Source organism: Papio anubis, chromosome 6 (genome assembly GCF_008728515.1).
Source record: "Papio anubis isolate 15944 chromosome 6, Panubis1.0, whole genome shotgun sequence".
Classification (NCBI taxonomy): domain Eukaryota; kingdom Metazoa; phylum Chordata; class Mammalia; order Primates; family Cercopithecidae; genus Papio; species Papio anubis.
This window is the reverse complement of record NC_044981.1, coordinates 65,837,271-66,389,442: the sequence shown is the minus strand read 5'-3', so window position 1 is coordinate 66,389,442 and position 552,172 is coordinate 65,837,271. Positions and strand designations below refer to the sequence as shown.

The 552,172-nt window shown below is 39.3% G+C and overlaps 3 protein-coding genes, 2 long non-coding RNA genes, 1 other non-coding gene and 1 pseudogene across 17 annotated transcripts; 3 read left to right on the top strand and 4 right to left on the bottom strand.

The window, feature by feature from the left end:
* The first annotated feature begins 27,793 nt into the window (after nucleotides 1-27,793).
* Nucleotides 27,794-28,006, top strand: LOC116275637. Its single transcript, XR_004184732.1, has one exon. It is a non-coding gene; the product is annotated as a small nucleolar RNA U3 (small nucleolar RNA).
* A 33,870-nt stretch (nucleotides 28,007-61,876) lies between these two features.
* On the top strand, nucleotides 61,877-63,277 carry LOC103883777. Its single transcript, XR_002521605.2, has 2 exons — nucleotides 61,877-62,126; nucleotides 63,202-63,277. It is a non-coding gene; the product is annotated as an uncharacterized LOC103883777 (long non-coding RNA).
* Nucleotides 63,278-163,951: 100,674 nt separating this feature from the next.
* LOC103883775 lies at nucleotides 163,952-172,185 on the bottom strand. Its single transcript, XR_002521604.2, has 3 exons — nucleotides 171,941-172,185; nucleotides 168,461-168,528; nucleotides 163,952-164,999 (listed from the first exon to the last, which is right to left on the bottom strand). It is a non-coding gene; the product is annotated as an uncharacterized LOC103883775 (long non-coding RNA).
* Nucleotides 172,186-194,360: 22,175 nt separating this feature from the next.
* On the top strand, nucleotides 194,361-268,563 carry B3GAT2 (beta-1,3-glucuronyltransferase 2). Of its 2 annotated transcripts, XM_003897796.3 has the most exons (4): nucleotides 194,361-196,162; nucleotides 233,414-233,558; nucleotides 263,869-264,017; nucleotides 264,098-268,563. In XM_003897796.3, the coding sequence occupies exons 1-4, from the start codon at nucleotides 195,572-195,574 to the stop codon at nucleotides 264,182-264,184; spliced, it is 972 nt and encodes a 323-aa protein (XP_003897845.1). In that variant the 5' UTR covers nucleotides 194,361-195,571; the 3' UTR covers nucleotides 264,185-268,563. The 2 variants fall into 2 exon arrangements, with proteins under 2 accessions (XP_003897845.1, XP_017813477.1); XM_017957988.1 differs by having other exon boundaries at nucleotides 263,869-264,909.
* Nucleotides 264,650-449,399, bottom strand: SMAP1 (small ArfGAP 1). Of its 11 annotated transcripts, XM_031667164.1 has the most exons (13): nucleotides 449,009-449,069; nucleotides 383,531-383,664; nucleotides 370,220-370,339; nucleotides 363,343-363,428; nucleotides 353,067-353,142; nucleotides 340,919-340,999; nucleotides 332,916-332,996; nucleotides 288,489-288,579; nucleotides 287,538-287,591; nucleotides 273,036-273,160; nucleotides 268,743-268,914; nucleotides 267,553-267,860; nucleotides 264,652-265,603 (listed from the first exon to the last, which is right to left on the bottom strand). In XM_031667164.1, the coding sequence occupies exons 4-13, from the start codon at nucleotides 363,423-363,425 to the stop codon at nucleotides 265,469-265,471; spliced, it is 1,206 nt and encodes a 401-aa protein (XP_031523024.1). In that variant the 5' UTR covers nucleotides 363,426-363,428; nucleotides 370,220-370,339; nucleotides 383,531-383,664; nucleotides 449,009-449,069; the 3' UTR covers nucleotides 264,652-265,468. The 11 variants fall into 11 exon arrangements, with proteins under 11 accessions (XP_021793100.2, XP_021793104.2, XP_031523024.1 ...); XM_031667159.1 differs by lacking the exon at nucleotides 370,220-370,339 and having other exon boundaries at nucleotides 449,009-449,399; XM_031667165.1 differs by lacking the exon at nucleotides 370,220-370,339 and having other exon boundaries at nucleotides 353,067-353,149; nucleotides 449,009-449,355.
* LOC103883774 lies at nucleotides 421,617-422,446 on the bottom strand (annotated as a pseudogene).
* A 77,619-nt stretch (nucleotides 449,400-527,018) lies between the features above and the next one.
* On the bottom strand, nucleotides 527,019-550,171 carry SDHAF4 (succinate dehydrogenase complex assembly factor 4). Its single transcript, XM_003897795.4, has 3 exons — nucleotides 550,054-550,171; nucleotides 537,040-537,192; nucleotides 527,019-527,983 (listed from the first exon to the last, which is right to left on the bottom strand). Exons 1-3 carry the CDS (start codon nucleotides 550,115-550,117, stop codon nucleotides 527,874-527,876), a joined length of 327 nt encoding a protein of 108 aa, XP_003897844.1. The 5' UTR covers nucleotides 550,118-550,171; the 3' UTR covers nucleotides 527,019-527,873.
* Nucleotides 550,172-552,172: the final 2,001 nt, after the last annotated feature.

The window sequence follows — 552,172 nt, the reverse complement described above, 5'->3', positions numbered from 1 at the left end:
TGAGAAACAAAAGCAAACTGAAAAGCATCTCAAGTTTAAATATGAAGCAATTAAGAGAAAGAGACACAGCTAAATCTATCACAGTAAGGCTACAGTCTATTAGCTTGTTTCTTAAAACTTGAAAGCGAAGTCAGAAACAAAAATCCTATTTAAATTCTTAAGTGGCATAATCAGAATGGGGCAAATGGTCTCCATAATATAGCTGTTCATGTAAATGGATCGGGTGTCTGTCAAGAGTTGGGATTCAGGGATGCGAGCAGAAATCTCTACAGACAAACATACACACATACCCATATACATACACACACACACACACACACACCCCACCCCACTCCCATTTCCATGCTAAAACACACCCCCTCCAACCTTGCAAAGTGTAGCATTTGCTCCTGAGGAGTACTTCCTCTGAGCAAAAGGATTACATTCAGAAAACCCTGCATAAGGCAGAAAACTCCTCTGGAGGGATTAACATGACTAGCCTTTGCTGCAACCTGCAGGAATACGATTGCCGAGCAAGTAACAGGTAGTGCTCTGACTGGGGAAAACGACATGGCGTTCAGCAAGGGAACCCTGTTCGGAGCACCTTCATGAGCATTGCTGGACTTTCAAAAGTAAGGTGCCTGATTAAGGGGAGTTGAAAGGAGAGGTGAGAGCCACCAAGGCCCTCACTATTCAAGAAATTCACTTCGGGGAAAAGGTTATGCTGTATTAAGGGCACAGGTTTTGGAATCAAAAGATCTAGGTTACAACCCTAGTCCTTTTCTTTACAAATAGTGTTAATCTTCTCAAATGCAAATTAGAATATAAATAATCATATGGTTTTAAGAACTCAAAGGGTAACGGTTAGAATCTATTGAGCACTTTCTATGCACCAGTTACTCCATCTGGATTACATCAATGTTTCTGAAATTTTAACGTACACACAAGTCACTGAGGCATCTTATCAAAATGCAGATGAGGTCAGGCGTGGTAGCACACGCCTGTCATTCCAGAACTTTAAGAGGCCATGGCAGGTGGATCACTTGAGGCCAGGAGTTTAAGACCAACCTGGCCAACAAGGTGAAATACAAAAATTAACTGAGCGTGGTGGTGCACGCCTATAATCCCAGCAACCCCAGTGGCTGACGCAAGAGAATCGCTTAAACCCATGAGGCGGAGGTTGCAGTGAGCCAAGATCGCACCACTGCACTCCAGCCGGGGCGACAGAGCGAGACCCTGTCTCAAAAAAAAAAAAAAAAAAAAAAAAAACTTGCAGATGAATCAATAGGTCTTGGGTGGGGCCTGAGCTTCTGCATTTCTAACAAGCTGCCAGGTGGCTGCTGTTGGTGGTGGTGGTTTACAGATCATAGTTTGAGTAGCAAGGGTTTATATCACTGAATCCTCACACCACACTTAGGAAGGCAAACTATTATTATCTATGCAAAGCCCACTCTAGATGGGCTGGGGGAAAAGCACAAATGCTGTCATAGTGCTGGGATTTTTTTTAAAAGACAGAAGGGAAGAAAGAAAGAAAGTAAAGCATTAGCTGGCTCGTGTATGGCTTCTCCGTATTATTCAAGGTATAGATCTGAAGGCCAGCAGCCTCAGCATCACCTGGGAGCTTGTTAGAATGCACACTCTCAGGCTTCAGGCTGGACCCACTGACTCCACATCTGAATTTTAGCAAGATCCCAGGGGATTCATGGGCATAATAAAGTGTAAGAGGCAATGGATTAAAGGGTTAGATGCAATTTTTTAATCAGTATGCCTATTACTACTGAGAATTTTTCTTGTATAAAATTAAATTTCATATAAAAATTATAATTTTAAGTAACAAAGGAAAACTATGAAATGAATTCCCTCCCCCCTACATACACACATAGTAACAAGTGGAAAGAGTCTTCCTAGTCACACCCTTTTTGTCAGAATGGCTCCAAACACTCTTGCTAAGATCTAACACTTTTGATTTAAGAAAATCCTAACCAAAAGTAAAAACTAAACAAACACTTTCAAGATAACTGCATATTCTATATGTTGTGAAGCACATGAAAAGTTGTAAACAAATTCTACTCCATTCATGGCTCTTGAAATTCAACACTGGGCGTTACATATATTCTATTCAACAGATCTGCAAGGTTATATGTGCTTCTCCCATAAAGGATGTTAAGGAAACATTAGGAAGCTCAGATTCCATGTTCGAGATGTCTGTTTTATCTAAGAGGTGGTACAATTCTAGAGGAATTCTATCAGAGGTAAAGAACTACCATAGAGGAAAAGAAAAGGGACTAATCAAACATCAGTCGAGGAAAGACATCTGTACTGCTTATTTGTGAGGTTTAGAAACTACCACAGGAAGAGCAATTTCTTAGCAAAATGGCAGTGGACTGTCGCCTACACACAGTCTTGGGATTGGTTGGGCCTAACTGAGGAGGCCCTTGCAGGATTCTGTCCAAAGTGCTGTCTAGGGAAGGAAAAAGGGAATGCCAGTCAGAGATGAAAGGTACAGAACAGGGAGCTGTGTTGTCCTGTCTCTCACACACAAAGAAGAGTCTATGGATGTTAATCCCACTGTTATTCTCAACAGATGGGACTCAATCAGTACATTTACATTTCCTAAAGACAGGAAGGGCTGAGATTCACACCAGACTAGAGAAGAGACTTTTCAGTAATTACACATGAGCAAAGCATCCTCCCGAATCTTGGCTCACCACTTACTTGCTGATGATTGCCAGCAAGTTACTTAACCTGCATGTACCTCAGTTTCCTCACCTGAAAAATACAGATGATAATGGGACCTACTTCACAGACATTTTATACAGACTGAGTTAATATTTCTAAAGCACCTGGGTCAGGTGGTTTGGAGAGAAAGGCTGGAGTCTACTTGTGGCAGCTCTTGAATGACTTGCTTTGGGCTGGATCTTAAAAACAACAAATCTGCATGTTCTGCACATGTATCCCAGAACTTACAGTATTAAAAAAAAAAAAAAAGAGGAAGACATTGAAGGCTCTGGATGGCATAAAAGTCAAAGTAACACAGAATATCTTTCCAGATATGACAATGCAAGACTTTTCTTCTTTATCCTTACATCTAAATCAACTCAAACATATCTTGAAAAAATGCTCATTGTCCTCCTTTACCATATTTTTTCATTTCAGTTTTTATTCATCTTTTTATTTTTATAATTGTTTTAAAATTTCTAGAGAGTTTACATTCATATTGCTTTAATAGTTGTATTGCTATCATCACTAAGCCAAACTATAAATATAGTTTGTAGTCTGAAAATGTAGACTATGAAAAAGGACATTCTTTTTCCCATCCTAATTGCTATCAAGAAAAATAACTGTTTAAAGCAAGCAAGACTTAATGTATTATATACCCATTATCAGCAAAATATTAGACTCATTGAATTCATAATTTATAAATGTAAGAATAAAGAGCCCCAGGGGTATGTTCCAAATGAGGCTAGGTTCAGGAATACAGAATTAATCATCCCACCTAGTGTTAAAACATCAGATTTATTATATTTAATTAAGTAACTCAATGATCTCTATCTCTCCAACTCTAAGTTGTCTTTATACCAAGTATGGAAATACAGATATTAGCAGTCAAGGAAAGCATGCAATCTTCAATAGGATCATTTTCCTTATGAATAATTTTTGTCCTATCTAATTTTTTTTTCAACCAAGTACTGCTCGCCTGGTTCCCGCCTCACAGCCTCATCTCTGAGTCCAGTGATAGTGGGGAGGGGACATTTTCTTACAGGCTCCACCCACTCCATCAACAGGGCCTCTCCTGTATGCAGCCCATATTTAGTGTAAGCCCCCACTCAGTCCCCACACATGCTCAAGGGCGACTGAGATACACAAAAGCTTCTCCTATTCCTCCCTCAGGTGGACAATTTCGATAAGCATCCTATTAAACATGCTGGCAAAAAGGTACTGGTGGCATCAAGCCTCAGACACCCACAGCAGGCCTGGGCAGTCCCTCCTTTCCCTTTTCACTTCCTTCCTTCCTTCCCTTTCTTTCCTTGTCATTCTCTCTGATGTTCTTTCTTTCTCTCTTGCTCAGTCTTTTGTGCATGCACATATCATGTCAGGCTCTACTTTTGGGGGCTGTCTGGCTACAATAGCCTGAAAGCACAAATCTAACACTGTACAGAGAAATAGTCATTTTGGCAAATTAAAGTGATGTCAAATATTTATACAAATCCATATCTATGGTCTATATTATAGAAGGGACAATCATTAAAGAAAATGAGTAGTGTTATATAAATATTCCCAATGGTAGTTTGACTTTATTTCATTCTTTTATTATTTTAAACACTATTTGGGAAAGCTTTGAATGTATACAACAGTCATTTTGTCACTGCCATTGATATTTCCCCAGATCCTGGTTGACAATCCTATATTAAATCCAGGAATGTGCTAAATTGGGAGATAAGGCAGAAGGTAGAGCTTATACCAGATATAATGACTATTGTAGCCTTTGTTTTAAATTGGGACATGTCAAAGATGACTTTTTAATGAAGATTCACTGATTATGAAGCAGTACCTTATTATCTTGGCAAAGTGATTTTATACAAAAATATCTTTATTAATAAAGAGAATGTGTTCAATACAACTTTTTGAAAGCATCAGTACCACAGATAGAAATAATACAGAAATAAGGCATATGAATGAGGTCCAAGGTAACAGAACCATGATCTTTGTGTGAGAAAAATATTAAATAGGAAGGCATATAATTTTAAATATACTCAAAATATAAAATGCATCTGGAAACTCAGAAAACTCCATCTGAAAAATACAAAGAAGCATCTGGAAACTCTGGATCCAAGGCAGAGAAAGGAAGGAATTGCATAAAATTCAGGGCCTTCTGTGCTGTTCTATATTGAGGAAAAGTAGGGAATAAAGGGACATAAAAAGCTCTGTCTTTAGTAGTTTGGGGAAATGTGTGTGGGGAGAACTAGGCACAACTAGCTGCAGTCCGTACCATGATTTCCCCCATACTGTAGATGAGGAAACTGAGGCTCAAAATAACTTTCTCATGTTTCCAAAGCTCCAAGTGGCAGAGCAGCTGAGCCCTGGACTCATATGCTGTGTCATTTGTTCTGTTTTAACCAGGGCTGTCTCCACAGTGCCTAGCATGGCACCTGCTACATATGATGATCAATAAGTGTTTGTTTGGAATAAATGATTGAATGAAGGAATGATTAAGAAAAGGACAACATGAGCACCTTTCCAGTCTTCCCTGAGGCATCAGGAGGCTACCCACACAAAAATAGTTTCACTGCTGATAACCACTCAGAGTGAACCTCAAAGCTGGTTCTACTAATATTGTAGTACCAGAGCATCCACTGTAGTGTGCACAGGACAAGAAATATCTTACTGATGCCTAAACCGTCTTTAATGAGTATAGGATATTGATCCCAAATTAGAAATTAAATGCTTCAAAAGAAAATGCCTAGTGGAGATAACCAAGCATTGAAAGTCGTTGCTATATCATTAATCTAAATGACCGATGACAATGTTTTCCACTATTGTGTTAATTTGCTAGGGTGCAAGTTGTCAGCAAGTCAGCCTCCATGGGAGTCAGAGCAGTTATCAAATGGGGAAAAGGGAGCAGAAAGAAGAGGTACAATGTGAAGAAACTGCAAAATTGCAAAACATGAAGAAACTGCAAAACTCTGCTTCCATGGAACAGGTTTACCTGAAACTGGGCCAGAGTAAAAAGAATCTGCTCCTAGAGGAATTCTTGAACAAGTATGACTTAGAAGACCCACAGCTCTGTTTGCCAAACATACGAAAAATCTTCTGTTTTCCTAACACAGTCAATCTCATTATAACCAAGCCCCTTATCTAAAAGTCTCAGACTGAATATGTTAGTTTCCAGCTAGGAAAATAGAACGCTTTCTGGTTATTTCCAACTGAGTGGTAACAAAAGCATTGAAGTAAAATTTTAACAGGGAATTGGTTGCAAACATGCTGAAAGGGCTAAATGAAGAAAACAGGATGGCGGCTGTACCCAGGGCCCAGGAATTCTTCCTCTTTCTGAATCTGCCAGAGCCCCCATGGCAGAATGGGCACTGAGGTGGAGCAGGGACCTAATGCTTGCCACACTCTGACTTTGCTGGGCTCGAGAGTCCACAGACTCACTGATCTGAGGGAGCCACCATCAGTGCTGCATGGTGCAGGGACTGCACATGCACTCACACTGCTGCAGAAGCAAAGGGGCTGCTGCCTTCCTTTCGCCTTCTGTTCTCAGGCGCACCTCCTTCTAGCAGTTCATAATGAAAACCCAGTGGGCAGATGAGTCTTAAAAATGAAGTTTTCAAACTTGCTGCCCTGGGAGGACAGGAAAAGCAGATATAGGGCTTACTAGTAACACACAGCAAGTATAACGCCGTATCAAGGTGGCTTCTTCTATGGATTTTACATGTATATGTTGGAGATATACAGTTTTTACAAGGACCTACTCAACTAGTACATTTTTAATCCCTGATATTGTGCTGGTATGTGTCCAAGATGGTGTTGTTTAGGAAATTAGTCAAATATTCTGAATTACAAATCATCAAATTACTATCCATGTACTTTATAAGACCTTTTAAAAATTCCTATATCATGAATTGCATTTTCATTTTTGAGGCCTACACATTGCCATTTAATAAGAATAAAAACTCAGCTTTTAAAACATGTAAAAAGTGTTTAGTTCTTTACTTCTTCATTGTTGGTATTTTTGTGGAGTTGATGAGTTTTAAAACGATAGTTCGTTTCTAAGTAGAAAAGATCTCCTTTCTTCCATAGCTGAGGTTCTATAATTGTCCTTTTATTTATAGGAACAACTCCAAAATAGTTCGCCTTTATTGAAGGGTAAGAGAAGAGATTAGTATCTTCTTGCTCTTCCAAGATTTAATTTCTGTTCTCATCAAAACTATAAAGTCCTCAAAAGTACAGGTTATGTCCCCATCTTCCTGGCTATTTCACCCCAGCAAACTGAAGGATTGAGGACACTCTGTAATTACTACAGGATAAAAGGATACTTACCGATTGTCTGGTTATTATTACCATTATGAAAGCAACATTTATTAAGTATCTATTTTGTTCATGGAAATAGGTACTGGAGATATAAAGAAATTAAGAACTGCCCAAAAGGAAACTACAACTTGATAAGGGAAACTAGACATCTTTAAAGGTAAATAAAAATGTATGTTAAAAAAAAAAACAACACTATCTTACTCATAGGATGAGTGACATATATAAAAATGTTAACATAGTACGAAACTAATCAATGTTAGCTTTTTTACTGTTGATGTTACCATTATGTGTCAAGTGGGTTGTGCACAGTAAATGCTACAGAACTTCAGGAAACATCACATCTTTTACACGTCCCAGTTTAAAACAAAGACTAATCTCACCATGAGTGGATTAATAAAGAGCGTGGAAAGGATTTCTGAAGACTTATTATACAAACTGAGTCCTGAAAAACAGGTAGATATTTCCAATAAGAGGAAGAGTAGGCCAATCTTGTCACTGTTCCACAAACCTGATGTCTTTCTTATGCACATTAAGTAGTTTGCTCTGATTCAAGACTGGCAGAGAAAGAATCAATTCTGAAGATTCACCATAACTCTTTAATAGACAGAGTTACATTTGTGGCAAAAAGGATAGGATTCTGAAAAGATGACATTTTTTAACTTCTGCCACCTCCCTATTCTAACCCATTTTTCTCTTCTAAACGTAGCAGCTGCTAAGGCCTGTAGGTGATGAAGGCCAAGTCCATGTACCTTCCAGGAAAAGATATCAGAGCAAGAAGCCTGAGGGGAGCTTGGCCCACAGAAGTTTCTATCTCTCTCCGTGCTTCAAGGCCTACATAGCTCATGTAAGTGTGCCCGCTCCTGAGGAGTTGGAGGGGAGACAAGCCAGTTGGCTGTCTCCTTTCTGGCCCCAGGGGCTGGAAGTCCTAACTGCAGGGGCTTTCTCACAGTGCAAGAGACTAAAACCTACCTGGAACTCCTGTACCAACCCATAGGTAAAGAGACCATCAGTCTTCGCAGCTCTGGGAGTTCTCCCCACTTAAGGTATCCTAGCAACTGGACCGGAGACCCATTGAGCAGACAAGGGAAAATAACAACACAGATAAGGGAGTCCGGAAGTCAGAGAGGAGAAAAAGTGTCTCAGAATTTTCCCTAAAAAGGATGACTCCTAATGATAACTAGCCAACACATTTATGTAACCCCCCCTCAAAAAAAAAGAAAAGAAAAAAGCAAAAGATTAAAACATTCAAGATTAAAACATTCAAGGGGAGAATTTAAGGAGAAGAGGGTTCCTATGTAGAAACAAGTTAGTGAACTGAAAATCAAGCAGAAGAAATATCTCACAGCTCAAAGCAAACATATAAAAATACAGAAATAATAAGTGAAAACACGAACAACTTGTAAGATAAATATAGGAGACCAAACATGCAAATAACATTAACGGAAGAAGACATTTAAGCTAGAAGAGAGGCAAAAATTAAATTATTAAAAAATAGAAGACAATAGGAAAAAAAATCACTGCGCTGAAGGGGGAAATTGGTCTTCAGATTATAAGGGATCATCAGGTCCTACACATGCCCAAACAGCCTAAAGTAGGGTAAATTTGAAAGTAAGAACATGGCTAAGACCACTTTTTCATTTACAGCTGAGCCCAGAGTAGTGCCTTCCACATAGTAAGCACTCAATGAATATTTTTAAATGAATGAAAAATACTTTCTTACAAGCTTTCAGAGAGAAAGAACTAAGTATTTTAAAAGGTAAAATCAGACTGGTATTAATCTCCTCATGCAAAATTGGAAGTTAGATCATGGCAGAACAAAAAGAGAACAAAAACTGTATGCCCCAAAGATTCCACACACAGTCTTTTCCTGTGAGACAACATTTCCCTATTAGAATGACAGAAAGATAATTGTGCATTTGCTAGTTTTTGAGATCACCCATATATCTGAAGAAAAACCTCTAAGAATGATGCTAACCAAGAAGCAAATGTATCAGGACACAGATCTCAGGATAGAAAAGAATGAGGAAGAAAAGAAAAAATAGTGAGAAATTTCCATTCATCGAGCTTATTTCCAGAATACTAAGGTGACTCAATATCAGGACTCTATCAACATTATCACTTACACTAACGAATTAAAGGACAAATGTGTCACAGATGCAGAAAAGTTATCTTTGGTAAAATTCAGCAGCTATTTATTTAAAAACTAAGTAAAATTGTTATATGAAAGCAGAAGTAAAATATGCAAACACCATTTACCAATTACCAGCAGTGAATATCATTCAAAACTGGGTAATACTGAACCCATTAAAATTAAAATTAATTAATTAAAATAAATTAATTAAAATCAATAATCAAGAGACAGTGATGCTATTATTGTCATTATTATTCAATAATGTATTGATTTGGGTAAATCTATTACCACCAAAACATTTATAAATGATATATAATATATATAATATATGTAAGTATTGGATTTCTTTTGCCAGTGATATGAGTGTAGACTTAGAAAACATAAAATTCAATAGTTTAAAAAAATGAAAATAATAAAATTAGGTAAAGTGGGTAGACTAAAAGTAGTAGGTGTTCTCCATATTAGTAAAAAAAAAAAAACGAGAGATACAAATGGAAGGCAATGCTATTCACGGTAGCAACAAAAACTGTAAAATAAATAAAACAATAAAAGCCCTAGATGAAGAAAACCATAAAATGTTATTATAAACAACATCCGAATAAATGAAAAGACAAGCCATGTTCTTCATTGTCATATAACATGGATGTTTGTTCCCCTAAAATTTATTTATAAATGGAATGATTTCCAATCGGAATCCCAACAGGGCTTTGAGGGTCATGGGTAAAGCAACAGAACTAGGGTGTAATCTCAAGGTCTATATGAAAAATTAAATACCAAAGAACAATCAGGAAAACGCAAAAGAAGAATAGTGAGGGAGCACAAGGGTAGTCTGAAATCAAAACAGACTGGAACGAATCAGTGCTGACAGAGAACTAGACATATCGATCAGTGAAACAAGACAGAAACTCCAGAAATAGATCTCCAAATATATGAGAATCTCATATGTGATAAAGATGGTATTTCAAATAATTGGAGAAGTAGGAGTTAAGGTAATAAATGGTGCTGTCACAACAGGCTATCCTTTTTTTCTGGCCTGAAAGGAATGATAAGAGCTGGAGTACAGTGGCACTATCTCAACGTAGTACTAAACTAATAAATGTTAGCTTTTTTACTGTTGATGTTACCATTATGTATCAAGTGAGCTGTGCATGGTAATGCCATAGAACTTCAGGAACATCACATCTTTTACATGTCCCAGTTTAAAACAAAGACTAATCTCACCATGAGTGGATTAATAAAGAGAGTGGAAAGGATTTCTGAAGACTTGTTGTACAAACTGCAACCTCTGCCTCCCAGGCTCAAGCAGTTCTCCTGCCTCAGCCTCCCCCGAGTAGCTTGGACTACAGGCACCTCCAGCATGCCCGGCTAATTTTTGTATTTTTAGAGATGGGGTTTCGCCATGTTGCCAGGCTGGTCTCAAACTCCTGACCTGAGGCGATCCGCCTGCCTTGGCCTCCCAAAGTGCTGGGATTATAGGTGTGAGCCACTGCACCCTGCCCGTAATTTTTTTAAATTAGTTAATTTTTTTAATTGACAAATAACTACATAATTAGAATGTACAACATGACATTTTGATATATGTATACATTGTGCAATGGCTAAAGTAAGCTAATTAAGGTATCTATTACCTCACATGCTTTTCTTTTGTGGTGAGAACATTTAAAATCTACTCTGCAATTTTCTTTTTTTTCAACTTTTATTTCAGGTGTACATGTGCAGGTTTGTTCTACAGGTAAATTCAGGTCACAGGGGTTTGTGGTACACATTACTTCATCACCCAGTTACCATGTACTAAGCCTAGTACCCAATTATTATTTTTCCCGAATCTCTCCCTCCTTTCACCCTACACCATCAAGTAGGCCCCAGTGTCTGTTGTTCCCCTCTTTGTGTCCATGTGTTCTCATCATTTAGCTCCCATTTATAAGAGAGAACATATGGTATTTGATTTTCTCTTCCTGCGATGAGTTTCCTAAGGACAATGGCCTCCAGCTCCATCCATGTTCCTGCAAAGGACATGATCTCATTCTTTTTTATGGCTGCCGAGTGTTCCATGGTGTACGTGTACCACATTTTCTTTATCTAATCTATCATTGATGGGCATTTAGGTTGATTCTATGTCTTTCCTATTGTGAATAGTACTGCAGTGAACATTCGTGTTCATGTGTCTCTATGGTAGAATGATTTATATTCCTTTGGGTGTACACCCAGTAATGGGACTTCTAGGTTGAATGGTATTTCTGTTTTTAACTCTTTGAGGAATTGCCACACTGCTTTCCACAATGGTCAAACCTATTTGTATTCCCAGCAACAGTGTAAAAGTGTTCCCTTTTCACCACAACCTCACCAGAATCCGTTATTTTTTTCTTTTTTTTTTTTTTTGGCTTTGAAATACTCATTCTGACTTGTGTGAGATGGGATTTCATTGTGGCTTTGATTTGCATTTCTCTAATGATCAGTGATGTTGAGCTTTTTTCATTTGCTTCTTGGCTGCATGTATGTCTTCTTTTGAAAAGTCTGTTCATATTCCTCTGCCCACTTTTTTATGGGGTTGTTTTTTGCTTGTAAACTTATTTAAGTTACTTATAGATGCTCAATATTGGACCTTTATCAGGTGCATAGTTTGAAAATATTTTCTCCCATTTTGTAGGTGGTCTGTTTACTCTGTTGATAGTTTCTTTTGCTTTGCAGAAGAACTTAAGTTTAATTAGATCCCATTTGTCAATTTTTGCTTCTGTCGTAATTGCTTTTGGTGTCTTCATCATGAAATCTTCACCCAATCCTATGTCCAGAATGGTATGTCTGGGTTATCTTCCAGGGTTTGTATAGTTTTGGGTTTTACATTTAAGTCTTTAATCCATCTTGAGTTGGATTTATGTATATGGTTTCAGGAAGGGGTCCAATTAATCTTCTGCATATGGCTAGCCAGTTATCCCAATGCTATTTATTGGAAAGGGAGTCTTTTCCCTATTGCTTGTTTTCATCAGCTTTGTCAAAGATCAGGTGGTTGTAGGTATGTGGCCTTATTTCTGGTCTCTCTATTCCCTTCCATTTGTCTATGTGTCTGTTTTTGTACCAACACTATGCTGTTTTGTATACCATAGCCCTGTAGTATAGTTTGAAGTTGGGTAACATGATGCCTCCAGCTTTGTTCTTTTTGCCCAGGATTGACTTGGCTATTCAGGCTCTTTTTTAATTCCATATAAATTTTAAAATAGTTTTTTTCTAGTTGTGTGAATAATGCCATCATTAGTTTGAAAGGAATAGCACTGAATCTGTAAATTGCTTTGGGCAGTATGGACATTTAATTATATTGATTCTTCCTCTCTAAGATCATGGAATATTTTTACATTTGTTTGTGTCATCTCTGATTTCTTTAAGAAGTGTTTTGTAATTCTCACTGTAAAGATCTTTCCCTTCCCTGGTTAGCTGTATTCCTAGGTATTTTATTCTTTTTGTGGCAATTGTGAGTGGAATCATATTCCTGATTTGACTTTTGGCTTGGCTGTTATTTGTGTATAGAAATGCTAATAATTTTTGTACGTGGATTTTGTACTCTGAAACTTTGCTGAAGTTGTTTATCAACTGAAGGAGCTTTTGGGCTTAAATGAAAACCTCACTGCTGGGGTTTTCTAGATATAGAATCATGCCTTCTGTAAACGGGTAGTTTGACCTCCTGTTTTACTAGTTGGAGGCAATCTTGCCTGATTGCCTTTGCCAGAACTTCCATGCTATGTTGAATAGGCTTGGTGAGAGAGGGCATGCTTGTCTTGTGTTGGTTTTCAAGCAGAATGCTTCCAGTTTTTGTATGTTCAGTATGATGTTGGTTGTGAGTTTGTCATAGATGGCTCTTATTATTTTGAGGTATGTTCCTTCAACACCTAGTTTATTGAGAGTTTTTAATATGAAGGATGTTGAATTTCATTGAAAGCCTTTTCTGCATCTATTGAGATAATCATGTTATTTTTGTCTTTAGTTTTGTTTATGTGATGAATCACATTTATTGATTTGTGTATGTTGAACCAACCTTGCATTTCAAAGATTAAGCCTACTTGATCATGATGGATTAGGTTTTTAATGTGCTGCTGGATTCGGTTAACAAGTATTTTGTTGAGGATTTTTGCATCAATGTTCATAGAAGATATTGGCCTGAATTTTTCTTTTATTGTTTTGTCTTTGCCAGGTTTTAGTATCAGGAAGATGCTGGCCTCATAAAATGAGTTAGGGAGAAGTCCCTCCTCCTCAATTTTTTGGAATAGTTTCAGGTGGAATGGTACCAGTTCTTCTTCATACATCTGGTAGATTTCAACTATGAATCCATCTGGTCCTGGCCTTTTTTTTTTTTTTTTTTTTTTTTTTTGGTTGGTAGGCTATTTATTACTGATTCAATATCAGAGCTTGTTATTGGTCTGTTCATGGAATCAGTCTCTTCGTGGTCCATTCTTGGGAGGGCATATGTGTTCAGGAATGTACCCACCTCTTCTAGATTTCTAGTTTGTGTGCACTGTTTCAACTCAGTGGTAACATCCCCTTTGTCACTTCTAATTGTGTTTATTTGGATCTTCTCTCTTTTCTTCTTTATTAGTCCAGCTAGAGGCTTATCTAATTAATGTTTTCAAAAAACAAACCCCTGAAATTTTTAACATTTTGAATTGATTTTTTGTGTCTCTATTTCCTTCAGTACAGTTCTGATTTTAATTATTTCTTGTCTTCTGCTAGCTTTGGGGTTGATTTATTCTTGATTCTCTAATTCTTTTAGTTGTGATGTTAGATTGTTAATTTATCTTTCAAACTTTTAATGAGGGCATTTAATGTTACGAATTTCCCTCTTAACGTTGCCTTAGCTGTGCCCCACAGATTTTCTCATCTTTGTTTCCCTCTTAACACTGCCTTAGCTATGTCCCAGAGGTCTTGTATCTTTGTTTCATTAGTTTTAAAGAACTTCTTGGTTTCTGCCTTAATTTAATTATTTACCCAAAAGTCACCCAGGAACATGTTGTTTATTTTCCACATAATTTCATGATTTTCAGTGATTTTCTTCATCTTGACTTTTATTTTTATTGCACTGTGGTCTAAGAGTGTGTTTGGTATGATTTTGGTTATTTTGCATTTGCTGAGCATTGCTTTTATGTCTAATTATGTGGTCATTTTAAGGGTATGCACCATGTGGCAATGAGAAGAATGTATATTTGTTGTTTTGGTGTGGAGAGTTCTGTAGAGGTCTATCAGATTCATTTGGTCCAATGTTGAGTTCAGGTCCTGAATATCTTTGTTAATTTTCTGTCTCAATGATCTGTCTACTACTGTCAGTGGAGTGTTGACATCTCCCACTATTATTGTCTGGGAGTGTACATCTCTTTGTAGGCCTCTAAGAACTTGCTTTATATATCTGGGTGCTTCTGTGTTGGGTGCGTATATATTTAGAATAGTTAGTTCTTCTTGCTGAATTGAACCCTTAAACATTATGTAATACTCTTTTTTGTCTTTTTGTATCTTTGTTGGTTTAAAGTCTGTTTTGTCTGAAATTAGGGTTGCAACTCCTGCTTTTTTTTTAACTTCCATTTGCTTAGTAGATTTTTCTCCATCCCTTTATTCTGAGCCTATGGGTATCATTACCTGTGAGATGGGTCTCTTGAAGACAGCATACCATTCAGTCTTGCTTTTTTATCCAGCTTACCACTCTGTGCATTTTATGTGGGCTCTACTCCAGAGAGATGCAGGTCAGCAATTTCTCAGTGCAATCAGCCTGGGATGGGGAATCTGAGCTGTGGGCACAAGCTGGGGGTTCTTTGCCTAGTAGCAAGCAAGGGGGGTGACTGGGACCCTTGAGAGACAGACTAGCATCTTTTTAGGTTAACTGCAGCTTGTTGGAGATATGGATAAGGCATTGAGGTTCTTTGTTACTTTGTTAGTCTGAGGGTAGCAGGTGTAGTACCACTGCAGAGGCAGTGGCAAAGAGGCTTTCTGTTGCCCCGGGGCTCTACCTTCGAGAAAGCCAGAGCTGATGTTACTGAAAGTGCTCAGCCAGTGGGGTGGCATGGCTGCACTGTTAGCATGAGCTTGGGACTCCGTTTGTTGAGGAGCAGGGGGTCAAGGGCTCACTGGGAGGAAATACTTGTCTCCTCTCTATATCGTGACTGTGGTGTGCTGTAACTCAGGTGTAGTCTTCAGGCTCTTTGTTTCTTCCCCAGAATGAGGGCAGCAAGGACAGAACTGCTGCTGTGGCCATGGCAGAGGGGCTGTTAGATTCCTCTGAGAGCTTCCTCCCAGGGAAACTCCAAGCCATTACCAGTGGATATGCTTAGCTGTGGGTGGAGTGACTGTTCTGTGGTTATGAGCCAGGAACCCTGCCTAGTAAAGAGTTGGGGGGAGTGTTGGGGGTTCCCAGGAAAGGGAGACTGGACTCCTCTCCATATGGGGATATATATGGTGTGCTGGAGGTGCCAGTGTAATGACTTGGCCCTTTGTTCCTTCCCCAGCCCAAGGGCTGTTAGGGCAATACCACTGCAACTGAAATAACAGCGAGGTTGTGGGTTGACTCTGAGATTTCCTCCTTGGAGAAATGCTGGACTGCCTCTGACTGTGGTGATCAGGCAGAGGCAGGGTGTTGTGCTGGAGTCCCAGGTTGGGTGGGCCTGCCTAGTGAGAAGTATGGACTGAGATCTGCATAGAGAACAGTCTGGCCACTTTTCTGTGCAGTGGTTGCTCTGTGCTGGGGATCCAGACCTGTCCCCATTGTCCACAAACTCTCTAGAGCCTGGAGACAGCAAGGACAAGGATTGTGAGACAGCAAAGTTGGCAACCCATCCCTTCTGCTGGTAAAGTTGCTACCGGCTCAATAGCCCCAACAGAGGGTGCCTAGAGACCCAGGCCTAGAGGACCCACCCAGTGAGGAGATATGGGATCAGGGACCCACATAACAAAGAGTCTGGCGACTTTTCCATAGGGCTGCTGCAGTATGCTGGGGGTCCACTCCAGTCCCCAGTCACACTGGATTTTCCAGTACCTAAAGGGATTAACAGTGAAGGCTGCTAAACAGCAAATATGGTAACCCATCACTCCCTCTGGGAGATTCATCCCAGGGAGGTTTGAAAACCTCCGTCAGCCAGAAAACACTGGCAGGAGTGACTAGAGACCCCTGTCAGAGATTCTGCCCAGTGAAGAGAAACAGGATTTAGGATCCATGTGAATAAGCAGTCCAATCGCTTCTCTGTAGAGCTGCTGGACTGTACCGGGTGACCTCTTCAGTCCCTGGTTTCGTTGGACTTGTTAGAGCCCAAACCAAACAATGGCTAAGGCTGTGAAAATGGCTATCTGTTTTTTAAAATGTGTTGAGGCTTGTTTTAATGGTCAGCATATGCTCTTTTGTATATTGATTTATTTCCCCATTCTTTGGCATACATTTAATACTGGAATATAAAATCCAAAAATAAAGTCCCAAATTATCACATCATGTTGGAAAAATGTGATAAATTCCCTCAATGAGAATACAGATTGTATATGGCAATTTCCACAAATTTAGAAGCTTAAAAACACCCATTTATTATCTCATAGTTTCTGTGATTGGAGTCCAGGTACCAAGCTCACCTGTGTTTTCTCCTTAGAATCTCACAAGATTAAATTAAGTTGTCAGCAGAGCTGTTTCTTCAGGATGCTCTTGGGAAGGCTCTCTTTCTAGGATAATTTAAGTTGGCAGAATTCAGTTCCATGCAATTGAAGAACTGAAATTCCTATTTCCTTGCTTGTCATCAGCTGGGAGTGGCTCTCAGCTTCTAGAGGCTACTCACACATGTCTTCCCACATAAACCCTTTCAAACTCAGCAATGCTAGAGCAAGTCCCACATACTCTTTGATCTCTCTGACTCCCACTTCTGAGGAAGTCTCTCTTCTGCTTCTAGCCAGGTAGAGTTCTCTGCTTTTAAGGAGCACATACTTAAATTGGGTCACTCAGATAATTCAGAATAATCTCCCTATTTTATGTTTATTTTATAATTTTTTTAATTTTTAATTTTTATGGGTACGTAGTAGATGTATATATTTACAGGATGCATGAGACATTTTGATACAGACATGCATACAATATGTAATAATCACATCAGGGTAAATGGAGTGTCCATTACCTCAAGCATTCATCATTTCTTTGTGTTATAAACATTTGAATTGTACTCCCTCAGTTATTCTAAAATGTACAACAAATTATTACTAATGGTAGTCACCTTGTTGTCCTATCAAATGCTAGATCTTATTTATTGTATCTAACTATATTTTAGCGCCCATAAACCATCCCCATACACCCACCCACACTACATTTCTCAGCCTCTGGTAACTATCCTTCTATTCTTAATCTCCATGAGCTCAATTGTTTTAATTTTCAGCTCCCACAGATAAGTAAGAACATGTGAAGTTTGTCTTTCTATGCCTGGCTTATTTCATTCAACATAATGAACTCCAGGTCCATCCATGTTGTGGCAAATGACAGGATCACATTCTTTTTTATGACTGAATAGTACTCCATTGTGTGTATGTACCACATATTCTTTATCCATCCATCTGTTGATGGATACTTAGGTTGCTTCCAAATCCTGGCTATTGTGAATAGTGCTGCAATAAACATGGCAATGCAGACATCTCTTAAATATACTGATGTCCTTTCTTTGGGTATAAACCTAGCAGTGGGAGCATTGGATCATATAGTAGTTCTATTTTTAGTTTTTTGAGAAACCTCCAAACTGTTCTCCACAGTAGCTACAAAATTTACATTTCTACCAACAGTGTATGAGGGTTCCCCTTTCTCCACATCCCTGCCAGCACTCATTGATTATTGCCTGTCTTTGGACAAAAGCCATTTTAAATGGGGTGAGATGATAGCTCATTGTAGTTTTGATTTACATTTCTCTGATGATCAGTGATGTTGAGCACCTTTTCATATACCTGTTTGTCATTTGCACATCTTCTTTCAAAAAATGTCTGATCAGATCTTTTGCACATTTTTAATTGCATGATTAGTTTTTTTCTATTAAGTTGTTTGAGCACCTTATATATTCTGGTTATTAATCCATTGTCAGATGAGTAGTTCACAAATATTTTCTCCTATTCTGTGGGTAGTCACTTCACTTTGTTGATTGTTTCCCTTGCTGTGCAGAAGCTTATTAACTTTATGTAATCCTGTTTACCCACTTTTGTTTTGGTTGCCTGTGTTTTTGGGGTATTACTCAAGAAATCTTTGCCCAGACCAATTTCCTGGAGAGTTTCCCCAATGTTTTCTTGTAGTAGTTTCATGGCTTAAGGTCTTAGATTTAAGTCTAAATTTTCCTTTTGTATATGGCAAGAGATAGGAGTCTAGTTTCATTATTCTGTATAGATATCCAGTTTTCTCAGCATCCTTTATATAAGAGACTGTCTTTTCCCCATTGTATGTTCTTGAAACCTTTGTTGAAAATGAGTTCCCTGTAGATGTATGGATTTGTTTCTGGGTTCTCTATTCTGTTCCATTGGTCTATGTGTCTTTTTTTTTTTATGCCAGTACCATGCTGTTTTGATTACTACAGCTTCATAATATCATTTGAAGTCAGGTAATGTGATTCCTCCAGTTTTGTTCTTTTTGCTTAGGATGACTTTGGCTATTCTGGGTCTTCTGTGGTTTCATATTAATTTTGGGATTATTTTCTCTATTTCTGTGAAGAATGTCATTGATATTTTGGTAGAGATTATACTGAATCTGTAGTTTCCTTTGGGTGATATGGACATCTTAACAATAGTGATTCCTCCAATCTATGAACATGAACTATCTTTCCATTTTTATGTGTTCTCATTAATTTCTTTCATCGAAGTTTTCTAGTTTCCATTGTAGAGATCTTTCACTTCTTTGGTTAAGTTTATTCTTAGGTATTTTATTCATAGCTATTGTAAATGGGATTATTTTCTTGATTTCTTTTTCAGATTATTCACTGTTGCATATAGCAATTTTATTGATTTTTATATGCAGATTTTGTATCCTGCAACTTTACTGAATATATTTATAAGTTATAATAGTTTTTTGGTGGGATCTTTAGGTTTTTCCAAATATGAGATCATACCATCTGAAAACAAGGATAATTTGAATTCTTCCTTTACCATTTGGATGCCCTTTATTTCGTTCTCTTGTCTGATTGCTCTAGCTAGGACTATCAGTACCATGTTGAATAACAGTGGTGAAAGTGGGCATCCTTGTCTTGTTCCAGATCTTAGAGGAAATGCTTTCAGTTTTTCCCCATTCAGTATGATACTAACTGTGGATCTATCATATGTGGCTTTTATTATGTTGAGGTACATTCCTTCTATACCCAGGTTTTTGAGGATTTTTGTCATGAAGGCTGTGGCCACCACAGCTGGGAATTCACTGGGTCACACCTGAAGCCAGCACAATACTAGATCTTGCCTAAGGCCCATGGTGACTGCCGTTTAGCTACCATTGATGTTCATTCAAGACCCAAAGGCTCTTTAGTCAGCAGGTGGTGAATTTTGCTAGGACTAAGTCCTTTCCTTCAGGGCAATGGGTTCCCTTCTGGCCCAGGGTGGCTATAGAAATATTGTCCGAGAGGTATGGCCTGGAATGGGGGCTTCAGGACTCTGCTTAGTGCTTGATTTTACTGTGGCTGAGCTAGTATCCAAGTTGCAAGACAAAGTCCTCTTTACTCTTCCCTTTCTTCCTGGAGCTGTGAGCTGCACTCTCTGGAGTTGTGGGAGGGGTAACACAAGCACTCCTTTGGTCACCCCAGAGGGTGTCTCACTGGGTGATGTGCACTCCAAGTCCACTGGCTATGAGCCCAGCACAGCACCAGGACTTGCACAGTCCTTACGGTCTAGACTGATTTCAAGTTTATTAGGACCCCAGAGTGCTTTTAGTCCACGGCAATGGGGCTAACCAGAAATCAGGTTTTGACCACTGGGATCGATGATTCTTTTCTGGCTATGGCTAGTTTAAGTGCTCCTTCCATGAGTGCCAGCCAAATTCTGCCCTGTGTTGCTTTCTGCTGTAATAGGATAATACTGACTTCTAATTCAAAGTCTCACAATCACTTTGTTCTCCCTCCCGGAAAATGCGCAGATTCTCTCTCCATGCCATGCTGTGCTGTCAGGGAGTGAAAGAGGGGTGGCATAGGCAATTCAAGACTGTCTTTCCTACCCTCTTTAGTGCCCCTTTCCTTGATATGATGTTAAAACCAGGTACTGTGATCGCCCACCTGATTTTTGGTTCTTATGAAGGTGCTTTGTTGTGTGGATAGCTGTTCGGTTTGGTGTTCCTGTAGTGGGGGATGATTGCTGGAGGGTTATATTTGGCCATCTTGCCCCTCCTCCTCCTTGATAATTTTTTTAAGAGATGGGGTATCACTCTGTCCCCAAGGATAGAGTGCAGTGGCACAATCATAGCTCACTGCAGCCTCGAACTTCTGGGCTCAAGTGATCCTCCCATCTCAGTCTCCTGAGTAGTTAGGATTACTAGTGTGAGTATATTGATTTTTAATTAAGCTTCTCTTTTTGAAATAATTATAGATTAACATGCAATTGAAAGAAAAGATAGAGAAGTCACCTACACACTTTACCTAGTTTCCCCCAATGCTAACATCTTATAAAACTATAGTACAAAATCACAACCAGAATATTGACATTGGTACTATCAAGATGCAGAATATTTCCTTCACCACAAGAATCCCTCATGTTGACCTTTTATATCACACCCACTTGCCCACACTCCCTCCTTGACAACCACTAAGCTGTTCTTCATTTCTGTAATTTTATCATTTCAACAATCATGTATAAATGAAATCATATAAAATATACTCTTGAAAATAATGTGTATTCCTCCTTTATTAGATATAGTGTTATATGAAAAGTATTCAGTTGTGGTAGATAATATTTTTCACATTCTCTATGACCTTAGTAATTTCTTTTGTCTAGTGATTCTATTATCTGTGGAGGGAGAGAGAGAGCTCTTCAGTCATGATGTAGATTTATCTGTTTCTCTTTTAATTCTGTACATTTTGGCTTTATACACTTTGAAGCTATATTAGTAAGCTTATACACATTTAAAATTGTTGTGTCTTCCTAATTCATTAATCTTTTAATTATATAAAAATGTCCTTCTTTATCTTTAGTAATGCTCTTTGTCTTGAAATCCAAAGATTTATCTGATATTAATATAACCACGCTAACCACCTAATGCTTACTGTTTTCATGGTATGTCTTTTTCCATCCATTTACTTTCAGCCTGTGTCTTTACATTTAAATATACCCATTATAGATACCATATAATTGCATCTTTTTTATTTGTTCCAAAAATCTCTGCCTTTTAATTGATGTGATTAGTCAATTAACATTTAGTATAATTATTGGTATGTTTAGGTTTGGTCTGCCATTTTATTATACTTTATTAACTTTTCATATTTCACTTACAGTTAATATTTTATTACTTCTTATAAAATATAGAAATCTTGCAATCATATAGATCAATTTAACATATTCCTAGTAATGATATTAAGTTACTAAATGAAATATATCTACATGCATTATAAACCCCAAAAGTCAGTATTCTAATTTTTACTTTAAAAAGTTATATGATTTATAACGTAGTTAAGAAGCAAAAAGCAGAAATGCAAAAACTCTTTTGCATTTACTCAGATGTTTACCATTTCCAGAGAAAAAGAAGGGATCTTTCCCAACTTGATTAAAGCTAACATTATTCTAAGTGGTAACTGAACACCTTCCCTATAAGATTAGAATCAAAGCAAGGATTCTACTCTCAACACTTTTCAACATAGTGCTATAAGTTCTAGCCAGTGCAGCAGAGCAAAACAGTGAAATAAAAGTCATACATACCAGACAGAACAGAATAAAATTGTCCCTGTTTTCAAATGGCATGATTCTTTATATAGAAAATCTGAAGAAAAGAATTTAAAACTCTTAGAACTTATAAATGAATTCAGCAAGATTACATAATACAAGATACTCTTATGAAAATTAATTGTATTTCTACACACTAGCAATGAACTTATGGAAAGCAAAATTTAAAGTGTAATACCATTTATGATCACTCAAAAAACTGAAATACTTTGGTATAAATCTAACACAACATGCCCAGGAAATGTAAGCTGAAATGCTGATGTACACAATGCTGATGAAAGAAATCTTTAGCAATCTATATAAATAGATACACCATGTTTATAAATTGAAAGACTTAGCCAAAAGAACAAAGCTGGAGGCATCACACTACCTGACTTCAAACTGTACTACAAGGCTACAGTAACCAAAACAGCATGGTACTGGTACCAAAACGGAGATATAGACCAATGGAACAGAACAGAGCCCTCAGAAATAATACCACACATCTACAACCATCTGATCTTTGACAAACATGACAAAAACAAGAAATGGGGAAAGGATTCCCTATTCAATAAATGGTGCTGGGAAAACTGGCTAGCCATATGTAGAAAGCTGAAACTGGATCCCTTCCTTAAACTTTATACAAAAATTAATTCAAGATAGATTAAAGACTTAAATGTTACACTTAAACCATAAAACCCTAGAAGAAAAAAAAAACTTCAGTACAGTATCTGTGACATAGGTACAAGTAAGGACTTCATGTCTAAAACACCAAAAGCAATGGCAACAAAAGCCAAAATTGACAAAATGGTATCAATTAAATTAAAGAACTTCTGGGTAATAAGTAAAAAGAAACTACCATCAGAGTGAACAGTAAACCTATTAGAATGGGAAAAAGTTTTTGCAGCAATCTACCTATCTGACAAAGGGTTAATATCCAGGAATCTGGCTACAAAGAACTCAAAACAAATTTTGCAAATAAAAAAATAAACAACCCCGCGCGGGCAAAGGATATGAACAACACTTCAAAAGAAGACATTTATGTACCAATAGACACATGTCGCTCATCATCCCTGGCCATCAGAGAAATGCAAATCAAACTACAATGAGATACCATCTCACCACTAGGAATGGCAATCATTAAAAGTCAGGGAAAACAATAGGTGCTGGAGAGGATGTGAGAAATAAAACACTTTACACTGTTGGTGGACTGTAAACTAGTTCAACCATTATGGAAGATGCGGCATTCCCTCAAGGATCTAGAAACTAGAAGTACCATATGACCCAGCCATCCCATTACTGCATATACCCAAAGGATTATAAATCATATTGCTATAAAGACACATGCACATTGTATAGTTTATTGTGGCACTATTCACAATAGCAGACTTGGGAACCAACCTGTCGTCCATCAGTGGTAGACTGGACAAGGCACGGCTATATACACCATGAAATACTATGCAGCCATACAAAGGATGAGTTCCATGTCCTTTGTAGGGACATGGGATGCAGCCTGGAAACCATCATCTGAGCAACTATCGCATGTGACAGAAAAACCAAAACACCGTGATGTTCTCACTCATAGGTGGGAATTGGAACAATGAGATCAATTTGGACACAGGAAGGGGAAACATCACACACTGGGGTCTGTCATAAGTGGGGGATGTAGAGAGACAGTTACTTAGGAGACACAATCTAATGTAAATGTGATGAGTTGATGGGCGTAGCACACACACCAACATGGCACATATGTAACGTGATAGTAAATAAATCTGTACATTGTGCACATGTATTCTAGAACTTAAAGTATAATAAAAAAAATTTAAAATAAAGAAAGCCTTAGTAAATAGGTCAATTCTTCTCAAATTTATACGAGTTTAACATTATTCCAACTGAAGTCCCAGCAAGATCTTCTCTAGATATAGATAAGATTGTTCTAAAAGTTATACAGAAATGCAAAAGAACTAGAATAGTGTTTTAAATTTTGAGAAGGAAGAATAAAGTGGGAAGAATCAATCTACCTGATTTACTATATAGCCACAGATATCAAGACTGTGTTGTGTTTGCAAAGAGATAGACACATAGATCAATGAAATACAATAAAGAACTCAGAAATAAATCCACACAAATATGTCCCACTGATTTTTGACAAAGGTTCCACAGCAATTCAAGAGAGAAAGGGTAGGCTTTTTCAACAGACAGTGCTGGAACAATTGGATATTCACAGGAAAAAACAAAAAACAAAAAAAAAAACACCTCAACCTAATTCTCACATCTTACATGAAAATTAACTCAAAATGTATCATGGGTTTATATGTAAAACATAAAACTTTAAGACTTTTAGAAAAGAAAATAGAGGCCGGGCACAGTGGCTCACCCTGCACCACTAAAAATACAAAAAAATTAGCCGGGCATGGTGGTGCATGCCTGTAGTCCCAGTTGCTCGGGAGGCTGAGGCAGGAGAATTGCTTGAACCCAGGAGGAGGAGGTTGTAGTGAACTGAGATCATGCCACTGCACTCTAGCCTGGGTGACAGAGTGAGACTCCATCTCAAAAAAAAAAAAAAAATAGAAGAAAATCTACTGGATTTAGGGCTAGGCAAGGAGTTGTTACATTTGACACCAAAAGCACAATCTATAAAAGAAAAATTGATAAAATTCATCAAAATTAAAAATTTTTGGTCTGTGAAAGAGCTGTTAAAGAGAACAAAACAACAAGTTCAGAGCAGTAGAAAGCATTTGCAAACTACACATCTGACCAAGGACTAATATCTAGCATATATTAAAACTCTCAAACTCAACAGTAAAATAAAAATCCAATTTGAGTATGGGTAAAAGACATAAAGAGACATTTCCCCAAAAAGGTGGTAGAAATGGAAAATAAATACATGAAAAGTTGTCATGTCATTGGTCATTAGGAAAAACCTAGTTGGGGAAAACCTAATAAGGTTATCATTAGAGAAAATCACCATCAGATATCACTATACACCTATCAAAATAACCAAACAAAAAATGGTGGTAACACCAAATGCTGGCAAGGATGCAGAGAAATTATATCATTTGTATATTGCTGGTGGAGATGTATAATACAGCCATTCTGGAAAACAGTTTCTTTAAAAAAAAAAAAAAAAAAAAACTAGACATATAGTTATATGACCATATGACCCAGCAGTGGCACTCCTGGGCCTTTATTACAAAGACATGAAAACATGTTAACATAAAAACCTGTGCATGAAACTTTATAGCAGCTCTATTCATTAAAAGCCAAACACTAGAAACAGTCCAGATGTCCTTCAATAGGGTTGGTTAAACAAACTGTGGTACACCCACATGGAACACTACAAAGCAATAAAAAGTAATGATCATTGATAAACACGACCACCTAGATGAATGTCCAGAGAATTATGCTGAGAAAAAAAAAGTCAGTTTCAAAAGATTACATACTATTTGATTCCATTTACATGACATTCTTGAAATGACACAATTACAGAAATGGAGAACAAATTAATGGCTGCCAGGAGTAAAGAAGGGAGTGGTGGGCAGGAGGGAAGGGGGTGTGGCTACAAAGGGCTACACTAGGAATCCTCATGGTAAAGGAAATACTCTGCACCTTGATTGCATCGATGTCAATATGCTGGTTCTGATATTGTACTATAGTTTTACAAGATGTCAGCATCAGGGGAAGCTAAAAGTATATAAGAAATCTCTATTATTTCTTGCAACTGCAAGTAAACTTATAATTTCTCAAAATTTTAAAATTAATTTAAAAATCAATATACAAAAGATAGGTGTGGAAGATATTGGGTATTTCACAAGTCCTTTAGAGGCACCTGCAAGGAATATTTTACTGTATATTCTTGAACATGAGGGATGCATTTTCCTCCAGTTGCACCATCAGATCTAGTTTTCTTATGGCCCAATCAATTCAGACTGTCTGCTGGTGTCCAGGAACACCTGCAACACCTCCAGCAAGGATTTAAAACAGCTCTGGGCCAGCTCTCTCTCCCTTTGGGACCCTTATCAGGTCCATTAGAAACACTCACATATTTCTTGTTTTGACAGCCCTGGGACTGCAGACCTCCTAAGGCAAACAAACATTCTCTCTCTCTTTTTCTCTGTTTCTGTCAGGGCATCTAACCAGTCTCTGCCTTATAATTTTTCACACATGAGTTACATACTAGTACCTTTCTCTAACCACAAATGACACCTGTTTTTCAGGTAGGCCCACTTAAGACCTTTTACGACCCAAGGTGAAGGGAAGATCTCATAGCTCTTTTGAAAACATTTTCTCCTCCAATATCCTTTATATTCTCAGCTTAACTGAGAGAACTATGGGTTGCAAAACTAACTTTTTAATGTCGTTTTGAAAATGTTCTTCTTGCTCTGGCCATTCATACAAGGTGTGTCATTTTGTGATAACTCAGTGCCCTAGTCAAAACTTCTAATTTAGCATTCTTCTTCACATGTAATACCTAAACAAGGATTAAAGTTGATAAGAGGACCGGGTGCGGTGGCTCATGCCTTTAATCCGAGCACTTTGGGAGGCCAAGGCGGGTGGATCACGAGGTCAGGAGATTGAGACCATCCTGACTGACACAGCGAAACCCCATCTCTACTAAAAACACAAAAGAATTAGCCAAGCATGGTAGCACGTGCCTGTAGTCCCAGCTACTCAGGAGGCTGAGGCAGGAGAATCGCTTAAACCTGGGAGGCGGAGGTTGCAGTGAGCCAAGATTGCGCCACTGCACTCCAGCCTGGGTGACAGAGGGAGACTCCATCTTAAAAAAAGAAAAAAAAAGTTGATAAGAGTAAAATGACCCAAAATGCAAAGGATACGAATAAACAATTCACAGAAAAGAATACCTTAAAGGCAAAAATAAAAAAGAAAAGAATTCTAAAATACACTAATAGTGTGATTCACTTTAAACCTATCAGACTGGCAAAAATTCAAAAGTTGATCTTATCAATCACTGATGGGGAGTCAGAGAAAAGGGTATCTGTGCACTGCTGATGATAATGTAAATTTGTATTGCCTCTTTGGAAATCAATCTGGAAACATCCGTTAAAAGCAAAAATATGCATGGAAATACAAGCTCAATGTGCTAGTTCAGGTCCTCTGAAAAGTGGATGCCAAATCAAGATTAACATGCAAAAGATTTATTGGAGAAAGTGCCTGTGAAGAGTAATGGCAGAGGGAGCAGGAGTAAGTGGAAACTCTATGGACTGTGATCCAGATCTGATACCTGTGCAAGGAGAAAGGGAAGGAAGGATTGGGTAAGAAGAGCCTGAGACTGCAGCACAACTCTGAGAACATTTCGGCTGTGCTGATAAGGAGTCCCCAAGCAGACTGCTCATTAGAGGAGTCCTGCATTGGGAAAGAATGAGACACACTCAGTCGTTGACCAGGGATTACAAATCCTCGTTATGAATGGCCTCGTAATGAATGTCATCGTGATGAACCTAAAGAGCCAAGAGCTAGAGGCTGTCAATCAACTATGCTCACTGCAGTAGGGTCTCTCAAAGAAGATCTAAGTGGCATGAGCACAGAAGCATGAGAGTATGGATATGAGGATATGGTGTTGAGAATTGTTCACGATGGCAAAACAACTAGAAACAAACCAAATACCCAAATTAGGGGAAAGGTTGAGTAAATTAAGTCCTATCCCCACCAAGGATTAATATGTAGTTCATCAAAAAGAGTGAAGTATGCCTTACTCTTAATCGAGAGGAGTTTCTACACATTAATGCTAAGAAAACTAGTGTATGACAGCATCTCATTTATTAAAAATCAAAGACCAATACTATACTTTCAGGGATCCTTTCTTTAATTCATTACTAGAGGTTTCTCTGAATGTGTAGAGCACCAGAAACCACTAGAAGGAAACACAGTGTGCTCTCTCCGGAGTGTGAAGCCAGCCCTTGGTGTTGCTTGGCTGCAACTGCCCTTTACCATTGACAATTGTTCTCTTCCTTAGGAAGAATGAGAGGGAAAGAAGGCAGTCTTTGTGGTTCCCATCAAAAAATAATAATAATAATTTTTAAAAAAATAAAAAACCAAAATACACAGTTATATGAGCTTAACAAAAAGTGCACAAGGCTACAAACCAGGCTGTTGGCCTCTGTTATGACTTTTATCACAGCCTGTCCACATGACAGTCCCCCCACTAGACCAGGAGCCCCTTGGGGATTGCAACCTAACATGGCACCTGATACTTTGTGCTTAATAAGTACTATTGAATGATTAAATAAATGAATGAATGAACTCAAAGGGAAGTTATAATTAACCAAATGGAACAGAGATAAGAAGCAGACATAGGAATCTTTTATACCTAAGAGATTGTAACTGGCAATTTGCTATGAATATAAAATCATGTATAAGTCTTTTATTATTAAATGACTTCCGTGTATCTTTATTCATTATTTTAATGCAAGTGTTTCATCCGTCTGTTGTTAGTCTACTTTCAAAGCCTAAAAGGAAGTTATCTTTAAGGTACCATAAAATTGTCACATTACTAAGCATAAAAATAGAATACTTACAACTGTTTTTTGAAAACAGAATCTTTCATTACTGGGCAGTACCAGCAATAGATATGCTGTTAGAATTCACTGTAAATACAGTGACTAGAGAGTATATAGTTGCAGAGTCAATAACCCTTCATTTCAAATATAGACTACCACCATTTAGCTGTTCTTCCACAAATATGTCCCTGCTGCAACCCAATTAATCACCAGCGTTTACAATCACCTGGCCCCACTAGGCTTCCTTCCCCCACCACAGAGCTCTCACCCACTAACTCAGCAACAGCAGTTAAGAACGTACGTAGGTCATAGGATGACCACAGTTATGTCCACTCCCACAGTAAATGTGACTGTTCACGTGTCCACCAGAGGTAAATGGAAAAAAATAGACAAAACAACCTTGCTAGCAAAAGTCTATACAATGGCAGTCTCATTCAACTAAAAGAAGGAACAAAATGAAAGGTGAGGAAACAATGTTAGAACCAACCGTCCCACGAGGAATAGTTTTGATAGAAAACGAGTGAAAGCAAGTAAACAGACTTCAGAAGCCCTGAAAGACAGTGAAACAGCCAAAGAGAAGACCAATTCAGGAAACTCTGTCAGGAAGATGATTAAAATGTCAAAAGACAGAATTGAAGAAAGGTATGTCAAAGGCAGTAAGGAAGCCCAAAGATCTGGGCTCTGTGTGTGTGTGTGTGTATGTGTGTGTGTGTGTGTGTTTGTATGTGTGGTGTGATATTCTGAGATGGGCATGTAATATTCTGATATAAGTACTTCTGAGCACTTTTTACTTGCAAATGGGTACAAATTACATCCTTTTTAATGATGTTGGCCATATCAGTGGGTGGTGGTGAGAAAAGAAAAATGGAATCAGGGGTGTATGGGTTCTGACCCTAGCTCTGTCATTATCCAGCCCCTGAGCAAGTCATTTAATTCAATAACCCTAAATCTATTCACGACACATGATGCCCAGTTTCTCCAGACCTCTATAAAAATATAAGGCCAGATCTCTGTTCCCCAAATCAGAGTCACCAGAGAAAATTGCCAGACCCAAGCCTAGAGACTCTACTTTGCTAGATCTGGGGTGAGCTCAGTAAGGTAATATGATTTTTTTTTTTTTGGACAGAGTTTTGCTCTTTGTTGCCCAGGCTGGAGTGTAGTGGTACTATCTCAGCTGACTGCAACCTCCACCGCCTCCCGGATTCAAGTGATTCTCCTGTCTCAGCCTCCCGAGTAGCTGGGATTATAGGCACCTGCCACTATGTCCAGCTAATTTTTGTATTTTTAACAGAGGGGGTTTCACCATGTTGGCCAGGCTGGTCTAGAACTCCTGACCTCTGGTGATCCACCCGCCTTGGCCTCCCAAAGTGCTGGGATTACAGGCGTGAGCCACCATACCTGGCCGGTAATATGAATTTGTTAAAAACTCCTTCAGAAACTCTGAAACTGAGCCAGGTTTATGAAGCACTGGTTTGTATGATCTTTATGGTTCCCCCCAGCTCGAAAATCCCAGAGTGATTCCTGAGTCACCAAAAACAAACTGAGATGTGCATCCCATCCAATTGAGTGTTTAATTCACACAAGCCATGGAAGTAACAGAGCTATTTACTTCATTTTCAAATAGACTCACTTACCAGACACAGCTAATTTTGTTTATTATCTGGTTGGGGGCTGAGAGGAAGGTGCATTTGGCACTGAATCATCTGCCTTTGTGTCAATGCACCTCCAAGTCAAGTGATTAAAAGAATTGAAGTGGGCTGAGCATAGACTGGTGTATAAGCCTATTACAAGACCTAGAAAGAATTTATATGTTCCCAAGAGACTAAGTGAAAGCCATAAGTATAGAGAGAGCAAATGTTTTCATTTAATATTAACTTCCCCTTTCAGAGACCCCACTGAGCGCTGTGCAATGGGCTGGCATGGGCAATGACACAGACGAGAGAGAATCTGATTATAATGTATATGAGGGAAAAGTACCTCATTTAGGACTCCTCTCATCCTTCACTCCTATTAGTTTCATTTACTAAGAGTATAATATTGTTGAGCTCACCCCTTTATTAGAGGCTTCTTAAAACCACAAGTATGAAATTTTAATTTTGCACAAAATATTTGTGTTCGGACTGCTTACCTAGATTCAAAAATTGATTTTATAGCTGGAAAACCTTATACTATTTGTGGCCCCTTTAAAATATCTTGAAATCTCTAATTGATGAAAACTATTTAACATTATGTTTCCTGATGGTATCGTGCACTAGGCTATAGTAATTCATTTCATCACAGCTTCCCTAGGACCTCCTGTGATGTTTATGTGCTTGCTGCTATGGTGATTTGATTTTCATTTATAAAAGAATGTGTTACTACCTAGTCCTCCCCATTTTCTAAGAAATCTTTTCTCTTAAATTAGAAACCAGATATGAATTTTAACCTTTTGGGTCTGTGATAAGTGTTTTAATGGCTTCACTTAACAAAAGATACTATTATTTAATTGCTTTGATTTATCTAATTTTGTGAAAATCCCAGGGAAATAGGGTTGCTGTGAAAACTAAATTAATACTCGCTGCCATGTATGAACTTCTTTCACACTCAGACGGCTCCTCAATGGCACTTCAGCTTCATGACACACAATTCTCATGCTAATCCAAAGGTCTGGAATGACAAACTATTAGAAGAGGAAGGGATCTTAGAGCTTATCCAGTATCCCTTCTTACTGGTTTGGAAATCTACCTATCTATCCATCTATCTATCTATATCTATCTTGAAATGTGAGTACTCAGCTTCTGCATGAATTCCTGGGACAGGAGAAAGCCTGTACCAGAGTTGGAAACTGTAAGAACTACTTGGAAATCCCATCATTATATAGAGGTGTTTACTACTAAACTCACAACTGTGACCTCTGAACAACAGAATAAGACTAATTCACTTCTCCTGACAGCCCTCAAAGTGTTTGAACACAGCTGTGCCTACAAAAACATCTCAAAGTTGCACATCCCAAGAGGCTGCAGGAAGAAGGCAGATAGTAGGCAGGGATAACATGCGTCTCCCACTTGGATGGTCAGAACAGTGTGTGGAGATTTACACTGTGAACTTTTGTTCCAAGAACTACAGGAACATACCAGGAAAACCAAAAGAATTTACAGATCCTTTGAAAGAAATGGCATGCCATAGAAAACTCAGTGAGACAGAAGAAAAACTGTGAGTTCCCAAAGTTCCCAAAGTGTGAGGGGGGAATAACCTGCCTCCAAACACACATCCCCACTGGGGAATCTGAAAACTCAGATCATGGGGGAAGGATTTAACCCTACCTAGAGCTGGAATGGATTTAGGGAGCTGCGCAAAATGTAAAAGGAGAAGCAGCAGTGAGAAGACCCTTTTAGTCACTCCCAGTCTCCAGCGTGAGCCCAGGGAAGTCATACCTGACTGTATCTCACAGGGTCCCTTGGGGAAGGTAGTCAGCAGAATTAGGGAAGGCTGACTGACGAATAAAGTTCATCAGTGAATAAAGCTGATGATAATCAGCTTTAAATAAATAAAGGGTGAATACAGCTGCCAGCTGAATTTTGTGATACTCTCTACTGGGCATGAACTTCCTTGAGCAGAATCTGGGGGACAAACAAGAACAGCTGCAGATACAGGCACAAGAGCTGCTGCCATTGTGAACAGATGGGCAGGGGCTGTGGCCTGAAAGCCATGCTTACTTTCTCAGGGAGGAAGCTCCTGGCCTGGTGCAAGTGTGAGTTCTGCACACAGGTTTCACTGTTAGCAGGTCACTGCAGGAGCAAGACGGCCTTGCCAACTGTGTGGGAAGAAGATGAGGCCTTTTGCTACCAGCTACCTCGCACTTCCCTGGGAAACAACACTGCTAAATAGAGGCAGCCATGCTCCTTTCTAAAACATAACCCCATTGCCCTCAGAACCACACCTTCATCCTCCACAGTGGCCACAGCAAGCTCTGCCCAAGAAGAGTTTGACCTCAGACCTACCTAACCTTGCCCCCACCTGATGGTATTTCTCTAGCTCAAATCCCTCTACTTACACTGCAGCTGGTGTTCCCTTAAAAGTGCCACCTCCTGGCTGGAGGCCAACAAACTCAGGCCATTACAGCAACTCATGTCAGAATAACCCTGATCCCAAGAAGAAGAAAACAATACCTAATTCCACTGCTTGTAATATCCTGGCTAACCAGAGGTCCTGAATGTATCCACACAGCAACTTCACTGCTAGCACAACCAGCACTCAAGAAAGCCAGCACACTAAACCTATCTACAGCCAAGGATTCTCACAGAGTCTACATCACTCCCCTGCCACCTCTACCAGAGCAGGTGCTGGTATCCGTGGCTGGGAGACCTGAAGACTGATCACATCACAGGACGCTTTGCAGACGTTCCCCAGCACTAACCCAGAGGCTGGTAGCTCCCCTGGGTGGCTAGAGCCAGAAAAGCAATAACAATCACTGCAACCCAGCTCCCAGGAAACCTCATCCCTATGGGAAAGGAGAGAACACGACATCAAGGTATCACCCCATGGGACAAAAGAATTTGAACAATAGACCTTAAGTTCCAGATCTTTCTGCTTGTGGGTAGTTTCTCACAACAGAGACACAATTGCAGGGCTGGGCACACTAGGGAAAGTCTGCACCTCTAGCCCAACAAGAATACAGCCTCTGATCATGAAAGACCTTGGAGAAGGGGTCTTGGTTCCCCCTTGGCACTCCAATGCAGACAAAGCTGGGGCTTCCCTCACAAGAGTGCAATATGGAGGCACTGTAGACAGCCTTTCTGGAACAATCCAGGGTGAGTGCAGCCCCCAGGAGGAGTACCCACATGATTCAGGCCTGCATAAGAAGCAGAGTCACAATTCCTCCCTACTTGGAACATCAACATTCCCTGGAGATAAAAACAGATGCCTATCTGAATAGCTGAAACATTAGGACAGAAGTGAGGCTGTGAGGTGAATAGCTTTCTTGCTGACCTGGCAGGAGAGTGCAGGTAGCTCCCACTCTTCACCCTGATAAAACCTTAACACATCTAATTGAGAGCTCCCTCAGTCACCCTCATCGAGGCTGGAACCTCAGCCCACTCTTAGGTATTACATCTTACTCACTAGTCTTAGCCAAAACCAGTGCATACCCAGGGATACCTCCCCTATTAGCCTTAAGCCTGAATCATCAACTCAGTAAATGAAACAATGGATAAAAATTAAATAAATAAACTATACACCATGAAAGAATAAGGTAAGCTTCAAGAGATCCCTGCCATTTCAACTCCATCAGAGACAGGCAACTCACCGACACACCAAGAATATACCAGCATCAGAGATAAACAGCACACAAAGACTCTCTATAACTAATGAACTTATACCAAATCTTCTCCCCTACAAGCACCAGGAACCAAATTAGGCTAAAATAAACACTATGGTCTGATCCTTAAGAGGGAGAAGAAGGCCGGGCACAGTAGCTCACGCCTGTAATCCCAGCACTTCGTGAGGCTGAGGTGGGCCGATCACCTGAGGTCGGGAGTTCGTGACCAGCCTGACTAACATGGAGAAACCCTGTATTTACTAAAAATACAAAACTAGCCAGGCGTGGTGGTGCATGCCTGTAATCCCAGCTACTCAGGACGCTGAGGCAGGAGAATCGCTTCAACCCGGAAGGTGGAGGTTGCAGTGAGCCGAGATCGTGCCATTGCACTCCAGCCCAGGCAACAAGAGCAAAACTCAGTCTCAAAAAAAAAAAAGAGAGAGAGAGAAGAACAAGAGAAATTTAAATTTTAAAAAATGCAGTCAAATCAAATATAAATTCAAGAAAAATTTGAAGAAATAGTCTACCAAAATGAGAAGGAAACAGAAAAGTAACTCTGATAACATGACAAAACAGGGTTCTATAACACCTCCAAACTACTACACTAGCTCCCTGACAATGGATCCAAACCAAGAAGAGATCTCTGAATTGCCAGATAAAGGACTCAGAAGGTAGAAGCTACTCGAGAAGATACCAGAGAAAGGTGAAAAACAACATACAGAAATTTAAAAAAAACTGTTTCAGATATGAATGAAAAATTTTCCAGATAAATAGATATCATAAAGAAAAAACAAGCACAGTTTCTGGAAATGAAAGACACACTTGGGGAAATACAAAATGTAGTGGAGAGTTTCAACAATAGACTGCAACAAGTAGAAGAAAGGATTTCAGAGCTCAAAGACAAGGCTTTCAAATTATCCCAATCAGGCAAAGACAAAGAAAACAGAATTTTTTTAAAAAATGAACAAAGCCTCCAAGAAATTTGGGATTGTTAAATGACCAGACCTAAGAATAATTGGTGCTACTTAGGCAGAAGAAAAATCTAAAAGTTTGGAAAAGTTATTTGAAAGAATAATTGAGGAAAAGCTATCTGGCCTTGCTAAGAGATCTAGACATCCAAATACAAGAAGCTCAAAAAACACCCAGGAAATTCATCACAAAAACATCTTCACCTAGGCACACAGTCATCAAGTTACCTAAAGTCAAGATGAAGGAGAAAAATCTTGAGGTCTCTGAGATAAAAGCATCAGGTGACCCATAAAGGAAAACCTATGAGATTAACAGCTGATTTCTCAGCCAAAACCTTACAAGGCAGAAGGGATTGGGGTCCTATCTTTAGCCCCCTTATACAAAATAACTGTTAGCCAAGAATTTTGTATCTAGCAAAACTAAGCTTCATAAATGAAGGAGAAATAAAGTCTTTTTCAGACGAACAAATGCTGAGACAATTTGCCACTACCAAACCAGAACTATACAAAATGTTCAATAGAGTTCTAAATTCTGAAGCAAAACCTCGAAATACATCAAAAATAGAGCATCCTTAAAGCATAAATCTCACAGGGCCTATATAACAATAACACAATGAAAAAAAGTATTTGGGCTACAGCTAACATTATGAATAGAACAGTACCTCACCTCTCATTACTAACATTGAATGTAAATGACCTAAATGATCCAGTGAAAGATACAGATGGGAAGAATGGATAAAAATTAACCAACCAAGTAACTGATGTCTTCAAGAGATTTACTTAACACGTAAGGACTCACATAAACTTAAGGCAAAGGAGTGGAAAAAGATATTCCACACAAATGGAAACTGAAAGTGAGCAAGGGTAGCTATTCTTATATCAGAGAAGTCAGACTTTAAAGCAACAAGAGTTTAAAAAGACAAAGAAGAACATTATATAATGATAAAGGAATTAGTCTAATAAGGAAATATCACAATCCTAAATACATATGCACCTAACACTGGAGCTCCCAAATTCATAAAACGATGACTACTAGACCTAAGAAATGCAATAGACAGCAACACAATAATAGCGGGGGACTTCAGTACTCCACTGACCACCTTAGAGAGGTCATCAAGACAGAAAGTTGACAAAGAAACAATAGATTTAAACTGTACCCTGTAACAAACGGACTTAACAGATATTTATAGAACATTCTACCCAACATCTGCAGAATATACATTTTTTTCATCAGTACATGGAACATTCTCCAAGATAGACCATATGATAGCCACAAAACAAGTCTCAATAAATTCAAGAAACTAAAAATCATATCAAGTATCATCTCAGCCCACAGAGGAATAAAACTGGAAATCTACTCCAAAAGAAACCCTCAAAACTATACAAATACATGAAAATTAAATAACCTGCTCTTGAATGATCTTTGGGTTAACAATGAAATCAAGACGGAAATTTAAAAATTCTTTGAACTGAATTATAATAGCGACACAACCAATCAAAACCTCTGGGATACAGCAAAAGTGGTGTTAAGAGGAAAGTTCATAGCATTAAATGCCTACATCAAAAAGTCTGAAAGAGCACAAATAGACAACCTGAGCTCACACCTCAAGAAACCAGAGAAACAAGAACAAACCCAACCCAAACCCAGCAGAAGAAAAGAAATAACAAAGATCAGAGCAGAACTAAATGAAATTGAAATAAAAATAATATAAAAGATAAATGAAACAAAAAGCTGGTTCTTTGAAAAGATAAACAAAATTAATAGACCATTAGCAAGATTAACCAAGAAAAGAAGGGAGAAGATATAAATAAGCTCAATAAGAAACAAAATGGGAGCTTTTACAACTGATACCACAGAAATACAAATGATCATTCAAGGCTACTATAAATACTTTTACATGCACAACTAGAACATTTAGACGAGATGGAAAAAATCCTGGAAATAAACAACTCTCCTACATTAAATCAGGAAGAAATAGAAACTCTGAACAGACCAATAACAACTAGCAAGATTGAAGCAGTATTTTTAAAAATGCCAACAAAAAATGGTCCAGGATCTAATGGATTCACAACTGAATTCTACCAGACCTTTAAAGAAGATTTTTACCAATCCTACTGAAAATATTCCAAAAGATAGAGAAAGAGGGAATCCTCCCTGACTCACTCTATGAAGCCAGTATCACCCTAATACCAAAACCAGGAAAGGACATAACAAAAAAAAAAAAAAGAAAGAAATATCCCTGATGAACACAGATTCAAAAATCCTCAACGATATACTAGCTAACTGAATCTAACAGCATATCAAAAAGATAATACATCAGGATCTAGTGGGTTTCATCCCAGGGGTGCAGGGATGGTTTAACATATGCAAGTCAATACCTGTGATACATCACATAAACTGAATTAAAAATAAAATTCATATGATCATCTCAATAGATGCAAAAAAAAGCAATTGACAAAATCAAATGCTTTTTGATTTGGGGGATTTGGGGGGAAGGGTGGGAGTGGGGTAAGGGATAAAAGACTGCGCATTGGACATAGTGTACACTGCTTGGGTGACAAGTGCACCAAAGTCTCAGAAATCACCACTAAAGAACTTTTCCATGTAACCAAAAACTGCCTGTTTCCCAAAAACTATTGAAATATATGTATATATCTTAAGTTGCACATCCCTACTTCCTACTCTGTCCCTCCCTCCCATGACATGGTTTTTCTGGGGCCCTTGCCCATTTCTTCTTTTAAATCTAGTGTAGTTCCAGGATATAGGAATGTTTTGCCCTAGAAAGAAAAAGATTGTCTTTGTATAGAAGTGTTCGTTCCTCTTTTAGAATTTAAAATTATATATTTATTATAGAAAAAACAAAGATGTGGTTTACACAGTGTAATTACTCACCAGGCACCATCTTCTGTTTGTATGAGCTTTTTATTCAGTGAATTACTGCTCTCAAACAAAAACAATGTCATATTCGTCTTTCAATCCTCTGCAACTAACAAACTGCCAGCACATAACCATCCAATATATTTGCCTTAATAAAATTTAAGACACTTCAAGTGAACTTCTAGAAACCCTGCCACTCTTGATTAATTGCATAATAAACACACCTCTAGTTCAAGATCTGCAAATGAATTAAAGTCCAGCTATTTGACTAGAACAAAATGGTTTTGTGGATGCAATGTGGAACTTCTGTTCCCCAGTAATTTCTCTTTGGCATAATATACATCACTTTGCAGGATAATATCATTTTCAGTATTTTTCTCATTTACAAAATCAAAGGACCTAATCCAGGAATTATATTTTCATTCTGACTCACAAAACATTACAATAGAGGTATGTTTTCCTTTTAAAACCTATTTTTTAAAAAACTCTGTTGTTCATTAAAATATTAGCTATTAATAATAATAAATATTTCAACTGGACATCTTGTACCTTGGACACTTTTCAAAGCACTTCCAAAATATACGACATTATCGTCAGCCATCCTTGTGGGATAGGTATCATTCTTTTGTTTGTTTGTTTGTTTGTTTTTTGAGATGGAGTTTCACTCTGTCACCCAGGCTTGAGTGAAGTGGCACGATCTCAGCTCACTGCAATGTCTGTCCCCCACCCCCAACCCCCACCTCCCCACGCCGGGTTCAAGAGATTCTCCCACCTCAGCCTCTTGAGTAGCTGGGATTACAGGCATGTGCTACCATGCCCGGCCAATTTTCGTATGTTTAGTAGCAATGGGGTTTCACCATGTTGGCCAAGCCGGTCTCAAACTCCTGACCTCAGGTGATCCACCTGCCTCAGCCTCCCCAAGTGCTGGGATTACAGGCATGAGCCACCACGTCCAGCCTAGGTATCATTCTTTAGTCTTTCGTTCTTTTTTAGAGAGAAATCATAAAACTGCCTCTTTCTAAAACACGTACATTTTTTAAAAAAATAAAACTTTCCCTACTTAAGGAATATCCCTGTAACCCACAGTTGTCACATTCCAAACTCTCTTGTCCTTTCTTGGCCTAAGGGCAACCCTAAAGAGAGCTGTATCTCTGAGACCAAGGCTATTCTGTACCCAAAGATTTGGGAGCAGCTTAGCCAGTCCCACAGGAACCCAAATAGTAATCCTTCATTTGTGCAACAAGTTTATGCAGGTCCCAGACACCACACTCCATCTTATACAACTTTAACAATGAAATTATGGTAAACTTTGAGTTTCCATAAACCATGGCTCTTTTCAAGATACACCAAGCAAATTCTCAAGGTGATAAGCTATGTGACAAAGCTGCCAAGTATGGCAGCCTGCAGTGACCCCTTCTGCTGCTTAGTCCCAGCCTTTGAAATTGCTAACTACAACAAAGACCCCAAAATAAAGGTGCTTGACCCTTCCTCCGGAAAGTGATGTAGTGGTGTTGGTATAAATAGAAAAAAGATTGCAACCAGGAGTAACTTTACTTCCTATATGACATAATTTCATTCGAGAAATATATATATTGCATCCCCTCCATGTAACAGGCATGAATAATTTTTAAATATTTAATTTTAAGTTAATTAAACTCCTTTGCATCTTGACTTACAGAATAACATATTTCTGAGAACCAAAGGAGAGTGAAGTTTGCTCATCTCAGGTAAGCATCCAGCCTGTATTACAGATTGAAGTATCAGCTTTCAAATTTTTTATTGTTTCTACTCCTTCTTCTTCTTCATGTTTCTACTTCTTCTTCCTCATCTTAGATAATCATCTTAACTAAATCCTTGGGCCAAAACTCTCCCATGCAACTTCCATCAGTTGCAGTGTCTGTTATTTTCATCTGCCCAGTGTATTATAACCTGACACTGTTAATTTATTTCATTAAAGCTCCCACATTTCTCTTTAAATGTAACCAGTTTTGAAACTCGTTTGAAAATACTTTGAAATGAAATTGTATAGGTACTTATTGACAGTGATAAGGTGATAATAGCCACAATAAATCCCAGGTTCATATCTAAATGCTGATGAAAATATTCTCAGGGGCATGTGTTAAATTAAACCATGTTTCATCAGGCGGACTTCTGCCAATTACATGTCGTAGTTTTGTTGACAAGAAGAAATTGCAAATAGCTCTTAAAGAAAATTATTTGCAGAGGTTGAATTGTTAAATGCAGAATTGTAAATAGCATGTGTTATGTTTTGGATGTTAAAAGGAAAAAAGTTTCATATATAAATCAAAAAATATATACAATAGTTTTTTTCCCAGAATTTGTTTCGATATTTATTTACCAAAAAGTAGTAATTTAAAAATGGTATTTGCCTGAACTCATTACATAGTTACCTTTAGAAAAAAATCAAGTAATCAAATTTAGAAGGCAGAGGAAAAGAAATAAAGCACAACATAAAAAGAATCCAATTAATTCATAACAGGAAGTGAAAGTTGACAATCATTACTCTTGCCAAATGGTTTCCCAGACAGGATCTCAAATCAACTGTAAGTTGACATTAAAGTCAACAAGATTTTATCCTGAAACTTGTACTTCTTATATTTGTACCAGTTCTAATGATCATCAGAAATTTTCTCCATTACAAGAATTATTGCATGGTATGGCACAGCCAATCTGTAATTATATAATATGTTCATATATTTATGTTTACATGTTCAATAAAAAATATATATATTTACTCTGTACTTCCTAAGAGATTGGCACTGGGCTGGATGCTGGAGTTACATCTGAAGGCAAAACAGACACCATCTCTGCCCTGACGGATCTTTTAATCTAGTGGTGCAGTTAGACATTAATCTCACAAATATATCATTGGAACTGCACTTAAGGAGCACGAGGTAAGTTTCGGGGTATTATCAAAATGTGTACCCAATGGGACTTGATCTAAAGTGAGAGAGTGAACAAAGGCTGTCTTCTGGTTTCCAGGGAGATCAAACAGAAGAATGCAAACGAAGTCCTAGTGGCTTGTCTTGTTTTATTTGTTAATGATCTGACTTCCTGGCAGATTGAATTTGCTAGATTCAGTGGTATATTATGCTGTACCTATCTCCGGGGGCAGAAAAATATTTTAGCCTCAAGGTGCTCTCTTGACCTCTGTGCAAAATTATGCCATGGTCCTGGTCTCTTCCTTGAGCCAAAATCATGCTAAGTCCCTGTTTTTAATATGCCGATCACATTATAAAACAGGGTTAAACCAAATGAGAAAAGTAGACATTGTAAAAATGCCTCGTTTTGTGTAATAAAATATTTATTATGATAAATAATCTTGTTTTGAGAAAGTACATCAAAGAGAGACATAATTCACAGATAGCATAGATTTACATATTGCAGAAACAGCATTATTAATGTTACCCATCAAAAGGATGGAATCTTTTTTGTCATAGATCTACGTGCCAAAGTAAAAGCATTTAAATATTCAAAGATTTCCAATTCTGCTAAATAGTATTTAGAAGTTTAAAGATAAGCTTTCTGAAGTTTAAAGACAAACTTATCTTTGTAAAAAGACAGAAGACTAATTCACCCTGAAATTTTCTGCATTTGTGAACTGAACCATGCGAATTTGAAAGTTTAAATATTTTAGACATCAGAGATGAACTGATATATTTAACTTCCCTTGGCATATACTTTCTGATGATTACTAAGCAATGTTGATAGCCAGTGCATTGCTACGTGTCCATTCAGAGAAGCATTTTGCCTGGATGGTCTGATGGGCTTAGGCTTGAGGGAATATCAGCGCTTTCCTGGTTCCCTTAGTTCCCTGGTCCAGTTCTTCTCCCCTTTTCTGTTTCAGAGTCTTTGCCGGTTCCCACATCTTTTCACTTTCCTCCTAATAGGCTCTGAGAGTGTGGACTCAACTTCCGGCTAAGACAGGCATCATCAGCCTCCATTCCTGAATGTAAAGAAAAAGGGCTAGAGCTTATTTCTCCTTTCCAAGCACAAAGCAAAAAAATATGGAAAAATTAGGGAACCTCTTGCAACATGCAGACTATGCTAATGTAGATTTCAAAATTCTGGATAAAAAATAGTATCACAATAATATCATATAGCTTAGATGAAAAGAAATCTTCAATTGGCCAGAAAACATAAGTGAACTCAAAACCAGGATGAAAAACATGAACTGATGATGTTTGGGGGTTGAGGAAATCATTAAAAAATAGGTCACGGTTTTCCCTGATATTTGTCTTAAATTTCAGTTATTTTCATACCAATCAGTATTTTCTTTTTTTTTTTTTTTTTTTTTTGAGATGGAGTCTTGCTCTGTCACCCAGGCTGGAGGGCAGTGGCACAATCTCAGCTCACTGCAACTTTCGCCTCCCTGGTTCAAGCAATTCTCCTGCCTCAGCCTCCGGAGTAGCTGAGAGTACAGGCGCATACCACTACACCTGGCTAATTTTTTGTATTTTAGTAAAAATAAGGTTTCACCATGTTGCCTAGGCTGGTCTCAAACTCCTTAGCTCAGGCAATCCAACCGCCTAGGCCTCCCAAAGTGCTAGGATTATAAGCGTGAGACACTGCGCCCAGCCTCCAATCAGTATTTTCTATTCTTACAACAAAAACTATTTTTATTTTATGCATACAAATAATTTTTAAAACATATATTTTTGCTACTTTGCATGAGAAATGTATTAATTTTTGCTCTTCTTAAATCTTTTGTAAGAGTTAATCAGAAGAAACATGATTCTCAAAAGAGAGATCTTGTAAAGATTTTTTATGTAACTAATGTCATTAACTGTTATGCTTGGAAGAAGACATACTTTAATAATCATTAGAACCATACAAAAATAAATTAAAATCCACAGGTTCCAATTTCTATGGACTTGACTATAACCCTGGGAAATTCACTTGATATTTCTCTGTCTCAGTTTAGTCACTTGCAAAATCAATTTAGTAATATTCTTAATTTACTTTTAGTGTCAGTTGGAGACTTAATTAATGTTGATAAACTAATTTTCCTTGGTTAAAAGACTAGATAATTATGCATTACTTGGTATTCTTAATTTTGAAAGTATTATAATATGTTTAAGTGATTAAGCCTGCAAATTTTTCATTGACCTTTATTTGAATTTGATTAATTACAGTATGTTTTAATTTTTAAAGCATATATATGGTTTTTCAACGTGAGAAAACCTTTGGCATTCAATAAAGCCAAACTACACCAAAACATTGTCTCCTTACTTTAAAACGCTGTGTTTATTTTTACATTTCTTACATTGCTTTTGCTTATAATCATACTCAAAGCAAGTATACCTAAACTACGAATGTTCATTTTCAGTTAAAAATATGTATAAATAGATTTTGAATGAGCTTTAAATGCTGGTTTCATTTATCTTATTTCTTCAAACATGGTGTGATTGTGTATATATTTGTGTGTGTGTATGTGTGTGTGGTAGGATCGGGAAATGAGGTATGAGCTCAACATATATGTGTGTTAGAAGTAAGCCTCATTACAAATTTGTAATTGATATAAGTAGATCAAGGTGAACCAAAATAGAACTTGGATGTTTAAGAATCAGAATATATATTTCCTTCTCATACCTCTTCTTCTAAAGATTTAATAGAAAAATAATTTTTGTCTGAGTTTTATCACAATGCCACTTTTTCTTAATATTCTAGACTTCATTTTGCCTAATGCATTTTCTTCACTTCCTTTCTGTCCCCAAATGATAGGAGCTTCTCCTGAGAAAAGGTAATGTGGAGAAAACTGCCCTAAAATTAGCTATATGCAAGAGATGACAGAAAATATCAGCACAAATAAAGAGATAATAGGAGACCCAGGGGAAGCATGTCAGGGTCGGCGGTCTGGAGCATCTCCCTGCCTTTTTCATAAAGAAAGGCAGAAACTGTCAGTCCACTAATAATAATTTTTAGAAGATTTTGGTGTTCCAGGAATGATGCTCAGGGACATTTGCAAATTCTGCCTTCACTAACTGAAGAGCTGCTTTTTCCACAGACTTCACACACGTTCCACGGGTGAGGACAGCCTGTGTCTCCAGCTCAGTCTATTTAAGAGCATCTGTGCTCATTATTGGCCCAGTCCCTCTGTTCATTTCCTTAGCCATTAACCTAGCTACATGTCCTTTCTCATTAAATCTCTCATCAAAACATTTGTTGGTGCTCTGGGGGAAATATAAAGTTTGGTCGGGCCTCAATTATCCACATAAAGGTTCTGTGTTGTACATTGCCCTTTTATTCCTCCTCCATTAAATCAAAGGGCGAGGGAGGAAGAGTTGTATGATATAATGCTGGAAAGATGTGTTGGAGTCAGATTACAGAAAGCCCCAAACGTTGTACTAAGGAATTTTGTACTTTATGAAGAATAGCAATGAGAAGCTATGGGAGGTGTTTGAGCAGTAGAGTGTAATATTTTAATTATACTTAGAGAAAATACTTAGAACACATTAAAAGAAGGGAGGATGAAGCCAGGAAAATATTTAGGTTATTTTAATCAGTGAAGCAGTGATGAGAGTATAAACCAAAATAACTCTACCGGAGATGGAAAGAACAGGGCAGATGAAAGGGATTTCAGAGGAAGAGGCTGGGAGAGTCAGAGATTATGCCAAATCTTCGAAATGAAGGATGAGGAGGATTGGGGTGACAACACAGAAGGAAGATCATAGGCATGTGGAGGTTTTACAAGCCAGTGAATCAGTCAGGTGAGACTAGACAGGGAAGGCATTGTGAATGAGGGTGAGAGACTCCACAGGAAAGCTCAGTGAGGTCGAGGGAGGGTGAAAGAGCCAAGGAGAAAATATAGAGGAGAGCAGAGGGTGGAGGAGGGAATAGAAACCTCACCATAAGAGCAGGTGAAGGTGAGTGTGGAGAGGACAAGGTCAAAGAAAGAAAGGAGTTCAAGAAGAAGTGTTCAGTAGTCTCCAAGATGGCTGAGAGATCAAGAAGGATGAGTGTGAAGAAGAGGCCACAGGATTTACCCCACAAAGAGTAAAGGTACAGTCTTGACTAGCTAGACAGATAATCCAACTTTCAATTTTCCATGTTGCTGCTCCTCTCTCTGGCACGAAAAATTGCAAGTTGACTCTAAGACACACCCAACACTGTTGCATATCATTATGGTCTCTTCCCTTTTATTTTTAGCCTGTTGTCTTGCCTGTCCAATGCGCATTGTAAAACCTATGTCTGAGAACCTCACCAACTCTCAAGCTCGACGACATGCTGGGAACCTGGTGTCTAGATGACATGAAGTGTGCATTGCAAAATTAACTCATTTTCTGCATACAATCCATGGTTGTTGTAATTCCAGCCCTATAGAGGAGTGAGTAAAATATTTCTTTTCAAAACAAGACTTTGATTTCTAGAAAATACTCTTTATTTTAAATGCGCAAGCACTTTTCTAGGAGTAAATGCCAAGTGATCTGTTCGGAAGTGACCTTTACTTCAAATAAGAGAGTAGTCTCTTTTCATCCATCTTCATCTGCAGTAAGTGTCATTGTCCATCATGCCATTGCTGTCTGCTTTATTACCTAAGTGGAAACATGCACTGAAAACACAGAAGGGCAGCCTGCAGCCTTTGTGATGTGGAATTCAGAATTCACTTGTCCTCTCACAAAGAAAATGGCCACCATTTGCCCAGCTTGTATTAGAGCCAGCTCTATGACTCTACTTTGTGGTTGGCATAATACTTCGCTCCAAGTGGGTAGAGTGCCAGGTGTCAATGTGATGTGTTTTATTATCAGAAGTAGATTTAAAGGGGCTGCAATGAGGGTTAAGTTTGCATGGGCCCTTTCCATGTCACATATTATAAAATTTGCAAAAGGAACTATTTTCACAGTGATCAACTATAAGCACTCTTTCCACCATGACTTTGAGACACCATTCATTCAATCCAAATCCAATCACACTTTCCCACCTGTCTATTGGTGTTGGGGCCATGGGCATTTTTGGAATCCAGCAAAGAGAAACTTAATTTGAGAATCATTTAGTTTGAGATATCACTTCCAAGTTATTGCTAACTATTCTGGTGAAAGAATGGCCTCAAGAAATCCTCCCATCACCCACTCTTGTGCCAACTCCCCTAACGACACAACAGAAAGCCAGGCCAGAGGTCGTACCACATTGCAGACCCATCTTGGAGAGCCTGGCTCCAGAAGCATGCAGGTGGTACCAGGCCTGTCTGTAAAACAAATCTTGTGGTTCACACTGGAAGAAAGAAGCTTGACAGTGGTTTTCCCAAACTTAACAATCCTAAAAGCTTACGTGACATGAAAATAATGAATTGTGATGCTGAAACAAACTTTTCTAATCTGTCAATGGTTAAAAAAAAAAAAAGGAGAGAGAGAGAAAGAAAGGAAGAAAGAAAGGAAGGAAGGAGAAAGAAAGAGAAAGAAGAAAGGAAGGAAGGAGAAAGGAAGGAAGGAAGGAAGGAAGGAAGGAAGGAAGGAAGGAAGGAAGGAAGGAAGGAAGGAAGGAAGGAAGGAAGGAAGGAAGGAAGGAAAGAAGGAAGGAAGAAAGGAAGGAAAGAAGGAAAGAAAGAAAGAAAGAAAGAAAGAAAGAAAGAAAGAAAGAAAGAAAGAAAGAAAGAAAGAGAAAAGAAAGAAAGATTTTAATCAGTATGCTAAAAAGAAAGACTGAATTATCTTTCCAGGGTATTGAAAAAGATATTACAAAGTAGTCATCATATAAATAGTAGTCAAAAAATACGTAGAAAAAAAGTAAGACAAGTCAAAGAGGTGAGTCCATCAGTTCATAAAAATATATTATTTACATTACTTTTCTGTATTTTATTACACTGATAGGTCCAGCTCCTTGAGTGTGCAACCTACACAGTTGCAAAGGGCCCCACACTTAGAAGGGACCCAAGCTTAGTTTAATGTTCCACTGTCGCCATCTTGAAATTCTTAATACTTTTTGAACAAGGGGACCCACAGTTTCATTTTACACTGGGCCCTGCAAATAAGGTAGCTGGTTCTGACAACAATCTCTCCAGTGGTGTTAAGAATAGAAAAGAACCAGGAGACCAGGTGTGGTGGCTCACACCTGTAATCCCAGCCCTTTGGGAGGCTGAGGTGGGCAGATCACCTGAGGTCAGGAGTTCGAGACCAGCCTCGCCAAAATGATGATATCCCGTCTCTACTAAAAATACAAAAATTAGCCAGGCATGGTGGTGCATGCCTGTAATCCCAGCTACCAAGGAGGCTGAGGCAGGAGAATCACTTGAACCCCAGGAGGCAGAGCTTGCAGTGAGCTGAGATCGCACCACTGCACTCCAGCCTGGGCGACAGAGCGACACTCTGTCTTAAAACAAAAACAAAAACAAAACAAAACAAAACAAAAAACAGGAAAGAATTAGCGCACTAATTGAGATGAGAAATGACAAATCCCGGATGAAGAGTTATTTCTCAGCTTTTTAGTATGTGTGTTTCCTTGTGATTTCTCATTCAGAATAACTGTATACTTTCGTACCTAATATTGATTTCACGAATGGGTCTTCCTCTTCTTAAAGAGAGCCCCTGAAATTATATAAGCTTCATGCCCCACAAAACCTCCACCATGGTAAGTGTCCTTCACGCTTTAGTTATCCAGAACTAACAGCTGGCAAATTACCCAGACTGAATTCTTTCCCTTCTGTCCAACTTGTAATCATTTCTCAGCATTTTTAGCTTTTACTTTCAGCAGAGGAAGAAGCAAGAGGCAGGAAAAACACAACTCGGCCAATTCTCATCATTTGTTAAGAGCTCCAGAAATCAAATAGAAAGTGGAGGAGTTGAAGAGAAAGTACTTTGGTATTGTTTGCAACTTTCTTTTGAGAAGGCTAACCCTGTACCTTCATTTCCAACTTTCATGACTGCAGGGTGGTGTGTGTGCTTGTCTAATAATATCCTTACTTTTTCTTGGTTACGGCTCACGTTTCAAGTGATGGGAGGACATTTCTCAGTAATGAATTTCCCTTGCTCTGTTTCTTCCCTCCACTGCAAGCTTGTTATGGTCAGGAAACTGGAGACAGTAGCCTGCTCATTAATTTGGCTTTAGAAAGGGGCGGCTGTGGGTGCAGAGCCAAACTTAGATGTGTGTGACCTTTCTCCTGCACATCTTTCTCTCCACCTTTGGGAGTGACAGCCCCTAAATTCAATCTCACTTGAGTAGAGCGCTTTCCTATTTTAAGGCTGAATTCACGTAAATTTTTCACTTTTATTAGAAGATAAAGCTGTTTTCTTAAGCTGGTAATATTCTAAAGATACTCCTTCCTTTGGTTAATGTGATGAATCATTTCTTAATAGGTGGGTCTTCACCCACTTTAACCATAGTTAGTATATACAAAATAAAAGAATATTTGAGACAATGAATAAACTGACTAATTTTCTTCAAGAAATCAGTTACTGATAAATTCTAAGGAATTTGGGAGGAAGCTAGCTAGCAGGTAGGGAGTTTCTTAGATATATTAATTTTCTTTTTTTTAGATGAGGTTTGAAATTAGATTCAGATTGCAAATTACAGCTTTGTGTGGGCTCCCCACTGCTAGCTGGTGAAAGCTTCTGGCTTCTGGGGATGAAGCAATTTGGCTTCCCATAATAGGACTGCGAGAGCCTTATTTCCCACTGGTAGAATAATATGTCCGCAACCTGAAATGCAGGAATTCAACATTTGCTCCTTGACTGGGTCACCAGTAGGGACACATTACACTCACACGCACGCACACACACGCGCGCGCGCACACACACACACACACACAAACGGGCATGGAAAAATAGCGATCTGCCTGTATAGTACAAATTCATTCTGAAACCTGACCTCCAAGTCATCTTACTCGGCCTTCGGATATGGTTCACAAATTTGTATTTTCCTTTCCGTGAAAAGAACTAACCTTCAGATGGTTTCTGGGCACGTGTTGTATAAATAGTTGGCACCTCTCATACCCCTGCCACACAGTGGTGGATGCTTTCACAAGTTCCTTCTCCAGGCAGAAAATGAAGTTTCTTTCAGTTGAGACATCTGAAATCTATCACAGATTACTTGATGACAAAGCACATGACGATTAATTGCTATGCATGCACCTTATCGGGCCTTCAGGAGTGGCCTAAAAGCTGGCTAACAGTACACACAGCTTCCATCTTTACAAGTTAAATATATACAAATGGACTGGCTGTCTTCACACTCAGTCAGGAATTTCTCCTTCTCTCTGGGGGATATTTCCCTAAAGGAGACTGTTGATTCAGTCAGAGCACCTAGTTTTCAAATATATCTCCCACCTCAGAGTTTCTTGGAACTTCCAGCACAGTTTCAATTAATTTTCTGCTTCTTCTGGTTACTTGGGGGTTGGGAGGAGAGGGGTGCAGAAAAAGAAAACAGATTTCATAACAGTTTATCAAAATTATTTTGCCTCATGTGGTTTTCTGTTGCCCTTTCTGCTGTGTCTTTGAGTGTTTGAAAGCAATTTATGTTGCACTGAGACTGTTTTTCTTTCAGAAGTTCCCGCATTTGAAATTCAAATCTCAACTGTAGGCAGGCTGTTTGCTCCATCGGCGCCTTTTCATAAGGCCCTTAGCAGGGTCCCTTATAACACATTCCTCAAACCAGAAGCGTTCTTTCTCCAAAAGCCCAGAAGGCTCCCATTCTAGCTGGTGGGAAGAGAGAATTTTAAAACAGTAGGCTAATCCTTCTTGCTTTCATTTGGCAGGTACTACTGAGAGCTCTTTGCCTCCAATCCAGGTCATATCATCCCTGGCTTCACACACCTTTCATGGTTCTATTCGCTGGCTTGTCTTGTTCACTTCTGTGCCTGTGTTGGCAGGATCTGGCTAGAATGAGGACTCAGGGTTAGTAATCACCCAGGAAAACTCTCTCAATCTCTTTTCCTCTCTCTTTTGGCATCACTTTCCCTTTGACGTAAGGTTCACATTGCTTTCAAAGAATAAATAATATAAGGTTTCTAAATCTTAAGTAATCACAACTTTATTCAAACTTACAACCTATGTTATATTTGTAATAGTTTCATGAACTATTCAACTTTGTATAATGCAAGGATACTACATTTGCTAATCCAAAAGGACCTTATTTGCTCCATTCCCCAGACAAGGTGGCCTGGGGAAGAGACACAGGGAGGGCCATATGGCAGTGGGCACAAAGTGTGAAGACTTTGTGTCACATGTTAACACCCACTAGAGATCATCCACCACAGCAGCGGTGGGAAATAACCCAGAAGGCGAACAGATCCAGCTAGCTGCCATTAGCCAGCCTTTTTCATCATCCACTCCAGAATGGCATGAATGGAGAGGTCACAGTGGTCAAACTGGTAGAAAGATGTGGACCCAACAGCATAGACTTCTACTTACCAAAGCCAAGCTGGCTATTGCTGCCTCTGCATGTCTAACCTGCTAGGAAGAGAGACCAATATTGAGCCCCCAATACGGTTTCTTCCTCAAAAAGACCAACTGACCACTTGGTGGCAAGTTGGCTACCAGGGACCCCTTCTATCCTGGAAGGGCTGGCATTCACCCTCCCAGGGCTGGAAACCTATCCCCTGTATGGTTTTCCTTCACCTGTCCTCAAAACCTCATCCAGCACCACTATCTGGGGCCTAATCTGCAGGCTTGAGATCCACACAGACTAGTATCTAACCGGGGCAAGTTTAAGGGAGATGTGGAGGGAAGCTATTACCACCCCGAGGAAAGAGTGAATCTGGAGTCTAGTGAGAATGGTAGCTACAAAAGCACATGGAGGGGCACAGCTGTGTGTAACTGTTGGACCAAAGCAGGGAAGACTGGCAGAAGAAAAAAATCTGAAACTTTTTATCCACCTTCCCTTCAATTTCGTGGTTCTTCCTCCCAGCCACCCGCCTCACCGCCCTTGCCTGAATCCAACCTACTGATGCTATCCCAAAGGCTTCACCTTCTGGGAAATAGAGCAAGGCACAGAAGAGAAAATGGATCTAGAAAAAGAGTAAACGGAGGCTACTGCACACTCTATCACTTCCCTCACCACGAGATATGGGGGTTGTGCCCCGACCACTGGTTATGTCACACAGTGTCCGTGCAGAAGGAGCCAGCCTCATAGAGGTTGGGAATGGCTTTGGGAGGGCAACGCTGAAGTGTCAGCTCAGAGACAGCACTCTGAAAGGTAGGGTGCCATCCTTTATGATACAGTGTACACATTAAATTAGAAAGTTCCAAATGGCACTCTCCCCACAGGAAGAACACCTGGGTTTAGGAACGGAAGGGCACTTCTCCCCACTCCACTGTACTGTGGATGCACATGCGCAACAGCCCCAAAGCAAGGGTGTGATTACCGAGGGTTTCGACCCTGCAGCAATGAAGGTTTGAATCACACCTTCCAAAGGCAAACCACCACCACCTGCTGAGGTGACAGCTGAGGGTGATGGGAATTTAGAGTAGAGAGTGGAGGAGGGGGAGGAAGAGGAACACATGTGGCCCTGAGACCAACTACAGTGACAGGGACTTAGTTTGTTCTTAAGAGAGTAACCTGCCTGTCTTAGTCTGCTTGGGCTGCTATAACAAAAAGCAACAAACAAACAAACAAACAAAATCAACTGAGTGACTTAAAATTTATTTCTCACAGTTCTGGAAACTGAGAAGGCCAAAGTCAAGATCTCAGCAGATTCAGTATCTGGTGAAGACCCATTTCTTGATTCATAGATGGCGACTTCTAGCTGTGTTCTCAGTGGTGGAAGGGGCAAGGCAGCTCTCTCAGGCTTCTTTTATAAGGACACTAATCCCATTAGGAGATGAGGCCTTTAGGAGGTGACTGGGTCATGAGGGCTTTGCCCTGCCAAAGGCTCCACCCCCTAATACCACACTGGAGGTTAGGTTTCAACATATGAACATTCAGACAATAGCACTGCCTCTTTTAAGTTTCTCCTCAGAAAGACGGACCCACTGGAATCATCGAGGTTCTATTCCCAAACTTGGGTGGAAAAAGTACATCTGTTCAGTACAAGGGGTGGATGGTACTGGCCATGAAAAGGAGCTTCACAGATGTGCTGCAGCAAGGAGCACAGTGAGTTGACAGCCCCAGGGGCTGCCACACCCCTGCCTGGGTCCCACATGCCTCAGCCTGCTGCTCCCTGCTAATGGTGGAGCATAGTAGGTGAACTACAGCAGGCTCTGCCTGTCAGACTCAGCACTCTTCTAATGGGCTCAAGGATTCCCTGCTGGCCTGGCCAGATCTTTCCCAGAACTGCTGCTCTGTGTGCGATTCTTGCTACCCAATCCAGGGCTTCCTCTTCTTCACAGGGCTCTGACCTGCATCACAAGCTGAGGCTATGTCTCAGAGGAACCACACAGGCAGTGGCATTCTTAATGGCAGGACTAGCTTTTTAGCTCAATGATTTGTGGTTGGTTCAAGTCCTTCAAGAAGCAGGTGCTAAGATAGGATTAGACATGCAACATATTTATTGGGGGCCCCACATGTGAAGAATAAAGTGGGAGATCCAGAGAAGGTGATCGAGTGGTCGCTTGACTAATGGCCACCAAAAAAATAAGTCCATATCCCAGAACCTGGGAATGTGGCCATATTTGAGAAAAAAAGAGTCTTTGCAGAAGTAATAAAGTTAGGGATCTTCAGATGACATCATCCAGCATTATCCAGATAAGCCCTAAATCCAATAATAATGACTTATAACAGAAAGGCAGAGAAAGTTTTGGGAGAGAGAAACAGGAGAAGGCCGCGTGAAGATAGGGGCAGAGACTGGAGTGATACAAGCCAAGGAATTCTTGGAGCCACCAGAAGCTGGATGTGGTAAGGAAAGATTCTCCCATCGAGCCTCTGGAGGAAGCACAGCTTTGCTGACACCTTGATTTAAACTGGCCTCCAAAACTGCCAGGGAATACATTTCTGTTGTTTGAAGTCACCAACTGTGTGGTAACTTGTTACAGCTTCCCTGGGAAATTAATACTGGTAGGAAGAGCCTTCAGATCATGATGCAGGTCAGACCTTATAACGAGCAGGGAGGAAGGATGGAGTAGAAAGAATCAGAGACTGCAGTTCCAAGGAAGGCTTTGCTAAGCCAATGAGGAGTACTCAAACCTGTTAAAGAGGTCTCCCTTTTGTCCTTCACAGGCTTTCCACCAATGAACCAAGATACAATATTGAGCAGAACAAGCTAGCCAGAAGAGAAAGTATGAGGTTGTATTTCACCCATCTACAGTTCAAAAGCATGCAAACATGCCTCTTTTGTTTGGGAATGTCCATAGAAGTGGTACCACCATAAAAAAGAGCAAGATAGTGATGATCATGAAAGTCATGTTAGCAGTTACTCCTGGGTTACTTCTGGGAGGAGAGGAGTTGCAACATCAGGAGGGGAACAGGGAGCCCCTAGGAACTGGCAGAGTCCTATTTCTTCAAACCATGTTGTCATTACATGTGTGTTCACTTTATAGTAACTTTTAAATCATATTTACATTTTGATCCATTCTTTCATATTTGTAACATATTTCACAATTTAATAAAATAATAATAAGTTTAAGAGGCTTAGGTCATAGGACACACAATGACAATTCACAAAATAAGAGGAATATAAGTGGCCAAAAAACTTGAGGAAAGAAGTTCAACTTCACTAGTAAGTTAAAAAGTGCAAATAATTAAACCAAGAGTTACAATTTTTTACTTATCCATTGGAAAAGATGCAAAAAAAAAAAAAAAAAAAAACACAGTTAATGATGCAAGGAAGTGGGTAAGTTTATATAATCCATGAAGGGGATGAGTATACATTGGCCCAGTTTTTCTATGTAGCAATATATATCAAAACAGAGCATATATCCTTATGAGCAAAAGGCCACATATACAAATATATTTTTAAGATAATTTTTATTATTTTAATTACTAAATAATGTTAATATTTTAATTGTTACTATTTATATATTCTTTATAATTATTTAAAGACAGTATTTAGACAAATATACAAAGATATTTAAGATGTGTATGAAGTCGTACATTTATAATAATTGGGGTATGCTATACATCCATGTCTATTCAATCATTGCAAATTATGGTGTGCAAAAGCCTTATTTATTCACAAGGAAAGATGATCACAATAGGTTAAAAAAAAAAAGTAGGTCAGAAAGCAATATGTAAAGTAAAACGATACTTTAGTAAAAATATGTGTGTGATGGGTGACTTGAAGTCAGGTCCCTCACTGGATCCCTTGCAGACATTCCTCAGCACCAGCCCAGAGTCTGGTAGCTCCACTGGGTAGCTAGACCCAGAAGAGCAATAACAGACACTACAGTCTGGCTCTCAGGAAGTCTCCCTTGTAGAGGAAGGGAGAAATCACCACACCCCATGAAACAAAACAATCTGAACAGCAGGCCCTGAGTCCTAGATCTTTCTGCTGGTGGGAAGTTTCTTACAGCAGAGACACAATTGCAGTGTTGGGTGCAGTAGAGAAAGTCTTCACCTAGACTCTAACAGGTAGACAGCCTCTGTGATCACGAAGGGTCTTGGATAAAGGGTCCTTGTTTCCCCAATACATCACTGCAGATGCAGCTGGGGCTTCTCCCATGGGAATATAGCATGGACGCACCTATAGACGACCTTCTTAGAATAATTCAGGATGACTGAAGCCCCACAGGAGGAGTACTCTCCAGATTCAGGCTTGCACAAGAGGCAGAATCACAGTTCCTCCCTACTTACAACATCAACATTCCTACAGATGAAAAGATATGCCTGTCTGGTCTGAATAGCCAGAACACTGGGACAGGAGTAAAGCACAGAGGTAGATAGCTTTCTTGCTGGCCTGGCAGAAGATTTGAGGTGGCTTCCACCCCTCACTCTGATAAATCATCAGCACATCTAATTGAGAGTTTCCCCAGCCATCTTCATCAAGGCTGGGACCTCTGCCCACCATTGGGTATTACATCTACCCAACTGCTTTAGCTACAGCTGGTGCCAAACTAGGGATACCTCCCTACTGGCCTGAAGCCTGAACCATCTACTCAGTAAATAAAATACTGGGGAAAAACTGAATAAATAAATAAAGCGTACACCACATGAGAATGAGATAAGCTTCAATAGATCCCTGTTATTCCAACCCTATAGGAGACAGTAAACTTGTCCACACACCAAATGCACAACTACTACCACCAGCATCTGGGAAAGCCAGCACACAAAGATTCTTTATAACTAAGGAACTCATACAGAGTCTTCACCCCTACAAGCACCAATAATCAAATTCAGCTATAATAAACTATTAACATTAAAGTCAGATCCTTAAGAGGGAAAAAAACTTAAACACAGTCAAATCAAAAATAAATTCAAGAACATTTTGAAGAAATAGTCTATTCAAATGGAGAAACCAGAAAAGTAATACTGGTAATTTGACAAAACAGGGTTCTATAACACCCCCAAAAGATCACACTAGCTCCCCAGCAATGGATCCAAACTGAGATGAAATCTTTGAAATACCAGATAAAGAATTCAGAAGGATGATTATCAAGCTACTCAAAGAGATACCAGAGAAAGGTGAAAAACAACATAAAGACATTTTTTTAATCCAGAATATGAATGAAAACTTTTCCAGAGAGATACATATCATAAACAATAAACCAATCAGAACTTCTGGAAATGAAAGACACACTTAGGGAATGCAATGGAAACTTTCAACAATATGCTAGAACAAGTAGAAGAAATAATTTCAGAGTTCAAAAACAAGACTATTGAATTAACCCAATCTGAAAAAGATATAAAGAAAAAAAAAAGAAATGAACAAAGTTTCCAAGAAATATGGGATTATGTAAAATGACCAAACCTAAGGATAATTGGTGTTCCTGAGGGAAAAGAGAAATCTAAAGGTTTGGAAAACTTATTTGAGGAAATAATTGAGGAAAACATCCCTGGCCTTGCTAGATATCTAGATATTCAAATACAAGAAGTACAAAGAGCTCCTGGGAAATTCATTGCAAAAAGATTATCACCAAGGCACATAGTCATCAGGCTATGTAAAGTCCGCACGAAGGAAATAATTTTAAGAGCTATGAGACAAAAGAATCAGGTAACTTTTAAAGGAAAACTCATCAGACTAACAGCAGATTTCTCAGCAGAAACCTTACAAGCCAGAAGGGACTGGGGTCCTATCTTTAGTTTCCTTAAATGAAGTAACTGTCAGCCAAGAATTTTGTATCCAGCAAAACTAAACTTCACAAATGAAAAAGAGATAAAGTCTTTTTCAGACAAAAAAAGGCTGAAGGAATTGCCACTACCAAACTAGAACTGAAAGAAAAGCTAAAGGAGTTCTAAATCTTGAAACAAAAGCTCAATATGCACTGAAATAAAGCCTCCTTAAAGCATAAATCTCACAGGGACTATAAAACAATAATACAATTAAAATATATATATATATATAGGTAACAACTAATATGATGAATATAATGGCACCCCACATCTCAACATTAACATTGCATGTTAATGGCTTAAATGCTCCACTTAAAAGATACAGAATGGCAGAATGGATAAAAGCCACCAACAAAATACCTGCTGTCTTCAAGAGACTGCCCTAATACATAAGGACTCACATAAATTTAAGGCAAAGAGTGAAAAGTGTACTCCAAGGAAATGGAAACCAAAAGTGATTAAGAGTAGCTATTCTTATATCAGACAAAACAGACTTTAAAGCAATAAGAATTAAAAAAACAAAAAGATAAAGAAGGACATTATATGATGTTGAAAGAATTAGTCCAACAAGAAGATGTTATAATCCTAAATGTATATGCACCTAACACTGGAGCTCCCAGATTTATAAAACAATTACTACTAGACCTAAGAAATGATATAGACAGCAACACAATAATAGTAGGAGACTTCAATACTCATTTAACAGCACTGTAGTGATCATCAAGACAGAAAGTCAACAAAGAACCAATGGACTTAAACTGTACCCTAAAACAAATGGACTTAACACATATTTATAGAACATTCTTCCCAACCAGTACAGAATATACATTCTTCTTGTCAGCACATAGAACATTCTCCAAGATAGACCATATGATAGGCCACAAAACAAGTCTAATAAATTTAAGAAAATCAAAATTATATCAAGTATCTTCTCAGACAACAGGAGAATAAAACTGGAAGTCACCCCCAAAAGGAGCTCTCGAAACTACACAAATACATTCCATGCTTATGAATGAGAAGAATCAATATTGTAAAAATGACCATATTGTCAAAGCAATCTACAGATTTAATGCAATTCTCATCAAAATACTATCATCATTCTTCACAGAGCTAGGAAAAAAATCCTAAAATTCATATGGAATCAAAAAAGAGCCCACATAGCCAAACAATACTAAGCAAAAAGAACAAATCTGGAAGCACCACCTTACCCAACTTCAAATTATACTATGAGGCTATTGTTACCTAGTACTATATTCTCCAAGATAGACCATATGATAGGCCACAAAACAAGTCTCAATAAATTTAAGAAAATCGAAATTATATCAAGTATCTTCTCACATTACCCAACTTGAAATTATACTAAAAGACTACAGTTACCTAGCACTGTAAAATCAGGCAGTGAGTACCATCATATTACCCAACTTCAATTATACTACAAAGCTATAGTACTAATACCATATAGTATGGCATGGTGCTGATATAAAAATAGGCACATAGGCCAATGGAACAGAACAGAGAATTAGAAATAAAGCCAAATACTTATAGCCAACTGATTTCAACAAAGCATACAAAAGATAAAGTGGGAAAAGGACACCCTATTCAATAAATGGTGCTGTGGCAAGCCACATATAAAAGAATAAAACTGGATCCGCATCCCTGACCTTATACAAAAAATCAACTCAAGATGGATCAAGGACTTAAATCTAAGACCTAAAATCATAAAAATCTTGGGAGCTAACATCAGAAAAACTCTTCTGGACATTGGCTTAGGCAATGAATTAACTACTGAGACCCCAAAAGCAAATGCAACAAAAACAAAAATTAATTGGATCTAATTAAACTAAAAAACCTCTGCGGAGTAAATAATAATAATAATCAGCAGAGTAAACAGACAACCCACAGAATGGGAGAAAATATTCCCAAACTATGCATCCAACAAAGGACTAGTGTCCAGAATCTACAAGGAACTCAAACAAATCAGCATCAGAAAAAAACAACCCCATCAAAAAGTGGGCAAGGGACATGAATAGAAATTTCTCCACAGAAGATACACAAACAGCCAAGAAACACATGAAAAAATGCTTAACATCACTAATCATCAAGGACATGCAAATTAAAACCACAATGAGATACTACCTTACTCCTGCAAGAATGGCCATAAATAAAGAGTCAAAAAACAATAGATGTTGGCATAGATGTGGTAAAAAGCGAACACTTTTACATTGCTGGTGGAAATGTAAATTAGTACAAACACTATGGAAAACAGTACGGAAATTCCTTAAAGAACTAAAAGTACAACTACAATTTGATCCAGGAATCCCACTACTGGGTATCTACCCAAAGGAAAAGAAATCGTTATATGAAAAAGACACAGGCACATGCATGTTTGTAGCAGCACAATTCACAATTGCAAAGATGTGGAACCAACCGAAGTGCTCAACAACCAAGGAGTGGATAAAGAAAGTGTGGCATTTACACACCATGGAATACTACTCAGCCATACAAAGGAATGAAATAATGTCTTTTACAGCAACTTGGATGAAGCTGCAGGCCATTATTCTAAATGAAGTAACTCAGGAATGGAAAGCCAAATATTTTATGTTCTCACTTATAAGCGGGAACTAAGCTATGAGGGCATAAAGGCATAAGAATGATATAGCAGACTTTGGGGACTCTGAGGGGATGGTTGGGAGGAGAGGAGGGATAAAAGAGTACATATTGGCTACAGTGTACGCTGCTCAGGTGGCAGGTGCACTAAAATGTCAGAAATCACCACAAAAGAACTTATCCGTGTAACCAAATACCCACCTGTACCCCAAAAACGATTGAAATTTTTAAAATCACCAATTAAAAAATATATACGTGTGTGCATACACACATATGCTCATATATAACACTGAAAGAATCTAAAGGAACAGAAAATAAACATAATTATCTCATGGTGAGATTATGATGATTTTTTGATACATTTTCATATATTTTAACTTTCTTTAAACTGGCAAATGTTATATTTATAATCAGGAAAAAGTAAGTAAAATATTGGAAGTATCCTTTTTGAATTTTTAATTTTTGTGAATACATAGTAGTTGTATATATTTATGGGTTACATGAGATATTTTGATATAGGCATGAAGTGTGTCATAATCACATCAGGGCAAATGGCACATACATCACCTCAGGCATTTATTATTTATGTTACAAACAACCCAATTATACTCTTAGTTATTTTTAATGTACAATTAAATTATTTTTAACTATAGTTCTCCTGTTATGCTATCAAATATTAAATCTTATTCATTTTTTCTAACTATTTTTGTACCCCTTTACCATCCCCATTTTTCCCCATATCCCACCCCTGCTACCCTTCCCAGCTTCTGGTAACCATCCTTCTACTCTCTATCTCCATGAGTTCAATTGTTTTAATTTTTATCTCCCACAAATAAGTAAGAACGTGAGAAATTTGTGTTTCTATGCCTGTTTTATTCCACTTAATGGCCTCCAGTTCATCCATGTTGCTGCAAATGACAGGATCCCATTCCTTTTTAATGGCTGAATAGTACTGTGTTGTGTATATGTGCCACTTTTTCTTTATCCATGTTATCTGTTCATCTATCCACTCATGGATACTTAGGTTGCTTCCAAATCTTGGCTACTGTGAATAGTTCTGCAATAAACATAGGAGTGCAGATATCTCTGATATACTGACTTCCTTTCTTTTGGGTATATACCCAGCAGTGGAATTGCTGGATCATATGGTAGCTCTATTTTTAGTTTTTTGAGGAATCTCCGAACTGGTCTTCATCGTGGTTGTGCTAATTCCCACCAACAGCGTACAAGGATTCCCTTTTCTCTACATTCTCACCAACGTTCGTCATAGCCTGTGTTTTGGATAAAAGCCATTTTGACTGGGGTGAGATGATATCTCACTGTAGCTTTGATTTGCATTTCTCTGATGATCAATGGTGTTGAGCACCTTTTCGTATACCTGTTTGCTATTTGTATGTCTTCTTTTGAGAAATGTCTATTCAGATCTTTTGCCCAGTTTTTAATTGAATTGTTAGATGTTTTCCTATAGGGTTGTCTGAGATCCTTATATATTCTGGTTACTAATCCCGTGTCAGATGGCTAGTTTGCAAACACGTTCTCCTATTCTGTGGGTGTCACTTCATTTTGTTGACTGTTCCCCTCACTGTGCAGAAGCTTTTTAACTTGACATGATCCCATTTGTCCATGGGAGTACTCCAATGTGTTCAGAGCCAGTCAAATGTTGTATAGCAGGGCACATGAACCAAAGTAAGTCCCCAACTAAATTTTAATATTTTATTTACTATAGGGACTCACTCGCAGTGCTGCCACGTAAATATTTTTAGATGAATATTTCCCTTTTCCTGAAAGTTCTCAATATATCTACCTACCACTTCTGAACATTGGCAACAAAGGCTCATGTAATTTTCCTTTTTCTATGTTATCATAATGAAAACAAACAAGTTTTTGAAACTAAAAATTCTTGCAGGAAGAATCTCTATCAATATTTATTCATTTATTCAACAATTGAGCAATTTTAGTCCAATGGGAAACTGAGACAAATAAATATGACATTATAATACAGAATGATGTTATGATGGAGCAGATAGCAGAGCTGCTTAGAAAGCACCTGACCTACCTTGTGGCCTTGCTCCTTTCCATCCCTCCTCAGGGACTCCTAGCAGAAACTCGAATAATTTGGACTTCTTCAAAATCAATGAGAAGATGTCTTTAAATATCTCATGTAGGCCTACAAACAACTCTGATGTATGTACGAAGGTGGTAGTAAGGGAGAAATGAAACGAACATCAATCATACATAAATCTCATTCTTTCTGACTCTTCATCAACAGTGAATACACATTATAATCTGAATAAATTATACTGCCACATGGTTTAGGGGGATATTTCTGTTTCAATGCAGAGAGTGAGGGGTTTCACCACTGGTCACTTGATCCATAGACGTTGGTGGATGCCTCATAGTATAGATAGATGCATTTCCCATCTATTGACCAAGGAACAAGTTCAGGGAAAGGAACTGGATTTGTAAGAATCATCTATCTTTCTTCTTGCGGCATACATACAATGCTATATACTGTAAATTAGATGTATGTTAACATATGCTTATTCATAATTATTTATCTAATTGTTGCAAAAATCCCAAATGTAAATCTTACTTCTGCCTGGGCGATAATATTAAAAGGCTCCCATGTTCTTTGTGCAGTTTCTCAAATTGGCATTAGTGGTTCATTAATATTTAAGAGACCTGCAGTATCATATTAGCTAATCATACCAAAGACTATCTTTGGAATCTGTCAAGCATAGACCTGGCTTCTATTTTTATAGCTTGATGTGCACCATAGGCTGATCCAACTATTTTTAAAACTATCTATCAATCCCACTTTGCCTAGAAGAAAATTGTCTGCATTAAAATGCATACTTTAACCAAGGTAAATATCACCTAAGATTAATATAATTTGAATTGCTATTTCTGAGAAATAAAAATGGCAAATACATATCCTCCTTGGTTCTTTGCACAAGGGGGCCGATTTTTGTAAAGCTAAAGGAGTAAGTCCTCTGGAAGGATTTGTATAATGTAAGACAGGACAAAGGATATCCACCATCCCTCAGGCAACCCATATGGCTCTTCTGCTCTTGTTCTCCACTAGGTGCAGGTACTCCTAAACACGCACCAGAATATTCATCTGGATATGAAGTTATATGCAATGATCCCCCATTTGGTCATGTCCAGGAGACCTTCAGAACTAAATAGGAATATGTCAACATCAGGTGCAGAGAATATCTTTGTAGTGTTGACTGCATTCTCTGGTGACTGTGTAGAAACAGAAAAAATACTAAGGATTTCTCAGTTAGATTTAGTATTTACTGTATATAATCTTTGCCAGCCATTTCCAATAGTAAATAAACCATTATCAAGTGCTTACTGTATAAAAGGCACTCTCTCTGCTGGACCCTGTGGGAAAATCAAAAAGGCTAAAAGAGAACCTGCCCACAAGCCCTTACAACCTAGTTGTAAGGAGACTGTAAATATGAGCTGATGGCCAACTAGTAAAATGAGGCATATATATGCACTAGATACTGGGGCAGGTTATGTAAGGAAGCTCTTATGAAAGCTGTTTATTTAATACTAGGCAAAAAGTCCAAATTTCGGTGTATCGTACACTGGTTAATTCTCCCTGACCAGTAGTTTCCTCACTTTCCACAGAGCAATCTCCCATCTTTAACAGATGAAGCTTAACACAAGAGCAACACCAAAAACCGTGAACAAGAAGGTAAGCTTATAGTGTTTCTTTTAAAACCTTTCCTCATTGTGTGTCTCTATCTCTTATAGTTTATGTTTAACACTAACCACCAACATTTTAAGGGTTTTTAACAGCAAAAGCATTTATGAGTTTAGAAACATTTGTCTCATTTATTCCTTGATATTTGGAGAAGGCCTGATTAGATGGTGTCTTAGCTCTGGTCTTCTAGAAAACAAAGCTTAAGGCAAAGATTAAATTGCTAACAACTTATTTGGGAAGTGCAAGCCCAGGGCAGTGAGGATAAAGAAAAGGGAAGCAAAGGAAAATGTAATGCAAAGTGTTACTGTGTTAGCTATTGCTTCACACCTAGCCATGGAGAAACGCAGAAGTTGCTCAGCAGGTGTATTCACTCAGCAGCAGAACTTCTCCAGAATGTTGTAAGGAGGAAGGACACCTTACAGTAGTCCACATGACAGACCAAAGAAGGGGAACTAATAGCCAACTGCCATCTCCCTCTTCCCTTTGAGCAAGGTTTACCCCATTGGAGACTAACTCCCTGCATTTGAGGTTGCATGAATCAGCCCCATCTGTGAGTGCTCAGATTCTATTCAGCTCCCTGGTGACTGCTAGATCTCATTCACTACAGTGTGGTGCTTCATCCAAGTTCAAAAGTGGAGGGCCAAGCAGTGCAGGGGAGAGACGGAGAAAACATTATTATTGCGGCATTATTGAAGACACTGGAGAAGGTGTACCAGATCTGTACCAGATGGAGATGGCTTACATAACGTAATCTCAATTTCTCTTTACAGCTCTCAAAATATTTAACAGAATCGTTTTTTAAACAGTAAGCATACAATAGCTACTGGTTCAACAAGCAGCATGAGACACTCTAAGTCTATGGGTGGCAACCCCCAAACTTGCAGATATAATGTCTGTAATAGGCAGAAGAATGGCCCCAAAGATATCCATGTCCTAATCCCCAGAATATGTAAATAGGTTACTTGGCAAAAGGGACTTTGCAGGTGTGATTAAAGTTGAGATAGGAAGATTAGCCTGGAATTATCCAGGTGGGGAATTCTAATAACAAAGGTCCTTAAAAATATAGAAGGGAAGCACAAGGGAGGTCGGAGTAACACCATGTGAGAAGGGCTTCACATGCCACACTGCTTTGAAGATGGAGGGAAAAAAGGACACCAGCCAAGGAATGGAGGCAGACTCCAGAAGCTGGAAAGGGCAAGGAAACAGATCCTATCCCAGGACTATGGAAAGGACACAACCCTGCTTACACCTTTATTTTAGTCCACTGAGACCCGCCATGGCCTTCTGACCTACAGAACTGTAAGGTAATACATTTTTGTTGCTTAAGTCACTACGTTTGTGGTAATTTGTTATGTCAGCAATAAAAACGAATACTGTAGTCTCCCCTTATCTGTGGTTTCACTTTGTGCAACTTCAGTTACCTGCAGTCAACCACTATTTGAAAATACTAAATGGAAAATTCCAGAAATAATTCATAAGTTGAAATTGTGTGCCGTTCTGGGTAGGGTGACGAAATCTCACTCTATCCTGCTCCATTCCACCAGGAGGTGGATCATCCCTTGGTCCAGTGCATCCACGTGGTACATTCTCCTTGCCTGTTATCACATAGTATCTGACTCAGTTATCAGATCAACTGCCAAGGTATCAAGTGTTTGTGTTCAAGGAACCATGATTTTACTTAATGATGGCCCCAGAGATCCAGAGGAGTGTGCCGGCAATTCAGATATGCTACATGCAAGCCATAAAGTGCTTCCTTTAAGTGAAAAGGTGAAAGTTCTTGACTTAACAAGAAAATAAAATGTCTTCTAAGGTTGCTAAGATCTATGGTAAGGACAAACCCTCTATCTGTGAAATTGTGAAGACGGAATATGACTTTTATGCTAGTTTTGCTGTTGCAGCTCAACTGAAACAGAAAAGCTGCGACCACAGTGTATGCTCAGTGCTTAGTTAAGATGGAAAAGGCACTAAATCTATAGGTGGGAGGCACAAATAGAAACATGTTTCAGTTGACTATAATCAAGTTTGGTTCTATTCTTGGTTTCAGGCATCCACTGGGAACCTTGAAACATGTCCCCCAAGGATAAGAGGACTGCTGCACAATGTCTAGGAAATAAGCCATTTCTGTGAGGCTCTTCTGTCCTTCTGTCACAAACCTTAGTTCATTCTCACCATACAATCACTTTTTTTTTTAAGAAATAGAAGACTTAAATTGTGTGTGTTTTATATGATGTTGGTTTTATAACATCCTTAATTAGTTAGAAAAATAACATGTTATAATGTTTAATGATGCAAATTTAAAACCATACCCACTAAAAGAGATGAATTTTTTTAATGATAAAGGAGCCCTTTACATGAATGGAAAGAAAAAGGAAACATGCAAATAGTATCCTCGGTTGTCAAATATAAAGGAAAGGAAGGGAGGAAAAAGCAAGCAGGAAATTTGGTACCAGATTTGGCCCAGTGTGAGGAAAAATCTTCTAAAAATTAAGTTGCATGAGATATCTCCCTATCTCAGAAACAAACTTGAGAGATGACTGTTTAAACACAGTTGGTATAAATATTTGATAGATATTATGAATGAAATAAAAGCTTCTGATGTGTTACCTTGATGGTTCCCCTAGCCTTAAAATCTTGTGATTAATCTAGGAAATAATTATATTGACTTTATTTTATTAATGGCATAAAAAGTAGAAATACCAAAAAAATAGAAACTAGATACCAGGAGTGTATCTACAGGCAAATGCAAAAAAGAAAAGTCAAGCTGAGTTAAGAGGAGAAAAGGAAACTCTGAAATGCAATGTCTATTATATTAACCATTGCTAGAAGTACATATTAAGATTGACTTATGTGAGGTATCTCTCTAAAAGAAAAAATGTGCCATATCCCAGGTATTACAGAGACATAGTTTAAAATAAGGAAATGGTGGCAGGAAGTATTTAAGATATCAAAGAGCTATGTATATAAGAGATGCGTAAACCTGACAAAGAGGAGATAGATGACATTAGTACTGGTGAATGACCTAATATTTTATAAAAGAAATGATGATATTAAGAACTCTGGCTAGCAAAAGGAAATCGTTTTGGCAGAATTTGCAATATGGACAAAAATGGTGGAAAGGTAATTCTTAGACATGATAACATGGTAAGAAGTACATTTTAGGATAGATTTTCTGAATGTCATAAAAGATGGAAATGACACCACCATTGCTTACAAGGGATTTGAAATGTCCAGAAATTGTTTAGAGACTGCACTATAGAAAAAAAAAAAATAAGGAAAATCTGTTTCCTAAATGTGCTGAAATGTGTTTACAGCCTTACATAAATTATTGAACAGTCAGCATCCTGAAAGCACATTTACACTTTCGTCCTTGGAAATGAATCAAATGTGTAATGAGGAAGACCAGAGCAGAGATGTTGTAAAATGATTCCAGGCTGTCTACATTTACAGTATAATGGGCTTGGTGGGATTAAGATATGGCTTAAAGGTTCACATCACTAACCTCTTTATGTCTCATCTGTCTCTCTGTGCAAAAAAAGGTTCTGACTAAGTGAGCCCTATGTTTCGTACAGCTCCAGAGATTAAGGCTATGCTTTTCAGTATGGCCATGTAATATTTTTTTGACCCCAATCTAATTTTTATTTAACCCAGGCCTCTGTGTAATAAGTTATCATGCTCTCGTCTTCACGTTTCCATTTATAATGATTTGAAACTTTCCTGTCTTCAACAGTAGGAAACTTTTCCGCTTTTCAACAATCCAAATCTACTTATTCCTTGGCCTATACCTGCAAATCTCATGTTTCATGATTGTAGTTAGGGTCCTACCTAGTAACTACACTCTAAACTAGCCTGAAGTTTTTTTACATCTCAGTTACTCACTCTATCACTCACAACTCTTTAATTTGCTTCTAGATCACATAGAAGCTTTTGAATATGTATTAGTTCTCTATTGCTGCAAAACAGGGCAAGAGATGGAATGGAAATGGGGTGAGGGTGAGTTCACTGGAAGTCTTTACGAGAATGACAGTGCACTTCAGATTCCCTGCCCTAATCCTCACCCTTTATCTCTCGTCGCTACCCCAGCACTAAGCACAGTAGGGCATTTTACTCCTAGTCAAGATACAGGGATGATTTCTAAAGAAACTGAATTAACCATCTGGGAAAGCTTAAGGCTTAAGGTGTAGGATTGGAAGTTCAGCTAGCTTCCTACCAGCTAGTGCTTATCAGCAGACACACCCTGCCCTACCTCGTGATCCATGTATGCACAGTGTACCCAGAGCAATGTCCAGCCTATGGTAAAACTCACCTACTGTCACAAAGCAAGTGTGATACGTAAGTGAAGAGGTTCTTCTGGCATCAACATGAGCATCAACATTAAAAAGAAAACCCAAGGTAAACGATCAGAAAATCTGACTCTGGAGGAAATGTTATTCAGGAGAAAAAAAGAGCACTTAAAAAAATAAAGCTACCAAACACTGGGATGAGGTTGTAGGAGACTAAGAAAAATAAGCAATGTTAGTAATATCTTTTGAAGAAAAAAAAGAAAGAAAGAAATGTCCATACCAAATAAAAATATGATTGCAAAGAAAATTTATGGAAGGACTACAGGTAAAAATAACAAGTATACCTTATTTAAATAAGCTGATTTTAAATTCAGAAACAAGCATAGAATCATAAATCTATACATGTTAAAAAACATCTCTGGCAGAAGGAATATCAGTTTCTATTAAGCTTTGAAGAATTTCTTCTCTTTCTCACTGCTACACAGGGAGGGAAAATTATATTCTAAGGTAGAAACAGATGTGACCTAGAAAGAGATGCTTGGGCCCTCTTCCTAAGTCAATCACAGTGTGATCCAGAAAGCACTGAGTTCAGAGCAAGCAAACCTTGTGAAATGAGAGGTGTTTTCCCTCATTCCCCTCACCGGCTGTGCGATGGTGGTGTGGCTCGCTTCTTTGGTGCTCTACTGCTCAAACCCCTAGGGGAAGCATGCAGATGGGCAGGTCATGGGGGGTGGTTTTGGGCTCTGACCCCATGGCAGCATCTAGGGTTGAGTGTTTCCAGGTCCCAAAGCCCCAGCGGGTGTGTGTTACAGTGTGCTCTTTCAGCTTTGCTGTCTGTAAGTGGCTTGTGTTAAACAGCTCAATTAGACCCTTTGCCTTATCTCAAGGACAGCAGGCTTTCTGTATCCCGGGGTTCTTGCCCTAGTGTACTGGAAAAATCGGATCATGAAACAGGAGTGCTTGTCCTCACTTAGGTCCGTGGGCACAGGCCCAAGGGTGGAGCCTTTGCCAGGGACCCAGCCCTTCTCTACCCAGCACTTCCCTGCCCCTCTCCCATATCACTTGGGCTCTAGTTCTGTCCCAGCCGGTAATTACTGAGCATCCTTAAACAAATCATTTCACATTTATGGGCCACTTCATCTGTAAAATGAGGCCATTTAATTACATGATCTTTGAGGCCCATTTCAGCTATGAATTGGTGATTTTTTTTTTCATAGAGAGACTTCAGAAATGTACCAAAAGCAAAATCTGAACTAAGATGACCCATTTTTTGCTCTATTTTTATTCAAGAGAAAACAGCAGCATACGGACCACAGCCATTCAAGAAAGCCTCACCATCTACCTAAAGAATAGTTTTACATCCCTGCTTTGAAATAGACATTTTGAAATATACTTAAACCTACAGAGAGAGAATAGAAATATACCAAAGGGTGTGTCAATACAAAGTGATATTTTTTAAATTATGGGGAAATGGCAAAAAAATAATATCATGGCTTGATGTGTGTAGCTGATCAGAGTCCTGAGTGATGAGTAGGATTTACTTCCTGAGTCTGGATTTGTTAGAGCATCAGCCATAAAAACAAAATTAGATAAGCTATACATCTGGACTCACCTCTAGCTTCATGCATCTGCCTCCCCTGACCAAAAGGAGGAATATGCAACAGAAGTGACCACGGGCCCTTTCCACCCAGCCCTGCACAGGGGGAGATGACTTCTCTACTTGCTCCTCTGTGAGTTTCCTTCATGATTTACTTCCCTGCAATTACTCCTTTCCACACACAGAGATCTTCTCTACAGGTACTATAAATCTGGCCTTCATTTGTGTAACACTTGCTAGTACACAAAACTCCCACTTGCTAGTACACAAAACTCCCTCACGTAAGGCCTTTCCATTGATAGTCTCAACAACCATGTGAGATTAACAGAACAGGATGGAAGAACTCGGGCTCAGAAAAGTTTTGTGGCTTCTGTTTCACAATCTGCTAAATCAAGGCAAGGCCAGCATTCCTTATAACATCAAAATAAAAACGAAAACACAAGGCACCAAGTGACCAGAGCTCACTTAAGTGTTAGTTTTTGTTTCCCCTATAATTAAAATGTTAACCATGACCCATACACACTGGCACACATTGTCTGAAGGTTGGAGTCCTTGACCTTCCCAAAGACCTTGGGCTCCAGCACTGGGACAAGACAGAAACACTTGGCTTATAGCCTCTGCAAGCACAACCCAGTGACTGTCTCTCATGCACCTTGATCAGAAGAGAGATTGAGTGTCTTTTGGAAAATTAATGAGTAAACTTCTCCCTTATCTATTTTTCTATCTATCCATTAATATCAAATTTTAGCAAAATTCTCCACCTACAAGAAACTTTGTACAAAGACTCTCAAGGCACTGTATAATTCTCTCTCTTTGTTGAAGATATATAAACTACATAGGGGCCCAGTTTTATTCTTCATAAAGAAGTAATAGTTGCGCCAATTAGCTCCATTCACTTCTGACAAAAGTAAAACGTTTAAAATATGTACCCTTACACATCTCTATCTTCTACGCCTGTATCATTACACATCTGTACCATTCTACACCTGTATCACTACATATTGGTATCATTCCACACCTGTATCACTACACATCTGTATCATCCCACGCCTGTATCGCTACACATCTGTATCATCCCACACTTGTATTACTACACATCTGTATCATTCCACATCTGTATCACTACACTTCTGTGACATCCCACACCTGTATTACTACACATCTGTATCATTCCACACCTGTATCACTACACATCTGTACATTCCACATATGTATCACTATACACCTATATCACTACACATCTGTACCATTCCATATATGTATCACTATGCATCTATATCTTTTCATACCTATATCACCACACATCTGTACATTCCACACCTGTATCACTACCCACCTGTATTACTACAGATATGTATCATTGCTCACTTGTATTACAACACCTCTGTATCATGGGTCTGGGGCCCAATTTAGTGGATTTGGGTGGAGATTTCCCAGAATACCAGGGTAGATTTCCACCAAGTAGCACAATCACTCCTGTATTGTGTGTGTGTGTGTGTGCCTGCATCTGTATCTATCTATCTATCCTCTCTCTCTCTCTCTCTCTCTGTCTCTCTCTCTCTCTCTCTCTCTCTATATATATATATATATATGGTTTTGAGTCTCTCTCCTCTTCTAGTCAATAAGCTCTTTCAGGAAAGAGACACTTACTCATTATTTTCCCCTATTCCCACTATGGATTAGGCAATCATTGAATATTTAATGATCAGATGAATAAAAATACATGAGTCTTAGAATTAGACAAGACTGTGTGGCATCCCTTTGCCACTATGTCTCAGCTGGGTGACCTTGAGCTAATTTTGTTTTTTTAAATAATCTGTAGCTCAGACTTGTAGATAATCTGAATCTCAAATTTATATAGAGTCCCTTTTCTATAAAGTGAAGATAGTGCTACAGAAGTTTCAGAGTTGCTGAGAGGATTAAGGGAAGAGTTATGAAAATGCCTGGCACAGTCCAGGTGTATTGGAGGCACTCAGTAATGCTACTTTCCCTTCTCCCATAACATTGAGATTGAAGTAATCATCAAATACGCATTGAATATCAAAAATGCACAAAAATTAGTTTTCATCCAAATTTAGTAAAAATAAACAGGATATATTCTCACTAGCAAGGGCTACTCTACAGGGGGACATAATATCGTATTTGATACTTTCAAGAACTGTGCTAGTTATTGCCTGAAGAAATAACAGCTTTACATGCAGCAAGGATGAGCTTTCTGGCAGTTAAAACTGCTCTAAAGAATCACTATTTGTTGCCACTAGTTAACCCAGCCAATCGAGGCACACCCCGAAGGAGCCTTTTAATGGAGAGGGTAAAGATTCCCAAGCTGCATTTCTAAATGCTTGTAAAAATGAACATCCCAAAGGGACGAATTTTTAAATACTTAAGGGTATATGAACAGGGCATAGTATAAAATGAAGTTGAGATTTGGCAACCATCCAGCACAAGTATCTCTCTGCTGCTGAGGCAAACCCTGAAAAAGAGCAGGCAGCAGAGCCACAAGTCCTTCCTTGAAGGAGGATGTGGCTGGTGCCTCTCCATGTCCACTACTCCCATCCTGTCCCTGCAAAGCTCCCTGTTACAAACACCAGAAACTCACTCTGGTACTAAGACAGTAAGTGGGAATTTTGGAAAATCTATAGGAAGCCCAGAGAACCAGCATCAAATAGGAAAAAGTTGGGAAAGGCATAGCCAAAACCCTGCCACCAAAACCATCTCCTTAGATAGCCAGCACTGGACAGTGGACACCAACACAAGTCCACTCTAGACTATGCCTCAACCCCTCCAAACATCACGGCCAGCTGCCTCTTTAGGCCTCTCCCTAAAGAACTGTTTGTGACCTTAGGAAGCAATTAGAGGTGGTTTTCAGCAAAATCTATTTGCTGCCTGGAGTTCTAGGCAGCTCCCAGCTTGCTTCCACAAGATGAAAGGAAGACATATTTTTTCATTTGCTAGGGTAAAGAGGCCGTATCTCCCACCTATCTCGGGAATCTCACAGAATCCAAAGGATATTTGGCTGCTATGTTGCCAAATGCAAATGTCCATTACAGCTCCCCGTTCCATTATTTTCCTTGTTTTACACTTGAGGAAACTTGCCAAGAGGGCACAGGAAGTGGTAGAGTTCATGTAACTCCTCAAATATACGCTTTTTCTGCACTCACTGACTAATCAAGTCTGATTTTAAAAAATTAATTCAGTTTATCAGCTTCCTGACAAATCACTTTCATTGTTCTATGAAGACATTGTCTAGGATTTACTATTGTTATAGTTCTTCCGGCCACTTAACTGCTTTTCTTTTCCCCTATAAAGGCATTTTCAGATACTATAAAATCTGAGAGTCTGCATCCCCTTTTCCATTCAAGAATAAATCACAGGGACAATACTCTAAAGTTGCATGAAAATACACGAGCTGAGCTTTAGCCAAAGAGCACGACTCACTCAGAAGCAACTGTGCTTATGCGTCAGGATGCTTTATTATACAGCTAAGTGAAGCCAAGTATCTCGCCCTCTCAAGTACAAAGATCATTTAAATAGATGGCTATATGTGTGACGCTAATCGCCAAAATCTGGGATCAATTATGGAAGTTAGTCGGTCCTAAAATTTTATTTACTATCTGATACAGATGTTTACTTTCACTTTCAGATTTCATAGTCAGCTGGAAAATTTATTTAGCTCTCCCAAGATAGCCATTCGTAGGTGTAATTTCTCATGCCAAGAGTTTGCAGCCATTTGCTATCTGCTGTAGTTCTTGTCACTGTGAGGGGGAACTAAAGTTCCAAAAGAAATCTGCCATGAAAAAGTAACATAGGGTGGCTCAAACAAATCCATTTCAACCTTATTTTCCTTTTCTTCTTTGACTACAGGTGGTAAAAAAAAATCCATCTTCTCGGACTACCTTGCTGATGAAAAAAATACACACAGCTCTGTGACACAGTTCAAGCCAACGAGGTATGAACAGAAGAGTTCTGTGACTGTCTGGAAAGTCTCTGATTTCCTGTTGCATATACCATTCTTTTCTTCATGCCTGAATTCTACATGCGTTGATAGACACTGCAGCAGCCATCCAGGGACCATGAGGGGTAGACCAAGAGAATTCCAGAGAGGTTGACTTTGTTATAACTTGAACCTCTGAACCACTTGCCTACTCTGAACTATGCTGAATGAAGCAAAAAATAAGTAAATAAATCCATATGTGCTTAAGGCTATATTAGTCTGACTTCTGATATTCACAACCAAAAGCAATCCTTCCCTTAGAAGTCTGATAAATAAGAAGTTATTATTCTTCCCTGGAGGCCACACAATCACCCTGGAGAGGGTGGGACTGACAGTGAAATCAAATGTTTTCCTGTGATCACAGAAACAATATGGTGATCTCGGCCTAGAGCAATAATATGGATATAAAAGGCGTTGATCCCCAAAGCAAAAAGTCCTCTTAACCTTGCATGCCAGTCTGAAATATTACTGCTAGCTAACATCCTAATCTCTCAGCCAGCACTGGATCTGCCAAAAAAATAAAAAATAAACATCCTAATCTCAATCAGTTAAGTTTATTTTGGAAACTAGTCTAAAGCCATCCATATCTGCTAATTGAGCAAAATAATGTATTACAAAACCATTGTTCCTCATTTAAACTTGCTTTTAATTCTGAAAAAGGTCTTTGGCATATAAAATTAAACATAAAATTAAACATTCTATATTGCTTTCTTTGATCCCTTTCCTGAACAAAACACTTCAATCGTTTCTTGGAATTTATAGAATGTAATCTAACTCACTGCCATGGCCTAAAAGCCTCATGTGAACTAACCACCCCCCAGCCTTATAAAATGCCTTCTCTCACTAATGCTACATCTCTGACATGTCTCGTCTCTGTTCCCAAGTCTGCAAGTCTGACCCTCTCCAAGATTTTGCCTCAGCGTTCTCTTCCCACACTCTTATAATGACAAGCTCTTTCCAGCTGATCTTAGTATGAGCATCTCATCTTCAAAGCAGCCTTCCCTGACCGCATGACTACAGCAGCCTCAACACACTATTACATTCATAGCAGCTTCCAAATTCATAGCACCTTCCAAAATTTTAGTCATTTCCTAACTAAACAAATAAGTGGATTTACTTATTTGTTTACTAATTGTCTCTTCCCATCCTATTAATATAAGTTCATGAGGACAGGAACTTTGCCTATATCAAAAAAATGTAACCTATAGATTAGAAAACAAATTGCTTAAATAGATTATTTTGTTTCTTTGCCAAGGGTTTTTCAACACACTAAGAACATCTCAAACTGTCTGTTTTCTAGATCATGCATACAATCAGCAAGAATAATAATAGCTAATGACAATGTAGCTCTCACTCTGTGTCAGGTAATATGAATGCTTTATATGTACTAACTTACTTCATCTTCACAACAATTCTGTGAGGTAGGTACTGTCATTAGAACCCCATTTTACAGATGAGGAAATGAGAGGGTTGCCTAGGGTTGCCCAGCTGGTAAGTAGCAGAGTTGGAGTTGACAGCCAGCCACTTGGCTGCAGGGTTCTTCCTCGCAAGCATGATTCTGCTGCTGATTCACAGCCTCCCAATAATGACTCCTTTGCATTGCTACAGTGCTTACCTCATTTTGAAATTCTTTTATGTGTGTTATACTAGATGATATACGGTTACGAATTTGCCAGGGATGGTATTTATAGTCCTATTCTATTGAGGAGAAAACTAATATGCAGCCATAGTAAGTGATTTACTCAAAATCATAATAGCAGGTGGTAGAAGTGAAATGTGACCTGGGAGTTCTGATTCCTGGTCCAGAATTTTTCCCTTGGCACCAGGTGGCCCATGGGCCTAACACAAATCCACACAATGTGTTATTCCCCTCATAGGAGTCCCTTTAAAGAATCCATTTCTAGTGGATGTTTTATTTCTTTCACATTATGGTAATCAACAGTGTATATTATATATCGCATCTAGACCCTAAAAAAACTTTTGGAAGTATTCATGTCCCTACATGTTTGACTGATGATGTCACCCTGGACATAACCACTTTTGTAATGAATATGAAAGCAATTGGAAGCTGTGAGACACTTTATAAGCATGAATATACTGGAAGTCACTGATTTTACAGCAGTAATTATTCTCACGTGTGATTGTCCTCTATCACCATTTACAAATTCCCAAAGAGCAAGAACTACATAATACTTGTTTTTTGGTACTTATTTAGAACAGCAGAGAAGGCAATTTCCATTTGAGCAGGAGTTTGTTTCTTCTTTTACGAATCAGAATGAACAGTCCCAAAGGTTTTGAATGAGTTTAAGTTATCTCACTCTAGCTAATTCTGTCAAACAACAAATGGTTATCAGGCATCTGCTGCAGCCCAGCCCCATGCTAGGCACCAAGGAACACAAAGGAGTGGGAAACACCAGGCTTGCTCCCAGGAAGCTAACTGTCAAGTTATGGATACAGAGTTAATGCATTGCAAACAATTAGAGAGCAAAATATAGCAACATGTAATTTATGCTGAATTCTGTGGTACAAACAATACAAGAACTTAGGAAAGGAAAAAGAAAAACAGGAGGAGACTTCATCAATATACAGGCTACTTTCTACACATGGACCTACAAGGTTTGTATAAATTGCTATCTTCATGCTTTAAATATACACAGCATTGAGTCACTGACTCAAGTGGGGTGGACAGTAATAATAACGTATGACTAAGAGATGGATATTATTTGAATAGAATATGTGGGAAGGAGGACATAGGAAGTGTCCCATCCTTTGACTAGAGGTTAGAGAGCAGCATTCTGAGAGATTTAGTATCATGTGAGCCATCCATGTGTATAGAACTCTCACAAAGTCCCAAACTTAAAAGCTAAATAGCTCCCAAGTATCTTCGCATTTGTTTTATTGTTTTCTGACTCTTAGAGTCAAACAGATATTTGAGCCCAAGTATTTTTAAAATATAAAGTAGTGTGTATATTTAGGACTAGATTCTATAGAATTGGAGCCTGACTGAATAAGGGAAATGAGAAGAAAAAAGGAGTTTAAGATGACTCCCAAGTTTATACAACTAAGGAGATAGTGGAGCCATTTCCTGAAATGAATAATATAATTAGAAACGTTGGAGGAAATGACGAGTTCTATTTCGGACATGTTTAGTTCGAAATTCCATAGGGCATTCAGTGGAGATATATAAGAAGTAGGAAGAAACAATCCTCTCAAGTTCAAGAATAAGGATCTTGAAGACATCAGCATATGGGTGGCAGTTGAAGTCATAAACATGACTCATCCACAGAAAGTATATAAGGTTGAGATTTTAAACAGCAAACTATTTAAGGGTAGGCATTTAAAGAGAAAGTTCAGATAAGGTAGCTAGAGAAGGAGCTGGCAATCAGAAATGCTGAGGAATGAAAGGCAAAAAAAAAAAAGTTTTTAGAATGGAGGAGAGATCTATGGGATTAGGCACACAAGAGATCAAATCAGGCAAGGACTTAAAACTGTCTACTATAAAAATAAAGATGAAAGATTATTAGTAACCTTGGCAAGAGCAGTTTGGGTAGAGAAAAAGAAACAAATAGACTGCAGAGTCAATGGAGTGACCAGAAATTTAGACCTACTCTTCTAATGAACACAACTAGAAAAGCTGAACAAAGTATACTAAAAATCTTCTTGATGGCATCAAAGCATAAACAAGATAGTGAAGTATCATTGGGTGAGTATGTTGGGGAAGACAGATCTCAGAGAAGTAAGGTCAATATATGGAACCACTTTTCTCCTAGGGGCACTTGCCGCTTCTAGAGATGTGGGACCAAGAACTTAAGAGCCTGAGTAGAGCTTTTACAGTCATTGAGAAGATGGGAGACAAGGGTTGAAGTGTGTGTGGGTGGAGCTAGCTTTGAGTTAAGACCCCCCCTACAAAGGCTGCTACCCTCAGAACAAAAGTGAACCAAACATAGATCCTTACAGCAACTGCAACTCTGCTTAAAACCATCACAGTCTTAGGTTGAGGTTGTTCTAGGGAGAAGAATATGTCAGTTTTCTCTAGTGAAAGATAACGTCACCCTGTGTCAAATTTTCTCACAGTTTTGCTAAAATAGTGACTAGCATTCAATCAAAAATAACTAGGCATGTTCACCAAAAGGTGTGTATAAGAATGTTAACCTCCCTGAATGTTAAAGTACCAAATTGAAAACTATAAACAAGATAATGCTAAATAAACTGTGAAGGAGTCACATAATGGAATACAACATAGTAGTGGGAATGAACAAACCACAGCTACTACATGAAGTGGTATGAATGATGCTCACAAAGATAATGTTAAATGAGAAAAAGCAAAACACATAAAAATACATACTTTATTATTTCACTAAAACAAAGCCCCAAAACCAAACAAAAACTCATCTATAGCATGTGGATGACAGAATAATGGTTATCATTGGGTAGGCAGAAGGGGAGAGAAGGAAGAGATAGTTTCTAGAAAGGTTTAAAGAGGGCTTTTGGGATATTGGTAATGATATGTTTCTTGATATAAATGAAGGCTACATAGATTTAATCCATGGAAATTTATCATGCTATACACTTATATGTGCGCTTTTCTACTTGAATATTTTACTTCAATAAATTTTTTAATTAAAAAACTTTTTTAAATAACAAGGTACAGGCCGGGCGCGGTGGCTCAAGCCTGTAATCCCAGCACTTTGGGAGGCCGAGATGGGCGGATCACGAGGTCAGGAGATCGAGACCATCCTGGCTAACACGGTGAAACCCTGTCTCTACTAAAAAATACAAAAAAAAAAAAAACTAGCCGGGCGAGTTGGCGGGCGCCTGTAGTCCCAGCTACTTGGGAGGCTGAGGCAGGAGAATGGCATAAACCCGGGAGGCGGAGCTTGCAGTGAGCTGAGATCTGGCGACTGCACTCCAGCCTGGGTGACAGAGTGAGACTCCATCTCAAAAAATAAAATAAAATAAAATAATAACAAGGTACATAAGATAATTAAGCAACATGATATAAACACTTCAAAAAAAGAGAGACATTGTTTATACCACAGAGGCTCCATGTATTTTTGTTATCAAACACAGGCTTTAAACTAACTAAATTTTTAGGTTGAAGGGGATAAAAGGCAAAAGTAAGAAATTTTTGGAGTACTGTAAACTATAAAACAAAGAACAAAATGGGAATTCTAACCTGCAAAATACAAAAACCAAAATAAAGATTTCAATGAATAAATTTAGCAGATTAAATAATTGAGAAAATAGTGAACTAAAAAAGAAGAAATTATTCAGAATAAACCATGGAAACTCAAAAAAGACGAAAGATACAGAAAAGAGGGAAGAGACATAAAGGATATAGTAAGAAGTTCTAGTATGCATGTAAATAGAATCCTATTAGTAGAGAAGACACAGTAGGTAAAAAGCAGTATCTGAAAAGTTGATGACTAAGAGAATGTTCTAAAAGTGATTAAAAACATGAAGCCAGAGCCTCAAGAAGTACTACAAACTCCGAGCAGGACAAACAAAAAAGAATTTTCACTACATCATAATAAAACTGCAAGACAAAGAGAAAAAATACTAACGAGTGGCTGAGGGAAAGGACTGATTATCTTCAAAAAAAAAAAAGCCACAAACAGACTGAAAGTTCAGTATTTAATATTAGAACTGGAAATAGAAGTCTAAAGGAAATGAAATAATGTATTTAAATGCTAAAAATAAATAATGGCAAACCTGTAATACTATGTACTAGAAAAATATTTGATGTTTTCAGAAAAACAAAAACAAAAAACTTGTCATCAGCAGATCTGCACTAAATAAAATACAAAAAGATGTTTTTTGGGAACTATGAGAATGATTCCAATAAGAGATCAGGGATATAAGAAGCAATTAAAAGCAACAAATGATCTTAACAGGGTTCTTTCGGAATAGGACCCATCTCTTCTTCTTTGCTTATCAGTCATTCCTCTGTCCTCATTGATTGTGTAGGGTAGACAATGACCAAGTTCATCATTCTCAAACTCATCCAGGAAAGCCTCCATTATACACTAAAATGTACATCCAAGAAAAGTTTTGAGTCTCCAGAGTAGTTCAGGGGCAGTTCCCATCAAAGACTTCAAAAATAGGAGTGATTTCCACAGGGAACAAGTCAATGCCCCAGAAATGTCAGTCCCATATTATTGGACAGGATCTGAGCACCAAAGCTGTCTGCCTCCACATGCCATTAATCTCCTTCCAGCCCACTGGGTCACTGGGGCTGAAGATACTGGTGATGCCCAAGAGGCTATCATGCCATAAGCCAAACTTCTCACTAAAAATGTTGGTTTTCTTGAGCATGTTTAGCAAGATCTGTGCCTAAGGCAGCTGGTTTTCTTCATTCTGCAGCCCAGCATCCGGTTCCAACTGTTATGGTTTAAATTTCCCATATTTGTTTTCCTCTGGGTTCATCTTTTCAGTTTCTACCTGAACTTCTCAAAATGTCCTGACATTTTTTTAGTTTATTTTCACTTCCTCCAGTTCCTGAATCAGATTCACTTTCTGAACCCAACCCATTAATTCTGCTTTTCCTACTCACACATCATCTTCTTCTTTTCCAAAAGGTATTTGTAGCTCTGATATTCATCTTTGGTTATACGAAGCTAGTTAGGTATCTAATCACTCTAAAAACCTATCAGAGCACTCCTCACACAGTGGGTCAGTTATATCTCTTTGACTTTGCAGGAAGTAAAAAAAGAAATGACCCCAATAACCTTTAGAGTGGGGCTGAAGATATCAATGGTGTGCATCTCTCCATTATAGTGAAGCTGTTGAGAATTTATCACAAATGATCCCCCATCCCCATCCCAGAGGGGTCACCGTGAGGCTCCACCCCATAAGGATCTGGAGTTACAACCTTTCTGGAGTTACAACCTTTCTGGAGTTACAACCTTTCTGGAGTTAGGGTCTTCCTCCAGGGTCTTCCCTGACTTCTCCTAGGCTACCCTGAACAGCAGAACTGGGAGCTCCTCAGATGGTAAAATCAGGATCTTGAAGCCAACATCCAGTTTCAGTAGCTGGCTAGAATGCTGGCAAATGCCATGCTCTGAGGACATGGCAGTACTACCAGAAATCTGCAATCTCATCTTTATTTTAATTGGAAAATAAGTATATTTATTTTTAATTTTTGTGGGTACATAGTAGGCTTATATAATTGTGGGGCACATGAGATGTTTTGATACAGGCATGTATGCAATGCATAATAATTGCATCATGGACAATGGAGTACCCATCCCCTAAAGCATTTATCCTTTGTGTTACAAACAATCCAATTATACTCTTTTCATTATTTCAGAAAGTAAAATTAAGTTATTATTGTCTATGGTCACCCTGTTGTGCTATCAGATAGTAGGTCTTATTCATTCTTTCTGGGCTTTTTTGTACACATTAACCATCCCCACTTTCCCCCAACCCTACCCTCCCACTACCATTCCCAGCCTCGGATAACCATCTTTCTAACTCTCTAGTTCCATGAGTTCAATTGGTTTGATTTTTAAATCTCACTTGTGATGTTTGTCTTTCTCTGCCTGGCTCATTTCACTTAACATAATGATCTCTACTTCTATCCATGTTGTTGCAAACAACAAGATCACATTATTTTTATGACTGAGTAGTACCCCATTGTGTATATGTACCAAATATTCTTTGTCTATCATCTGTTGATGGACACTTAAGTTGCTTTCCAATCTCACCTTTTATGAACAGTGATGCAACAAACCTGGGAGTGCAGATATCTCTTCAATATATTGATATCCTTTCTTTTGGATATATACTCAGCAATGGGATTGCTGGATCATATGGTAGGTCTGTTTTTAGCTGCAATCTCATCTTGATCCCCAGCCTCCTCTGGCTCCCCAATTCCTGACCTTTACCCCTCCTTCTAGAACACTGATCTTCTAGAACCACAATCTTACTAATAATATCTTGACACTTTCCCATAAAACCTATCAATGTCCTCCTGGGTCCCTATACTTTTATACTCTCCTTTGCTCGTTCTAATCCAGGGGTCTTTCTAAAAGGGAAATTTGATTATCTCACTGACTTCAAAACTTTCCATAGCACTCCTTCTTGAACAAGGGTGATCTTTTTTAAATGGACATTTGTGCTGGCACTCCCAGTATCTGTCTTCCTAGCATCCTCAGGTTAAAGTACAATTTTTGTCATAATTTGTCATACAGACTCCTACCTGCCTTTCTAGTCCCATCTCTTACATTCTTTGGCTTCTCCACTCACAGTTTCCTCCATATCTTCTTAACTGCACTGAATTGACTTTCCGTCATTCAAAGGCTGCATACTGTTTCATCAACCTGGAAGACTACTTCTTAGCCTGGCTAACTCCCACTCATCCTTGACTTATATGTCACTTCCTCCAGGGAGTCTTCCTTGCCCTCCTAATCTAGTGTAGGTGCCAGCAAGTTCCCTTACAGTTACACTGGAACTCTCTTAACCCACCAAATTATATAAGTAAATGAGTAGGAGGAAAAAAAGAGTAAGTGAGAATACAGGCACGAAGTCTAGATTCTCTTTTCTAGAAGGGTAGCTTTAAAAGACGAGGAATCATTAAATATAAATATAAGCAGCATAAGATCATAGCCATAGCAAGAAGTTACCAGGGATAAGAGGTATTATTAGTGGCAATGGATCCCTGAGGAATACAGAGGGTAGCAGCCCCACAGCTTGAATGGCAAGGTTAGTCTTGGATAATTATAATAGCTAACATTTATCAATTACTTACTACACACAGAATGCTATTTTAAGTCCTTTAAAGATGAAGAAACTAAAGCAGATTATTAGCTGAATTTTCTTGCTCGTAAGTTAAAATTCAGGACTTAAATCTAGGCAGCCTGGCTCCAGAGAAAGTGCTCTTAACCATCCTACTAAACTGGACCTAAAGAAGGACATTTTCTTCTTTGAAGCTGAGGAAGGAGGTTTATATAGTTTATCCAGATAACATAGGGTTAGGGAGAGGAAAGAGGGAGCAGGGCTCTACAGCTCCTTCTTTTTTCCGGGAGAAATTAATGTCATTCACTAGCATGGTGGGGGTTGAGGGGTAGGTTAGAGAGGAACTGAGGGGAACAGAAAATGTTGGGGTTTCTGCTGTGCCACTTTGGCATCTTATTCACAAGTGGGTTTCTTAAACCTGCACTACTCAAAGGATGGTTCATGGTCCAGGGTTGGTGTGCGAGCAATTTGTTACCATTCACCAACTCATAAAATATTGCAATTGAGATAAATATTTAGAATTTTATAGCAAGTTGATACTGTTGCAATATCCAAGTGCATGAGGCAGAGCCTCCTCTCCCTAAACAGATATAGATGGGCTCAAGTGTTGTAGAACTCATGCATGTGGCAAGAACATTGGAAATTTTAAAAAAAAAATAACAATAATAGTAATAACTATTCCTTTCTACAAGTAGTGAGAGAAGCACCAATTAAGGAGAGAAGAAAGGAGTAAGGCTTTGGAGGACTGCAGAGCTGACTCACTCCAAGATGATCTCACATGACTTCTGACATCTGAACTGCACTCCGTGTAAAAAGAAAATGCAACTTCTCTAGAAATGGCTTTGCACTCTCTGGGGAATGGTATAAATGAACATGGACAAGTCACGCAGAAAATCTGCTGAGAGTACTGCCCTGTACTCTTGACCTACATTACTGAAGCAGAGAGTTGTAACAAAAAGAATGAAAAGACCTTGGTTCTAGTTTCAGCTCTGCTCTGACAACCTCTATAATCTTGAGAAAGTCACTTAATCTCTTTAATCCATTTGATCCTCAGTGTGATCATTAAAAAAAAAAAAAAAGAATATCTGAGGAACAAGAATAGGGGAGAAGAGTGTTGCCCTAGATAATCCCTAAGACTTCTTTAAGCTTTAGTATCCTATTCTTATTCTTCTGATGATTCTGAGAAATTCTACCTATGAATGCTAAAACACATTTAGCCTGTGGCTTCTCAAGCAAGTATCATAGAAACACAAATGATAAGTAGTTATTATATCAGGTGAGATCTCACATAAAGAGGATACGTGTATGTTCCTTACAAGTACGTTGCAGAAATGGCAAAGTGATTTTCTGGTATTTCTTGAGTTTATGACAGTGCTGCATGCAAATGTTTTATCTTCTGTAAGAGATAATGTGTTCCTGGTGTACTTTATTTATGAAGAGTCTTGCTCATATTTATTTACATTTTTAAACTTCAGTAAAAATAATCATCAGAAAAAATAAATGCACCTAAATGTCCTAAATTCCATGTCTCACAATTGCTATATTAAGCCCCGTTTGTCTCAGCATTTTAGAACTAGAATCTAAACAAAATACTCACTTAATAAATAATTGGTATACTCATGTAAATATAAGGCAATTTGGGCTTAATGATTTTGGCTTAAAGTTTTTCTACACCCTACTTCATCTGTTGTTCTGTGATTTGATGGTGTATTTTTTATGTATACTTATATAGAAACTGAAGGGCTCTGCAGAGCGTACATTATCCTCATTCTAAAGAGTTAGATAACAAAGGACCAAAGTTGGGCTACAGCCCAATTGTTCATTTTTATTTTGGTGAGAACATTTCATTATCTTCCTATACGATCTAAAAAAGAATTATTTAACTGCTTCTGAGTAGGTCTTATAGACAATCCTATGTACCTCCTATTTTACTTGATTCAATTGAAAGAATGTGTCCAATTGAATTGTGATAGATAGCAACTCAAGATTGGTTTCTACAGAACAAAATAATAAACCCTAAGTCACACTTCCCTTTGAAATCCTGCACCTTGGCAGGTGTTATTAAAACTCTTTGGTTTGCATTTAAATAAGATGATAATTTATTCCTTTACATGATTTTTATGAGAAAATAATTTTCCAGAGCATTTTCAAATCTGTGGTTTAATATTTGTAGACTTGAAGAAATACTGTTTTGCTGCCAGCATCTGGTCAATGACATATTGTTTATTTCCCGATGCACTATCAAGCACAGTTTTAAATAATAAAGACAGATTACATCTATTCTTCTTTAATAAAAGCAAATTCTATGTCTTAGTAATCATTTTTAAAGAGTCGAAATACAGTCAATAAAAATAAATTAATCATTTTGCCATTTACTTTTCCACAAATTAATGTTAATTATACTTAAATGGAAATGTCTTTGTTGAGAATTTCCTCCCAGAAAACATATTATGTCTGATTTTTTTAAATTCTGGCTTTATTTGGATACTCAGAGGGTATAAAAAATCTACTAGACCTTTTAGTACAATTATAATAGTGACACTATATTTAATCTGAGATTTTGGTTTTACCAAGGCTATAAGAAACAAATCCTAGTTTATTTCCAACCATCGAATCTGTAATCCCTCATTGTCAATTGCCCTTAGATCCTATAGGAACTTTTTCCCTGAAGGGGAAAAAGAAGACCTTGAGAGCTTGTAGCCTAGGAAAATGACATACTGAAAAGGAAATATTGAGTAAGGAAATAACTGAAAAGTAAGCCAAAGAGAAAAACTAACACCAACAATCTGAAAGTCTGGTATATTTTATTTATAAAATTTTTGTTTTTCAGTGTTGCATATGGAAATTTGTAAAATAAAAAAAAATTTTTGTTTTATCTCAGATCCATGGCCATAAAGTCATTTTGAACATTTTATGACTAAAACCCAAAGTCTATGTCCTTCTGTATTATATTGTAGCAACAGAATTATTTGTGCTGTTTGTGCTACTGATGCTACTGAATTTGCCATTCTATTACAACTTTTCAGAATTGTGTTTACCCACAATGGTCATATTTTAAGGGAAAACATATATTTTATCTGCTAAAGAATTCATAGTATTTGACCATCCCAAGTTCTTATTTGCCCCCCTGAGATAGGGAGGCAGGGATTTTACCAACTTACAGATGTAAAACCCTGAGCACCCAGAGACTAGTTTACTGTTTTAGCAAAGGTCACCCCAGCTGTGGCAGAGCTAGGACCAGAAAACCAAGCTGAGCCAGTTTTTCCACGCATGTGTATTTTCTACACACTCCCAGGTTTTCGCTTCTAATCTTCTTTCAGGTTTCAACACAATTTAGTGGACATTTAATGATGAGAATAACATATGCTATCTTGATAAACAAAAATGCACCACGGCTATGCTCAAACAATCAAGTCATGTCAGTGTTTGTGAATCTTCTTTCTCCTCTGCTTCCTGCAGAACAGGGAGGTATTTAATACCAATTAAAGATGCATTTAATACCTTTCACTGATGCTGAGCCATCTGTTACCAGTTCTGTTCAACTTACAGTTCTAGAAAAAAAAATCTTCCTTAATACCTGAATTATAAGAGCACCATTTCAAAGTTTGTATTCATTCACTATCATCCCAAAAATATAAAAAGTTTACTATATTACAATATGGAAATTATTTGATTTACCAAATTTAGATTGTTATCTAGGCAAGAAACCTCCCAATTTCAAAAAGGAAATGAGGAAAGAGGTTTGGTAGAGATTGAAAAGATGAGAAAGGAGCAAAGTTAGTATGAGAAATTAATTGAAAGAATGATAAAATGATGTGAAAAAAATACATCCCTTCATCCCAATATGCTTAATATCGATCTTTTTTCACAACTATATATTTCACTTAATAGTTTGAGTCACTGAAGCTTGCCTGTTCTCATTTGCTCATTTTACTCTAACTTCAATATTCTTTTACACTGTCTCATTTCTGTAAAACATTTGCTGATGCCATCATTTAATATCAATTAAAAATGACTTGGTAGGAAGAGAAAATTTGATCAATCATTGAAGGTTGAAACTTATCTCAAATCCCACCTCTAATGTGAAACCATCCATTTATTCCAGGAGACACTCTGATAGACCCCAAATGCAATGGTATGGTTTAAATGTTTGTCTCCTCCCAAACTCATGTTGAAATGTAATTGCCATTGTAACCATATTAAGAAGTGGGACTTTTAAGAGGCAATTAGGCCATGAGGGCTCTGCCCCGATGGCAGTGGATTATATGGATGAATGGGATTAATGTCATTATCATGGGAGTGGGTCTGTTACTATGGGAGTAGGTTCCTCATAAAAGGATGAGTTGGGCCCATTTCTCTCTCATCCTTTCTTGTCCTTCTGCCTTCTGCCATGGAATGAAACAGCAAGAAGACCCCTCTGAGATTTCCCAGCCTCCAGAACTGTGAGAAAATAAATTTCTGTTTATTATAAATTACCCAGTCTCAAATGTTCTGTTACAGCAGCACAAACAGACTAAGAGATGTGAAGAGCACATGCAAGACCAGGGGAGAAAGGTCTCAGTGCACCAAAGTCAGGAGGGAAGGAGAGGATCAGAGAGAGGATGAAGAGCTGAATACGCTCTGATTCGACCCCCATTAATAGGCTGCAAATTCTCAGAAGAGTTACTAAAAGTTATGCAATTTTGTAAATCAGAGAAAATGTCTCTGCTGAGAATTTCTTTAAAAAACAACGGAGGCCGGGCGCGGTGGCTCACACCTGTAATCACAGCACTTTGGGAGGCCAAGGAGGGTGAATCATGAGGTCAGGAGTTCAAGACCAGCCTGGTCAAGATGGTGAAACCCTGTCCTTACTAAAAAAATAATACAAAAAATTAGCCAGGCATGGTGGTGGGCACCTGTAATCCCAGCTACTCGGAAGGCTGAGGCAAAGAATTGCTTGGACCCAGGAGGTGGAGCTGCAGTGAGCCAAGATCACGCCACTGCACTCCAGCCTGGGTGATAGAGCGAGACTCCGTCTCAAAAGAAAAACAAAAAACCGGAAAAAATGACTTATCTTTGTACCCAGACTAGCGTGGCCAAGCCTGAGGCTGCTTCTGTAGATGCTGTAGGAGTGAAAAGGCTTAACTGAGAGAATCACAAGAAGCTAAGCCAAAACCCTGAGGAGGCTCTCAGGCAGGCCTCACAAAGTCTGCAGAATTGGGTTTAGGCCAGGTGCAACCAGATTTCTAGAAGATGGAGGTTGGCAGAGGATGTGATCCCTTTCCCACCACGGCCAAGCTGCTGTTGCCAACTAATAGTCTCATGCTTCTACCTTCCTTGTCTCATAATCATCTCTTCTCTGAAGCACTTAGATCAAATGCATTTACTGACACTCCACTAATTCTTGTGCTTTAGACTTGCAAACAGTAATGTGAGAGGGTCTCGTCAATAATGGGGTAAGATCAGGAAGGAATAAGGAAAAGAAAAGCAACAGCAAAATTTAGAATACTTCTTAGATGTTAGCTCTGCTTGTCTCTATGTACACATGGGCCTGATAAATTATTATTTACTTAACATTATTTTCAGTTAATAATTGTAAGTATTTAAAGTATTTATATGGAGTTTCAGGAAAAAAATATATGTAATAGTAGGTTACATGTATATACATATGTGTATATACATGTACATATATATAATAGAAAAACATATATGCCAAGAAAATGACCTCTGAATTATCATTTATAATTAAAGAAAGAATGAAATACAGTAGAAAGAAATCCCAGAGTAGCCAAGCTTCAGCATGAGCCTCACCTCTATACCATTCTAATTGTTCCCACCCACTGATTTTCACTGAGGACAATGGCCCTTGGTCACTTCATTCATAGGTAGGGGCTGTTCTAAGCCACATGACCTGGTACCTTGGTCAAGATGTTTAGACCACAAAGATAATAGGTAACAAATCTAAAGTCTTCCCATAACCTAGAAAGGAAACTGGTGTGAAAAGTCATCCCAAACGAACAAAAAAATAACATGTCACCAGTTACAATAATTTGAATTGAATTACAGGGTAAACCTGAGCAGTTGGTAGGGGCAAGTGGAAGCGAAAGCACAGAAGAACAGAAGGCAATGTGCAGACTCCTGCTGTAAAGAAAATATATCTGAAGAAAAGAAAAGGTCAGGTGGCTGTGCAAAGAATGAAGAGAAATCTGAAGGATCAAAGCTAAATGAAGATGTGTCCAATGGGTCTTCTTTCTCAACTTTCTTCACTTCTTTCCTACATAGCATGAAGTCATATTTTGGATGGTAAAATTGCTTCTGCTTTTCAAGCTACACATATTAAGTAGAGTAGTTAGATATACCATGGGCTAATGATGAGAACTCAAAAATTCTCTTTAGAAAGTGGACAATTTGTTTATTTCCATTGCTACTGTTAATCATACAAGGAAACAACACAATTTTCTTTGAATATTTCTTAATGATTAAAATTTAAAATAAGATGCATTGTATATACTCACTTTTCTATGACTGTGCCCTTATCCTACACAGTAAAAAGATTGTTTGCCCAAAATTGAATCATTGTGCCCACATTAAAATTATAATTTTTTGAGGGTCTCATTAAGCTATTCCTACAATATTGTTGGGTGTTCAAAATCAAGTATAAATGTATGTTTTTAAAATACATACGTGGCTACTGGCTCCTCTGCCCCACTGCTGATTCTTGCACAGTGAACTGTATTTATTGAGCACTCATATGTGTAAGGTACTCTGCTATGTGCTGTGGAGTTTTTTCCCATCTTTTAGAATATTCAGAATTACCCAGAACATTTGTTTAAAAAAAAACTGAGGTCCAATCTAAATTCCTGAATCAGAATTTCCAGGTAACAAGGGCTCCACATTATTCTTATTCCCAAGGAAGTTGGAGATAACTGTAGTAGAAGACAGAAATATGAGCAAAGCTCAGTCCCTATAGTCCAGTAATTCAAGAGTGGAGAGACACTCTTAACAATGGACAAATCATTTAAACAGAAAATCAGCAAAGAAACATCATACCTAAACTGCACACTAGACCAAACAGACCTAACAGACATTTACCGAATATTCCATTTAACAGCTGCAGAGCACACATTCTTCTCAACTGCGCATGGAACACTCTCCAGGATAGAGCATATGTGGGACAACAAAACAAATCTTAACAAATTTAAGAAGATAGAGATTATATCAAGTATCTTTTCTGAACTCAATGGTATAAAGCTGGAAATCAATAACAAAAAGAACTTTAGAAATTTTAAAAATACATGGAAATTTGAATAACCAATGTGTCAATGAAGAAATAACAAGGAAAATTAAAAAATTTCTGGAGAGAAACAAGAATGGAAACGCAACATACCAAGACCTATGGAATTCAACAGAAGCAGTTCTAGGAGTTCATAGTAACAAATGGCTACCTCAGAAATAGAAAGATTTCTAATAACCTAACATTGCTCCTCAAGGGACTAAAAAAATAAGGACAAACTAAACCCAAAATTGGTAGAAGGAAGGATATAATAAAAATCAGAGCAGAAATAAATGAAATAAAGACTACAGAAACAATGCAAAAGACCAATGAAATGAAAAGTTGGTTTTTTGAAAAGATATACAAAACAAACAAATCCTTATTAAACTAAGACAAGAGAGAGAATACTCAAAACCAGAGATGAGAAAAGAGACATAACAACCGATACGAGAGAAATACAAAGGCTCATATGAGACAATTATGAATAATTATGTCAAAATTTGATAGTCCAGAAAAAAATAAATTCCTGGACACATACAATCTACTAAGATTGACTTATGAAGAAAAAGAAAGTCTGAACAGGCCAATAACAAGTGAGGAAATATCAGTAATGAAATTTATCTCTAAAAAAAAAATACAAGAAAAACAAAAACAAAAAACACCACCTCAGAACCTGATGGCTTTACTGCTGAATTCTACCAAACATTTAAAGAAAAACAAATTCCAATACTTCTCAAAGTATTCACAAAAAATTGAAGAAAAGTTAATATTCATTCTATGAGGCCAGTATTTCCTAATACCAAAACCACAGAAGGACACAACAAAAAAGAGAACTACAGGCCAATATCTTTGATGAACATAGATGCAAATTCCTCAACAAAATACTAGCAAACCAAATTCAACCGTACATTTAAAAGATCATTAATTATGATCAAGTGAGAGTCATCACAGGGATGCAGGGATGGTTTAGCACACACAAATCAATAAATGTGATTTGTCATATTAACAGAAAGAAGAACAAAAACATATGATAATTTCAACAGACATAGGAAATGCATTTGACAAAATTTCACATCCCTGCAAAATAAACAACCTTTAACAAATTTGATATACAAGGTACATACCTCAATGATATGGTTTGGATCTGTGTCCCCATCCAAATCTCATGTTGAATTGCAATAGCCAGTGTTGGAGTTGGGGCCTGGTCAGAGGTGATTGGATCATGGGGGTGGATCCCTAAGGAATAATTTAGAACCATCCCCTTGGTGCTGTCTTCTGACAGAGTTCTCATGAAATCTGGCTGTTTAAAAGTGTATAGCACCTCTTCCCAGCCCCCTAGTTCTTGCTTCTGCTCCACCACGTAAGATGTGCCTGCTTCCCCTTCATCTTCTGCCATAATTTTAGGTTTCTCGAGGCCTCCCAAGAAGTAGAAGCTGCTATATGTCCTATTCAGCCTGCAGAAGCGTGAGCCAATTAAACTTCTTTTCTTCAAAAATCACCCAGTCTCAGATATTTCTTTATAGCAGTATGAGAATTGACTAATACATTCAACATAACAAAAGCCACATATGACAAACACATACCTACCAGCATACTAAGGAGGGGAGAATTGAAAGCTTTTCCTCTAAGATGTGGAACAAGATAAGAATGACTACTTTCACTGCTTATATTTAACCAAGTATTAGAAAACCTGGACAGAGCAATTAGATAAGAGAAAGAAACGGAAAGGAGGAAGTCAAATTATTCCTGTTTGCAGATGACATAATCTTATATACAAATAAAACCCTAAAGACTCCACCAAAAAGCTGTTAGAACTAGTTTTTACCCAAATTCAGTAAAGCTACAGGATAAGAAATCAGTATACAAAAGTCAGTAGTGTTTCTACATGTTAATAGTAAATTATCTGAAAAATAAATCTAGAAAACAATTCCATTTACAAGAGCTACCAAAAAAATTATAAACCTAGGAATAAATTTAACCAAGGAGGAGAAAGATCTCTATACTGAAATCTATAAAACATTGATGAAAGAAATTAAAGAGGACCCAATAAGTAGACAGATATTCCCTGTTCATAAATTAGAAGAACTAATATTGTTAAAATGTCCATTCGACCCAAAGTATTCTACAGATTTAATGCAACCTCTGTCCAAATACCAATAACATTCTTCACAAAAATAGACAAAACCATCCTAAAATTTCTATGAAATGACAAAAGATGCCAAATAGCCAAGACAATTTTGAGCAAAACAAAAAACAAAAACAAAGCTAGAAGTGTGACACTTCTAGACTTCAAAACATACTGGATAGCTGCAATATCCAAAAGAGCATAGTGTTGGCATAAAAATGGACACATACACCAATGGAGAGCTCAGAAATATGTCCATGCATCTACAGTCAACTAATTGACAAAGATGCCAAGAACACACCTTGGAGAAAGAATAGTCTCTTCAGTAAATGGTAATGGGAAAATTGGATGTCCACATACAGAAGAATAAATCTGGACCCTTATCTTTCACCATATACAAAAATCAGAGCAAAATAGATGAAAGACTTAAGTGTAAGACCTGAAATTATGAAATTATTTCAAGTAAATGTAGGGGAAATGCTTCATAACATTGAATTAGGCAAGAACTTTTTTTAACAAGATCTTAAAAGCACAGGCAACTAAAGCAAAAATAGACAAATGAGATTACATCAAACTAAAAAGTTCTACACAGCGAAGAAAATAATCAACAAAGTGAAGAAAAAACTCAGAAAAGGAGGAAATATTTGCAAACTATTCATCTGACAAAAGACTAATATGAGTTGGAGCTCCAACAACTCATCAGCGAATAAATAAATAATCTGATCAAAAATGGGCAAAAGATTGTAATAGAAAATTCTCAAAAGATATATTAATGGCTGACAGATATATAGAAAAATGCTAACCATCACTAATAATCAGGGAAATGCAAGTAAAAACCACAATGATATATCACCTCGCTTCAGTTAAAATAGATATTATCAAGGAGACAAAAGATAACCAGTGTTGGAGAGGATACAGGGAAAAAAGGAAACCTTTACACATTATTGATGGGGATATAAATTAGTACAGCATACTGGAAAACAGTATGGAGAGTCCTTAAAAATTTTTAAATAGAACTACCATACGATTCAGCAATGCCACTACTGAGTATATAAATCACTGCATCAAGAAGATATTTGCACTCTCATGTGTATATTGCTGCACTATTCATAATAGCCAAGCTATGGAATCAATATAAATATCCAATTTAGATTGGATAAATAGAACAAGAAAATGGGGTATATATACACAATGGAATACTATTCAGCCATAAAAAAGAATGGAATACTATTCAGCCATAAAAAAAGAATGAAATCCTGTCATTTATGACAAAATAGATGAACCTGGAGGACTTTATGTTAAGTGATATAAGCCAGACACAGAAAGAATGTACCACATATTCATATACAGAATTCATTCATATACAGAATCTAAAAATGTTGATCTTATAGATGTAGTAAACAATGGTTACCAGAGACTGGGGAGGGTAGTGGGGAGAACGGAATGAGGACAAGTTGGTCAGCTGGTACGAAGTTATAATTAGATACAAGAAATAAGTTCTGGTGTCGTATTATACAGTAGGATGACTATAGCCAACAAAAAGGATTGTAGATCTCAAAATAGCTAGAAGAGAGTATTTAATGTTCTCACTATGAAGAAATGATAAATGTTTGAGGTGATGGATATGCTAATTACCCTGATTTGATTATTATACAATGTGTACATGTATTGAAACATCACATTTTACCCCATAAATATGTATAATTATTATGCATTAATTTAAAATAAAAGTAACAATTTAAAGAAAGCATGGAAGAATGAAATGAGTATATAAGAAGTTGTAATATCAGGCAGAAGAGGAAGAGATCACATGATGGGGAGAGCGATAGTCATGATGAGAGACACCATAAACGGGTTGATAGATTTCATATGGTAGAGACTATGGCATTTCACTAGGCATGTACAAAGAGCAGCAGGTATGGATATAGGAAAGTGTGATATGTACTTCAGAAATGGAGAGATGTCCAGCCTAATTCCACTATAATATATGAGTCTGGCATACAGTGGGAAAACGGAACCAATGGAGACAGAGAAGACTTGAATGCCAAGGTAAACAGTACCTTTTTATGCAGGTGGTAATGTGATTAAATCTATTCCTTATAAATACTAATCTGCCAGAGGTAATTAGAACAGTTTGGAGTAATTGAAAATGGTAAGCTAGAAGCCCCAAAAGGCATCATTTCAAAGGACCAAAGGACCAGTAATGAAGGGTGGTGACGACGAACTAGAAAGACCATTATTTACGTCAGGTCACTGGAGAGATGACTGTATTTCATCTTCACTGTCCTATTTCTTTAAAAATGCAAATGTATACAATGTTCACTCAACAAATATTTATCATGCACTTTCAGTGTGCTGGGGTCTTTGTAAGGTCCTGGCGTCCCAGCCTTTACCACTTTGCTAATGAGTTAACGTGGCAGACAGAGGCACCAAGGGGAGCAGGGTAAGGGTTAGGAGATTGAAAGCAATTACTCTGTACCAGTCTTCTTGTGAATTTACTTCATGGGTATTTTCTACACTTGACTTCCAATAAGGAGAATGTCTTAACTCCTTTTGCTGAACATATTAGTCTCAATTCATTGAAGCTGAAAGTTAAGAAAGAAAACTTACCAGACAAAACCTTAGAGAATAAATGCCTGTGTGGTTTGTGTCACTCCCAGACAGTGCTCTACTGTCTTCAGTCACCAATTTATACGGGATAGTGCTTACCTGCTCTGTCCACTTTGGGCCCACGTTGCCACAATTGTGTTTAAATTCCCATGATCAGACCCTTTTCTGAACCACATATGAATGGGTTTTTAATCCAGATCTTTAAAAAAAAATTATGAGTTGAGAATTTCTTGAACCTTATTTGTAAAGGAAAATATTAAGTGTACTAAAAAGTCTGTATGTAGGGATATAAATATACACAGACACACACATTCACAAAATACAGACACACGCAGTAATTGCACCTAGTACTCCAACATATTTACGTAGAGTGTAAAGTACCAATCTCTTTGTTAGAGTACTACTAAAGCCCATAGCTCAAAGTATCCCTTAGCTTGAAAAAAAAAAAACAAGTCAAAGATGCCATTTTTGTCCACATTCTCTGCTTCTGTCATTGTGCAAACTTCACCCCGACCCACCTCTCCATTCCACACCAGCATGTATCCCCACTGACAAATGCACTTCTGCCTAGACTCAGAATTTTCTTTTATCAAAACTGACAAGCTAAGCTAGGTATGTTGGCCTATGCCTGCAGTCCCAGCTACTCAGGAGGCTGAGGCGGAAGGATCATTTGAGCCCAGGAGCTCAAGTCCAGCCTAGGCAATAGAGTGAAAACTTGTCTCTAAACAAATAAATAAATACATACATACATACATACATGAGATGGAAAACTGACAGGCTAACTATATGGTGTTCTCAGTATCTGCATCAAACTGTTTCAATATACCTCCTCCAGACTTAGTATCTGCAGATGCTAATAGATTCTGCAAAAAGAGCCACTCAAGATGCCTGCTGCAAAATCCTTAGCAGTGTCATCTGTGTTCTCTTCAGGCCCTAGAAGTCACTGTTTCCTAGTTGCCCTGCATCTCGCCAGAAGATGCTCCCTCTCCTGCAGTGGCCAAAGTTAAAAGCAACCCAGTTGAAACCTTGCTGGGATGTGATGTTTAGTCATTCCTTGTTAACATCTAAGTTTGACTTCGAGTTAGGGAACAGCAGTGAAAAGAGTAATCAAAGGGTACCTCGTAATTCCATAAGATGGAAGAAAATACTCCTAAAATGTTCCCAATGGATTGTTTCAATACTAGAGTTTTCTTTCCCTTTTTACTTCTCAACATGATTCATATTTTTATTAACAAGCTTTGCAACTTTTTAATAAATGTATATGTGTTTTTAAACAACTAAATTGTGTTTAATGGAATATATATTGATTTTTGCTTAAATATGTTCGAAGAATACACAAGAAACCAATAATATGATTACCTAAGGAGAAAAGATCTGGGTAGCTAGAAGAAGCAGCGGGGCGGGGGCTGGACTTTTTACTGCATCCCCCCTTGTGCCTTGAATTTTGAAATATGTAAATGTATTTCTTGGTGGCAAATAAAATTAAAAACCAAGTCAGTTAGAAAAGTAGGAAGGTAATAAGGAGAGGATTTATCCTTTTATATATGCATTCTGCAGGCATTATTGGCTATATATGCCAGGCATTGCGCTAGGTGTTGGGACACAAAGATGAATAAAGATGCAGCTAATCTCAAGCAGCTCACAGTGACTGAGATTTGGATATGATTCTTCCACAGCAACTATTTTTATTACTATTTGGAAACCAGTGAAGAAAAAAAAAAAAAACCTCAGGGAATTTTGTTATCACTGGAGGATCCAGAAATATTTATGCTTTCTTCTCAAAGCTAAATGATGTGCCCAGTTGAAAGCAACTGGGTCTTGCAAAACTAGGCTGGACCTTTTATAACTAAAGAGGTAGCTAAGATTGTCCTTTAGAGCATGGTTTTAGGAATGAGATGAGATTTGATTTTTACTCTCAACTTTGTTCCTCACTAGCTGTATGACCTTGGGTAAGTTACTGAACATTTCCAAGTCTCATATTGTTTACAGAATGAAGATTCTAATGAACTTACCTCATAAAGTTATTGTGAGAATTAAATTTTAAATGTGTGTAAAGCATTTTTTATACTTGTTATTATTATCTGGAGAGAAATCCCGGATTCTCAATAATAAAACTTGTCTACTTGAAATCTCTCACAAAGGTTAAAGAAAATACAATTCAATTTCTGCTGGCAGATTCCTCTCAAAGATGCCTATTATTTTTTTCTCCTACAATTCTTGCTCCCCAAAATGAACATTTGGCTGACAGCTTAGCGAGAATGCAGAGTGGCTCCCAGGGAAAAGGGGGCACCTTCCAAAAAATCCATGATGAATATCCTGCAGCTATATAACTCCACAGGCTTAAATTCTACTTTGTAGCCAGGGCCTAGGGCATTAACCTTCTTGGCAGTTTCAAGTCACACACTGTGCAGAAATCAATTTCTTTGGGCAAAATATATCATGTATTGAAGCAGGTTAAGCTCCATGATTTTTATGTGTATTCTGCACAGGTACTTTTTTACACATTTTTAAGCTTTACATTAAAATAAGTCCATAGTGCCATGAAATAAAAGATTGATTAATTTTATACATACAGAAATAACATATCTGTATTATGTAGCAAAATAATAGTAAGCAAAGTCCAAAGACAAACACATTGAGAAAAGTATTTGCCACTTATATAATACACAAAGCTAATCTTGCTAACATACAAAGAGTTCCCACAAACTGAGAAGAGAAAAAAAAATCAATCTAATGGAAAAATAAGCAACAAATCTGAAGACTGTTCACAAAAAAGGAAATGCAAATAGCTGTTAACCTGAAAAGATGAGCAACCTAAATTGATATATCAATTTTTATTTAAGATACTGGCAAAAACATAAATGTTTAGTAATATACCCTGTATGGTGAGAGGTAGGGAAACAGTCACTCATGCATCAGAGGTGAATGGACATGCAAATTTGTACATTCTCCATGAAGAGTAATAATTTTCTGGACATGCCATCCCAAAATATGCCATCTTGGTGTTGAATATTTTAAGCTGAATGAGTTTGATAAAACAGCAGATGCAGGGAGGTCACTCTGACCTTTCCCCCACCCCTCTCCCCTAAAGCAGGTCACAAGACCCTCATATGAGAGGTGCCATCCCTCTACCCACAGGAAAGAAACATCCTTTTCTCCAAAGACAAAGGAACGGAAAGGCCTTTCTACATTTCCCCACTTTATTATCAATAGATCATATTATTTTTTACCTTATCATATTTCTCCACAACTGTCCATTCTTCATCAAGCCTAGCATAAAGATACTCAGGTCTACCTTCTTTGGGTCTTCATATCTTTATGAAAGCTCTGGTATCTCCTGAAACTTATTAAATGAATTTGTATGCTTTTCTCTTGTTAATCTGTCTTTTGTAATAGGGACCTCAGCCATGAGCAAAAAATGGGCAGGAAAAAAACAGAAAAGATACTTTTGGTCCTATGCAGTATCAATTTGGCAATATCTGTCAAAACTTAAAATGCATATGTGTTTGACCCAGCAACTTCACTTTTGGAATTTATCCTACAGATGTATTTGTACACCTTCAAAATGATAGATGTGCAAGATTATTCATTCACTATTATTTGTAACACAAATTTAGAAGCAATGCAAATGTCAAATAAAGAAATTAAGGTACTGTATTTCCATACAATAGAATACTGGGAAGCTGTATGAATGTATAGCTAGACAGAGAGACAGATATTATCATTTTTACCCAGACATGCTGGCTAAGGCCTGTAATTTCAACTACTCAGGAGGCTGAGGTGGAAGCTCACTTGAGCCCAGGAGTTTGAGGTCACAGGAAGTTATGGTGGCACCACTGCACTCCAGCCTGGGTGATGTCTCTACAAACAAACAAACGAGATACATAGTACAATTTTAAGAAGGAAAGTTTATATATACTAACATGGAAAGAACTACTCAATATTTACCGTAAGTGAAAAAAAGCAAAATGTAGTAGTCTTTTTATTTGCTACTTTTTATTTTTAAAATTGACATACAGTAACAATCAATCAGTTGCTTGGATGTGCATAAAAAGCTCTGAAAGAAAATATATTGCAACTAACCCCAGTGATTGGGCAAGAGAGGATGTGAACTTGGCAGAGGGGCAAAAACAGGAGGAGAAAAAAGACACATATTGTTCCAAAGCTTTTGTTTTTTGGCCTACTTGAATTACCACTTGAATTTTTAAAATTAAAATTAAAAATGTAACTGGAGCTGGAACATGAAGCCCCTTAGAAACCACTGCCTATTTCTTCATGATGAGAACTGTTTTAAGATGAAAGGTTGGAGATTTAAGTTGGACACACTGAGTATCTGAAAAGACCATGTCTGGGGGCCATCACAGGAACAGGAGAGTGTCATCTGTAGAGAATGTGACTGGGGACAGGGACTGTGGCATTTCTCAGAAGATTCTGTACCATTCTAAATGCTTCTTATTAACCTTACAATTTTAGTATCGGAGTGGATTTGACATCAATTCTCTCTCATGTTTCACGTGGAAAGCCTTTATTGTTTTTTTTGTTGTTGTTGTTTTTTTGTTTTTTTTTTTTTTTTTTGAGACGGAGTCTCGCTCTATCGCCCGGGCTGGAGTGCAGTGGCCGGATCTCAGCTCACTGCAAGCTCCGCCTCCCGGGTTCACGCCATTCTCCTGCCTCAGCCTCCCGAGTAGCTGGGACTACAGGCGCCCGCCACCTCACCCGGCTAGTTTTTTGTATTTTTTTAGTAGAGACGGGGTTTCACCGTGTTTGCCAGGATGGTCTCGATCTCTTGACCTCGTGATCCGCCCGTCTCGGCCTCCCAAAGTGCTGGGATTACAGGCTTGAGCCACCGCGCCCGGCCCTATTGTTTGTTTTAATCTTATGGGACTAACTGGGTACATGAGAGACTGCACAGTGTAGTAAGGAATTAAGAATCTGAACTCTGGAGCCTGACAGCCTGGGTCCAAACCTGGCTTCAATTCTTGCTAGCAACGTGGCTTTTGGCAAGGACATTACTCCTGTGTGCCTCAGTTTTCCCATATGTGTAACAGGGATCACAGCAGCACATCCTCCTAAGACTGCTGTGAGGACTGAATTGGCACAGAGCACTCAGGAGAGCCTCGCCTCGGAGCCACAGTAAGCACTTCCTGTGGCAGAGCAGGGTCTAAGGCCAACCCAGAGCTGAGAGCTGGCATGACCTTCAGTAATGAAGGCATACACGGTTCTAATTAAGGTGTCTATACACCCTTCTTGTTTTCACAGTGCGCAAAGCATTTGCCAACTGAATAAAACAATACAATTTGCAGTTGTAACATCCCATTAAAGTAAAACCATTTAATTTTCCTAATGCAGTATGGCTTCTTCCATTCTCGTGAGGTCCTCATTGCTCAAGTTTGGAATGGTAGTACAAGAATAGTGATGATTCCAAGCAAGGACTTAACCCATCATCTTTTCATCCACTTGCCTCAGCACACAGAGATTGAATGGAATAACCTAAAACAAGACCAAGGACAACTTCGTATTTTGGACCCAGGGGGACAGAAAGTATCCACTTGCTTGAGGACAAGACACTCAGCCTCTCCATTCTCATCTGTGAATATATGCTGTGGTCCTTGTTCTCAGCACCGTCAGTATTCCGGAGTTTTAGCACTGCAGATTCTAATGTGTAGGTTAGGAATTGATTTGGCTTTCTGACTATGAAAAAAATAGAACACTTTTCTTTCTAGGGCCTTCCAAAATACACAAAATCTAGACTCATACTTTCCATTCATTTTAATTATTCTCAAGTGCAATGTCTACAATTTTTACTGTGTTATAATGTTCTGTAAGTTATATTATTACATGCTAGTTACGATAAAGCTTGAACCAAACCAGTATATGAAATTACTACAGTAATACAAAGAAAAATGATGCACTCATGTGAATAGATAAAGTGACAAACACATCACAAAAAAACAAGTCTGAATATCATTTGGAAGTGTACTCTGGCAGCTATGGCATCCAGATCCTCTTTAGAGAATAATGTTTCTGGAGGAACTCAAGCACTCCATATGTTGCTAATGATACCTAATGGAAAATCATTTAAATGATTCCACATCCTGTTATATGTTGAAGTCAATAGTCAGTGACTTAATATGAGAAGCAAGTAAGTGGTTTTAAAATTATTATGTAAAAAGCCGGGAGCGGTGGCTCACACCTGTAATCCCACACTTTGGGAGGCTGAGGCGGGTGGATCACCTGAGGTCAGGAGTTCAAGACCAGCCTGGTCATCATGGTGAAACCCTGTCTCTACTAAAACTACAAAAATTAGCCAAGTGTAGTGGTGCATGCCTGTAATCCTAGTTACTCGGGAGGCTGAGGCAGAAGAATCGCTTGAACCAGGCAGGCGGAGGTTGCAGTGAGCCAAGATCATGCCACTGCACTCCAGCCTGGACCACAGAATGAAAATCCATCTCAAAAATAAAATAAAATGAAATAATTATGTAAGAAGATATTATGTAGATTAACTTTGTTTAGGTTTGCCAATCAATTAAGAGGTCACAACCAAGCAGAGCCTACATTCTTCTAAGTGCTGCAGTGAACCACTTTCCTCATTAATAAAATCCAAGAGTCCTAAGTTCAGGCAGGCTGCTGTTGCATTTATCATACTTATATTTACAAATGACTATAATGATCACATAATGTTGTTGTTATCACCTTTTAGAAATGATCCAGGATTTGTTTTCTTAGAACTTGTGTGAGCCCTTCCATTTCAAATGTGGAATATATTTACTGTGTTTCAACTGAGGGGTAGAAGTACATTTCACCAATTATTTAAAAGTAACGAATATACAATAAGCCAGACGTAGAAGCACATTTCTTGCAAATCCCACTTATCACAATACATTGTCATATGAAAGGTTAAGATCCAAAACTGGGGGAACTGACTAGCTATAGTACTTTCTAATAGCTGATGGTCAAAATTTTCAAGTAGTTTAGATAAATCCAAACCTTGCAAGTGAATTTATTCTCCATCATAATTATTGAACCTAAATGTGATTTATCGCTCATCTTCACTTCCTTTCCACCCAGAAGCCACCTTTGTTTTCATCTTGTGGATTAAGTCTATATCAGATGAAATTCTAAGCATCCTGAGAATTTCAACCCTGTCATAATCAATTTCACCAAGAAGCTGCAAATGTACAATAATGCCTTATACACAGTATCACCACCTCATCCCCTTCACTGACATCTCTAGAGCATGAAACAACATTTCTTCTTTAAATGAAGACAAAGAAACTATGAAGATAAGGGAGCAACCAGCACCCAAAACCTTCTTTCTAAGTCTTAAATAAGTATGTCTTATATAGCTTTAAATTATTGTGATGTGCTTTTACACCTACAGTTGAAAAATACAGCTTTATCATAATAAACATTCTAATCCAAGAAGAGAGGAAAGAGGGGTTAAAAGAGTTGTTTGCTTTGGGGAAACAGGAGGCAGTAAGGAGAGAATCGCGGAATGCCTACTAGAAAAAGATATAAATTTCTTCCAGGGTGGGACTATCTCTCTTCCCTATTCTTTCTCCTTCCCTTCAGCCCCACAAGCACCAGCAGAGCATTCTCTCATATTTCTTCCATCTGTTCAGACAGCTGTTCAAGACAGACTATTTTTGGTTTACTGATTTCTTCATAAATTAATCACTGTGCAATAAGAATATATCAGATCAAATTATCCTCTCCATATAGGCTCCTGCAATAGAAAAAAAAATGTTGTATACATGTATACACACACACAAACGGGCACATGCACACATGAACAGAGAGAGAGGGAGAGAGTATATGAATTATTTATAAATATGAATCTGTCGAGGCACTTCAGTAATGAAAGTTCTTAGTGGTATTCACAAAAGTGTTCATGGCAATTAGAATGGTTTTGCATATATAGTGTATTTTTTAAAAATATCTATTGCAAGACTTTCTAATTGGATATGTATGTGTCTTTAACCCAACAACATAATTTCTTAGGAAGTTGGTCAGAGTATTATAGTTTTTGAAAAAAAAAAAAAACTCATTAAAGCTGATTTTTGAAAACCAATGTACGTATGCAATCTGTTTATTCACAATTTAGCCACAGTAGGGACCTTATTTTAAGACTAGCAATTAGGCAGTTATCTTTAGTCTAAAGTGATTTCTCTGAGGTCTTCCAAAATATTTTATTATTCAAATTTATTATTAGTCTTATTGTTAGCGTTAGAAAAAGAAAGGCTACAAAATAAATGAGCTGATGCCGGCTTACAGGAACTAGATGCACTTGGAAAATAAGCACCAGTATTCAAAGCAACTTACATAATGTTACATTATTTGTATGCGAAAGAGAGGTGTAAAAGAAGGGTAGGTTGTTAGCATCATGGTACTTCTACGGGACACTAACACATCTTTAAAAAGTTATTCCCTGAGAAAGGTCGATTGGTTATTTTCTGATCATTTGAGGTACAAAGAGAGTGAAAAAAGAATACACTCCAAAGAAACAAATTCTGGGTTATTTAGTTTTGTTCCAGGGCGCAACCCAAGATGTGCAAACATGGAAAACAGTGACATTACAATGACAGCATAATAGGTGATTTGAACACCAACTCTTACTTTGACCTTTTAAAATGTATAGATGCATATTTTCTACTGATTTTATTGAATTATTGCTATAGTTACCATAAGTGCTAATCTGTTGCCAATTATGTGTTCCTATTTATAAAGAGTAAGTAATAAGATCCAGTTGAGCTATATAAATGCAAAGCTGTATAGCAGTGTTAGGAATGGTATAGCGATGTTCTAATACATGAACGGAAGCTATAAATAGAAGTTGCAAAACAGGATCTCAAAATCATTTGGAAACTTAACCTGCTGGCTATCTATACTTACATATTGTTCATTGATCCTCAAGTTATAATAAAAGCTCTTAGTAGAGAATTTCATGCCCTACATGATGCTGATGATGCACATACAAATTCTGAGGCAGGCCAGGTGCAGTGACTCATGCCTGTAATCCCAGCATTTTGGGAGACCGAGGTGGGTGGATCACTTGAGGTCAGAAGTTCAAGACCAGCCTGGCCAACATGATGAAACTTCGTCTCCACTAAAAATACAAAAAGGAGCCGGGCATGGTACCACAGGCCTGTGGTCTCGGCTACTCGGGAGGCTGAGGCAGGAGAATCACTTGAACCCAGGAGGCAGAGGCTGCAGTGAGCCGAGATTGCACCATTGCACTCCAGCCTCAGTGACAAAGCAAGATCCCGTCTCAAAAAAAAAAAAAAAAAATTCTGAGGCATAGTCACTTCCTCCCCATATCCCACCTCCAGTCTCTGTAAGCAGAAAGAAAACTGTGGAAACACACGTATTATGCTCCCATTCACACATAAACAAGGAGTTTCAGCTAGATTGGGGGGTTGTTTGGTTCGCTGATGGGTTTTAAATAGAATATCCTCCCTCTTTTGTGGAATCTTGTGAATCAGGTCCCCAAGATAGGAAATGTTAACTATACGGAGAAAACAAAAAAAGAGCCCACACTAGATGTCTTCTCTGTGGCCTTGAGCAGCCATCTAATTTATTTGGGCCTCAGTTACCTTGTTTAAAATAAGGTGTTGGACTTCATAATCTCCAAGCTTCCCTCCAGCTCTGTGGTTCTAAACCTAGATCTCTTATCTTCTTAAATATGTAGGTGGCCTAAACATTAACAGGAGACCTAAAAGAAGATCTTGTTAGTAAGAAGATCTTACTAATACATAACCTATAAACTTGTAAAATGAGAAATCATACTCTGATTTCTCATTTTACGCCTCTATGGGCGACTTTGTCCTTCTTTGGTGCGGCCTAGCGCTAGGGAGCGTGTGCCTGTGAGATGTTGGGAGCCACTTGGGCCCTGGAAGTTACCACTAAGCTCTGCTTTTCAAATGAACAAAGGGGCCAAGAGAGGACTCCTGTAATTATCTGAGACTCTGATAATTTCCAAGAATCGACATTCATCAGTGCACATATTGGAAAGCAGGGCTTCCTACTTTCCAGATGGCACAGAGGGCGATTGGGGGATAATTCTGGAGAATAATGCAACTTACACTCAAATGGGGGCCTTCCAAAGGAGGTGGGCAAAGCAATATTTTCCCTCAATTATAGCTTTATAAGCCAATTCCTGTATTTTACACACCAAGAGTATGCAAATGTTCCTTTCGGGAGAAATGTTATTAAGCATATTGGCAAGAAAAGATGACAAAGCTGGGGTGTAGCTTAGCTATTTTAATAATACAGAGAGTCAATTGCTTATTCTTTGGAGAGTGACTATAGCAAGCAATTAAACTTCTAAAGTGTCAATAAAACAAATGTTGATTACACCCAACCTAAGAATCTGTAATAAAACACAAACAACTTTTTTTCTCATATGTTCAAGCACGTGGCTTTGAAATTACATATGCTTATTTTCTATTGTCATAAGGTAAGACATTTTCAATTATTGGTAAGAAAAATTAAAATCCTGGTTTCAAGAAAATTATCTTCAAAGATGATGCAGTTCTTCTGAAACAGTTGTAGTTTTTGTTTTCTATCACTCAAGTGTTAATGTTCTCAAACCAAGCCTGGTACTTTTATTTCACTCAGTGTTCCAAGTCAGAATTTCTACATTTAGTTCGTGAATTAAGCACATGGGAAAATTTAATTTAGTTCACAGGGATCTAAGCATTTTGCAAATGTTTCATGGCTTAAAAATGTGTTAAGATATAATACTACATATTTTATCCTACTCCCTCCAAAAATCTCTATTTGAAATGCACATTTGTGACACTCCAGATTAGGTTTTGGAAACTGGGTGGGTAGTTTTGAAAAAGAAAATATGCTTTATGAGATCAGACTGCAAATAAAGGACAATTATTATAATACCAGGAAATCCTAAAAAGCCTAGAGTATGTTTCTATTAACTTACTGGCTGGGATTTAAAAGAACGCTTGCCAGCTATGTTTCCAAAGTCAATGTCCAAAATGCAGACATTTGAAGGAAAAGCATTAAATGTCCCCTGAGCAGCACTGAATACAGTGAATGCCCCACACAGGTGCTCAAGAGAGCATGAGCCTCAGCCATCTGAAAGTTTGGAGTAAGAACAAAATGGCTTTGTTTCATCTGAGTTTGCATTAATGCCAACACTTTCTCTCTGAGTGCTGATATTAGAGTCTAGATATTATTTCTAGGAAGAATCTTTCACTGAGCAATACAAAAATGTAAAATACCCAAATGACTTTATAGTATTAACAATATTCCATGCTTGCCTTGTACTTTAAAGTGTTGTAGGAAAGAATGTTCAAAGACTTTTATATATATCTTTTCAATTTTCAAAACTCTATGAGGTGGACAGAAAATGTACTCCCACCTTTGTTTTGGAAATAAGTATTCTGAGATGCACAGAGGTTAAGAAACTGACTGCAGATAACTGGGCTGTGACTAGATCAGGAGGCCCACCCAAGTCTCCTGCTTCCTTCCCCAAAGTACTTTTCACCACTCTTCCCTGCTTCAGAATTTCTCAAAGGAGTCATTCTCATCTTCCTCAGCAAACACAAAGCTCTAAAATCATCAATGTGTCCAGTGGAGGAAGGATCTGAGATTGGAGCGACCAAGAGTCTAAATCCCTTTTGCATTCAGACCATTTGTCTAAGAAGCAACTTAAGCTGTCTTTCCAGTGACCTGATTCCAAATAACATGAAAATTGCAGTTCTGTTTCACAGAATCATGTTTTATAATATTTCATTTTGATAGCTTTTCTCCATGGTCAGGTATAAGCCACCGTGGTAAATAAATGATGTATTTGTTTGTGTCTTCCTTAAAGGTGGATCCATTCAATGCATTTCCCAGCGGCTCATTACCCAAGAGAGACTGGAGGGCTGGCAGCCTGCGTGACCTCATTTGCAGGATGCACTGCAGTCTGTCTATCCCATTAGCTATCTAAACCATCTCACTGCAAAACAAACTCAGGGCATGGGGCAAGTAGACTATATTAGGCAGCTGCCTCCTACCAGAACCTGTGCAGGTCAGAAAACCAATAGGTCAGTGTTACATAGGTATGTCTAAGCAGATGGCATCTTTGGCAGAGCCTATAGCAGAAGTTTCTAAAATGCCTGGTAATTGGTTCCAGCAGGATTTTCTGGGGTAGGTGTCTGAGGGCTGAAATAGTCAAGGTTCTCATTTCTCTGTGGCTTTTCTAGCAAAAGCCAGCACTGTCAGAATCAAAGCTTGCTCTGTTTCAAAAGATGCTCTGTCTTTTAGTAACTTATTTTTATCGCTTGCCATTAGTTTTCAAAGAGTCATTCCTTTTACTCTCACCCTTCACATTTCTCCTTTGTTCTTGAAACCTGTTATGCTTTATACCTAAGGACAAAAGCAGCTGGAAATAGGAGTCCTTTCCACTCTCCCACATCACTCCTTTTCAGACACAAAACACAAAAGTCAGGCTCTGTGAATGAATTATTGCTGTAGAAGTTTGATTGCAATTATTCCCTCAGCGATCATTTTAACAACACTAATAGAGATAGAACACATGCAAACACACACACACACACTTATGGAAATATAGGTGCCCTATATGCCACGGCCTGTAAAGTGATTGCTGATGGACAATAGATCGCCCTTTCAAGAATAAAAGGGACATTTAAAAATGGATTGCTTTCAATAAATCTCTGACATCTCTGAAGCAGAATTTGTCAAAAATGTTGAGAATCCAACTGAAAGCACTCTCTACACACAAACACACCCAAAGCCTGTCTTGCTGTACAGCTACTTATCCTCTCGCATATTCATAGAAAGCATTGTTGTCCCACCTCCGTGAATTCTCCTTGCTTTGTTAGAATCGTGTATGTCAGAGCTGAAAGGGAACAGATCAACCATCTTGTTTTTCACGCAAGAAAACAACAGCCCAGAGGGAAAGTGACTCTGCCAAGGCTACATGATGGTGGCAGTCAGGCTTTGACACTCCGTCCAGTTCTTCCACCACCAGGCCAGTCTGCTTCTCTGGGAATAGAATCTAAAATACGTTACGCCTTCCACAAATATTTATTGGCCACAACCATGTGTCTGACCCTAGATGATGCCATGGGAAGATACAAAAATAATAAGATAAGAACTAGACCTTCATAAAGATGCCAACAGTAGAAACTGGGGACTACTTGGGGTGGAAGAGAGGGTTCAAAAAGTAACTACTGGGTACTCTGCTCAGCACCTGGGTGACGGGATCATTCATACCTCAAACCTCAGGACCACGCAATATATTCAGGTAACACACCTGCACATGTACCCACTGAATCTAAAATGAAAGTTGAAATAAATAAATAAGAAAAAAATATGGAGAGATAAAAAAGAACTAGACCTTGAGGGTTACTCAGTTCTTAATGTCTTTTGTTAGTTTGTTATTTAAAGAGAACACCAAGTAATAAAATATCTTGTATAAGATGAAAATTTTACAGTTACAGTTTTCTAGGTTTGTTGATGTTAGAGAAAAAAAAAGACTTAATATCCCTGTGGATATGCCCCATAGTATAGATACCCTTGAAGCAAAGTGAATGTCTCTGAAGACCAGAAAAGGATAATTGAACATCATAGAGAGTTTTTAGGAAAAGCACACACACACACACACACACACTACACACTATATTTGAAATTTAACACTAAACTTACTAAATCTCATTCAAACCTCTCTATTTCATAACCAAATTATATTTAGAAATACATACACATAAAGTATTAATGGATTTAACTTACCATGTTTTTACCTGTTTTAATGTTTCACACGGTAGAATATATTGGGCCAATTAAATTTAGGGCAAGAAAATCTATAAGTAAACAAGTCTTTGTTTCTTCTCCCTCATTTTGCATTTCTGAAGTCCCATATAAATATATAGACTGTTTTCACTGTTAGTGAGGACACCCAAAGCCTTGCAAAATTGAGCATTCATTCTTCCCAGCCCTGAAGGACTGCCAGAGAAATCAGGTTTGAAAGACACATCATGTGACTCATTTTCCTTTTCTTCTATGCACTCCACTTTTTGATCATGTGGAGTTCCAGCTTCACTCTTGAGTGGCCTCGAGTTCAGGGAGATAGACAGAGCATTAAATTTCAAACAGGAACAGATTCTGAATAGGCCTTGGGTGACTGACACACAACCTGGGGATGCAATCTATTTCACCACAAAAGAAAAAAAAAGGCCACTTGCTATAACTGCAGGCTCTGTGAAGGCTTTCCCGTGAATAAAATCCAGCTGCCGAATACCTGTGATGGCTGTGTGACCCACAGCAAAAGCTTACATTTAGATGCATTTTCCTCTGTACATGCTTTGCTTTTTTTCTCCTTCTTAGTGTCAATTGTCCTTTAACATCCTCACAGCCTTTCCATTTTATATTAAAACAATAACAATTATAACTATTTATTAGATATGAATTGTATATCAAGCACTATGCTAAGCACTTTGCATTTCACTAAAACTGCACACCAAGTATACAAGGTAAAAATTTGTAACCCACTTTTGAAGAGTACTTAAGTAACTTAACCAATGTCCCCACAAGTAGCAAGGGGGTAGAGTCCAGATTCCAATGTCCAGTTGACATTATCTGCCATACAGGTAATCACTATCCTCTTCCAACAGTGACAGAGTTTGTTACAGGTTTTTCACCTCAGCTTCAAATCCCAAGTTCACTTTCTACAGTCACTGAATCACACTTTAAGGACACCTTATCCATCTAGTGGGCTCAGAGAACTAAAGTAAAACTCAATTAATTTTAGGGAAAATCCTAGAACACTATTGTGTTCATTTCCTATTGATATGTACCAAACTTAGTAACTTACAACACACAACTTAACCACAAACTTAGTAACTTACAACAACACAAATTTATGACCTCACTATTTCCAGGGGTCAATGAACCCAGCACATTTTAGCTGGGTCCCCTGCTCAGGGTCTCATAAGGCTGAAATCAAGACGCCTGCTAGGCTGGAGGTGGTGGCTCATGCCTGTAATCCCAGCAATGTGGGAGGCCAAGGTGGAAAGATTGCTTGAGCCCAGGAGTTCAAGACCAGCCTGGGCAACCTAGTGAGACCTCATCTCTACTAAAACTAAAAAATTAGCTGGGTGTGGTGGCACAGACCTATGGTCTCAGCTACTCTGCAGGTTGAGGCAGGAAGATGGCTTGAGTTTGAGATACCAGAGCTTACAGTGAGCCATGATTGTGCCACTGCACTCCAACCTGGGTAATAGAACAAAACCCTGTCTCAAAAAAAAAAAAAAAGGAATGTCAGCTATCCATGTTCTCATCTACAGCCATGACTAGCCAAAGATCTCTTCTCAGCTCCCTCAGGTCATCAGCAGGATTCATTTCATTGTGGTTGTAGGACTGAGTTCCTCATTGTCTTGCTGGCTGTCAGCCCCTAGAGGCTGCTCTCAGGTCCTCGCCAGCCACGTGACTCCCTCCGTCTCATCAACAGAGAATATCTTCACACCAAATTCCTTTCATCCTTCAAATCTCTCTGACTTCCTCTCCTGCAGCCTGCCAGAGGAAAGTTTTTGCTTTTAAAGAGCTCATGGGATTAGGTCAGGCCCACACAGATAATCTGTCTTAAGGTCAACTGGCTGGTACCCTGAATTGCATCTGAAAAATCCTTTCTGCCAGGTAAGGTAACATAATCACAGGAGTAACACCCAGAGCTGGAGATCATAGGGACCATATTAAAATTCCGTCTGCCACAGCAATCCAAAGTCAAATCATCTTTAGCTTATGTTTAAATCTAATCAATTATTCTCTTACATTATTTGAAGAGCCAATAAATATTGAAGAATAAGAATTGCTATAATGGAACTTTCACCCATTAATTGCAAAGAAAAGGTAGATTTGACAATGTTCTTATTTGCTCAAGCAGTCCTCCTGCCTTAGCCTCCCACAGTGCTATCCATGTTTTATATCGATCCCAAGGCACACCAACTGAAGAGCCGTTGCCACTCCCATCTGCTTATAGGAGTGTTTTGTGGATGACCCCGTTTTTAAGGTACATGATTTTAGAATAAACTAAGACAATATTATATCTGTATGTATCTATGTTTTTAATTTCAAGCTGAATTGTAAAGAATGGAGTTTAGGGGTTCATATTAGTCTTTTGGGGCTGCTGTAATAAAATACTACAGTCTGGATGGCTTATAAACAACAGAAATTTATATTATAAACAACAGTTCTGGAGGCTGAGAAGTCCAAGATGAAGGTGCTGTCAGATCCAGTGTCTGGTGAGGGCTCACTTTCTCATAGCTGCTGCCTTTCCCGGTGTCTTCATGTGGTTTCACTAGCTCTCTTGGGCCTCTTTTTTAAGGGCACTGATCCTATTCAAGTGGACGCTGTCCTCATGACCTAGTCACCTCCCAACACACTCCACCTTTCAATACCATCAGCTTGGGGGGTTATGATTTTAACACATGAATATGGAGGACAAACATTCAGACCAAAGTAAGGGCTAGCCCATCAATTTACCTTATAAGCTCAAACCACGTTCCCTGGTATAGCTAGTATAGTATCCCCAAAAAAGCTTTTTAAATACAAAAGAACTAGAAAACACTTTAAAGATCTCAAGTACCAAATATATCTAATGTGGTTGATCTACATTTATTCAGTTTGAGAACATGTTAGCAAAACACAATTTAAAAATGACAAGTATGCAGACTAGGGGCCAGGAAAACTGGATAATAGTTCTGTATTATAAATTACCTCAGCTGAAAACTAAAATAATTAATTTAGGTAGCCTCCAGGGGTTACGTGCAAATGATCTGTCTCAAGTGCGAAAGTAGTGCTGCTGGATTATCAGACTCCTAGCTCTCCACGCTCATTCTACTGTAGTCTAATCTGTCAAGAAGAATGGTCTTCAGACCCAACAAGGAGAGAATACACATTGTTAAGATGGATTGGGAACTTGGGGTAGGTGAGAAGATTGTCAAATAACTTCTACTCCTACCGGTGGAAGAGATCTGAGTTATCCCAAGTTATTGGCAGCGCATCTGTTTGGGTCCACAGCAATTTCAGCCCTTGCCTCCTCAGGAGAAAGAATTTGACTGAGGGGCATAAAGCAGAAAAAGAGACCAAGGCAAGTTTCAGAGCAGGATTGAGTTGATTGTAAAAGGCCTTAGAATATGAAAAACAGGAAGGTGCACTTGGCCCATGCAGGCACATGAAAGTTAAAGAGAGAAGGTCAAGTGTCCCATTTAGCCATAATCCTAGGACTTCTATAAGCTCACCTCTGTGAAAGGAAAATATCTTGGGCTCCCCAGATCACTAAGCTAAAGAGAAATGTCAAGCTGGGAATTGCTTCGGACACATCTGCCTCCCATTCTATTCAAAGTCACCCTCTGCTCACTGAGATAAATGCATATCTGATTGTCTCCTCTGAAGAGGCTAATCAGAAACTCAAAATAATGCAACTATTTGTCTCTTATCTACCTACAACCTGGAAGCCCCCTTCCCACTTCAAATTGTCCCGTCTTTCCAGAAGGAACCAATATTCATCTTACATATGTTGACTGATGTCTCATGTCTCCCTAAAATGGATAAAACCAAACTGTGTGCTGACCACCTTGGGCACATGTCATCAGGACCTCCTGAGGCTATCATGGGCATGTGTCCTCAACCTTGCCAAAATAAACTCTAAATTCACTGAGACCTGTCTCAAATGTGGGGGGTTCACATTTCTTTCTCTAAGGTGGGCTTTCTGCATGCCCAGTGTTTTCTTTACCCTCTGGAATGGAGCACACGCCGTGTGTTTAGGGAGCTATACGCATCCCCATCTGAAGCTTTCTTCCCTTTTTCAGTGGAGTGTGCCCCCAGAAGATTATACTTCACCATTTTTGTCTCTTAACAGGATGCCCAGGAAGTTGCTTCTCCCTAGGACTGCATTCAATTAACATTTTGAGGTTAACAGATGTAGACCATCAGGAAATGGCCTCTCCCTGGTGCTGCTGAATTATCATTTTTAGAGAGGCAATGCAATAATTGCCCAACCACTGCCCGATATTTCTAGTGGGTGAGGGAGAGAGCCCTCTCCTGCCCCACTCATGCCTAACTACCTGTAACACTACCTTCTCTAGAGAGGGTTAAGTCTTGGACCTTAATGAATGACATCCCAGAAAGTGGGCAACACTTGCAGGTGAAGTCCTTGATTCACACCCTGGCTGGAGGCCTGAAAATAGGTAAATATTGATTTAATTTTTGTCAAAACTGGAAATCCTATAAACTGCAGCCATTTATCCTATAAACTGTAAATAAATGATTTGGGAAGGCTTAGTAAAGAAAGTCCGAATGGCTAGGAAGTAGTACGGAGTCATAATAAGAATAAGTGTAAACTGGTTGGCCATATGTCTGGTGCAAATTAGGTTACTAGACTGATAAGGAAAGAATATATAGAACAAATCTTGTATCTATATAATTACAAGGGTCCCCAGAGAGAGGACGGATGAATCTAAGTGTGGGGTAAAGAGCAAAGAGAAATAGGAACTGAGAAAGTCAGGGACAAGAGGGACACTAGTAAGGCGAGCCAAGACCACCTGGTGACCATCAGACAGATCATCTGGAGACAAAACTCCTTATCTGAGGAATTTAGAAGGGAACAAAGACCACCTGGTGACCATCAAACAGACCATCCAGAGGCAAAACTCCTTATCTTGGAATTTAGAAGTAATTAAACTTGCCTAGTTTCTAAAGTCGGCATGTGGTTCCAGGCCTCTTTCAACTTTTATTAAAAGTAACTAAAATTTCTATACATCTCTGGAATGTCATGCTGAAACTCATTTTACAACCCTAAGCTCCTGCCTTAAGGTCCATAAATACCACTAAGGAAAAATCCACTGCAGTGTATTCAGTCCTCTTGTAGAAGCACTCTACTGCACCCTCTTGCAGCGTTCTTCCTTTCTAGTAACTTTCCTTTTCAAACCGATTCAGCTCTTGGTAAATTCTTTTTACCAACCCGCGAGTCAACCACTTCCCAATACCAGGACTCTGACACCTCTGCTGGTAATTAGAAGTGGAAGTGGCAGGGAAGGCAAGACAAACCTTAGCCCTGGAGGAAAGGAACATAAGAGCAACTCCCTCTGTGAAGAAGAGACCATGTGAACCCAGGAGGGTGCCCCACTCCCAGCTCAGAGGAGGTGCTGCAGGAGTCTTGCAGAATGGGGGTGTCAGTATCAGTGCCCTGGCCTTGGGGCACACAAGGATCAGGATGCCAACCACACTGCAGGGAGAGAAAAAGCACAGGCAGAGACTGCAGGAGCCACCACAGCCCAAGGAGCTATGCAGCTGCTGAGCCAAGCTGCAGACAATGGAGCAATCAGCACTGGCTCATGAAGCTCAAATTGGGTGCCCTTGAGCTTAAGAGAACGGAGCGCCTTTTTTTCTGTCAGTGTTGTGAAGACCCACAGACTCATTTTTACTCCCTTAGATTTGTGGACAAACCTGTTAACTTAACTATTAGCTATTAACTTAGCTATTCAGCAGCATGGGCTACAGGTTTCTGGAGTCCTTCTACTTGGGACTGAATCCCTGCTCCTCTGCTTATTAGTTCTGATGTGCACAAGTTTTATTCATCCATAAGATGGAGATAGTCAAACTACCTTCCTAATAGGGGCGTTCAGAAGATTAATTGAGAATTATCTGTGTAAAGTGCTTAATAAATATTAGTTGTTACAAATACATTGGCTTAAGCCGGCAGTGCCTAGGGAAACCTTAACCAAATCTCTCATGACATATTTGTGGACAAGATGGAGAAATGAGGAATAGGCAAAATACAATTTTGTGACTTGTAACCCATTAACTGGCAAAGCAACAGAATGAAAATTAATGAGAGAATGTCAGTCTGGAGAATTCTTGTGAATTACAAAAGACCTCCTGAGAGTCTTCAAATTGTTTCCCTACTGCAGGTCCTTGCTTTAATTCTAACAGACAAGAAACTGACAAGCAATTCCACAGACCTTCATTTTTATATACTCCTAAAATTACTTAACAGTAACTTGGTAAATCAGTTATTGAAGGTTTCTAAAATTTAATATTTACAATCTAACTACAATTAGCCCATTACTAAAATCACTGAGGGAGCTATACAGCTCATCTTTCTCCAGGAAGCCCAGAAGCCGGATAATAGTGAGCCATGCTGCAGCACTCCTACCACCTGGGCACACATGCGACATCCAGAAACTGCAGTGTTATCACTACATCATCAAGCTTAACATGAGCCGGTCAGAGTTTTTAAGTGCTGCTGTGCATTACATTAACTTGTATATCACATTACATGTTAACCAATACTCCTCCATCCTCAATCACTTAATGAAAGTGCTCTTTATTTCCTGGATTTTTCAGGAAGTGCCTGGATTTTTCCCAAGGAAGTAATCACCCTGCCCCAGGAGATTCCTTGAGTACAAGCTGCTCACTTGCCAACATCGCATGTGCCTTGGGTTCAGATGATAGGGTGGGGATTTTTTTTTGCTCCAGTGTCTCTCCCAACCATGATTCATCCGTATTGAATAAAATTTTATGCAGGTTCCTTTGAGGCTCCTGCTTTCTGGCTCTACCATCCTGAACCCTCTCCATCCTCCCTTTAAGACCACCCCCACCCACCCCGCACCCGCTGCTTTATCTTCCTTCACTTCCTCCTGATTCCTTGAGGACTTTGGCAGCTGATTCACAATCTTCCCCCTTGCCACAAGTGCTGCCATTATCCTGGGTGGTTGCAATGTTCGTGTGGATGACCCACCCAGATCCTAGTCTCTCAGTTCCTCCCTCTCCTCAGCTCCACTTCAGAGCATGCTTAGTTAAGAGAGCCACATGGGGTATCACCACTGTGCAGTATGGCTCCACTCTAAATTTCAAACTCTTTCTAACCACAACCATCTCTCCATCCATAGAATGTTCAAGAGAATTTCTCGTTCTTTTCCCTCTTATTCCCAGTACCACAAAAATACCTCCAATTCCTCTATTACAGCAATGCTTCCTTATCCATGGTTTTCCCTATCTAACCCTGGTCCTATGACCCACCCTTTACCAACTCTCTCACTGTATCAGTTTCCTGTGGCTGCTGCAACAAATTACTGCAAACCTAGTAACTTAACTGAAATTGATGATCTCACAGTTCTTTTATTTATTTATTTATTTATTTTTTGAGACAGGGTCTTGCTCTGTTGCAGTGGCATGATCATGGCTCACTGTAGCCTCCACCTCCTGAGCTCAAGCGATCCTCCTACCTCAGCCTCCCAAGTAGCTGAGAATACAGGTGTATGCCACCACACTCAGCTAATTTTTCTTATTTGTAGTAGAGATGGGGTCTCTCTATGTTGCCCAGACTGGTCTCAAACTCCTGAACTCAAGTGATCCTTCAACTTTGGCCTCCCAAAGTGCTGGGATTACAAGCATGAACCACTGCACATTGCTTCTCTCACAATTCTGGAAGCAGAAGTCAGAAATCAAGATGTCATCAGGGCCACACTCTCTCAAGAGGCCGTGGGAGAGAATCTCTTCCATGGCTCTCTCCTAAATAGTTTCCAGAGGAGACAGGCATGGAACAGATAGGTTCCAAGACTTCCTTGACTTGTAGCCATATCACTCTGATGTCCATCTCCATCTGCTACAGTTTGGATCCATGTCCCTGCCCAAATCTCATGTTGATTTGTAATCCCCAATGTTGGAGGTGGGGCCTGGTGGGAGGTGACTGGATCATGGAAATGGTTTCTCACGAATGCTTTAGCACCATCCCCTTGGTGCTGTTCTTGTGAGAGTGAGTTCTCATGAAATCTGATTGTTTAAAAGTCTGTGGCACCTCTCACCTACTATCTCTTGCTGCTACTCCAGCCATGCCCATGTGATGTGTTGCTTCCCCGTCACCCTCCTGCACGATTGTAAGTTTCCTGTGGCCTCCCCAGAAGCCAAGCAGATACCAGCATCGTGCTTCCTATACAGCCTGTGGAACCATAAGCCAATTAAACTTCTTTTCTTTATAAATTGCCCAGTCTCCAGTATTTCTTTCCTTTTTTATTTTCTTTGAGACAAAGCCTCACTTTGTCACCCAAGCTGGAGTGCAGTGGCGCAATCTTGACTCACTGCAACCTCTGCCTCCCAGACTCACATGATCCTCTCACTTCAGCCCTCATAGTGGCTGAGACCACAGGCATGTACCACCACACCCAGCTAATTTTTTTTTTTTTTTTTTTTTTTTTTTTTGCAGAGACAGGATCTCACCGTGTTGTCCAGGCTGGTCTTGAACTACTGGGCTCAAGCAATTTGCCCACCTCAGTCTCTCAAAGTGCTGGGATTACAGGCGCGAGCCACCACACCTGGCCCCTCAGGCATTTCTTTATAGCAGTGCAAGAACAGACTAATATACCATCATCACATCACCTTCTCTTCTGCCCATGGGTATTAAAACTCCCTCTGCCTCCCTCTTACAAGGATACATGTGATGAACCTTATAGCCTTCCTGGATAATCCAGGTTAAGCATCTCCTTTTAAGTTCCTTAACTTAATCATATCTTTTGCCAAACAAAGTAACATTTATTCCTTTGCTATATAAGTAATAGACACAAGTTTCAGGAATTAGGAAGTGAACATGTTTTTAGGGAGCCATTTTTTTATGCCAAGCACAGTCATGAGTATTCTCAGCCTCCTTGCCTCCCTGGTGTTCCTCTGCTCCCTGACCAGAAAAGTGTTGACTTTCTTCCCTGCCACACCTGGGCCACCAATTGCTGCTGAATCATATCACACACTCTCATAGATAGACACTACTATAAATTCAATCTCTAATCCAGGAAATCAGATCTGTCACTTTTCTTCTGGATTAGGCCACACTATTGAGTCAAGTCCAGGGTCATAGATGGGCATGAATGAGGACTTAGATTCAGTTTGAAGTTGTTTTTACTTTGATGCATCCAAACAAGAGTGCAAGAGATATATGCAATGCCAATTGGATGTCATGGGCACATTCCTAAGTCCTTCCTTTTCACTCATGGAGGTATACCAGAAGTTTTGTGGTGTCAACCACTCATGTGGAGGGAAGAGGGCCAGAGGACCAAATAACCATGGGCTGGTTGCCTTTCCTGTGTCCAATGAGGTCAGCACCCAAAACTATATTACCACTTAAAGTTGTGTGAGGAAGCTCCTCAGGAAGCCATGTCACCAGGTCCAATGAGCAGGTTCTGGGATTTGTGTTCCCTGCTGTGCCAGCACAGGGGTCTGGGAGCTTTCCATTTTGGCCTCTCTAGAGGCTTTTCACACCTGCTTAGAATAGAAAGAGTCTCTAGTGATTTCCCATTGTACTAAGAATAAAATCCAAACCCCTTGCGTGACTCCATTATATTCCTCTTAAGTCACTTCTTTCATCTCTTAGCACTCCCCACCAGTAACACTAAAATGCTTGAGGTCCCACAGGTATTTATTTTTCTCTCTTGCCCCTGAATCTTGGCACTTACTAATCTCCCTGCCTGGAGTGTTCTCCCCAACCTCCTCTGGCTTACTCCTATCACCCTTCAGGAGCCAGGCCCAGCTCCACATCTTCCCAGAGGCCTCCACCCAGCCTCCAAGTCTTCCTCCAGTACCGCCAGCACCACCACAACCCCTGGCTGCTTTAGGTACCCTCTTCTGACTACAGCACCCTACACTTTTCTCTGCCATGGCCTTTTTCATGCTATTTTCTATTTCCTCATATGTATAGTACTCTTTCCTGTGACACTATAGGATCCCTGTAGGCAGATGTATATATCCCCAGCACCTAGCACAGCACCTGACATATAGTGAGTGCTCAGTAAATAGTGCATGAATAAATTAGTATATTTCATCAATACAAATCATCTGTAGTGTTTAGGAGATAGAGGTGTTCATTATTCATAGAAAATGAAATATCAGGAATGAGGAAGGTGTTGGTCCCCCATTCCATGCACTGGTCAGGCTGGCCACGATATTCCATGTGTGTGCACCACCATTCAGGAAGGGAATGGATACCACAGCATGTCTGGTGAAGCCTAAACAGAAAAGCAAGGGGCTGGAATAAAATGAAAGATAAGGAATAGCTGGAGAAACTAACCACGTTTACCTTGGAGAAGATTTGGGTGCTGCCTATAGGAAGGCAATCTTCCAGTCCTTGAGACGATGCCATGTGGCTCAAATGGAACTGATCTACCAGTCAAAACTGGCCTCAGAATGGAATGGGCTACTTTGGGAGAGAAGGATTCATGTGCCTAAACATGCGGGAATCACTTGGGCTTGTAAAAGAGTTGTCAGCATCATGTGAGCCAGTCCAGGAGATGTTTTCTGCAGATTCCCCAACTCTAATGTTCTAAAGTTCAAATTAATTAGCATGCTGGGCACTTTGGTGTTTAGCAGTTCTGGAACATCCTCAGCTCTATTGTGCTGCAAGGGAGTGCAGAGCATTGACAAATGCAGTCCTGGCCAAGCCAATCTCTGCTAGTTGAGTGGAGACAATTCCAGCCAAATCTTTCAGCATGATTGGATTTCTTCTCCCTTCCAACTGTCTGTCAGTGATTACAAAATTGTATGTTTTGCTTTGTAAGACTTGTGACAAACTGATTTAAGGATGATTCTAAAAACAAAGAGCAACCACTTATTTTCAGTTCTTCAGGAGTCATAGAATAGGATTCTGGACACTTCCTGAGCTGATATCACGGGTTCTTGTTTGTACATAACATCATCATTATTCCTCAGCTGACATGTTTGATTTATGGCTCTTAATATCTTTGAAGTAATGCACTTGGTAATTGTAGTCACTCTATTGATTTTCACAAAGCTACTTTATACACTATGAAGCCACCCTCAAAGCCAGTGAATCATGCACTCTTGATTTCCAATGGCCCAGCCAGTAATGTGAATATTCAAATAGGGCTCTTGCTGCTATATGGACATTTACTCTGGGACAATATCTTTAACTACCCAAACTAATCTATCCATTAGGGAACTGTGTGTTGCTAATCAATTCACTGAACCTTGCTTTAACTATCTCTAGTGCTTCATGAATGTCCAAGATGTCCAGATAAAAAATGATCATACAGAGCAAGGAAAGAATTTCTTCCTTTCTGGAAAATACACACAGATAATAATTATTATTTTATGAAAGAGAATTCACAGCAGCTAAGAAAATGATAGAAGCAAACACTAAGATTTAATCTCTTTCTGACAGAAGCTATAGTCTCTGTTGAGGTAAGTTTTCCTGATGGATTTCTAAGGTTTTAAGCTGCTGATTCTGGTCTCCTTTTATCCATGTGTATGTTTCCCTCTGAGGCCTATAAACAGTTTTTAGAAGTGGTCAATTTACTCATGCCTAATGGGCTGGGTGTATTCGCTGCTCTCTGCCCTGTAATTTGTTTGCTCGTCATCATTAATATTCAAAACACAGCTTCCAGGACTAGGCAGAACAGGTCATTGATCAATACTGCTAAGAGGAGATGACTGGATTCCCCTGTTTATGTTGCAGAAGCCCTGTCCAGATTAGGCATTTCCCAGTCTCTTCAGCGTTGCCCTAAGTGTGCTGATTTATTTGTTTGTGCAGTGCCATGGACTGGAAGTCAGAGGATGAGGGTTACTTCCCATTCTGCCACTGACCAGGTGGGTGATAATATTCAAGCCAAAACTTCCCTAAACTTTGGTCTCATCTCTGTAAAACGGGTAATAATTCTTCTACCTACCTCTCCAAAGTATTATGAGAATCAAGTAATACAAGTAAGCAAAAGCACTCAATAAGTCATAAGTCACTGATCAAACATATGGTCACGTATTTATCACATGAGATGACTGTGAGGAAATACTTCATACTGTTCATGGTAGGTAAAGAAAAAGAAAGGACATATATAAAGGTGCAAACTTTCACATGTAGCACATACAGGCCTGTGTTAAGTTTATAGGGATTTTATATAATTTAAATCTGCACTAGTCTAATACAGGACCTTCATAAGCACAGAATTAGACAAATCTCCTACAGATTGTATGAAAGACAAATATGTGAATTCGTATCCAACTACGTACAAGCGACAACATACAAGAGACAGGATTGAGACCAGGCATGTTCTCCAGATGAATGTAACCGTCTCATCACATTGCGTGGAGTTGAATTATTTACTTGTTCATTTCTCACACTAGTCTGTGAACTCCATGGGAATAATGACATTGTCTCTTTTCTTCATCCCTAGTCCCTAACAAGTGTAGTTTCCTAGGCTACCTGTGAACCAAATCACCGGACTCTCTGTGCAACGCAACTACATCACTCACTCATTATGTTAAGTGAAATAAGCCAGGCACAGAAGACAAGCTTCACATGTTCTCACTTATTTATGGGATCTAAAAATCAAACAATTGAATTCATGGACATAGAGAGTAGAAGGATGGTTACCAAAGGTGGGGAAGGGTAGTGGGGGGATAGAGAGGAGGTGGGAAGGGTTAATGAGTACAAAAAAGATAGAATGAATAAAACCTACAATTCAATAGCACAATAGAGTGACTATAGTCAATAATAACTTAATTATACATTTCAAATAACTAAGAGTATAACTGGATTGTAACTCAAAGGATAAATTCTTGAGGAGATGGATACCCCATTCTCCATGGTGCGCTTATTTCACATTGCATTGCTGGATCAAAACATCTCATGTATGCCATAAATATATACATGCACTAGGTACCCACAAAAATTAAAAATAAACAAGTAAAGAAATAAAAAGGCAAAGAGAAAAATGTATGAAAGTGCTTTGTAAATGGCAAGAGCTATAGCAATCACAGGAGCAGCTGCAGAAGCAGCCACATTTTTAATTGATGTAGTGGCTTCCTGAGCCTTCAGAGGCAGGCTGGCAGAGAGAGACGAATTCTAACTGCGGCCCCTGTGTGCAACGGGCCAGCCGAGCGAGATGCCCTAGCTTACAGCTGCGTTGATGGCACCTGCAAACTTCTCTCACACATTCATCCTCCTCTTGAGTCTCTGTATTAAAACTGGACTCTCCTCATTAGCATTTCATTAAGAAGATGGGATTCAAACCAACATAACATTAACAATGTGTATATAGTAACTACTATTTGCCAGACACTTTATATATATTATCTGCTTTACTCCTTGAAAAAACCTTATGAGGTCTATTATTGTCATCTTCATCCTCTTTTTACAGAAGAAACCAAAGCATGCAGCCATTAAGAAGTTGCTCAAAATCACACCTTTAGTAGGTGCCAATGTCAGGGCTTGAATCCAGGCAATCTGACCCAAAGCCTATGCTCATCAGCACTACATTACACCACTCATCAGCATGAGAGACATATCCTGTGTTCCTTTCCCTCTCGTTCTCCTCTCAAACATGACACAACAAATGCACAGAAAGGAAAGGTCAGTCTTTGAGGTATGTGTGTATATAAACAGGCCTTGTCAGCATGGTCAGTGTCCTGCCCACAGCACTGAGCTGACAGCTACAGCTGAGCAATACTTCGTTTAAAAAAATTTAAAAAAAAAAAAAATAGTTAGAATGTGGCTACATACAGAAGAAATATAAATGTGGTCTTGATAGTGTTCATCCCAGTTTAGGAAATCATTGATATGCATTCACATAAGAAAATCCTAGAGAGCCCATTATGAGTTTTGCAACTAGGATGTGATACTGAGTGCAGGAAATTACTGGAGTGGTGAATCTCTAGACGAAGTGAGCTAGGAGTTGAAAACTGATTGAATATTTCTCCAGGAAAAAGCTGCAAGCTCTTCTACTGCTAGATATAAAAATACAGAGCTTTCAAATCTCCTAAGAATATTATAGTATCTAATTAGGTTTCTTGAGAATGACTAAAAGTACTGACACATTTTCTTTTCTTCTAAAGGGCAAGGTTTTATCCATCATCACTGATTAATACCCAGAGGCATTTTTCATAGCCCCAGCCAGCAGTCAGTGTCAGCAACCCAGGTGGAAAGAGGCTGGGAATATGATTTCCTGACCCAGAACAATGAAGATAAGCCTAGAAGGTGGGATGGAGTAGGATATAGTCCCAAGATTAGACCATCCCAATGACAAAGCAAGAGGCACCTAGGAAAGTTTTTAAATGGCCAAGTAGAGATGGCAGTTTTCCCTTCTCTCAAATATAATTGAAAAGCAATAAGGAGGCCAGGCATGGTGACTCATGCCTATAATCCCAGCACTTTGGGAGGCCAAGGTGGGTGGATCACTTGAGGTCAGGAGTTCAAGACCAGCCTGGCCAACATGGCAAAACCCCATCTCTACTAAAAGTACAAAAATTAGCCATGCACAGTGGTGCGCACCTGTAATCACAGCTACTCAGGAGGGTGAGGCACAAGAATCATTTGAACCTGGAAGGCGGAGGTTGCAGTGAGCCAAGATCACACCACTGCACTCCAGCTTGAGTGACAGAGCCAGACTCTCTCTCAAAAAGAAAAGTAATTAAGGAGTATGAGAGACATAAATGTCAACTCTATCTTTAATGAAACTAAGAGGTGTATATTATCCCAAACTTTAGTATTAAAGGAAAAGCAGTCACATGTGGTAAAGCTCAAGATGGGTGCTAGAAGATGCTGAATGGAGCAGTTCTCTAAAGTTAAGTGGCACTGTCTGAGGGCGAAGTCAACAATCCTTTGTATGGAATAACAGAAAGGTTTATATGAGAGAGTGGTAGAAACTTAACTAGACCCTACTTAGCACAAAGGAAAATTAAAGAAGATGGGGATGAATACAAAACCATACTGGATAAGCTATAAATGTAGATAGCCATTGGTCAGGAGACAGGATGGAGAAGACACACCCCATCAGAAACCATGCAGCTGCCAGTATCAACTAAGTCGAGAGAAATTGAGACCAAAGTAATTCATACATACCTAAGACCCTATAATATGAGGAGAGTCCTGAAACACAGAACCATGATTCTCCTTATATTATAGGGTCATAGGTAGCTATAAGACTGATGAAAATTGTGAGCAAATATATTGGCATGAATTCAAAAATGTATTAAGAAACAACTGTCACTATAAAATGAAGGCTTAGAGCAGAGACGCAAGAACTCAGATGAAACATGGGAGGACAACGGGAGCAGCAGCATTCAAGAAGCAAGAGAAAAACAAAATCATTACCAAAGTGAAGGCCACATCAAATCCAGTCATTGCTGACATTGCTGAAACCAACTAAGGGGTATGTAGAGGACAGAATTGAGAAAAATAAGCAAATGAAATGGAAATAAATAGTATAAAAGAGTTGCAATAAAATAATAGGTATAGAAGTTTTTTAAAGACCTAACAGAGTCCTTTTTTGTCTCTACCACAAAAAAAATTAAAAACTGAAATTTTAGAACAGGAGAAATATTTACTGAAATAATTCAAGAACACTTTTCAATAATAAAAGATATGCTTGAACCTACATTTGAAAGTACATACCATGTTCCAAGAAAAATAAAAGTGACACAAAAGCATCAACACTGTGGCACATCCTGCTAACGTTATTGAACTTCAAAAATAATGAAAGAATTACTTGGACCTCAAAGCAAACAGTTAATTCATCTATTAATGAAAAAAATATATTTTGGTCTGAGACCCTGGAAAACATTACAACATTCCAAAAGCCTAAAATAGTTACTAGTAAAGAACATGTGATCTAAGAATTTATCCCCAATAAATTGTTGTTCAAGTATAAACAGAAAAAAAAACTCTCAGGGAATAAAGCTGCCATGAGCACCTCTTGAAGAAATTACTAGAAGACACATTTCAGCTAAACAAAACATGATGACAAAACTACAAAGGACAGGCTAGCAGAGAGCCCTAACTCTAACTGTAGGAGTAAAAAAAAAAAACAAATGTAGGGATTATGGCTAAAGGATTTAGGAGTTAAAATTCCCTAAATGTAGACAAATTGCCATAATATAACAAATAAAATTTAGGTAGGAAGAAAGAAGTAATTAATGGTGACAGATATTGAAGTGCACTGAATTCCTCATCTTTTATAACTAGGGATTAAAACAGCAATTAAAGACATTAAATCCATAAATAAAGGTATAAATGTGTTATATGTAAAGGCAAACACAAACATGTCATCCACAAAAAGGCAATGGGGGCAAAGGAGGGAAAATGGAAAAGGTAGAAATATGGTAATTTATTTCTCACAAAGATAAAAATTGAAGATTAAATATATACCTCTCTTGGGAAACTGGTAATGAAAGAGAACTTCCTTAATCCATTAAGAGTATATACAAAAAATAGCAAATATGCTTTATCCTGGAATGTTGAAAGAATTCTCTTTATGACTGAGAACAAGATAAGGATGGCCACTATCACCATTTTTTTCCAACATTTACTAGAGATATTAGAATTGTAAAGGAAGAAACAATTCTGTCATTATTCGGAAATGGTACAATTCTCTACATAGAAGAATGTAGCACTCTTTCCTGGTACTAAACCACTATTAAGAAGTCAACTGCAAGGCATCATCATGGCAGACAGGAGGCAGAACTAGATTGCAGCTCCTACTCTGACGGACAGAGCAGCATGCAGAGGCTTGCATCATGAATTTTAGCTCCAGAACAACTGCAGGAATAAATCAGGAATCCAGAGAGCACCCACAGACCCTTTGAAGGAAGCAGACTGCTCATACAGGACCAAACTCCTGAAGTGGGAAAGGGAGTTCCTCTGCCCTGAACACCCACCCCCAACTGGGGAAACCAAAGGTCTAATTTACAGGAGAAGATTCCGACTTTACCTGATGCTGAGTCAATTTAGAGAGCCGAGTGAAACAAAGGGATAGAGGAAGGAGTGGGAAAGGCCCTGGGAGTTTGCTGGGTCTCTGAGGAGGCCATTCCTGCATGGAACCACAGGGATCCTTCGGGAGGGCAGCCAGAGGTGCAGGGAAAACGTCACAGGGAGAAGGAAGTCTCCAGCTGAACTTTGTAACAATTTGAACTGGTGAGAAGCCTCCCGCCAGAACTCAGAGGAAGGGAACGAATCTGGCATGCAGATTCCACAGGCAGGGGAAGAACTAAAGCCCTTTTCTTTTGCAGCCGGGAGGCAGGTTGCCTGGGGCAAGTTCTCAGCCCTGCTTTCCCACTGCCTAGAAACAGACTTGGGCTGTTGTGGGTGGCACCATGGGAGTAAGACCAGCTCTTCAGTTTGCATGGGAGCTGGGTGAGGCCTGTGACTGCCTGCTTTCCCCCACTTCCTGACAACCTGCATGACTCAGCAAAAGCAGCCATAATCCTCCTAGGTACACAACTCCATTGACCTGGGAATCTCATCCCCATCCCTCACAGCAGCCGCAGCAAGACCCACCCAAGGAGAGTCTGGGCTCAGACACACCTAGCCCTGCCCCAACCTGATGGGCCTTCCCTACCCACCCTCGTAGCTGAAGACAAAGGGCATATACTCTTGGGAGTTCTAGGGCTCTGGCCACCACCGGTTCCTCTCCATACTAATGCTCTCTGGAAAGCGCCACCTCCTGGCAGGAGGCCAACCAGCACAAAAATAGGGCATTAAACCACCAACACTAAGAACCCTCACAGAGTCCATTTCATCCCCCTGCCACCTCCAATGGAACAGGTGCTGGTATCCACGGCTGAGAGACCAGCAGACGGTTCACATCACAGGACTTGTGCAAACAACCCCAGGTACCAGCCCAGAGCCTGGTAGACTTGCTGGATGGCTAGACCTAGAAGAGAGATAATTGCTACAGCTTAGCTCTCAGGAAGCCACATCCCTAGGAAAAGTGGGAGAGTACTACATCAAGGAAACACCCCATTGGACAAAAGAATCTTAACAACAGCCTTGAGCCCTAGATCTTCTCTCTGACAGAGCCTATCTAAATGAGAAGGAACCAGAAAACCAACTCTGGTAATATGACAAAACAAGGCTTTTTAACACCCCCAAAAAAATCACACTAGCTCACCAGAAATGGATCCAACCCAAGAAGAAATCCCTGATTTACCTGAAAAATAATTCAGGAGGTTAGTTATTAAGCTAATCAGGGAGGCACCAGAGAAAGGCAAAGCCCAATGCAATAAAATCCACAAAATAATATAAGAAGTCAAGGGAGAAATATTCAAGGAAAGAGATAGTATAAAAAAGAGGAGAAATATTCAAGGGAGAAATATCAAGGAAAGAGGTAGTATAAGAAAAACAGTCAAAACTTCAGGAAACTTTGGACACACTTATAGAAATGCAAAATGCTCTGGAAAGTCTCAGCAGTAGAACTGAACAAGTGGAAGAAAGAAACTCAGAGCTCAAAGACAAGGTCTTTGAATTAACCCAATACAACAAAGACAAAGAAAAAAGAATAAGAAAATATGAACAAAGCCTCCAAGAAGTCTGGGATTATGTTAAACGACAAAACGTAAGAATAATCAGTGTTCCTGGGGAAGAAGAGAAATGTTATAGTTTGGAAAACACATTTGAAGGAATAATCGAGGAACACTTCCCTGGCCCTGCTAGAGACCTAGACATAAGGACTTATATAAACTGACAGTAAAGGGGTGGAAAAAGGCATTTCATGCAAATGGACACCAAAAGCTAGCAGGGGTAGCTATTCTTATATCAGACAAAACAAACTTTAAAGCAACAGCAGTTAAAAGAGACAAAGAGGGATGTTATATAACGGTAAAAGGCCTTGTCCAACAGGAAAATATCACAATCCTAAACATATATGCACCTAACACTAGAGCTCCCAAATTTATAAAACAATTACTAATAGACCTAAGAAATGAGATAGACAGCAACACCATAATAGTGGGGGACTTCAATACTCCACTGACAGCACTAGACAGATCATCAAGCAGAACGTAAACAAAGAAACAATGGATTTAAACTATACCTTGGAACAAATGGACTTAACAGATATATACAGAACATTCCATCCAACAACTGCAGAATACACATTCTATTCAATAGCACCTGGAATTTTCTCCAAGATAAACCATATGATAGGCCACAAAATGAGCCTCAATAAATTTAAGAAAACTGAAATTATATCAAGCACTCTCTCAGATCACAGTGGAATAAAACTGGAAATTGACTCTAAAAGGAACCTTCAAAACCATGCAAACACATGGAAATTAACTAAACTGTTTCTGAATGATCATTGGGTCAAAAACAAAATCAAGATGGAAATTAAAAATTCTTTGAACTGAACAACAATAGTGACACAACCTATCAAAACCTCTGGGATACAACAAAGGTGATGCTAAGAGGAAAGTTCACGTCCCTAAACACCTACATCAAAAAGACTGAAAGAGCACAAACTGATATTCTAAGGTCACATCTCAAGGAACTAGAGAAACAAGAACAAAACCAAATACAAACCCAGCAGAAGAAAGGAAATAACCAAGATCAGAACAGAACTAAATGAAATTAAAACAAAAAAATACAAAAGATAAATTAAATAAAAAGCTGGTTCTTTGAAAAGACAAATAAAATTGATAGACCACTAGCAAGATTACCCAAAAAGAGAAGAGATAAAATCCAAATAACCTCAATAAGAAATGAAATGGGAGACATTACAACTGACACCACTGAAATACAAAAGATCATTCAAGGCTACAGTGAACACATTTACACACATAAACTTGAAAACCTAGGAGAGATGGATAAATTCCTGGAAAAATAAAACCCTCCTAGCATAAATCAGGAATAATTAGATACCCTGAACAGACCAATAACAAGCAGCGAGATTGAAATGGTCATTTTAAACTTACCAACAAAAAAAGTCCAGGACCAGATGGATTCACAGCAAACTTCTACCAGACATTCAAAGAAGAATTGGTACCAATCCTATTGACACTATTCCACAAGATAAAGAAAGAGGGAACCCTCCCTAATTCACTCCATGAAGCTAGCGTCACCCTAACACCAAAACCAGAAAGGACATAACCAAAAAAGAAAACTAAAGACCGATATCCTTGATGAACGTAGATGCAAAAATCCTTAACAAAATACTAGCTAACCGAATTGAACAACAAATCAAAAAGATAATCACCATGATCAAGTGGGTTTTATACCAGGGATGCAGGGATGGTTTAACATACACAGGTCAATAAATGTGATACACCACATAAACAGAATTAAAAACAAAGATCGTATTATCATCTCAATAGATGCAGAAAAAGCATTTGACAAAATCTAGCACGACTTTATAATTAAAACTCTCAGAAAAATCAGCATGCAAGGGGCATACCTCAATGTAATAAAAGCCATCTGTGACAAAACAACAACCAACATAATACTGAATGGGGAAAAATTGAAAACATTCCCTCCTAGAACTGGAACAAGATAAGGATGCCTGCTCTCACCACTTCTCTTCAACATAGTACTGGAAGTCCTAGCCAGAGCAATCAGACAAGAGAAAGAAATAAAGGGCATCCAAATCAGTAAAGAGGAATTTAAACTGTCACTGTCTGCTGACCATATGATTGTTTACCTTGAAACCCCGAAAGACTCCTCCAGAAAGCTCCTAGAACTGATAAAAGAATTCAGCAGTTTCCGGATACAAGGTTAATGTACACAAATCAGTAGGTCTCCTATACACCAACAGGGACTGAGTGGAAAATTAAATCAAGAACTCAACGCCTTTTATAACAGCTGCAAAAAAAATAAAATAAAATACTTAGGAATATACCTTACCAAAGAGGCAAAAGACCTCTACAAGGAAAACTACAAAACGCTGCTGAAAGAAATCACATGTAATCCCAGCACTTTGGGAGGCCAAGGCAGGCAGATCACAAGGTCAGGAGATCAAGATCATCCTGGCTAACACGGTGAAACCCCATCTCTACTAAAAATGCAAAAAAATTAGCCAGGTATGGTGGTGGGTGCCTGTAGTCCTAGCTACTCAGGAGGCTGAGGCAGGAGAATGGCATGAACCTGGTAGGCAGAGCTTGCAGTGAGCCAAGATCGCACCACTGCACTCCAACCTGGGAGACAGAGTGAGACTCCATCTCAAAAAAAAAAAAAAAAGGAAAAAAAAAAAAAAAAAAAAAAAGAAATCTTAGATGACACAAACAAATGCAAACACATCCCATGCTCATGGATGGGCAGAATCGATATTATGGAAATGACCATACTGCCAAAAGCAATCTATAAATTCAACGCAATCCCCAACAAAATACAACCATCATTATTCACAGAATTAGAAAAAAAAATTCTAAAATTCATATGGAACAATAAAAGAGCCTGCATAGCCAAAGCAAGACTAAGCAAAAAGAACAAATCTGGAGGCATTGCACTGCCTGATTTCAAACTATACTATAAGGCCATAGTCGCCAAAACAGCGTGGTTCTGGTATAAAAATAGGCACATAGACCAATGGAACAGAATAGAGAACCCAGAAGTAAACCCAAATACTTACAGCCAACTGATCTTCAACAAAGCAAACAAAAACATAAAGTGGGGAAAGAACACCCTTTTCAACAAGTGGTGCTGGGATAATTGCCTATCCACATGTAGGAGAATGAAACTGGATCCTCATCTCTCACCTTATACAAAAATCAATCCAAGATGGATTAAGGACTTATATCTAAGTCTGAAACTATAAAATTTCTGGAAGATAACATTGGAAAAACTCTTCTAGACATTGGCTTGAGCAAGGATTTCATGACTAAGAACTCAAAAGCAATGCAATAAAAACAAAGATAAAGAGCTGGTACTTAGTTAAACTAAAGAGCTTTTGCACAGCAAAAGGAACAGTTTGCAGAGTAAACACACAACCCACAGAGTGGGAGAAAATCTTCACAATCTATACATCTGACAAAGGACTAATATCCAGAATCTACAACAAACTCAAACAAATCAGCAAGATAAAAACAAACAATCCTACCAAAAAGTGGGCTAAGGACATGAATAGACAATTATCAAAAGAAGATATACAAATGGCCAACAAACATGAAAAACTGCTCAATATCACTAATGATCAAGGAAATGTAAATCAGAACCACAGTGTGATATCACCTTACTCCTGCAAGAATGGCCATAACCAAAAAAAAAAAAAAAAAACAGTAGATGTTGGCATGGATGCAGTGATCAGAGAACACTTCTACACTGCTGGTGGAAATGTAAACTAGTACAGCCATTATGGAAAATGGGTGGAGATTCCTTAAAGAGCTAAAAGTAGAACTGCCATTTGATCCAGCAATCCCACTACTGGGTATCTACCCAGACGAGAAGAAGTCATTATACGAAAAAGATGCTTGCACATGCATGTTTATAGCAGCACCATTCACAATTGCAAAATTGTGGGACCAACCCAAATGCCCATCAATCAACAAGTGGATAAAGAAACTGAGATAGATATGTATATATATACACACACACACACACATATATATATGATGGAATACTACTCAGCCATAAAAACGAATGAATTAACAGCATTCACAGCAACCTGGATGAGATTGGAGCCTATTATTCTAAGTGAAGTAACTCAGGAATGGAGAACCAAACATCGTGTGTTCTCACTGATATGTGGGAGCTACACTATGAGGATGCAAAGGCATAAGAAGGATACAATGGACTTTGGGGACTTGTGGGGAAGGGTGAGAAGGGAGCATGGGATAAAAGACTATAAATAGGGTGCAGTGTACACTGCTCGGGTGATGGGTGTACCAAAATCTCACAAATCACCACTAAAGAACTTACTTATTTGAGCAAACACCACCTGTACCCCAATAACCTACAGAAAAAAAAAATTTTAAAGAAGTCAATTACTTTTCTATTCACCAGTCACAATTAGTTAGAAATGTTTTCTAAAAATGCTATTTTCAATAGCAACAAAAACATAAATTACCTGCAGAGAAGTCTAAATATGTGAAAGCCCATTATAAAGAAAATTCTAAAATTTTATTTTAAAGCAACAAAGAAAAAAACATATGTACACACACATATGTGTTATTGGATGCCAAGATTCAGTGTCTTAAAGATGCCAGTTTTTCCCCAAATGACTTATAGGCTAACTACAATTCCAATCAAAATCCAAACATAATTTTTTTAAGATTTGACAGGCTCTCGAGTTATATAGAATAACAAATCCCTAAAAAAATGAATAAGGTGGAGAAATTGGTTCCATAAAATATGAAGACTTACCATGGAACTAAACTAGTTAAACTAGAGTAATTAAGACAGTGTATAGACAAATGTGTAAGACAAGTTCTTGATACCAAGGCAATACTTTGTCTTCATTGTAAGCTTTCATATGCTTCCAGGATAAGGCAGAGGCTTACCTCCACCTATAGATAGCTGGGGACAAGCAGGTGGAGAAAACTGGAATGGCCAGCTGGAAAGGAAGGTGAAGGAGCAGAATAGGGGCATTGCTCAAAGGCTGCAGAGATATGACTCTCTAAGCTGAGTCAGCTACGTAATTTGTGAGGCCTAGTGCAAAATACAAATGCAAAGCCCCTTGTTCAAAAAAGAAGGGAAAATGTGTCATTAAAGGTACTATAAAACATAAGACATGTTCCTCCTGCAGTCTCTCTCAACTCTTCATGGTGTTTTATATTTGCTATGTAGTGTCATTCTAAGCAAAGAAAATTTAAACTTAAAATCATTAGCATAAGTTTTACTATTCATCTTTATGTGCTGTTAGTTTTAAATGCAAATACAAAATCATTTAGCTCATATGCAAAATCACTGAAATTACACAATTTATATTTTGTAGTTCATACATGCATATGTATTTTGTTCTTATCAGACCAGTGAAAATTCCACACAAACTCAACTGTTTTATTTTACTTCTCAATATGCATACATTCTACCCACAGTTCTGAATAAATAACTGAAAGGAAAAGGAACTGTGGGTTGCCCTGTCTTTCTCTTCCTTTATGTCATGAATTTTTCTGTAAGTGGTTGGCTAATGCAGAGAAGTGACAGAATGAAAAAGGATATGATTGGGTTCCTTGGCCATTCGTGTATGTCTTAGAATGTCATTGTCTTCTTTTTGTACTTTAAGCAAGTTCTGGTTTTAATGAAAAACATGGCTTTTGGGGCTGTTGTCGTTTCCACTTAGCCACATCTTGTATTCCTTTGAGAAAACAAAAATTCTCATGTCTTGTGGGTCTACCAGAATCCTATAGTCACGGGGCCTCACAAACACTGCATGAAAACAGATACTGAGGAATGGTGGGCATGCTTATTGTGCATATCTCTGCTCACTCACATGCTTCATTGTTCCATCAGACATAATTTCCAAAAAAAAAAACAAGTTCACAGATAAAATTGTTAACAATTTCATGAGGATGGCAGCTGGGCATTGAAGCAAGTGCAGGGCCCTTCTGAGCATAGGCCCCATGCAAATGCACATCCACAAAGCCAGCCCTGCACCCGGGAGTTTACTATTAAACGAGAAAATCTGGATGAGCATAGCTGGTTCTCTCTCCTCAGTGTTTGGTGTTTTTTTTTTTTTTTTTTTTTTTGGTCTATTTAATGTAATAAATGCTTAGAAGGAAAATTATTAGAGCCATCATATTGAAAATATGTCTGAATGACAGGTATTATGCTGTAAATTTTGATTTTTCAAGGTTCTATGTATCAGTTTATTATCAAACTGTCTCTTTGTGGAGAATAGAGCAGTCCTCTGAGCACTCCTGGTGACATTGCTACTGAATTCTTATGATTATTAATGTGGGATATGGAAATTTCCCCTAAAGAATTAAGAATGAATTCTTAAGTCTGGAGTTATTCTTCGGGGAATACATTCAAACTGATAAACCCTGGGATTAGTATTCAGTGGAGAAACAAATGGGATTTGGAAGTGCTGCTTGCTCCCATTGTCGATGTGAAGCTTGTCAAAAATGTCCTGGGTTTTTCTGCATCATTTGCTTTGCCATGTAATCGAGACCACACAATTGGAAGAAAATATTTCAGTCATTGTGATGCCTATTCTATTGAGAACTTTCCAAAATATGTTTGACTTCCAGTTGCCCTAAAAACAAAGTTGGCTCTATTATAGAAAGTGCCCAGATGCCTGGGATGGAAAGGAAAGACTCCATATTTTTCATAAGCTGTATTGGGTGCAAACATGTATGAAGAAAATGTCCTTGTAAGTGACCTGGGTTAATTCACTTAGTTCGTTAAGTGTAAAGGGGCTAGTAATAATAGTATCTAGCTTAGCAGCTTTGTGTGATTTAAATAAGACATGAAAGATTGAGTATAGTGCCTGATTCATAGAAAGTGCTCAATAAATGTTAGCTACTATTATTAGCTGTTATTCCAAGTGCTTGGTAAGTTGCTATATATTAGTCATGTTAGAAGGAGAGATGATGGAAATAACCCACATACACCTATTCAGCCAGATTCTGCTTTTATCCTGCTGGAATATTGATCGGAGATATTTATTGGAGAATCCTCTAGACAAGTCCTCCAGACCTTTACCACCATAGGTTCCCACCCTTAAATAATGTTTCCTGGACTTTATCAAATGGTCCAGATGATAGGCAGGTTGAATAACTTATTCTATGGCCCCTTTCCCTGGGCACACAACCTGGCACTACCTCCAGAAGCTCACCTCTCTAGTGTAACCAGTCACAGTGGATCCTCGGGGACTCCATTTCATCTTAAATGCATATCAGAATTTCTCCCCATTGTGGGCAGGAAGGTAAAGCCTAAGTCCCTCAAAACGTTAGGAACATTAGAATATGTATCACCATAACTTTTTTAAAGTGTTGGAAAGTAGTATCTCAACAACTTGAACCACAGAAATCCTTTCCTAGTGCATGATTCAAGTGCCTGAAGCCTTAGAGTTTTAGAAATGCTTTACACTAAAGATAGCAGAAACATCCCTTCCACCTCCAGCTGTGAGGCTAGTCCCAGAAGCTATTGATTAAATACATCACAGTGTTGAGCACACAGCAACTTCTCAGTCAAAAATTCTTCAACTAAGATGAAAAATCAGCTTTATAATTATCCTCAAAGCTTCAGCCTAGTCCTTCTCTGCTTAAATAAATGTGAAAGAAACTGAAAGTGCAATAGGCAGAGGGGTATAGGAAGGTTTCCAGAGGCGGAAAAGAGCCCATGGAAAGAAAAATAACAAGAAATTAAATGACACACTGTGAAATAAACCATAGATAAAAGAAATCATGAGATAAATTAGAAAATATTTTGAACTGAGTAAAAATGAAAATCATATATAAAAGTGTGTGGGATGCAGCTAAGGCAGTGCTTAGAGGGAAATTTATAGCTTCATTTGCTTATATTAAACACAAAATGTCTAAAAGTCAAGATCTAAACTTCTACCTTCAGAATGTAGAAAAACAAAAGAAAGCACATTAAAACCAAAGTAAATAGAAAGAAGAAAATAATAAAGATAAAACAGGCATTAACTCATCAATTAAATAGAAAATAGACAAGTAATAGAGAAAATTAACAAAGTAAAAATTTAGTTATTTTGAAAGGTTAACAAAATTTATAAATGTTTAGCAAGGTCAATGAAGAAAAAAAGAAAGAAAATGCAAATTATCAATACCCAGAATGAAAGGTGAGGCCTACCTACGGAAACAACGTATTTTTAATTGATTCATTGTAATTGTACATATATTTGGGGTACAATTTGATGTTTCAATACATATATATGTTTTATAATTATCCAACCAGAGTAATTAGTGTGTATCTCTCACCCCCTGTATTTATCATTTATTTGTAGTGGAAATATTCAAAAGCTTCTCATCTAGCTAATTTTTAGTATTCAGTACTTTACAGTTAACTGTAGTCACCTACTGTGCAATCAAACACAAGAACTTATTCCTCCTACCTAATTGTATTTTACACCTATTAACCAACCTCTTCCCATTCTCCCCTCTTTCTCCCCTCTCCCTACTCTTCCCCAGTCTCTGGTAACCACTGTTCTACTCTCTGCTTCTATGATATCAACATTTGTTTTAAGATTCCACATACGAGTAAGATCATGCAGTATTTAACTTTCTGTGTCTGGTTTATTTCACTTAACATGACATTTCCCTGGTTTATCCTTTTGTGGCAAATGATGGAATCTCATTCTTTTTTTTATCACTGAAGACTCTTCGTGTGTGTGTGTGTGTGTGTTTATCTCACGTTTTCTTTATGCATTCATTAACTGAAGCACACTTAGATTGATTCCATATCTTGGCTATTATAGTGTTGCAATGAACATTGGAGTGCAGACATCTCTTCAACATACTGATTTCATTTCCTTTGGATATATATCCAGTAGTGGGATTGGTGGATCATATGGTAGTTCTCTTTTTAATTTTTTGAAGAACCTACATACTGTTTCCATAATGTCTGTACTAGTTTACAATACTAGTGTTGGTGGCAACAGTGTGTGTTCCTTTTTATCCACATCCTTGCCAATATATTTTTGTCTTTTTATAGTAGCCATTCTAACTGGAGTGAGGTGGTATCTTATTGTGGCTTCAATTTGTATTTCCCTGATTTGTAGTAATGTTGAGTATATTTTTATGTACCTATTAACCATTTGTATATCTTGTTTTGAGAAATGTTTATCAAAGTATTTTGCCCATTTTTAATCAGATTATTTGCCTTATTGAGTTGCATTCCTTAAATATTCTAGATATAAACTCCTTGTCAAATATATTGTTTGCAAATGTTTCCTCCCATTCTGTAGGTTGTCCCTTCAGTCTGTTGATTGTTTTCTTTGCTGTGCAGAAGTTTTTCAGTTTTGTGTAATTTATTTGTCCATTTTTGCTATTGTTGCTTGTGCCTTTTTATTTCAATAGTTTTTGGGGAACAGGTGGTGTTTGATTACAGGGATAAGTTCTTTAGATGTGATTTCTGAGATTTTGGTGCACCCATCACCCTAGCAGTGTACACTGCACCCCATGCTTTTTCAGTCTTATTTTTAAAATCCTTGCCTAGCCCAATGTCATGAAGTATTTTTTCTGTTTTCTTCCAGTAGTTTCATGAATTTTGGGTTTTATATGAAGTCAATAATTCATTTTGAGTTGATGTTTTAATATGGTGAGAGGTAGGGGTCTAGTCTCATTCTTCTGCATCCAATTTCCCAGCACCATTATTGAAGAGACTGTCCTTTCCCCAGTGTGTGCTCCTGGCATCTTTGTCAAAGATCAGCTGGCTGTAGGTGCATAAATTTGTTTCTGGGTTCTGTATTCTCTTTCATTGTTCTATATGTCTGATTTTATGCCAATGCTATGCTGGTTTGGTTACTATAGCTCTGTGGTATATTTTGAAATCAGGTTAATGTGATGCCTCCAGCTTTGTTCTTTTTGCTCAGGACAGCTTAGGCTGTTTGGTGTCTTTTGCAATTCTATGTAAATTTTAGGATCACTTTTTCTATTTCTGTGAAGAATTTCATTGGTATTTTGATAGTGATTGCATTAACCTGTAGATCACTTTCAGTAATATGGCCATTTTAACAATATTAATTCTTCCAGTCCATGGACATGGGATATCTTTCCACTTATTTGTTTTCTCTTCAGTTTCTTTCGTTGGTGTTTTATAGTTTTCAACATAGAACTCTTTCACTTCCCTGGTTAAGTTTATTCCGAGGTACCTATTTTGTAGCTGTTGTAAATGAAATCATTTTCTTGATTTCTTTTTTAGGTTGTTCAAAACTGGCACATAGAAATGCTACTGATTTGTGTATGTTGATTCTATATCTTGCAACTTTACTGAATTCATTTATTAATTCTAACAGCTTTTTTATGAAGTCTTTAGGTTTTTCTCTATATAAGATCACGTTGTCTGCAAAGAGGGATACTTTTACTTCCTTCTAATTTCTTTCTCTTGCTCAATTGCTCTGGCTAGGATTTCCAGTACTATATTGAATAAAAGTAGTAAAAGTGGGTGTTCTTGTCTTACTCCAGATCTTAGAGGAAAATCTTTCAACTTTTCTCCATTTAGTATGATGTTAGCTGTGGGTTTGTCATATATGACCTTTATTATGTTGGCATACATACCTTCTATACCTAGTTTGTTGAGAGTTTTTATCAAGAACAGATGTCTAATTTCGTCAAATGCTTTTAAAGCATTTATCGAGATGACCATGGTTTTTGTCTTTCCACTAATGTAGTGTATCACATGTATTGGTTTTGTGTATGTTAAACCTTTCTTGTATCACTGGGATGAATCTCACCTGATCATATTGAATGATCTTCTCCATGTACTATGGAATTCAGTTTGCTAGTATCTTATTGAGAATTTTTGTATCTATGTTAATCAAGGATATTGGCCTGTAACTCTCTTTTATTGTTGTGTCTGTCTGGTTTTGGAATCAAGGTAATGCAGACTTTGTAAAATAAGTTTGAAAGTATTCCCTCCTCTTCACTTTTCTGGAATAGTTTGAAGGGACAGAAACAACATATTTTTAAATGATAAGGTGGTTAAAGTTATAAATAACTTTATGCTAAAAAAAATCACCAAAATTTATTACATAATAATTTTTTAATGAACAGCCTATATTTGTAAAATAAATTGAATTTAAAATTTAAAACCTCCCCACAAAGTAAGTTTCAGGCCCAGAAAGTTTCAGTAGTAAAGGATAGCTAAAACAACCTTTAAAAAGAATATTGGAGAACTTGTGTTACCTGATTTGAATTCAAGACTTCATATAAAGGTACCATAATCCAGATAGCATGACATTAGTCCAAAAATAGGCAAACATACCAATAAAATGGAATCAAAATTGATGTGTTCAATTTCTAACATATGCTAAGTAGTTTGGTATCATAATTTATTTAGTCATCTTATAAGGTAGCTACTTGTTATTATATGCCTTCATGAGAAAATTGAGACACTGAGTGGTTATATAACCAGCTAAGGGCTACACTGCTAGCAAGTGGTGGGGCTAATCTTCAAAACCAGGCAGTCTGCTCCAATAATCTATTCTCTTAACACATGACACTGTTCTGCTTCTATGACAGGTGTTCTGTTATTGAGTTAACATTGCAAACCTCTGGAAAAATATATAATTAAAGGTATAGATGGTCATATAAATCAAACCTATAGTAGTAATATGTTAAGCTATGTTTAGGGGAAAACATTAGTGAATATTTGATTTTAATTACTGATAATATTTAAAGACATGTTAGAGTAATTATAGATAAGCCTAGAGACAACTTGGATTTGTTTTGCATTTGTTGTGTTGTTGTTGCTGTTGTTGTTTAAAGAGAGGATCTTGCTCTGTCACCCATGCTGTAGTGCAGTGGCACAGTCATAGCTCACTGCAGCTTCAAACTCCTGGGCTCAAAGCAACCCTCTCACCTCAGCCACCTGAGTAGCTGTGGGGGGCTCTTGCTATGTTGCTCAGGCTGGTCTTAACTCTTGGCCTCAGGCATTCCTCCCACCTTGGCCTCCCAAAGCACTGAGATTACAGGCACAAGCCACTATGCTTGGCCTTAGATTGTTATTTTTAATGTAAAAGTAAAAGAGAATTTGGCCAACATTTTAAGCAGTGTTGGAACATTAAAGAGCACTTAAGATTACCCTGGGTGTACCAAAAGGCGCAGACTATAGAAGTGGTCCATTCCAGCATGAGGAGTATTTTGTCACTGTTATTGATAGTATGTCAGTACATGATGATAATAAAAGGCAGACCAACAACACTTAATTGATTTTATTATTTTTTTAAATTCTCTACAGATCACGTACCCCTTTACTGTCTGTACCGCAGAGCGGACCACATCTGTCACTCCCATTGCTGTGTCACTACTTTAAGCTCCCCATATTTGTAAGTTTAAAGTTTCATATTTATAAGGGTTATTTAAGTTCTTTATATGATCTGTTTTTCAGACAACTGGATTTCTTGAAGAAAATAAAGAACACCAACTGTAGAAATGCAATTTAAGGTATATAAGAAAAATTAATTCAGTTGTAAATGTTACTTTAAAAATAATTATTAAAATTTGCTAGATTTATAAACAGAAAGCTAAGATTTGTGAGTTGAACATAAAGCTTTTTATGTGCCAAGCCTTTTATAAACGCTTCTTACACATTAACTCATTTATTCCTCACAACTACCCCATTAGTATTCCCAGTTTACAGCAGTGGAAACTGAGACCTCAGCTGGAAGTAATAAAGGCACCTCTACAGAGTTGTGGTGAAGGTTAAATGAGTTGACTTATACTAGGATAAGTCCCTGGCCCAAAGTCACAGTAAGGAGAGCTAAGACTCAAACACTGGCATCTGCTTGACTGAGCTCTTAAACTTTTGAATTTGTAACTTTATTTAAATTGAATATTAATTTTTAAGACAAAGATAGCCCCTGAAAATCTCTTCGGAGCATAAAAGTCATCCTTCAAGGATACCATGGGTGTCAGAAAGAACATTGACATTATCAACTCCATAAGTAAGGTATTATTATTACAGAAGATAAAACTTAGATTGAGGTTTAATAACCTGCCCAAGGTTACCCACCTAATAACTGACAGGGGCAAGGTTCTGTCTCGAATCTGTCTAACTCCACAACCAATAGTTTCAACCACATGGGACGAAAATGCCCAAGCACCTTGCTACTCAGTATGGTCCACAGACTAGCAGCACGGAGGCATCACTTGAGAGCTTGATCAAAATGCAGAATCTCAGGCCCCACTGGCAAATCAGAATCTGCATTTTAACTAGATTTCCAGGTGATTCCGTGCACGTTAAAATTGAGATACACTGCTGTCTCTGACCTGCCATTGAGAATCTCCTGTGCCTCTTAACACATCTTCATTATGTTTCTATGATATATTCTGCTCAGCCCTTCTGCTAGCCAAAGGGCATGAACAAGGGGGTAAAGATACCTGATTGATGAGTGTCAGAGAAAAGAGGTAGGTAACAAAGAAGGGAAAGAAGATGTTGAAGCTTACTCTAAATGTTTTAACTGGAAATAATCTCGCTCATCCACATCACTCACTTAATATGTACTTAAACTCTAATCTTGCTATTTCAAGTGTCCTTGTTTCATTGCTGTCATCATGTTTTAAGCACATTATACATAGGATGTGTATGAGTAGTGGATAGAATAATTTTTTATGTAGCCCTGATTACATGAACTCCCAATTTCAATTGGCTATGTTGAAATAATAAGAAAAAAAATGTGAGTCCATCTTTTCATGCCTTAACATTTAAAGGATAAATATAAACTTTCAATCCATCATCAGTTCATTAGTTCCATTCTGACTTAACACAGGTGCTGCCAACCAGTCCCCATTTTTCTTTTCTTTTTTTTTTTTTTTAACAACACTTCAAGCTTATTCTTTCCAAAATCAAATTAACCATTTTCCTCCAAAAATGACTTTTTATTTTATAGTATCTCAACTTATACTAAGAGTTTCCACTCAGGCACCCCAGCATTACATCATGGACCTCAGTCCTCTTTCTCTGTCCCTAATTACAATTGATCCTACCTCCTAAATCTCTTTCTCATTTGTTTCTACATGTTCATTCATACCTCCATGGTCTCAGTTAAAGCCCCTAATGTCTATCACCTCAACCATTGAAACAGCTTCCTAATTGCTTTTCCTGCCTCTGGTTCTCCTCTCTTCAAATGGAAGACAATTTCCTGTCTAGGAAACAAATCTGATCATGTCACTCTTCTGAAAAACCTCTAATGGTTCCATATTGTTTATGGGGCAGTGTCCTGACTCTTAACCCAGCACTCAAGACCCTTGAGAACTGCCCTGGTCTGCAATGTGGGCCTCATCTCCCTGCTCTTCCCAGTGTGTCCGGAACTTTAGTGTCCCTGAATGACTCACTCATTCCCGGATGTATCTTCTCACGCTCTTCTTTGCCTGGCATGCTCATGTCCCCTCTCCATTACCAAACTCTTAATATTTATTACCAGTCCTAGCAGAGATGTCACTCCTCCTTGAAGCCTTCCTTACCCACCACCACCTCCCTCTAAAATAGTGGTAGACAAACAGTATCAGTATCATCTGGAGCCTATTAGAAGTGCAAATTCTGAGAACCCACCGAAGACCTACTGAAGCCAAACCTCTGGGCATGGGCACAGCAATCAGTAGTTTAACACACCCTCCAGGTGATTCTAATGTATGTGTGAGTTTGAGAACTACTGCTCTAAAGACTATTTATCAGCTATTTCTCTTCATACTAATGGTAATTACCCAAGTTTCTTCTCCATTACTTGAGAAGAAGTATCTCACATGCAGGAAGCTTGTCTTACCCATCTTAGTTATTTCAATGTCTGAAACATAGAAGTCTATCAATCGCTTTGCAAATCAAATAAGACATAAACAAGTTGGGGAAGGGGCTGTGATGGGGAGACATTGGTCAAAGAATACAAAATTTCAATTGGGATGAATAAATTCTGGAGATCTATTGTACAGCATGGTGACTATAAATAATAACAACATATACTTTTAAAAATATTATATGCTTGAAAACTGCTAAGAGAGATTATCTTAAATGTTCTCACCACAAAAAATAGCTTGATTAATCATTTCACAACATATACATATTTCCGAACATTACATTGTACATTGTAAATATATACAAGTTTTATTTGTCAACTATACCTCACTAAAGGTGAGAAATTTTTTAAATAAATTTTTTACCTAAAATTGAAAAACATTATCACACTCCTGGCTTTTTACAGTCCTATCCATAACATTACAATTTTTTAAACTATAGTTTTTCCTCATGTCACTTCCCTAACTTGCCAGATTCTCCACAGATATCAACCTTTTCCAGAGTTGGATGGTTCTTGTACCCACAGAACAGAGTGTGAAATCCCAATAACCAATCTAGCATGGCAGGCAGCCTCCAACACTAGTTTTTCTTCCTTTGACAATGGACCCTGCGGAGCAAGCTTTTAGGAACCAGCCTTAGTCCAGGTGCCTGAAGGACTTTATAGTCATTCATCTGAAATTGCTTCCAGGCTGGTTACAGGACAATTTCTCTCTCTCTCTCTCTCTCACACACACACACACACACACACCCCTTGTTGAAGGTCCAGGTAAATATTTAGCATTATCAATAAGGTTAATCCCATTAAAGTGAAATAAGAGAAAAAAGTTAATGGCTAAACTGAATACATTTGGTTATTGTTTCTCTTTTGAGAAATAGATCTCATGCCATAATGATATTTTAGTGTAACTCTAAAGTGTGTTTATACAAAATTAGAGAAACTTTGGTTCGACTTAGTGGCAGCACCATAATGTCTACGTCACATGACGCCAACTACTAAATATTAATACAAAGGCAAGGATTTAATGTCTGTTTCCCCTGGAAGAGTGCCTGGTACGAGGTAGACTGTTGATAATATTTGTTGATTATTGATTTTTTTCTTGGTCCCAATAACTCAATTTTTAGTTAAGCCAAAGAACGCACATAGTATAAATATACAGTTTTCACATTATTTTTGTCTAAAAGGAGTCTAATGACTAGCTCCATTTTGAACTACAAAATGCAAATCGGTTTCATGTTTTGTTTAAAATTCCTCAGTCTCCTCTAGCCGTCCCTCTGGAGAGTTCAGGTTCTTCCCACCATTTAATGATCTGTTTACTGAAGCCAAGGGCAGAGTTGCTAGTGGTTAACTTCCCAACACACTGGTTGTTAATAGTAACAGCTGATACACTGTTTTCTGGCTGCAACTGTGCTGGGAAATCAATAGTTCTTTGTTGATTAATAACTGATTTCTCCACTGATCAAAGTGCATAGATCAATGCACTGCTCCATCTGGTTGCAGCCTCCACCCCATCTTCCTCCCCAATAATGGATGGCTCAGCCAAATTGTAGCACCCGTTCCTGCCATCCAACTCATGTTTCATTCTGCTCAGAATATGACTGGGATACCCTACGACGAACAAGAAGGTTGGGCCATATCCGAAATTTGGCTTTCAAATTTTAGTCAGTTGTCTGCACACTACCCCCGCTTCCTGTCCACTAGATGGTGCTACAGACCTGTGTTTGTAACAGTTCACTGGGCTTGGAGAAAGATTGAAAACTGTAGACAGTGAAATGCTGTGGAATGTTTAAAATCTATGAACATTAATTCTTTAAACATTCTGGTCTGTGCAAGTGTCTTGGCAGGCACTTTAATAAAAAGTCCATCCAAATGAATGGAAATTCACAACTTGCCCATTTATTTATTACACCTGGCAGCCTGGGGCATACACAATTTCAGGGCAAGCACCTCCTGGCACCTCTGTGTACAATATAAAGCAGCTGTTTACTCAGTGCATAACAATTAATGTGCTCCCTAAAGGGTAGAATTTATGACACTGAATATATAAGATAATGCTTTGTGATCTCCCAAGACACTGCTCAGTAAAATCAGTGGGTTGTCATATCTCAGGTTCATTAATTGCTCTACGGATCCTAATACCCGGTAGAGACATCAGAGTAGGAACTTAGCCAGTGAGCTTTTGTGTTTCCAGCAATCACCTTTCTGTCGAGATTGAAGGTCAAATTCATGGAGGAATCCAGTTTTTCAAGGAAACCTTGGCTTTTTTATTTTAGTTTAGTTTAGTTTATTTTTACTGTGAAAGAACTTCCCTTCTGGTTATTTCTATACCAGTTCTACTGCTGGAGGGATAGGGGAGCTAGCTAGTAAATATGGCTCATTTGGAAAGTGATCTGAATCCTTTTTTGTGAAAAAGCTAATTTTGTTGTTCTATTGTGTTCTTTCCTTTTGTGGCGCTGAAGACCTCTCTCAGCGATAACAGAAATCAAGCAGATTTGGCTTGGAGGCAGCCGCCAGCTTCCTGTCCTTGTGACAAAATGGACTTAACCTCATTTGCAATTGACCACCCCCTTTTCACTGATTTTGAATTGTTTGGTTAACTCACTTTGGGAAGGAGTATCAATAATTCAGCATTAGCCAGTTGGCATGTCACCCTGACAGATGGAAACAGCGACAGTGCTATTGATTCAGTTACTCCCTCTCAGGGGGCAGTGGTGAGATTCCATCCGCCCTCACTCCCCCATCTCCTGTCCATGGGATTAGTGAGAGAAAAGCAAATGGTTCCAACACAGTCACTAAACCCTGTCCAAGATCTCCCGACTACAGCCAAATACGCAAATTTCCCAGGATGTTTACACATCAGGAAAAAAAAAATGAAGAAGAAAGAGCAAAGGGGATTGAACAAGGCACCGGAGAAGAGAACTGAGCACCTGGGGGGCAGCAAGAGGTGGCCCAGAAAAAGGCCACGCCAGGGACCAGCCTCCCTGCTCCTGATTCAGCCCCCCTCCCACACACATCAGCAAAGAACAGGAGGGAGGAGGAAGCGCGTGTGTGTGTGTGTGTGTGTGTGTGTGTATGTAACACAGAGAAAGAAAGAGAAGGGGACAGAGACAGACAGACAGATAGATAGAAGGAGAAGAAAAAGATGGTGAAATTGTGGGGGTTCGGTTGTATACCATGTTTCTTTGGGGCTGTGTAATCGTTGGTTTCCCTATTCCTCAGGTTTGTCAGCAGCTGTCACTAAGCGCAGTTTAGGAAGGTGAGGGACTGTCAGTAGTGATCTAGTCTGGTACCCTTAGCTTATGGTTAAAGGTCTTAGTCAAGGAATGCACAACAAAAATGTGTGCTTTGTGTCTATAGTTGAAATAAACCTGTTTTATGTTTACGCTGTCTTTGGATTCATAAAAATTTAGAATTCCATAAAGACTTTAGAGTCTTTATGGAATTAGGACATACAAATTAGGACATCAGCAAGATGGCCAACTAGAAGCTCCTAGCACTCTTCCACACACAAAAAACAGAACAAAACAACGAATAAATAACTACATTTTGACTAAAATAGCTAAAAGAGAGCATTAGGGAATAGCAAAAATCCAGCAGGAATCCTATAGAGCACAGAAACCCAAGATGGCCACACAGAGAATGGAAGAAAATACCTTCCTCCACCACCCCATCCCCACAGTTGAGATGAGCTTGGAACCAGGAGGGACTTTTCCCTGCAGGGAAAAGGTGAGCAAGAGGATCCCAGCACCCCCATCACCATCTCGGCTACCTGCAGTCTTCGCTGCTGGAGACTCCTACAGTCCTCACGGGTTCTGAGCCCAGCTGAGACAGTTCCCTGGAGTCAGTATGCTGAGCTAACCTTAGAGAAGGAGCCTATACTGTGTGCCCCCACTAGCCTGTACTGCTGCTTCTCTGCACCACTGTGGAACAGAAGCCAATGCTAGAGTGAGCTCTGCTCCAGGGTGAGTAGCCATTGTATACCTCCATCCCAAGACACTCAGCCACCCCTGCCCCACATCTACCCAGGAGCCCAGTATCTCTGAGCAGAGTTGCTGCTACATCCAACCCCCAGGACCAAGCTACCACAAAGCCGCTTCATCCCGCCTTCTCAGTTGCTGGTATTCCCTCTCCCGAGGGCCAAACTGAAGTGATACCCCGCAGCCAGAGATCCAGAACTTCGAACTCTCAGAGCAGTCACACCCCCAGAGCCACAGCTGAGGCAGCATCCAGTCCTGTGGCCTCCTGAACACGGGAAGAGTCGTGACCCTGGCCCCAGAGCAGATGCAGTAGCCCACCCCACAGGGACCTCAGGCCTTCTGCACAGGAGAGCAGTTGCACCTCCCAGCACCCCAGCTCATCCTGCACTCTACCATCAGGGATGCAGAGGCTCCACTGAACCTGGTAGCTGAAATTTCTGGGGCTGAGCAGACACAGTGCCTTGCATACTGGGGAATCAGAACTTTGGCTGAGCTGGATCACCCTGCCTTCCAGGCCAAGCCATCACAGTTCCCTGCCTACCTGGAACTGAACTAGCCCTGACTCAGGCCAAGCTACCAAAGCACCCCAATCTCCAGGCAGTAGAATCATTACACTCCTACCCATCTTCTGGGACAAAGCCACAGCAGCATCTTGCCATTTCTGGGTCCTTACTGCTGCTGCCCCTGGCCTCACAGAGCCTGGGCTACTGCCATATCCTACTATCTCAGGGTCCAAAGTCACAATTCTGTGACTCTGTGTGCTACCTCATCCCTTGGGTCCCAAGCTGCCAAAGTGCCCTATTGGTTCTGAGTCCCAAATTGCAACTATGCCCTGATTCTTGGGGCCTGAGCCTCCAGAGCATGCCTTCTTCCCCAGAGCCATGCCAGTTGTATAACTTGCCCCCCAGGGTCAGAACCACAGCTACATCCCAGCCTCATGGGCCTAAGCTGCTGGGATGTGCCCTGGAGCAATAGATCTAGGCTTAGTGGAAGAACTCCAATCCTGTAACTGTGGTGTGTAAATCATACCTATCTCTAGTATAAATTATGTTGCATATAATTTATGTTGCATTTTATGCAACATAATAATTTATGTAACATAATTTTTGTTGCATTTTATGCAACATAAAAATGTCCACAAATAACTAAAGCTACAATAAGTTGTTAAAGACTACAGAATATAAAGAGATGTAAATTATGATATCAAAAATATAAATAGGGTGGAGGGTAAAATTCCAGTTTTTGTGTGCAACAGAAGTTAAGTTTTCATCAGCTTAAAATAGTAGATTATAACAATAAGATGTTTTAGGTAAGCCTCATAATAACCACAAAACAGAAAAACGCTGCAACAAATATACAAAAACTAAAGACAAAGGAATCAAAGCTTAGCATTACCAAAAAAATTCAAATCACGAAGGTAAACAAGGAAGGAATAAAGAAACAAAGGAGCTTTAAAAAAAAATAAAAATAAAATAACAAAATGGCAGTAGTAATTATTTACCTACCAATAATAACCTTGAATGTAAATGAACTAAATTCTCCAGTCAAAAGACACAGACTGGCTACATAGATTTTATAAAAATAAGATCCAACTATATGCTACTTAGAAGAGGAAACTTAACTTTAAGGAAACACATAGGCTGAAAGTAAAAAAGTAGAAGAAGACGTTTCATGCAAACGAAAACCAGAAGAGAGCAGAAGTGGCTACACTCATAAAATAAACTTCAAGTAAAAACTGTCACAAGAGACAAACAAAGTCATTATTACATGATGAAGGAGTCAACCAGGAGAAGAGAATCATTGGAAATTTATATGCATCCAACATTGGAGCATCTAAATACACAAAGCAAATACTAATGAACATGAAGGGAGAGAGAGATAACTAGCAATGCAATAATAATAGGGGACTTCAGTGCCCCATTTTTAACAATGGGTAGGTCAACCAGACAGAAAATTAATAAGAAAATACTCTACTTAAGTTGCACTTTTGACCAAATGGACATACCAGACATATACAAAACTTGCCATCCAACAGCAGGATCCACATTTTGCACCAGTGCACATGAAACATTCTCTAGGATATGCTATATGTTAAGCAAAAAAATAAGTCAACAAATTTAAGAAGATTGAAATCATACCTAGCATCATTTTGGACTATAGTGGTGTAAAACTAGAAAACAATAACAGGAAGAATCTTGGAAAATTTACAAATATGCGGACAATAAATAACATGGTCAGAACTACCAATTGGTCAAAGAGATCAAAAGGAAAAATTTAAAATATTTTGATACAAATAATAATGGAAACACAGTGTACCAAAATCTATGGGATGCAGCAAAAGCAGTTCTAAGAGGTAAGTTTACAGCAATAAATGCCTACATATAAAAGAAGAATGATTTCAAACAAATTTGTCTACTGTTACATCTCAAACAGCTTTAAAAAAACTAAATCAAAAATTAGCAGAAAGAAGGAAGTAATAAAAACTAGGACAGAAATAAATCAGAGAACAAAATAATCACAGAAACAATAAGTAAAACTGAGTTAGTTTTTGAGAAAAATTTAAAAACTGAAAAACTCTTAGCTAGTGTAAGAAAAAAAGAAAAAATAAACAAATAAAATGAAAAATGAAAATAAATTACAGCAGATACCTCAGAAATAAAAAACAATCATAGTGACTATTATGAACAATTTTATTCCAATAATTTGGTTAACCCAAAGGAATTGGATAAATTCCTAGAAAATATGATCTACCAAGATTGAACCAGAAGAAAAAGAAAGCCTGAACAGACTGAAAACAAGTAAAAGAAATTGAAGAAGTAATCAAAAATCTCCCAGTAAAGAGAAGCCTAACACCAAATGGCTTCACAGCTAAATTCTAGCAAGCATTCACAGAAGAATTAATACCAACAATATCCTTCCCAAAAATATAACTAGAGGGAATACTTCCAACCACAATTTAGGAGGCCAGTATTACCTTGCTACTTAAGCCAGATACAGATTTCACCAGAAAAGAAAACTACAGGCCAATTTCTCTGATTAACATTGATGCAAAAATCCTCAATAAAATATTGGCAAACTGAATCCAACAACACATCAAAGAGATTATACATAATGGCTGTATTAGTTCGTTCTCACACTGATGTGAAGAAATCCTGAGACTAGCTACTTTATAAAGGAAAGAGGCTTAATTGGCTCACAGTTCTGTATGCCTGCGGAGGCCTCAGGAAACTTACAATTATGGTGGAAGGCAAAGGAGAAGCAGGCACCTTCTCCACAGGGTGGCAGGACAGAATGAGTGCAAGCAAGGAAAATACCAGATGCTTATCAAACCATCAGATCATCTGAGACTCACTCACTATCACAAGAACAGGATGGGGGAAACTACCAATTACCTCCACCTGGTCCTGCAATTGACACATGGGGATTATTGGGATTATGGGGATTACAATTCAAGATGAGGTTTTGGGTGAGGACACAGCCAAACCATATCAATGGCCAAGTGGGATTTATCTCTGGCATGTGAGTCTGGTTTAAGATATGCAAATCAACCAATGTGATACATCACATTTACCAAATGAAAGATAAATCTACATGGTCATCTCAATTAACAAGGAAGAAGCATTCAACAAAGTCCACAAATTCTTTCTTGATAAAAACTCTCAAGAGTTTAGGTATAAAAGGAAAGATTCTGAACATAATAAAAGTCATCTACGAAAAACCCACACTGTAATCAATGGGAGAAAATAGAAAGCTTTTTCACTAAGATTTGGTACAAGGCACTTCTATTCAACATAGTACTTGAAGTACTAGCAAGAGAAATCAGACAAGAAAAAGAAAAAGCATCCAAATTGGAAAGGAAGAACCAAAATTATCTCAAGTGACAGCTGACACAATCCTATCCGTTAAAAAAAATTCCAAAAAAAAAACCTATATGAACTAATTAAAGAATTCAGTAAAGTATTAGGATACAAAATTAACATACAAAGATCCATAACATTTTTATACACAAATAATGACATAACTGAAAAAAAATCAAGGAAAAAAATCCCTTTTATGTTAGCATCAAAAAAATAAAATATCTAGGAAGAAACTTAACCAAAGAGGTGAAAGATCTGTACACTGAAAACTATAAAACATTCATGAAAAAAATTGAAGAAGATCCAAAAATATATCAATGCTTATGGATTGGAAGAATTGGTATTTTTTAAATGTTCATACTACCCAAAGCAATATACAAATTAAGTGAAATCTGTATTAAAATCCCAATGGCATTCTTCCTAGAAATAGAAAAAAAACTAAAATTAATATGTGCTATGGTTTGAATATGTTCCCCAGAGTTAATGTGTTGGAAATTTAATCCCCAATGCAACAGTGTTAGGAAGTTGGACCTAATAAGAAGTGATTAGGTTACAAGGACTCTGCCTTCATGAATTGATTAATGTTATTATTTTGAGAGTGAGTTAGTTATCTCTAGAGTGGCTTTGCTATAAATGTGAGTTTGGGCCCCTCTTGCTCTCTCTCACAAGTGTTCTCTTGCTTTTCCACCTTCCTCCCATGGGATGACACAGCAAGAAGGCCCTTGCCAGATGGAGGCCTCTTGACTTTGGGCTTTCCAGCCTCCATAACTGTAAGAAATAAATTTTTGTTCCCTATAAATTACCCAGTCTGTGGTATTCTATTAAAGCCACACAAAACAGACTAAGACAATGTGCAGCCATAAAGATCCAAACTAGTCAAAAGAAAATCTGAGAAAGAAAAATAAAGTTGGAGGCCTCACATTTGCTGATTTAAAATCATTTTGCAAAGCTACAGTAACCAAAACAATATGGTACTGGCATTAAAAACAGACATATAGGCCAGTGGAACAAAATTGAGAGCCCAGTAATAAATCCAAACACATATGACCAACTAATTTTTTGCCAAGGGTTCAATGACAGTACAATGCAGAAAGGATAGTCTTTTCATTAATTGGGGCTAGGAAAACTGAATTTCCACAATGCAAAAGAATGAAATTGAACCCTTATCTTGCACCATACCTAAAAATCAACTCAAAGTAGATAAAATACCTAAATAAAAGACCTGAAACTATAAAATTTCTGTAAGAGAATATAGGTAGAAATCTGAACATCAGTCTTGGCAATGATTTTGTGGCTATCACTCCAAAACCTTAGGTCAAAAAGCAAAAATAAATAAATGGGATTATATCAAACTAAAAGCTTCTGCATAGCAAAGGAAACAAACAATAAAATGAAATGCAGCCTATGGTTTGGGAAAATATATTTGCAAACCATATATCTGATAAGAAGTTAGTATCCAAAATTTGTAAAGAATCCATACAACATACAACTCAATAGTGGAAAAAGACCCAATTTAAAATGGGCAAAAGACCTGAATAAACATTTCTTTTTAAAAAACGTAAAAATGGCCAACTGGTATATGGAAAGGTGTTCAACATTATTAATCATGAGGGAAATGCAACTCAAAATCTCTATAATAAGCCACTTCACACCCCTTAGGATGGCAATTATCAAAAAGTCAAAAGATAAATGTTGGCAAGGTTATAGAGGAAAGGTACTTGTACACTGTTGGTAGGAAGGGAGACTGGTACAGCCGTTATGGAAAACAGTATGGAGGTTCCCCAAAAAGTTAAAAAAGGAACTACCATACGTCTCAGCAATTCCTCTTCTGGCATATACCCAAAGGAAATGAAACAACAAACTTCCAAAAAACATCAGCACTCCCATGTTTATTGCAGCATTATTCACAATATCCAAGATATGGAAAAAACTTAAGTGTCCATCTACAGATGAGTGGATAAAGAAACTATGCCACATATATGCAATGGAATATTATTCAACCCTATAAAGAAACAAGATCTTGCCATTTACCACAGCATGGATGAGCCTGGAGGACATTCTGCTGAGTGAAACAAGCCAGATACAGAAAGAAAAATATTGCATGATCTCACTTACATGTGGAATATTTTTTTTAAAAACAAATATACAGAGATAGATAACAAAACAGTATTTACCAAAGGTGAGGGGAAGAGGAAATGGAGAAACATAGATTAGAGGATACAAATAGCAAGTATGAAGGATAAACAGGTCTAAAGATCTAATATACCACGTGAGAATGATAGGTGATAAGAACCGTATGGTAGTCATGCTAAACGAGTAGATTTCAGCTGCTCTTGCTACAAAAGCAAAAAAAAAAAAAAGTAAATATGTGTTATTATGGATGTGTTAATTTGCTTCACTGTAGTAAACTTTTTAATATCTATATGTGTCCCGTAACATCATGCTGTGTATCTTAAATATGCAATAAAATTTATTTTTTAAAAAGGGCTTTGATCATACCACCTAACTTTTTTATTGCTCATCCCCAAAACAGTCTTTGAAAATGATAAAACAGATGAGAGTATGAATAAATTGCTGTCAAAAAGCTATTGTTTGAGCATGATATTCTCCATTATGGGCACCTAGAAGACCTTGCTTTGGGCTGCTTGGCTATTTAGGAACTTTTGCAAAGTCCCCTCTGAATTCATGTTCTTCCAGCTGCCTTGACTCCAGAAGAACATCTTCATTTATGTTACCTGCTGGGCTGTCCAGCATTCTATCAATGAGCAACATTGTCACGTTGGTCAAGCCTTGATTCTCTTTCTCTTTCTTTTTTTTTTTTTTTTTTTTTTAATACTTTAAGTTCTGGGGAACATGTGCAGAAGGTGCAGTTTTGTTACATAGTGGTTTGCTGCACCCATCAACCCGTCACCTACATTAGGTATTTCTCCTAATGTTATCCCTCCCCTAGCCCCCCCACCCCATGACAGACCCCAGTGTGTGATGTTCCCATCTCTATGTCCATGTGTTCTCATAATTCAACTCCCACTTATGAATGAGAAAATGCAGTGTTTGGTTTTCTGTTCTTGTGATAGTTTGCTGAGAATGATGGTTTCCAGCTTCATCCATGTCCCTGCAAATGACATGAACTCATCCTTTTTTATGGCTGCATAGTATTCCATGGTGTATATTTGCCACAGTTTCTTTATCCAGTCTGTAACTGATGGACATTTGGGTTGGTTCCAAGTCTTTGCTATTGTGAATAGTGCCCTAATAAACATATGTGTGCATGTGTCTTTACAGTATAATGATTTATAATCCTTTGGGTATATACCCACAAAGGGGATTGGTGGGTCAAATGGTATTTCTAGTTCTAGATCCTTGAGGAATTGCCACACTGTCTTCTACCATGGTTGAACTAATTTACACTCCCACCAATAGTGTAAAAGCATTCCTATTTCTCCACATCCTCTCCAGAATCTGTTGTTTCCTGGCTTTTTAATGATCGCCATTCTAACTGGCGTGACATGGTATCTCATTGTGGTTTGATTTGCATTTCTCTAATGACCAGCGATGACGAGCATTTTTTCATATGTCTGTTGGCTGCATAACTGTCTTCTTTTGAGAAGTGTCTGTTCATATCTTTTGCCCACTTTTCAATGGGGTTGTTTGTTTTTTTTCTTGTAGATTTGTTTAAGTTCTTTGTAGATTCTGGATATTAGCCCATTTGTTGGATGAATAGATTGCATAAAATATTCTCCCATTCTGTAGGTTGCCTGTTCACTCTGATGATAGTTTCTTTTTCTGTGCTCTTTAGTTTAATTAGATCCCATTTGTCAATTTTGGCTTTTGTTGCCATTGCTTTTGGTGCTTTAGACATGAAGTCTTTGCCCATGCCTATGTCCTGAATGGCATTGCCCAGGTTCTCTTCTAGGATTTTTATGATCGTAGGTTTTACGTTTAAGTCTTTGATCCATCTTGAGTTGATTTTTGTATAAGGTATAAGGAAGCGGTCCAGTTTCACTTTTCTGCATATGGCTAGCCAGCTTCGCCAACACCATTTATTAAATAGGGAATCTTTTTGCCATTGCTTGCTTGTGTCACTTTTGTCAATGATCAGATGGTTGTAGATGTGTGGTGCTATTTCCGAGGCCTCTGCTCTGTTCCATTGGTCTATATATCTGTTTTGGTACCAGTACTATGCTGTTTTGGTACCAGTAACATACTGTTGTGATTACTGCAGCCTTGTAGTATAGTTTGAAGTCAGGTAGTGTGATGACTCCAGCTTTGTTCCTTTGGCTTAGGATTGTCTTGGCTATGCGGGCTCTTTTTTGGCTCCATATGAAGTTTAAAGTAGTTTTTTCCAATTCTGTGAAGAAAGTCAGTGGTAACTTGATGGGGACAGCATTGAATCTATAAATTACTTTGGGTATTATGGCCATTTTCATGATATTGATTCTTCCTATCCATGAGCATGGAATGTTTTTCCATTTGTTTGTGTCCTCTCTTATTTCCTTGAGCAGTTATTTGTAGTTCTCCCTGAAGAGGTCCTTCATATCCCTTGTAAGTTGGATTCCTAGGTATTTTATTCTCTTGGTAGTAATTGTGAATGGGAGCTGACTCATGATTTGGCTCTCTGTTTGTCTGTTCTTGGTGGATAGAAATGCTTGTGATTTTTGCACATTGATTTTGTATCTGAGACTTTGCTGAAGTTGCTTACCAGCTTAAGTAGATTTGGGGCTGAGATGATGGGGTTTTCTAAATATATAATCATATCATCTGCAAAGAGAGACAATTTGACTTCCTCTCTTCCTATTTGAATACCCTTTATTTATTTATCTTGCCTGACTGCCCTGGCCAGAACTTCCAACACTATGTTGAATAGGAGTGGTGAGAGAGGGCATCCTTGTCTTGTGCCAGTTTTCAAAGGGAATGCTTCCAGTTTTTATGCATTCAGTATGATATTGGCTGTGGGTTTGTCATAAATAGCTCTTATCATTTTGAGATATATTCCATCAATGCCTAGTTTATTGAGAACTTTTAGCATGAAGGGGTGTTGAATTTTGTTGAAGGCCTTTTCTGCATCTATTGAGATAATCATGTGGTTTTTGTCATTGGTTCTGTTTATGTGATGGATTACATTTATCAATTTGCATATGTTGAATCAGCCTTGCATCCCAGATATAAAGCTGACTTGATCATGGTGGATAAGCTTTTTGATGTGCTGCTGGATTTGGTTTGCCAGTATTTTATTGAGAATTTTTGCATCGATACTCATCAGAGATATTGGCCAGAAGTTTTCTTTTCTTGTTGTGTCTCTGCCAGGTTTTGGTATCAGGATGATGCTGGCCTCATAAAATGAGTTAGGGAGGATTCCCTCTTTTTCTACTGATTGGAGTAGTTTCAGAAGTAATGGTACCAGCTCTTCTTTGTACCTCTGGTAGAATTTCTCTGTGCATCCGTCTGGTCCTGAACTTTTTTTGGTTGGTAGGCTCTTAATTACTGCCTCAGTTTCAGAACTTTTTATTGATTTATGCAGGGATTCGACTTCCTTCTGGTTTAGACTTGGGAGGATGTATGTGTCCAGGAATTTATTCATTTCTTCTAAATTGTCTAGTTTATTTGCATAGAAGGGTTTATAGTATTCTCTGATGGTAGTTTGTATTTTTGTGGGATCAGTGGTGGCATCCCCTATATCATTTTTTATTGCACCTATTTGATTCTTCTGTCTTTTCCTCTTTATTAGTCTGGCTAGTGGTCTATCAGTTTTGTTGATCTTTTCAAAAAACCAGCTCCTGAATTCATTGATTTTTTTAAGGGTTTTTTGTGTCTCTATCCCCTTCAGTTCTGCTCTGATCTTAGTTATTTCTTGTCTTCTGCTAGATTTTGAATTTGTATGCTGTTGTTCTCTAGTTTTTTTAATTGTGATGTTAGAGTGTCAATTTTAGGTCTTTCCTGCTTTCTCTTGTGGGCATTTAGTGCTATAAATTTCCCTCTACACAGTGCTTTAAATGTATCCCAGAGATTCCGGTATGTTGTATCTTTGTCCTCATTGTTTTCAAAGAACATCTTTATTTCAGTCTTCATTTTGTTATTTACCCAGTGGTCATTCAGGAGCAGATTGTTCAGTTTCCATGTAGTCGTGCAGTTTCTTCATCCTGAGTTCTAATTAGATTGCACCGTGGTCTGAGGGACTCTTTGTTATAATTTCCATTCTTTTGTAATTGCTGAGGAATTTTTTACTTCCAGTTATGTGGTCAACTTTAGAATAAGTATGATGAGGTGCTGAAAAGAATGTATATTCTGTTGATTTGGGGTGGAAAGTTCTGTAGATGTCTATTAGGTCTGCTTGGCTCAGAGCTGAGTTCAAGTCCTGAATATCCTTGTTAATTTTCTGTTTCATTGATCTGTCTAATATTGACAGTGGGTGTTAAAGTCTCCCACTATCATTGTGTAGGAATCTAAGTCTCTTTGCAGGTCTCTAAGAACTTGCTTTATGGATCTGGGTGCCCCTGTATTGGGTGCATATATATTTAGGATAGCTCTTTTTGCTGCATTGATCCCTTCACCATTATGTAATGTCCTTCTTTGTCCCTTTTGATCTTTGTTGGTTTAAAGTCTGCTTTTACCAGAGATTAGGATTACAACTCCTGCTTTTTTTTTTTTTTTTTTTTTCGGCTTTCCATTTGCTTGGTAAATTTTCCTCCATCCCTTTATTTTGAGCCTATATGTGTCTTTGCACATGAGACGGGTCTCCTGAGTACAGCACAGTGATGGGTCTTGACTCTTTATCCAATTTGTCAGTCTGTGTCTTTTAATTGGGGCATTTAGCCCATTTACATTTAAGGTTAATATTGTTATATGTTAATTTAATCCTGTCATTATGAAGCTAGCTGGTTGTTTTGCCCATTAGTTGATGCAGTTTCTTCATAGTGTCGATATTCTTTACAATTTGGTATGTTTTTGCAATGGTTGGTACCAGTTGTTCCTTTCCATGTTTAGTGCTTCCTTCAGGAGCTCTTGTAAGGCAGGACTGGTGGTGACAAAATCTCTCAGCATTTGCTTGTCTGTAAAGGATTTTATTTCTCCTTTGCTTATGAAGCCTAGTTTGGCTGGATATGAAATTCTGGGTTGAAAATTCTTTGCTTTAAGAATGTTGAATATTGGCCCCCACTTTCTTATGGCTTGTAAGGTTTCTGTAGAGAGATCCACTGTTAGTCTGATGGGCTTCCCTTTGTGGGTAACCTGAGCTTTCTCTCTGGTTGCCCTTAATATTTTTTCATTCATTTCAACCTTGATGAATCTGACAATTATGTGTCTTGGAGTTGCTCTTCTCAAGGAGTATTTTTGTGATGTTTTCTGTATTTCCTGAATTTGAATGTTGGCCTGTTTTGCTAGGTTGGGGAAGTTCTCCTGGATAATATCCTGAAGAGTGTTTTCCAACTTGGTTCCATTCTCCTCATCACTTTCAGGTACACCAATCAAATGTAGATTTGGTCTTTTCACATAGTCCCATATTTCTTGGAGGCTTTGTTCATTCCTTTTTATTCTTTTTTCTCTAATCTTGTCTTCTCTCTTTATTTCATTAAGTTGGTCTTCAATCACTGATATCCTTTCTTTCACTTGATCGATTTGGCTATTGAAACTTGTGTATGCTTCACGAAGTTCTCATGCTGTGTTTTTCAGCTCCATCAGGTCATTTATGTTCTTCTCTACACTGGTTATTCTAGTTAGCAATTCATCTAACCTTTTTTCAAAGTTCTTTGCTTCCTTGTATTGGGTTACAACATGCTCCTTTAGCTTGGAGAATTTTGTTATTACCGACCTTCTGAAGCGTATTTCTGTCAATCCATCAAACTCATTCTGGTTTTTGGAATTTTCAGCCTTTTTGCTCTGGTTTCTCCCCATCTTTGTGGATTAATCTACCTTTGCTCTTTGATGTTGGTGACCTTCGGATGAGGTCTTTGAGTGGACGTGCTATTCCTTTCTGTTTGTTAGTTTTCCATCTGACAGTCAGTTCCCTCTGCTGCCAGTCTGCTGGAGTTTGCTGGAGGTCCACTCCCGACCCTGTTTGCCTGGGTATCACCAGTGGAGGCTGCAGAACAGCAAAGACTGCTGCCTAATCTTTCCTCTGGAAGCTTCGTCCCAGAGGGGCACCTTCCAGATGCCAGACAGAACTGTGTGAGGTGTCTGTCGGCCTCTACTGCGAGGTGTCTCCCAGAGAGGATACACGGGGTCAGGGACCCACTTGATGAGGCAGTCTGACCCTTAGCAGAGCTCAAACGCTGTGCTGGGAGGTCCACTGCTCTCTCAGAGCTGTCAGGCAGGGATGTTTGAGTCTGCTGAAGCTGCACCCACAGCCTCCCCTTTCCCCAGGTGCTCTGTCCCAGGGAGATGGGGGTTTTATCTATAAGTCCCTGACTGGGGCTGCTGCCTTTTTTTCAGAGATGCCCTGCTCAGAGAAGTCCTGCAGTCTGACCAAATCAGCCTTGCTGAGCTGCAGTGGGCTCCGCCCAGTTTGAACTTCCTGGCTGCTTTGTTTACACCGTGAGCCTAAAACTGTCTACTCAAGCCTCAACAGTGGTGGACGTCCCTTCCCCGACCAACCTCGAGCATCCCAGGTCAGTCTCAGACTGCTGCTGTGCTGGCAGCAAGAATTTCAAGCCAGTGGATTTTAGTTTGCTGGGCTCCATGGGAGTGGGACCCGCCGAGCTAGACCACTTGGCTCCCTGGCTTCAACACACCTTTCCAGGCGAGCGAACAGTTCTGTCTCGCTGGTGATCCAGGCACCACTGGGTATGGAAAAAAAGAATTCCTGCAGCTAGTTTGGTGTCTGCCCAAATGGCAACCCAGTTTTGTGCCTGAAACTCAGGGACCTGGTGGGGTAGGCACCGCGGGGAATCTCCCGGTTTGTGGGTTGTGAAGACTGTGGGATAAGCGCAGTATCTGTGCTGGAGTTCCTCAGGCTCAGTCCCTCACGGCTTCCCTTAGGTAGGGGAGAAAATTCCCGGACCCTTCGCGCTTCCCAGGTAAGGCAATGCCCCACCCTACTTCCGCTCACCCTCCATGGGCTGCACCCGCTGTCCAACCAGTCCCAGTGAGATGAACTGTGTACCTCAGTTGGAAATGCAGAAATCACACACCTTCTGCGTCGATCTCGCTGGGACCTGCAGACCAGAGCTGTTCCTGTTCAGCCATCTTGCCAGCAATCTCCAAGTCTTGATTCTGAGTGTCTCTCCAGGGCCTCTCTTCTGCCACCTGAGCAGCCCCAGTCCACTCCTCTTCACAGCAGTGGTTTGCCTGATGTCTCAGCATGTAACGAGGCTCTTCCTGTTGATTTGGGCAGCAACAAGCGTAACTTCGTTGTTTGATTCCCTTTCCCTCAGTGAATGATTACTGGACTCTACAGGAGACACTAATAAAATTGCTAAAGATGTTAGAAAGAACAATAGTGTATCTCTGTCTTGAGAGTGAAAACAGAAGGGTACATTCTGACCGTGAGTATTCAGCCATCTCATTTGGTCTTAGCCAGAAACATCTCTGAACCTCCCAAATGACATAATCAATCTTATTGATAATTCACTCTGACAAACAGACTCACTAAATAGTCTTCTTCTTAATAAAAATTTGCAAAAACTCCTTGGTTAATAGTACTTCATTTAATGGCCACAGAACCCTTTGATAACACACTTTTTAAAGATTACCAAAAGTGAAGTTCAGTGGAATTAAGTGATTTGGCTAAAGCTTCATGGCTGATAGATGGCAGGGCCAGGTCATTTGAATCTAAATCCCACCTTCTCTTTACTGCCTCTGCTGTAAATAGTGAAATTCACTGGCTTTATACTGCTGTGTTAATTTTATGACTGTATTGGTATAATATTGGGAAAAAAGTTTTTAAATGTTGCATGCTGTGCTATCTCCTCACAAATCTATGGAGGTTAAAAAGAATAAAAAGGAGTCATAGAAGAGTGGAAATAGCATGGGATTTAGGGTCCGACTAGTCTGAGCCAGAATCCTCACTACTTATGTGACTTTAGGCAAAGTACTCAACAACTGTGGACTTCAGTTTTCTCATAAAATGGAGACAACAATTCCTACTGAATACATGTGTTATGAGAATTAGAAATTATAACAAAATAAAAAGAGTGTCTTATATCCACGGCACCTAATAAATACTAGCTTTTATTAGCTATTGTATTCACTAACTTCAATATCATTTTATTTAAATAAATAAAAGGTAGGGATTTCATACAATCCCAGAATAATCTGTGAGTTTGGGATCTGACTTAGAAGGTGTAGTGTACAAAATAACAGAAAACAGGCCTTGCATCTTTACAGATGGCAAAAAAAGATGATGTTTTATCTGCTCTTATTAACAACTTAGTTAATGTTTTCCCATTGTCTAGACACTAAACTGTTCTATTGTCTGTGAAAATAAGTTTGGTTTCAGAAATAAGTTCTAGAAATATAGAAACTTAGAAGACATTGGGCAATTTGTTTTGTTAACCATCTGACAGTGATATACTGAATTTTGCATCTGACTTCCCCCCAATCCCTGTCATTGTCAATTACTTTGTACTATATTAGGATTTGGAAAACAGTTAATCAGGTTAGATTGCTAGGCAGCCTTGAATGTGCCTTTGATTCATCACAAATACATGCTTCTGCATTCATCAATTTTCCCTTTACGTAAGCTTCCTCATTATTGTGATGCTTTACCTTTGGCCATAGCATGCCTGTTTGCTGATTTCCATGTCAGAGAAAAATGTTACATAACCGAAGTACTCGCGGGAATGAGCAACCAAAACTAAGGAGTAGAGTCAAGGTAAAGATGTAACTTAGCAGCAAAGTTCAACTATTCCAAATCTATGAAATCTGTATTAGAAAATGTTATATGTCAAGAGAAGGTAACAATGTCTACATTCCACCAGGTCATGTTGCTATGGTTAAAGCAACATAATGGTTTAAGAAGTACAATGAGAATTAAAAAGAAATTTCAAGGATGGGCTCAAAAAATGGATCAAAGAACACTGCAGGTGTTGCATGAAGACACTAAAGGTAAGAAAACTATGGCAATATTATTTTATTATGGGCTTTATTTTTTAATTAAAGACTATTCTATTTTTTGTAAGTGAATTTAACAATAATAACTTTGTAGAATATCTGTGTATGAACTAGGAAGACTCACATAATTACTGGTTCTTCATGTCTCTCAGCTACTTCCAGCTGGAAAAGTGAAAATATGAAAGTTGTGTTGGCATTCATCAATGCAGCCAGTTCAGGAAATTCCTGGCACTTGTCCCTGTTTTTCTTGACACTTTTCTGGGTGTCACTTTCTATGTTTAAAATGGAGAGTTTGGACATCTAAAGCTATTTCCAACTCACCATTTGCAAATTTTGTAGCATTTTATATTTAACTCACTTATTATCTATTATGAGCCCCACATTAAACTTTTGAGATAGGTCAGGAAGATATTCTTATCTTCGTTTAACCCACTAAGAAACTGCTCTCCAGAAGCCACTGCCAAGTAAGTCATCCTAAGTTTCACTGCTAAAAACTAGACTGCTAGACAACCTACTACTTTGAAGAAGGCGTTTTTAAAAGTGCTATTTTTATTCAATGTGACATGCTGTATTATTGAAATGCAGATATATTTTCAGTCAAACACTAAGATAAAGCAGCTTCTCTGTGACCAAGGATTTAACTTGATTGACTGGCAATTTTGAGTGTTTAAGGGTAGAAATTAGCAGCTAGACTATGGAGGGCAATGGTATAATATTTAAAAAGCTGCATTCAGAGAGAACGCAAGAAGGTGTGTCTCTGGGAATGAAAGCACTTTATAACATCAATGGACAGCCTAGAGCTATGTGAGTTTCTTCTTTCTCATTCAAATTCTTTCTTAGTAACCCTTCTCAAAAATAAAACAGAGCTAGGTGCAGTGGGTGGCCCATGCTTGCTGTCCCAGCTGCTCAGGAGGCTGAGGGAGGAGGAACCCTTGAGGCCAGGAATTTGAGGCCAGCTTGAGCAATATAAAGAATACAGGAGTTCATCCTCGACTCTGTAGGCCAGTCTCTAGAAATACCGCCACCAGTCCACCTATGACCTTGGAATTTCAGGGTACAGAAACACAGAGATCCACCCTCAACTTTCTATTAGGGAACCAAGAAAAAGCTGGCCAGCTCCTGACCCCACTGCCACTACCTGTAGTAATTAAAAATACATTTTAAAAAATTGTATACTTTTCCCTTCAAGCAGTAGAGCTTAATTCCCCTCTCCTTGAGAGTTCACTGGACTTAATGACTCTCTTCTTAAATAGAAATACGGCAGCCACAGGAAAAACGAAATAAAATTCTGATACAATTTGATCTCTCACTTTTATGTCAAAGCAGAAAGATTCATTCATTTCTTATTTATACTATATTATAACATCATCCCCAATTTTTCAACTGTAATGTGATTTCAAAAATGAAGGCTAACTAGCTATGACAAGCCCACATTACAGTGACTGTGGCCCTTGAGTCTTCTGTGGCATCATAAATGTGAACTCAAAGTTATCTTCAAGGTAAAACCAGCCTAATTGTCCCATAGAACTGATGTATATGGTTTTTCTGAATAAACATAAAAATTGATCCTCCCAGTCTTAAAACTTGAGAAAGGTACAATTGTCTTATCTGAATTCCTTTCTCAGAAAACCAACCATCAGCCTTTCCAGATAATATCAAGGAACTGAAACTCACCAGATCACTGCATCTGAGATGCCAGACCCCTCACCCATAATTGCCTAAGCAACCACCTGCCTCCTGTTGACCATCTTCCCTTCTTACCCCACTCTAATTCCTGTTTTCCCACACATGGTTACTTTCTTCCCTGCTAGACAAACCCCAATTTTAGTCAGTCAGGGAGATGGATTTGAGACTGATCTCCATCTCCTCAGCAGCAGCACCTTATTAAAGTCTTCTTCCCTGGCAATGCTTGTTAAGTCAGTGATTGGCTTTCTATGCGGTGAGCACCCCTAGACCGAACCCCTGGTGTTTTGGTAACAAAGGTAAGCTATAGGTGTAACAGGAGGCATAAGACTGATTTTTTCTCCACAAACCAGAATGTATGTATGCAACTGAATGTTAGACCCTTCAAAGTAGGCATCATGGAGAGGATAGGTCATGCTGCTGATGCTCAGAATATTTTTGGAAATGCCTTTAGAAAAAATTTGAAAGGCAAACAAATTTGTCTCATTGTGGTCAGATGGTGCATATATACTTGTGTGTGCATGTGTGTGACTAAAAAAAAATTTTTACTTACTAAAAAAGATTTGCCCAAGTTTGATTATTAACTATATGCACAAGAATTGACTTTGAGTACTCTCGGAAATAACTAAAATTCAATTCCACCTTTAAAAATAAAAATTTGAAATTCAAGAGGAGTGTACTCGGCAAGTGCTAAGTGTTCAATATCATTATTTAATTGGAATAAATGTGATGTAGCCCCTTGAGAGTTAGAAAAAATTCTCTCATACAGAATCCTCAGTCTCTTGCTTCCTCTCATCGTCCAGTATTTTCAGCCATTTCAGCCATTGTATTTTTTTTTTTTTTTTTTTTGGAGATGGAGTCTGACTCTGTCACCAGGCTGGAGGGCAATGGCGCAATCTCAGCTCACTGCAACTTCCGCCTCCTGAGTTCACGGCATTCTCCTGCCTCAGCCTCCCAAGCAGCTGGGACTACCGGCACCCGCCACCATGCCTGGCTAAGTTTTTGCAGTTTTAGTAGAGACGGGGTTTCACCATGTTAGCCAGAATGGCCTCGATCTCCTGACCTCATGATCCACCCGCCTCGGCCTCCCAAAGTGCTGGGATTACAGGCGTGAGCCACCGTGCCCGGCCGAGCCATTCTATTCTTATGTGGAAGGAGCATAGGGTCCTAATATTTGTTGAATACAAGACAGTGCAAGTTAGTGCATTTTCATTTAGCCCTCATGCTCGTCTGAGAAATAGGCATTAGTACTACCATTTAATACAGTAATTGAGCAAACGAGGCCCAGGAAGGTATGGTAGTTTGGTAGTGAGTAATGAAGCAAGCAAAATGGCCTAACTCATTTGGGTTTAAAAGTCAGTATTCTTTTAACTATATTGCCACACTCTGGAAGTCACCAAGTTCATTTTGGAGGTGTATTAGTACATTTTCACACTGTTATAAAGAATACCTGAGACTGGGCAATTTGTAAGGAAAAGAGGTTTAATTGACTCACCATTCCACATGGCTGGGGATGCCTCAGGAAACTTACAATCATAGTGGAAGGCAAAGGAGGATCAAACACCTTCTTCACAAGGCAGCAGGAGAGAGAGAGAGCAAGCACAGGGGAAACTGCTGCTTTCAAAACCATCAGATCTCGTGAGAACCCCCTCACTATCATGAGAACAGCATGGAGGAAACCACCTGCGTGATCCAATCAGCTCCCACTAGGTCCCTCCCTCAACATGTGAGGATCAATTCAAGATGAGATTTGGGTGGAGACACAAAGTCAAATCATATCATTCCACCCCTGCCCCTCCCAAATCTCATGTCCTTCTCACATTCCAAAACACAATCATGTCTTCACAACAGTCCCCCAAAGTCTTAACGCATTACAGCATTAGCCCAAAAGTCCAAGTCCAAAGTCTCATCTGAGACAAGGCAAATCCCTTCCATCTAGGAGCCTGTAAAATAAAAAACAAGTTAGTTATTTCCAATATACAATGGGGTTATAAGCATTGGGTAAATATTCCCATTCCAAATGGGAGAAATTGGCCAAAACAAAGGGGCAACAGATCCCATGCAAGTCCAAAACCTGGCAAGTCCCTCATAAAATCTTAAAGCTTCAAAATAATCTCCTTTGACTCCATGTCTCACTTCCAGGGCAAGCTGATACAAGAAGTGGTCTCCCAAGTCCTTGAGCAGTTCCACCCCTGTGACTATGCAGGGCACACCCTCACAGCTGCTTTCACTGGCTCGCAGTGAGTACTTGCAGCTTTTCTAGGCACACAGTGCAAGCTGTTGGTGGATCTACCATTCTGGGGTCTGGAGGACGGTAGCCCTCTTCTCACAGCTTGGCTAGGCAGTGCCCCAGTGGGCACTCCGTATGGGGGCTCCAACCCCGTATTTCCCCTCTGCATTACCCTAGTAGAGATTCTCCATGAGAGCTCCACCCCTGCAGCAGACTGCTGCCTGGACTCCAAGTGTTTCCATATATCCTCTGAAATCAAGGTGGAGGTTCCCAAACCTCAACTCTTGTTTTTTGCACACCCAACACCACATGGACACTGCCAAGTCCTGGGGCTTGCACTCTCTGAAGCAATGGCCCAAGCTGTACCTTGGCCCCTTTTAGCCACCTCTGGAGCTGAAGCAGCTGGGAAGCAGGGCACCATGTCCAAGGTATGGAGGGAGTGGCCTAGGCCCAGCCCATGAAATCATTTTTCCCTCCTAGGCCTCAGGGCCGGCGATGGAAGGCACTGCCCTGAAGCTCTCTAAAATGCCCTGGAGACATTTTCTCCATTGTTTTGATGATTAACATTTGGCTCCTTGTTACTTCTGCAGATTTCTTTAGCTGGCTTGAATTTCTCCCCAGAAAATGGGTTTGTCTTTTCTACCACATGGTCAGAACGCAAATTTGTCAAAGTTTCATACTCTGCTTCCCTTTTAAACATAAGTTCCAATTTCATACCATCTCTTTGTGAATGCATACAACTGTATACTTTCAGAAAAAGTCAGGTCACATCTTAAATGCTTTGCTGCTTAGAAATTTCTTCTGCCAGATACTCTAAATCATACCGCTCAAGTTCAAAGTTCCACAGATCTCTAGGGCAGGGACAAAATGCCACCAGTCTCTTTGCTAAAGCATAGCAAGAGTGACCTTAGCTCCACTGCCAATAAGTTCCTCATCTCCATCTGAGGACACCTCAGCCTGGACTTCATTGTCCATACCACTATTGGCATTTTGGACAAAACCATTCTCCAAGTCTCTAGGAAGTTCCAAAGTTTCCCACATCTTCCTGTCTTCTTCCGAGCCTTCTGAAGTGTTCCAACCTCTGCCTATTACCCAGTTCCAAAGTCACTTACTCATTTTCAGGTTATTTTCATAGCAGTGCCCCACTGCTGGTACCCTACCTTCTGTATTAGTCTCTTTTCACACTGCTATAAAGAATACCTGAAATTGGGTAATATAAAGAAAAGAGATTTAATAACTCACAGTTCCAAATGGCTGAGGAGGCCTCAGGAAACTTACAATCATGGTGGGAGGTGAAGGAGAAGCAAGCACCTTCTTCACAAGGCGACAGGAGAGAGAGAGAGTGAACAGAGGAAACTGCCACTTTTAAAATCATCAGATCTCACGAGAACTCCCTCCCTATCATGCAAACGGCGTGGGGGAAAGCACCTCCATGAATCGGGGTACCTCCCTCACCACATGGGGATTGCAATTTGAGATGACATTTGGGTGGGGACACAGAGCCAAACCATATCAGGAGGTATGAATTCTGACACTATATATTTTTAATGAATTAGATGACTTTGCAATCATACCTCATATTTCAGAAATGCCATATTCATGGGGACTTTGGTGTATGTGTGCATATATACATATACACACTATATATATATATAGTTAGATTTGCATGAAAAAATATGTCTTAGCATTCTATAAATTCTAGTTAACTACCTTTGAATATGTCTGTGTTTGCAACAAATCATATCCAACCATATATAGATAGATAGATAGATAGATAGATAGATAGATAGATAGATAGATAGATAGTTAGATTTCATTTATTCTTTTCACAGCAATCCTTTCTTGGTTTCCATTTATCTTATATGGCTCATAAAACATTATTTATACCCTTTTAACTGAATTAGCTAAAAGGAAAACCTAAAGCAATTCCTAGTGATCTGAATAATGTTCATCATAAGAAAAATACAAACGGTCAAAAACCATGCCCTATATATGAGCAGACACTGCTAACTTCCGTCCTTCCCACCGTTAGCCTTTCTGAGTTGCCACCATACCTTCATCCTCAGGTTGTTTTCAATAGGTAAAGAAAGAGGGAGAACACTTTCTTTCCTCTGCCATCACTGATATTTCATTATGTAAAGGAAGATATCAAACAGATTTAGTAGAGGATTAGCTTTTATAGAAGGAAGTAGGGCATAACGTGTTTATCAGGCAGAACAGAGAACTTTAACAAAGGCAGAGGCTTTGGGGTACAGGGTGCAGTCTGATTAAATGTGCATTACTCACCAGCCCAACTCAAGTCTATGCTGTTAATCCCCATGGAGGCCCTTCAAATGGCACACCTGGAAATGAGTGAAAAGAAATGTTCTCCAGAGATGACATCAATTTCTTCAATTCAAGGCAAATGTTTAAAATAAAAGATAAAATTGTGCCAGGCATCAGTGGGTTTTTAGTGATTACTTGGTTTACTGTCTATGCATGACATAAACATTGTAACACCTTTTGGAGGGAAGCTGAGGAAAAAAGCTTTTGGCATGGTTGGATATGATTTGTTGCAAACACAGACATATTCAAAGGTAGTTAACTAGAATTTATAGAATGCTAAGGCATATTTTTTCATGCATTTTTTTCTTCCTTAAACATTAAAACAATAGTAAACATTCTTTTTAAAGACCTTGCCTTAGATGTAGTCTACTTATGTTTTCCATAAAGGCAGGAAAAAAAATACCTCTACAAGATATGTATCATTTATCTTGGCAAATACATAAATCCTGTGTATTTATTATCATTTAGGAATGTTATAGTGGAGGAAACAAAATTTCAGGAAAACAAAGATTGTACCTAAGGTGATAAAAGTTAAGCACACACACGGGCACATACAGACACCCTTATTCTACAAAGAAATCTGTCTAAAATGTATTTCTCTGACTTTTTAAAGGGAGTATGATGATTTAACTTTTATTTAGTGTCTTATGTTATCAATATCGGCCTTGATTTTGGTATATTGTATTTTGATTCTCAGTAATGACCTTCAGTGCTAATAAAATAAGTAAATGAATTTTCCTAACTGCCTATATTTATGTAATTGAGGATTTTGCAATTTTCTCTGTTCCAAAGGCTGTCATTTCCCAATATACTGGCTTCTCAACGAAACCTCCCAATACCACATCCTGCTCACATGCCCACACTCATGAGTGCACACTCAATACAACACATGCATTCATGTCCATCAGTCTCTATCTGTACTCTGTCTCTATCTCTGTCTTTCCCTCATTACATCTAATTCCCTGCCTTCTGAAACCTAGGAAGTACCAAAGATCACCAGAGAAACCAAATAAGCAAACTTGTTAAATCAAGTTTTACATAATTCAAGGTGTACCCTAAGGCAGGTTCCAATTTCATCCTACAGGATTTCCTCACTACCCAAAGAGGACTCCTCTTATTTTGAGTATGTAGCTGTCCAAGGAATCATTAAAAATGCCAGATATCCAATCTCCAGATAGATGGGGCATGACTTTTCTGTCTCCATCCAGTCATTTGGTTGAAATTTCTTTCTCTCCTGGGGGTTAAATATTCTCACTAGACCCTAATTATCCAATATATTGGCAAACAATATTCTTTTTTTTAATCCTCTTTCACACAATTGTAATGTATTATTTCTCCTAAAATATCTGATTTGCTTAATTTAAAAATTCCCAAACAGTATTTTACTGAATTTTCAAAGACAAATTGAATATGAGTGAGTTGTTCCAAGTTTTCTTTCCACTTTAGGAAATAATGATCTCATCCCTAATTGTACTGCCACAGCCCCAAAGCTGTAAATAATAGCGTCTCAATCAAACTAATTAATTAAATAAATCAGCAAAGTGACCCCAAGGATAAATATTTAATAAAACATTTGTATTTTTTTGTGAGGAAGTGATTAGGAGGATTTTGTTTGCTATAAGCCCCTATGAGGAAAATGAATGACTGAAAAACAAACTGAGAGATTTAACTTTTTTAATCACCTTAAAAATCTGTCCTGGGTCAATGTAAATTTAAACTCATCTCTAAAAACCCTTTATATCTCCAATTACGTTCCAATCCAAATTGATGTTCACAATGTTATTCCTTAGCCATTGTGAGAGCCTTAGTCTCCTAAGAAAAAAATCAAGTATATTCAGTATATTCTACTCACTAGGGTATAACAGCAGCAATAAACTTCTGGAAAATTCTTAACAATAGTTAAACCATAATTGCCTTCTGATTAACTGTGACTTGATCATACAGTTTGCTTATCCAGAATTGCCTCTTTACCAAATTAAGATTAGTCAAACTTTTACCATACGCTTATTTCTTCTTTAAAGTACTTCTTATGGTTCTCAAGTGTCAAAATATATTATAGTGCTACTTTCTGAAATGTATTTTTGCATAACCTACCTTGTACAAGAAATGATTTGATGCTTAAAAAATTCAAGCAATACAACCAGATAGAATTAGTTTAAAATAGGTTAGAAATCTGAGACATAGATTAATAGATGTAGGAAAGTTAAGCTGAGACCTGGAGTGAGGTTAACACAACAGTGCATGATATAGAATTCTTTACCAGTATAAACTATTATTTTTGTCTTTAATCCTTTTAGCTGCCAAGCATTTACTGTGTAATTCTTCATTTCACAGAAAATCAAAAGAGCCATTGTGCTCAAGGGAGTAAGAGCCTATTAATATTACCTAAAACCAGCTTTCAAAATTCCAACAGGAAAACCAAACAATTTTCCAACAACCTTTACAGATCATAAAATGCCAGAGGTAGAGTGAAGTGGGCAGTATCTCCAGAAGCCATTCTGTGCAGATCCACAAAGCTACTAGTCTTGGCCAACTAGACTGCAAAGGGAAGAGGCATAATCACATTACTTTGTCCCCAGATACCGTTGACCCTTAGTCTGTGTGTTAGTCTGTTTTCACACTGCTGATAAAGACAAATCCTAGACTAGGCAATTTACAAAAGAAAGACGTTTAATGGATTCACAGTTCCCCATGGCTGGGGAGGCCTCACAATCATAGTGGAAGGTGAAAGGCATGTCTCACATGGTGACAGGCAAGAGAAGAGAGCTTATGCAGGGAAACTCCCCTTTATAAAACCATCAGATTGGCTGGGCATGGTGGCTCACACCTATAATCCCAGCACTTTGGGAGGCCAAGGCGGGTGGATCACATGAAGTCAGGAGTTCAAGACCAGCCTGGTCAATATGGTGAAACCCCGTCTGCTAAAAATACACATTTAGCTGGGTGTAGTGGCACACGCTTGTAATCCCAGCTACTTGGGAGGCTAAGGCAGGAGAATCACTTGAACCTGAGAGGCAGAGGTTGCAGTGAGCTGAGATCGCGCCACTGCACTCCAGCCTGGGTGACAAGAGAGAAACTCCGTCTCAAAAAATAAAATAAAACTATCAGATCTCAGGAGACTTATTCGCTATCACAAGAATAGCACGGGAAAGAACCACCCCCGTGGTTTAATTACCTCCCACCAGGTCCCTCCCACAACACATGGGAGTTGTGGGAGCTAAAATTCAAGAAGAGATTTGGGTGGGGACACAGCCAAACCATATCAGTCTGTCACTGAAATATCCTCATTGTCCATTATATTTTATCTGTTTTCCATATAGTCTAAAAAGAGGCCCCTCCCCCCACAAAAAACCTAGCCAGCAGAATTCTAGCTAGCACAAAGTGAAAATAATTTTAAAAAATAATATCCATGTGGGCAAATCAGCTTACTTAATTTTTAGCTTTACTAAGAATATCATAAATGTTTAGATTTCCTTACCTGATAAGAAGGATCAGGGGCTCTGGAGGCTGGGGCAAGGCCCTGGTGTGGATACCAGAAGGGGTTTCCTAAGAAAGTAACAGGTTAGATTCTGGCAGACAGTCTAAAATTCACTTGCGAATCTAAATGGTGCAAGGCAATAGGAGGGAGGAAATGTATGTAGTCAAAGAAGCCAGAGAACAAGGGGAGTAGAATGGCAGTCATTGAAAGCAGAAGTGCAGTCTTTGGGCAACACTTTCTCTATTCACTCCCTAAGGTCATCACTGCTGTGGACCAGATGAGAGCATTTAAAGATAACAAACAAGTATGACTGTTATAAGGCTTAAAATGCAACCTAAATGCTATCTGTCATATAATGGCTTTGGAATATATACCAGGTACTTTGTAAATCATAACAGAAGACATTCAGAAATGAAGAGAGTACTTCACCTAGACTAAACTTGCTACTGCAGAGTTTCTGCATTTGCCCTCAAATTGTGATCACCTATATCAAAAAAGAGGGTGTTGATAGCTGAATAATGGATATTGGTCTTTCATAAGATGCAGGTGTTGTGATCCTCACTTAGACTTAGAGGAAAAAAATCTTAGGTTCAGTCTGTGTGTGTGTGTTTGTTGTATTGAGACAAAGTCTCAAGGCAAGTGCAAGTAAAACTCAATAAGAGTTTATTACTTATTGATATGGTTTGCCTCCATGTCTCCACCCAAGTCTCATGCTGAATTATAAACTCCAATGTTGGGGGAGGTGTCTGCTGGGAGGTGATTGGATCATGGGGGCGAATTTCCCCCTTGCTGTTCTTGTGATAGTGAGGAAGTTCTCACTAGTTTCAGTTGTTTAAAGTTGTAGGGCACTTCCCCCTTGGCTCTCTCTCGTGCTCCTCCATGTGAAGAAATGCTTGCTTCCCCTTTGCCTTCCGCCATGGTTGTAAGTTTCCTGAGGTGTCCCAGCCATGCTTCCTATATAGCCTGCAGAACTGTGAGTCACTTAAACTGCTTTTCTTCATAAATTACCCAGTCTCAGGTACTTCTTTATAGCAGTGTGAAAATGGACTAATACACTTATACATTTTACCATGTCTGAAACACGGAGATTTTGGAAACCTTTCACATCTAAAAAACTGAAAACACATGTTATACTATCTTTGAATCAGGTATTTAAGGACAATGGAATAAATGGGATAAGACACTAAAGAAACGACATGAATTGACATACAGCAGAAATCTTCGTGAAAAGCCAGTGATCAGATTTGTACTCAAACTTCATTTGGATCATTTATACTCCAGGAGAAGTAAAAGGTAGATTCTAGATTCAATGGAATGAGAATTACTATAGAAGGTAGGGGAGTTGAGTTCCACAAGCTCTGCCATTAATGAGCAGGGTGACCTTCAACAATCCTCTAAATCTCCCTAGGCCTCAGTTTCCTCCTCTGAAAAATTAGGAAATTAAGACATAATATCTAAGTTCTGCTAGACCACAAATTGTGTGAGTCTAGTTCAGGTTTGAGAATTTTTGTGGTTGACGTGATGGTGAAATGGCTTCCATTATAAGTTTTCTTTTCAATTGAAATAAAATCCTTGGTAATTTGTTTAGAAAATTGAAGGAGAATGTGAATTATGTTGGATGGGAGAATATTGTGAAGTATTTATTCTCTCTAGGTTGAAGTGTGCCTGTCAAACATGTCTGGTTATACTGAGTCAATTTTTGCTTTTTTCTATATTGTGAGGGAGGGGAGAGGAATTGCTATTGAGATGTAAGGTATTACATTATAATGGAGCAAATTCAGTTCAATATGACAGAAGAAAGAAAAATATTTACAAACCAGAGCCAACATCACATACACATATCCAGCAAGTAAGAGTAGTCTCACAGAATATAATAATTATCATCTCATAATGGTCTGGGTTACATATTAAGTCAGCTTCATACTCACACCTTGCTTTATAATTCACTTCAGTTAACATTTTTTAGCATCTTCTATGTGCATATCCCTGTCCTAGGTACTGTGGGGAAGGCAAAAATGCACAAGATATGCCACTTCTAACAAAGATTCTTTGTTTGACCAAGCTTTAGCCAGGTTTCTGAACCTTCTCCTAGGCCCATCTGTGCACTTCCTTATCAAATTTAGTTTTGGCAAAGAACCCTGCTAAGTCAGTTTATCAAGAACCCTCCATGCTAAATATCTGATCATCTTTGATACTTGATTGGGTTCTTCATCCTCCATCATTCCCTGGGTGATATCTGATTACCCTGGCCTGTCTTCCTCAAGAATCCTGTTAGGTCAGTTTAACCAGAATCCCTTCTACCCCTTATATATCCTTTTATTAATTTTCAATCCATTGACCCCCACCCTGCTCCTTGGCTATAAATTTTCACTTGCCCATGCTGTATTCAGAATTGAGTTCAAGCTTCCTCTCCTACTGCAAGACCAACCCCATTGCAGTGGTCCCTATACCTGGTGGTATAGGGATCACTAAATAAAGTGAATAAAGTCTGCCACTTGAATAAAGTCGGCCTCAACATCTTTAACGAGTGGTATGAATTTTCTTTTCTTTAACTCTTCCCACTAAGACCTCATAGAATAGGAGAAAGTTGGAAGGAAGCTGTAGGATAATGAGAAATACACATCAAACGCTAAGGCAAGATATGCTAATGAATACTATCAGCAAAGTGCAAAGTTAAGGAGAGATTCCACCTTGGAGAAAGTAGAAAGGATTTTGCAATTGTTGATGTCAGATCTTGATGTTGAAATTTGGATAGGACTCCAACAGTGGGGCCAGGGTGGAGATGGAGGAAGGCATTTCAAGGCAGCAGAAGCAAACTCTTAACAAGGGAGGAAAATGAAAGGTGTGTGTCTTAGTCTATTTGTGCTGCTTTAATAAAGTGTCTGAGACTAAGTAATTTATAAAGAACAAAAATGTGTTTCTCACAGTTCTGGAGGCTAGGAAGTCCAAGAACAAGGCACTGGCAGATATGGAGTCTGGTGAGGACTGCTCTCTGCTTCCAAGATGGCAGCTTTTTGCTGCATCTTCACATGGAGGAAGAAGGCAAAAAGGGATGAACTCTGTGTCCTTACATGGCAGAAAAGATGGAAGAGCCAGATGCTCTCTGAAGCCTCTTTTATCAGGACTTTGATCCTATTCATGAGATTAGAGCTCTCATGACTTAACCACTTCCCAAAAGTCCCCACCTCTGAATATCACCACAATGGGGATTATTAAGTTTCAACATGAATATTGGAGGTACACAAACATTCAAATTGTAGCAGTTTGTCAAGAGAACAGCGACCTAATATGTCATGATGTTTATTAGATAACCATGTGATTGCCATTCTGTTTTTGTAAAAGACTTAACCAATGGTCTTAAAACTTACCCCAAAATATCAGCAAAATCTTAAATAATTAATTGTAAGTCTTATAGTAAGGCCACGAAAGACTCAATGTTTCATATATATATATTCATAGTTTTAAAGAACATTAACTTACCAATTGCAGAATTTCATTTCTGTGAATTTTTAGTTACCTTGGTGAATGTCCCTGAGAAAAAAATCACAAAGCTGTTAAATTAATCCCTTTTACAGAACAATGACATTTTAGCTTCTTCATTTAGGTGTGGTTAAATTGGCAATTGCAGTCTGTATTATGGTAAATTTTGTGTTTAATAGTCATAGTAGCTACTTTCTCATGAAATAATACATTTATATACAGAGGACTAAATTGGTTTTGCAGCCCAGAAGTACTGCAGTAAACAAATAAAACAAAATGAAATTTGATTATAATAAATCTGATATGGTAGATGGCATATTTAATAAAACTCATGGTTCTTCATAGATAAGGAATCTCTAATATAGATGTGTCAAATAAAATGTTAATTATTACATCAAAGAATTATATAATATATCATCTTTAGTGAAAAAGACTGGAAGACTACAAAATTGTTTCACTGAAAAATTAAATAGTATTATCTTTTTTGTAAAAAGTTAAACCAAGAATCTTAATAAATTCTTGCCTATTTCTTCAGAAAAAAAGTATATTATTTTTAAATGGCCCAATACAAAACATTTTACATAAGTATAGCAGAAATATTTGAGATTCATATTTCCAAACTACATAATTATGAAGTGAATTAACTTATTTAGTATATTTTCCAGTATGATAGGTCAAAACTATGTCATTGTAGGGATCAAAAAATTGACTTGAAAAGATGAATTACTCTTCTGGTTTCCATTCTAAGTGAACATAAATTTGGACAAGATTAAGATTTGATTATGAGAGGGTATTTGTAGAGATTTCATTCCTGAATGTCATGTTATTGTTCTTCTTGTTGAAATTAATTTGGTACTCAGACAAAATTTTTTTCTGTGGTTCCATTTTTGTTCATTTATATCTGAATTTTTCCTGAAAATTATTTATAGTGATTTTGAAAGATGCATAAAATATTGCAAGATAAGGTAGAAATTGATGGGGAAAATGAAGCAGAGAAAATAAACAAAGGAAAGTAATATGAAGCCAGAGTGAGGTTTGTGTATGCAATACACGGCATGAAGTCTCATACTGTCAGTTGAGCAGGCCATACGTTTGCCTGTAGTGCTTCTAAGTAGTTAGTATATAGAGTGGATGATGTGTCAGAGAGTCCTGTGGCCAATCATATTTCCCAAAAATGGACACAGCAATATTTTCAGTCCCTCATGCTCCTCCAGAATCTTGCTACTCCCAATCAAGAGGTAGAATCTATTTCCCTTCCTCTTGAACCTAGGAAATGACTTGGGTTGCCTCGACAAGTAGAAAGCAATAGAAGTGATACTATGTGATATCCACAGCCAGGCCATAAAAGATGATACAGCTTCTAATTAGTTCCCCTCCTCTCCCTTCCCCTCCCCTCCCCTCCCCTCCTCTCCTCTCCTCCACAGCCGGGCCATAAAAGATGATACAGCTTCTAATTAGTTCCCCTCTTCTCCTCTCCCCTCCCTTCCCTTCCCCTCCCCTCCCCTCCCCTCCCTTCCCCTCCCCTCCTCTCCTCTCCTCCACAGCCAGGCCATAAAAGATGATACAGCTTCTAATTCCTTCCCCTCCCCTCCCCTCTCTCGTCTCCTCTCCTCTCCTCTCTGGAGGTTCTCATGCTTGGAATCCAGCCACTACGTGTGAGGATCCTGGAACACATGGAGAAGCCACATGTGAGTGTTCCAGCTGACAGCCCCAGCTAAGGGCTCAGCAAAGCCAGCATCAGACACATGAGGGAAAGAACATGTTGAAGATTCCTTCCTCCAGCCTTTGAATCTTCCAGTAGAGACACCAGACGTTGTGGAGCCAGAACAGGCCAACCCACAGTTTCCTGTTGGAATTCCTGACCTGCACAAGTAATGAGCAAAATATATAATCATTTTATGCACTAAGTTTTAGGATAATTTATTATATTATGTAACCATAGCAACTGCAATAGTCCCTAAGAGTAAAACAAATCTGGAGATGCTCAGCCATTCCCAGTTCTGAGAGACTACAGACAAATTTCTTTTATAGGTTTTCATTGAGAAAACGCCATGAAATAATGAACAAGGTTCTCAACTATATTTGTACAACAACATGGTCTTGGTTTCCTGGGCCTCACCTTATAATGACTCTATGGGGAGGCTGATTGCATCAGGGCAAAGGGCAAGTGGCCAGAACAAATACCGGAAGGAAGCATAAATGCAGTTCACATTTATGTCTCTTTGATGCTCTGTCCTGCTGCAAAGATAGGTTGTGGTAGGCAGAAGATGCACTCTTAGACATAGCTCAAAGACACCATTATTAGTGATTATTACAGAGGGGTGGTATTGCAGGCTAAGGGAGGTAGAATAAGAGTAATACAACAGGAAACTTTTACTTCCTACTCTTTATTGCTATTTGAAAATTTTACCCTAATCATATCCTTATTATTTTTTAATTATACTTTAAGTTCTAGGGTACTTGTGCACAACGTGCAGGTTTGTTACACAGGTATACATGTGCCATGTTGGTTTGCTGCAGCCATCGACTCGTCATTTACATTAAGTATTTCTCCTAATGCTATCCCTGCCCCAGCCCCCCAGCCCCCAAAGAGCCCCAGTGTGTGATGTTTCCCGCTCTGTGTCCAAGTGATCTCATTGTTCAATTCCCACCTAGGAGTGAGAACATGCGGTGTTTGGTTTTCTATTCTTGTGCTATTTTGCTGAGAATGATGGTTTCCAGCTTCATCCATGTCCCTGCAAAGGACATGAACTCATCCTTTTTTCTGGCTGCATAGTATTCCATGGTGTATATGTGCCACATTTTCTTAATCCAGTCTGTCACTGATGGACATTTGGGTTGGTTCCAAGTGTTTACTCTTGTGAATAGTGCCACAGTAAACATATGTGTGCATGTGTCTTTATAGTAGAAAGATTTATAATCCTTTGGGTATATACTCAGTGACGGGATCGCTGAGTCAAATGGTATTTCTAGTTCTAGATCCTTAAGGAATCGCCACACTGTCTTCCACAATGGTTGAACTAATTTACACTCCCACCAACAGTGTAAAAGTGTTCCTATTTCTCCACATCCTCTTCAGTATCGGTTGTTTCCTGACTTTTTAATGATCGCCATTCTAATTGCCATGAGATGCTATGTCTTCATGGTTTTGATTTGCATTTCTCTGATGACCAGTGATCATGAGCATTTTTTCGTTTGTCTGTTGGCTGCATGAATGTCTTCTTTTGAGAAGTGTCTGTTCATATACTTTACCCACTTTTTGATGAAGTTATTTGTGTTTTTCTTATAAATTTGTTTAAGTTCTTTGTAGATGCTGGATATCAGCCCTTTGTCAGATGGGTAGATTACAAAAATTTTTTCCCATTCTGTAGGTTGCCTGTTCACACTGATGGTAGTTTCTTTTGCCATGCAGAAGCTTTTTAGTTCAATTAGATCCCATTTGTCAATTTTGGCTATTGTTGCCATTGCTTTTGGTGTTTTAATCATGAAGTCCCTGCCCATGACTACCTCCTGAATGGTATTGCATAGGTTTTCTTCTAGGGTTTTTATAGTGTAACATTTAAATCTTTAATCCATCTTGAATTAATTTTTGTATAAGGTGTAAGGAAGGGATCCAATTTTAGCTTTCCACATATGGCTAGCCAGTTTTCCCAGCACCATTTATGAAATAGGGAATCCTTTACCCATTTTTTGTTTTTCTCAGGTTTGTCAAAGATCAGATGGTTGTAGATGTGTGGTGTTATTTCTGAGGCCTCTGTTCTGTTCCATTGGTCTATGTATCTGTTTTGTTACCAGTACCATGCTGTTTTGGTTACTGTAGCCTTGTAGTACAGTTTGAAGTCAGGTAGCGTGATGCCTCCAGCTTTGTTCTTTTGTCTTAGGATTGTCTTGGCTATGCGGGCTCTTTTTTGGTTCCATATGAACTTTTGGCTTGTAAGGTTTCTGCTGAGAGATCCGCTGTTAGTCTGATGGGCTTCCCTTTGTGGGTAACCCGACCTTTCTCTCTGGTGGCCCTTAACATTTTTTCCCTCATTTCAACCTTGGTGAATCTGACAATTATGTGTCTTGGGATTGCTCTTCTCGAGGAGTATCTTTGTGGTGTTCTCTGTATTTCCTGAATTTGAATGTTGGCCTGCCTTACTACATTGGGGAAGTTGTCCTGAATAATATCCTGAAGAGTATTTTCCAACTTGATTCCATTCTCCCCATCCCTTTCAGGTACACCAATCAAACGTTGATTTGGTCTTTTCACATAGTCTCATATTTCTTGGAGGTTTTTTTTCATTTCTTTCTGCTCTTTTTTCTCTAAACTTGTCTTCTCACTTTATTTCATTAATTTGATCTTCAATCACTGATATCCTTCCTTCCACTTGATCAAATCAGCTATTGAGGCTTGTGCATGCGTCACAAAGTTCTCATGTCATGGTTTTCAGCTCCATCAGTTCATTTAAGGTCTTCTCTACACTGTTTATTCTAGTTAGCCATTCATCTAACCTTTGTTCAAGGTTTTTAACTTCCTTGCAGTGGGTTAGAACTTGCTCCTGTAGCTCAGAGAAGTTTGTTATTACCTACCTTCTGAAGCCTAGTTCTGTCAACTCATCAAAATCATTCTCTGTCCAGCTTTGTTCTGTTGCTGGCAAGGAGATGCGATCCTTTGGAAGAGAAGAGGTGCTCTGGTTTTTAAAATTTTCAGCCTTTCTGCTCTGGTTTCTCCCCATCTTTGTGGTTTTACCTACCTTTGGTCTTTGATGTTGGTGACCTACAGATGGTGTTTTGGTGTGGATGTCCTTTTTGTTGATGTTGATGCTATTCCTTTCTGTTTGTTAGTTTTCCTTCTAACCATCAGGTCTCTCCACTGCAGGTCTGTTGGAGTTTGCTAGAGGTCCACTCCAGACCCTGTTTGCCTGGGTATCACCAGTGGAGACTGCAGAACAGCAAATGTTGCAAAACAGCAAATGTTGCTGCCTGGTCCTTTCTCTGGAAGCCTCGTCTCAGGGGGTCACCCACCTGTATGAGATATCTGTTGGCCCCTACTAGGGGGTGTCTCCCAGTTAGGCTACACAGGGGTCAGGGACCACTTGAGGAGGCAATCTTTCCATTCTCAGAGCTCAAACGCCATGCTGGGAGAACCACTGCTCTCTTCAGACCTGTCAGTCTGCAGAAGTTTCTGCTGCCTTTTGTTCAGCTATGCCCTGCCCACAGAGGTGGAGTCTATAGAGGCAGTAGGCCTTGCTGAGCTGTGATGGGCTCCACCCAGTTCAAGCTTCTCGGCCACTTTATTGCCTACTCAAGCCTCAGCAATGGCAGATGCCCCTTCCCCTGCCAGGCTGCTGCCTTGCAGGTCGATCTCAGACTGCTGCAGTAGCAGTGAGCAAGGCTCTGTGGGCATGGGACCCACTGAGCCAGGCATGGGAGAGAATCTCCTGGTCTGCCAGTTGCTAAGACTGTGGGGAAAGTGCAGTATTTGGGCTAGAATGTCCCATTTTTCCAGGTGCAGTCACTCATGGCTTTCCTTGGCTAGGAAAGTGAAATCCCCCGACCCCTTGCACTTCCCAGGTGAGGCAATGCCCCACCCTGCTTCGGTTTGCCCTCCGTGGGCTGCACCCACTGTCCAACCAGTCCCACTGAGATGAACCAGGTACTTTAGTTGGAAATGCAGAAATCATCCATCTTCAGCATTGATCACGCTGGGAGCTGCAGACGGGAGCCATTCCTATTCAGCCATATTGGAATGGATCCCATATCCTTTTTTTTTTTTTTTTTTTTAATGTTTTACAAGTCAGTGAGGCTTTGAGCCCTATGTGAGGAATTTTCAGTCTTCCAAATGTGGGTTTTTTTTTAAAAAAAAAGAAAAAACTTAGTATATTTTGTGCTTATCATGTTCTCTCCCAAGTATTGGTTTTAGGGATGCATATAAACTTTTTTTTCTTAGTTGTCATAACCACCAGCAATTCATCTTTTTAGTTGACCCTTATTGCTTATGTAGTGCTAAATTAATTACCACTGTCCTTTAGTTACTGAATTCTGAGACTGGCATATGTGTGATGACCAGGGAGTAAATGGAGCATGTGGAGTTCCAATTGGTTGAATTCCCTGGTGTTCCAGTTAGTCAGAATCTCAGTCTGTGATGCATCTTCCCAAGTGAGCAGGTTGTGGTAACAGCACTTCCGGTGACATGATGTTGAGTTCATTTTCTATTGTACATAACACATAAGAGTGTTCATTTGTTCTAAGTAGCTGACAATGTCTAGTTGCACAGATCCTGAAGATTAATAACAAAATAGTAGGGACTATCTCTTCACATATATTTTATAATACATGTACTTATGTGACTGAAACAGATGCATGCTTTTATCAGACCCTGGCCCAGGCAATGCCTCCAGAGATGGCCTAACTTGCCTTATGGCACATATGAACTCCACATCTATCTGGCTATACTTCATAAACATCCCATCTCTCAGAAGAACTTTTGACTCATAGGAAGTTTGAATTTATACTCCTTGAGAAGTTATATGAAGTGCAGTACTTTAAGTTGCTGGTTAAGTTCAGAGCCTAGATTAAGGTAGGCTTGGCTTCATCTTAGGGAAACTGGGATGGGATGAATTGGAATTCCAACCATGTGACTTGCCACTCCAAATGCCTGTTGCTTTTAGTGGCATACCATGACCAAGATTAAATCACTGGTAACTGTGTAGTAAGGATTTTTGCCTTGTCCAAAGAGGGTCTAGCTTTTACCCTTGGCCCCTATAAGTAATCTCTAAAGCCCTGGAATGTCCTTCCTGATTTTTAAAAGCGTTTTTGTTTATATGGGGGATTTGAGTCACTACAACAACGTGATGTAGGCAGGGGCTTTTTGGATGGTATCAGCTTGACCTCTCAAGGGGCTGGAGATTGAGGTCAGCCATGTGAGTGGTCAGCCAGGCTTGGCTGAGCTTCCCTGGGTGGCAGTACTCCCTGTGTATTGCCACAGAGCAACACTGGCAAAATAACACTGTCATGCCTTCACAGGGTAAAGACAATTGTAAGCTACATGTTTGAAACTTTTCTGAACTCTGTTCTATGAGCTTATTGTTTTGGTTGATTTTGTTCTGTATCCAATAGTTCTAATAATGAACAGTGACTATAACAGTTGTATTAGTCCATTCTCATGCTGCTGATAAAGACATACCCAAGACTGGGCAATTTACAAAAGAAGAAGGTTTAATGGACTTAGAGTTCCACATTGCTGGGGAGGCCTCACAATCATGGCAGAAGGCAAGGAGCAGCAAGTCACATCTTACATGGATGGCAGCAGGCAAAAAAATGAGGTTATGCAGGAGAACTCTTCTTTTTAAAACCATAAGATCTTGTGTGACTTATTAACAATCATGAGAACAACACATGAAAAGACCAGCCCCCATGATTCAATTACCTCCCACCAGGTCCCTCCCACAGCAAGTGGGAATTCAAGATGAGATTTAGGTGGGGACACAGTCAAGCCATGTCAACAGCTTTCAATGAGTTCTGTGAGTCCTTCTACCAAGTTATTGAACCCAGGGACTGTCTTGGACCCCCAGATTTGCAATTGGAGTCACAGTGAGGACAGTTTTGTGGCCTGTGCTCCTTCTAATATCACAATAACAGGGAAGTCTGTGAGCTATTGAATAATATTGCTGGCTCTAGAGCTAGCAAATAGTGATTATTGAGAATTACAGGGAAAATAAAATGGGGTAGGACAATGAACACATGTGAACAGTTCTTCAATCAGAATTGATGGGACTTTCTGAGGCTGAGTGGGAAGTTTAAACAATCAGGTTAAACAGCAGGCAGCCAGACGGAGCCCATGATAGGGAGGGAGGGTCTTGTGAAGGGACCCACCTACCTACTGGAAGAAAAATGTCTACATTAGAGATTTGGTCTCGGGTCTTGAGGAGATTTTAGGTGCTCTAATCACCTTCCAGAGGCTGACAAACGATTGCAGAAGACCAGTTCCCAATGTTTCATTGATTTTCCTGGGAAAGGCCTAGGCACAAGTGTTAGGCTTGCCTTTTCTTTGCTTTATACCCTACTGTTCTAAGAAGGTCTGAGGGACCAAGTCTAAGTTCTGGTTAGTTAAGAAAAGCTCCCAGCCAGGTAGAACTGAGCCAGTTACGCAGATTTAACACTCATTCAAGCCAATTTCTCCTTGACCTTCATGAGGAGAAGAAACTGAGGAAGCCACATACCAAGATCATCTATTACAACCCTGTCACTGAAGGATGTGACCAATCTGGAATCAGGCCACTGTTAAAATGATGCTAGGAGTCAGGAACACCTCTGTAGCACTTGAACTGGCCATCCAAACCCATCTTCCAAATCTATCCGGACTCAAAATCACGTGATTAGTTACCAAGTACAGACTAGAGGCTGTGCGTGGAGGAATGACCTCTCACTTGGCCACGTGACCTTGCATTCTGGCTGATGACATTATTAACACAATTTGCCCAAACTTCAGTGACTAGGTATCAGGCACTGGGGTTTTAAAATATAGAATCCAGGTGACTTTTAGGAACTATCATAGTTCCCTGAGAACAAAAACCCATCCAGATGGAGATTTATACCTGTGGGTCTCCTGAGAGTTAGTGGAGGCATTTTGGAGAACCTACTTTGAATGTGGTAGGAACGCCATAGAACAATGCTTCTGGAACTGTGGTCTCTGGACTAGCGGCATCAGCATCAGTGGAAATTGGTTAGAAATCCAAACTCCCAGGCCCTACCCAGACTGGCCGAATGAGAAACCCTGGGGGTAGGGCCCAGTTTCTGCATTTTAGCAAGCCCTCCAGCCAGGTGATTCTGATATGTGCTCAAGTTTGAGAACCACCGCCATCAGTAGAATGACAGAGCTACTGCCAGAATTAGGGGAACAGGGTGGTACAACTCTACCACTGTCACCACATTTGTATTTATATGACTGACCATTAAAGGCTACTTAAAAACTGAAGGGTATGAGAATAGGGAGGAAAATTTTTAAATAAGATAATAAGGGGAGGGGATAAATTTAACAGAAGAATAAAACAAGGTATTGAGAACAAATAAAAGGAAAGAAAATCAAAAAAATAAACTTTAAAAAAAATAAGTAAAAGACAGTACAATGGTTTGGATTGGTTCATTTGTCTCCACCTAATCTCATGTTGAAATTTAATCTCCAGTGTGGTGGTATTGGGAGGTAGGGCCTAGTGGGAGGTGTTTTTGTCATGGAGGGCAGATGCCTCATAAAGGGATTGTTGTGAGTGGGTTCTGGCTCTTGAAAGACTGGATCGGTTCTTGGAGATATGAATTAGTTCCGGAGAGAATAGGTTGTTACAAAGCCAGGACATCCCTTGGGTTTAGTACCTCTTGACACATGCCTGCTTCCCATCTGATCTTCTCTGCCATGATGTGATGCAGCACAGAAGCCATCCCAGAAGCTGAGAAGATGCCAGCACACTGCTTCTTATACAGCCTACAGAACCACCAAGTAAATAAACCTCTTTTCCTTATCAATTAGCCTCAGGTATTCCTTTATAGCAACACAAAACAGACTAAGACAGTTTGGAAGCAGGAAATTTAAACTGGAGAGATACAGGCACATTAAGTGAGGCCAAACAGCTAGAGCTTAAAAATGTGTACAAGATTTAGGTAGGCCTGTGCTTATATTGTGGCTCCATCACTCATTAGTTAAATGATCTCTCCAGCCTTAGTTTCTTAATCTGTAAAATGAAGTGACAACCTGGCCATATTGTTGTGAGAATTCAATGATATAACACATTTGAAGGGCTTGGCACATTAAAAGACTGACACATAGTAACTATGGAATAAATAATAGCTGTTTTTATTAGAAATAGAAAAAATTATAAATAATTGGCCTCCATTATGAAGCTGTGACAGATTCTGATGTATATCAGAGTACATTTGTAATGAAACAAGTAAAAAGAAGTGGAGATCAGGGCAAAAGGAAATGCAAGAAGAAATGAAACTAGGGGGAAAAAAAAGAAATCCATTTGAGATGAGTGATTAGGTAACAGGGGACCCTAATAAAGTCTTGAGTGGAGTTGTCTTTCAGAGTCCTGGCTCCTAACACCCAGGCCTTGATCCAGACCCTTTTACTGAGTGCATCAGGGGAGACATACAACATCTCTTTTGCTGTGTTTTGCCTCAGACCCATCCAAAAACACAGGGACATTTCAGACAATTCGTCTATACCCGCTCCACTCTGGGCCTTCCCTTCTTAGTTCTGCCTATTCTGGAGGAGCGGTTGCTGGTCTGATTGGTCAGAGACCAACACATCGTTGGGAATACGATTACTAGTCCCACAGAGACTCTGCCTCCTCTGCTCTTTTCATCCTGCTTCCAGCTTTCAGAGGGGCATCTGGCCTGGTGGGAGCTGGCTTCTGGTCCAGCAAGCCAGCTCCTCACTCTCCCTTCAGGGCCAGGCAGCCACATGGGTAAGTGTGCACAGGACTTTCTTGGAATGCAGCCGGCTTAGTCTCCTTTACTCCCTGCCTCTCCCTTAAGCTACGCTTCTCCTCAAGGCCCCTGCTTTACATGATTCAGGTGAGGGCCCCTTTTCAAAAATTGTAATCTAGCTGTTTGTTAGAGCCCAGCTCTGGAATATCAGCGGTTACCCAGGTTTTAATACTTATGTGTTTTGTCCTGCTTTTGTTTCCTGTGTGTGTCCTTCCCTTGGGAATCTGAAAGGCAGGCAGGAGTCAGGCTTTTATGGTACCTGGCTTAATACTGGCAAAACTTCACCCTGGCAACGGAGATTGGCCTCCGGTGTGTGCTTGGCTCTGTCAAGGAAGGTCCTATCCACTTCAACAAATAGATCTCCACTTTTGTGAAGCCTGAGAACCAAGGCAGCAGCAATCTGTCAGCCCGTGCCTGTGAAGTTGGGTCATTCATGGGCTTAGCCTTTAGACTTTTATTTGTAATACTTATAGAATATTCTATATGGTGGTTAAGTTAATTATTTGAATGTTTCCAAATATTCATTCATTCATTCACAAAGACATTTATGTAGTGCCTACTAAAGGCACATAGGTGGGCACACTAATGTGCCATCACTGTGATGGGTTGGGGACAGGAAAACAGAATCATAGAGGGTCCTTATGCGAAAGTGTCTATTTTGAGTAGGTATAATTCATTCACGGTGTCCTCAAAGTGGCATGGGGGGGTGGAAAGTTTAACAAGGCAATCAATTTCTAATTGTTAATCTGGAATTACTAGGAAGTTGTGACCTATGGGCCAGATGTGACAATATCATTTCATTTCATTTCATCTGGCTCCCAGCAGGCTGAGCAAATGCCATGAGAGCATTTTTATTTATGGCTTTACTCTGGGTATAAAAAGCAGCACAGTCATGCAGTCCTCAAGGCAAAGTTCTGTGTGATATCCTGTGGGTCCATTTACATCCATGAGTGTCTGTGACTATAGTCTCTTTCCCTAACATCCCTTCATGCTCCATTTCTACTTCATTTCTCTATCCCAGTGCTGTCCAATAGCAGTTGATATGGTTTGGCTGTATCCCCAAAATCTCATCTTGAATTGTAAGCCCCATAATCCCCAGGTGTCAAAGGAGAGACCAGGTGGAGGTAATTGAATCATGGGGGCCATTTCCCCATGCTGTTCTCGTGATAGTGAGTGAGTTCTCATGAGATCTGATGGTTTTGTAAGTGTTTGGTAGTTCCTTCCGCATTCATTCTTCTTCCTGCTGCCTTGTGAAGAAGGGGCCTTGCTTACCGTTTGCCTTCCACCATAATTGTAAGTTTCTTGAGGCCTCCCTAGTCATGCTGAAATGTGAGTCAATTAAACCTCTCCTTTATAAATTTCCCAGTCTGGGGCAGTTCTTTATAACGGTGTGAAAATGGACTAATACAGCACTACAATGCAAGCCATGTGTGAATTTTACATTTTCTAGTAGTCAGATTGAAAAGTAAAGACACAAGTAAAATTAATTTTAATAATACATTTTATTTACTCCAATACATCCAAAATATTATTTCAATATATCAATATAAAATTAACAATGAGGTATTTTAGAGTCTTTATATAAGACTTTAAAATCCTGCCTGCATTTCACACTTATAGCACATCACAGTTTAAACTAGTTACAACATTGCAAGTGATCAACAACCACGTGTGGCTGACTACTGGCTACCCTACTGGACAGCAAAGCTTTAGTTCCTTGTATTAGGTGAGGTTCTCCAGAGACAAAGAACCATTAGGATGGATGGATGGAGAAAGAGAAAGAGAAGAGATTTATTATGGGAATTGGCTTATATTATAATGGAGGCCATGAAGTCCCAAGATATGCCATCTGCAAGCTGGAGAACCAGGAAAGCAGGTGGTATAATTCTTTCTGAGTCTGAAGGCCTGAGAACTAGGGGAGCTGATGGCGTAACACCCAGTCTGAGGTCAAAGGCCTGGTTGGGGGAATTGGAGGATGGGAAGCATTGCATAAATCCTAGAGTCCAAAGGTCCTAGAACCAGGATGTCCAAGGGCAGGGGGAAATGGATGTCCTAGCTCAAACAGAGAAAGCAAGAGAGAGAATTTACCCTTTCTCTACCTTTTTGCTCTGTTTGGACCCTCAATGGATTGGATAATGTCTGTCCATAATGGTGAGGGCAGATCTTCTTTCCTTGCTGTACTGATTCAAATCTAATCTTTTCCAGAAATACTCTTGAAGACACATCCAGAAATAATGTTTTACCAGTTATCTGGGCATCCCTTAACCCAGTCAACTTGACACATAAAATTAAAACATCTCATTCCTTCTCTCTTAACCTTTTGCCCTATCACCATCCCCAACTGTATTTCTGCCATTCAGCCTCCTGTCATATAACGCAAATATCTTTGTCTGTAACTGTGAAACTGTAAAAAAAAGGTATAGTTTGTATTACTTGTGTCAAAAATGTAAGGTTGCTTGCTGTCAAAAAAGAACTAGAGCTGGACAATAGTTAAAATGGTAAAAACAGATATTATTTAGAAACTATTGCAATAGGGGAAGAGAGACATCTGTAAAGAACTGGGCTCAATGCCAAATACAGCATGGATAAGTGAGGATTTACAGCTATGGAACAGGGCAGGAAGTCAGTGGATGAAAAATTATGGGCCGGGCGCGGTGGCTCAAGCCTGTAATCCCAGCACTTTGGGAGGCCGAGACGGGTGGATCACGAGGTCAGGAGATCGAGACCATGCTGGCTAACACGGTGAAACCCCGTCTCTACTAAAAAAATACAAAAAACTAGCCGGGCGAGGTGGCGTGCGCCTGTAGTCCCAGCTACTCGGGAGGCTGAGGCAGGAGAATGGCATGAACCCGGGAGGCGGAGCTTGCAGTGAGCTGAGATCTGGCCACTGCACTCCAGCCTGGGCGACAGAGCGAGACTCTGTCTCAAAAAAAAAAAATAAATAAATAAATAAATAATAAATAAATAAGAAAAATTATGAAGAGGAAACATCAAGGGTAGAAGGATTCTTACTAAACTGACCTAAGATTATTGCAGAAGGCAAGCCAAGGCCGTCAAATATCTAAGGTGGGGAATGAGGAATTTGATGAGATATTGGGAGTGATCAGATATGGGAGAAATTCTCTCTCAAGTGATTTAGCAAGATTCTTGCTAAACTGGGTGAAGCAGACTTGAGAATAGGGTCCAAGGATGAGGCCTAGTTGAAAAGAGGGCTCAAAGGAGCCTGTCTAAAGTTTGGTCAAGGAGCGACCCTTTGTCTGTACATTAACAAGTATGAGCCTCATAACAACCCTTTCAAGTAGGCAGAGCTGGCTAGTACAGTTTGCCACTCCTAGTCAATTTCTCTAAAAATACCAGTAATAATACCAGCTAACACAAGTAGCCCTTAGCAAGTGCAAGCATTATTTGAAGAATGCCATGTATATCAAATAATTCACTAAATTAATTTTCTAAAAATTTATATTATTAGAGACTTTTTCCCCCTCTTGAGAGTCAATTGCCCTTGTTAAAAAGAAAGAAAAAAGAAAGCCATTCCTTTGAACCCACAGTTTGTATCCCACAGTACATCAATTACAGATGGTCCAGTAAATACCCCTTTCTTCTCCAATTACAGCAAGTCTGATGCTGGCAGCAACAAAGAGGAAACATGGAGTACCAATAAATCCTTAGCCTCAGTAAAGATTACCTTCTCTAAATACTGACTAACACTTTTACAGAGCTATGCCTATTGTAGATAGAATTTCACTCAAACACTGTAGAAGTTAACTCTATGAACCACCCCCACAAGTTCTTATTGTTATGAGAGACAAAATAGGATGGGCCAGAAATGGGACCTTGATCTTCTTACCCCAAATCCAGGCCTCATTGCCACTAATTTATACTTTTACATTACAATGACCACTTGATTACTAATTTTTAAAAATGCAAGCAATCAGTCCTATTCTGATTGTCACTGATTCACTGCATATTCAGAGGCCAAAAGTGGATCCTACACAATAATAATAATAATAATAGCAGCAGCCAAAGCTTACTGAATACTTACTATATTATTTGATACAGTTTGGCTGTGTCCCCACCCAAAATCTCATCTTGAATTGTAATCTGAATTGTAATCCCCATGAGTTGGGGGAGGGACCTCACGGGAGATGACTAGATCATGGGGGCAGTTCCCCCATGCTGTTCTCATGATAGTGAGTGAGTTCTCACAAGATCTGATGGTTTTATAAGGCACTTTTCCCCGCTTCACTCTGCACTTCTCTCTCCTGCCACCATGTGAAGAAGGACGTGTTTGCTTCCCGTCCTGTCCTGATTGTTAAATTTCCTGAGGCCTGCCCAGCCATGCATAAATGTGAGTCAATTAAACCTCTTTCCTTTATAAATTACCCGGTCTCATGTATTTCCTCATAGCAGCATGACAATGCACTAATACATTATTGTTCTAAGGATTGTATATGTATCAACTCATTTAATTACAACAACTTTAAATGCCGAAGTCACTTATGTTTACAGATCTATTATGTATTCGACTCTTTCACATTTGTGGAAGACAGTTATAGTTGCAAGAATGCTGACTTTGGAATAAAGAAATAGGAGTGGATTAAATTCTGTCTCTTATATTTCACTGGCTGTGTGACCTTAGAAAAGTTTCTTACTCTACCTACTTTTCAGGGTTATTGTATTTTAAAGTATGTTTAGTGCATCGAACAGACCCTGGTTCATGATCATTCATATACAGTGTCTCTTAGTTATAGGAGCATTATATTTATTTGACAGGTGAAGAAACAAGTTCAGATAGGTAACCAGTGAGTGGCTACCTAAGATATGGACTCAGGTCTCCTGATTTCAGTGCAACTCTTTTCCCCAGCTACCATGTTGCCACTCTCTTGACAAGACTGACCTAGATCTCAAGTAACTTCTAAAGACTGTAATAACTATGCCAGGTGGACAGTGTTTGCACACTTAGGTTTCTGTTTTATCACTACCACTTTCTAAGTAATCAAGGCCTACCAGACCATATAGAGTGACACCCTGAGACCTAGCTGCTGGACATTATATTAGACTATGAATTTCATCTGGAATTTGAGGGCTTTTGTTTTTGGTTAGCTATAATGTGACTATTAGCAATTATACTATAGTTTGGGAATGATTATTTTGCTAGCTTAATTGCATTTTATTTGCGTAGAATTCCAAGAACTTTTCTTGAAAAATAATGGACTCAATTTTTCAGCCCTTGTGCTATTTCTGCTTCAGAACCAAACTTTCTTAATGGGCTCCTTTTCTGGGCATCCCTTAACCCAGTCAAGCTGACACATAAAATTAAGCATCCCACCCTTCTCTTTTTGTGGTTAAATTCTTAGGCAGGGACTATAAACTGATAGAGGACTAAAGGAACAATCCCCCTCTTAACTTTAAGAGATTTATATTTCACACCAAATATTTGTTCTCACCAAATATATTCCTGAGCCAAGTCATACTTAACTTGGCACTCAAGAAGCAGAAACTAATAAATGTAGTCATTTCAGTGGTCTACCTGCAGGCTCATAAATGCATCTGTTATGAAAATAATAATAAAAAATTTCAAGCCACTGAACTACCACATTTAGAAAAAATAAACTTCAAATATTGACAATGTTCTATTATTTTATTATATTTTGGAGGTAGGTTGCTCATATAACATGTGTTTACCTACAAGAACTAGATTTACTTTTGAGAGAGTGGACAGGAGATACTTTCTTGTTTATGAAGATACACAAACCTTTAATTATGTCTACAGCTACTAGATAATATGCAACTGGTTATAAGATTTGGTAACACAATATAATATTAATAGTGTCATGCAAACCCATAAACAGAACTGGAAAAATATTCAAAGTATATTTCCTATGGACTTTACCAAGAAACCACCTAAACTCATTCATTTTACATATAAGAAAACTGAGGACCAGAGACCTGAGACTTGCCCAAGAGCTAGTCAGTAACTGGAACTTTCTATGGCCTTTATCTTGTACCCACTCCCCATATTCATATTGTTTGCTCCCAATATTTGTCCTCAATATATCCAAGAAAAGGCATCCAACTAAACCAATAGCCATTTGGAAAGAATATCTTTATTTAAGTAAACATAGATAGTTTAGATGCAGACCCTGCTTTTGCTAAAGCTTATTTTTAAAATTTGTACCCTCACCAATCTTCATATAGAAAAATTGTTTTGAGACAGGGTCTCTGTCACCCAGGCTAAAGTGCAGTGGTGCCATCATAGTTCAGTATAGACTCAAACTCCTGGGCTCCAGTGATCCTCCTGTCTCAGCCCCTCAGGTAGCTGAGACTACAGGCATGCCCCAACACACCCAGCTAGTTTTTTGTTTTGTTTTGTTTTATAGAGAGAGGGTCTTCCTATTTGCCTAGGCTGGTGTCAAACTCCTGGCCTCAAGAGATACTCCCACTTTGGCCTCCCAAAGTGCTGGAATTACAGATGTAAGCCACCACACCCCACCCAGGGGTTGCGTCCCTGATTAAGATATATCCTTAAGTGAATTACAGATAGATGTTATGAAAAGCTGCATTAATTTTTAAATTTCATCTAAAATAGTAAAATTACTTCATGAGCAAGTGACTATAAATGCTTCTACTATCTTCTTGTGGAGGAAAGGCACGGTGACAGCAGTTTCTGATCTGGCTGCAGAGGTGACTGAGCCCACGGCCACCAATATGGCCTATGGTGGCCAGCACCAATCTGTTGGGGGTGACACATCTGGGCAAAACCCCAACTGGCACTACATTGGCTTTAAAAGCCATAGAGTGGAGTTAGATGATTCAACTAGTATTTACTGGCACAGGAGGTTTTCCCGTGGCAGAAAGTTATGTCAGTTATGGAAGACAGTATTCACTTACTAAGCCTTCTCTTTAGTCTCCTCCTAGGCCTCTTGTCTGCCTAGGCCTCTCAAGTACTGCTTACCATCAATCACACCATAGAGTCTGGATTTGAAATCCCACCCATCAATGTTTCACTTTGAAGCCTTGAGGCAGCTGATGAGTTCTGTACTGAGTGCTCTTCACCTATTCCTTTGTTCCTGCACATGTGCATGCACACACACACCTGTTGGTTTCATCCTGTCATTATGCATGATTTCCTATCAGATTATAATTGCACTACCACCATCACTTCCTATCTGTATTAGTTTGCTACAGTTGCTGTAAGAAAGTTCCACAAACTGGGTGGCTTAAACAGCAGAAATTTATGTCTCACCATTCTGGAGGCCTAAGGTTCAAAAATTAAGTTGTCAGCAGGGCCACACTCACTTCAAATGCACCAGGGAATTATCTGTTCCATGTCCCTCTCCTAGCTTCTGGTGGTTTTTTGGAAAGCTTTGGCATTCCTTGACTGGTGGCAATATAGCTCCAATCTTCGTATGGTGTTCTCCCTGTGTTCAAGCCCCTGTGTCTAAACATCCCCTTTTAATAAGAACACCATTCACATTGAATTAGGGCTCTACCCTACTCCAGTATTAACTCACCTCAGCTGCTTATATCTGCAATGACCCTGTTTCCAAATAAGGTCACATTCTGAGGTACTGGGGGTTAGGACTTTGATGGATGAATTTTGAGGGGACACATTCAACCCATAATATTTTGCACAAATCAGGCCCTTGATGTGGTTCTTAAAACAAGAGCAATTGGAAGCAGTATTATCTTGGCAAACAAGTGGTAGAACATAACCTATTTTACATATTTTAATTTTTTATCATGGAAATGTTGAAACATATGCAAAAATAGGCCCAATAATATAAGGAACCCCAGGTCTTCCTTTCCCAGTTTCAACAATTACAACCCATGGCCAGTGATGTTGCATCCCCCTCCTGTAAGATAGAGGGAGATTCCCTTACAGTTATAAACTACAGTGTCTAAAACTACATTCATCTATGTTATCTACTTTGATTTTCATAACAACCGGAAAGGTAGGTTATGTAGTTTTACAATAAAATTCATGTCTAACAAATTACTATTTTAATGTAAATGCCAATTTTTAAGATAGTGAGGGGAAAAAAGAAAGAATGCCAGTATGTCTTTATGCACATTTTATTGGGTTTTTGTGCATTCTAATCCATTAATAAAAGGAAAGGAGGGAACACTGGTATGTTACATCATCAGCTCTTATTCACACTGAATGGAATTAGTTTTCAATGGAATTGTTAAGGTAAATTGCCAATTTCTACTTTTCTAGAAAATCACTTTTACTGAAAAACCGTGTTCCTAACCCATCCTATAAAAATGGGATTTTACTGAACTACCTCTAATGTCACATTTTGTACATAATAGCTGCAAATGTCTAAAATGTTAAGGAAACATTATAATTTAGAACAATTCTAGGCAAAAAGTGATATTTGTAGAGGATCCAGATGCATGAAAAAAAAACAAATGAGCCATTTAATTTGTAGTTTAGGTGTCATTTTTCTGACAGTTATCAATGAAACTGTTATGTATCCCTGGAATTTGGGGCTATTAGATGTATTTTGATATCATTCTTTCACATAATTGTGTCTGATATTTTAATAGAAGGTATTTATGTTCACATGCATGTGGATATTGGTTATCAATACTTTTACCTTACATTATTACTCTTAGTAATAATGTAATGTTAGTTCTGATTCTCTTCAAAACCTAATTTGCATAACTACAATATTATATATTTATAAATACTTACTTTTGTATAGTTTTTAAACAACCCTTTTCCTACTTGACTAAGAATATCAAAGATGTCCCCAAATGCTTACTTGAAGATTGATTTAGTCACGCTAGCAGAACCCCAGGCTCAAATGTCAAATGGGATCAGTTCTGTACAGTGCACCAACCATACTGTAATCTTTCTGCTGCTGAAGTTACAGTTGTATATTACTCATCAAGGCAAAATGTAAATGTTTACTGATTATATGATATGTTTTTTGTTAACTCCCCAAATGGGATTTTTTTTTTACCTTTGTTTATTTGAGAACAACAACTGAATGCTGAAATGCAGTGGCTGATGCCAGCAATCTAAGGCTTCATTAGTACAGATGAAGCAATGCTCACTTTGCTACACAAATAATTAGAGAGATTAAATGAAAATAAACACTGAGAGGATATGCAGACGCTCCAAAGTTAGGTAATTATTTTAATTACTCTAGTGACTTCCAGCAACCTTCATTATCAGCCACAGATCAAGCTTAAATTGTTTTATGTAAGAATATCATAAGCTATATGGAAAAGTACTATAGCTTACTTAGTGATTATGCTTCATAAAAATGACATTTTCTCCAAGCTCCCATTTAAAGGAGTTGTTTCCATTCCAGCTCCTGATAGACTTGTGACATATTTTTAAAGTAAGTTTTTGCACTTAAAAATGTTTTGCCCTGGTTTTCTACTTCAAATGGACATCCTTAGTAATAACTTTTGTATCTTATATCTTTGCTCAGATTTAATCATGAGAGATTCGGGGCCACATATTGAGTGGCTTAATGCAAAACAATATAGCATATTCAGCCATTTGAAATAAATGTCACTTGGAATGTCATCCTTATTGCATGACAAGCTATACCTTGTATTTGGGGTAAATTGATTTCTTCTTTGTTCCCCTCCCTACAGCAACTTGGGAAGACCCTAACATACGCTCTAGGAATCATCTTCACTATAAGCAGAGGTACTATTTAGAAGCATTATCAGTCCTGTTTAGATTTAATTTTATATTCATTTGATAACAATGATCCATCAAGATCTCTTGTGTTAAGGTGTTCTTTTGAGGAAGGGTTATCTGTATTTAAATATCATTTATTGACTGCTTGTGTAATAATAACTCTTCTTCAAAGTACCCAACGTATACCATTTAATCCTTGCAAGATTCCCATGGAGTATGTATTATTAACCCCATTTTCCAGATGAGGAAACAGGCCTTGGGAGGTTCACTGATTTTCTAAAGTTGCACAGTAGAAAGTATCCCAGATGGGACTCAAACCCAGGTCTGCCTGACTCCAAGAACCATGAAGCTCCCCAACAGATGACTGAATGAAGTCAACCTGGGTACAAATGCTAAGGGTAATTGAAAAAATGAAGTGACAGTTTGTGATGTGCTAATTAAGTGTTGTGTTTTATGACACCCATGAATTCTGGGCATGAGCTAAAGTCTCAAACTGCAAATTCGATTGAGTTTGAAAGTGGTTTGGGCTAGGCACAATGGCTCACATCTGTAATCCCAACACTTTGGGAGGCCAAGGCAGGAGGACTGCTTGAGCCCAGGAGTTCAAGACCATCTTGGGTAACAGGAGACCCCAGTCTACAAAAACTAAAATGAAAAAATTAGCAGGGTGTAGCAGCTTATATCTGTAGTTCCAGCTACTCAAAAAAACTGAGGCAGGACGATTGCTTGAGCCCGGGACGTCGAGACTGAAGTGAACTGTGTTCAAGTCACTGCACCCCAGCATTGGCATAAAGAGAGACTCTGTCTGTCTGTCTCTCTCTCTCTCTCTCTCACACACACACACACACACACACACACACACACACAGACAGTGTTTCATCTCTGAATAGCCCTGGTTCCTGAAGAGGATGCAATAGGAAATAGGTTTTATGGCCTAGTTGGACCAACCAAAAGTTCCCCACTAACAAAGGTTAGTGAAGTTTTTAGTACAATTCAGAAACCACTTGAGTTTTACTCCAGCAAACACAGGTCATTTTAACCAAATTTAAAATTTCCAACAGGATGAACCAGACTTCAGTAACCTAGGGGAGAGGGGTGCACTGCTTTCTAAGAAAAACCTTTTCTTAAAGGGAAGCCTTGACTTCCTTCCTCTTCCCCATCCTGGCATGATGCTGGCGCAGAATACATTTCCAAAGTTGTGTTATATTCAGAGGCACATTAGGCTATTCGAGAATATGGGAAGAGGTCTAATGGCTTCGTTGTTTCCTATGTTTAGAATGCACTAATCTGCACAGCTTAATGTATGAGTTGTGGATAGCACAGGGAAGTTGGGACAGAAGGCAAGCTCTAGCGAGTTGTTGGGGTGGCTGGGTGTTAGTCTGAAATTTCACTCTCAGGTTTCAGAATCTGAAGAAGTAGTTAGGGAAATTCACAGATGAGCCAATGCCTTTTAACAGGTGGGGGGTTCAGGACTGGGAGAAGAGGAGCTGTCAGAAAAGGCTGGAGAGCCATTCGCCCCAGAGCTCTCAGTTGCACCAGAACGCACAGTCGGAGAGAGGTTTATCTGTGAACAAGCCTGAGAAAGGCAGACAACCCAGACAAGATGGGCTCAGAAATTATTTATCATAGGCTAGGGCAGAAGAGTCTGGAGCTTTCCTTCTGCTTTGCAAGCACTTCCCTGGGACCTGCCTGGGAAGCACAGCCCTTCTTCCCGGTAAGTTACAGAAGGTCAGGCACTCAGCTAGTAGACCGGCTGGACTTTTTAGGCAAAAAGTGTCTAAACTAAGTGCCAAGTGCTTACTTGGGGTCTTCCAGACCCCTATCATGGTACCTATGGTATCTATTAGTCATGGTACCCTCTGTTTGATTTTAATGGCACCATCTTTATATCTAGGAAGGCCAACCCGGCCCGGCTGTGTCGGGTGGGATTTCTGCAGGCCATGCAGTGAGGACGCCACTTGCTATAGATACACGCAGGAGACCCACATTCTATTTCCACTATGCCACTTGCCACTGACCTCAGAAAAATTATTTTAAACCCTAAACCTCAGCTTCCTCATCCTTAAAATGAAGGCGATTCTACTTCCTAGGCCTTCTTGACAGGAGCCTTGGGAGGGTTGAACGGAATAATTCCGGTGACAGCGAAGAACTGGGAGGGACCCTGACTCCAAATTACCGAAAAAAAAAATAGTTAAACATGCTCAGCTGGAGTTTTAGGAACCGCCCCCCCCCCCCCCCCCCCCCCATGATCAAACTGCAGTCAGGCAGCAGCCCTCCGAATTGATTCTTTCTTATGGACTATCTCACAAGCCAAACACCTATGTGCTGCACCCCTGCATCTCCGTGGGCTCCTACTGATGTCTGCCTTGCAGTGAAAGCGCTTTTTGTTGCCGCTGTTCGATACACACCAGCACATCAACGCGGCAGCTGGGAGCAGGAGGAGGGATCCCTTCGCTTTCTCCCCTCCTTTCACTCGGAACCCTAGGAATCAGCACCAAAGCGCGTAGCCCGGCAAGTTTCCGCACGTGAATGGATTTTCCTGGCTTATCTCCAAAGACCTTGCGGTATTTCACAAAGCTAAAGAGAGGTGAACGAGCATCACCCTCTCCCGGAGGTCGTGCAGCCCCACGGGGTCGCTCCTCCAGCTCCTCCACCCTCGGTGCAGCGGCTGCCTCCCGAGCTTGCTCGCGGGGCCGTTAGCGCCAGACCCGGCGGAGGGCCGGGGGGCCCCTCCCCGCCTCCCTCTCGCAGCCCCCTTCCGCCAGTAGCAGCGCTGCTGTCTTCCCACAGGAGGACTTGGGAGGACGCTGGAGTCTGCAGCGCCCCCGCCCCCTCGCTTTTTCTTTCTTTCCTTGGTTTGGGATCTTGCTGCTGGATCCGGGAGAGGTTCTGAGAAGACAAGAGCTAGGGACTGAGCGCAGGCTTCCGCTGCGGCGCGCGAACACAGCCGGGGCCACAACCCCCAGCGTCTCCTCCCGCTCCTCGCCACCCCGGCGGGAATGTGAGGAAGGAAAGCCCCCAGCGCCGCTGCCCGCCCTCGAAGGCGTCCCAGAGAGCATCCTGGGGGCCCGCCGCTGGAGCCCCTGTCCCCGCAGCACCGCGGGACTGGAGCGGCGAGGTGCGCCGGGTGCCGCTTCTCGGCTCCCACTCTTCGGAAAGAGCGCGGTGGGGATCAGCGCTTTCCCCGCACTCGGCACAACTCTGGGACCGGCGGCGAGCGGCTGGACCGAGTCCCGTTTCCCGCCAGCTCACCCGGAGTCGGGAGCAGCCCCTGCCCGCTCGCCTGCACCCTTTATCGCTCTAGCTTGCCCGAACCTGCCGCTCCTCCACGCCCAGGTAGTGAGCCCCGCGGCTTCAGGTCTCTGCAGCGCCCTCGGCCCCATGGACAGCGCACCCGTCACCACTTCCTAAGTGCTGGCTCCGCCGCCGTCCAAGCTGCGCACTGGGGTCCCTCGGCTCGCCCCTCTCTGGTGTGTCCGCGAGGCCGGGGAGTGTGCACCATGAAGTCCGTGCTGTTCACCCGCTTCTTCATCCTCCTGCCCTGGATCCTAATTGTCATCATCATGCTCGACGTGGACACGCGCAAGCCGGCGCCTCCCCTCACCCCGCGCCCCTACTTCTCTCCCTACGCGGTGGGCCGCGGGGGTGCCCGACTCCCGCTCCGCAGGGGCGGCCCGGCTCACGGGACCCAAAAGCGCAACCAGTCTCGGCCGCAGCCTCAGCCGGAGCCGCAGCTGCCCACCATCTATGCCATCACGCCCACCTACAGCCGCCCGGTGCAGAAAGCGGAGCTGACCCGCCTGGCCAACACGTTCCGCCAGGTGGCGCAGCTGCACTGGATCCTGGTGGAGGACGCGGCGGCGCGCAGCGAGCTGGTGAGCCGCTTTCTGGCGCGGGCCGGGCTGCCCAGCACGCACCTGCACGTGCCCACGCCGCGGCGCTATAAGCGGCCCGGGCTGCCGCGCGCCACTGAGCAGCGCAACGCGGGCCTCGCCTGGCTGCGCCAGAGGCACCAGCACCAGCGCGCGCAGCCTGGCGTGCTCTTCTTCGCCGACGACGACAACACCTATAGTCTGGAGCTCTTCCAGGAGGTAGAGGCCAGCCCGCCCCACTGGGTGGGCGAGGGCGCGGGTGGGGGACGCCCGGGCCGGCCAGGCTGCAGCCACACGCCCCTTGCACTCCGGGTGCACTTTTGAGTTCTCAGTTCTCCATACGCGCATTCGGGGCACCGAGTGGAGCCGCTCCTTGCTGGCACTCCGCAGCCTCCGCTGGCCGTGGGTGTGGAAGGGGTGTGTGTGAGAGGATCTCTGTGGCTCAAGGGGCGGGAGTCTTCTCTGGCTTTTCTGTGTGTGTGTGGGGGGGGGGGGGGGTGGTGTCAAGAGAATAGCACAGGTGTGAGGCGCGGGAATGATTTCCAGGGGCCGGGCTCCTGCCGACCTGAGGATGGAGCCTAGACCTGCAGGCTCTGGCTGCGAGAGGAGATCAGGGAGGGACCTGCACCGTAGGGGGTGGCGGCGGGGCGGTGGGGAGCGGGTAGGCGTGGTGTTACTCGAGGCCTTTCAGTGCCTACAGGTGTGATTCTCAGTCTAGGACCATGTAGGGAGAAAGGTGGAGATAGCCTAGGGAGAAATTTCACTATTGCCGCCCACTGGCACGGAAATGGTTGTTAGAAGAAACACTGACTTCTGTGGCGGTCCTTCCTCTTTCCCACACCTCACAAAAGTCTTTTCTGACCCTCCAGATTACATTTGTGTTTTTTTGTTTTGTTTTGTTTTGTTTGCAAGAAAATCCTTTCTGGAAAATAAACTGTTCTGCCCTGTGGTTATGTCTTTTTTGCAGCCCAAGGTAATCATCTGGGCTGCCTGGTCCCTTTTCACGCCCTTTCTCTAAGGCCTCTTTTTGGCGAGTTAGCCAGGACGCATTTGGCGGGGCCTTTTGCCTCGTCCTGGTGCTCTCTGTGAGGTCCTGAGTGCAGCCCGGCTCCCTGCTGTTGAAATGGCCCCTGAGTTCCCTGCGGGCGCACACACAACCCCAGCAGGCACAGAGTTAGAACAGGTGTTCTTCCTTGAGGCTGGTATCTTGCGGTGTGTGTGTGTGCAGCCTGCAAATGAGACTGAGTGGCATGGGTTTTGTCAGTTTTCTTCTCTCTACGCAATTACAGCCAAAGAAAATCTTCTTGATTGATTTGACGCCCTGTGAGACTGTTGCCTTCCTCCACCTGAAATTTCTTGACGTCCTGCTTCGGAGAGACTCCCCCTGCCCCCCGCCCCAATTCCTCTTCTCCCAAGTAAACTGGACATTGGGAAAATACTATGTGTGAGTTGGACACTGAACTCCTAAAATAATCTGTGTGTCTGGTCATCAGATACCCTAACTGCTCCCCACACTTTCATCCTCATCTCTGGTTTGCTTTCTTAACCTCAGGGCAGAACTATTCTGTACTCTTCCAGTTTAATTTTTCTTTGTGGCTTTAAAAAAAAAATTCTTAAAGGTAATTGCCGCCTTCATTTCTATTCATCCTCTCTTTCATGAATAAAAGGCACAGTAATTGTTCTTCTTCTTTTCTTTTCCATCCTTTCACTGTAGAGGACTTTCTTTCCTTGTTTCTCCAGATGAATAAATAAGCTTGGCATTGTATAGTATGGTCCTTACTCAACCCAAGATTAGAGATACCATCTGACGTTTTTAATTGGTCTTTTAATCCTGCTTCAGCGCTCCCCCCTCCAAAAAAATAAAAGGGGCTTGCGTCTGAAGTGAAGACTGTACATTTCAATGCACCATAATTTTTAAACTGCAAGGTCTTTTGTTTTTCTTCTACAACTTGGAAGTTGCCTCGTCTGTGAAAATATGTGGTCTTATTGAAATAAAATAGTGCACGTTACTGTTAATGAATATTGTAGGAGGCTACATTGTGAAGGAGGAATGATTCAGTTTATTCTGAGCTTCTAGCCTCTTGGTGTGAGGTGTTAGAAGAGTTGGCACATGCAGGCAGTGAAATGATTCAGGACACAGCCTTCCTTTGATGCTTCCCAAGCTGAAAGGAGGGCTTGTTGGTGGGGGATATTAAGCATCAGGAGAAAATTCCAGTAGGTTTTTCATTAGTCCATATGGGGGAAAATATAAAATGAGGTGAGAGTAAGGAGGAAAAATAGTGTTGTCAGAGAGGACATTATAAAGGAAAACACACAAAACTTTCAAGACACTAAACTTTTGTACAATTGGAAGTAATGCAATAATCAAAATAAGAGCATATGCAACATTTTTTTAATGTTGAGGTGCCACATATACAAAATATACAACAGGTTTGTTGTTTTTGTTGTCATTTTAAGCATAATAGGCATGACATACTTAGAATTTAAGTCTTCTAGCTCCTTGGAGGTCACTCCTAGACAGTAATTTTATGACTAGTACCTTTCTCTACCAGTGCCCCACCATCAATGTTTTTGGACAGATTAGGGCTCTGTTTGACATGTATGTATGCTAATACATTCAGTTTTCTTTCTTTTCTTTTTTTTTTTTTTTTTTTTTTTTTTTGAGATGGAGTCTCACTTTGTCGCCCAGGCTGGAGTGCAGTGACACAATCTCGGCTCACTGCAAGCTCCGCCTCCCGGGTTCACACCATTCTCCTGCCTCAGCCTCCCTAGTAGCTGGGACTACAGGCGCCCGCCACCACGCCCGGCTAATTTTTGTATTTTTAGTAGAGACAGGGTTTCACGTGTTAGCCAGGATGGTCTCGATCTCCTGACGTTGTGATCCGCCCGCCTCGGCCTCCCAAAGTGCTGGGATTACAGGCGTGAGCCACCGCGCCCAGCCAGTTTTCTTTATTATAACCTTTTGCGTGCATGGCAAGCATTAATGAACTCATTAGGCTAGTGGAATTTATGAATTATTAGTCTTGTGCATTTTCCAGAATTTGGAAACCCTTAGGTTTATTAATGAGACAGCCTACCATACACCCATTCTCAGATTAATGATTCCGTGTAAATTACAGTTTAGACATTGTTCTCTGGAGAAAAGTTGGACCGGATAAAACACTGAAAATCTGCAGCTCCTTGGGGGAAAGCAGAGATGCTGATTAGGAATGCTATAGGGCTGAGGCATATATCTCAGCCCTTTATACTGTGCATGCACACCAATTAGTTTTTAAGTAATTCACAGTACTTAAGGAAAGAATACCCCAAGTCAGGTTTCATCTTTTATTCATGGTGCTTCCAATTTCCATGGTTGATGTTAAAGTGGATAAGATAAAAGGAGGAAAATGAACCAGGTACAAATTAGCTCCCTAAGTATTGGCTGCAAATGAAGGAAAGCAAAGGATGAAAGGTCTCCAAATTAAATTAAAGACGCAACAGGCAATCTGTGTTCAATTATTTCTCCCTGGTAACTGGAATGGTGCTTTGTCATCTCATACAGCTAACTAATTTTCAGCCTTTCCTTTCAACTGAGCTGCACCGCCAGGAAAGAAATATTTGCATTGAACACTCTTATGTTAACAGCCAAATCCATTTGCAAATGGAGTTTCAGTGTGAATCTTAGCCACAGAAATGGGGCTGTTCATTGGAGAAGGAGGTGGTAGGGTTTTTCAGGTTTCAAATATCTCAACAGCTACTCCTTTTCTTCCTGTGGCATTGATGGGGTTTTGCACCGTGGATCACAGGTAATCCTGCCTCCCTGTGCATCCTATCAATCTACCTCTCTGGAAAAGCTTATTTGCAAAAGATTTAAGCTGCTTTAATAAAAGCCACAACTACAGATAAATGTGACTTTATTTTAGTCATGTTTTCAATAACACTATTGATCAGGTTTCTGTTTTTCACCAGAAAACCTTCAAAGCTTTCTTAAATTTAAAATAGATGCTTTTCAGGTGAAGTTGCTTTCGCCTCTGGAAATCAATTGAATTGAAACCTTAAAAAAAAAAAAAAAAAAGTAACGCTTTCCAAGCAAGAGAAAAAAAACTTTAGAAATTTTGAATTTAATGAAATAAGACTGGAAGACAGTCTGGCTCTTAGACACTTAAGGGGTTGTCAAAGGAGTCAGTGACTGAGATTACATCTAGAAGATGTTTCTGGAAAGCAATGAACTAAAGAAGCCCCTTGTTTGAATCTTTTGTTAGCTGCTATTAAGCTATTTGTGTACTAGGCAGGTAAAGGAGTTTTGAGGTTTAATTTGTCTTGCTTTTTTTCAGAAGCATTTGTGTGCTTTCCCTCTTTACCTGCTGCTTATTGGAGTCATAATCTGAAGGATATATGAGTTGATAATATTTGGCCCTTTTCCCCCTGAATAGTACTTCTATTTATGTTTCCTGAAAGGAAACATGAGATTTACCTTTTACCCTTGGTACATTTACTTTATGTAGGGTAATTCTTTTTAAAGTGAAGGAACCTAGAAGATTTTCTTGGGTGGAACATTAAAAGACCATTTTACCTGAAATGTGCCCCTTGTATTTTATTTCTCTCCCTCCGAAAGCTATTAAGAGTCATGCCATAGGTCTGATAAAATGTGAGAATTTTATAGAAATGTGTATATGAAACTACAGCCAGTTTTCTTAGGCTATAAATGTTAGGTTTTCTTTACTCTCCCTGGGTGTACAGTAGTATTTGAATTATGGTTCATTTTTTATAAGAGTTTTCTTTGGAGACCAGCAGTTTTCATTTGGATGTTGATATTTTAATGGGCCAGAAATAACAATTTGGGCCTAAAGATGTTCTCCCTTCTGCCTCTTCCTATTGTCTTTTTCCATCATTCTTCATCTGTCAACCTACTTTTCACTCATGATTCTGTCTCGTGAGTAGACATACGAACATGTTTGGATTATTGCTTGGTGCAATGAATGTTGTGTCTTTTAAACACTTAGGCTGTTGTTGCTTCTTAGAAACCGTAGTGGGTGGCTCCCTTTCTTCTGTCTACTCCCCTTGCCTCTAAATTACAAGCTGGTGAATTTTCTCTTGTGTGAACAGTAATGGAATAGTAATTGCTTTTAAGGCATGCTGCAAAAGCAAAATAGAAAAACCAAAGTCAATGGTCTTATTTATTAACTGTTTCAGGTGGTATTAAAGTAGTGGTAAGTTTTTTGTTGTCATTATTTTTTTGCACAGAATTCAGTATTGTACAGATATGTCTGTTTAAATGTTTTGGACTCTGGAATATTTAGCCTGTGTAAGTTAACACATATATATTTGATTCACAGTGCTTGTGAAGCATGAAATTTAAGTTTTGCATGGAGCTCAAATTCTCCCACCAAAATACAAATAAAATTGTTATACCAGTACATAGATAAATACATAGGTAGGTTTAGAATAGATCTCCAAAGCACAGAAATAAAACTAAGATAATTTGTTGTTCATGCCTGGTAATTTTTGCACACAATTTTAAATAAATGTTAATACCCTTTATCGTGGATATAAGCAAAATATAGTTGACATAAATTGAGCATTTACTATAGGCAAGGAAGTAGCCTTAGGCTTTTTCGTGTATTATTTAATCCTCATAACACCCTGAGCTAGGTAATAGTACTGTCTCTGTTTGTTTTTTTAATACTGATGCTAATAATTAGTTATGGACCCAGTCCCTTGGTGAGTACAGAGGACTTAAACAAATGCAACCTGACTGTAATATAGTTGTTTACCTCTGAGCTATATAACCAGTATCCCCATTTTTAACAGAAGCATTAGGAAGTAACTTGAAAATGTCATATAGCTGTTACGTGGCAGAGACATGATTTTGAACCCAAGTGCCCTGGTTCTGGCACCTGCATTGTTGACTGTCCTGAAACTCATGTCATTTAACACACACAGTCACATGAAAATATGTCATTATTATAATAAGTAAAGCACCTGATTAGCAGGAGCCTTGTGATATTATTACTGTCTTCTGCCATCCTTGAATTCAGGTCTTTCTTCTTGGTTATGTCAACTTTTAGCTTTCTCTTTTGACTTTTGGTGACTTTTTTCCTTTTTGTTGTTTAAATTGAAAAATTTGTATGTTAATACATTTGTTGTGTAGACTATAATGTTTTGATATAGGTATACATTGTGGAATTACTAAAGCTAATTAATATATTCATTACCTTACAAATTTATCATTTTTGTGTGTGTGGTGAAAACATTTAAAATCTACTCAGCAATTTGCAGGTGTACAATACATTGTTAATAACTATAGTCACCAATTTGTGGTGCAGTTGATCTTCTAAATTTATTCTTCCTCACTGAAAATTTGTATCCTTTGACCAAACATTTCCCCAATTCCTGCCCCTACCTTTTTTCCCCTGATAATATTTGGTCTTGTGAAAATTTTATCTCATCTCTCACTATCTCTAATTTATAGACCATTTGATATTTAGATTTTATATTTAGATAAAAACTGCCAGGTTAGTATATAAACTGTAGTCTTTTATTTTTTAAACTATGTATTCTTGTGAATAAGAATTAATAACTTCTATGGATATTAAAATTGAGTTTTTCCTCATTTGCTTTGTGTACATCAACAACTCTGTCTCCTAGGCGAGTATCGTGTCAGGGCAGGCAGAACTGAAAGGAAGAATAATTTTCAGGATAGAATGGGAGAAAATACAGAATTATGGGAAGCAGGCTCAGGAGTTTATTGTTGAAACGGAGGAGAGGAGCTGGGGGCCTGAGCCAATTTGCGCTGAAGCTAATGTGACTGAGGCAGCTCCTTCTGGGAACAGAGATGTGCTTGGAGGAGCCTTGGTTCTCCTCACCAATGTACCCCTTATGTTGGCTGCTGCAGGCAGCACTACCAGGTTCATTTGACTGCTCACTTGTTGGTAGAAGTTTTGTTAATTTTCTTGTCCGATTTCTTCTGAGATGAGGAATTTCCTTGGATAAAAAAACAAAGTAAATCTTTGGTTGAGACTTTTTGCATGTTAAAAAAAATCAAACAAGAAAACTTGGAAGTGGCTTTGCTGAGGAGGACAGCCATGTTCTCTACCAGAAGTCAGATTGGGTCTTTTTCCTAAAACAACTAAAAATGCAGTAGTTTGTTTACTTTTTAAAATCCGTCTCCTCCACCTGTGGAAAGAGAACTTTAAACACTATGTATGTTACATGCTGAATCTAAGGCTGTTGTTCCTTCAGCTTGAACTGCAGATATTCCTAAATTGTACCTGCATCTCTAGTGAAAGCTGAGTGTGCTAAATGCTGACCATTCTCCGTTAACTGAGATTTCAGTTATCTAAGAGAATTGTATCTTAGCAGTACTAGTGCATTACTCTGGAAGATTCCTTCTACCTACCTGAGCTCAAACTTCATCCTATTCATAAGATGTTTTAATATAATGAGTCAGTAGGCCTTCTCTACTACTAACAAATATTAATTGAGCACCTACTGTGTACAAGGCACTGTGCTTAATTAAGGCAGGGAGTATTTCAGCTCACCGAAACAAGAGCATCTCAGTCCTTACAGATTGATTCTCTGGACTAAATATGCATGGTACCTTCAGTGCCTGTTGAGAGAAATGCACGTGTCTGGGAGTGTAAAGCAGAGGTCCCTAATGGAGTTGTTGACTGTAGGAGTAATTGTGGAGGAAGTGACATTTGAGCGGAGAAGTAAAGGACAACAGGGTGATAAGTGATAGTGGGTGATAAGACGGGGATGAAAGAGCCCTCCAGAGAGAGGAAGCCATGTTTGTGAACTTGAGAAAATGGAATACATGGAATACTCAGAGACCTGAAGGATGTTCTTGATGGCAAAAGGCTGGGTGATGAGAAGCTGAGGTAGAGAAATAGGCAGCCACTTTTCCGTCTTCTGCATGTCCAAGTGCGGTTCTCATCTTTGAGAGAAACTGTCCTAGAAAGAACTCTTCAGGTTCTCTGTATCTGGAAGTGGCATCTAAATCATGCCCATTAGAATCTTCTTCCTGGATACTATCGTGTCTTTATGTAAACTTGTGAATTTGAAAGTATACATAGCAGTGTAAGGAGCATGCTTTCCTTTTTATTTTTTTGCATCTGGTTTTCAGAATGCCCATTAGGCAAATTTTTGGACTTTAACTTTTTCAATTAGACCTTGGATAAGGTGGGGAGTAAATTGATAGGAAAACTGTAGATAAGTATTTGTCCATCTAGTTGTACCAAACAATTGGTAATGTAGACTTTTGTAGATCCTTTAAGAGTACCTGATATCACATTAAATAGTATGATACCTGAATACGTATTTCAGTTGTTTCTCCCACTAGAATACCAAGGTAGGAATTTTCTTTTGTTTACTGTTGTATCTGTAGTGTCCAGAGCGGTGCCTGGCATGTAGTGAATGCTCACTAAATATTTTTTGAATGAATGAATTATAAGGCACTCCAAAGCTGAAGGAAGTTATTATAAACAGAGAGTTTAATCCCAGAAAGGAGTCCTGCACAGAGATTGTCAATCAAATCATAGTTTTGAAGTCTGTGTTGTGTGTCTAAGATTATATTGAACCTTTTAAATAGAAACTGGAAGATAAATGTGGTCCCTACTCTGATTCTAAGAGCTTTTATGCTAGAAGGAAAGAGAATGTCATGAGTATTTATTTATATAGCAAGGCATTACCACCAACAGCCATTAAAAGGGGGAGGTTTGTCAAGGTGGTTGTGAGTCAGTTGAGTATTTGGTCTCTTCACACACGTGAGAGACTGGAGGCTGGTGGGGAGCTCACATAGGCGTAACAGCCCATGTTCAAATCCAGCTTCACTACTTAGTGTTTGCATTACATTGGCAAGGGTTGGCTGCCTCAAGTGATTGTTTTAAGTACTATAGGCAAGTAATAAATACTAGTTCTTTTCGCCTTGTTCTCTCCACTATGGGTGACTGCCCTAATTGAGGGTATACCAGATAACTGCACTGTCTTGGTTTGTTAAATGCCTCTAAATGCTCTGCTCCTGACATCTGGACTATGTTTCTAGAGGCCTGGGGAGAGGAGGAGGTAAAGATACTTGACTTTCCCAAATTAGTCTGTACCCAAGTGGAACTGCATAAATTGGGTACCTTAATTACACCATTGGGTGTTACTAGAGTGATTAGAGGGACAAGAGTTAAGTAGGGCTTGTCTACAAAGAGTCCTGGGAGGAAGTGAGATGTGCGAGAACTAAAAGCATCTAAAGGACATTTTAGACGGAGAGGAGGTGAATGGCGTTTTCCTGTGGGTTCTGACTTCTGATGCTAACTCCTAACTGAAAGCTAGGAAGTTGGCTTACATGTAGCTCAGAGCAGAATGCTAACCCGGCTCACTGTAACCTGTGCCTCCTGGGTACAAGCAATTCCCCTGCTCCAGCCTCCTGAATAGCTGGGATTACAGGTGCAAGCCACCATGCCCGGCTAATTTTTGTATTTTTAGTAAAGACGAGCTTTCAACATGTTGGCCAGGTTGGTCTCAAACTCCTGACCTCAGGTGACACACCCCACCTCGATCTCCCAAAGTGCTGGGATTACAGGTGTGAACCACTGTGCCTGGCCCTAGGTGTGGTTTTTAATTACCATGTAACCCCAGGCCCAGTGTGGACCTAGGGCATAGTTACTATATGATACAGTGATTATCACTGGCACAAATGAATGAATCAAAGAGGTAGTATGTCACAAAGGAGAGAGCAGCTTAATTGGAAGGAATGAAATAGATTTTTTTTAAAGCACATGATTAGAAGCAATAGTTTAAGGTCATTTCCTGGGGTGGGAAGGTTAGGAGTATTCTTCTGTCCAGCACCTATTGGAGGAGGTGGAAAGGATCCCAGATGCCAGCCTTCTCTGTGTCCATCCTTCTCCCAGCCTTGCCTGGGGACACTGAGCCGCTCGCTGGGCTTTGAATGACTGATGCTTTTTGGGAAGCCCCATAAGCTTGTTTCTCTTTTTTCAAACATTGCTTAAGTTTTCAGAAATAAAAACATTCTAAAGCTTATTTAGTGCTAGAATGAGGAAAATATAGGAGAGAGGGTGTGTGTGTGTGTGGCTGTGTGTGTGTGTGTGTGTGTGATTTTACCTACCTGTGTGGTTGCCTCCTCCTTGCCTGTGAATGCAGTGACTGCTTTCCTTGTTCCTTCACAGACTCTGCACCCTCCATTTCAATTTCTGGCAAGAATTGTGGCCAGACCCAGGGTCTGATGCAGTGGTCCCCAACATTTTCTGGTCACATAATTTCTAAAAGAATTCTGTAAAATTAACCCTCTGGGATATTTTTTTAATTGACATGTACATTTTAAAAATAATTTTTGAGATGGAGTCTCTCCAGTGTATTATAAATGTTGGCATTTGTAATGAAACTTAAATATATCCAGTAGATTCTATAAATATTGTTAACAGTTTGATACCCACCACCATTCATTTAATAAACATACTTTTCAATGACATTTGGATAAAGATATATATATATATACACACATACTTTTAAGTGAGACAGGGTCTCTCTCTGCTGCCCAGACTGGAGTGTAGTGGCGTGATCACAGCTTACTGCAGCCTCCACCTCCCTGGGTCAGGGAGACAGGGTCTCTCTCTGCTGCCCAGACTGGAGTGTAGTGGCGTGATCACAGCTTACTGCAGCCTCCACCTCCCTGGGTCAAGCAATTCTCCTGCCTCAGCCTCCTGAGTAGCTGAGACTACAGGCACATGCCAACATGCCTGGCTAATTTTTAAATTTTTTTTGTAGAGACAGGGTCCTCCTTTGTTTCCTGGGCTGGTCTCGAACTCCTGGCTTCAAGCAGTCCTTCTGCCTCGTCTTCCCAAAGTACTGGCATTACTGGTGTAAGCCACCACACCTGGCCACATTTGGATATTGTATATTGCTCTTTTCTGTTCTATCTTCATTCCTCCTCAGAATTTTATCCTAGCATAATATTTTGAGGTTCAAGGTCATCTCCCTATCACACATATCTACAATGACAAAAAGAATATAGATAGAATTTAAAGTTTTAAAATCTTGTGGCTATCAGCCTCTGTCTTAGAAAAGCTTTAGGATTGACTTACCATTACAATTAGTATTGGTAAACAATTAATCAAAACAACAATAAATGTTACAGGGTAGGGTAATTAACTATTAAACATAAAAGTTACATTTATTAGAAATTGATTTCTTAGTGACATGGATGGAGCATTTTGTTGTTGATTATATATTCTGTATTCATTGACGAATATTACAGATTGCTAGAGATAGAATTTAGTATCAATTTCATTCCTATTAGGTCAACTTTTCTTTAACATAAAGAAGTGATTAAAGTGGGAAGCATTTTCTTACAGCAGTGTTTCTCAGTTTTTTGAACTCTCAAGCTTTAAGCCACAAATTACATGGTGATTTTATAGCAAGAACTATTTTAATGATTTATTAATGATATTAGGTCCCCTCCAGTTTTGTTGAATGCAAATAATTAGAAACCTCTGGTTGCCCCAAAGGATTTATTACCCATTCACTAGAGACAGTGGTTTTCTTAATAAAGATAGCAGTATTTCTGATTACCTTTGTTTGGTGCCCTGGAGGTTTTACTAGGTGGGACAGTGCAGTTAATAACAATACAGGTACTCGGGAGGCTGAGGCAGGAGAATGGCGTGAACCCGGGAGGCGGAGCTTGCAGTGAGCCGAAATCTCGCCACTGCACTCCAGCCTGGGCGACTAAGCGAGACTCTGTCTCAAAAAAAAAAAAAAAAATAACAATACAGGATGGGTGAGCAGTCAGGTCCTTTGTGAAGTGGGAGAAGGGTGATGTGAAGTGGGGTTGGGGAGGGGCGGAGTGAAGGAGAAGGATGGAGAACCTGCCCCTATCCAAGTAGATCAGGTTTAGGAAAGCTTATGCCATATGTAGGGATGCCAAGGGTCTGGGAATTTCCCTGACTTAAAGCCATCTGCATTCACGTGTTCCATGGGGAGTTGTATACATTCAGTATCATGCACTTCCAGTCTGAAAAACTGCTGTTTTGGTAGAAGGAGCATAAGGACTTGGAAGATGGGGCCTTTAGACCTGACTGAGCCAAAGGCTCCCATGACCTCAAGGGAACTGACTAGTGCTTTTTTCGTGTTTCACTGTGTGCTAGGTCCCACCCTTGGCATTCAGATGTGTGCATGTGCTGCTGTTTAATTTTCATCGTCTGCTTTGCAAATGAGGAAAAGCCCCGATATCCAGCTTCCTCATAGGACCTGATCATAATACATATGGTTCTGAGAATTAAACAAGGTGACAGATGTGTAAAGTGTAAACTCTGTAAACAGAGTAACTTCACTCTCCATTTGTACATCTCTCAGAAGTCTGGGGCAACAGGAGCTGTGGAAAGGCTCCAGAAGACAAGGTGTCACAAAGCCACCTAGCTACTGTAGCTGGACCCATCCTGACAGTCGTAGCGGCCCCGGGTGCCGCTCTGTTGGCTGATGGGAATGCAGATTTAAGTATGGTCCATATGTGGACGTGTTGTTTTACGTCTAAATAAACTTGGCATTGCAAGATGAAAATGCCAGTATCATTTTTAAAGGTCAAGTGACAGTTTGGGGAGATTTTTATAACTTTGATAAGTTCCTCAGCTACGTCTGTTCACACTGGCAAGAGTGCGAGAGACATTCTTGGGAAATCTTTTCTATCAGAGGAGCCGCAGCCTTGCTCTGCGGAGAAGTTCTGACGACAGTCGTCAGAGTGTTTGGGGCTCATGCGCTGTTAATTATTTTCATTTTCCATTAATGAACATTTCTTTTAATTTTCTTCATTCTTCTTTAATGAGTTTAACTATTTGCCTCTACCTTTGCTTCCTGCTGTGTATGCTGATAAGACAGGTTTTGGGGTTTTTATGTTTTCTGGTCTTGCTTTTCCCCTTTGTTTTAGGATTTAAAACAAAAAGGTTAAGAGGTTGGGTTGACAATGCTTGCAGTTTCTGTTTTACAGCAATCCCTACTGTTCCTCTGAAAATTGGTTGATTGTCCTATAGTTTAAAATATATGTGTTCATTTGATTGGCTCTTGTAAATCTAGTGACATTTAAAAGTACATGCCAGTTAGGCATGGTGGCTCACACTTATAATCCCAGCACTTTGGGAGGCTCAGACAGGAGGATGGCTTGAGCCCAGGAGTTCGAGACCAGCTTGGGTAACATCATGAGACCCCACCTCTACAAAAAAAAAAATTTTAAATAGTTGGGTGTGGTGGCATGTGCCTGTACCCCCAGCTACCTGAGAGGCTGAGGTGGGAAGATTGTTTGAGCCCTGGAGTTTGAGGTTGTGGTGGTCTATGATTGCACCACTCTACTCCAGCCTGGATGATAGAGTGAGACCTTGTCTCAGAAAAGAAAAAGAAAAAAGTTCATGTATATTCTGTTTTTTGTTATGTTTCTTTCCTCTAAACATGAAGAAAAGCAGTGGGGAGAAATAAAATTTGAGTATTCCTGGGTTTTTTTTTTTTTTAATCATAGTAAAATATACATTTGCCATTTTACATTTACCCTGATAGCCTTCAGTGTGGTAAAATACACATTCACCATTATTCATTTAACCTGATAACCTCTACTCTCCTTTCTGTTTCCATGAATCAGACTAGGTACCTCATATAAGTGGAATCATACCAAATTTACACTTTTGTGTCTGGTTTATTTCACTTAATGTCCTTGAGGTTCATCCACATTGTAGCATGTATCAGAATTTAATTCCTTTTTTGGGCTGAATAACATTCTATTATATGTATATTCCACATTTTGCTTATCCATTCATCTCTTGATGGGCACTTGTATTGCTTTCACATTTTACCTATTGTGAATAATACTGGTATCAATATTAGTGTACACATAATCTGAGTCCCTGCTTTCCATTCTTTTGGGTATATACACAGAAGTAGAATTGCTAGATCACAGTGATACTTCCATGTTAGTTTTTTGAAAAACCACCCTACTGTTTTCCATAGCAGTTACACCATTTTACATTTCTATCACCAGACCGCAACGGTAACAATTTCTCCACACCTTACCCACCACTTGTTATTTTCTGTTTTTTTGGGTAATAGCCATGCAAGACAAATATGAAGTAAAGTGAAATATTATGAAAGTTGTGAAGTGATACGTCTTTGCGATTTTGATTTGCATCTCTCCTATAATTAGCGATGTTGAGCATCTTTTCATGTGCTTATTGGCCATTTGTCTCTCTTCTTTGGAGAAATACCTGTTCAAGCCCATTCTGCCCATTTTTGAATTGGGTTTTGTTGTTTTTAGGAATTCTTTAGATATTTTGGATATTAGTCATGTATCAGATATGTGATTTGCAAATGAGGATAGCCTTTTTATTTTGTTGATAGTGTCCTTTGCACAATAGTTTTTATTTTTGATGAAATATAATTTTCCATTTTGTGCTTTTGGTGTTATATATCTAAGAAATCGTGCCAAATTCAATGTCATGAAGCCTTTCCCCTATGTTTTTTTCTAATAGTGTGTAGTTTTGGCTCTTTTATACATGGTGTTTGGTAAGGGCTCAACTTCATCCTTTTGCATGAGAATATCCAGTTTTTTCCCAGCTGCATTTATCAAAAAGACTCTTCTTTCTTCCACTGAATGATCTAGTGGAAATCACTGATCTCATCAAAAATCATCTACCATATGTGTGAGCATAACCACCCAATGGGTTCTTCTTACCTGCTGCCCAGATACAGCTGGTTTATCAAGATGGGAATTGCAATAGAGAAAGAGCTTTACACACGTACAACTGGCTAAATGGGAGACTGGAGTTTTATTATTACACAAATAAGCCTCCTCCAATATTTGTATGTTAGGGTTTTTTCTTTTTTTATTATTATTTTTATACTTTAAATTCTAGGGTACATGTGCACAATGTGCAGGTTTGTTACATAGGTATACACGTGCCATGTTGGTGTGCTGCACCCATTGACTTGTCATTTACATTAGGTATTCCTTCTAATGCTATCCCTCCCCCATTCCCCAATCCACAACAGGCCCCAGTGTATGATGTTCCCCACCCTGTGTCCAAGAGTTCTCATTGTTCAGGTCCCACCTATGTGGTGTTTGGTTTTCTGTCCTTGTGATAGTTTGCTGAGGATGATGGTTTCCAGCTTCATCCATGTCCCTACAAAGGACATGAACTCATCCTTTTTATGGCTGCATAGTATTCCATGGTGTATAGTGCCACATGTTCTTAATCCAGTCTATCATTGATGAACATTTGGGTTGGTTCCAAGTCTTTGCTATTGTGAATAGTGCTGCAATAAATGTACATGTTCATGTGTCTTTATAGTAGCATGATTTATAATCCTTTGGGTATATACCCAGTAATGGATCCCTTCCTTACACCTTATATGAAAATTAACTTAGGATGGATAAAAGACTTAAATGTAAGGCCAAAAACCATAAAAACCCTACAAGAAAACCTAGGCAATACCCCTTCAGTACATAGGCATGGGCAATGACTTTATGACTAAAACACCAAAAGCAACGGCAACAAAAGCCAAAATTGACAAATGGCATCTAAGTAAACTAAATAGCTTCTGTACAGCAAAAGAAACTACCATCAGAGTGAACACACAACCTACAGAATGGGAGAAAAATTTTTCAATCTATCCATCTGACCAAGGGCTAATATTCAGAATCTACAAATAACTTAAATACATTTACAAGAAAAAAAAAAAAAACTCCATCAAAAAGTGGGCAAAGGATATGAACAGACGCTTCTCAAAAGAAGACAGTTATGCAGCCAACAGACATACAAAGAAATGCTCATCATCACTGGTCATTAGAGAAATGCAAATCAAACCACAATGAGATACTATGTCATGCCAGTTAGAATGGCGATCATTAAAAAGCCAGGAAACAACAGATCCTGGAGAGGATGTGGAGAAATAGGAATGCTTTTACACTGTTGGTGGGAGTGTAAATTAGTCCAACCATTGTGGAAGACAGTGTGGCGATTCCTCAAGGATCTAGAACTAGAAATACCATTTGACCCAGCCATCCCATGGGTATATACCCAAAGGATTATAAATCATGCTGCTATAAAGACACATGCACACACATGTTTATTGAGGCACTATTCACAATAGCAAAGACTTGGAACCAACCCAAATGTCCATCAATGATATACTGGACAAAGAAAATGTGGCACATATATACCATGGAATACTATGCAGCCATAAAAAATAATGAGTTCATGTCTTTTGCAGGGACATGGATGAAGCTGGAAACCATCATTCTCAGCAAACTATCACAAGGACAGGAAACCAAACACTGCATGTTCTCACTCATAAGTGGGAGTTGAACTCTGGGAATACATGGACATAGGGAGGTGAACATCACACACCAGGGTCTCAAAGGGTGGGGGCCTGGGGGAGGGATAGTGTTAGGAGAAATACCTAATTTAAATGACGAGTTGATGGGTGCAGCAAACCAACATAGCACATGTATACCTATGTAACAAACCTGCATGTTGTGCACATGTACCCTAGAACTTAAAGTATAATTTAAAAAAAGAAGAAGAAATAAGTCACAATTCTATGCTGTCTTCAAGAGACCCATCTCACATGCAGAGATACCCACAGGCTTAAAATAAAGGGATAGAGAAAAGTCTACCAAGTAAATGGGAAAATAGGAGTTACTATTCTAATTTTAGACAAAGCAGATTTCAGGGCAACAATGATCAAAAAAGACAAGGGCATGACATAATCATAAAGGGTTCAATTCAACAAGAAGACTTAAATATCCGAAATATGTGTACCCAACACAGGAGCTTGCAGATTCATAGAACAAGTTCTTAGAGACCTACAAAGAGACGTGGATAACCACACAGTAATACTGGGAGACTTCAACACCCCACTAATAGTATTCAATCATCAAGGCAGAACACTAACAGAGATATTTGGGACCTGAACTCAGTATTTGACTACATGTACCCAACAGACATCTACAGAACTGTGTACCCCAAAACAACAGAGTATACATTTTTCTCATTGCCACATGGCACATATTCTAAAGTCAACCACACAATTGCCCGTAAGTCAATTCTTAGCAAATTAAAAAACACCAGAATCACACTAACCACACTGTTGGACCACAGCACAACAAAAATAGAAATCAACCCCAAGAAGATCGCTCAAAACATACAGTGACATGCAAATCAAACAACCTGCACCTGAGTGACTTTTAGGTAAACAATGAAATTAAAGCAGAAATCAAGACATTTTTTGAAACTATTGAAAATAAAGATAAAATATGCCAAAATCTCTGGGACACAGCTAAAATGAAGATAAAATATACCAAAATCTCTGGGACACAGCTAAAGCAGTATCAAGAGGGAAGTTTATAGCACTAAACACCCCTATAAAAAAGTTAGAAAGATTTCAAATTAACAGCCTAACATTGCATCTAGAGGAACTAGAAAAACAAGAACAAACCAACTGCAAAGCTAGCAGAAGAAAAGAAGGAACCAAAACAAGAACTGAACTGAATGAAATTGAGATAGGAAAATGATATAAAAGATCAGTAAAACCAGAAGCTGGTTCTTTGAAACAATAAATAAGATGGATAGACCACGGGTTATACTAATCAAAAAAGAGAGCAGATCCAAATAAACTTAATCAGAAACGACAAAGAGCACATTACCATCAACCCAACAGAAATACAAAAAACCCTAAAAGACTATTACAAACACCTCTATGCAGACAAATTTAAAAACCTACAAGAAACAGATAAATTCTTAGAAATACACAACCTCCCAAGATTGAACAAGGAAGAAATTGAAACCCTGAACAGACCAATAACAAGTTCCAAAATTGAATCAGTAATAAAAAGCCTACCAATCAAAAAAGCCCTGGACCAGATGGATCCACAGCCAAATTCTGCCAGATGTATAAAGAAGAGCTGATATAATTCCTACTGATATCATTCCAGCTGATAGCATAAAAAATTAAGGAGGGAGGGACTCCTCCCTAACTCATTCTATAAGGCCAGCATCATCCTGATACTGAAAACTGGGAGAGACAACAAAAAAAAGAAAACCTTAAGTCAATATCCTTGACAAACGTAGATGTAAAAATTCCCAACAAAATAGTAGCAAACTGAATTCTGCAGCACATCAAAAAACCAATCCACCATGATCCAAGCAGGCTTTATATTTGGCATGTGAGATTGGTTCACCATATACAAATCAATAAATGTGATTCATCACATAAACAGAACTAAAAAGAAAAACCAAATGATAATCTCAATAGATGCAAATGCTTCTACCGAATGCAAAATACAATACCCCTTCATGTTGGAAACCCTCAACAAACTAGGCATCAAAGGAACATACCTCAAAATAATAAGAGCCATCTGTGAAAAACTCACAGCCAGCATCATACTGAAAGAGCAAAAGCTGGAAGCATTCCCCTTGTGGAATAAGACAGGGATGCCCACTATCACCACTCATATTCAATATACTACTGGAAGTCCTAGGCAGAGCAGTCAAGCAAGAGAAAGAAAGAAAAAGGCATCCAAATAGGAAGAGAGGAAGTCGGACAATATGATTTTATACCTAGAAAATTCCATAGTGTATGCCCCAAACTTCTAGATCTGACAAACAACTTCAGCAAAGTTGCAGTATAAAAATCACTGTGCAAAAATCAGTCACATTCCTTTATACCAACAACATCCAAGCTGAGAGCCAATCAAGAACACAATCCCATTCATAATAGCCACACAAAAAATAAAATACCTAAGCATACAGCTAACCGGGGAGGTAAAATATTTCTAGATTGAGAATTACAAAACAGTGCTGAAAGAAATCGGACAACACAAACAAATGAGAAAACATTCATTCCATGCTCACGGATAGGAAGAATCAATGTTGTTAAAGTGGCCATACTGCCCAAAGCAATTTACAGATTCAATGCTATTCATTTCAAACTACCAGTGATATTTTTCACAGAATTAGAAAAAACTATTCTAAAATTCAGGTGGAACCAAAAAAGAGCCTGAATAGCCAAATCAATCCTGAGCAAAAAGAACAAAACTGGAGGCATCATATTACCAAAATTCAAACTATACTACAAGCCTACAGTAACAAAAACAGCATGTTACTTCTACAAAAACAGACACATAAACCAATGGAATAGAGAGCTCAGAAATAAAGCTGCATACTTAGAACCATCTGATCTTTGACAAAATTGGCAAACATAAACAATGGGGAAAGGACCTCCTATTCAATAAGTGATTCTGGGATAGATCGCTACCCATATGCAGAAGATTAAAACTAGACCCCTTCCTATCACCATATATAAAATCAACTCAAGATGTATTAAAGACTTAATTGTAAAAACTATAAAACCCTAGAGGAAAACCTAGGAAATACCATTCTGGACATAGTCCCTGGCAAAGATTTCATGATGAAGATGCCAAAAGCAATTGCAACAAAAACAAAAATGACAAATGGGACCTAACTAAAGATCTTCTGCACAACAAGAAGAAACTATCAAGAGAGTAAACAGACAACCTACAAAATGGGAGAAAGTATTTGTAAAGAATACATCCGACAAAGGTCTAATATCCAGAATCTATAAGGAACTTAAACAATTTTACAAGAAAAAAAAAACATTTAAAAGTAGGTAAAGTAAATGAACACTTTTCAAAAGATTACATACATGTGGCCAACAAGCATATAAAAAAAATGCCTAATATCACTAATCATTAGAGAAATACAAATTAAAACCACAGTGAGATACCATCTCACACCAGTCAGAATGGGTATTATTAAAACGTCATAAAATAACAGATGCTGCTGAGGGTGTGGAGAAAAGGGAGTGCCTATATGCTGCTGGTGGAAATGTAAATTAGTTCAGCCACTGTGGAAAACAGGGTGGCAATTTCTCCAAGTACTTAAAACAGAACTACCATTTTACCCAGTCATCCCATTATTGGGTATATGCCCAAAGGAACAGAAATCATTGTACCATAAAGACACATGCACACATATGTTCATCCCAGCACTATTTGCAGTAGGAAAGACATGGAATCAACTTAAATTTCCATCACTGGTAGATTGGATAAAGAAAATGTGGTACATATGCACCATGTAATACTACGCAGCCATAAAAAAAAAGAATGACATCATGTCCTTTGCAGCAACATGGATAGTGCTGGAGGTCAATACTCTAAGCTAACTAATGCAGGAACAGAAAACCAAATGCCGCATATTCTAACTTGTAAGTGGAAGCTAAACATTGAGAACATATGGACACAAAGAAGGGAATAATAGACACTGGGCCTACTTGAGGGTGGAGAGTGGAATGAGGATGAGGATCGAAACCTAATATGCTTATTACCTGGGTGACGAAAATCTGTACAGCAAACCCCCACAACATGCAATTTATTGATAACAAGCCTGCACATGTACCCCTGAACGTAAAATAAAGTCTTAAAAAAAGAAGAGGGGCCGGGCACAGTGGCTCATGCCTGTAACCCCAGCACTTTGGGAGGCCGAGGCGGATGAATCACGAGGTCAGGAGATTGAGACCATCCTGGCTAACACAGTGAAACCCCATTTCTACTAAAAATACAAAAAATTAGCCAGGCGAGGTGGCGTGCTCCTGTATTCCCAGGTACTCAGGAGGCTGAGGCAGGAGACTGGCGTGAACTTGTGCGGTGGAACTTGCAATGAGCCGAGATTTCGCCACTGCACTCCAGCCTGGGCAACAGAGCAAGACTCCATCTCAAAAAACAAAAAAAAAAAAAAAAAGAGGAAGAGGAAACTAAGGCTCATGGTGCTTAAAGTCATACATGTGCCAAAGCCAGCTAGCAAACAAAACAACAAAGATCTGAATTCAGATTTTGTTTAACCTCTGTGGTTCTAATTATATCATGCAACTTGGACTCAAAGCAGGATAGAGAAGGTTGGGCAGTGGATCAGAAAAGATATCAGCATAAATACAAATCATTTATTCTGTATTATCTGATGCCAAACAGTGTACTAAGCACTTTACATACATCATCTTATTTATACATCTCAGTTACCTTCTGATATAGGTGTCAGTTACCACTTTTATCAGGAAACTGAGGATCAAAGAGGGTAAGTAATACATCCAGAGTTACAAAGCTGTTAAAAATATTAGAGGGTCTGATTCCAAAAAGCAATATCTTAACCACTCAGGGAATATATTTTTTAAAGCCCCTTATTATCTCTGGTAATCACTGTCTTGAAAACTACTTGTCTGATATTATTAAAGTCACAGTAGCTTTCATACACCTCTTGTTTACATATTCTTTCTTTTATCCCATCTATGTTCTTATACTTGAAAAGTGTCTGTTGTCAATAGCATATAGTTTGTTCTTGTTTCTTTATTCCTTTTGTTTTCCTGATACTCTTTTCCCAATTAAGGAGGTAGTAATCTATAAACAAAACCTCGTTTACATAAGCACTGCTGTGATCTTATACCAAATAGCCCTAGCGCGTGCGTGTGTGTGTGTGTGTGTGTGTGTGTGAGAGAGAGAGAGAGAGAGAGAGAGAGTGAGTGTGTGTTTGGGCTTTCTGAATTAGATTTTCTTTCAAGATCCACCTACATCTTTTCTTTTGGCCTAAGTAATGGTTGGTCATGTTAACTGTGTAAAATATTAATCTTTTTCTGAAGCTACAAAGAGTTCATGACTACTTATTGTTCTAGAAAGTTTTTTCAAATTTGGAAAATGTCTACCTTTTAAAATATTTTCTGGGAGTGTTTAATTACTTCTATGATCTTTGAGAGATCCCTCCCTGTTTTAATTTTATCCAGCTGTCACATATTCTGAGTATGTTTTCTACCAGGAGAACCTGAGAATTTTTTTTTCTCTTAGATTTCGAGTGTAGAAATAAGAGTTTATCCTGCATCCCATTCCAACCTGTTAACATAATTCTATGCAAGTTGCCCCTCTTGTTGTGTTTATTTCCCTTTATCCTTATCCTCAGTCATCTATCCTAACGTCTATGCCATGCATTATTATATTTGTATGTATCCTCGTGAAATGTAGTGTGCTTTATATTAAACATTTTAAGTGTACATAAATGGCATTATAGATTAAAACATTTTTTCATGTTGTACCATGTTTTTAAGGTTTATTTATATTGCTGTGTATACCTCTAGTCTACTGCTTCTAACTGTGAAACATTTTTTTCAAATTCAAATTCTCATAAATGCTGTATTTATTTTAGAAATTAGAATTTGGTACAAGGTACTTCTCTGTATTCAACACCATAGCACTTTAGTGCTTTATTAGTGGGTGGAAAAATTAAACTTCAGTCCTCCTATTCAAAGAGCCTATTGAGTCAAAGATGGCGAAGATGGAAAGCTTCCACTTTCTTTTGAGTCAGGTCCTAGTAAATGTGAATCTTACACAGAGATTAGTTATGGCTCCTAGCACTAACTCCCTGGAGACAATGTCCTTGGTGTCCCTGACTCTCTTTCATTTAGGCACTCATTTTTGTTAGATGCCTTAGGTTTATTTACATAAAATCATGCTGCACTTCTCCCTGATACTGTGGTTAAAGCTTTTATGGCCTTGCACCAAACCAATAGCCCGGAATAGCTGCATGCCAGGGAGCTATTGTCAGCAAGCTTTGGGCATTAATATGAAGAATCTTGTATATTGTTGAAACTTCTGGTCCAACAGAATGGAAAGTGTGCCAAATAGGAAGCTTTTGGCTACAGGTGACAAAAACCCCAACTCAAACTGGCTTTAACGCTAAGCACATATATTATCTCACTATATTAGCAGAATAACTAAATATTGGCTGCTGCAGAGGCAAACCCTGACTTCTGAGAGGTTGATACAGTAAAAGCTTATTGCTTGGTCTCACAAAGTTTGTCAGGGGTTGGTGACTCTCCTAGGTAGTTAGTGACTCAGATATGTCACTTTATAAGCAACACATGACTTGTAAAGTCACCCCTGCAAGGGAAGAGGACTGGTGGATCACACAGATGGTTTTTAAGGAAACAGGCTGGAAATTGACTTATGTGAATTTTGTCCATGCTCCAGCGCCCATAAATCAGTCATTAGTCATATGACCCCATCCTAACTGCAAAGGATGCTGAAATATGGAGTCTTCCTGTGAGCTTAGGAAGAGGAAACGTATTGAGCAAGAAGCCACATTCCCATAACAGGAAGTCCAGATATACAGCAGGTTTTAGGGCTGGCTGACTTAGTGACTCAGTGGTGTTATCACGGTCCTGGAGTCTTTCCATCACTCTCCACCCTGCCATCCTCACAATGTCAGTTTTGTCTTCAGGCTGGTTCTCTTCCTGGTTGCAAGGTGGCTGCTGTAGTTCCGCCGTCACAACCACACATGGCAATGGGCTGGGACAGAAAGGGACCATCCTTAGGAGTGAGGGCACTTTTCCCAGAAGCAGCCCAGCACACTTCCTCTGATATCCAGGACTGCCAGGCCCAAACTAATCTCTGACAACTCAAGATTTATCCCTGGCCTTGAGCGACCATCACCCTCTTGGCAGTCATGTGGGGGAAGGGCTGGTTACCATTTGAACCAAAATGAAGCCCAGCCAATAAGGAAGAGAAGAAAGTAGATGTTGAGTAGGCAACCAGCTGTACCTGCCATAGCCCATCCCTGGGCTCGCTGAGGTTTCATGGTAAAGTTTGTGGTTTTCTTCATGTTCCTGCACCATTCTCAGTAAGTTGATGCCTAGCATTGCATATTTTTCTCTTGCTATTGTAATGCTGTTTCCATGATAGTTACGTGTGTGTAGGAACATCATTGATTTTTCACTCACCTTTGTTCAGTTTTCTTTTATCTATGTGTCTGTGTAATTGCCTTAAATTCTTTTTTCAAGCAGTATTAGATGTTAATTAGAGACTTAGAAACCCAAAGGTGGAAGGATCTTAAGTGGAACAAGGGATGGGATTAAATAATAAGAAAGCAAAGAATACTATATTTCATTTCTGTGAAAAGAGAGGTTACATCTCCTTGCATGAGGAGAAAGTACGAGTGTGTGCTTTTCTCAAAACTTGCTATACGGCTGGGTGCAGTGGCTCATGCCTATAATAAGCATTTTGGGTGGCCAAGGCAGGAGGATTTCTTGAGCCCAGGAGTTTGATACCAGCCTGGGAAATCAAGTAAAGCCCTGTATCTACAAAAAATAAAAATTAGCTGAGTGTGGTGGTGCACAACTGCGCTCCCCGGCTAGCTGGGTAACTGAGGCAGGAGGATTGCTTGAGCCCAGGAGGAGGTCAAGGTTGCAGTGAGCTGTGATCATGCCACTGAACTCCATCCAGCCTGGGTGACAGAGTGAGACTCTGTCTTTAAAAAAAAAATTGCTATAAGAGAATGCTCTATATATGTGTGTGGTCATGGTGGTGGAGTATGGGGGTGTACGATCTCTGTAATTGCTGGAATATTACCTAATTTTGAAACTACATGGTTAATAACATCTTTTAAGAATGTCTAAGTGCTTTAGAGACTTCTTTTCCCCCATTCTCCTTGAGAAGAATAGGAGATAGATAGTTGGTTTTCATATGGAAAAATTAAGAAAGAGAAATGAAGCAGTTTAAATTTCCTCACATTATCATAGTACTAAGTAAACTAGAGCAGAGGTCTTTGGGTCAGTACTCATTTGGGAAAATAGATTGAGTGTGGCCAAGGCAACCATTCCTGTAGTGAACTCAGCTCCCTTTTATGTAGTGATGATAAATAGTTGAACAATCCAATACATGCCCCAGTCCCTCCCTCCCTCCCTCCCTCTCTCTCTCTCTCTCTCTCCCTCCCTCCACACACACACACAGTGCCAGAAGACATTCCGAGACCATATTTTTTAAGAAGGAAAAGTAGTATGCTTTCAAGTCAGTTATGTTAATTTATTACTTTTTTGAGATGTAGAGTAGCTCCTTTGTATCTGAGTTTGCCTATTACATGAAAAGGCTAGTGGATAATGATACCAGCAATCCTATGTTACGAAGAGCTGCAGATCCCCATGCCAAATGAACTATACAGCTAGACAAACCTTCTGTTACCGGTTGCACACACTGCCACAGAGGCGAGCAACATGCTGTCTGCCATTAAAGAACTCGGGACCCTTGAAACCCATTTTGGGGAATATATGTAGCAAAGAATCCAATTTTAAAGGGGGCAAAAACTTAGGATATTGGCATATGTTAGACATGCTAATCTGTAGCAGTTTTGTGCAAACCGAAGTATAATTTAATTTCATATAAAGTTTTCCTTTTCATATCCAGATGAAGATTAACATAGTCATTGGCAATTAATTATATTTTCAATAAACATAACATTTTACTGAAGTATACACATCTATGCAAGGAATAGTGGAATAGACAAAGCTCATTTGACTTTTCCAGAAGGAATGCATTTTAACATTGGTGGCTCCTGTGGTTGGGGGAACTTCCAAAGCAGTAACTCTTGTGCTTCCTCAGCATCATCATCATAATTACACCACTATACACAATAATTATACTCCTAGCTGTGATTCTATTCTACAGCAGTTGCTGCTTTCCTAGAAACCTTGGGGAAAATGGAAATGTAAATAGCTCATAGATTTGGCTATGATAAGTTCACACAAAGACAAAATTGCATTTGGCAGTTTAGTTTCCCCAACCATTATCTGTTTCCTGATGACTATATTTAGTCCAAACCTCTTTGTCAAGGACACCACATAGGTTATATTGTCTTCCTCCTTGCATCCAATGAGGCAGCATATATTGCCAGGTAATTTTTTTTTATGGTGATGCCAAACTTGACGATTTGGCCAATGGAATGACTGCCATACCTTGTGTTGTGAAGGCACATTTCCCTCCTGTAATTAACAAGTAACCCCAGGAGTGATACCTTGAGACAGTGAGAATATTTTGTTTTCCAACAACTTTTACCCAAGAATAGCTACACATATACAGCCTGTAATTATAGACTTGTGGGTCAGTTTTTAATCCATCGATGTCATTCTTTCTGATGTTTAAATCATTCACAGATTGGCCAGGAACCCTTCAGACCAGCTTCTGTCTTCATTGAATTTGTCCTTGTTTAGCTTTGAGCACTTCTTGGCTTTTTTGGCACAAGATATCTTAGGCTTATCTCGTACTTTCAGTACTCTGGCCGTGTGTCAGACCTGAAATCAGCCTCTTCTCCAAGGAGCCCTCTTTCCCTTTAGTGGAAAATAATATTTACAAACCAAGAGTTGGGTGTTTGTGTTTTACTGCTACTGGGGTGTTCATTTTTCTAGGCTCTTCAATCGTTGAGTTCATATTGAAACCACCTAATTATTTTCTTTTTAGTTTAAGTTACCTTTCTTGAGGTATAGTTTACCTAAACGAAAGTGTACTCATTTGAAGTGCAAAGTTTGCTTCATGTTAGCGAATTCATACCCTGGTAACTGTCACCCTGTCACTTATGACCTTTTGCAGTCAGCCCTCACCACTTTCAGCCTCTGACCTGCTTTGTGTCACTGTGGATTAGTGTACCTAATCTAGAATTTCATGTAAATGGAATAATAGTATATGAATAATTTCATGTAAGTGGAATAATAGTATATGAGGCCTTTTCTCTGGCTACTTGTAGTCAGCATAATGTTTTGGAAATTGGTACGTGTTGTTATATAAATTATTCATTACTGTCTCTTACTGAATAGCAATCCATTGTATGTATGTTTTGCTTATCTATTTGTTTATCTATTTACAAGTCGATGAACATTTGGACTGTTTCCAGCTTATGGATATTATGAGTGAAGCTGTTTGAACATTCAGGCACAAGGTTTTGTGTGGACACAAGCTTTCATTTCTCGGCAGTAAATACCTAGGAAAAGAATTGCTGTGTCATGGTTTTTAACTTTATAGGAAACTATGAATTTTTTTCCCCAAGTAGTTGTTACCATTTTTTACTCCCACCAAGAATGTATATGAGACCCAATTACCCCACATTGTCATCAACTCTTGGTATTGCCAGTCTTTTCATTTTAGCCATTCTGGTGGGTAAGTAGTGGCTTTAATTTCTGTTTTTTATTTTGTTTAATTTCTAAAATTTTAATTTTACTGTGGTTTTAATTTCCATTTCTGTAATGGGTGATGACACAGAGCATCTTTTTGTGTGATAATTGGTCATTCATATATCTTGATGAAATGTCCATTCATGTCTTTTACCGACTTTTTAAATTGGATTGTCTTTTTTCTTGTGCTATGAAGTTCTATGCATTCTGAATACTAGTGTTTTGTCAGATGTATGTATTAGGATATGTTCTCCCACTCTATGGATTACTTTAAAAATTTTCCTAATAGTATCTTTCAGAGAGTAGAAAATTTTAATTTTGATGAAGTCCAATTTATAGATTTCTTTAAGGTTCCTATTACTTACGTCCTGTTTAAGGAAGTTTTGCCTACCCTAAGACCTCAAAGATTTTCTCCTATATTTTCTTCTAGAAGTTTATAAACTTAAAAACTTTAGCTTTTGTGTTTGGGTTCATGATCCCATTTTAATTAAATTTTTATGAACTTTGTGAGATATAGGTGTTGTTCTGTTTCTTTTTTAATTTTTTAGTTAATAAAAATGGCATATATTTATGTTGTATAACATGATGATTTGATACATGTATACATTGTAGAATACATGTTACCTCACATGGGTTTTTTTTGTGATAAGAACACTTAAAAATCTGTCTCAGCAATTTTTAAGTATACAGTATGTTAGCTGTAGTCACCATGATGTACAATAGATCTCTTGAACTTATTCCTTCTAAGTAAAATTTTATGTCCTTTGACCAACAGCTCCCCAATCCCTCCCACCCCTCACTCCCTGTCCAACCTCTGATACCACCATTTTACTTTCTGTTTCTATGAGTTTGACTTTTTAAATTCCATTTATCAGTGAGACCATTGGTATTTGTCTTTCTTAGCCTGGTGAATTTTACTTAGCATAATGTCTTCCCAGTTTTTTCATGTTGTTGCAAATTACAGGATTTCCTTCTTTTCTAAGGCTGAATAGTACCCTATTGTGTATGTGTGTGTGTGTGTGTGTATATATATATATATATATATATCTCCCTGGTTTTCTTAATCCATTCATCTGTTGATAGGTACTTAGGTTGATTTCATATCTTGGCTATTGTGAATAGTGCTGCAATAAACATGGGCATTCTCTTTGACATACTGATTTCATATCCTTTGAATATATATGTCTAATAGTAGAATTGCTGCATCATTTCGTAGCTCTATTTTTAATATTTTGAAGAGCCTCATACTGTTCTCTACAATGGCTGTGCCAATTTACATTCCCACCAACCATATACAAGGATCCCTCTTTCTCCGCATCTACTTTTTTTTTTTTTTAACGTGGATGTCCATTCATTCCAGCCCTGTTTGCTGAAGAGACTATCCTTTTCCCCCATCGAACTGCCTTGGCATCTTAGCCAGAAATCAACTGACTGTATGTAGGAGGAGCTATTTCTAAATTCTCTAGTCTCTTCCATTTATCTGTATATTTATCCTCACACTAATGCCACATTGTCTTGATTTGTATAGCTTTATAATAAGCAGAGCCCAGTCAAGCCCCTCCTAGACAGTCCATACCAGAATTCACGAATACATGTGACCTAAAGCAAGTAACATAATTAAGTGAAGCTGTTCTTGTATAAGCAGTATTACTCTATTTATATTAAAATCTAAAGGGCTAACATTTCAATGTGGTTCATTTATTAATGTTTTGAGTCATGTCCCTTTCTCACATATCTCATGGTTCTTATTATGGTTTATTTCTAATAGTATCTTTATACACAATACTTTTCACACTAAATATTTAGGAACATTCCCTGTTTTCATACATAGAACAATATTGCCTCCACACATTTTTGAAATGCATGGCCCATTTGATGCTTTTCAGTTTCCCACTTCAAAGAGAGGAATACAGTATCTCCCGTGACAGCATCAGCTGGTTAATGAATGGTGATTGGCATGCATACTCAGCATTGGGACTGCAGTGGGGAATGATGGGGACACTGTGGCAAACGGGGAACGGCTGGCACTGCTGAGAGGGAAACAGCCACTCTACATCATTTTCATAACATCATGTCAAAGGTACACAAATTCACCATTATTTATTTTGTTGCTCAAATTGTTTCAGCTTTGTCCACTAGGAGCTGTTTCAATTGGCTATGTCCCTTCGACACACACCCACCAATGTGGGTTTGTTCAGTTTTTTGTTTGTTATTTGAATACTTCTTTCCTTTCTGGCTCCTCTAGGCTTATCTTGTGTATTTCCCATCCCAGTCCTAGAATCAGCCATTTCTCTAAGAACCCCTGGTTTCTTTCATACGAGAATGGCAGTAGAAAATGCCACAGAGGTGTAAAGTGTCATTCCCATCACATCATAGCAAGGGTACATACTATCAACACGATTTATCACTGTTGATGTTACCCTTAATCACCTAGCCGAGATGGATGGTGAAATCATTAGGAGGGGGATGCAAGAAAGAGGAAGAAAAGTAGACTTTATGTTAATTTTCAAGCTTGTTCCAAAGGAAAGTTTTAGGTATATTTGATCATATAACTATCGTTTTGTTTTGGAAAATCACATGTTTAGGGGCAATAAAATTGGAAAGAATCCTTGCTTCCAGATCACCTGTGTGTTCACATCTTCATCATATTTGCACTGCCCTTTCCTCTGTGCTCTGAGTTCATGGGTCCCATTGGATTTGGTGGGTTTCATTTGCTTCTGGCTACCGAAATTGTTAGTTTAAAACACAGGATATAGAGTGTCACATTTTTTATCGTAACTCCACTTTCTTGAAGTCGCCTATAGCATTTTAAATTTCAGAAGATCAAGAACTTTATTCATTTCCCTTTGGAAAAAATAAAACGAGATTTTAACTAGTGGCATGTCTTCAAGGAAGCTAAAGGCATTTAACTTTCTCTGTTTTGCTCTAAGGGCATTCTGATGGTTGCCTGAATGTGATCTTCTGAGTGTTCCAGTCCCTGGAGCTGGCTGTTAGCCATCTCCCAAGGAGGGCCGAAAAGAACGTAGCAGAAAGCTGCAGAAAGAAAAGCTGGCTAAAGAAACAGGAGCTGCCAGCCAGGGCAACATAGTGAGACCTCAACTCTATAGAAAATGTAAAAAGCTGGCCTGGCATGGCATGCCTGTAATCTTAGCTACTCGGAAGGCTGAGGTGGGAGGATCGCTTGATCCCAGGGGTTGGGGGCTACAGTGAGCACTTCCAGCCTGGGTGACAGAGGAGACCCTGACTCAAAAAAAAAAAAAAAAATGCTGGTTGTTGGGAAGGGTCACCAAACTGGAGTGCATGATAGTCACCTGCCTCCCTCCTTTCCTAGAGAAGACGACAACGTGATGAACAAGCACCACCATCCTGGAATAGTTTAAATGTCATTCAGCCTGGAAGAGTGTGCACATGTACCAAATATATCTTGTGTGTCCTTTGTAGCCATTGGGTCTATGGAAATTACTCTGGCTGTGAGTTTGGTTGATGAGCATTGCTATGCAAGCCCTGTCCATTTAGTTGGAGGTTATTACAGGAGGAATGAACCACAGAATATGACTTTGGCATTGAATAAATGGGAAGAGAGTGCTTTTGGGGGCCAGACCTGTTAGTAATATTGTAACTCTTATAAATACATGTGAATTGCTGCCTCTTTATCATAATATCCATTGCTTTATTGCTCTGTTTTAGATTGGAGTTCTCACCAGACACCTGAGGTTGTGCTTGTTATGTAACTGCTATTTCATGTTGAGAAAGTAGCAAAGCTTTTAAATACTGAGAATATTTTAGTTACATGAAGATACTTTTAATAGTCACTGTTATTGTTATATTTTCCACCCTCAGAAAATAACAGGGCTGTTAAGGAATCCTTAAAGAGCATAGATTGAGTGAAAACGACACAGAACAAAGGATAGATCCCAGGGGTGAAATGAAGAAGTTCTGTAAATAGCTGTGCCATTTTCCTTTGAAATGTCTGGCACACTCTATATAGTATAGTGGTCGAGGATAGAGGGGCTAATTCTGTGATGAAGCATTCTGCATGGAATTTCAGCAGGGCATAGACGGTGATGGCATCTGGATCTTTCTGAATTTTTAAACTAATTATACGACAAACTTTTTAAAGTTTAGCATACCTGGAAACATCAGTCTGCCACATCACCTGCATTTAAGTAATCATTGCCTCACCTTTAACACCCAGCCCTCTAGAAAAATAAAGCATGAACAAATGTTAGCTCTGAGCAGCTCTCAGTAATTTGGAGTGTGCTAAGCAAAACCTACATTTTCTAGCATGAAATTGGCACAGGAATGCAAACTTTTGCTTCTTTGATTCATCTGGTTACCTAGAACCCTAAGCCATTCTGTATTCTGTGGACAAAATCCTACATACCTTTCATGGCCCAGCTTAAATGAAAAGTTTAACATAAAACATGCTGAATTCCTGTGGTCATATTTAATTGTTCTAGTGGCCCCACAGTTATAGTTTATTATTCTTTTTAATTCCCTTTAATGGCAATTTCTCTTTTCCTTTTTTAAAAATGTCTTTTGCCTTCTGTTCATTTATTGCCTGTTTCCCTCTTTGATTGTGAGCATGTCCCTTGCACAGCACAGACACATACTAATTTCTTGTTACATGTGGGCCCACATTTATTTTTTATATCTATTTGTTTTTTATTCCTTTTTATTGTTATAATTTATTATTATTATTATTATTATTATTATTATTTGAGTCAGGGTCTTGCTCCATTGCCCAGGCCAGAGTGCAGTTTTGCAATCACATCTCACTGCAACCTCTACTTCCGGGCTCAAGTGATCCTCCCGCCTCAGCCTCCCAAGTAGCTGGAACTACAGGCACACACCACCCACCACACCTGGCTAATGGACCCACACATAAATGACTAGTTAGTACTTAAACATTTGCCAAGAGTTGTTTAATACCTGCTGTATACAGGGCACAACCTCATACATTCTTAAGGGAGCACAGAGATGTGAGATGGGGTCTGTCTACCAGTTTTTCACAGATTTGAATATTTAGTGTTCTGGACAAAAGCAGTTTAGGAGCTGAAAAAAATCATAGTCATTTTAAGAAGATGATCTTACCCAAAAACCACAGTACTACTTTATTGCCTTATATATAAAGCCATTCTGTTAATTTTTTAAAAGTATGTATTAGGTTTAACTTTGTTTCTCTGTGTTTGCCATGTTTAACATCTAAGGCCAAATATGTGAAATATTTTTATTTTCTGAGGATGTCAGGGAAGAGGAGCCTGAAGCTGGAGTGAGTTGGGGAGGTGGGGGGACTCTATTTTATGAAAATTTTAGTAAATTACCTGGGGTTTTGTCCCACCTATGGGGAAGACCTAGGATACAAAAGCATTAAATGTTAACGTTGATTCAAGAATTAAATCATCAAAATATTGCTGAGAGAAATTAAAGACCTAAATAAATGTAGAGTGATCATGTTTATGGGTTAGAAAACTCAATATTGTTAAGATGTCACCAAAATATATAGATTCAATGCAATCTGTATCAGAATTTGCTGATTTCACTGATTCTGAAATTCATGTGGAAATGAAAAGGATCTATAACAGTCAAAACAGCTTTGAAAATGAAGGATAAAGTTGGAGGACTAATACTGCCTGATTAGGAGACTTATTATAAGGCTATGGTAAATCAAGATATTGTGGCATTGGTATTAAGATCACTGAAGAGACCAATGGACCAGATTAGAGCATCCAGAAATAAACCCATACATATATGCGTAGCTGACTTTTGAAAAAGTTGTAATGGCAGCTCAGTTGTTCAGGACAATTAGATATAGTTGGAACAATTAGTTATCCATATACAAAAAAAGAAAAGAACTTCAGTTCCTCATACCATATATAAAAATTAACTGAAAATTGATCATAGTCTAAATATATGACCTAAAACTATAATACTTTTAGAAAGGAGGAGAAAACCCTTGTAACCTTGAATTAGGCAAAAATATATATATTTTTTTATATATGTTATATATATATATATGTATACACACTCACAAGCAATTCTCATGCCTCACCCTCCTGAGCAGCTGTGATTACAGGTGTTCACCACCATGCCCGGCTGATTTTTGTATTTTTAGTAGAGACGGGGTTTCACCATGTTGGCCAGGCTGGTCTCGAACTCCTGACCTCAAATGACTTGCCCTCCTCTACCTCCCAAAGTGTGCTGGAATTACAGGCATGAGCCACCGTGCATAGCCACAAAAATATTTTAAGTAAAACATCAAAAGCATGATCCATAAAATAACAAATAAATGAATTGGACTTCATCAAGACTAAAACTTCTGTTTTTCAAAAAGATGAGCCACGAGTGGGAGAAAATATTTATAAATCACATAAAAGATTTGTATGCAGAATATATAAATAACTCTAAAAAGTCAGTAGTAAGAAAACCTTTTTTTTTTTTTTTTTTGAATGGGTAAAAGATTTGAACTGACTTTTTGCCAAAGAAGAGATACAGGTGGCAGTAAGCACACCAGTCATTAAAATAATGCAAATTAAAACCATAATGGGATACCACTATAGTAGTACCTATGAGAATTACTGAAATTGAAGATTGACCATTGCAAGTGTTGGTGAGGATGTGGAGGAACTAGATGTCTCTTACACTGCTGATGAGAATGTAAAATGGCAGAAGCACTTTGGAAAATAATCTGGCAGTTTCTGAAAAAGTTAAATGTATACCTAGTACATGATCCAGCCATTCCACTCCTAGGTATTTATCTTCAAAAAAGAGAAAGAAAATCACATAGACTTGTAAACACGTATTTAGTTTGTAGCAGCTTCATCTGTCATAGCCAAAAGCTTGAAACAACTCAAATGTCCCTCAGCAGGTGAATGTGTAAACTGTGGTATGAGCTACACAATAGAATACCATCCAGCAAAATAAAGGAGTGAACTGTTAATGTACATTACAAGTAGATGAATGTCTTTATAACTATGCCAAATGAAAGAAGCTATATTTACACACACACACACATTCACATACACCCCACGTGCTGAATGATTACATTCATACAAGATTCTAGAGGATGCAAACTAATGTATAGTTACAGAAAGGAGATTGGTGTTTCCTGGCAATGGGTGATATAAAAAGGGACTGGAGAAATGGATTTAAAAAGGGCACAAGGAAATTTCTGGGGGTGCTGAGTGTGTTAATTCTATTTATTGTGGTGATGGCTTCATGGCTAGATACATATGTCAAAATGTGTCTAATCTTAGACTTTAAAAAACGCATTTTATTCTATGTTAGTATTTCAGGGATCCCAGGACCACCCTGTTTGGTGGTTTACTAGGACCCGTAGCACTCAGCATATAGTCATTCTTGGGGCTAAGACTTATTACAGTGACATAGAAGGATACACAGGTGGATCAGTAAGGGAAAACCACCTCAGGCAGGGTCCGGAGGAATCCATGTGTGGGTTGTCTGTGTTCCCTGCCTCCCTCTGAGATCACACAGAGCACACCACCTCTCCAGTAGTGAAAATGTACCCACAGGCGTACAACGATTACACCCAGGGAAACCCACTTCAGAGTTCAGGGTTTTGTTGGGGGGTTGTCACATAGGCACTCCTTGCCCACCAAAATTTCATATTCCTGAAAGGAAAGCAGTTGTTCAGTGGCCCAGACAGATAAAATAACCTTACAAGTGTAGGAAATGTTTCAAAAGCTGCATTCCCGGACACCAGCCAAGAGTGAGCCTTGCAAGCAGACCTTTCTAAAGGTAACAGTCTCAGGCTTGTTAACACTTTTCTGTCACTTGTACCTCAGCTTGTTTTATAAAAAAATCACTGTAAAAGTTAGTATGAGTTACCACAAGACAGTCGCAGTTCATTTATTGAATAAATGATAAAGATTATTAAAAATAGTAACTAGATTTGAGGCAGACCAATGCAGCGAGACCCTCATTACCTGGAATGCTTCATACTCTTAAATCCCCTCTTTGGAATTAGCCATGAGTGATGGTGGGTGCCTGCAATCCCAGCTACTCAGGAGGCTGAGGCAGGAGAATTGCTTGAACCCGGGAGGCAGAGGTTATAGTGGGCTGAGATCGCACCACCGCACTCCAGCCTGCGCGACAGAGTGAGACTCTGACTCCAAAAAAAAAAAAAAAAAAAAAGATACCCTTTTTGGAACAAGGTAGGATAATAATAAGTAAAACCAGGAAGCTTGGTTAATGGGAGCTTCTAATTATTTTTACTCTTTAATAATATGACTTTCATTTCTATTGTATTTGAAAATCTTTCCCAAGTGTATCATTTTTTTCCTTTCATAAAAATTCCTTGGTTGATGATCATTATTTAACCCCTGGTTAACTGATCATGACCCAGTTCAGTTCTATAGCAAATAAAAGGTAAAGCACTGCTGTTGAAATTATAATTACCTCAACAACAAGACCACTTCATGCAGTTGTGCAGGTTATACCTCGTCCAAGGCACACCCAGCAGTGAGGGTACGTGGAGTTTAAGTCCAGCTGGTACTTTGCCAAGCTATGGGTTCCAGCAGTGGGTGTGTCTGCCCAAGAAAGGGGCACCTTTTTCTAGTTTATGCTAAGATGCCTTTTGAGCTGTTCAACACGAGCCCTGGAAAAAGGTGGTGGTAGCGATTTTCTCCTACAGTGCTGCCTAATATTAGCAAGCTTTCTTGTGGGCATCTCTTTCCCCTTAAAGAAATCCAGCTAGTAACTTTCAGCTGAGCATCATGTTTAACCAGGATTCCACTATGTTTAACAAGGACAAGCGATTCCAGCGGTCTCTATTTTGGCCCAATTGCCCTTGAAAGGCAGGCAGATTTTCAGGCTGCGTGTTTCTTTTTATCACTCTGGAAGAAGCCAGGTTCAGTTCTGTATCTGAATCCCCTTATTAATGTCCCCAGCCAAGATTTCTGTGTATGTACAGCAATAGAAAAGTCAGAGAAAGGACGCGCCTGTGGCTCCTCTGAGTGACATTTTTGTTCTTCCTGAGTAATGAAGTTTCCTAAAGGGGAATTCAACTTTCTCACCTTGGAAGAGAGAAGTATTGTTTCAAGATTCAACTTTGAAACAAATAGGAAAATATCTGATAGTTGCAACTTAGCTTCAAATCAGTGATGTCCAGATATTGACACCCATTTTATTTCTCCTAAACCTTGAGCCACCAGCCCAATTGATGACCGAGTAGAGATCATGGCACAGCAGCCAGCCTAACAGAGGGGGACGATACTCTAGCAGCAGAAGGATTCTGTTTGGAAACCTTTAACTTTTGAAATTTTACACCATCGGGGGAACCCACCCCCGATATTAACATGGGTTCTTTTCTATTTCCCTAAGCATCTCCACTGGTTTGAGAAATAAAGGGAAAGAGCACAAAAGAGAGAAATTTTAAAGCTGGGTGTCTGGGGGAGACATCACATGTCGGCAGGTTCCATGACACTCTCTGAGCCGTAAAACCAGCAAGTTTTTATTAGCAATTTTCAAAAGGGGAGGGAGTGCACAAATAGGGTGTGGGTCACAGAGATCACATACTTCACAAGGTAATAAAATATCACAAAGCAAGTGGAGGCAGAGTGAGATCACAGGACCACCGGATGATGTGAAATTAAAATTGCTAATGAAGTTTCGGGCATGCATTGTCATTGATAACATCTTGTCAGGAGACAGGGTTTGAGAGCAGACAACCTGTCTGACCGAAATTTATTAGACAGGAATTTCCTTATCCTAATAAGCCTGGGAGCGCTTATTTCATCCTTTCGGCTTCGACCGTAAAAGACGGCCGCCTCCAAGGGGGCTGTTCACAGACCTACCCTCAGGGCGCATTCTCTTTCTCAGGGATGTTCCTGGCTGAGAAAAGAATTCAGCAATAGTTCTCCTATTTGCTTTTGAAAGAAGAGAAATATGGCTCTGTTCCATCTGGCTCACCGGCAGTCAGAGTTTAAAGTCTTATCTCCCTTGTTCCCTGAACATTGCTGTTATCCTGTTCTTTTTTCAAGGTGCCCAGATTTTGTTGTTCAAACACACATGCTCTACAAACAATTTGTGCAGTTAACACAATCATCACAGGGTCCTGAGGCGACATACATCCTCCTCAGCTTACCAAGATGATGGGATTAAGAGATTAAAGTAAAGACAGGCATAGGAAATCACAAGGGTATTGATTGGGGAAGTGATAAGTGTCTATGAAATCTTCACAATTTATATTCAGAGATTGCAATAGAGACAGGCGTAAGAAATTATAAAAGTATTAATTTGGGGAACTAATAAATGTCCATGAAATCTTCACAATTTATGTTCTTCTGCCGCGGCTTCAGCCGGTCCCTCCGTTCGGGGTCCCTGACTTCCCGCAACATTACACCACTACCAGCCCCCCTTCTTGTATGTAGATCACATTCATTTCCTCCCTCTTTTTCCTGAGGAAACTTAAAACACACGTCTTTTCCCTTTTTATAGATGCGAACCACTCGTAAGGTCTCCGTCTGGCCTGTGGGCCTGGTTGGTGGGCGGCGCTACGAACGTCCGCTGGTGGAAAATGGCAAAGTTGTTGGCTGGTACACCGGCTGGAGAGCAGACAGGCCTTTTGCCATCGACATGGCAGGTGAGCAGTGTGGGTGACGACATTCGTTCCTGCCGGACTGTTCTTATGCTCTTGTTTATAATGATGCACTGAATGAAGGAAGCTTTAAAAGACAAATTTGGATAAAACTCTACATCATATCATATTCAGGAGATGAAATATTTAAACCTTCAAAATAGGCTCTTTGGTTAGATCAAGTGGAAATTGATTTGGAGGGTGATTAGAAAATGCCCATTCTGTTCCATTTTGTCACCTGTCTGTGCCCTTATCCCACAAGCATCTACGTGGCAGCTACTGGGTTGGCCATTGGGGATTCGGTGGTGAGAGCTAGACCCGGGCTCCTGCTTTCCAGGGCTCTGTCAGCTGGAACCTTTTGGCTCCCTTCTCTAGAAGATCTATATATTAAAATATATTGATAAATTTAATAATGATATAAAAATTGACAAGTCATTTTAATGCTTATTGGTAAGTTTAGTGCTTTATTGATATATTTAATACTAAAATATAAACTTGGATTTCTGGTATTTCAAGAATTTATTGAGTATAACTGTCTTAAAGTTTTTATTCCCTGAACAACCAACTGAATTGAATTAGCCCTGCAGTAGACCACACGTTCTAAAATGCTACTTTATCATAAAACAACTCATTTTCCATGGGTTATAGAAAATGATGCCTGTGATTACTGTGAAAGGATGGAGTTTGAAACATGAGGCTCAGAGGCAAAAAAAAAAAAAAAAAAAAAAGGAATTGGTGACATCTATACTCTAAAAATGAAGGCAGAAAGCCTTCAAAATTGATCTCATCAATCTTGAGCTCCGAAGCACAGCTCGGTCGGGCTGCCAGCCTGTGCTTGCCCCATCTTCTGTTCATATTTCCCAGCCGTAGTCAAGATCTCCGCGTTCAGAATTCTGATGGAATGGAGGCTGTCTTCTGAACTGGATTCATCACTTTTATTCTGACAATACTATAAATCTGAGGGAGCCAGAGGACAAAGAATACCAGGAGTCATCTGAGGGGCAAAGCGTTCATGGACGGCTGTGTGGTGGGTCTTGTCACATAGCATCGTGGGAGAAGACAAACAGGAGATTTTTACTCAACATTTAACACACATCTCCAGAGCACCAGCCCTCCGCCAGGCCATCTCTCAGGGCCCTGACCTCTCCTTCCCTCTTTTACTCCAGCTGTTTGCTTTGGTCTTCAGTTCTTGCAGCTCCAGAACTGAGCTGGCCTCTCAGCCTAGGTCTCCACCTGGAGGCGGAAGGAGAGGCAGCAGAGCCATCTAGGACGGTCTCGAGGACTCCAGAAAGAGGCCTGCCCTTGACCCGCTCAGAATCCATGGCCCTGAAAACATGGGGCATAGAGTATCTTTTGAAAATCAGGCTTCTTGCTGACCAGAAGTGTACCTATGAGCAGAAAATGTAGACCTTAGGGAAAGTCCTTCTGCTTATCTGGGACGTAGTTTTCTTGTGTAAAGTGAGGCAGTTGCCGGAGATGACCACCAGGGCCCTCCAGTGCAGCCCTCCTTTCCTGGCCTCCCACCATGGGACTCTCAAGTCAGAACCCAAGCTTGGGCTTCTAAGTGAGGACTGTGACTGCTCAAGCAGCTGTAGACAGACTTTTGCTCCTGATTCTCCCAGAGCCTTGTTTCAACACAGACTTCCCAGACATGTCTCCTTAACATATGGGATGTCTGCCCATTTCCTTGCATGGATCATGCAAGGTGACGGCAACTTGGGTTGCTCTTCCTGGATTTTAATGTAGGAACTTTAGATGATCAGGTATCCAATAGACTTGTTGAATATTTGCATTGGTTCCCCCAGAATTTGGGTCACATAGATATTTCTAAAATTAAAGATGCATGTGTTTGTGCATTAGGGTTGGCCTAGCTAGGACTGCCAAATTCTGTGGGAATTCTTGTTTCCATGACAAGACCGATGTTTGGATTTTTCTAAGCATTTCAGTATATTTTCAAAGCATATTAAAAACATACTCATCATAATAAAATATGAATTATTTCCTTGTTCTATATTCATTATTGTTTTTAAAATAGGAATAAAGTGTCTCTAAGGAGACAACTCTTGTCACACTAAATAATTTTTTTCACCTTGCATATGAACTTGCTTTGCATCTTATTTTTCAGTAAATTATTGATATTTTTGGAAGTCTTTTTTTTATTATTATTATACTTTAAGTTCTAGGGTACATGTGCATAACGTGCAGGTTTGTTACATATGTATACTTGTGCCGTGTTGGTGTGCTGCACCCATCAACTTGTCAGCACCCATCAACTCGTCATTTACATCAGGTATATCTCCCATTGCAATCCCTCCCCCCTTGGAAGTCTTTAAGTGATTTGGTTGATAGGATAATGATTCTGATTTTGAGGCAGTTTGTTCTAATTCTAACTTGAAAATTTGTGGTTTTGTTTAGATTCCACATACAATTCATTTATTCTCTGGGAAGAAGGAAAAGACCTTTTAGGGCTTCATGTTCAGTTGGTGCTTCCAGGTTATATGTACACACACACACACACACACACACAATCTCTAGAAGTGGAGAAAGAGGTGGGGGACCCACATCCCTGCTGTGGCCAGGACAGTCTCAGGAGCTCACTTTGAAAATGCTCTGTGATAGTCAAGTGCGAGCACCATATTGGAGCCTGGGTGTGTCTTGCATTTGCAAAGCGGATTAAGAGCCCAAATGGAACATTTGTGGGTTTGAGCACGTTCTGTAGAAGCCCCTCAGAGCCTGTCCTGTTTGTATTTCTGTGAGGTCATCACATAGCCCATCACTGGAAATTCACTTGAGTATCAAACATTGAAACTGTGATGTTTCATGTCATTCTAGTAGTTCTTACACTGTCATTTTATTGCCATGTTGAACTTGCCTGATACTGAAATTTTGCTCTCAGGTGACATGAAACATTGTTCTGGAAATAATCTTATGTTTACAACCATAATGGCAGAACTAAGATGATTTCTGTTCCATTGGAGGATTTTTTTTTTTTAAATAATGATTACTACTTAAAAAAGAATTCATATGCCTGCCCACGAGATGGAAGGAGAACACTGGAGGCAGCCCCACTGGTGGTGTGCAGTGGGCTTCAAAGCTGACCAGTGGCCACAGAGCTCTGCCAAGCCAGTGAGACCCTGGGAGGTTTGTACTGTTCTGTGCCTCAGAATTCAGTTCCTCCACCTCCAGAATCTGAGGACTGGCTACAAGTGAGGAAGTCCACACAAAGTTTTTAGCTCTGTTTTGAAGTTCATTTCAAGTGACAGACTCCCTTCAGCCACTTCCAGGAGGTATCAGTAAGAACCACTGCCTGAAAGAACTGAGCGTACAGCAGTCTTCACCCTCACCAGGATGGGTAGGTTTGTTCAGGTTCAGAACTTAAAACAGATACTTATTAGGAATTTTCAACACTGGCATGTTCCTTATGATTAACTCTAGGATGTGGCAGGTGGGACACGGTGCTCCATTAAGGACGGTATACGCAGTTCCCAGTTGAGTTGCTGGCACACAGTAGGTACTTTATTCTGCTAAAAACACAGCTAGGTGTACTGCAATTAGATTCTGACGCCACCTGGAGTTGGTGCAGACCCCACAGGTTAGAGGGCACAGTCTCCAACAAGACTGCCCTTACTTCCCATGCCCCCCATGTGCTGGAGAGCCCCAGGCCACCTGCACTTCTGACCAACTGACTGCATTGGATGTTCCCCACGATTCCCTCAGGTTTACTAATTTGCTAGAATGACTCACAGAACTCAGAAGAGTGCTCTAATTACAAAAATTATCATTGTAATCAGTGTTACAAAGAATACAAATCAGGACCAACCAAACAAAGTGACAGACCAGCAGGGCCAGGCAGGAGGAGCAGGCTGGGAGCATACAGGTCTTCTGTGCCTTTCCCTCATACAGGCAAAGTCTAGGAAAGCGTAGTTTTCTGGCCTGGAGTCCTGTGGCCAGGGTGTGTCAAAGCCCTGGGTATGGATGCGCTCTCACAGGGGGACTCTGTGGCCGCCTCGGATTGCATCCTGGGGGCAGGCATTTAAAGTGACTGCAGGGGAGGAGCCAGGAGAAGAGACAAGGCCCAGCAAGAGGGTGTTAGGGTGGACAGTTGGCGAGGTTACTGGAGAGAAGGGGTAGACGAATGACGAATTCCGTTGTTGGATGTGGGAAGAGGAGGACCCTTGGTGAGTATGGGAGAAAGCTGGAAGTAGAATGGTCTGAGCAAAGTTAGATTTTGGCCGGGTGTGGTGGCTCACGCCTGTAATCCCAGCACTTTGGGAGGCTGAGGCAGGAGGATCACCGGAGGTCAGGAGTTCAAGACCAGTCTGGCCAATATGGCGAAACCCCGTCTCTACTAAAAATACAAAAATTAGCTGGGCATGGTGGCAGGTGCCTATAATCCCAGCTGAGGGGGCTGAGGAATGAGTATCACTTGAACCCAGGAGGTGGAGGTGGAGGTTGCAATGAGCCGCAACCAGGAGGTAGAGGTTAAGATTATATCTCTGCACTCCAGCTTGGGTGACAGAGGGAGACTGTTTAAAAAAAAAAAAGTTAGATTTCTGATGGAGCAGAGTGGGAGAGATTTGATCTGGAAAAGGTTTGGGAAGGTTCTGTCTTGGCAGGACAGGGATTTGAGAGGATGTTGTGAAGATGAGTGGTCAGGAGGTGTGGGTTAGGAAGAGGAAGGGTACAGTGACCACTGAGGTCCCCTCTAACTCAAGGGTTGTGTGATTTTGACAAGTTCTGATTCTAAGGACGGAGGTTGTGTGAGGCGGTGCACCTGGTTATACTTGTCTTCTGTCAGCAGCCACCTCTTCTTCACCCATGGCCTATCACCAGCTTTCCAGCGGGTGGTAGTTTCTATTCAGTGGAGGCTTAAAAGCCCCTGACCTTTGCAGCAAGTGGGTGGAGAGTGGGGAGGGGAGCATGACTAGGAGGCAGGAGGGCCAGGAGACAACTCTTTCAAGAAACGCAGCAGCAAATGAGTAGGAAAGAGAGATGGTGGCAGTTTCAAGGGGTAGAACAGCTTTTTCTTCTTTCTTTAATGATGGATGGGGAGAAATGGAAGTTTGAAGAAGTGTTAAGTGTTGAAAGTCCCAAAGGGGAGGAAACAAGGGAAGATCAGGACCTTAGATGAACAGGTTGACCTAGATAGAGTCACCTCTGACTCCCAGAAAAAAGGTGAGATAAGTAAGGAAGCCAAGGGCTGGGAAGGCGGAGTGGCCAGTTGCTGGAATTGACCGTCCGCCAAATGTTAATAGAGGGAGATGTGGCATTTGACTGAATTCCACAAACACGGAACGTAGCAGCCCCTCACCCCAAGGAGTTTTGTATCTAGCAGAGAGAGAACGGCTACAAGAGCAGGCAGATATATCATGGGATCAAAAATGAGTACAAGTGGAATGTTTGGAGGTTACATTTGAAGAGAAAACCACAGCCACTGGGGGAGTTTCGGGAAAAGTCTCGGGAAAGGACAGCATGTGAGAGACACCTTCGGTGCCAGGCCCAGGCCAGGGCAGGGAGGGATCATAGGCAGCGTGTGTGTTTGGAACAAGTTATCCCAGGGTGTGTGTAGCTCTTGGGAAGGGCAAGCTGGGGTCAGATGGTGAGGACTGATTGCTAAGAAGAGAGTTTTTCTTCATTTCTGTGGACATTGGAGAGTCTGAAAGTTTTCAAGTAGGGAACTGATGTGATTAGTAATACAGTTTGAGAATGACATGTTGGCAGGTGCGGGATGAATGGGGGAGGAGGGCTGGGCCTGGAGGCTCAGGCAGCCATCTGGGTAATGAGCCCGTAGGGGGCTGGGAGGTGAGAGGAGGTCTTAAATACCATAGCTATTAGGGACTTATAAAATGTTAACAGCCTTTTCAGATTATACTCATAAATCAGCAGACACTTAGATCTTTTTAACACCTTTTTCTGTTGTATGGTATGGTGATAAATGAGGTATTAAATTTAAGTTTGGTTCGTTTTAATTGGTGTAATTTGTATTATCCTTTGAGTTGTAATTTATGTGCAGAAAATACAGTGATGTTGGGTAGTTAAAACATTCTGTTAACCAGAACAGCGGTTGTGTAAAACTAGGAGTCTGCATATTAGGAAAAAAAAAAATCACATCACCTGACTAAAGTTTTCGAGCTCAGGATTCACCGTGGGTGTGTTGTCCCGGTGGAGGGTGCAGAGGCTGGAAGTGAGGAAGACAGTGATCATGCCTGCCTGGGCCTCCTGCGTCCATACCTGCCCTCTCCCGTGTCCACTCCATCCACTTCACCACGAAGCAGGAGGAATCTGTCAGGAATGCAAACCGGGTTCTTGGCAGTCCCTTGCTCACAGCTCTTCAGGGGCTACTCGTGCTCTTGGGATAAACAATTCTTTGTCACTGTCACCTGCCATGTCCTGCCCAACCCACTCCTGCCCACCTTACTATCCTTGTTCCCCTCTACTCAGTCTTTGCGGACAGAGATCACTTCCTCCAGCACATCCTACCCTTCCCTTTGGGGCCTTCACTGAGGCCGCGGCCTGGAAATGCTCCTTCCTCATTCAGCTCTACTCATCCTTCAAATCTCAGCTTAAAGGCCGCCTTCTCGGGGAAGCTTTTGCTGATGCTTCAATTAAGATAGCTCCTCCTGCATTATAATGTGCTGTTCTCTCAGCCTCCAATACCTCTGCACCTTGCCACAGTGGTTGTACATCTCTCACTGTAATTCTTGAGGCTCTGCCACCCCCACTCCCAGAATGCATCCTTCCTGTAGGCAGAAGCCGGACTATCCTGCCCTCCACTCCTTGCCCAATCCCAGTCCCAGGTTTCCCACAGCCCCGGCCTGCGAGTGGGGCTGAGTGACTGCACTATCCCAGAGCAGGTGTCCCCACTGCAGGTTTACCAGGCAAACCTTTAAAAAGTATTCTAAATGATGACTGTGAAACGGGAGGGGGCCGAGGGATCACTCTGGGCAGGTTGCTGGAGCCTGCTTTCTGTGGGCTCTGTGCAGGGACATGGGAATGACAGTTATTCCGGGTCTCCTTCATCTCAATGTTTGTCAACAAGGAATTTTGCCTGGGTTAATTTACTTGGCAGACCTTTTCTCGGTAGACAATGCTGTGATCAACTTCAGCCCAGCCCGGATCAGATAATCATTAAAGCCAAATGAGCAGTCAAAATTAATGATGTTTTACTTTGCTTCATGAATATAAATACTGCAAGAAAATGGAGGGAATTACCTTCTTGCCACTTTGGAGTCATTCGTGATTTAAGGGGCGCTGTTTTTCACACGTGAATGTTTTCTATGAGAACTATAAAGTTACTGAATGTTCTCAATAGAGTGGCTTATGTGTCATGTGTTGCTTTTTAGTGCAGGATCTGGGGACCAGCTTGGGACTTTTTCCTTGGGTTGGTACAGTGTGATTGTCACCAGGAGAGGCCTGCGGCTGCCAGGGGGTGGTAATTCTGTCCCAACAACTTATAGAACCACAGGGACAGGTGGCAGAGTGTTGGGGCAATAGGCAGCCTGCTGCTCAGTTTTTAAGCTGTTTCTAGAACATGGTGTGGTCTAGAGACTTGCAGGGATTTGATGCCCACAGTACCTTGTCTGGTCCTGTCTGCATGTGCTGTGGCCACGGCTGTGCTGGGTAGAGGTGGGTGTGTGGGGCAAGGAGCACCTGTGCATCTGTGTGCTGACACTCAGGGTGCTTGCTCTGGAGCAGCTGGCAATGGGGTCAGGTGGGATGGACGTGGAGAGGGAGGGCTCTGCAGAGGCCTTTCAGGGCTGAAGGGGAAGTGGGGAGAGGGGTTTCCAGGCCTCTGCCCACCTCAATTCTAGCAGCACTGCATTTGCATATTGGAGATCCCCTCACGATTTCAGTGGAATAAAACATTCATTCCAGGACTGAAAATGTTGAAAACCTGAAGTTTTCCTTTATATCGGGATGTGCAGCGGACTCAATAATTATATATTGGTTCCTGGACATTTACCAGGCATCAGGCATTCAGAGGCATTCTGCGTTCTCTCTTCATTCATCCTCACTCAGCTGTGCAAAGGATATACTAGTTTTATTATCCCCACTTACATATAAGCAGCCCACGGCCTAGGCATGCTAAGTGAGTTGTCTGGGATTCAGAGTCAGTTCAGTGTGTCTACAGAAATGGCCTCCAACTCACCCACCTACCGCCAAGTCACTGAGTTCTTGGTCTCTGAGCCTGCAGAACAGTTTCTTGGTTTCTTCGTCTGCAGAACAGGGAAAATGAAATTTTTCACAAAATCAGACATCACATGCAAAGCAGCCAGGAGTAGACCATTGTAGACACTTGGTGAATGTCACTCTTCACCAAGAAACAAGACTGCCTTTGGGTTCAGCTGGCTCATACATTTATTTGGATGTAGTAGGTCAGTGTCTTGTTTGATTATCACAGTGGTGAGGTCCATGCAAGTAGCTATAGGGTGGGAGAATCAGTCACCCTCGGGTCCTGCTCTGACACATACAGGCTGTGCAGCCTGAAGATCTAGGGGAATATCTGTTTCTTCCTAATACCTGTAGATTAGGGATCATATCAGCAGCTTTCTGGGTTGTGTTGAGGTTGAAGTAAGATGAATACATACAGAAGTTCCTGCTGTTCTGTAAATATTTGAATCTGCACCTGCGTGTAGCTATGTGAGATCATTCTTAACGGCAGTACTTAAGAACATATAAATTCCACTGTGGGCTCATGATGAACTTCACTTCTCTTCTGGCTGGTGGACCTGTGCTCATTATCATTCGATGAATTGGCTCAGCGTGCAGGATGGCATGCTGAGATAAACGCTAGCCCTTACTTTAGACTAAATACCCCCAAAAGAGAGTGATCAACAGGAGAAAATCAAAGCCAAAAAAGATCATTAAAGAGTCGTTTAGGAGCAGATATGTGTTCATTGTTAAAATTTCCCAGCTGAAAAACTAAACAAACAGCACTTGAGCTTTCAAAAGAAAATGCCATTTGTAACATTGAGATTTGCGAGGCATTTGGTGCTATGTGAGTGCCACTTGCCCCGTAGGTGAGTGAGTCTGTGTAGACCACGAGACAGGTATTCAATATGCAAATTCCTCATGGCACATGGGGAAGGTTTAAAAGAATGATTCTCATGCTTTCTAATCAAGTCACAAGGGGGCAAATGTCCTTTTTCACCACCTCGACTTTCCTGAGTCCCTAGGAGAGCATCTGTAGGTAATAGTTTTCATCTAGAATCTATCAGAGAGGTATTATTTATTTTACTCATGTAAATAGTTAGGATTAAGGGTTGTTGCCCTGCACCGCTAACAGGGGGGCCGGCGTGCAGACCACTTCTCTCTTTGGCATGCAGGTTGTTTGCTGTGACTACCACACATGTTTCTGCACTGGCTTCAGAAGTTAAGGCTTGTAGGCATTCTTCCTGGGCTCCCTAAGCAGCTTTAATCACCCTGACCCCAAACACTCTGAGCATCAGTTCACCTCAATTGTAAATCCCTCAGGCCAACCGCCGTGGTCAGTCGGCATTGCCCTAAGCTGATGGGCCTGATTAAACTAAGTGTGGCACACACTGCCCTCCATCTAGGATGTAGAATGTCACTTTTCTTCTCACGTTTGCCTAGCTAATTTCCAGTCACTCTTCCAGACTCACTGATGAGGCAGGAATTGCTTTTTCTGGAAAGTTTTTCCTGATTTTCCATCACGTGGATGCCCCTTTCCACCTTTTCCCCTAGAATCCTGGGCTTATGCATTTATGAATTTTTCCACAAGGTGGCGCTCATGTCAGTGTCCTCCCCGCCCCTGGCCGCCTTGCTAGCCCGGGAGTACACTAGGAGGGCGCTCCTGTCTCCCATCTCCGGGCAGGGCACAGTCCCTGATGGTAATAGCTTGAACAAATGTTTGCTGAGTTTATGAATTTTAACATGTTTTCTAGTGTAAGGATTATCAAAATTAAGACTTAAACCTTCTCGCTTCTGAGACAACATTGCCATTATTTAATGGTGGAGGTGTAAAGGGGATGCCGAGTTGTACTCCAGAGCTCTCTGAGGAGGGTCTAATTTAGCGGGTCTCCCCATGGCTTCGCATCAGAACGGCAAGGGGCTTTGAAAAAACACCCACACCTGGGCTCCAGCTGGGAGCAAAGAGAACATATATTCTCTGAGGGTGAGGCCTGGTATTTGTGTGGTTGCGGGTCTTTTTTTTTTTTTTTTTTTTTTTGAGTCTTGAGGTGATTCTGAAGTGCACCCAGGAGTAAGAGCAGCCAGCGAAAGTGATCAGAAGCGACTCCTATTTCCTTCCTATGTCTCGTTATCGTCCCTCAGTGGTCACAGTCCTTTCCCAGGCCACCCCCTGCATCCACCTCAGGTAGGATAACCTCATGACAGAGTTTGGGAATGCTCAATAGAGTCACTTCCATAGAAAATACTTCTTCCATTGCTCAAGCAAGAAGAGAATTGAAGCATAGGACAGGAATCTTTTAATCATAATACTGACAGCAGCAACAATATAAATAAAAAGATTGCCTGTATTCATTGGGAATACAAGTTTAATCTGTTTTTATTTGTGGTGAAATATACATAAAATTTACCATTTTAACCATTTTGAAGTGGACAGTTCAGTGGTATTGATTTCATTCACATTGTTGTGCAACCATAACCACTGTCCAAACTGTCCAACTCCACACCTTTTTCATCATTGAACCAAAATTCTATGCTCACTGAACAATAACTCCTGACTCGCCCCTCCCCTCAGCCCCTGGTTATCACAATTCTACTTTCTGTCTCTGAATTAGACTGTTCTGGGTACCTCATATAAATGGAATCATATTTGTCCTTTTTTTGCTTATTGAGCACAACATCTTTAAGGTTCATTCGTATTATGTATCAGAATTTCATTCCTTTTTAAGGCTACTAATATTCCATTGTTACGTACAGACCACAATTCGTTTATCCATTCACACAACCATGGACGTTTGGCTTGTTTCCACTTTTGGCCACTGTGAATAATATTGCTATAAACACTGGTGCACAGATATCTGTTCGAGTCCCTGCTTTAGATTCTTCTGGATGTCCAGAAGTAGAACTGTTGGATCACAGGTAATTTTTTGTTTAAAGTTTTTGAAGAATCACCCTATTTTCTCCAGCAGCTGCATCACTTTACACTCTCTGCAGCAATGCAGGAGGGTTCCAGATTCTCCATATCCTCACCAACACTTACTTGCTACTGTTTTGTTGTATTCATTTTTTTAGTAATAGTTACCCTAATGGGGATGAAGTGGTATCTCATTCCGGTTTTGATTTGCACTTCCCTAATGATTAGCATGTTGAACATCTTTTCATGTGCTTCTTGGCCATTCGTACTTTCTTCTTAGAGAAATGTCTATTCAAGTCCTTTATAAATTTCTGTAAAATGTTTATGTATTTATTTGGCTTTGCCAACATAAGTGGATTTTCTCACAGTTTTGGAGGCTGGAGGTCCAAGGTCAAGGTATCAGCATGAGGGTTCCCCTGAGGCCTCTCCGTGCTCGCAGATGGCCTTTCTTCTGCGGCATGCATTCCTCCGCTCTCTCCTCTTTTTATATCAGTCATAATGGACTTCACCCATTTTTGAATTGGGTTGTGTGGTTTATTGTTGCTGAGCTGTAGAAATTCTTTATATTTTGTGTATTAATCCTTTATCAGATATGCTGTTTACAAATATTTTTCCCATTCTGTGGGTTACCTTTTCTGCTCTGTTGATACTGTCCTTTAATGCACAAATGCTTTAGTTTTGGAAGAAGTCTAGTTTATCTATTTGATTTATTTATTTATTTATTTATTTTTTGAGATGGAGTCTCGCTGTGTCACCCAGGCAGTGTGCAGTGGTGCGATCTCGGCTCACTGCAAGCTCTGCCTCCCGGATTCATGCCTTTCTCCTGCCTCAGCCTCCCGAGTAGCTGGGACTACAGGCACCCACCACCATGCCCGGCTAATTTTTTGTATTTATAGTAGAGACAGGGTTTCACCATGTTAGCCAGGATAGTCTCGATCTCCTGACCTCGTGATCTGCCCGCCTCGGCCTCCCAAAGTGCTAGGATTTACAGGTGTGAGCCACCACACCCAGCCTATCTACCTGATCTTTTGTCATCTGTGCCTTTGGTGTCATATCTAAGAAGTCACTGCTGAATCCAGTCTCATGAAGCTCTCCTCGTTGTCTTCTAAGAGTTTTATAATTTGAGTTCTTAAGCTTTAGTCTGCTGTTAGAGAAAGAATAACAAACTTTCGTTTATCCATAATGGTTGAGGGATAGGGGCAGAGTATGGTCTTTTTATAATTAACTGTAATAAGTTTTACCATTTCTACATTCCTCCATCCATTAAAAAGATCAAGATTAGAAAGTAGGGAAATATCTAAAACCGTGCTGGAAAACAGAAAAGGACATGTACAGTGAAGCTTCTGGGAGAAATGCGAGGCTAAGTTTGGATGGACAGACAGAGGAGGGGGATCATATGAGAAGGAAGAGGATGGTGTCCTCATGGGAACCCCTGGAAACCCCTATTCTCAGAGTGCAGAGATCCAGTGGGCTAAAGGGGGCTGTGCCTCAGACGCATGCCATCAAGCCCTTACACAGCTTCCTCGTTTGGCAGAGAATGCCCCCACGTCAGGTGGGGGTTGTGTGGTAGCTCCCGGTTCTGCCTGACTTCTGGGCAGTTTCCTCCCATTAACACGGAGGGAAAAGCTCTATCACAGCCCGCTGGTGAAGCCGCCTCTAAAGTGTTGAGTTTCCCTGAGTAACTCCCTGGCTTCTCTATGGAAACGGCTCAAAGTGGCCACAGGTGCGCCTAAAATAAAGCCTCTCACAATTGCTGACAAAGACCAACACAAGCCATCAATGCTGTTCCGCCTTGACTTCTGTTTGCAAATATGAGTAGATAATTTAAAAAAGTAAACCAAGACACAGGAGTTCTCACTGAAACAGTATAGGAGTCAAGAGAGAGCTTCTAAATATTCTAGAGTTCATGCTCAGATTTTAAAAGATGTGGCATCATAAAACAAGAGCCAGCAGCTGAGGAAAGAGTCACTGGAGAACAGGCAAGGATTCCTGTAAATAAAAGGCATGACTGCTGGAATAACCGCATGTGAGAGGCTGATAGCATCGAGGCTCTAAGTTCAGTGATATTGTTAGGGTTGCAATGCGGAGAAGTGGATCCCAACGCCCTCCTCCAGGAATCCTTCCAAAATAGGAGCAAAAGTACAAAGAAATAGAAATGTCGGTGGAAGGAGACTCATAAATCCAGCATGTTCAGTAAGAGTTCCAAAATTAGAAAGTAAAACAAATATATATGAAATATCAAGAAAGAAACAGGGCTGGTTGTGGTGGCTCACATCTGTAATCCCAGCACTATGGAAGGCCAAGGCAGGAGAATCGTTTGAGGCCAGGATTTTGAGACCACCAGCCTGGCCAACATGGTGAAACCCCATCTCTACTAAAAATATAAAAATTGGCTGGGCATGCTGGCGCATGCCTGTGATACCAGTTACTCGGGAGGCTGAGGCAGGAGGATTGCTTGAATCCAGGAGGCAGAGGTTACAGTGAGCTGAGATCATCCCACTGCACTCCAGCCTGGGTGACACAGCAAAACTCTGTTTCCAAAAAAAAAAAAAATTAGCCAGGTGTGGTGGTGCACACTGTAGTCCTAGCTACTTGGGAGGCTGAGCTAGAAGGATCACTTGAGCCCAGGGGGTGCGAGGCTACAGCCTGGGTGACAGAGTGAGACCCTGTCTCTAAAAATCAGAAAGAAACAGGATACAAGTTCCTATAATACTTGAGTTTTGAGAATGGTTCCATTGCCAGGTTTTAATTTGGGCTCTGCTACTTCCTCAGAGTGAGCTTTTAGGCAAGTTACTTAGCCTTTCTGTGCCTCTGTTTCTTCATTTGTAAATTATGGTAGTAATAGTATCTACCTAGTGGGGTCACTGTGAGGATTAAGCAGGTTAATACAGACAGAGCACCTAGAACAAGGCCTGGTTCACTGTGAATGTTTCTTAAAACGTAGCTGCTGTTAAGCCAACCGTCACTGCCACCACTACTCTTAGTTCTTAGAATGTACAGGTATGCGGCTGCCCTGTGAAAGTGTCACAGTCGGTCGGGTTTACCACTCCAGTCTCTCTCTCTACCTCCTCTGCCACATTGCCGCCTCCACCCCCATGCCCGTCATCTCTTACCTGGACCAGCAATAACCTCCTAACTAGCTCCACAGCTTCTTTTATTATCCCCAGTATTATGCTCCCTGACCTGTTAGGCTCTGGCTTACAACATTTCTGCAGCTCCCCTTGTATTTTATTTCTCCATGGCCTCCCAGGTATGGTTGGGCATCCCCACCCCCGAGCCTTGCTGAAGTCATTTTCCTTGTGTTCTCTGTGCGCTCAGCTTCAGTGGCTTGCTGTCCCACCTCACAATCCTGCCATCACATGTACTTGTCTCTGCCTGGAAGGCTCTTTCCTCAACCCACCTGCCTCTCCCACTCCATCCTTCATATTCCAGCTTAATCATCCTTGGTCCACCCTGAAGGGTCAGATTTCCTCACATAGCACCCGCACCCTTCCTTCATAGCACTCACTACCGTGTGTGCACCTGCACCATTACCAACATTCCACCTCCCTGACAAGACTGTACCGGGGCTATAGTGACTCAGATGCAAATCCTGACTGATTTTGCTTACCACCTTTTCCCCAGTTCCTAGCACTTTGCGTGGTATTTATATTTTTGTTGAACGAATGAATGAATGAATCCCAAGTTTAGAACAACTGTGCCAGGATTTAATAATAAAACAATCCCAAGGGTATTCAGAGGGGGTCGGGGGAAAACTGCTTCTCTATGAAGGAGGGAAAAATCAGACTAGCATCAGGTTTTTTTCTATAACCCTGAACGATACAGAATAATGGAGAAAGGTGTTTAGAGTTCTGAAGAAAAGAAAGGATCCTAGAATTTTGTACCCCGTGAAATCATTATGTCTATGTGAGGGCAAAAGAGACATTTCAAATATTTTTCTCAAAAAAACAACAACAAAAACAACATCAGTTAAGGAAAGCACTTTAGCCAACGTGAATTAGAATAAGAAACTAAAAAATAGGGAGGTTGCTGTACCAGATAAAGTAGTAAGCAACAGAAGTGGCAATTTTTACGATTAAAAGTGGATAGTAACTAACGTGATTGTGAAGTTTAAAGCTGTTCGTTGGAATCTGGAAATAGGAGAAGCAACGTGAAAATGAAGTTTTCAAATAAAAACGTTGGTATATTTCAATGCCCGCTGGTGAGGGAGAGGATAGGAAATGGGGGAATAGGTGCCCACTGCAGATGTAGTCTCATTCAAAAAGGTGGGGGGGGGGGGGTGGAAGGGAGGACAGACAGAGGCTTTAATTCATGATGATAAGAGAAATATCAGTTCCTTAAAAGCTCCTTAAACAGTTAAAATTATTTTAAATAAGAAATTTTAAAGGTAACCACAGTAGAATACATATAAAACAAAACCTTTTCAACAATTAGAAGAAGAGAAACCAAAATGAATTCAAACAGAAGAAAGGAAAAAAAGCAGAAAAAAAAAAAGGATATAATGAACCTAAGATAAAACCAAACATGATAACCACACTAAGTGTGAAAAAAATTAAATTGCTCTAAATAAAACACAGCAGCAAAGCTGTATCTCATATAAAAGACACCTAAAAATGTGATAGAGATGGACAATAAAGAGATAAACTATAGTATCCTAAGGAAGGACAAACAACAAAAGAGCAGGAGTGTTCACATTTGTGTTGAACAAAGCAGAAGTCAAGGCCAAAAATATTGAATGAGAAGGGGGAGGAACATTTTGTATTGATGGAAACTATGTACACCACAAAAGTACAGCATTCATCAGCCATTGTGTACAAGTTATCAATGAGTCCAAAAACTAAAGGCAGACATAAATAAAAATAGAAAATTTAACAAAACCATAATCATAGTAGACATTTAACACACCTATCTAAATCTGACAGATTTAAGCGGACAAAAGGCTGTAGAAAATGGAATATATAAAAAACTTGATCTAATAATTATATATAAAACACTGTACTCAATATACACAGAATATACCTTTATTTCAGGTGTTCATGAAACATTTATAAAAATTGAAACTGTATCAGGCCATAAAACCTTAAAAAAAGTGCTTGTATAGGCTCAAAGCACTACACTAGAAACTAATAAATAATAAATTACATAATAATGATAATTAAAAAGGGGTGTGGAGTTAGATCTATTGACAAGTAGGTAACCAGAGGTAAACTGACAGCAGGGCTGGAGAAGCATGGATGGTTTGATCCTTGCTCAGAAGCCTGGTCCCTGGCCAGTCTTTCCCTGTGCTTCCCCATCAGCTTTTGCAGGGAGGAACACAGGATTACAAAGGTCATGGCTGGCTTATGGAAACACAAGCTGTAATTGAATCTCAGGTATCTATGCCTTTGTACCTTAGGACAGTATGTTTTACCCACAGTTGGTTTTAAATATAGAAAGGCATTCAAAGAGATTGACCCTGAGGAGAAGTGGGGAAATGTGGACAGTCTTACAGGCAGGTGCCTTAAGCAGCTCCACCCCCGCCACCACCACATTCATGTCAGTCTTGGCCTGAACATATCTTCAGGCTACACCAAGGTTCAAAGCCAGTGTAAGGTAAGATAGGGCTGCAGGATTTTGCATACAGAAACCATCAGTGCTGTTAGAAGCCCCTTTGAAGGAGTGAGAAGGAGAAAAACCTGTACAGAGGAGAGAGTACAGGTTACTCTAGGTACTTAAGACCAGGACTTGATGGTAAGAGAGCCTACGGGAAATGTCCAGGAAGAACCCATAGCTCTGCAGGAGAGGCAGAGGGTCAGGGGAAAACTGCCTGGCCATGGAGTGAGAGTTGGACCACCCCAATCCTGCTCCTTCTCTTTTGTGTCTTGGGTGAAGGAGTAAAATGCCTTCCAGATTCTGATATAAGCTCCTTTGTCCTGGTGTCCAGGCCTGCACTGGTGACCTTCTCCAGCACTCTGTGTACCTGTGCTGAACACCCCAGGTGGGGCCCATCTGTCTGCTTTTACCTGGACCACCTAGTGCAGCAGACACTTGGCTGGTTTCTCTACCTCAGGCAGTTACTGTACTGCTGCCAGAGAAATTTTCCTAAAAGTGACTTTTGATTAGAATCTGGAGCCAAGGTTGCCTGCCACAGGGTAGAGTACAGAGTCCTGGGCATAAGCAGCTTTACAGCCTTGTCACCCGTCATTGCTGCTCCAGCCTAAGACTTGGCCTCATAACTCTCCCTTCCTCTACATGGATGCTTCAAAGTCCCTCTTAGATTTCAGTGTCTCCAAAGCCCTTACTCATTCTAGTCAGATAGCATTTGCTTCTCCAACTCCTGTGCTCCCAAAGCTCTGTACTTACATCTTTTATAGCGTCTGTGGCACAGCTGTGCCCATATCTGTTCTTCTAATTAAACTAGGAGTTGCCAGAGGGCAGAGACCACATTCAGTATTGTGTTACCAATACTGAAAACCAGCAATGGGCCCATAAAGAGTTTCTGAATGAGTGAATAATATCAAAAGGAAGATGAAAAATGAAAGATAGCATCCTTTAGATTGGTGAATTAGAATGCTCTTTTTTTAATGATTGTGCTTAACAAAGAATGCTTACTATGTTTCCAGGTACTGTTCTGTTTGTTTACATATATCCATTTAAGATTTACAATAACCATACAATATGATAACTGTCTGCATTTTACATTTGTGTAAACCAAGGCAGAGAACAGTGAAAGTACCTTCCTGAGTCACTTTAATAGTAGATGGCAGAGCAAGGATTTGAATTCAGGCCCTCCAAGTTACAAGCTTTCACTCAACTCCCGTCCTTCCCCTCACACTATTTCATTAAAATAGGTCTTTAGGAAACTCTGAAGATTTCCAGTCAGAAACCAACATAGCTTCCATGTGAAACTAGGTGGTGATGTAATAGCTTCATTAGTGAATCCCTGAAGAGCTACTATTTAAAAAATTATTTCACCAGTATTCACTAGGATTCGGGATTAAGTACCTTCTTCAAAATACATGCTCTGCTGTATTTTCTGGATTGGACTAGAGTGGCTTAGTTTGACCAATTCAGTAACCATGGCCTCTCACCCAGGCCATGTCAAGCATGTTGCCTCTGCTGTGCCCAGCATATACAAATAAGCTCTGATGGGTTTATTTCCCATCAGAGTCTTTTTGGTTCTAAACTTCAGTGTTAGTTGTGCCCACTAAAAAATAATTCATGGATATTTTCAGTATTCAGTTCGTTAAACCTCCTTATATTATGTTTGGTTATTAGGATCAGATTTTCCATCCTTGCTCAGCAATCCTGATTGTTTCCTTAGAAGATTCAGTTTTCGATGATAGTTTTTTGTTTTCAGAGTAGAGATTTAAATGAATTGTTTATAGATTAAATAAAGAACACTTCTTAGAAATGCAGAGTGTTTCACTTTTTTCCATGGAAAATAATGGCTGCTAAATACCTTTTGAGGAATTTTTAAAATTAGACTTTTTAAAAAGTTTTACCTTGAAGCAATTATAAAGTTTCAGTCAGTATTCTGCAGCAGATGAACAGACCTGTTTAACAAGCAAGGCATGCTTTTTCATTCTTCTTCCACACCAGAAGAAAATAATTCTAATTCATAATTGGAAGTAAATGCGGGAAGTTATGGTTCTGTTTACTCGTTAGGAAAGGGTAGATTTGGAAGAAAATCTATCATGGCTGTGAAAGAGCACTTCATGACATATGAGCATTCGGTCTTAGAGCCATGAAAATTATAAAGGAACACTTGCAGAAAACAGTGGCAATTTGGAATAGTAAATAAGCAAAGGAAACATTCCTTTATACAGCCTTCTTTTCTGCTTTCTATATCTGATTTAAATCTCGTGGAAATGATTCCTAAATCAATTCTACTAACACATTTGTTTCTCACTTGGATAGTTTTGAGATGGCAGGGCTGGAAAGTACAGGGCCAGGGGGGAAAAACAGTAGTTAAGTAGCAGTTTTCTGTTTTCAATCATCAAACCCTACATTACACTATTTTCTTTTTCTTCTATACTTACCTAACTCAATGGGTGGTAATGGGATTTGGGGTTGCAAAAAGAGTAATGTCATTGGGAATGACAGAGTAAGGACTTCTGAATATTCTCTCATCCATAAAAATAATGAGAACACTGGCAAAATTTGTCAAAATCAACTTTTTAAGAACTATGGAAATTAGCTAAAAGCATGCAATAATCTGGGGAGTTTTGTTTTGTTTAAAAAAAAAAGGCTAAATCTTGGTAAAAGCAGTATTGCAGTATATCAATTTGCCCTATTCCCATCCCCTTCTTTCCATTTCCTCCATGGTAGATTTGAAAACCAACAGCCCTGTAATCATGGTGAAAACCAACAGCATAGCAGTTAGTAGAAGGGCAGAACAGGGTTGGGACTCATTCAGAGCTCCATTCTAAGATAATTGTCATTATTTGATCTGTCTAGCAATTCCCTAGAAAACCCTATTCACAAGGCTTGTCTTTATTTGACCTCATTCACCAGAGCAAACAGCCTTTTCCCTGGGGGCATTTGTCAAAAACAGCTTGTGGTGACTCTTTACCATCACAGCTCCCTGAGGCAGTAACAGTTGTGGCAAACAACAAGCTAAGCAAAAAACTTCATTCCATAGGGGCATTTGAAAAGTTCTGACATATTTCTGGAAGGCCATGTGGATGTGTAGGACTGTATGCATGCCCAGGGCTATGTACTTGTTCAAGAAAAGCCTTACAAAGCCCTCAGTTTTCCCCTCTTAGTATTGCGAGCCCCTGTGCAATGAAGATGTGAAAGCTAAGGCAGCTGTAAATTGCCTGGCTGAGTGTTGAAAGCATGCCCAAATGGACACAGAGCATCTTGGCAAAGACTGAGAGTCTCTGGTTCCAGGCATTTAAGGAAATCTGTGTCCAATATTTAGTTGACCTCTAAGCTAACTGAACACAGACTTCTTTGCCCATACTCAGCAAAGAACACAGACTTTACAAAGTTAGTTCAAGAAAGTCACTAAAACAATAATGACAACAATAAAAGAACAACTAACCTTAGAGAATCTGATTTCCAGAGTTGTCACATTATATTATTTCAAATGTCCAGTTTTCAGCAAAAGATTACAAGACATGCAAAGAGACAAAGCATGACTAATACACAAAACAAGCAGTTGATAGAAAATGTCTGGACATTAGACTTGCTAGGTAAAAACTTTAAATGAGATATTTTAAATATATGGAGTCCACTAAAGATAACCATGTCTAAATAGCTAAAGAAAAATAGGAGAATGATGTCTCACAAATAGAGATCAATAAAGAGATAGAAATTATATATTTTTTAAAAAGAACCAAATAGAAATGCTGGAGTTGAAATGTACACTAATAAAAACAAAAAATTCAATAGAGGGGCTCAAAGCAGTTTGAGCAGGCAGAAGAATCAGTAAATTTGAAACATAGGTAAATTTATATGATCCAGTTTGAGGAACAGAAAACAGAATGACGAAAAATGAACAGGGCCTCATAGTCTTATTATTTACATATACTAATATACATACTCTGAGTCGCAGAAAAAGAGAAAGGGGCAAAAAGAATATTTGAAAAAAAAGTTAGAACTTCCCAAATTTGTAGGAAAAACATTAAACATTCAGGAAGCTCAGTGGATTCCAAGTAGGATAAACTCAGATTCACACCTAGACACATCATAATCAGTTGAAAGTCAAACATGAAGAGAATCTTGAGAGTGGCAAAAGAAGAGTGAATATGATTAACAAAGGTTCTTTAATAGCCTTTGTTTATTAACAAAGGCTGATTTCTTATCAGAAACCACAGAGACTAGAAGGCAGTGGGATGACAGATTCAAAGTACTGGAAGAAAGAAGAAAGAAGAAGAAATCAAGAATTCTATATCCAGTAAAACTACCCTTCAAAAATGGAGAAATGAAAATATTCCCAACTAACAAACACCATGAAAATTCATTGTTAGTACATGTGCCCTACAAGAAATACTCAAAGGAGTCCTTTAGGCAAAAGTGAAAGGATGTGCCGGGCGCGGTGGCTCAAGCCTGTAATCCCAGCACTTTGGGAGGCCGAGACGGGTGGATCACGAGGTCAGGAGATCGAGACCATCCTGGCTAACACGGTGAAACCCCGTCTCTACTAAGAAATACAAAAAACTAGCCGGGCGAGGTGGCGGGCGCCTGTAGTCCCAGCTACTCGGGAGGCTGAGGCCGGAGAATGGCGTGAACCCGGGAGGCGGAGCTTGCAGTGAGCTGAGATCCCGCCACTGCACTCCAGCCTGGGCTACAGAGCGAGACTCCATCTCAAAAAAAAAAAAAAAAAAAAAAAAAAGTGAAAGGATGTTACACAAGAACTCTAATCCACATGAACAAATAAGAACACTAGTAAAAGTAACTACATAGGTAATTTTGAAAGGCGTATCAATGTAATCTTTATAGCTCCTTTCTCCTGTTTTGAAAAACAACTACATAAAGCAGTCATCAAAAATCTGGTTTGGGGCACAAAATGTATAAAGATATAATTTTTATGACAATAGCACAAATGGGGACAAAAAATGGATCTATGTAGGGACAAAGGTTTTTTATACGGTTGAAATTAAGTTGGTATTAATCGGAACTAGACTGTTAGAAATTGAAATGTTAATTGTAATCCCCATGGCAACTGCTAAGAAAATAACTCAAATGATTAATGACAAAGGAATTACAATTGTACACTAGGAAATATTTGTTTAACAATGAAGAAGGCAGTAATAGAGAAATAGAGGAATAAAATAACATTAGACATATAGAAAACAAATATTAAAAAGACAAATGTAAATCAATTTATTGGTAATTACATTAAACATAAGTGGATAAAAAATGCAATCAAAAGGCAGATGGACAGGATGTATAAAAATGATCCAACTATATACTGTCTACAAGACAAACATGTTAGATTCAAAGACACAAATAAATTGAAAGCAAGAGAATAGTAAAAAGTATATATCATGCTAACAGGAACCAAAAAAGAAAAAAAAAAAGCTGGAATAGTTATATGAACACCAGACAAAACAGACTTTAAGACAAACTGTTATTAGAGACCAAAAAAAAAAAAAGTTATGAGAAAAGGGTCACTCTATCAAGAAGGTATAACTATGAACATATATGTGACTTACAACAGAGCCCCAAAATATACAAAGTAAAAATGACAAAACTGAAGGAAAAAATAATTCATCAGTAATCATTGCAACTATCAACATCCCACTTTTAATACTAGACAGAACAACTAGATAGATCAACTGGGATAGAAGACTTGAAAAACACTGTAAATCAATTAGATCTAACAGACATCTATAGACTATTCTACCCAACAAGAATGGAATACACATTCTTCTCAAAGGCACAGTGGAACATTCTCCAAGATTATAGATCATCTTAGGCCATAAAACAGGACACAATAAATTTAAAATAACTAAAATTACACAAAGTATGGTCTTGGTTTATACTGAGATGAAATCAGAAATTAATACCAGAAAGGAGTTTGTGAAATTCACAAATATATGGAAATTAAACACACACTCCTAAAGAAATCAATTTGTTAAGAAATCACAAGGAAATTTGGGAAACATTTTGAGGAGAATGAAAATGGAAAAACAACATATGAAAACCTGCGGGGGTACAGCCAGAGTAATGCTTAGCAGTACATTTATGGCTTCACATACCTCCATTAAAAAGAAGAAAGATGTCAAATCAGTAACCCAACCTTCTACCATAAGAAACTAGAAAGAGTAAACTCAAAATAAACAGAAGGAAGTTATTGGAGAAAATAACTTCATCAGAATACTTAATGTGGCTAAAATGGCAATATTACCCCAAATTAATCTACAGATTCAGTGCAATCTTTATCAAAATTCTGGCTGCCCTTTTTGTAAAAATTGACAAGGTGTTTGCTTCTAAAACTGAGATGGAAAGTGATGAACTCAGAAGCTGGGGGATTTATACCTCCCAATTTGAAAACTTATAAAACTACAATAATGCCATCACCAGATGGAGTGACATGTGCCTTGTAGTCCCAGCTACTCAGGAGGCTGAGGCAGGAGCATCCCTCGAGCCCAGGAGTTTGAGACCAGCCTGGACAACATAGGAAGACCCTGTCTCAATTTAAAGAAAACAAACTACCGTAATACAGTGTAGTACTGACATAAGGATAGCCATATAGATGAATGAAACAGAACTGAAAGTGTAGAAATAAATCATTTATGGTCAGTTGATTTTTGCCAAAGGTTCTAAGACAGTTCAATGGGAAAAGAAGTGTTCTCAAAAATTGGTTCCCAGAGCTATGAATACGCTAAAACCCCCTTAATCATACCATATAAAAGGACAAGTTTTAATATATGTGAATTATATCTCAATAAGGAGGAATGGTGGGCAGGAAAGATGGAAACACACAACTTTCCAAAAAGCAGTGTATGCTTTGCTAGGAAGAGGTATGAAAGGAGAGTTGGTTAGCTCAGAATTAGAGGAGGTCCAACACATATCTTTCTCCAGCAAGTTCCATGACTTTACTGTGTATATATACTTTTTAATTTGAAAGTTGAAATCTTTTTCTTATTGTTTTTAAAGTGGGGGGAAAGAGAGGCTTTTGATAGCTACTGGTAACACTAAACGTGTGTCACGAGCCCAATATTCTAGGACAACTACCCAGAGTGATTATTACAGAGAAAAAGCTGTTAGTATCTTTTTTGTGGCCAAACTATAAAAGTCTTGTTGCCAAAAGTCATCGTTTAGAAACTGGAAATAGTTCTTATTTGTAACAGCCTTGCTGAGATTAGATGAGGTATAGTTGGAGAAGAGAGAATGTGGCAGTGGGATGAGCCTATGGAGGTGAGGCTAAATTGATACTTACACAATAGAAGGTACTGAGAAGCACTATTGATACTGTTAACTGTGGCTGAAGGAAAAAGAGTTTTGCTGTACTTCTTCCTTTCCAATATTTCTTCCTTTTTGCGGGGACGGGAGCCTTATTTAAATGGCCAAGATCTCCAGGACTTTGTTGAATAAAAGTCAAGAGCAGCCATCCTTGCCTCATTCCAATCTTCAGGGATTTAACACTCAGTCTTTCACCATTAAGTATAATGTTGGCATTAGGTTATTTTTGTAGATGCCCTTATTGAGAAAGTTCACTTCTAGTCTTAGATTGCTGAGAGGCTTTTACTTCTTCTTTTCATTATGACTAGATGTTAGATTTTGTCAAAGCATTTTCTCCAGCTATTGTGATAGTCAAGATTTTTTTTCTTTTTTAGTTTGTTAATATGGTGAATTACACTGATTGATTTTGAAATTTTAAACCAACATTGCAATCTGGAGATAATCCTCAAGTGGTCATGATTTATTGTCTTTTTATTGTTGAAGATGATTTGCTAAAATTTTGAGAATTTTTCTGTGATTATGAGGATTATTAGTATGTAGTTTTCTTGTAATGTTTTTGTCTGGATTTAGTTGTCAGGGCAATGCTGGTCTCACAGAATAGCTTGAGAAAGGTTTCCTCCTTTTCTATTTTCTTGAAGAATTCATGGAGAATTGTTATCATTTCTTCCTTAAATGCTTGGTAGAATTTAACAGTGAAGCTCTCTGGTCCTGGAGGGTTGTGTGTATGTGTGTGGGAAGATTTTAATTATAAACTTAATTTGTTTGGTACCGGGCTATTTTACATCATCTATTTCTTCATGGGTGAGACTTGTAGCTTGTCTTTCAAGGAATTTTTCTATTTTGATCTAAGTTGTCAAATTTACTATCATAAAAAGTTGCTTATAATAGTCCCATATTATCATTTGAAGGTTTGTAGAACATATCTCTTTCATTTCTGAGGCTGGTAATTTATATCTTCTCTTTTTCCTGATAAGCATGGGTAGAGTTTATCAATTTGATTAACTTTTTTTTTTCTAAATGACTAGGTTATTTCACTTCTCAATTGTTTTCTATTTCTACTTTAGTGGTTTCTGCTCTTATATTTATTAGTAGAGTCCTTTTCTCCATTTACTTTGGGCTTCATTTACTTTCTTTTTCTAGTTTATAAAGGTAGGAGCTTAGGTTATTGAATTCAGACCTTTCTTATCCAATAAGTGCTTAATGTTTTCTAAAAACTAATTTCCCATCTAAGCAGTCCTTTAGATGTATCCTACACATTTTGATATGTGTCATTTTCATTTTCATTCAGTTAACCACTTTATCATTTCCCTTTTGATTTCTTCTTTGGTTTATATTTTGCTTAGAATTATGTTGTTTAGTTTTCAAATATTTGGGATATTTTCCAGATATCTTTGTATTACTGATTTCTATTTTAATTCCACTGTAGTCAGAAAACATACTTTGTATTGAGACTTGATTTATGGCCCAGACTATAGTCTATCTTGATAATGTTCCGTGTGTACTTTAAAAGGTTGTGTTCTGCTGCTGTTTGGGTGGAGTGTTCTGTAAATGTCATTTAGGTGTAGTTGATTGTTATCTGAGTTTTAGTATCTTTCCTCATTTTTCAAGTTTGTAAATTTTTCAGTCGTCATTTCTTCAAATCTTTTCCCCATCTCCCTTATTCATTCACCTTTCCTTTTGTTCTTGTGACTCTGCACAGTGTGTGTGTGTGTTGGTCTTGACTTTTCTGTTTCATTTTGGTAGTTTCTATCATTGTGTGTTCAAGTTTACTCAACTTTCATTCTGCAATGTCTCCTCTGCTGCTAATCCCATCCAACGTATTTTTCATCTCAGACATTGTATTTTTCATCACTAAGGTGAGTTGGGCATCAGGCATTTTGAATTTTATGTTGCTAGATACTGGATGAGAAATATATGTATACACACAACCATACATAAAAACACATATATATGTAATGTTATACTATATTATAAATACATATGTAAATATTCTTGAGCTTTGTACTGGGACACAACTGAGTTAACTTAGAAACATTTTGATCCTTTCCAGGCTTGCTTTTGAAGTTTGTTAGGCAAAACCATCTCAGCCTTTAGTTTAAGGCTAATCAGTTTGACCTTACAACAGGCACAATAACCTTCCAAGTTCCCCTCCAGGTGCCCAGCTCTTACTAGGTAGCTCCACTCTGGCTACTGAGAATGGGAACTAGTCCCAGCCCTGAAAAAGCTCCAGTAATTGATTCACCTGCTCCTTACCAGTGGTTCTGTACTGACCTGAGGTAGCTTTGTGAGCATTTGCTCTTCATACTCAGTTGAAGACTTGAGGAGAGCCGTCTACAGATCAGCAGAGCTCTTCCCTCTCCAGTTCTCCACCCTGCATATCCTAGTTGTCTTGGCCTCCTCGAATTCTCAGTTGTTTCCTCAACTCAAGGGGGCTGCAGAGCTTTCCGGGTTCCCCTCCTTGTGGTGTAGCCTGAAAACCTACTTCAGGCAGGAAGCTGGGGCAGTTGTAGTTCTCTTTTCTCAGAGATCTCTGTCTCATGTGCCTCTTTTCCAATGTCTGGAAACTTTTTTCAAACATTTTGTCTGCCTTTTAGTTATTTAAAACAAGTGAGGAAAAACCAGTCCCTACTGCAGTTTTGTCCAGAAATGGAAATAGCTTGTTGGGCTTTGAATGTCTTACAAATTTTCTACTCAGTAATCAGTAAGCATATATTGAGGTAGGCCCTATCCCTCTGCCTGAGAGGGAACGGTGATTCCTGAGTATTCATAGGGAATTGGTTTCAGGACTGCTACCGATACCAAAATCCATGGACGCTCAAGTCCCTGATATAGTGTTTAATATAACCTAGGCACATCCTCCTGTATACTTTAAATCATCTCTAGCTTACTTACCTAATACAATGCAAATGCCATTCAAATGGTTGTTATACTATATAGCTTTAAAACTTGTATTACTTTGGGCGCGGTGGCTCATCCTGTAATCCCAGCACTCCTAGGAGGCTGAGGGGGGCAGTTAACTTGAAGTCAGGAGTTCGAGACCAGCCTGGCCAACATAGTGAAACCCCATCTCTACTAAAAATACAAAATTAGCCAGGCACACGTCTGTAGTCCCAGCTACTTGGGAGGCTGAGGCAGGAGAATCGCTTGAACCCAGGAGGCAGAGGTTGCAGTGAGCCAAGATTGTGCCACTGCACTCCAGCCTGGACAAAAAGAGTGAAACTCTGTCTCCAAAAACAAAAGAACCCTATTATTTCTTATTGTTTATTGTTATTTTTTATTTTCAGATACTTTTCATCTGATGTTAGTTGAATCTGCAGATGCAGAATCCGCAGATACAGAGGGTGACTGTGTATCCTCCCCACCTAGCTCTGCTGAAGAAGTCAGGAAATCTGCCTTCTCAGTGAACAATCATTTTTATTTATTTATTTATTTATTTATTTATTTATTTATTTATTACTCAGGTGACCAGGGCAGAAAATCCTACTCCCATGATTTTCGTAAGCATCTCCAAAGTAACTGCAACATCTTTAAAGATAACAAATCTCACTAAAAAAATGAAAGATATAATACTTGAAGTATAAATACTTGGAATTACCCCCAAAACATCTTAGGTTGGGAATCAATAGTTTAGGATTCCCTTTACTGTGATTTCAGAGGGGAGAACTCTTAGCTTCACAGCAGGTCAGATTCCCCCAAAGCCACCCAGGGGTTGGCCTAGTTAACAGGCAGTCTCTCCTGCCAGCTGTGACCTGCTTCCTTTCAAGAGATCACTGAGCAAAGGAAATGCGTTAGCTGATTGAGGGGCATCTGAATTGTGCTCCTCCACCCCTTTGTATTAGAGAATAGAAAAACACTTGGGCACTGTGGAGAGCCACACGCTGACATATCTCCAGGGTGCTGGCCTTTCAGGTGCGCACCATTCTCTAGTGACACCGGGAAGGGGGGCCCTGTAGTAAAATGATGTATAGCTTCACAACTGGCTCTCAGCTTTGCCTACATTGTAGATTTTGCCATGTAATTCTGTGTGAAGAGCTGATAGGATATTCCTGCGCTAAGGAAAGCAACAGAATAATCTGAATCCTTGTCGTGATGATGAATCCTTGGTTATGATGATGAATGTGTTAGGGGAAAATGAAGGAAATCAGATCCAGGTGGCTCCATATCATTTCCAAAAATTACCTCTGCACAATTTGGATCCCATGTTTTTTAGAGAATGGGGAAATACAATCAGTACCCTGAAGCCATGTGAAGAACGTATCAGGAGTTTCAGTGTGACTGAGAAGGGCAGGCTCTCATCTGGATTAAAAAAAAAAAAAAAAGGATAAAGCTTATTTATAAGCATATGGAAAAAAGCAATAAATCTTTTAACACTAAAATCTGATCTAACCTGTTGCAAAGGGCACTTTACATATCAACTTGAACCTTTGGCTTTTGTTGAAGAGTCTGGTGGTTGTCCTAGTTGTCTGAGGAAGGCTTTGGAGTGCTGTCACATGTAGGTGTTCTGGCTTTGCTACCTGGAACTTTCCCAAGCCTTTTAAACCTGTCAACCAGTATTCTTCCAGCCATAAATGGTGGCTGGCATCACCTGCCCGTCATGATCACACTGACAATGGTATTGGTATTTATATATTGTAATATCTTTTCAACAGTGCTTTGCAGTCAGTGGAGTCTTCCCATACCTAAATTTTTCACCAAACATTGAAGTGTTACACTTCTCTCACAAATAAAGAAATGGGGAAGTTAGAAAATCAAGAAAGGTTAAGTGAGTTGGCCAGTGTCCCAAGGGCAGGGACCTAGGCAAAAACAAAAGGCTTCTAATTCCAAATCCAGTATTCTCTGCTAAAATGTGCCACCTCCCTCCCTTTAGGGTTGGTGGAGGATACTGGGACTAGTGCTACGGCTCATGCTTTATGACTCTTTGTTCTGCTTTACTCAGCACCTGCTGTACCATGTTGTGTTGGTAAGTGGCTTCGTGTTAACTTTTCTCCAAAAGGCAGCAAGGTCTGGAACCGGAGACTGGCCCAGTCTGGCATCTGGAGAGGATAGTGGTTGTGGTGTTCTCACAGCTCCTCCATTACCACCTGGTATCATTTAGTATTTACTTCGCAGACTGAATCATAAATCAACTCATTTAATGTAGAGAAGGGCAAAAGTTGCTAAGAAATGTTTTGGGGGTTGGTCCTCAGAGCTTCAACTCTGGGAGGGTGCCCGACTTGACAGTATCACCTTAGTCACTAAGGAAAAAGAGGTCCAAGGCTTCAGACCTTCAAAACAATTATTACTTGCTGAGATGGCAAAAACAATTGTAGAATGCTTCAATGGTTGAGCTTTAAATAGTTGGTTGAACTACAGATTAAATACTAATGATTTTTTTTCTTTGAGACAGGGCCTCATTCTGTTGCCCAGGCTGGAGTTGCAATGGCACAGTCATAGCTCACTGCAGCCACAACCTTGTAGGCTCAGGCAGTCCTCCCACCTCAGCCTCCTAAGTAGCTGGGACTACAGGCACGCACCACGTGCCACGACACCCAGCTAATTTTTGTATTTTTTGTAGAGCCAGGGTCTCATTATGTTGCCCAGGCTGGTCTTGAACTTCTGGGCTCAAGTGACCCTCTGCCTTGGCCTCCCAAAGCGCTGAGATTACAGATGTGAGACACTGTGCCCAGCCAGTAATGATTTTTCGTATGACCAAACTATTGAAGAAAATTTACACTTATTTTTGGTAAATGAAATACCAAAAAAAAAATTTATCAGATGGCCTGATATCTCCTGCACTGATTTCTGCCCCACATACCCTTTTTAGATTGAACCAAATTAGAAATGTAAACTAAATGATTAAAAATTAGGTATGATTCATTTTCTGGCTAATTGGCTTTACTTCGTTGCTCCCTCTTCTAAATGCAAAATGAATCCGAGCAGTGCTGAATTTAAGGAAGCATACATAATTAGTATTACAGGGCAGGCAGGAGAGCTGGGCATGTGGTCTCACACCCCACGTCTAGTTAGGGTAAGCATGTATGTTTTTCAGCTGCATTTATTTCTTAGTTATTCCTAGAGTGGCAAATGTGGAGGGTCGATGACCACTGTGAAACAGCAGCTTATAAAATTCACCCTTTATTATTAACAGACTAAACTTCCTGTTTTGCATAGATGCTCCTGTGCACACCTCTTTTTACACGGAATGTAAAATATTATAATGATTGATTTTCCTTTGAGACTGTAATACAGGTAATGTTCCTATTCAACTTTGTAAACCAAGACCTGACACACAGTAGGTATTTTAAAAACTGTTTTTGATGTGAAGTACACCAGTATTTTAAAGTTTTTGTTTTGTTTTGTTTTTTACTTTTCACAAAGGATTTGCTGTAAGTCTTCAAGTCATTTTGTCCAATCCAAAAGCTGTATTTAAGCGTCGTGGATCCCAGCCAGGGATGCAAGAATCTGACTTTCTCAAACAGATAACAACAGTCGAAGAACTGGAACCGAAAGCAAATAACTGCACTAAGGTATTCATTTCACTTGTGCTGCCTGACCTCAAGTGTCAGCATGAAGAGTGTGCTACCCAAGCTATTTCCTTCCCCTTTAGGTTCTCGTGTGGCACACTCGGACAGAGAAGGTTAATCTAGCCAACGAGCCAAAGTACCGCCTGGACACGGTGAAAATTGAGGTATAAATTGAAGCAGCAACTGGTGCAGTTTGCCCAGCCAGTGGGTCCATGTGGAAGAGGATGTTTGGAGTTTAGGCTGCAGAGCATTCAGGTATTGTTTGTTTTACTTCAGTACAACAGCCTTTCTTGTCATCTGATGGACATCTGTTTAAATGGAGCTTGTCAGTTAACATAAGCTAATTGGATGGTACAAAATGTATGTTTTGTCTTCATTTGTTCTGCATGTTTTCTCTACAACTAAATTGGAAGATTTTTGTACAGTGCCGATACTGCAAGATACCACTCTGAGTATATATTTTTTCTTTTTCTCCAGTTTGCTCTTATAATTGGCAGACCTGAACAGGTTTTTAAAACAGACAAGTATTTTGTCAGCTAAACATTCCTGATTCCTGACTTTGCAACACTAAGTAATTTTTGGAAGGTTTCTGGCAGTATCCATCATAGGAAATAAAAAACCCACAAATGAAAAGGTCTATGGATTCATCTGTTTAATATAGGGAAATAACATTTTGTCAATACTAGGCACCATAAAATGTAAACACAATTACTGTCATAAACCTGGATATACCTTCAAGGATTGAAAGTGGCTTTGTTTTAGTTACCCTGTTTGCATATAGTGCAGAAAAAGGTCTTCATGTTAGCACTATGTACATTGAGAAGAGATCCAAATTACAAGAGAGGCAGATAAAATTTGAATTATTTAAACATTCATTAACTAAGTTTTGGAGTAACATCCAGGTTTATCTTCCTTTCACTAACCACATTCCCTGTTAAGCACATCATAACAACAGCACAGTGAAGTGAATGATGAAATAAAAGAATTTTGATACACTAGAAAACAGTGCTCAGTGAGACATTTACATTCTATTTATATGATTAAACATTTGATCATACAGTACCTTCCTACAGGATTACTGGCTAATTTTGGGGTGGGGCTTATACTGTTAGAGGTATTACTAACATGATAACTACTTCCCTTATATGCAAACATTAGAGCTATAATTTTATTGAGGAAAACTGATTTTGCAAGTTGAGCAGCTTCTCAAATAATGCAGTATATGAAATCATGGGAAACATGAGCAAAGCTGCCCTTGACATAAAATGGTTTATCAACCTGCTTTTCACCACATCAAATGGAATCAGTACAGACCAACACGGTCAATCAGATCATTCTTAATATGAACAAATGGGTAAAAAGAAAAAATATGTATATGAATAAACAGGGGAACTAGATGCCTTTTAGCAAGGAATGTCAGGTGGTAGTTCTGGATAAAACTTGTATTGCAGTTTTCATTTCCACAGTTGTGTGCTGAGAGTCTGACCCGATGAGCTTCCAGACCATCCTGCTGTTGTGCTGGGGGGCTGGCCAAAACCTGCAGTAGGGGTTGCACTACTGATACTCATGCCAGCCATTTGCTGATTCATCTGTGAAACACATAAAAGGCTTAGTTCAAGAGGCTTTACTTCACTTTTAATTCTTGTTTCTTTAGCCACACAGTTGGTCATTTTTTTCATTAATGTGAAAACTAGTCCAAGCACTGGAATAAAAGCAGAGTACCATACAAATATTTCTTAAAGCAAACAGCTACTTTTTTCCCTTCTTTCTTTCCCTTCTGCTTTCTAGATTCAGTTTCCCTAAAGATTAACAACTTAAAAATACCAAAGCAATCTTGGGATTTGTATCATGAGTCTGTTACTCTGACTTTCACCTACACTAGGATATTGTGCTTTAACTACTAAGGAGTAAGAAAATTTTAGAAAGTAAAATAGTCTAAAATTATCCTATAAACTTTGTATGATAGCTATTATTCTCTGTTAAAATCTTAAATGGCTCTATATACTTCCTAAAAGTGGTCATAAAGCATTTACTTCTCTTGCTGATCTAACAACATAAACATCTAAAATTTATTTTCATTGTATGCAATAAAGTATAAGATTATGTATATTTTTCTTCAAGACTGGAGTCAAATATATATATAAGAACCTTAACCCTGTGGTTCTCTTATTTCCAAAATTGGTGGTAAGAGAAGGCAAGATTTACCATAAAGTACAGAGCGGGTTTAAAACTTAAACTCAAGTGTTAGACTGTGTTCTTAATTTAATACAGTTGACTTATTTACAGTTTCAAAGACACTAACATAAACTACATCACTAATCATCAGGCGTAAGTGTCTGAAGAAGCAGATCACGTCTTCATACCTCCTAAAGGACATTTTAACCACTTTGTCGTTGGCCAGTAGACTGCACTGATGGAGTGCTGGAGAACAGCATCGCCCTTCTGCATTATTTGGAAGTAAGAGCCAGTATTAACTCCTTCCTGGTTCATCTAGCACCTTAACCTGAGCTGGGTGTGCTTCAGCATGTTGACCATGTGACTGACCCTTAGCACATACAATTTTTTAGATTCCCAATGTGTAGAGACCAATGTCTTACCTATATTCTTGGAAATGGTGGTAGCAAAATTAATTGGGATATATAGTGATTGAGCTAATGTTAGAAATCACTCTAGACTATTCCCTGAATGCTCTAAAGGTAAAACAAGTGACCAAACAGAAACCAAGATTGACAAAATGCTGGAGGAACATCAATGGGAAGTGTAAAAGGAAGAAGAGTGGGAGCATGAACCTCTCTAAGAGCCTTTGTCTGTGCAGCTAGAGAGAGAGAAGTCAGAACACAGCACCTGAAATAGAAATGTCCTATCTTAGCTCTAACTTAGGTAGAAACAGGATTTTATAATATGAGGGGATGTCTGGTTCACACCTTATGGGAATTGAATCTTTTTGTACTCTTTTTAAACATAAAAGTCATTATAGGGTACATAAAAAGAAAATACAACTTTACAAAGGTTTTTGAACAAAAAGAATTTTTACAGAGCCATGGGGCAGTAATCATATGACCTGAAAAATAGCCTTAGATCCCTCATAAAATAGTGCTTTGAGAATATGAGGCTAGATTTTTTTTCTAATAAAAGACCCCAAAATTATTAGTGAAGTTGTCTAAGTGGACTATAAAAACGTCCCACAAGCAAGCTGGTTAAAGCTTAGTGCTAATCTCAGAGGTGGCAGAGAGGGAGTCTCATGATGCCTAAGATAATTTCTGGCCATCAGCAAACAGATTAGTGGTGTTCACCATTACAGTTACGTTACAATTTGAAATGAAAGACGTTTAACCTATTTTTAACAGAATACTCTAAAACAGGGATAACACGTCATTTGTCTGATACAACTTCATAATATTTATAGATACTTTTGACCCTATACATATTATCCCTATTGAATTCTTTCTGCCAGATCACTAGACTTAAAAAAAATTTTTTTAGAAAATAAATCTGGTTTCTTTGATTTGGGAGGAGCTAGAAAGTAAATGACCCCTACCTGTGAGAGGCTCCATGGGGGCTGCTGAGCTTGCGGCAGGCCAAACTTACTCTGGGGTGCACCCATTTGTCCCACCATTCCTCCTTGGGGGCCAACAACGTTTTGAGGAAGTGGCATCACACCAGTTTGTGCATTTCCCATAAACCCATTGGGCATGGGCATGCCCACCATCATGCTTGGACTCTGTCCCATCACATTTCCTATAAGGCCAGGAGCTGCAGGCACAGGCACACCCATCGATGGAAAGCCCTGAAACGCAGCTGGTGCTTGGGAGGTAAATGGTATATTTGTGGGTCCCATAAATACACCTGCACCACAAAAAGAAAATGAATGAAGACAGCGCTATCACGTGCAGTTGCACTCACCTCTATAATCACAGAAAAACTGCCTTTCTGAACAGCAAATATTTAATTCCAGTTTGGCTGCTCCGACTACTCAGACCAGCCCACACCTAAACCCTGAGAGCTGGTTATTTCTAGAATGCAGACAAATCAGTTATTAACCTGAGTAATTTTAATTAAGAAATGTAAATCATATGCAACAGCCACACAAAATATCTTCCACCATGAAGACCAAACTATGTAGCATGAGATCATACACTTTTTTTTGCTGACTTGTACCACTGGTCTCCCAGTACCAAACAGGCAAGTGAGAGCTGACTATATCTCGCTTCAATAGATGTAGTGGGCTGCCAAATAATTTTAGCTCATATGTGAAATGCAGCTCATTATTTAAAGGAAATGGTCTGAAAGATTAAAAGTCTGTAAACAATAAGCCTTATGCTAATATTTTGTTATGATTACAAAAAAATTCAGTTTTTTTTTAGTCCATGTGGTAACTCAAGACTGTTTACCTGCAGAGAAAATATACTGTATACAAAGTCGTAAACTTCATACATATCAAGTTTCAATAATTCATCAAAGATAATCCGTGTTCTCTAAGCTTGTGAAACAATATTTAGTGATCTATGAACAGCTTGTTAATTCCAAATAAAGTTCTGTGAATCCTGTACATGCCTCTTAATTTTTAATTCTAATGCTCGTTCATTTCAGTTTCATAGTTGTATAAACTGCAACAACAAAAGCACTCACTACATGGAACAATAAAGAAAATATATAATTGATCTTATTATAATTACAAAGGATATGCTTCTAGTAATGTCACTGAAAGCAGATATCGAAATTCATTACCAGGAGTACTTTGCTGTTGAATGGTTCCTGTGCCATACAGAGATAAGATGGAGTCTTTGGAAAGCTGTTTCTTTGCCACTTCTTCTGATTTTGTAGTTTGCTCAGTGAATAAATCTAGATCCCCAGATGTTACTGTAGACAGGGTTGCAGCTGCTGGTGCAGAGGATGTCCCCTGAGACAAACACCAAACTAAGCTATCAAATTCTGCACAGTAAAGCACAGCTTATCCATTACTTAAAATCCAAATAAAGTTATAAAATTAGACAGGAATCAAACAATTGTAGAAGGTAAAATGGTGCCATTCAAGAGGATCACTCACAAGCCCATACAAAAACATCTACAGCCATGGCAGTACTTCTTAATTTGAATGTTAATGTAGGTAGACTGAAGCCTTTTCACAGTAAGTTGCATTTACTACCTAAGGTGATGCCAAGTTTTTGCTCATCAAATCCTGAACACAATGGGCTCAACAGTGGTTATAGAGGCAGCTGTCTGAGGACCACCACTCCACAGCAACTACTGCTCCAAGAAACTGGTATCCTTTGGAATAAACATTTCTACAACAGACCATAAGAGGATTTGCAATGGCTGCTTAAAAGGTTTTATCTTTTCAAAACCTGCATAATAAGATTTTTATACATCTAATCAGTTTTAACTACAACATTAGGCTACTTCTAATCTATCCAGAAATGAAGGTAGAGCAAAACTTGGACCATCTACAGTCTCAACATATCCTGCACTTCCCTTTTGGACAAGGCGGCAAATAAACACAAATACAAATAAACATGTAGATATTTAATATAAAACAAACATTTTCACTTAATCTCATATCTTGCGAACAGTATTATGCAATCACAACAGCAAACCTTAATGATCTCTGTAGTCATTAAATATTAAATCACATTCACATTTGTTATATGGACTTGTTTTGAATATGAAGAGTTTCAAAGAATTCTATGAAGACTAGTAAAAACTGGCTGATTCTTCTCAAACTAGAGAATAAGGTGAGTAGCAAGTGGAAAATAAATTCAAACATTTAATGTCCTCCTAGAACACCATGCGATGAGGTACCATCCAAACACTATACTTGTAAACTACACAGAACAGTATTTTGAATCTTACGACTAAGCAAGAATTTTAAGTGACAAAAAGCCACTTAATTTTCCAAAAATTCAAATATGTAAGAAATTAGATATCATAGAATACTAAATATCACAATACCCTTGAATAAAATATATCTAAGCTACCAATGAAGCAGCAGCAGCAGATCATAGAGCTACGAGCATGGGCTGGAGCCTGTCTGCCAGGACTAGAGCCTGCCCCCCCCCCGACTTTCTATAGTACGCTCAGACATGTCACTTAACTTCTTTCAATCTCTCTCTTGTAAACTGGGGATAAGCTTGATGATCACAAGAAGTGTTTTGCACAATGGTTGGATTAAGTACTTGGTGTTTATTGTTAATATTTTTTATAAAACAAAGCAACTACATCACTAAGTGATCTTTTTATCACTATCTGTTGAACCAAAAAAATCTGCTCAAAACGCTGGGGTCTATTCCCTGTGGAAGAGAGAGAACTGTAAGAAAACCCAAAATGTTGGGAAGCTATGATTCTACTCTCATAGTAGAGCAGCCTAATATTCACATACTGTAAACATCATAATATGAAACATCCACCTCCAAAAGGACACAGTCTAAAAACAGCCAAACTGATCGGCAGGACTAGTAAGCCCTCAAATGTCCACTTACTTTTTGGTGCTCCATTCGCCAGCACTACAACCCCAAGATAAAAGGAGAACAACTTCTGCCTCTCATTTTACACTTCAGGAAGTGCAGAGCATCTAACCAAAGGCTCTCTGGCCTTCTGGGACCCAAGGGCTTAATAAAGAAAAAACAAGACTCGGCCCTTGTGTATGTATAGGTACTGTTGGTGTATGTACATGTATATGAAATATCAGGAAAGGGGTTGTGCCATGTCAACACTGAAGACTGGAACTGTTCCCCTCCAGCCCCCAAAACACATGTACGCTCCTGTCAACTAAGTATTTCTAACCCCCTTTAAGAAAGACTAGACCCCAGACAGGTAAGGCAGATGGTAAAATCAATCTACTTCATATTCAGAAGTTAGAAAATCTTTTACTAGAATTTGTATATACTCAGAAAATAACACAAAGAGTGAAAGAACACAGGGTTCAGAAGAATTCAAAATCTTGGTGTCCAAAACTAGTTTGAGCTCAATTTCACATACTAAAAACCCACCAAAACGAGTAAATTACATAGTAGCAATATATGCATAAAATCTGTAGTTTCAGCACCATCCCCCATTTTCAAAGGCATTATTTTGAAAATATGTTTGGATTTTTTTTTCCCCCCCCAGATGAAGTCTTGCTCTTGTCCCGCAGGCTGGAGTGCAATGGCGCAATCTTGGCTCACTGAAACCTCTGCCTCCCGGGTTCAAGCAACTCTCCTGCCTCAGCCTCCTGAGTAGCTGGGATTACAGGCATCTGCCACGATGCCTGGCTAATTTTTGTATTTTAAGTAGAGCCGGGGTTTCATCATGTTGGCCAGGCTGGTCTCCAACTCCTGACCTCGGGTGATTCGCCCGCCTCAGCCTCCCAAAGGGCTGGCATGACAGGCGTGAACCAGCGTGCCCAGCCAAATATGTCTGAATTTTAATCTCTACATGAAGTTTAAATGAAAGATACTACTGTTCACCAAATATTTTACAGGGCTCAACATAACAATGTTCCAAAAGAAGTATTAGATATAATTTTAAAAATTAACCTTATGTCCTACCAGGTACTGCTCAGAATGCCCAAAGTCTGAAGGCCAGCCGCCACCCCTCCTAAAGCCAGAGGCTACACTCCTTGTCATGGCACTGCTTGTGCTTAAGAATTAAATGAAGTCTGCATTGTTCTGCTTGCTGCTTTAATACAGAACAGAACACGTGAAGTACGCTGAAACCTCAGAGGTGGAGCCTAACTCTCTAAGCAGTTGCAAAGCAACTGTCAGACCCCAGTGACAGTGCTAAATAAGTCTAGCAGGTGTAACAGCCGTACTACAATGCTAGACTAAAAATAAATTACTTTTCACATTCTGATTGTCAAATATCCTAAATACTTCTTTCCAAAGACACAATATTAGACAATTCTGTCACATGTACACCTATGTCTGTACAAATTGGTAAGGTAATTAATGTTAATTGAAACAACAGTAACAATACTCTGTCTTTTTCTTATGTGTGTTATAGGAGGTGAAGAAGGGGCAAAGCCATAAAATAAGCTATTTTGCTGAAAATAAACACTACTGCTGCAGACAATTTTGATAAAGATCCATTTAAATTAATTATTCCTAAGAAATCTACTTGTTCCATTCTAATGGTAACTATATAATGACTATCACAATAACAATATGTGCAACAGAAATATGTTACTAGTCTTCTTATAAGACGTTGACTTTTTCTTATTAAAACTGCCTACTGGAACAATTCAGATTTGACTTAGTTTTTCTATGGAAGGAATATTTTATCTCAAAAATTATGCTGCACAAACTGGTTATTTGTAAAGTATAAACTTAAAATAGAATCTTAATGTTGTAAGCTTAAGAGTAATTTGTTTCCTGAAATTTCATATAGTTCACGTTACAGAAATTCCATGTACTGTTAAGAAGGCAATTCAAAATTTCTTCACCATTAACATTTAAAAAATTTCCCAATCATTATTATTACTGTTCTAGATTTTTTAAAAATCACTTAAAAAAAAAAAAGCAAGGTAGATTTTAAGGCTAAGTTAAAACATAATTTGCCTTCATTTTAAAAAGACAATGAGTACTGAATTTGCTAGAACTTCTGCAGTTAATATTTACAAACACCCACAGTTTTAAAAGCTCTGAAGTAAGTGACCTTGTTGATCTCAGGGAAGTCGATGTAGTCAGGGTTTTTCTACTTGTTCATTCTAAATACTGTTGTTTCCCTAAAGCTAGGGTTAGAACTTTAAAGATAGTCAATATTTTAGGTTTTGTGGGTTATACAGTCTCTGTTGTTAATATTTAACTCTGCTTTTGTAGCAGGAAACCAGCCACACATAGTATGTAAACCAGTGGGAGCGGCTGTGTGCCAATAAAACTTTATTTGCAAAAAGAAGCTGCTGGCTTAGTTTGCAAACCCCTGGCCTAAAGAACAGGGGACTTTTAAATCAGTTACTGCTCAGAAACAATTCTTCCAAAATTGAAATTTTGAAACTTTTCAAAAAGGAAATAAGCAGTGACCATATAAAACCATATTCTTATCACATACCTGAGCTGGAGGCATGCCAGTTGCAGGTAAGGGATTAGAAATCATTGGTCCGAAGATGTCCAGATCGTCATTCAGGGGTGGCACCGTTGTGTTCCCATTGGTCACTGGTGCCACAGCAGGGCCATCTGAAAAGAATATAGATTCTTGTCTTAAAGTAGAATATCTTAAATTACTTGAAACATGGCATTATTTTAAAAATTGATATATGGTTTAAAAAAAAAAAAAAGTTCAAAAGTTGGTAAAACATTTGTTCTCCTTCTACCCACCCCAGTATCCCCTTTCCCAAAGAAACCATTTCCAGTTTTGTTGATTCCCCCAGAAATATTCTTTATCCATTGGTTTCTAGGTATATATCCAAACCTCCTTTTTAACCAATGGTATCATACTATTCACATTATTTTGCACCCTAATTTTTTAAATAAGATCATAGGTTTTTATGGTGTTTCCTATATGCCAGGCACTGTTCTGGGTACTTTACATGTATCAACTCATTTAATCTTCATACACTTATGAGGTAAAAACTACTTTTGAGATAAGGGGCTAAGGTGGAATTTGATACCACAGTCTTATAAATAATCCCTCTCCATAAATGTATGTGTGAGGGTGTGTGTGTTTGGAGATAATTTAATTTTTACCTACCATGGAAATAAGTTTTGATGATTTATACCATGGAAATAAGTTTTTTACCTACCATGGAAATAACACTGATGAAATGTTACGTTTTGAAGTCACAACATGGAAGAAAACTAGATAGAAAAAAGGAAACATACATACAATATTTAAACTGATTCTACAGGAAGTATCCATAGAACTCCAAAATAAATCCTTTCTTTATTCCAGCACAGCCACTTTTAGTGATGGCTGTACCAAGCCACTGCACTGTACAGGCAAAGGGACTCTGACAGAGCTTCCTACTTTAAAATTCAAATTAAAAAACAGTTTTAAAAACTGTAATTTCAAAAATTCAAAACTGGCTTATTTTATATCCCCTTTTTATGTTGGTGAACATTTATAAGTGCTGGGGGCAGGAGCTGAAGTGGAGTGCTGTGGGTCAAGTTTGCATGCACAGCATTCCAGGACTGGAACATCTCACAGAGTTCAGTTTTCTGTAACCACAACCAAGTAACAGTTCAGAGCATCACAACTCTAGCCTCTTGAGAGTTATAGCCTAATAAATCTTCCAGCTTAACAATTTACAGTCTCATTTGATCTCTCTTTGATAGACCATACTCTCATCAAAGGGAAATCCATCATCTTTAAAAACCTTTTCAACAATGAATGGGATATCTTGCACAAAGTAGATACTCAAATATTAACAAATTCAGTGGAGGATCTACCATCTCATTCATATTTCCACCACAATCTACAGAAACTTAGAGCGTTCTTGTCTTTTTCCAAGTATAACTACAGAAATTAGTATCTTTTATTTCTCTGTTTAAGCTTCAGTGAATTACAAAGAATTATTAATACATAATCAAAATAAAATATTTTTTACTATTTATTTTATAAAAGAGTGTGTAAAGTTCAAATTAGGTTAATTTGGAAGTTATTCAACTGCAAATTTTTCAAGTCATTTTCAGTGATATCCCATTATCACAACCATTAAAAGAAATGTATTGATATGTATTATACATGTTATATCTATATCAAGTACTATGGACAATTAAAAGGTGAAGCAATAAAACAATGTATGTAGATTATTATAATTTGTAATATATAGAATTTTAAACTGAGACAACTATCAAAGAATTAAGACTCATACATGAAAATAATTTTTTTCATTTCTAACCCTTTCAAATGGCAATATTCATTTTAAAGTTAGACCTCCTTAAAGAGATAATTTGTTTTCTAGTTCATTCCATACCCCATTTACATGATGTATAGTACATTATATAAATATCAGCTAGAAATAAAGTGATATTTTAAAGGGACAAGGCATTCTAGGTTTAAAAACACAACTAAGGAATACCTTTTTTGTTTGTATCTACACTTCAGTAAAGAAAGTCCAATAATAATGACATATAAGCCAGTGGTGCTTTAACTTGTGAGCTACAGAGTTGGAGATGGGCAAACATCATCATCAACTAGACATGTTTCATTCTATCACATGAATTGAGGAAGCACTTTATTAGCTGCAAATATAACTATTATATATAAAATGTATATATATTTATATATGTAAAAATTTTATATGTTTATAAAATTTAAACTCAAATAGAAGCATGTGTCCTGTGAAACAATGTAAACCACAACCAAAATAAAAAGGAAAAAAAATGGTGACAAGCTGAATATAAGCAACTATTTCCAGTTTTTCCGTTACACTTTTTTTTACTTTATTAAGTAGTAGTAAACAAAATCAGACAAATTTATGGCAAAAAAAAATTTAACACGAGAAAATCCCATTGATTTTTTGGCAAACTAAGAAAATACTATCAATTGCCTTTTACCACAGCACATGTTCACAGAACACCAGTGTGCCCAGGATGCACTTGGTGAGAATCACAAAGTTCATCCACTACAAGCCAATGCTATGTCTTATTACTTTTATAAACTGTACAGCTTTCAGAAATTTTAAGTCTGTTCTACTTAGTACCTTAGACTCCACTCAGAATATTTACTTACACTTTCAAATCTAAACAACATTTGATATCTAGCAATATATTTTCTAACCCGCAAAACACCACACAGCACATTATTTGGTTTCTGAAGTCTTATTTTACCTTTCACCCCCTTTAGTATCACATATGTGACTAATAACTTGTCCAGCATCACAAAGCAGGAGCAAAGTCTTAGACTGTAATCTTATTCAATGTTTACTGTAAAAGCAACACATTCTTGTAAAAGATTCAAACCATGCAAAAATGAAGAAACTAAAAGTACCCACCATAGATGGTGGTGACAGTTGTGCAATGTGAATGTACTTAATGCCACTGATTATATATTGTAAAATATTTAAAACGGTAAATTTTATGTGTTGTGTTACCACAATTTTAAAAACAATGTACATAGGATCATACAAAAATAGTCTTCTTTATATAAATTATGTATGTGTAGGTAGGGGGTTTGCATTCTGTGATACTGCATGTGCCTATTAATTATTTATTTATTCAATGTGTGACTCAAGAGAATTTAGGTAGTTTCCAGATTTTCACCATTAAAAACAGAATGGTGGACATCCACATTCCTCTATATAAAGTCTACACAGCTCATGTCCCTTCACTGCAATGTAACTTGAATTCTGTTTTTACCACTGCACTATGAACAAATCCATATTCTCTTTCCATGTGTTTTATTATTGTTATTACTATATTAAAACTAGCCTCTTAAAATTTCTGGCATTTCATACAAACAACGAAGTTGTGATCTCTCTGTAACCAGTCACCATGGTTATTAGAGCTGTCATGAAGTCAATTCACAAGGTCAGTCTGAGGGACGTGGAATCCTTTTTAGAATGAGATAGAGGAAGCACCTGCTTAGGGACAGCAATCTTTGCGGCAAGGCTGACACTGTTTTCAATTGGTTAAGGAAGACTTTCTCATACCCCCCAAAAACCTGAGGTAAGGAACTTTCTGCCAGGCCTCACCAAGATTTTTCTCTACATAGCATCCTTGTGATGAGCATAGGTGATTGCTCTCTGCTCTCTGCTCTCACCATCTGCAACATACCTGCCCCTCTTTTGTCTCTACTCCATCTTCTCCCCATGTGATGGGTTATCCATCTTAATGGTGGGTTCTGGATTTCACAGCCATCAATTTTTCTAGTTACTATCAAAGCTATGCGTTCACAGAATTGTTGAAAAACAAATTCTTAACCGAAACGAAAACTTCTCAGCCTTGCAAAACTGGTAAATATAAGTTCCCAATGAGTTTTCAATGGTTGCCAATTTTACTTACAACATTTGGCTTGCTTAACACATTATTTAAAAGGGATTGCTTCAATTCATTTAGAAGGTCATTGCGTTTTAAATTTTCAGTGTTCAAAAAGGACAATTAAAGACTCATTATCATTACCATCATTATAAATATCACATTCATCCTGGATGTTTTTAAAGAATGTTTACATGTTATCATTTTTGTCCCCATGCAAGATGAGAAGGGCCTCTCCTTCCATTATCTCCGGTTATACCAACTAGGACACAGAGCAATGAAAAGACTTCCTCAATGTCGTTCACCTTTTTAGGCAGCAAAATTTGTACTAGAACAGAGTCTTCTCACACCTAGGCTAGTGCTCTTTTCTTTAAACCACATTTCATCAAAAGCCATGTAATTTCAACTTCACCTAATTATAAACAAATCACTTTAAAGTTCTGAAAAATTTTTAAAAACTTTAAAATAGTTTATAATTATTTGTACTAAGTTTGAGAAGCAGTTAAACAGTCCAAAAATCATTCAGTGCCACACTCAACATTTGCCTCATCCTGTCCCCACTCCACTGTCCTGTACTGACACCAGTATCTTTTCAATTTATAGGGAGGGATTCAGGTGGATATGGTCTTCAGTGAGCAAACGGGGCTCCCGGAAGCAACTGTGGGATATAATCAGGCCTTTGTCAACTAAGAGTATTCACAAATTATTGGGAGTAAAATGCATCCTTTTGATCATGGGCCCACTAATAACATGATCTTTACTGATTAATAAAAGCTCAGAGGCCACAACATCAAGAAAATACCAAGATGTTGACAACAGTTTTTCAGATAATTAACTGTAACATTTAGAAAGTATAAGGCTTATTCAAATTAAATAGTGTAAATCACCATAATGTAAGAAAAACATTTAAATCAGCATGGGTTATACCTTGTTGGTGCATGCACACAAATATACAGTCACACACACACACACACACGGAAACGTCCTCTTTCAGGGGAGAGAGAACATCAGACCACGCAATGCCTTCTATGAGATGAGGGGATGTCTGTGAAAACTAATCAGAATTCACCGTAGACATGCACCTTGCTCAGCTACAGAATGATGGTGGGAGCAGCAGGAGGCAGCAGTCCCCCTTTAATTAGTATGCAGAAACAGTAGCTTGTGGACAATAAAAATAATGGGAGATCCAGAGTACAAGAAAAGCCTAGGGCAAATGGAGGAAATTCAGCTGGGAACAACATCATAAAGAACGATAATGAAGCACAAAGGACCCCTTGAAAAGGCAATGAGCAAACAGAAGAAATTAGGACAATGCAGTAAAATGAAGATAGGATTTCAATCTTAAAGGCAAGACATCAAACCTACAGTTAAGTAGCTTGTAGGTAAGTATTTTCTTTCTTCATTACCTTAAGATGTTAGGCTAGTGTCTTATTTGGGAACTGAACTGGTAGATGAATGTTTTCAACTGCCCACATATGAGAAACTGACAGGAAAAGGTTAAAATGTTTTCAGCTGCAGAAAAAAATTGTTAAAATCAGTGCTACAACTTCCAAGAACAGAAGGCATGCCCAGCATGCATTCACTGGCCCACTTCACATCATGACACTGAGAGATGTTAGAAAGAGGTAACATTTCAAATATGACAAAGTCATGAAGGCCAGTCTCTTGTCACCTAAAAATCCTCAATATGGTAAGTGAGCCAGCTGATTCTATTAATTGTAACTATACTAGAATTCATCTGACACCAATAATCCAAATGAGGATAAGGTAAATAAAGTATTTTTAACAACAGTGTCTTCCCCTTGGCACATTCCAAGTGCCTTTAAATGACAATTTATAAACTAAAAGGAAATAAGAATACAACACTTCATATTTTAATACATGTTTAAACGCTAATATTTATTTAAGTACTATGTGCCAGATACTCTGATCAATAAAGTATCTCAGTTTAATCCTTACCTCACCTGGAGGGAATCTGCACAGTAAGCCTAGGACTTCAACATGGGTCTCGATGGCGCACCCAGAAAACTCAACTGCTCTAATCAGTTTGAGAAATGTTTCCCGGTATTCTCAGGCAGAAACAGGTGCCCATTCCCTACCCAGAGTTACAAATTGACCTACCTCCCTAAAATAGTGCCCTGAGGGCAGGGGCTAGATTCACCACCCAGCCCAGGCACAGTACTTGGCACAAGCTCCTTTCTGAGGCACAGGATGAATCCTGAGTCCACAACACCCACACCACCTCAACTGCAGGCCATACCACCCACAGCCGGTCAGTCAGGCCTACCAACTTTGCCTCCAAATGTTCCGCTAATCCAGGGGCTGCAAAGTAGAAGCCTTCCCAAGCATCTTATCCTTTTCATTTTTAGTTTTTATGGCATCTGAATGTTCTTAGGCTGAACAGGCATGCCCCAGTACTCCAGAAGCCTCTTTACTCCCCACTGGCACCACTTTCATAGCCCAGAGCCCATGAACAGTCCCACCTGCTTCGTCACCAGGAGGAGTGCAGCTGCCTCCTTAATTTAATACCTAGCGCAAAGCAAATAATAAATGATTAATTGAAATGCTTTCCAAACACAGGTTTTGGGAGGATTTCTTGGTGACAGCAGAGCCATGGTGGAAAACAATTAGTAGTTCAGGTGATCCTACTTTTGTGGGAGAAAAGTGAAATAATGACACTATTTTTGAAAATTACCAGCAATTTCCTGGCTACAAATCCTTTTCAGTCCTCATCCTACTTACCACCAGCACATTTAGCCCCGCTGATCCTTCCTCCTGGAAAATCGCCTCTTAAGAGTTTAGAGCCACATTCTCCTTGAAGACTCCCCAGCCATTGCTACCAATATCCTGGACTGGCTCCTCTTCCTCTGTTTTCATAGACACAGCTTCCATGCAACTATCTGCCTATGAGATTACAACTGCTTGTTAACTAGAATCCCTACACCAGGGCTTCCCTTTTCCAGGTTAACAAGTACAATGAGGCTGGAATTCTTTCTCTCAATCATAAATGTGTCTCCAACGCCTCTATGTCCAAAGCTCAGTGCATCACTGTTGTCACAGCACCTCACAGGACTATTCTACCTGCTACCTCACCGGTGGGAGCCATATCTTACCCTCCTACTAATCTGTTCCAACTGTCCTAACATAGCACTTGTGTGCCCTATGATAGGATACAGATGGGTTTTAAATCATAAGATCCTCTACAAAGGTACGGCTCTAAAAGCTGCATTTATCTGGGTATCTGCTTATCTTTTCCAACTGTTATTCACTCTAAAGGTGACCTCCATAAAACATTAGATTATATTTGAAATAAGTTTGCATAGCACAAAATAAACTTATTTTCTTCTCCTCTAGCAGCAGCAAGAAAAATCAACCTCTGAATTAAGGAAAATATAATTTAAATTGGAATTTTAGCATTAATCCAGATTTCAAACTGAATTCTCATAACCTGTTCTCTTAGATAATCCCATCTTTTCCCTCAATGATAATTCTGTCTTCCAGTTTCTGGATGGCAACCCATCCCCCTCTGGCACTACTATAAACACACAGAGCTGCATCTTCTGGTGTTTACCAGTGTTCCATGAACTCTGCTGGTGCTCAATAAATATTAATTGAATTCATTCTTTACTTGAATGTCAGAGGCATTAGCTGGTCATAATCTATTTGCACAAATAAGAAAAAATGTCAAAAAGCAACATGAGATTTTATGTATTATTAACCTAGTTTAAGGCAGATAAGAATGTGATAAGTAAATGGCTGTTTTTCATTACCATTTTTGACTGAGCATGAACCGTATACCTTTAGTACACCCTTGCTACAATGAAAACTCCCAAATCTAATTCTTCTTCCATAACTAGTCAGGCGTCACCATAAGCAGTGATGAATTTAAAGTGGAAACAGCACTGTTTAAAGAAGGCTGCTTCCATGATATTCAGTGATTCTCTCTTTAATGGCAAAACTCCTTAAAGCTTTCTAAATTTTCATGCTGATGAAAGAACCCTTTTTATTTTCTACTCAAGAAACCATCTAAAGTTTTATCCTTAATTTTTATTATTACTTGGAATTCCTTTATATTAAAACACAGGACTTGATTTGTAAAATCAACTCATGTCTGTCTTATTTTAGTAAATTCAAGTCATAAATGTCCATTTGAAGCATATTAAAAATTTTAAGCTTTATGTTGTTTTCAATTTTTTTAAGTGTGCCTGAGAGCTAAGTGGAGCTATTTATTTTTATTTTTCAGTTAATTTTTCATACAGTTAAATAGTTAGTATTTAGGCTAATTTGCTAAAATGACTAACATGGTCTTAAAAGAGAATCCTAATCCTCTTGCTGTATTTGGCCCTACCTTTTCAAGCCACTACCAAACTGCCAGTCTACTGTACCAGCAGGGAAATCTACTACACATTTCTACAAACCAGCCAACTTTTGAGCAGGGAATTCCCTTATGCACAGGCACTATGATGCTGTGTAAGGGGAAGAGCCCCATGGTGCTACTGTCTTTCAGAAGACACCACACACACATGCACATATGTGCGCACACACACGCATACTGATTTAGAGCTATCTGAAATAGCTGAGAAGTGGTATAAGGAGGAAGCTTTGTAGAACTGATTGCTTAAAAAATAAATATATATCAAATCACTGCACCATTTTATGGCCTCAAAAAACAAGAAATATATAAATATGAAACCAAATTGTATACACCAAATTTCTTTCTAAATGTTTAAAATAGTGATAAACTAGATTCCTGAGGCCACCCAATTTCCTCAGTTCTTTTAGTCAGCTGCAAATCCATCAGACGCCACAGACCATGCTTTGCAATCACTGTTTCCCTCTGTCTCCCTCTTTCTCTCTAATAGTAGTGGCTATTCAAGGAATAACCCAGCAGGAGTCCTACTCCGTGTTACTCAGCATAATTTTTGAGTCCCTTCTCCACACATTCCTTCAAAGGCCTGTACTACCTCTTGGTGATCCCCCATGACCTGGTGTTCAGGTTATAGTCTCAGTACAGGACTGTGTGCAAGTTACTGTGCTAGGTGCTTCACATAAAGCACACCATTTATTCTGGCCCTCAGCTACAGAAGAGTTCCTATTTCCATTTCCCAGACGAAGCTGCTAGAGGGCAGACAAAACACAGGTACTACCTCTAAACCAAGGATCACGCCCCCATGACTTAATACTGCCATCTATTGATTTGATGAATGGGTCCAATGTCTATTTTGTGTAGCATAATCTCACCTGTTAGAGTTTTATTTTCTATCACAGCTTAACACAGTGTTAAGAATATGAGCCCTGAAGTCAGACTACTCAGTCTAAATCCCAGTTCTGTAATCTACCATCGGTGTGACCTTGTGCAATTCACTTAACCTCTCTGTGCCTCAGTTTTCTCATCTATAAAAGGGAAATAATAATAGTTCACCAATCTCAGAGCTGTTGCAAAAATTCAATAAATAAATATCTGTCAGCACTCAAAACAGCCCCTGGCATATAGTTAGCAGTATCTGATTATTAACATAATAAGATAATTTAATACTTGGGTTAGATGCCTTGCTTTGGTTCATCTTAAGAGCTGAAATTAGACTTTGGCATTAAACAGATCTAGGTTTGAGTCCTAATTCTATTGTACAGCGGCAATGCCTTGGAAATTAATTTTTGTTAGCTTATTAGTTGTTAGTTTTATTATTATTAGTTTAATTTTAAAAAAAAAAAGGAAAAAGTGTGTGTGGGTGTGTACCCTAAAGAGCTGCTGTCAGGATGAAATGCAAGTGTGCCAGATACCACAGACTACCAAAGCCCCATCTGGGCGCTTCTTGCTGGCAAAGCCTACTCCACTCTACAGGATGAATACTATTTTCCTAGCCTCTCTTGCAACTACAGTGAGGTAATACAATCCAATTCTGACCAAGCGTACCCTGGGAATCCTGCTGGGGAATTTTCTGGCAAGTTTTTCCTCCTGAGAAAAGAAGCTGATGAGGAAAAGCCATCCTTTAGGCGTGGTCCTATAAGGATAGGATGCTGCACCATCCATGTGTTGGCCATAAGGGGACGAGCCTCCAGAGTAAAGCCAGTACTATGATGAGGGTGGCAGAATGAGGAGAAGCAAAGAGGAACCTGGCTCCCTGCACTCACTGTTCCACCACTGCACAGCCCCAAACCACCCTGTCTCCAGATTTCTCTTTGAATGAGATAATTAGATGTCCTTATGTTCAAGCCATTTTCAGGCTTCCTGTTACTTGTCGTTTCAAGTTGCCTCATTCAGAGTTGAATTTTACCCCTCTTTGTCCTATCCCCCAGCACATTCTCTGGAGGTTCTGTGCTGTTTCCAAGACGCCGTCCCTTCTTGCTCTCTTCTAAAGTCTGTGATATCATCAACTCCCCCAACGGCACCTCTTTCTGGTGCCAGTTCACTGACTGCCCTGGTACTGACTCAGGACCACTTGCAAGTATCTGCCCACTGCTAGTTACCTTACACCAATATATTTATGTAAATGCATTTTCTTTCCTATGCAGGTGTGATTACATAAGAATAAACCAATCCCTAAGACCTCCTTTTTGAAAGGATAATAATAGTTCATAACAATAGTTCACTGAGCATACTTTTCTGAGCAGAGGCAATACAAGTTGTTATCAGGTTTTAAACTATATCTGAAAAACATAAGAGACTATAAAATTTTCTTGGGCACTTCTACTATAGTCCTCCCCACCTTCAATCCTCCTCCAAGAAAAGGGGCACATGCACACAACTACACAAACGTCCTCCGGATCTGGTCAAATAGGTAGCTGTAGGACACCAGCAGCTTTCCAGGTCCACTGGGAACTGTGGATCACCAGGACCACTGCTGCTAAATCTGGCATTCTTTTACTCAGTTCATTCCCAAATTTGCTTTATAGCACATGGGCGGCTTTGAGAAATGGCTAGAATTTTTTCCATAGGAAGTTTCTGCCTGAAAGGTAAGTAGAGTACTTTCTGTATTCATCTCTCTCATATAAAACTGGGTATGTGTTGCTAATAATAAAATGGGTTATATACTGATGGCTTAATTTCACTAGCATTGTCTTGACCACTGTCATATGTTAAAGCTTTTATTTCCTGAACACAAGCATGAATGGAGAAACTAAAATTTGCAAACTTTTCTCATCAACTTCCCCAAAACAGAAACACAAGTGTACACCCCTGAGCTAGATTTTCATCACCAAGATCATGACTCAATTCTTTGTGAGATGCTTTCTGGGGCACTGACAGGATGAGGTCACCCCAGACATCCTTGGCAGTGCACCCCTGACACACACAATTCTGTTCCTGGTAGGGCTGTGGATAACGCCTCCTGACAAGGAACCAGGCTGCTCTGCAGTGTGCATGTGGTACACAGATGGCCACAAAACAGAACCCCTGCAGGAACCGTTAACGGGAGGTTGAAATGAAACCTCTAGGGTCACATCCAAGGCCAGTTATAAGTAATTCTTCTCAAGCCTTATGCCCAAAGCATGCGCTCGCCCTTGAAGACTTTATTCTCAGAGGCGGTCTTATGCCCCCACACTCCAAAAATAAGCCCTACTGAATAGAAGCATTAGTCTGGGGGAACTGTCCTAACCAATTGGTAAGCAGTCTGTCAATTTTTATCATCTTTAAAACTAATAAACAACAAAGAATAGACACTAGCCTAACAGTATAATTCACAGTCCTAAACTAGCTTCCCAAGTAAGGGGACCCGAAGAGCACTCTTCTCACAAACCCTAGAAGCTGATTTTAATTCTATTTTAACATAGGACGTGCATACTCAAGTCAGCATATGTCTGTATTTGATTCAAATTTGGTACATTCAGAGATTATTCAATCTGGCACTTAGTCAACATGGGCCAAAGGCCCTCGGTAATTTCTAAGACTGGAGGCAGCTCAAGTATCTCACCCTGTTTGTGGTATTACAGAGTAAAGTACTATAATAAATAGTAGTCCTACAGCTTTCAAACACGAATTAATATCTAAATATGAGGCAGCTCTTGTAGGTACTATCGGGAACATAAAGCAGGGGTGAGCAAACCCTAGCCCCATGCCTGTTTTTAAAATCGATCGGAACATAAGCATGCTCATTCATTTACATGTTCGTTTATGGCTACTTGCATACTACAATGGGAGTTGACTAGTTGCAACAGAGATCATAAGGCCTGCAAAGCCAAAAATAATGTCTATTTGGCCCTTCTTGGAAAAAATTGGACAACCTCTGCTAAAAAGTATATATAATATAAAGCGTTTTATGTTTGAACTTTGAATGATCAGGAAAGGTGAGCTTAAGAAAGGTTTTACCTGAGTTACTGGGTTACAAAAAATAAAGTAGGTTCATTAAAGTCCCATTTAAAGGAAAGATCAAATCTCTTAAAACTAGTCTTAAGTATTACGCTATTATGAAACTGTTAAGAGTGATAAAGAAGGCATGAGTCCCAAGGATCCGTAGCTGTGTAACTGAACTATCGCTATGCAGTTTTTCTCTATATTTTCTGGAAATGTTTTAAGTTAATGTCTGTTCTAGTCTCACTCATACGGAGATATGCCGTCATCTTTGCATTACCATAAATCATACTTCAAGGCACCTACCCCTACAATTTGCGCTGTTTTTCAATTTACAGGGGAAAACCAGGGTCCCATTAGAGGACAGCGGCATGCTTCTGAGCAGATAAAGAGCCTGAGGCCCGAGGTGGACATCAATCATCAATCCACATTTAGAATCACTGTTTGTTTTGAGCTGAAAGAGACCTTTGATTTCTCTGTAGTCTCCTGGACTTTCATGAATTCATCAAATTTTATGCTTTAACACAGCTTTTTTTAAAAAAAAAAAGTCTGAAAATATTTTTTAAAAGAGTTTAGGAAATTGATAACCAGCAGATGTGAAGAGCTGTATGTGCTCTGGGTAAGACACTTCCTCTCCTGCTGCTACAACTCCCTCACAGCAAGACAGCCCTCTTTCTAACCCCATCTCCCACCCCTGCCACCTTTGGAACTCTTTCACCAAATGATCTAAAACCCACTATCAGTCATTGAAAAATCCCCCATATATTCTTAATCTTTTTTCACAAACAGTCCCTAACTTCTGCTAAATGAACTTTGGTTCTCCCCTAAAGGCACTGTTTCCTGAAGCTGTCCCACTGTCCAAAAGAGCAACATCCCAGCAGACCTACAAACCCATGAGTGACGGAAATAAATGTTAGTTGATGTAAGCCACTGAAATTTTGGAGTTGTTTGCTATGTAACATGCACAGCAAGAGGTGACTGTTTTAGAAACTGATACAAGAGGGGTGCTGCCACAACAGAACCCTAAAATCTGTGGCATTGACTTTGAGACAAGGTGGTAGAAGATAAGGAAACATATGCAATAGTGAAATGGCTGGTAAACAGTGCCCCACAATAATCAGGAAGGTAGAAAATGTATCAAATGAAGTTATAGTAGAGCTGCCCTAGCTGACCCACAGAAAGAGAGAAACAGATGTTTAATGTTGTAAGCTGTTGAAACCTAGGCTTATTTACTATGCAGTATCATTCCAACAATAATGGAATATCTCAAAGGCCACTCATACTGTTTGTCGACTAGATGCCATTCACTCCAGGCTATTCAAGGACACTGCTAGAGCAATTTGTCCTTGTCCTGAAAGTATCAGATTTACCTCTCTACAGTTCATTTCTAACACTAAACATCTTGTAATGTCATCCTTAAAAAAACCCTTTCCTGCCCACCTTGCCCTACGATCATCTAGTCTCAGCACAACCACCACAATAATTCTTTAAATACTACAGTCAGATTATTTCTTTTCAGCAAATTCCTCCAATGTGTTTCCAGGTCACTCAGAGTTAAAACCAAGTCCTGTTATAGTCAGCTTGCACCCTCCCTACCCCTTCCTTCCTTGTCTCCTCTGTTACTATTCTCCCCCCAGATCATTCCACTTTAGCCACATTGTCATCCTTGCTGGTCCTTGCACACTTCAAGTAGGCTCCTACTGAAGAGCCTTTCCATCTGCTGTGTTCTTCTCAGAATGCTCTCGCTTACAGATCCAGATATCCAGACATTCTTCACGCCTTTGCTCCAATAAGACATCTGTGAATGCCTCCCTGTCCACCCTATTTAAAATTACAACCATCCATTTCTGTTTTCTTTCATCTATAGTACTTACCACCTATAACCTACGATATATTTTATTTAATTGTTTATTCACTGTCTCTCCACATGAAATGAAAGCCCCAGAAGTTAGGAGTTGTAGTCTGTCCTCTTTCAGATCTATCTCCTTAGTGTCTACAATGGTACCTTGACACACAGTAGACAGTAGCTATTTGTTGAATGGAATGAGTGTGTAAGATAAGAATCAGGCCTAGATTATATTTTATATTTCTAAGTTATAAACTAATAAACCAGGCAATGCAGACTGAAAAAGGAAGCTGCAGTGAAGACAAAGATATACTACAGTTTTACTAAGATTTTTTTTACTTTAGTAATAATTTTTTTTCTTTGTCTCTCATTTACAGTAAAGGAAATAAAACAAGAAATTATGAGGACTACAATTCAACATAATTGTATTTAGAGCCCCTGGACTGAAGCCTTATTTTCAAAATTACAGTTATTTTTTATATTTCTAATATAAAACTTTTTACCATCATAGAAGAATTGTACCTCCAGGGAGTATATTTGTATGATGTACCAGCTTCCTAAGAAATGAATAAAACATTCAGCTATAATTCTTAAAACAGACAACAATTTACTCAATAACAACTAGGATCAATTTTTGGAAAGCAGTATATGAAGTTCAACTATTCCAACTAACTGCCTTTTACTCTTTTCCTTCTCAATCTTTCTCCAAACTAAACAAAGAGAAAGACTGAAATTATTCCTGTGCCAAGGCTCAGATATTACTAAAAGTAACCTTTTATCAAGCCAATTCTTTTAGAAGAAAAAAAATGTAAAAAAAAAAAAAGAGAGAGAAGCTAACAATATTTGTAGATAAGCACAATATAAACACCCCTTGAATGAAGGCCTGCTTACTTACCACACAGACTACATATACCTTTCAGCCATGAGAACAAACAGGACATTAAATTAAAACGAGCACTTCTCATTATCATTGAATAAGTTATATGAATCTAGTCACTAGATTTGGATGCAAAATGTGTTGCTTCAGTTAACCAAAATTAAATTTTATTTTAAACCAACACATTTTACAATAAGGCTACCCTAGAATCATTTTGTTAAGGGGAAAAATCCCCCACAAAACTGAAAATTCGAGAGACAGAGAAGAGAAAATAATCCACTCTTTATTGTAAGCACTAAAATGTCACATCTACCAAGCCTTCGAAGATTACTGTGATATCTTCTTTTCCCCAAGGAACTCATTACTTGTATTTCAGTGAAGACAGTGCTGACAGACACCAGCTCCCTTATTAAAGATTTCCTTTTTGTGGGAAGTTAGCAAACTAATCATACCATTTTCAAACTCAGTTAACAGGTACGTTTTGGCATACTGAAGATAAAGCCATTATATTCACTCCAAGAAAAAGTTTCAATTGTTTTGTAACTCTAGCAGCGACCTTTTCTTTTTTATCACTTACCAAGTCCTAAAAGATCCACAGTGGGCTCCGCAGCTTTTTTAGGGCTGGTACTTTTTTTAGGCTCCAGTTGCTGTTCTTCTTTCTTCTGCAGCTTTAAAGTAAATAATTGGATTTATTAATTTTTCTTAAGTAAATTTAACAAAATTTTAAGCCCCAATTAATTACACGTTTTTGATAAACAGTGTAAAAAAGTAAATGAAACACAGTATAATAAAACCTAGAATATTGTTCATTATATAAAAAAACAAGTAAACATGACTGTTGAAGTTGCAATGACAGTCCTTACATATTGGGACCCCAAAATTGTGAATAAAACAATTTAACTCTTAATATAATTGTCCTTAACTACTAGCTCTTTTATATGAAATTACACAATTTAAAGAAACACATTTCATATTAGTTCCTAGACACTATTAATGTACTTCTGTGTCCCCACTCAAATTTCATCTTGTAGATCCCATAATTCCCATCTTTTATATGAAATTATACATTTTGAAGAAATGCATTTCATATTATTTCCTGGCTACTACTAATGTACTCCTATGATACAGTTTCATTCTGTGTCTCCACCCAAATCTCATCTTGTAGCTCCCATAATTCCCCTGTGTTATGGGAGGGATCCAGTGGGAGATAATTAAATCATGGGGGCAGGTCTTTCCTGTGCTATTTGTTTATGTTAAGGGGGAGTTTCCCTACACAAGCTCTCCTTGCCTGCTGCCATACACATAAGATGTGACTTGCTCTTCCTTGCCTTCTGTCATGATTGTGAGGCCTCCCCAACCACACGGAACTGTGAGTCCAATTAAACCTCTTTCTTCTGTAAACTGCCCAGTCTCAGGTATGTCTTTATCCACAGCATGAAAACGGACTAATACGTCCTGTTAGCTGAGACTGGAGAGGCCTCAGAGTCTTCATGAGCACACTGTTAACCCATCATCCACACACTGTATGATACATGAGACACAACTGCCAAGAAAAGTCTAATGAAATGGTATTTGATATACTTTCTTCCTGAATCTACATTATTAATTACTTTTTAAATATAATATTCTTCTAGTTCTCAGGAGCCCAAGTCACAGTTACACATTCCAAACTTACTTTCTCACAAAAAACACTGTATAGGACAGAATGAAAAAACCTACACTTACTGGATTATCAATTCTAAAGCCTACTTCTAATAAACTAAGAAAATAAAACTTTCAGTTGAGTACAGTGGCTCACACCTGTAATACCAGCACTTTAGGAGGACAAGGTGGGAGGATCCCTTGAGCCCAGGAGTTTGAGTCCAGCCTGGCAACATAGCAAGACTCTGTCTCTACAAAAAATGAAGAAATTAGCTGGGTGTGGTGGTGCACACCTGTAGTCTCAGCTACTCGGGAGGCTGAGGCTCAAGGATTGTTTGAGCCCAGGATGTCGAGGCTGCAGTGAGCTATGATTGCACCACTGCAGTTCCAGCCTGGGCGACAGAGTAAGACACTGTCTCTCAAAACGAAATAAATAAAGAAAGAAAACACCAATTCATTTGTCAAACCATTTCAAGATCATTTCTTCTACAACTACCTAAAGAATTCACAACTTAGTTATATGAGTTCATTTTTTGTTAGCTACTAGAGATATGTTAACTTCTAAAAACATGTATCTATCCTTATTTGTTTTTTAATCACTATACTCTTCCTTAGAATTGTTTAATCAATTAGCCTACTATTACCAGCTGTCAAGTCTTTAATAACTCTCTCAAATACAGAATTAGCCACCTGTAACAATATATACTTTTCAGAAGTTTAATATAATCCATTTCACTTTCTCTATGCTTTCACTTTTCAATCTCTAATACAGGTTCAGACTTATCTTGCTTATCAAAAGGATTTCAAAATAATTTCAAGAAAAATATTCCCTGTAGTCATGAAGTAAGGAATTCTTTTCAACTGATTACTCAATCTGTTACTATAAATAATCAAATCTGCAAGGGAATCTGAGGATCGTGTGGCCACGAGCATGCAAACTTCAAATATTCCAGGGCAGGATCCTAGCAGCTTCCTGGGGTAGGTCTTCATATGGTTACATCACAGCCTATAATACTCTGGAGAGTGTCTTAAAGTAGTCTTTAAGTAGGTACTTAAGTCTAATCTCTATTTTACTTTGGCTTAAAAATCAGAAAACTTTGAAGTTGAAAATAAACTTAGATAATCTGGCCAAACACACATTCATTCTGCAAATTAACTGAGGCTCAGATGTTATGTGCCAAATAGGAATACAGGAACTAAAATTCTTATTTTCTGCCACTCCAAATTTAGCATTCTTTTTTTTTTTTTTTTTTTTTTTTGGGGGGGGGGTGTATTTTACTGCATCTTCTTCCACGGAAAAAAGCATAAAACAAACTAAACTTGTGAGGAATTCCTTCCTATTTATTTTCTATGACCTAAGACTTTGGAACCTCTTCAGGCTAAAAAGGATCTTTATAAAAAATTCAAATAGAAACTCTGTTTTATAAGGCATCTGTCACCAAATTAGAACTACCTTTTAAAATACTGCTGAGTATGAAACTATCTGTCATGGTTTGAAAAGGAAAGAAAAAGCCAAATCGAGCAATGCAGAGGTCCTCTGGTAATCCCGACCCCCCACCCCCAGAAGTACTGCAAACAATTTGGAAAATATCTTTCTTTCCAGATGTTCACACATGTATCTGTGTTCTAAAAGCTTCTCATGTTCCTAACATTTCAATTTAAATGGGTAGTGATCAACCATTTCCATAGGAAACTATATAAATGAGAACATATGTATAGCTGTGCAAAGTAAAGAGAAACACTAAGGCAAGAATAAGGGAAACCCTAAACAGCTTATCAAATTGCAGGTGGGGCTCACTAGCAGTTTTTGAAATCTATTTTACGGGCCACAACTAAACATTTTTTTTGGCATATAAAAATGATACAGAATAGAAAACAGAGTACACTGCATAAAAGAAAGGTAAATATTCCTAGATTGTTGTTTTGCAAATTTGTACACACATGTGAGCACAAATCTGGATCATAATGTAAAATGTATTTCTTAGCAGAGTGGTAGGTTGAGAAACACTGCTCTAAAGACAGTCTGCTCCTTTGCTCCTAAAATGGGTCAAATTATGAATGAGAAATGTTTATGCCCTAAACCCCATTATTCCAAGTAGAGTTGGCTATTCTAGATGGATTTCAACAATTCAGACATGAATTATCCTTAGAGTTGGCATCTGAAAGGTTGTCCCACAAATCAAAAAAGCAAAAGGACTGATCACTTTAAAATCTACTTTGTATCCCTCCATTATCGAATCTTGTGGAGGCCATAATCTGAACACATCAATGTGTGGCAAAGGTGATTTTAGAGATTACTCTTCTACGTCTTCGTAGTATATACATTATATACGTCTTCATATATATATTAGTGAAAGCCACAAAGATTAAATTCAAATGATACTCTTCTTCATTGATAATTGTAAACATAAGAAATTAACCTCTTTTTTATTTTTAAAACATTTAAGGATAAATACACCAAAGCACAAACTACATAGGTAAGGAAACTTCCTAAAATTCTAGATAGAGTAACAAGTACTTAACCTTTTAGAGCTTAATATCCATTAAGAGTTATTAATTTTCTATATAGTTTTCTTGAAAGACTTCCTAACAAAAATTGAAAGTTATTTCTTATTTATATTTAAAATTATTTTTACAGATTTTTGTGTAAAATGACAGGAAGTAAGTACGTATTTTCCTAGTCCTAGATGAGTAATAACAACTAAAAATACAGACTCAGGAGATGCTGTTGCTGGAATGTGTCACCCAAAGTTCACATGTTGGAAATTTAATCCCAATGTAACAGTTTTGAAAGGTGGAGCCTAGTAAGAGAAGATTAGGTCAGAAGGGCTCTACTCTCATGAACAGATTAAAATCATTACCACAGGCATAGGTTAGTTATCAAGGGAATGAGTTTGTTACAAAAACAATTTCGGTCCCCTCTTGTTCGAGTGCTCTCTTGCCCTTCCAACTTCCAACCATGGGATGATACAGCATGATGGACCTCACCAAATGCTGGAGCTGTCCTCTTGGACATCTCAGCTTCCAGAACCATGAGCAAATAAACTTCTTTTGTTTCTAAATGAGTCTGTGCTATTCTGTTACAGCAGCACAAAACAAACTGAGATGGAATAAAGAAAATCTTTGCATATACACTGCCATTATGAAGGTTCCAAAAAACCTGAAAACATGCAATTCCCTAATAAAGATACAGACACACACACACACATAGATTCAAGGTTTTTAAAAAAATTTTTTTAATATCTAGGTGCTGTGTTTTATTCCATTACATTGTACATTTAAACCCAATACTATCACCAGTAAATCAAGGTAGGCAAAGCCTATCAAAAGACTACTTCCACACCGAAAGCAATTGCAACAAAAACAAAAATTGACAAACGGGACCTCATTAAGCTAAAGAGCTTCTGCACAGCCAAAGAAACTATCAACAGTAAACAGAAAACCTACAGAACAGGAGAAAATATTTGCAAAATATGCGTCCGACAAAGGTCTAATATTCAGAATCTACAAGGAACTTAAACAAATTAACAAGCAAAAAACAACCCCATTAGAAAACTGGCAAGGACATAAGCACTTTTCAAAAGAAAACATACACGTAGCCAACAAGTATATGAAAAAATGCTCAACATCACTACACGTAGCCAACAAGTATATGAAAAAATGCTCAACATCACTAATTATTAGAGAACTGCAAATCAAAACCACAATGAGACACCATCTCACACTAGTCAGAGTACCTATCATTAAAAAATTTTTTTAAAATAACAGATGCTGGCAATGCTGTGGAGAAAAGGGAACACATATACACTGCTGGCAGGAATGTAAATTAGTCCAGTCATTGTGGAAAGCAGTTTGGCGATTTCTCAAATAACTTAAAACAGAATTACCATTTGACCCAACAATCCTATTATTGGGTATATGGCCAAGGGAATAAAAATTATTCTACCATAAATACATATCCACACATATGTTCACTGCAGCACTGTTCACAATAGCAAAGACATGGAATCAACCTAAATGTCCATCAACAGTAGTCTGGATAAAGAAAATGTGGTACATAGACACATGGAATACTATACAGCCATAAAAAAGAATGAGATTATGTCCTCTGCAGCAACATGGATGGAGCTGGAGATCATCATCCTAGGTGAACTAATGTAGAAACAGAAAACTAAATAATGCATGCTCTCACTTATAGGTGTGAGCTAAACATTGAGAATACATGAACACAAAAAAAGGAACAACAGACACTGGGACCTACTTCAGGTTGGAGGATGGGAGGAGGGACAGGATCAAAAAACTATCAGGTAATATTATGCTTATTACTTGTATGACAAAATAATCTGTACACCAAACCCTTGTGACATGCAATTTACCTATATAACTAAAACCTGCACATGTACCCCTAAACCTAGAATAAAAGTTAAAAAAAATAAAGTAAAAATAAGAAAAGACTACTTCCAATCATTATATCATTACCACTGCTAGGACTGCCTAATACCGCCATATTCTAAAAGTTGACGAGACAGGTATTCAGTTTCTGACTGAAGGGGAAAATCATGGCTGGCCTCAGATATCGGACTAGGAAGAGACAGTTGAAATAATTCTCTTTTGTCACACTGAAGAATCCAGCATTTGAAAAATCAAACATTTAAAATTATTAAAATCAAATCTAATGAAATAAGATAGGAAGTCCAGAATAATTTTCTTCTTGTCCCTCATTACAATATCTTAGCAACAAGGTAATTTAAATAATCCAGATTAATCAAGAAGAGAGCAGCAGTACCCTGTGTACATGCTAAAAATCCTGTCTCATGGCCACTCTGAAGTCTAGTTTCTACAGTAAAGCACATTTGATGCTCTTTGTCTTTCTTTACAACATAAATCACCAATGTTAATGTGTAGAGAGGAATGGCAGATTTCCAAAATGTATTCCAATTAAACATTTTGGTTAAAAGATATATGTGTAATAGATTATGTCTTCCTGAAAAGCTTTTTTAAAATGGAAAAATCTTCAAGAACATGTTTGACTTTTTCCAGGTTTGCCTATAACACAACAAGTCATTTTTATCAAATATTTTCAAGACATAAGGTTGTAAACCTTAAACAACAAACATGAATACATAAACTATCAATTTGTACTTTTGTTCTGTAGCATACCAATTGTATTGTACTTTGCAAAGACTTACAAGATACAGTTATTTAAGATACCTAAAATACAGCTATCATATAAATACAAAGTAAATATTACCTGAAAGCCAAATTTTAGAAGATTTAAGAATAAAAATGCTATTGTCTTGTTAGGATTTACGGGCAAGGATTACTGGCGTGTGATAACAGTAAATTAATACCTTGATGACCACACATTCCCTCATATAACTGTCATCTTTTTGATATCTCACATTCAGTTCAGACATGGCAAGCAATACATACGGACTCACTCCACTTTAAATTCTGCTGCTATTAAAAACACTGCATAGGAAATTTGTCTTTTAATAAGTGAAGAATGCAGTCAACTGTGGGTAGATAAAATCAGGCAATCTATAATTTATTAAACAAAATTTTCCAACAAGCAAGAACATGAGTCTACTTAGATAAAGCAATTTTATAAAACGTAATTTCCTTAGATTCATATTGAGCAGATGTCTCATTCAAATTATTAAAGCTTTTATTAGCAGAAGCTTCACTACCCAATCTTTTTGTGATTCATTATCGCTACCCCACAGAATACAATTGAATAAAAAACTATTTAGGTTCCAACTCCTACATTTACCACCATTTCCTAGCCCTTTAAATAACAGACATAACAGCTGAGCCTCTAGAAGGTGATTCACTATTCTTCAGCTGGCCAGTTAATGTAGACAAGAGCATAAATATATACTACAATAGGAAAGCTATACAATTTTCTAAGTTCTAGTGGTAATTATTCAAAATTTTCTTTAAAAACTGACATCTCAAATTATAACTTAGTTTATTTATAATCAGTTTCCTTTAATATTCCTAGAATCTTAAAACTAGAAGAAACATAAAATGTATTACATTCAACTTTTTCATGTTAACATTAAGGAAACTAAATGACATGATTTGTCCAAAGGCTCCATAAGTAGCTATTGTGGCAAAGGTTAATCTCCTAACAGGGTTCCTTCCCCGCGCCATAGTGGCTTTTGCTGAATAATTTCTATCTATCAAAAATTAGATTTAAAAATAAATATTTACCCAATGCTTAACAATACATGCATATTCTTACAATGACAAAACAGAAAACTGCAATAAAAAAAAAAAATCATGCCAGATGGCACATGACTGTAGTCCCAGCTATGTGTGAGGCTGAGGTAGGAGAATCGCTTCAGCCCAGTAGTTGGAAAACAGGCTGGACAACATAGCAAAAACTCATCTCAAAAAACAAACAAACAAACAAACAAACAAAAAACACAATCTGATAGAGGGTCAGAGCAAGTATGCCAATACTTTTAACTCAAGGTACACTATAAAGACCACATGAAAAGTATGATTATTTGAAGTTCAAAGGTAATGGTAGTCACGGGTGATAAGGATTTTATAAAGGTAGTGACATTAACTTTTAGGTATGTAGGAAAAAAAGGAAACAGTCAAATAGGAAACACGGTTCACTCTGTTGCCCAGGCCAGAGTGCAGTGGCAAGATTGCAGCTCACCGCAGCCTTGATCTCCTGGGCTCAGGCAATCCCTCTACCTCAGCCTCCCAAGTAGCTGGGACTACAGGCATGCACCGCCACACCTAGCTAATTTTTGTTTTGTTCTGTTGGGGATTGAGACACAGCCTCACTCTGTTGCCCAGGTTGGGGTGCAGTGGAGCAATCACTACTCACTGAAGCACTGACCTCCCTGGAACTGGCAATGGCACCATGTGAAGAACACTGAGTGGGAAAGGTGTTAGATGGTGGATGTATCTGACTGACCTGTAGTTCTACATGTAAGGAATAAAAGATAAATCTGAAGATTTTTATTCTATTTCCACAACATGGAAGGACCTAAATAAATAGCCAACTAGAGCTAGCATTCATATATGTCACCGTTTTTCAAAGGGGGTAGTGAAAAGAAAAAAGATTACTCCTGGAGAAGTGTGTTGTGCATATGCACTACACTGGGGAAGAAAGATTTGATCACCATTGTTGTAGGTGAAAGGCTTTGTGACTGTGATGTGGTGAGAGCAATACTTTAGGAAAAAACTAATCTACTGCCTCAGTAGTACTTGATATTTGAAATATATCAAGAAAATTCTAACAAGTTACTCAACAACACATAATTCCCAGAATACTATCCCATCTGATTACCTACTGAAATCTTCATAGTAGGTTTAACCTTTACTAAAATTTTCAGTAAAAAATTCATAAGTTAATATTATCCACTATATTACCTACGTTAGTTGTTTACTCAGATAAAGTCTTTTGACCATATGCTATAAATACATTAATAAAAATCAGTCTTATATTCCTACATAGATAGCTATAATTACTATGTTTGTATTTGTATGCTTTCAAAACTGAATTATATACAACCTTAAAACTATTTTATGTGAGAAAAAATCTTATATATAATTCTTGTTTATTCCCAATATCTTATTTATTCAAAATCTTTAGTTTCTTTTTCTCCTGTTTGCCATTCTTTATAATACAGATCTTTTTCAAATTAAAGCTGTCAACACAGAGTACTCTTTTTGAATTTAATATTCTTAAATTGTATTTTTAGGGTTTAATTTATTACAATCTACATTTTATTTCCCCAATCATATGGACATCTTTCAGTAAATGTTCTCTGTAAAGCCTATGGACACTACCGTCCCAAACAATATTTCACTGGGCTGGAGAAGTTATCAAGGATTTACATGAATTTCAGAAGTAGAAGCAGCCTTGAAGACATTTAGTGACTCCATTATGTGATACACAAACAGACTGTAACATCTCTCTTACACATTCATTCTCTCTGTAAGAAAATCTTCCAGTGTTATGGAATCACCACGTATGATGATACAGCATATTTTACATTCAGACAATTACAAGTATTAGAAAGTGTCCTCTTCACACAATTTGTAACATCTACCCATTTATCCACACTCTCTATGCTACAGCCATGCAGAAAACAAATGGAGGAATAAATTTGTGGAGCTGACCTTCTCCAAAGCAGAAGACGACCATTAATTCATATCAGACCTTTGGTCATCTAAAATTCAATGACATTTTCTTTTGTGCTATATTCAGGACAGTTGAGTTTGGGTACATTTGCTTCAGAATTTTACATTTATCCAATTTGTTGGCATTTATTTTAACACTATCTGAGGAATTTATTCTGTCCTTTGATATCTTAACTAATCTTTACCGCTTGGTCATTTGAAAATCTGAACAATATGGCACAGATATCCACAGTTAACAAAAATGCTGAAAAGAATGAAGTCCAGTATTAACCCCTGAAGAAAGCAGAGAACTTCCTCCAAACTGACATCAATTCTATTAATTGGATAGCTGTCCATCCGGTTCATAATCTACCTTAATATCTGATCATCAGGCCCACTGTCTACATCTTGACCAGAAGCATATTTAAGAATCTTGGCCAATAAGCAAGCTTAGTCTGATAGGAACTGTGGTTTGTTTTGTTTGTCCGTTTGTTTTTTGAGCCACGGTTTCACTCTGTTCCCCAGGCTGGAGTGCAGTGGCAAGATCACAGCTCACTGCAGCCTCGATCTCCTGGGCTCAGGCAATCCTCCTACCTCAGCCTCCCAAGTAGCTGGGACTGTAGGCATGTACCACCATGCCCAGCTAATTTTTGTTTTGTTTTGTTGGGGTTTGAGACACAGCCTCACTCTGTTGCCCAGGCTGGAGTGCAGTGGCACAATCACCGCTCACTGAAGCCTTGACCTCCCAGGCTCAGGTGATCCTTCCACCTCAGCCTCCCAGGTAGCTGGGACTACAGGTACAAGCCACCCATGCCCAGCTAATTTTTTGCAGAGATGGAATTTCACCATGTTGCCCAGACTGGCTTTGAACTCCTAAGCTCAAGCAATCCACCTGCTTCGGCCTCCCAAGTGCTAGGATAACAGGCATGAGCCACCATGCCATCCAGGAACTGTTCTTAAAGAATCCATGGCAGACAACCAGTGAATGCTGGTAAGATTATGGAAAAGAAGTAAGTTGTTAAAAAAAAAAAAAATCCATTTGAATTTTGCATAGAATCCATGTCAAGTTTAATGATACAGCATTCATAATCCATTACATTTTCCTTCTGAAAATTAAGATGTGAGCCCATCTCTAATCTCCTGGTTCCCTAGTTTGTAGCATTTCTCAAAGAATGACCTAGAGTGCTTTATAAATGATTCTAAAAAGTTTCTTATTATTCATCCCAAATACTGAATAGCTACACTGGTAAGTTTCCTTAAAACAATACTTTGAAGGATTTTCGTGAGAATTAAGCAAAATAATTTAAAGAGAGTACCTTTCACAGTAGCTGGCACATAAGTGCTTCTTAAATGGTAGCTGGTAGTGGTTGCAGTAATACATTTTATAGTTACATACCAGGACTAGTAAGCACTAGGGATACAAAAATGAAGAACACATGTTTCCTAATCTTAAACTCATACTCTAGTTATGCAAATGGACACAAACATAATCTGGTTCAGTGTGGATCAGTGTAATGATGGAGTTAGAAAACAGCAGTTTTCTGGGGGCACACAGGATTGGCATGCTTATTCGGCTTAGCATGTGTGTGAATGATGAGGCAGGTGAACACAAGTCCCGGTTTGCTCAAAATAACTCCAGTTGATGCCTGTTATTCCAACTTAACTGTTTAATAGTGCCTGCTTTCACTCTTACAAGTATCCCATTTGAAATACCCATCATAATTATACTTAGAGCCTTTAACTTTAGACAGGAATTGGCTACAGTACTGCTAAAACTGTCATTAACAGGTAATGACAATGGTAAGCTCCTGTTTGTAAGACTCTATGGATTGCATGCAAATGCCCAGTCACCCCTCAGTAGTGAATCAGCAAGATTTTTTAAAAGCAGTAAACCCAACAGGAGTGGCTATACCTACAACTGTACCTTTAACACTCATCTCACTATTGTTATTCTTGTTTTTACACAGTATTCTGGAGGTCTGCAGAGAAGGAAAAAACAAAGTAGTTTTTTTTTTAATAATACCACTTATTAGCAAAACTATGAAAGAAAAAAAAATAGCCAAACACCTGAGTTTTAACCCCAGCATAGACACTTCCCAGCTGGGTGACTTTGAACAAGTCACTTAGTATCTCTGAACATGGCTGGCTTCATAGGTTTGCAACGTATGCAGTCTCACAGCACGCCAATGTTACATTTAATATTTTCCTATGGCCATCTTGAAATTTGTAATAATTTTCTCTTTGAATATCTATTTTGTAAATCCGATGGGACATAAGCTTAAGCACAGGATATATGTGCAATACGTGTGTCCCCACTGTTCCTTGCTGTACATCTGCGTATAGGGCTCATGATGCTCCATGAGCACAGAGTTCCAGTACAAGACTGCAAGTGAATACAAGATAAGTATATTAGCTCTAAGACAGGATGAGTAGGGGTACTGACAGCTGCAAGAGACTATGCTTTCTGTTCCTACTAGAACTTGCTTCAAAAGCAGAAAGAAGGCAATGGTGTTCTAAGAAACAAGGAAGACCAAAATATTCTATCCTATCTTACTCATGTCACTTCCCTGTGTTAGCCAACACATACAGTGAAAGTGATGACAGAGAAAGAAAAAAGATAGGGCAGCCGACAGTTCTTTTTTTTTTCTTATCGGTAAACTGAAGGTAGAGAGTGTTGATAGAAAATATGTGTATCAAGAAGTGAACTAAAAACAGTAAAGTTAGTTTCTGCATGTTTGCACTGCTCTGCTAAGAACAAGTGACGTATGCATGTGCAAGCTAAGAATATGAAGTGTACCCCTTCATTGATTCCATATATGGGTTAAATGCTCTTATGTTTGCAATTAAAACTTCACTGCATAATATAAATAATAAAATTCATATTAAGAAAGTAAAATTTAATTTTTCTTGATTTAAAACAACATTAAGTAACAAAAACACACCTTCATAAGTACAGAGACTGTGGAAGAAAAAAAAGCTTTATATTTTAGTACCTTTAATGGTACTTTTTATTCCTGTTTTCCAAACAAGAGGTCTCTAATTTTCATTTTGCACTGGGCCTGCAAATTATGTAGCTAGCCCTGTGAGCCTAAGCTTTTGATCAGTAAAATAAGAATAATAATAGCTATCATATTGACATTATGACTGCTGAAATAATATTTAAGATTCATATTACGAGACTTTCTACTTCTGGTCCAGCAAGCAGGGAACTTGCAAGCCACCATTCTGTTTTAACAAGTAAAAAGCTGAACAAACTGGAAAATAAACACCTCTTTTAAGTCTATCAAAGAAGTGAAGTCATAAGGCAAACTGTAGCCCTGAAAACAAGAGAGACAGGCAGATACACAGAATCAACTTATGGGGATAGAAACCCAGTCCCAAGGTAGGAAAACCTGAACTATAATTGATGAACTGCTAGAGGCTCAAATATGGATAGGTCTGAGAGATAAAAACTCCAGAGGATCCAGTCATAAGGTGGCCCTCACCCTTCTGAGTTTTACCTCCAGGATCTTAAGCAGGTTCCTACAGTGAAGATTGGGAAAAAAAAAAAAAAAAAACCAACCAACCAACCTTGGGCTCTGGCAGGGGGAACTGAAAAATAACTATGGTTGGCTCTCTATCTGTGGGTTCCACATGCATGAATTCAACCAACCACAGATTATAAATATCCAAAATAAATAAAAATAAAAAACACAACAAAAAATACAAATTAAAAAACAGCCTAACAATCTGCATAGCATTTACACTGTATTATGTATTATAAGTAATCTATAGATTATTTAAAGTATATGGGAGGATGCACATAGGTTAGACACAAATATGACACTTTATATAAGAGACTTGAGCATCTCTGGTTTATGGTAACTGCAGCAGGTCCTAGAACCAATCCCCCATGAATACCAACAGAAAACTGTATTTTGAAATATGATGGAACATTCTGTTCTTTTTAACAAGGCCTGCCCTAAAGAGAAACTATTTTACCAGAGCCTGACCTGCTAGAAGTTTTATTAGAGCGTTTTTGTAACCTACCTAGAGGAAGGAAAATACCCAATTCTAGTCCCCTCCAGCCATCCTGTCTCACCTAAGGGGTGCAGGATAGAGGCACTTGTGAAGTATATAACCCAGGGGCAGAGGCTCATTAAAAGACTGAGACCTAATCACAGGATTATAGAACACTTCTCCTCCCCCAAGATATTAATAAAGTCCTATTTATCTGAGTTCCTTTTACCCAGTACATCATGTCTAGCTTTCATTAAAACATTACAAACATACTAAAAGGTAAAAAACACAGTTTGAAGAGAAAGATCAAGCATCATAACCATACTCAATTATGGCAGATACGTTGGAATTATCAGACCGTGAATTTAAAACAGCTATCATTAGTATGCTAAGGGCTCTGACAGAAAAAGTAGACAACATGCAAGAGTAGATAGTAATATAAACAGATGAAAATTCTAAGAAAGATTCAAAAAGAAATAAAGAGATCAGAATTGAAGAATGCTTTTGATGGGCTCATTAGTAGACTGGACACAGCTGAGGAAAGAATCTCTGTGCTTCAGGATATATCAATACAAACTTCCAAAACAGAAAAGCAAAGGAAGAAAAAAAAAACACTGAAGAAATGGAAAAGAATATCCAAGAACTGTGGGACAACTAAAAAAGTGTAACATACATGTGATGGAAATACCAGATGGAGAAGAAGGAATGGAACGTAAGAAATATCTGAAACAGTATGACAGAATTTCCCTAAAATTAATGTTGGATACAAAACCACACATCCAGGAAGCTCAGAGAACATCAACTAAGATAAAAGGCCAAAAAATTATATGCAAGTACATCATGTTCAAACTGCAGAAAATCAAAGAAACAGAGTTGAGATCCTTTGCCCTTACCTTTTCTTGCTGCTTTCCTTCCCCTTCCTATTTTTGGATGTTACAGAAATAGACTGAAAAGCCATATAGCATATTGGTTAAGGATACATATTCTGAAGGCAGACTGATCATGTTCAATTCTCAGCATGGCCACTACTCAATAGCTGTGTGACCATGAATAAGTTGCCAAACTTCTGTCTCTCAGGTTCTCATCATAAATGAGAATAATAATGGTATCAACCTGATATAACTATTGTGAGGACTAGGAAATACTATATTTAAAGAGCTTAGAACAATGCCTCATAAACATTAAGCACAAAGTATGTGCTTGCTATTTTTATTACCTTCAGTGACCCATGTAATCTAATTGTTGACCCTTCCACCTAGGCTGCAACATTCTTAAGTATAAGCTTTAACTTAGTAAAACGATCTTCTATCAAAGCGTATATATTGAGGAAGTATTTTCCTAATTTTCTATTTAAGGAAATTTCTAATTTACTAAGAAGAACTGTAAAGCATGCATGCTTACTGAACAAAAGCCTTTCTTTCATTAACTAGGAAATGAAAGCTTTGCACATAAAGTAATTGGATTTCTTCCCTTTTTATTGCCTCACTTGCAATAAAGCTTCAAATGATTGCAAAAACATTCTAGAAATTCCATGAAGAAAAAAAATGTTTTCAATTTACTACAAGCCTGTAACAGAACCTAAAATACAGTTTTCTGCTACAACCTACACATTCTTTATCATCACAGTTACTTTAATAATAAGCAAGTGTTAAAAAGCTATTACAGCTTTGGCGGTTTTCTTTTAGGCTTGCGGGCATTGTAGTATATGGTTATTTAACTAACAAAGTAAAGTTATGACCATCTTACTATTGCTTTCTGTTAAGTAATAATTCTTATTTTAGGTATTCAATCCTTTCTTTTTAAAACTAGGTACAAAACAGTAAGAACAGAGCAAACCATCTTGGCTGAAAGAGTTTTTTTCACATAGTAGTCAATATTGTTTCAGGCTAATTAAATTTACTCATTTAAAGATAACCTCTCAACTGCAAGGACATTCTGTATTCTTGATTAGCAAAGAATAAGAAAAATATTAGTTTATATACTCACTAGGATGTTTTTCTTCATGACAATGCCATATATTTATAATAGCAGCTTTACTCATTGAAGCCCTAAGCCTGAAACTACTCAAATGTCCGCTAACAGCAGAATAAAAAAATAAAGTATGGCATATGTAGACAGACAACAGAAAAATGTTCAGCAATAAAAAATGAGAATGCAATGACTTGAATGAATCTCACAGACACAATGATCAGCAAAAGAATCCATACAGGGGAAGAGTTGCATGGTATGATTACATTTACATGAAACTCAAAATCAGACAAAACTTATCTTGTTGATATAAACCTAAATAGTGATTCAAAGTTTTTAATAATCCTCTTAATTTTGTCTTTAATCTTGAGAAAATGGGGCAGGGAGTGGGTGAAATCCTAATAGGAACTTCAAGTGCTACCTAGAGTGATATTTACTGAAGAAAAGGACACAGAAATCAAACTTTAGACTTTACAAGTCTAAATCCAGCAGCTATTGATTATTCCCTTGAACCACTGTTACTGGTTGTATTAATTAGTTTATTTACATATGACAGTTTGGTCTACTTAAAAATAAGAGCCGGCCGGGCGCGGTGGCTCAAGCTTGTAATCCCAGCACTTTGGGAGGCCGAGAAGGGCGGATCACAAGGTCAGGAGATCGAGACCATCCTGGCTAACACGGTGAAACCCCGTCCTACTAAAAAATACAAAAAACTAGCTGGGCGAGGTGGTGGGCGCCTGTGGTCCCAGCTACTCGGGAGGCTGAGGCAGGAGAATGTGGTAAACCCGGGAGGCGGAGCTTGCAGTGAGCTGAGATCCGGCCACTGCACTCCAGCCTGGGTGACAGAGCGAGACTCCGTCTCAAAAAAAAAAAAAAAGTCGAAAAGCAAACTTCTAAATAATGCTTATTATAAAAAAGCAAATCAACACACTCTGTAAAATTAAATGGGAAAAAATAACCAAAAAAATTTGCTAGACTGTCTTACATGGAAGTTCTCGCTCACTTGATCACATTATCTTGAATAATAAAGTTTTCTTTTTCTTTTTTCAAGATGGAGTCTCACTCTGTAGCCCAGGCTGGAGTGCAGTGGCAAGATCTTGGCTCACTACAACCTCTGCCTCCCAGGTTCAAGCGATTCCCCTGCTTCAGCCTCCTGAGTAGTTGGGATTACAGGAAACTGTCATCGTACCCAGCTAATTTTTTGTATTTTTAGTAGAGACGGGGTTTCACTGTATTAGCCAGGATGGTCTTGATCTCCCGACCTCGTGATCCACACGCCTCGGCCTCCCAAAGTGCTGGGCTTACAGGCGTGAGCCACCGCACCCAGCCTAAATAATAAAGTTTTCATAATATTTCTCTAATCTCTGTATCAAGGCATACCATATGTTATCACCATCAAATTAAAGAGTTTCCCTTTCTTTAAAAAGTTCGTAACATCAATTATGACTATTACCTATAGAAAAACGACACGAAAATCTATAAACAATATCTCTACTGATACATCCAATACATACAATGCTTATATATTTAATCAAAAGAAGATATTCCTTAAAGGTAAAAATACAAAAAGAATTTGAAATCATTTTTTATATTTTTGCTTATAACATTCTGAGGTCAATATATGGCTCCAGAACCTTATCTTTAATCTTATCCCTATAGCTCCAAACACATGAGAAAATAGTAAAAGAAAAAATCCATAAGATGAGTCAGACTCAGAACTGAGGTAAGCATCTTCCTGGAGCAGAAATCAAAGAGAAAGGCAAGCAGACAGTGGGACTGAAGCCACTATCCTATAGAGCCTTATGGGCAGGAAATAGAATCTCACATAGTAATAGTGGATTCCAAGTCCAGTCCAATGTTTGAAACCACAGGCTAAGAAAGGTTTTTCCAAAATGATCTGAAGTAAAAGCATATTACTATAATTCAGGAGAATGTACTCTTCTTCTTAGTAGAATTTAGTTTAAGTAACAATATATGTGGGCAACCTATTTCAAAATCTTGGAAATAACAGTTCTTATGCGACTTCAACATATTCTATTGTAATTAAAAACTGTACCCCTTTAGCATTCAATTTGACTCTCATTATATTACAATAAATAGTGTTCACTATTTACCATCTGGGTCTAAACAACCTTCTTAATTTTGCTGTATATTTTCAAGTTATTTTATGCTTTGGAGAAGAATAAAGGGAGACTGAAACGCTCCATTAAAATTTTCAATAAAAATGGAAACACAGCAAACTCAAATTTTAATTCCACATGTTTCAGGTTTTGATGGTATGAAGACCTGAAATAGGAAACATCCTTTGAATGAAACTATCATGAATGAACATAGAACTTATCCATCTTGTAAATATTTATTCTAAATTTAAAATACCTCTTTTAAGTTCTAACATAAGTTACTCTGGTTCTTTTTTTTACCCTTACATCATTAAGGCATGGTATTTTTAAAACCACTGGAAGCTTGTCTTTTTGTTGATGAGAGAATGACCATTTCTTTGCTCTATAATTGCAAAAATAGCAAAAAAAAAAAAAAAAAAATGCAAGAAAAGAATGCAGTACTGTTACATACTACGAACATGGATAAGCCTTGAAAAGACTATGCTAAGTGAAAGAAACCACTACAAAAGACCATATCTTGAATAATGTTTATATAAAATGTCTAGAATAAGTAAATCTACAGAGACAGAAAGATTAAAGGTTGCCAGGAGCTGTGGAAAGGAGAAACGGGGAGTGACCACTAATAGCTGTAGGGTTTCTTTTGGGGGTGATGAAAGTGTTCTAAAACTGACAGTGGTGATGGCTATGCAACTGCCAATAGAAGAAAAGCCACTGAACTACAGATTTTATAATGAGTGACTTGTATGACATGACATATGAATTAAAATATCAATAAAGTTGATATTTTAAAAGTAAGATCATAGGAAAATTTTAAATTGGGAAAACGTTACTAGCACAGTTCTCCTGTGAACTGGAAATAAAAAGGCTGCTGTGACCATACTTTAGCAGTGAATACATATTCCAATCCAGTTTGAGGAATGCCAACACTCTATAGGGACAGTCCTCCATTACCACAAATTTAGCATCCCCCAGCCCAGCTCCACTTTCTCCTCTGAAAGACAAGAGGGATAGAAAGCCAGGAAAGAAGAGAGAGATGACTAGGGAAAGCAGGTTTGACAAAGAAACCTCTCTACTTCAACATCCTGTCTCAAGGCCAAAAGTACCTCCTGGATACTAATTCCTAAAAGAATTCCCCATTATAACCTTCTTTATTCTATTTTACTTGCACATACATTTGTATGTGGCAAAAATAGCATAATATGAAAACCAGATAAATAGGCTTTCTATTTATTTTTTTAGATGGAGTTTTGCCCTTGTTGCCCGGGCTGGAGCACAGTGGCACAATCTTGCCTCACTGCAACCTCTGCCTCCTGGGTTCATGTGATTCTCCTGGCTCAGCCTCCTGAGTAGCTGGGATTACAGGTGCCCGCCACCACACCCAGCTAATTTTTATTTTTATTTTTTGTAATTTTTTAGTAGAGATGGGGTTTCACCATGTTGGCCAGGCTCACCTCAAACTCCTGACCTCAGGTGATCTGCCCACCTCGGCCAACCAAAATTAGGCTTTCATTATAAAGAATATTTGATACACTCTAGAAACTCTAAAATTACTTCAATATTCAAAAGTAGAATTCAGAAAGAGGAGAAAGTGAAAATAATGGAGAAGTGGGAATGGAAAGAAATGCCTGATGCTGACGGTTCTTGAGCAGCAAATCACAAATCTAACAAGGTCACTGTTGGCTATTTTAGTCTGGAGATACACTTTTTCATCTAACGAAAACAAGAGTTCTAATTTCAAATCCACAATCTGCTTTTGATTTGCTTTTGTTTCTAAGACAATTCTCAATTTCTAAAATTCACAATCCTTAGTCTTTGGAAATGGGTTTGAAGGGTAACCCTTCAGCCCCTTACAGATCTTGATTGGCTTCTACCTGGTTTTCAGGGAACTCAAAACAGCCTGGTTGTACAAAATAAATATCAAATTCATTTTTTCATGCCTCTTTAAATCAACAAAGAGATGGGGCCAAAGAGGACCTAAACTCTGTGAACAACTCTGAGAACTCAGAAGTATGATCACAAAGGGGATAACAATAAAAACCAACTTTTTAAAGCAAAGAACACTCTCAATAAGTCCTGGACTATTTGGTTGTCATTTAAAAGGGACTTTTTAACAAAGGTGAAGACCTTAGTCCACAGCTGCGGATGAAGAGAAAAAGTCCCAGTTTTCTGAAAGCAATGGATAAGAGCTTGCAGAAAAGAAGACTCTATTTTGTATCATTGCAAGAAACTATGATTATACAAACCACTTTTAAACTTTCCAAAGATCAGAAGAATCAAAGAACCTCAAATTGATCTTTCCTTAGATGTTTTTAAATCAACTATGAAAAAAGGATTGCTTTGCCTTCTAGCATCAGTTCCAGAAATTTAAAGTCTACAATACTAAAGCAATAAAGGTCCTAAGGTGTGGTGAGAAAACATAGGGACAATGAACTAGTATCTATTCCGTAGAATAATAATGTGTGACTTGAACAGTGTTAGTAGTTAAGAAGCAGAGAAAATGGTATATATATACACATATATATGTGTGTGTGTATGTGTGTGTGTGTGTGTGTGTATGTATATATTCTCGCTATATTTCATCTCCCTCAGAGTCTGTGTGTTAAGCATACAAACCTTTCGGGCCCAATCCCAACCTGCTGAATCAGAATAATCAGGAGTGGCAGTTTTCTTATATAGTTTGAGAGCTACTGCTTCTGGGAAAGGGGTCCTGTCACCAACATCTACCGATTGGAAGTGGGAGAGATGGAACTGGGGGGACTTGTTAGATGCAATGCAATATCCATAAACCACAAATATATCTGAAATAGATATTTGCTTCTTTCGTGTTCATTTTATATATTATCCCTTTTATAATTGTTATAAATGCTATTTATCATTAAAAACAAATTATTAAATCTTTAAATCTTTAAATGCTATAAAGTTTAAAGCCTAATCATTACTTTTAAAAAATCTTCTAGGAGATAAAATACAAGGTTGGCAAAATAATATTTTAGGCTTTTGGTTAACACAAAGCAGTGGTAGTGATAATTACTAACAATCACACTAATACCTTTTATTGATAAAGCACCATATATGTTTGAAATGATTATATGTGATGGCAAGACATTCTGTTTTGTTTCTTACTATAGCTCTAGTGCTGGACATACAGTGACTGCTCAATAAAAACTCACTGAGTGAATAAATAAATGAATCTGACACAGCAGACCTCGGAGTTTGGTAAGGCTATTTGTTCAAAAGCAAAGTAAAAAAGTATTTCAATCATTCTTTGAGAAGCAGATGCTGGCTAATCTACCTTTATAAATAGGACTGTATATCAAGCTCCAATTATCTCTTTCCCAGAGCTTTTTAGCTAGTTTCTCTTTTTCTAACCTCACCTCCCTTCAATCCATCTTACATACTGTAGCCAGGATTTCATCTTACTAAAATGAAGTACACTTCCATACTCAAAATCAGAAACAATCCACTGTTTATCACGAAATTTAAGGCCCTCTCAATATTATCTTTATTGGTTTATACTCCATTATCGTCCTATACTTCAGTTAAATTGGACAATTGCCAAAATATGCCTTACAATTTCCATTCTTTTAATGTTCTTCCCTCTGCCTGTTGCTCTCTCCTCCTAACAATCTTTCAAAGCTCATGTCAAATGTAAACAACTTCCATGAAGACTTTCCTAATAATCCCAACATGATATCTCTCAATTCTCCAAACCTCCACACTCTGTCTCCTATTGTATCATATCTGCCTTTTGCTAGAGTTATTTATATATCATCCCCTTTCAATCACTAGTTCTTCCTGAATTTTAAGATTCTTGAGGGTAAGCTGTTTTCATCATTTTTATATTCCTTCCAACCCTTTAGCCTGCCTTACACATTGCAGACATTCTAAGAATTGCTACATTCAATCCCAAGACTTCCTCCCAGAAACCTGTCAATGCATTTCTTTAAATAATGCACAAACATACACAAATACATATATGCAAATATAAACATATGTCTATATAAACTTAAAAAAACCATACCTTGAGTGTATGGGGATTGAGAGCAATCATCCTGTTTCAGTCTAACTGCCTTCTGAGCTTATTTCATCTCAAAGGAACGATCCTGTCTTTAAAATCCCTACATTCCACTATCAACAGTGGGGTGGGGCATGAAATAGAATTAAAAGTTTTTACATGCCGCATAGAAGGTTTCTCTCCTTTCTAGCTACAGGTCGCCTGCTCAGCAATCTGGTCCCCCCAAAAAAGTATTCTTTCTAAAGAGGACCTTAAAAATGTTTTTTGTATAATTATGTTTCTCGCACATCTTACATACATAGGCCTTTACAAGGGGAATCAAATTCCACAAATATTTTATGCAATTGTTATGGGCCAACCATCAGGACCGCCAAGGTAACTTACACAATTGGACTGCCCATCATAAAGTACTAAAAAAGTAATTTACTTGTTCAATTTTATGTATTGTATTTTATACAACTATATTCAAAGAAATGAGACTTTAATCTTAACCTATAGTTTTGGTCCTATGGGTAGGTATTCTACCTTAACATTTTGGTTGGCATTACAGAACATCCTTGGGACAGTAAATTATTGTACCCAGATAAGACAGTAAAAACGAGCATATTTATTTAATCAGTACAGTACCACTTATCAGCAATTAGTGTGAGCAATGCCAAGGTCAGGAACAAACCTACAGCAGATAAATTTTGTAAAATGCTAGGATTATCTGTGTCATTAAAAACTGGGCTCCAGTCTAACCTCTGAGTAGGAAAAACACAGCTAGTTCCGTATCTGTCCATCCTTTGCCTATCCATTTGACCCATTATGAGCTAAACTATCCCTAGATGATAGGTAAACATTTAGTAATGTACTGAAGCTAACAACACAGTGTGTTGATAAGGTGATGATAAGTTTGACTGACAGTTCACTATAAAATGAGACAAATGTAAAACAGTGGTAACATCTACTCTACCACCAATCTCAAGAACAAACTGTCAGACCAAATCCTTCTTAAGATTGCTTTTTTCAACCACACTATTCAAGTCACACTGAATGTCAGAGTGGCTAGAACAGCAACGCCTCCTTAGTTCTATGGCATGCTTTATACAGTAAAAAGAAGAGGACTAAGTGTGGGTAGGGAGGAAGAAATCAGATGTTACACTCAGGAGACTGAATTCATACGAAAGGAAACAATAGGATGTAAAACACAGCACATAGCTGAAGGCGTTAATGACATCTGATCAAAGCTATACAGTCTACAAATCTAAAAGGGAAAGTTTCAAATGATGAAAGGTCTTGAGAGCATTGGCACAGGAAAAAAAACAAAGGCTGCATAGTAGTGTCTGTGATTATTATATCCACTGCTAGCAATGTTTTCATCAGAGTCTACAGATGTTCATACCAGTTAACTATGAAGTGATGAGACTGACTTTCGAAATCCATACATAAAAGCCATTATTGATACTCTTGATGCAATACCTCAATTATCACTGCTATCAAAAAAGAGAGTCTCTATTTCTCCAGATCCACAACTAAGAATGTCAAAAGATGGGTAGTAATGGTCCAGGCTGATAGTGGGAGGCCATAAACCTAGGAAAGAGGCAACTCTAAAAGACGGAACAGCCATCTTTTGGCAGGCAGCAAACCAGAGAGACTAGAAACTCCCAAGGCCAGGAGATGCTTTACTATAAATAGCTGCAATCATTTTTAAAAATAGAACATGGATGCCTCCCATGTTAGGGAGAAACAACGCCTCCTTTCATTGCTGCACATTTTTTACTTTCAGGTTAAATTTTATTTCCTTCAGTCAAATGCTACCAGATGAATTAAGGATTAAACAGAAAAAATGATTTTCAATTCATTAAAATTGGATTACAAAGATGAAACTGTATATGTCTACAATGTGTCTTTTTAAAAATGTATTAATTTTTTATTGTGCTAAAATACACATAGCATAAAATTTACCATCTTAACCATTTTATGTGTATTGTTTGTTTAACAGATTTTAAAAATTTTCTTAGAGATTTTTTGCATTTAAAATATTTTTAAAAAATGTTAAAAGACAAATATTACCAAAGGAAGCATATATTAACACATCTAGCACACTACAAGTTTAAGGCTCAATATATACATTCTTCTGCACTAGTTTTATTGTGGTGGGGGTGGGTGAGAGGGAGATAATAGGGAAGAGAAAGTAAAAATTGATTTATCAAATTTTAATATTTAAAAATTTTGTATAATTATGAAAACATAACATTAAACCTGATAAGAACATCCGTTGAGTTTATCCATTTGAGCAGTTTATTACACAGTATGTAAGTGGTAGGTGAAGAGAAGCATCTAATAGTATTTATTCATTTAAACAAAATATATTATGCAAATATATTTGTATAACTTAAGCCTATTTTATTTCCAATTCATTACTGTTCTCACTTGTAAGGACGGCATAATAAATAGGAAGATAAAATATCCTATTCCCATTTATTAACTGGTAGGTAATCTTTACTCAGTTGGAGAAGCAGACCCTTGCTGCGTACTCTCCAGAAGCCTGTAACATTCCCCCTCTCCCACACTACCATAGGCCAGTACAACACATTACCATTAAAGGTAAAGTAAATGCTTACAATACAACATTAAATTGGGGGTGAGAGAAAAAAATAAAAAATACAAAACCAATAACATCTACATTCCCAAAAGAGAACTAGAAACAACTAAAATGTTAAAAGTGGTGAGACTCCGGACAGTAAGATGTAAGGTGATTTTCCTTTTTACTTTTTCCTATATTTTCCACAGTTTTTATAATAAGGGAAAACTGCTATAAAAAGAAATGAGGCTGAACATAATTATCACCGTGATAAAGATTTAGGAGGATGATGCAGACCTTGCTACATACAAAGGAGAGACACACTGGGGGCATGAGTATAGAACTAAATCAGAGCTACTGAGACAAGAGTAAGAACGTCATGTTCAGAAGACAGTCTCTATTCCGTTTCCCTGAAACTTCATAGGTTTCAAAAGAATAAACTGAAATGAAAGGTGAAAACATAGGTAATGGCCAGACTCTGAAAGGGCTAGGCTTTATTAATATTTATTCTGTAAGCAACCAATTTAGTTATTTTTAAATTTTTTAGCTTGTAATTTCTCCCACTATTCAGGTCCCTACTAAGTTTTGAAGAAGTTAATATATTTCTTTCCTGTCTCCAGTTCTTCTGGCACCGCAATACTTTCAAATAAATGCAGTACTCTAGAAAAAGTATAAGTACCACAAAAGTAATATTACAGAAGATAAAGAATAACAAAGTGTATGGCTACCGGCTAATGCTTTCTGTGGCTCAGGACTCCATGTCTAATCAAATTTTTATCCTAACATTCTGTTGTGTTTTCTTCCTCCAAAATGGAATAATTCTAATCAAATAGGAATTAGATAAAAAGATGTGTGATCTTAAAAGACAAATCTGACTTTGGATAACTTATAATTAAGAAAATGCTAATTTCTGATTCACTCAATCCTGTATTTTATATTCCACCTAATGGTATTATAAACTTTTCTTCATATACATAACTATATTATTTCCTTCTGGCATCCGAGTAAAACCTGAGAAAAAGATCTTGTGTCTACAGCAGTCCCCCTTACCTAACGTTTTGCTTTCAGTGTCCTCAGTTACCTACAATCACTGTCAGAAACTATTAAATGGGAAATTCCAAAAATAAGCAATTCGTAAGTTTTAAATTGCACACGGTTCTGAGTAACATAATGAAATATTGTCCCAGCGATGTGAATCATCCCTTTGTCAAGCACATTCATGCTTTATACACTACCCACCTGTTAGTCACTTAGTAGCCATCTCACTTATCAGATCAAAAATCATGGTATATACAAGATTTGGTATGACCCAAGGTTTCACTGGCTACATCTTGGGACATATTGTCTGCAGATATAAGAGGGACTACTGTATACAGTTGGCCCTCCATTTCCATGGGTTCCACAAGTTCCAAAAAGCAAAACTTGAATTTGCCATGACAGGGTACTACATTGAATCCACAACAATAAAGGGATCTGCAGACATTGTATTGTATTACTATAAGTAATCTAGAGATGATTTAAAGTATATGGGAGGATGTGCACTAAGTTATATGCAAATGGTATGCCATTTTAAATAAGGGACTTGAACATCCACATATTTTGGTATCTGTGTGTATGTGTGTCAACAGGGGTGGGGTCCTGGAACCAATCTCCCACGGGTATTGAAGGTCAACTATATTCAAATGAAGCCTTGACTGATCTCACTGGTGCCCTCCCAAGGATTGCATAACAGGCAGGTTTTCATTTTTCTACCGAGACCCAGTTTCATGGATCTAGATTTTGAATCAACAATTCTCAAGTGAGAAGTGATTATGCTTCCCAGGGGGACATTTAGCAATGTCTCTGAAAACACTTTTTACTGTAAGGACTGGTAAGATGCTGCTGAACATCCTACAAGAAACAAAACAGCCTCCTGGCCACTCTATCCCTAATGCCAAAAATAGCACTTGGCATGTAGTAGGTACTCAGAAATGTCCGAAAAGATTTACATGAGGAAACTGAGGCACAGCATAGTTAGATATCTAGTAAACAGTAAAGTTGAAAATCAAAGTCTTGTAATCAAGTGTAGGTTCTTCTATCTGCATCTTGTAGTAGTTTGTTAATATTTTTCAAAAGACTTTTAAAAGACCATATTCTTTGACTCAGCAACTTGTTTTAAAAATTGATTGTAAGAAGTTATCACACAGTTGTACACAGATTATGTACACAGATTTTCATTATCCCAAAGACAGACAAACTTTAAGCAGAGTCTTACTGTGCTCAGCGGAAGGTAAATTATGTTACATCCATTTAATGGAATATTAGTAAAGATAGAAAGGCATAGTATATGTATCAATAAGAAAAGGGGAGCCAGGTGCAGTGGCTTATGCCTGACTGAAGGTCAGGAGTTCAACACCAGCCTGGTCAACACAATGAGACCTCATCTCTAAGAAACTTTTAAAAAAACTAGCCAGGCATGATGGCATGCTCCTGTAGTCCTAGCTACTTGGAAGACTGAGCAGGAGGATTCCCTTAGGCCCAGTCTGAGGCTACAGTGAGCTATGATCACACCAGTGCACTCCAGCCTGAATGAAATAGTGAGACCCTGTATCTAAAAAAGAAAAAAACAAAGAAAAGTCAGTCAAAATATTGTCAAATGACAAAGGGACAGAGTAGGTTACAAAATAATATGTATAATATGATCCCATGTGGTATATATATATATATTCAAGGCATTAGAGATAATTTTTTCTAAGTGGTAACATTAATTTTTTCTTCTTGCTTACATGTATTTTGTGACTTCTTACAAATATATCTGGTTTGAACACTATGCGGAAGTAGAAGAGAGAGACTATCAAAAACCTACTAGGAGAGCCAGGCACATTGGTGTATGTCTGTAGTCACAGCTAGTCAGGCGCAGAAGGCTGAGACAGAAGGATCCTTTGAACTCAGGAGTTCTACGTATGCCTGAGTACCACAGAAAGACCCTATCTCAAGAAAAATAAAGAAAATCCACTTGGAGGAAACACACATTTACCAATTTCTTGGCTAAAGAATAAGAAATCCTATACATTTACCAAACAGACACATTATTTTTACTTAGGGGTACCACTGTAATCTTTCCTACTTCAGAGGAAAGAGATTTTTTCTCTTTTAATGCTTCCTAGCTAAAGAAAGATGGGGAGTTGTTAACAGCAACTAGCATTCTATACCATAATAAAACTTGGACAACAGGGAAGCAACACTAAAATACTTCCTAAACCTAATACATAGCGATACTGAATCTATTATTTCCTTAAAAAATCTACAAACAAAAGATTATCATCAAACTAATCTTGTTCTAAAATACATTCACATATCATACGAAAGGTTTATTTAGATTAAATTACACTGAGAGCTTGGTGGGTGTGTAAATGTATCTGTCAGATTGCTAAACAACATAACCTATCAATCTAGCATCTGGCAATGAGCCATTTAATTTAACTTTAATGATTTACTAAGAATAATTTATTTGATTTACAACTGGTTATTACTTTTACATTGTTATACTGAAATTTCAAGTTCAATAGATTTGCAATTGTTATCTTGTGCTTATATTATTAATAGGTTAGATGACATATTTATCAAGTACAAATGTATTTTTTAAATTGTACTAACATAAAAGGTTTGTTCAATGAGGAAATTTGATGGTTGTTTTCATTTCTTTCCCAACTAATTTTTTTTAAAATCAGTATTCATCTACATTATCTCCTTAAATACCCAAATACTTGCTGTATCTTGAGATAAATGTATTGATGCTGGTAAGTATGTATTATCAAAAGCAGTGGTCTTCTCTTATAGTGTTACTGCTTCTGCACTTTCCTTCCTGGAATTTGTATTCTACTTTTATGTACTTTGTGAATCGATTTTCTCTTAAAAACTTCAAGAAGCTAATGGCAAATATCTGCACAAGAGACATTATTTTACATTAAAAAATTCACAATACATACTTTAGGGACTCTGTGCCAATGAAAACAATCTATTTTAAACTAAGAATACCCCACCAAGGCATATATACAAGAAACCAGTAGGTGTGTACACACACACACACACACACAGACACACACACAGAGAGAAAGAGAGAAATAGGCTGCACTAGGAATAAATGGTTATATTTTCTCCTAAATTAGACTTTGTGTTTTAACAGAAAAAAAAAAAACTGATTAGAGAGAGCAGTAACTAAGGTGGGCGAGAAACCAGTTTAAAATAATAATGAGGAAAAGTCACTGAATAAAAGCGAATTCTGTAGATATCTGAAATCCACCTTTAAGGATACTGTTAGATGATGTTTGGAATCAGCCCCTATGTTCAATAGGTGAAACAAGCAATTCTAAATTTAAAGTTATTTATTGGCAGAAGAGGCTGTAGAGATCATCGAGGCAAACCTTATCATTTAAAAAATAAAGAAAAGGAGCCTCTGTGCAGTTAAGTGACTGATGGATCAGGAGCTAGAGCCTGACTCTCCACCCGACCCTGCTTCTTCCACGGCAACAATTTCTCACTGTAAGGAGTTGGGGAAGGAAGTGTCTCAACAAATTTGGCTACCTGTTTTTAAAAATAAAGTTTTCATGGAACACATTCACATTCTGCTTTCATGCTACAAGAAAACAGTAGTTGTGAAAGACACTTTACAGTCTACAGCTTAAAATATTTGCTATCTGGTTCTTCACAGAAAAAAGTTTGCTGATTCCTATATTACATTTCTTAATATATGATCAGAAGTTTCAGAACTTAATACATAATAAGTACAGTTGACCGTTGAACGACATGGGTTTAAACTGCGTGGATACAATTACATGTGGATTTTCTTCCACCTCTGCCATCTCTGAGACAGGAAGACCAGCACCTCCTCTTCTTCTTCCTCCTCAGTCAACTCAACATGAAGATGATGACGATAAAAACCTTTATGATGATCTACTTCCACTTAATGAACAGTAAATATATTTTCTCTTCTTTCTGATTTTCTTAATAACATTTTAGTTTCTCTAGCTTACTTTAAGAATACAATATCTAATATATGTGACATACAAAATATGTATTGACTGTTTATGTTATTTATAAGGCTTCCAGTCAACAATAGGCTATTAGTGGTCAAGTTTCCGAGGAATCAAAAGTTATATGAGGATTTTCATCTGTACAGTGGGGATCAGGGACACAACTCCAGCATTGTTCTAGTGTCACCTGTATATATAATATGTTGTAATAAATAGTAGTGTAACCAGAAAAGAATAGCAATCACCTTAAACAGGCTTAACTTTTTTTGCCAGCAAAGAATTGATTATTTTCCATGTTCCATGCTTTGATACATAAACCTTTGAGAAAACCTATAAAATTTAGAAATGTCCAAAGGAGAAATTAAAATCTGATTAAACTGAAAGATAACCCATAAAACATTCCTTTAATAGAGCACTCCTCATCTACAGAAACATATTTATAGATCATTGATTACTTGAGACACACCCTAGTACATAAATCTAAACTAAGTGAATTAAACAGAAATGTCCAATGAATGTCAGAGTATTACAGAAAAAACGAAATTTACATACAATTTTCTACTGGCATATCTTAAGCATAAAAGAGAGATATCTATTTAAATATCAAAGGCATCTGCCTTATTAGTCACTTGATTCATTACATTTTTAGGTTTTACCTTTCTCCTCCTAGAAAAAAAAAGTAAGCCTAGCTCCAACTGACCCAATTAGTAATAGTTGCTGGAACACTACAAAAATGTAAACCTCAATGAGACTTAGGTATAAACAAAATACAATTTAAACAAAAGTAGTAGACTGCTCAAGGAAAACAAGTTTACAGAAGTAAGAAGCGGCTAACTAGAAACTAACAAATCAAAGTTATTAATTCCCTAATTAGCATAGTATGGGATGAGGTTACATATGAACACAGTTCTTTTATAGGGAAGCCTGGATAATTCATTATAAAATTATGTAGAATGTACAACAGCACTTTAAATTGCAATAAGAAAGGAACCTAAAGACATATATATCAAATTGAAATACGCGCGCGCGCACACACACACACACACACACACACACACAAACACAGGGTTTGAAACCAGAAGACTTGGGTTCAAATTCCTGAGCTGCCAGCAACTGCTAACACTGAGCAACTGACTTCTGAGAGACTTTAGGTTCTTCGAAGATTTAGTTTACTTCTTCATAAAATAAGGAACTTAAACGAGGTAAGTATGGTTCTTTCCAACTCCCAAATAATATATATTTAACTGCTTATTAAGCTATTACAATGTGTCAAGAACTATATTAATGGCTTTAATTACTTATAGAAATAAGTTTGACTTGAAAAAACCAATTCTAGAATAAATAATCCCTGTCAAGCACCTTCTTTCAAACACACGAAGAGGTGGATCTTCATCCAAGATGGCCGAATAGGAACATCCGGTCTGCACCTCCCAGCGTGATCGACACAGAAGATGGGTGATTTCTGCATTTCCAACTGAGGTACCTGGTTCATCTCACTGGGACTGGTTGCACAGTGGGTGCAGCCCACAGAGGGCGAGCTGAAGCAGGGCGGGGCATCACCTCACCGGGAAAGCACAAGGGGTCTGGGATTTCCCTTTCCTAGCCAAGGGAAGCCATGACAGACTGTACCTGGAAAAACGGGACACTCCCACCTAAACACTGTGCTTTTCCCATGGTCTTAGCAACTGATAGACCAGGAAATTCTCTCCTGTGCCTGGCTTGGCAGGTCCCACACTCACTACTAGCGCAGCAGTCTGAGATCAAACTGCAAAGCTGCAGCCAAGCAAGGGGACACACATCCGCTATTGCTGAGGCTTCAGTAGGTAAACAAAGTGGCTGGGAAGCTCAAACTTGGTAGAGCCCACCGCAGCTCAGCAAGGCTCACTGCCTCTATAGACTCCACCTCAGTGGGCAGGGCATAGTTTCAGGCGCAGCAGAAACTTCTGCAGACTTAAACGTCCCTCCCTGACAGCTCTGAAGAGAGCAGTAGTTCTCCCAGCACAGCATTTGAGCTCTGAGGATGGACACACTTGCCTCCTCAAGTGGGTCCCTGACCCCCGTGTAGCCTAACTGGGAGACACCTCCCAGTAGGGGCTGACAGACACCTCACACAGGTGGGTACTCCTCTGGGATAAAACTTCCAGAGGAAGGATCAGGCAGCAGTATTTAGAGCTCTTCAATATTTGCTGTTCTGCAGCCTCTGCTGGTGATACCCAAGCAAACAGGGTCTGGAGTGGACCTCCAGCAAACACCAACAGACCTGCAGTGGAGGGACCTGACTGTTAGAAGGAAAACTAACAAGGAGAAAGGAATAGCATCAATATCAACAAAAAGGAGATCCACACCAAAATCCCATCTGTAGGTCACCAATATCAAAGACCAAAGATAGATAAAACCACAAAAATGGGGAGAAATCAGGGCAGAAAAGCTGAAAATTCTAAAAACCAGAGCGCCTCTTCTCCTCCAAAGGATCACAGCTCCTCGCCAGCAACAGAATAAAGCTAATGGAGAATGACTTTGATGAGTTGACAGAAGTAGGCTTCAAAAGGTCGGTAATAACAAACTTCTCGGAGCTAAAGGAATATGTTCTAACCCATCGCAAGAAAGCTAAAAACCTTGAAAAAAGGTTAGACGAATGGCTAACTGGAACAAACAGTGTAGAGAAGACCTTAAAAGACCTGATGGATCTGAAAACCACAGCACAAGAACTTTGTGACACGTGCACAAGCTTCAATAGCCGATTCCATCAAGTGGAAGAAAGGATATCAGGGATTGAAGATTAAATTAATGAAATAAAGCGAGAAGACAAGATTAGAGAAAAAAGAGTAAAACGAAATGAACAAACACTCCAAGAAATATGAAACTATATGAAAAGACCAACTCTACGTTAGACTGATGTTCCTGAAAGGGATGGGGAGAATAGAACCAAGTTAGAAAACGCTCTTCAGGATATTATCCAGGAGAACTTACCCAACCTAGCAAGACAGACCAACATTTAAATTCAGGAAAAACAGAGACCACCACAAAGATACTCTTGAAGAAGAGCAACCCCAAGACACAAAATTGTCAGATTCACCAGGGTTGAAATGAAGGAAAAAGTGTTAAGGGCAGCCAGAGAGAAAGGTCAGGTTACCAACAAAGGGAAGTCCATCAGACTAACGGCGGTCTCTCGGCAGAAACCCTACAAGTCAGAAGAGAGTGGGGGCCAACATTCAACATTCTGAAAGAAAAGAATTTTTAACCCAGAATTTCATATCCAGCCAAACGAAGTTTCACAAGAGAATGAGAAATAAAATCCTTTACAGACAAGCAAATGCTGAGACATTTTGTCACCACCAGGCCTGCCTTACAAGAGCTCCTGAAGGAAGCACTAAACATGGAAAGGAACAACCAGTACCAGTGACTGCAAAAACATGCCAAATCGTAAAGACCATTGAAGCTATGAAGAAACTGCATGAATTAATGAACAAAATAACCACCTAACAGCACAATGACAGAATTAAATTCACACATAACAATATTAACCTTAAATGTAAATGGGCTAAATGCCCCAATTAAAAGACACAGACTGACAAATTGGGTAACAGTCAAGGCTCATCAGGTGCCGTATTCAGGAGACCCATCTCACGTGCAGAGACAGACACAGGCTCAAAATAAATAGATGGAGGAAGATTTACCAAGCAAGTGGACAGCAAAAAAAGCAGGGGTTGCAATCCTAGTCTCTGATAAAACAGACTTTAAACCAACAAAGATCAAAAGAGACGAAAAAAGCCATTACATAATGGTAAAGGGATCAATTCAACAAGAAGAGCTAACTATCCTAAATATATATGCATCAAATACAGGAGCACCCAGATTCACAAAGTGAGTACTTGGAGACCTACAAACAGACTTAGACTCCCACACAATAATAATGGGAGACTTTAACACCCTGCTGTCAATATTAGGCAAATCAACAAGACAGAAGGTTAACAAGGATATTTAGGACTTGAACTCAGCTCTGCAACAAGCAGACCTAATAGACATCTACAGAACTCTCCACCCCAAATCAACAGGATATATACTCTTCTCAGCACCACATCACACTTATTCTAAAATTGACCACATAATTGGAAGTAAAGCACTGCTCAGCAAATGTAAAAGAACAGAAATCACAACAAACTACCTCTCAGACCAAATCCAATCAAATTAGAACTCAGAATTAAGAAACTCATTCAAAACCACACAACTACACGGAAACTGAACAACCTGCTCCTGAATAACTACTGGATGAATAACGAAATAAAGGCAGAAATAAAGATGTTCTTTGAAACCAGTGAGAACAAAGATACAACATACCAGAATCTCTGGGACACATTTAAGGCACTGTGTAGAGGGAAATTTATAGCACTAAATGGCCACAAGAGAAAGCAGGAAAGATCTAAAATTGACACCCTAACATCACAATTAAAAGAACTAGAGAAGCAAGAGCAAACACATTCAAAAGCTAGCAGAAGGCAAGAAATAACTAAGATCAGAGCAGAACTAAAGGAGATGGAAACATAAAAACCTCTCAAAAAATCAATGAATCCAGGAGGTGGTTTTTTGAAAATATCAACAAAATTGACAGACTGCTAGCAAGACTAACAAAGAAGAAAAGAGAGAAGAATCAAATAGATGCAATAAAAAATGATAAAGGGGATATCACCACCAATCCCACTGAAATACAAACTACCATCAGAGAATACTATAAACACCTCTACTCAAATAAACTAGTAAATCTAGAAGAAATGGATAAATTCCTGGACACATACACCCTCCCAAGACTACACCAGGAAGAAGCTGAATCTCTGAATAGACCAATAACAGGCTCTGAAACTGAGGCAATAATTAATAGCCTACCAATCAAAAAAGGTCCAGGACCAGAGAGATTCACAGTCAAATTCTACCAGAGGTAAAAAGAAGAGCTGGTACCATTCCTTCTGAAACTATTCTAATCAATAGAAAAAGAGGGAATCCTCCCTAATTCATTTTATGAGGCCAATATCATCCGGATACCAAAGCCTGGCAGAGACACAACAAAAAAAGAGAATTTTAGACCAATATTCCTGATGAACATCGATGCAAAAATCCTCAATAAAATACCGGCACACCGAATCTAGTAGCACATCAAAAAGCTTATCCACCACAATCAAGTCGGCTTCATCCCTGAGATTCAAGGCTAGTTCAACAACCGGAAATCAATAAACGTAATCCATCACCTACACAGAACCAATGACAAAAACCACATGATTATTTCAACAGATGCAGAAAAGGCCTTTGAAAAATTCAACAGCCCGGCCGGGCGAGGTGGCTCAAGCCTGTAATCCCAGCACTTTGGGAGGCCGAGGCGGGTGGATCACGAGGTCAGGAGATCGAGACCATCCTGGCTAACATGGTGAAACCCCGTCTCTACTAAAAATACAAAAAACTAGCCGGGCGTGGTGGCGGGCGCCTGTAGTCCCAGCTACTCGGAGGCTGAGGCAGGAGAATGGCGTGAACCTGGGAGGCGGAGCTTGCAGTGAGCCGAGATCGCGCCACTGCACTCCAGCCTGGGTGACACAGCGCGAGACTCCGTCTCAAAAAAAAAAAAGAAAAAGAAAAAGAAAAATTCAACAGCCCTTCATGCTAAAAACTCTCAATAAACTAGGTATTGATGGAATGTATCTCAAAATAATAAGAGCTCAATAAGGGTACTCAATTAGGAAAAGAGGAAGTCAAACTGTCCCTGTTTGTATATTTAGAAAACGCCATTGTCTCAGCCCCAAATCTCCTTAAGCTGAGAAGCAACTTCAGCAAAGTCTCAGGATACAAAATCAAGGTGCAAAAATCACAAGCATTCCCATACAACAATGACAAACAGAGCACAAAATCATGAGTGAACTCCCATTCACAATTGCTACAAAGAGAATAAAATACCTAGGAATCCAACTTACAAGAGATGTAAAGGACCTCTTCAAGGAGAACTACAAACCACTGCTCAACGAAATAGGAGGACACAAACAAATGGAAGAACATTTCATGCTCATGGATAGGAAGAATCAATACCGTGAAAGTGGCTATACTGCCCAAGGTACTTTATAGATTCAATGCCATCCCCATTAAGCTACCAATGACTTTCTTCACAGAATTAGAAAAAACTACTTTAAAGTTCATATGGAACCAAAAAAGAGCCCGCATAGCCAAGACAATCCTAAGCCAAAGGAACAAAGCTGGAGGCATCACGCTACCTGACTTCAAACTATACTACAAGGCTACAGTAAACAAAACTGCATGGTACTGGTACCAAAACAGAGAGATACACCAATGGAACAGAACAGAGGCCTGAGAAATAATACCACACATCTACAACCATCTGATCTTTGACAAACCTGACAAAAACAAGAAATGAGGAAAGGATTGCCTATTTAACAAATGTTGCTGGGAAAACTGTCTAGCCATAGGTAGAAAGCTGAAACTGGATCCCTTCCTTACACCTTACATGAAAATTAATTGCAGGTGGATTACAGACTTAAATGTTAGACCTAAAACCATAAAAACTCTAGAAGAAAACCTAGGCAATACCATGCAGGACATAGGTATGGGCAAGGACTTCATGTCTAAAACACCACAAGCAATGGCAACAAAAGCCAAAATTGACAAATGGGATCTAATTAAACTAAAGAGTTGCACAGCAAAAGAAACTACCATCAGAGTGAACAGGCAACCTACAGAATGGGAGAACATTTCTGCAATCTACTCATCTGACAAAGGGCTAATATCCAGAATCTACAAAGAACTTAAACAAATTTACAAGAAAAAAACCAACAACCCCATCAAAAAGTGGACAAAGGATACGAACAGACACTTCTCAAAAGAAGACATTGCATTTATGCACAGCCAACAGACACATGAAAAAATACTCATCATCACTGGTCATTACAGAAATGCAAATGAAAACCACAAAGAGATACCATCTCACGGTAGTTAGAATGGCGATCACTAAAAAGTCAGGAAACAACAGGTGCTGGACAGGATGTGGAGAAACAGGAACACTTTTATACTGCTGGTGGTGGTATAAATTACTTCAGTCATTCTGGAAGAGAGTGTGGCAATTCCTCAAGGATCTAGAACTAGAAATACTATTTGACCCAGTGATCCCGTTACTGAGTATATATCCAAAGGATTATAAATTATGCTACTATAAAGACACATGCACACGTATGTTTATTGCGGTACTATTCACAATAGCAAAGACTTGGAACCAACCCAAATGTCCATCAATGACAGACTGGATTAAGAAAATGTGGCACATATACACCATGGAATACTATGCAGCCATAACAAAAGGATGAGTTCATGTCCTTTGCAGGGACATGGATGAAGCTGGAAACCATCATTCTCAGCAAACTATCGTAAGGACAAAAAACCAAACACCGCTCGTTCTCACTCTTAGGTGGGAACTGAACAATGAGAACACTTGGACACAGGGCAGGGAACATCACACACTGGGGCCTGTCGAGGGGTGGGGGGCTGTGGGAGGGATAGCATTAGAGGAGAAATACCTAATTTAAATGACGAGTTGATGGGTGCAGCAAACCAACATGGCACATGTATACCTGTGTAACAAACCTGCATGTTGTGCACATGTACCCTAGAACTTAACGTATAATAATTAAAAAATTAAAATAAAATAAATTAAAACAGAAACAAAATTAGCCATAATGAAGAAATAAGGTATTTGCAAACACTTAACTGAAAAAGGACTAGCATCTCCTATATGTATGTATATGTGTATAGACAGCTACAAATTAATGAGGAAAAGCAGGCAATCCAACAGAAAAATTGGCAAAAGACCTGAACCAGGCCTATGAAAAGGAAGATTTTTGTTTTTCATTCCCTTCTGTATTTTTTTTTAAAGGGGGTCTTGCTGTATTACCCATGCTGGATCCAGTGCAGTGGCTATTCACAGGTATGATCATAGCACACTGCAGCCTCAAATTCCTGGGCTCAAGTGATCCTCCCACCTCAGCCTCCTCCCAAGTAGCTGGGGACTACAGATGTGCACCATCACACCCCATTTAAAGTTCCACTTTTTAAAAAACACGTGCCATATTTTCACATGGATTATTTTCATTTTTTAAATGTAAAATAAATGAAGCTATAGTGAAAAAAAAAAAAGCAAAAAAGACATGAAAAGGCACTGGGTCCCATTTTGTAATCAAGGAAATGAACAGTAAAAATTTAATGAGATACCATTACATACTCACCGTATCACAAATGCTAAAATCCCTGACTGACAACACTATGTGTTGCAGAGAACGTGAAGTTACTTTGATGGTAAGAGTACCTTTGGTATACACTTTGGAAAAAAGTTTGACATTATCCAGTAAACTTGAAGACGCACATACTTTATGATGCAGAAATTCCACTACTAAGTCACCCTAAAAAAATACAAGCTTAGATTCCATATACAAAAGCTTCAAAGCAGCATTATTTAGAATAGTTAAAACCTCTAGATAATCCAAATGTTGAACAGCAGAATGGACCTTCTTTCTTATATACAATACTTCTATTATGTACTTTAATGGATGTACTTTTGCAGTATGCAATTTATGCCTCAACAAAGTTGATTTTTAAAATTTCAACAACTAAAATCAAGGATGCTTCCTTTACTGACAATACTCTTAGTATGATTCCATGCTCTTATGATGAAATGCATTCAAAGCCAAGCCACCATGAATATTTAACCAATCCCTTTACAAAGTACAACGTTCTCACTACCTCTGCTTTGCCTAATCACATCTATCCTGCATATCACTGCTAAAATAATCTTCAAAAAACCCTTCTGAATTAGGAGTACCATGTGCTTTAGAACTTGAAGTGCTGCTCACAGCCTTTCCTCCCCCCAGAAGAATAAACATTTACAATTTGAGTTGAATCTACCACTCTGGTCTTATTTTTCACTACTTTCTATACATAGACAAATCCTTTTCTTAAAATTCACTTTTTCTCTAAACATATTTTATTTACACTTTTCATGCATTCTTCAGGCTGTTCTCTTAAACATGTACCCCTGTCTTCCACCTTAATCCTACCTGTGATTTAAGAGGTAGCTCAAAGGCTAACCTTAAGCACAGAGTCTTTTCTGAAGCCCCTTTCATTTACGTCTCTTCATTCCCTAAAATTCTAAGTCTTCTAAGTCTGTGTATGAAAGCTAAAAACACCATTCTCTATGTCATTCACAGAAGAATACCTGCCTCCAAGGAACTCAGATAATTTATACCCACACATATCAATAACTGATGACAAATAATATAGGGACAAGCTAGAAGGACATGCTGAGCACACAGCATTCACTCAACAATTGCTTGTTGAAAATAATGATTATTTACATATTATAAATATCCAGAAAGTCACTAATATATAAGTATACAAATAAAATGGTAATCCTAATAGATTAAAAAAAAAAAAATCTGAGATCCGTGCCAAGATGGCCGAATAGGAACAGCTCCAGCCTCCAGCCTCCAGGTCCCAGCATGAGTGACACAGAAGATGGGTGATTTCTGCATTTCCAACTGAGGTACCAGGTTCATCTCACTGGGGCATGAACACAACACCTGGTAAATCAGGTCACTCCCACCCTAATACAGGCTTTACCAAGGGTCTTAGCGAACGGCACACCAGGAAATTATATCCTGCACCAGGCTCGGAGGGTCCCATGCCCACGGAGCCTCCCTGGTTGCTAGCACAGCAGTCTGAGACCTAACTGCAAGGCAGCAGTGAGACTGTGGGAGGGGTGCCCGCCATTGCTGAGGCTTAAGTAGGTAAACAAAGTGGCCGGGAAGCTCGAACTGGGTGGAGCCCACGCCAGTTCAAGGAGGGCTGCCTGCCTCTGTAGACTGCACCTCTGGGGACAGGGCATAGCCAAACAAAAGGCAGCAGAAACCTCTGCAGATGTAAATGTCCCTGTCTGACAGCTTTGAAGAGAGCAGTGGTTTTCCCAGAACGGAGTTTGAGACCTGAGAACGGACAGACTGTCTGCTCAAGTGGGTCCCTGACTCCCGAGTAGCCTAACTGGGAGATATCCCCCCAACTAGGGGCAGACTGACACCTCACACCTCACACGGCTGGGTACACCCCTGAGACAAACCTTCCAGAGAAACAATCAGACAGCAACATTTGCTGTTCAGTAATATTCACTCTTCTGCAGTTTCTGCTGCTGATACCCAGGCAAACAGGGTCTGGAGGGGACCTCAAGCAAACTCCAACAGACCTGCAGCTGAGGGTCCTGACTGTTAGAAGGAAAAACAAACAGAAAGGACATCCACACCAAAACCCCATCTGTACATCACCATCATCAAAGACCAAAGGTAGATAAAACCACAAAGATGGGAAAAAAGTAGTACAGAAAAGCTGGAAATTCTAAAAATCAGAGCACCTCTCCCCCTCTAAAGGAATGCAGCTCCTCTCCAGCAACGGAACAAAGCTGGACAGAGAATGACTTTGACGAGTTGAGAGAAGAAGACTTCAGACAATCAGACTTCTCTGAGCTAAAGGAGGAATTACGAACCCAGTGCAAAAAAACTAAAAACGTTGAAAAAAGATTTGATGAATGGCTAACTAGAATAACCAATGCAGAGAAATCTTTAAACGACCTGATAGAGATGAAAACCATGACACAAGAACTACGCAACAAATGCACAAGCTTCAGTAACCGACTCAATCAACTGGAAGAAAGGGTATCAGTGACTGAAGATCAAATGACTGAAATGAAGCAAGAAGAGAAGTTTACAGAAAAAAGTAAAAAGAAATGAACAAAGCCTCCAAGAAATATGGGACTATGTGAAAAGACCAAATCTACGTCTGAGTGGTGTACCTGAAAGTGACGGGGAGAATGGAACCAAGTTGGAAAACATTCTGCAGGATATTATCCAGGAGAACTTCCCCGACCTAGCAAGGCAGACCAACATTCAAATTCAGGAAATACAGAGAACGCCACAAAGATACTCCTCGAGAAGAGCAACTCCAACACACATAACTGTCAGATTCACCAAAGTTGAAATGAAGGAAAAAATGTTAAGGGTAGCCAGAGAGAAAGATCGGTTTACCCACAAAGGGAAGTCCATCAGACTAACAGCAGATCTCTCAGCAGAAACTCTACAAGCCAAAAGACAGTGGGGGCCAATTTTCAACATTCTTAAAGAAAAGAATTTTCAACCCGGAATTTCATGTCCAGCCAAACTCAGTTTCATAAGTGAAGGAGAAATAAAATCCTTTACAGACAAGTAAATGCTGAGAGATTTTGTCACCACCAGGTCTGCCCTACAAGAGCTCCTGAAGGAAGCACTAAAAATGGAAAGGAACCAGTACCAGCCACTACAAAAACATGCCAAAATGTAAAGGCCATTGATGCTAGGAAGAAACTGCATCAACTAACAAGCAAAATAACCACCTAATATACTAACAGGATTAAGTTCACACATAACAATATTAACCTTAAATAAAAACAGGCTTAATGCTCCAATTAAAAGACACAGACTGACAAATGGGATAAAGAGTCAAGACCCATCAATTTGCTGTATCCAGGAGACCCATCTCACATACAGAGACACACATAGGCTCAAAATAAAGGGATGGAGGAAGATCTATCAAGCAAATGGAAAACAAAAAAAGGCAGGGGTTGCATCCTAGTCTCTGATAAAACAGACTTTAAACCCACAAAGATCAAAAGAGACAAGAAGGCCATTACATAATGGTGAAGGGATCAATTCAACAAAAAGAGCTAACTATCCTAAATATACTGCACCAAATTCAGGGGCACCTAGATTCATAAAGCAAGTCCTTAGAGACTTACAAAGAGACTTAGATTCCCATACAATAATAATGGGAGAATTTAACACCCCGCTGTCAACATTAGACAAATCAACGACACAGAAAGTTAACAAGGATATCCAGGAATTGAACTCAACTCTGCACCAAGCGGACCTAATAGACATCTACAGAACTCTCCACCCCAAATCAACAGAATATACATCCTTCTCAGCACATCGCACTTATTCCAAAACTGACCACATAGTTAGAAGTAAGGCACTCCTCAGCAAATGTAAAAGAACAGATATTATAACAAACTGTCTCTCAGACCACAGTGCAATCAAACTAGAATTCAGGATTAAGATACTCACTCAAAACCACTCAACTACATGGAAACTGAACAACCTGCTCCTGAATAACTACTGGGTACATAACAAAATGAAGGCAGAAATAAAGATGTTCTTTGAAATCAATGAGAACAAAGATACAACATACCAGAATCTCTGGGACACATTTAAGGCACTGTGTAGAGGGAAATTTATAGCACTAAATGGCCACAAGAGAAAGCAGGAAAGATCTAAAATTGACACCCTAACATCACAATTAAAAGAACTAGAGAAGCAAGAGCAAACACATTCAAAAGCTAGCAGAAGGCAAGAAATAACTAAGATCAGAGCAGAACTGAAAGAGATAGAGACACAAAAAATCCTTCAAAAAATCAATGAATCCAGGAGCTGGTTTTTTGAAAAGATCAACAAAACTGATAGACCACTAGCAAGACTAATAAAGAAGAAAAGAGAGAAGAATCAAACAGATGCAATAAAAAATGATAAAGGGGATGTCACCACCAGCCCCACAAAAATACAAACTACCATCAGAGAATACTATAAACACCTCTACGCAAATACACTAGAAAACCTAGAAGAAATGGATAAATTCCGGGACACATACACTCTCCCAACACTAAACCAGTAAGAAGCTGAATCTCTGAATAGACCAGTTAACAGGCTCTGAAATTGAGGCAATAATTAATAGCCTACCAATCAAAAAAAGTCCAGGACCAGAGGGATTCACAGCCGAATTCTACCGGAGGTACAAGGAGGAGCTGGTACCATTCCTTCTGAAATTATTCCAATCAACAGAAAAAGAGGGAATCCTCCCTAACTCATTTTATGAGGCCAACATCATCCAGATACCAAAGTCTTGCAGAGACACAACAAAAAAAAGAGAATTTTAGACCAATATCCCTGATGTACATTGATGCAAAAATCCTCAGTAAAATACTGGCAAACTGAATTCAGCAGCACATCAAAAAGCTTACCTACCATGATCAAGTGGGCTTCATCCCTGGGATGCAAGGCTGGTTCAACATACACAAATCAATAAACATAATCCAGCATATAAAGAGAACCAAAGACAAAAACCACATGATTATCTCAATAGATGTAGAAAAGGCCTTTGACAAAATTCAACAGCCCTTCATGCTAAAAACTCTTAATAAATTCGGGATTTATGGAATGTATCTCAAAATAATAAGAGCTATTTATGACAAACCCACAGCCAATATCATACTGAATGGGGAAAAACTGGAAGCATTCCACTTGAAAACTGGCATAAGACAGCGATGCCCTCTCTCACCACTCCTATTCAACATAGTGGTGGAAGTTCTGGCCAGAGCAATCAGGCAGCAGAAAGAAATAAAGGGTATTCAATTAGGAAAACAGGAAGTCAAACTGTCCCTGTTTGCACATGACATGACTGTATATTTAGAAAACCCCATCGTCTCAGCCCCAAATCTCCTTAAGCTGATAAGCAACTTCAGCAAAGTCTCAGGGTACAAAATCATGTGTAAAAGTCACTAGCATTCTTACACACCAATAACAGAAAAACAGAGAGCCAAATCATGAGTGAACTCCCATTCACAATTGCTTCCAAGAGAATAAAATACCTAGGAAGCCAACTTACAAGGGATGTAAAGGACCTCTTCAAGGAGAACTACAAACCACTGCTCAATGAAATAAAAGAGGACACAAACAAATAGAAGAACATTCCATGCTCATTGACAAGAAGAATCAATATTGTGAAAATGCCCATACTGCCCAAGGTAATTTATAGATTCAATGCCATCCCCATTAAGCTACCAATGACTTTCTTCACAGAATTGGAAAAAAACTACTTTAAAGTTCATATGGAACCAAAAAAGAGCCCGCATTGCCAAGACAATCCTAAGCCAAAAGAACAAAGCTGGAGGCATCACGCTACCTGACTTCAAACTGTATTACAAGGCTACAGTAACCAAAACAGCATGGTACTGGTACCAAAACAGAGATATAGACCAATGGAACACAACAGAGTCCTCAGAAATAATACCACACATCTACAATCATCTGATCTTTGACAAACCTGACAAAAACAAGAAATGGGTAAAGGATTGCCTATTTAATAAATGTTGCTGGGAAAATTGTCTAGCCATAAGTAGAAAGCTGAAACTGGATCCCTTCTTACACCCTATAAAAAAATTCATTCAAGATGGATTACAGACTTAAATGTTAGACCTAAAACCATAAAAACCCTAGAAGAAAACCTAGGCAATACCATGCAGGACATAGGCATGGGCAAGGACTTCATGTCTAAAACACCACAAGCAATGGCAACAAAAGCCAAAATTGACAAATGGGATCTAATTAAACTAAAGAGCTTCTGCACAGCAAAAGAAACTACCATCAGAGTGAACAGGCAATCTACAGAATGGGAGAACATTTCTGCAATCTACTCACCTGACCAAGGGCTAATAACCAGAATCTACAAATAATTTAAACAAATTTACAAGAAACAAACAACCCCATCAAAAAGTGGGCAAAGGATATGAACAGACACTTCTCAAAAGAAGACACTGCATTTATGCAGCCAACAGACACATGAAAAAATGCTCATCATCACTGGCCATCAGAGAAATGCAAATCAAAACACGATGAGATACCATCTCACACCAGTTAGAACGGCAATCATTAAAAAGTCAGGAAACAACAGGTGCTGGAGAGGATGTGGAGAAATAGGAACACTTTTACACTGTTGGTGGGACTGTAAACTAGTTCAACCATTGTGGAAGACAGTGTGGCGATTCCTCAAGGATCTAGAACTAGAAATACCATTTGACCCTGCCATGCCATTACTGGGTATATACCCAAAGGATTATAAATCATGCTGCTATAAAGACACACGCACACATATGTTTATTGTGGCACTATTCACAATAGCAAAGACTTGGAACCAACCCAAATGTCCATCAATGACAGACTGGATTAGGAAAAGTGGCACATATACATCATGGAATACTATGCAGCCATAAAAAAGGATGAGTTCGTGTCCTTTGTAGGGACAAGGATGAAGCTGGAAACCATCATTCTCAGCAAACTATCGCAAGAACAGAAAACTAAACACTGCATGTTCTCACTCATAGGTGGGAATTAAACAATGAGAACACTGGGACACAGGAAGGGGAACATCACACACCGGGGCCTGTTGTGAGGTGGGGGAAGCGGGGAGGGATAGCACTGGGAGATATACCTAATATAAATGACAAGTTAATGGGTGCAGCACACCAACATGGCACATGTATACATATGTAACAAACCTGCACGTTGTGCACATGTACCCTAGAACTTAAAGTATAATACAAAAAAAATAAAATAATAAAATAAAATAATTTTAAAAAGAATTTTACCTTTTCAGTTGTAAGTGGTTTTGCCGGCTTTTCTGGCTCCTTTTCTCTCTTTTTCTCTTCCTTTTTTTTTTCCTTTTCTTTCTAAAACACAGCCCAAAGTTTTGATAAGTTTACTTTTTTAAAAAATGGCAACTTTTGACTCATTTTTATTAGTTTGAGTCATCATTTAAAAAAAGGTAGAAATATTCAGTAATTACAATATCTATGTGCTACTGAAATATAATAGTAAACATGGCAAATTCATATTCTCATTGAGGTTATATGCTGATGACAGCAAAGAATATCTGTGAAAAAATTAAGACAGAGGCACAGAATTAAGACAATTTAGAACTTCTTTGATATATTAGGGTTTGTTTTGTGTTTGTTTTAAATGAATGAGCTCTCCATTCAATAAATTCTCACTAAATCCTTCTATTAGGTTTGACTTCCTAACAGCAATCACGCAGTTGAATTATGAATGAGAAAAAAAAAAACTAAGTGATAGGACAGACTTCTTTATTATACAAAGATAAATTATAATAGGTAAGACTAAAAATCTGCTTTTTTTAATCACAAAATATCTTCAGTGTTACAGGAAGTCAGGGACCCCGAACGGAGGGACAAGCTGGAGCCATGGCAGAGGAACATAAATTGTGAAGATTTCATGGACATTTATCACCTCCCTAATAATACTCTTATAATTTCTTACACCTGTCTTACTTTAATCTCTTAATCCTGTTATCTTCGTAAGCTGAGGATATACGTCACCTCAGGTCCACTGTGATGACTGCGTTAACTGTACAAATTGATTGTAAAACTTGTGTGTTTGAACAATATGAAATCAGTGCACCTTGAAAAAGAAGAGAATAACAGCAATTTTAGGGAACAAGGAAAGACAACCATAAGGTCTGACCGCCTGTCGGGTTGGGCAAAAAAAGTCCTAATTTTCTTATTGCAGAGAGCCTATAAACAGACGTGCAAGCAGGGAAGAGATCACTAAATTCTTTTCCTAGCAAGGAATATTGATATTAATACTCTAGGAAGAGAATTGCATTCTTGGGGGGAGGTCTATAAACAGCCCCTCTAGGAGTGTCTGTCTTATGCGGTTGAGATAAGGACTGAAATATGCCCTGGTCTCCTGCAGTACCCTCAGGCTTATTAGGGTGGGGGAAAAAACCACTCTCTGATAAATTTGAGGTCAGACTGGTTCTCTGCTCTCAAACCTTGTTTTCTGTTATTTAAGATGTTTATCAAGACAATATGTGCACAGCTGAACATAGACCCTTATCAGGAGTTTTTGATTTTGACCTTTGCCTTGTGATCTTTATTGGCCTCAGAAGCATGTGATCTTTGTTCTCCTTTTTGTCCTTGGAAGCATGTGATCTTTGTGACCTACTCCCTGTTTGTACACCCCCTCCCCTTCTGAAGTCCTTAATAAAAACATGCTGGTTTTGCGGCTCAGGTGGGCATCACTGTCCTACCATGATGTATGATGTCACCCCGGCGGCCCAGCTGTAAAATTCCTCTCTTTGTACTCTTTCTATTTCTCAGGCCGGCTGACACTTAGGGAAAAAAAGAAAGAACCTACGTTGAAATATTGGGGTGGGTTCCCCCGATACTTCAGTCTATCATCACAGATTTTGCTTTAAAAAAAGGGGCAAATACACTGATTTTCTCATGAGAAAAAGAATGTTCAAGATAGTGCTTGGGGACCACAGCCAACTGACTAGTGTAAGGCAGTAGAGGTAAAGTATAAATGGCATTATGATAGTCACAATTTGCATTTCCAATAAGGATTACATATAATGTTAAAAACTTAAGGATTAAAAGTATCAACACTAAATCTTAAGAGCCAAAAGACGAAAATGAAAAGAGGTTAAACAAAGAGCATTCATAAGGCATTCAGAGGAAAGAGATGACTAGAAACTGAGAACTGAAAGTCTACTGCAACTAAACACTAATCTTGCCCTTAGTTTCCTGACAGCAAAAAAAGAAAAGACAAACTGATGAACCTAGGGAAGGCAGCATGATAAACATGCAGAACTTACTCAAAATACCTAAAGGCTGCATTTGTACCTATGCCTTTAAAATGGTGTCTGATGCAACCTCTGTCAGACTAAATCCGCCGTTTGTCAATCAGGAAAGATAATATTGGCAACTCCTAGGCCATAATGTGAGAGAAATAATAAAAGTTGAAAGTGCTTTGCAACCATTCATATAAAGTTCAAAACCAGGCAAAAGTACGACGTTGGAGAGGGTACACACTAGTATAAAACTATTTCAAAAAGCAAAAAATAAAGACGATGATGATAAAAATCAGGATGTTAATTACCTTTAAGGAGAAGGGATGAGGGTATTTAGGAACAGTCACATGGGAGCTTTCAAAGTGGTAATAACGTTGAGTTTCAATATACATTACACAGTGATAGTCTTGTAAGTATTAAACTAGATATATATTTAATGTGCATTCCAGCACTAAAAAGAAAAAATGAAAGGCACTAAGAACGTAGAAAGCAACTTTGCAAACTATAAAGCACTACACAAATATAGCACATTAAAATTTTAGTGTTTGTTGTGTGATTTTAAAAAGAGGAAAGGAAAAACTTTCATCTTAGTTCAAAATTTTAAAAGAAATTCATAGCAAAGATCTTTATATTTGGGTCATGAATAAGCAACGTCTTCAACTGCAATTTTAAGAACAGGGAAATTCTAATGCATTTCTCTTTTCAACCTTTTGTTTTATTACCCATTAATAAAAGGCAATGAGTGTTGTAATAGTAATTCACCAATTAGTGAAAGCATTTAAGTAGAGGACAAAGCTAACAAACTATTGGTATATTGCTTTGCAACAAAAGGAGAATACATGGATAGAATTTCCAGAATCTGGACAGTTTATATCTCAGTCTCCTTTAGACTAGGATTATTTAAAATTATGTTTCAATAATGTTTTTCAGGAACAGGATAAAAGTCAACATAAAGTTGAACTTGTGCTAAAACCTGAAGAATCTATATGCTTTAGTTACCAGAAGAGCATATGTCAAAAGTGACATTCTCCCTTGAACATTAAGGATATTAACATAGTCTAACACAGAAGAGACCATCTAGAAAGTTGGGATAATTCTCAAAAAAGATCTTCATATCTACTCAAGTGCCTGGGCTTTACACTGGAAATAAGGAAGATCTAACCGTTTAAGGATAACTAGAAACATTACCTATTGCTAACTCAACCATTTCCCAAATCAAAACCTTCATTTCCAAAACACAACTATCACTTTTTTTTTTTTTTGAGACGGAGTCTCACTCTGTCACCCAGGCTGGAGTGCAGTGGCACGATCTCGGCTCACTGCAAGCTCCGCCTCCCAAGTTCACACCATTCTCCTGCCTCAGCCTCCCGAGTACCTGGGACTACAGGCACCCGCCACCACACCCGGCTAATTTTTTGTATTTTTAGTAGAGATGGGGTTTCACCGTGTTAGCCAGGATAGTCTCCATCTCCTGACCTCGTGATCTGCCTGCCTCAGCCTCCCAAAGTGCTGGGATTACAAGCGTGAGCCACCGTGCCCAGCCCACAACTACCACTTATTAAGTGCTTCTCATGGGCCAGTTGATAAGTACCTTACTGTCTAATGTAATCTTTGCAACAATTTTCTGCAATAAAAACTTTATCTACTGTCATCTTACAAATGAAGAAACAAAAAAGAAGTAATGCCCAAAGCAACACAGTTAATCAAAGCTAGTGGTAGGACTGAGGGACTATGGAGCCCAAACTTTGAAGTCTCACTACTCACTGTGGTCCAGTGGAGCTTTGCTATTTATTATTGCTGTTATTATTCCTTACAGTAACAGCTAATACTTTCTGAACCCTTACTACGTGACAGGCACTGTTGTGGCTCTTTTAATCCTCACAACAACTTTATGAAGTTAGAAATATTATCCCCATTTTATAAGTAAAGAATAGGATGTGAAAAATTTTATATATAAAATATTTTCTATATATTCTTAGTAAACTATGGTGCAGAAAGCAATGTGATAGAACAGTTTCAATAATATGTTGAGAAAGAGGCCGGGCATGGTGGCTCATGCTTGTAATCCCAGCACTTCAGGAGGCCGAGGCAGTCAGATCACCTGAGATCAGAAGTTCGAGACCAGCCTGATCAACATGATGAAACCCTGTCTCTACTAAAAATACAAAAATTAGCTGGGCATGGTGGCAGGCACCTGTAATCCCGGCTACTTGGGAGGCTGAGGCAGAAGAATCACTTGAACCTAGGAGACAGAGGTTGCAGTGAGCTGAGACTATACCACTGCACTCCAGCCTGGGCAACAGGAGCAAACTCTGTCTCAAAAAAAAAAAAAAGAAAAGAAAAATATGTTGAGAATGAGTTGCTTCTGAACCTCTCAGAGCTATTAGTCATTGCTATGGTTTGAATGTTTGTGTCCATCCCAAAATTCACATGTTAAAACCTAATCCCCAAAGTGATATTATTAGGAGGTGGGGCTTTGGGAAGTGATTAAGTCATGAGGATGAAATCTTCATGAATAGGATTCACACCCTTATCAAAAAGGCCCGAGAGAGATTTCCAGCCCTTTCCCACTATATGAGGGCACAAAGATGCACCGTTTTAAGAACTAGAAAGTGGACCCTTCATGAGTCTTTCCAGCCTCTGGAACTGTGAGAAGTAAATTTTTGTTGTTTATAAGCTACTCAATCTATGGTATATTGTTAGAGCAGCCAGCACAGGTAAAGACAGTTATTTCTCAAGAAGGCCATTGTGTCATGAGTAGAAGTTTGATTTCCTAATCACCACAATTGGTGGGCACATATGAAATCACTAAAAACAAAACAAATTTGCTAGCTACATTTACTAGAGGGAGAGCATGACTTGATACTCTTTAACACTGGAATTCAGCTGTAAAAATACAGCTGTCAAGACACATGCACACGTATGTTTATTGCGGCACTATTCACAATAGCACAGACTTGGAACCAATCCAAATGTCCATCAATCATAGACTGGATTAAGAAAATGTGGCACATATACACCATGGAATACTACACAGCCATAAAAAAGGATGAGTTCATGGCCTTTGTAGGGACATGGATGAAGCTAGAAACCATCATCCTCAGCAAACTATCACAAGGACAGAAAACCAAACACCACATGTTCTCACTCATAGGTGGGAATTGAATAATGAGATCACTTGGACACAGGGCAAGGAACATCACACACTGGGTCTGTCGGGGATTGGGGGGTTGGGAGAGGGATAGCATTAAGAGAAATACCTAATGTAAATGATGAGTTGATGGGTGCAGCAAACCAATATGGCACATGTATACCTATGTATCAAACCTGCATGTTGTGCACATGTATCCTAGACCTTAAAGTATAATAAAAATAATAAAAATACAGCTGTCACCTACTCTGATTCTGGCAGTGGTATTAGGAGACAGGCTCTGAAGTAATATTAACAGCATGGACTCTAAACTCATCATGCAGTTTGACCCACAGATGACTCCCATCCATAGAATCTAAAGCTGCTAAAAGATCTAAGAGTACTGTGAAAACCTAATTTGTTTTAAACTATTTTCTCAGCAAGAACAAAATACTGCAGTGTTTTGTATTTTAAAATAGTAGTTCTTGAAACCTGGTGGTTAAATGCACAAGTGACATAGCGAAACAGCTGACTTCCTGTGCAAGAAAACTGGTTAAACATTCAAGTCCAATAAGATGGAGGTAAGTACATGCTGCGTTCATTATAATCAAACTATACTTGAGTTATTTAAATAAAGACATAGGGCTAGGTGCGGTGGCTCACCCCTATAATCCCAGCACTTTGGGAGGCTGAGGTGGGTGGATCACTTGAGGTCGGGAGTTCGGGACCAGCTTGACCAACATGGAGAAACCCTATCTCTACTAAAATTACATAATTAGTCATGTGTGGTGGCACATACCTGTAATCCCAGCTATTCGGGAGGCTGAGGCAGGAGAGTCGCTTGAACCCAGGAGGCGGAGGTTGCAGTGGGAGGCTGCAATAAGCCGAGATCGCGCCACTGTACTCCAAACTGGGCAAGAGCGAAACTCCGTCTCAAATAAATAAATAAATAAATAAATGACATAGTTTCACACATTTTTAAGTGCTCTCTCTCTCTTACTACTCGCCTCCCCTTTTCTCTTCTCTGGGCCTAGACCTGTATATCCAACCACCTACTAAATAACCTCAATGTTCCACAGTGACCTCATACTTAACACATCCAACTTTTAATTCACCTCTTTCCTTTTCTGCTCAAACCTGTTCCTTCTTTTCAGCTTGTATCCTTATCTCACTAATTGGCACCATCATCTACTAAGATGCTCAAGATAGAAGCTGGAAGTCACAAGCCTTCCCAAAGCACCTCCACGGGACATCAATTACCAAACCCCATGGACTGTACCTTCTTAAGACCTCTCAAAATTACACTCTCTTGGCCAGGCGCGGTGGCTTACACCTGTAATCCCAGCACTTTGGGAGTCCGAGGTGGGCAGATCACAAGGCCAAGAGATCGAGACCATCCTGGCCAACATGGCAAAATCCCGTCTCTACTAAAAATACAAAAATTAGCTGGGCGTGGTGGTGCGCACCTGTAGTCCCAGCTACTCACGAGGTTGAGGCAGGAGAACCACTTGAACCTGGAGATGGAGGTTGCAGTGAGCCCAGATCCCACCACTGCAGTTCAGCCTGGCAACAGAGCAAGACTCCATCTCAAAACAATAAAATAAATTTTAAAAATTACATTCTCTTTTACATTCCCTGTTACTACTTTGGAGCATGTCCCTCTCATTTTACACCTGGATTAGAATAATAGGTTCACTCTTTTCCTCACCCATCACCAAAAAATTCATTCCCCATGGAGGCTGTAGTGTTACAACATGAAAATCTGATCCTGTCACACCCGCCCCCCAATGCTTAAAACTCGTCAGTAAAAGTGCCCAAGCCTTCAGAATCAAACTCCTTCAGTGGGCTCACGAGAAGGCTCCTTCATGAGAAACAGAGGAGCCTGGCCGTTCTACTCATATTTCAGTTATGCCATTCTGCTTGCAACTCCCCAAACACTCTACTTTGCCCATATGTTTTTTCACAGGCTAGTTTCCCTATTTGGAATTCTTCCTAATCCTTCCTTGTGTCTGATGCTTATTCAGAGCATAAGATGCATCAAAATGATGCCTCCTGTATTAACTGCAGTACAGTAAGCGTACTTCAATCACAGTCCATAATATATTATATTATAAACTGCTATATAGTTATCTGTTTTCTTGCCTTAGACTGTAAGCTCCTGGAGGGCAGGGGCTATATCTTGTCTTTGTATACCACACATCTAGCCAACCATTTATCATTTATCCCATGTCTACGGGAAAAAATGATAGTTGAAAGAATGCCTGGAACTACTTTATTAAGGCCAATGTAACAAAAAAAAAAAAAATAGGTAAAGAGTCAAAAGAAATTAAAACTCTCAAATATTTGTAGGGATGACTTTAAAAATACACAGTGGTAGTATATGCACCCCAACCACTTCCACCCAAAATGCATTCTAACAGTTATCATTGATGATTCTGAACTCATGATCCCATAATACCCACGTTTTATCTGTATGGTGTTTACTATTGCTTAAAAAAGAAACTTGGCATTAACTTTAAGTGCTTTTAACAACAGAATTATAGAAAGAAAAGTTTTGTTTTTGTTTTTGTTTTTTAAAAGTTCCTGTAAGTATAAGATAGTAATGGGCACAACAACAAAAAACTAATTGCTTCTTAATTGTTGAGATATAGCCATGGCACCAATAAATCAGTTATTCTGAAATTAAATATAGATTCAAAGTTCCTTAATCATAGCTGTGGTATAAAAAAATTCTAGAAATTGCTGTTTTAATTCTAAGGATCATTCAAAATATAAGCAACTATTATAGTGTTCCCGAATGACACACTGCAAAAGGAAGTTAATTTACCATTTAACACTACATAACTCAGCTGGTTAAAACATTACCATACCTCCAATTTATTTTTGTCAACAGCAGCTTGCAGAGAAGGAGAGGATACCAAAGGCTGAAGAGGAGCATCAGAGGAGGAAATCTGTGGAGTGCAGGTGAAAAGTGAGGAGGAAAAAACAAAAAGAAAGTAATGAGAATTGACAGGCACAGGAAAGAAAAAAAACCCTGTATATTTTTGTGATACAGAAGTACTTAAGAGACATGTTAATAAAAACAATGCATCAAGAAATAAGTACTGCTTTTTAAAAATTTCAATTTGAAATTTATAAAAGGGTTTAGTACTGAATAATAAATGATTTAAAATGGATTTTACTAGGATATAAAACTTAAAATGTAGTCAGATAAGATCATACCAAAAGTATATGGAAAATAATTAAGTTTCTCTCACAGTTCATCTTTAGTCAATGTGACTATTGAAATACAAATGCTCTGAAACATGAAGACACACTGTCCCAAGTAGTAGAAGAGCAAAAATGGGTTTTTGTTTTTACTTATAATAACTTTTAAGAATGAAAAATAAAACAGAACTGAAATAGTAAAAGTTAATTAAAATTTTAATCAATTGTTTAAGAAAATAGAAGAAAAGCTAGGAGAAAAAAAGAACAGATTAATGTAATATAACAGCTGAGCAGCAGACTTATTATAAAGCAATTTATACACTTCCTTCTTTAAGATCAGCAGGCAAACACCATTTCCAGTGCTATACTTGCTGAATTACCCCAAAGCATCATGAGACAGTTATATATGCAGCACAGGCAATTTATACACGAAAATGGGTTTCATCTAAAAGCTTTTTTCACACATCTTACTGCCCAATTTCTACATGCGTAGTTGATCACTTTAATGGAAGCATTATCTTCCTGCTCTCTTTACTGCCAAAATGTAACTGAAATACATTTATAAAATACATAGATCTTTGAGGCCATAAAACTGACATCTCTATATTGCCCTATCATATCAATAGTGCCTATGAGGAATTTTTAAAACTAAAAGGAGCTATTACAGATAGGTCATTATGTAATGTCAAAATAACACTTCTAGATGACAAGTTCTCCCTCAATCTGCTTGTTATTAAGTTAGTTATGGCAGTAATTCTCGAATCACAACACAAGACTATAAACTTTAGGGAATTTTCTTTTCCTTGCTTGCTCGCTGTTGGCTCTAACTGTGTAAGCTAGCCACTTAATGAATATTAATGCAAGTTACACAGGAGAGAAAATAAACAACACAAGAAAACGTAGATCTTGCATTTAAAAAAAAGTCAAAGCCGAGCCTGAAAGCCTGGTTTAAAACTGGTTTGTCCTATTGGATATTTACTTACTAGAAATCTTTAATTACTACTTCATATAGAAAATAAGAATAAAGAACTTTGGGAGGCCGAGGCAGGCAGATCACTTGAGGTCTGGAGTTCGAGCCCAGCCTGGCCAACATGGTGAACCCTGTCTCTACTAAAAATACAAAACTTTAGCCAGGTGTGGTGGTGCATGCCTGTAATCCCAGCTACTTGGAAGGCTAAGGCAGGAGAATCACTTGAATCTGGGAAGCAGAGGTTACAGTGAGCCAAGATCACGCCACGGCACTCCTGCCTGGGAGATAGAACAAGACTCCGTCTCAAAAAAAAATAATAATAATAAAAGCCATAAGATCACTTAAGAAGACAGCTGTATCATAAGGACCTCTTTGCCTAAGCTCATGAAAAGCAGAACAAAAATATAAAAAGACAATACAGGCATTGAGTATGTCAAAAGCTACTAATCCTTAGAAAGCAGTAAGATAATTCATTATAAAAGTGCTTGTCCTCCATTTGAGAAGATGATAAACTGATGTGGCCACTTTTAAAACTCAGTAGCAGGAATATAAAATTCTATTCAATAAATATCAGTAATTTAACAACAACAAAAAATTTCAGACAGGGTCTTGCTCTGTCACCCAGGCTGGAGTACGGTGTGAAGATCATAGCTCACTATAACCTTGAATCCTGGGCTCTAGTAAAAACCTTTTTTATTTTAATCACTTTTTTTTTTTTGAGACAGTCTTTCTATGTTACGCAGGCTGGACTCAAACTCCTGAACTCAAGAGATCCTCCTGCCTCTCAGCCTCCCGAATAGCTGGGATTACAGATGCGCATCACATTTTAATACAAAAAAAAAAAAAGAAAGAAAAAGAATAAATGCTTTAATACCATGTTCCAGTTGAGAAAGAAAACAAACTTACTTAAGAAGAAAAACATCTGAAAAGTCAATGGACAGATGAACAAGTGAATCGATAACAAATCACAAACATAATGGAAGAAAAAAGACACAAAAGAGTACACAGTGTATGAAACCACTTGCATAAAACTCTAGAAAAGAAAATACAATCTATGGTGATTAAAAAAAAAACAGATCAGTCACCAAGGCCACGGTTGGGGGCTGACTGGCAAGGGGCACAAAGAAACCTTCAGGAGTGACGGAAAGTTTCCATATCTTCATTGTGTGGTAGTGGTAACACAAGGATATGTATTTGTAAACATTCATTGATCTGTACCTTAAAATATCTACCTTTTATTATATATGAATTATATTTCAATAAAGTTACTCTTTAAAGTCATATTAGCAGGGTAATATACATTATGTGAGCAAGGAATAAACAGAAATCAACATATTGACAACTGGAAGCAAGTGACAGTACAGAACACAGGTAAATGAGGGAAGAAAAAAGGGCAGTGAAAAGGAGAAAATAAATACAGAGACACGAAAAGCTAGGTACGCGAGACTTCTTTCTAAATCTCTAGTAGGAAATCACCAATATCCATCTTCCGGATTAGTCCTCCTAACTGGTCTCCTTGCCCCATATCTTGCTCGTCTCCAAATCCATTCTGCATACCATGTCATTCTCGAAGTAAACCTGACCACCACAAATCACTGCTTAGAAGGTCTGAATAGTTTATATACACATTATATAAGGACAGAGTCCAAACTCCTTAATCAGGCCACAAGTGTCATATACCTTACCTCCCTGTTCTTCCCTCCTCTGGCTACATTCATATCCACTCTGCCCAGCCATATATGACTCCTTCTGGTTCTCTAGTCTGCTTCTCTGAACTCTAGGGGCCTTTCCTCTTGCTAGTCCCTCTGCTTCAGAAACCCATGCTTCTATTAGTTCCTACCCATCCTTTAATTTTGAGTTAACACTGCCTCCTCTGGGAATTATTCAAAGTATTCCTTGATCTCTCTATAGAGCCTGGAGTAATATTACCTCTTAAAATATTTCCCTATTATGTAAGTTTTATCACGTCATCTCTTATAAAGATCTAGTTACTTATCAGTATTCTTTGTTCAACTAAAGTTATCTGAGGCAGATATTAATTCTATTCTGTTCACCATCTTTAGTACCTGACATTCAACAGGTCTCAATAAATATTTTCAACTGTTACAGGAAAAGAGGAGGAAGAAAGCATCTCAGAAGGAGAACCAAAAGGAGACTCAGTCTCAGCAACTGCTCTCTGAAAGTTCATTGGCTTGCTAACATACTTTTCTGAAATCCCACAGAAGTTATCCATATTTACTTTCAAATTTAGAATTTATTTTGTAACTAGATATTAATTCCATTTCACTGGCTCCTAGTACTTTTATACAGATAAAGCATAAGACTCTGACCTTATAAAACTTTGCTGGAAATTGGTGGTGTCAGTGAATTCAGTAGTCATATTTAAATGTCCTTCCCAACTCCCACTCACCCCCTTCTATCCATGAGATAATATGTGGTAGAAATCCAGTAAAGACATTCTTCAGAAATAAAATGAGTTTTCTTCAGAAATAAAATGAGTTTAACAGTCCTTCCTTCAATTATTCTTAAGCTCAGACGTTCTTCGCTAGGCCACCATCAAAGTAACCTACATGTGAAAAAACTCCCAGAACACTACAATTGTCCTCATGCAAAAGAAAAACTGACCATGCAAAACAAGTTCCCGACTCCCATCTACAAGAATAAGGTGAACAAACACCCTTTGAAAAGGTATAAAGTAATTGAAGGCCATAAAGCATAATGTTTAAAATTTTCTTGATGAATTTTTTGAAATATTTGCTACTATCACCCTTTTAAACAGAATAACGCTATGAAAATTAAATCTGTGGTCCAAAACACTGAAAAAAATGCAGTCACTGAAAAACATCTTACAGATTAATTGTTGGCAATGGATTCCTTCAACCTCATTTTGGAAATTCCTGGATATGTTTTCTAAGTAGAAATTTTATCACAGCAATTCTTGAATGGCTATCTCATGAGCTTTTAGTATAGAACGAAGCTCAAGTTTTTCAGAAGTCTTGGAATCATTTTAAATATATGATTTCCAATGTCTTTTGCATTTCATGGCATGACTTGGATTAAAAAAGCTGAAAACATACACATTTACTAAATTAGTACATAACCCATAAAAAACACATCAATGAAACTCATCAGTAGGAGGATTAAAAGACACTGAAAACTTAACCAAGTAACCATAGCTACCAAGTGTATAGAAGAAGCCTAAATCTTAATATTTAATATTTTAACTTTAAAATCTTTGGCCAAGTCAGTTAGAATTCTGGAAAACTTAAAAAAAATTTAAGTCCTTCACTTGCTCTATTGGGGTGTCCCATAATTAAGGGGCTGATTAAAATGTGGAGATGTGGAGAGATTAATGAAACAGAACTCAAGCCAAGATTTTTCCAATGATATAAACTCTTAAAATTGAGTATTCATTTTTCTTAATTATCTACCTGATTACAGTCATTTGCTGCCATCACAATAGCTTATTTTGCAAGCAGTTATGTGCTAGGCACCCTACTAAGAATAGAGTATACTTTATCTTAATTCTTGCAGCAACACTATGAAATTCAGACACTATGACATCCCTGTTCCACAGAAGATGAAGCAAACTGTAATGAAAAGAAGTAACAAAGAAAATCAAGCAGAAACCATGTTCTTTTACATTAATCTCAACTCACTAGCTGAAGAGACACAGAGACAGGATGGGGCAGGGGGAGAGAGAAAAACTGCTGGAGGAAAAGAGCAAATTATGTGGCAGTTCAGCCTCATCTACCTAAGTCCTCTTGTATCTCCTAAACTCACTTAAAATACTTAGTTTCCCACTGTGATTCACTACTGGTAAATGAGCAAGGGGAGGAAGACAGACAGGACAGATTTCTCTTTCTCTTTTTTGAAACAGGGTCTTAACTCTGTTGCCCAGGTTGTAGTACAGCGGTGTTATCACAGCTCACTGAAGCCTCAACCTCCTGGGCTCAAGCAATTCTCTCACCTCAGCCTCCCGAGTAATTGAAATTACAGGCACACTCCACCACGCCCAGCTAATTTATTATTATTTTTTGTAGAGACAGGGTCTTGCCATGTAACCCAAACTGGTCTCAAACTCCTGGACTCAAGCGATCCTCCCACTTCAACCTCCTAAAGTGCTGGGACGACAGACGTGAGCCACCATGCCTGGCCAACAGGACAAATTTCTGCAAAGTGTTTCAAATTCCCCTGTCACTCAATGAAATCAGGTAGAACAAGGGAGGTAGACTCATTCTCTATGACCATAGTAGGCAGAATTCTGACAGCCACTAAAATTCCCACCCATATAACACCAGCCCTGTGATTGTGGACAGGACTGTGGTAAATCAAATAATGAGCGGGCCATGTGTGGACTAAAGCAAATGTCAGATTCTGACTTAAAGCCTGCCACCAGATGCAGTTGTACAATGGAAGTACATCAACTCACTTGCCACTATAAAGCCTGCCACCAGATGCAGCTTAATTGTCACTTACTACTCAATGATAGGGTTTTGATATGAGTCTGCATGCAACTGATTTATTATGGTCTCTGTGCAGTCAAACCTCTCTCCCAATGTTGATCTGTGGTTCTAGCCATTCCCCAGCACTACCATCACTGCTTCAGCTCTACCTCGGATCATCAGGCAATACATTCTCACAAGGAGCACACGACCCGGATCCCTCACATGCACAGTTCTATTCAACATGCTCTATTCAACGCATTGAATAGAGCACTAGGGGAGAACAGTAGGATTCAGTAGGGAAGAGACAAGGAAGCTCAGAGGCAGAGAAACTCGAAATGGCAGCAACAAGAGGGAAGCAATGCAGTTAGCCAAGATTGGCCAGAAGCCAGGAAGGACTCCCCATCATGGTGGCAAGGTAAGCAAAAATCCCTAACAGTCCACATTCCCACCAGAGCCCCTACAATCTTAGCTACAGGAGACTCCTTCAGCCCTCACAGGCCCTGAACCTAGTATAAGGAGCTGCCTGGAGTCCACGCAACCACACTATCCCAGAGAGAACTCATGCTAGATCTCAGCCACCCACTGGGACCAAGCTGCTGCTGCACAGTGCCATTTTGACAGTACCGCCAACACTAGACTACATCCAGCCCTGAAGCCCATACTCCCAGCATCTTGACATCCCTGGGATCTCCCAATGCACTTGACATCTTCCTGGAAGGCCTCAGCATCAGAACACCAGCTAGACTCAGCAGTGTAGTCAAGTCCCTGGCACCTGAGTCCTGCAGAAGCCTACACCCTGGAGAAGAGGCAGTCTAGCACATCGGGGAGTCTGCTCCAGGATATAAGGAGCTGAAGCATGTGCTCTCCAGACATGAGAGCCACCTGCCTGGGACTGCCACCACAGACAGTGCCCCTGCCCCTTCTAGGAGCAGAGCCATTGTGTATCCACGTACACTACCTGGAACACCAATGCAAGTACCTGTACATGCTGCCCAGGGACAGCATGAGAACTGACTGGCCTGGTTGGCCACCATCCACACACGTTGCCTGTGCAGTGGACAGGACTGAGGAATGGCTTGCCCCTATCACTGTCAGTGCCCACACACCCAGCCCAGGGACCCAAGAAAGGGCCTGGTTAGAGGTACTCCATGGTCACCATATATATCTGGAAAGGCCTCCTAGATGCCTGAGAACAGGTAGACTCGGAGCTGCTGCCACCAACACCAGCATGGACTGCCCAGGGGCCTAACAACCGACGTACTCAGACTGTCACTGTTGTTGGCACCCTCCACCTGGGGACCCAAGAACCCTCCCACATAGCCACAGCCACCACCGCCCACATGACCCAACTAGGGGCTTGAGGATTAACTCATTTGGGTCCTATGACATCCACTGCACGTGCCCACACAATCTGCTCATTATCAGCTGGGATTTATCTCAAGCATGTATAAATGGTTTAACATATACAAATCAATAATGTGATATATTACATCAACAGAATGAAGGACAAAAACCTTATCATCTTTTCAATAGATACAGAAAACAGAATTTCATAAAATTCAACATCTCTTCATGATAAACATTCTCAACAAATTAGGCATAAAGGAACATACCTCAACATAATAAAGGTCATATATGACAAACCCACAACTAACATCATACTGAATGGGGAAAAGCTGAAAACTTCTAAGAACAGAAATAAGACAAGGATACCCACTTTCGCCACTCTTATTCAACATAATAACATAATATTCAAATTTGAGGGGGTAGATGTCCCATTTTACATTATGTGATTTTTATACATTCCATGCCTGTATTAAAACATCTCATGTCTCCCATAAATATATACACCTACTATACATCCACAAAAATTAAAAATTATTAAAAATAGATGAAAGACTTAGCTGGGTGTGATGGCTCATGCCTGTAATCCCAGCACTTTGGGAGCCCAAGGCAGGGGGATCACTCGAAGCCAGGAGTTCGAGACCAGCCTGGCCAACATGGCAAAACCCCATCTCTAACAAAAACACAAAATTATCCAGGCCTGGTGGCATGCACCTGTAAGGACAGCTATTTGGAAGACTGAAGCAGGAGAATCATTTGAACCCAGAGGCAGAGGTTGCAGGGAGCTGAGATCGCACCACTGCACTCTATCTAGCCTGGGCGACACAGCGAGACTCCATCTCAAAAAAAAAGAGAAAATTAATTATAAAGACTTAAATAGGAGACCCAAAACTACAAAATCAGAAAATATAGGAAACACTGGTCTAGGCAAAGATCTTATGAATAAAACTTCAAAAGCACAGGCAACAAAACCAAAAATAGAAAAATGGGACTACATCAAACTAAAAAGCTTCTGCATGGCAAAGGAGACAATTAACAGAGTGAAGAGACAATCTGTAAAATAAGAGAAAATATTAGCAAACTGCTTATCTGACAAGAAACTAACATCCATAATATACAAGGAACTCGAACAACAGCAAAAAAAAAAAAAAAAAAAAAAGTTAATAGGCAAAAGATCTGAATAGACATTTCTCAAAAGACACAAAAATGGCCAACAAGTATATTTAAAAAGGTCAAATCAATAATCATCAGAGAAATGCAAATCGAAACCAAAACAAGATATCTTACCACGGTTAGAATGGCTTATTATCAAAAAGATAGAGACTGGAGAGGATGCAGAGAAAACAAAACTCTTAGACACTGTTGGTGGGAATGTAAATTAGTACAACCACTGTGGACAATATGGAGGTTTCTCAAAAAATTAAAAACAGAATTACCATATAAGCCAGTAATCCCAGTACAGGGCATTTATCTATATGAAAGGAAAGTAGCATATCAAAGATACCTGAACCCCCATGTTTACTGCAGCTCTATTCACAATAGCCAAGACACGGAATTAACCTAAATTTCCATCAATAGATGAACAGATTTTTAAAGTTTTTGATATATATACACAATGGAATACTATTCAGCCATAAAAAGAATGAAATCCTATCATTCACAGCAAGATGGATAACCCTGGGGGCTATTATGCTAAGTGAAATAAGTCAGGCACGGAAGGATAAATGCCATGTGTTCTCATTCTTCTGTGTGAGCTAAGAAAAACGGAACTCGTGGAAGCAGAGGGAAGAACTGTGGACGTTAAAGGGTAAGGGAGAGCAAAGGATGGGGAGAAATTTTTAACAGATGTGACATTACAGCTAGATAGGAGGAGTACGATCTAGTGTTCTGTAGTATTGTAGGGTGAGTACGGCTAACGATAATTTAGTATATATTTGCAAAAAGTTAGAAGATACTGAATGTTCCCAATACGAAGAAATGATAAATGTCAGCAGGGCGCGGTGACTCACGCCTGTAATCCCAGCACTTAGAGAGATCGAGGTGGGCAGATCACGAGGTCAAGAGATCAAGACCATCCTGGCCAACATGGCAAAACCCCATCTCTACTAAAAATACAAAAATTAGCTGGGCGTGGTAGCACACCTGTAGTCCCAGCTACTCAGAAGGCTGAGGCAGAAGAATTGCTTGAACTCTCAAGGCGGAGGTTGCAGTCAGCGAAGATCGTGCCACTGCACTCCAGCCTGGCAACAGAGTGAGACTCTGTCTCAAAAAACAAAAAAAAAGAAGAAGAAGAAATGATAAATGTCTCTCTGTGGATACCCCTTAAGTACTCTAGTACTCCTGGAATACCTTAGGTATAAGGTACTTTTATTTTTTAAATCTGTTCCTATGTCCACTGTGATAAATGTCTCTAACAATCATGTCCTCTTTGTTTTGGTATCCTAGGAGATTGCGAGCATAATAAGTGATCCAAATTTATTTGGATGAGTGCTCAATCTATTACTGAAGATGAACAGAAATATGCAATTCTCAGTAATACATAAGATTAATTACTTGCTCACTGATCACCATGAAAGAGGAAAAAATACTTTAAATCTGCTACAATATAAATGTATTTATTATTACTTTGTTTATATTGGAATAGGTGGAATACATTTTCCCTTGCGTTTATTGTGACTTTTGTAAATCTTTCTGCATTTTCATTTCAATAGTACTATAAACTCAGAAGTATATACTGAGGTAAACAAACTTTTACCTTAAAATTTTTACTCTCAAGCCTACAAAAAAAAAAAATGGAAGAAACTGTTGAGTGAATACCTCTATAAACATCACTAATATTAGTCAAATACTAAATTATGCCATATTTGTTCTCTCTCTACAGACACAAACACACAAAGCTGCTAGGTTTCACCAAACCACTTGAAAGTGTTAGGTATCATGGCATTTAATCTCCAAGTGTTTTATTCTACCATATATCTTATAAAGGAAGGAATTCTTACAACTAAGCATACCATTATTACACCTCGAAGGGGGGGAAAAAACCCAACTCAGTAACAGCTACCATCCCAAAATAAAACTATCTTATACATTACTATGTAAAAATAATTTCCTAATTATTGCTAAAAAAAGAAACATATTACAAATATAATTTTAAAATTTATATTTTAAAAGTGTGTAATATAAAACAGTATGTTCTCTAAAATAAACTACAATGATTTCTTAATATTTCATATGAAAATGCATTATACTTTTAAGTTAGTCCTTTCCCCCCTCAATGCTTACAGTGGCCTTAATTTTATAGACATTATAAATATTCTCAATGCTGTTAATTTTTAATCAATCATTCAACAGATTTCCTCTCTTATATCCACTGTAAATGCAGCTCCAATGCTACACACAAGGATATCCTTGCTCTAAAATACACACTAATGATATTTAAAAACTTAGGTTTTTTTTTTTTGACACAGAGTCTCACTGTGTTGCCCAGACTGGAGTGCAGTAGCACAATCTTGGCTCACTGAAACCTCTGCCTCCTGGATGCAAGCAATTCTTCTGCCTCAGCCTCCCAAGGAGCTGGGATTACAGGCATGCACCACCGGGCCCGGCTAATTTTTGTATTTTTAGTAGAGACAGGGTTTCACCATGTTGGACAGGCTGATCTCAAATCCACCTGCCTCAGCCTCCCAAAGTGCTGGGATTACAGGCATGAGCCACCATGCCCAGTCAAAAAAAAAAAAAGAAATTTTTAATAAAAAGAGATAGGGTCTCACTATGTTGCCCAGCAGCCTGGTCTCGAACTCCTGGGTTCAAACGATCCTATCACCTTGGCCTCCCAAAGTGCTGGGATTATAGGCATGAGCTACCATATTGAGCTGACACTTAAAAACTTTTTAAACAAGATTTTTTTATGGCCAAAGATAGCATATTAAAATATCCTAACTTTCTTAGGATTTGACTGAATTTTTAATATATTGCTTCTCCATTTGGGCCAAATAGTAAACCAGTTTGTAGGAAAAATGAGACGAATCTATTTCCATTGTCTCTAAACTGCTTGACGGATGACTTCACCAAAAGATTAACTGGTTTACAGCTTATCAATCTGGGAATCAAGTCCAAAAACATGATTTCAACAATAAAGGCAATTAGCCTTAGACTATAATTAACTTGGATGAGAAAATTTTTTTAAAACTACAAAGAAACAGCTGATAAAACATAACAGTCCTGTGTCATTTAACAATTGGGATACATTCTGAGAAATCTATCATTACATGATAGCATCATCGTGCAAACATCATAGAGTGTGCTCATACAAACCTACATGGTACAACCCACTGCACACTTAGGTAATATGGTAACATCTATTACTCCTAGGTTACAAACTTGTACAGCATGTTACTATAGTGTAGTATACTGTAGGCGATTCTAACACAATGGTAAGTATCTGTGTATGTAGGTATATGTAAACATAGATAGAGTACAGTAAAAATAAGGAATTATAAACTTATACGACCAACGTTGTATACACACTCTGTCACTGACTGAAACGTTGTTATGGGTGCCTGATGGTATCTGATTACTACTGTAAAGACTCAACTATTAAAAGTATCAAAATGCTTGCGAATAACAAAAATGTAAATGCCATGTTTTAATATATTCCTGGGCTAGTGGTTTCATTTCTCAACAGATCAACCAAAGAAAGCCCTTAGAGGAAGATATATTTGCCTTTTTTCTTTTTCATACATTTCTAGAATCTAGGGAAAAAATTTTCTCTCCCACCATTTTCAATTAGTGGTTCTAGCTTGCAAATTTCAAAAATCAACTCAATTAAATGCCATGTAAGTGGTTATTAGATTTAGAATATGTTCCTTTCTAAATCAAGAGTTCTGTTCCGTAAGAGCTCAACATTATATAACCAAAAAAGTTCCAATATTCAAATGTAAATATATACAACTAGTATATTTTCACAATAAATAAATTAAGCTGTATTGCATGTTAAAAGTTTGAGATGTAGTCAACAAACAATTGATGAGACATGAAGGTTTTACTTACATTTGTAATAGCTATGGCATTTTTATCATAGTATTTCTTCTTTTCATATTTATCTCTGATGAAAAATTCCACTGCTCTGGAAACAGATAACTTAAGGAAAAGCATGAATTCAGTGATATGTACACTTCCCTTTATTCACTCCTCTCCACAAAGTTGGGACTCTAATTTTCGTACTCCTCAGTCTGTGCTCTCTTTCACATTATTTCTGCAACTACATTCTGTAAACTACTTTTCTTTCTCCCAAAGAAGTCTACCTCTTTCAGGAAATTTTCTCACTGAACAAAAATCATCCAAACTAATTCTAGAAAGAAAAGTAAATGACAATTCTTAATTCCTACATCACCACCACCACTATCACTTCATCACCAAACTTTAAATTTAATTCAGGTTCATTTGGGGTTTTTAGTATAAGTAAAGAAATTAACATCTATGCAAGTACCCACACTGAGTCAGACATTGTGTACTATATACACTGTACACATTCCGGGTCCTTTAATTCCTCCCACACCCCACTAATGTGCATATTATTAGTTCCATATCATAGATGAAGAATCAGCAACTTGGAAAGATTAAGCACTTGTGATTCCAAAATCTATGCTCTTTTCCACTATATATGCTGTGTCTGGGCACATCATATAGGATTCCATATGTATCAGAAGAACAGTGGCCAATTTTATCCTTGCAAAGTTGAGAAACGGGAAAGTCAAGATGCTAAAGCCAAGGTTAGTCTTCTTTAATTTCCTGAAGTTGTCTGGACTCATCTGACCTGTTAACAGAGTGAGTAATTTATACTGGGATTGAGTGTTTAGAGTCACGTGACATCGGTAACTTCTCTTACCACTTGTCATATTCCACTGAAATGGAAATTCTCACATCAGGGGTTCTTAACCTCTTTAGTGACATGAGCTCCTCTGGTACTCAGGTAAAGCCTGAGGACTCCTTTCCGATAATTCTTTTCAATGCATAAAACACACAGAATTACAGGGGAAAAAAAAAACTAATCACACTGAAATATAATGTCTCTGTGGATCCCCAAGTTAAGGGGATCATTCTATTCAAAGGAAAAGTTACCTGGGCAGTAATACAATACAGTTTCAGTCAATAACCATTAATAAAAAGTTTTAAAAAAGCCTTTTAAACTGACAGTTGAGGCAACAGATAATAGAAAGGGTTGACAGACCACACAACAGGTCCCAGAATAATGTTGTTTTGTTATGACACTGATGAGACAAAAAAATTATTTCTAGCCGAGCCACTGTTTGTGTAGACTTTGCGAATTTTCCCCTATCTATTTGGGTTTTCTATGGGTACTCAAGTTTCATCTCATATCCCCAAGATATGCACATCAGGTTATTTCACATGTCTAAATGGCCCAGTATGAGTGAGTGTGGGGTGTATGTAAGTGTACCCTGCAATAGAATGGTGTCCTGTCCAAGATTGGTTCCCACCTTGTAACCTGATCAGCTGGGAGAGGCTCCAGCCACCAGCAACCCTAACCTGGAGTAAGCAGGCTGAAAAATGAATGAATAAATATATACAAAATTATTGCAAAAAAAAAAATGTGTCAAGTATACAATCATACAAATGCACAATAAATAAATGATGTAGTAAGAAAGTGCTCAGCAAGTCCATCATATTTGTTATTGTTTTTCAACTTCATGATGGTAGGAGGTGCTCATTACAATTTTTGCTTTACAAACATTTATTCCTTGATTTGACCCACCCCCACTATGACTATCACTCACTGATTCACTAAAAATTGGGTAAATAATTATCTCACTTGTTTTTATTAATCTTCCTTAAAGGTATGTATACAACTCACCTTTATTTCAAACTTTGGTATTAGACATGTTACAGGTCTTTATTTAGAAATGTGATATATTTGTGACCAGAAATATGCCATAGGAACTTAACTCTTGTTTATATTAACTAGCCTAGGGTGAAACTGGTTTCATTACATGTCATTTTGCTTAAAGTTGTGGTTTCTAAGAATCTATCAAAGACATTAAGTGAGGCTCTATATGGTGGTTATGAAAAGAATTGGGGCATTATGAAAGCACTCACAGCGGGCCGGGGACGCAAGTTGGGCAGAAAATCTAAACATTCCATTTATTAAGAGGAATAATTGGATGTTGTTTATAAAGACAAGTTTTCTGGCTGGGCACAATGGCTCTTGCCTGTAATGCCAGCACTTTTGGGAGGCCCAGGTGGGCTGATCGCTTGAGCTGAGGAGTTCAAGACCAGCCCAGGAACATGGCAAAATTCCATCTCTACAAAAAAAATACAAAAATCAGCTTGGTGTGGTGGTTGTATGCCTGTAGTCCCAACTCAGGAGGCTAAGGTGGAAGGATCATCTGAGCCTGGAAAGTCAGGGCTGCAGTGAACCATGATCACACCACTGCACTCCAGCCTGGGCAATGGAGTGAGACCCTGTCTCAAAATCAAAAACAAAAACAAAAACACTTGGAAGTAAAACTACTCCTTTATCCATGGGCTGCAGAACAGATGTTGTACTGAACAGGCATGAAACGACATGTTTGTATATCTCCATTGGAGCTCTTGGGTTACTAGGAGCATTGTCAATGAGCAGTAACATTTTGAAAAAAAAAAAAAAATCTTTCTTTCTGAGCAGCAGGTCTCAACAGTGGGCTTAATGTATTCAGTAAACCATGCCGTAAACAGATGTGCTTTCACCCAGGCTTTGTTGTTGCATTTAGAGAGCACAGGCAGAATAGATGCAGCTTAATTCTTAAGGGCCTTAGGATTTTCAAAATGGTAAATATAACATTAGCTTCAACTTAAAGTCACCAGCTGCATTTTCCTAACAAGAAAGCTTCCTGTCTTGAAGCTTTGAAGCCAGGCATTGACTTCACTTCTCCAGTATGGATGGCATCTTCTTCCAACAGAAGGCTGTTTAGTCTCCATTGAAAATGTGTTGTTTGGTGTAGTCACCTTCATCAATTATCTTAGTTACATCTTCTGGATAACTTGCTCTTTCATCTTGATTTTTATGTTCTGCAGATGGCTTTTCTTAAACTTCATAAACCAGTGCAAACAGTGGCTCATATCTGTAATTCCAGCACTTTGAGAGGGTAAGGCAGGAGGATTACTTAAGCCTGGGAGTTCAAGAACAGCCTGGGCAATATAGCAAGCCCCATCTTTATGAAAAAAAAAAAAAAATTAGCTGGACATGGTGGTGTGCATGTGTAGTTCTAGCTACTCAGGAGGCTGAGGCAGGACGATTGCTTGAGCCCAGGAGACAGAGGCTGCAGTGAGTTGACTGCCCCAGTGCATTCCAGCCTGGGTGACACAGTGAGAACCTGTCAAAAAAACAGAGAAAACAAAAACACACAAAAAAACTCATGACTCAACCTATGCTAGCTTCAAACTTTTCATCTGAGGCTTCCTCATCGCTCTCAGCCTTCACAGAATTGAAGAGAGTTAAAGCTTTGTTAAGGATTAGACTTTGGCTTAAGGAAATGTGGCTGGTTTGAACTTCTATCCAAACAACTCCAACTTTCTCCACATCAACAAAAAGGCTGTTTTGTTTTTTTATTATTCATGTGTATACTAGAGTAGCACTTTTTAATTTCCTTCAAGAATTTTTCCTCTGCATTCACAACTTGGCTATTTGGTGCAATAGGCCTAGCTTTCCGCCTATTTTGGCTTTCCACATGCCTTCCTCACTAGCTTAATCATTTCTATTACAGCTTTTTGATTTAAAATGAGCAAGGTGAGACTCTTTCTTTTACTAGAACACTTGGAGGTTACTGTAGGTGTTAATGTTGCATCTCACAGAATAGGGAGTGCAGAGGAAAAGAAGAAAGGGAACAGCTGATCGGTGTAGTCAGAATGCAAACTTTTATAAATTAATGAAAACCATGCATTTATGTTACAATTCTGTTATAACATTTGCCACCTTACAGTGGTGCAGTTCACAGTGCCCTGAAACAATTACAACAGTAACATCAAAGATCACTGATGACAAATCACCATAAAGATATACTAATTATAAAAAAGTTTGAGATACTGTAAGAATTACCAAAACGTGACATGGAGACCTGAAGTAAACATGTGTTGTTGAAAAATATGGCTCCCACAGACTTGCTTTGCACATGGTTGCCCCAAACATTCAATTTGTAAAAGAAAAGAAACAAAAAAAAAAAGGTAGTATCTGTATAGTGCGAATAAAGCAACGTGTGATAAAACAAGGTATTCCTATGTAGAATACTACGATGGTTTTACAAATACCAAGTTTGTGAAAGTTAAGTATGTTAAGTATACAATCTTCTGGAGTTGAGTACAATACTAACATCTGGTAAAATTGTATGTTGCTGTGAATTTTCCAAAATAACAGATATCTGTGAAATCTTAATTGATATTTAATGTATTTTATATAAATAATTCAAATGCAGTTGAGAGTCTCATTTCTGTTTACAATAAGAAATCCTTTCAGAAATTATCTCTAAGAAGTATATATCTTAAAAAAATTATAAGAAGCCAAAGTTGGTATGTTTGGTACATAGTGTTTTTTAAAGATACAAAAATAAAGCATTAGGGTAGAAGAATTTACTGGAATCTTCCTACTTATTAACATAAGATCACTTTTTATACTTTTTAAAAGGCAATCCAAGTACACTACAAAGTGAATTTCTAAATTCCATGGGAGTCACCCAAGGAAGAAATCTAGTTTGGAAAACATGCCGTATCTTTGGTTGTGCTCAGTTCCTACATGCTTCCTAGAGCAAGAATGTCTCACACCATCCTTATGTATTTTTGTACAAGGTCCCAAATGCAAGCCAATTCTGTACTATTAGTTCACCTAGAGAAACAGTTATTTATCCCACAGGTTAGCAAACTTTTCCTTGAAGGCCCGGAAAGTAAATGTTTTAGGCTTTGTGGGACAGTTGGTCTATGTTTCAATTACTCAACTGTCCCTTTATAGCTCTCCAAAGTGATCACAGAACATTCATAAATGAATGTACATGGCTGGGTTCTAATAAAACCTTATTTACAAAAACAGGCAGCTAGCTCACAGGCCTGTAGTTACTGATTCCTGAATTCTATTCAATGCTAGAGAGCAAAGAACAGCCAAATGGATTAATAGGGAGACATGTGTCTGTAAACTGTCATCATAAACAATCTAAGGATTTCTGAAGGAAATTTTTACCATAGTTTTGCATTATATGTTGACATTCCCAAAGAAGATAGTCTCCAATGTACAGCCTCATTTCCAGTACAAGCAGGCACTTATTATTTCCCCAGCAGTGATTGTGACCTTCAAGTTAGCTAATCTATTGAACCTGTACCTAGATATGTAAAAAGACAGTAATACTCACCTCACAAGGTTGTCAAGAGTTTGAAGATTAAGACATACATAAAACATTTAGTATAGTATCTAAGAGTAAGAATTTAATATATGAATTTAGTTTTATTTTTACATACTTTGGTGCCTCAGTTTCATCATTTTTAAAATGGGGATAATACCAGTATCATCTCATAGGATTATTATAAGAATTAAATAAGCCAATAATATCTAAACAACTAAAATAGTGGATGGTACATAGTGTTATTTAAGTTTTAGCTCTTATTATGAACAAAGGTATTCTGATAGGCAAATCACTTAAAAGATAAGGTCCATGGTAGCAAGAGGAAATAGAATTACTGTATTGAGGGCTTAGATGGCTTGCATACCATTAAGTTTAAACAGATGAGTAAATGAGAAACAACAACAAAAGAACCAATGAATTTGGAGATCAGGAACTATTTATCTTCATTTTACAGTCTCCAGAAGTCATTTGAGATATAAGGACTTAATTATACTGACGTAGATCGATAATACAACTCAAAAATTCAGAAACAGAACAATAATATTTTCAGGGAGTCAGGTAAGAAATACACTATTACAATAACGGTTCAAGTTTTAATTTGGGACTTACTAAATAATATCAAATTATCCCAGAATCTTCCCCAAGTCTACAGTTATAAAGCACTCAGTACAGCACCCCTAATTCTCCCTGTCCCCAAAACTAACAATTGGTACTATACAAGCCCAGAAAAATTCCAACATTATTACATGTTTTGTCTTTTAACATGTATTTATATATTTTAAGATTTTTTCTTTAAAAATATACCATTTGAAAGACAATTAAATTAATATCTACTCCCAAAGAACAAAATCTTCCAGTTTCAGACACACAGCACTGACAGCAGTAAAACTTTGAAAAGCTCAAAGGAGAACTGCTGATTAGCTTTGGTGCACAATAGATCTCATGGAACAGAAGTAATTAAAGTTTTTTAGATAAGACAAAATATCCTAATAATAAAAAGCTTAATGTAAAGCTTTATCATTTGTCATGCACTAGGACATGAAGCCTATAATTAACCACATCCCACATGAGAAATTACACTTTCACAGCAGCTTTTGCATAACTTTTGTAAATTGCAAAGCTTTTTAAAAAGTGACAAATCTTGTTAAGAATGCAATGAGGTCCCATATTATATGAGTTTAACTCAGTTTGGTTATACTTGCTCTAGGGATGAGACAACTATATTTATATCTATAAAAGTACAGAGATGTTAGGCTTTTCAAAGAGCAATGAGCTTTAGAAAGACAGATAGATGAAAGGAAAGACTGGAGGGAGGAACAGAGAAAGGCAAGCTGGTTTTCTTACCAGCCTCCCCCCACAAAACCTCTAAATTACAGTGTTTCAGAATTAAAACAATAAAAAGTGTTGTGTTATATTAACCAAGGTAATTTTTTTAAAGGCTACAGATTACATTAGATATGGGAACTAGTCTCACAGTCCAAGAATTGTCATCTTATACTCTTAACATAAGTAATCATCTAGCTGAAACATGTTAGACAAAGACCCTCCTTAAACAAGTCTGACAACCATATGAACAATAAAGATCAACACCTCACATAAATATGACCATAATTTGTAAAAAGGAGTAACATCTAGTGTGAAAAATTAAATAAGAATGCTTGAGGTAACAACAGCAAATACAGTTAATCCAAAAGCCTAACATAAATCATACCAGGTAATGAAAAGTTGAAATCTTCACCTAGATCTTACAAGCTAGCTGCAAAGAGTGCCAAATTATAATAACCCTATCTATTTTCAAAGGTAATCAAGACTTAAATGTGGCAGCACTGATTTTACTCAGACTACCATCATTAAATAATACTTAAGTGACCCGACACAGGAGGGAAAGTCTGGAGGCTTTAGCAAGTTTCTTCATAGCTCTTTGAGCATCTCATCCTTCCCACCCCACTCCTGACAAAGGAAATATTACACTCTATGTCACCGAGTTATTTTGAGAAATAAATAAAAAAAAAATGTACATAAAATGCCATCGTCAGGGCTTGGCATAGGGCAAACAAACCCTTATTAAGCAGCAAAGTTATTGCAGCTGTTGTTTCCAGTATTCTATCTTCACTGTGTCGAAGGTCAAGGAGTTACCAATACTAGACACTAATCAATTCACTATAAAAATCTCATCTTTAGATAAGGACCAAATATTTTAAAATACATCAGCCAAGATAAAAGAACCAACAAGGCAATATCTCATCAGCACTTTATCTCTCTAAGGTGCATCATAAAATTGGTGGTAATGAAGAAATAGCATTCCTACTAATCTGCACAAAATGGTGCATAGAATAGTTCAATAAGTGAGGATACCAATAAGATATATACTGTCCTTCCCTCAATATACTTCGTGATAATCTGAAAACAATATGGAATCAGTGTAATAAATTAAATAACTTGGAAGCTACTCTCATCCATAGGTAACACATAAAGGATGAAATCAAAATTTTCAAAAATCTCCAGTAATTTACCCTGTTATATCAAGGGACACCTAAAAAATCCAACCCAATCCAACCTCCCCACGCTGCCATGACACAAACTTTCAAAAAAGGAAGATTCTTCAATTTGAGGGGTCATATATATCAACTTGGGCTTGTGAGTGGGGGGCAAAAAAAGGAGGGACAAATTAATGTAACCAGCAAGCAGCTAGTAACAACCACCTACAGTGCTGATTTGTATGCTGGGCTGTTTTTCCTTCTACCATGCTTTATTCTTCAGGATTCAGCCGTAGGCTTTCATTTTTCAGAGAAGGAAAAGAATTCTCAAGATTCTCAATAAAATCTGCAAAATAAAGGACTGCTGCCCTAAGTAAACATAGCCTGACCAGCACTTCATATCATTACCCACATGCTAAGTGATTCCTCAATCTGAATGTACTGCTCTCTTCTAGGGTCCAGACTCATGTTTCCAGCCACTGAATGGGGTAACTTCATATATATGTGTAACAGAAGCATCAATCTGCCCAAAGCAAGAAAGCATGGCTCATTATCTTTCATTTCTAACTCTTAATCCTCCTGCTGGTAACGAATTCCTTCTCTCAGTGAATAAGTTTTATGGTCAACCAAGTTAGAAATTTCAGGGTTACTTTAGTGACTCCCTCAGAACCAAAGCCAATCTTAACTTAGCTTTCCCAACTTCTTTCCAATCTTTCCAATTTAATCCTGCCCATTCCCAATGCCACTATCTAACTTAGATCGTCACTGCTCATTTTGGGGCTATACAAGTATTTCACATGGTCTCTCTGCTTCTAGGCTCTCCTCCCACCTCCAACTATTCTTCCTTATGGTGGAAGTTAATGCTTCAAAACCCTTCATGTGTTTTTAAACACTTGGGCCAATGAAATGAGGTCTAAACTACTCTACATCATACTGAAAACCCTTCGCAATTTGGACTAAAATACCTTCCAAGTTTCTTCTGCCCTAAAAGGTCATGTTCTCTCATCTCTCCATACTTTTACTCACACAATTTTTTTATACCTGAAATCAACCTTCTACCATTAACCCTGCAAACTTTCTATAACAAAAACAGCCTTGGATATCAGATTGCTAAATTTGTGAGAAAGGAGTGGGGTGAGCAGAAACAGAAAAGGCCAAATACAAATTACTAACTTCTCAATTATAATTTAAAAGGTTTCTGTCCAAATGTGGAAATAAATATATAATGACCTACATCACCGTGTGAGAAAAGATATTTCTTCCACTGGCCACAAAATTGTTTTACTATACAAATAGGTACAATATAATTGATCTTTAATAAACTACATTTTATTGTCAAAGTCACAAATGTTACCTTCAAACGGAATCCAAGCACCTACAATTAATCAGATAATCTTATTTATAAAGCAACACCATTTTGATGAGCTGCTTTTTCAAACTATGAGTTATAAAAATCCTACAGAATTATGATTTTATATTTAACAAACATAAAAAACATTAAAATGTTTTCATGGGAAACTATTCTATCCACTCATAAAGGCAGATTATGTGGGAAACTATTCTATCCACTCATAAAGGTGGATTCATAAAGCAAACATAGTTGCACAACCTACAACAGAGTGTCAGTAGTGTAAATTACTCAGAATTTATACTATGTAGTTTGTCTTCTAAATGCCACAAGGCCTCACACAAATATAACTCCTATATAAAGGTAATCAAAGATTATATGGAAATGATTTCTAAAATACTCAGGATAGTTACAAATCAAGTCTCTAATAACAGTCTAAAATAATAAACAACATATACTTTCTAATCGAGAGATGGAGAACAGTCAAGAAGAATCAGTCTTAACATTTTACACTTAGTAACAGAGATGCCCCTCAACTTACAATGGGTTAGGCTCCAGTAAACCCATCCTAAGCTGAATGTATTTTAAGTCAAAAATGCATTTAATACACCTGACCTACCAAACATAGCCAATCCTAGCCTACATTACATGTGCTCAGAACACTAACATTAGCCTACGGTTGAGCAAAATCATCTAACACAAAGCATATTTTTAATAAAGTATTGAATATCTCATGTAATTTATTGAATACTGTACTGAATGTGAAAACAGAATGGTTACACTAGTGCTCAAAGTACAGTTTCTACCAAACGTATACTGCTTTCTCACCATCATGAAGTGGAAAAATTGTAAGTTAAATCATCATTGTGATTCAGGGGTCTCTAATTACTTCTAAATACCATATGTATCATATATTTTTATGTAATTATGTAATCTGTGTACCAAATTCCTACTAAAAACCTACTATATACAAAGCACAGCTCACAGCAAGTCAATATCTACCTTTAATGAACAATAGTGTGATAAAGTTCACATCTTCCTAAATACTAACGGATAAAATGTGAACTGTAAAAATGAGTTGATGTTTTTTAAACTCAAAACAAGTAAGTTTTAAAGGATACTGATCTGTCTGTGGTCTCCGAAAGTTCTCTGGAAGATTGGCTTCATAGAGTAGTCTTGCTTTAGTATTTCCCATATCTTGCATGCACTATAATAAAAAAAAGTATTTTCATTACTCACATGAACATTAAAAAGTGATTCCTGCACATACATACACATATACACATATACACAAATACCAAATAATTTATTATTTCCAATATATATTCTCCTTAGAAATACACTTTAAATCACAACTATGAAATTAATCACTCAAGTTAAAATAGAAGCATATTTTTAATCCTTCACATTTACCAACATATGTTGATCCATAGTCCATAATCTTCTAAATGTCTTTTTTTTGTGAAAACAGTACACTTACTACTTCCTAAAAGTGAATTCCCTGGTAGTTTGCAGGCAGTATTGCCATTTTTTTTTTAGTGCAGCACTTGAACAATGCTCACATTTCCAGGGCTGACAAGTTTTCTTTGTTTTGGGCTTTGAAATACCCTGGGATTCTACTTATTTACAATCAAGATCACAATGAAGTCCAGATAAAAGAGAAACAGTGCTGACCTAGAACTCTGCAGAAATGTATTAATTTCTTTTGAGTTATTAATAATAATCCCTTTGAGGAGTTTCCCTACAAAACCCCACTAATAAATTGTGCCTAATGCCCAAACTTTACATATAAGTTCAGTTCATAGAACCTCCTCCCTAAAAATCTGTGAATTCCAATGGTAAGAACCATTACTCAGTAAGCACAAAACAATTTGATAATCACTTAAACCAGTTTAATTAAGTTTCAGTGTCATCTATGAGGAATGACTAACCAAACAGTACTTCCTTGAGATTCTTTTTAGAAACTAAGTATAAGATTTACGAACATTATAATATTATATTACATCATTTACATAGAACTTGAGTTCCTTAAAATGTTTTAACTGATAGAGAGATCAGTTTTAATTTCTTTTTCTTTCTGATTTCCCAGACACACACCCCTATGTCCTTGAGATGACAATCCAGATTTAACAGGTTACCTGACATCTGCCTTGAGTTGCATCCCTCAAGTGTACACAGAACTATCTTTCTTCAAACAAAAAATATAGCGACTCTTCTCCCAAGAGTTTTAAAGTGCACTAAATTCCAATATACAATCACCTCTAGGTTATCTATTCTTCCTCACCTCAATGTAAGTATTCTCTCAGAGTAAACTACATTTCTAAGTCTTTCCTCTAGAGATAATGAGAAAGGGAAGTAATGGAGAGGGGAGAAAAATAGATAAAAAAGTGGGCAGGCTTTATCATTAAGCTCTAAGATGACATAGAAGGCAGAATAAACATAAGCTTCAAAATTGTCTAAAATAAAAAAATTAAAAAGGTAAACAGTATAAAGTCAGAGGGTTCTATGACATCACAGTGGTACCAGCATGAAGTTAGCATAAAAAGAGTTAATATGTAATTCTGTGTGTGGAGAGAGGAGCTGAGAAAATATCAGTATAGCTCACCCTTCCTGAAAATCGAAAAAAAATGTTTTCCATCTCAAGCACTCAAAAGATGTTGCATCTTTGTGCTGTGATGGGAATTTGTAAACAGAAGATGATCAAGTTATATAATCATAAAAACATTAAACATTTGGAAAGAACTAGACCAAGTAAAAATGTCTCTTAGTCTGCAATGAAGCGAAAAGTAATTCAGATACAGTTCACTGAGACTGCAAAAGTAAGAAAATTTGAAAAGTTTCTATCAAGCAAGCAAGAATATACAGAAATTTTAACAGAAAAGTTAATAAGATTAAAAATACTATACTATATCTCATCAATCCTCATTTACATTTTTTCACATTTTAACATCTTTGAATTAGGAATGCATCTCACAATTGATGGTGTCTAATAATTGGTATTTTTTTCTTATTAGTCCATAAAGCAGATGTGCTTCTTACAATCAGCAGTATCTTATATTCAACGACTATGACTGTACACATTTATTTAATGTAGCTCATTAATATCTTAGGGGGAAAATAAAAAATAATTAGGAACAAGGCAGACATGTACATTACACCAAACTATTAAACATTGTTCTAGTGATGTTATCCCAAATAGATAGTAACACTAAAATCTGAAAGGTAGAGGTGATGTGAAATAATGAGTCATTTCTATAGGAGATCGCTGCCAAAAAGTGACTGGGTAAAGGTGCATGTATGGGTTTGTTAGTTGGGATTTGGGGAAACAAGAATTCAATGACATCACAGATGTACAGAGATCATTTGGTGACTATAAAAAAATACATTGGTAAGCTTAGTTTCTAGGTTTCCAAAAAGTAGATTAGAAAAGGGTGGAAGGTAGGGGAGCAGTGGAAGAACCAGTGAAAATGAAAGGTTGGGCAATTTGGAAATGAGAGGGCAGGGGAATAAAACAACAGGAGCTAATGTTTTTGGGAGGTGATAAAGAATATGGTGCAAACTAGCTGTCCTCAAGGACTCAAGGCCCTGAAGAGTAAACTCTGCCCAGTAACTAGCAGAAAAAAAAATAATTAAAATAGCATAATAGCTACAGTGACAAGCATTAGCCTCAACACTTTACCTATATTTGCAATTTTAAATTTCAAAACAACCATGAGATAGGCATTATTATCCTAATTTTACAAGAAAAGAAACAGAATCTGTAAAGACGTTAAGTAACAGGCCTAAGAGTCTATCAGTCTCCATAATTCAACTCGCAATAGAACCAACATCACCCATTAATGATTTTTATATTTCAGGCTTCATCCAGTGGAACTGGGACTATGTGCTGCAGGGTTTACTAACAGCAGGCTCTTTGTTTTAGAGGTCTGGTTTTCATTTTACAGAGAGGAAACTGAGGCACAAAAAGGTTGTATGATTGTTCTACTGGGTAATACAATGCATCACTGAGATGGCTGAGACTAAGATCCAGTTCCTTCACTCCCAATCCATACCACCATGCAGCAGCTAGTCAAAATAAGTATCTAGGAAATTTTACAACATGACAGAAGATGCTATAAGTGTTACCTCTATTATTAAAACATCATTCCTGTTGTTAAAACATTATTCCTTTTCTTTTAGGTTCTCTCACCAAAAATGCTTCTACTTATTCTTTGGCAATTAATTATTCAGTTTTCCAAAGCTAAGTCAAGCAGACTGGCTGCAAAAAAAATGTAGAGTGTGGAGGGGATGACATATACTTTGTCTAAAAGAAAAACTAAGCTCTATTTTTTAAATTATTTTAAATTATGGGTAATAAACTAGCTATCTGAACCTCTACCATCCAGTTCCTATGAATCAAGCCAGATCCTAAGTACTATTTTAATACTTAGTACTTAACATCATTTTGAAACACTTACATTTTCTAAACTTGCTTTCACTTCTCCAATAGGAGGGATAATTGTAAGGCTATCAAATAAACCACTAAAAATTCAAAGATCTTAGTAATTTTGAAAATTCTTCGGCTTTAGAGAAGTCGCATCATTCCCTGTCAGTATGTTTTTTCTCTTTATCTCACACTTCAAGTATGAAAAAAGAAAGGGGAGGACTCTGAATTACTTAAGTTAAAGTTTCTATTAAATTTATTTTTAAAATATTTTTAAGTAGACATTTATTTACTTGTTAAACTATACTTCATTTCAAAATGAAGATTTAAAAAACAAGTCAAGCATCCAGTGAGGAGAAAATGTATTGACATTCTTGACAAAGTAAGAAATGATTGTAAGACTCTGTTAAATACAAACTCAACATTCATGTTTAAGAAAAATATACTAATACACTGAGGAATAAGTGAACATGTACTTCATAGTTAAGATAAATGCCAGTAGACTGAACGTATTTTTATTTTTATTTATTTTTTTCTAAGACAGAGTCTCACTCTGTCACCCAGGCTTGAGTGCAGTGGCACAATCTTGGCTCACTGCAACCACCATCTCCTGGGTTCAAGTGATTCTCCTGCCTCAGCCTCCCAAGTAGCTGGGATTACAGATGTGTGCCACCATGCCCAGCTGATTTTTGTTATTTTTCGTAGAGACAAGGTTTCACCATATTGGCTGGGCTGGTCTCAAACTCCTGACCTCAGATGATCTGCCCGCCTGGGCCTCCCAAAGTGCTGGGATTACAGGCATGAGCCACCGCACCCTGCCAACTGAACATATTTTTTAAACTACTGTTATTTACTTTTCCCATTAAATTCAGTCTGTTCTCATTTAACATATGTTCCCAGAATGATGAATTTTGTACCGCACTTTTTAAACTGACTTCATCCAATTGGATCTTCATCCAAACTTACCACCCTTATAATTACAAAGGAAAGCTTCACCTGGAAATAGTGTAATAAACCATTTAAGAATCCTAAACCCTACTATTAAAAGTATTTTGCCCTCATCAATCAATAATCAATGTGTTTTTAGTTTCCCCACATAACCTAGTACATACAACATCACCAGCCCAAAGCATCACATCACTTGAAAGTCAGTATTTTCAAATATTTTTTGAATTGCTGAAATTCATCTACTGCCTAACATATTGTCGTCATAATCTAATGTATATGAAACATTTCTATTTGTGAAACTTCCTAAGTACAAAACATTTTACCCAACCCCAGTTTTAGCATTAAAACAGCAAAACCTCTATTCTAAAACAATTTTAAGTCATTTATGTTTTACAGAGACTGAAGAGAATTTGGGCTGTCAATTTAAAATTTTAACTGACATTTGCTTATCACATTTGTCTAATTTAATAAACTAAAACATACAAAAAGTAACACATATAACAAAACATGGGAATAGATAAAAAGAAAGTAGGCAGAATCAACGAGTAGGCAAGCAAATGTAATAGGAGATTTCATTCATTTTTAACAGTACCGTAAATGTTAAAAAAAAAAAAAAAAATCACTGTTTCATGTCAACAGGGCATCTCCAGTGACAAATGGCAATTAAGCAGCACACAACAGTTTTACCGAAAACAGAATCTTGAAACAAATGTGTGAAGATAAAGAGTAGGAACAGATAAAACAAAATGTGCCCAAGTTTACGTCATTGTCAGGATCAGGAAACAATAATTAAATATAATAAAAGGCAAAATAAATGACATACCACCTGAAATTCCAAATTAATAATTCATTCCCCTGAAAAGAAGACTTGTCAAATATTTTGTTTTAATCTTCCAAAATCTTGGAAACCAGAGGTCTCTAAGTGAAGAATCTACTTCAAAGTATGGCTTCTATTTGTCCTAGACCAACTACAGCCAAATACAGTCTATTCCACGCTCAGTGGCTAAGCCTCATAAATGTGGCTTCTTGGACTTTCCTTCTTTGTACATCTCCCTTTTTCTCAGTATCTTCTTCTTACCCCTGTACTTCGTTCCTCAGATGCTAAGAAGTACCTGAGCAACAGACATTAATAGTAAAACTAAAATTCATTCTAATATATTGTTTCAGGAAGCTATCTGCAGTTTTCACAAATTTGTATGTGTGTACTGACTTGCCCTTTGAAGTTTACTGATTGTTTTTTAAAAATGAGCTAAGTGGGGGAAAAAATAATAGAGAAGCAGATATTGCAACCGATTAGGTTACCATTAAGTTGCAATTAGATCTTCTAAATTCTCAATGGCAAAACTGCAAAATGTTAAAATAATCAGTCAAATCTTAAATATCAATGTTTAACAGAAGGATGCTACATGCCTATGTTTAATCTGGAGGAAGAAAATTAATCTAATAACTATTTAAAATAGTTTCCTACCCAACTAGATATGGTTTGGTTTTGTGTCCCCACCCAAATCTCATCTCGTAATACCCACGAGTCATGTGTTGGGAAGGGACTTGGTGGGGGGTGACTGAATCATGGGGATCTGTTCCCCATGCTGTTCTCATAATAGGCAGTTCTCATGAGATCTGATGGTTTTAAAAATGGCAGCTTCCCCTGCATGTTTCTCTCTCTCCTGCTGCCATATAAGATGTGCCTTGCTTTCCCCTCGTCTTGTGTCGTAATTGTAAGTTTCCTGGGGCCTCCCAGCCATGAGGAACTGAGTCAATTACACCTCCTTTCCTTATAAATTGCCCAATCTCAGGTGGTATTTTTATAGCAGTGTGAGAACACACTAAGACACGAATTTTCTTCTACTCCATTTTCTGAGGAACTGATTGAGAGAAAGAAGAGTCCTACCTAAGGGTCAAAAGATTTTTGTAAGGATATAAAAATGTATGCCAACTGTAAGTCTATGTATATATATGCATAAAATATTTGAGGAAAAATATACAAGAAACTGATAAACATGATTACTTCTATGGAGGGCAACTGAATGGCAGAGACAGAAGTGGGAGGGAGAATATTCACTGCACTTTTGTACCCTTTAAAGTTTGTACCATGTCCACATATTTTCTATTCCCAAGAACTGAATAAAATAATTAGAGGGGACTACAGTAATCCTGCATTGTTTCTAAATAAAATACTATCTAGAGGGAGCTTAAATAGGGTATCCAAGCAGTACCTGAATCAGAAAAAGGAGACTTTTACTAAGGAGAACAAAGTCTTCTGAGAAATCAAAAAGATCATGAATATATATTTTTAAAAATCTCATCCAAGCAGATCTTACACTCAAAATACATTCAAAGCATAAATATGGCATTTATTGACCATGCATTTTTCCAGTATCATCATCATCTTATAGAAACATCATTGTTGCTGATGATTAAAACTTTAAATTTTTAATGTATTTGTGTGGGAGTGGGGAAACTACTTGCTCTATTATTTTCTAGTCATTAAAAGCTTTAAAGCACAAACACTAGGATTTTCAACTGAAAATCTTATTTTCAGCTGAATGTATATTTTTTAAAAAACTTTTATAAAGATAAATGAATATTTTTAGTCCCTGGATAAATTCTTCATGGCAGTAACTCACCTCTACTACTACTTGAAATTTTCCAGAAATTTTTCTATCTTCCTCTCAAAAGCCACCAGGATTTCTTGCATAGCAGCAAGCCTTTCAGGACTGGTTTCAAGATCTTTTGGATTCCAGCTGCTGGAAAAGAAGGGCCACCGTTTTTGGTCTCAGGAACTCTTTGGAAATATTTAATACAGAGTCCGTTCCTTCAGTTTCATAAAATTGTTTTTTAGGGGAACTTATTCTCTGTTTTAATTATTTTTTTAAAGAATAAATCACACAATTTAAATTTTTTAATGATGATGTGGAATTAGAGGCAGCAGTTTCCATACTTTTCACAATTTCTAGATATTCTCAGATACTGATTTATCTGTTGCAGCATTTGCTAATTACTACAAACTGAGAGAATGTTTTCTTTTTTGTAAGCAATGCAATTAAACACTGTTATGACAAAATTGGAAAAGCTTCACATTACACTCTTCTGTCGTCTCTACTTAATATAATATCCATATCATTTAAAGTCCAGGTATAAACTATCCACTTTCGCTCTGGGTGCTTAAGGCCCAGCTCAGGAATCATCCTGGACTCTCCCCTCTTCTGCCAAAAGTCTTGGTTATTCTAACTCCTCAATATATTCTTTGTAGGCATCTCCTGTTTATCAAGTCCACTGCCATTACCTTAATTCAGGATCTAGTCATCTAATGCCTAGGCTACTGCGGGAATATTTTAAGAGCTCCCTACTCTCTCCCTACTATCACTCATAAGATCAGCACCAAACCAGTCACTGGCTGTAACCTTCACCATTACCTCCAATGACACATATAACTGCACCTAGCAGTCTGGTCAAAGAACTTACTCAAACACGACATGCTTTCTCCACCTTTCTACCAGAAAGGCCCTCAGCACACTGTGGTATGCATTCACTGATTAATAAACAAATAAAGGTTACTATAAAAATACCAGTGATACATTTAAAAAATATTAAAACCTACCATATGACCAGATAATACAATACAAAAAAAAAAGCCACTTTTTTGATGTGCTGAAGATCACCCACCAATTAGTTAACAGAGGCAGAAGCAGAACCCAATTCTACAGTCCCAGGACATTATTTTAACTACGCATGCTATCTTCTATCATTATTATATTCACACAAAGCAGGAAAGAAAGTGAATACACATCTAAAATATTATGTGCAATAAAATTAATAATTATGTTTCTAGATGATCTATATGTACATGTATTCAATTCAACACCCATAACAACTTCCTGTACTCTACAGGGGGACTTAAGCCTTTATCCTCAAATAACTTATTATTTATTCTCTCTCAGTTCTACCTAAATTAGGGAGTTTAGAATTAAGAGTTAAATCAAGCTCTGAAACTGAGGCAATAATTAATAGCCTACCAACCAAAAAGAGTCCAGGACCAGACAGATTCACAGCCAAATTCTACCAGAGGTACAAAGAGGAGCTGGTACCATTCCTTCTGAAACTATTCCAGTCAAAAAAAAGAGGGGATCCTCCCTAACTCATTTTATGAGGCCAACATCATCCTGATACCAAAGTCCAGGCAGAGAGACACAACAAAAACAGAGAATTTTAGACCAATATCCCTGATGAACATCAATGCGAAAATCTTCAATAAAATACTGGAAAACCGAATACAGCAGCACATCAAAAAGCTTATCCACCATGATCAAGTCGGCTTCAACCCTGGGATGCAAAGCTGGTTCAACATACACAAATCAATAAACGTAATCCATCATATAAACAGAACCAATGACAAAAACCACATGATTATCTCAATAGATGTAGAAAAGGCCTTCGACAAAATTCAACAGCCCTTCATGCTAAAAACTCTCAATAAATTCGGTATTGATGGAACATATCTCAAAATAATAAGAGCTATTTATGACAAATCCACAGCCAATATCATACTGATTGGGCAAAACCTGGAAGCATTCCCTATGAAAACCGGCACAAGACAAAAATGCCCTCTCTCACCACTCCTATTCAACCTAGTGATGGAAGTTCTGGCCATGGTAATCAGACAAGAGAAAGAAATAAAGGGTATTCAATTAGGAAGAAAGGAAGTCAAATTGTCCCTGTTTGCTGATGACATGACTGTATATTTAGAAAATCCCATCGTCTCAGCCCCAAATCTCCTTAAGCTGATAAGCAACTTCAGCAAAGTCTCAGGATACAAAATCAATGTGCAAAAATCACAAGCATTCCTACACAACAATGACAGAGCACCAAATCATGAGTCAATTCCCATTCACAACTGCTACAAAGAGAATAAAAAACCTAGGAATCCAACTTACAAGGGATGTAAAGGACCTCTTCAAGGAGAACTACAAACACTGTTCAACGAAATAAAAGAAGACACAAACAAATGGAAGAACACTCCATGCTCATGGATAGGAAGAATCAATATCATGGCCATACTGCCCAACGTAATTTATAGATTCAATGCCTTTCCCATCAAGCTACCAATGACTTTCTTCACAGAATTGGAAAAAACTGCTTTAAAGTTCATATGGAACCAAAAAAGAGCCCGCATAGCCAAGACAATCCTAAACAAAAAGAACAAAGGCTGGAGGCATCACACTACCTGACTTTATACTACAAGGCTACAGTAACCAAAACAGCATGGTGCTGGTAACAAAACAGATAATATAGACCAATGGAACAGAACAGAGGCCTCAGAAATAACACCACACATCTACAACCATCTGATCTTCGACAAACCTGACAAAAACAAGAAATGGGGAAAGGATTCCCTATTTCATAAATGGTGCTGGGAAAACTGGCTAGCCATATGTAGAAAGCTGAAACTGGATCCCTTCCTTACACCTTATACAAAAATTAATTCAAGATGGATTAAAGACTTAAATGTTACACCTAAAACCATAAAAACCCTAGAAGAAAACCTAGGCAATACCATTCAGGACATAGACATGGGCAAGGACTTCATGACTAAAACACCAAAAGCAATGGTAACAAAAGCCAAAATTGCAAATGGGATCTAATTAAACTAAAGAGTTTCTGCACGGCAAAAGAAACTACCATCAGAGTGAACAGGAAACCTACAGAATGGGAGAAAATTTTTACAATCTACCCATCTGACAAAGGGCTAATAGCCAAAATCTACAAAGAACTCAAACAAATTTACAAGAAAAAAACAACTCCATCAAAAAGTGGGCAAAGGATATGAACAGACACTTTTCAAAAGAAGACATCTATGCAGCCAACAGACACATGAAAAAAAGCGCATCATCACTGGCCATCAGAGAAATGCAAATCAAAACCACAATGAGATACCATCTCATACCAGTTAGAATGGGGATCATTAAAAAGTCAGGAAACAACAGATGCTGGAGAGGATGTGGAAAAATAGGAAGACTTCTACACTGTTGGTGGGAGTGTAAATTAGTTCAACCATTGTGGAAGACAGTGTGGCGATTCCTCAAGGATCTAGAACTAGAAAATACCATTTGACCCAGCCATCCCATTACTGGGGATATACCCAAAGGATTATAAATCATGCTACTATAAAGACACATGCACACGTATGTTTACTGTGACACCATTCATAATAACAAAGACTTAGAATCAACCCAAATGTCCATCAATGATAGACTGGATTAAGAAAATGTGGCACATATACACCATGGAATACTATGTAGCCATAAGAAAGGATGAGTTCATGTCCCTTGTACGGACATGGATGAAGCCAGAAACCATCACTCTCAGCAAACTATCATAAGGACAGAAAACCAAACACCGCATGTTCTCACTCATAGGTGGAAACTGAACAATGAGATCACTTGGACACAGGGTGGGGAACATCACACACCGGGGCCTGTCGGGGGTGGGGAGCTGGGGAGGGTTAGCATTAGGAGAAATACCTAATGTAAATGACAACAAGTTCATGGGTACAGCAAACCAACATGGCATGTATATACCTGTGTAACAAACCTGCACGTTGTGCACATGTACCCTAGAACTTGAACAAAAAAAAAAAAGAATTGGGAGTTAAATGAAAATCTTCCACTAAGTAACATCTTAACAATTTTGCTCACTCCGTTGACATAGTGATAATCACCTACATGTAAGAGAAAATTCTAAAATATGACATTTTCAAAAAAACTATTAATATTACTGATCTTATTTAAAGTTTAACCTTAAAAATTGTTAACAAATCAAGAGGAAGAAGAAACTATAGGGCACAATCTTGCACATTCAAATTAAAAATTTGTGTACTTTTTTCCAAATGGATTGTTTAAAATGCAAATCTCTTATGAAACTTCACAGATTAAATTTTGTTATAGACAGTATCACATTTCTCTCTTTACCTCAATCTTCACATGCAGGCAATACAAAAACCCTATGCTAGAGGCTGCTCCTATTCTCTGCTCTTCTTTGAAGATACATTTGATGATTCTAGCAAGGGTTCAGCATCAACTGAATCTCAATTAACTTAAAAAGTTAAGCATGTACCTGAGGACCTAATTTGAGAAATGTTGTTAGCTTGATCGAATTATAATGAGAAATCCTCCCACAAAGTAAGAAAAAAGGCTTTTTGGCCTACGGTTTTATTGAATAAATGTGTACCAAGAATTGTGTACTGAAAGCTTATTATGTACCTGGTTCTATAAGACACTATGAAAATTTATGCAAGGGTCAAACCCCTAAAAGATTAAATAATGCTCTAACACAGAGTTCTCCAGATTACCTTTAACTAAAATTGTATTCTATTAAATATTGCTTATCATAAAAATTCTATCACAGCAGAGATAACTTTCTAAGTTCCCAGAATCTCCCCAGAAAAAAGAAAACAGAAAGACCTAGGTAGAAAAACTAAAAATCAATGGATGACAGTTACAACAAAATTAAGTGACTGATTATCCCCACAAACCTCAAAATGCCATCAGGTAGGAACAAACCACTACAATGAACACTAAACCTGCCTGATGCCTACAACTAATGGGGAGTCCAATGGATCCGAGGGGAAAAAAAAAAAAATTCAAGAGATTACTATAAACTGGAAATCATAGTGAACCAATCTGAGAAAAGCACAGGTTGAAAAGGATTTTTCCCCAGTCTGATACGGTTTGGCTGCGTCACTACCCAAATCTCATCTTGAATTGTAGCTCCCATAATTCTCACGTGTTGTGGGAGAGAAACAGTGGGAGATGATTGAATCATGGGGGCAGTTTTCCCCTTACTGTTCTCAAGGTCATAAATACGTCTCACAAGATTTGATGATTTTATAAGGGGAAACCTCTTTCACTTGGCTCTCATTCTCTACTGTCTGCCACCACACGAGATGTGCCTTTTGCCTTCTGCATGATTGTGAGGCCTCCCCAGGCATGTGAAACTGTGAGTCCATTAAACCTTTTTCTTTATAAATTACTCCAGTCTTGGCTACGTCTTTATCAGCAGCGTGCAAACAGACTAATACAGTAAATTGGTACCGGGAGTGGGGCGCTGCTGTAACGATACCCAAAAATGTGGAAGTGACTTTGGAACTGGAGAACAGGCAGCAGCTGAAACAGTCTGGAGGGCTCAGAAGAAGACAGGAAAATGTGGGAACATTTGGAGCTTCCTAGAGACTTGAATAGCTTTGACCAAAATGCTGATAATGATATGGACAATGAAATCCAGGCAGATGTGGTCTCAGATGGAGATGAGGAACTTCTTGGGAACTGGAGTAAAGGTGACTGTCACGATGTTTTAGGAAAGAGACTGGCCGCATTTTGCCCCTGCCCTAGAGATTTGTAAATCTTTGAACTTGAGGGAGATGACTTAGGGTATCTGGCAGAAGAAATCTCTAAGCAGCAAAGCATTCAAGAGGTGACTTGGGTGCTGTTAAAACCATTCCATTTTAAAGCGGAAACAGAGCCTAAAAGTTTGGAAAATTTGCAGTCTGATGATGCAATAGAAAAGAAAAACCCATTTTCTGAGGAGAAATTCAACCTGGTTGCAGAAATTTGCGTAAGTAATAAGGAGTCAAATATTAATGACCAAGACAATGGGGAAAATGTCCTCAGGGCATGTCAGAGACCTTCCTGGCAGTCCCTCCCATCACAGGCCTAGGGGCCTAGAAGGAAGAAATGGTGTTGTGGGCCAGGCCCAGGACCCCCTGCTGTGTGCAGCCTAGGGACTTGGTGCCCTGCATCTCAGCTGCTCCAGCTGTGGCTAAAAGGTGCCAATGTATAGCTCAGGCCATGGCTCCAGAGGGTGTAAGCCCCAAGGGTTGGCAGCTTCCCTGTGGTGTTGAGTGTCGTGAAAACTTTTTGCAATAAACTGATAATCTAATTACTCATCAATAGCTAAGACAGCACCTAAGAGAAAGGATCAAAGCAATACATTCTTGGAATCCGCTCTAAGTAAAACAAACTTGCACATCTTATGTAAAATTTAAATTTCGACTGCCTATCAATATACTAGGTTCTCTCCAGTTCCAGATTTTTATTTTTTAAAGACAGCAGAGGCACCATACAAATATTGTACTTTAATGAACTGTAAGTCATTTTATTTGAAAAATTAATGTGCTTCTAAATAATAAAATTTATTCCAACTTTACTTGAAATAACTATGTCAGAGAGTGAAAGAGCAGAAAACTTCTTTAATGTACTTAGCCACTTTCATCTCCTCTTATAATCCTAAACATCTCAGTTTTACCACTGAATATTGGGACAACATGACCACTAACATAAGTAGTGCCTGTCGTTTTAGTTGCTTTTGAAGCTACAGTAAAATATTTATGGTATCTACCAATACTCTTTTCCTATTCACTCTGTATCTGGCCTGATTGAGAATTTAAGTTGAGGCCACAGAATATAGCAAAGCTTACTTATGAAGACTGATGAAAACCCCTCATTTTGCCTTCCATAAGAAATTTTTTCTAGGAAAGGTCAAAAGTTTAAATTAAGACAAGCAAGTCAATACTATGACATAGGTATTGCTAAGTTAAGCTAAAGACTATGCAGTTAGCTCATAGGTTTTTCTAGGAATAACTAGGTTATAATAGAAATCTGTATCCACTGTTTTTTTTTTTTTAATAGAAAATATAAACAGCAAAAGCGTGTGTTCAAAAACAATTCTTCCAGATTCAGAAAAAAAAAAATCTGTCTTACAGCTTTAACCTGAGAATCTTTTCACATTCTTTTGACTTATGTGAGAATGCTAACATTTTTTACTCTGAGGTTGAATTTCACTTTTGGTAAAAGCTGAATCACCATCACTAGCCATGATATAATTTTTATGCAAAGACAAGAAATGAAAATGCTTTTGGAACTGCTATGGTAACTAAAGAAGACTGAGTATACAACTAAAACATTCTCAACAATGGAAGAAACTTCAGAGTCATCTAAACTACTCCTCATCGGCCTACTGAATGCTTAAATCCCGGCCACATGTTTCCAGGTAGTTGTCCAGCCTCTTTACAAACCATTACAGTTAACAGTAAACCAACCTATCTTCCAAGGCAATCAATTTCATTTCTGGACAGTTTTAAATATTGAAAAATACTGCCTTTCTAGTACCTGCATTTCCAATATTACCTTGGAATTTTCATATGCTAGCTTAAGTCACCCCCCCTAAAGCTACTGTATTTTTGGAATTTTAAAGCGAAACAGGAACATGAGGTGAAAAAGAGATCAAGAAACAAAAAAAGACTACATAAAAATACAGGCTAAATGGGAAGGGGAGTGCATGATTCTTTTTTCTCCATTCCCCATTCATTGCTAAGGATAATAAGTATTATCTCAGAATTTAATCAAACCAAAGACTGATCTCAACATTCCATTAAAAAACAAGTGCATACTGTGTTCCCAGCATAGTGGAAGCCATCACAAGCACTACAAAGACACATATGATAAATTTTCAAACTGCTGGAAACTTACAATTTAGTTAGACATAAGCAAAGGTAACAATATATGGTACTTGCCATAGATAATTGAGCACATACTACATACAGAAGAAGCTTTTATTAAAGTAGAGATTTAAGCTGGGTTTTAAAGAATAGGAAGAATAGGAAGGTTTGCCAGAAGGGATATGCAAAATACATTTCCGGCTGAGCACGGTGGTCCATGCCAGTAATTCCAGCACTTTGGGAGGCCAAGGTAGGTGGATCACCTGAGGTCAGGAGTCCAAGACCAGCCTGGCCAACATGACAAAACCCTGTCTCTACTAAAAATCCAAAAAGAAATTTAGCCAGGCATGGTGGCTCATGCCTGTAGTCCCAGCTACTTGGGAGGCTGAGACAGGAGAATCGCTTGAACCCAGGGATGGAGGTTGCAGTGAGGTGAAATCACAACACCGCACTCCAGCCTGGGTGACAGAGCAAAACTCCATCACAAAAGCAAACAAACAAAAACTACATTTCCAACACGGACAACAGCAGAACCAAAACAAAACAAAAGAACACACTATCAGATTGTTTCAGCAGAAACAGCTGTCTGGTACAGCCAAAGCTATTTGTTGTAAAGCGTCTGAAGTAAGGTCAAAGACAAATGATGAAGCCAGAAGGCAGAGGAACATGAAGACCAGTTTAATGAAAATAAAAACTTTTATGAGTCTCATAGAAGAATCAATGCAAATTTCTTAGGACGGAAGTAAAATAACCAAAGCAACGTTTTAGGAAAATTACTCTGAATGCACTGTGTAAAATAAATGGAGAAGTGACACTGATGAGAAATCAGGAATAAGGTAAAGCCCTGGACATGTCAGAGAAATGAAACTAGAAAGCAGCAGAAGCAAGGAAAGAATTAAGAATACAGAAGCAAAAGGGAGAAAAGAGTAAGAACCATAGAATATACAAGTTTTTAAGATTAACTGGAACAATGACATTAACTTTCTTTCCAAATGGCTCATTATTTCCATTTTAGTTTGTCAAGCTGAAAGTAAAACAAAGACATCTACTACTCTTAATATTTACAAATGCTAAACATTAATAACTATCACTACAGCCAAAATTCCCATATTGAAACAATTTCATAAATCCTTGTTTCCTGTTTCCATATGGCATATACAGGGATTTGGTTGATATTGCTGTACAACAAGAGTTAATTCTGGTATTCCATTCTTTACTCCACCCAAAAGTATAATATCTTGGGTGGGGCGGCGGGGGGAAGTTATAGTATTTATGAAAGTATGAAAAACTTGGTCCTTTCCAAAAATTTGAAAAGTACCTCACAATAAACCCAAGACCAAAGACATTTAATCTGACCATGAACCACATTAAAAGAACTTTTAAGACTTTTTTAAGGTAACTTTATTTCTATGTTATTAAAAATCAAAGTAAGTTTTGGGAGACAATTATTTTCTTTTAAAAATAACCATACAGCAATTCTAACAGCTGTACATATTGTTGTGCTCTAAAAACTGAAATACATAACGTATACATAAATAACAGATAAAAATATGGTACATATAACATCAGTTTATAAGTAACCTTGTGAAAAACTTAGCAATTACATTTTACAGAATTACACACACACATACACACAAAGAACATTTTTATTTAACAGCTTGACTCGGCTCGAAGATTAAATCCTGTTTCCACATTTACTAATAAAAGGTATTTTTTAGAAAATACAGCTAGCCAAAACTATCATCTTTGAAAATTAGAAACACAAGGGTATAACTATGTAACTACGTACAGTAAAAGTATTTCTCTTAGTTCCATAAATAAATACCTCCCAAGCACTTCTTTTTTTAGACTGAGTCTCACTTTATCACTCAGGGCACAGAATGCAGTGGCAGGATCTTGCCTTACTGCAAGCTCCACCTGCCAGGCTCAAGCGATTCTCTCACATCACCTTCCCGAGTAGCTGGGACTACAGGTGTGTGTCACCACGCCCGGCTAATTTTCGTATTTTTAGTACAGACAAGCTTCACAATGTTGGCCAGGCTGTTCTCAAACTCTTGGCCTCAAGTGATCTGCCCACTTTGGCCACCCAAAGTTCTGAGATTACAGGAGTGAGCCACTGCTCCTGGCATCAAGCACTTTTTATATCAAATAAATTATTATAAAATATCATATGAATATGGAACACTGTATCACATTGTGATCATCACTTTTGCTCATCTGAATTAAACGTCAAAGTTAATATAACAGCCTCCAAAAAGACAGACATTTTAATGTACAGCAAAACTAACCCAATGGGATAGAAATCAGTGTAGTGTATGCCCCTGGGGGACTTGACTGGAAATTGGCATGAAGGAACTTTCTAGTGTGACAGAAATGCTCTATCTTCATTGGGGTACTGATGACATCATACAGACATTTGCCAAAACTCATAAAACTAAATGAGATCTGTAAACTGTTCTCTCTGTAATTATACCTCAATTTTTTTCTTTTTATGGGTTTTTTTTCTTTTTTTTTTTTTGAGACGGAGTCTTACTCTGTCGCCCAGGCTGGAGTGCAGTGGCAGGATCTCAGCTCACTGCAAGCTCCGCCTCCCGGGTTTACGCCATTCTCCTGCCTCAGCCTCCCGAGTAGCTGGGACTACAGGCGCCCACCACCTCGCCCGGCTAGTTTTTTGTATTTTTCAGTAGAGACGGGGTTTCACTGTGTTAGCCAGGATGGTCTCAATCTCCTGACCTCGTGATCCGCCCGTCTCGGCCTCCCAAAGTGCTGGGATTACAGGCTTGAGCCACCGCGCCCGGCCCCTTTTTATGGTTTTATAGGTTTATTTTCAGAGTAAAACAATTACACAATTTAAATCCAGGTCCAACAGAATTACTCTATCAAAGTCATCAATAATGCCAAAATGCATTCTCACTTCCGGACACTCACCAGTATCATCGAGTCATCTCCCAGTGAAGCAAAAGGGTCTGATATTTTATTCATATACATCTCTCTCATCTGCAATGTAATCTACAATTTGTTGTGGACATATTAACTTTTCCACATCTATATCAGGAATTTCAAACCCAAATTTATTTTCCATGACCATGCTTACTCTCTACTTGGTCTCAACTGTCAAAGCACAGGTCTTTAATAAAATAAGAATTCACGGAGGGCTTCTCTGGGTCAATCTTGTCATAGAGTTTCAAGATATAAAGAAGACAGTCTTTGATTCCCTCTAACATCAAAGGGGACACGTCACTATACTGGCAGCACAACTGTGTAACCTCTACCCAGCACCTGCACAAGCACCAAGCCCGCTGCGGAGTAAGCTGCAAAGCCCCAGCCTCATCAGAGTCCCCACAGAGCACAGGCAATGCTGAGCAGTGGGCTGTGGCCAGCATGGGACCCGGGGCATCAGTGCGATGGCCAAGGGCAGGTGGCAGACACAAGCAGATAGGACACAAGCTGCCATGGCTACCCCAACCCAGGATTTCCTACCTCAATTTTTTAAAAAGAAACATTGGAGGCCAGGTCCAGTGACTCATGCCAGTAGTCCCAGCACTTTGGGGGGCCAAGGCGGGCAGATCACTTGAGGTCAGGAGTTTGAGCCAGCCTGGTCAACATGGCAAAACCCCATCTCTAATAAAAATACAAAAATTAGCAACACATGGTGGCACGCACTTGTAATCCCAGCTACTTGGGAGGCTGAGGCAGGAGAATCGCTTGAATCCAAGAGACAAAGGATGCAGCGAGCAGACATCACACCACCACTGCATTCCAGCCTGAGCAACAGCGTGAGTGAGACTCCGTCTCAAAAAGAAAAAAAAAAAAAGATGGTGAGAGCAGGGGGGCCACACAGAGCAATTCCTGTCAAGAAGTTGACAAATGGAATCAAATGATGTTCAAATACAATTTCAAATATTATGTAGTATTTAATAACTGTTTTTAAAATCCTTACATTGCTAAAAAAAAAAAAATTCCAGTATTTTTTCCATATGCTTGTAACCTATGCCAAAGAAAACCAGTGAACTGCAGCCCTCTGATTAGAAAATTCTACTCTAAGCTATATAGCTGTCCATCTCAAATAATCTGCTATTCATTTCCTCTCAACAACCTAATTGAGAAAAATATTTCTGAATAACTGAACTGTTGAAGGATCTCATTTTCATCCTTAGTTTGAAATAAGCCATTAAAAAAGCAAGATACTTCGGTCATGAATGCTTTGTACCTCCATAACCCATTACAAACACCAAGTTAAACTGTCAAGCTACACCTCACAGTTTCTTGAAAAGGAGTTACAACATCAGCCGGACATGGTGGTGCATGCCTGTAGTCACAGGTACTTGGAAAGCTGACATGGGAGAATCGCTTGAGCCCAAGAGTTTGAGACCAGCCTGGGCAACATAGCAAGACCCTGTCTCAAACAAACAAAAAAAGACTTACAACATCATGACATCTGTTACCATATTCTACAGAGAGATTAAGAACATTGCCTTACAGGAAGTGTTTAAAAAGGTCTGCTTCTTTGATATAACTAGTATGTTTTCTCCTCAAGGATCTTGAAAGTACATAGAAGACTGCATTTCCTTTTATGCTCTAGCCAGCGAAAAGCTCAAAAACTAATTTAAGATGGAACCAACTAAATTATGCTTGTCTTTAGAGCCTGAATATCTCCATTCTGTTTTTCTACCCTTATTTCACCCCATTCATGTAAACTATTGGGTTAAGATTCTGAGGTGTGTCACTGAGTCTCAACCACATATATTTTATGTATTTAGCACTTCGCAGTGCCTTAAAAGTAATTTCAAAAGGGCATAAATAAGTGGTGTAACTTCACTGTGAATTACATAATAAGACCAGTAGAAGTAATCATTTTTACAATGGTGGCCAACCTTAAAGATAAAAGTAAGATTTTGAGAATTTAAGACTGTCACATTGGGAAATGGCAAACTTTTAAAACTACAAATCTACCTCTAGCAGAGTTAAACCACTCATAAATAAGTTTAGGTTGGTCATAAGAACATTTGTTCACTGGGTTGTCTTACAACTCCTGGGCCTTGTATGAAAACTAAGAACATCTCAAAACAGAAAGGAAATTATTCAAGTCTGTTTTTAGGCTAGAGGTGGTTTTTTACTTAATCTTTACCCGGGCTCCTTCTACTGATAAAAAAATAAAACTATGGAATTATATGGGCAAATTTTATCAACAAAAGAAATGATATTTTAAAAACACTTTAAAATCAACATTTTAGAAAGTATAGATTAAAAACTGACTTTACTATAGACACAAAACGAAATAAACATCTGTGAACTGAAAATTCAAATATTCCAATTTTATATGTGGCATATGCCATTTCAACATACAAAATTACTTTTCAGTGTTAATCCTTCGATGTAAGAAGGGTTAAATCTTTTGAAATCATTTTAAATATTTTAAATAATTTCTTGGTAATGTAATGTTTACCTGTATCTGTTCTGCTGTCCATTGGTCTAGGTTGACTGATTTGACCCTGGATATATGAACCCCAAGATTTCTATGAATTCCAGCACATCTGATGCAAATAAACACACCAATATTCCAGGAAGCCCATCGAGGACCTAATTTAGAAGAAGAAACCACACACACACAAAAAAAGCAAATATTAAAAACTAAAATAAACATAACAACATATTAGAAGCATTTTCGGTTTTATATAATTATAATGGAAGCTTACAGAAGTCACATGCTCAAATTTCCAAACGGTACTGGCAGCAGTCTGCTACATGTGTCTTGGCAATCTTCAAGAACCTTACTGATTTTACTCATTTTGTTTTCCTAGAAACTTCCCCTCCATTCTAAGATTTTAAAACTAATTTATAAAAACAGCTTCTTCACTTAGCATAGTTGAATCAAGAATAGTAATACCCTACTGTAAAAATAATTTATTTATTAAATGCATAAGATATGCTCACAAGATTAACCACAAATAAAAATCAAAGACATTTCAAAAATTAAATGTAGAAATTAATAAGAAAAAGACAACCAGTCCAATAGAAAATAAACAAAAAGATATAAATGAACAATTCACAGAAGAAATCTATGGCCAATAAGCATGAAAATATGCACAGTCTCACTGGTAATTAGTGAAAGTGCTTTTTAACTCGAGAGTTACTTCCATTTTGCACCCAACATACTGGAAAAAAAAATTTTTAACTACTAGTACTAAGTGTTGGCAAGAAGGGGAAACAAAGACAAATTCAAAAAGCCTTGTATCACCATGGCTAAATCTCAAATATAACACTGACATTAAAAAAGGTTACAGATAAGTGTACACAGTGTGAAACCATTTACATAAGTCGAAAAATGTGCAAAATAATAGCATACTGCATATTAATTAAATGTATCCACAAATTTCATGAAACTGAGTCAGGTAACTTGGTGGTGAGGAAAGCGGATGTGATCAGGGAAAAGTTCACTGCGGGCTTGAAGAGCACACTGAATTGCTAAGCTGTATGGCAAGAATACAAATTTCTGTTTCAGTAACATATAACAGGCATATATCAACTGAGGTGTGCTACAAAATGTTAGTTCTTCAGCTCATGGTCAAAAAGTTGTGAAAAACACTGCCAAGAAACTCACATATGAATACAAGAATACAAGTCTTAGCTGTACAATTCTTCATACCTTTGAATATATTCTTTCACAATATTTTTTAAAATTTCTGAAGATTATTTTCACATATTGCTTGTAAAATTAATAAAGTAAAAATGGAAAAATAAAAGTAATATCTGCAAAATAGGCCAAATATTCAGAATCATATTCCTAACAGACTTCTATAAATTATTTATGAAAAATGTACGTATATGGTAAGAGATATCAATAAAAATCAAGCAGCTGGACACAGTGGTTCACGCCTTTAATTCCAGCACTTTGGGAGGCCAAGGCAGGTGGATCATTTGAGGTCAGGAGTTCGAGACCAGCCTGGCCAACATGGAGAAACCCTGTCTCTACTAAAAATACAAAAAGTAGCCAGGCATGGTGGCAGGTGCCTGTAATCCCAGCTACTCAGGAGGCTGAGGCAGGAGAATCATTCGAACCCCGGAGGCAGAGATTGCAGTGAGTCAAGATCTCGCCACTCTACTCCAACCTGGGTGACAGAGCGAGACTCCGTCTCAAAAAAAAATAAAAATAAAAATAAAAATAAAATAAAGCTTTTTCTAAACGTAGCCTTCTGTTTTAAGTACATGCTGTTTATCTAAAGGTGACACTGCTCTACAAAACAACATTAAAGCTAATAATTACAATATACTAAAACTAAAAATAATGCCTCCCCAAGTTCTTTAATTACACAGCAGGAAGATTATGCACATGCAACTTATCCCCAAATATTCTGCTTTTACATTTGAGAAATGACATCCATAAACTGGCAAACATACATCTGGGACATCTATGACTACTCTAAACAGAGCTGTCTCTCCCAATTACTTTCCACTCTGTCTCATCATTTCTAACACAACAATTTACAACATAACAATGTTTTGAAGCTTACACATTAAGGTAAATAGTTACAGAGTAACAGCTGGAGGGTTTAATTATTTTTAGCAAGTAAGCCTTAAACTAAGAAAGGTTAAAGAGACACACAGTGGGCCGGAAACAGTGGCTCACACCTGTAATCCCTGCACTTTGGGAAACCAAGGTGGGAGGATAACTTGAGGCCAGGAGTTTGAGACCAGCCCAGGTAACATAACATAGTGAAACCACAGTGGTCTCTAATAAAAATTAAAAACTACACACCACACGTAGTGGTGAGTGCCTGCAGGTCTAACTACTTGGGAGGCTGAGGCAGAAGGATCACTTGAGCCCAGGAGTTCAAAGTCCCTTTGAGCTATGATGGTACCACTGCACTCTAGTCAGAAAAAAAGGGGGATGGCAGGGTGAAGGGAGAGAGAAGGGAAGGAGAAATGTACAGTGAATTCTAGATCAGTGTCTCTCAAACCCTAATGTGCATGCACATCAACTGGAAATATTATGAAAATGAAAACTTTAATTCTGTGGCCCCCAGAGTAGCTCCTAAGGTTCTGCATCCTAACGAGTTCCCAGTGATGCCCATGCTGCCATCCACAGTTGACATTTTTGAATAGCAAGGTTCTAGAGCATTCTCCACAATCTTTAACTCAAGCATTCAACACACTTTCTGATTTGCTTTTATATAACTAATGTAATTAAGGGACTGATAAAAGTGGGAGCAGTAAGAATGGAAACGAACAAATATGAAATCACCAGGAAGAGCTGACAGGGCTTACTCATAGAAAACATAATAGCAAATGAGAAGGTAGAGGCCAAAGTGCAAGTTCTGCACCTAGGATATAAAGCATGAGGGTACTTGTGGAGTCAGAAAACTGTAGGAGATTCAATGAATGCTTTAAATGATAGTGATATACCAAGATGAAAATGTCTGGCAGGTGATTTAGAATACAGGACTAAAGTTCAAACTGGATGCATACACACACACACACACACACACACACACACACACACACACACACCTTCTTTTAAGATGAGAGTTGCAGTACCAAGAACAAAAAGAGCAAAAAAGCAGAGTACTAACTCTTAGGGAGAAAATGAAAGGCAGTAAAAGTAGAGAATGAGGTCATTACAAAGAAAAGCTGTTTTCAAAAACAGGGGGGTGGGGGGATGTTCAATAGTATCAAGTGTTCCAAAGAAGAGTAACTGGGCTAAGAAAGAACATCTGGATGTGGTAACTGAGGCTGAAAAATAATAGGTAACCTCAGAGATTAGGCAGAGCAAAAGGGAGGAAGCTCATCCACTCTGAATTCATTATCAGAGTAAGAGAGAGAAAGATAATTCACCCAATCTGAATTCCATTACCAGTTTACACTCTCGCACCATTTCAGTTTCCAACTCTAAACCTTTAAGTTTCCTGTTTTCCTCTATATTAGATTATAGGAAATATTTATCTCCTGTAAATGTCTACACTCATAACAGCATGTTACACAGAATGTGCCACAATATGCATCTACTCTTTTTTCATTTGCAATTAGTTCTGTCTCCTAAAGTACATGGTAAAGTTCTCACTGGGAAGACTCTTGTATCACCTTCTGTATCACCTATAGTAAGGGAATCAACTCTATAATTTAAAAAATCTGCTAGGTCTGATGACTCAGTCAAATACTCAAATGTTTTGATTTCTGGAACAATTGATCTACGATTTTTAAAAATGGAAATAAATCTGAAAACTATGGCAAAAATCACTATCTTTAATATCAATTTTCCCATTCTTCCTTTAAGTAATAAAGGCTTCTGAATTTTAGCTAGAAACATGGCTGTCCTGACAGGAAGACTATATTTCTCAGCCTCTCCTGTAGAATGTAAACAGAAATGATATATTTTGCCATTAACCACACTGGGCCTGTGTTCTCCTGGCCTCTTCCTCTTTTCCATTTGCTGGGAAACAATAAGGAATGAACCTGCTACCCTGGATCCAGTTACAAAACCCCCATGGTGAAGATGACAGAAATACTCTACCAATACTGGACAGTTCATGTCCAGACCAATGTGAAGGAGAAATAAACTTCTATCCTGTTTAAGCCACTTTTTTTTTTTTCCTTTAAGACAGGGTCTCACTCTATTGCCCAGGCTAGAATGCAGTGGTGAAGATCTTGGCTCACTGAAATCTCTGCCTCCCAGGCTCAAGTGATCCTCCCACCTCAGCCTCACAAGTAGCTAGAACTACAGGCACATAACAACACCAACGCCCAGCTAATTTTTGTATTTTTTGTAGAGACAGGATTTCACCATGGTGTCCAGCCTGTTCTCAAACTTCTGGGTTCAAGCAATCCACCTGCCTCAGCTTCTCAAACTGCTGGGATTACAGGTATGAGCCACTGCACACTGTCAGTGTGAATTACATTTGAATGTTGGTAGCAGCAAACAGAACACACAAGAGATTTAACAATCCCTGATTTTAGAGCCCAAATTCTAAGAGGGGTTAAAGAATAATAAAAGCCTTTTTCATCAAACGTGAGTTTTCTAGATCCAATTTAAATCACCAGTTATCCATTATGTGTCTATTTTGACCAAAGTATTAAACAAAGATGACAAAACACAAATCCTGTCTTCAAGGAGCTTGAACTCTAATAATCATATAATGGTTATAGTAATAAGTACAAATGACAGAGGAACATAGAAGAGGTAAGAATGAATGTCGGCCAACAATATTGATGCAGACTTTGTAGAGACAGTGGCGTTTGATGTGATTATTACGTGGGCTGGGCACACTGGTTCACGCCTACACTCCCAGCACTTTGGGAGGCCGAGGTGGGCAGATAACTTGAGGCCAGGAATTCAAGACCAGCCTGGCCAACATGGCAAAACTCCATCTCTACTAAAAACACAAAAATTAGCTGGGGGTGGTGGTACGTGCCTGCAGTACCAGCTACTCAGGAGGCTGAGGTGTGAGAATCGCTTGAACCCTGGAAGGCAGAGGTTGCAGTGAGCCGAGATCCTGCCACTGCACTCCAGCCTGGGCAACAGAGGGAGAACCTGTCTTTAAAAAAAAAAAAAAAAAAACCCTCAAGTTACAGCAGGTAAAGTCTGGACACAATATAAGAACAAGGTAGAACAAGGTACATTCTTGGTAAAATGAACAGTGCCCTCCCATCGTGAAGAGTTTCAGCTATACTGTAATAGACAGCCAAAAAATATAACATTGCAGTACCTGATGACTGCTTTTTATTTAAATGCTAATTCAAATTTTGACATACATATACACACACACATATATACACACACATACCTCTAAAATTTGTATAGTACTACATGACTACTAACTTTCAGATAAAAATGACAGTTTTAAGCTATGGAAACCCTGCAGAGAGTGGAAATATTAGGCTGACTGATAAATCATTATTAAGTATAAATAATGTAAAAGACATTACATGTCTAAAAAACGAACAGGAATTTTATTGAGATCTCAATACACTTGCCTTGTAGCTTTCATATGATTTGAGAAGTAAGATAAAACCACTATGTGCTCTTCTGAGAAGAAATTTCTCTTCAGTTTCTGATAACCATGATGAACTAGCAAACAGAAAAGCTTTCTTAAATATTTTTTATAAAGCAAATATGATGAGGAACAAAGAATTTAATGCTAACTAACAGTAATTTCCTTTTAAGACTTATTCTATAAAGCCTTCTCCAATGCCTCAAGAGCAATTTTTAAATAACATTTATCACAATGATTTACAGTTGTTTTATCTGTCTTTTCTGAAAAACAGTGATCTCTTTGAGAATAGGGACTTCATTTTATTGATCTCTGTATGTTCTGTACCCAGCACAAGGTATGGTACAAAAATTTAAGCAGTCTCTAGCTTACAAAGGATAGCTAAGACCTTGAGCCATCTGGGTTACTACTGCCAAAACAGCTAAGGGAGTATTTTTAGAGGAAACTACCATCTTACTAAATAAATACAACATTATTCATCATATTTCCAAATACACTGTCTGGTTTAATCCTAACAAATATGCAAGGTGGGTAATATTACCATTCCATTTTAAAGATTGAGAAACTTAGGCCCAAAACATAAAGAAAAAATGGAGAGAGCCAGCTGAGACCATGACAGAGGTAAATCTCCAAATGCAACTGTGAATACTGTGTCTCCTACTACGGTAATTCCACCATTCCAAACGAAATTCCTTTATACTGGCGGGCTGATTTTACTCTACTTTGTCAGCTTTTTGAAATGCCAAGTCACTTCCGTTGAGGCTAATGATACAGGTTTAAAGATGCAAATTATTTCTTCATCTCTCCAGAAGTATCAATCCTTTTAAAATTATTATAAGTTTGTTTTATTTCTTTCCTCATAATACCCAAGATTAAAAGAAGTAAGAATTGGATTTGGTTTGGTTTTATTCATTGGAGAGGGAAACTGCAAAAGGTAGAGAATTTTGCCCAAGGAGGAACAGAAGAGGAGGGCAAAATCAACTGAGATGTAAACGTTAATTCTTAAGGCAGCATCATAGTAGTGGATGCCCAGGGAAAGAGACACACACCAAACTAGCATAAGGATCTCAAAGAGAAACTATGTATGTGAAAATATTATCCAGGATCAGGCAGGAAACAAGGAACAAATCCTTCTCTTTCCATACCACAAAGCCCTTTGTTCTTTACCCAAGAGCACTGACTAGCCCTTCACTGCTCATGGTCAGCTATACTATGGGCTGGGTATGTTTGCGAACTACCAGGAAAACCAAGAAACAAGTCATAAAAACATGTTTTCCTTCATGCCTGTAATCCCAACACTTTGGGAGGCCGAGGTGGGTGGATCACGAGGTCAGGAGCTCGAGACCATTCTGGCTAACACGGTGAAACCCAGTCTCTACTAAAAATACAAAAAATTAGCCGGGCATGGTGGTGGGCGCCTGTAGTCCCAGCTACTAGGCAGGCTGAGGCAGGAGAATGGTGTGAACCCGGGAGGCAGAGCTTGCAGTGTGCTAAGATCAAGTCACTGCACTCCAGCCTGGGTGACAGAGGGAGACTCTATCTCAAAAAAAAAAACAAAAACAAAAACAAAAACAAAAACGTTTTCCACTTATAAACAACTTAACAGCAAACCTGCAAAAGAAGCTGGAGCAGCGGATGGAGGAAGATTAGGAGTAACTGCAAACAGGCAGGAGGGATCTTATTCAAGTGATGACAGCATTCTAAAATTCTACTGTGGTGAGGGTTGTGAAACTCTGTTAACATACTAAAAACCATTGAATTATATACACTTAAAATAAGAGAATTTTACAGTATGTAATTACATAATAAAGCTTTTTTTAAAAAAAGTGTATGCATTTATTTAAACTTAGAAATATCATATATTTCTTCCTTTTATTGCTTTTTCCTTATTTTACCAAAAAAGAAAGAATGGCAGCCAGTACTATAACTACCAGGTTGAAGTGAAAAAAAACACTGGTTGGCCAGGCATGGTGGCTCACACCTGTAATACCAGCACTTTGGGAAGCTGAGAAGGGCGGATCACAAGGTCAGGAGATCGAGACCATCCTGGCTCACACGGTGAAATCCTATCTCTACTAAAAATACAAAAAAGTTAGCCAGGCTTGGTGGCAGGTGCCTGTAGTCCCAGCTACTCAGGAGGCTGAGGCAGGAGAATGGTGTGAACTCGGGAGGCAGAGCTTGCAGTGAGCCAAGATCACACCACTGCACTCTAGCCTGCGTGACACAGTGAGACTCAGTCTCACATAAAAAAAAAAAGACAACAACAAAACACTGGTTAATTTAGGATATGGAGTCTGAGCAAATACACAGAAATGCCAGCTAAGAAGCCACTGACTCAGATGCTATCATATTTAAAAGATTTCACATTTCAACCCAAAAGTTTAAATAGAATTTTCATAAATAGTATTCGGACAAAAGTTATTTTACATTTCCAAAAGGTTTCTCCTAGCAAATACACTCAATAGAATGGGACTTTTAAAATATTAAATATATTTCATTATATAATATTTTATTAAGGAAACAAATGTTCTTTAAAATATTCCTTTTTAAGTAATCTTAAAGCTACTAACATATTTTGCTATGACCTAGTCACCTGTGGTTATCTATGTCACGTTCACGTTTTCCTGTAAAGAAGCCTTGGCAATGCTAAAAGATGACATGTAGGTATAACATTTTACAACTAAAGTTCCTGCACAACCTTAATAAACTTCAAAAGAGTTACCACATTGCTGATTAGAAGAAAGTTTCCACATACTATTTAATCAATCATTTCCTAAAATGAAGCATTAATAGAAGGCAAGTGATTGTGATCACTCAAAAAAATAAGTTCACAGAACACTTCCTATCTTGACCAGGCGTGGTGGCTCACGCCTGTAATTCCAGCACTTTGGGAGGCCGAGGCAGGCAGACCACCTAAGGTCAGGAGCTCAAGAACAGCCTGGCCAACATGGTGAAACCCCGTCTCTACTAAAAATACAAAAATTAGCTGGGTGTGTGGCAGGTGTCTGTAGTTCCAGCTACTTGGGAGGCTAAGGCAGAAGAATTGCTTGAACCCAGGAGGCAAAGGTTGCAGTGAGCCAAGATCACAACACTGCACTCCAGCCTGGGTGACACGATTGAAATTCCATCTCAAAAAAAAAAAAAAAAAAAAAGAACATTTTCTATCTTTATTTTCTATCTTTAAAAAAAAAAAAACCTCTCAAATACCCCAGCAAGTACAAACATTACCCGTAAAACTGGATGTAATTAATTCTTCTAAAATTTGTCTGAAACAAGACTGACATTAAATAATAAGAAAACACTTTTTTTTATTAAAAAACAAAATAATTGATATTTAACTCATGGCAATCTTTTTTTTTCCAATATGTTTGGTAAGAAAATTGTGTAGAACCAACCAAACCAATAACATAATAGAAAATAAAACCTTTGAAAGAAAAGTGCTAAAATAAATTATTTTAAAGCTCCCCTACTCAGAAAGACAGCACTTAAGTTGTAGTATTTAAATAATTCCCTTGGAACTGCTATTTTTTTAGGAAAAAAAAAAAATCTGTCACATTCAGACTCAGAATAGCAGCACATGCATTCACCTCACAAAGATTTACTGAGCGTCTACTACATGAACACACTGTTAAAGGCTCTGGGGATATAGTAGTAAACTAAACAGATAATATCCAGCCATCATGGAACTTATACTCCTATGGAAAACAGTATACAATAGGCAAACATGTGAAAGTAATAGTGTATCAATGTGGTGAATTTTATGGAGAAAATGGATAGGGAGTACAGGTGAGGAAAGGGGGAGGGAAAGGTAGTTATCATTTGGTCAGGGAAAGTTCTACTTGACTAGTGATCTGAAGGAGTTGGGGGAACACATGCAGCTATCTGGGGAAAGAGTAATTAAGGTAAAGGGAACAATAAGCACAAAGGCCTTGAAGAATGATACGGTTTCTTCACGTTTGCATTGAGGCATTCCTTAAGAAATGTTTAATGCATGTTTAAGAAATATCAAGGAAAGCCTGGTGCAATGGCATGTGCTTATAGTCCCAGCTACCTGGGAGGCTAAGGCAGAAGGGATGCTCGAGCCCAGGAATTCAAGGCTGCAGTGCTGGAGTCACTGCACTCCAGCCTGGGCAGTAAAACAAGACCCAATCTCTAAAAAATAAAAAGAAATACTGGGCAATAAAACAAGACCCAATCTCTAAAAAAAAAAAATACCAAGGAGGGTCCAAACAAACAAACAAAAGAGTCTATAAAGGGCCACTTTTACATCCCTATAAAATATAATAAAAGTTTACTCAGAAATGTTTTTAAGTGGTTGCTGCCCAAACAACCTATTCCCTAAGAATAAAACAGCACGATCAGCACTGCTGGGGATAGGCCCCCAAATCTGGCCATAAACTGGCCCCAAAACTGGCCATAAACAAAATCTCTGCAGCACTGTGACATGTTTGTGATGGCCATGACGCCCCATGCTGAAGGTTGTGGGTTTACCAGAATGAGGGCAAGGAACACTTAGCCCACCCACTGTGGAAAAACCACTTAAAGGCATTCCTGAACCACAAACAATAGCATGAGCGATCTGTGCCTTAAGGACATGTTCCTGCTGCAGATAACTAGCCAGAGCCCAACCCTTTATTTCGGCCCATCCCTTTGTTTCCAGTAAGGAATACTTTTAGTTAATCTATAATCTATAGAAACAATGCTTATCACTGGCTGTCAATAAATATGTGGGTAAATCTCTGTTTGGGGCTCTCAGCTCTGAAAGCTGTGAGTCCCCTGATTTCCCACTCCACACGCTATATTTCTGTGTGTGTCTTTAATTCCTCTAGCGCTGCTCGGTTAGGGTCTCCCTGACCAAGCTGGTCTCGGCACAGTACATACACATAGTTCTATCATTTTTAAATCAGTGCTCAGCACATGCTTAGTAAGTATGAAAGAAAGACAAGAAAGAAAGGATTAAAGCTAAGTGAAGAAAACAATGCTAGGATTCCTCCAAAGGATGTTCTGGGCATGCGCTACTGTTCTGTCAGGCACTGGAAAGGGTCAAATGGCAAAAATAAAAATAATTTGCTCTCTACTACTCCCTACTCTCCCTAAAATTCAAAGTCAAATTGTAGGATATAGTGTAGGCAAATATATTAACAGAGACTCCCAGCCATTAATTATCTCAGAAGGCAACCTCTTTACAAATGCTCTAATTTCAATCTAACAGTATGCTTTATTTATGTGGCACTGCCCTTCCTTAGTACTTGTAGAGCTTGACAAATTTGTTGTCCCTGACATTACTGGGACAATTGATGAAATGTAAGTTCTATAGATATCAATGATAATTTCCTGATTTTAATAAATGTACTGTCATCATGTAAAGTCTTTGTTATTAGGAGATGATATGGTTTGGCTGGGTCCTTATCCAAATCTCAACTTGAATTGTATCTCCCAGAATTCCCATGTGTTGCGGGAGGGACCCAGGGCAAGGTAATTGAATCATGGGGGCTGGTCTTTCCCATGCTATTTTTGCTATAGTTAATAAGTCTCATGAAATCTGATGGGTTTATCAGGGGTTCCCACTTTTGCTTCTTCCTCATTTTCTTTTGCTGCCACCATGTAAGAAGCGCCTTTCACTTCCCACCATGATTCTGAGGCCTCTCCAGCCATGTGGAACTGTAAGTCCAATCAAACCACTTTTTCTTCCCAGGCTCAGTTATGTCTTTATCAGCAGCATGAAAACAGACTAATACAGTAAATTGGTACCAGTAGAGCAGGGCGCTACTGAAAAGATACCCAAAAATGTGGAAGCAAATTTGGAACTGGGGAACAGGCAGAGGTTGGAACAGTTTGGAAGGCTCAGAAGACAGTAAAATGTGGGAAAGTTCGGAACCTCCTAGAGACTTCTTGAATGGCTTTGCCCAAAATGCTGATAGCAATACAGACAATATGGTCCAGGCTGTGGTAGTCTCAGATGGAGATGAGGAACTTGTTGGGAACTGGAGTAAGGTGACTCTTGTTATGTTTTAGTAAAGAGATTGGTGGCATTTTGCCCCTGTCCTGGAGGTTTGTGGAACTTTGAACTTGAGAAAGACGATTTAGGGTATCTGGCGGAAAAAATTTCTAAGCAGCAAAGCATTCAAGAGGTGACTTGGGTTCTGTTAAAGGCATTCAGTTTTATAAGGGAAGCAGAGCATAAAAGTCTGGAAAAAATTTTGCAGCCTGACTATGAGACAGAAAAGAAAAACCCATTTCCTAGGGAGAAATTCAAGCCAGTTGCAGCAATTTGCATAAGTAGCAAGGAGCCTAATTTGCATAAGTAGCAAGGAGTCTACAAATCATTTTCATAGAACAAGTCCTTTTCTCTCTAACCTCATACTTTTCTTGCTAATTTCATCTACTACTGTTAAGAGTCCATAAGATATCAAGATATTAATCCCCATGACCATGGAGAAAATGTCTCCAGGCCATGTCAGAGACCTTCACAGCAGCCCCTCCCATCACAGGTGAGGAGGCCCAGGAGGAAAAAGTGGTTTCATGGGCCGGGCCTACGGTCCCCATGCTGTGTGCAGCCTAGGGACTTGGTGCCCTGTGTCCCAGCCTCTCTGCTCCAGCTGTGGCTGAAAGGGGCCAATGTACAGCTCGGGCTGTGGCTTCAGAGGGTGGAAGCCCCAAACCTTGGCAGCTTCCACGTGGTGTTGAGCCTGCAGGGAAACAGATGTCAAGAACTGAAGTTTGGAAACCTCTGCCTAGATTTCAGAAGGTGTATGGAAATGCCTAGATGCCCAGGCAAAGTTTGCTGCAGGGGCAGGGTCCTCATGGAGAACCTCTGCTAGGGCCTTGTGGAAGGGAAATGTGGGGTCAGAGCCCCCACTGGGGCACCCTAGTGGGGTCAGAGTCCCTACTGGGGCACCGCCTAGTAGAGCAGTGAGAAGAGGGCCACCATCCTCCAGATCCCAGAATGGCAAATCCACTAACAATTTGGGTCATGTGCTGAGAAAAGCCACAGACGCTAAACACCAGCCCGTGAAAGCAGCCGGGAAGGAGGCTGTACCCTGCAAAACCACAGGGGCAGAGGTGCCCAAGACCATGGAAACCCACCTCTTGCATCAGCATGACCTCGATGCAAGACCTGCAGTCCATGGAGATCATTTTGGAGCCTTAAAATTTGACTGCCCTGCTGGATTTCGGACTTGCATGGGCCCTGTAACCCCCTTTGTTTTGGCCAATTTCTCCCATTTGGAACAGCTGTATTTACCCAATACCCGTATCCCCATTGTATCTGGGAAGTAACTACCTCGCTTTTGATTTTATTTTACATGCTTATAGGCAGAAGGGACTTGCCTTGTCTCAGATGAGACTTTGGACTGTGGACTTTTGGGTTAATGCTGAAATGAGTTAAGACTCTGGGGGACTGTTGGGAAAGCAGGATTGGTCTTGAAATGTAAGGACATACAATTTGGCAGGGGACAGGGGCAGAATGATATGGTTTGGCTGCATCCCCATCCAAATCTCAACTGGACTTGTAACTGCCAGAATTCCCACGTGTTGTAGGAGGGACCCAGGGCAAGGTAATTGAATCATGGAGGCTAGTCTTTCCCACGCTATTCTCATTATAGTTAGTAAGTCTCATGAGATCTGATGGGTTTTGAGGGGTTTCCACTTTTGCTTCTTCATTTTCTCTCGCTGCCACCATGTAAGAAGTGCCTTTTGCCTCCCACCATGATTCTAAGGCCTCCCCAGCCATATGAACTGTAAGTCCAGTTAAACATCTTTTCCCTCCCAGTCTCGGGTATGTCTTAAGCAGCAGTGTGAAAACCGACTAACACAGGAGACAAATGATGAAATATTCCGGGATATAGGAGCATTTTGGTTCTAAGTTCAGAGGGGAAATGTGTGTGTGTGTGCACATATATAAAGGGCAAAGAGAATAAATGGGGTAAAATGTTACCTATCTGGACAGGAGATTCAATGGTGGAAGACAGTACTGTATTAATACAGTTTCCTTCATTTCATCCTTGCTTCCATTTACAAAAATGAATAAAAAATGAGAACACTTGTAACCATTCAATAAGACAATTATAATAAAAAGAATTTTTTAAAAAATTATCCCTGTATCCACACTATGAAGATTAGTTTCTTCATTTCGAAATATAAATACCACCATCTACTATATTCAGGTAACTGCTATGAGTATCAAAGGACAAAATACATATAATGAAAGCACTCTATAACTACAAATCACTTGCATAGAACAAGTCCTTTTCTCTGTATCCCATACTTTTCCTTGCTAATTTCACCTGCTACTGTTAAGAGTCCATAAGATACCAAACCTTTAACTCCAAAAATCTACATTTCCTTAGTCATGCAATTCCACTGACTATGTTATAAAATCGTTTTTCAAATAATGTTTTATCATAATCGTTTTAAGGAGAAATCACACTTTAAAAATACACATTAATTACTGGATACTTGTCAAGATGAGAAAAACAAGAAAGGACTTTTTAAAATAAGAAAATGTGGCGTATCTCTAGCCTTCATCCCTTCTCCAAGCAACACATTTTTTTTTTTTTTTTTTTTTTTTTTTTTTTTGAGATGGAGTCTTACACTATCGCCCAGGCTGGAATGCAGTGGCATGATCTCGGCTCACTGCAACCTCCACTTCCCGGTTCAAGGGATTTTCCTACCTCAGCCTCCCAAGTAGCTGGGATTACAGGTGCCCGCCACCATGCCCAGCTAATTGTTTGTATTTTTAGTAGAGACAGGGTTGGACCATTTGGCCAGGCTGGTCTCGAACTCCTGACCTTGTGATTCGCCCACCTTGGCCTCCCAAAGTGCTGGGATTATAGGTATGAGCCACTGTGCTCAGCCCCAAGCATCACATTCTTATAACCAACTTGGATAATGCCAATTAAACATATCCAAGATGGAATTCATTTCTCCATTCAGCCCTTCCCTCTCTCTTCCTCCCTCCAACATTGCTTTTCCACACTCCCCCAACTTAGTTGGTGATGTAAGGGGAGAAATAAGAATGTCATTCTTGCTCCTCTCTTTCTTTCATTATCCTTAACCATTTAATCAAGCAAATATCTTGATTATTTTATCTTCTCTTTTCAAATTCATGACTTTACCCTCATCCCAGCTGGACCTCTGCCCCAATTCAGGATCTCATTAGCTACAATGTCCTCCTAGTTCCAAACACTGCTTCTCAGATTCATTAACCCATCAGATAAAATTAAATTTAATATGCATACGTACACATGTGTGCATGCCTGGTTACCAGTAAACAATACAATTTTTTAAGTCAGAAGGGGAAAAAAAAACACCAAAAAAATTGGAAGGGGAGCTTGTGGAGCTTGTGGGGAGGAGGGAATAATAATAAAATAGTCATTTTATTTTAGTCATTGCTGCTATAAAAATCTGCTCTGTGAAAACCGTCATGTGACAATTCATCTAACTTTTTCCTTTCCTAATGAACAGCACTAAAACAGACATATAATATAAACTTCCTGAAATTCCATATATTATTTTCTCATCCTCGAGTATTTAATCTTCTAAGAGAATATACCCAGGAAAAATAAGAATCAAATCTTAAATATGCCACGCTAGTAAAACGTATTGTTTTTTTAAATACTCTTGGTTTCTATCTGAATGGCATAACCAGAAACAAAACCACCTAAAAATGTGATCTGAAAATGTGTTAGCAGTGACATCAGCAAGATGATGGAAAAGGAAGCCCGTGGCTTTACTTCCTCCCACAGAAGCACTGAATAAACATCTATACACAGATCAATTTCCTCTGAGAGAAAGCCAGAAACTGGCTGAGTCTCCTATACATGGGACAACTGAGAAAACATCCACATCCAAACAGGTAGAGAAAGTTTAGACACACTTGCACACAAACCCCTCCCTGCGCACTGTGCCAAACAATCACAAAGGAATCCCCAACACCCAGCTTCTAACTAAGGAGTGAAGGGTTGGAACACGCATATAGTGACCCAACTTTTGCAGTTCTCTTAGAGGATCTGGTTCCTAAATTACCTAGCTCTAAGAGCAACAGGGTCTTGGTATTCATGAGTTTTTCTGAACTGTGGACAACAAGAGACAGTGCAGCCTAAATAAGTGTGCAGGCATCTGCCACAGATCCTCTCTCCAGCTTAGTGTGGAATGAATGGGAGATAAGCCCTGGCTCTCAGCTTCTCCGTAAAGACAGAATGAACTGCAATACACATCTAACACACTAATCTTCCCACCTGCATCTCAAGAAACTGGCTTCTAACTCATCTGGCAGAACCTGGCACACACTAATTCCTGGAGACCAGTAAGAAAGAACAAAGAGTGTAGTTTGGACACACAAAAAGATTTTAGAGGTACCTAGAAACTCTGGCTGGCCTAACTGGTAAGAATCATCTACACAACACCAGTCTCGCAAGACTAGTAGAGGCAGTAGTCTTATCTAACGCACAGAAGCCAAAACCAAGAGTAAGGGAAATAAAGAAACAGAGAAATATGTTCCAGATAAAAGAACCATGTAAATTTTCAGAAACTGACCCTAAGGAAATGATATGTAATTTACCCAACAAGGAATTTCGAAAAATGGTCATAAAGATGATCACTGAGCTCAACAGAGCAATGCATAAACAAACTGAGAACTCAACAACGTGACAGAACATATTTTGAAAGCACCAAACAGAAATTATACAAATGAAAAAACATAATAACTGAACCAAAAAGTCAGAAGATGAGTCCAGTAACAGACTAGATCAAGCAGAAGAAAAGATCAGTGAACTCAAAGAAGACACTAGAAATCATCCAATCTGAAAAGCAAAAGTAAAAAAGAATGAAAAAGAGTAAAGACAGCTTAAGGCAGGGGCCTCCAACCCCTGCCTTACAGATATTGGTCTGCGGCCTATTAGGAACCAGGCCACACAGCAGGAGATGAGTGGTGGGCAAGTAAGCAAAGTTGAGTTCCACCACCCCTCAGATCAGCAGTGGCATCAGATTCTCATAAAAGCACAAACTGTTGTGAACTGCACATGCAAGGGATCCAGGGCACATGCTCCTTATGAGAATCTAATGCCTGTCACTGTCTCCCATCACCCTCAGATGGGACCACATAGCTGCAGGAAAACAAGCTCAGGGCTCCCATTTATTCTACATTATGGTGAGTATGTAATAATAATAGAAATTAAGTGCTCAATACATGCATGTTTATAGCAGCACAATTCGCAATTGCAAAAATGTGGATCAAATGCCCATCAACAAGTAGATAAACTGCGGTATGTATACGTATGATGGAATACAACTGAGCCATAGAAAGGAATGAATTAATGGCATTTGCAGCAACCTGGATGTGATTGGGGACCATTATTCTAAGTGAAGTAATTCAGGAATGGAAATTACGCTCCCACTCATAAGTGGGAGCTAAGCTATGAGGATTCAAAGGCATAAGAAAGATACAATGGACTTTGAGGACTGGGGGAGAAGGGTGGGAAGGGGGTGAGGGATAAAAGACTACAAATTGGGTTTAGTGCTCGAGTGATGACAGTACACCAAAATCTTACAAATCACACTAAAGAACTTACTCATGTAACCAAATACCACTTGTTCCCCCAAAACCTATGGAAATAAAAAATAAAATAAAACAGAAATAAAGTGCACAATAAATGTAATGCACTTGAATCATCCCAAAACCCTCCACCTCTCCCACCTACCCTACTCCACCACCCCGAGTCCATGGAAAAACTGTCTTCCACAAGACCGGTCCCTGGTGCCAAAAAAGTTGGGGACTGCTGGCTGACTTAAGGGACTTAAGTGAAGCCATCACAATACAGGCATTATCAGAGTTGCAAAAAAAGAGAAAGAAAAGGACTAAAAACACATTCAAAGACATAATGGCTGAAAACTTCCCATGCCTGGGAAAGAAAATACAAATCCAGATTCAGGAAGACAAATTGATACCAAATAGGATTACTCCAAAGAAACCCACACAGGCCAGATGTGGTGGCTCATGCCCATAATCCCAACACTTTGGAAGGCCAACACAGCTGGATTGAGCCCAGGAGTTTGAGACTAGCCTGGGCAACATGGAAAAACACTGTCTCCACACAAAATACAAAATTAGCCTGGCATGCTGGCAAGTGCTTGTGGTCGCAGCAACTAGGGTGACTGAGGTAGGAGGTCCTGAGCCTAGGGAGGTCAAGGCTACAGTGAGCCATGATCACACCACTGCACTCCAGCCTGGGCAACACAGTAAGATCCTGTCTCAAAAAAAAAAAAAAAAAAAAGGAAAAAAAAAAAAACCCCACACAGAGGCAATACATTATCATCAAACTGTCAAAAATTAAAGACAGAGAGGATTTTGCAAGCAGCAAGAAAGAAAGAAGCAACTTGCTAAGTACAGGGGAATCTCTGTATCTTATTAGATTTTTGAACAGAAACCTTGCAGGCTGAAGGGAATAGAATTATATATGCAAAGTGCTGAAAGAAAAAAAAAATTGTCAGCCAAGAATACTATACCCAGCAATCCTGTCCTCTAAAGCTGAAGGGGCGATAAAGGTGTTCTCAGACCAATAAAAGCCGGGGTGCTTTATCACCACTATACCTGCCTTGCAAGCATGCTAAAGGTTGTTCTTCAAGTTGAAATGAAAAGATGCTAAACAACAACATATATGTTTTTTGTTTTTTATACCAAAAAAAGTATAAAACTTGTTAGTAAAGTTAAATATACAGGCAAAATAAAAAGAATATTTTATTACTATAACAGTGAAGTTAATTATAATCCTAGTATAAAACCTAAAAGACAAAAGTACTAAAAACAACTCTAAATTATCTTAAATACATAATACAATAGATCTAAATTGTGACTCAATAACATATAATTTGAGGGTAAGGAAGGTAAAAATGAGAGCTCCCGCATGGAAAGAAGTTAAGCTGTTATCAGCTTAACACGGATAATGATAAGATATTTGATACAAGTCTTCTGGTAACTACAAAAAAAAACACCTATAGAAGTTACACAAAGAATCATAGCATTATAAAAAAGCAACAAGACAACAGGAGAGAAAAAGGACAAAATAACTACAAAACAAACAGAAAACAGTTAACAAAACAGCAACAGTAAATCCTTGTCAATAATTACTTTAAATGTAAATGGACTAAACTCTCCAATAAAAACATACAGTAGCTAAATAAATTTTTTTTAAAAATCCAACTACACATTGTCTACAAGAAACTAATTTTAGATTCAAGGACACACATAGGCTGAAAGTGAAGGAATAGAAAAGAATAGTCCATGCAAATGGTACCCAAAAAAGTGGCTATATTTACATCAAAGTACACTGTAAGTCAAAAACTGTCTCTAGAGACAAAAAAGGTCATTACACAATGACAAAAGGATCAATTCAACAAGAAGATGTAACAATTGTAAACAAATACACACCCGACATCAGAGCACCCAAGTATATAAAGCAATTACTGACAGAACTGAAAGAAGAAACTGATAGCAATACCGTAAAAGTAGAAGACTTCAGTACCTCATTTTCAATAATAGATAGGACATCCAGACAAAAAAATTAATAAAGAAACAGGGGGCTTGAACAACACTACACACCAAATAAACTTGACAAGCCTATACAGAACTTTCTACTCAACAGAAGAATATACGTTCTTTTCAAGTGTACATAAAATATTCTCCAGGACAGATCACATTAGGTCACCAAACAAGTCTTAACAAATTTAAGAAGTCCAAAATAATATCATCAGTACCTTGTCCAACAACAATGGAATTGAACTAGATAACAACAAGAACATGGGAAAATTCACAAATACTAAATAACTCACTCTTGAACAACCAGTAGGTCAAACAGTAAATCAAAAGAGAATTTTTTAAATATCTCAGGATAAACAAAAACAAAAAGAGAACAAACCAAAACTTACGTGATACAGCAAAAGCAGTAATAGGAAATTTTGTAGTGATAAATGCCTGTATTAAAAAATCTCAAAATAACCTAACTATACACCTCAAGGAGTTAGAATAAGAACAGACTTAACCCAAAGTTAGCAGAAGAAAGGAAGTAAAAAACCATAGATAAATCAAATAAAGCACAGAAAAACCACAGGAAAAAAAATCAACAAAACTAAGAATTGGTTGTTGAAAAAATAAAGTTGACAAACTCCTAGGCAGACTAAGATAAAGAGAGAGAAGACTCAAAATCAGAAATGAAAGAGGAAGCATTACAAAGGATATCTCTGAAATATAAAAAATCACAGGATGGGTGCAGCAGCTCACGCCTGTAATTCCAGCACTTTGGGAAGCTGAGGTGGGTGGATCATTTGAGGTCAGAAGTTCAAGACCAGCCTGACCAACATGGTGACACCCCATCTCTACTAAAAATACAAAAAATTATTCAGGTGTGGTGGCACATGCCTGTAATCTCAGCTACTCAGGAGGCTGAGGAAAGAATCGCTTGAACCCGGAAGGCAGAGGTTGCAGTGAACCGAGATTGCGCCACTGCACTCCAGCCTAGGTGACAGAGTGAGATTCTGTCTCCAAAAAAAAAAGGAAAGAAAAGAAATAAAAAAATAAGGAACTACTAATAAACAACTAGGTGCCAATAAATAAATTGAATAACCTAAAGGAAACAGATAAATTCCTAGGAACATAAAACCTATCAAGACTGAATCAAGAAGAAACAGAATCTCCTGAACAGTCAAATTACAAATACAGATGAAAGCAGCAATCAATAACCTCTTAACAAAAAAAAATCCAGGACTAGATGGCTTCACAGCTGAATCCTACCAAACACTCAAAGAAGAATTAACACCAACCCCTCTTAAAGTTTTCCAAAAAATAGAAGTACAGGGAGTATCTCCAAATTCATAGTATGAAGCCAGTATCACTCTCAGGATAGTACCAAAACTGGACAAAGACACCACAAGGAAAGAAAGCTGTAAGCCAACATCTCTGATGAGCACACATGCAAAAATCTTCAGTAAAATACTAGCAAACCAAATTCAACAACACATTAAAAAGATAATACACTTTGACCAAGTGGGATTTTCCCCTGGGATATAAGGTTGGCTTAACATACACAAATCAATCAAGGTGATTACCCCTCATTAACAGAATGAATGACACAAGCCACATGATCATCTCAATAAATGAACAAAAAAGCATTTGACAAAAGTTCGACATCTTTTCATAATAAAAACTTTCAACAGAACTATAGAAGGAAACTTCCTCAACATAATAAAGGCCATTTATGAAAAACCCAAAGCAAACATCATAATCTGTGGGGGAGAACTGAAAGCTTTTCTTCCAAGATCTGGTACGAGAAAAGGATATCTACTCTCACCACTTCTATTGAACACAGAATTGGAAATATTAGCAAGACCAATCAGACAAAAGATATAAACAGCATCCAAATCAGAAAGGAAAAGGTAAACTTATCCTTATTTGCAGAAAACATAATCCTTTATGTAGAAAATACTAACGACTCCATTAAAATAAATAAATAAATATATATATATTAGGCCAGGTGAGGGTCCTAGCATTTTGGGAGGACGAGGCAGGTGGATTGCCGGAGGTCAAGAGTTCGAGACCAGCCTGGCAAACGTGGTGAAATTCTGTCTCTACTAAAAACACAAAAATTGGCCAGGCATGGTGGCAGGCGCCCGTAATCCCAGCTACTTAGGAGGCTGAGGCAGGAGAATCGCTTGAACCCGGGAGGCAGAGGTTGCAGTGAGCAGAGATCGCACCCATGCACTCCAGCCTGGGCAACAAGAGTCAAACTCCGTCTCAAAAAAAAAAAAAAAAGAGCTAATAAATGAATTCAGTAAAGTAGAATACAAAATCAACATACAAAAATCAGCTGCATTTATTTATACCAATAGTTATCGATCTGAAAGAGAAAACACAATAAAAGAATAAAATACAGTCAGGCTGTGCATAATGACCTTTCAATCAATGACAGACCACATTTACAGTGATAGTTCCATGAAATTATTATGGAAATAAAAAATTCCTATTGCCTAGAGACACTGTAATTATTGTGACATGGTAGCACAACATATTACTAACATGTCTGTGGTAATGTTGGTGTAAATAAGCCTACTACACTGCCAGTCGAATAAAAGTACAGCACATACAATTATGTACTTGATAATAAATGACTACGGTACTGGTTTATGTATTTACTACACTTTTTACTGTTAATTTAGAATGTACTCCTTCTACTTATTAAAAAAAGTTAACTGTGAAACAGCCTCAGGTAGGCCCTTCAGGAGGTATTCCAGAAGATGGCATTATTACTATAGGATATGACAGCTCCATGTGCGTTACTGTCCTTGAAGACCTTCCATGGGGTAAGATGTGAAGGTGAAAGAGGGATACTGAAAATCCTGAACCTGTGGAGTCCTAGGCTAATATGGGTGTTTGTGTCTTAGTTTTGAACAAAAAAGCTTAAAAAGTAAAAAAGCAATAACAAAAACTTACAGAATAAGGATATAAAGAAAATTGTTGTATAGCTGTACAATGTGTGTCTTAAACTATTACAAGAGTCAAGAAGTTTAAAAAATTTTTTAAGTTTTTAAATAAAGTTACAGTAAGCTAAGGTTAATTTATTAATCAATAAATGTTAATATAAATTTATTCTAGCCTAAGTGTACAGTGTTTACAAAGCCTACAGTAACGTCTTACGCCTTCACATTCAGTCACTATTCACTCACTGACTTACCCAGAGCAACTGACAATTCTGCAAGCTCCATTCATGGTAAGTGCCCTGTATGTGTGTACCGTTTTTAATCTTTTTTTTTTTTTTTTTTTTTTTGAGATGGAGTCTCGCTCTGTCACCAGACTGGAGTGCAGTGACACAATCTCGGCTCACTGCAACCTCCACCTCCCGGGTTCAAGCGATTCTCCTACCTCAGCCTCCCGAGTAGCTGGGACAATGGGTGCATGCCACCGTGCCCAGCTAATTTTTGTATTTTTAGTAGAGATGGGGTTTCACCATGTTGGCCAGGATGGTCTCTATCTCTTGACCTCATGATCCACCCACCTCAGCCTACTAAAGTGCTGGGATTACAGGTGTGAGCCACCGCACCCAGACCGTTTTTTACCTTTTATAGCAATTTGTACTGTACCTTTTCCAGGTTTAATTGTTTTGATATATAAACACCATGTGCTACAATTGCCTACAGTATTCAGTACAGTAACACGCTACACAGGTTTGTCGCCTAGGAGCAATAGGCTATACCATGACAGCCAAGAAGCAGAGACAGCTAGTTTGTGTAGGTACACTCTGAGTTTCCCACGATGATGAAATCACCTAATGACTCATCTCTCAGAATTTACCCCATCATTAAGTAATGAATGACTGAAGTTAGGAATAAACCTAACCAGGGAATGAAAGATCTGTACCCTGAAAACTATAAAACACTGATTTTAAAAAAAAATTGAAGACAAATGGAACGATACCTTGTGTTCATGAATTGGAAGAATTACATTGTTAAAATGTCCATGCTACCTAAAACAATATACAAACAAATGCAATTCCAATGACACTTTTGACAGAAATAGAAAAAAACTGTAAAATCTGTATGAAACCACAAAAGGCCCCAAGTAGTCAAAACAATCTTAAGAAAGAAAAATAAGGTTGGAGGCATCACACTTCTTGATTTGAAATCATATTATAGGATGGGTGCAGTGGCTCACACCTGTAATCCCAACACTTTGGGAAACTGAGCCAGGAGGATTACTTGTGCCCAGGAGCTTGAGATCAGCCTGGGCAAAACAGACCTGTCTCTACAAAAAATTTCAAAATTAACCAGGCATGCTGGCACACACCTGCAGTCGCAGGCTCAGGTGGGAGGAACTTGAGCCAGGGAAGTCAAGGCTACAATGAGCCATGATCATGCTACTGTATTCTAGCATGGGCAACAGAGCAACAGCCTGTCTCAAAAGAAAAAAAAAAGTATTATAAAGCTAGAGTAATCAAAACAATATGGTATGGGCATAAAAATAGACACAGACTAATGAAACAGCATAGAAAGCCAGAAATAAATCCAAGCACATATGGTCAAGTAATTCCTGACAAGCCTGCCAAGAAGACACAATGGCGGAAGTACAGTCTCTTCAATAAACGGGGTTGGGAAAACTAAATATCTAATGCAAAAGAATGAAACTGGACCCTTATACCACACACACACACACCCCTCCTTAGAAGAAAATATAGCGAAAACCTCCTTCATACTGATTGACAACGATTTTGAGCTATCACAAAAAAAGCTCAAGCCACAAAAGCAAAAATAAGTGGGACTACATCAAACTAAAAATCTTCTGCAATGCAAAGGAAACAATCAACAAAATGAAAAGGCAGCCTACAGATTGGGACAAAATATTTGCAAACCGTATCTCTGTTAAGAAGTTAATATCCAAAAAAATTTTAAAAACTTATTAGCAAAAAACGAAACCAAAAAAACACTTCTTAAAAAACAGGCAAAGGACCTGAATAGACATTTTTCCAAAGAAGACATAAAAATGGCCAACACGGCTGGGCGCGGTGGCTCACGCCTGTAATCCCAGCACTTTGGGAGGCTGAGGCGGGTGGATCACGAGGTCAGGAGATCGAGACCATCCTGGCGAACACGGTGAAACCCCATCTCTACTAAAAATACAAAAAAATTAGCCGGGCGTGGTGGCGGGCACCTGTAGTCCCAACTGCTCAGGAGGCTGAGGCAGGAGAATGGCGTAAGCCCAGGACGCGGAGGTTGCAATGAGCCGAGATCGCGCCACTGCACTCCAGCCTGGGTGACAGAGTGAGACTCCGTCTCAAAAATAAATATAAATAAATAAATAAATGTTTAAAATGTGTTACATTAACAATGTTAGGTTTCAGATGTCTATTTTCAAGTTTTTTAAATGGCAAAATAGTTTGCTTTTGAAAATAACTATTTAGTTTGCTTTTCACAAAGGCAATAGTAAAAGGCCTTTACTGCTATGTTACTTAACAGATCATGCTCTCAATAGCTTTCAGGCTGACTTTCAACATAGATCAATTTTGCCTAACATTCCTTTTAGCTAAAAAAAAAAAAAAAAAAAAAGTTAATGAGGATAATATAAAAGTTTTATTTAGGATTACTAATTTAAGATTAACATCCTTTATTACTGAAATAATAAATCACATTCATGAAAAGAGAAAGAATGGACACAAGTGAATATATTCAGAGATGATGTTTATTCATTTTGTTAAACAAATCAAGCTCAAATGTTCCATGCTTATGTGATGAAAATATGACAAAATCTCATGAATCCAAATTCCAGTACATCATAATTGGAATAAAGTTACTCTAATAGTATAAAAACTAATTTATAACAAGAGAAACCATTAATGTCAAAAGCAGCTGATAAACAAAAACTATTGCTAAAATCAAAGAAAAACCCAGAATAAGGAAAGACAAACATATGTGGCAAAATATAAAACAGCTATATTCCTAATCCTAAATTTTATTCTAGGCCGGGCGCGGTGGCTCAAGCCTGTAATCCCAGCACTTTGGGAGGCCGAGGCGGGTGGATCACGAGGTCAGGAGATCGAGACCATCCTGGCTAACATGGTGAAACCCCGTCTCTACTAAAAATACAAAAAACCAGCCGGGCGTGGTGGTGGGCGCCTGTAGTCCCAGCTACTCGGAGGCTGAGGCAGGAGAATGGCGTGAACCTGGGAGGCGGAGCTTGCAGTGAGCCGAGATCGCTGCACTCCAGCCTGGGTGACACAGCGCGAGACTCCGTCTCAAAATAAATAAATAAATAAATAAATAAATAAATAAATAAATAAATAAATAAATAAATTTTATTCTAACATCATTCTAATGACTAATGATTAAATTCCAGAAACTATATTAAACACTGGTTTATTCGATATATCCTGGGGCTATACATTAGCAACTCATTTATTCTACTTCCTCTTTTACTTGTGAATTCTAGATCCCATTATTATTTGACCATATATTCATGCCAAAAATCTAACAATACATGTAACACAAAATAATTCAGAAAATGGTGTGGGCATCTTAATTTGGATTAATAGAGAGCGCCATCTGGTGGTACAATGAAAGTTTAATATATTTTTTCATTTGTTTAAAGGCATGTATTAAATACAAATAGGGTTATGCAATTCTCAAAAATCGTAATTATGCAAATATTTTCAGTGTACAGAAAAGCAGAGAGAAAATTTGCCAACAAAACAACCAAAAATATGAACCCACTTTACCTCTTTAACCTCTATATAACATGATGGTTTACCAGAGAGCAGCTAGATAAAATATGCCAGTTTCCTATGGTATGTCTATTTCACATGAACCAATGACAAGTTCAAAAAATGTATTATTAACAAACACGATCTTCACTAAAAACAAGAAGTTAGTTGACTGGTTTTAACTTAAGATAAAAATCTAGTTGGGGGGAAAGGACTTATTTTTACTCTAAGACTTCATTTTTTTGTTTCTCTTGTATCATATAAAACCAGAGCAATAAACTCCAACAATAAATGTTTCTCTAAAAAAATCAAAATTGGATCCACCAACTTCATTGTCAAAAATCCTGATATATCATGAGGTCAAAATATGAACAGAATGATGAAGTTTGGTACCTCTCTTTCCCTTTTGGTGTTTCTAATTATCCCATTATCCAAGACTTTCTTCTCTTCCTAACCACCAAGTGCTGTCATTCTGCCCCATTCAAGCCTTCATTTCTTGGTAGAAATGCCAAACTGTCATACTTTACACAATCATAATGGACTCTGAGTTCATGAAGTAGTTACCCACTAAAGGCAGTGTAACAGCTCTTCTACAAAGAACAACCTGGGTTTGCTTTATCAATCAGACGCTTACGGCTATGGAACTGTAGACAAATCTTATAGGCTTCTCTAAAACCTCAGTTTCCACACTAAAAAAATACAGAAAGTTGATCTATACCTTGTAGGTTCAGGGCCTTTGAAATTAAAGGGCGTGAAACACATAACTACCTGGCACAAAGAACGCTATACCTGTCACTCCCCTCCCTTTTACTGACAAGGCCATTCTGCCACTCCTTAAACACTTTAAGAAATAGAATGTTTCCTACTCGCTGTCTACTCCAACTATGTGCAGTTATATTTGTTAGAAAATTCTCTCAAACTGGCAAGAAAATGCCAAGAGTTCAATGAAAAGATCATAATGGCCCCGGCGTGGCGGCTCACACCTATAATCCCAACAGTTTGGGTGGCCGAGGCAGAGGGATCGCCTGAGGTCAGGAGTTTGAGACCAGTCTGGCCAACATGATGAAACCTCACCTCTACTAAAACTACAAAAAAATCAGCCGGGCATGGTGGCGGGCACCTGTAATCCCAGCTACTTGGGAGGCTGAGGCAGGAGAATCGCTTGAACCCAGGAGGTGGAAGTTGCAGTGACCCAAGATCATACCACTTCACTCCAGTCTGGGCAACAGAGCAAGACTCTGTCTAAAAAAAGAAGAAAAAAGAAAAAAAATCATAATGAACTGAAATAGTTGGAGAAAATTTCATTCAAAAAACATTTCATAAATGCAGTATAACTTTGAACTGGGCCTGGAAAGATGGATGAGATTTGGAGGACGGGGAAAGACTCAGAAGCTTAATTGTTCATTCACTCATTCATTGACTCACTGTCATCAAAAATGTGGCTAATGCTTACTGTGTGCCAAGAACTTTCTAGGTACTGGGTATCCTGAGGGAAATAAAACAGATGAGAGTCTGCCATCATGAACTACACATCGCAAGAGAGCAGGCCAGAGACAAGTTAGATGTTTGTCTTTGGATGCCTGCCTGTTCAATTAATAGCACCTTTCAGCTTGAAGTGGAAAAATTAACTAAAACAATCAATGTCTCTGTATATTAGAACTGCTGCTTAAAAGTTTTGATATAAGGAGAAGCAGAAACTGATAGCTAAAATGATACTCTGAATTAGCTGCAGAGTCTAACTACTTTCTTGTCTTTCAAGCTCACAAATAATGGATATGGTTGACTAATCCCACTTAATGTCTTTGATACCAGTAACAATGAAAACTGCCATATCAAGATTTTTAACAAATACAATTGTGGAACATATTAGCCCTGTTTGCATTTTAGCAGGAAGAATAAACTCAAAGACTAAGGTAAATTCTGTACCAGTTTGACAACAACAAACTATAATTATGTAAACAGATGTTTTCACCATTCTATGAAATGGAATGAGATGTTATTTGAAACACGGACAATTTAAATAACTTGCTGCAGAATATAACCAAACGTTTTGACTTGAAAAAAATCTGTGATATTAGCAGTCAGCAAAGTAACATCAAATTTACATATGAAGAGCACAGCACATCACAGGAGATTTCCTCTATAAGTTGATTTAGACTTTAGAGAATCAGGAGGAGTAATGGATTAACTTGTTTTGTATCATTTACTTAGCAGTATCAAGCTTTCACTGCAACAGAAGGGTACTAGTAACATCAATAGTTTTCATTTTCCCCTGTATTTTGTTAGTAGCTCTAAAAATCACATGAGGACAGATGTTATAAATAAATTTAAATATAACTATTCTCTTCAATGAGCCCAGGAAAAATGTAAGTTTCAATAAAAAGAAACAAGGGGTTTAAAAGTAATTTTCTTTTCATACCTTTTTTCTATTAAAATACTATATTGAGTTCTATTTTCTAACCAAAATATGAAGGAACATACATTGAAATTTGCCCAATCGACTAAAGCAACTTTAAATCCAAACAAAATATATAACACATTCCTGAAAAAACTGGAAATCAAGATATGGAAAACAAACTAGGTGAGAGCCTTACAATGAACTCAGCTTACTGTCCAGGGAAAGTGTCCAGGCCATGGCAAAGGGAAGATAAATCCAGGGGCAGCCCAGTGGCCTCCCTAATTCCAGGAAATGGATCTGGGAGTTCACAAAGACTAAGGTGGCTGAATTTCACAAGGCAGCATGCAAGAGGAGAGAGATGCACAGAGAGGAAACTCCTTAAATATGCAAAAGGTCATCACTTGAGTATTCAATTGAGTACTGATTGGCGCACGTGTGAGGAAACTACACAAGGTAGGGAAAATGCCACCCAAAACAATTAGAGGAAACTAACTTGAAAACTTTATTATTAATGAATCATCAGATGTGGTATTCGGAAGAATTTTTGCCTCACTAATGGAGAAATTAATTCTATAAAGTCCTGTAGTCTCACCTAGTAAAGCTTAAAAGCAAGATCTGAAAAAGTCAGGCTATTTCCAAGTAACTTAACTGCATCCAAGAAAAAAGATGATAAATATTTATAAAAATACAAAAATATCAGGAACCGATAAACAAAATTCACCATATCTAGCATTCAATTGAAAAAGGCTGGCTGAGCACAGTGGCTCACACCTGTAATCCCAGCACTTTCAGAGGCCAAGTCAGGCGGATCACTTGAGGTCAGTTCAAGACAAATCTGGCCAACATACAAACCCTGTCTCTACTAAAAATACAAAACTTAGTTGAGCATGGTGGCAGGCATCTGTAATCCCAGCTCCCTGGGAGGCTGAAGCAGGAGAATCACTTGACCCTGGGAGGCAGAGGTTGCAGTGAGCCAAGATCGTGTCACTGAACTCCAGCCTGGGTGACAGAGGGTGACTCTGTCTCCAAAAAAAAACAGTCATGAAAAAAGGAAAACATAATCTATAAAAAGGAGGAAAGTCAATCAATTGAAACAAACCCTCAAATTACACTGATGATTGAATTAGCAGGCAAGGCACAAAATCCATTATCATTGACTTCTATATGTTCAAGAAGCTATAAGAAAGAGTGAACATGTGGCCAGGCACAGTGGCTCATGCGTGTAATCCCAGTACTCTGGGAGGCCAAAGCAGGTGAACTGCTTGCACTCAGGATTTCGAGACCAGCCTGAGCAACAGGGCCGAGACCTGTCTCTATAACAAATACAAAAATAAACCAGGTGTGGTGGTGTGCACCTGTAGTCCCAGTTATTCAGGAGGCTGAGGTGGGAGGATGGCTTGAGCCTGAGAGGTTGCAGTGAGCTGAGATCACACCACTCAACTCCAGCCTGGGCAATAGAGCCAGACTCTGCCTCAAAAAAGAAAAAAGAAGAAGAAGAAGAAGAAAGAAAGGTTAAACATGTGAAGAGGCATGAAGTGCATGTGTTTGTGGACACAAAACACCCAAATCAAACTTCTATAAGATGCAAACTATAATGACTGGGATAAGAACTACACTGGACAGAATTAAGAGATGAGACAATCAAGAAGAAAAAACTGTTAAAAGAATGTGAAGGGCCGGGCGCGGTGGCTCACGCCTGTAATCCCAGCACTTTGGGAGGCTGAGGCGGGCGGATCACAAGGTCAGGAGATCGAGACCACGGTGAAACCTCGTCTCTACTAAAAATACAAAAAATTAGCCGGGCGCGGTTGTGGGCGCCTGTAGTCCCAGCTACTCGGGAGGCTGAGGCAGGAGAATGGCGGGAACCCGGGAGGCGGAGCTTGCAGTGAGCTGAGATCCGGCCACTGCACTCCAGCCTGGGCGACAGAGCGAGACTCCGTCTCAAAAAAAAAAAAAAAAAAAAAAAAAAGAATGTGAAGACAAAGCAATAGCAACTATCTAAAATGAAACAAAGAATAAACAGACCCCCCCTCAGAAAAATAAAAATAAAAAAGCATATAACTGAGCTGTGCAGCAATTTCAGCAACCTAATTAACTTTTACTTGGAATCCCCAAATTAAGCGGGGGTGGCAAAAAAAGTAAAATAATTGCAGAATTTTTTCCAAATGCATTGAAAACTATAAACCCATAGAACCAAGAACCTCAAAGGAACCCCAAAGGCAGGTGAATCACTTGAGGCTAGGAGTTTGAGACCGGCCTGGCCAATGTGGTGAAACTCCGTCTCTACTAAAAACACCACTCCCTCCAATCCCAGGTGGCACAGCTCACAAAAAAAAAAAAAAAAAAAAAAAAAAAACCATGAGGAAAGCTACCAAAAGACAATTCATAATCCAACTGATTAAAACTAAGGATAAACAGAAAAAAATCTTAAAAGAAGCTGGGGAAAAAGGCATTACGGACAAAGGAACATATAATGATGACAGATTTCTCACAAAATCAATGGAAACTCACAAACAGCAAAACATCTTAAAAGTACTGAAAGTAAAATACTGTCAACCTAGAACTTTTTGCCATACTAAAACACATTTTGAAAACAAAGGTGAAATAAAGGTCAGGAAAGTAATCAATGAAGTAGGAGGAGGCAGAGCAAGAAGACCAAACAGAACCAATAATCATCTCCCCTGCAGGAACACCAAATTGAACAACTATCCACACAAGAAATCACCTTCATAAGAACCAAAGTATCTGGTTTTAATATCATATTGAGAAAAGGGGCACTGGTTAGGAAAGACAGTTTTGAATTGCCTACACCACCCGCCTCAACCCCCTGGGCAGCAGCTGTATGGCACGGAGAGAGAATCTGTGTGCTTGGGGAAGGGAGAGCACAGTGATTGTGGGACTCTGCATTGAAACTCAGTCCTGCCAGTCATGGTGGGAAGTGACACAGGGCAGAAATCAGCTGGGGGCCAAGGAAGGAACTATTATACCAGCCCTAACCAGAGGAAAATCATTCATCCCAGCAGTAAGAACCTGAGTTCTGGCTAGGCCCACCAGTGCATGCTAAAGCACTCTGGGGTCTTAAATAAACTTGAAAGGCAGTCTTGGCCACAAGGACTGCAATTCCTAGGCAAGTCCTGGTGTTGTGCTGGGCTTGGAGCCAGTGGACTTGGGGTTCACGTGACCTAGAAAGATACCAGATCAGGCATGGTGGCTCACGCCTGTGATCCAGAGCGGGGTGGATCACTTGAGCTCAGGAGTTCAAGACCAGCCTGGGCAACATGGCAAAACCTGTCTCTACCAAAAACACAAAAAAATTAGCCAGGCATGATGGTGTGTGCCTGTAGTCCCAGCTACTAGGGAGGCTGAGGTAGGAGGATTGCTTGAGCCTAGGAGGTGGAGGATGCAGTGAGCTGAGACACTAGCTGGGGCAGCCAAGGGAGTGCTTGCATCACCACTCCCCCAATCCCAGGTGCACAGCTCACAGCTCTAGGAGAGACTCCTTCCTTCTGCGTGAGGAGAGAAGAGGGGAGGGTAAAGAGGACTTTGTCTTGCAACTTGGATACCAACTTATCCTCAAGAGAATGGGGCACCAGGCAGAGTCCTGAGGCCCCCATTCCAGGACCTAGCTCCCCGATGACAATTCTAGACACACCCTGGGCCAGAAGGGAACCCACTACCTTGAAGGGAAGGACACAGTTCTGGCAGGATCCCTTACCTGCTGACTAAAGAGCCCCTGGGTCTTGAATAAATACCAGTAAGTAATACTTGCTGGTATTTGCTAGTAGCCAGGTAGAACTTGCTGCAGGTCTTGGGTAAGACCTAGTGCCATGCAGACTTCAAGCATGACCCAGCATGTTCACAGCTGTGCTGGCTATGGGGATAGACTCCTTCTCTATTAGGTCACTCTCGTGTTACTATAAATAAATACGTGAGGCTGGGTAATTTACAAAGAAAAGAGGTTTAGGCCGGGTGCCGTGGCTCACGCCTATAATCCCAGCAATTTGGGAGGCCAAGGTGGGTGGATCACTTGAGGCCAGGTGTTTGAGACCGGCCTAGCCAATATGGTGAAACTCAGTCTCTACTAAAAACACAAAAATTAGCCAGGCATGGTGGTACATACCTGTAATCACAGCTACTCTGGAGGCTGAGGCACAAGAATTGCTTGAACCTGCGAGGTGGAGGTTGCAGTGAACCGAGATCACGCCACTACACTCCAGCCTGGATGACAGTGAGACCGTCTCAAAAAAGAAGAGAGGTTTAATTGGTTCACTGTTCTGCAGGCTATACAATTATGGCACCAGCATGTGCTTGGCTTCTGGGGAAGTCTCAGGGAGCTTTTACTCATGAGAGAAGGTGAAGTAGGTGCTTGCAGGCCGTATGGCAAAAGAAGGAGCAAGGGGCAGAGGGAGGTGCCACACACTTTTAAATAATCATATCTCATGAGAACTCACTCACTATCTCAAAAACAGCACGAAGCTACAAGGAATCCATTCCTGTGACCCACAAACCTCCCACCAGGCCCCACCTCCAACATTGGGGATTACAACATCTCAACCCGAGACTTGGGTGTGACAAATATCCAAACCATATCACCTTCTGCTTGAGGAAAGGAAAGGGAATAATAAAGGGGACTTTGTCTTACAGCTTGGTTGCCAGCTAAGTCACAGTGGGGTGGAGCACCAAGCAGGCTCCTAGGATCCCAGATTCCAAGCCTTGGCTCCTGGATGGCATTTCTGGGCCCACCCTGGGCCAAAGAGGAGCCCACTGCCCTGAAGGGAGAGACCCAGGCCAGGCAACATTTGCTACAAACTCACTGAAGAGCCCTCGGGTCTTAAATGAACATCAGCAGTGGCGAGGCAGCACTCACCACAGGCCTTGGGTGGTGGTGGTCACAAGGAAAGACTCCTACTTGAAGAAAGGAGAGGAAGAACAGAAAGAACTTTATCTTGCAGCTCGGATGTCAGCTCAGCCACAGCAGAACAGAGCATTAAGCAGATTCCTAAGATTCCTGACTCCAGGCCCTGGTTCTCAGACATTTCTGGACCCACCTTGGGCCAGTGGGGAGCTCGCTGTCCTGAAGGGAAGATAAAAGCCAGGCTGGATTCACTACCTGCTGACTGAAGAGCCCTTGGGCCTTGAGTGAACATCAGTGGTAGCCAGGCAGTGGTCGCCACAGGTCCTGGGTAAGACTCAGTGCTATGCTGGTTTCAAGTCTAATCCAGCACAGTCCCAGTGGTGGTGGTCACATGGGTACTTGTTTCACCCCTCCCTCAGCCACAGGAGACTCTGCACAGAGAGAGAAACTCCATTTGTTTGGAGGAAAGTAAGGGAAGAAAACAAGAGTCTCTGCCTGGTAATCCAGGGGATTCTCTCAGATCTCACCTAAAACCACCAAAGCAGTACCTCTACTGGTCTGCAAGAGTCTGTGTTCCCCCTAATGCAGATGCAGCTGTAGTGAACAAAGACTTAGATCAGGACACTCAATTCCTTTGTATAGCTGGACAACCTTCCTAAGAAGGATGAGGACAAACAAGCCTAGACAGCAAAGACCACAATAAATATCTAACTCTTCAATGCCCAGACATCAACAAACATCCGCAAGCATCAAGACCATCCAAGAAAACATGACCTCCCCAAATGAACTAAATAAGGCACAAATGATCAATCCCAGAGTGTCAGAGATATGTGACCTTCCAGGCAGAGAATTCTAAACAGCTGTTTTGACGCAGCTCAACAAAACTCAACATAACACTGAGAAGGAATTCAGAATTCTATTGGATCAATTTAACAAGAGATTGAAATAACTTAAAAATCAAGAAGAAATTCTGAACCTGAAAAATTCAACTGACATACTGAAGAATGCATCAGAGTCTCTCAACAGAATTGATCAAGCAGAAGAAATAATTCGTAAGCTTGAAACAGGCTATTTCAAAATACAGTCAGAAGAGACAAAAGAATAAAAGGATAAAAAAGAATGAAGCATGCCTACGAAATCTAGAAAACAGTCCTAAAATGGCAAATCTAATAGTCAGTGGCCTAACAAGGAGGTAGAGAGATAGGGTAGAAGGCTCATTCAAAGGGATGATAACAGAGAATTTTCCAAACCTAGACAAAAATATCACAATTCAAAAGTACAGAGAGGTTACAGATTTAACCGAAATCAGACTACCTCAAGACATTTAATTACCAAATTTTTGAATGTCAAAGATAAAGGATCTTAAATGAAGATAAAAGAAACAAATAACATACAAAGGAGCTCTAATACCTCTGGCAGCAGATGTCTCAGAGGAAACCTTACACGCCAGGAAAAAGTTTAAAGTGCTGGAGGAAAAAACTTTTATCCTAGAATAGTATATCAAGGGAAAATATCCTTCAAGTGAAGGAGAAATAGACATTGCCAGGCAAACAAAAGCTAAGAGATTTCATCAACACCAGACATGTTCTATAAGAAATGCTGAAGGAAGTTCTTCAATATGAAAGAAAAGGATGTTAACAAACAATAAGAAATCATCTTAAAGTAAAAAGCTCACTGGTAATAGTAAGCACATTAAAAAAAAAACAGAATATTGCAGCACTGTAATTGTGGTGTATAAACTGCTCATATCTTTAGCAGAAAGGCCAAGAGATGAACCTATCAAAAAATTACTACATCTTTTCAAGACACAGACAATGCAATAAGATAGAAATAACCAAAAGTTTAAAAGTGGAAGGGATGAACTTAAAGTGTAGAGGTTTTATTAGTTTTCTCTTTGCTTGTTTTTGCAATTAATATTAAGTTATCATCAGTTTAAAATAATGGATTATGTTATTTGCAAGCCTTATGGTAACATCAAGCCAAAAAAACCTACACAAGATACATAAAAAATAAAAAGCAATGAATTAAAACATACCACCAGAGAAAATCATCTTCATGAAAAGACAAGAAGCTGCCGGGCGTGGTGGCTCACGCCTGTAATCCCAGCACTTGGGGAGGTCAAGGCAGGCAAATCACAAGGTCAGGAGTTCGAGACCAGCCTGGCCAACACGGTGAAACCCCGTCTCTACTAAAAATACAAAAAATTTAGCTGGGCGTGGTGGCGGGCACCTGTAATCCCAGCTACTCAAGAGGCTGATGCAGGAGAATTGCTTGAACCCAGGAGGCGGAGGTTGCAGTGAGCCGAGATCGCGCCACTGCACTCCAGCCCCAGCAACAGTGTGAAACTCTGTCTCAAACGGAAAAAAAAAAAAAAGAAAAAAGGAAGAGCAGACCACAGAAAAAACAAATAACAAATTGGCAGTATTAAGTCCTTACATATCAATAACATTGAATGTAAATGAATTAAACTCTCCAATCAAAAGACAAACAGTGGCTAAATGGATAAAAAAGCAACATCCAATGATCTATTGCCTACAAGAAACACACTTCACCTATAATAACACACAAAGACTGAAAATAAACTGAGGGAAGAAGATAGTGCATGCAAATAGAAATCAAAAAAGAGCAGGAGTAGCTTATATGGGACAAAACAGATTTCAAGAGAAAAACTACAGAGATAAAGGTCATTTTATAATGATAAAGGGGTCAACTCAGCAAGATGATGTAACAATTGTAAATATATATGCACCCAACACTGTAAAACCCAAATATATAAACCAAATATTACTAGAGCTAAAGACAAAGATAAACCCCAAGTTAACAGCTGGAGATTTCAATACCCCACTTTCAGCATTAGACAGATCATCCAGACAGAAAATTAACAAAGAAACATTGGACTTAATCTGAACTATAGACCAAAATGAACCTAACAGATATCTGCAAAACATTTCATCCAACAGCTGCAGAATACACATTCTTCTCCTCAGCACATGGATCATTTTCAAGGACAGACTATATGCTGAGTCACAAAACAACTCTTAAAATTCAAAAAAACTGAATTCACATCAAATATCTTCTCTGACCACGATAGAATAAAACTAGAAATCGGTAACAGGAAGAATTATGTATACTATACAAACATGGAAATTAAATAGTATTCTCCTGAACGGCCAAGGGATCAATGAAGAAATTTAAAAGGAAATTTTAAATGTCTTGAAACAAATAAAAATAAAAACACAACATACAAAAACCTGTAGGATAAGGCAAAAGCAGTACTAACAGAAAAGTTTATAGTAATAAGCGCCTACATTACAAAAGCAGAAGACTTCAAATAAATAACATAATGATGCAGCTTTAAACACTAGCAAAGCAAAGGCAAACCAAGCCCAAAATCAGGAGAAAAGAAATAATAAAGATCAGAGCAGAAATAAAAGAAATTGAAATAAAAAATACAAAAGATCAATGAAACAAAATGCTGGGGTTTTTTTAAAGCTAAGCAAAAGATAAGCCAGACGAAGAAAGAAGACACAAATAAATAAAATCAGAGATGAAAAAGGAGACATTACAACCAATACTGCCGAAATTCAAACGATCATTAGAGGCTACTATGAGAAACTATATGCCAATAAATTGGAAAAGCTAGATTAAATGGATAATTTCCTAGACACATACAATCTACCAAAATTAAACCAAAGAAATCCAAAATCTAAATAGACTAATAACAAGAAATGAGATTGAAGCTGTAATACAAAGTATCCCAACAAAGAAAAGTCCAGGACCCAATGGCTTCACTGCTGAATTCTATCAAACATTTAAAGAAGAATACCAATCCTACTCGAACTATTCTGACAAATAGAGGAGGACGGAATACTTCCAAACTCATTCTACAAGGCTAGTATCACCCTGATACCAAAACCAGACAAACACATCAAAGAAAAGGAAGTCAATATCCTGATGAACACTGATGCAAAATTCCTCAACAAAATACTAGCAAACCAAATTAAACAACATATTAAAAAGATCATTCATCATGATCAAGTGGGATTTATCCCAAGGATGCAATGATAGTTCAACATATGCCAAATAACCAATGTGATACATCATATCAACAGACCAAAGGACAAAAACCAAATAATCATTTCAACTGATACTGAAAAAGATTCTGATAAAATTCAACATCCCTTTATGATAGAAATCTCCAAAAAAATGGAGTATGGAAGGAACATATCTCAACACAATAAAAGCCATATATGACACACCCCCAGCTAGTATCATACTGAATGGGGAAAAACTGAAAGCCTTTCCTCGAAGACCTGGAACAAGACAAGGATGCCCACTATCACTACTGTTATTCAACATAACAGTCAAACAATGTCTAGCTAGAGCAATCAGACAAGAGAAAGAAAGGGCATCCAATTTGGAAAGGAAAAAGTCAAAGTATCCTTGTCTGCAGGTAATATGATCTTATATTTCGAAAAAATTAGACTCTACCAAAAAAACTATTAGAATAAACAAATTCAGTAAGGTTGTAGGATACACAATCAATATACAAAAATCAGTAGCATTTCTACTTGTCAAGAGCAAACAATGAGAAGAAGCAATCAAGAAGGTAATTCCATTACAATAGCTACAAATACAGTGAGATAAATAAAGTTAAAGAAATGAAAGATCTCCAGAATGAATAGAATAAAACATTGATGCAAGAAACTGAAAAAGACACACACAAAAACTGAAATATATTCCATGTTCATGGATTGAAAGATTCAACATTGGATTTTTGTTGTTTTGTTTAAATTATACCTTTGATCCTAAGACAAACCAAGCAGTTAAATAATTTCAAAAAAGTAAACAACAGACATTATCCTCAAGTTATCAAGGCGTCTACAAGGTACCTTTACCCCCAAACCCTATATAGTATACAGTTACACAGGTGAGAACCAAATTCAGGTTTCCAACAAAAATTATAAAATGTTATTCAGCAAAAGCTGCAATTCTCTATAGCAGCTCATGAGATTACTCTGGATTCCTCTGCAATTGCTGTCAAGACTGTGAGCCTCTCACATTCTACTTGGCTAACAGGCTAGGTCCAAGGAAGTGAGAGTCAACAGTCACTCAACACTTCATTGTGTCACTTCATATATACTACTATGTCTCCTTGCTTTTCAACAATTTCTTCTAGGTTTCAAATAGTTCTGAATCCAGTTTCCAAGGTAATACTGCTGGGTTATGTATAGATTTTTCCCTCTTCAAGTACATCAGGATATGATTTAGCTTTATTAAATTTCCAGATTTTCACTGTGTAAACGAGCAGACACATCAGAAAACAGATCAGCTCCAGAGCCAGGATGTCCAGAAGGAGATCAAGATATAATCTGATCTGCTGGGTTCCAGGAAGGAATTGCTGCAACACAGTATGAAGATAATTATTGTTACCAGTGGAGAGTATCATTAATGCAAATTTCTTGAGATGCCTTATACATCAGTAGATCAAGTTATAGCCTCGATTTCTGACTTTGCTGTGGTGATACTGGATGTACCATTCAAGATGTAAATGGAATATCCACCACAAAATAACTTTCCCAAGGATTACGACCATTTGAACTTTAAGAGAGTTGGTGTAGTATCCTGGGCACCTGTCTTCATTTAGGTTAGGGTAAGAACAAACCACATCTGTTAAAAACGCTAAAAGTAACACAACATGAATAAACAAGAGAAGACTTTCTATGACGACTGTAGGAAAAAGAATCAGGGTCTAAAATGAGCTTCTAGTGAATAATGTTAAGAGAAGCTGGGTATCCAGAGCTGGGTCATCTTCAATACTTTGAGTGATATCCAAGAAACCCCTCACATTTTTAACCAATTTTGCTTTAAATGTATGAGTCTCAAATCAACTTCCAGGTCTCACAGTTTTTCATTTTCTCAACCCCTCCATCCTTCCCCCAATGTCATTTTGCAAAGCTGGAGGCAAAAGCTTTAGCCAACCTGGCCTCTCCACCTATCAGAACTGATATTGTTAAAATGTCCATACTACCCAAAGCAATCTACGATTCAATGCAATCCCTATTAAAACACAATGATGGCCAGGCAAGGTGGTTTATGCCTGTAATTCCAGCACTTTGGGAGGCCAAGGCGGGTGGATCATGAGGTCAAGAGATGGAGATCATCCTGGCCAACATGGTGAAACCCTGCCTTTACTAAAAATACAAAAATTAGCTGGCTGTAAGTAATGGCACACACCTGTAGTCCTAGCTACTCAGGAGACTGAGGCAGGAGAATCGCTTGAACCTGGGAGGCAGAGGTTGCAGTGAGCGGATATTGCACCACTGCACTCCAGCCTGGCGACAGACCAAGATTCTGTCTTTAAAAAAAACAAACAAACAAACAAAAAAAAAAAAAATGCATTCTTCACAGAAATCCTAAAATTTACATGAAACCACAAAAGACCCAGAATAGCCCAGGCAACCCAAAGCAAAAAGAACAAAACTGGAGGAATCACATTACCTGACTTCAAATTATACTACAGATCTTCTAAAACGGCCTACCAAAACAAAAACAAATCATAGTACAGAGCTATAGTAACCAAAACAGCATGGTACTGGCATAACAACAGACACACAGGCTGGGCGCAGTGGCTCACGCCTGTAGTCCCAGCACTTGGGAGGCAGATGCAGGTGCATTATGAAGTCAGGAGATCAAGACCATCCTGGCTAACACGGTGAAACCCCGTCTCGACTAAAAATACAAAAAATTAGCCAGGTGTGGTAGTGGGCGCCTGTAGTCCCAGCTACTCAGGAGGCTGAGGCAGGAGAATGGCATGAACCCAGCAGGCAGAGATTGCTGTGAGCCGAGATCACGCCACTGCACTTTAGCCTGGGCAACAGAGCGAGACTCCGTCTCAAAAAAAAAAAAAAAGAAAGAAAGAAAATAGACACATGGACAAATGGAATCAAATAGAAAACCCAGAAATAAATCCATACATCTACAGTGAGCTCATTTTTGACAAAGGGGCCCAGAACATACATTGGGTAAAGAGCAGTCTCTCCAATAAATGGTACTGGGAAAACTGGATATGCATATGCAGAAGAATAAAACTAGACCCGTAATTCTTACCATATACAAAATTCAAGTCAAAATAGATTAAAGGCTTAAATCTAAGACCTCAAACTATGAAACTACTAAAAGAAAACATTGGGGAAACTCTGCCCAGGCAAAAATTTCTTGAGCAGTACCCCACGAACACAGGCAACCAAAGCAAAAATGGACAAATGGGATCACATCAAGTTATAAAGCTTTGGCACAAAAAAGGAAACAATCAACAAAGTAAAGAGACAACCCATAAAATGAGATAAGATATTTACAAACTCTCCATCTGACAAGGGATTAATAACCAGAATATATAATGAGCTCAAATAACTCCATAGGAAAAAATATAATAACCTGATTTTAAAATGGGCAAAAGATCTAATCAGACATTTCTCCAAAGAAATCATATAGATGGCAAACAGGTATATGAAAAGGTACTCAACATCACTGATTATCAGAGAAATGCAAATTAAAACTACAATAAGATATCATCTCACTCCAGTTAAAATGGTTTTTAAGCAAAAGACAGAAAATAACAAATGCCAGCATGGATGTGGAGAAGAGGGAACCCTTGGACACTGTTGGTGGGAATGCAAATTAGTGCAACCACTATGAAGAACAGTATGGAGATTCCTCAAAAAAACTAAAAATAGACCTACCATATGATCCAGCAATCTCACCGCTAGGTATATACCCAAAAGGAAGGAAATAATTATACTGAAGAGATACCTGCATGGCCATGTTTATTGTGGTGCTATTCACAATAGCCAACATTTGGAAGCTACCTAAGTGTCCATCAACAGGGGAACGCATAAAGACAACGTGGTACATATACACAATGGAGTACTATATTCAGCAATAAAAACGAATGAGGTCCTGTCATCTGCAACAACATGGATGGAACTAGAGGACGTTATGTTAAGTGAAATAAGCCAGGCACAGAAAGACAAACTTCTCACATTCTCACTCTTATGGGAGCTAAAAATTAAAACAACTGAACTCACGGAGATAGAGAGTAGAATGATGATTACTAGAAACTGGGAAGAGGTTGGTGCAGAAGGCCACAGAATTGAGATGGTTAATGGGTACAAATATACAGTTAGAATGAATAAGATCTAGTATTTGATAACACAACAGGGTGATTACAGTCAACAATAATTTATCACACATTTTAAAATAACTAATAGTAAAATTGGAATGTTTGTAACATAAAGAAATGATAAACGTTTGAGGTGATGGAAACTTCATTTACCCTGATGAGATTATTATACTTTGTATGCCCATATCAAAATATCCCATGTACCCCATAAATATATCCACCTACTATTATATGTACCCATACAAATTAAAAAAATCAGTGAAGAAGAAAACCAAAAGGCAACAAAAAAGTCAATGAAAATAAAAACTGATTATTTGAAAAACCAATAAAATCAGTAAATCTCTAGCCAGGCTGAAGAGGAAAGAGAGAAAATACAAACTACCAATATCAGCAAACAGAGATGCAACATTACTACAGATTCTAGAGATATCATCATAAGGGAATATTATAAACAACTTTATGCTATAAGTGCATCAACTCCTTGAAAGACACAAATGAGCTCTCTCCAGAAGGAAAAGATAACCTGAATGGCCTAGTATCTATTAAATAAACTGAATCTGTTCAGCAAAAAACAAACAAAAACTCAAGGCCCAGATAGCTTTACTGGGGAAATCTACCAAACAATTAAGGAATAGTATCAGTTCTATACAAACTCCTCCAGAAATTGAGGGAAAAAAATAGTGGGGAAGAGGGGAATGGGGAGGAGGAGAATACTACCTAATTCATTTTGTGAGCCTAAAACTATTCTGATACCAAACCAGACAAAGATATCACAAGAAATGAAACCTACAGTTTAATACCCTTCATGAAAATATGTAAAATTATAGCAAATCAAATTCAAATACATATATAAAAGGGTAATACATCATGACCAAGTATAGTTTCTCCCAGGAATGCAAAGTTTAATGTGTGAAAAACAATGCAGTTTAATATATTAAAGAATTTAAAAAACGACCGGGTGCAGTGGCTCACGCCTGTAATCCCAGCACTTTGGGAGGCCAAGGCGAGCAGATCACCTGAGGTCGGGAGTTCGAGAACAGCCTGACCAAGATGGAGAAATCTCATCTCTACCAAAAACACAAAATTAGGGGGCCGCGGTGGTACATGCCTGTAATCACAGCTACTCAGGAGGCTGAGGCAGGAGAATCGCTTGAACCCAGGAGGCGGAGGTTGCAGTGAGCCAAGATCACACCATTGCATTCCAGCCTGGGCAACACGAGCGAAACTCTGTCTCAAAAAACAAACAAAAAATAATAATTCAAAAACTATATGATCATCTCGAAAGATGCAAAAAAGCATTTGATAAAATTCAACATACATTTCTGATGAAAATTCTCAGCAAACTAGCAACAAAGGAAATTTTCTCAACCTGATAAAAGGTATCTGTAAGACTTTTACATACAAGATAAAGTCTGAACCTTTTCTCCCTTAGTATCAGGAACAAGACAAGCAAGTCCACTTTCACCACTTCCATTTTACTAGATTCTACTCAGTGCAATAAAATAAGAAAAAGGAAATAAAAGGTATTCACATTGGAAAAAAAGCAAAAATTGCCTTTATTCGAGGATGGTAATTGTCTAGGTAGGAGATCTGATAGAATCCACGAAAAAAGCGATGAAAACAAATAAGTGAGGTTAACTAAGTTGCAAGATGTAAGTGTGCAGCAACCTATGGTATTTCTACATACCGGTAATAATCAGAAATTAAAATTTTAAAAACATCTTTTACAATAGCATTAAAAAGTAAAATCTTATGGAAAAATCTAACAAAAAATAAGCAAGGCCCATACACTGAAAACTATAAAATACTGCCAAGCAAAATTAAATAAGATCTAAATAATTGGAGAGATATATTTTGTTCAGATTGGAAGACTCTATTAATAAAGATGTCAATTATCTCTCAAATGGATCTACAGACTCAAAGTATTCCCCATTGAAATCTAAGATTAGTTGTAGAAACTGACAAAGCGATTCTAAAATTCATATGAAAATTCAAGTAACCTAGAATAGCCATAACAGTTTTGAAAAAAATAACAAAGTTGGAAGACTTACACTACCTTACTTCCAGACTTATTAAGAAGCTACAGTAATAAAGACTGTACAATACTGGCATAAAGGCAGAGAAACAGGTCAATGGAACATAATAAATTTCAGAAGTGCTCCCTCCTGGACATATATGGTCAATTTACTTTTTTACAAAGGTGCAAAAGTAGAAAGACTAATATTTTCAAGAAATGGTTCTCAGGCCGGGCACAGTGGCTCACACCTGTAATTCCAGCACTTTGGGATACCAAGGCACGTGGATCACCTGAGGTCGGGAGTTTAACACCAGCCTTGCCAACATGGTGAAACCCCATCTCTACTAAAAATACAAAAATTGGCCGGGCGCGGTGGCCCAAGCCTGTAATCCCAGCACTTTGGGAGGCCGAGATGGGTGGATCACAATGTCAGGAGATCGAGACCATCCTGGCTAACCTGGTGAAACCCCGTCTCTACTAAAAAATACAAAAAACTAGCCGGGCGAGATGGCGGGCGCCTGTAATCCCAGCTACTCGGAGGCTGAGGCAGGAGAATGGCGTAAACCCGGGAGGCGGAGCTTGCAGTGAGCTGAGATCCGGCCACAGCACTCCAGCCTGGGCGATAGAGCGAGACTCCGTCTCAAAAAAAAAAAAAAAATACAAAAATTAGCCAGGCATGGTGGCACATGCCTGTAATTCCAGCTACTCAGGAGGCTGAGGCACGACATGAGAATCACTTGAACCAGATTGGGAGGTAGGGTATGCAGTGAGCCAAGATCACACCACTGCACTCCAGCCTGGGTGATAGAGTAAGACTCTGTTTCAAAAAAAAAAAAAAATATTGTTCTCAAAGGATCAAATATATCCACATGCAAAAAATAATAATAATAACTTTGATCCATTCCTTGTATCATATATAAAATGCAACTCAAAATTGATCATGGACTTAAATATAAAACATATCTCTGTAAAACTTTTAGGAAACAACATAGAAAATCTTCAGGATCTAGGGTTAGGCAAATTGTACTTAGACTGGCTAAAAACACAGTACATAAAAAAAATTAATAAATTGAACCTCTTCAAAATTAACTTTTCTTCTATGAAAGACCATGTGAAGAGGATGTAAAGATAAGCTACAAAGTAGGAAAAAGTATTTGCACATATCTGACAAAGGACTAGTATCTAGAATATATAAAGCACTTTCAAAACTCAACAGTAAAAAACAAAATCCATTTAGAAAATGAAACATGAACAGACATTTCACTGAAGAAGATATACAGAGTGAAAACTGGCACATGAAAACATGTTCAACACCATAAACCACTAGGAGAATCCAAATGGAAACCAATATCACTATTACAACACATCTAACATGACTAAAATAAAAAACAGTCACACCACCAAATGCTGGCAAAGAAATGGAGAAACTAAATGGCTCACATCATTATTAGATATATAAAATGGTACAACCACTTTGGAAAAGTTTGGCACTTTTTTTATGGATCTCAGCATGCAATCGCCATACAACCCAGCAAACTGCACTACTGGGCACTTATCAGAGAAATAAAAACTTACATCCACACAAAAATCTATACAAAAATGTAACAGCAGCTTTATTTTTAATACTAAACAACTACAAACAGTTCAGAGGTCCTTCAACAGGTGAATGGTTAAACAAACTATAGTACAAACATATCACAAAATTCTATTTAATAAAAAGAAAAGAACTATTAACAGACGCAACAACTTGGATGTGTCTTGAAGGAATTACACTGAGTAAGGCCAATCCCAGAAGGCTGCATATTGCATGATTCTATTTATATAACATTTTTGAAATGGCAAAATTTTGGAAGTGAAAAACAGATTCGTGGATGCTATGGGTTAGGAATGGATGGGTGGGGTGGGACAGAGAAAAATGTGTGTGGTTTCAACAGGGCAACACAAGAGATTCTTGTGGTATATAACTGTTCATATCTTGACTATGGTGGCAGATATATGTATCTTCACCTGTGATAAAATTGTATAAAAATACACACACACACACACACACACACACACACATTACCGTACAAGCAAAACTGTAGAAGTCACAGTAAGATTGGTGGGTTGTATCAACATCAGTATATCGATTGTAACATTCATCTATAATGTTACAAGATGTTACCATTAGGAGAAACTGGATCAAGTGTCTATGTATTTTTTAATCTTTAATCATCCAACATCTATTCAACTGTGATTCACACATTATAGTTTCTCTACGTATGTTCTGATTTATAGCTTTCCTTCCATCCCAAACATGCACCAAAAGGGTAAAGAAGCTATTATCTCAACCAAATGGTGTCAAAAAAAATGACCATTATTTTTAACCTAACAACTCTTCAAAACAGAGGAGCAAAATACTAGAAATACTCAATGCCCCACATTGAGAAAAATGTACTATAATCATTCAGCAATAAATATATGTTACAGCAAATTGCATGGTACAACAAAATCTTAATAACCTAAAATCCCACAAAATATATTTCCCTTGGTTAATTGGAATTGTTTTTTGAGAAACTGCTGTTATGTGAAAAGAATGCATGGCAAAGAAATTCATCACAAATTTAAGAAAATGATTACTTCATTAAAATGATAATCCTCACTTTTTAAAATTTAAAAATTAAAACAGCACTGTCCAACTGTACTTTCCATGATGCTGGAAACATTCTATAATCTGCATTATCCAACACATTAGCTCCTAGCCACAGTGGCTATTAAGCCTAGAAATATGGCTAGTGGAACTAAGAAAATGAATGTTTAAATTCGGTTAAATAGTCTTATGGCTAGTGACTTCCACATTGAACAGGACAAACCAAGAACTTACAGAGAAACTTAAAAAAACACATAGAGACAGCCAAAATGCAAAAATCATCATCATCAATATATTAGGTCAATATTTCTCAATCAGGACACTACTGGCATTTTGGGCAGAATAATTCATTGTGCAGAACTGTCCCAAAGAGAGTATTCTCTTCAAATGAAAAGGGTATTTTTTCCCAAGTTTAGTTTTATGCCTACTTTTGAAATTACAGAGTATTATTACAGTCAAAGAAATTACTAGTTATTAAATTCATAGCAATAATGCATTTTGACCAGCAGAGGGCAGATATATGTTATAAAACCACCACTTGGTATATACCATATTCAAATATTTAAGAAGCCCAATTGTACTAAATCAAAAGACACTATTATATTCATTTACACAAAAAGAATTATACTTCTGTAAGATAAGAAAGCAAATGTGCTAAAAAAAGAACATATTTTTTTCAAAAATACCCCGACAAGTCTCCCAGAAACCAATTTTTGTCAACTATATCAGTTTATTCAAGAGTTAACTATAATCCCTCAAACAAAACAAAGTAACTCTGACAAAAGTTCCATTAAGCCTTATTTCAAGGGCTGTTTACACCTATATTAATAACATTCCTTCCGCTACAAAACAAATTCCAAACAATTTTCCTCACAGACCACATAAGCTGTCAGAATTCCAAGAGAAATTAAGCATTTGTTTCAAAAGTAAACTAAACACAGAAAACAAAACAAGCAATGAGACGTGGCAAAGGCATTTAAAATGGCAAAGGACTGCCTAAGAAGAGCATTAGAATACTAAAGATTCACTTTCTTAAATCTTACTGCACTGCACAGCAGGTAAAAAACAAGACTGAAGCAATTTGGGTTTAGCTTTGCAACAGAAATTTTCATAAGAGCTTAGAAAATAGTTTTAATGTCTACCAAAAAATACAAAAATCAAATGGCCTTTTCTAGTTCCTTTGATCCTCTGTATTGCATTTAATTTTCCTAACCATATCCCCTACTTAAAACCCTGGCAGGGTGCAACGGCTCAGCCTATAATCCTAACACTTTGGGAGGCCACGGCAGGAGGATCACTTGAGGCTGAGAGTTCGAGACCAGCCTGGGCAACAGAGCAAGTAAGACTCTGTCTCTACAAAAAGAATGTCTTAAATGAGCTGGGCATGGTGGCGTACATCTGTAGTCCGAGATACCTGGGAGGCTGAGGTAAGAAGATCATTTGAGTCCAGGCGTTTGAGGCTGCAGTGAGCCATTGTGATGCCACTACACTCCAGCCTGGGTGACAAAGTAAGGCTCTGTGTCAAAAAACAACAACAAAAAAAAACTCTTCTCCCAAGGCTTCTCTGTTCTGGTTTTCCTTGCAGTCTTCCTTCACAAAGAATGGGACGATTCTACTTCATCCCATCGCCTCTCTACAAAGTCTTCATCATTGACCCTCTGGTTAAAAGTGTTGACTCGAGTAATAGGACTTTAGGAAACACTTCTATGCAGATAACTCCCAAATCAACAATTGTCCCTTTGTCTATTTTCTCCCGGACATTTCTGCCCAGTACTTACACCTGCCTTCAGAAAGGTACGTACAAAGCACGTCCACTAAGTATATGCACAAACCTGTTTACCTGGTTGTTCCTACATGAAATAACTTTGCCATTCTCCTTTAAGTTTGATTCCACTCTTCCTCAAGAACTACCTCCTTTATTAAAAACCTTCCCCAACCCCCATTCTTGGTGATTTTTATTTTCTCTGAATTTATTTAACATCTAATGCTTGTGCTACCCTTTTCAGAATACACTCTGTGTTTATGGTCTGCCTCTTTAAAGTAAAGGCTCCTCAGGACAGGACAGGGTAGGGCTTCTGCTGTGCATCCCTCACTAATGTCTACTCTAGTGAACCAGCAGATAAAAAGTTAAAAAAAAAAAAAAAAAAAAAAACAAGTATTAACTACTTTATTTTCCTGAGGCTTCCATCAAGTATTTTTGCACTGGCCTAGTCTCAGAATCTGTTCAATTACATTTTTTACCAAACAAAATATAATTCACAAATGCTTCCTGCAAAGTGATAAAATGAATGAGTGCTCAAAAAAAACTAAGACCTGGCATAATTACCAAACACCTACTCATGTATCAAACCCTTACTTTGTGCCAGACATTACTTCACGAGCTCAGTCAATCCTCACAACCCTGTGACACAGGTATTACCATTCTACATGTAATGACACTGGGGCTCATAAAGTTTAAATACCACACTCCTACCACGAAGAAGGAAGGAGTGAAAGGAAAGAAAGAAATGAGAGCCAGCAGTGGGAGAGCTGAGCCTTCAAAACAGCAGTGAGGTTTCACAGCCCATGTTTTCCCTATCAAACTAGCCTGCCTCTCAAAGAGAAGAGAAGAGCAGTGACTACCAACCCACAGACAACTGGAGGAAGAATACTACAGAGGAAATATTACCATATAACTACTGTGTTTTTACTTTATCGTGTAAACTTGGGTAGAAGGAATAAAAATGTAAACAAGTTCAAAATACCATAAGGACACTGAAAAACTTAGAAAGTTCTTTAAGGAACTAATAAAATCTACACATGCAGCATTCATTCCCCTGAAAATTTTAAGTGTTAGCTGACTTTGGCAAAGAAGTTGAACTTTGGTGATCATTTAAGGATTTGGTGGTCATTAGTATGTTATAAAATAAAAGGAGAAATGAAGTCTAATTTTTAAGAATCCATAATCCTTGTTTCACCTGATGGTCTTAAAGTTTACCCCTTGTCAAATCTAAAATTTCTTTCTTTACCCAGGTGACTAAGAATCCTTAAAAAAAATCAGCGGCCGGGCGCGGAGGCTCAAGCCTGTAATCCCAGCACTTTGGGAGGCCCAGACGGTCAGATCACGAGGTCAGGAGATGAAGACCATCCTGGCTAACACGGTGAAACCCCGTCTCTACTAAAAAATACAAAAAACAAGCCGGGCGAGGTGGCGGGCGCCTGTAGTCCCAGCCACTCAGGAGGCTGAGGCAGGAGAAGGGCATAAACCCAGGAGGCGGAGCTTGCAGTGAGCCGAGATCTGGCCACTGCACTCCAGCCTGGGCGACACAACGAGACTTCGTCTCAAAAAAAAAAAAAAAAAAAAAAAAAATCAGCTTAAATATTCAAAAATCTGATTAAGTACAGTAAAGCCCTCTTTATTTTGTTCACCCCTTCACCAATGCTCTAGTGCTTTCCATCTATCTGTACAATCTCTCAAACACAAAAATATTTACAAATACCTCTTATTTTCCACGCTATTTACAGATTTATATCAAGAGATAACCATTTGTTCCTAGTTAACATTGTAGATGACAACAAATATCATCCCAAATTTTGAAAACATGTTTACATTACTGCCAAATTTATGTTTGAATAAACTGGTTAAATAATAGATAATCCTTGCTCACTCTGATAACTAATTATCTTCTTAATATACTGCCATTACATAGATAACAGTTTGATTAAGCATAAAAACCCACAATTTACCTCCCTTCTCACTGTGCACACGGACTGAATTTAAAGAGAATGAAAAGATTAAAAAGCTGGGTGCTGTCTTTTGTGAAGGTCAAGGGTAACACATTAATATGTGACCTGACAAAGTAACAGACAGATTTCCAGAAGACTTGGGTTCACTCCCATGTTCTCTCACCGTTCCATTGCTTTGAACAAGTCATTTAGCCTCTTTTATCTCTCTAGTATAGGAGACTCGAATAGATACCATACAGGTCTCTTCTATGTCTAAACTTTCAACAATTCCATAATTACTAAAAAATATATATAGATCAGAAACTGAAAATATCTTTCCAAAATGCTCAACCCACTTATTCACGGTCTTATGGGTGCAATATAGAGATGAATGGTACAGCCTACCAGGATACCCAGAAGAATGAATGTTGTCTGGAATTTTGTGTTCTCTTGGCCCAATGACTGGTCAAGAGAGAAATGTGAAAAGGGTGCCAATCCCACCCTCCCAAAATATAGGGGCAAATCCTAACAGAATAGAAATGACCAATGAGCACAATAAAAATGTTCAATATTCGCAGTGGCTCACGCCTGTAATCCCAACACTTTGGGAGGCCAAGGCGGGTGAATCACAAGGTCAGGAGTTCAAGACCAGCCTGATCAAGATGGTGAAACCCCATCTACTAAAAATACAAAAAAATTATCCAGGCATGGTGGCGGGCGCCTGTAATCCTAGCTTCTCGGGAGGCTAAGGCAGAGAACTGCTTGACCCCAGGAAGCGGAGGCTGCAGTAAGATGAGATCGTGCCACTGCACTCCAGCCTGGATGAGAGAGTGAGATTCCGTCTCAAAAAAAAAAAAAAAAAAAAAAAGTTCAATTGTAAGAGTATCAAGAAAATGCAAAATAGTATAACATTTTCACCAACTGTATTAAGGAAGCCTTTTAAAAATACAAATGCCCAGTAACAGGCCGGGTACAATAAGTCAGCAACTCTTTTTTTGAGATGGAGTCTCACTCTGTCACCAGGCTGGAGTGCAGTGGCACGATCTCCAGTCTCTGCAACCTCTGCCTCCCAGGTACAAGTGATTCTCCTGCCTCAGCCACCCGAGTAGCTGGGATTACAGGCGTGTGTCACCAGGCCTGACTAATTTTTGTATTTTTAGTAGAGACAGGGTTTCACTATGTTGGCGAGGCTGGTTATGTACTCATGACCTCAAGTGATCCACCCGCCTCAGCCTCCCAAAGTGCTAGGATTACAGGCATGAGCCACAGCACTCGCCTAGCCATTCTTTAGATAGTAGTGGTGGGAAAGTAAACTGGTCCCAACACTTCTGGCAATACAGATCAAACAGGTTTTAATCTGGTATACTCTTTAACATAGACCTTAGATTTTATTCTGAAGAAAAAAGTGTGCACACAAAGCTTTGTAGCAGCAGTATATGCAACCACAAAAGTTAGAAAACATACCAATCAGTGGAGAGGGATTATTTTTACAAATTTTTAAAGTATTTTAAAACACTGACTATTAGCCAATATTCTGTGCAGAAGGCCGGGCATGTTGGCTCACGCCTGTAATCCCCAGCACTTGGGGAGGCCAAGGCAGGTGGATCACTTGAGGTCAGGAGTTCGAGACCAGCCTGGCCGATACGGCAAAACCCCGTCTCTACTAAAAATACAAAAGTTAGCTGGGTGTGGTGGTGGGCGCCTATAATCCCAGCTACCTGGGAGGCTGAGGCAAGAGAATCGCTTGAACCCAGGAGGCAGAGGTTGCAGTGAGCCAAGATAGCACCATTACACTCAAGCCTGGGTGAAGAGGAAGATTCCATCTCAAAAAAAAAAAAAAAATTCTGTGCAAAGAATAACCTTAAATCCCCTATGATGTCCCACTATCCTTATTCTCAGCAAATGACTTCATCAACTAATTGTCCCCTCACATTTCAGACCCATCTTACTCTCTTACAAATTGTTCCATAGTCTTCCTGATCTTTTTTCTCCTGTAAAAAGCTAACCATTTCATTTGTATTTTAAATTTTCTCTAAACCTTGCATTAACATACTACCTAAATACGCCACACTTGCTTCTTAGAGAGCTTGCTGCTCTTAGTCATGAAAAAGGAACCCCTACTGGTTATCCCTGCAGCCCTATTAGCACCTAATAGAAAATCCTGCACCTAGAGGCACCAAAAAACCTGATGTTCTAAAGATTCCATAAGCAACTTTAGAGCTGTGTATGACTAACACAAGTCCTCAAGAAAAAAACATTAAACCACTGTTTTCCATAATGTTTTCAAAGCACTCATTAGTATTCTAATTGACTTGGCACACACACAAAAAAAACACACACACAAAAAAGGCACCAAAGATTTTTCATTCTTTAAACCAGTATCAAGAAGTGTATCACTTCTGCAAAGTCTTTACTCAGACCATTAAATTTATTTTCAAGGAAGACGAAAAAAACTTTAGGAGTGTATATGTTACAAAAATTCAAATAAAAGAATTGAGAAACTGCTACATAATCTACAGTAACTGTTAACATCAGCAAAAGAAGTAAACAACGTATTTGTCTTTTCTTTTGTTTGTTTGTTTTTGTTTTTGAGACAGGGTCTTACTCTGTTGCCCAGGTTGGAGTGCAGTGGCACAATCAGGCTCACTGTAGCCTTGACCTCTTCAGGAGATCCTCCTACCTTAGCCTCCCAAGTGGCTGGCACCACAGGCACGTGCTACCACACCCAGCCTTTTTTTTTTTTTTTTTTTACTTTTTGTAGAGACAGAGTTTCGCCATTTTGCCAAGGCTGGCCTCGAATTTCTGGGCTCAAGTGATCCAACTGCCTTGGCCTCCCAAAGTGCTGGGATTAGAGGTGTGAGCCACCATTCCTAGCCTATGCACTGTATTTTGTTTAAATAAACTCCCTCATCCCAATCCTTAGCAACCACTGACCTATTTTCTGTCCCTATAAGTTTTATCCCTTTATTTAATAGAACTCCATGTAATTATGGCTGGGTGCAGTGGCTGACGCCCGTAATCCCAGCACTGTGGGAGGCCAAGGCGGGTGGATCACCTGAGGTTAGGAGTTCGAGACGAGCCTGGCCAACACGGTGAAACCCTGTTTCTACTAAAAATACAAAAATTAGCTGGGTGTGGTGGTGCGTGCCTGTAATCCCAGCTACTCGAGAGGCTGAGGTAGGAAAATCACTTGAACCCGAGAGGTGGAGGCTGCAGTGAGCCGAGATCACACCACTGCACTCCAGCCTGGGAGACACGGTGAGACTCCATCTCAAAAACAAACAAACAAACAAACAAAAAAACAAGAAAACCATGTATTTGTAATCTGTACTATATAGTCTTTTGTGTATGGATTCTTTTGCTAAACAGAATGTTTTTATGACTCATCCACTAGTTCATCGCTTTGTATTGCAAAACATTATTCCACTGTACAAATGTACTATTTTCTTTATTCATTCATCAACTGATAGACATTTGAATTGTTTCCAGTGTTTGGCTATTACGAATAAAGCTGCTGTGAACATTCAAGTGCTTGTTTTAACTTTGTCTTATTATTAAGTTGCATTATTTCTTTAGATATTCTGTTTTTCTTTTTTGTTTTTTTTTTTTTTTGAGACGGAGTCTTGCTCTGTCACCCAGGCTGGAGTGCAGTGGCCGGATCTCAGCTCACTGCAAGCTCCTCCTCTCGGGTTCACGCCATTCTCCTGCCTCAGCCTCCCCAGTAGCTGGGACTACAGGCACCCGCCACTTCGCCCGGCTAGTTTTTTGTATTTTTTAGTAGAGACGGGGTTTCACCGTGTTAGCCAGGATGGTCTCGATCTCCTGACCTCATGATCCGCCCATCTCGGCCTCCCAAAGTGCTGGGATTACAGGCTTGAGCCACCGCGCCCGGTCTTCTTTAGATATTCTGAATAAAGGTCCTTACCAGATACAATATTTTTCCCAGCCAGTCTATGACTTTTAAGCGTCTCTTGAAAAGCAAAAGTTTTTAATTTTGATGAAGTTCATTTTCTCAATTTTAACTTTATGGAATATAATTTTGTGTCCCATCCAAGAATCCTTTGCTTAATTCAAGGTCCCAGAGATTTTCCCCCATATTTTCTTCTAGCAGTTTTATAGTTTTAGCTCTTAAATTTAGTTTTATGATCCATCTCAAATTAGTTTTTGTGAATGGCATGAGGTAAGATTCAAGGTATTATACATTCTGTTGTTGTTGAAAAAATTATCCTTTCTCTCCATTGAGTTACCTTGGCACTTCTGTTAAAACTGACCATAATATGTGAGTCTATTTCTGGACCATGTATTATGTTCCACAGATCTATGTCTGCCCTTACACCAATACCACATTGTTTTGATAACTAGCTTTTTAACAACTGTTAAAGTCAGGTTGTGTAAGACTTCAAACATTCTTTTTCTTCTTCAATGCTTTGATTTTGGAAGGTCCCTTGCATTTCATTAAAAATTTTAGAATCAGCTTGTCAGCTGCAACGAAAAAAGGCTTCTGAGATTCTGACTGGAATAATATTGAATCCAGAGATTAATTTGGAGGGAAATTACATCTTAAAAATATTGAGTCTTCTAATCCATGAGCATGATATCTCTGATATCTCTCTCCACTTCTTTAGGTACAGTATTCATTCATTTCTCTCAGCAATCTTCTGTAATTTTCGGTATACAGGTCTTGCACATATTTTGTTAAATTTATCCCACAGTTTTCATGCTGTTATGCTATTGTAAATCGTAATTTTTATTTCAACTTCCAATTACTTGTTGCTAGTATATGAGTTACTTTTTCTATAGTCACTTTATTTCTGTAAACTTAATAAACTCAATTATTCATTCTAATCCCTTTTCTGTAAGTTTCTTAGGATTTCCTACATAAATGATAACATTGCAAAGAGATCGTTAAATGACTCTTGCATGCATGTATTTTTAAATAGGTCCTGTGAGAAAGGCTAATTTAAGTAGTACTTCATCAACCTATACCATCTTAAATACATCCAACTCAGTACCACTTATAAAAATCTAGATTCTGGCCAGGCACGGTGGCTCAAGCCTGTAATCCCAGCACTTTGGGAGGCCAAGGCGGGTGAATCACTCGAGCTCAGGGGTTCGAGACCAGCCTGGCCAACATAGCAAAACCCTGTCTCTACCAAAAATACAAAAATTAGCCAGATGTGGTGGCACATACCTATAAGCTACTCCAGAGGCTGAGACAGGACAATCGCTTGAACCTCGGAGGCGGAGGATGCAGTGAGCAGAGATCGTGCCAATGCACTCCAGCTTGGGTGACAGAGTAAGACTCTGCCTCAAGAAAACAAAAAACCAAACAAAAAATCTAGATTCTGTATACAATTTTTATCACAAATCCACTTTGGTAGGCAGAATAATGGCCCCCAAAGATGTCCTGTTCTATCCTTGGAATCTCTGTGAATAACTTAAGGACTCTGAGATGGCAGTTTTGTCCTGGATTACCCAGACAAACTCAATGTAATCACAGGGGTCATAAAAGTGCCAGAGAAGATGTAACAGTGAAAGTGGGGGGCAAGGAGGAGCAGAATCAAGGATGACACACTGCTAGTTTCAAAGATGGAGGAAGGAGCCATGAGCCAAGGAATGCAGGTGGCCTCTCCAAGCTGGAAAAGAAAACAGATTCTCCCCTAGAACCTCCAGAAGGAATGCAAGCCTGCTAACACCTTGCCTTTAGCTCAATCATACTCTTTTTGAACTGTGACCTCCAAACCTGCTAAAATGATAAAATTTGTATTGTTTTAAGTCATTCAGTTTGTGGGATTTTTTAATAGCAGCAATAGGAAATGAATATACTGGTGATGATCATTTCACTCAAACAATCTTCTGTTAATTTTTTTGTCACTGTGCACCATCATCACCCTACACCAAAAGCAACTTCCAAGAGTAGAAATGCATGAACTAAATAACACCTAGACTAAACCATAATATTTATGAATTTTCCTACAATGGAAAATAAATCTATCCCAAATATTATTTTCCAGAATTCCCCTTATTTTCTTAAGTTTAGGCTTGAGCTCATCACTGCTCAATGAAAGGCACTCTTTATAAAAGATCAATGACAGACATCTGAAGGTCTACCATCAATCACTTGGATCTCTGGTGAAATGGAGACCAAAAATTGCTGGGGTATAAGGGCCACAGAGAATGGAAGATTATTAGAATTACTTTTAATTCTCTTTCCTTTGGACCCTCAAGGTCCTCACATTTATCTCTCAAAATATATGTGAACATAAAATTAAAATGTTTCCAAGAGCACTTTAAGCTCTGTTTTATGTGAAAAAAATTTAAAAATCACTTCTATATGATACTGTAACTAAATGCCACTCCAAGTTAAACACAATTGTACCTAACATCTGAGGCAGAAAATACTGACATTAATAGTAAGAAAGCATTACAGTGAAAAGTTTTAAACAAAAGGACAAAAGGACTCCTCAATCTGTGGGGAAGAGTCCTATGAGTTGTGCGATATAGCTTGGGATAATTAAAGCTAATACCAGGTAAATTTGCTCAGCAAAACCTAAATCATCAGTGAAAAGCTTTAAATAAAAACTGTAAGTTTGATGACAATACAAATCTCAATAGGACCCAAAAAATAAACTCTCAACAATACAATTTTCATGTCAGTAAAAAATACTATGTCAGTAAAAATACTATGCCAGTAAATACCAACATAGAAGTGACAAGGTTTGGGATTCAAGAAAGAACACAGATCATATAAGGTTGAAATAAATCTTTGCAATAAGGATTAAAGAGAAGAAGGACAATCAGTCACTAAGCAAGGCAGAGGCAAAGCTTGGACTGAAACCTAGCTTTGCTCAATCAAGCTAGCGTTCTTTCAATTCTATCATGCTGTTTCTATGGTTTAAAAAGCCCAGGTATACGACCAGTATCTGACCTAAGGATATAGCTGCAAAAACAGGAAAAAAAAGAAAAAAATATATGTATGCATATATATATATATGGAAGACAAAACAAAAAACAAAGAAACAAAAACACTAAAGCACTTATCTGTGGACTCAGTAAGTTTCTAAAATAAAGTTTAGGCAAGGTACAGTGGCTCACACCTCTAATCCTAGCACTTTGGGAGGCCTAGGTGGGAGGACTGCTTGAGGTCACGAGTTTAAAAGCCCAAACAACATAGCAAGGCCCCTTCCCCACCACAATCTACAAAAAAAAAAAGTTTTTTAATTAGCCAGACATGGTGACAAACCTGTAGTCCCAGCTACTCGGGAGGCTGTGGCAGGCGGATCACTTGAGCCCAGGAGTTAGAGGCCACAGTGGGCTATGATCACGCCACTGCACCCCAGCCTAGGCAACAGCATGAGACCCTGTCTCTATAAAAAGGAAAAAATAAATAAATAAAATAAAGTTTAGTGATGAGATAAAAATCCCAATTTGTTTAAATTGGTATTTTGAAGTTATGGTGGTTCTGCACTTAAATGCAAGGAGGAAAACTAAAATGAAGATATTGCCCACATTTGAACATATTTGGCAATAATCTGAGAAAAACCTTAAGTTAGCTGAAGGCGACAGTCTTCCCAACAACAATCTCTTACTTCACAAAATTTCTACAACAAAAACAGGTGTTTTATCTAGCATTACCATCAAACATAGTTAACAGCACAGGCTATATCTCCTGGGCTGAAATACTGACTCCACAGTTCAGATTCCCATCCCTATCTCATCTCAATAAAATCACAATTTTCCCAGGTTATAAAAGCCTCTAATGCTCATCCTTGCTCCTCCAGACTGTATGCTTATTAGCAGGCTAGGTTCTAGAGCCAGCAGAAATATACTGAGGCTCCAACATGTGCTGTATAATATACTGGAAGAAAATATATATTACCAATTATGCTTCAAGGTCCCCAAGACCAACCTCAGGTCCAGTCATTTGCTAAGAAGATTCAAGATTCAATATACAGTTGTACTCATCTTTATGATTTAATACAGCAAAAAGATACTAAGCACAATCAGCAAAGCAGAAAGGCACAAAAAGTCCAGGGGAAATTATAAGCAAGCATTCAGGTGCTCCCGTTCAGTGGAGTTGCAATGAGCACGCTTAATTCTCCCAGCAGTGAGCTGTGACAACACATGTAAAATAATGCCAACCAGGGAAGCTCATCAGAGACTCAGGGCCAAAGATTATTAGGGAGACTAGTCATGTAGGTACCCCTGCCTGCCACATATGCCAATTCCAGAATCCCAGAAGAAAAGCAGATATTCAACATAAACCACATTCATTATACAAACAACTTAGGTACAATGACAGACTCTTATCACTTAGGGTGGTGGGATCATCCCCAAGATCCCCCTCAGATGTTAGCCAAACGCTGTGAGGCCTGCTTTGTTAACTCTTTTCTCCACACCAATGACTAATAGATCCTTCTGGGCATGAACCTTATCTAACTATTCCCTGCTAATCCCCAGCTCCTAAAAAAGTGCCAGTCACCCCAATCCAAGCTTTTTTTTCTGTTGCCTAGGCTGTAGTGCAATGGCATGATCTCAGTTCACTGTAAGCTCCGCATCCCGGTTTCAAGTGATTCTCCTGTCTCAGCCTCCCCAGTAGCTGGGATTATAGGCATGCACCACCACGCCCAACTAATTTTTGTATTTTTAATAGAGATGGGGTTTCACCAAGTTGGGCAGGCTGGTCTCAAACTCCTGACCTCAACTGATCCACCCACCTCGGCCTCCCAACATGCTGGGATTACAGATGTAAGCCACTGCTCCCAGCCTCCCAAAATTTTTTTAATGAAAAAATTCCTGGCTCCACTACTTTAAGTTCTGTGTTCCTGGATAATATTACCTACCTCAAAGGTTGTTTTGAGGATTAAATGAGTTAACATATGTAAAGTGTGAAGTATATCATCTCTTGTAAAAATAAAAAATAAAAAATAAAAAAACTGTAATTTGTGAGCATATATGTAACGTTATTATTTGCTTTTTTTTTTTTTTTTTTTTAAACATTCTCCAGGTCACAGTGGAGCTATCCTATCTCTAACTTCTAATCAATCTACCAATGTAAACATAGATTAGAACTGGTAATTGTTTCATGTCTACTGAGATCTCTAATTAGCTTGTAGACAATTATAACCCAAAACTTTTCGTTTTTGTCTTTTTTGACAAAGGCTGGAGTGCAGTGGCGCAATCTCGGCTCACTGCAACCTCCGCCTCCAGGGTTCAAGCAATTCTCCTGCCTCAGCCTCCCGAGTAGATGGGACTACAGGCGCCCGCCACCGCACCTGGCTGATTTCAGAATTTTTAGTAGAGACAGGGTTTTGCCATGTTGGCCTTGCTGGTCTCAAACTCCTGGCCTCAGATGATCCACTCGCCTCAGTCTCCCGAAGTGCTGAAATTACAGGCGTGAACCACTGCAGCTGGCATCCAAAACTTTTTTAACACACACAGTAGTATCTAACGTAGTACTTAATCTTTTTAGTGCCCAGAAAATATTGATTTATCAACAAAACTAAATGTCTGTAAAATTAACTCTGTTACAGTGGTAAGAATGTAAGGCAGTCAACTCTTCTGATAATAATTACAAAATGGCCTCCAAGTTTCTTTGATCTTCTTGCATTGAGAAAATTGAGCAACTGAACTAAAATGGCTTGATTCTAATCCTTGGAAAGACTATTAGCAGAAGAATTTGAAATAAGCAAAAGGGGCTGGGTGTGGTGGCTCACACCTGTAATTGCAGCACTTTGGGAGACTGAGGTGGGCAGATCACTTGAACCCAGGAGTTCAAAACTAGCCTGGGCAACATGATGAAACATAGTTTCTACAAAAAATACAGAAATTAACTAAGTGTGGTGGCACACATCTGTAGTCCCAGCTACTTGAGAGGCTGAGGTGGGAGGATTGCTTGAACGAGGCAGGCAGAGGTTGCAGTGAGCCTACATCGCACCTCTGCACTCCAGCCCAGCAACAGAGTGAAAACCTGTACCAAAAAAAAAAAAAAAATGCCAAAGCCTTGAGTTTATAAAGTATATAATTTCAAATATTCCACTCTGCCTTAAAGAGAGCATGGATTCAAGTCCGTTATAGGTTAATAAAGATGGAGAAAGATATATATACATATATATAGTACAACAACAATTTAGGAGATGCAAGTCTCCTTAACTAACGAAGTCAAGTACTGAAAGTGTTACGTTAAACAAACAAAAAAAAGACAAAGAAGAACTGTGAAGAACAAAAGGAGGGGAGACAACATGCTGCCCAAGTTTTAAACTGATGAGTCAGAGACCAATGGTTTCCATCCCAGCTCTGATACCATGGCTCTGCACAATCAGGAAAAACCTCAAGATCAGCAGAATTACAAGAACAGACCCATCAGACTGAAGCTTCACATTTTGAGGAAACTTTTAGATTGGCAAATTTCTTTAAGTGAATTATAATCAGACTTTTACTTATATAAATTTGTCCTATAAGCATCAACAGTATAATAAACACCAGTCCCCAAGGTGAACTTTACTTTTTAGTAAAAATTACTACACTTTAAAATGTAACAACTCTAAAATATCGAAGACTTAATGAAAAACATGAACTCTTCGATTAGCTCTTGCAATCAAATGGGCTCTACATGTTTATATTTTTTGAAAAGGTTATAAAGCTAAAAGACTACCTTGAAAGCAAGGTATTCGACATAATTAGGTTCTGCCAATTATTTGCACATGGAAAGCACAAGTGGGACAGAGGCCATATTCCTACAGGAAGAGCAACTAACAAAAAACATCTACAGACACGAAGTGGTTGCAGCACCATCGGCCTTATTCCCTAGTCAGCATGCCAGTTTCATGGGTGAGAAGCAGCTATGACAGTGGGGCAGCCGTAGCAGTGGCGGTATGCGTGGCCTTGAAAGCAGTTCAGTAGTGGCTCCCTGACTTTCCCTCCTCCAGCCTTTCCAAGGACTTGGTAAGTACCTGATTCCTGAAAATAGCTACAGTGGATCTGTTTCCTGCTCTATACCCTGACTTATACATTGACATTGTGTGAATTCAGGTTCTCTTACCCTCTTCTTGGACCACTGTACAACATCTCCTAACTCAGGATTTGCCTGCAATCCTCACTATCCCAGTTCTTCCTCTGACCTGAGACTACCAAAACTGCTCATGTTTAAAGAAAGCTTATCTAGTAAGGGCCATATGGAAACTTCTTCTGTTCTTTCACACTGGTACATTTGTGTGTGCAGCTGTGTCCTTTAATTCCTTCTCTATCTGATGAAATCCCACTCCACCTTCAGAACGTAGCTCAAATGAAGACTCCTTCTGTGACTGTCCCAACAGGGTCACTCCACATGCCACTCCCTTTCACAGGTGCACTCCTTTTCACATACCCTGCTGCCTGCCTGGGGCTCTGTGCTCATTCATTCACACATTCATTCATTCAAAAAATATTTGCTAAGTTACATTTACCTACCACATGTAATGAAAACTGGGGATACTACCCTAACCAAGATAAACAAGATCTGTTCTCTCTTGCAGCTATAATCCAACAGGGATATAGTATACCCCATAATCACCTAAATAATGTTTAATTATAATTGTGATAAGTGCAATAAAAGATTCAGGGTGTTGTCTTTTATCTATAAATGGAAACCTAATCTAATCTCAGAGGATCAAGGAGAATTATTTCCCTTGAAAAGACATTTAAGCAGGAATTGAAAGATGAGCAAAAGCTGAGCAGGCAAAAACTCGTTAGAAAGCTTCCCAGGCAGAAGAACAGCACGTGCGAAGGTCTTGAAACAGCATTCTAGGAACTGTAAAGACCACCAGTGGGCAAAAGTCATGGTGCAAGGGGAACAACAGCCTAAAATAAGTTTAGAGGTAGTTATTTCTTACAACCATTATTACAAGTACTTAGCACATTATTTTAGAATTATTTACTTGCAAAAACAAAACCCACACTAAACAAACTCCTTTAGGTCTTACAAATTTTTTTAGCTCTCTTACCTAATACAGTATCTAACAGTGTGTCTTCAAGTCAAGATCTGCGGAATGAAGAAACGAGTGTTTGATGTGAGCAAGGAGCTTACCCTCTCAGTATCACACAGGCTAAACAAAACAATCTCCAGAGTTAAAAAACCTTATGTTTCTGACTACCCAAAATTGAATAGGCAAGAGACTCACTTTCATACCAATTTAAATATGCTCAAAATCAAACCTAGTAAAAGATGCATCAATAGACGGATAAATTGTGGTCTGTCCATACAATGGAATATTATTCAGCCATAAAAGGAATGAGGTACCGACACATTACAAAATGAATGAACTTTGAAAACATATTAAGTGAAAGTCAGAAACAAAAGTCCATATGTTGTATTACATGAAATATCCAGAACAGGCAAACCTATAGAGATAGAACATGCAATGGTGTCTGCCAGGGGCTAGGGAGAGCGGACAGTGGGAAGAAACGTCTCAATGTGAATTTTATCTGTATGCTTTTTTTTTTCCCCCGGGATGGAGTCTTACTCTGTCAACCAAGCTGGAGTGCAGCAGTGCGATCTCCACTCACTGCAACCTCCGCCTCCCAGGTTCAAGCAATTCTCCTGCCTCAGTCTCCCAAGTAGGGATTACAGGCGCCTGCCGCCGCACCCAGCTAACATTTTTCATATTTTTAGTGGAGACAGGGTTTCACCATGTTGGCCAGGCTGATCTTGAATGCATTTCTGCATTTTTAAAATCTCAGAAATATACATTAACAAGCATGGGGTATGTCAGTGTGGTGCCTGCCAAGCCCAGTGATGTTTTCTAGGAGCCCTACCCACTAGTTCAGGCCACTCCTGATGTCCAGCATAAGATGCCCTGTTCTGAGCCTGTGAAAGAATACAGAAGTGGGGGGGGGGAAAAAATCAAAGCTAGGATTACCTGTAGACAACACTTTAAATACTGAAAACTAACCTTGAAGCTGGCAAGGTGTTCTCAGTCCTCACTGCTCCCTAAAGTGTCACCAACTAATAACCAACAAGAGCTGCTTTAAACTCCCACTGAGTCATGAATGCAGCTAGGAGAGAAGAGGAGTAGTTCCATCTGCCTGTTCTTAAATTCCCCAGTTGTTCAACAGATTTGGTAAGAGCAGCATCAAGAGCAGGAAACTGGTGCCTATGCCATCCTTTTCTCCTTCCTTGCTTCTTAAATACTGTCAATCCAGGAAACACAAGCTGGTGATTCAGTAAGAAAATGTCAAAACCCAATTGACATACCTCTACCAACTATTATAAGGCAAGATAATACAGGGACCTCAAATCCTAAGCTTTAGTTTCGGTACATATTCCCAAAGATCAGTGGAAGAAGCTTCTTTAAAAGAAAGAAAATTAAGTTAACTGGGAAATAACTTTGAAATACAGTACATGAAAAGTTTGATGCAATTTACTAGACAGTGAAGAAAACATCAATACATACACAGAATGAAACTTCTTAGTAACCGAGCTGTAGAGTAAGATCCTTAACGTATCTTTTAAAAGTACTACATTTATTATGTCATCCTAGCATATAGATCCAAAATCATGTAACAAGCCAAGAATTCTACTAAAAAAGCCTCCATAATGTACTTCAACCTTACCAAATACTCAAAAACTGCGAAAATATATTTACATCTATTGCTCCACCATGTCAAAATTTTCAGTTACAACTATGAAATCAAGTCTAATTAAGCCAACAAGTGGCCTTACCTGTGATTTTTTGCCTGAAAGATCAAGATAACACATTGAAATAATTTACAAGATCATTTTAATATTCTTCTAGATTTAGTAGCAACAACAAAAAAAAAAATCCTTGTAAATTATACTGTGGAGTGCATGCCCTTCAAGCTGCACCCTTGTACTCTTGATACCATTCTCTTCTCTCCCACATCCCTCACTTCTCTAAACAAGTAAACCAACAAAAGGCCAGACAAAACCAAAATACAAAAGACATTCATTCAGTATATACCGTGGCAATACAAACACTGAGCAAAACGAATACTTCCTATTCTTCAGGTCCAAAGAAGTAAAACCTTTCATCCTAATTTAAGAAGTACATGATTCTCTTCTCCCCACCCCAAAAGAGTAAATGAAAAAAAAAAGTTAACATGGTTAATAACGGCTTTTAAAAATCTGTATTATTTTAGAAAGCATTAGTGAAAATCTGATTTTATAAAGTACTTTTCTGGAAACAGAAATTTGAACAAAAATTAAATTATTTTTAACGATGTCTGTAGATGAAGGAAGGTTAATTCTGAAACTGTTACTATTCAATTTTTAATGAACAGATTTAATATTTACCAGCATCTCTACTTAATCATGTTATTACTCAAAATGACAAAATGTGTACTTTTTAACTTCAGCTTCTTTCTTCTTCTTGGCCTTTTAAAAGACCATTTTTCAGTGTTTTACTAGTGCAGTCCATGAAGAGCAAGCGACTGAGCCTCAATACAGTACAGAACTCCCAAATAGCCACACACAATCAAGTTACTAGGAAAACAAATATTACAAGAACCAGGCATGCACTTTGTAAAAACTCATCACCTGAAAAGGTTACACAGGATAAATATAATTTTGACTCAATCAAGTTACTATATTGAAAAGTGTTTCATAAAAATAATCTAGTTACAGTATTCCCACTTGCTTCTTCCAGTAATTCAGTACCTGTTATGACAGTGAAGAAACCTGCTGATGCTGTGTGGCTCAGTCTAGTCAAATATTACCAGTCTACTGAAATGTGACTCATTTATATAGTATTGAGAAAGAACAGTAAAGCTTCAGGAAGAGTCTAAGTCAAATAACACAGAAATCTTAAAGGACATTCCCCAAAGAGACTGTCTCCTGCTTTGGAGAACTACCCTATTTCTCGCCCAATAACGAAATAAACCAATTAAAAATAGACGCAATCTTTTATTAACTACACAAGACATTTCTTTTAAAAAAAAATTAGAAATGTTTCCGATGAGATTACTTGCAAGACATTAAACATAAATCAGATCTCCAAACACAAAATATAGCAGCTAAAAATAGTATATCTATTTCAAAGGCTGAGGCAGAAGCCCTCCAACTGAACAAACTAAAATTAGGTCTTTTCTGTCTCTCGATCTTTAAAATGAACCTTCAACATTTATGAGGTACACAAATCAGTGTCCACACATTCTCCCAAACTAGCTGGTCAGAGAAAACCTAATTACTAAAATCTTCAGAAATATAAACCCACTGTCCTCCAAGAGATTCATGTAATGAAATTCCTCTTCATTCTGGCTAATAACCAGACTAAAAAACAATACTACTACTAATAAAGACCTTTCTCCAATTAATTTATTCCGTAAAACTCAAATCCACCGAAAAAGACCACCATACTCTTTTTCAAGAAGCAGAGACAAGAGCCTTGTACAAAAGCCGTCAGGTGGGGCAGGCAGGTAGGGCTCTGTCTGGGAGACCAAGAATCCGGACCGGAGAGGGAGGACGTGGTTACACCGGAGGGTAGAAGAGGGGATCGAGACCTAAGGGCGGCCCCACCCACAGAGATAGCTATGAGCAGAGCTAGGAGGGCAACTCTCTAACCCTAAGCTCTGCCCAGACCCGCGTCCGGTTCCGCGCTCCCAGCCCCGCTCCCACCCTCAGCCCTGTGGAGGGTCCGAGCATCGCTACTCCGGCACCTGCTCAACCCGGGGTCGGGGAGGAGGGGAGGCTGGGGCCACTGACAGGGCCTGCGAGCCTGACCTCGCCGCCGCCGCCGCCGCCTCTGGCGGACTTGAGGGTCGACAGGAGCCCCGCGCCCGCCCGCTCAGCCACCCGCCCTCCAGTCAGGGCAGGGGCCTGCCGGCAAGCCGAGGCATCCGCTAGGGCCCTGAATGCCGCAGCGGCGGGAAGGTCACCGGTCGCAGGAGGCCCCGACCGGGGCAGCGACGACGTCCGAGCTACCTTTGGCCTCGCAGTCGGCGCAGTACTTGTTGTCCTCCTCCCTCAGAAGCTTGGATAGGATGAGCTGGTGCTGCTCGTTCAGCTTCTGAGCCTTTTCCCGGCAGGAGCGCGTCGCCATCTCGGCAGTGGGGCGGGGAGCCCAGGGCAGCTACGACGGCGGCGGACGCTGGCTGGAGCCGGGCAGAGTGAACGCACCTGGCGCCGCCGGGACCGCGGGCTGGCTTAGCCCAGGAAGCGGCGGCGGCAGCGGCAGCTGAAACAGGAGGAGGGGCGGCGGTGGTAGCGCCGACGTGTCCCGCCTCCTTGCCGGGCCGGCCGGCAAGCACCACCCGAGCCGGTGAGGGGAGGGGGAGGGGGAGTGGGACGCGCCGAGGCTTCCGGGTGGCGCGGAGGAAGGGACCCGGGCGCCGGGCGCGCTGCGCATGCGCCGAACGTACGCGGCCCGGCCTGCCGGATCTTTGTGCAAAAAGGCTTTCTGCCCAAGGTGATTCCTGAAAAGTAGCTGGCACTGCCTCATGCAGGTTTTCCTCCCTTTTGAGATGTGATGGTCCGCGAGGGCCTCGAGTAAAACTCGGTAATGGAAGACCTTTTACAAGGAGGCTACTTTGACTTGCCCATTTGCCTTTGCTCTTGCTGGCACAACATTGGAAATGCAGAAATACTAGCGACTGGGTGGGGTCATTTACTCATTCGAGGTTTATTCGCCCGCAGTTTAGAAGCTGGAAACACGGATGGAATAAAAGAGGAAAAACGGTCTCTTACATTTTAAGGACGAGAAATAATCTAGTAGTGACATGTATTAAGGGATAACATTTCATTGAGTGATTACTCTGTTACGAACTATTAGCTCATTTAACCCTTTCCCCAACCTTATGATATTGTTGTCCTCATTACACAGAGAAGGAAAGTGAGGCATAGAGGAATTAAGTAACCTGCCCAGATTACAGAACTACTAGTGGGGGAGTTGAGATTCAAATCCAAAGCAGTCTGATTCCAGAGTCTGAAACACCTGGCTGTAAGCCCTTCCATAAGGGAGAAAGTGTGACTAGGAACCCAAATACTCGACGGTGATACTTTAACAAGAAGCTGTGTAAATAGTGATCATTAATGCAAGAGAAAGAGAACTAAAGAAATGAAACACTTTTCATTGGAACCCAGACCCTAATCCAGGCTCATGAGGTTTCAACTCTGGGTGAGGCAGTTTCAATGATTTGGCATGTTGTATATTATGAGGAAGTTCTAATATGGGACTTATACAAGCCCAATACACAGTCCTTGCTTGCGGTGAGGCAGATGCTAAGAAAGGCAATCAGCAAGAGTAGGTCTTACGCTTTTTAGTAAGGCTAATTTCTAGCCGCTGGCCCTGCCTAAAAGTGACCCTTATTGCTACCTAGCCCTGTTCTTGGCACAGGGGCTCAAAAAAATGTTTGTGGAATTAAATTGAATGGATATGGCAATAAAGATGTTCAGTAATTAAACAAATTAGAGCTTAAACTGCATAGCTCTGACACATAGCAACTAGAGAGATATTGGTGAGTTCAAAAGAACAGAAAAAAACCTTATGTGGGAGGGAGAATTTATGAGCCTTGTCCTGAAGATATGCTTGATTTAGATGGAGACTGGGGAGGCAGACATTAAGAAAGAGCAACATGCACAAAACCGTAAAGACCTCAAGTACCTTGGAAAACAGACTGGAACAAAAGGTACTACTTAGGACGGAGTGAAAGATAAGGCTGCATAAGTAAACTATGATTGGGTTATGGAAGACTTGGGAAGCCAGACAAAGTAATCTGGCCTTGATGCAATTCACAGTAGAAAACCTGTAGATTTTGGCCAGGCACAGTGGCTCACACCTGTAATCCCAGCACTTTGGGAAGCCAAGGTGGGTGGATCACCTGAGGTGGGGAGTTCGAGACCAGCCTGACCAACATGGAGAAACCCCATCTCTACTGATAATACAAAATTAGCCAGGTGTAGTGGCAAATGCCTGTTTAATCCCAGCTGCTCAGGAGATTGAGGGAGGAGAATCGCTTGAACCCTGGAGGCAGAGGTTGCAGTGAGCCGAGATCACGTCATTGCACTCCAGCCTGGGCAACAAGAGTGAAACTCCGTCCCCCCTGCACCCCTGCCCCTGAAAAAAAAAAAAAAAACCCTGTAGATTCTTCAAGTAGGATAATAGCATAATAAAAAGGATCTTTCGGGAAAGTTAGTCCTGCCATAACCAGTAAACACCATTTTTTGAGTACCTGTCCTCCCTACAAAAATTCTGTGCAGCACTGTAAGGACTCAGAAAACAGAATACAGGTTTACCTCCAATAAACGACCTTCAGGATGGATTGAAGGGTCACAGTGATGTCCAATAGAAATACTTGCATGCCACACATATAACTTTAAATAATACAGTAGCCACATTTTAAAACAGAAAAAGAAACATAAAATACATTTTATGAATACATTTTATTTAACTCGATGTATCCAAAATATTTTTAAGATGTAATATAAAAAAAGGCATATTTTCCATTCTTGTTTTCATATTGTCTTCAAAATGCTGTATAACACAGCTGGTTTCATTTTTGAGTAGCTGAATTTATTTCTTAATAAAGAAATTATCAAAAAATTGAAGCTAAGAGTTGGAGACCCTGCTGGTACATGGGGTCTCACTATGTGGGCCAGCATGGTCTTGAACTCCTAGCCTCAAGTTATCCTCCCACCTTGGCCTCCCAAAGTGCTGGGATTACAGGCACGAGCCACTGCGCCCAGCCTGGAGTAGCTGAATTTCAAATGTTCAGCAGCCGCATGTGACTAGTGGATACATTATTGTTGTTCTCGATGGTCAGCTTAGAGGCTATTAAAATCTAAATTTGAGTTGATTGTATTTTAAGGCTATAGTAGGAAGAAAGAGACATCTTCCCCAAAACATCTTGGGAAGAAAACAACATTGCATTTATTCACCAATATTTATTAAACAACTTCTATCTAGTACATTAATTATCAGAAGCTTACAGTCTACTATGAGATAAAAATATGTAAATAGAAAAGGACTACATTGAAAAGTCTATAGCAAATATAAAGTGTTCTAGGAGCAAAAGGAACAGAACATGCAGTAGCCTGGGAAAATCTGGGAAAGTTTCACGGAGGAGGTGATGCTTAAACTTGGCTTTTAACAGATGGGGGAATTTTTCAAGTGAATGGGGGTGGAGCGGAGAGAAAGGAATTGCTTTAAAAAACACGTATGGACTTCTGAAAGTTCAGGGTTATATGAAGTAGTGAGGATGTGAGCCCAAGAAACCTAGAATGTGTTTGGAGAATGTGAAGGTAGGAAAGGAAACAAGATGGAGAGGTAGATTGACACCAGAGGGTTAAGAGCTTTGTAGCAAAGCAACAGAGTTTGAACCTTATGGGTTTATAGAAGCAATAGAAGCTTTTACATGAAAAAATGACTTCATAAGCTTTCTTCTCAGTAACTCTCCATACAGCGGTAGTATGGAGAACATGGTGGGGAAAAACTTATCAAGGGAACAGATTACAAGACTGTCTCAATAATAGTCCAAAGAAGATATGATGAAGGCCTATTTTAAGCAAGTTGCATAGGGTTTGGGAGAGACAGAATCAAATGATGTTTTAAAATTAGAAGCAGCAAGATTTGGCAGCTGACTGTATGTGGAGGGTAAGAGAAAGAAGGTGAGAATAACATCAGGCTTTCTAAGTTGGGAAACAGGTAAATGGTGATGCCATTAACGCAGATCAAGAACAGAAGGAGTAGGCCTCTCGGTCCGGCAGTGACAGGGCTGAGCCAGCAGCACTAATCCTCCCAGTTCTCCATGTGCTCAGCTTCCTGCTCTGCAACCATGACACAACAGGCCATCTCCTTTGCCAAGGACCGTCTGGCTGGTGGCATTGCTGCTGCCATCACCAAGATAATTGTGGCCCTGATTGAGCAGGTGAAGCTGCTGTAGCAGATGCAAGGCACCAGGAAGCAGATGACAGTTGACAGCAGTGCACAGGAATTGTGGACTACTTCCTTAAGCAAGCCCTCAACGTCGCATTCAAGGATAAGCAGACACAGCTATTCCTGGGAGCATGGATGAACACATGCAGTTCTAGAGCTGTTTTGCCCACAGTCCGGCCTCCAACAAGGCGGCCAGAGCCACCTGTCTCTGTTTTGTGTACTCGGTGAATTTTGCCAGAATCCATCTGGTGGTCAATGTTGGGAAATCGTACACAGAGCTGGGATTCAAGTTCAAATACCTGGGAGACTGTCTGGTGAAGATAAGTAAGTCTGATGAGATCTGGGGCCTGTACCAGGGCTTCAGCATCTCTGTGCAGGGCATCATCCTTTTCTGGGCTGCCTGAAGGCCTGAGGCATGCTCCCTGACTCCAAGACTACCACATCATGGTAAGCCAGATGATTGCCCAGACTGTGGTGGTGTGGCCAACATGGCCTTCTACACCTTGGGTCCTGTGCAGACACAAAGGAGCCAACATACTGCACATGGGAACCCTCAATTGCTGAAGGAAGATTTTTAAAGAGGAAAGGGGAAAGCCTTCTTCAAGAGTGCATGGTCTAATGTTGTCAGAGATCTGGGAGGAGCTTTTAGGCCAGTCCTGTATGTGGAATTAAAGAAGAGTAAGTGTGTTTCCTCACTAGAAATGGAAACCAAGAGAATCATGTAGCGTACTTAACTGTTATGGACCACTGACCTTTGAGAAATTTCATTGTCTTTGTCCTGGCCATAGTACATCTGTAGAGGGGTAGAGAAGGCTTTAGAAAAGGGGTTCACCATGATCATATTCAACCATTGGCACCCTGAATCCATGCATCTATTACCGGCAGTAATTATGACATCACCATGGGTCCACAAACAAGGCAGCTCCTTCAAACAGACTTGCAGTCCAGGCACTTGTAGAATCCAAATTGTGTTTAAATATTTATTTTGTATGTATGTATGTATTTATTTATTTATCTTTGAGACAGAGTTTCACTCTTGTTGCCCACGCTGGAGTACAATGGCATGATCTTGGCTTACTACCACCTCTGCCTCCCAGGTTCAAGCAATTCTTCTGCCTCAGCCTTCCTAGTAGCTGGGATTACAGGCACCTGCCAACACGCCCAGCTAATTTTTTGTATTTTTAGTAGAGACGGGGTTTCATTATGTTGACCAGGTAGATCTCAAACTCCTGACCTCACGCAATCCACCCGCCTCAGCCTCCCAAAGTGCTGGGATTACAGATGTGAGCCACTATGCACGGTAAATATTTATTTTTTGAAAAATCGTGTCTCCCATTGTATTTGAGCACTATCTCCTCTTTTGCATGGCCAAATATTTGCAATCATGTTGTATATTGGGCATTCTTCTGCAAAACAGTAAAAAGAGGACACTGAAAAAGCAAGAAAGAATAAAAGAGATAGTCCAGATTTGGGGTCAGGGGAGAAGTAGCATTTCCTTGGAGACATGTTAAGTTTAAGATGTGCCTAGGACATCCAGCTTCATGTATCTAATGAGACATTGTATATTGACTTATAGAACTCTGGAAAGACGTTACTGCTGGTAAAAGTTATTTGGGAATTATTTGAATTTAAAGGATCATAGAAGCTATAAAAATGGATGACATTCCCCCAGAGAAAGCATGTAGACAAAGGAGAGAAGAGACCCAAAGACAAAATTCTGGGGATTGCCTATTAAATGAGGAGTGGAGAGAGAAAGGTGAACCATTGAAAAGAGCAGAGAACCAGAAGCCAGGGAAGGAAAGATTTCCAAGAAGTAAGGGTGAACACCAACCAATGCTAACTATTCCAGAAAAGTCAATTATTTCCATTTTAGACAGTACATACAGCATGTGGTCATGGGTCTGCACAGTTCATTGTTTTCTTTCATAGCCCAACAACAAGAGAAGATAAATCATCTGATGGGGCTTCCAGAGCCTGTGATTGTCTGGAGGGTTCCATGAAATATTGAGGGAGGGATGGGGATGGTTAGAAGGGAAAAAGAAAAAAGGTACAAGGATAGGAAGCAGTACTAGAGTAAACTATTGAGTGTAAAGTAAGGAAAGTGTCCAAAGTGTGAGAAGTGAAGTAGGAGCAACCAGTGATTATAGGTTTCTTTGAGGCCAGAGGTGATGTGGTGTGGTTAGGGAAAGGATGCTGACAGCTAAATGAAGAGAAGTGCCTAGTGACACCTCTCAGAGGGGTGTAGTAACTTGTCCTGATGAAGTCCTGGATGTCGAGGTATCTATGGATGCTTGCTGGATGGGGAATAAAGTTGAAGGTCTGTTTTTGCAGATTCTTAGAGAGGTTAGGTCACTTTGACTCTAATTATTTGCTTCTGGTCAGAGGAAAAGATGAGAAACAGGTTTAGGGAGTCTGACTACAATGGAACCAGGATTTAACAGAAGATATAAGTAAAGAGGGAAAGTGATGGAGTAGGAAAAAGAAGGAAAAAATTTAGGTCAGGTGAAATGGACAAGAATGAGCCAAATACGTGGGTGTAGGTAGAATATCTGATAAGAGCAGTAGGTATAGACAGCTGGGAGGATGAGGGTAATAGTAATAAGAACCAGTGTTTTTCAATCTCCCACTGTGGAATAATGAAATCAATTTTATTATACTATTTTTCACATCAGGAAACATCAGCCAGGATGCGGTATTTCATGTTGAGATAACAAATAACTTCAAAATCATAATGGCTTCAGACAATAGAAGTTTCTTCTTGGTCATGTTACTTGAGCATTGGGCTGGTAGGGATTCTACCCTATGTTGTCGTCACTCTGGTACCAGGCTGATAAAGTCTCTATCACTTTTCAGGGTAAAGGCAAGAAGGTGACTCTTAAAGGCCTCTCCCCAGGAATAATACATATCCACTTCCACTTTTAAGCCATTGGCCAAAGCAAACGCATGAACCCTCCTAATATCAAGGGAACCAGAAGTACAATCCTTCCATTTACCTAGAAGGAGAAACTAAAATATCACTGAACAGCACAGAAACTGTGGCCCAGAGATGTTAAGTACTTGGTTTAAAGTTATTGATATCTTGGTTATCAACCAAGTAACTTGGTTGAAAGCCTAGATATTAAGTAGCAAAACTGGCTTTCAAGATTATGTCTTGTTGGCACTGAGGCCCTGGTTTTTTATAAGCTATGCTATCCTTTGGGATGGAAAACAGAGTAGAACAAGTTAGACCAATCAATAACAAGATAACAAGAGTTAAAGAGAGAACAAAAGTGTATTGAGTCAAGAGGAACACACATGTATTAAGGAAAGAGGAACAGTTATTATGGAGATAGATAAACAAATACACACCCACAAAAAGAGGAAACCCAGGAAAGACCCTAGATTTTTGTTTGTTTTGCCTTTAAAAGTTACATCAGGCGGCCGGGCGCAGTAGCTCTCGCCTGTAATGCCAGCACTTTAGAAGGCCAAGGCGGGTGGATCATGAGGTCAAGAGATCAAGACCATCCTGGCCAACACGGTGAAACCCCATCTCTACTAAAAATACAAAAATTAGCTGGGCATGGTGGCGGGCGCCAGTAATCCCAGCTACTCAGGAGGCTGAGGCAGGAGAATCACTTGAACCCAGGAGGTGGAGATTGCAGCGAGCCAAGATCGCACTACTGCACTCCAGCCTGGCAACAGAGCGAGACTCCGTCTTAAAAAAATATATATCAGGTAACCTTAGTGTGTTTGTGCTTCCTAAAAACTCAGCCCAACTGGTGCACTCTTTTAATTTATGGTCAGATACCAAGGAACTCTCCTCAGTGTGGGGAGAGTGAGATCTCTGTTGAAAATTTGCAACTTCCACACAATTCTTCCCCATCTTCCTTCAGAAGCAAGTTATTTCCAAATGTACATTATTAAGCAAGTACCTATTATATAAGAATACACAATCTCCCATTACCAGGAAAATATACTTTCCAAAATCCCAATTTCTCAACTTTTTACCCTCTAGTACAGAGACACTGAAATTTTTTGAGTGGTCATATGGGCAACCAGTATCCCCAGTCACAAAAAAAAAAAAAAAAAAAAAAAAAATCCTGATACAAGGAGTTAGAAGAACATATTCAACCCCTGCAGTCCTGCGGGGGAGACAGGAAAACCAACTTACACATGTATTTGAAGGCAGATGCCTGATGGGACCATTAGAGGGGTATCTAGGCCTCAAGTTTGGCTATGGGAACTCTAACCATTCTTTGAAGCATTTTGTTGAAGCAGAATTAAACAACTCAGAAAATTTTCCTGAACCTGCCCTTCTTGGTTTTTTTTTTTTTTTTTTTTTTTTTTTGAGATGGAGTCTTGCTCTGTCACCCAGGCTGGAGTGCAGTGGCGCAATCTCGGCTCACTGCAACCTCCGCCTCCCGGGTTCACACCATTCTCCTGCCTCAGCCTCCTGAGTAGCTGGGACTACAGGTGCTCACCACCACACTGGCTAATTTTTTTTTTTTTCTTTTGTATTTTTAGTAGAGATGGGGTTTCACTATGTCAGCCAGGATGGTCTCAATCTCCTGACCTCGTGATCCGCCTGCCTCGGCCTCCCAAAGTGCTGGGACCCCACCAGTCGTTTGTTTGTTTGTTTTTTGAAACAGTTTCACCCTTGTCGCCCAGGATGGAGTGCAGTGACATGATCTTGGCTCACTGCAATCTCTACTTCCCGGGTTCAAGCAATTGTCCTGCCTCAGCCTTCCAGTAGCTGGGATTACAGGTGCGCACCACCATACCCGGATAGTTTCTATATTTTTTAGTAGAGACGGGGTTTCACCAAGTTAGCCATGCTGTTCTCAAACTCCTGACCTCAGGTGATTCACCCGCCTTGGCCTCCCAAAGTGCTGGGAAGATAGGCATGAGCCATCACAGCTGGCCCCCACCAGTCTTTTGACAGGAAGGTTGATGGCTCTCCGATTCATCTAGTCATCCATTCAACAATATATTTTTGGCCAGACACGGTGGCTCACGCCTGTAATCCCAGGACTTTGGGAGGCTGAAGTGGGTGGATCACAAGGTCAGGAGATTGAGACCATCCTGGCTAACACGGTGAAACCCCGTCTCTATGAAAAAAATAAATAAATAAATTAGCCAGGCATGGTGGCGGGCGCCTGTAGTCCCACCTACTTGGGAGGCTGAAGCAGGAGAATGCTGTGAACCCGGGAGGCAGAGCTTGCAGTGAGCCGAGATTGCACCACTGCACTCCAGCCTGGGCAACGGAGCAAGACTCCGTCTCAAAACCCAACAACAACAACAATATGTCTTTTAGTTATTTCTATGTTTCAAGCACTGTGATAGGTACTAGGGATAAAACTTAGTAAATAAAACAGTCATAGCCTGATCCCTCACTCCTAGTTTATTGTCCATATTTTATAGTGAGGATCAGCTTCCCTCACTGTCACCTTAGAGATCTCCAGAGCCTATACCACTAATGCACATGGCAAGCCCTTAATAAACATTTGCTGAATGAATGAGCAAATGAAGTTCAATATAGGTGCTCACATGTGAAAACATTTAATTTCAATAAGCAGATTGAAGAAACATAACTTTTTAAGCATTTTTTTTTTTTTAATTAGAGATAGGGTCTTGCTCTGTCACTCAGGATGGAGTGCAGGGGTACCGTCATAACTCACTGCAGCCTCTAACTCCTGGACTCAAGGAATCCTCCTGCCTCAGCCTCCTGAGTAGCTAGGCTATAGGCACATACCACCACACTCAGCTAATTAAAAAAAACTTTTTTGTGGAGATGGGATCTCACTATGTTGCCCAGGCTTGTCTCAAACTCTTGGTTTCAAGGGATCCTCCCACCTTGACTTCCTAAAGTACTGGGATTACAGATGTAAGCCACTGAGACTTAAGTGACTTTTTTTTAAAAAAGGAACCCTAATGCACAAAAATCCTGTTTATGTCACTCCCAGTTCACTTCCAATCCTGGTCAAGTTATATTTTATTTCATGTTTTTGGCTTTTTCTCACTTAAGTTTAGATTTCACAGAGTTTCTGCATCTCAATTTTGAAAGATAAATTTGAAGTAATCAGAAATAACACTGTCAACTTCAAGATCTAAAGCAGTAACAACAAAACTGATCTGGGATGAAATTTAATCAGGTAGATTCAGCTTTCACAAATCTGACCTTGGCAGTAATTTAACTTAAGCCTGGTTATTTGAGGGAAGACGCAAAGATAAGTGAATAAGCAATTTCATCCTACTTAAGACAAAACACATGAACACAAGTTGAAAGATATATGTTCTGCCTTTTTAAGGGTATAATAAGCATCGATTGTTTTTGTCTGCCCAGAGTCCCTCCTCCATTCTTCTAGCAGCACTGCCCCAATTTTACTTTGGGGAACAATCTCCCTTCTCTACTGAATGCAGTTTTGAAGGAATGACTGTCAACCAAGGTCTCTGTACTAGGCATGTAACCAAATTAGGCCATACAGTGATTAAATTAGGCCATTCAGATACTTTCCTCTTGCAAGTTGAGCTTGAGGGGATTAACCCAAAGACAGAAACAGCTGGAGATCATTCATCCCTGTAGCCGTCAGTTCGTTTATTTCATCCTGCTCTCTTGATCTTCACAGCTACTCTAGCTCCTGTTTTTTCTGAAGACTAACTTTTTAGCTTTCCTTCAGATTCTTTGACTACCACCCATAAGTCATCCAATGCATTCCTCTTTTGCTTGTTAAATTTTAAAAGTCATAGAACAGATTTATATAGAGTACCAACATTATTGATAGTGCGCCATGCACCATCTGATGAAAGTAGAGGGAAATGTGCTATGGTCTGAATGCTTGTGTCCTCCCAAATTTTCATGTTGGAACATAACCCCCAATCTGATAGTATTAAGATGTGGGGCCTTTGAAGGTGATTAAGTCATCTGGACAGAGTCCTAATTAATGGTATTAGTGCCCTTCTAAAAGAGGCCCAACGCTGGGCACAGTGACTCACTCCTATAATCCCAGCACTTTGGGAGGCTCAGGTGGGTGGATCACCTGAGGTCAGGAGTTCGAGACCAGCCTGGCCAACGTGGTGAAACCCTGTCTCTACTAAAAATACAAACATTAGCTGGGCATGGTGGCGAGCACCTGTAATCCCAGCTACTTGGGAGGCTGAGGCAGGAGAATCACTTGAACCCAGGAAGTGGAGGTTGCAGTGAGCTGAGATCACACCATTGCACTCCAGCCTAGGCAACGAGAGTAAGACTCCATCTCAAAAAATAATAATAATAAATATAAAAATAAAAGAGGCCCAAGGGAGCTTGTTGGCCCCTTCCACCAGCTGAGGATGCAACAAGAAGGCCTCATCTATGAACCAGGGAATGGGTCCTCACTAGATGCCAAATCTGTGGGTGCTTTGATCTTGGTCTTCCCAGCCTCTAGAACTGTGAGCAGTACATTTTTGCTTTTTATAGGCCACCGAGTCTAAGGTAGTTTGTTATAGACGCTCAAATGGACTAAGACAGCATGCTCTTTAAAAAGTTACCTTCTTTTTCTAGTCTTTAAAGGAACTCTTTCCCTTTCTTCTAGGCCTTTAAGATTTGGTAACTTTGCTGGAATGAAACATTTTACACATGAAATTTTCCACCATTTTCACTCTTGACCTTCTTACCAAAATAGTGTATATCATCTCAGTAATTCCAACTAAAAGTAGGATCATTTTAGGAAAAAGAGGGAAAGGAAATAGGCATAGGTTTATTTTAAATTGTTTAAAAATATTGTGTATTCATTGCCACCTTAGGATAGGAAGAGATTTTTTTTAGAACACAAGATGCACTGACCATAAAAGAAAAAATTGGAATCAGACTTTATTAAAATGTAAAATTTTTGCTCTTCAAAAGACACCATTGAGAAAAAGGCAGGCTACAGATTTGGAGAAAAATGTTTGTAATTTGTGATAAATACGAAGGACTTATTTAGAGAATATATAAGGAGCACCTGCAAGTCAATAATGAAAAGACAATCCATTAAAATGGCAAAAGACTTAAAGAGATAGCTCAAAAAGATACATGACGAACCAGTAAGCTCCTGAGACATCATTAGTAATTAGGGAATTGTACAATTAAAAACGATAATGAAATGCCATTTTATACCTACTAGAATGACTCAAATAAAATGACTGACAATATCAAATAGTAAGTAGGTAATGAGGCAACTAGTATTCTCATTGCTGTTGGGAGCATAAAATGTTATAACCACTTGGTCAGTTAAAGTTAAACATATACTTCTCCTGTGACCTAGCAATTCCACTCCAAGAAATGAAAAAATTATATTCATAAAAAGACTTACGTAAGAATGTTCACAATAGCTTTAGTCACAGTAGTCAAAACCTGGAAACAAATGTTCATAAACAAGAGAATGGATAAACAAATAATGATTTATTTATGCAATGAAATATTACTCATCAATTAAAAAGACAAACTAGGCTGGGCGCAGTGGCTCACGCCTGTAATCCCAACACTTTGGGAGGCCAAGGCAGGCAGATGACCTGAGGTCAGGAGTTCAAGACCAGCCCAACCAGTGTGGAGAAACCCTTTCTCTACTAAAAATACAAAATTAGCTGGGCGTGGTGGTGTATGCCTATAATTCCAGCTACCTGGGAGGCTGAGGTGGGAGAATTGCTTGAACCCGGGAGGCAGAGGCTGCAGTGAGCTGAGATGGCGTCATTGCACTCCAGCCTGGGCAACAAGAGCAAAACTCTGTCTCAAAAAAAGACAAACTACCGGTACACAAAACAACATAGGTCAATCTCAAAATTGCTATGGGGAGTAAAACAGCCCTACAGAAAAGGGTATTTACCATATGATTCCATTTATATGATGTTCTAGAACAAACAAAACTAATATATGGCCATAGAAATCATACCCATAATTGTCCAGGAGGGAGAGGGATAGGGAGTGACTAGAAAGTTGTATGAGAGGAACTTTCTGGGGTGATGTGTTTTATGTCTTAATGGGGTTGATGATTTACACAGGTTTATATAATCATAAATATCATTGAACTGCATCCCTAACATTTATGCATTTTATTGTACATAAATTATACCTCAATAGAAAGAATATTGAAAAAAGATATTGGGGGACATTGTATCATACAGGTCCATTAGAAAATGGAGCATAATTTGGCTTCGGTTTTTCCTGTTATTCTTGATTCTGTGCTGAGCATTTCCCTTATCCTTCTTTGAAAGTCTACTCTTGGCTCTTCTGTGTGATCTCTAATGCATGCCAACTCTCCTTCTCTCAGCCTCTTAAAAGTCACTCCTGTTCATTTTGTTCCCTCTTTGCCAGTGTTGAGTCCTCAGCTCCTTGCTTTTCTTTCCTAAAGCACATGTGCTGTATTCAGGAACTGTGCATTTTCATAGCTTCCCTCATCACTTCTACTCTCAGGAACTAGCATATAGGGCCAGGAGCGGTGGCTCATGCCTGTAAGCCCAGCACTTTGGGAGGCCAAGGTAGTTGGATCACCTGAGGTCAAGAGTTTAAGACCAGCCTGGCCAACATGGTAAAACCTCATCTCTGCTGAAAATACACAAATTCACTGGGCGTGGTGGCGGGCGCCTGTAATCCCAGCTACTCAGGAGGCTAAGGCAGGAGAATCACTTGAACCTAGGAGGCAGAGGTTGCAGTGAGCCAAGATCACACCATTGCATTCCAGCCTGGGCAACAGAGCAAAAACTCTGTCACCAAAAAAAAAAAAAAAAAAAGGAACTAGCATACAGGGTCTACCCTTGCACATGACCAAAGCTACAGCCTTTGATAGCCTTGACTGCCACTCTCCCAGAGGCTCAGAGAATAGTTCCCAGGGTCTCCTTTCCGTCACCCTCTTCAAACCTTCCATCTCTGCTGAAGTCATATTTTCCATTCAGTGAGCTGCCCCCTAGATTCCACGTCTCTGTCTTGATGCTTTGCACTGGCAGCTCCTCTGACTGTCTACCTAGTTTATTTGATGCCAAATCCACATTTTCCTTCTCTCCATGGTATTGCTTCTCAGGCTATCTCCCTTGTTCCTCCCAGTGCATGTTGAGGGCAAGCTACACCTGCCTCCTTACCCAGCTAAGATGTAGCTGCCATGGTAAGCCTCTTGGAGAAGGACACACTCCATGGACTTCAAACCTCTCACATCAGGCAGGTGCCTGTAATCCCAGCTACTCAGGAGGCTGAGGCAGGAGAATCTCTTGAGCCTGGGAGGCAGAGGATGCAGTGAGCTGAGATCACACCACTGCACTCCAGCCTGGGTGACAGAGTAAGACTAAGTCTCAAAAACAAACAAACAAAAAAACCTCTCATATCAGCCTCCTACTGCTGCTCCATTTCTACAATGAATGTCTAGCTTGCTTTAGAAGTCAATCTCTGGCCAGGCGCGGTGGCTCAAGCCTGTAATCCCAGCACTTTGGGAGGCCGAGACGGGTGGATCACGAGGTCAGGAGATCGAGACCATCCTGGCTAACACGGTGAAACCCCGTCTCCACTAAAAAATACGAAAAACTAGCCAGGCCACGCGGCAGGCGCCTGTAGTCCCAACTACTCGGGAGGCTGAGGCAGGAGAATGGCGTAAACCCAGGAGGCGGAGCTTGCAGTGAGCTGAGATCCGGTCACTGCACTCCAGCCTGGGCAGCAAAGCGAGACTCTGCCTCAGAAAAAAAAAAAAAAAAAAAAAGACTTGTATTGATACTGTGACCACAAAGAGCTGCATGGTACAAGGCCAGGCTGGAGAGGTAAGCAGGGATGAAACCATACAGGGCTTTGCAGTAGTCATAAAAGCCCACCACTCAGCTCTTCTGCCCACAGTGGGGCACAGGCAACTGACAGTCTGAGCCGTTGCTCTCCTGAATCCGCCACTGTGTTCACACCAAGGCCATGCTTCCCCTGGGCTGCTCCCAGCCAATAATGAGCATGTGCACTGGTAGGCAGGGTGAGGAAAGGCAACTAATATAAGACAAGAGACTCCTTTAACAGGGAATGTTGCCTCAAAGGCCCCTGTTGGCCTGGTTAATACTTTCTCAGAACTTTGCTGCCTCTTCCTACCCAATCTGAGCTTCTTCCTACCCAAATCCTCTTTCCTGCCCCCTCTCTTCCACAGGTGTTAGACCTGCATCACAGTCTGAAAGTTCTTCTGCATTCTCCCTCTCCTATTTATATAGACATCCCCCCTAATAAACATCTTTCAGGTCTAATCGCATCTTAGCGTCTGCTTCTTGGAGAACTTGAATTAACACAGCTCTGTTAAATAAGATAAATTACAATTATGGAATTATCTTTATACCAAGAGTGATAGGAAGCTATTGGAGTATTACGAACTCTGACTGACATGATCAGATTTATGTTTTGAGGGAAAAAAAAAAAACTTTCTTGGCAGCAGTATAGGGAAAAGATTGGATGTGGGCAAAAGCAGATGTAGGGAGACAAGTTAAGTACATTTGACAGTGGTCTAGAAGAGATGACGATAGTTGGATTAGGATGGTGGTTTTATTTATTTATTTATTTATTTAGAGGTGGAGTTTCACTCTGTTGCCCAGGCTGGAGTGCAGTGGCATGATCTCGGCTCACTGCAGCCTCTGCCTCCCAGGTTCAAGTGATTCTCCTGCCTCAGCCTCCCAAGTAGCTGGGATTACAGGCATGTGACATCACTCTCAGTTAATTTTTGTATTTTAGTAGAGATGGGGTTTCACCATGTTGACCAGGCTGGTCTTGAACTCCTGATCTCAGGTGATCTGCCCACCTTGGCCTCCCAAAGTGCTGGAATTACAGGTATGAGCCACTTCACCCAGCCAGGATGGTGGTGATAGAGATAGTAAGAAGTGGGTGAATTTGAGAAATGTTAACAAGATAAAATCAACAAGACTTGGTAATGGACAATAGAGGCAGTAAGGGAGAAGGAGGTATCAAGACTGACTCTGAAGTTTCTGCCTGTGCAGCTTAGGTGGGTGGTGCCATTCACTGAGCAGGGCAACACCCAGAGGTATATTCTAGGGTGATCATAAGTCTGAAGTGCCTTTGAAATATACAAATAGGGCCCAACACAGTGGCTCAAGCCTGTAATCTCAGCACTTTGGGAGGCCAAGGCAGGTGTATTGCTTGAGTCCAGGAGTTCGAGACCAGCCTGGCCAACATGGCAAAACCCCATCTCTACTAAAAACGCAAAAAATTAGCTGGGCATGGTGGCATGCACCTATAGTCCCAGCTACTCGGGAGGCTGAGGTAGGAGACTCACCTGAGCCCAGGAAATTGAGGCTGCAGTGAGCCAAGATAGCATCACTGCACTCCAGCGTGGGCAACTGAAGCGAAACCCTGTCTTAAAAAAAAAAAAAGAAAACTGTCAGGCAAACAGTTGGATATCTGAGTCTGGAGCTCAGAGAAGAGGTCTGGGCTGGAAGTATAAATTAGTAATTGAAAGTATAAACATGACCAGGCATGGTGGCTCATGCCTATAATCCCAGCACTTTGGGAGGCCAAGGCGGGCAGATCACCTGAGATCAGGACTTCGAGACCAGCCTGGCCAACATGGTGAACCCATCTCTACTAAAAATACAAAAATTAGCTGGGCATAGTGATATGCGCTTGTAATCCCAGCTACTCAGGAGGGTGAGGCAGGAGAATCACTTGAACCTGGGAGGCGGAGGTTGCAGTGAGCTGAGATCACACCATTGCACTCCAGCCTGGGGGACAAGAGTAAGACTTCGTCTAAAAAAAAAAAAAAAAAAAAAAGAAAGTATAAACATGGTAATATATACATATATTTTTTGAGATGGAGTCTCACTCTGTTACCAGGCCAGGCTCGAGTGCAGTGGCGCGATCTTGGCTCACTGCAACCTCCGCCTCCCGGGTTCAAGTGATTTTCCTGCCTCACCCTCCCGAGTAGCTGGGACTACAGGCACGTGCCACCACACCTGGCTAATTTTTGTATTTTTAGTAGAGACAAGGTTTCGCTATGTTGTCTAGGATGGTCTCGATCTTTTGACCTCATGATCTGCCCTCCTCAGCCTCCCAAACTGCTGGGATTACAGGCGTGAGCTACAGCACCCGGCCTAAACATGGTAATATATTATCACACTAAAGAAGCTATGGAAGTAGAATAAATCACATGAGGAGGAATAACTGAGTAAAAACAGAAGATGGCCTTGGATTGAGCCTTGAGGAACATCAATGTTTATTAAGTATTGATATAAGCCAAGCATGATGAACCTGCACAGGTGTCTGAAAAGGAGCTCCCCAGAGAGACAGGTGAAAATCTTTCATCTTAAAATTTGTATCATTTATTTACTGTTATATAACAAACCACTTAGTAGCTTAAAACAACAACTTAGGCCAGGCTCAGGAGGCAAGCAGAGATCAAACTTAGTAGCTTAAAACAATGATCATTTTACTGCTCACAATTCCACAGGTCAACAATTATGGCTGGTCTCAGCTAGATAGCTCTTCTGTTGTCTCACCTGAAGTCACTTATGCGATTGTAATTTTCTGGTGACTCAACTGGGGCTGGCTGGTTCCTGATGGCTTCCTAAGTCTCATGCCCGAGCCTGGATAATTGGAATGACTGGCACAGCCAGGCCCCTCTCTTCATTTTGTTTTCTCTCTCCCGGAGGAGACTAGCCTAAGCTTGCTCACACAGCAAAAGCACTATTACAAAAGACAAGGCCAGGTTCAGTAGCTCACGCCTGTAACCCCAGTACTTTGGGAGGCATAGGCGGGCAGATCACCTGAGGTCGGGGATTCGAGACCAGCCTGACCAACATGGAGAAACCCCACCTCCACTAAAAATACAAAATTAGCCAGGCGTGGTGGCACATGCCTGTAATCCTAGCAACTTGGGAGGCTGAGGCAGGAGAATCATTTGAACCTGGGAGGCAGAGGTTGCAGTGAGCTGAGATCATGCCTCCATTGCACTCCAGCCTGGGCAACAAGAGCGAAACTCCAACTTAAAAAACAAAACAAAACAAAACAAAAAAACCCCAATGCACTAATAGGGTTGATATCCTATTGACCAAATAGGCTGATATCCTATTGACCAAAGTAAGTCACATGTCCAAGCTCAGAGTAAACTTGGGAGGCAATGATATAAAAGCAAGTATCATGGGATGAGTGATTCCTCAGGAGTCATGAGAAGTAAGAAACCACCATGGCAATTATGAACCTACAATGATTTGTTTCCCATCAAGTCTAATCTAAATTACTTTTCACCATAGGATACTATTCAGTGTTCTTTCTATCAGGCTAGTTCTTTCCCCATGCTTCATTCTTGCTGTGACCTCTATTTGAGATTCCTTCTCCATGTCCCAGCCTTCTCTATCTGGTGAATTTTACCCATTTTTTAAAGCTCACTTCATCTTCCACATTTTTGTTCATTTTACTCTCTCAGCCTAGAACACTGCACCCTACCCTCCTCTCCAGTCCTAAGGCTACGCCAACATCTGGCCGATTCTAATCTCAGCTTCCCCAGGAAGACTTCTGAAATGGCTCCAGCCTTCATGGATCCGCCTTGCCTATATGGTGATCTAATAATTATACCAAACAATTTTGAACTTCATTATGTGTATTTTGTACTTTATGTAATTATGTATATTTTGTATTGTTGGCTTTAAATATACCCCTTTTCTACAAGTGGATTGCAAATTTCTTGATGAAAAATACTATGTCTGATACTTCTTTAACATAATGGCATATAAACATGAACAGTGTTCTCAAGAATGTTACTGTCCAACAGGGGAGACCTGCCCCACCTCCAAGTAAACAGGTGATTTAATAGAGTACAGGTGCTATTTCAAGCATAAGTGCAGGATGCTGTGAGAAAATGGTGAACAGGTTCTAAATTTGTTGCTGTTGCTAGTATCTTTGGGGTTTTTTGGTTTGTTTGTTTTTATTTCTTAGTGGGACAGGATGTGGTCAGGGAAGCTGATGTCTAACCTGAAAGTCCAATGATGGCTTAGCCAAAGGAAGGCGGGGCATAGAGAAGGAGTTTCAGTCTGAGGTTTTACTAAGAATGTAGGTAAAGAGGAAAAGAGATGTCTCAGTTCTTTAAAAGCTCCAAGTACAGGACTTAAAAGCTGGGGAATAGGGAGAGAAGAGCAGTAGTGAGATTGGATGCCAAGGGCTTCAGCCCTGGAAACTCCTTCCATGTTTGATATGGTCTGAATTGTCCCTCCGAGATTCCTGTTGAAACCTAATCCCCATTGTAGTGATATAGAAGTGGGGCCCTTGGGACAGTGATTAAGTCATGAGGGCTCCACCCTTATCAATAGGATAAGGGTAGTAATACAATCAGCCTGAGGGAACAGAGAGCCTCTTCCACCATGTGAGGACACAGAGAGCCACCATCTATGAGGAACAAGCCCTTACTGGACACCGAATCTGCTGATGCCTTGATCTTAGACTTTCCAGCTTCCAGAACTGTGAGAAATAAATTTATATTGGTTATAAATTACCCAGTATAAGGTATTTTTGTTACAGCAGCCCAAATGGATTAAGACAATGCTCTTTTGTGTTATTCATGATGCTTTTTTGGTGGTAAATATTGGTCCAGTGTCAACAGGGCATTGAAGGAACCTCCTAATCCAAGGTCAGGATACATGAGAGGGGGTCCTTGTGGTCACATTTTCTCAACTGCCAGACTCCTGTGCTTTATCCTGTCATTTCTGTACAACACTGAAGGAAAGGCCTGCAGAAAGACTTTAGCTCTAGCCTCTACCTTGAAAAATGAATGAAGACATCTGTGAAAACAAGAGGTCAGGGTTACTGCTCTCTCTTGCCTCAACGTGTAAGATTGTGTGAAATCACATAGTTGAGTGACAGTGATTGCAATGGGCCCAATCACCAAGAGTGATAAAAAAAAAAAAAAAAATCCTGGGCCTAGTTCCTACGCAATAGTCACACTATAACACTGTGGTTCGTGAAACATAATTTTATAAGCAAGTCACCAAACAAATACTTCTCTGTGTGTGATTTTTAAATAAAAATAGCTATGATCCCCAATCAATGTACAATACTAATTAGTCCCTTCTCAAATCTTATAAATGGTTAATCAACCTTATTTTAGAAAAGGCCAGCTGTTTTGCAAAAAACTCATGAGAAGAAAAAGACAAAAATAAGTTTACTCCACCAAGCTGATTTAATGTGGGCTCCCAGGGAGACGGCAAGCATTTCAGTGATGTGTCTAACATAGAATTTTCTGTAGACATTTCTGAAGCTCTAATAAGCCAGATCCTGCTGTGGAAGTAAATTAATCCCAAATACAAATTAGGCATTTTGCAAAGTGCATTAACTCCTTCAAGTCCCCCAATCACAAAATCTCCTGGAACGCCCATTAATAAATCAGATTGAGTAGAGGGCAAGTGAAATATCCCTAGTTAGTCGTCATTTGGGAAAATTTAAATGTGCTCCCAAATGACCTCCTGTGTTTCCATTTAAATAGTTTGGAGGTGAAATAAAAGAGTGTATTTATCTGTCAGAGATCCTCATTCTGTTTCCACTCTGAGTTCTCTCCTTCTATTATTAATTCAGCAAATCATACAATAGCTGAACATTTACCTTGCCTCCCTGCTAAGAAATTCTCAGGCATTTTCAACACTGAGGCCATATAACAAAAAATAAGCTTATAAAGGTAATTTCCTGTGAGGTTAGCTTTAGTATTTTTTCACCTTTCACGTTCTAATCATAATTTTGTTTATATACAATGGTCACAGTAACTAAGACTCAAATGGGTCAGTGACTCACCTATTTGTGTTTGTAAAAAAAGAGAAACAGGCAGAAAAGTTTAATATGATTACGTTTCATTTAATTTCAGTAATATTGCAAGTGGAAAGGCATTCAGTTAGGAATCTGTATGTAGTTATATAAAATCACAAAAAAGGGCCAGGCGCAGTGGCTCACGCCTGTAATCCCAGCACTTTGGGAGGCTGTGGTGGATGGATCACCTGAAGTCAGGAATTTGAGACCAGCCTGGCCAACATGGTAAAACCCCATCTCTACTGAAAATACAAAAATTAGCCAGGCATAGTGGTACACACCCATAATCCCAGCTACTCGGAGGCTGAGGCAGGAGAATTGCTTGAACCTGGGAGGCAGAGGTTGCAGTGGCCAAGATTGCACCACTGCACTCCAGCCTGAGTGACGGAGCGAGACTCTGTCTAAAAAATAAAATAAAATAAAATCACAAAAAAGAAACAACCTAAACTTTCAGTAATAGGTAAGAGGAAAAAATCACGTATGACAGAGCCCCATAATGGACTACTGTATAAAGTGATACTTATGAAGAATTTATATGTCATGTAATTATATGATTACACTTACATTCTGATTAATTGGCAGAGTAAAATTCTGGAAGAAAACACATCAAAATGGTAACAGTAGTAGACTTTGAGAGAAGAACCTGTAATATTTTTCTCTACATAACAAAAATTTCAAAGTTTCAACAAAAAGAATATGGCCAGTTTTAGAAATGAAAAAATTCCACTTTTAAAAACAAAAATCCATCTTAAAAATTTATATTTTACTACAACCAAACTTAATGACTGTAGTACCTATAGTGCTTTTACAGTTTACATGCCACTTTTACATTTATTCTCTACTGTCTATTGTAATTGAGACCTTAGCACACCACTTATTTCATACCACGTCAAGCTAGTTGTATTCCACTTTTCATATGCTATTAAACCTGGCCAATGTTTTAGTAGACATAGGATAATTACCAAATGTAGTTTTCTTTATGATTGCTCATAAAATACACATTATAGATGTAGTAATAAAAAAGCTTATGGAAATCATTATGTTGAAGTATTTTAAAATGCTCAAAGTGCTACATTCCCTCCTCACTGATTCCTCACATAACATTTTAAACCTTTAAAACTCTCCTTCAAGCCAACACACAGAACTCTCCCACTCTCCCACTTGCTTGCCTCCAACTTTCCAGAAAAGGAAAAAAATAAGCTGAGTATATCAGGCCTGAACTCCCTCAACATCCCATCCTCACACTCGGGTTCAACTACATAATTTTCAGGGCTCAATGTAAAATGAAAATGCAGGGCCCATTGTTTGAAAAAGCAAGAGAAACTGTAGTTAAAAGTAATAAAATATAAAATTTTTTTCCCTTAACAATATTTCATTACATACAAAATAATATTTTGGGTGTCAATTTTATATAATATAATAACAATATTTTATTAATGTGACATTTTAATCACAAGATTTTTCTGGTTCACTTCTCTGCAAATTTATTAGATTGTCAAAGTTTTTAGTTTTAGCAATGTCATTTTCAAGGCATATAATTGAAAGCAATATCAATTCTTTTAAAATGAAAGTTGGCAAGTAATTTTTGATAATTCTTAATTCTGAGAAGAATGTGTTGATGCAACTGTTGTTGGTGCTGTTAAGTTAATGTTTTTAAACTGTAACAACATTGAGACACATATCTGATAAATTTTGAAATATAAGTTTTAGTACATCTAGAGCTGATGATTCTCAGGGAACAATTTTTCCAAAAAGATTTAACACTTCATACAAATCAGTTTTGTGTTGAGTATGATTTTTGTTTTAAATGTAAATTTCTACAATGATAATTTAATGGATATTTGCTTGGCAGTGTTGCAGTAGTTAAAAACCAGAGATTCTGAACTCTGAAAGATTCTATTAAGTCAATAATATGCTTAACTGCAATGCTCATGTCTAACACTTCTATTTTGCAATAATTTGTTTACAAAGTTTGCCTCTTGAGTACCAAGATTTCCTCTCCCAGGGTTCATGCTGGACAGTTAATATTTGCGCAGATGCCACAGAGCTGGGATCCTGGGACAGACATAAACTGGCCTCCCTCTGCGGATCCTGGGGCTGCCTCATGCTGAGCCCTGCTTCTCTCCCAGGGCTGGGGCCATGGCCATGACCACATTGCTTTTGCTGCTCCTCCCACCATCACACCTGCCAATCTGGACCCAAGGCTCAGCCCCTACCACCCCTTCAGGTTTCTGTGGCTCCTCAGATTGCTTCAGTTGCATACATGTATGCCAGGCAGCCAGGCCTAAACTTGAGTGTATGTTTGCTGCTGCCAGGCATATCTTCTTTGCTCATGCATGTGTTCCATTGTCCCCTGGACTTCACTTACAAAACACAAGTTCAGAGACAATGTTATTAAGAATTTCAAAGTGCCACAGCAGATTAAATCAAGCCTCTTCTGAGAGTGAGCCCTGTGCAACTGCAAAGGCTACACTACCAAGAAGCTGGCTGGCCCTGCCCACACCTACACATTTACCTGTCCCCAGCCTTTCTCTACTCAACTAACTCTTCTTTCTCTTGATGCAATCCTCTCCCATTACCTGGAGGATCTTGCTTCTTTCTCTCCAGTCATCCCTTTTCTCTCCTGTGTTTGTTTGTTTGTTTGTTTTTTCTTTGAGACGGAGTTTCCTTCTTGTTGTCCAGGCTGGAGTGCAATGGCACCATCTCGGCTCACTGCAACCTCCACCTCCTACATTCAAGCAATTCTCCTGCCTGAGCCTCCCAAGTAGCTGGGATTACAGGCGTCTGCCACCACATCCGGCTAATTTTTTTGTATTTTTAGTAGAGAGCGTGTTTCACCAATTTGGCCAGGCTGGTCTCAAACTCCTGACCTCAGGTGATCCACCCACCTCAGCCTCCCAAAGTGCTGGGATTACAGGTATGAGTCACCATGCCTAGCCTCTCTCCAGTATTTTTAAATTATCAACTTATTCTTTACTGATACCTTCTAGATAGCTGTGAGATACTCAAATCTCTCCATCTTTAAACAAGTACATACAGAACTTTCTCCTTCCCTTTGAAGTCAGGTACCGGAATACTAGACTGACGTCATTGTTTTGCTTTCTGACTTTTTCCTTTATCTTCCATCAGACTTCTATACTCAAAACTTCACCAAAATTTGTTTTGAGCAAGGCCACCAAAGGCTTCTTGACTTCTAATCCAAAGGACTCCTTTAATTTTTATTATGGACTAAATGTTTATATTCTCCTCCTCTTATCACCAAATTCATATACTGAAGCCCCAACCCCCAATATGATAGTATTTGGAGATGCAGCCTTCGGGGAAGTAATTAGATTTACATGAGGTTATGGAGCTGGGACCCCATGATAGGATTAGTGTTCTTATAAGAAAAGGAAGAGAGACCAGAGCACTGTTTATTGCTTCCAACCACATGAAATCACAGCAAAACAGGGCTGTCTGCAAGCTGGGAAGATCATTTCAAGGTACTGAATCAGTAGGCACCTTGATCTAGAACTTCCTAGTCTCCAAAATAAAATAAAAGTGAGAAATAAATGTCTGCTGTTTAAACAACCCAGGCTATGGCATTTTGTTATGGCAGCCTGAGTTGACTAAGCGAATCCTTTTACTTGGTAATTCCCCTTTCTTGAAATTCCTCCTTTAAATTCTGAAACACCACCCTCTCTTTGTTCTCATTTTACTTCCAACCATTTTGACTGTTCATGGCTCCTTTTCATCTGTGCATACTTAATGTTATCCTTATATCGTTTTTCTCCTCCCTCAGCATACTGTTTCTGAGAAATCCCAATGCCCACGCTAGAACAAAGTGATATGTATTCGAATAACTTCTGAACTCATACCTTCAACCCAAACCTCTCTCTGAGCTCTTGACCCATAAAATTTAGAGCTTCCTGGGCGTCTTCACTGTGATATCCCTGGATACCTGGAACTCAGCCTGTCCAAGAGAAACTCATCACCCCTCTATACTTGTTACACTCATCTTTATTTTTTGAGATGAAGTTTCGCTCTTGTTGCCCACGCTGGAGTGCATTGGTTCAATCTCGGCTCACTGTGACCTCTGCCTCCCATGTTCAAGCGATTCTCCTGCCTCAGCCTCCTGAGTAGCAGGGATTACAGGTACCTGCCACCATGCCTGGCTAATTTTGTATTTTTAGTAGAGACGGGGTTTCTCCATGTTGGTTAGGCTGGTCTCAAACTCCCGACCTCAGGTGATCCGCTTGCCTAAGGCCTCCCAAAGTGCTGGGATTACAGGTGTGAGCCACTGCATCCCGGCCCATTATGCCCATCCTATCTCAGGTGGTGGCACCACCATCCAAATGCACCCAAGTCAGAAAACAGAGGCATCCTTGACTCTCTCCTTTCCCCATATTCGATGATATACCAAATCTGAGGGATTCTGCATTTTTAAGATTTCTTGGCTTTGTCCCCTCTTTCTCCATCTCTATAGTTCTTCCCTTAGTTCAGGCCTTTGTCATCTTTCTCCAAGGCTATCACAATAGTCTTTTTTTTGTTTGTTTTTTAACGATTCCGCTTGCTCCAGGGGTGTGCCCTATATACCTTATCTTCCGCTTTGCTCTAAGAGTGATCTTTCTAACACAAATCCACTTACGTTTTCCTCCACCTAAGACTTTTCAATGACTCCTCATTGCTGCAAAATAAAGTTCCATGCTGCTTAGTGAACAATAGAAGACCTTCCATATCCAGCCCCTGTGAATTTCTCCAGCTTTATCTTTTCCATCCCTTGTTCTCACTATGTTAAACTAGTAGCAGTCCTCCAAATATATCATCTTACTCTTTCTTGCTTTTATTTTCTTTTGCTGAGAAAGCTTCACCTTATTCTCATACCCTCTTATTCTCCTCTACACACTCAGGGCTTCTCAAATGGTCTGCCATGGACCACTAGTACATGAGATATAAAAGTACTCAGTCTCTGGAGCAGTCAGAGAAGAGCTGAGGGCGGCCCAAGATGGTAAGAAATGGGCAAATTTTCTAACAATTTGGATGTGAGAAAAAAGAGGAGTCAAGATGACACCGAGGTTTTTTGGCCTGAATAGTGGGAAGAGTGGAGTTGCCATCAACTTTGGAGGAACACTGGGTGGTATAAGTTTGGAAAAGCAGATAAAGTGTCAGTTTGGGATATGGTAGATTTGAGATGCCAACTGAGATGGTTATATATAAGCTTAGAGTTCAGGGGACAGATCTGGACCAAAGGCAGAATCTAGGAATCATAAACATATATGAGGCATTCAAGTGGCTGGATTAGATCACCAAGGGAATGAATGGAGATAGAAAAGAGAAGTCCAAGGTCTGTGCTCTTGAATGTTCAGAAGGAATAGCCAGTGAGATAAAAGGAAAATCAGAAGACTGTGGTGTCCTGGAAGTTAAGTGAAGAAATGGGTTTGAAGATGAAATCCCTGACAGATGGAGAAAAATGAGGACTGAGAATAGATGAGATTTTGCAATATGGAGCTTCAGTGGAGTGGTGGTAATGAAAGGCCGATTAAAGAGGGTTCAAGAGAAAATGGAAGGAAATTTAAAACAGTGAATATTTTATCAACTCTTTAACAATTTTCTTTCTATAAAGGGAAAGAGAAAGAGGGTAGTAGCTGGTGGAGGGAGCAGGATAAAAAATGGTGTTTTTTAAGATGGGAGAAATTACAACATATATTGTATAACGAAAGAAAAATCAAGAAAAGAGTTGAAGAAACAGGGGTAGATGGGAGAATTGCTGGAGCGTTGTCCATGAGTGGCAAAAATGGAAGGTTTTGGAGCAAGTGGAGGAGCAAGGAGCACAGCAAGGGCATCACAGGGTCAGCACACAAGTGCACAGACACTGAGGGTTAGTGATGGGTGCAGACTTAGGGAAGCTCTCTTCTGATTGCTTCTATTCCTCAGCCAAACATACAGAAAAACAGCTAATAGTTAGCTCGGAGTGAAAATCAAGGAGAAGGTAAAGATTTTTAGGAGAGATGAGAAGGTACAGTCACCAGGGAAGGTGAGAGAGTAATTTTGATGAGAGAACTATAATACCACTGCTGAGCAGAATTACAGGCATCCTTGAGCTGCTGAGTTTAAATTTAACATCAAACTAGTTTAGGCTGGGCATGGTGACTCACGCCTGTAATCCCTGCATTTTGGGGGGTTGGGGCAGGCGGATCACCTGAGGTCAGGAGTTTGAGACCAGCGTGGCCAGCATGATGAAACCCAGTCTCTACTAAAAATACAAAAAATTAGCTGGGCCTGGTGGTGCATGCCTGTAATCCCAGCTACTCGGGAGGCTGAGGCAGGAGAATCGCTCGAACCTGGGAGGCGGAGGTTGCAATGAGTAGAGATTGTGCCACTGCACTCCAGCCTGGATGACAGAGCAAGACTCCATCAAAAAAGAAGGAAGGAAGGGAGGGAGGGAGGGAGGGAGGGAAGGAAGAAAGAGAAAGAAAGAAAGAAAAGAGAATAGTTTAATAGTTTAGTTGGATGTTTTTCTCCAGCCATATTTGGGATGAAGGGGAAGTATATGGAGAGTTCTATTTAAATAATGTTGGGCTTTGCCAAATGAGCATGAAAAAGAGATGGGGCAAGGAAATGGAAGCTATATTCAAGGGATGATTGTGATTGATCAAGGAATTTAAGCTAGATAAGGAGGAGGATGAAACAAGAGTGAGAGATATGAGAAGGTGGTAAGTGTAGTGTTAAGAATTGTTGGGATTGAGATACTGGCGTGAATAACTAGAAATCTGGAATGTGGTGATCAGAAAGTGGAGTGCTTGAAATTGAAATTATTGGAGTGCAGCATCTCATAGATATTCTCTATCAGCCATAGTGATCCTTTAAACTTTGTATAGTTTTTCTGTATATCAATTATACCTCAATGACGCCATTAATACAGATACACAAGATCATGCTCATTTCCTGTTCAAAACCCTCCAATGACTTCCATCACATTTAGAATAAAATCCAAACACTTCATCATTGCTTACAAAACCCTACATGATCTGATCTGAACTTCCTTCCCCCACTCCTCCTTTGAACCTTATCACCTACCGAAAACTCCTCATAAATTCTTAGTAACACTTTATTTTAAAACCAACTCATACTTTGTAGCTGAGTAAACTTAAGCAATCTAGTTAGCCTTTTTGGATCTCACTGCTGAAGGCAGTAGTACTTTTCAAAGTAACGTACTTAACCTGAAACAATGATGTTCAAGGAGGGGGCCGTGAGGTAGGTGTTAAAATATTATGTGCTAATTTCTTCTACTTACTTTTCTTTTGTATGATACTGGACTATTCTTATGAATTATAAATTGTACTATCTGCCCTTATGTGGAAGAGGTTTCTTAGGAATTGTTTTGTAAATACATGTGTCAGTTACAGTATCAGGCATGTTCATCCTGCATTTCTGTTCCACAGCACTACCACAGAAGCCAGTTGTTAGGCTAGGTGCTGGAGATAATACAATTGCCCTATCCTTAAAAACTGAGTGAGAGGGAAATGTTAACAGATGGTTAGAATATTTAATAAGAGACATATGTCCAAGATACAGAAGAAGTAAGTGTTGGGATATCAGGAAAGATTTTCTAGGATGTGCGCAGTGACTCATGCCTGCAATCCCAACACTTCGGGAAACTGAGGTAGGAGGATTGCTTGAGGCCAGGAGTTTGAGACTGGCCTGGGCAGCATAGTGAGACCTCCACCATCTCCATTAAAAAATATAAAAAAATTGGCCAGGCACAGTAGCCCATGCCTGTAATCCCAGCACTTTGGGAGGTTGAGGTGGGCAGATCACAACATCAGGAGTTCAAGAACAGCCTGGCCAATATGGTGAAACCCCGTCTCTCCTAAAAACACAAAAATTAGCTGGGTGTGGTGATGCACACCTGTAATCTCACTACTCAGTAGGCTGAGGCAGGAGAATAACTTGAACCCAAGAGGCAGAGGTTGCAGTGAGCCGAGATCATGCCATTGTACTGTGACAGAACAAGACTCTGTCTCAAAAAAAAAAAAAAAAAAAGAAAAAGAAAAGAAAAGAAAAAAATTAGCAGGGCTTGATGGCACATGTGTTTAGTCCTAGCTACTCAGGAAGATGAGGTAGAAAATTTGCTTGAGGTCAGGAATTCAAGGCTGCAGTGAGCTGTGATCACACCACTGTACCCCAGCATGGGCAACAGATAAATATCCTGTCTAAAAAAACATTTTTTTTTTAAAGGAAAGGTTTTTAGAACAGAAATAACTGAGCATGTTAGTGAAGATAAATAACAGAATACATTGCAGAGGAACATTCATGCAAAGAACACATTTACAAACATGAAATGTTGTATATTCAATATTTGTGTATTTAAGAAAATGAAAGCAATTTTGTATTACTGGAGTCAAGTATAGGCAGTAGAGGGGTAAGGAGACAGGGTGAGGGGAGACATTAGGAGGTAAGGTTAGAAGAACTCTTAGAAGTGGTTTATTCCAAATTCCAGCCCAATGTGGGGGTTTCTTCTAGATTCTATAGCTGCACTCTCCAATATGGTAGCCACTGCTCTATGTAGCTGTTTACATTTCAGTTACAATTACTAAAGATAATTCAGTTCCTTGGTCATATTCAACTGGTCATGTTTCAAGGGCCTTTTGTACCATGTGACTAGTGGCTACTGTATTGACAGAACAGAAATGGGACATTCTCGTCACCACACAAAGTTCTAGTGGTCAGTGCTGCTCTAGAGTATCCCTGACAGGTGTCCATTTATCTTCTGCTCAAATGGCGGGGAAATGGCTACTTTCCAAAATAGTATATGCTAAGATAGTCTATGCCATTTTTATATAGGTCTATTTGCCAGAACATTGTTTTAAATAATTTAATCCATAATGTATTTCATTCTTTCTGTGCAACAATCCTAGCTCTATGGCTAAATATAAAACAAGTTCACATTTTCTTTCACTTAATGGCTCTTTGTCTGTTTTCCAACTTTTGTCCTGTCTCCCTCTTCTGTTTTCTTGCCCCGGTCAGCCCTTCTGTGCTTCCTCCCATGACTGTTTCCAGATTCCGTTTCGATGGCCCTCTTCCATATTTCTCCTAGACTATGTTTTCCTAAACTGAACGCTTTATTTCAGTTGTGGTCTGATCAGCAGAAAACAGAACTACTACCTTCCTGCGCTGCAAGCATTTTATTTCCATATATGGAACCTAAGTTTATTTTGCTTTTCGGTTTTTTTTTTTAAGCATCTGTCATTCTGCTGTGCATATTAAGCTCGTTGGCTGCTAATATCTCACTGTATTCTTAACACAAGTCACTGTTGCAGTGAGTCTCTCTGAGCCTGTACCAGTCAAGCGACAATTTTTTTTTTTTTTTTTTACAAACCTATGTTTAATTTCTTGTTGTTCCCGAAAGTCGGTTACATACTCCAGGGAAAAAGAATTGGTAAAGGATAGCCAAAGAGTGAAAAAATTCAGAGAGGTAAAAAATAATTCGGAAATAATATGATTTATTAAATCTGTCTCATAAAAATATTAAATCGGATATAGAGAAAAATATAAAATATAGAAGTGATAACCTTTGGCATAAAATGGTAATAAAATTACCAACTGAAAATGGGGTGACAATAAAGTGCTCTTTTCCATAAATGACTTTTAAACCCTCCTTAGGTTAACACATGTGCTGAATTATTAAGCAAGACTGTATTTCTTTGCCATATGAATACCTTTTAGTGCATTTGAGTTTTAGTTCATCTTTGGGGACACAGATATATGTGTGACAGTGTGCTCACCAGCTGCATGGGAATGCACACACAGTATTCTGTCCCTGCACCTGGAGGGCCCTCAGGAACCGCTCAGGGTTGGCTCTGTTTCACCTTCAGTCTTTACCTTACCACGAAAAAACTCCCTTTGTTCCTCTCCTTTGGAACCACATGTGGAAAGGGCATTCCTAACCATTAACTAGAGTTATGAGTTATTAAAGTTGCCCTTTGATTAGGCCATCTCCCTCTACTCTTCTTGTACCAACCTTTGAAATGACAATTCCCCCCAAGCAAGATGGAGTGGTATATTTGTCACAGCAACCATGAATCTCTGAGGTCCCAGTAACTTAAGTACCTCAAACCTTATCCTGAGTATTTCTGTACCACTGCATGATCCTAAAATTGCATATTTGACAAACAGTTTCGTTTCAGATGTTTGATTAAGGTGCCAGTTTACACACTTTAGTGAGCAATGTATCCCCAGTATGTTCTAAGCCAGTAGGCCTGTGGTGGCTTCTCAGTTCTATCTCCTCAGAAAACTCTAAAACCTAATAATTGAATATATCTATCTATTGCATCCTTTTTAAGATGGTTTCAATACATAATCTACATATGCTGAATAAGTAATTGATGTTCAGTGAAATGAATAACTCCTTGGACTTGGCAAGCCTCTTCATATCCATTATCTCACTAGATCCTTCCAACCTCTTAGGACACAAGTAAAGCAGAAATAATTCCCTCTTTGTATAAGAGGAATTTTAGGTTCAAAGAGATAAAGTCATTTTCTCAAGGTCATACAGAAAGTAAGTGGTGAGCCAGGATTCAAACCTCATATGAAGAGCAACACGCTTTCTAGTCCACCATGATGCCTTCAACCTTCCCACTTATTTCCAGAAACTGTCCTTTGTAGATGATTCATTTTATCTTAGAAAGCAATAGCCAGACTTGTCCTGTGGTACATTCTGTGACATCCAATCCTCTGAGATAAAAGTAAACACAAGGTTTTTACAAAACAGTCAGCAGCACTCAAGTTTCAAAACACATTCATCACCATTTTCTAATATTCATACCTCAATTTATGATGGATTCTTAGACATTTTCTTTTGAACAGCTTCACAAAGTATGATGAGAAAATAGAATTTTGAGCCTGGAAGGGACTTTTATCTTTTAAACCTTTTAAAATTAGCTTTTTGTAATTGAAGAGTTTATATGTGCATACAGAGAAGATCCAAATAGGGTTAGAAAGTATATATTTTTCTAAACACACAAAAAAGCCCCTCATCCTAATTCCTTAGTTTTCCTCCCCAGACGCAATTTATAGATACTCCCAAAATTGTCTAATTTTGTAATTAGCACACACAGAATGTAACTGCAAATGGAAGCATGCTGTACACACTATTCTGTATCTTGCTTTTTTGTTGTTTAAAAATATTTTTTAGGCCAGGCACAGTGGCTCATGTCTGTAATCCTAGCACTTTGGGAGGCCGAGGAGGGTGGATTGCCTGAGCTCAGAAATTTGAGATCAGCCTGGCCAACATGGCAAAACCCATATCTATTAAAAATATAAAAAATTAGCCAGGCGTGGTAGTTCAAGCCTTTAATCCCAGCTACTCTGGAGGCTGAGGCACTAGAGTCTCTTGAACCCGGGAGGGGGAGTTTGCAGTGAGCTGAGATTGCCATACTGCACTCCAGCCTGGGCTACAGAGTGAGAATCTGTCTCAAAAAATATGTATATATTTTTTGGAGGGTGTTTCTTAGGAGTACATTATTTTCCTTGGCTGTATAGTATTCTGTATTATAATTTATTCAACAAGTCTTCTAATGATAGACTTCTTTTTGCTATATTCAGTCTTTTGCTATTATAAACAACACTGTAATAACCTTTACATATATATCTTAATTGAAAGTGGAACTGTAGGTCAATGTGTATGAAATTTTATTGTACCTGTTTATCACTATAAAGTCACTATCATTGTCTACTTTAATGCTTTTTCCTGTAAGTTCAACCTTTTCTGTTTTGTTTGTTTTTGAGACGAATCTGTCTCTGTCACTCAGGCTGGAGTGCAACCTCCCCCACCCAGGCTTAAGCGATTCTCCTCCCTCAGCCTACCAAGCCGCTGGGACCACAGGCCTGCACCACCATGCCCTGCTAATTTTTGTATTTTTAGTAGAGAGGGGGTTTAGCCAGGCTGGCTGAACTGGTCTTCAACTCCTGACCTCAGACTATCTGCCCACCTCAGCCTCCCAAAGTGCTGGGATTACAGGCGAGCTACTGTGCCCGCCAGCCTTATCTGATGTTAACATTAGGGTCTCTATTTTCATTTTGTGTGATTTTGGGGCCATATTTCTTCTTTTTTTAATTTTATTTTTTTATTTTTTTGGAGATGGAGTTTCGCTCTGTCACCCAGGCTGGAGTGCAGTGGTGCGATCTCTGCTCACTGCAACCTCCGCTTCCCGGCTTCAAGCAATTCTCCTGCCTCAGCCTCCCGAGTAGCTGGGACTACAGGCGCCCGCCACCACGCCTGGCTAAAATTTTGTATTATTAGAAAAAGACGGGGTTTCACTGTGTTAGCCAGGATGGTCTCGATCTCCTAATCTTGTGATCCACCTGCCTCGGCTTCCCAAAGTGTTGGGATTACAGGCGTGAGCCACCGCGTCCGGACTTTTTTTTTTTTTTTTTCTATTTTCTTTTTTCTTTTTTTCAGACAGGGTCTTGTTCTGTCACCCAGGCTGGAGGGCAGTGGCACGCCCATAGCTCAGACAGCCTTGAACTTCCAGGCTCAAGTGATCCCCCCACCTCGGCCTCCCAAATGCTAGGATTACAGGCATGAGCCGCTGTGCCTGGCCCATCCTTTTACTTTCAAACTGAGTCACTTTGTTTTATATGTGCCTCCTATTTGGTGCTTATATTTAGTTTTGTTTTAAAATTCAAACAGATTTTTAATAAGTGAGTTTATCTGTTTTATATTAGCTCTGTTTTCCAATTTTGTTATGTTTTCAGTTTTTAATGCTTCTTTTTACTTGGTTGCTTCTCAAAAGTCTTTTCCTAAAAAGAAACACGGGAAAGACAACAAGAAACAAATGAAACTGGTCATATACAGGGCTTAGTTAGAAACGAAGTGGAGGCCAGGTGCGGTGGCTCACGCCTGTAATCCCAGCACTTTGGGAGGCCGAGACGGGCGGATCACGAGGTCAGGAGATCGAGACCATCCTGGCTAACACGGTGAAACCCCGTCTCTACTAAGAAATACAAAAAACTAGCCGGGCGCGGTGGCGGGTGCCTGTAGTCCCAGCTACTCGGGAGGCTGAGGCAGGAGAATGGCGTAAACCCGGGAGGCGGAGCTTGCAGTGAGCTCAGATCCGGCCACTGCACTCCAGCCTGGGCGACAGAGCGAGACTCCGTCTCAAAAAAAAAAAAAAAGAAAGAAAGAAAGAAAGAAACGAAGTGGAAAGAGTAAAGGAAGAAATAACAGTTCTCTGAAATGTTTAATACTGATATTTAAATGTATACGCATATTTCAATATACCAATGTTTAAATATTCAAAAAGTAAAATTAAATCAATAAGGATGGAGGAAAAAACCCAAATTGAATATAAACAAAACAAATGAACCTAATTGTGTCCCAAACGAACATTGTAACTACAGAAGGAAGAAAAAAATGAATCCAAGTAACTTATAAGCAGTACTGCATTATGCTAAGAGTTTATAGATCAACAGTACTTTGTCTATAAACTCTCAGCATAAAATTTTTTTTAACTGCCCACAAATATTAAAGTCTATACTTGGTTAGGCATTTCAGTTCCTTAGTTTTTTACTTCAATTAAACATTTTTCTTTTTAAAAATAGCTTATAATATATAATTCATATACAATTCACCCATTCAGTGTATACTATTCAATGGTGTTTATTATAGTCAGAGTTATACAACTATCATTACTATTTTTTTTTATTTTTTAGAAACAGAGTCTCACTCTGTTGCCCAGACTGGAGTGTAGTGGTGCAATCTTGGCTCACTGCAACCTCTGCCTCCCAGGTTCAAGCGATTCTCCTCTCTCAGCCTCCTGAGTAGCTGGGATTACAGGCGCCCACCACCATGCCTGGCTAATTTTTTGTATTTTCGGTAGAGACAGGGTTTCACCATGTTGGCCAGGCTGATACCAAACTCCTGACTTCAGGTGATCCACCTGCCTCGGCCTCCCAAAGTGCTGAGATTACAGACACGAGACACCGTGCCCGGCCTATCACTACAATCAATTTGGAACATTTTCATTACCCCCAAAGAAACCCCATACTCATTAGAACATGCTCCCCATTTCCCCCAATCTTCCCCCTAGTTCTAGACAACACTAATGTACTTTCTATTTTTATAGATTTACCTATTCTAGACATTTCACACAAATGGAATTATACAATTTTGGTCATTTATAACTAGTTTCTTTCACTTAGCATATGTTTTCAGCATCTTGTTTCTCTTCATTTGAATATATAATATATTCCATTTTACATATATATCACATTTTATTTTCAAGTAATCAATTTGACATTTGGACTATTCCTTTTTTTTTTATTGTTACAAATAATGCTGCTATGCCCATTCATGTATAAGTTTTTATGTGGATGTGTATTCATTTCTCTTGGGCATATATTCAGGAGTAGAACTGGTAGGCCATATGGTAACTCTACATTTAACATTTAAAGAAACGACCTAACATTTTCTCAAAGCAACCACACCAATTTACATTTCCACCAGCAATGTACAAGGATTCCAGTTTCTGCACATCCTCACCAACACTTGTTTTTCTTTATTTTTTATTTTGCTGTTTTATTGTATTTTGAGATAGGTCTTGCTTTGTTGCCCAGGTTGAAGTATGGTGGCACAATCTTAGCTCTATACAGCCTCAGACTTCCAGTCTTAAGTGATCCTCCCATCTCAACCTCCCAAGTAGCTGAGACTATAGGCATGCACCAACACACCTGGCTGGTTTTTTTTTTTTCGAAATGGAGTTTTACTCTTGTTGCCCAGGCTGGAGTGCAGCGGCGCGATCTTGGCTCACTGCAACCTCCCCCTCTAGGGTTCAAGCGGTCTTCTGCCTCAGCCTCCCAAGTAGCTGGGATTACAGGTGCATGCCATCACGCCTGGCTAATTTTTTGTATTTTTAGAAGAGACAGGGTTTCATCATGTTGGCCAGACTGATCTCGAACTCCTGACCTCAGTGATCCACTGCCTCGGCCTCCCAAAGTGCTGGGATTACAGGCGTGAACCAATGAGCCTAGCACACCTGGCTAATTTTTAAAATTTTTTGTAGACGTGAGGTCTCATTATATTGCCCAGGCTGGTCCTGAACTTCTGTCCTCAAGCAATCCTCCGATCTGGGCCTCCCAAAGTGCTGGAAATTCAGGCGTGAGCCACTATGCCTGGGCTGTTTATCTTTTTGATTATAGCCATTATAGTGGGTGTGAAGAGGTGTCTCATTGTCATTTTGGTTTGCATTTTCGCAATGACTAATATTGAGCATCATTTCATGTATTCATTGGCCATTTGTGTATCTTCTTTGGAGAAGTGTGTGTTTGGATCCTTTGTCTATTTCTATTTTTACTACTGAGTTAAAAGTATTTTTCATATATTCTGGATACAAGCCCCTTGTCAAATAAACGAATTGAAAACATGTTCTCCCATCCTCTGGGATGTCTTACATTTTAAATTTTGATGAAGTCCATTTTATCTTTTGTCATTTGTGTTTTTGGCATCGTATTTAAGAAATCACTCATTACTTGACTCAAGGTCATGTACTCCTATGGTTTTAATAGTTTTATAATTTTAGCTCTTACATTTAGTTCTATGGCCAATTTTGAGTTTGTTTTTGTATCTAGTGTAAGGAACAGGTACAACTTCATATATTTGTATATAGCTATCAGTTGTCCCTGCATCACTTGTTGAAAAGATTATTCTTTCTCCATTGCATTGTCTTGTCACCCTGGTCAAAAATCAATCGACCATAATGTGAGGATTTATTTTGGACTCTCAATTTTTTCCTTTGATCTGTATGTCTTTCCTTATGCCAGGACAACCCTGTCTTGATTACTATAGATTTTAGTAAAATTTGTAATCAGAAAGTATGAGCCCTTTATATTTTGTTCTTTGTGTTATTGTTGTTAATTGTTTTGGCTATTCTGGGTCCCTTGCATTTCCATTTGAATTTTAGAATCGGCTCGTCAATTTATTCAAAAAAGGCAGACGAAGGCCAGGTGTGATGGCTCACGCCTGTAATCCTAGCACTTTGGGAGGCCGAGGCAGGCAAATCACCTGAGGTCAGGAGTTCGAGACTAGTCTGGTGAAACCCGGTCTCTACTAAAAAAAAAAATTAAAAAAAAAAATTAGCTGGTCATGGTGGCATACGCCTGTAGTCCTAGTGACTCAGGAGGCTGAGGCACGAGAATCAATTGACTCCTGGGAGGCAGAAGTTGCAGTGAGCTTAGATCACGCCATTCCACAACCTGGGCAACAGAGGGAGACTGTCTCCAAAAAAAAAAAAAAAAAAAGGCAGATGAGATTTTAATAAGGTTTGTGTTGAATCCACACATCAATCAGGAAGTGGGAAGTATTGCTATCTTTTTTTTTTTTTTTTTTTTTTTTTTTTGAGACAGGGTCTCCCTCTGTCACCCAGGCTACAGTGCAGTGGTATAATCATAGCTCATTGCAGCCTTTACCTCCTGAGCTCAAGTGATCCTCCCACCTCAGCCTCCTGAGTAGCTAAGACTGCAGGTGTGCACACCATGCCCGGCTATTTTTTTGTGTATTTTGTAGAAAGGAGGTTTTGCATGTTGCCCAGGCTGGTCTTGAACTCCTGTGTACAAGCAATTTGCCTACCTCAGCCTCTCAAAGTTCTGTGGTTACAGGTGTGAGCCACTGCACCCAGGTGAGTATTTCTATCTTACCGACGTTAATTAAGTCTTCTGATCCATGGAAATGGAATGTCCTTCCATTTATTCAGGGCTTTAAATTTTTCTATCAACAAACTCTTGTATTTTCCAAAGTACACGTTTTGCACTTTCTTTAAAAAAAACATAATCATAGGCCAGGCACAGCGTCTTATGCCTGTAATCCTAGCATTTTGGGAAGCCAAGATGGGCAGATGGCTTGAGCTCAGGAGTTCGAGACCAACCTGGGCAACATGACGAAACCCCATCGCTACCAAAAATACAAAAATTAGCCAAGCATGGTGGTGTGCACCTGTAGTCCCAGTTTCTCAGGAGGCTGAGGTGGGAGGATGGCTTGAGCCTGGGAGGCAGAGGTTGCAGTGAGCCAAGATCATTCCACTGCACTCCAGCCTGGGCAACAGAGTCAGACTCTGTCTTGGGAAAAAAAAAAAATACATATATATATATATATGCTTTGATGCTATTGTAAATTGTTTTAATATCATTTTGATTTATGCATTATGTGAAATATAACTGATTTTTGAATATTGTTATATCCTTCAACCTTACTGAACTTATTTATTAGTTCTTATAGTTTTTTAGTCAATTCCTTGGGATTTTTTGTATACAAAATCATGTCATCAGTGAGTAGAGATAGTTTTATGCCTTCCTTTCCAATCTGGGTGTATTTTATTTTTTTCTTACTTAATTGCCCTGTCTAGAACTTCCAATGCAACATTGAATAGAAGTGGAAGAAGCGGACAGCCTTGGCTTGTTCTTGAGTTCCTAATCTTCGGGAGAAAGCATCCAGATTTTCACTATTAACTATGTTAGCGGTGAGTTTTTCATAGATTCACTTTCATAGATTCACATGAAAGTATTTAGGGATGAGGGCATCCTGTCTGCATCTTACTCTCTCAAAGGATACAGACAATAATAATGGTGTGTGTGTATGTATATGTTTATGGAGAGAGAAAGAAAAAGAATGATTAAATGAATATGGTAAGGTTAATGTGGTAAAGTGTTAACAACTGGGGAATTTTAGAGAGCCACACCCTTTAGTATATTTTGCTGAGCCCTTTTTTTCACAATTGAAAGGATTTACTGAGTGCTACCTGGTCTATCCAGAGGTCAGCCGTGGGTTTGACAGCTATATCCTTGGTTTGATCTTTGCAGAAAACTCAGTACCTTTCTTCATGTTTATCTTTCATTATTTGGAGTTGAGCAGGATTTTCCTCTTCCAATGCTGTAAGTTCAAAATTTCTGTACTCTCGATTTTCTTTTGTTCTTGCTTATAAACCTGCCAGCTATTTCTGAACCCATCTGTCAAATGCAGCTATTGTTAATCAATCTCTTTCCTTAAAATTGGAAGTTCAGAGGCACAGCATCTGCCTTCAAAGTTATCACAGGTAATAGTTTTACCATACACTTTGCAACAGCATAACATGGATCACCATCTATGCTCAAAATGTTCCATTTTTGGCCAGTGGGAGATCTTTGAAGCTGGCTCCTGTGTCATTTTGCTCATTATTCTTTGAACACTTTTTTTTTTTTTTTTTGAGGCGGAGTTTCGCTCTTGTTGCCCAGGCTGGAGTGCAATGGTGCAATCTCGGCTCACCACAACCTCCGCCTCCCAGGTTCAAGCGATTTTCCTGCCTCAGTCTCCCAAGTAGCTGGGATTACTGGCATGTGCCACCATGCCCAGGTAATTTTGTATTTTTAGTCGAGACAGGGTTTCTCCTTGTTGATCAGTCTGGTCTTGAATGAACACGTTCTTACTTTCTGGCAAAACTAGATATTCCAGGTCCACCTTGTATTATCCCTGCCCACCCCTAATCAGGCATTTATTCAAAAGTCTTAGTTCCTTGAGTAAAGACGGTATTTACAAAGATCTTGTAGTTTTGTGTACTTATTGCTATAGAAATGTCATTGTTTCTAGACTTTTCACAGAAAAAGGTAAGAAATATGTTTGTTTATACACACAACTGTCTATCTACCTATCATCTAGTTAGCTAGCTAGGTTGAAAACCAAATGTTTACATTGATACCTCCAATTCCAATTCAGTAATCCAGCATGTATTCCCCCTTTCATATTTGTACCTCTTTTCTATAAGTAAAAAGCCTGGCTGCCATTATCCTCAACATATTTGCTTATCTGCTCAATCTCTCCATGTGGAATCGGCCTTCCAAACATTCATGCTATCTCCTTGCTCCCAGCTCTACTGGACTCACAGATCACATCAACTAAGTTCCTTTCACCCAGGCTCCAATGCTGCTGAGCACTCAAGCCACATCAGCTGAGCGTCCCCAGTCCAAACAAAAGGGAAGGGGAAGTATATTAGTCTGTTCTCATACTGTTATGAAGAAATACCTGAGACTGGGTAATTTATAAAGAAAAGAGGTTCAATTGACTCACAGTTCTGCATGGCTAGGGAGGCCTCAGAAACCTTATAATCATAGCAGAAGGCACCTCTTCAGAAGGTGGCAGGAGAAAGAATGAGTGCTAGCAGGGGAAAATGCCAGATGCTTATAAAACCATCAGATCTCATGAGATTCACTCATTATCACAAGAACAGCACGGAGGAAACAACCCCCATGATTCAATGACCTCCACCTGGTCCTGCCCTTGACAGAGGATTATGGGAGTTACAATTCAAGGTAAGATTTGGGTGGTGACACAGCCAAACCATATCAGGAAGGGACCGAGTTTTTGAAACAATGGTACTATTAAAGAAGGAATAATCCTTGACTAAAAGTGTTTGTGATTGTTGGTATCTTAACAAGACCCTTGGGTCTGCAACCCAAGGGCTATTTGTTACCCCAGCAGACGCTAGTCTATCCTGATGATACAACAAGCAATGAGTGGTGAAATGGGGTAGGAAAAGAGCTATTCCCTAAGAGTAATTTCCTGCTTAACTTGAAGAATACAAATTTTTTATTTTTATTTTATTTTATTATTTTATTTTATTATTTTTTGAGATGGAGTTTCACTCTTGTTGCCCAGGCTGGAGTGCAATGGCATGATCTCGGCTCACTGCAACCTCTGCCTCCTGGGTTCAAGCGATTCTCCTGCCTCAGCCTCCTGAGTAGCTAGGATTACAGGCACGAGGCACCACACCCAACTAATTTTGTATTTTTAGTAGAGATGGGGTTTCTCCATGTTGGTCAGTCTGGTCTCAATCTCCCGACCTCGGGTGACCTGCCCACCTGGGCCTCCCAAAGTGCTGGGATTACAGGCATGAGCCACCGTGCCCAGCTAATGTGTGTGTATATAAGTATATGTTCTTCTGTCCCAGATGGTGGAATATATGTATTATATATGCAAAAATATACATATTACTAGTAGGGGAAAGTTACTAACTGCATTCCATTTTGTAATTCTAACAAAAGTGGATACAAACCCAGTAAGAGTAGTAGCTTATTTATTTTAAAAAATAATAAATTTAGTGTATCTTGTTTTCAGTTTCAACACTCACAAATTTGAAATTTAGCTCTGCTTGGAGTTGATGCATGTGTTGGTTTGCACCGGTATTTTGCTGCTCAAATGTGAGATGATCCTGCCAAATGTTATTAGAGTAATAAATGCTACTGAAAGCACAGTGTGTTAGTCCATTCTCACACTGCTGTGAAGAAACACTCAAGAGTGGGTAATTTATAAAGAGGTTTAATTGATTCACAGTGCTGCATGGCTGGGGAGGACTCAGAAAACTTACGATCATGGCAGAAGGTGAAGGGGAAGAAGGCATCTTCTTCACAAGCAACAGGAAGGAGAATGTGCAAGCAGGGGAACTCCCAGACTCTTATAGAACCATCAGATCTCGGCCAGGCACAGTGGCTCACGCCTGTAATTCCAGCACTTTGGGAGGCTGAGGTGAGTGGATCATCTGAGGTCAGGAGTTCGACACCAGCCTGACCAACATGGTGAAACCCCGTCTCTACTAAAAAAATACAAAAATTAGCCGGCATGGTGGTATACGCCTGTAATCCTAGCTACTCGGCTGAGGCAGAAGAATTGTTCGAACCCGGGAGGCGAAGGTTGCAGTGAGCTGAGATCACGCCACTGCATTCCAGCCTAGGCTACAGAGTGAGACTCCATCTCAAAAAAATAAACAAATAAATAAAATAAAACACAAAACAAACAAAACATCAGATCTGATGAGACTCACTCATTATTACGAGAATAGCATGGGGGAAACTGCCCTTATGATCCAATTACCTTCAGCTGGTCCTGCCCTTGGACACATGGGGATTTACAATTCAAGATGAGATTTTAGGTGGAGACACAGCCAAATCATATCACACAGTTTCCAAACTCGGCAAAAATAGTCATTCTATAGCCATTCAGTTCAACAGTTCAGCAAATAAATACATTTCTCACTGTTTCATTTGAAAAGAGTTATTTCAAATTATAGGAAGAAATCAGTTGTCCAGAGCCCAATCCAATTTCTGAAAACTTCCTGGGATGTGGCCCAGTCGGTTTTTTGGTAGATAACTCTTCACCACCTCTCAAGGGGTCAGCTGTCTCACCCTGGTGATGAACACTCTGATGAAGAAAAACTGAATCAAGGAGCACTGCTTTGGTTGGTTTTGTCACTTCAGTCTCACGCTGGAGGTTGAGAGACTCTCTATGCGATCTTGTGTTTCCCACACTTTTCTAAGCCTCAGTTTCCTTATCTGTGAAATAAGACTAGAAACATTAATTCTCTGGTTTCTTCAGGGTGCCAAGTTCTGTGATTCTTCTACCATTAGGATTATTTATTTTTTAAGTAAGACCATCTGTCTTGATCAGAAAAGTCCTACCAACTGAAAAGTTTTGATGAAGTAGTATTCTTGACTTACAGAAATTAAATGGTGAAGCTGGGTGCATGGCTCACATCTGTAATCCCAGCACTTTGGGAGGCCGAGGCAGGCAGATCGCTTGAGGTCAGGAGTTCAAGACCAGCATGACCAACATGGTGAAACCTCTTCTCTACTAAAAGTACAAAAATTAGCTAGGCATGGTGGTGGGTGCCTGTAGTCCCAGCTACTCAGGAGGCTAAGGCATGAGAATCGCTTGAACTCAAGAAGTGGAGGTTGCAGTGAGTTGAGATCATGCCCCACTGCACTTCAGCCTGGGCAACCGAGCAAGACTCTGTCTCAAAAAAAGAAAGAAAGAAAAGAAAAGAAAAAAAGAAATTAAATGGCGAATTCATGTGTAGTACAGGTTCTTGTTTAGTTATAGGGGATTCTCAGGAGCCTCTGAAGCAGTTTCACAAACAGAAGTATAAATATAATGATTTAATGCACTAATTATTCTCCTCTGCTCTGGATCATATTTAGAATTTATAATGCATAGGAGATGCCCAGCCCTAACTTCTGAACAACTTGACAAGAGCTTGTGGTGCCTTTCTCTCCCATTGCTTTTTCTCCTTTCCCAGAGAAACCTGGCTTCTGCTGAGTGAGAATCTGGAGCTGATGGTGATGCTACCATCTGTCAGAGGGAGTCAGCTCCTCTGAGATCTCTGTAGCTCTGGAAGCTCTGGTTACCAGAGCGATGCTACACCTCCCTCCTCCCATCACCCAAAGCTCCAAATGCTCCCCAAACGTAGTCACTCTTTCCAGTAACATCCTCTCCAACAGTTTCTCCCAAGCAGAGTAGTCCTCAAAGTTGTCTTTGAAACCAGAGCAGGTGGGTTTCATTTCAGTTACTGTATTTTTCACTTCTAGATGCTCTCATTGCTTTTCATATGTGCTCTGGCATGGTTTATATTTTTGCATTCTGCAAATATGTTCAATTTTTCATTTGTTTAAACATATTAAACTTATAGTTGACTTATAACCAATGTCTGGGTGTTCTACTCTCTGAAGTATGTGTAGGTCTGTTTTTTGCTTTTGTTGTTTCTTCTGGTTCTTGCTCAAGTTACCTTGTTCCTTGTGGACCTGGTTATCTTCAGTTGCTGGTCATTATCTTTGAAATATTCTCTGTAGAATTTCTCTGGGATTGAGGATAAAGGTGTTATTTTTGTTTGCTTCTGTAGATACATGGTGGAAATAGCAGCTGGGAAACCACATCAAGGAACATCAAGTTCAAGACTTGAGGTTCCTTGGCTCGTCCTGCATTCCCAGCCTCTGAGGCTGATCTCTGGCACAATTCCTCAAGAAGAGGGTGTTTTGGGTTTGGTATTTGTGTGTGCGTGTGTGCATGTGTGTTCCCATGAGCATGTGTAAACTTTCCTTCAAATTTTTTTCCTGCTTTTCTCAGGCCTAGTCTATATTCCTCTGAGTTTGAAAGAAAAGGATGAATTTAGTTCCACTTCAACCCAACCCTAAAAATATAATTTTTAATTTTTTTTTTTTTCTGAGACAGAGTCTCATTCTTTCACCTAGGCTGGAGTGCAATGGTGCGATCTCGGCTCACTGCAAACTCTGCCTCCTAGGTTCAAGCAATTCTCCCGCCTCAGCCTCCCAAGTAGCTGGGATTACAGACATGCACCACCACACCCAGCTAATTTTGTATTTTTAGTAGAGACCAGGTTGGTTAGGTTGGTCTCAAACTCCTGACCTCAGGTGATCCACCCACCTCAGCCTCCCAAAGTGCTGGGATTACAGGCATGAGCCACCGTGCCTGGCCTGACCCTAAGAATATAGCCTTTTGAAAGGCCTGGCATAATCTAGGGAGGATCTCTTACAAATTGAGTGATCATACAATCTAGTTTGCTCAGCATAGCCCTAGTTTATACCTGTTGTTCCAGTTTAAGTATTAATTATACCCCCTGTATTTGTATATATGTGTGTATATACATGTATATGTAAATGTGTGTATGTACATGTGGGTGTATGTGTGTATATATATATGTTTATTATTAAATTGGCTCTCACTGTTATGGAAGCTGAGAAATTCCACAATTTGCCATCAGTAAATTGGAGACCCAGGAGAGCTGATGGTATAGCCCCAGTCTGAATTTGAAGGCAGGAGAAGATGGATGTCCCTGACTGAAGACAAGCAGAGACAGCAAGCTGTCCCTTACTCAGCCTTTTGTTCTAGTCAGACCTTCAGTGGATTGGATGAGGCAGACCCACCCTGGGGAGTGCAATTGGCTTTATTTAGTCTACAAATTAAAATGTTAATCTTATCTTTGAAATACCTTCACTGACATATCCAGAATAATGTTAAACCAAGTATCTGGGCACCACATGGCCCAGTTAAGTTGACATATAAAATGAACAATCTGACCTTCGCACCCAAAAGATCCGATTTGGATAATAAATCATTTAATTGCCCTTAAAAGATTCCGCACCTTGGGTAGATCCCAGGCCTTGACAAATATGTTAGGGAAAAATAGCTTCACTGCTCTCATAGCCTACTTACTGCTCTGTCAAGTAATTCCCTACTACCTCAATAGCACTTGGATGCCTTTAGGGTGATCACGTGTGTGTTGGGTGTGTGTAAGTTTTATCTAGAGTTTGTCATTGCTTTTAGTAGCTAGGTTCAAAAATTTATACCACTCAGTCCATTATTACCATTATAGATATGTCTATGTACCTGTTAGCTGGAACTTGAAACCAGTTTTTCCATAGGAACTATAATAAGTGGACTTTTAAGTTCTATGTGTTAATGAAGCTCCTTTACAGGTTAAATAGTCTATTTTTGACTGGCTACCTACCCTTACTACTGTTTCAGAGGTGAAACAAATTCCAAGTTCCAAATAGCCAACTTAAAAACAAAATGATTCAGAGGCAAAGATGAACTCTATGTATGTTTCAGATGTTTAGACTTGTTCCATCTCACATTTTCTAAAGAAGAAAAAACTTTAAATAATGTGACCACCCTTTCAAATCCTGGATGCCCAACGGATGAGGCCAGCTCTGACTGAAATGCCTGGGCAAAGTCAGGGCAGCCACCCTGCCCCTTCCCTCCTCGAAGAGCCCAGGCTCTTGCAGACCCCTCCCGACCAATGTCCATGGAACACTGTTTGCAATCAAGGTGAATGGTTGAAAATAAATGAATGTAATAAAATAGTGGACTGCAATATATCCAGGTGCCAAACCTGCTCAGGTACACTCTGATTCTAAAATAAAAGCTGAAGAAAACAGTGGGAGAAATGGTGAAAAATAAAATAAAATAGTGTAAAAATGAAGGAGTGAAAGCCTGTGTTATATACCTTCCCTGTATATAATTCTTCTAGTAATTGAGATTTGAGTGCTCTCCTCCCAGTATGGAATTTAGTTTGCATCAATACTTTTAAAACCAATAAATAACTGATAAACTCTATGGAAATGATTCGCAACTAGGCAATTAAACTGCCAATGCTTATATTTCTTGGTTTTCGGGTATGATACACAGATGGTCCCCAACTTGCAATGGTTCGAAGACCTATTTTTAGACTTTACAATGGTGTGAAAGTGATTACACATTCAGCACAAACCATACTTCAGATTCTGAATTTTGATCTTTTCCTGGGCTAGCAGAGCGTGGTATGATACTCTCTCATGATGCTGGGCAGTGGCAGTGAGCCACAGCTCCCAGCCAGCCATGAGATCATGAGGGCAAACAACTCATGCTTTGCAGTCTACTCTGTTGCCAGCATTTTCTGGATGTTGTGTTTTGTGATTCACATTTCATCATGTCTACACAATGCCCATTTTTGACATGATATTTTCAACCTACAATGGGTTTATCGGGATGTAACTTCATCCTAAATCAAGGAACATCTGGAGTGCTAAATGCCTTTCAGAAGGTAATAATAGATACTGTAGGGAAATGAATTCAAGCTGATAGATGCTAGGGCAAACAAGCAGTTGTAGTATTAAGTTAATAGTGTTAACCCAGGTGCTGGAGGCCAGGATAACATATTTAGGCAAGTATGTATAGAATGGATCATTGACTACACGCCTTTAAGTTCTGTATGGAGTTAAGAAAACAAATGGACGTGAGAATTTGGGGAATGGAGGCTAGCAACTCACTTCTAAAGTTAAAAAGATATTTGCTTGACTATATCAGTTTTATCCATGTCATGTTATACTTCAAAATGGCTAAACACAGAGGAAAATATGACATTAGTGATCGAACATACATTTCTCAAATTAAAACAAATTCAAACGAGAAACTTTCTTGCTGAGACCAGCTGGGTCGGGGAGACCCTAACCTAGCGGCACAAGAGGTATTAAACACACACACACGGAAATATAGAGGTGTGAAGTGGGAAATCAGGGGTCTCACAGCCTTCAGAGTTGAGAGCCCTGAACAGAGATTTACCCATGTATTTATTAACAGCAAGCCAGTCATTAGCATTGTTTCTATAGATATTAGATTAACTAAAAGTATCCCTTATGGGAAACATGGTTAACTAAAAGTATCCCTTATAGGAAAAGAAGGGATGGGCAGAAGTAAAGGAATGGGTTGCACTAGTTATCTGCAGCAGGAGCATGTCCTTAAGGCACGGATAGCTTATGCTATTGTTTGTGGTTTAAGAATGCCTTTAAGCGGTTTTCTGCCCTGGGCAGGCCAGGTGTTCCTTGCCCTCATTCCAGTAAACCCACAACCTTCCAGCGTGGGCGTCATGGCCATCATGAACATGTCACAGTGCTGCAGACATTTTGTTTATGGCCAGTTTTGGGGCCAGTTTATGGCCAGATTTTGGGGGGACTTGTTCCCAACACCTTCTTTTCCAAGTCAGAGATATTTTAAATTTAGTATCAAGAGAAACAATGGTGGATGGGGAGAGTTAAAAGCACCAGCCAAGATAGCTAAGCTCTGGCCTTGGAAAAAGCAGCTGCCTAACCTCAGCTAGGTGATGTATTAATACCTGTCTCTGCACCTCTGCTTACTCAGCTGAACACTACTTTCAACATATAATGCCTATGATCAGGATCTGATAGCTATGATTCTTAGATAAATATCTTACCCTCATCCTGTGTCTGTCCTCAAATACATAGTCTCATTACTCGAAAGATAAACCTGGGCCAGGTGAGGTGGCTCACGCCTGTAATCCCAACACTTTGGGAGGCCATGGCAGGTGGATTGCTTTGAGCTCAGGAGTTCAGCCTGGCCAACACGGTGAAACCCTGTCTCTACAAAAAAAAAAAAAAAAAAAAAAAAAAGCCAGGCGTGGTGGTGGGCACCTATAATCTCAGCTACTCAGGAGGCTGGAGCAGGAGAATTGCTTGAACCCAGGAGGCAGAGTTTTCAGTAAGCCAAGATCGCACCACTGCACTCCAGTCTGGGCGACAGAGGGAGACTCAGTCTCAAAATAAATAAATAAATAAATAAATAAATAAATAAATAAATAAATAATAAACCTGATCCATTGTGGTTCTACTCTTAAGCAATAGACTGGAGGCACAGCTCTCAGCTCTTAAACAACTGAATCCAGGCATGATTCTATGGTTCCCACCCACCTCCTGTGCTTTTTTACATTCATTAAAATAATTAATTGGAAGGCATTAGGCTGAGACAGCTCCAGTGCCTTCCTACCTAACTGAAAGCAAACTGAAAACTGAAGCCTAACTCAGCATGAATGGTTATAGCCTAAGAAAAACAAAACATAAGCTTAACCAATTAGAAATGGCCAACTAACCTCAACTGAGGACTCTCCATTTACCTAATCAAATATTTTCTTTGTCTTGCTTCTGCAAATGCATTATGCAGGCGTACCTCAGAGCCCAGAGACATTGTAGGCACAGTTCCAGACTATCACAATAAAGCAAATATTGTAAAAAAAAAAAAAAAAAAAAAAAGTCGCATAGTTTTTTTTTTGTTTGTTTCCTAGTGCATATAAAAGTTACCTTTACACTGTACTGTAGTCTGTTAAGTGCACAATAGTATTAGGTCTAAAAAATGTACATACCTTAAAAATACTTTATGGCTAAAACACGGTAATGATCATCTGAGCCTTCAGCAAGTAGCACTCTTTGCTGGTGGAGAGTCCTCATTTGATATTGATGGCTGTTGACTGATCGAGGTGTTGGTTGCTGAAAGCTGATGTGGCTGTGGCAATTTCTTAAAATAAGACAATGAACATCAACTGACTGTTCCTTTCACAAAAATATTTCTGTAGCATGCAATGCTACTTGATAGCATTTTACCCTGAGTAGAACTTTCAAAATTGGAGTCAATTGGCTGGGCGGGGCGGCTCACGCCTGTAATCCCAGCACTTTGGGAGGCCGGAGAGGGTGGATCACCTGAGGTCAGGAGTTGGAGACCAGCCTGAGCAACATGGTGAAACCCCATCTCTACTGAAAATGCAAAAATTAGCCAGGCACGGTGGCACACACTTGTAATCCCAGCTATGCGGGAGGCTGAAGCAGGAAAATCTCCTGAACCCAGGAGGCAGAGGTTGCAGTGAGCTGAGATCGTGCCACTGCACTGCAGCCTAGGCAACAAGAGCAAAACTCCATCTCAGAAAAAAAAAAAAAAAAAAAAAAATAGGAGTTAATTCTCTCAAACCCTGTCACTGCTTTATCAACTAAGTTTATGTAATATTCTAAATCCTTTGTTGTCATTTCACCAATGTTCACAGCATCTTCATCAGCAGTACATTCTATCTCAAGAAACCACTTTCTTTGCTCATAAGAAGCAACTCTCCGTTCAAGTTTGATCATGAGATTGCAGCAATTTAGTTCCATCTTAAGGCCCACTTCTAATTGTAGTTTTCTTGCTATTTCTACCATACCTACAGTTACTTCCTCCACTGAAGTCTTAACCCCCTTCAAAGTTATCCATGAAGGTTGGAATCAACGTCTTCAAAACTTCTGTTCATGTTGATATTTTGACCTCCACCCATGAATAATGAATGTTCTCACTGGCATCTAGAATGGTGAATCCTTTCCAGAAGCTTTTAAATTTACTTTGCCCAGATCCATCATAAGAATCACTATCTATGGCAGCTATAGCCTTACAAAATGTATTTTTAAAATAATAAGACTTGAAAGCTACAGAATGGATGTTGTGTTGTGGCATTGAAACATTAATCTCCTTGTACATCTAAATCAGAGCTCTTGGGTGACTAGGTACGTTGTCAGTGAGCAGTAATATTAGGAAAGAAATCTTTTTTTCTGAGCTGTATGTCTCAACAGTGGGTTTAAAATATACAGGAGACCCTGCTGTAAACAGATGTGCCGTCATCTAGGCTTTGTTGTTCCACTAATGGAGCACAGGCAGAGTCGATTTAGCATAATTCTTGAGTACCCTAGAATTGTAGGGAAGGTAGATGACTATTGGTTTCAACTTCAAGGCACCAGCTGCATTAGTTCCTAACAAGAGAGTCAGCCTGTTCTTTGAAGCCAGGCATTGACTTCTCCTCTCTATCTTTGAAAGTCCTAGATTGTAAATCTGTTGTTTAGTGTAGACACCTTCATCAGTGATCTCTTTTTTTTTTTTTTGAGATGGAGTCTCGCTCCGTCACCAGGCATGGATGCAGTGGCGGGATCTTGGCTCACTGCAACCTCCGCCTCCCAGGTTCAAGCAATTCTCTTGCTTCAGCCTCCCGAGTACTTGGGACTACCTACAGGCATGCGCCACCACGCCCAGCTAATTTTTGTATTTTTAGTAGAGATGGGGCTTCATCATGTTGGCCAGAATGGTCTAGATCGCTTGACCTTGTGATCCACCCACCTTGGCCTCCCAAAGCGCTGGGATTACAGGCGTGAGCCACCACACCCGGCCCTCATCAGTGATCTTAACTAGGTCTTTTCGATAACTTGCTGCAGCTTTTCCATCAGCACTTTCGGCTTCACCTTAACTTTTATGTTCTGGAAACAGCTTCTTTTCTTAAACTGCATGAACCAACCTTTGCTAGCTTTAAACCTTTCTTCTGCAGCTTCCTCACCTCTCTCAGCCTTGATAGAATTGAAGTGCGGTGGCTCACGCCTGTAATCCCAGCACTTTGGGAGGCCACGGCAGGTGGATCGCTTGAGGCCAGGGGTTCAAGACCAGCCTGGCCAGCATGGTGAAACCTTGTCTCTACTGAAAATACAAAAATTAGCTGGGCATGTGGCACATGCCTGTAGTCCCAGTTACTTGGGAGGCTGAGGCAGGAGAATAGTTTGAACCCAGTAGGTGGAGGTTGCAGTGAGCCTAGATTGTGCCACTGCACTCCAGCCTGGGCGACAGAGTGAGACCCCATCTCAGAAAAAAAAAAAAAAAGGAAGAGAGTTAGGACCTTGCTTTGGGTTAGGTTTTGGTTTAAGAGAACGTTGATGCTGGTTTGTTCTTCAATCTAGACCACTCAAATTTTCTCCATATCAGCAATACATTGTTTTGTTTTCTAATCTTTTTTTTTTTTTTGTATTTACTGTAGTAGCACTTTTAATTTCCTTTGCATTCACATCTTGGCTAACTCTTTGGCACAAGAGGCCTACTTTCAGCCTATCTTGGCTTTATTTTATTTATTTATTTAGAGACAGAGTCTCACTCTGTCACCCAGGCTGGAGTGCAGTGGCACCATCTCGGCTCACAGCAACCTCCGCCTCCTGGGTTCAAGTGATTCTCCAGCTTCAGCCTCCTGAGCAGCTGGGATTAAGGCACACACCACCACACCTGGCTAATTTTTGTATTTTTGTAGAGATGGGGTTTCACCATGCTGGCCAGGCTGGTCTGGAACTCCTGACCTCAAGTAATCTGCCTGTCTTGGCCTCCCAAAGTGCTGGGATTACAGGCATAAGCCACCATGCCTGGCCTCTATCTTGGCTTTCAACATGTCTTTTAATGCATTTAATACATTAATAAGTTATGGCTAATAAAGGTTTACGTAAATGAGTCAATGAACCACAGTAATTTTCCCTCAGTTTGCTGTGGATATTTTCAGACATTGGATCACTCAAAGCCCTCAGGGAGGGTGTGGGAATATGTGTGTGTGTGTGTGTGTGTGTGTGTGTGTGTGTGTCTGTGTATACACACACACTTAAACATAAATTGATTTTCTCTTTGTAAACTGATCCTCAATTCAGATTGCTAAAACTGCCTTGATGACTTTCTATTAAAATGGGGGTGAAGGTCCATTTCCTACAGCCCCATCTTCTCACTCTTTAAAAGGGGAATTTAAAAAAAAATTCAATAAGTAAAGTGGTTTAGCAATGTTATTGATAACTAGTTGTATTGTCATATATAACTGATATGCATTTATATAATTTATATAGTTTTATAGATATAGTTTATTTATATAGTTTTCTAGTTTACCTTACTTCTTGGATTTTTCCTCTGTGCTAGATGCGCTGATTACAGAACAGTATACAGAGGTTTCCATTTTTTCTCTGAGTGGGAGGTTGCTATTTATGGTATTTAAAATATTGCAGACAGATTTTAGTTTTAAAACTAAGGAATTATCAGTGATGATATCTCAAATGCATTTGAGCAGAAATGGGGCACTTCTCTGATTTTTATATAACTGGAAGAAAAAATCCAGACCCCCCATATTCTCAGTTCCTAGGCACTAACTCTACAGAGGAGAGGAAAACATTTTCCCATCCCTTCCCTGCTGCTTATCCGGGCCTGTAAGGGAGGAAGTTCTCTCTATACATTTTATATAGGATGTATTTCTAAAATGTTAATATAATATTTTGTTACGAAGCATGCTGGCTAGGAGTGTGTAGCACTTTTGACTAGGAAGTAACTTTAGTTTTTTGCCAATGCACATATATTTCATAAATGCTTTGACTGGGAAAATAAAAGGAGAGGAATATGAGGACTGTATTCGTCAGGGTTCTCTAGAGGGACAGAGCTAATAGAATAGGTACATATATCAACAGTAGTTTATTAGAAAGTATTGACTCACATGATCACAAGGTGAAGTCCCACTTGAAGTCTGCAAGCTGAGGAGCAAGGACGCCAGTCCAAGCTCCCAAAACCTCAAAAGTAGGGAAGCCGACAGTGCAGCCTTCAGTCTGTGGTCAAAGGTCCAAGAGCCCCAGGCAAACCACTGGTATAAGTCCAAGAGTCCAAAGCTGAAGAACTTGCAGTCTGATGTCTGAGGGCGGGAAGCGTCAAGCACAGAAGAGAGGTGAAGGCCAGAAGACTCAGTCAGTCTAGTCATCCATGTTCTTCTGCCTGCTTTTATTCTAGCAGTGCTGGCAGCTGATTAGATGGTGTCCACCAAGATTGAGAGTGGGTCTGCCTCTCTCAGTCCACTGGTTCAAATGTTAATCTCCTTCTGCAACACCCTCACAGACACACCCAGAAACAATACTCTGCATCCTTCAATCCAATCAAGTTGACCTTCAATATTAACCATCGTAAGGGTAGAACACTAGCAACCGTGAAAAGTAAATAAAAGAATGAGGCATTTGGAAACAAAAACCAGCCAGTGAGAAATGAGTAGAATGCAGATGGTCCAGGGTATATTTTTTGTTGTTGTTGTTTTTTGGGTTTTGTTTTGTTTTGTTCTGAGATGGAGTCTCGCTTTGTAGCCCAGGCTGGAGTGCAGTGGCACGATTTGGCTCACTGCAACCTCTCCCTCCCAGGTTCAAGCAATTCTCCTGCCTCAGCCTCCAGAGTAGCTGGGACTACCGGTGAGCGCCACCACGCCTGGCTGATTTTTTGTCATTTTAGTAGAGATGGCGTTTCACCATGTTGGCCAGGCTGGCCTCGAACTCCTGAGCTCAGGTGATCTGTCCGCCTTGGCCTCCCAAAGTGCTGGGATTACAGGTGTGAGCCACTGCACCAGGCTGGCCCAGGGTATGTTAAAAAGAGGGATGCCAAGTGTAATCCTCTGGGTATGCCCCCATACACACAGGGGCAGAATCACCAAATCAGTTCCCCCAGAGAAATATAAGCACAGTCATATTATTTGTGGGGTGGGAGTGGAGTGGGGATGGCTTCCTTCTCCTCTTCAAGGTTGTATAAGCGTCCCTAGGTGGGCATGGTGGCTCACTCCTGTAATCCTAGCACTTTGGGAGGCCGAGGCGGGTGAATCACCTGAGGTCAGGAGTTCAAGATCAGCCTAGCCAACATGATGAAACCTTGTCTCTACTAAAAATACAAAAATTAACTGGGTGTGGTGGCACATGCCTGTAATCAAAGCTACTTGGGAGGCTGAGGCAGGAGAATTGCTTGAATCTGGCAGGGGCAGAGGCTGCAGTGAGCTGAGATGTTACTTCACTCTAGCCTGGGCAAAAGAGCGAGACTCCGTCTCAAAAAAAACAAAAACAAAAACAAAAAGTCCCTACACAATCTAGAAATTTGGGGGAGGGCTTCTGGTCTACCATGAATCACTGCCAGGCATAGTCATCCAAGCCTGCTTGGCCCATTCAAAGCTGGTAGCTGCCTTCTCCATACCAGGCTTGGTACAGGGATCTTGTGCTATGGCTCTTGGTGGGTTGAGTTGTGTATCTCCCCAAAAAAGGTATTTTGTGGTCCTAAATCCTGGTACCTCAGAATGTGACCTTATTTACTGGAATAGGGTGGGCCCCTAACACAATATGACTGGGGTCCTTATAAGCAGGTGTGCATGTGAAGACAGAGGCACTCAGGGAGAACACCAGTGACTACAAAGGCAGAGATGGGAGTTGCGCACCTGCAAACCAAGGAATGCCAAAGATTGCTGGCATACCATCAGAACCTAGGAAGGAGCAAAGGATTCCCTTTCAGGTTTCAGAGGGAGCATGGCTCTGCTGGCATTTTTGGAGTTCTAGCCTCTAGAACTATGAGACATCACATTTCTGTTGTTTTAAGTCATGCAGTTTGTGGTACAACAGCCCTAGACAACTAATACAGCTTTCAAGGTTGTGGATCTTGGCATTTAGCCCCCAGGGATCCCTACCCTATCCCCTTGCAGGCAATTCCACCAGAGATTCTGCCTGGCATGAGGTACAAACAGGCCATACTTCCTCTTTAAGCTAAAGTCTGGGTCCTCTTCCTCTCCACTTCAGAGGCGGTCCAGCTTAAAGCCCCCTCAAAGGACGTGAGTCGCAAAGCTGTTTACTTCCCTGGTGGAGTAAGAGGAGTAAAAAAAAGAAATGGGACCTTAAAAACACAATACCGGCCTCTCTTTCTTGGATTGGTTGGAGGGACAGAGAAACTATTCTTTCCTGATGAGACCACAGTAATTCAAGGAAACCGATAACATCAAGAAATAGCTCACTGTTTTTGTTTTTGTTTTTTCCTTAATAACTTACCCTGTCATGTTACCCAGTGTGCAATTGTTCCCTGTCCTGTGCTGTCTTAAGCACAATCTCAGTCACCCAGATCTTCAGTGAGAGGCTGGCAGGAGAAACTGGGGGCATCAGGAACATAGCAGTACAGGGAGATGTGACCTCCCATCATCTTCCTGTAGACCGTGGCCAGCGTGGCGACATCAGTATCCCACTGAAGGGACACAGGCAGGGCTGTGAGCTGCAGAGCGGTAAGGGGGACACATCTGCATCGGCAACTAACCCACACACTGTCCTGCAACAAACCCCCTTCCCAAACTCGCTAGTGAATGGCAACCCTTAGCAGGAAGAAGAAGGTATTCACTTGCGTTACAGTTACATTTTACAATAGACAGGGGACTCTCTGAAAGACTGTATGCTTAATAGTTAGTGAGAGGTTTGGGCTGGAACGGTGGCTGACACATGTGTGATCCCGGCACTTTGGGAGGCTGAGGCGGGTGGATCACTCCAGGTCAGGAGTTTGAGACCAACCTGGCCAACATGGAGAAACCCCATCTCTACTAAAAATACAAAAATTAGCTGGGCGTGGTGGCGGGCACCTGTAATTCCAGCTACTTGGGAGGCTGAGGTAGGAGAGTGGCTTGAACCAGGGAGAGAAAAGTTGCAGTGAGCCCAGATTGCACCACTGCACTCCAGCCTGGGTGACAGAACAGAGCAAGACTCTCTCAAAAAAAAAAAAAAAAAAAAGAAAAGAAGATAAAGAAAAGCTGTGAGAGATATGTTTAAGGAATAAAGCTGTCCTCAAAGAGCCTAATCTCCACTTTTCCAAGAACTGGAAATAAACTATATAATACAAGAGGACTGAACCAATAATAATAATTTTCCTGAATATAAAAGATGATGAAACTTTTGAATGTATTTGCTACAATTCAGCCAGGCATGGTGGCTCGCACCTGTAATCCCAGCACTTTGGGAGACTGAGGCAGGTAGATCACTTGAGGTCAGGAGTTTGAGACCAACCTGGCCAACATGGTGAAACCCTGTCTCTATTTTAAAAAATACAAAGATTAGCCAGGCATGGTGGCAGGTGCCTGTAATCTCAGCTACTTGGGAGGCTGAGGCAGGAGAATCGCTTGAACCCAGCAGGTGGAGGTTGCAGGGAGCCAAGATGGCGCCACTGCACTCCAGCTTGGGTGACAAAGCGAGACTCCGTCCCAATAAAATAAAATAAAATCCATTAAATCATAGCCCTTGGTCTTTAAAAGGAGTATGCTGTAAAACTGGAGGACTGAGAACCAAGGAGTTACTATCCTGCTTACAACAGGATGTTTAATCTCCATGTAATTATGAGTATTATGAGTCTAAAATAAATACCTTGTAATACATGAATACAAGCACAGTCTTCCTACGCTTAAGAGGAAACAAAACCTTAAAAGAACAAGATCTTTTTTTTTTTTTTTTTGGTTTGCAGTCAGATCAGTTGTTTCTCTGAAAATATACACTTTAAAAAATTCATTGAACTTTCAGTACCCTATCCCTGGGCCAATGCTTCCTTCATCTGACAATACCCTTATTCCCCCCACCCCCACCTACCACTCTCAGCTAGTCAGACTGCCCAGCCAGGGACCCATCTCTGAAATTTGCTTTAATTCCTCTACATCAGGCCAGGCGCGGTGACTCACGCCTGTAATCCCAGCACCTTGGGAGGCTGAGGCAGGTGGATCACTTGAGGTCAGCAGTTCGAGACCAGCCTGGCCAACATGGTGAAACCCCATCTCTACTAAAAATACAAAACAAAGCAAAAAGAGCTGGTGGTGCATGCCTATAATCCCAGCTATTCAGGAGGCTGAGGCACGAAAATCACTTGAACCCTGGAAGTGGAGGCTGCAGTGAGCCAAGATCATGCCACTGCACTTCAGCCTGGGCAACAGAGCAAGACTCCATCTCAAAACAAAAATCCCTCTACATCAAAATTTACACATCCAGTCTGAAATCATTTGCCTTAAAATATCTCAGAGGGGGGAAATCTGTAAGAGGATAAATTAAACAAAGTGAATAACTGTTGATAAACATTGACAACCATTAAATTTGGGTGATGGGTACATGGGGACCCACAGTATACTATTATACCTTTCTGTATTTTGAAAATTTTCATAATAAAAGCTTAATCAACAATTTAAAAAATCACATTTCTGATCTCTTTCCACAAGAGATTGCTTAAGGCCAAGTGGCAATGAATATGTAAAACACAATTAGCATATTCTCATAAGTTACACAAATTCACTTGCGCCTTAATACCTTAAACTGTGACAGGTGTGCATCTAGAGGGCCAACTAAGCATGCCTCTAATGTGAGGAAAATTGTAAAGTTGAGTGGGGAAAAGCTTGGAGAAAAGAAAGTTTTCTGAGAGGGCTTAAATTAAATCATGATATGTAGGTCTTAAACTGGTTCTGAGTGTGCCCTAAAAATGTATCTAGTAGAAAAATAGGATATGTCTTATGCTTCAATTACTGGAATAGCTGTGACATTTCACGCCTAAGCATCTTTCCAGTGACCTGACTCTGGAGTGGTGACTTGGTTCCCTTGACCGACTGCAGAGGGGGTGGTGTGGAGGCGGGCAGCGGGCTGGATTTGTAGGAAATCAACGGCAGCTCCTTTGCCCATCGGTGATCATGCCTGTCAGGCTGCTGCACGACAGGAGAGGCAGCTTTGCTTTGGCAGAACATCTGAAAATGTCAGTCTTATTCTTTTCTGAAACCATTTTTGCCTTTTACATTTTAATTATTTTAAATTTTGGAAAGTATCTGAACACAGTGAGAATCTTTATTCTGTTATTTTGGCACTGACTCTACTCATAGATTGATTCCCATTTCTAGTCAATTCTTTTCAGATTTTCTCAATAAAAACTGAATACAAATAATTTGGAGTGTTCTATTAATTGTGAAAAGTTAGTGATGTTGAGCATTTTTTCATATGTTTGTTGGCCATTTGTGTATCTTCTTTCGAGAATTGTCTATTCATGTCGTTAGCCCACTTTTTGGTAGGATTTTTTTTTTTTTCTTACCGATTTGCTTGAGTTTGTTGTAGATTCTGGATATTAGTCCTTTGTCAGATTTATTGATTGTGAAGATTTTCTCCCACTCTGTGGGTTTTCTGTTTACTCTGCTGACTGTTCCTTTTGCCATACAAAAATGCTTTAGTTTAATTAGGTCCCAGCTATTTATCTTTGTTTTTATTGCATTTGCTTTTGGGTTCTTGGTCATGAAATCCTTGCCCAAGCCAATGTCTAGAAGGGTTTTTCCAATGTTATCTTCTAGAATTTTTATAGTTTTAGGTCTTAGGTTTAAGTCCTTAATTCATCTTGAGTTGATTTTTGTATAAGGTGAGAGATGAGGATCCAGTTTCATTCTCCTACATGTGGCTAGTCAGTTATCCCAGCATCATTCGTTGAATAGGGTGTCTTTTCCTCACTTTATGTTTTTGTTGGCTTTGTCGAAGATCAGTTGGCTGTAAGTATTTAGGTTTATTTCTGGGTTCTTTATTCTGTTCCATTGGTCTATGTGCCTATTTTTATTCCAGCACCATGCTGTTTTAGTAACTATGGCCTTGTAGTACTGTTTGAAATCAGGGCCAGGTGCAGTGGTTCATGCCTATAATCCCAGCACTTTGGGAGGCCAAGGCAGGCGGATCATGAGGTCAGGAGTTCGAGACAAGCCTGGCCAACATGGTGAAAATCCATCTCTCTAAAAATACAACAAAAATAGCCAGGCATTGTGGCAAGTGCCTGTAATCCCAAGTACTCAGGAGGCTGAGGCAGGAGAATTGCTTGAACCTGGGAGGCAGAGGTTGCACTGAGCTGAGACCGTGCCATTGCACTCCAGGCTAGGTAACAGAGAGCGAGACACCGTCTCAAAAAAAAAAAAAAAAAAAAAAGAAATCAGGTAGTGTGATGTCTCCAGATGTGTTATTTTTGCTTAGTCTTGCTTTGGCTGTGTGGGCTCTTTTTTGGTTCCACATGAGTTTTAGAGTTGTTTTTTCTAATCCTGTGAAGAATGATGGCAGTATTTTGATGGGAATTGCATTGAATTTGTAGATTGCTTTTGGCAGTATGGTCATTTTCACAATATTGATTCTGCTCATCCATGAACATGGGATGTGTTTCCGTTTGTTTGTGTCATTTATGATTTCTTTCAGCAGTGTTTTGTAGTTTTCCTTGTAGAGGTCTTTCAACTCCTTGGTAAGGTATATTCCTAAGTACTTTTTTTTTTTTTTTTTGTAGCTATTGTAAAAGGGGTCAAGTTCTTGGTTTGATTCTCTGCTTGGTTGCTGTTGATGTATAGAAGAGCTATTGATTTGTGTACATTAATCCTGTATCCAGAAATTTTGCTGAATTATTTGATCAGTTCTAGGATCTTTCCAGAGGAATCTTTAGAGTTTTCAAGGTAAACGATCATATTGTCAGCAGTGACAGTTTGACTTCCTCTTTGCCAATTTAGATGCCCTTTATTTCTTTCTCTTGTCTGGTTGCTCTGGCTAGGACTTCCAGTACTATGTTGAAGGGGCGTGGTAGAGTGGGCATCCTTGTCTTCTTCCAGATCTTAGAGAGAATGCTTTCAACTTTTCCCATTCAGTATTATGTTGGCTGTGGGTTTGTCATAGATGGCTTTTATTACATTAAAGGATGTCCCGTGTATGCCGATTTTGCTGAAGTTTTAATCATAAAGCGATGTTGGATTTTGTCAAATGGTTTTTCTGCATCTATTGAGATGATCATGTGATTTTTGTTTTTAATTCTGTTTATGTGGTGTATCACATTTATTGACTTGTGTATGTGAAGTATCACATTTATTGACTTGTGTATGTGAAACCATTCCTGCAACCCTGGTATGCAACTCACTTGATCATGGTGGATTATCTTTTTGATATGTTGTTGGATTCGGTTAGCTAGTATTTTGTTAAGGGTTTTAGCATCTATGTTCATCAGCAATATTGGTCTGTAGTTTTCTTTTTGGGTTATGTCCTTCCCTGGTTTTAGTATTACGTGAACATTGAACGAATTAGGGAGGGTTCCTTCTTTCTCTGTCTTGTGGAGTAGTGTCAAAAGGATTGGCACAAATTCATCTTTGAATGTCTGGTAGAATTCTGCTGTGAATCTGTCTGGTCCTGGACTTTCTTTTGTTGGTAACTTTTTAATTACTATTTCAATCTTGCCACTTGTTATTGGTCTGTTCAGGGTATCTAATTCTTCCTGATTTAAGCTAGGAGGGTTGTATTTTTCCAGGAATTTATCCATCTCTTCTAGGTTTTCTAGTTTATGTGTGTAAAGGTATTCATAGTAGACTTGAATGATCTTTTGTATTTCAGTGGTGTCAGTTGTAATATCTCCTGTTTCATTTCTTAGTGAGGTTATTTGGATTTTCTTTCTTCTTTTCTTGGTTAATCTAATGGTCTATCAATTTTATTTATCTTTTCAAATAACCTACTTTTTGTTTCATTTATCTTTTGTATTTTGTTTGTTTGTTTGTTTCAATTTCATTTAGTTCTGTTCTGATCTTGGTTATTTCCTTTCTTCTGCTGGGGCTGGGTTTGGTTTGTTCTTGTTTCTCTAGTTCCTTGAGGAGTGACTTTAGAATGTGCTCTTTCAGTCTTTTTGATGTAGGTGTTTAGGGCTATGAACTTTCCTCTTAGGACCACCTTTGCTGTGTCCAAGAGGTTTTGGTATGTTTTGTCGTTATTGTCATTCAGTTTGAAGAATTTTTAAATTTCCATCTTGATTTCGTTTTTGACCCAATGCTCATTCAGGAGCAAGTTATTTAATTTCCATGTATATGAACAGTTTTAAAGGTTCCTTTTGGAGTTGATTCCCAGTTTTATTCCACTGTGGTCTGAGAGAGTGCTTGATATAATTTCAATTTTCTTAAATTTATTTAGGCTTGTTTTATAGCATATCATATGGTCTATCTTGGAGAAAGTTCCATGCACTGTTGAATAGAATGTGTATTCTGCAGTTGTTGGATGGAATGTTCTGTATTTATCTGTTAAGTTCATTTGTTCCAAGATATAGTTTAAATCCATCGTTTCTTTTGACTTTCTGTCCTGATGATCTGTCTAGTGCTGTCATTGGAGTATCGAAGTCCCCACTATTATTGTGTTGCTGTCTATCTCATTTCTTAGGTCTATCAGTAATTTTTTTATGAATTTGGGAGCTCCAGTGTTAGGTGCATATATGTTTAGGGTTGTGATATTTTCCTGCTGGACAAGGCCTTTTACCATTATATAATGTCTTTCTTTGTCTCTTTTAACTGCTGTTGCTTTAAAGTTTGTTTTGTCTGGTATAAGAATAGCTACCCATGCTTGCTTTTGGTGTCCATTTGCATGCAATGCCTTTTTCCACCCCTTTACTTTAAGTTTATGTGAGTCCTTATGTGTTAGGTGAGTCTCTTGAAGGCAGCAGATGGTTGGTGAGTTCTTATCCATTCTGCAGTTCTGTATCTTTTAAGTGGAGCATTTGGGCCATTTACATTCAATGTTAGAATTTAAATGTGAGGTACCATTGCATTCATCGAGCTATTTGTTCCCTGTGTACTTTTGTTTGTTTGTTTTTTGTTTTTGCTTTTTAACTTGTATTTTTGTTTTATAGGTCCTATGTGATTTATGCTTTAAACAGGCTCCATTCTGATGTATTTCCAGGACTTGTTTCAAAATTTAGAGTTCCTTTTAGCAGTTCTTGTAGTGGTGGTTTGGTAATGGTGAATTCTCTCAGCATTTGTTTGTCTGAAAAAGACTATCTTTCCTTCATATATGATGCTTAGTTTTGCTGGATACAAAATTCTTTGCTGATAATTGTTTCGCTTGAGGAGGCTGAAGATAGGGCCCCAATCCCTTCTAGCTTGCAGGATTTCTGCTGAGAAATCTGCTGTTAATCTGATAGGTTTTCCTTTACAGGTTACTTGGTGCTTCTGTCTCACAGCTCTTAAGATTATTTCCTTCATCTTAACTTTGGATAACCTGATGACAATGTGCCTAGGCAATAATGATCTTTTTGTGATGAATTTCACAGGTGTTCTTTGTGCTTCTTGTATTTGGATGTCTAGATCTCTAGCAAGGCTGGGGAAATTTTCCTTGATTATTCCCCCAAATATGTTTTCCAAGCTTTTGGAATTCTCTTCTTCCTCAGGAACACCAATTATTCATAGGTTTGGTTGTTTAATATAATCCCAGAATTCTTGGAGGCTTTGTTCATATTTTCTTATTCTTTTTTCTTTGTCTTTGATGGATTGGGTTAATTTGAAGACCTTGTCTTTGAGCTGTGAATTTTTCCTCTATTTCTTCAATTCTATTGCTGAGCTTTAGCATTTCTAAAATTGTGTCCAAAGTTTCCGGAAATTTTTATTGCTTTTTCTTTAAGCTTTCTATTTCTTTGAATATTTCTCCCTTCACTTCTTGTATCATTTTTTGGATTACCTTGCATTGGGCTTCACCTTTCTCTGGTGCCTCCCTGATTAGCTTAATGACTAACCTTCTGAATTCTTTTTCAGGTAAATCAGGCATTTCTCTTGGTTAGAATCCATTGCTGGTGAACTAATGTGATTTTCTGGGGGTGTTAAAGAGCCTTGTTTTGTCATATTACAGACTTGGTTTTCTGGTTCCTTCTCATTTGGGTAGGCTCTGTCAGAGGGAAGGTCTAGGGCTGAAGTTTGTTCAGATTCTTTTGTCCCATGGGGTGTTCCCTTGATGCAGTACTCACCCCCTTTTCCTAGGGATGTGGCTTCCTGTGAGCTGAACTGCAGTGATTTTGTCTTTCTTCTGGGTCTAGCCACCCAGTGAATCTATCCAGCTCTAGGCTGGTACTGGGGGTTGTCTGCACACAGTCCTGTGATGTTAACCATCTATGGGTCTCTCAGCCATGGATACCAGTGCCTGTTCTGGTGGAGGTGGCAGGGGGGTGCAATGGGCTCCATGAGGATTAGCCTTTTTTTTTTTTTTTTTTTTTGAGACCCAGGGTGGAGTGTAGTGGTGTGATCCCAGCTCACTGCAACCTCTGCCTCTCGGGTTCAAGCAATTGTCCCTGCCTCGGCCTCCTGAGTAGCTGGGATTACAGGTGCCCACCACCACATCCAGCTAATTTTTGTAGTTTTAGTAGAGATGGGATTTTGCCATGTTGGCCAGGCTGGTTTTGAACTCCTGACCTCAGGTGATCCACGCATCTTGGCCTCCCAAAGTGCTGAGATTACAGGCATGAGCCACCGTGCCCAGCCACTTTGGTGGTTCAATGCTCTATTTTTGTGCTGTTCGGCCTCCTGCCAGGAGGCGGCATTTCCAGAAAGCATCAGCTGTGGTAGCACGGTGGTGGGCAAGGCCCTAGAACTCCCAAGAGCATATGCCCTTTGTCGTCAGCTACCAGGGTGGGTAGGCAAGGACATTCAGGTGGGGGCAGGGGTAGGCGTGTCTGAGCTCAGACTCTCCTTGGGTGGGTCTTGCTGCTGTTGGGGATGGGGGTGAGATTCCCAGGTCACTGAAGTTGTGTATCTAGGAGGATTATGGCTGCCTGTGCTGAGTCATGCAGGTTGTCAGGGACATGCTGGAAAACCAGCAGTTATAGTCCTCACCCAGCTCCCATGCAAATTGAAGAGTCGGTCCCACTCCCACTGTGCCCCACCCAACAACCCTGAATCTGTTATCAGGTGGTAGCCAAGATGGGCATGAAAACTTGCCCCAGGCTACCCATCTCCTAGCTGTGAAAGAAAAGAGCTTGGTTCTTCCCCACCTGTGGAGTCTGCACACCAGATTTGTGCCCTCCCCCAAGTTCTGGCCAAGAGGCTTCTCACCCCGCTCAAATTGTTACAAAGTTCAGCTAGAGCTTTCCTTCTCCCAGTGGAGTTTTACCCCTTGCTCCTCTGGCCACCCTTCTGATGGATCCCTATGGTGCCAGGCAGGAATGGGCTGCTTGGGGACCCAGCAAGTTCCCAGGGCCTTTCTGCTGCTTCCTCTACCCCTGTATTTCACTCGGCTCTCTAAATTGACTCAGCTCCAGACAAGGTCAGAAACTTCTCCCACAAACAGACCTTCAGCTTCTCCAGTGGGGGTGTGTGTTCCGGAGACAAAGGTCTCCCTTTCCCACTTCCACCGTTCGGGAACTCACAGAATATATTTGGGGTATCTCCTGAGTCCTGCAGGAGCAGTCCGCTTCCTTCAGAGGTCTGTGGGTCCTTTCGGGATGCTGGTTTGTTCTTGCAGTTGATCTGGAGCTTAAATTCACAATGTGAGACTCCGCACGCTGCTGTGTCCAGAGCTGCAATCTAGTCTTGCCTCCCCCGTACCATGATGATCCCTCTCTCTTGCAACACACTTTTAAACAACCAGGTCCCATGAGAACTCACTCACGATCACAAGAACAGCAAGGGGGAAGTCCACCCCATGATCCAATTACCTCCTACCAAGCCTCTCTTCCAACACTGGGGATTACAATTCAACATTAGATTTGGGCAAGGACACAAATCCAAACCATATCCATTACCTTGACGTCTCCCAGCCTCATCTTCCTCAAACACCTCCCACCTTTGTCAATCATCACCTGCCCTCTGCACTTCAAGGTGGAACTTTTCGCTAGCTTTCTTATATTGATATTAGAAAACTTAGGAGAGTCCAAATCTTTGAGTACTTTGAGTGATTTTGAAAAATGGTGCATTTTATCTAATAAATATCTAAAAGAATTTAGCACAACACATTTTATAGCAATTTAAAGTTTTGAAGATTCTTCTCATATTTTCTAAATTAAAACAAATACAGTACATATATATTACATATTATACAATATATATAAATTCTATACATATAACTTATCACAGTAAGTAGTAGGTGTTAGCTCTCACACATGGGGCTCATAGCACATAGGGAAAGGAGATCCACTGTAAAGTAACAAGAGCAGTATATTTTATGTAGGCAGACACGACAAAAAGGAATCCAAGAGCAGTAACTATTTAAACTATTGCTGATCAACAGGAAGTTGGCATAGGGAAGAATGTTTGTAGGTAGCAGGGCTTCATTTCTCTTGAGAGAGACAATGGCAAGAGTTTAGCAGAGCAAATCTTAGAGGGATTTTGTGTATAAATAATCAAAATAAGGATCCAGTTGCCCAAATTGCAAGAAAGGGGAGGACAAGGTCTTAAAGCCTGCCCAGTCATTGCTCTGGAGGTCAATGTCCTAGTAATAGCAACTTGAATACTGTAACACTTTTCTATTGTTGTCTAAGCAATTACCACAAATGTAGTGGCTTAGCACAGCACACATTTATTAGTTCAGTTTCTTTTCCACAGGTCAGAAGACTGGGAATCAATTAGTAGGGTCTTCTGCTCAGGGTCTCACTAGGCTGAAATCGAAGTTGGGCAGGGCTGGGACCTCACCTGAGGTTTGGAGTCCTCTGTGTTGAACCCCATTTAGATGGCTGGCAGAATTCAGAGTCTTAAGAGGGTAGCAATGAGGTCCTTGTTTTCTTGCTGGCTGTCAGCCACTGATTGTTTTCAGCTCCTACAGGCCACCCTCAGGTCTCAGCCAATGGTGCTTTCACAAGATGGCAGTTTACCTTTTCAAAGCCAGCAGGAGAATCTGCCTCCAGCAGGCTACAGCAGAGTCTTATAAAAGGCAACATGATCCCTGGAGTGACTGTCCCATCACCTTTGCCATGTAATGTAGCCTAATCAAGGAAATGACTGTCCCCACAAGACTAGTAACTACGGAGTGGAGTGCTGCTGCAGACAAATTCAAGGTCTCCACAGCTGTATCAGCCAGCCAGAAAAACCAGCAGTGGGAAGGTGGCCTTCCCTCACATTCCCTTTCAAATCACAATCAGTGCCTCTAATTGGCAGAACTTAATTTGCATGCATAACTCACTAGAAATGTAATTTGTGGCATTCTAACCCCTTCAGAATGAAAATGCTCCCCAAAAGCTTAGAATGGAGAACAAAGTCAGATGTGTAGAAGGGAAGCGTTCTGCATGCCAGCCATGGCATCTACATGAAGGATAAGCGATCGCTGCAGTGACAGGATGACGAGGCCTGGTCAGTGTATTAGGGTGCTCCAGAGAAACAGAACCAACAGGATAGATAGAATCTATAAGAGATGCTTTATTATAGGAATTGGCTCACAAGATTATAAAAGCCAAGAAGTACCACATATGCCATTTGTAAGCTGGAGAACTGGAGAAACTGGTGATGTAATTCTTTCTGAGTTTGAAGGCCTGAAAAGCTGGGAGGCCACTGGTGCAAGTCCCAGAGTCCAAAGGCCTGAGAACCTAGAGCTCTGATGTCTGAGGGCAGGAGAAGATGGATGTCCCAGCTCCAGAAGAGGCAGAAATTCATCTTTTCTCCCCCCTTTTGTTCTATCCAGGCCCTCGACAGTTGGCTGATACATGTCCACATTGGTGAGGGCGATCTTAACTCAGCCTATTGATTCAAATGCTACTTGCTTCAGGAAACACCCTCACAGACACAGCCAGAAGTAATGTTTTACCCACTATCTGGGCAATCCTTAACTCAGTCAAGTTGATATACCTAAAATTAACCATCACAGCCAGGATTAATTAGCTGGAAGAGCATTAAATGTATGACATGAGTCATACTTTTTTTTCTTTCTTAAAGTAGAGAAAGGCACTTTATGTATCTAATTTATACCTATCCTTATTCCAGAAAGGACTGAAAGAGGAGAGAAGAGCTATGTGTTGGTAGAGAAAGAAAGGGGGCATTCTAGTCAGCATTAACCTATATAAAACTGGGCAATAAAAATATTTGGATTGTTTTGCCTAGGAGAAACATTTAATATGTAGGTATGGAGGATGATAGAGGGCTGTGACTCATATAATCAAGGGCTCAGGTTTGATATGAGACAATCTACTCAGAAATCCTGACATTTCTGAGCAGCAGAATGAAAATGAGGGATAACTATTAAAACAAAATCTCGTGTAAGCACTTTTAAAAATAAGGAATCCAGCTGAGTCACTGACTTCAGGATGAGATAAAATACGAAAATCTCCTGGCAAAGAATCCAAATTTTATATCCCATTAAACTTTCAGATGCCAATTTGAATACAATGATCTCCTGTGTTAAGAAAAATACAATGTTTTAAGATAATGGTTACAGGCCACAGTCTATAACATCTCAGTTTATAAATTCAAATTTTTCCAAAGGAGCTACGAAAAGACAAGCCCTGCAAAAACACATTCCTAGTTTCTTCCTTTTGCATGTTTTCAACTTCCAATATTATAAATTGCTTCTAAAAGCTCTTTCGTTTTTCATCTCCTTGTCACACCTGCATCAATAACAAACTCCATTCTCAATCTGTCCTTGATTCCTTTTTATAAGCAATAGCTAATTAGGAGTATTTGTGGTTTCAAGGCATCAGACAAGATTCTATTCGGTAAAACTAAGTTAGAAATACATGGCCTAGGCCGGGCGCGGTGGCTCAAGCCTGTAATCCCAGCACTTTGGGAGGCCGAGATGGGCGGATCACAAGGTCAGGAGATCGAGACCATCCTGGCTAACACGGTGAAACCCCGTCTCTACTAAGAAATACAAAAAATAGCCGGGCGAGGTGGCAGCGCCTGTAGTCCCAGCTACTTGGGAGGCTGAGGCCGGAGAATGGCGTGAACCCGGGAGGCGGAGCTTGCAGTGAGCTGAGATCTGGCCACTGCACTCCAGCCTGGGCGACAGCGCGAGACTCCGTCTCAAAAAAAAAAAAAAAAAAAAAAGAAATACATGGCCTAAATACATATAAACCTTATTCTAAAAGAATATAGGATGTTACAGAATTTTAAGTAACTTTCATAAGTTATTGATCATTAAGTAATCTTCATATTCATTAACCAATGCTATGTAAGGCATAAAAATAAATTACAGGCTCAAAGTGTAATCTGTACGGAAGTATTCTTCAAAGGAACAGGAGTGGACATTGAACATGTTTTACGGATTATTAAAATCTTTTTTTTTTTTGAGACAGAGTCTTGCTCTGTTGCCCAGGCTGGAGTGCAGTGGTGCGATTTCGGTTCACTGCAACCTCCACCTCCCAGGTTCAAGCGATTCTCCTGCCTCAGCTTCCCGAGTAGCTGGGATTACAGGCATGCACCACTATGCCTGGCTAATTTTTGTATTTTTAGTAGAGAAGGGGTTTTACCATGTTGATTAGGCTGGTCTTGAACTCCTGACCTCGTTATCTGCCTGCTGAGATTACAGGCATGAGCCACTGTGCCTGGCCTGGGATTCTTTAAATCTTATTTTTACATTTCTGCAATACATTTTATATATTTTACACATCTATATTGTGTGTCCCAATGAAACTGCTTCTCAGCTAGATGATAGTAGTGGACAAGTAACACTTTTATCTAAAATCTTTGAACACCATCTCTACATCTGATAATTCCTCTGGGTGAAGTCTGCCTTACCCACACAGTTCAGTAAAACCACACCTCCCAGCCTCCACTGCAGTGCAAGCATCTGACTTCAGTGTTCATCAAGCTGATATATCTGCACAAGACAGTCATTCAGAAATTGGGTTAAATGTGGTGAAAAGGAAGTCACTGAGACACAGGGGTTCTGGGGCCCATGTGGTGGTGGTTGCAGGTTCCTGCCTGCAGAGGTAAAGCTAGCTCACATTATAGGCAGCAGCTACCTTCTTCTCCAGCCAGTGCTGTAGTGGGGTGTGGTTCTGCTGGTGGTCCCAAAGATTCTTATTTAGTATCTCCATTCCTACTTAAATCAGCTCAGCAGTTCTTGGAAATGTGGTTGGAGGACCCTCAGCTCTACCAAACTCTTTCAGTGGATCTGTGGGATCTTCCGTTTTCCAAGTACACAAGTATGTGAAGCCAGCTTTTCTTCATCATACCTCAGTTAAAATACCACAGCAGATCGAATGCAGAAGGTAGTATGAGAACACAGCTGCCTTCTATTAAGTTAGATCTTGAAGAGAATAAAACAATGCCACTCTTTGCAATTTCTTTTTTTCTGTTTTGGAGAAGTTATGTTTCAAAACATTACATTTTATGTTAACATGCAATAGGTTTCCTATGGGTTATTTTTAATGAGTTAAGTATGTTAAATATTACTTAGATTTAATTCCTAATACAGTAAGTGTGGGTAGATATCGTACATAAAACAATGTTCTTTGGGGTCCTAAACAATTTAGGGACCTCAAAAGCTTCTAAGAGTAAAGGGTCCCAAACCAAGAAGTTTAATCACCACCAAAATAGATCATGTCGTTTTCATCTAAAAACCTTCAATAGAAACAGCTACATGTTTCTTTAATTTACCACCTAGACTTGGCTGATTATAAGAGAGATGTTGGTTTAGAGATAATAGGTGGTATTCCCTCCCTAAAGAGAAGGGGGAGAGGGAGAAGCAGAAAGCAATATATGTTATTTTAGAACCAATGGTCAATAGGAGTATCGTGGAGAGGTATCTGTTTCTACAAATAAAAGATATTTTATTTTTTCTTTATTTTTATTTTTTTGAGACAGAGACTCACCCTGTTGCCCAGGCTGGAGTGCAGTGGCTCCATCTCAGCTCACTGCAACCTCTGTCTCCTGGGTTCACGCAATTCTCCTGCTTCAGCCTCCCAAGTAGCTGGGATTACAGGTGTCCGCCAGCACGCCCGGCTACTTTTTTTTGTAGTTTTAGCAGAGACAGGGATTCACCATGTTGTCCAGGCTTGTCTCAAACTCCTGACTTCAAGGGATCCGCCCACCTTGGCCTCCCAAAGTGCTGGGATTACAGCGATGAGTCACCACACCCAGCTTGCAAATGAAAGATCTTAAAGAAGACAGAACGAAGTGCCCACAGGACAATGAACTGATACTGAATATCTGTTAGTCATAAATATTTCTTAATTTCACACATGCCCTCGTATTCATTGTTAGTTCAATAATCTTTTGTAATTCATTTATAGCAAACCAGTCTTAGGGAAGTTGAGAGGAGCTTAGTTCCAGAGGTTGTGGCCACCAAAAACGCTCCTCTTGGACTAGGAAGGGCTTAAAAAATTTTATATATCCAGGAATCTTAGTTTTATCACTCTGCTCACTCTGTGTCTTCTTGATCAATGTCCATGGAGGCTTATATATGGCAAAGTCAGAACACATCTGATTATAAAATGAATATTTAATTAATAAATATCCCACAGAGCCTGTTTAGATTTCGAAAGGTGAAAATCCAGATCTCTGAAGAGTCATCTAGTACCAAAAGTTCAGAAAGTGATAGTCTCATTAAACTTAGGAAGTTCCCTTTGGTTTGGCTGGGGTGAAGTACAGTCACCTGCAATCCTTTAGTCTTCAGTGGTTGTCTTCTGCAACTATTTGCATGCATACATCAAAACACATCAGACTTTATGCTAGGGTGGCAGGGGATCTGTTTCATTAATCACCAAATAGAAAGAGCCTAGCAGTGGCCTGGTGCGGTGCCTCACGCCTGTAATCCCAGCACTCTGGGAGGCAGAAGCAGGTAGATCACTGGAGGTCAGATGTTTGAGACCAGCCTGGCCAACATGGTGAAACCCTGTCTCTACTAAAAAAAAAAAAAAAAAAAAAAAAAATTAGCCAGGCCTGGTGGCAGGTGCCTGTAATTCCTACTACTTGGGAGGCTGAGGCACGAGAATCTTTTGAAACCAGAGGCAGAGATTGCAGTGAGCCAAGATCACACCACTGCACTTCAGCCTGGGCGACAGAGCGAGGCTCACTCTCGAAAAAAAAACCAAAACCAAAAACAAAAAACAGAAGGAGCCTCGCAGAATATCGAGCACGTAGTAGGCAATCACCACTGATTAAATGAATGAATCAATTTAGTGAATGAATGAACTCATGAGGCACTCTTCATCTGACTTTCCCTTCTAATTGATCAATCAGCACTCATTAATCTCACTGCCATTCTTACCTTGTATTTAGAAAAATTGCTGTCCTGTTCTGAAATTATCAAATTATTGATATACTATCATTAACAATTGCTATGACAAAGTTTTCTCACTGCAAACTATCCAATGAACACTTGTCATTTACTAGCAGGTTATAGCTTTATGCTTGCTCTTACAAGTTTAATAATAGGTAATATATATTTTTTCACACAGTGTAGGTCTCAGCATCTGGGACCTACTAGACATAATTCAATCTAACCAAACACTCAACATGTACAACACTTCATGGCATGAGCCTTGTACATAAAAGATCAACATATAATTTCCCAGAAATCCCCCAAGCGATGTAAAAGTGTTTAAACTATGATCATACTAAAAAAAAATCACAAGCATTGTATGACACTTTCTGAAAAACTGTCTGTAAGTTGTTTTTTAAAAGTTATCCATGTTAATTTGGGTTCTCTACAAATTAACAGAAGGCAAGATGGCAATGAGTTTGAAGGAGATTTATTGGAGGAGATATCTGTGAATTATGAAGGAGGGGAGTAGGTAGGGTTTGACACCTGTGAAGGAGAGAGTAAAGGAAAGGAGTATGGGGTAGGGAGAATCTCAGACAGTAGCATGTTTCTAAGAAAATTCTGGGCAATCTAATGGGAAGTCCTTGAGCCAATGTTGCCCATCAGGGGAGTGTGCCAGTGTTAATAGTCCTGCCATTCTCACTCATTGACTGGGAACAGCAAGGAATACAGTGGTAGATACCATGGGGCAGCAGCTAGGGTTCTCAATCAACTCTGCTTCTCACAGGAGATCTGGGTGATGCATTTCCATGACCACCACATCATCTTTTGTAGGTACCAAATTGATAGTCTTCAAGTTTTTTCATGAATGTTTGATAGACATACAGACCACAAGCGTTTTCAAGGCGCCAAATTTTACCTATATATTTGATAACTGTAATGAAACATGTTACTATTAACAGAGGTTAAGAATTATCTTAATATAACACTTTGGTTGTTATATATTTTAGATTAGCTTTTGAAGTATATGAGTTGTCTTTTTTCTATTGCACATCATGATAGTGTAGAACACAAGCAAAACTATACAATGAAAATTTAACATACTATTTTTCTTTTTTTTCTTTGAGATGGAGCCCTCTCTGTCGCCCAGGCTGAAGTGCAGTGGCATGATCTCAGCTCACTGCAACCTCCACCTCCCGGGTTCAAGCGATTCTCCTGCCTCAGCCTCCCAAGTACCTGGGATTACAGGTGTGCACCACCACACCCAGCTAATTGTCTCGAACTCCTGACCTCAGGTGATCCACCTGCCTCAGCCTCCCAAAGTGTTGGGATTACAGGCATGAGACAACGCATCTGGCCTAACATACTATTTTTCGAATGTTAACTTAGTAAAAACCTTTACTGACTTGGGCAGTTGGAGGTTGACTAAATTATAGAATATTTCTAAGGAAATGTAGTTATTACTTTGCAGCATACATAGTAATTGCAACTAGAAGAATGAATGTTGACTGAGAAAGAAAACTGATATAAAGACCAAATGACTAGTCCTAATTACACACTAGTTAATTTGTTTCTGGGATAATAATTTTTATTCTCTTAAATGAGTCTCTGTACAATCTTCTCAAGTAATATTGCACTTGTAATTCACATCACACAGTTATCAGCCTACTGGATTCTGTCTTCTATAGGTTTTGCAAAATCTTTCTTCCTAATTCAAGTATAGCCTGGGAGCTGAAGGCCCAACCTCTAAGAGTGAGTGAGGCCAGATGACATGCAGCAAAGGATATCTTAGGGGAGCCCAACAATTTCCGTCCTTCCATTATTCCAGATCTGTACACTGGACTTGACATTTCCTGACTCAGTTATCAAAAGGCCACAGGGTAGGAGGTTTTGAGTCATCAAAACTGACTGAGCTAGTCCATTTATCCCGTTTTTCTCATATTTACCCTCTATATACCTACTGTCTTAGTCCATTTTCTGTTGCTTATAAAAGAATAGCTGAAACTGGGTAATTTATTTAAAAATGATATTTATTTATTTATTTATTTTTTCTGAGATGGAGTTTTACTCTTGTTGCCCAGGCTGGAGTGCAATGGTGTGATCTCGGCTCACTGCAACCTCTGCCTCCCAGGTTCAAGCGATTCTCCTGCCTCAGCCTCCCGAGTAGCTGGGATTACAGATGTGCACCACACCTGGCTAATTTTGTATTTTTCATAGAGATGGGGTTTCACCATGTTGTTCAGGCTGGTCTTGAACTTCTGGCCTCAGGTGATACACCTGTCTTGGCCTTCCAAAGTGCTGGGATTACGGGCGTGAGCCACCACACCCGGCTGAAAAATGATATTTATTTCTTATTGTTCTGGAGGCTGGGAAGTCCAAGTTCACGGTGACATGTGGGCCAAGTTCATGGGGTCTTGCTGGTGGAGACTAGACTCTCTATAGAGTCCTAAGGCATCACAGGGTATGATATGGTGAGGTGGCCAAATGTGCTAGCTCAGGTCTTTCTCCTCTTAGAAAGCCACTAATGCCTCACCCTTATAACTTCATTACATCCTAATTACCTACCAGAGGTCCTACCTGTCAAATAGCACAGTTGGATTTCCCATCTCATTAATACTGTTACAATGAAGATTAAGTTTAACATGAGTTTTGGAGGAGACAAACATTCAAACCATAGCATTCTGGCACTGGCACTAGCCTTCCAAAACTAATGTCTTTATCACATACAAATACATTTATTCTATCTTTATAGCCCCAAAGTCTTAACATATTCCAGCAACAACTCAAAAGTGCAAAGTCTTATCTGTGATCCTGTGAAAACAATTTATCTGCTTCCAAGATACAACGGTAGGACAGGCATAGGATATACATTTTCATTCCAAAAGGGAAAAATAGGAAAGAAAAATGGAGCAATAGGCCCCTAACAAGTCAGAAACCCAGCAGGGCAGACATTAAATCTTGAAGCTCAGCCGGGTGCAGCAGCTCACACCTGTAATCCCAGCACTTTGGGAGGCTGAGGCGGGAGGATCCCTTGAGGTCAGGAGTTCAAGACCAGCCTGGCCAACATGGTAAAACCCTGTCTCTACTAAAAATACAAAAAAATTAGCCAGGCATGGTAGCACGTGCCTGTAATTCCAGTTACTCAGGAGGCTGAGGCAGGAGAATCTCTTGAACCCAGGAGGCAGAGGTTGCAGCGAGCCGAGATCATGCCATTGCCAGCCAGGATGACAGAATGAAGAATGAGACTCCATCACAAAAAAAAAAAACAAAACAATCAAACAAACAAACAAAAAACACGCTTGAAGCTGGAGAATAATCTCTTTTGACTCCATGCTGGCATCCTGTGAACACTGAGGTAGGGAGTGGGTCTCCAAAACATTGGGCAATCTCATGCCTATGGCTTTGCTTGTTGTAGTCCATGTGGCTACTCTCACAGGTCGGAGTCAGGTGCCTGCAGCTTTTCCAGGCTGGCGTTGCATACTGGTAGCTCTACAGTTCTGGGGTCTCAGGGTGGTCCTGCCCCTGTGGCTCCAGAGTGCACTGCCCTGGTGGGAACTTCCTGCAGCAGCTCTGGTCCCACATTTCCACTCAGCATTGCGCTAGTAGAGGGGTTCTCTGCAGTGGCTCTGCCGTTGCAGTAAGTCTCTGCATGGGCCCACAGGCTGTCTGATACATCCTTTGAAATCTAGGTGGAAGCTGCTATGCCTCACAGCTCTTGCTGTGTGCCTGCAGAATGAGCACCATGTGGAGGTCACCAAGGCTTACTGCTTGTGCCCTCTGGAGTGGGGGCATGAGCAGCATCTGAGACCACTTGTGTCACTGGATAGTGCTACAAAGATTTACAACTTGGACCTTTTGGAGTGGCAGGTCGAGCCACACTGGGGGCCACTTGAGCTAGAGCTGCCTGAACAGCCAGAATGCCAGGAGTAGAGGCCCAAGGCAGCCTGGGGCAGCAAGTCCTTAGAGAGTGCCCTGGGCCTATCCCTTTCAACCATTCTGCCATTTTAGGCCTCTGGGCTTGTGATGGGAGGGGCAGATTCAAAGATTTGTGAAATGCCTTTGGGATCTTTCTCCCATTGTTCTGATGAATAATCTCTGGCTCCTTTCTAGCCATATTAATCTCTTCAGCAAACAGTGGCTTGGTCGCGCCCTTCGTTTCCTCTGCTGAAAATGCTCTTTCATTCTCTATCACATGTCTAGGCTTAGAGTTTCCCAAATCTTTCTGCTTTGCTTCCCTTTTGATTACAATTTCTGTCTTTAAGTCACTTATTCCTTCTTGCAGTTTAATGTAAGTGGTTAAAAGTAGCCATGCAGGCCGGGCGTGGTGGCTCAAGCCTGTAATCCCAGCACTTTGGGAGGCCGAGACGGGCGGATCACGAGGTCAGGAGATCGAGACCATCCTGGCTAACACGGTGAAACCCCGTCTCTACTAAAAAATACAGAAAACTAGCCGGGCGAGGTGGTGGGCGCCTGTAGTCCCAGCTACTCGGGAGGCTGAGGCAGGAGAATGGCGTGAACCCGGGAGGCGGAGCTTGCAGTGAGCTGAGATCCGGCCACTGCACTCCAGCCTGGGCGGCAGAGCGAGACTCCGTCTCAAAAAAAAAAAAAGTAGCCATGCAATAGCCTGAATGCTTTGCTGCTTAGATATTTCTTTCGTCAAATATTCTAATTCATCATTCTTAAGTTCAGCATTCCCTGGAATTGGTAGCTGGGAGTAGGGTGTTGCTATAAAACACCCAGCCTTAGGCATGGACACAATCCAGCCAAATTCTTTGCCACTTTCTAAGAAAGGCTTTTACTCCAGTTTCCAACACCTTGATCTTCAGTTCCATCTGAAATCTCATCAGAATGGCCTTTACTGTCCATATTTCTATCAGCGTTCTGGTCATGACCACTTAAGTAATCTCTAGGAAGTTCCAAACTTTCCCTAGTCTTCTTGTCTTCTAATCCCTAATGAGAATCTAGGCTTTTTCTACTCTGCTCCTCCAAACTCTTCCAATCTTTGCCCATTATCCAGTTCCCATGCAGCTTCCACATTTTCAGGTAACTTTATACCAACACCTCACTCCCAGTGCCAGTTTCCTTGGCCCATTTTCTGTTGCTATAACTAAATACCTGATACTGGATAATTATGAAAGAAAAGAAGCTTATTTCTTATGGTTTTGGAGGCTAGAAAGTCCATGGTCAAGGGGCACATCTGGCTAGGGCCTTGAAGCTGGTGAAAGCTCTGCAGAGTCCTGAGGCAGCGCAGGGCATCACATGGCAAGTTGGTTGAGTGTGCTCAGATGCTAACATGCTAGCTTACGTCTCTCTTCCTCTTCTCATAAAGCACCAGCTCCGCTTCCATGATAACCCATTTACCCATTAACCCATAAATGAATTAATCTTTGTGAGGGCTCTGCACTCTAAAAGGCCAAACACCTCTTAAAGGTCCCACCTCTCAATACTGCCACATTGGGGGTTAAGTTTCAACAGAAGTTTTGGAGGGGACAAATTTTCAAACCATAGCACCTATGTGAATTTTATGTTCCACAAACTAATGTATATATTTCAGTTCACTCATGTAATCACTATTTTCAACTAACGACATTTTAAATGTTGTACTCGTATAAAACAATTTCAAGTATTTCAAATTTCACTTTTAAAAATCTTTCCTCCCACTGGCCGGGTGCGATGGCTTATGCCTGTAATCCCAGCACTTTGGGAGGCTGAGGCAGGCGGATCACGAGGTCAGGAGATCGAGACCATCCTAGCTAACACGGTGAAACCCTGCCTCTACTAAAAATAGAAAAATTAGCCAGGCGTGATGGCGAGTGCCTGTAGTCTCAGCTACTTGGGAGGCTGAGGCAGGAGAATCACTTGAACCAGGGAGTCAGAGGTTGCAGTGACTGGAGATTGTGCCACTGTAGCCCACCCTGGGGACAGAGCAAGACTCTGTCCCCGCCCTCAAAAAATAAAAAAAATCTTTCCTCTTACAATGCCTAGAGACTTGGAAAAATACATTCATAATTTAAAGAGAGTTAACACTTACTGAGATGTATGCACTATATTACACACTACTCTAAGTGGCTAACATGTTGTGTTGGCTAATTTTATGTGTCAACTTGAGTAGGCCACGGGGTACCAGTTTAAACATTGTTTCTGGCTGTGTCTGTAAGGGTGTTTCTGAATGGGATTAGCATTGGAACTGGTAAACTCAGTAGACTGTCCTTCCCAATGTAGTTGGGCATTATCTAATACATTGAAGGCCTGAATAGGACAAAAGGTAGAGGGAGGAATTCACTCCTTTTTTCTTGCCTCACTGCTTGAGCTAGGATATCTCATCTCATCTTCTTTGCCCTCAGACTGGATTTACATCATAACTCCCCTGGTTCTCAGGCCTTTGGACTCAGACTGATTCACACCACTGGCTTTTTTGGGTCTTCAGGTGTTCAGTTTGCAGATGGCATTATCATGGGACTTCTCAGCCTCCAGAACTGCATGAGCCAATTCCAGATAATCTCTCTCTCTCCTATTGAAGAACCCTGACTAATACATGTTATTTATTCATTTAATCTTCTCAACCTTCCTGTAAAGTGAAAGTGAGACAGCAATAATATAGGGTGGTCACAGAAGAGCAGAAAATTCCAGGCAGCAGTTTTACATGATTAGCAAAAAGGAAACTGTTGAAATGGCTGCATAAACTAGGGGCTGATAAGATCCTGAAAAACCAGGGTGTGAGCCAAGTTGGCTAAGACTGGCTGGTCCCAGCATGGCACTGGATATGACCTAGATTTCACCTACGACCTCATTAACATACTAAAGCACACATAGACCAGTGCCGCGACTGTTCTGTGAACACCTGTATTTGGTGTAAAAGTCGGTGGCACCACAATTCCAAGAAATCTTCACCTTTTTCCAGGAATCTTCCAGAATATTCCACCTCTTGGTTATAGAAACCCATAAAGGTAGAAGCCCTAAACTCCACTGAGTCACTCTCTCTTGAGTATGCCCACACTCCCCTTTCTTGAATGTGTACTTTTCTTTTTTTTTTTTTGAGACAGGGTCTCGCTCTGTCACCCAGGCTGGAGTGCAGTGGCACAATCTTGGCTCACTACAACCTCTGCCTCCCGGTTCAAGTGATTCTCCTGCCTCAGCCTCCCAAGTAGCTGGGATTACACGCTTACGCCACCACGCCCAGCTAATTTTTGTAATTTTAGTAGAGATGGGGTTTCGCCATGGTGGCCAGCTGGTCTCGAACTCCTGACCTCAGGTGATCGACCCTCCTCGGTCTCTCAAAGTGCTGGGATTACAGGCATCGAATGTGTACTTTTCACTTTGCAATAAATCTCGGTACTTTCACTAGTTTCTGACTTGTCCTCGAATTCCTTCTCAGAATGGTATCAAGAGCCTGGACATCAGCTGGAGTTAAGGTCCCACCAGCGTTTGGGGATCTCCCGCAGCCCACCAGTATCAAAAGTATTATTATCTCCAACTTACACATAAGGATATTGAAGCACAGAGAAGTTAAATAAATTATCCAAGGTCACATAGGTAGTTAAGAAGTAGAGTCAGAATTTGAACCCAAATAATTGGGTAAGTAATTAAGTAACTGACTCCAAGTTAAAGATTTTCTGTTACTATTGTGGCCTTCTCAAACTATAATGCATTATTTAACTCGCATGTTAAAAGCCACTAACCCCTGGCACACAGCAACACAATCATTTTAAAAAAATTATTTTATTTATGTGTGCATTTTATAAGCAACTGATTAATTTAAACTGAAAAATGATGAAGGCCTACAGCTCTAAGAATCATTTCTAGGCTGGGCAAGGTGGCTCATGCCTGCAATCCCAGCACTTTGGGAGGCTGAGGCAGGTGGATCACCTGAGTTCAGGAGTTCAAGACCAGCCTGGTTAACATGATGAAACCTTGTCTCTGCTAAAAATACAAAAATTAGCCAGGTGTGATGGTGGGTGCCTGTAATCCCAGCTACTCAGGAGGCTGAGGCAAGAGAATTGCTTGAACCTGGGGGGCAGAGGTTGCAGTGAGCTGGGATAGTGCCACTCCACTCCAGCCTGTGTGACAGAGAAAGACTCTGTCTCAAAAAAAAAAAAAAAAAAGTCAAGAATCATTTCTATATTCATTAAACTAACATATGTTAATGAAAGAATACTTTTCCTTTCCTAATTTTTTTTTTTTTTTTTTGAGACGGAGTTTCGCTCTTGTTGCTCAGACTGGAGTGCAATGGTGCGATCTCAGCTCACCGCAACCTCCACCTCCTGAGTTCAAGCCATTCTCCTGCCTCAGCCTTCAGAGTAGCTGGGATTACAGGCGCACGCCACCACATCTGGCTAATTTTGTATTTTTAGTAGAGGCAAGATTTCTCCATATTGGTCAAGCTGGTCTCCCTTTCCTAATTTATAGCAGCATATTTTCTTCCAAAGCCATCATATATATATTTAAACACATTATGGAAACTCACAACATAAAGGATATAAAGAAAGAAAATGATCAGAAATAAGTTAATTCAGATGTACATATTCAGAAAACAAAATTGAGGTTAAAGAAGATGCGACTTAAAAATCAATACAGCGTCCTTTTCGTTCCCAATCTCCATATCGGGTAGGTTCTGGGCCCCTGGGTCCACCTTTTTCTTTGGTCACTGGATTAACATCATCTGGAAATTCTAAGGAAAATGAGATGTAAATAAAGCAGTTAATGGAGGCAGGAAAGGCCTTATAGTCAATCTTATTTTATTTATTTATCTATTTATTTATTTATTTATTTATTTATTTATTTATTTATTTGAGACAGAGTCTCCCTCTGTCGCCCAGGCTGGATTGCAGTGGCATGATCTGGGCTCACTGCAACCTCTGCCTTCTGGGTTCAAGTGATTTTTCTGCCTTAGCTTCCTGAGTAGCTGGGATTACACACACATGCCACCATGCCCAGCTAATTTTTGTATTTTTAGTAGAGACGGGGTTTCACCATGTTGGCCAGGCTGGTCTCAAACTCCTGACCTCAAGTGTTCCGCCCGCCTCGGGCTCCCAAAGTGCTGGGATTACAGGCGTGAGCCACCGAGCCTGACTATGGTCAATTTTAAAGACAGGGTTGCATGATAGGCTAGATCTTAGTAACCTGGTTACCATGCAGTCTTTAAATGAACTGTAAATGTGATTCTTTTTCCTGAGTTTGAGAAGAGAATACAGAGTACAAATTCATAAGACTTGAAAGGTCTTGAAATAAGACTACTTTGAAGGAATCACTTTGACTTAATGCCACCGTTTTCTGACCAGTAAAATGGGGAGAACAATCATACTTCCCTCACTGTGTTGATAATTAAACAAGGTAATGCATGTAAAGGGTTTAGCGTGGTGCCAGGTACATAGGAATGTCAATTAATTTTAGCTAGAGAATTACTGTTCCTCATCATAGGGTTTTGGCTTCAGCAACTGGTTGGCTGGTACCGTAATTTATAATCAATAATAGTAATTATTATTCTTAATACTATGTGTTCATAGTAGGAATCCCTGTCACAAGCCAGGCTCAATTCTCAGCACTTTATGTATGCTAATCCATTTAATCTTCCTAACAATCCTATGGGACAAGAACAATTATTGTTCCAACTTTATAGACGAAGAAAATGAGCCACAAAGGGTTAAGAAAGTTGCTCCATATCACACAGCTTCTACGTGATAAAACTGAGTTTGAATTCAGACATCCTGGCTGCAGTCTTGCTCTCAGCCCATACACTGTACTGTTCTGTATATGGAAAAAACAGGAGAGGAACCAACTATTAGAGCCCTAATTCTTTGTTTTGTTTTGTTTTTTTGAGATAGAGTCTAGCTCTCTTGTCCAGCTGGAGTAGTGGAGTGGTGTGATCTCAGCTCACTGCAGTCTCTGCCTCCTGGGTTCAAGCAATTCTCCTTCCTCAGCCTCCTGAGTAGCTGGGACTAAAGGTGCGCACCACTATGCCTGGCTAATAATTGTACTTTTAGTAGAGATGGCGTTTTACTATGTTGGCCAGGCTGGTCTCAAACTCCTGACCCTAAATGATCCACCCACCTTGGCCTCCCAAAGTGCTGGGATTACAGGTGTGAACCACCGCACCTAACCCCTAATTCTTTGTGTGTGTGTGTGTGTGTGTGTGTGAGTGATGGAGTTTCACTCTTATTGCCCAGGCTGGAGTGCAATGGCACAATCTCGGCTCACCGCAACCTCCACCTCCAGGGTTCAAGTGATTCTCCTGCCTCAGCCTCTCGAGTAGGTGAGATTACAGGTGTGCACCACCATGACCAGCTAATTTTTTGTATTTTTAGTAGAGACGGGGGTTTTACTTTGTTGGCCAGGCTGGTTTTGAACTCCTGACCTCAGGTGATCCACCCACCTCAGCCTCCCCAAGTGCTGGGGTTACAGGCGTGAGCCACTGCGCCCAGCCGCCTGGCCCCTAATTCTTAAACTGTATCTATTTATTTATTTATTGTGGCCACCCTCCCAACACATCCCATTCCTTCCCAGATTTACATTATCTTCAGCAATTATCACTAATTTCATATATTTTTAAAATGTACTTTGATTATTGTCTGTCTCTCCCACTAAAATGTTAAGCCTCATTACGGTATAATTTTTTTGTGTGTTTTATCCATTGCTGTTTCAGTGTTTGGCTCACAGAGGATACTTAACACGTATCATATGAATGAATGAAAAGATTTATTCTTATCCTCATGGCAACCCTGTGGGCAGACAGTTTCATTCATTTATTCCACTATTACTCTGCCAGGCCCTATGCTAGGTAAAGGCAGGGTGAGGATACAGTAGTGACCATGCAATAGAAGGCCCCTTCCCTCATAGGGCTCACGGAGTACTGATGTAGGCAAAACAACAACAATAAAAGGCAAACACGTACATACAAGAATAACAAACCGGCAAGGCTTGAAAGGAAAAGTGCAAAGTGCCTGTCATCTCCGTTTCTTTTCATAATGGCATTCTAAGGCAGGTGTTAGGAGGAAACTGAAACCCAGAGAGTAGAAGCCTCTGAGAGCTCCAGTTCAAACCCAGATCTGCTTTATCCAAACCCCATGGTTACTTAGGTCTCGCTTACATTCAATCCCTAGAGAAGTCAGTTATATTCCTGAGACACAGACCAAAAGGCAACTAGACTTTTGGGGGCCTGGGTGTCACATTCCCTCAGGGTGGGTATTCTCTGCTGAGGTTGTCACCGTAGCTACTTATAGATGTTTAAACCTGTTCCACTGAGGAAGCACATTGCTTGGCCTCTGGGAGAAGGTGTAGGGACCAAGGAAAAGCTTCCCCCTTGCCCTCTGAAGGTTTGCCAAAAATCAACTGACAAAAGACAGATTACTAGAAGAAAAGGTATACGGCTTTTATTTTATCCTGCATAGCACGGGGGAACTGCAGGAGAATGATTACCCAAACTGTATCTCTTTAGAAAACTAAAGGAGCTTCACCGAAATCATAAAGCCCCTCTCTAGGCAAAAGAAAAAGGATACAGAATTTACCCTGAAAATTTTTCAAATATTCATTCTTTTATTCTTGTTATATTGTGAATAAACTGTCCCCTATACTCATCATCATTCTGTTTTCAAAAGAAGTCCATGCTTTACTGCAATGCAAGTTGGCTTTTTCCTACTCTATGAATTCCCCTGAAGGCCTCTATAATGGAAGTTCTTCTTTCTCACATATCTCTGTGGCTCACTGGATGTCTTAGCTTGAGCTGCCATAACAAAATACCATAGACTAGGTGGAGTAAACAACAGAAACTTATTTTCTCACAGCTCTGGAGGCTGGTAGGCTGAAGTCAGGGTGCTAGCATGGTTGGTTCTCATGAGGGCTTTCTTCCTGGCTTACAGATGGTCACTTCTTGCTGTGTCCTCACGTGGCAGAGAAAGACAGACAGCAAGCTCTCTGGTGTCTCTTCTTATAAGGGCACTATTCCCACCATGAGGAGATTCCCACCAACTTTATTAAAGTATTGTCTGCTTATAATAAAATTCACCCATTTTAAGTACACAGTTCAATGAGTTTTAACAAATGTTTACAGTCATGTAAATAGCACAAAGTGTAAAACATTTCCATCCCTTAAAGAGTTACCCTACCCTCATGATCTAAACCTAATTATCTCCCAAAGGCCCTATCTCCAAATACCATCACCTGAGGGGTTAGAGCTCCAACAGATGAATTCAGGGGAACATAATTCAGTCCACAGCACTGGGGAAGAAAGAACAGGTCAAGATGTCCCTGCTCCTCACTGCTATTTCCAGCCTCTCATTCTAACGCCACACCTCTACAGCCTTTCCTTTTTGGAATTCTATACCATTTACTTGTCCAGTGCTTTTCTCCAGTCTTATAATAAACTCAAAGATTCTTCTGTCTTCTCAGATGGGATCAATATCTGGTTCATAGTTTCATCTCCCTCTCCCTATCATCCCTAATATCAACATCCACATTAGTAAATCATCACACATCGAGGCCACAGAGGTCACCAATCTCTTTCCTGATGACTTTCACATCTACTTCTGCTGTCCACTGGACTTTATTTTTTGAGTGTGTTCCTTTTCCAAATCCCACACTCTTTTGAGCACTCTTCTTTCTGACCACACCTTCGTATCTTTCCATGTCTCTTCTTCCTCACATTTGTTTAACCTAATTTTTGCCCTTATAATAGCCTACCGTTTTCTGAAACTTTTTGTTCTCACCATTACCACCCTGGTTCCTGCTCTCAGTGTCCCATTTTAGAACTAATGCAACAGAAACCCTCTTCCACATTATACTAAGTGAAAGGAACCAGACACTAAAGACTACATATTGTAGAGTTTCATTTATATAAAATCCTAGAAAAAGCAAAACTACAGTGATAGAGAACAGATCAATGGTTGCTGGGAGGAGGTGGGGAGGATGAACTGCCATGTGCCTCTTTAGGGGACAGAACTATTTTACACTTTGTGTGGTTTCCATGGCTGTAAACATTTGTTAAAACTCACTAGCCGGGCGCGGTGGCTCACGCCTGTAATCCTAGCACTTTGGGAGGCCGAGGCGGGCGGATCACAAGGTCAGGAGTTTGAGACCAGCCTGGCTAAGATGGTGAAACCCCATCTCTACTAAAAATACAAAACTTAAGTGGGCGTGGTGGCAGGTGCCTGTAATCCCAGCTACTCAGGAGGCTGAGGCAGGAGACTCGCTGGAACCCGGGAGGCAGAGGTTGCAGTGAGCCGAGATCACACCACTGCACTCCAGCCTAGGCAACATAGCAAGACTCCCCCATCTCAAAAACAAAAACAAAAACAACAACAAAAACAAAAAAAACCTCACTCAACTGTATATTTAACATGGGTGAATTTTATTATATGCAGACTATATTTAATAAAGCTAATTAAAACAACCTCTATCCAAATACATTTCCTCACTGCTCACTGCATAAAGCCCTTACACTGTAACCTGGGAGTTCAGGCCCTCCCAGATTTGAGTATAGCTTTATATTCAATTAATCCAAGCCTGTCCAACCCACGGTCCATGGGCTGCATGTGGCCCAGGATGGCTTTGAATGTGGCCCAACACAAATTCGTAAACTTTCTTAAAACGTTGAGTTGTTTTGTGTGCTTTTTAAAAATTTTATTACTTTTTATTTATTTTTAATTTTTTTTTGTTTGTTTAGCTCATCAGCTATTGTTAGTGCATTTTATGTGTGGCCTAAGACAATTCTTCTTCCAATGTGGCCCAAAGAAGCCAAAAGATTGGACACCCCTGTATTAATCGAATATACATATAATTTATGTTGAAGCCAAAGAAGCCCATTAGCTGTGTCTTGTAAGTGTTAATGTTCTGCAGCCTCTTTCTCTTTGACCATAGCTTTCTCCAGTTATTTTGAAACGTCTCCTCACCACACCTTATCTACTTATAAAAATTTTACTTTTCCAGCTTGGCATGGTGGCTTACACCTGTAACCCCAGCACTTTGGGAGGCCAAGGCAGGTGGATCACCTGAGGTCAGGAGTTCAAGACCAGCCTGACCAACATGGTGAAACCCCTTCTCTACTAAAAATACACAAATTAGCCAGGCGTGGTGGCAGGAGCCTGTAGTCCCAGCTACTTAGGAGGCTGAGGCAAGAGAATCACTTGAACCCGGGAGGCGGAGGTTGCAGTGAGCTGAGATCGCACCATTGTCCTCCAGCCTGGGTGACAGAGCGAGACTCCAACTCAAAAAGACAAAAAATTATTTTTCCTTAGACCCCAGCTCAAAAGTTATCTTTTTTGTCGACTTTTCTCTGATCTTTTTGTGTATCTCTCATGCTAGTTACCACATGATGTCCTGTTCATTGTTATTTACATTATCTCATCTTCCTTTCTTATTCATCTTTATATCAAGCAGGATGCCTAGCTACAAACATTTTCCTTTATGGTTTTAATAATGAAATCTACTCTTTTCAAAGAGACAACCTACATAGTTTTCTTAGAATAAAGTACGTACTAGAGGCAGGGAGACAAGACTAGAAGGAAGGAAAGAAGGAAGCAGAGAGGCTTGTTAGGAGACCAGCGGAGCTAGAGACAGCTTGAATTTGGGCCTTACTGGTAGGAAGAGTAAGAGGGAATAAATTTGAGTGATGTTAAAAGGGTAGAAGCAACAGGTCTTGGTTAGCGATCAGTCACAGGAGACAGGAAGAGGCAGGAGTGAAAGATTATCCCCAGATTTCGGGCTTGGGTGACTTGGTAGATGGGGTGGACTAGAATCCAGAAGGAAGAGGAGGATATGAGGCCCGGTGTGTGGGAGGGCTGAAGGTGAGTTGGAACAATGGGTACAGGATGACTTTAGTTGTAGAAATATTAATTTTGAGACTTCTGGAATATCCAAAGAAAGATATTCAGGAGGCAAATGGAGACAGGAGAGTGATGCTCAGGAAAGAGGTGTGATTGGAGGTAAAAATGTATGAATCACCAACACACAGGTGATACTTAAAATCATTTTAAGCCGGGCGTGGTGGCTCATGCCTGTAATCTCAGCACTTTGGGAGGCTGAGGTGGGAAGATCGTTTGAGCCCCGGAGTTCAAGACCAGCCTGGGCAACGTAGTGAGACTGTCTCTTAAAAAAAAAAAAAAAAAAAAAAAGAAAAATTAGCCAGGTTCATGCCTGTAGCCCCAGTTACAGGAGAAGCTGAGTAGTGAAGCCCAGGAGGTTAAGGGTGCAGTGAGCTGTGACAGTGCCACTGCACTTCAGCCTGGGAGACACAGTGAGACTCTGCCTCAATCAATCAAATCATTTTAGGGAAATATGAAATCTCCCTAGGAATGCTTAGGGGGCTAAGAACAGAGGCCCGGCAAACACCCACATCTAGGTGTTGGGGAGAGGCAGAAGAACTCAAAAAGGAGCCCAGGAAGAGATTAATGAAGAAATAGGGTGAGAAACTAAAGAAAGCATGCCAGGAATGGTGGCTCACACTTGTAATCCCAGCACTTTGGGAGGCCGAGGCAGAAGGACTGCTTGAGCCCAGGAGTTGAGGCCAGCCTGGGTAACATGGCAAGACCTCATCTCTACAAAAAAAAATTTTTTTAATTAGGTGAGCATGGTGGTATGCGCCTGTGGTCTCAGTTACTCAGGAGACTGAGGCAGGAGGATAGTTTGAGCTGGGAAGGTTAAGGCTGCAGTGAGCCATGTGTTCATGCCACTGCACTTTAGCCTGGGCAACAGAGCAAGACCCTGTCTCAACAAAACAAACAAAACAAAACAACACACACACACATACAAACACAAAAAAATGAAACTAAGGAAAACATAATGGAAATCAAGGCAGGAGATTTCCAGAAGCAATAGTTAACACTGTCAAAGGTTGTGGATTGTTCAAATAAAACAAGGATTGAAGAGCACCTGCTGTATTTGGTGATGTTTGTCAGAAGTTTCTAAGGGATGATAGGTTCAACATGAACTTGAGTGATACAAGACTTAGTTGAATGCCTACCATTGTGTCAAATAGATGATTAGCTTTTGAAATGTGCTGGTTTTTGCTTTCTATTTTTTTATTGTGGTAAAATAAATATAACATAATATTTCTCATTTAACCATTTGTATTAAATACATTCACTGCCAGGCGCAGTGGCTCATGCCTGTAATCCCAGCACTTTGGGAGGCCGAGATGGGTTGGTCACTCGAGGTCAGGAGTTCAAGACCAGCCTGGCCAACATGGTGAAATCCCATCTCTACTAAAAACACAACAATGAGCCACTGTAGTGGCGTGCCTGTAATCCCAGCTACTCGGGAGGCTGAGACAGGAGTATTACATGAACCTGGGAGGTGGAAGTTGCAGTGAGTTGAGATTGTGCCACTGCACTCCAGCCTAGGTGAAAGAGCAAGACTCTATCTCAAAAACAAAAACAAAAACAAAAATACATTCACAGGGTTTTGTACAACCATCACCACTATCTATAACTAAAATGTTTTCATCATCCCCACAATGAACTCTGTACCCACTAAACAATGACTTCCCTCTTAGTCCCTGGAGTCCCTGATCACCTCTATTCTACTTTCCGGCTCTATGAATTTGCCTATTCTAGGTACCTTATATAAGTGGAATCATATATTTGCTCTTCTGGGTCCAGCTTATTTCACTAAACATAATTTTTTCAAGGTCCATCCATGTTGTAACATATATTACAATGTAATTGCTTTTTATGACTGAGTAGTTTTCCACCGTATGTATATGCTACCTTTTGTTTAACCATTCATTTGTTCATGAACACTGGGTTGTTTCCACCTTTTGGCTACTGTTAATAATACTATGAACAAAGTTACAGAGATATCTGTTCAAGTCCCTGCTTTCAATTCCTTTAGATACACACCTAAGAGCAGAATTGCTGGGTCAAACGGTAGTTCTATGTTCGATTTTTTGAGGAATGGCCATACTGTTTTCCACAGCGGCTGCAACGTTTTACATCCCCACCAGAAATGCGTGAGGGTTTCAATTTCTCCACATCCTTCCCAACACTTGTTATTTTCCATTTTTTTCTATTATAACCATCCTGGTGGGTATGAAGTAGTATCTCATAGTTTTGATTTGCATTTCCCTAATGATAATGATGCTGATGTTGAGCATCTTTTCATGTGTTTGTTGGCCATTTGTACATTTCTATACCTTCTCTGGAGAAATGTCTACTCAAGTACTTTGCTATTTTTTATTTTTATTTTTTGTAGATTACTGGAGTTCTACAGACATACATGTAATATACACATATTATATATTTGTTATTTATCATACCTCATTATTCATATAGCAAAACATGTAAGTTGAGACTCAAGTGCTTTGCTATTTTTGACTTTTTGTTGAGTTATTGGAGTTCTTTATATATATAATATGTATACATTATATATATAAAGTGGTTATATTTATTATACCTCATTATTCACATAAGATCTTCTTTGATACAAATAACGTAACCTTCTTTGATACAAATAACATCATTTATTTGTATCAAAGAAGGTCTCAACATATATTTTGTTATGTGAATAATGAGGTATAATAAAACAAACACAATCAAATACCTGTAAGAGTCTTGAAAATCTTTTTTATTAAGAAACCTACATGTATTGATGGATGGTGATTTTACTCATTGTTGAAATATGCTTTATTACTACAGAATTTAAGCAATAACATATTTCTTTTCTTTCACTCATTTTCTCAATAAGTAAAACACTTTCCTTGATAACTTCAAAAACTGAGAGGTGCTTTATTATGCTTACTTTCCAGTGGTTCTTTCTCTAAATGGGAATCCTCTGGTGCATCAAAACGACCTTCTGGTAACTTTGGCTTCTTAAGGGACTGTTTGACAAGTTCAGACTTTCCTCCTTGAGAAGAACTTGTTTTCCTCAGAGAATGACACAGAAGGGGTGATCCTAGAAGAGTGGAGATAATAGAAAATTAGGAGCTTTTCATTTATTCCACTTTAAACATTTATAAAATTTTATTTATTTGTTTTTAGTTCATACATTCACATTTCTCAAAGTTCAAAAAGTACCAAAGGATGTAGAGTGAAAATTCTTCCTTCCTGTCCAGCCATTTCCCTTTCTGGAAGACCACCAGTTTGAAAAGAAGGGCTATGAAATAAATTAGTTAATCATTATCAATATTATAGAAACTTATATTAAAACATTAATTCCTATCTAAAGCAATGCCAAAAAACCAGGAGTTCAAATATTAAGAGTAACTTAGTACAAACTTTTCAATGACAATATTTAGTATTCAAATCTCTAAAAGTCAGAAGTGGCTACATTTAAATCCTAATCAAGGTCCTCTTTTTCTGTCAACTAAAATTTTAAGAATACATCAAGTTGGGCACGGTGGCATGCACCTGTAGTCTCAATTACGCAGGAGGCTGAAGAGGGAGGATTGCTTGAACCCAGGAGCTCAATTCTAGTCTGGGTAACATAGTGAGACCATCTCTCTAAAAATACATTGTTTTATGGGGAAAGAAGTCCCTATTTGATAAATGGTGCTGGGATAGTTGGCAGCTATGTGCAGAGCAATGAAACTGAACCCCTATTTGTTACCACATACAAAAATTAACTCGAGATGGATTAAAGATTTCAATGTAAGACCTCAAACTGTAAGAATCCTAGAAGAAAACCTAGGAAACACTATTCTGGACATTGGTCTTGGGAAATAATTTATGACTAAGTCCTCAAAAGCAACTGCAACAACAACAGCAACAACAAAAAATTGACAAATCGGACCTAATTAAACTAAAAAGCTTTCGTAGAGCAAAAGAAACTATCAACAGAGTAAACATACAACCTACAGAATGAGAGAAAATATTTGCAAACTACACATCTGAGAAAAGTCTCATATCTGGAATCTATAAGGAACTTAAACAACTCAACAAGCAAACAACCACCACACTAAAAAACGGACAACAGACATGAAGAGACATTTCTCAAAAGAAGACATACAAGCGGCCAACAAACATATTTAAAAATGCTCCACATCACGAATTAGTAGATAAATGCAAATTGAAATCATGAGAGACCATATCACATCAGTCAGAATGGCTATTATTAAAAAGTTAAAAAACAACAGATGCTGGTGAGGCTGTAGAGAAGAGGGAATGCGTATATACAGCTAGTGGGAATGTATCTTAGTTCAGTCACTGTGGAAAACAGTTTGGAGATTTCTCAAAGTACTTAAGGCAGAACTATCACTTGACCCAGCAATCCTGTTACTGGGTATATACCCAAAAGAAAACTACTCATTTTTCACACCAAAAAGACACATGCACTTGCATGTTCACTGCAGCACTATTCACAATAGCAAAGACACAGAATCAACCTAGGTGCTCCTCAATGGTGGACTGGATAAAGAAAATGTGGTACATATATACCATGAAATACTATGCAACCACAAAAATAATGAAATCATGTCCTTTGCTGCAACATGGATGCAGCTGGAGGCCATTATCCTAAGTGAACTAATGCAGGAACAGAAAACCAAATATTGCATATTCTTACACATAATTTTCTAATTCTACAGAGTGAAACACTGGATACTCAGGAACATAAGGCAACAATAGAAACTGGGTACTACTGTGGGGGAGGGAAGAAGGGGATGCAAGAGTTGAAAAACTAACTTTTGGGTACTATGCTCATTATCTGTGATGGGATCATTCATATCCCAAATCTCAGCATCACACATAAACCCAGGTAACAAACCTGCACATGTATCCCCTGAATCTAAAATAAAACTCGGGATTTTAAAATGTACTGGGTGTCTGCAATGTGTAAATGAGATCGTTTTCTCTCTAGTTTCTAAAGAGAGTTGAACTTTCAGTGCTATGAAAGTTATACAAACCCTCACCGAGATAATATTCATAAGGGAAAAACCACAGGGAAAAAAGTGAGCTCAGTGTTAGGGGTTTTCAGCTTCCTAAAGAAATTGCTTTAGAAGCAGACAAATTTGGGTACAAGTTCCAGCTACACCCCTGTGGCAAGAAGAATAATGGCCTTAAAGATAATCAGAATCCAATACCCAGAATCTGTGAACAGGGTTGGTTACATGGTGAAGAATTTTGGTAGCAGACAGAATTAAGGTGGCTAATCAGATGACCTTAAAATAGGGAGATTATCCAGGATTATAGGGTGGGTCAATGTAACCACAAGGGTCCTTTAAAAGGGAAGAGAGGTTGGAAGACAGACCAGACCCGATGCTGCAGGCTTTGAAGATGGAGGAAGGGGGCAAGCCAAGGAATGTGGGCAGCCTCTAGAAGCTAAAAGAGAGAAGGAAATGGATGCAGCTTCCAGAAGGAACACAGCCCTGCTAACTGCCTGGTTCCAGCTCAGTGCGACCCCTTCCAGACTCCTGATCTCCAAAACTGTAAAATGTGTTAAGCCACTAAATTTGTGATAATATGTTATAGCAGCAATAGGAAACAAATGCAACCACTTACTAGGTGTTGGATGTTGGTCAAGTTACTCTTTCTGTTTCCTTTCCTCTGAATAGAAAAATCACAGTACCTATCACATGAGATTGCTGAATAAATGGGACAATTTATGCATTTAGTATAGTGACAAACAGTATTTATTGTTATTTCGATGGAATATCTGTAAGCCCTTGACAGCATTACATATGTTTTTTCATTACACATATTTTTCTCATATTCTAGTCATCACTACATAACCCAACCTCGTTTAAAGAAAGACTCAAACACATGCATGCAAGTGGTTAAGATAAATGAATAGGTGTATGTCTGTGTATGTGTACACATTGAGTAAGTGCATCAATAACTTGAGCTTGACTCTGGGATGCATAAGTTAATTTGCGTAAGGGTTTCTGGTGAAGAACAGAAAACTGGATCTTGGGGAAAGCAAGGAGTAGCAAAGTGTAAGTTGGAGAAATTGGTCCCTAATATGACTTTGCAGACTTCTGAAAGACTTTATCTGTAGAAAGAGGGTTTACAAGGAAAAGTTGAAAGACAAGTTTTCTCAAGGAACTCTGAGGCCATTGGAAACACAAGCAGAACTATTTTTGTAGTCAGGTAACAGTGTGACAGAACACGGGAAGATAATGCCCCTCATTTCTGTACAGTACAATATAAGATGGGACACAGTGCTCCTTGGTACCTACAGGCTTTACAGCTTTGGACACAAGCGTGTGCACATCAGCCTGCCAGGGGTGTTGGTAATGAAGCATATACATGTAGCTTCAAAGGCAGACCATAAGAAACAAGGGCGTGTCAGATGAGGAGTTAAGCCCAAGGACCACTCCTGTTAACTCTGCCTATTAAATAGTAGGTGTTGAGCAATAGTAACTGTATTCATGTTAATATTGCATTTTGGCTATCAGCAGACTTCTGACTACCTTGACTACATGGGAAATAGCTGACAAACTTAAAACAAAAGGCTCTTTTAACAACATCAGGAAATAACAACCATAAAGCCCATGTCTTCTACTTCAAGGGGTGGTTTGACTTTATCCAAACCTAGTTAGAATTGTGCTTACATGGACATAACAGACAAGAAGAAAACCTTCTAAAAGAAGAAATAATAAAAGCAAAAGAATGACTCTCTCTCTCTCTCACACACACACACACACACACACACACACACACACACACACAAAAACAACACACAACCCAAAACTTTTCTCTGGTACTTTGACAAATCAGAAATGCCAAAATTCTAGTCATAAAATACCTAAAAAGGTAAAACAAAACCAAACCCCCTCTAAATCAGAGATAGAACCTTTATGAAAGTAAATAATGATAAACTGCAAAGACAGTCCAGTGAGGTAAACACAAAGTGAAACGGCTACACATTTCGTGTCTTTCTTTTTTGAGACAGAGACAAAAAAAATTAGCCACCAAACCCAGCTAAGTTTTTGTATTTTCAGTAGAGACGGAGTTTCACCATGTTGACCAAGCTGGTCTTTTTTTTTTTTTTTTTTTCAGAGTCTCACTCTGTGCCCCAGGCGGCTGGAGTGCAGTGGCATGATGATCTCAGCTCATTGCAACCTCTGTTTCCAGGGTTCAAGGGATTCTTGCGCCTCAGCCTCCCAAGTAGATGGGATTACAGGCACCCACCAATACACCAAGCTAATTTTTGTATTTTTAGTGGAGACGGGGTTTCGCCATGTTGGCCAGGCTGGTATCAAACTCCTGACCTCAAGTGATCCGCCTGCTTTGGTCTCCTAAAGTACTGGGATTACAGGCGTGAGCCATGGTGCCCAGCCTTCTCGTGTCTTTCTTGCCTAGAGCTTGGGATATAGAGCTTTCAGGACAGCAGGGAGATGACAGTCTCTTAAACCCAAGCAAACAGAAAGCGTATTAGAGGCCAGGACTCAGGGAGGCTCACAGACTGAGAAAAGAAAGTGAACCAGAAGATTTTTGTTGTTTTTTGAAACAGGGTCTTGCTCTGTTGCCCAGTCTTGAGTGTAGTGGCGCAATCATGGCTCATGGTAGCCTTGATCTCCTGGGCTCAGCCTCAGCCTGCCTCAGCCTCCTCAGTAGCTGGGACTACAGCGACGCATCACCATGCCCAGCTAATTTTATTTTTCGTAGAGATGGGCGTCTCACCATGTTGCCCAGGCTGGTCTTGAACTCCCGAACTCAAGCAATCCTCCTGCCTCCCAAAGTGCTGGGATTACGCGTGTGAGCCACCACACCCAGTTGAAAGATTTAAAACATAGATAAAAACCACCTGGGGGATTTTGTTAAAATGCAGATTCTGAGTAGTTCTAGGTGGCACTTGTGATTCTTGCATTTTAACAAGCTTCCAGGTGATGATTATGCTGCTATTCCAAATAGCAAGGAACTAGAAGACAGTTAAGGAAGGAAAAGTGTCTACTTTAACCTTGGTTCTGAGTGAAGATGTGAAAAAAAGAAGCCCCTCTGAGATTTTGAAGCCACTGGCTGACCCACACCTGTGTTTAGGCTTAACTACACACTAGCTGCATCTTCCAAAAATCCCTAAGCATCTTTTTTTTTTTTTTGAGATGGAATCTTTTTCTGCCACCCAGGCCGGAGTGCAGTGGTGTGCCCTCAGCTCACTGCAACCTCCGCCTCCTGGGTTCAAGTGATTCTCCTACCTCAGCCTCCTGAGTAGCTGGGATTATAGATGTGTGCCACCACACCCAGCTAATTTTTGTATTTTTAGTAGACAGGGTTTCACCATATAGGCCAGGCTGGTCTCGAACTCCTGACCTCAGGTGATCCACCCACCTTGGCCTCCCAATGTGCTGGGAGTACAGGCGTAAGCCACCGCACCTGGCCAAAATTTTTTAATTTATTATTTTATTTTCTGAATCCTGTATACAAAATCTTTATTGTCCCACTGTTCCATTATACATTGATTCTACTGACTTGTTTGTGATGGCTTTGTTTCCTTGAATGTTTCTCTGGGATTCTCTCTGTGAGAATTCCATGAGACATATGTGGAGAGTTATTTTTCTTGATAGGATTTGCATCTGCAAATCCGTGCCCACCAGCCTAATCATTTTTCATTGTCTCTTTTTGCTTACTTATTTTTGGCTTTGCAAAAGTTTTTTTAGGCCAGGCACAGTGGCTCACACCTGTAATTCCAGCACTTTGGGAGGCTGACGCAGGCAGATTACTTGAGGTCAGGAGTTCCAACAAGGTGAAACCCCACCTCTACTAAAAATACAAAAAATTAGCTGGGCGTGGTGGCTGGCACCTGTAATCCCAGCTACTTGGGAGGCTGAGGCAAGACAATCGCTTGAACCAGGGGACAGAGGTTGCAGTGAGTGAGATCACGCCACTGCACTCCAGCCCAGGCAACAGAGCAAGACTCTGTATCAAAAAAGAAAAAAGAAAAGAAAAAGAAAGAGAAAAAAGAAAAAAGAAAAATGATTAGGCCAAAAAAAAAGAAAGAAAGAAAGAAAAGAAAAACATGGAAATTCAGAAATAACAAATCTAAAACTCAATAAAAAGGCCAAATAGCTGGCCGGGCATTGTGGCTCACACCTGTAATCCTAACAATTTGGGAGGCAGAGGCGGGTGGATCACCTGAGGTCAGAGGTTCAAGACCAGCCTGGCCAATCTGGTGAAACTGTATCTCTACTTGAAATACAAAAATTAGCTGGGTGTGGTGGCAGGTGCCTGCAATCCCAGCTACGTGGGAGGCTGAGGCGGGAGAATCACTTGAACCCAGGAGGCAGAGTTTGCAGTGAGCCAAGGATGCGTCACTGCACTCCAGCTTGGGCGACAGAGTGAGATTCCACCTCAAAAAAAAAAAAAAAGAAAGAAAGAAAAAGGCCAAATAGCAGAATAAATACAATTGAAAAGAGAATTCATGATCTGGAATAAAGTTTCAAAGAAATTATACAGAAAAAAGCACAGAGACAAATAAATAAAAATAATGAAAGATTAGCTGGGCACGACTGCATGACAGTGGTGCCTATAGTCTTAGCTACTTGGCAGGAGGCTGAGGTGGGAGTACGGCTTGTGTTCTGGAGATCAAGCATGTAATGAGCTATGACTGCTCCACTGCTCTCTATCCTGGGTGATAGGGCAAGGCTCTGTCTCTCAGAAAAAAGAAAAAAATGTTCCCAGAAGTAAAGTGGGAGATAAGAATAGAGAGAAAATGCTTTTATATACAGACTATACAAAAGATTAGTAGCATATGCTTTATAGATTTATCAAAATCAAATCCCACCCAACATACCTGTGCATGCAGGTGCACACACACACAGACCCAAGAGTCTGAACAGAGGAATGTAATTATATCAGTAATTATAATAAGGGTAAAGAGACTATCAGTGCAAAACAACAACAAAAAAACCCAATACAAACAAACCAGAAACCAGCCATATGCTGTTTATGTGAGACGCACCATTTGCAAGTTTAAAAAAAAAAAAAAATCGGCCGGGCGCGGTGGCTCACGCCTGCAATCCCAGCATTTTGGGTGGCCGAGGTGGGCGGATCACGAGGTCAGGAGATCGAGACCATCCTGCCTAACACTGTGAAACCCCAACTCTACTAAAAACACAAAAAATTAGCCGGGCGCGGTGGTGGGCGCCTGTAGTCCCAGCTACTCGGGAGGCTGAGGCAGGAGAATGGTGTGAACCCAGGGGCGGGGTGGGGGGGAGCGGAGCTTGCAGTGAGCCGAGATCGCGCCACTGCACTCCAGCCTGGGCGACAAAGCCAGACTCTGTCTCAAAACAAAACAAAACAAAAAGCATGGAAAATGGAAAAATAAGATAATAAGAAAAAAATGAATAAAAGATAACATAATTTACAATGTAAAAATAATTTTCAATATATTCTTCATTTTTTAATTGATAAATATTACATACATTTATGGTGTACAGCATGTTTTGAAATATGTATATATTGTGAAATAGCTAAATCAAGCTAACATATGCTTTAACTCACATACCTATCAATTATTTGTGATGAGAAAATTTAAAATCTACTCTCAACAATTTTCAAGTACACATTGATATTAACTATAGTCACCATGTTGTACAATAAATATCCTTTGCATAACTTATAACAAAGAAGATCAACAATAAACAAAGGTTGGTGCTCTGAAAAGACTGAAAGTGTTCCAGCCTGGCCAGCATGGTGAAACCTCGTCTCTACTAAAAACACAAAAATTAGCCAGACGTGGTGGTGCGCACCTGTAATCCCAGCTAGGAGGCTGAGGCAGGAGAACTGCTAGAACCCGGGAGGTGGAGGTTGTGGTTAAGCAAGATCACACCGCTGCACTCCAGTCTGGGTGACAGAGCAAGACTCTGTCTCAAAAACAAAAACAAAAAAGACCAAAAAAGACTAGAAGTGTTGTAAAGCCTTTGGTAAGGTTACTATAAAAAAACAAGAGAAGGCAAAATAAATAATATGAGAAAAAGAGAGCACATAATTATATGGAGAGCAGAAAATTTTGAAAAAATACCAGAAACTTTATGCCTATACATTGAAACAATACAAAATGAAAACCTTTCCAGAAAAAGTTAACTTACCAAAACCAACTTAAGAGAGGAAACCTGATAAATACAGCAATAACCATTGTAGAAGTTAAACAAGTAATTTAGTCTTCCCTCGAAGAGAAGAGCAGGTCTAGACAGTTTTGCAGGTGAGGTGCAACAAACCCTCAAGGAACAGATAATTCCAATGTTAAACAAAATCTAACAAAGAAGGGAAATGGGTAAGTAGAATCCTCAATACATGGTATGAGGCTAGAATAACCTTTTTTTTTTTTTTTTTTGAGATGGAGTCTCGCTCTGTTGCCCAGGTTGGAGTGCATTGGCCCGATGTTGGCTCACTGCAACCTCCGCCTCCCGGGTTCACACCATTCTCCTGCCTCAGTCTCCCGAGCAGCTGGGACTACAGGTGCCCGCCACCATGCCTGGCTACATTTTTGTGTGTGTGTATTTTTAGTAGAGACAGGGTTTCACCGTGTTAGGCAGGATGGTCTCAATCTCCTGACCTCATGATCCGCCCGCCTTGGCCTTCCAAAGTGCTGGGATGACAGGCGTGAGCCACCGTGCCCGGCCTTAGAATAACCTTAATACTAAAACCAGGGAAAGCTGGGCGCGGTGGCTCACGCCTGTCATGCCAGCACTTTGGGAGGCCAAGGCCAGCGTATCACGAGGTCAGAAGTTCGAGATCGGCCTGGCCAAGATATGGTGAAACCTTGTCTCTACCAAAAATACAAAAATTAGCCGGGTGTGGTGGCATGCGCCTGTAATCCCAGCTACTCGGGAGGCTGAGGCAGAAGAATCACTTGAACCCTGGAGGCAGGGGTTTCAGTGTGTAAGAGAAGAAAATTACACGCCAATTTCTAAAAAAAAATATAAGCACAACAAATACATTATATTAAAAAATATAATCACTATGATCCTTTGGAATATTTTCTAGGAATGCAAGTGATTCACTATTAGAAAAATCTGTAACTTACCACCTCAACAGATTAAAGCAGAAAATGATAAACGCCTCAGTAAGATGAAGAAAAATCAATTCAGTAAACTTCAAGATTTACTCATCATTAAAAAACAAATACAAATACATAAACAAAAACAAAACAAAATCCCAAAACTCTACATAGAAAGTGACTTCCTTAACCTGAAAAGGGTATAACTGCAGCTACTACCACATCTTTTTTTTCATGTTCCATGAAATTTTATTTCACAAAGGCCTGGACTCTGAAGACGCACAGTTACGGATCACTAAATCCAGTAAGTAAATGTAAATCCAAAATAAAGAGTTCTAGCAAAAAAATAAGAAGGTGATTGTTTTGTTTAAAAGAACAGTTATTTGGGAGATAGCTAGAACTGTTCCCTGAGGATTCATTTATAAAACATGCTTTAAGAGTTATTAGGAGATGGTGACTTAAAAAAAAATATAGCAGTTTTATCTAAATGACTGCAATATCACACCTTAATCATAAAATACAAATGCATTCCCTTTATAATCATAAACAAGATAAGTATGCTTGCTGTCATCACTTCTAGTCAACATGGTGCTGGAAATCTGAGCAAGGAAAGAAAAACAAAAGAAAAAGATATAAGGATTAGACAGGGAGGGCAGGGGGCACGGTGGCTCACACCTGTAATCCCAGCACTTTGAGAGGCCGAGGCGGTTGGATCACTTGGCTAACGTGGCAAAACCCCATCTCTATAAAAAATATAAAAATTAGCCAGGCATGGTGGCGCACACCAGTAATCCCAGCTACTCGGGAGGCTGAGGCAGGAGAATCACTTGATCCCAGGAGGTGGAGGTTGCAGTGAGCAGAGACTGCGCCACTGCACTCCAGCCTGGGTGACACAGCAAGACCCCTTCTCAAAAAAAAGGATTAGACAGGGAGAAACTAGACCGTCACCATTTGCAGATGATATGAATGTCTACGCAGCAAAGTCCCCAAAATCTGCAAAGTAAATTACTTAAATTAATAAGGTAATTTAGATACAAAATCATTAAGCATCAGGTTTCTATACGTAAACAATAGTCAGAAAATAATAAGATTTATTACAAAGTTATGGTTATAGTTATCAAGACAGTATCAGCACAGGAATAGACAAATAGGTCAATGGGACTGAAAAAAGAGCCAATAAATAAACGTATGCATATATGTATAAGTAAACTTGATTTATGATGGCTGACATTATATCATTAGGGGAAGGTCCTATAAATACATGAATCTGGGACAAGTGTTTGACATGAAAAAAAAGAAAAATGGTTTCCTGCCTCACACCATACACAAAAATCAATTCCTGGTAGAATAAAGGCTTAAATGTGAAAAGCAAAACTATAAATTTTTTTTTTTTTTTTTTTGAGATGGAGTCTTGCTCCGTCACCCAGACTGGAGTGCAGTGTCCGGATCTCAGCTCGCTGCAAGCTCCGTCTCCCGGGTTTACGCCATTCTCCTGCCTCAGCCTCCCGAGTAGCTGGGACTACAGGCGCCCGCCACCTCTCCCGGCTAGTTTTTTGTATTTTTTAGTAGAGACGGGGTTTCACCGTGTTAGGCAGGATGGTCTCGATCTCCTGACCTCGTGATCTGCCCGTCTCGGCCTCCCAAAGTGCTGGGATTGCAGGCTTGAGCCACCGCGCCCGGCCAAAACTATAAATTTTTAAGAAGAAAATATAGGAGACTATGTCTATGACTTTAGAGCACAAAAGGGTTTCTTAGACAAGACCATAAGGCAGTAACAATAAACAAAAGGACCAAGACAAAATTTTACAGATAAAATTATAAACATGTTTATTAAAAGATACCTTTTATATCGAAGCTGCATGATTGTACATGCAGACCCATTATTCTATTCTGCCTAGTAGTGATAGAAACAAACCACAAATTGAGATATTTGACACCTACATAACTAAAAAAGGTTTAGCATACAAATACTTGTAAAGAATATAAATAAGAATCTGTTAAGAAAAAAGGCCAGGCGCGGTGGCTCATGCCTGTAATCCCAGCACTTTGGTAGGCCAAGGTGGGTAGATCACCTGTGGTCATGGCAAAACCCTGTCTCTACCAAAAATACAAAAAATTAGCTGGGCGTGGTGGCAGGCGCCTGTAATATCAGCTACTTGGGAGGCTGAGGCAGGAGAATCGTTTGAACTCGGGAAGCAGATGTTGCAGTGAGCTGAAATCTTGCCGTTGCACTCCAGCCTAGGCAACCAGTCTCAAAAAAAAAAAAGGAAAAGAAAAGAGAAAAAGGTGTTTCACAAAACGTTGATATTTGAAAAGATGTTTTACTTCTTTAATTAGAGAAAAGCAAAATCACAATGAGGTGTCATTTCATCACCCTGTAGGCAGCCAAAAATAAAAAACTTAGACAAAATTAAGTTTTCGCAAGTTTGTGGAACAACACGAACTCTAATACACTGCTGGTAGAAGTGAAAATTGCTATAGAATTAGAAAATGCCGTTACACCTTGGCATCATGTTGTAAAATTGAAAAGACCTACACCATACTCCAGGAATTCCACTCCTTCCACTAATGCACAAGTAAGGTACACAAGAATGTGTAGCAGCCAATCCTGGTGTTTCTAGAATTACTCAAATGTCCTTTGAGAAGGGCATTGGAAAATGTATCATAGGTTCACACAGTTGAATGAATAACTACAACCTCATACATCAATGTGGATCAATCACAAAACACAGTGTTAGCTGAAAAAAAAAAATCAACAATATGAAACCATTTCTACGAAGATTTAAAACACCGTTGCGCAGGTGTATCAGGAAGCAGCACATAGAGACCTCCTTGGCAATGGAGACTATTTCTTAAATTGGAGGATGAGTTCATAGATGCTGGTTGTGCTTTATAGCTTACATGTGTGCTACATACATATATATGTGTGTGTGTGTATATATGTATGGAATACTTCATAATTGTTTAAAACTAGTTAAAGGGAGACGTTGAATGAACCCTACAACATTTTAACTTTATTACCTTGAGGTTTGGATAATGTGGGACTTTCACTTTCTGTATTACTCATTTCTGGACTATTTAAAACTTATACAATTATGTAAAATGTTTGTATCTGGGGAAAATGATTGCTCAAAGGAAAACAAATTGCATAGAAATCCGGAGCCATTTATTATGAGGGCAATAATTATTGTTTTCAACTTGCATAACTTCTCCAGGTGTCACAAGTTAAAATTGTGTTTTGCATAGTCTGGGCTGCTAACTGAATCATCTTGAGAAAAATTTCCAACCACAATGGGTTTAAAAATATTGGTTTTACTGAAAGCATGAATGCTTTTTCTCTACGAACAATTCCTGGCTTCATCTAATTTACGTTATACTTATTTGCCTTTGGCTCACTTCTGCACTTTTCCCCGTTTTTAAAAGATAAACTGTAAACTGCCACAAATCCTGGACCAGGCGCGCGGATTCCTGTAAATAATGATATAAATAAATAAGTAAATCAACGACTCCCATTCCCAAAAGGCCTTCTTTTCCATTTTTCTCAGGGGCATCAAAGTGCAGTGTGCCCTGCGAGCTCCCACAGGAACGACCCGGAACGTCTGTGGTCCTGCTGGGCCACCGCGTGCCCGGCAGGAAGCGGACGTCCGGGCGGGGGTAAGGGCATTAGCGATCTTCTCGCTCTAGTCCCACCCGAGACCCCAGGCGCTGCAAGGACCTGCCCAGGCCACGGGGTGGGCATCTGGGCGGGAGAAGCTGGGCAGCGCCTGGCGCCACCGAACGTCCGGGACACACGCGGCTTCCTCCGCTGGAGGGTCCTCTCTCCGCGCCTGGGCCTTCACGACCCCTCCCGCGACCTTGGCCCTGAGGCCAGGTGCTTACTTGCCGCTCTCCACGCAGTGGCCGAGACCCGGCTAAGCAACCCGGGAAGCCTCGATAGGGTCATGGCGCCGACTCCCTGAGCCTCCGCGCAGGCGCAAACAGTAGGGGGAGGAGCAGGCGGCAGGATCCGGAGCCTTCCTGCTGCGGCTGGGCCTCCGTGGCCGGCTTTAGAAAAGGAGTTAGAGTCATTCCTAGGCTCTTTCGCCAAGAAAGACTCAAGCTACCTTGAACCCCGTATTAAAACGCCAAATCCTTGCTGAAATTAGAAGAGGGAATAATTACGTTCATGCCTGTCAGTCTAAGCCGAAAGGTCCCGTGGAAGATCCCTTTTATAGTTTACAAAGATTGAGCGCCTTTTACTCTCTTACTGACGTAAAATGCTTCTTTTACCTAATTCTCCCTGTTTTGTGTTTTAAATCTTTCTTCAGTCAGCTCCTAGTTCGTCCATTCTGGCCGACTAACCAGATGATATGAAAGGCGACATTTTTGAATGAGGTGCAGAGTAAGAGAAGGCTCTCCATCCAGGCCAGGATCCAGTGCAAGGAGCTCTGCCACTTGACCCTTATATCCCAACAGCTCTAACAGTGTTGAGTGGTATGTGGCAGACCTGGATGCTTTGTGCAACTCGTGGAAATCTTTACAGAATCATAGTGAAGGCCCCCAGAATTCTGGAATTGTATCTTTTCTTTTTTTAAAAAAAGTTTCTGGCTAGCTATTGGGCCTTGGTAGTGTCTGACCATGTGACATCAAGTGGCTATGCGATCGAAGTTTCTCATCATGAACTGAGAATTATCTGGTTCTCCTAGATAAGGAGATCCTTTCACGAAAAGAAAGTGGGCCGGGCATGGTGGCTCGCTCCTGTAATCCGATCACTTTTGGAGGCCTAGGCGGGTGGATCACCTGAGGTCAGAATTTCGAGACCAGCCTGGCCAACAAGGCAAAACCCCGTCTCTACTAAAAATACAAAAATTAGCCGGGCGTGGTGGCGCATTCCTGTAATCCCACCTACTCGGGAGGCTGAGGTAGAAGAATCGCTTGAACCCGGAAGGCGGAGATTGCAGTGAGCAGAGAACATGCCACTGCATGCCAGCCCTGGAGACAGAGCAAGACTCCCATCTCAAAAAAACAAAAAGAAAGAAGAGAGAAAGTGAGATACACAGAACTGGGCCAGAGTCAAAACCGAAACAGTTTTCATTTGTAGGGAGCTCACAGTCCTAAGGTCATGCTTTTGACCTTTAGCTTATAGCTACAGTTTAATGATGAATTCCTTGTGGCTAGTTGACTGAGGGAAAAACTCGAAGTTGGATGATGGCTTTGCTTAATAAACTGGCCCAGCTGGCAACGGACTGCTTTTCATATTTAGAGCCTCACTTAACAGAGGCCCTGAAGGAACAGCAGAGGGAAAAAAAATTATTTCCAGCATGCATAACTTAGCTTATTTATTTTATGTTTTTACAGGCCTGCGTCACCACACCTGGCTGATTTTTCTATTTTTAGTAGAGACGGGATTTCGCCATGTTGACTAGGCTGGTTTCGAACTCCTGGCCTCAAGGGATCCACCCCTCTCAGCTTCCCAAAGTGCTGGGATTACAGTGTGAGCCACCGCACCTGGCCAGAATTTAGTTTATCTTGTCTTGTATGCTTTGCCTAAAAAGAGATACAGCTTGAGATAAAAATTTACATCATTTCATAGGCAGTGACTGGTTTGTCAAGTGGCTAGGAACTGGGAATGTAAACGTTTTGGACTAGGTCTTTGGAATAGGGCCTCTCAAAGTAGCCCCAGAGTATGAAAACATTTGGGTTCTATTGAATGTTAAAAAACAACAACAACAAAAAAGGCTTCCATTGCAGAAAGGCTCTTAATCAGAACAAGATTATTATATTCGTTATCTATTGCTGCCTCACAAATTATCCCAAAATTTACTGGCTTAAAACAATAAACAGTTATTCTCTGACAGTTTTTGTGGATCAGGAATCTAGAAGCCAGAGTGACTGTGGTTCTGGGTCCTAAATGAGGTTGCGGCCGAGCTGTTGGCTGGAGTCCCAGTCTCATATAAATGCACAACTAAGGGAGTATCTGCTTCCAAGCTCGTTCACATGATTATTGGCAAGATTTGGT

Excerpts from the sequence above, each read along its gene's own strand:
- B3GAT2 (XM_017957988.1), top strand. The coding sequence starts at position 195,572 with ATGAAGTCCGTGCTGTTCACCCGCTTCTTCATCCTCCTGCCCTGGATC. Across the intron at positions 196,163-233,413 it reads GTCTGGAGCTCTTCCAGGAG|ATGCGAACCACTCGTAAGGT; the intron begins GTAGAGGCCAGC and ends CCCTTTTTATAG. Across the intron at positions 233,559-263,868 it reads TTTTGCCATCGACATGGCAG|GATTTGCTGTAAGTCTTCAA; the intron begins GTGAGCAGTGTG and ends CTTTTCACAAAG.
- SDHAF4 (XM_003897795.4), bottom strand. The coding sequence starts at position 550,117 with ATGACCCTATCGAGGCTTCCCGGGTTGCTTAGCCGGGTCTCGGCCACT. Across the intron at positions 537,193-550,053 it reads CACTGCGTGGAGAGCGGCAA|GATCACCCCTTCTGTGTCAT; the intron begins GTAAGCACCTGG and ends CCACTCTTCTAG. Across the intron at positions 527,984-537,039 it reads AGAGAAAGAACCACTGGAAA|AATTTCCAGATGATGTTAAT; the intron begins GTAAGCATAATA and ends CATTTTCCTTAG.
- SMAP1 (XM_031667159.1), bottom strand. The coding sequence starts at position 449,126 with ATGGCGACGCGCTCCTGCCGGGAAAAGGCTCAGAAGCTGAACGAGCAG. Across the intron at positions 288,580-332,915 it reads AACCACTTACAACTGAAAAG|CTGCAGAAGAAAGAAGAACA; the intron begins GTAAAATTCTTT and ends TTTACTTTAAAG. Across the intron at positions 287,592-288,488 it reads TGTGGATCTTTTAGGACTTG|GAAGCTGGTACATCATACAA; the intron begins GTAAGTGATAAA and ends TTCATTTCTTAG.